This window comes from Elephas maximus, chromosome 2 (assembly GCF_024166365.1).
Source record: "Elephas maximus indicus isolate mEleMax1 chromosome 2, mEleMax1 primary haplotype, whole genome shotgun sequence".
NCBI lineage: Eukaryota > Metazoa > Chordata > Mammalia > Proboscidea > Elephantidae > Elephas > Elephas maximus.
The window spans coordinates 55,513,838-55,937,123 of NC_064820.1; the positions used below are offsets into that span (position 1 = coordinate 55,513,838).

At 38.8% G+C, this 423,286-nt stretch overlaps 2 protein-coding genes and 1 long non-coding RNA gene across 4 annotated transcripts; 2 read left to right on the forward strand and 1 right to left on the reverse strand.

Moving 5' to 3' along the window:
* Positions 1 to 30,955: 30,955 nt before the first annotated feature.
* On the reverse strand, positions 30,956 to 180,561 carry LOC126064496 (uncharacterized). 2 transcript variants are annotated; one of them, XR_007514556.1, is made up of 8 exons: positions 156,410 to 156,459; positions 154,076 to 154,165; positions 129,180 to 129,261; positions 106,896 to 106,965; positions 90,366 to 90,425; positions 76,514 to 76,702; positions 43,340 to 43,500; positions 38,667 to 39,037 (listed from the first exon to the last, which is right to left on the reverse strand). It is a non-coding gene; the product is annotated as an uncharacterized LOC126064496 (long non-coding RNA). The 2 variants fall into 2 exon arrangements; XR_007514555.1 differs by lacking the exons at positions 38,667 to 39,037; positions 43,340 to 43,500; positions 154,076 to 154,165; positions 156,410 to 156,459 and adding exons at positions 30,956 to 32,245; positions 180,483 to 180,561.
* ITGA1 (integrin subunit alpha 1) lies at positions 164,293 to 393,450 on the forward strand. The gene is made up of 29 exons (XM_049863571.1): positions 164,293 to 164,898; positions 244,299 to 244,419; positions 269,752 to 269,864; positions 272,396 to 272,484; positions 272,600 to 272,711; positions 273,411 to 273,538; positions 289,580 to 289,728; positions 293,357 to 293,507; positions 300,064 to 300,229; positions 305,145 to 305,218; positions 306,117 to 306,261; positions 314,147 to 314,289; positions 322,309 to 322,452; positions 323,805 to 324,062; positions 326,773 to 326,903; positions 342,344 to 342,510; positions 344,257 to 344,393; positions 346,844 to 346,954; positions 357,381 to 357,590; positions 359,707 to 359,787; positions 364,982 to 365,058; positions 372,431 to 372,520; positions 373,519 to 373,621; positions 376,546 to 376,659; positions 379,149 to 379,253; positions 379,411 to 379,515; positions 380,431 to 380,523; positions 383,903 to 384,019; positions 389,577 to 393,450. The coding sequence occupies exons 1-29, from the start codon at positions 164,838 to 164,840 to the stop codon at positions 389,619 to 389,621; spliced, it is 3,540 nt and encodes a 1,179-aa protein (XP_049719528.1). The 5' UTR covers positions 164,293 to 164,837; the 3' UTR covers positions 389,622 to 393,450.
* On the forward strand, positions 179,480 to 186,004 carry PELO (pelota mRNA surveillance and ribosome rescue factor). The gene is made up of 2 exons (XM_049863574.1): positions 179,480 to 181,736; positions 182,073 to 186,004. The coding sequence occupies exons 1-2, from the start codon at positions 181,011 to 181,013 to the stop codon at positions 182,502 to 182,504; spliced, it is 1,158 nt and encodes a 385-aa protein (XP_049719531.1). The 5' UTR covers positions 179,480 to 181,010; the 3' UTR covers positions 182,505 to 186,004.
* Positions 393,451 to 423,286: the final 29,836 nt, after the last annotated feature.

Sequence of the window (423,286 nt, forward strand, 5' to 3'; positions counted from 1 at the left end):
TAATTTTATTCAAGTCTCCTTAATTCTTCTTTTCTTCTCTCCATGATAACAATAGATAATTATCCAATTTTTCTTCATAATGGGTTAAACCAAAAAAAAACCAAGCCCAGTTCCGTCGATTCTGACTCATAGCAACCCTCCAGGACAGAGTAGAGCTGCCCCATAGAGTTTCCAAGGAGCGCCCGGCATATTCCAACTGCAGACCCTTTGGTTAGCAGCCGTAGCACTTAACCACTACACCACCAGGGTTTCCCATAATGGGTTAAGATGTGCTAAAAGCTTAAGGATAGATTAAGATATGTGTATTTTAACTATACCCTCTTATAATCTTAACTCGATAAAGTGACTCAAATGGAAATAATTTATTTTATTCTAAAATTATCATCCCATTATACTCTGGATTACCTAAAGATGGGATTTATGGCACCAAGGCTGATCAACGGAGCCAATAATGAAACATAGAAGGAGTCTTCTATACTGCCTTTTGTCAGTTTACTATAAACTTCCTCATGGATGAAAGTGTGGAAGAAGGGGTTTATCCAGGATCTGCTCCTAGACCTGCCTGAGACAGACTATAAAGTTAAGGGACTAAAGTGGTCATGTTTCTAAAATTATTACCATATGAGTGTTTTTCAAGTGAATTTAGGAACATATATTGGGAAGAGGGGTTAAAAAAAAGTGTATAACTTTATTTCTTTATAAAAATGTGCCCTTAGAAACAATTGTAGTTCTGATGTTCATTTTTAGGTGTTATTCCTTCACCTTGATGGATGTCAAAAGGCTCCTTCTCAGGGAAGTTGCAATTGCTTCAGAACTTAAGCATACATTGTGATTATATACTACAGGGTCGGCAGCTAAGGCGCTGAATGGCTATTTCTAACACTATGGGAAATACCACTCTTCCGTTGTGCCAAGAATTCAAGTGCTTGTGTTCTGCTGAAATTATTATTTGACCTTTGGAATGGGCTGAGGTGTGAGTTTTTCTTTTGTTTAAGTACTGATTATTAAAAGACTACATCAATGATAATTTTGAATACCTTAAGAAGCCCGTTTCCATCTCAACTGTTTGATCTTATATAGTTATAAGTTAATACTCTATTTAGAAAGGCCTTAGCAACTAATGTCTGTGGCATTCATAGACATGATGCATCACACAGGAGAGTTTTAGCTTTGTAAAAGCAAGACTAATAATGACAGATGGTGAACCAGAATATCACTTAAGTGATAATAAGACACTGAGTGAAATTAAGTGAGGCAGGGGGAAAAAATAAAAAATGAGCAAAAAAACTCCTGGGACCTATTCTGAAGTAAACAATCACCAAATAAATTAAAATTATTTCCTTAATGCTAAAAAAAAAAAAAAGATATCAGACCTGAGGGAAATACAGGCCATCTGAGATGACTTCTTCTGCTTTTTTCTCTTGAATGAGTATTTACCTTTGTCAAAAAATTTGAAAACAATAAAAATAAAAACCAATCCAGCTGCCGTCCAGTCAATTGCGACTCATACCGGCCCTATAGAACAGAGTAGAACTGCCTCCCATAGATAGGGTTTCCAAGGAGAAGCTGGTGGATTCCGACTCCTAACCTTTCAGTTAGCAGCCTTAATGCTTAACCGCTGTACCACCAGGTCTCCAGAAGGACCTCTGCCTCCCATCCGGGGAATCAAACCCAGGTCTCCCACGTGACAGGTGGGAATACTCACCACTATACTAACCACAGCTTGCAAATCAGTTTCTTTTTATGTTTTCTTTCTTTATACCTGTGGACTAGGAATAAAAGAAAGTGGCTCTCTTTTCCTACAAGAAAATCATCAATTATTTCTTGCATTGGCAAGTAGCCCAGTGGCTATTTTTAAGAATATTTTGGACGATTTTCTTTTGTAAAAGATTTGAGAATTTATATAAAAATCTATACAAACAATTTCAGAAGGCAAGCAAATATTTAACTAGTTCCCTGGCACAGGGTCGGGGAGTAGTCTGTGCAATCTGATTAATAGGGGACTAGACACACCTCCTGGCATTTATTAATTTTCTGGCTCAAAACCCCAAAGGAACTCACAATTTAGCTTTCTACAAAAAGACTTTCAATAATCAAGTATCTCTAATATTAGTGACATTAAGTTTTATATGTAAATGTTTGGGCAAAATTATAATTGAAACCGGAGAGTGGAACTTTCAACAGTGCGATGAAATCTCAGGAGGGAGGAGAGTTACTGATAAGAAAAAGGTTGGGGGCAGGAGAGGAAGTTGAACAGATTTATTGTATCAGTTACCTCTCAAGATATCAATACCTTTTATAAAAGTTTGGAAATACACATTAATGTGCAACCCCCCCCCACACTCACATTTTTGCTATTAATTCAACAGACATTTCCTGATCACTAAGTCCATACTGCATTGGGCAAATCTGCTGCAAAAGCCCTCTTTAAAGTATTAAAAAAGAAAAGATGTCACCTTGAGAACTAAGGTACACATACTGTGATATTTTCAATCGTCTCATATGCATGTGAAAGCTGAACAATGAATAAGGAAGAGTGAAGAAGAATTGATGCCTTTGAATTATGGTGTCAACAAAGAATATTGAATGTACCATGGACTACCAGAAGAACGAACAAGTCTGTCTTGGAAAAAGTGTAGCCAGAGTGCTCCTAGGAAGTGAGAATTGCGAGACTTTATCTTACATACTTTTGGAGATACACATGTTATCAGGAGCGACCAGTCCCTAGAGAAGAACTTCATGCTTGGTAAAGTAGACAGGGTCAGCAAAATAGAGGAAGACCCTCAACAAAATGGATTGACACATTGACTGCAACAATGAGCTTAAACATAGCAATGATTGTGAGAATGGAGCAGACTGGGCAGTGTTTCGTTATGGTGCAGTTAGGGTTGCTAAAATGGTACCTGTCATGGATTGAATTGTGTCTTCCAAAAATATATGTATCAATTTGGCTAGGCCATGATTCCTACTATTGTGTGATTGTCCACCATTTTGTCATCTGATGTGATTTTCCTATGTGTTATAAATCCTATCCTATTTCCTATGTGTTGACAAGATGGGATTAGTGGCAATTATGTTAATGATGCAGGACTCAATCTATAAGATTAGATTGTGTCTTGAGCCAACCTCTTTTGAGATATAAAAGAGAGAAGCGAGCAGAGAGGACCTCATACAACCAAGAAACAAGAGCTAGGAGAATAGCATGTCCTTTGGATCTGGGGTCCCTGCTCTGAGAAGCTCCCAGTCCAGGAAGAGATTGATGACAAGGAGCTTCCTCCAGAACCAACAGAGATAGAAAGCCTTGCCCTGGAGCTGATGCCCTAAATTTGGACTTCTAGCCTACTAGGTTGTGAAAGAGTAAATTTCTTTTCATTAAAGCCATTCACTAGTGGCATTTCTGTTATAGCAGCACTAGATAGCTAAAACAGCACCTAACAACAACATATCTATTGGACAACTTCAACCTCTAGTTATAGACTCATATTAGAATTCAGCTTTAGGCACAATACTCACTAAGGCACAGAAACAGGTTACTCTTTCCCAGTCTCAGGAACTAGGATTAATGTTAAAGTTTTATCACAGTCAGAAATCAACCAACTTAGATGTATACATTAGACAAATCAATGAATGAATCCAAATAATTTTTTCTTTACGATTTTCTTAGACCTGCAATAGCATCGGAACTTGGTGTTCCTTCGTTGGGTATAGATAGGTAGGTACATCCAAGTATGTATTTCTTGAGGAAACTAGCAATAACATACTTTTGCTAGATCAATACCACTTGTTGAATATTTGTAAAAAAAAGCTTCAGTACTGCCATATAATACTTTCTAGACAGACAGGCCTTAGAAAAACTTCAAGTCTCTGTGTCCATAAGCTTACTAGTTTCAAATAAATTATTTAATTTCCATATATTAAGATAACAGAGAAACTAAAGTCTGGAAGGGACAGTCTCAGTGGAACCATACATAAAATTTGGGTATTAATGGCAAAGATCAGAGTTTACATAAATCCCAAATAATAATTCCAGTTTGTGCTCATTATGGAAACCCTGCATTTTTCTCACACCTCTGTACTTCCAGTTGTCTTTAAGACTGAACATGGAAAAGTTCAAATACCAGAGGCATGACTCTTTTCATGTTATTTATGGCCTGACCAGGGCAGGAAGTATCGGAAACCTCATGAGGATTCCCTTTCTTGTGTTATTTTCAGCTCTCTGTTTCATGTTTCTGGAGGTCTGAATAGTTTAGAGGGCTTTCTTTTGAAAGTCAAGTCCTAAGGGTCCTCACAGTTGTATTTTCTAAACCATGTAAGAAGCTAAGAGAAATACATCCCAGAAAGCAAACTAAGATTTCCTGATCTGGAAACTAGATTCAGGAAAAAGCTAGACATTCCCACAGATTTAAAAGATCTAATCTAAGCCTTACTCAAAACAATCACATGACTCTTATATCTACGAATAAGTCTAAGGACTCAAATTGGATCCAGAGCACACAACTATCTAGCTAACCATGGGTTTCTTTAATCTATCAAAAATGTCATGTCGTAAAATTTCCAGTGAAAGGAGTCTATGGAACAGCAGAACCAGGCTTCACCCTCAGGATTCATAAAGGCACAGCAATAACTCAGGAAAAGGGGAATAAGGCATAGTAATTCCAACTAGGACCACTGCTAGTGTGCATCTCCCCCTCTGGAGGGGCAAAATAGAGAAGTCACATCCATCTGGAAAGACACACTGGAAAAAGAATGCCTTTCCACTGAGCAAAGCAGTCACTTCCAGGGAGTGTTATATGAGAGGGGAAGCGGAGACTGTGGAATTCTGCCCCCAACCTGTCCCTCTGAAAAGATCTTTGTGTCTAACTGTCCAATCATACTGCAGGCCCTGCTTTCTCTCCACAGCCCTGGCTATGGTTACTAGCTCACATGCCCAAAGCCTAAGGCAAGTAAGTAGGTGCTAGATTTAAGTACTTCTCTCCTTTTAAGTCTTCCACTTTATGTTCATGAGATTCTTCATGGAAGTTGCAGTTGAGTCTACTTCAACTCATAACAACCCTAAAGGACAGGGTAGAACTGTCCCACAGGCCTTCCGAGGCTGCAATCTTTACAGAAACAGACCGCCAAGTCTTTCTCCTGTGGAGCAGCTGGTGGATTCAAACACTGATCTTTCAGTTAGCAGCTTAGCACTTAACCACTACACCACTGGAAGGTAACCCATTGGGAAAAAAATTGTTGTTGAGTTGATTCCTACCCGTAGTGACCCTATAAGACAGGGTAGAACTGCCCCATAGAGTTTCCAAGGAGCAGCTTGTGGATTCCAACTGCTGGCCTTTTGGTTAGCAGCCAAACACTTAACCACTGTGCCACCAGGGCTCCAGAAGGTAGGTAACTCTAAATGTGTTTTCTGTTGGTAGAATCTGTGTTCTTTATTCTTACGTGGAAGGAAGTAATAGAAAGGAGAAGAGAGGAGGGAAGTAATAGAAAAATAGAATAGCACTTGTTAATACAGGATTAGTTGAGACTACATGGATTTTGTGGACCAAATACCAATTTTTCAGATATATTGAATTTCATGAACTATTTACAAGGCCGACAAATATTCACAAAGAAACATCATTCACAAAATGGCCCGGTGTTTCTCAAAAATATAAGCTTTTCAAAAAAATGGAGACAAATATTTTTGTCATATACATTATTGATGACATAATCACACTGAATTATATAAAGAATTTTGTATAGCCCAGTAAGAGTTATTATGCTCTTTGTTCTGTTCTGTGTTTTCACACAGGTTGGCAACTGTTGGCTATTGCAAGTTGAAAGACATGTAAACAATCATGTCAAATCTCTCAACAAGTCGACAGACAAAATGGTATATTAGGTTAGTATAAACCTTATTTTGTAACCAGAATGCAAGTGGAGAAGATTTAAAGCAACTCCTGCAAATGCAAAACTCAGTTTGCCTGCAGGTTGGAATTGTTCTAGAACTGCCATTCATGTCTGAGAAGAAATTCTATCTACACGCTTGGGCTACTATGTGCAAGTTTGGTTTCAAGTGTATTTCCTTCCCTTGCGTAGTGTTTTCTAATTTACTTAACTTGAAAAATAATGCTACAGAAAAACATGAAAACAAATATTCTAGTATGTTCCATCTTTTATAACAATTAGCATAAGAGAGAATAAACTTGTATTCTAGACCAAGTGTTGTCAAACTACAGCCTGTAGGCCAAATTCAACTCATTGCTCATTTGAAAAACAGATATATCCATCATTTACATATCCTCTATATATGCTTTCTTACTACAACAGCAGAGTTGAGTAGTTGCAACAGAGATTATATGGACCAGACAAAAATATTTACCACATGGTGCGTTAGAGGGAAAAAAAAGGTGGCTGACCCCTGTTCTAGACATGTTTTACCATTTCTTATCTCTGTGATTTGAGTTACCTAATCTCCTGATTGGGTTACTATGAGTGGGAATCTACTTGACAGCAATGGCTTTGGTGTTTTTTGTTTTTTGTTTTTTTTTTTATTAATTTGTCTAGAGAAATTAAAGTTACTGACTTTATCCAACTTTTGTGAGGATCAAATGCAATCAGGCCTATGAAGCACTTACCCCAGGACTGGATACACAGTTAACTAGTATGACAAAGAATTAATTTTCATCCTTTTTTAGCATGAGCTCCAATATAGAAGCTTTTAGAAATCTTTTGCACATAACTGCTAGCAATTAAAATGAAGAGGTAGAGAAACGTTTTTAAAAGTCTTTGATTTGGAGGCAGGGCCAAGATGGCGGAATAGCCAGATGCTTCCTGCGATCCCTCTTACAACAAACGCCTGAAAAAACAAGTGAAATGATTACATTTATGACAACCTAGGAGCCCTGAACATCAAAGGCAAAGTTAGAAAACAGACTGAGTGGTAGGGAGAGAGAGAGATAGCTCAGGAGCAGAGAAGAGTTGCCGGACCTCAACCTCCAAGTTCCCTCAGGCGCCATTCCCAGGAATGGCTGCGGAGGGCTAGTAGTAGTGTTTGGCCACAGTTTCCACAGAAAGAAGCAGCCAGGCACACAGCCTACTCACACCCCCCAAAACAGAGAAGAACGGCGCTCTCGGCAAAAGCTAAGTACTTGCGTATATTTTACTGTGCACCCCCCACCCACCCACCCACAAGCTGGCTTCAGTGGCTATTGATTTCGTGGGCTGGAGATAGGGCCTGTTGAGTGCCGGGAGCCATTCTTCTGGCTTTGGAGAAGGAATAAATTCACAAATGGGGAAAAGATAATTTGCCAGCTCCACTAACCAGGGGAGATCCAGACAGAAGCAGCTCCTGTCCAGGCATAAACGGTCCGTGGACTTTGAATATATTTCCCCCCGCATGGACCTGTGTGGGGCTATTTTGGGAGAATAGGATCTTGTTGGCAGACTACAACTGTTTCAGCTGTGTGGTGGAGAGCTGGGTGTTTGATGTTTGACACTGCTTTACCTATTAAACAGGGTCCTCATCTATCCACATCAGGGACCTAAGGACTAGTGGCTCCACTCAGGTCACCCAGACACCTGCAGCAGGGGTCCAAGGATAATTGGTACCTCCCAGTCCTTAAAACAAAAAGCACTGGGGGCCTATGGTCCATCTGCAGAACCCACCCACCTATATGCTTTAGGGAACAGGGACATACTTTCCTAAGAGGTACTTTGGGGACGATTCTCAGCCCCCTGCCTTGTTCAGAGTGTGAGCCCCTGCTGCAACTAGATACTGGTATCTATACCAATCACCCTTGCCCTCTAAGACTGTAGGACAGAGCCTGTACCACACGCTTGATGACCAGCTACTTGGAAACCTGAGCTGCATCCATAAAAGAAAAGTGAATGCACTCCAAGGCTGATATACCTGATAACAACTCTCGCAATCTGGTGACAGGACATCAGAGCTTCAAAGGTGAAAAATAATCAAGCTAGCTCACTCAAGCAACCCATCTGGGTGTATCAAAACAAAACAAAGCAATAGGCTAGGAAACAGTAAGCAAACATAAAATAAACTAATATAATAACTTATAGATGGCTCCGAGACAACAGTCAATACCAAATCACATAAAGAAACAAACCATGATCGCTTCAAAAACTCTTAAAGAATCAAGGTATTGTCTAGATGAAAGCGCCTTCCTGGAATTACTGAATGCAGAATACAAAAGATTAATATATAGAACCCTTCAAGACATCAGGAAGGAAGTTAGGCAATGTGTAGAACAAGCCAAGGAACACAAGATAAAGCAGTTGAAGAAATTAAAAAGATTATTCAAGAACATAATGAAAAATTTAATAAGCTGCAAAAATCCATACAGAGACAGCAATCAGAAATTCAGAAGATTAACAATAAAATTACAGAATTAGACAACTCAATAGTGTCAGAGGAGCAGAATTGAGCAAGTGGAAGGCGGAATAGGTGACCATGAAGATAAAGCACTTGGCACCAATATATTTGAAGAAAAATCAGATAAAATAATTTTAAAAAATGAAGAAAACTTAAGAATCATGCGGGATTCTATCAAGAGAAATAACGTACAAGTGATTGCAGTACCAGAACAGGGAGGGATAACAGAAAATACAGAGAGAATTGTTGAAGATTTGTTGGCAGAAAACTTCCTTGATATCAAGAAAGATGAGGAAATATCTATTCAAGATGCTCATCGAACTCCAGATTAGGTAGATTTTAAAAGTAAATCACCAAGACGTATTATAATCAAACTTGCCAAAACCAACGATAGAGAATTTTAAGAGCAGCTAGAGATAAACAAAGTCATCTACAAAGGAGAGCCAATAAGAATAAGCTCGGACTATCCAAAAGAAACTATTCAGGCAAGAAGGCAATTCATGACTTATATAAAGCATTGACGGAAAAAAAATTACGAGCCAAGAATCATATATCCAGCAAAACTGTCTCTCAAAAATGAAGGTGAAATTAGGACATTTCCAGATAAACAGAAGTTTAGGGAATTCGTAAAAACCAAACCAAAACTACAAGAAATACTAAAGGGAGTTCTTTGGTTAGAAAATCAAAAATAACAGGTATCAACCCATGACTATAACACTGGACAGACCAATCAGATGTCAACCCAGACAAGGAAATCACAAAAATAAGTCAAGATAAAATAATGTTCAAAACAGGGAAACAGTGGTATTATTCTGTAAAAGAAGACACATTAAAACAATAAAGAGGGACTAAGAAATGTAATCATAGATCTTACATATGGAGAGGAAGATGAGGCAATACAAAGAAATAAAAGTTAGGTTTAAACTTAGAAAAATAGGGGTAAGTATTAAGGTAACCACAAAGTAGACTAACTATCCTACACATCAATATCCAATACAAGAAAAAAAAGACTCAGCAGAAACAAAGTCAACTGCAATGAATAAGAGGAAAAGACGATATAAAAAGATAAACTACTCAGCACAAAAAATTAAATGGGAAAAAGAAACTGTCAACAACACACAAAAAAAGACATCAAAATGATAGCACTAAATTCATACCTATCCATAACTACGCTGAATCTAAATGGACTAAATGCACCAATAAAGAGACAGAGAGTGGCAGAATGGATAGAAAAATATGATCCGCTATATGCTGCCTACAAGAGACACACCTTAGACTTAGAGACAGAAATAAACTTAAATTCAAAGGATGGAAAAAAATACATCAAGCAAACAACAATCAAAAAAGAGCATGAGTGGCAATATTAATTTCTGACAAAATAAACTTTAAAGTTAAATCTACCACAAAGGATAATGAAGGATATTATTTAATGATTAAAAGACAATATACCAGGAGGATATAACCATATTACATATTTATGCACCCAATGGCAGGGCTGCAAGATACATAAAATAAACTCTATCAGCATCAAAAAATGAGACAGACAGCTCTCGATTATAGTAGACTTCAACACGCCACACTCAGTGAAGGATAGGACATCCAGAAAGAAGCTCAATAAAGACATGGAAGATCTAAATGCCACAATCAACCAACTTGACACACAGACATATACAGAACACTCCACCGAAAAGCAGCCAAGTATATTTTCTTTTCTAGTGCACATGGAACATTCTCTAGAGTAGACCACATACTAAGTCATAAAGCAAGCCTTAGCAGAATCCAAAACACTGAAATATTACAAAGCATCTTCTCTGACCATAAGGCCATAAAAGTAGAAATCAATAACAGAAAAAGCAGAGGAAAGAAATCAAACACTTAGAAACTGAAAAATACTTTGCTCAAAGAAGACTGGGTTATAGAAGACGTTAAGGATGCAATAAAGAAATTCATAGAATCCAATAAGAATGAAAACACTTCCTATCAGAACCTTTGGGATACAGTGAAAGCAGCACTCAGAGGTCAATTTATATCAATAACTGCACACATACAAAAAGAAGAAAGAGCCAAAATCAAAGAATTATCCCTACATCCTGAACAAATAGAAAGGGAGTAACAAAAGAAACCCTCAGGCACCAGAAGAAAGCAAATAATAAAAATTAGAGCAAAATTAAATGAAATAGAAAACAGAAAAACAATTGAAAGAATTAACAAGAACAAAAGCTGGTTCTTTGAAAAAATTAACAAAATTTGATAAACCATTGGCCAACCTGACAAAAGAAAAACAGGAGAGGAAGCAAATAACCCAAATAAGAAATGAGATGAGTGATATTACAACAGACCCAACTGAAATTAAAAGAATCATATTGGATTACTATGAAAATTTGTACTCTAAGAAATTTGAAAACCTAGAAGAAATGGATAAATTCCTAGAAATACACCACCTACCTAAACTAACACAACCAGAGACAGAACAACTAAATAGACCCGTAACAAAAGAAAAGATAGAAAAGGTAATCAAAAAACTTCCAACAACAACAACAAAAAAAGCCCTGGCCCTGAGGGCTTCACTGCAGAGTTCTACCAAATTTTCAAAGAATTAACACCACTACTACTAAAGTATTTCAGAGCATAGTAAAGGATGGAATACTTCCTGACTTATTCTATGAAGTCATCATATCCCTGATACTAAAACCAGCTAAAGACACCACCAAAAAAGAAAATTACAGACCTATATCCCTTATGAACACAGATGCAAAAATCCTCAACAAAATTCTAGCCAATAGAATTCAATAACGTATCAAAAAAATAATTCACCATGACCAGATGGGATTCATACCAAGTATGCAGGGATGGTTCAACATTAGAAAAACAATTAATGTAATCCGTCATATAAATGAAACAAAAGACTAGAATTAAATGATTTTATCAGTTGATGCAAAAAAAGGCATTTGACAAAGTGCTACACCTGTTCATGATAAAAACTCTGAGCAAAATAGGAATAGAAGGAAAATTCCTTAACATAATAAAGGGCATTTACACAAAGCCAATAGCCAACATCATCCTAAATGGAGAGAGTCTGAAAGCATTCCTCCTGAGATCAGGAAACAGGTAAGGATGCCCTTTATCACCACTCTTATTCAACATTGTGCTGGAGGTCCTAGCCAGAGCAATTAGGCTTGATAAAAAAATAAAGGGCATCCAGATTGGCAAGGAAGAAGTAAAAGTATCTCTATTTGCAGATGACATGATCTTATACACAGAAAACCCTAAGGAATCCTCCAGAAAACTACTGATACTAACAGAAGAGTTAGGCAGAGTATAAGGATAAAAGATAAACATACAAAAATCAGTTGGATTCCTCAACACCAACAAAAAGAACATTGAAGAGGAAACCACCAAATCAATGCCATTTACAGTAGCCCCAAGAAGATTAAATACTTAGGAATAAATCTCACCAGAGATCTAAAAGACCTATACAAAGAAAGCTACAAGCCAGTACCGCAAGAAACCAAAAGTGACCTTCCTAAGTGGAAAAACATGCCTTGCTCGTGGATAGGAAGATTTAACATTGTAAAAATGTCTATTCTACCAAAAGCAATCTATAGATACAATGCAATTTCGATCCAAATTCCAACGACATTCTTTGATGATATGGAGAAACAAATCACCAACTTCATACGGAAGGGAAAGAGGCCCTGGATAAGTAAAGCATTACTGAAAAAGAACAAAGTGGGAGGCCTCACTCTACCTGATTTTAGAACCTATTATGCCATCACAGTAGTCAAAACAACCTGGTACTTGTATAACAACAGATACATAGGCCAATGGAACAGAATTGAGAATCCAGACATAAATCCATCCACATACGAGCAACTGGTATTTGACAAAGGCCCCAAAACAGTTAAATGGGGAAAAGACAGTCTCTTTAACAAATGGTGCTGGCATAAGTGGATATTCATCTGTAAAAAAATGAAACAAGACCCGTACCTCACACCATGCACAAAAACGAGTTCAAAATGGATCAAAGACCTAAATATAAAATCTAAAACGATAAAGATCATGGAAGAAAATATAGGAACAACATTAGGAGCCCTCATACATGAAATAAACAGTATACAAAACATTACCAACAATGCAGAAGAAAAACTAGATAACTGGGAGCTCCTAAAAATCAAACACCTATGCTCATCCAAAGACTTCACCAAAAGAGTAAAAAGATTACTTACAGACTAGGAGAAAGTTTTTAGCTATGACATTTCCGATCAGCATCTGATCTCTAAAGTCTACATGATACTGGAACAACTCAACTACAAAAAGACAAACAACCCAATTAAAAAATGGGTAAAGGATATAAACAGACACTCCACTAAAGAAGACATTCAGGTAGCTAACAGATACATGAGGAAATGCTCACTATCATTAGCCATTAGAGAAATGCAAATCAAAACTACAATGAGATTCCATCTCATTCCAGCAAGGCTGGCATTAATCCAAACAACACAAAATAACAAATGTTGGAGAGGATGTAGAGAGTCTGGAACACTTATACACTGCTAGTGGGAATGTAAAATGGTACAACCACTTTGGAAATCAGTTTGGCACTTCCTTAAAAAGCTAGAAATAGAACTACCATAAGATCCAGCAATCCCACTCCTTGGAATATATCCTAGAGAAATAAGAGCCTTTATACAAACAGATATATGCACACTCATGTTCATTGCAGCACAGTTTACAATAGCAAAAAGGTGGAAGCAACCAATGTGTCCATCAATGGATGAATGGATAAATTATAGTACACTCACACAACGGAATTCTATGCATCAATAAAGAACAATGATGAAATCATGAATCATAGAGGAAGCTGGAAGGCACTATGCTGAGTGAAATTAGTTGCTAAAAGACAAATGTTGTATAAGACCACTATTATAAGAACTTCAAAAATAGTTTAAACAGAGAAGAAAATATTCTTTGATGGTTTCGAGAGAGGGGAGGGAGGGAGGGAGAGGGTTTTTCACTAATTAAATAGTAGATAAGAACTATTTTAGGTGAAGGGAAAGACAACACACAATACAGGTGAGGTCAGCACAACTGGACTAAATCAAAAGCAAAGACGTTTCCTGAATAAATAGAACGCCTCGAAGGCCAGCATAGCTGAGCCAGGGGTTTGGGGACCATGGTTTCAGGGGACATCTAAGTCAATTGGCATAATAAAATCTATTAAGAAATCATTCTGCATCCACTTTGGAGAGTGGTGTCTGGCACTAGCAAGCAGCCATCTAAGATGGATCAATTGGTCTCAACCCACGTGGAGCAAAGGAGAATGAAGAACACAAAGACACAAGGTAATTATGAGCCCAAGAGACAGAAAGGGCCACATAAACCAGAGACTACATCAGCCTGAGACCAGAACTAGCTGGTGCCCAGCTACAACCAATGACTGCCCTGACAGGGAACACAACAGAGAACCCCTGAGGGAGCAGGAGAGCAGTGGGATGCAGACCCCAAATTCTCATAAAAAGACCAGACTGAATGGTCTGACTGAGACTAGAAGGACCCCGGTGGTCATGGTCCCCAGACCTTCTTTTAGCCCAAGACAGGAACCACTCCCAAAGACAACTCTCTAGACAGGGATCGGACTGGACAATGGGATAGAAAATGATACTGGTGAAGAATGAGCTTCTTGGATCAAGTAGACACATGAGACTATGTTTGCATCTCCCGTCCAGGGGGGAGATGAGAGGGTAGAGGGGGTTAGAAGCTGGCCCAATGGACATGAAAAGAGAGAGTGGAGGGAAGGAGTATGCTGCCTCATTAGGGGGAGAGCTATTAGGAGTATATAGCAGGGTGTATACAAATTTTTGTATGAGAACGTAACTTGATTTGTAAACTTTCACTTAAAGCACAATAAAAATTAAAAATAAAAATATCTTTGGTGTGTTCAGTTAGAAGGGAAAAGGCAAGACAGAGGGGACATGTGGGAACAGAGGCATGTGTGTAGCTGGATTGCTGTGTTCTTTGCTCTCCCTGAGTCTCCAGACTCATTCTTGTGAATTTTTCTTGTGACAAGGCTATCCTGAACATCACAGTAATGCCCCAAACCTACCCCAAAAGGTCTTTGTGAAGCTTTTATGCTACAGGATATGTGTTAATTCCTGATGCTACTCTAAAGTAGTTGAGACTAGACATACATGAGAAGTGGAAAAGGAGAATGCTTCAACTTACATGACTGTAAATGTATCATTTTCAATTCTTCTTTTACCTTCTATCTTCCCACCACCATCCTTTCATGCACAGCCCAGAGATGGCTTAGCTACACAGAACCAGGAGACGTGAGAAGGAGTTACACACTGGCTTAAGAAAAACATCTACTATATCAGGACCCCTTTTATAATGTAGGGAGAAAAAAATTATACAAATAAACATTTTTATTATTTATATTTGAACATGACATTTCATTGTACATGGCATGTTATATGGTGACTCAATGACTGGTTATGGAATATCATTTCTGCCCATATAGTTTTAGAAATTTTCCAGGATTACGTTTTAGGGCATTTCACTGAAAAAAGTACAGCACTGGAAATACGGATTTAAAGTTGAAAATTCAGATTTGTGATAATCAGCCTATGAGTGGTAGTTGAAGACATGAGATTAGAAGCCAGAAAAGTTATTTTGAGGTATAATAAAATAGGATCATCAACTGTGAGGAGCATCAACAGTAAAGAACAGGAGAGAAAAGAAATGTCCCAAGGGAGATGAACTGATAAGAGGGGAAGAAGAAATATCAGAGGATTGTTATAGCATAGGATCTCGAGTTTAAAAGACATTATAATGTTAACCATTTAGAAGGGACTTCATTACCCTTATGATTTAATTTTATGCCCCAGATGTCATCCAAAACACCCAACAGAATTTCTTCTAGAACTTTCCTGATGTCCTAGAGCCTCAGCTTAAATATTGCTTGACACTCACAGAGAACTACTGGTTGATAATATTTATTTTTAGGACATTCTTCCTTAAATAGAATCATGACAGCCCTCTGGCTATACAAAGACATTACTCATGTCTTGCTGAATCTACCCTTTTCAGGGCTAGATATCAATCCTTTCTTCATATGGCATGGCTTTCATACCCTTTACTCTTGTAGACTGAGGTTTTCAAATTTAACAAATGAAAATATAAGATTTCCAGTTAAATTTGGATTTTAGTTAAGCAGCAAATAAATTTTTAGGATAAGTATGCCCCATGCAATATACATACACATATTTATACAAAAATATTCATTGCTTAGCTGAAATTCTAATTTCACTGGGAGTTCTGTACTTTATCTGGCAACCTTACTTACAGATAGATGCCCACACCTTGAATACTTGTTAGTACATTAATGAAGCTCTAATTATGTGGCTTCCAGAAAGAACACTGTATTTTAGGTATATATTATAATGAGTGAAATGAATCTCACCCTTGGACCAGACACAATTTATCTAACTATGCAGTCTGAGAGCATATTAGTTTTTTGTTTTTTTCATCTGAATAGCAATCCTGCTTCATTCAACTCCTCAGTCAATTATATTTCCTCCTTCACAGACACTGCTATTGCCCAGACTTCCACATCCTGTCATTGTACAGCAGGTTTTTTTTTTATTAAGTTTTATTGAGGTTCAAGTGAACGTTTACAAATCAAGTCAGACTGTCACATATAAGTTTATATACACCTGACTCCGTACTCCCACTTGCTCTCCCCCTAATGAGTCAGCCCTTCCAGTCTCTCCTTTCATGACAATTATGCTAGCTTCCAACTCTCTCTATTCTCCCATCCCCCCTCCAGATAGGAGATGCCAACACAGTCTCAAGTGTCCACCTGATATAATTAGATCACTCTTCATCAGTATCTCTCTCCTACCCACTGTCCAGTCCCTTTCATGTCTGATGAGTTGTCTTCGGGAATGGTTCCTGTCCTAGGCCAACAGAAGGTTTGGGGACCATGACTGCCGGGATTCCTCTAGTCTCAGTCAGACCACTAAGTATGGTCTTTTTATGAGAATTTGGGGTTTGCATCCCACTGATTGCCTGCTCCCTCAGGGGTTCTCTGTTGTGCTTCCTGTGAGGGCAGTCATCGATTGTGGCCGGCACCAACTAGTTCTTCTGGTCTCAGGATGATGTAGGTCTCTGGTTCATGTGGCCCTTTCTGTCTCTTGGGCTCTTAGTTATCGTGTGACCTTGGTGTTCTTCATTCTCCTTTGCTCCAGGTGGGTTGAGACCAATTGATGCATCTTAGATGGCCGCTTGTTAGCATTTAAGACCCCAGATGCCACATTTCAAAGTGGGATGCAGATTGTTTTCATAATAGAATTATTTTGCCAATTGACTCAGAAGTTCCCTTAAACCATGGTCCCCAAACCTCCGCCCTTGCTCCGCTGACTTTTGAAGCATTCATTTTATCCTGGAAACTTCTTTGCTTTTGGTCCAGTCCAGTTGAGCCGACCTTCCATGTATTGAGTATTGTCCTTTCCTTCACCTAAAGCAGTTCTTATCTATTAATTAATCAGTAAAAAACCCTTTCCCACCCTCCCTCCCTCCCCGCTTCATAACCACAAAAGTATGTGTTCTTCTCAGTTTATACTATTTCTCAAAATCTTATAATAGTGGTCTTATACAATATTTGTCCTTTTGCCTCTGACTAATTTCGCTCAGCATAATGCCTTCCAGGTTCCTCCATGTTATGAAATGTTTCACAGATTCGTCACTGTTCTTTATCGATGCGTAGTATTCCATTGTGTGAATATACCACAATTTATTTAACCATTCATCCATTGACGGACACCTTGGTTGCTTCCAGCTTTTTGCTATTGTAAACAGAGCTGCAATAAACATGGGTGTGCATATATCTGTTCGTGTGAAGGCTCTTGTTTCTCTAGGGTATATTCCGAGGAGTGGGATTTCTGGGTTGTATGGTAGTTCTATTTCTAACTGTTTAAGATAACGCCAGATAGATTTCCAAAGTGGTTGTACCATTTTACATTCCCACCAGCAGTGTATAAGAGTTCCAATCTCTCCGCAGCCTCTCCAACATTTATTATTTTGTGTTTTTTGGATTAATGCCAACCTTGTTGGAGTGAGATGGAATCTCATTGTAGTTTTAATTTGCATTTCTCTAATGGCTAATGATCGAGAGCATTTTTTCATGTATCTGTTAGCTGCCTGAATATCTTCTTTAGTGAAGTGTGTGTTCATATCCTTTGCCCACTTCTTGATTGGGTTGTTTGTCTTTTTGTGGTTGAGTTTTGACAGAATCATATAGATTTTAGAGATCAGGCGCTGGTCGGAGATGTCATAGCTGAAAATTCTTTCCCAGTCTGTAGGTGGTCTTTTTACTCTTTTGGTGAAGTCTTTAGATGAGCATAGGTGTTTGATTTTTAGGAGCTCCCAGTTATCTGGTTTTTCTTCATCATTTTTGGTAATGTTTTGTATTCTGTTTATGCCTTGTATTAGGGCTCCTAAGGTTGTCCCTATTTTTTCTTCCATGATCTTTATCGTTTTAGTCTTTATGTTTAGGTCTTTGATCCACTTGGAGTTAGTTTTTGTGCATGGTGTGAGGTATGGGTCCTGTTTCATTCTTTTGCAAATGGATATCCAGTTATGCCAGCACCATTTGTTAAAAAGACTATCTTTTCCCCAATTAACTGACACTGGGCCTTTGTCAAATATCAGCTGCTCATATGTGGATGGATTCATATCTGGGTTCTCAATTCCGTTCCACTGGTCTACGTACGCGCCCGTTGTACCAGTACCAGGCTGTTTTGACTACTGTGGCTGTATACTAGGTTCTGAAATCAGGTAGAGTGAGGCCTCCCACTTTCTTCTTCTTTTTCAGTAATGCTTTGCTTATCCGAGGCTTCTTTTCCTTCCATATGAAGTTGGTGATTTGTTTCTCTATCACCGTAAAAAATGACATTGGAATTTGGATCGGAAGTGCATTGTATGTATAGACGGCTTTTGGTAGAATAGACATTTTTACTATGTTAAGTCTTCCTATCCATGAGCAAGGTATGTTTTTCCACTTAAGTATGTCCTTTTTAATTTCTTGTAGTAGAGATTTTTTTCAGTCCATTATGTCTGCCTAAGCCAACCCAAGCCAGTTTCCTTCCAGTCAACTCCAACTCATGGTGACCCCATGTATATCAGAGTAGAACTGTGCTCCGTAAGGTTTTCAGTGGCTGATTTTTTTCAGAAGTAGATCACCAGGCCTTTCTCCTGAGGTGTCTCTGGGTAGATTTGAACCCCCAGCCCTTTGGTTAGCAGTGAGCATTAACAGTTTGTACCACACCAGGGACTCTTATCTGCTTAGTGCCCAAGCCCATTGCTGTTGAGTCAATGCTGACTCATAGCAAACCTACAGAACAGAGTAGAACTGCCCCATAGGGTTTCCAAGGAATGGCTAGTAGATTCAAACTGCTGACCTTTTGGTTAGCAGCTGAGCTCTTAACCACTGTGCCCCCAGGGCTCCATCTGCTTAAATAAGCCCTTTTAAACCACCTACTCTTTCTTTGTCGAATGTGTTTGCAAAAATGTTGGGCAGACCGAGCTGAATTCTGAGACTTGTGGCTCTTCACAACTTCTTCTAGATAGGCATTATCAGTCCATTAATCACTATTTTTTTGAAGGGGAATGACTAACTCATTATGAATTCCGTTAACAGTACTACCAAGCAGTTCATTTATTTCCATCTTGTGCATAAGGATAGCATGATATGTTTTTAAAATTCTTTATCCAAATCAAGAGATATAATGGCAGTGCCATCCCCTTACTTGCCAATCAGGGTACCCGTTCAAGTGAAGAAAGTGAAGCTCACTTACCATGATCCAGTTTCTGCTGAAACTATAGGGATTATAACAATTAGCATTTTAGTTTCAGGATGTCTAGAATTTTGCTTAGACTATCTTTTTGTTCTCTAACTTCCAGCAGTGTCTGTTTTCCCAGTGGCAGATTATCTGCTGGCAACTCAGCACCGTTTCCTCCCTTCTGTGTTCTCAACTGAATCAGAGGCTTGGAAACCTGGGAACTATATTTCCCAGAATCCCCGCTAGCAGTTTCCAGTTAAGACTTCCGTAGGGCACTCACGTAAGATTTTAAAGCAAAGAAAAAGGAAGCAGAAGCCATAGTATTGGTCCTCTGGAGGCTGGAATAGAAGTCCAGGCAGGCTCTTGGGCTTTGACAGGTCTGAGATTACAATGGCTTCTACTTATTTTTCTGCAAATCACCCTCCTTTGGTGCTGGAGACTGCGGTCACTGTTATCAGCTACTTCCAGAAATTTCTTCAATTACCTGACTACCTGCAAGCAGCAAACCTGAGCTCTAGGGACAGTCTCTCTTCCTGCCCTTCCAAGGGTTTTAAAAGAACCTAATTCCTGAGCCCTGGTGGCACAGTGGTTAAGTGCTCAGCTGCTAATGGAAAGGTCAGTGGTTCGAACCCACTAGCCAGTCCTTGGGAGATAGATGTGGCAGTCTGTATAGCCTTGGAAACCCTATGGGGCAATTTTACTCTGTCCTACAGAATTGTTATGAGTCAGGATTGACTTGACGGTAATGGGTTTGATTTGGTTAATTCGTGTCTCAGATAATTAATGCCTGAAATACAGGTGTGGCTTCTGTTTTCCTGAGTGATTAATTTCTCATTTAAAATAGCAGGGGAGCCAGTATAACCACCCTATAGGACAGAGTAGAACTGCTCCATAGGTTTCTAAGAAGTGGCTGGTGGATTTGAACCGCTGACCTTTTGGTTAGCCGCTATAGCACACCGTAGCTCTTAACCACTGTGCCACCAGTATAGCAGATGACTAACAGCAGGGGCTTCATTCTCTTTTTGAAAACTTTCCATCTGAAATTTTATTTAGCAGTGAAAAAAATAAAATTATTTTTGTCTAATGTATTCCTACCCTAATCCTAAAGGTTAAACTACGTCATACATGGAAAAGGCCTTTGGGACTAGTCCACAGTAAGTGAGAATAGTCCAGGGGATAGTGAGTGACTATTTATACGACAAGGGAAGAAAATGCCACAGGCTAATTTTATTAGCAGTAATGCTAATGCTAAGATATTCCATCTTTCAAAGGCAAAAGGAAATATGACATTTTTTAAAAAGTCAGTTTTTCCCAAAACATGGACATCTTTTACGTAGATAAAAGTGAATTAACTGCCAGAGTCTACTTAAAATGTCAAATACACCCAGAGAGCCTTGGTGGGGTATTTCAGTGTTACCTCTATGTAAGTTAACATTCTTCTTTGCAGAGTGCCAGACTTAACTCTTCATATGGTGCTTGGAAAAAACAAAATTATGGAAAATTTCAGAGGAATCAGGGTAGGTAAAATGACAATTCACTACTCTTTAATTTTACTTTCCATTCTCATATTCCCATTTTAAAAAGCAAAACATGAGCGAGACCTTGTGGGGCTTCTCCCCCAGCATTGAGCAGTTTTTACACATTAAGGAAAACAGCAAAATATGGCAGCAAATGGCTTACCAAAAGAGCTGACCAAAGCCAGTTATTTAAAAAGCTCACAGTACATTTTGTGGTTTGTGCTTGCAGGTGTTAATTTCCCCCTATGCATCATTTTCTCCTAGTCTTCTTGCATATTCTGTAAAGGAAGTGTTTTTTCTAAGGTAAAAATAAATACTAATAATCAAAAACATAGGAGTAAAGTTTATTTCTTGCTGCGTGTACTTGATTATTTTTATTCCAACCCCAAATTAAATCAAAGAAGAACTCCTAGCATAGTAGATTTCCTTGCTTATTTTGAAATAAAAGTTGTAATTTTTGTATCTTACACTTGCTTGGGCTAAAAGGCTTATTTTTTGTTTGTTTCTGTCTTTTGCAGGTGTCAATTACTATGTCCTATAACAACCATACAGAAAAATCACATTTATTCAACTTGTAACATAAGTTCATTGCATATCTACCAGATGCAAGTCATAATTATGGGTGCTAAACTGGGTACAAATGTGAATAAACCATAATTCCTGCCCTCTAAGGAGCTCAGACATTGATAATCTAGGCAATAGATCTTACTGTTAAATGGTTTCAATGCCTTTTTTTCAACAGCTCAAGGGTAAAAATATACCCATGGGTCAGAAATTAATTTTCTGGCCTAAGGTCACATATATGTAAAGAAAGAGAACAAATAAGCATAGGACTCTTCAATGTTTTAGGGGTTTCCCACAAAACCCACATTGCCCGACCCGCCAGCAAAAATGACTAAAAAAGGTAGTTAGCAACCCACTAGACATCCTGTCAGATCTTTCTTGCTGGTAAACTTCACAACAAACTTCACCTGGATATGAACTATTTGTTCAGGAGATCTCTGGGTTCCAGGGAGACACCCGTTGATTGCCCTGAAATGCTGGCTTCCTCCAGCTACACTAGCCAGAAGCAGATCACCTGCCCTTCCCACAGGTGATTCACCTGGATGATGGGAGCAAAGAGCCTCGGCCTTGTGGACCAATGAATAAAGCCAGGACTGGGCGTTGTGCTTTGCATTTTTATTTTCAAAATTCTACTTAATCCATTACTTTTGGGCCCACTTAAATCAGGTACTGTGGGCTAAAGTAGCAACTAGCACTGCTCTTAAAGCTTTCTCCAAGACACCTCAAGCATTTTCACGTAGATCTGGTAAAAAATTCAAACTCATCCCATCAGAGGGGGTACCTCCACCTCTCAAATATCACCTTTTCAACGTGATTCCTCTGGGACCCCTATTTAAAACCGCTCCCCCAGAATTCCCTAACCCCTTCTTTGCTATATCTTATTTTACTTAATAGTATTTATTACTTTCTAACTTACTGTAAAATGTACTTTTTTGTTTATTAACTGTATCCTCCCAGTAAAATGTAAGCAGGCCATGGATTTCTGGTTCTGTTTTGTTCATTGTTATATCCCCAGGTCTCTATCCTGTAATAGTGCTCAATAAATATTTGTTCAATGGATCTTATAAAGAATCTTATACAGAAAACTCATTATGGTCATATCCCACATGGTCCATGAACCTGAGCTACAGTAAATAACTCTGCTGGCCTCTTTCATGAATAAATACATTTGAGGCAGTGGTGTAGTATAATTGTTAACTGTCTAGCCTATGAACTCAGGCTGTTCAGTTCCAATTCCAGCTCCACTACTTACTCGCTCGTTACCTTCAGCATGCTCCTTACCCTGTCTAAGCCTGTTTTCTCATCTGTGAAATGAGGACGAGGATGTTATTAGTGTCTCTTTTATAGTGTTCATCACATGGATGATGGCATCACTCACATTTCTGTTTAAGGCAGTCTCAGCATCTGTCCAGGCTATATTTATGATACTTCCTTTAGTTTTGTAGGCCAAGCATTTTACTAAGTGAAATACCAATCAACACAGTGAGTGACAGTCTCCTATTTCTCACCTTTCCCTTAACTGTCAGACTGATACCTGGAATCTGAAACTAGTGACCAGGCAGGAAGCCTCCTTTCTGGTGTTCTGGGAATTCCAGTATACCCTCTTCCTTTCCAGCTTCAGAAAACACCATACTGTATCCCTAAATAACCACCACTCCCAACTTCCCCCAAACAATCTAGTCCCTGGGTGGTGAAAATGGTTCACACTAACGCTCTTGACTGCTAACCAAAAGGTTGGCAATTCAACTCCACCCAAAGGCACCTCAGAAGAAAGCTTGTCAATCTGCTTCTGAAAAATCAGTCATTGAAAACCCTATGGAGCACAGTTCAACTCTGACACACAAATGGGGTCTGTATGAGTTGGAAATGACTTGACAGCAACTGGTTTGTTTGTTTTTAATGGAATATCAGAGACCAAAGAAATTTCACTTTGATTCCATCTCAGCCTCTCTCGCACCAACCACTGCTTTACTCACTCCCACTTCCAAGTCGAATCACCTTCCACAGTCTCTTTGATAACTTGGTCATACAGCCTCTCATTCATCTCTTGCAGTTGTCCCACCCTCCTTACAAAGGAGCCCTTCTCATATATGCACAGAATAGATTGTTAGAAAGCCCTTCCTCACATTGAGCTCTATCAGTTACTGGCTTAGTTCTGACCTCCAGAGTTACCCAGAGTAAGTTGGCTCCCCATTCTGGGTCATGCTCATGGGATATTTGTAAACAACTTTAAATTTCTCTTCAGATGAAACATCCCTGTTCCCTGTGACTATTTCTTATTTGGCAGAGTTTCCAGACCCTTCTTCATCCTTCCCACCTCCTCTAAATTTTTTTCCGTTCTACAGTGCCCTTTTGACATTATGATCCCAGGACACGATCCATAACTCTAACATGGCATTACCTCTACCATGCCCTGCAATTTGACCATCTAGGATTTGAAATTTCAACTTCTTAAAGGCCATGTGAGTTTATACAGGCATTTTTAACAACTAAGTCATACTGTTAGCTTCCAGCAAGCTTGCTGTCACCTAAAATCCTGGAGTCTGTTTTACATGAGCTGCTGTCCAGTCAGGTTTTCTAGCTTCTTGGTAAACTTGGGTCGATGCTGTTTTCTTAAGATGGTCTGGGGATGTACTGGAATCACATATGATTTGCTTGGGGCAGGCTGTCCGCTATGCTTTAGTTACAAGGTTGTTGCATAAGAAGCTAGCCCAGGGGCTTGGTAGCAGGAGCCTGAGATCCATCTGAAAAACCTAGAAGGGAAGATCTGAATTGGTACAAATAACTTATTAGTTTTTCACGATTATAAGGTAGTTTGGGGAATTCCATCTTATAGAAATATAAAGTTCAGAGTTTGTTCTCTCCATGGACTCATGCTTGAGTTCATGAATGTGCTTTGGGAAATCTATGACCCTCCTGAAAGGCATGCCAAATTTAGTGTAAATATGCATTCGTGAATTTTTCTGGGGAAGATATCTATAGCTCTCATCAGACTCGTCACGGGGCACATGACTACAAGACACATGAAGAACCACCGTCAACCCCCTCATTTCATAAAGGACTTATTTGAGGACTGGAGATATTAAGAATAAATTACCCAAGGTCACATACCTAATAGATAATACAGTCTGAACAATAATCCAGGTCCTCTAAATCCCAGTGCAAGTTCATTAGACTGTCATGTGTAATTGCAGGGAAGCATTACCAAATAAAACAGAAATACAGCAAAAAAAAAAAAAAAAAAACCAAACCCACTGCCATCGAGCCGATTCTGACTCACAGCGACCCTACAGAACAGAGTAGAACTCCCCCTTAGAGTTTCCAAGAAGGACCTGGTGGATTCGAACTGCTGACCTCTTGGTTAGCAGCCATAGCACTTAACCACTATGCCACCAGGGTTTCCACAGAAATACATGTCATATATATTTACGTATATATGTAGATGATTATGTATGTATATACATATCTTCATATAGGTATACGTACATATCTTACACTTACATTGATCTATTTTGGATTAGAATATTCAAATCGCTATTGAAAAGTGTCATCAACTGACCACAGACATAACTAAAAATATGGCAAGTGTTACAGTGTAGGAAATAACGTCTTCTCATACATATTACGTAATAGACTTCTTTGGGCTTTGCAAATGATGGCTTGACTATTGTAAACTTCAAAATAAAATATGTACTTCAAAAGTTCAAAGGAATTCATACCAAAAAATTATGTAAAAATAATCAGTTTTGTTTTATTTGTGTATACGGCACGCAGCGCTGCAATCTATGAGAATACCTGCTACATTGTTCTAAGTAAAGGGTAGACACTTGTCTATTGGAAAGCTGTGATGATAACGCTGTAGTGTTTGTAATTTACTAATTTAACAAGAACTAAAAAAAAAAATTTTTTTTTTTTTTAGTTGACTGGATGGCAAGGGGTTTGGTTTCTTTGATTCAACAAGAGTGTCAAATTTTGTTTCTTAGCTTTAGGCCCATGCTGGTTTGAGTTTTTAGATCTATATTAGGTTCCATTGTAAGCCTCGTGTTTTTCTTAGCTATTTTGAAAAGTATAAATACCAGGGCAAGTACTTAATGACAACTTAAGGCATTTTGGACTTCAAAATACTAAATTGCATTATCAACTAAGGAAAAAAGAGTCCAGAAATGAGTCATAGAAACATATAATCTTTTATTTGAAAGGGGCCCATTAGATGTTTGACTGTGGCCTTTTGTTTCATAAACGAGGGAAATGAGGAAATAATGTGACCCAATTTATCAAGGTTACACTGAAAGTTAACATCAATGATGAGGCAATAAACTAACTTTCAGTTCAAAACTATAATCATTTCAACAATGGTAATCCTACAGTCTTTATTTAAATATATACCTAAAGGGATAAAAGTAATAATGTCATTGACCCTCATCTTATTTTAGTATTTTATTTTTATAGTGAGATCTGAAATTATCTGACTTCTCAAAATGGACTTCATTTTCAAAGGAATATGTATCACAAATAGAAATTTTTCTCAGTCCTCTCAATATTGACCTGTACTCTGTTCAAAGTTTCTGAAATGTAAATAACCCCAGAATCACAGATTATCAGCAATGGAAGGAATGGTAGAGATTGATTATCCAAACCAATGGCTTCACTTTTACGGATGAGGCAACTGAAAAGTCAGTTATATTAATTGCTCTAAATCAGAGTAGGAGTGGTCCTGCTCACTTATTATTACTCCCAGCAATTCATCTGGAGAGCTGCCACCGGGTCATTTCACATGCCTTGTTCCAAGAGACTAGCAAGCAAGGGAAGAAGTCACCATTGTAGCAGCAGGGTAATTGGCAATAGAGGAGGTAGGGCTGCTGTTACACAGTGGTTGCAGGAAATAAATGTGTCTATCACCCAACTGATCCACCACATTTTAGTATCCCTTTGCACAATTTTGGTAATAAATGAACGATGGCCTGAAAAGAGCACAGTGGCCTGGGATTTAGACCTCTCAGGGATAAGGGTCTGGGTCATCCCACCAAAGAGATACACCAGCAGAGATACAAGTCAAGAATGAGAGGAACCTAGAAAGATTAGTAAAGGAAGGAAAAAATGAGCACTAGTTGTGGCTTTCAGATCAGCTGCAATGGTGGAGACACTAAACAGAATCCTGAAAGAAGGGATCCCAGAATTCATGTGAACCAGGTGCATCTAAGCAGTTCCAGGGAGTGAACTGTGATGAACAGAACAGATTCTTCTTCAAAACTAAAGCACTTATTTCCCCAATTTCTGGGAGTTTAGTAACTAACAGCTTGTAACTGAGTTCCTCTCTAGAGACTGCTCTTGACTGAAGAGACTCACCATACTCACTCTGATTCCCTCTTCTCAAGGGTAGCACATGTTTAGCAATTAGTTGATTTAAGGGTAAGAAGACTTCATCCACTCTTATCCAGTTCAGAAATACACTGGAGGATCATTTCAGCTCCAGAGGTCTCCATGGAATTGGCTGAGGCATTTTTTGAGACCTCATTGCAGCCCAACATCTCCCTCCACCCTGCTCCACTTCCTTTACTTACATAGGTACTGCTTCTGAGTACACTCTCCAATTAACTTCCTTTCTAGGGAAACAGACTTTCAACAGTCACTGTGCAGTTAATATTAGAAAAATACTACACACAGATCTCCCAGTGCTCAGGAGTCAATACATGGTCCTTTTGATTTTATGATTTCTGTCAACTGAATCTGAAACCTGGAATGCTGTGATCATGCATACAGCAAAAGAAACCTCAGAGTGGTATTTTATCACAGGTCTCAGTAACCTAAATACCAGATAGTTTGTATTCAATTCACCGCTGACCACTCCGGATGCAAGAGAAAACTGCAGTGGAAGATACTGTGTGTCAGGGATGAGAGTGCTATTGGGAGAGAAGCAGTGAGGACTACAACATCTGAATGGGGCAAATGACTCTAAACTAAAAACGAACAAGCAAACAAAACAAATCATTGCCGTCGAGTCATTTACAACTCATAGCAACCCTATAGGACAGGGAAGAACTGCTCCATAGGGCTTCCAAGGCTTGAAATCTTCACAGAAGCAGATTACCACATTTTTCTCCAACCAAGTGGCTGGTGGGTTCAAACCACCAACATTCCAGTTAGCAACTGAGCACTTTAACCACTGTGCCATCAGGGCTCCTCCAAATTACTTGGACCAGACTTAAACAGTCCCCTTTTGAATGATGGAAATTTTATTGACGTCACCAAAGTTAAAAAAGATACTTTTGAATAAATTTATCTAAAAACCTTTAAGTGCTTAATTTCCCAATGAATGTATTTTTTTTTTTCCTATTTTCAATTAAACACACCCATATAAAATGTACTGAGCATATTTTGGTATTGTTTTTACTTTTTCTGGCCAATAAAATGTGTCTTAATGTAACACAGGAATCGAGATGTCTGAGATGTTAGAGGTTCATCTTTTTTAAGCACTTCCTGTCATAAAGTTCCTCTAGCTAATAGTTTGAATCATGCTACATTTGATGCTCAGTTGAGCAAGGTCCTTCAGAAGTTTTGGAATTAATGCGGTAACCACTTCAAATAACTGGTTGACCTTGTTTTAATGAGGTGTAAGCACAAAGTGAGATCTTTTTCATGAAGAGTGATAACTTAAAACCCCCTGGGTTGTCAAGAGCAACTCTCCACTTCTCCACCCAACATTTTCTGCACTCAATGACCAGGTCCTGGTCTTACCGGCCAATCATTAACTATTTTGAGAACTTATTTGGAAATGATCAATGTTTATTCTTCTCCAAAATTTTTTTCTTACAAACAGATTCACTAAGAATAAACAGAGGAACTGGTGAAATCATAGGATGAATGTAACAAAAATTTGAGCTATGAATCCTTTTTCACTTAAGATGGAAAAGTAAAAAACAGAACTGAAATACTTGCTCCTTCATTCACAGAACAAGTCGTGGTTCTGAAGATCTCAGACGCAATAGCTCATTGATGGAGACAAGATGCAGCTGACTGAAAGGATAAACCATTTCAATCCCCTATACAAGATCAGTCCCTATGAACTATTTTTTCTTGTTTTTCTCCTACGTGGGGAAGTCTCTTTCTTGCTCATAATAAATTGAGCAGCTAAACTAGGGGGAAAAGAGTATGGTAATATTCAGGAGTGAGAGGAAAAGGTGTAGAATGTGAATGAAGTCCATGTTACAGTATAAATATGCAACCTGAAATACTTTTAAATTTTAATGTAAGTGAAAGTAGCTCATCACTGATCTTCATAATATGAATGAATGCATGAATAGGAATAATATTTAAAAAATAAGTAGAAACATTTTAAACTGAGTGCTCCTTCAGGATGGAGTGTGAGCAAATATCTGTCTTATACGTTTGTGTTGGGGTGGGGGGCTGGTTTATCAGAGGGAAATGGAAAAGAGGACCTGAAAGAAAAAGCAACAGAGCCATTTGAAGAATGCTTGACTGAGGAAACAGGAAGGAGAGATATAGAGGTAATCTGGAATGAAGGGCCTGGAATACAAGAGTTAGGGAACTTGTTAGAATAAAGGCCAGTACCCTAGAGTCAGATCACAAGCACCCCAGCAAGCTGGAAAAAGGGTGGGCCTGAGCTCATAGAAGTATAAAAACCAGTTGTTGAAGAGCCAACTCTGACTCTTGGCAACTCCATTGTGTCAGCCTAAAACTATGCTCCATAAGATTTTCAATGGCTGATTTTTGGAAGTAGATCACTAGGCACCTCTGGGTAGATTTGAATCTCCAACCTTTCAGTTAGCAGCTGAGCACATGAACCATTTGTACCACCCAGAGCTCCCATAGAAGTATAACCCTTCCAAAACAAAATCCATGGGGTCTAGGCCCAGAGATGTGTTGTCTTTAGGCAAGCATTGACAAAATGGTAATTCCAATCACTATTTGCATGTCTCAAAACATTTAAAGGGCCCTAGGGAGCTCTGGTTGTACAGAGGTTAAAGCACTCTGCTGCATGCCAAAATGTCGGCAGTTCTAAACCACCACATGCTCCACTGTAGAAAGATGTGGCAGTCTGCTTTCACAAAGATTACAGGCTTGAAAACCCTATAGACAGTTCTACTTTGTCCTATAGGGTCACTATAAGTCAAGATCAACTCGACGGCAATGGGTTTGGTTTGGGGTTTGGTTTTAATACATAGTTCACAGTTCACAAAAGTTCTGATTAAATGTCTGGTCTTCACCTTTCCCTAGTCCACAGTAACTCTGACCTGCTTCACATTCTTCCATCCCAGATGAATTCAATGTCTATCTTGCCAACTGAATACCTCCCACCTCTGAACAGTACCTTCCACTATGAAATACTTCTCCAACTTGCTTAACATTATGGCTTATTTTTCCTAAGAGAATCCACGTGCTTTTATTTTGGGCTGTCTCTCCTCAAGGCCACGTGTGTGTGGAAGGGAGAGATGTTGTGACTGTACTTATCAATAATGATTTTGTCTCCTCATACACTGCATGTCCAGGGTGATACTTGGAGCTGTAAGAAGAAAAAATCTTATTCCATTAGAAAGGCCTTATCAATCAGGGCTCAGGGAGAGAATTAAGCCTGAATGCCCTAAGGCCTGTGTTGTATGCAATGATTTAACTTATCTCCTGTGCATCCTTGGAAACTCTATGGGGCAGTTCTACTGTGTCCTATAGGGTCGCTATGAGTTGGAATCGACTCAAGTTGGAATCTACTTGACAGCACTGGGTTTGGTTTTGTTTTGTTTTTTTTTTTTCCTGTGCATCTGGAACTGCATCAACATTGCACCACCCTTATAAGAACTTAGAAAATGGTTCTTCAAATCATTTTCTGTACAGTTTAATTCTCCTATGGAACCAATTGAAAAAGACTGCTTTATAGAGCACATTAAGGTTAAATATAATAGCTACTCTGCAAGGTACATATCAACAGGAGTTACAAGTATCAAGTTTCTCACAGTCCTGAGGGCCTGGCACAGTGCATAGCATTCAATAAATATTGGTTGAACTGAAGAATGAATGACTCAGTATTGGTAATTCCATCCAGAAAAACCTAACTCCTAAAATGCAAGGTTCCAAAGCAAACCAGCAAACTAACAGCAGAGAGCACCTGAATAGAATTCATTTACACTTTAACCTGTGCCTAGAAATTTATTAGTGTGATGCCTTCCTTGTATTAACCCATGGCTACATTGTACTCCCACTACCTGTCTGTCAGTTTACCATACGGTGGTGGATTGTGTATTGCTGTGATGCTGGAAACTATGCCTCTGGCATTTCAAATACTAGCAGAGTTACCCATGGTGGACAGGTTTCATTGGAGCTTCCAGATTAGGACAGACTAGAAAGAAAGACCTGGAAATGTATTTTTTGAAAATTAGTCAATAAAAGCCTTATGGATTACAACAGAATATTGTCTGATACAGTGCTGAAGATAAGCCCTTCAGGTTGTGTTAGGATTGAACTGTGCCCTCCAAAAATATGTGTTATAAATCCTAACCCCCATATTTGTGGATATAATCCCATTTGGGAATAGGGTTTTCTTTGTTATATCATGAGGTCATATTAGTTTAGAGTGTGTCTTAAGCCAATCACCTTTGAGATATAAAAAATAAAACAAGCATATTAAGCACAGAAGCAAGGGAGCAAGGATAGGGGAATATAGATGCCAAGCCACACAAAGGTTGCCAAGGAGGCGAGGAACAGAAGCTGAAAAGAGACAAGGGCTTTCTCCCAGAGCCAACAGACAGAGAAAGCCTTCTGCTAGAGCAGACACCCTGAATTTGGACTCCTAGCCTTCTAAACAGGAAGAAAATAAATTTCTGTTTATTAAAGCCATCCACTAGTGGTATTTCTGTTATAGCAGTACTAGATAACTAACATAGGTTGAAAGGCGCTACACAATAGTTGAAACGAAGGACTCAAACGCATCAATGATAATGAAGATGGCGCAGGATTGGGCAACTGTTATACATAAAGTTGCCATAAGTTGGAGGTGACTTGTCTGCAACGAACAACAGCAACATGGTACTCCACTGGTCCTTTTCTCTGAAGAAGGATTTAGTTGTGCACCTGGGCAGGCTGTATGAACTGGAACACAGTGCACAAAGTCAGAGAAGGAGCACTTTACAGAAAATAGAGCAAGAGAAAAACCCAAACCCAAGGGCCTGAATTTAATAGACACATATCCTATTTTTACCCTGGAAACCCACACTGAGGGGTAAGGGATGAACAAGGTCAGTACTTTATGACATTTCTAAACCAGTCAGTGCTTGCTGTTTAACCTCAGCATCAACAGCTTCCAATGAAACTTCCTGTTGCTTCATTTATCAGACGCAGCCTGATGAAAGCAGGTTGGGGAGTCATGGCGGGCCATGTCCTGTTTCTCTTCTCTGGTAAATGGGGATCCATCTTCATACAGGATGTAAAAACCAAAAACCAAACCAAACCCACTGCCATTGAGTCAATTCCCACTCATAGCGACCATACAGGATATAGTGGTATGTAAAACAAACTAGCAAGAAACTGTCAAGGAGTTGCTGCAATCTTTTGACCCTCTGCAGTTTGCAAAGTTCTCTCATTGTAATTAGGAGTCAAGGCCGTGAATATTCCTCCCTTTTCCTCTACTCCTCTCTCCCTATCAGTGAATTTACTCTTCATCCTTCCGTATGGATCAAGAATAAATTCCACCTGGATTATTGATCAGATTCAACAACATCAGTAATTACAGAAATAGAATGTTAAATGAAAGGAAAGGTTATAAACAATGGGATCCTGGAAGGCAGCCAATCTCTCAACCTTGAATCAATGTCTTCCACAGCATAATTGTAAGAGCTGGACACAGGTGGAGGACAAAAGGCCCAAGCTGCCCAGCAGGGTCCCAAAGCAGCTGCTATCCTGTAAGTTCAAGTAGGGCGATGTGCTCAGACTTTCCGGAAAGTCCCACTTCTCTATGGAAAAAAAATACACACACATATTATTCTTTTTTAAAGAAGACTACAGCTTAACAAATGAGCTCCAGCTGTTTAAAACTAGGCTGCTAAAATGAATTCCATACAAGAATATTCTTTGGGACTACAGCATTTTCATTAAATTAGGACCTAGATGACTCATTCACTTAAAGTATTGGCCTCTGCAAATCGAACCCTGAGATGGTTAAATACTGTTGATGGGCATGTTAGTTGTAATAATGCTGTCTCCATTACTTAAAATCACAACTTCACTTAGTTTTAAAGTTGTATGTTTTTAAAAACAGAATGTTTGAATCACTACCCAAAAGACACTGACCACACTAAAACTATGTGACTCATGGGAATGCTACTGAGTGGAAGGTGAAAGAATTCCACACTGGGATGCAGGAAACCTGGGTGTTGATCCCTATTTTACCGTTTACTGGTCACGTGAACTTGAACAATTCTTCACCTGAGTTGCTCAGCTATAATATACAGATGACGTGTATGGAACATCATGGTGCATTGAGGTTCATTCTAGCTCTCAAATTGATGATTCCATGGCTTTTCAGGTATGGATTGTATTTTTAATATATATTATAAATTCAAACATAAGTATATATAATTTGTCTCCTTAAATTGGTAGGATTTTCCCCCAGACTGTGTCTTATACTTCTCCCTAGGCTCTCTTTATTTCCCTTAATGTAATAAAGCTACAAGATTTTTTCTGGTTGCTCTTTCCCTGGTCTTAGTATCTGAACTTATGGTGACAGTGTTCTCGCCTAATGATCAAATACATCACTCTTAACCAGTTGCCATCAAATCAGTTCCAACCCATGGCAACCTCATGTGTGTCAGAGTAGACCTATGCTCTGTAGGTTTCTCAATGGCTGATTTTCCAAAAGTTGATTACCAGCCCTTTCTTACAAGGCACCTCTGGGTAGATACCAACCTTTTGGTTAGCAGCCTAGTGTGTTAATTGATCCATCCAGGGAATTCCCAACAATCCTAAGTTGCTTCATTCTTTGACATATAAGTGCAGATTATTATGATAATTCAGATTAGTTCAGAGGACAGTTCAAACATATTGCTGAGTATTTTTGATAAGTTTTAATATTTGTCATATATTACACAAAATGATGCAAATAATTATAGTTAGATACTCAGTACATAAAACCTCAATAAATGTCTACAATGCACACAGCTCACCTGAGCAGAGTGACTAAAAGATTTTTTCTTTAAAAAAATTTCCATGTCTCAGGATATGGGGCCTTACAACGTAAAGGCCCAGAATGACTCTGGAATTACAAGGGAATCCCTGTGGTTCATTTTGTCTCTATGAATCCTTAAAAAGCCCTCTGTCATCTAAGATCATATTTCTGAAACTGAGAAAGACATATGGATACATGGCAGCAAGAAAAGGATTGGCCCAAGTCATACAGTAAACCCTGTACGTCTTCCAAGGGCATCAGTCTTACCTGATGGTACATAACATAAAGATTAAAATAAAAGTTTATATGAGTCTCTAAAATAAAACAAGATATATGGAAGAGTTCTAAAATTTCCTGTAGGTGGCTTGGAAATATGCTCCTAAATCCAACCTCCCTACAGATTGGAAATTATCCATTTTTTCTCCTCTGACATTTTGAGATACTTTATGGGGAAAAATTGAGGTGAATAGGTGTGAGGACATCTGAAAGTGTCTCTTCTTTGAAATGTGAAAGGACCTAAATAATAGAAAATATACATGTTTATTTTGCCCATCTGTTTTAGTGGCCAAAGGTAAAGAAAGTGAAGATTTTTGCCAACTTTGCAGTCTGAAATTGATCAAACATGCAATCAAGATGCATTGGTCATTACTGGTGATTGAAACATGAAAGGTGGATCAGTAGTTGGAAAATATGGTCTTGGTGATATAAATGATGCCAGAGATCACATGATAGCATTTTGCAAGACTGATGACTTATTCATTGAAAATACTTTTAAAAAAAAAAAACATATACAGTGACTGTACATATGCACCTCGACAGATAGAATACCCAGGAATCAAATGAAATACATCTGTGAGAAGAGACGATGGAGAAGCTCAATATCATCAGTCAGAACAAGGTCAGGGGTGACTGCATAACAAACCACCAATTGCTCATATGCAATTTCAAGTTGAAGCTGGAGAAAATTAGAGCAAGTCCGCAAGAGCCAAAGTACAACCTTGAGGATAACTCACCTGAATTTAGAGATCATCTCAAGAATAGAGGACCCATTGAACGCTAATGACCAAAGACCAGATGAGTTGTGGAATGACATCACACATGTAGATAGCAAGGGGTCATTAAAAAGACAGGAAAGAAAGAAAAGATCAAAGTGGATGTCAGAAAAGATGCTAAAATTTGTTCTTGAACATAGAGCAAAAGAAAGAAACGATGAAGTAAAAGAACTGAATGGAAGATTTAAAAGGTGGCTCAAGATGACGAAGTAAAGTATTATAATGAAATGTGCAAAGACCTGGGATTAGAAAACCAAAAGGGAAGAACATGCTCGGCATTTCTCAAGCTGAAAGAACTGAAGAAAAAATTCAACCATCAGTTGCAATAATGAAGGACTGTACGGAAAAAATATTAAACGATGCAGGAAGCATCAAAAGAAGATGGAAGGAATACAGAGTCACTGTACCAAAAAGAATCGGTCGACATTCAACCACTTAGGAGGGGGCATATGATCAGGAACCGATGGTAATGAAGGAAGAAGTCCAAGCTACACTGAAGGCGTTGATGAAAGACAAGGCTCCAGAAATTGACAGAATACCAATTGAGATGTTTCAATAAATGAACGCAGCGCTGGGGGTGCTCACTTGTCTATGTCAAAAAATTTAGAGTTTAGCTACCTGGCCAACCGACTGGAAGAAATCCATATTTATGCCCATTCCAGAGAAAGGTAATCAACAGAAAGTGGAAATTATCAAACAATATCATTAATATCACACGAGTAATTTTACACACAAGTAAAATTTTGTTGAAGATCGTTCAAAAGTAGTTGCAGCAGTACATCGAAAGGGAACTGCCAGGAATTCAAGCTGGATTCAGAAAAGGACGTGGAACAACAAAGGATATTATTGCTGATGTCAGATAGATCCAGGATGAAAGCAGAGAATATCAGAAAGATGTTTACTTGTGTTTTATTGACTAAGCAAAGGCATTCAACCACGTGGACCATAACAAATTATGGATAACATTTCAAAGGATGAGAATCCCAGAACACTTAATTGTGCTCATGTGGAACCTGTACATAGACTCAGAGGTAGTTGTTTGAACAGAATAAGGGGACACTGGTGTGGTTTAAAGTCAGGTTGTATCCTTTCACCATACTTATTCAATCTGTATGCTGAGCAAATAATCTGAGAAGCTGGAGTCTGTGAAGAAGAACTTGGCATCAGGATTGGAGGAAGAATCAGTAACAACTTGCAATATGCAGATGACACAACCTTGCTTGCTGAAAGTGAAGAGGGCTTGAAACACTTAACTGATAATGATCAAAGACTACAGCCTTCAGTAAGGATTGCACCTCAACATAAAGAAAACAAAAATCCTCACAACTGGACCAATAAGCAAAGTGATGATAAACAAGGACAAGATTAAAGTTGTCAAGGATTTCATTTTACTTGGATCCCCAATCAACGCCCGTGGAAGCAGCAGTCAAGAAACCAAAGGACACATTACATTGAGTAAATCTACTGCAAAAGGCCTCTTCCAAGTGCTAAAAAGCAAAGACGTTACTTTAAGGACTAAGGTGCACCTGATGACCCAAGCCATGGTATTATCAATCACCTCACATGCATGTGAAAGCTGGACAATGAATAAGGAAGATTGAAGAATTGATGCCTTTGAATTATGGTGATGCAAAGAATATTGAATATACCCTGGGCTGCCAGGAGGAAGAACAAATGTTTCTTGGAAGAAGTGCAGACAGAATGCTCCTTAGAAGCAAAGACTTCGCCTCACATACTTTGGTCATGTATGTTGTCAGGAGAGAACAGTCCCTGGAGAAGGTCATCATGCTTGGTGTCTTAGTTATCTAGTGCTGCTATAACAGAAATACCACAAGTGGTTGGCTTTAACAAAGGAAATTTATTTTCTCACAGTCTAGGAGGCTAGAAGTCCCAACTCAAGGTGCCGGCTTCAGGGACAGCCTTTCTCCCTCTATCGGCTCTGGAGGAAGGTCTTCCTCAATCAATCTTCCCCTGGTCTAGGAGTTTCTTATTATAGCTACCCTGGGTGGGAAAGACCCAATCCCCTCCTGGTTCTACATTCTTGGTGCTAGGAAGTCCCCCTATATTGGATGCAGGCCACACTCTCAAAGAAACTCCCTTTCAACTGACTGGCTACTCACAGCAGATTCCATCATGGAGGTGACCACATGACGTCAAACCTCATCATGGAGGTGATCGCATCATCATACAACTGCCAAACTACCTCATAACTGCCAAACCACTGAGAATCATGACTCAGTCAAGTTGACACACAACCTTAATGATTGCACTTGGTAGACAGTCAGTGAAAAAGAGGAAGAATGTCATGGAGCTGAATTGACACAGTGGCTGCCACAATAGGCTCAAACATAGCAATGACTGTACGAATGGCGTAGGACCAGGCAGTGTTTCATTCTGTTGTACATAGGGTGGCTATGAGCCGGAACCTAAAAACGCACCTAACAACAACAATAACAACACATTTGTCAGTTTGTCATACTGTGGTGGCTTGTGTGTTCCTGTGATGCTGAAAGCTATTCCTCTAAAATTCCAAATACCAGCAAGGCCACCCATGATAGATAGCTTTCAGTGAAGCTTCCAGGCTAACACAGACTAGAAAGAAAGGCCTGGTGACCTACTTCCCAAATTAGCAAGTGAAAAACTTATGGATTACAGCAGAACATTGTCCAACTGGTTTGTTTTGAATATGTCACCAGTAGAGATCAATCGCTTGGAGAAGGCATCCTGTTTGGTGAAGCAGAGGGCCAACAAGGGTGTGGGAGACCCTCAGTGAGATGGATTGGCACAATAGACCCAATGGTGGACTCAAACATGCTGGCAATCATGAGGATGATGCAGGACTGAACGTTTTGTTCTGTTGTACGTAAGGTCACCATAGATAGCTTTCATTATGAGTTTGTGTCTGAGTATATTCAGCAGTTCAAATCCACCAGGCACTCCTCGGAAACTCTATGGGGCAGTTCTACTCTGTCCTATAGGGTCGCTATGAGTCGGAATCGACTCGACAGCACTGAGTTTGGTTTAGTTTATATATTTTGAAGTCCTTGGAGGACTGTCTGCCATCTACTATTGTGCTGCCTTGTGCTGTTTCTCACCCTTTGATATCTTCCTCACAGGAACATCTCAGGGTCTTATAAAGGTACCCTGATCCTGACATGAGGTTACATGTTTCTTATCGAGTATTTTTCTTATCTTTGCCAAGTCAATCAACATTATTTTGTGTAAAATGCTACCCAAGTTTTGTCCTGCATTATCAACAAAAGACAATATTTATAAAATGTATGATTCACTTCAGATAATTTGTGAAACTGAAACAGGCAAGGATTTTAAAACTTTCTAGTTGTAACAATAAGAAATCTCTTGTTCACACACACACACTTCTACACAGAAAGTAATTCTTAAAACAAACAAACAAAATGATCCTGAGGTAGGGAAATAGTTTCTGCAGGCAGTGGAGTAAGAAATAAATATTACCAGGAACTGGCCACTGCTGTTACTGCCTTCCTTCTGCCATACAATAGGTTTCTCTTAAAAAAAAAATTTTTGTCACAGAACGCCAGAGAAAGCCTGGTTTCCCTTTCACTTGTTTCTGCTCTGCAACAGTAAAGCTGGGGTCACAGATTTCACGTGGCCTCTTCCTTATTTTGGAAAACAACCCTGGCACATTAGGTGTGGAGAGAAGAGAGGAGACCAGAGAAGAGAGCCAGTCTCACTGTGAGTCAGGAACTGAAGAAGAGGCTGTGGGAAAGTGAGCTAGCCTCCAGGGCCTTCCTATCTGACCACTGTGCCAAGCCACTCCTTTATCCCCCAGGAAAGAGGGGGTGGAGGAAGCCCTGTTACCACCGGAGAAGATCAATCAGGAACTCTTTGGGCAGGGACAGCCACATACCCCAGCCTGCCAAAGACACAGGATAGATTTCAAAGGGACAGATATGGCAAGTCACCAATGAATCAGTCCACATGTATTTTTTACAGTGAAAACAGCTTTTTTTGTTTGTTTTGTTTTTAAATTCCTGCATGTTCATTATAAAAAAATCCAGACAACACAAAAAAACAGAAGAAGCAAATATGAAAAGACTATCTGAAATAGGTGTATGATTTTTTTGAGAACCTATTGTGTGCCTAAACCCAAACCAAACCAAACCCATTGCCCTCCAGTCAATTCCGACTCATAGCAATCCTATAGGACAGGGTAGAACTGCCCCATAGAATTTCCAAAGAGCACCTGGTGGATTCAAACTGCAGGACTTTTGGTTAGCAGCTGTGGCACTTTACCACTAAGCCACCAAGGTTTCCATTATGTGCCTAGCATTGTGTAAAACACTGGTAGTAGTAACAAAGATTCATAAGATGTTTTCCAGGAGCTTACCATCCCCATAGAATTCTGACCTTTGAAGTAGTTCCAAACAGGATGATAAAGGCGATCGATAGACTTAAATACTTAAAGCCTCAGGGTGCCCACAGGAATCAAAAGGGAGCTGGCTGAATGCCAATGGAGGGAGGGCACTCCAGCAACTTCTTTTACTCTTCTGGAGAAAGACAGAGACTTACTGAAGACCAGGCTAGGGAGGGAGGGCACCTCAGACCTACCACCATCTACTTCTCTTATTTTTTCATGGCATTGAAGAAACACTGAAAAAGTACTGACTCTAAGCCCAATGACCTGAGTTCCAATAATGGCTTTGTCACTAGTAGCAGTGTGTCTTTAGACAAATCTCTTCAATTTCCTTAGCCTGATTATTTGAAACATACATAATAATCTCTACCTCACAGGACTGTTGTAATATATACAGGAATTAACTCATATAACTCTCCTAACAGCTCTATTCTTATCCCTGCTCTATAGATAAGGAAACTGAGTCATAGAGAATCTGTGTGACTCGCCCAAAGTTATGCATAGTTTGTGGTAGAGCAAGGGTATAAACTCAGGTAACCAACCACTAGAAGAAATTCTCTTAAAACTGCTATACTACCACTGCCTCTTGTGTCTCCCCTAAAATTAGTAAGAGCCCAATATCTGCTATTTGAATCATAGCCTAGTCAAAGGCAGAGGAGGGGGTTTTTAAAGTGTGGAGATATGATACCAAAGAGCAGGCCTTCTAGATTCTTAAAATGAACTGAGTAATAATAATAAACTTGCTTATCAGGTGAAAGACGTTACAGTACCATAATTTTTCACAAATAACCACATAAATAACGCGCCCACACATATAACACACAGCATGCTTAAGAAAATAACATAGGAGGGTGTTGTGCACTGTTGGCAAAAAACATATAACACATGTGTTATTCTGTAAAAATACAATAATGTGTGTGTAAATACCCTCATTTAATTCTCATGATATCCTGTAAGTTATTATTATCATCATTCTACAGATGTGGCAACAGGGGCTCAGAGAGGGTAATCAACTTTCAAAAGTCACAAAGCTAACGCGTTGTAATGCTGAAATTAGGACTGGATTCAGTCTGAACAAATCCTCAACTCTTGGCATGAATTTAAGCCTCATGGTATTCAGATACTATGAAAAGGAAAATAAATACAGAAATGGAATGAAAAATCACAGATCATATCCCCTACTGTGTACAGTAGTGACTCAGCACCAGGACATCTGGGTTCTGACCCTAAGTCGTCCACGAATGAGCTACATACGTGGTGTGGAACAGATCACTCAGTGCTTTGGTTTCCTTATCGATCAAATGAGCAAGGTGTAATGGGTTACTAGTCCTTAATCTTTTGGTGATTTTAAACCACTCTCATGAATTCAGTGAGCTTGGCCTCCAGAAAAACACACACGTGGACATAAGACATAAAACTCTGCATTTAATTCAGTAATGCCCTCATTAAATAGAAAAAAAAAAAGTTGCTTTTGAGTAGACTCTGACTCATAGCAACTGCATGTGTTGCAGAGTAGAACTGCGTTCCATAGAGTTTCCATAATTGTCACCTTTCAGAATCAGATTCCCAGTCCTTTCTTCCAAGGCACCTCTGGGTGTGTCTGAACTACCAGCATTTTGGTTAGTAACCAAGCACTTAACTGGTGGTGCTAAGAAGGGACTCCTAGTGACATGATATTATATATTTATTGTCAGGGTTTAGGGAGCCTGGTGGTGCAGTAGCTAAGTGCTCTGCTGCTAACCAAAAGGTCAGCAATTCGAACCCACCAGCCACAGGAGGAAGATGTAGCAGTCTGCTTCCTTAAAGATTACAGTCTTGGAAACCCTATGGGGCAGTCCTACTCTGTCGTATAGGGTTGCTATGAATTGGAATCAGCTTGATGGCAACGGGCTTGGTTTTCTGTTTGGTCAGGCTTTACCACTGAAATGGAACATACCTGAGGACTAAGGACTTTGTCATTTTCATGCCTATATCCACAGTTACTAAACCAGTACTGGGCACATCTTAGGCGCTCAAAAACCAATTGAATGAATAAATAGCTTAGAGTTCTAGTTCTCCTTGAAGCCAACCCGCGTCAACCTCAGGTTAAGATCCTCTGGATTATTTCTAAGGTCCTTTTTGGTTCTGAAAAATCTAAGGTTGAACAGAATAAAATCACCAATGCTCCATTGTTCTTGACCAATAAAAATGAAAATTTCATGTGCTTTAACCTAATATGTTAATTTCCAGCTTTACCAACCTCCCTAACGGTGAGTGTGCACACGTGCCCTTTCATACATGGTGCTAATCTTTTGGTATCAATCCCGCTTATCTGTGACAGCTGTAACTTACCTTGCATCCACCACATGATGAAACCCAGGCAAGCAGATAAATGTGCACTATTTCCTGCTGCTTGTAAACTGCCCGTGAATGCAAACAGACCCCACTTCTGTTTAAGGTATAATTGAGCTGTAGTTTCTCCTTAAGTTAAAGGGTTTGAAATTTATCAGAATTTATATAATTTCAAACGCTTCTTTAGTGAGGTAGCGACTGAGCAGGTTAAGACTGCATTTAATATTTGAGTAAATCAGAGTTCTGAAATAATTGTTAGAACGAGAAAACAGTGTGCTCAACCTGAAGCAGCGCTTTTTTAAACTGCGTGCCAATATAAACTTTGGGTTGGTTAAAATCTAGAGTCATTCCATTGTGTGCTTCTGTATCTGATCATAAAACATTGTATTCAGCGTTCCAGGTATCCTGTGACAGACATCCAGTGTCCACTATTCAAGTATACGCAATCTGAATTTTTAAAAGCCTCTGGAAAGGTTTACTGTAGAAGATGCCTGGTTTTTAAAATAAAAAAATAATAATTGCTGAAACAAATAGAATACACTTTTATGGGTTCATTTGATAGATTAATTATTGTGGCAATATTCCTGAAATATGCTAAGAAATATGCCACTTACTTAGTGAAGTCTTAGTAATATGGTTCCATTATTTACTCATGGCAATGGGAATTTATTTGGATTTGTGAGAAAAAAATTCACAATATATGAAAGTTCTGTTGTATGCTAAGACTACTCCTGCCCCTTCTTAACCAGAAAGATTTAACGAGTGGTATTTCAATGAGCCTTCCACCAGCCTCTGGCTAAGCTGCCTTTTTTCTTCTCTAACAGAATTTTCCATGAAGGTGAGTTGAGGTCAGGTCAATTTAGAATCCAGATTAAAGCAATAAACCCAAGGAGCTTCGTGCAGAAAGGATGAAAGCTGGGTAAGAGTAAGAGAAGTCCAGCCCATAGCAATGCCTGCCAAATGCAAGGAGAACAGAAATAATGTGGTGTGGCTATTGTAACAGCTAGCATGCATTCCCCTAATCCATCCCAACTGCCTGTTGTATTCATTAGGAAGTCCAAAGCAAGGAAAAAAGAAGTTTTGTTTTGTTTTGTTTTGCTTTACTGGGTACATTTTTTAAATATTTGGCTTGCCCATTGCTAGTTGGAGGTGTCCAAAAAATGGTAGGATTAGATGAAAGAATTAAATACCTGAATCCTAAATCAACTGGAATTCCTGATTGGGGTATGTTGTAGGGGAAAAAACATCATGAAGTTTAGTAAAGCAAAAACAAAGTTTTATTCGGCATATATTCAAAAAGGCAAAAGTGGGAAGCGGACAAGCACACTGCCACAGCCATGTCTGCCCGAGTCCAGAGAACATTACAGAGTAAGCAAGAATGGGAAAATGGACAAGCACGCTGCCACACCACGTCTGCCCGAGTCCAAGGAACATTACAGAATAAGCAAGAAAGGGAAATGGACAAGCACGCTGCCACAGCCATGTCTGCCAGACTCTGAGGAAGGTTACAGAGTCATCAGTATATACTAACATTAAAAAATACAAATGGGCAAAACCATTGAAAGCTTCGCCTTTTCACGGATTGGCTAGAAACTATCATCCTACATTTTGAATTGTCTTTCTTAACAATCCCTGGTACAGGTTTCAGTAATGACAGTCAGAAGGGTTTTCATTGGTCCGACAGATTTTCCATTCACTAAATGCTAATTGAAAAAGATAAGAGTAGAAAGTCTTTTGTGTTCTGGCTTGTGTGAAATGTTCCCTAAAAAGATATTTTCCAAGATTATCCTATCTATTATTATTGTCTTTACACCTCATAGCCCAGTTGGCGCGTCCTTGTGAGTCCTTGTGGGCCCAGCCTCATCTGGGTCACATTCTCTACGCGAAAGGGCAGGGAATAATGATTCTAATATTATTTTCTAAATCAGGTGTGTACGAGGAGGGGAGAGGGTACTAAAACAAAGGAAACAAACATTTTAGGCAAGAAATTAAAAATTAAATATATTTATTCTTCAGTTGAACTAGTAAATAGTGAAGCATAAAAAGTACGGAATAAAAGGGAAAAGGAAAAACAAAGAGATTGGATTATCTAACCTAGACTTACCAAATTTTGTTATTCACAGATGCTCTCCTACATTTCAGTCATGGGGAAGTAAGCCTGAATCTATTTTCTAGGAAATGAATCTTATTGGCATACCACATAATTCTTCAAGGTAGCTTTTTCCAAAACCAATATCATCACCATGAGATTTAAGGATCCATGTTCTGGGAATTGGCAGAAAAAAAAAAAAAAATTAGATGTACTTGTAAACTATACTTGTCAGAACAATAGTAGGCAGAAATTTGAAACTATTGGTTACAATGAAGTTTGAGAATTGTTCATTTTAATTCTTGGTTCTATATTTACCCCCTCTTTGTCACCAATAAGTTCCCTGTATCCAATAAAGGTAAATGCAAGTATTAGGTACAGAATGTAATCATACATTTTCCCAAGGAAATGCCTTTCCTAGCAGTGAGTAGAGTTAAGGTTGTGAAATTATTAACTACTTTTATGGGGTACGTGTTACCAAAGGTTTTGAAAACTAGTGGCCCTGAATTCCCTTGTAACCTCTACTCCTGCTTCTCTCTGATCTGCTTAAGTCATTCAAAATACTGAGGAAATACAATAAAACTCATCATTTTCTTTTTGAGCAAATCAGCATTAAAATTCATGAAAAAATAAAGGAGGAAGAGGAGGAATAAAAAGCTAGGAGGTGGGAGATATTTTGTTCCTCCCTAGAGAGAGAGCCGCAGAATGATGAGTTTCCTCTCTCGCCAGTTCATCATATAGGAGAAAGGAGAGAAAGTGTGTGAGATGCAACAACAGTCAGATCCCAGCTGGCACAGCGATGTCCCTCTTCATTACCTTATCTCCCAATATGAAAGGAAGCAGAAACAAAGCCCAGGGCTCCTTCCTAACCAGCAGCCAGAAAACCAGCTGTAAAGGAGGAAAAACACAACTACCCTGGAGGAAGATAGAAAAAGATAACCCACTGAGATAGGAAGGTTACTGATCAGTGCACCTACTCAGAGTTTACATTAAAAAATAATAATGTCTCAAAAGTACAAAATTAAGTAAGGAGGAAATAGCTTCTTAGGAATTCTGATTCCCATGCTCTAACACCAGGGACTCTATTTCATTATGCTGAGAGCAAGGCTTGTCGTTGGGTCTGCTGTGAGTTAGTTCAGACTCATAAGGACCCCATGTGGCAGAGCAGAACTGCCCCAAAGGGTTTTCTTTGCTGCAGTCCTTATGGAAGCAGGTCATCAGGCTTTTCTCCTGTGGAGCAGCTGGGAGGGTTCAAACCACCAACCCCACCGAGCACTTAACCTTTTTCTCCAGTAGGGCTCTTTGAGAATGAGGCTTAGGGATCCACATTTTTAACTAGCACCTTGGGTGATTCCAGGGGCATTGGTAGTTAAGTGGTAGAATTTTCACCTTCATGTGAGAGAACTGGTTCAGTTCCCGGCCAAGGCACTTCATACACAGGTACTATCCACCTGTCAGTAGAGGCTCGCATGTTGCTATGATGCAAAACAGGTTTTAGTCAAGCTTCCAAATTAAGGACTAGGAAGAAAGGCCTGTCCATCTACTTCTGAAAATCAGCCAATAAAAAACCCTATAAATCACAGAAGTCTGATTTGTAAAAGATCATAGATGTGGCACAGCTTTTCATTCTGTTGTGCACAGGGCTGCCATAAATCAAAGACCAGTTCCATGGCCACTAACAATAGAGTGATTCAGGACAGGTGGTCCTTGAGTCTTACATTAAGAAACACCGCGTTAGAAGTTGCTATTATAATCCCTCTGTTTATACGCAGCCCTGTGTTAGGTGTCTTGGTGAACATGAGGCATCTTGTTCTGTTCCCTCAAGAAAAGGGGACAGCAACTCTTCAGACAGGGATTGGACTGGACTACGGGATAGAAAATGATACTGGTGAGGAGTGAGCTTCTTGGATCAAGTAGACACATGAGACTATGTGGGCAGCTCCTGTCTTGAAGTGACATGAGAGGGCAGGGGGGTCAGAAGCTGGCTGAATGGACATGAAAATAGAGAGTGGAGAGAAGGTGTGCCATCTCATTAGGGGGAGAGCAACTAGGAGGACATAGCAGGGTATATATAAATTTTTGTATGAGAGACTGACTTGATTTGTAAACTTCTACTTAAAGCAGAATAAAAATTAAAAAGAAAAAAAAGAGGCGGGGAGGAGAGCACACAAGTCGAGTTGTACCCACATTTGGATAAAGGAAAAAATTCAAGGTGTTTTCCAGCAACCTGTACAACTACTGGCCTTCTTCTTGCTAAACCCAGATCTTTTGTTAAATTCACCAGATGACAGCCTCCCTAGGTCCAAAGAAATACTGTGCTTTGGAAGCCAATTTCAAAATGTTTCTTAGAATTCTATGAAAACTGCTTACCCAAGTACATATTTAAGTACATGTTTTTAGAAAGGGAAGTATATGCTATTTGTCCAAGTTACCAAATGTATTTAAAACATTTGTTCACTTGATTGAAGTAGAATATTTTTAAAAATAGGATTTTAAAATGTTATCACAAAAAAAAAAGATGGCAAACTAAAAATTCACACAGTCTTGTATCTGTTTCAGATATAAGACGCAAACTATTAAGTTCTTGGCTGCTAACCGAAAAGTTGGCCATTAGAATGCACACAAAGGCCCGGTGATCTGTTTCTGAAAGGTCATAGTCATGAAAACCCTGTGGAGCACAGTTCTAATCTGCAACACATGGGGTCACCATGAATCGGAATCAATTTGATAGCAACTGGTTTTACATCTGTTTCACTTTTACTCATTTTTGGTAACACTTACATTTTAAATCTTCTTACTGCCCTATGCTCTCAGGCTTGAGATCCCTCTGAAGCACAAAGGACTGTTCATACGCATTTGTATTTGTGAGAACCTCAGTGCATTATTGATTGCAGACCGAACCCCAAGATAGTAGTCTTGCTTTACTGATAAAAACAGCTTGTAATAGAGAGTCCCTTTTCAATCGAGTCCCAAAATTTACTTTACTTCCTCCAAAAGTTAAGGGATATAGTTGTTGTTGGATGCCATCGAGTCAGTTCCAAATCACAGTGACTCTATGACAACAGAAGAAACACTGCCCAGTCCTATGCCATCCTCACAATCTTTTTCATGCTTGAGTCCATTGTTGCAGCCACTGTGTCAGTCAATCTTGTTGCGGGTCTTCCTCTTTTTTGCTACCCTCTACTTTATCAAGCATGATGTCCTTCTCCAGAGACTGGTCCCTCCTGATAATATGTCCAAAGTACATGAGACAAAATCTGGCCATCATTGCTTCTAAGGAACATTTTGGCTGTGCTTCTTCCAGGACAGATTTGTTTGTTCTTTTGGCAGTCCATGGTATATTCAATATTCTTCACAAATACTATAATTCGAAGGCATCAATTCTGATCCTGTCTTCCTTATTCATTGCCCAGCTTTCACATGCACATGAGGCGACTGAAAACATCATGGCTTGGGTGAGGTGAACCTTAGTTCTTAATAACATCTTTGCTTTTCAACACTTTAAAGAGGTCCTTTGCAACAGATTTGCCCAACACAATCTGTCATTTGATTTCTTAACTGCTGCTTCCATGGGTGTTGATTGTGGATACAAGTAAAATGAAATCCTTGACAACTTCAACCTTTTCTCCTTTTATCATGATGTTGCTACTGGTCCAGTTGTGAGGATTTTTGTTTTCTTTATGTTGAGGTGAAATCCACACTGAAGGCTGTGGTCTTCGATCTTCATCAGTAAGTGCTTCAAGTCTTCACTTTCAGCAAGCAAGGTTGTGTCATCTGCATATCACAGGTTGTTAATGGGTCTTCCTCCAATCCTGATGGCTGCTCTTTTTCATATAGTCCAGCTTCTCAGATTATTTGCTCAGCATACAGATTAAATAAATATGGTGAAAATATACAAACCTGACACACACTTTTCCTGACTTTAAACCATGTAGTATCCCCTTGTTCTGTGAGAATGACTGCCTCTTGTCCTATGTACAGGTTCCTCAAGAGCACAATTAAATGTTCTGGAATTCCATTCTTCGCAATGTTATTCATAATTTGCTATGATCCACACAGTCGAATGCCTTTCCAGAGTCAAGAAAACACGGGTAAATATCTGGTATTCTCTGCTTTCAGCCAAGATCCATCTGACATCAGTAATGACGGATATTATTTTGCCTCAGATTCATCTATTTTGTTAGGAATAAAAAGTGACTTTAATTTCATTCTTTTGTACTTTTTTTCAGTTGTGGAATCCTACATTTCTCATTTTAGCACTCCATGTTTCATTGATTACTCAACGACAGATATTTTTCTAAAATATATAAAGTGTTGCTAGACAAATAACGTTTTCTTTGTTTAGTGTTTTAATTGCCATGATGATCTACCCAAGCATTTTAGTCCTAGTTTAATATAAGATGTGTTAACACAATTTATGTTGTCAAAGCCATGAACCACACTGTCATGGACTGAATTATGTTCCCCCCAAAAATGTGTGTATTAACTTGATTAGGCCACAATTTCCAGTATTCTGTGGTTATCCTCCATTTTGTGATTGTAGTTTTATGTTAAAGGGGATTAGAGTAGAATTGTAACACCCTTACCAGGTCACCTCCCTGATTCAATATCAAGAGAGTTTCCAATATAAAGGGAGTTTCCCTGGAGTGTGGCCAAGAGATAAAAGGAAAGGGAAGTGGTGAGAGTTGGGGACCTCATACCACCAAGAAAGCAGCACCAGGAGCAGAGAGCGTCCTTTGGACCTGGGGTCCCTGAGCCTGAGAAGCTCCTCGACCAGGAAAGATTGAGGACAAGGAATCTTCTTCCAGAACCGACAGAGAGAGAAAGCCATCCCCTGGAGCTGACGCCCTGAATGTGGACTTGTAGCCTACTAGACTGTGAGAGAATAAATTTCTCCTTGTTAAAGCCATCCACTTGTGGTTTTTCTGTTATAGCAGCACTAGATGACTAAGACACACACTAATCATTTTTGGGGAAGTCTGAAGTTTATATTTATATAATTCTTTATGCTACTTAAAGTTACTCTTCTCATTCTGATTTCCAAGTCATAATAACTTCAGCAACTGTTTGACTTAGATATTCTGAGTAGTCCTAATATTAAATATTTTTCTCCTATTATCATATTCTATATCATAGTGCAGTATGATTAATTACTTTTGTGTGTGGTCTTTCTAACCACAGTCTTGTAACTCCCAGCCAAGTGATTGTGTGATAGAGTAATTGTGGCCTACCGAGGGGATTGGTCAGTTTTGCCTTAAAAGAGAGCCAATTCCAGAGCAGAGATGATGATCTTACCACCACCAAGGAAGACCAGCCAGGAGCAGAGAGTGTATACTTTGGACCCAAGGTCCCTATGCTGAGAAGCTCCTAGAAGCAGGAGACTGAGACAGAGAGCAAGCTGTAACCCTGAAGATGGTGAGAAGTAGTGGTAGGAGAGAACCAGAAGCAGCAGGCAGTACAGTGGGCTTCCTGTCCCATGGAGAGATAAAGTTGAGCACCTTTGGGCAGAGCCCCAGGGCCTGTGGGCAAGGCTAGGAAGAGGCTGTCCTGATGAAAGAACTGTATCCTTGAGTGTTCATGAGCCTGAATTGTAGCTGTTACTTCCCTAATAAACCCCATAATCATGAGTATTGTCTGTGAGTTCTGTGTGACCATTGCCATGAATTATTGAACCCAGCAGAAAAGTCGAGAGTGCTGTGGGAGGGACAGTTGGTGTCAGAATAGGTAAAAATGGCAAAGGGAGGAGGCATATCTGACCTCTGCCTCATAAGAATTAGCCTTGGGCTGCTAGTCTTGGTTCTCCTTTCCCCTTGTAGGTTTGGAGGAGGTCAGACACCACCCCCAAGCTGTTTTTTACACATAGTGTCAAGCCATTCATGACAAATTTGTCTTTGGAAAATGTAATTACAAAATCAATATATGCCTGAAAAGTGACTGACTTTCATTTGAGCATCTTGGGATGGGGGAGGAAAGTCCTTTTGCCCCCACCTACTTCTGCTCTTGGGATATGTCAGAATGGTGACTCCTAGAGAATGGCATTGATCTTAACCCTCAAGACCTTGGGATGCTCTTATTCTGTAAGTTGCATCATCTGTTTCCTGCTTCAGCATGAAAAGAGGAGATTTCCTGCTGAGTAAGTACACTTAGTTTCAAGGCTCTCTTATCTCTTGAGCATCTGTCTGCTGCTGCTCTCCTAGTAATTGTTGTAGCTGTAATCTGATCTTGGCCTCTTGATTACATCTATCCTCTGGTTTCTCTTACTCAAATACAATCAATCATCAGTTTCATCATACTGAAAAACGACAGATTTCCTGTCCAGTTGACCAGTGCCTTTTCATCACCACTACCCTGGCTCTGCTGGTTCAAACGTTTAGTCTTAAATACCTATTGAATCCTTACCTGTGACTCATCCTAACCCTCACCACCTGCTTTCTGCTTTCAAATTCTCCTCCATACTAGCTTCCATCCATAGAGTTTCTTATATCCTCCCTTCCCAGCTCTACCACGTCCATTCCCTTCCTTATAGTTCCTATAGTAGACTTTATTTTCCTTATCTCTGCCACTTTCCCAATATTTTCCTTATGGATTTCTGACAATTTAAGCTACTAATGACAAGGCCAGAGTGACATCAAGAAATGAGTCTTCTAGGAGAAGTATATGTAGAACTAGGAGCTTGTTGACATTGAACTTTGAGAAAAATTGGAGTTTAGCTTGAAAAAATGGATGCTTCCCTGAATGAATTTAAGTTCTGCTCATATACAAGCCATTTTAATGATTTTGATTAATTCTCTAGGAAAAAAAGAAAAAGGAACCCTGGTGGTGCAGTGGTTAAACACTCGGCTTCTAACAGGTAAGTCAGTTTTTGGAACTCATCAGCTGCTCCATGGAAGAAAGATGTGGCAGTCTGTTTCCATAAAGATTTATAGCCTTGGAAACCCTATGAGGCAGTTCGACTCTGTCCTACGGGGTCACTCTAAGTTGGAATCGACTTGATGGTGATGGGTTTTTCAGTAAAAAATATCAAGCTAGTAAGAAGACAGTAAAGTTGGTTATTTAGCTGGCTTGAATTTTTTTTAAAAAACCAATTTTATACAGAGACTTTGATCAGAAGAGTCAACCCTCTTTGTACATATGGCCTAACCTCAAAGAAATATATGTATCATAACCCAGAGTCTGATATGAGGATGTTTTTTAAACTATTAAATGTTAGACAAAATTATTCACCGGCAGTATAATTACTTTCCAGATTTTCTAATTATAAATACATTCCTATGTCCACATACTGTTTATTTTATTACATCTTAACTCCCTAACAATCTCTAGCCCTCCCTGTTGTTCACGCCAAAAACACTAATGCCAATTCCCATTACTTCACATACCACCATGGTTTTCCACTAGCTGTCTGCCAAAACATAAACTGACTGTCGAAATGAAGATGCCATTTCCAATGAGACAAACCACTTATAACAATGAGGAACCAAATTGCACTCAGAATAAATAAAGAAAATCATTCACCTTGGTTTACTGTATTCAACTGTCTGCTGGGTACACTGGTTTAATTTGAAATATATGTTTTTGAACTAGGGCTTTCTCTTGAGGCTATAAATATAATTTAAAGAGTTATTAATATATATAGGTGGTAACTGAAGTCAAAGGAGCTCTGGTGATGCAGCAGTTAAGTTCTCAGCTGCTTATCGAAAGGTCGGCAGTTTGAAACTATCAGGTACGCCTTGGGAGGAAGATGTGGCGTCTGCGTCTGTAAAGATTTTCAGCCTTGGAAACCTGATGAGGCGGTTCCACTCTGTCTTCAAATCAACCTGATGGCAACAGATTTATTTATTTATTTTTGCGTATGATTGAAGTCATGGGGTTGGATATTTCCAAAAGATACTAGGTAGCATGAAAAGAAAAAATAATACTGGGTTTATAGAACATAAATTTGGAACAGGCAGGGCCTCTTGTAGCCCACGTAAAATCACATCACTTTCTCTGAGTGTTATCTTCTAATTAGGGCCAACTCTTCAAATCAAAGTGTCTGCCTCTAACACACACACACACAGAGCAACCACTTGAAATTGTTATACACATAAAAAATATGGCTAATTTATACAAGACTCTTGAGAGAAGAGGCAAAGCCAAGCCATCATAAATGTGGAAACAGTTAAATGCAAGCATTTATTAAAATCCTGTTGTGATTTTGACTGAAATTTCAGGATAGCATTTGAACCAAAACCAAATCAAAGCTGTTACCATTGAGTGGATTCTGACTCATAGCAACCCTATAGGACTGAGTAGAATTGCCCCATAGGATTTCCAAGGAGTGGCAGGTGGATTCGAAGTGCCGACCTTTTGGTTAGCAGCTGAGCTCTTAACCACTGCACCTTCAGGCTCCAAAAAAATAAATATTCTTTAATTTTATGGATTTTTTTCATATGCTCTGTGTATACCAAACACACACACAAGCACACATATGTACACATGAATATATAACTACATTGCTACTGCATGTAGGCGTTTAATGGCCTTACCAAAAAAAAACCAAACAAACCCACTGCCATCACATCAATTCCAAGCCTTAGTAAAATTGTAACATGGTTAAGATGTGTCCTTGGCACTTCAGAAATATGAAGCTGAAAGTACTTGGAGATTAGTTCGCTAAAACATTAATTTTACTGATAAAGAAACTAAGAATCAAAATAATATCTCAATTCTCACATGGACCATTATTTCCTCCATCCCTGTGTATTTCCTTGTTGATGCCAGGAAAGCAGCTGTCATTTAGGATTTCCCCCAGAGTGAAGACCACATCTGCATGTGATTTGCATATTTTCTTCTAGCCTGGAGGGTTGGTTAATTCTAAAGTTCAGCCTTGGTTTTCATAATGGCAAGATGCCAAATATTTATATTTTCCTAACCAGTTTAACAGCATCTGCCATTTATTGAGTATTAAATGTGCCAGACTTTGTGCTAGGCACTTGATTCTTGACATCTCATTTCATCCCTACAATAATCTTGCACTGGAGAACAGGATTTAAGGATAATGAGCCTGCGAAAGCAGACAGTATGCCCAAGAGAACATACTTAGAAGGTGATAGAATCAAGATTTCCTGTCTTTTCTATGTTTCTTCCATCATTGGATTCGATTAGCAGGGTTTAGGAATAAAACAGGGAAGACAAAGGGTCAAAGACTAGTCAAAAGTCATCTACATGCTGTGTTAGAAGGAAATACTATATGAGCCAACTTGGCACCACAGCATGGCTGGTTCTCACTAATAGCAGAATAAAAGGCAATGCTGTTCCAGCACTAATCAATACATGCTTGATGGGAACGAGGGAAGGGACACTCCAACAAAGACTCCTTTGATTTCACCACAAGGCTCGGTCTTACTAGAGCAGATTTCAGTGGCCTCCATCAACTTGATGGGTGGAACAAAACATTCTACCTTAAAGTTCTGATGATCCTGAAAAAAAAAATAGATATCAATTTGGGATATTGTCTGACTGAAATTACATGTCTTGAGTTTTAAGCCTAGTCCAGCATGACTTTTTATAACAAATTCTCAAACCTATAATTAGAGAAAGTTATCCCCAAGTCATTGGGAACAACTGGGGAGAGAAAAAAAAAAAAAATTTTTTTTTTTTTTTTTTGAGCTTGAGCTTGAGAAACTTTTTGGACATACCCTGGCTTCCAAGAGCCTTAAGAAATTAATTCCACCTTAATACATACCAGGTGTCAACTTTACACAGAATCTGGAAAGTAATGAAGACTGGGTGGGATCAGATCCAGAGTTATTTTGGTTTTGGTAGGAAGCAGGAATTTCAGTTTGCCAATATTCAAAATACACCCTGGAATATGACCAAGGACACAGGATGATGTTTGCCCCTCAGCCTTCCTACTGAAGTTCTAGAATTCAAATCGCTGTGAGAATGTCATGTCAACTGACATGCTAGATTCTGCCATTCCCTGGTTTAAAATCCTCTAATATTCATGGCTCTTAGAATAAAATCTAGACCCTTCAATGTGGATTTTATGGCTCACCTTTGTTGTCTCCTCTTGTTTTAGACACTCTAATCATTCTACTCTCCAATCATAATCAATTTCTTTCCTCTCCAAACTCTGTTTCTTCTCTAAGCCTTGGCTCATGATGTTTCTTCTTCCTGGAACATTTCCTGCTGCAGTACTCTCCTTCTCCCCCCATACCCTCCCCATCACCTCCCCGCGTTTCTGACTGGCTAAGTTCCACTTATCCTTCAGTTGTCGCTTAGACGTCACTTCTTCCAGAAGGCTTTCCCTGACTTTCCAAGTCTTGATTAAGTGCTTCCTCACAGAGCTCCCACCTCCCTCTGTACTTTTCCTAGTGTGTCATAAATGCTTGTTATAGGGTATCTTTTGCCATCTAAATTGTAAGTTCTATGACAGCAAAAAAAAAAAAAAAGTACCAATTAGCAAATATATATTGTCACCTCTGTGCTAGGCATTTGGGATAGTGTGGTAAACTAGACATAAAAGATCCTATGTCTACCTTACCCACTGTTGCATCCTAACATGAAGCACAGGCTTGTCCTGTCAGATAAGGTGTATTTATGATAGAAACCATTCATAGGTCTATCATGGATCTTTTTATCCCCTCCACATACTGAGATAAGCAATTTCTCAGATGATGGATTCCAGCTGTCCCTGAAGGGGAAGTCAGAGTGGCCAAAGGACAACCATTAGAGACTGCTTCCTGCCTGGGCTAGATTAGACAGTGCCAGTGGTGGAATACCTTAGTGGACCTTTGGCATACTATGTGCCAAGCTCCATGCCAAAAACAAGAATGACATTGTCCCTGTACTCCTGAAGCCAGCATGTCTCAAAATACTCTGAGCACAAGCCCTGGTAGCCTCTATGGTACTTCTTTTTCTGTTAATAATAACATTTTTGTTAGCACTAACTCATCATAAGATTACTTTTCTAAATGATAACTATTTACTTAACACAACACTTAGTATGTGATAGAGATGCTAAGCAATCAGTGAGATTAGAAATGAAGCAGTCTGGGAATATCAATTGTAGGAGGCTGCCGTTTCTACCCGATAAACCAAAATTTTGCTGAGTTATTTCCAATTTAGACTCTCTGGTCTTATGGCATTTGAACTAAAGCAGGCATTATATTTAATTATTCAAATATATTGATATTTAAATTCAAGTCATCAGTGAGAAAGAAGTATCACGGTTAATCCCTCATCAGATTAATCCCTTGGCAAATTAATCCCTCAGCACTCTGGACTTTGGAAGCCCCTTCTCTCCATGGTATAATTTGTGCTGCTTTATTAATTCAGAAAATATTTCATTTGTCATGGGTGAACTGAGGTAGAGGAAGTTACTGCCATCTGTAATTGCCTCTCTAACTTTCTGTTACAAGTGCAACCCATACATGTAAGAATCTTCATCCTTTGAGTACATTATATCATTTTACATCTTTTTCTCAATTTAAGGGCGCCTGGGAAAGTGGAAGAGGTTGGAAGAGTGGAGGAGACAGACAGCCAGAAAGAAGGTGAAGAAAGAAAATAATAGGATACTATATTCAGTGATAAGCCTACCTCATTTGGGGGTGGGATGGGAGAGAAGTTCTTGAGTCCACAAGACAGAGATCTATAATTTCTTAAGAGGGGAGTTTTAGACTTCTGACTGTGCCTATTTGCCTCCTTTTCACTCCTCAAAAATTCGTTGCTGTGGAGTCAACTCCAACTCATGGTAAACGACCCCATGTGTGTCAGAGTCGGCCTGTGTTCCGTGGTCTAGATTCTGACTAAGCAGAGCAGAGGAAGTGACAAACTAAATGTCTACAGGCGAGAAGCAAGAAAAAAAAAGCGAGCCGGTTCACCCCACAGAACCCTCGTGGGGCTCAGGGCCCTGGTGAGTGAGGCACCAGGTTAAAAACAGGAAGAGTCTTCAAAGTCTGCCCACTGAACTGGGGGAGGTCTTTCAAAGAGGTATTTATTAACTACAGAAAAAGAAAAAACTTGCCTGAGAAAGGAACAGCAATGAATATTATTTATGAAATCATAGCACTGTTAACATGTCTGTTTATTTGGCCAAAACTTGAGGTAGAACTATATTGGGAGGCTGCAGAGAAGGAAAACTGAGGAGTGGCTATGGAGGGGGTCCAGGGGAGAGGGAAATTCTCAAGTATTACAGCAGGAAGTCAATAAATCATACCTAAAATTGATATGTCAAGAAATATCAGTTAAGAATATCATTTCTAAATATAAAGGAAATAACAGGAAAACAAACCAAAAATGTTTAAGTGGTTAAAGAGGCTGACTCTGGGGCATGGGACTGGCACACGGGTTGAGCAGGGCAGAAGGGGTTGCAGTTTCTCAACAAGAAACTTTTAGCTCAAAAAAAAAAAAAGAAACTTTTAGCTCTATCTGATTTCTTAAGAGGCCTTGGTGGTGCAATGGTTAAGAGCTCTGCTGCTAACCAAAATGTCGGCGGTTCAAATCCACCAGCTGCTCCTTAGAAACCATATGGTGCAGTGCTACTCTGTCCTACAGGGTGGCTATGAGTCGGAATCGACTCAAAGGCAATGGGTTTTGATTTTGATTGCTTAAAGTGTGAATGTTTAATACTTAGATTTAAAAACTTAATTGAAAAAGAGAAGAGGCTTTGGGTTGCTGGGATATTAGCTTGAAAGAAATCCTAATTCCACATATTTTAGTCATAGGCTTTGTCTACACAGGATGCCAGGATTTCCTTGGTATTATTAAAAAAAAAAAAAAAAACCCACTGCCATCGCGTCGATTCCGACTCATAGTGACCCTATTGGACAGAGTAGAACTGCACCATATGGTTTCCAAGGAGTACCTGGGGTATTCGAACTGCAGAACTTTTGGTGAGCAGCTGTAGCTCTTAACCACTATGCCACCAGGGTTTCCTTGATATATATAGAAGATACACAATCATGTCTGGATTGATGTATCATCACTAAAGCAACCATTACAGCAGAAGGAAGAACACACAGAAATTCAGGCCAGAAAAGACTATACTTTGACTCTTGCGTATCTTAATGCAATGCAAGACGGTTCATTACAAGGAATGTTCCTATCTTGCTCACTGCTGTATGTCCAGTGCCTAGCACAGTGTCTGGTTAAAATGGGTGCATTAGAAGTATTTGTTGAAGAAAATGTACACAAATTACATAAATATTAGTTGATATGCTACTGCTAAATTAATTGGTGGGAAAGAAGGGAGGAAGGAAGTTCTCAGGAAGACTCAACTTGCAAAAGACCAAATGTAACTGGTAGTCTTGCCAGAATTTCTCCCTTGTAAGGAATCAAAACCAGGGTGAAGTCAGTGTCAAACAATTAATAAAGGGAAATGAGAATAAAATAAGTATAATACAGTATGTCTGTGAATTTAATTTGCTTATTAAGCAAATTAAATTTTGTGTATGGAGGGCGTGGAACTTGTGAATGGAAAGGACAATTCCATATCCCATATATGTTATTCTGGTTGATATTTTAAAATTACAGAAAAAAGTAAAGCTTTTATCACACTAATTATACAATGGTTAAGAAAATGTGTAAAAGGCCATGTCGTATATGATAAAGCCAATCAAGTTCAGAACACAATTTTAAAAGAGGAATATTCTTCCATCTAAAGAGGAACATACACTAACCAGACAATAGATAAGTGGTAACTTTAGTGAAGGATAAGACAGTACACAATACAGGGAAGTCAGTGCAACTTGACCAAGGCAAAGTCATAGAAGCTTCATAGACACATCCAGACTCCCTGAGGGACTAACTTACTGGGCTGAAGGCTAGGGACCATGGTCTTGGGGGACATCTAGCTCGGTTGACATAACATAGAATGTTCTACATCCTACTTTGGTGAGTAGTGTCTGAGGTCTTAAAAGCTTGTGACAGGCTGTCTAAGATATTCCACTGGTCCCACCCTGTCTGGAGCAAGGGAGAATGAAGGAAACCAAAGACATAAGGGAAATATTGGTCCAAAGGACTAATGGACCACAACTACCACAGCCTCCACTAGACTGTGTGTGGTGCCTGGCTACCACCATTGACTGCTGTGACAGAGATCACAATAAAGGGTCCCGGGCAGAGCTGGAGAAAAATATAGAACAAATTCAAATTCACAAAAAAAGACCAGACTTACTGGACTGACAGAGACTGGAGAAACTCCAAAAGTATGGCCCCCAGACACCCTTTTAACTCAGTACGGAAGTCACTCCTGAGCTTTACTCCTCAGCCAGAGATTAGACAGACCCATAAAACAAATAGTAATACACGTAGCTCAACCATATATAGGAAACTAAATGGGCACTCCCCAGCCCAGGGGCAAGGATAAGATGGCAGGAGGGGATAGAACAGCTGAACAAATGGAAATGGGGAACCATTCTTCTCACGGTTGAGAAGGGGAGAGTGTTGACACGTCACAGGGGTGGCAACCAGTGGCACAAAACAATATGTGTATTCATGTTTAATGAGAAACTAATTCACTCTGTAAACCTTCATCTAAAGCACAATTTTAAAAAAAGGAAAAAAATTCTAAGTGAAAAAAAAATAAATAGGGATATAATTTTTTCAGAATGACAGTTTCCTCTAGTCTAGGTTTTCTAGAACAATAATCCTCCTTCTTTCTTACTAGTACTTTGGTTTTATGACTTCAGGAAATTTCATTAAAACCTAAGCCAAATTTATCTCAGAAATAGGCATACTATACAGCAGGGTGGATGCTTGGATAAATGAATGTGTCTGATTCTGATTTCTAGTCTGGGGCCATTCTCAAAAGTGGGATGAATTCTTGGGAGCTAAAACTAGTGGATCAATACTCTCTTATCTGGACGATGCACTAAAACCTAGGAAAATGTGAAATTTTGAATAAAGTGAAATAGGAAAAGAAAAGGATCCAATAATAGAGAATCTAACTGTAGATCCAAATGAAAGGAGCTCCAAAACCAGAATTTGCTGTCAAGTGTATGCTGACTCAGAGTGACCCTACTGGATAGGGTAGAACTGCCCACAGGGTTTCCAAGGAGCAGCTGGTAGATTCGAACTGCCGACCTTTTGGTTAGCAGCCGATCTCTTAACCACTACACCATCAGGGCTCCAACTAAAGGAGAAGGTGTACAAATAATACACTGAGTCAAAATTAAAAAGCTAAAGCACTGAAGAGCTACAGATAGGAGGACAGAAAACAACAGACTGAACAGGCGAGTGGTAGAGCCTATGGGGAAATACTTAACCAGTTTACCAGCTGCCATCGAGTCAACTCTGACTCCTGGCAACCCCACGTGCGTAAGTGTGGAACTGTGCTCTACAGGGTTTTCAATGGCTGATTTTTCAGAATTAGATCACCAGGGCTTTCTTTTGAAGTGCTTTTGGATGAACTCAATTTCCAAACTTTTGGTTAACAACTGAGTGCGTTAACCGTTTGCACCACACAGAGAAATACTTTAGAGTCAAGCTTTTACCTGATATCTTTCGTGTACTCTTTGTGGATGGACAAGTCCAAGGCCAAGGGACATAAAAATATTTTTTCTATCCAACCATGAGATTTATGATTTTCACATCAATATGATACTTGAAGAACTTAATATAAACATACATCTGAAGTTAATTTTACCTCGAGTGATGTCTTAAGCTGGGTTCTCTAGCGAAGTAAAACCAGTGAAGTTCATATTGTTGTCGTTGTTAGGTGCCATCAAGTCAGTTCTGACTCATAGCAACTCAATGTACAACAGAGCAAAACACTGCCCAGTCCTGTGCCATCCACTCGATCATTTTTATATCTGAGCCCATTGTTGCAGCCACTCTATCAATCCACCTCACTGAGGGTCCTCCTCTTTTTCGCTGACCCTCTGCTTTACAAAGCATGATGTCCTTCTCTGGGGACTGGTCCCTGCTGATAACATGTCCAAAGTACATGAGACGAAGTCTTGCCATCCTGGCCTCCAAGGAGCACTCTGGCTGTATTTCTTCCAAGACTGACTTGTTTGTTCTTCTGGAAGTCCCTAGTTGTAATGGATTGAATTGTGTCCCCCTAAAATATGTGTCAACTTGGTAAGGCTATGATTCCCAGTATTGTGTGGTTGTCCTCTATTTTGTGATTGTAATTTTATGTTAAAGAGGATTAGGGTGGGATTGTAACACACTCAACCAGGTCACATCCCTGGGGTGTGGCCTGCAGCCTGGACCACATTTTATCTCTCAAGAGATAAAAATGAAAGGGAAGCGAGCAGAGAGGGGGTACCTCATACCACCAAGAAAGTAGTGCTAAAAGCAGAGCACATCCTTTGGACCCAGGTCTCTGCACAGAGAAGCTCCTAGTCCGGGGGAAGATTGATGAAAAGACCGACAGAGAGAGAATGCCTTCCCCTGGAGCTGATGCCCTGAAACTTGGGCTTTTAACCTACTTTACTGTGAGGAAATAAAATTTTCTTTGTTAAAGCCCTCCCCTGGTGGTAGTCCTGTTATACCAGCACTAGATGACTAAGACACTAGACTATTCAATATTCTTCACCAACACCATAATTCAAAGGCATCAATTCTTTGGTCTTCCTGAAGTGTGTGTATCTATATATAGAGAGAGAGCGCCCTGGTGGTGCAGTGGTTAAGAGCTATGGCTGCCAACCAAGAGGTAGGCAGTTCTAATCCACAATGGAAAACCTATAGGGAAATTCTACTGTGTCCTATAGGGTTGCTATGAGTCAGAACTGACTATGGCAATGGGTTTTTGGTATATGTGTATGTACATGTATATATATACATATATACACACACATATATACATATATATACACATACATACATACATACATACATATATATATATATATATATATATATATATATAGAAACCCTGGTGGTGTAGTGGTTAAGTGCTACAGCTGTTAACCAAAGGGTCTACAGTTCAAAACCACCAGGTGCTCCTTGAAAACCCTATGGGGCAGTTCTACTCTGTCCTATAGGGTTGCTATGAGTCAGAATCAACTTGACGGCATTGGGTTCGGTTTTTTTGGTATATATATATATATATATATATATATATATATATATATACACACCACGAAGAGAGAGAGAGAAAGGGGAGAGAGAAAAAGAGAGGTTTATCTTTCAGGTCAGGCAACAGGTCGCTGGCTCACAGGCTGTGGAGGCCAATGAAAAACAAGATAAGCAGGTAAGATGGCAAGCCTCTGCCCCATAGGCTGCAGAGGCTTATGAATTCCAAGACTGGCAGGTAAACTGCTAGTTCAAGTCCCATGAACCAGAGGCCAAATGATGATGAGCCAAATGCAGAATCCAGAGGAAAAGACTTGCTAGAATAATCATTTGTATACCCGAAGCAGGCCACGTACCCGAGGAAACTCCCTTTCAACTGATTGGCTGCTCATAGCAGATCTCATCATGGAGTTGATTACATCATTATGTAACTACCAAATTACGTCATTACGTAATTGCCAAACTACATCATAACTGCCAAACCACTGAGAATCATGGCTCAGCCAAGTTGACACACTACCTTAACCATCACAGTCCGCCCTTGTCAGTTTGGCATCTGTACATCTCTTTAAACCATACATGTGGTTATTAACTGACACTTCAAGCACCATTGGATCAGCTGGGTCATATGGACCAAGTGGCAGAGCAGTTTTCATGGCAGCCTGAACCTGTTGTAGAGCTTTCTCTTGTTTTGGGCCCCACTCAAAATTAGCAGCTTTTCAAGTCACTTGATAAATAGGCCAGTTAAAAAAAAATAGGCCAGAGTAGCACACCCAAATGAGGGATATGCTGCCTGAAAAATCCAAGGAGACCCACAAGATCCTCCCCTTTTTAGTTGTAGGTAGGCCAGATGCAATAATTTATCCTTCACTTCAGAAGGAATAACTCAACATGCCCCATACGATTACTAATAGAAATTTCACTGAGGTGGAAGGCACCTGAATTTTTCTCAGGTTAATTTCCCATTTTTTTAGCACATAAATGTCTTACCAATAAGTCTGGAATCATTGATACCTCTTCCTTACTAGGTCCAATCAGCATAATGTCATCAATGTAATGGACCAGTATGACATATCTTGGAAGAGAAAGGCGACCAAGCTCCCTACTGACTAAATTATGACATAGGGCTGCAGAGTTGGTACACTGCTAAGGTAGGACAGTGAAGGTGTATTGCTGGCCTTGCTAGCTGAAGGCAAACTGTTTCTGGTGGTCCTTTGAAACAGGTATGGAGAAAAAGGCAATGAAACCACATCTGAAATAGCAGCTTCAATTGGAATCACTATCTCATTGTTTTCAATAATCCACTGTCATTCTCCAACATCCATCTGTTTTTGGCACAGGACAAACAGGCAAATTGAACAGAAATGTGGTGGGAATCACCATCCCAGCATCCTCCAGTTCCTTAAGGATGGCAATAATCTCTGCAATCCCTCCAGAAATGTACTATTGCTTTTGGTTTACTATTTTTCTAGGTAGGGGCAGTTGCAACGGCTTCCACATAGTCTTTCCTACTATAATAGCCCTTACATCACATGTCAGGGATCCAGTGTGGGGGTTCTGCCAGTTGCTGAGTATGTCTATTGCAATAATGCATTCTAGACTAACGAAATCACCACACGATGGATTCAGGGACCCATCTAACCCACTGTGAGATGAATGTGAACTAAGGCTCCATTAACAACCTGACCTCTACATGCCGCCCTGTCCCCCCACCCCAGTGATGTTTTGGGTCTCCTGGAATTAGGATCATTTCAGAGCCAGTGCCCAGTAATCCCCTCAAAGTCTGAGCATTTCCTTTTCTTTATTGAACAGTGGCTGTCCTAAGTCCACAGACTCCTTTGGAGAAGGCCAGAAGAAAGATTAACAGTATAAAATGTTGGAACTGCAGTGGGGTCCTTCCTAAAGGGGACTCAGCTTCCCCGTCTTTCAAGTGGTTGTGGGTCTATAAGCTGGCTCAGGTCTGGGAATTGATTGAAGGGACTTTACTTTCTCTTCTGGTGATTCAAGTTAGACTGCTATTCACTTGACCTAGAATTTTTCCACTTCTACAGATCAACTAAATATTTAGTAGATTTCCCATCTGTTTCACTTCTATGGACACAATGACTAAGTAGCCAATGCCATAAGTCCATACGAGGCAAACTATTTTGATTACTGCTTTGATTTCACTGTCCATCATGGTAACCACACCCACTTTGTCTTTTTCAATTGAGTGCCACCACTTGGCCCCTACTATAATGGGATCTAATCAGCTCCACTGCAGTTAAACCAAAAACCAAACCTGTTGCCTTCAAGTCAATTCTGACTCACAGCAACCCTATAGGACAGAGTAGAACTGCCCCTTAGGGTTTCCAAAGAGTGCCTAGTGGACTCAAAGGGCAGTTCCCACTGTCAAATCTGACTTATATAAAATAGAAATCACAGCAGTTTTTAAATTAGTTTAAAATAAATTTGTTCCTCACTATTGTGGTAAAATGTGTGTCCTCTGGGCATTCCATGACTGGGTCTGTGGGTCTAACCTGATAAATGCACTCTACCAGGCCAATTTTCCTAAGCCCTTTGATACCTTCTTCTATGGTATACTAAGACAGGTCTGATATTTCAACTTGATTTAGTGTAGACCACTGCATAACCCATGCTTCACCAAACCAACCAAATAAACTATTAGATCCTTTCCTAATCTCTCGAGTTGAAACACTGAATGAAGAATCTGTGCTTAGTGGGCCCATGTCAATAAATTCAAATTGATCCAACTTTATGTCTCTTGCACCATTATCTCACACCCTTAATAGCCATTCCCACACATATTCCCCAGATTCCTGTTTGTACATATTAGAAAATTAAACAGTTCTTTTGTAGTGTAGCATGCCTCCTCCTGGGTCATACTTTCTACTTCACCTTATGGGGCTTACTGAGACTTAAGTCTAGCTATAGGTCTAGAAGCAAAAATGGGTGGTGGGGATGTGTTCTGAGAACATTTAGCAATGTCTTATAAGGCATTTGCCTCAGGCAATGACCCAGGCAATGACTCAGACAAAGGCTCTTCAGACACAACTGGGTTAATCTCATCAGATGGGGTGGAGGGATTAATGGGTTTATTGGGGATGGTGGCTTAACAAAGATGGAATAATCTCTATAGAAGGGAGTGAGAGGGCTGGTACTGTTGGCAGGAGTGTTTCAATGGAATCAAGGGGCTCAATGTCCCAGCTTCCTGATTATCTGCCCATATGTCCCCATCCCAAGTTTCAGGATCCCTTTTCTTCCCAATCAGTGACCTCACTTTAACTTCAGACACCATTCAAGGCTGGGAATTCAATTGGTGTTGTAATTTAGCCACTCTTATGATAAGATTCTGGTTTTGGTTTTTGGCAATATCGATTCTGTTACTACAAGAAATAAGGCTTTCTTTCAGTGTACCAGTGGCAAGTTTGAGGTTGTTTATGCGACACTTGAGCTGTGACTCTGAAGCCCTGAGCTCATCTCTTTCTTTCACCATTTTGTCTAGTGAACGTAGGACCAATCGACCAGCTTCCTTATACTTCTCATTCTGACAAAATTATAGAAAAATATCAAAACATGCAATCACTCAGTATTGCCTTTCAGCAATACTTGACCTATTGGTGGTGATATTTTGCATATTTCTATTGCCACCTCATGCCATGGATTATCAGTGTCCCCTTTACCACTGGAAGCAGAGTCATCAATATCTTTAAGGCTAACCAAACTTGACAACCAATTTAGAAAACTCATCCTTACAATTTCGTTTCTCTAGAACCATGAACCACTCTCTGTATCAAATGTCTAAGACTGGGTTCTCTAGAGAAGCAAAATCAGTGAAGTGCATACATATGTGTGTGTATATACACACATACAGAGAGGGAGAGAGAGATATTTAGCTTAAGGAAATAGCTCACACATTTATAAAGGCTGGTGAGTCCCAAGTCCATGGGTCAGGTATCAGGCTAGATGCTTCTCCAGCTGCAGAGGCTGACAAACTGAAGATCAGCAGGTCAGGCAGTAGGCTGCTGGCTCACAGGCTGTGGAGGGTAATGAATCCCAAGCCTGGAAGTTAAGATAGCAGGCAGCTGGCTCATAGGTTGTAGAGGCTGATGAATCCTGAGATCAGCAGGTAAGCTGCTAGCTCAAGCCCTAAATACCAGAAGTCAGATGATGATGAGCCAGATGCAGGATATGAGTAAGAGCCTTGCTGGAATAACCATTTATATACTGGAGGCTGGCCGCACACCTAAGAAAACTCATTTTTAACTGAATGGCTGCTCATAACAGGTTTCATCATGGAGTTGATTACATTATTACATAACTGCCAAATTACATCATTATATAACTGCCAAACTACATCATAACTCCCAGACCACTGAGAATCATGGCCCAGCCAAGCTGACACACAACCTTAACCAACACAAGTGATAAAAACAATTAAGGAGGAATCACAATTTGCATGTTCTTTATCCCACAAAACCCGCTATTCCTCCAAGTAACCAGAAGTGCTAGAGGTCAGAAAGCTAGAGCTAGAGGATTCATGACCCTTGTCATCAGCATCTCTCAAATTGCACCATACTCTAAACTACATGTAATGGTGAACTCACATGAATGCCAGATTATTACAGATTTATGATAAAAAAAAATTTTTTTTATCAACTGTTAATGAGACAGGACTCAATCTACAATATTAGATTGTATTTAATGAGTCAATCTTTTGAGATATAAAAGAGAAGAGTGAGCAGAGAGGCAGGGGCACGTCATGCCACAAAGAATGAAGAACCAGGAGGAGACCGTATTCTTTGAAACCAGGGTCCCTGCACTGAGAAGTTCCTAGACCAAGGGGAGACTGATGATAAGGAGCTTCCCCCAGAGCTGGCAGAGAGAGAGAAAGCCTTCCCCTGTAGCTGGCACCCTGAAATCAGACTTCTAGCCTTCTAGACTGTGAGAGGATAAATTTCTCTTTGTTAAAGCTATCCACCTGTGATATTTCTGTTACAGCAGTACTAGACAACTAAGATAGAATTTGTTACCAGATAAGTGGGATGCTGCTCTAACAAAAACTTAAAATGTAAAAGCAGCTTTGAAACTGCGAATGGGTAGAATCTGGAAGAGTTTTACAATTGCCTTGAAAAGACTATTGTTGGAATTATGGACATCAAAGACAATTTCGGTAGGGACCCAGAAGGAAATAAGGAGAGCTGTTACACTGGAGATGATACAAAGGACCAGAAGCAGCAGCAGATAAATGCAGCAACATAACCAGGAGACCAGCGTGAGACAGCACTGGAGTTGACCCATGGAGTGAGAGCTGAGTGCCTTTGCACAGGAGGCTTCCTGGAGGAGTACAGTGCCTCCAGGCACTTACTGGTGGAGCTAAAGGGCTTTGGAACACTTACTCCAGCAGGATAGATGCAGATGGTAAGGCCCAAGGTGCCAAGAGGCCAAAGAACCAGGAAGCAGAAGCTGAAGAGACAAGGAACACAGGAAGTAGAGCTGCCTCAGTCTCAAATGGTAGGGCCACAGCCTCCTAGGTTTTAAAGAGTCAGATATTGGTTCTGGAGGGTGGGGCTGCCTTTCAAGAGTAACAGCAGAATGGGGCCAGATCTGTTGCCCAAAGCTGAAGGGGCAGGGCTCCCATGCCCAAGAGGCAGAAGAACAGGGTCTGCTGGAGCTGAGGGTCTGGAGTTCCTACTCATATGGCCTAGGAGAACGGGGCAGCCCAAATGCAAGGGAGCAGAGTCACTGTTCCAGTGGACCTGGAAGGCAGAGCTGAAGCCTAGGGCCAAAGGGCCTCCATCTAGAATTCAGAGAGTGTGGCCGACACCCAGAGTCTAGAGTGCAGGCCATTGCCTAATGGTCTCAGAGAACAGAGGATTATTTTCAAGGCTTGAGAGCTAATGTAATGCGTTCTGCTGACTTGCTTGGTGCCTGTTACACCTCCTCTCTCTCTAATTTCTCTCATTTGTAATGGAAATACCTACCATGTGCCTGTCTATCATTGTAGTACTTTGGAAGCAAATACCTTGTATTCTAGATTTCATGGATGAAGAGGAATTTTTGGAATTTGGACTTGGAGTTAAATTAAGACTTTAGCTATGATATGACGGGGTATGTTTTACATGTGGCAAAAATATGAATTTTGGGAGGCCAAAGGGTAGAATATTATGGACTGAATCATGTCCTCCAAAAATATGTGTCAATTTGGCTAGGCCATGATTCCCAGTATTGTGGGACTGCCCACCATTTTGTTATCTGATGTGATTTTTCTATGTGTTGTAAATCCTATCTCTATGATGTTAATGAGGCGGGATTAAAGGCAGTTATGTTACAGAAACAGGACTCAATATGCAGGATTAGATTGCATCTTGAGTCAATCTCTTTTGAGATATAAAAGAGAGAAGTGAGCAGAGAGACAGGGAGGCCTCATGCTACAAAGAATAAACAGGAGCGCATCCTTTGGACCCAGAGGAAGATCGATGACAAGGACCTTCCCCGAGAGCTGGTAGAGAGAGGAAGCGTTCCCTTTGAGCTGGCACCCTGAATCCGGACTTCTAGCTTCCTAGACTGAGAGAGAACAAATTTCTCTTTGTTAAAGCCGTCTGCTTGTGGTACTTTTGTTATAGCAGCACTAGATAATTAAGACAATGATGCATATATTAAAAGTTATATCCAAATGAGTGTTGCACTTCAAAGCCAGTCCCTGAATCCAAGAAGCTATTTTATTTCACAATAGTTCAAAATAGTTATAGAGCTCCTACTTTGGAATTTGTATCAGAATCACTGCTCCAAGGGTGAAACTTATTCTGAAAAGTATTGAGGTATGCCAGAAATACCACATTATTTTCTTTGATTTTAGTTAAATCTAACTATGAATTTTTGTTTTTGTTTTTGTTTTTTTTTTAACTATGAATACCTACCTTCATGGACTGGTGTGAAAGTCAATGTTAATTATTTTTGAAAATTTCTTCTCTTACCATTCCCTACCACCCACCACAATCATATGTAGGACTCAGTAATTCTACATACAGCAAACATCTGTGGGCTTTCTCAGGTCTTTGGAACACACTAGCAACTGCAAAAGGAGCCCTGGTGGCATAACAGTGAAGTGCTTGGATGCTAACTAAAGGATTGGGAGTTCGAACCCACTAGCCCCACTGTGTGAGAAAGATCTGGTGGTCTGCTCCCATAAAGATTACAGTCTATAAAACCCTATGGGGAGGCAGAGCCAAGAGGGCAGAATAGACAGACTCTTCCGGCAAGCCCTCTTTACAACAAAGACCCCAAAAAACAAGTGAAATGAGTATATTTGTGACAACTGGGAGCCCTGAGCTTCAAAGGCAAGCTTAGAAAACGAACTGAGGGGCAGGGGGAGGAAGAGACTGTTCAGGAGCAGAGAGGACTTACCGGTCCTGAATAATGGTGAGCCCTCAGGCACCATTTCTGGAGTGGTGGTGGTGGGCTGGTACTAGCATTTGACTGGAGTTTCCTCAGAGAGAAACAGCCAGCCACACAGCCCACCCACACCTCCAGAACCAGAGAAGAACGGCACTTTCAGCAAAAGCTAAGTATTTGTATAAATTTTACCGCACCCCCGCCGCCCCCAAGCCGGTTTCAGTGGCTAATTCCCTGGGCCTGAGATAGGCACTGTTAAGCACCTAGAGTCATCCTTCTGGCCTTAGGAAAGGAAAAAAATTGCAATTGGGGGAAAAGATAATTTTCCAGCTCCACTAACCAGGGGAGCTAAGGACAGAAGCAGCTCTTGTCCAGGCATAAACAGTCCATGGACTTTGAGTGACTTTCCCTACTGCATGGACATGGGTGGGCCTATTTCAGGAGAATAGGCCCTTATTGGCAGACTACAACTGTTTCAGCTGTGTGGTAGAAATGTGGGTGTTTGATGTTTGACATTGCTTTGCTTATTAAACAAGGTCCTCTCCAACCCACATCAGGGACCTAAGGACTGGTAGCTCCACTCAGGTCACTCAGCCGCTTGTGACAGGGGACCAAATATAACTGGTACCTCCCAATCCTTACAACCAGAAACATTGGATGCCCAAGGTACTTCTGTAGAACCCACCCACCTGCACACTCTAGGGAACAGGGACTTGGTTTCCTCAGAGACGCTCAGAGGTCAGTCCTCAGACCCCTGCCTTGTTCAGAGCATGATCACCTGCTGCAATTAGATACCAGTATATACGCCAATCACCCCTGCCCCTCTAAGACTGTCGGGCAGAACCTGTACCACACACTTAATGATCAGCTACCTGGAAACCTGAGCTGAATTCATTCAAGAAAACTGAATGGACTCCTAGACTGATATACCTGATAACAGCTCTAGCCATCTGGGGACAGGGCGTAAGGGCTCCAAAAGTGAAAATAATCAAGCTAGCTTGCTCAAGCAACCCATAGGTGTATACCAAAACAAAACAATCTAAGAAGCTACGACACAGTAAGCAAGCATAAAATAATACAATACCTTATAGATGGCTCAGGAGACAACAGTCAATATCAAATCACATAAGGAAACAGACAATGAGCACCTCAACAAGCTCTCAAAACAAACAATCCAGGGATCTTCTAGATGAAAGTGCATTCCTGGAATTACCAGATGCAGAATACAAAAGTTTAAGACATTCAGGAAGGAAATGAGACAATATGCAGAACAAGCCAAGGAACACACAAAGTAATTGAAGAAATTAAAAAGACTACTAAGGAACATAATGAAAAGTTTAATAAGCTGGAAAAATCCACAGACAGACAGCAATCAGAAATTCAGAAGATTAACAATAAAATTACAAAAGTAGACAACTCAAAAGAAAGTCAGAGGAGCAGAACTGAGCAAGTAGAAGCCAGAATTTCTGAACTTGAAGATATATCACTTGGCAATAATATATTTGAAGAAAAATCAGATAAAGAATTCAAAAAAATGAAGAAACCTTAAGAATCATGTGGGACTCTATCAAGACAAATAACCTACGAGTGATTATAGTACCAGAACAGGTAGCGATAACAGAAAATACAGAGAGAATTGTTGAAGATTTGTTGGCAGAAACCTTCCCTGATATCGAGAAAGATGAGAAGATTATCTACCCAAGGTGCTCATCGAACCCCACACAAGATAGATCTTAAAAGAAATCACCAAGATATATTATAATCAAACTTGCCAAAACCAAAGATAAAGAGAGAATTATAAGAGCAGCCAGGGATAAACGAAAAGTCACCTACAAAAAAGTCACCAATAAGAATAAACTCGGACTACTCCGGCAGAAAAAAAAAAAAAAAACTCGGCAGAAACCATGCAGACAAGAAGGCAATGGAATGACGAATTTAAAAAGCTGAAGGAAAAAACTGCCTGCCAAGAATCATATAACCAGCAAAACTGTCTCTTGAATATGAAGATGAAATTAAGACATTTCCAGATAAACATACTTTAGGGAGTTTGTAGAAGCCTAACCAAAACTACAAGAAATATTAAAGGGAGTTCTTTGGTTAGAAAATCAATAATATCGGGTATCAACCCAAGACTAGAACACTGGGCAGAGCAACCAGAAGTCAACCCAGACAGGGAAATCCAAAAAAACAAAGCAAGATTATTTAAAAAAAAAAAAAAGCTCGAAACAAGGTAACAGCAATGTTATTATATAACACAACATTAAATTAATAAAAACGGACTAAGAAATGTAATCATACACCTTCCATACGGAGAGGAAGATAAGGCAATACAAAGAAATAAAAGTTAGGTTTAAATTTAGAAAATATAGGGGTAAATAAAAAGGTAGCCACAAAGGAGACAAACTATCCTACTCAACAAAATAAAATACAAGAAAAAAATAGAGACTCGGCAGAAACAAAATCAACAACAAATATAAGGAAAGGACAATATATATAATCTACTCAGTACATAAAATGAAGTGGGAAGAAGAAACTGTCAACAACACACTAAAAAGACATCAAGATGATAGCACCAAATTCATACCTATCCATAATTACCCTGAATGTAAATGGACAAAATGCACCAATAAAGAGACAGAGAGTGGCAGAATGCATTAAAAAACAAGATCCATCTACAAGCTGCCTACAAGAGACACACCTTAGACTTAGAGACACAAACAAACTAAAACTGAAAGGATGGGGAAAAAATATCAAGCAAACAACAATCAAAACAGAGCAGGCGTGGCAATATTAATTTCGGACAAAATAGACCTTAAAGTTAAATCCATCATAAAGGATAAGGAAGGACACTACATAATGAATAAAGGGACAATACACCAAGAAGATATGACCAAATTAAATGCTTATGCACCCAATGACAGGGCTGCAAGGTACAGAAAAAATACTCTGCCAGCACTGAAAAGTGAGATAGACAGCTCCACAGTAATACTAGGAGACTTCAACACACCACTTTCAGTGAAGGAGAGGACATCCAGAAAGCTCAATAAAGACATGGAAGGTCTAAATGGCACAATCAGCCAACTTCACCTGGTAGACATATACAGAACACTCCACCCAACGGTAACCAAGGATACTTTCTTTTCTGGTGCACATGGAACATTCTCTAGAATAGACCACATATTAGGTCATAAAGCAAGCTTAGCAGAATCCAAAACACTGAAATATTACAAAGCATCTTCTCTGACCATAAGGCCATAAAAGTGGAAATCAATAAAAGGAAAGGCAGGGAAAAGCAATCAAACATTTGGAAATTGAACAATAACCTGCTCAAAAAAGACTAGATTATAGAAGACATTAAGGGTGGAATAAAGACATTCATAGAATCCAACGAGAATGAAAACACTTCCTATCAGAACATTTGGGACACAGCAAAAGCGGTGCTCAGAGGCCAATTTATATCAATAAATGCACACATCCAAAAAGAAGAAAGGGCCAAAATCAAAGAATGATCCCTACAACTCGAACAAACACAAAGAAAACAAAAAAAGAAATTCTCAGGCACCAGAAGAAAACAAATAATAAAAATTAGAGCTGAACTAAATGAAATAGAAAACAGAAAAACAATTCAAAGAATTAACAAGACCAAAAGCTGGTTTTTTGAAAAAATCAACAAAATTGATAAACCACTGGCCAAACTGACAAAAGAAAAACAGGAGAGGAAACAATTAAACGAAATAAGAAATGAGATGGGCGATATTACAACAGGCCCAACTGAAATTAAAGGAATCGTATCAGATTACTCTGAAAAATTGTACTCTAACAAATTTGAAAACCTAGAAGAAATGGATGAATTCCTAAAAACACACAACCCACCTAAACTAAAACAAACAGAGGCACAAGAACTAAATAGACCCATAACAAAAGAAAAGATTGAAAAGGTAATCAAAAAACTCCCAACAAAAAAAAGCCCTGGTCTGGATGGCTTCACTAAAGAGTTCTACCAAACTTTCAGAGAAGAGTTAACACCACTACTACTAAAGGTATTTCACAGCACAGAAAAAGACGGAATATGCCCAAACTCATTCTATGAAGCCACCATGTCCCTGATAGCAAAACCAGGTAAAGACACCACAAAAAAAGAAAATTACAGACCTATATGCCTCATTAACACAGATGCAAAAATCTCAACAAAATTCTAGCCAATAGAATTCAACAACATATCAAAACAATAATTCACCATGACCAAGTGGGATTCATACCAGGTATGCAGGGATGGTTCAACATTAGAAAAACAATTAATGTAATCCACCACATAAATAAAACAAAAGAGAAGAACCACATGATTTTATCAATTGATGCAGAAAAGGCATCTGACAAAGTTCAACACTCATTCATGATAAAAACTCTCAGAAAAATAGGAATAGAAGGAAAATTCCTCAACATAATAAAGGGCATTTATACAAAGCCAACAGCCAACATCACCCTAAATGGAGAGAGCCTGAAAGCATTCCCCTTGAAATCGGGAACCAGACAAGGATGCCCTTTATCACTGCTCTTATTCAACATTGTGTTGGAGGTCCTAGCCAGAGCAATTAGGCTAGATAAAGAAATAACAGGCATCCAGATTGGCAAGGAAGAAGTAAAAGTATGTCTATTTGCAGATGACATGATCTTACACACAGAAAACCCTAAGGAATCCTCAAGAAAACTACTGAACCTGATAGAAGAGCTCAGCAGAGTATCAGGATACAAGATAAACATACAAAAATCAGTTGGATTCCTCTATACCAACAAAAAGAACACCAAAGAAGAAATCACCAAATCAATGCCATTTGCAATAGCCCCCATGAAGATTAAATACTCAGGAATAAATCTTACCAGAGATGTATAAAGACTTATACAAAGAAAACTACAGTACACTTCTGCAAGAAACCAAAAGAGACTTACATAAGTGGAAAAACATACCTTGCTCACGAATAGGAAGACTTAATATTATAAAAAATGTCTATTCTACCAAAAGGGATCTATACATTTAATGCAATTCTGATCCCAATCCCAATGGCATTCTTTAATGAGATGGAGAAACAAATCACCAACGTTATATGGAAGGGAAAGAGGCCCCGGATAAATAAGGCATTACTGAGAAAGAAGAACAAAGTGGGAGGCCTTACTTTACCTCATTTTAGAACCTATTATACTGCCATAGTAGTCAAAACAGCCTGGTGCTGGTACAATAACAGACACATAGACCAATGGAACAGAATTGAGAATCCTGACATAAATCCATCCACATATGAGCAGTTGGTATTTGACAAAGGCCCCAAAACAGTTAAATGGGGGAAAAGTCAGTCTTTTTAACAAATGGTGCTGGCATAACCAGATATCCATCTGCAAAAAAAAAGAAACAAGACCCATACCTCACTCCATGCAGAAAAACGAGCTCAAAATGGATCAAAGACCTAAATATAAAATCTAAAACGATAAAGATCATGGAAGGAAAAATAGGGACAAGGTTAGGAGCCCTAATACATGGCATAAACAGTATACAAAACATTATTAAGAATACAGAAAAAAAATCAGATAACCGGAAACTCCTAAAAATCAAACACTATGTTCTTCCAAAGACTTCACCGAAAGAGTAAAAAGACTACCGACAGGCTGGGAAAAAGTTTTCAGCTATGACATTTCCAATCAGCACATGATCTCTAAAATCTACATGATACTGCAAAAACTCAACTACAAAAAGGCAAATAACCCAATTAAAAATGGGCAAAAGATATGAATAGACACTTCACTAAAGAAGGCATTCAGGTAGCTAACAGATACATGAGGAAATGTTCATGATCATTAGCCATTAGAGAAATGCAGATCAAAACTACAATGAGATTTCATCTCACTCCAACAAGGCAGGCATTAATCCAAAAAACACAAAATAATAAATGTTCGACAGGCTGTGGAGAGATTGGAACACTTATACACTGCTGGTGGGAATGTAAAATGGTACAACCGCTTTGGAAATCGATTTGGCACTTCCTTCAAAAGCTAGAAATAGAACTACCATAAGATCCAGCAATCCCACTCCTCGGGATATACCCTAGAGAAATAAGTCTTTACATGAACAGATATATGCACACCCATGTTTATTGCAGCACTGTTTACAATAGCAAAAAGATGGAAGCAACCAAAGTGCCCATCAATGGATGAATGGATAAACAAATTATGGTATATTCACACAATGGAATACCACACATCGATACAGGACAGTGAGGAATCTGTGAAAGATTTCAGAACATGGAGGAACCTGGAAGGCATTATGCTGAATGAAATGAGTCAGTTGCAAAAGGACAAATATTGTATAAGACCACTATTATAAGAACTTGAGAAATAGTTTAAACTGGGAAGAAAACATTCTTTTGTAGTTATCAGAGGGGGAAAGGAGGAAGGATGAGAGAGCGATATTGACTAATTAGATAGTAGATAAGAACTACTTTAGGTAAAGGGAAAGACAGCACATAATACAGGGGAGGTCAGCACAATTGGACTAAACCAAAAGGAAAGAAGCTTCCTGAATAAACTGAATACTTCGAAGGCCAGCATAGCAGGGGCAGAGGCTTGGGGACCACGGTTTCAGGGGACATCTAAGTCAATTGGCATAATAAAATCTATTAAGAAAACATTCTGCATCCCACTTTGAAGAGTGGCATCTGGGGTCTTAAACGCTAGCAAGCAGCCATCTAAGATGCATCAATTGGTCTCAACCCACCTGGATCAAAGAATGAAGAACACCAAGGATACAAGGTAATTACAAGTCCACGAAACAGAAAGGGCCACATAAACCAGAGACTACATCATTCTGAGACCAGAAGAACTAGATGGTGCCTGGCTACAACTGATAACTGCTGTGGTAGAGAACTCAAAAGAGAACCCCCGAGGGAGTAGGAAAGCAGTGGGATGCAGACCCAAATTTCTCATAAAAAGACCAGACTTAATGGTCTGACTGAGACCAGAAGGACCCAGGTGGTCACAACCCCCAGGCCTTCTGTTAGCCCAGGACAGGAACCATTCCCGAAGCCAACTCTTCAGGCCTGGATTGGACTGGACAATGGGTTGGTGAGGGATGCTGGCGAGGAGGGAGCTTCTCGGATCAGGTGGACACTTGAAACTATGTTGGCATCTCCTGCCTGGAGGGGAGATGAGAGGGTAGAGGGGGTTAGAAGCTGGCGAAATGGACACGAAAAGAGAGAGTGGAGGGAGAGAGCGAGCTGTCTCATTAGGGGGAGAGTAATTGGGAGTATTTTTTTTTAGCAAAGTGTATATAAGTTTTTGTGTGAGGGACTGACTTGAATTGTAATCTTTCACTTAAATCACCTTAAAAATTATATATAAAAAAAAAGTACATAGAATTATAAAGCCCAAGAACTTGGTGTCATGGATTGAATTGTGTCCCCCGAAAATATGTGTCAACTTGGTTATGCCATGACTCCCAGCATTGTGTGGTTGTCTTCCATTTTGTGATTTTCCTATGTGTTATTGAACATAATCTCTGCCTGTGGTTGAAGAGGATTAGGGTGTGATGTAACACCCTTGCTCAGATCACATCCCTGATCCAATGTAAAGTGAGTTTCCCTGAGGTGTGGCCTGCACCACCTTTTCTCTAACAGGAGATAAAAGGAAAGGAAAGGAAGCAGAGAGTTGGGGACCTCGTACCACCAAGAAAGCAGAACCAGGAGCAGAGCGTATCCTTTGGACCTGGGATTCCTGCCCAGACAAGCTCCTAGTCCAGGGGAAAACTGATGAGAAGGACCTTCCTCCAGAGTCGACACAGAGAGAAAGTCTTTCCCTGGGATAACACCCTGAATTTGGACTTCAGCCTAGTAGACTATGAGAAAATAAAATTCTCTTTCTTAAAGCCAAAAAAACCCTATGGGGCAGTTCTAGTCTGTCACATGGAGTTGCTAAAAATTGAAAATCAGTTCAACAACACCTAACAATAATAACTGCAAATACTGCCTTTTTCCAAACCCTCATGGTCTCTGAATATCCATCATCTTTGTGATTTCATTAGGCAAGGAATCTTGACCAAGGTTGGGAGCATCAATTCTCAGTGCCCAGTCTTCATATGCTCACTGTGAAGCTACCCTCCTTCTGCTGCCTGTGAGAGCTTGGCCAACTCTCTGGATCACTTTTGAGGAATGGGACATGGATACCAACTCCCAAAAATCCTAAACATCTTCATCCACTCACCAGTCTGGAGTTACATCCTACTTCAAATCCTTCTAGTTCTTCCTCTTGCCTGCCTATCTCCAACACTTCTTAACATCATAAAATAGTTCAGGCTTTCAAACCTACCAAAGCTAGAGAGTTTCTTTACAAGAAACCCTGTTTGATGAGACAACAAGAAGCTTCCCTAAGACAAAGAACACAAAGAGCCTTGCTGCGCTCTACAAAGTAGAAGGGAAACAAAAACCCTAGAACTAAGCACAAATTAATATCTCGATAAATTTTCACCACATTAATTTCCAACTGGAAAGTAAATCTTTACATTGTAGCTACAATTTATTTCTTTTTATAAAATTATAAAAACCTTCAAAAGATACCACCACAAGAACATTCCTAGAACTCTGCCGGGGTTCCTGGATGCAATTGTGAAACAAGAGGTTTAATAAATTACTTAAACAATAGCAATGTCATCATTGAAATTACTTCTCTAAAGTGATTTTGTAAAAAAAATTGTTGTCGGATAAAGAAAATTGTTTATGAGCACTTGATGTTGCCTTAATTACTTACTCATGAACTGCTTAAGTCCCTTTGTTCACAAGTAGGATTTCTTTTTCTCTCTCTTAGTTTTCTCACGGAATTTCATTTTCCTTTTACCACTTCACTGTACAGCCCCTCAAGGCCTGCTTTTCTTCCATCACTACCTCCAGACCCAGGACTGGTTACAACAGCATTTTCCATGACAAGCAGCACCAGGTTCTGAAGTTGGCCACATGGACGGTTGTAAAGAGAAATTAGAGAAAGAGAAAGCTTTGTCAATATGCTGGATTTGAACTGCTGACCTTTTAATTAGCAGTCATAGCTCTTAACCACTACACTACCAAGGTTTCCAGCAATATGCTACCCACTGCTTTTCATTAACCTCCTACCTACCCCACCCACCACCACCACCACCACAGCCCTACCCTAGTCTCTGGCTCTCACCACTTCTGGGTCACTAAAAAAAAGTTGGAATAGGACCAATCTGATCATTTTACCGGTGAGAGCCTCTTTGCCAAACCCTAAAAGGTGTCTAATTATAGAAAAGGGGTGAATAAGCAGGGAGACAAAAAGTGAGTAGAAGGAAATAGTGGAAAATGACTGATTTTCATTTATCCCCAGACACCACCCATCCCTTTACCGCGCTTCCGTGTCAGCACCTCACTCACACCTGATGGCCTTCTAGATATCATCACCCTCTACCCCCTAATTCCAAGTATTGCTACGTACAGATCCTGGGACCTGATGATGGGAGCCGTGAACCAGCAGCTTATAGCTGTTCAGATTTTAGCCCCCAAAGGGAAGTGTTTGTAAAGTTAAGTACATGGGTACCTGTACACACTATTGAGTAGGAATTAGTCAGGGACAATCTCTGATCTTATTTTCAGGGACAAGTTAAAGGAGATGTGTTCCTGGAATCCTATATTGATTCTTAATTTAGGCTCTGAAATCTATTTAGTACTTTATTTCACAGGCTTGTGGGTTCAGCAGTTTCAGGGGCTAAACTGAGAAACTAGCTTTCATAGATCATTTTGTTTCCGAGAGAAAAAGCATTCTGAAGTTCAAACAACTAAATTACAAACTTTTGAGAGACAATTTTACGGTTGGGGACTATTAATAGAAGTTTATGTACTCCTTCTGTCTTATCTTACCAAGCCTGGAGCATAGTGCACAAATAGAGAATTTAAGGGGGGGAGGGGAAACTTTCTTAATCTGATTGCCTATGGCTTTGAGAAGTGGTGCCTTAGGAGCTTGGAACCTTTAATTTTTTCAGTAAAGTAGAAAACAAGATAATTAGCTGAAAGAGAGAGTGGGAGAGAAGGAGTGTGGAAAAAATGCAAAATAGTTTCTAGAAGAATTGAAGACAGAACAGACAAGGGAAATACAGTACTGCTGGAAGCAGCATTAAGAGTCACTTGAAGTCTGTGGTTATGAATTTAAAGTGAAGCCAATCAATGTGGTTGTGTGTTTACTGCAGCCATTCAGCTACATGGGTAGAGGCACTGTGTAGGCAGTGGTTTGTTCAAGTCAGTACAGCTAAACAAGAAATAGGCAAAGGAGCTGAGGGTTTATGCAAGGAAGGGGTTTTAATGACTAACCATGGAATTTACTGTGGGTTAGAAGGAGAAAGGGGGTAAGGGGTGAAGGGCAGTGAGAAGCAATAGGATTGATTAATGTATCAGAAGTTCTGTGGGACTGAAGACTGCTAGGGTTGAGGAACTAGAAGGAGAGAGCTAGAAAGATAGGAGGTGGTAATCAGAGAAAGATGGAATGACATTGTGCTTATGGAGCATTGGAAGAAATTGGCAATGACAAGGCCTAAGATATAAGGTAGAGAAAAGTAAGTTGGAGAAAAAGATCATTGAGTTAGAGGGTTCAAGAAATTGAGAAACTGGAGGTGGAGCCAAGATGGCAGAATATACAGACGCTTCTGGCAAGCCCCCTTTACAACAAAGACACGATAAAAGAAGTGAAATGAGTATATTTATGACAAGCCAAAAAAAAACCCTGAATATCAAAGGCAAACTTGGAAAATGAACTGAGGTGAAGGGGGAAAAAGAGACAGCTCAGAAGCAGAGAGGTGTTACCGGACCTGAATTGCGAGGAGCCCTCAGGCACCATTCCCAGGGTCAGCTGTGCCAGGCTGGTACTAGCATTTGGTCACAGTTTCCTCAGGGAGAAACAGCCAGCCACACAGCCTCCTCACACCCCCAGAACCAGAGAAGAAATGAGCTCTCGGCAAAAGCTAAGTACTTGCATATATTTTACTGTGCTCACCCAAGCCAGCTTCAATGGTTGACTCCCTGGGCCTGAGATAGGCCCTGTTGTGCACCTGAAGCCATTCTCAGGGCCTTGGAAAGGAATAAACTTGCAATTTGGGGAAAAGATAATTTGCCAGCTCCACTAAACAGGGGAGTTCAGGACAGAAGCGACTCCTCTCCAGGCATAAATGGTCCATGGACTTTAAGTACCTTTCCCCTCTGCATGGACCAGTGTGGGACTATTTCAGGAGAATAGGCCCTTGTTGGCAGACTACAACCATTTCAGTAGTGCGGCAGGGAGGTGGGTGTTTGATGTTCGGCATTGCTTTGCCTATTAAACAGGGTCCTCACCTATCCACGTCAGGGGCCTAAGGACTGGTAGTTCCACTCAGGTCACCCAGCCACCCACGACAGGGGTCCAAGGATAACTGGTACCTCCCAATCCTTACAACCAAAAACACTGGGTGTCCATGGTCTGTCTGCAGAACCCACCCACCTGTACGCTGTAGGGAACAGGGAAATGCTTTCCTCAGAAACATGTGAGGGACAATTCTTAGCCCACTGACTTGTTCAGAGTGTGACCCCCTGCTGCAATCAGATACCGGTACCTACACCAAACACCCCTGCCCCTCTAAGACTGTAAGACAGAGCCTGTACCACACACTTTATGACCAACTACCTGGACACCTGAGCTGAATTCATAAAAGAAAAGTGAATGGACTCCTAGACTGATATACCTGATAACAGCTCTACCCATCTGGGGACAGGACATCAGAGATCCAAAGGTGAAAATAATCAAGCTAGTTCACTCACTCAAGCAACCCATTTGGGCATATCAAAGCAAAACAAACCAAGAAGCTATGACACGGTAAGCAAACATAAAATAAACTAATACCCAGTAACATAGATGGCTTAGAAACAACAGTAAATATCAAGTCACATAAAGAAACAGACCATGATTGCCTCAACAAGCTCTCAAAACAAAGAATCCAGGGTTCTTCTAGATGAAAGTGCCTTCCTGGAATTATCAGAGGCAGAATACAAAAGATTAATACACAGAACCCTTCAAGACACCAGGAAGGAAATGAGACAATATGCAGAACAAGCCAAGGAACACACAGATAAAGTAATTGAAGAAATTAAAAAGACTACTAAGGAACATAAAGAAAAGTTTAATAAGCTGGAAAAATCCACAGACAGACAGCAATCAGAAATTCAGAAGATTAACAATAAAATTACAAAAGTAGACAACTCAAAAGAAAGTCAGAGGAGCAGAACTAAGCAAGTAGAAGCCAGAATTTCTGAACTTGAAGATAAATCACTTGGCTCTAATACATCTGAAGAAAAATCAGATAAAAGAATTTAAAAAAATGAAGAAACCTTAAGAATCATGTGGGACTCTATCAAGAGAAATAACCTACGAGTGATTGGAGAGCCAGAACAGTGAGGGATGGCAGAAAATACAGAGAGAATTGCTGAAGAATTGTTGTCAGAAAAATTCCCTGATATCGTGAAAGATGAGAAGGTATCTATCCAAGATGCTCATCGAACTCCACATAAGGTAGATCTTAAAAGAAAGTCACCAAGACATATTATAATCACACTTGCCAAAACCAAAGATAAAGAGAGAATTATAAGAGCAGTGAGGGATAAACGAGAAGTCACCTACAAAAGAGAGCCGATAAGAATAAACTCTGACTACTCAGCAGAAACCATGCAGGCAAGGAGGCAATAGGATGACTTACACAAAAAATTGAAGGAAAAAAATTGCCTGCCAAGAATCATATATCCAGCAAAACTGTATCTCAAATATGAAGGTGAAATTAGGATATTTCCAGATAAGGAAAAGTTTAGGGAATTCACAAACACCAAACCAAAACTACAAGAAATACTAAAAGGAGTTCTTTGGTTAGAAAATCAATAATCTGAGGTATTGACCCAAGACTAGAACACTGGGCAGAGCAACCAGAAGTCAACCCAGACAGGGAAATCCAAAAAAATAAATCAAGATAAAGAAAAAAAAAAAAAAAAAAAGCTCACAACAGGGTAACAGCAATGTTATTACGTAAAAGAAGACAACATTAAAACAATAAAGAGGGACTAAGAAACGTAGTCAAAGATCTTCCATATGGACAGGAAGATAAGGCAATACAAAGAAATAAAATTTAGGTTTAAATTTAGAAAAATAGGGGTAAATAAAAAGGTAGCCACAGAGGAGACAAACTATCCTACTCAACAAAATAAAATACAAGAAAAAACAGACACTCGGCAGAAACAAAATCAACAACAAATATAAGGAAAGGACAATATATATAATCTACTCAGTACATAAAATGAAGTGGGAAGAAGAAACTGTCAACAACACACTAAAAAGACATCAAGATGATAGCACCAAATTCATACCTATCCATAATTACCCTGAATGTAAATGGACAAAATGCACCAATAAAGAGACAGAGAGTGGCAGAATGCATTAAAAAACAAGATCCATCTACAAGCTGCCTACAAGAGACACACCTTAGACTTAGAGACACAAACAAACTAAAACTGAAAGGATGGGGAAAAAATATCAAGCAAACAACAATCAAAACAGAGCAGGCGTGGCAATATTAATTTCGGACAAAATAGACCTTAAAGTTAAATCCATCATAAAGGATAAGGAAGGACACTACATAATGAATAAAGGGACAATACACCAAGAAGATATGACCAAATTAAATGCTTATGCACCCAATGACAGGGCTGCAAGGTACAGAAAAAATACTCTGCCAGCACTGAAAAGTGAGATAGACAGCTCCACAGTAATACTAGGAGACTTCAACACACCACTTTCAGTGAAGGAGAGGACATCCAGAAAGCTCAATAAAGACATGGAAGGTCTAAATGGCACAATCAGCCAACTTCACCTGGTAGACATATACAGAACACTCCACCCAACGGTAACCAAGGATACTTTCTTTTCTGGTGCACATGGAACATTCTCTAGAATAGACCACATATTAGGTCATAAAGCAAGCTTAGCAGAATCCAAAACACTGAAATATTACAAAGCATCTTCTCTGACCATAAGGCCATAAAAGTGGAAATCAATAAAAGGAAAGGCAGGGAAAAGCAATCAAACATTTGGAAATTGAACAATAACCTGCTCAAAAAAGACTAGATTATAGAAGACATTAAGGGTGGAATAAAGACATTCATAGAATCCAACGAGAATGAAAACACTTCCTATCAGAACATTTGGGACACAGCAAAAGCGGTGCTCAGAGGCCAATTTATATCAATAAATGCACACATCCAAAAAGAAGAAAGGGCCAAAATCAAAGAATGATCCCTACAACTCGAACAAACACAAAGAAAACAAAAAAAGAAATTCTCAGGCACCAGAAGAAAACAAATAATAAAAATTAGAGCTGAACTAAATGAAATAGAAAACAGAAAAACAATTCAAAGAATTAACAAGACCAAAAGCTGGTTTTTTGAAAAAATCAACAAAATTGATAAACCACTGGCCAAACTGACAAAAGAAAAACAGGAGAGGAAGCAATTAAATGAAATAAGAAATGAGATGGGCGATATTACAACAGGCCCAACTGAAATTAAAGGAATCGTATCAGATTACTCTGAAAAATTGTACTCTAACAAATTTGAAAACCTAGAAGAAATGGATGAATTCCTAAAAACACACAACCCACCTAAACTAAAACAAACAGAGATACAAGAACTAAGTAGACCCATAACAAAAGAAAAGATTGAAAAGGTAATCAAAAAACTCCCAACAAAAAAAAGCCCTGGTCTGGATGGCTTCACTAAAGAGTTCTACCAAACTTTCAGAGAAGAGTTAACACCACTACTACTAAAGGTATTTCACAGCACAGAAAAAGACGGAATATGCCCAAACTCATTCTATGAAGCCACCATATCCCTGATACCAAAACCAGGTAAAGACACCACAAAGAAAGAAAATTATAGACCTATATCCCTCATGAACACAGATGCAGAAACCCTCAACAAAATTCTAGCCAATAGAATTCAACAACATATCAAAACAATAATTCACCATGACCAAGGGGGATTCATACCAGGTATGCAGGGATGGTTCAACATTAGAAAAACAATTAATGTAATCAAGAACATAAATATCGCTATGAGTCGGAATCGACTCGACGGCAGTGGATTTGGTTTTGGTTATCACATAAATAAAACAAAAAGCAAGAATCACCTGATTTATCAATTGATGCAGAAAAGGCAATTGACAGTTTAACACCCATTCATGATAAAAACTCTCAGCAAAATAGGAATAGAAGGAAAATTCCTCAACATAATAAAGGGCATTTATACAAAGACAATATCCAACATCATCCTAAATGGAGAGAGCCTGAAAGCATTCCCCTTGAGACCGGGAACCAGACAAGGATGCCCTTTATCACTGCTCTTATTCAGCATTGTGTTGGAGGTCCTAGCCAGAGCAATTAGGCTAGATAAAGAAATAACAGGCAACCAGATTGGCAAGGAAGAAGTAAAAGTATCTCTATTTGCAGAAGACAAGATCTTATACATAGAAAACCCTAAGAAATCCTCAAGAAAACTACTGAAACTAATAGAAGAGTTCAGCAGAGTATCGGGATACAATATAAACATTCAAAAATCAGTTGGATTCCTCTACACCAACAAAAAGAACATTGAAGCGGAAATCACCAAATCAATGCCATTTACAGTCACCACAAAGAAGATAAAACACTTAGGAATAAATCTTACCAGAGATGTAAAATACTTATACAAAGAAAACTACAAAACACTTCTGCAAGAAACCAAAAGAGACCTACATAAGTGGAAAAACATACCTTGCTCATGGATAGGAAGACTTAACATTATAAAAATGTCTATTCTACAAAAAGCCATCTACAGATTTAATGCAATTCTGATCCAAATCCCAATGACATTTTTTAATGAGGTAGAGAAACAAATTACCAACTTCACATGGAACGGAAAGAGGCCCCAGATAAGTAAAGCATTACTTAAAAAGAAGAACAAAGTGGGAGGCCTTACTCTATCTGATTTTAGAACCTATTATACTGCCACAGTAGTCAAAACGGGCTGGTACTGTACAACAACAGATACATAGACCAATGGAACAGAACTGAGAATCCAGACATAAATCCATCCACATACGAGCAGTTTACATTTGACAAAGGCCCCAAAACAGTTAAATGGGGGAAAAGACAGTCCTTTTAACAAATGGTGCTGGCATAGCTGGCTATCCATCTGCAAAAAAATGAAACAATACCCATACGTCACTCCATGCACAAAAATGAGCTCAAAATGGATCAAAGACCTAAATATAAAATCTAAAACAATAAAGATCATGGAAGAAAAAATAGGGACAATGTTAGTAGCCCTAATACACGGCATAAACAGTAAAGAAAATGATAACTGGGAGCTCCTAAAAATCAAACACTTATACTCATCCAAAGACTTCAACAAAAGAGTAAAAAGATTACCTACAGACTGGGAAAAAGGTTTTAGCTATGACATTTCCAACCAGTGCCTGATCTCTAAAATCTACATAATACTGCAAAAACTCAACTACAAAAAGACAAAAATCCAATTAAAAAATGGGCAAAAGATATGAACAGACACTTCACTAAAGAAGACATTCACGTAGCTAACAGACATGTGAGGAAATGCTCACAATCATTAACCATTAGAGAAATGCAGAACAAAACTACAATGAGATTTCATTTCACTCCAACAAGGCAGGCATTAATCCAAAAAACACAAAATAATAAACATTGGAGAGGATGTGGAGAGATTGGAACACTTACACACTGCTGGTGGGAATGTAGAATGATACAACCACTTTGGAAATCAATTTGGCTCTTCCTTAAAAAGCTAGAAATATCACTAATTAGAAAGTAGATAAGAACTACTTTAGGTGAAGGGAAAGACAGCACACAATACAGGGGAGGTCAGCACAATTGGACTTAACCAAAAGCAAAGAACTTTCCTGAATAAACTGAATGCTTCGAAGGCCAGTGTAGCAGGGGCAGGAGTTTGGGGACCATGGTTTCAGGGGACATCTAAGTCAATTGGCATAATAAAATCTATTAAGAAAACATTCTGCATCCCACTTTGAAGAGTGGCATCTGGGGTCTTAAATGCTAGCAAGCGGCCGTCTAAGATGCATCAATTTGTCTCAACCCACCTGGATCAAAAGAGAATGAAGAACACCAAGTACAGAAGGCGATTACAAGCCCAAGAGACAGAAAGGGCCACATGAACCAGAGACTACATCAGCCTGAGTCCAGAAGAGCTAGATGGTGCCTGGCTACAATCGATGACTGCCCTGACAGGGTACACAACAGAGAACCCCTGACGGAGCAGGAAAGCAGTGGGATGCAGACCCCAAATTCTCCTAAAAAGATCAGACTTAATGGTCTGACTGAGACTAGAAGGACCTCTGTGGCCATAGCCCCCAGACCTTCTGTTGGCCCAGGACATGAACCATTCCTAAAGCCAACTCTTCAGACAGGGATTGGACTGGACAGTGGGTTGGAGAGGGATGTTGGTGAGGAGTGAGCTTCTTGGATCAGGTGGACACTTGAGACTATGTTGGCATCTCCTGCCTGGAGGGGAGATGAGAGCGTAGAGGTGGTTAGAAGCTGGAGAAATGGAGGTGAAACGAGAGAGTGGAGGGAGGGAGCAGACTGTCTCATTAGGGGGAGAGCAATTGGGAGTATGTAGCGAGATATATATAAGTTTTTGTGTGAGAGACTGGCTTGATTTGCAAACTTTCACTTAAAGCACAATAAAAATTAAAAAAAAAAAAAGAAATTGAGAAACTGGAGTATTGGAAGAATCACCTGCAGATGTTTTGAATGTGCCCAAAATTAATGCAGGAGTAGTGTTGAAGAGAGTGACAGTGAGCCACGAGCTTTGAAAAATGAAGGGGCACATCTCTAGGCCATTAGGTGACAGCAACAATTAAGGGAATGAGTGGCATAGACTTAGGATATGAGATTCAAAGCTGGGAATTAACTGTTATTACCTGTTTTGGCTTAAATCCATTGATCGTACTTCCCTAGGACCTTGTCTGTTTCTTTAAATGCATTCATTTTTCAAAATGGAACTAATACTATGTAAATGACAATGCGTCTGAATTTTGTGAGTGTAATTTAAAAAGTCTTGTCTCTTTTGTAGAGATCCACCCATATTCAATATTTTAATTAAATAAACACCCTTAGCATGAAGTCCAATTAACATGAAAAGGGAACCATAACCAGTTGAAGACTTATATCCTATATCCGAAAAAGAAAATTTTTTAATGTGTACAAGTGTAGTCAAAGAAACTATTACCATTAACAATGATTACAGATATCACAAGGCTCACAAAGTAAATAAAAAGATAAAAACAACTAAAAATTTACTTTGGTTGTATAGAACTAAACAAAATGGCAGTTGCCTTCGTGATGTATCTATTTACTACGGGGCATAATTATATATTTAAATAAATAAGACATGTTTGTTGTTTAGTTTTTTTTTTTTAACTGAGCCATAAAATACATAATAACAAGCTCAATATAAAATGTGAGACTGATTACACAATAAACACATGACAACCAGTCTCCTTACTTTAGAGTTATACCTCTTTTGCTTACATACACTTAAATAATTTACAATCGTAGACTATTAGAACCTAAAGATGGGTAATAGAGTGGCAGAGTAACTAAGGAGAACATATGGATTGGAGGAAAGGGTATGACAATTCTAGGTAGAAAGTGTATGCCTCATTCTGATCACAGTATCTCTTTCTTAACGGTGATCTTAGACTTTCTTTTCACCTATTAAAAAAGATGCTTGAAAGAGGTAAATTCTAATGTCTCTTTGAATAGTCTAAGTTTCAAGTTCATCTGCCTCACTTTACAGAGAGGAACACAGAAGTTGAGTGAGCTTAAGAAACATATTTAAAAGTCACAGCTCACTTGTGCTGCTGCACCATGGTTATTTGCCTAAAGTTTAAAAATAAAATAGAAGTAATATTATTTACAGAACTTTCATAAGAATGACTGAAAAAAAAAAGTATACTGGAAGGGAAGCATTCCACATTCCAGGAATAGGAAGAAAAAGGGGAAATTACTCTTATTAAGCACATATTATGTATAGGGAATCCAGGCACTGTATGTATCACCAAGGGATGTCCTTAAATATGAAAAAGGGGTGTGCTTTTCAGATTCCTTGGGCTACAGAATATCCCTTTCCCTTCATCCAATGGTTTAGGTAACCCATTAAGCTGGTTTTCTTTGAGCTGATTCTAACTCATAGAGATCCTACATATGCTTTAGGTTATTGTTGGGAGGTGCCGTCCAGTCGATTTGGACTCATAGACACTCTATGTACAACAGAACAAAACACTGCTCAGTCCTGTGCCACCCTCACAATCATTGTTATGCTTGAGTCCATTGTTGCAGTCACTGTACCAATTCATCTACTTGAGGGTCTTACTCTTTTTTGCTAACCTTCTACTTTACCAAGCATGATGTACCTCTCCAGGGATTGATCCCTCCTGATAACGTGTCCAAAGTATGTGAGATATAGTCTCAACACCCTCGTTTCTAAGGAGCATTCTGGTTGTACTTCTAAGACAGATTTGTTCATTCTTTTGGCAGTCCATGGTATATTCAATATTCTTCCCAATGCCACAATTTAAAAGTGTCAGTTCTTCTTCAGTCTTCCTTATTCACATACATAGGAGGTGACTGAAATACCATGGCTTGCATCAGGTGTACCTTAATCCTCAAGGTGACATCTTTGGTTTTTAACACTTTAAAGAGGTCTTTTGCAGCAGATTTGCCCAATGCAGTGCGTCTTTTGATATCTTGACTGCTGCTTCCATGAGCATTGATTGCGGATCCAAGTAAAATGAAATCCTTGACAACTTCAATCTTTTCTCCATTTATCATGATGTTGCTTATTGGTCCATTTGTGAGGATTTTTGATTTTCTTATAAGGTGTAACCCATACTGAAGATTGTGGTCTTTGATCTTCACCAGTAAGTGTTTCAAGCCCTGTTCATTTCCAGCAAGCAAGGAAGTGTCATCTGCATAATGCAAGTTGTTAATGAGTCTTCCTCCAATCCTGATGCCCTGTTCTTCTTCATATAGTCCAGCTTCTTGGATTATTTGCTCAGCATACAGATTGAATAGGTATAGTGAAAGGATACAGCCCTTACACACACCTTTCCTGAATTTAAGCCACGCAGTATCCTTTTGTTCTGTTTGAACGACTGCCTCTTTATCTATGTACAGTTCCTCATGAGCACAATTAAGTGTTCTGGAATTCCCATTCTTCACAATGTTATCTATAATTTGTTATGATCCACACTGCCGAAAGCCTTTGTGGAGTCAATAAAACACAGGTAAACATCCTTCTGGTATTCTCTGCTTTTAGCCAGGATCCATCTAACATCAGCAATGATATCCCTTGTTCCATGTCCTCTTCTGAATCCAACTTGAACTTCTGGCAGTTCCCTGTCGATATACTGCTACAGCCACTTTTGAATGATCTTCAGCAAAATTTTACATGGATGTGTTATCAATGATATTGTTCTATACTTTCCACATTCGGTTGAATCTCCTTTCTTGGGAATAGGCATGAATATGCAACTCTTTCAGTTGGTTGGCCAGGTCGTTGTCTTCCAAATTTCTTGGCATAGACAAATGAGTACTTCCAGCAATGCATCTGTTGAAACATTTCAATTGGTATTCTGTCAATTCCTGGAGAATTGTTTTTGCCAATGCCTTCAGTGTAGCTTGGACTTCTTCCTTCAGTACCATCGGTTCCTGATTTTATGCTGTCTCCTGAAATGGCTGAACGTTGACCAACCCGTTTTGGTACATTGGCTGTGCATATTCCTTGAATCTTCTTTTGATGCTTTCTGTGTCGTTTAATATTTTCTCCATAGAATCCTCAACATTGCAACTCAGAGCTTGAATTTCTTCTTCAGTTCTTTCAGCCTGAGAAATGCCAAGCTTGTTCTTCCCTTTTGGTTTTCCATCTCCAGATCTTTGCACATGTTATTATAATACTTTACTTTGTTTTCTCTAGCCACCCTTTGAAATCTTCTGTTCATCTTTTACTGCATCATTTCTTCCTTTTGCTTTAGCTACTAAACATTCCAAAGCAAATTTCAGAGTCTCTTCTGACATCCGTTTTGGTCTTTTCTTTCTTTCCTGTCTTTTTAATGATTTCTTGTTTTCTTCATGTATGATATCCTTGATACCATTCCATAACTTCTCTGGTCTTCAGTGATTAGTGTTAAAAGTGTCATATCTCTTCTTCAGAAAGTCTCTAAATTTAGGTGGGATATACTCAAGATCATACTTTGGCTCTTGTTGACTTGTTCTAATTTTCTTCAGTTTCAACTTGAACTTGCATATGAGTGATGATGGTCTGTTCCACAGTCAGCCCCTGGACTTGTTCTGATCAATGATATTGAGCTTTTCCATTGTTTCTTTCCACAAATGTAGTTGATTTGATTCCTGTGTATTCCATCTGGAGAGGTCCACGTGTATAGTCACCGTTTATGTCAGTGAAAAAAGGTATTTGTATGAAGAAGTCGTTGGTCTTGAAAAATTCAATCATGTGATCTCTGGCATCGTTTCTATCACCAAGGCCATATTTTCCCATTACTGATCCTTCTTCTTTGGTTTTCTACTCTTGCATTCCAAACACTAGTAATTATCAATGCATCCTGATTGCATGTTCAAGCAATACTTCCTACAATCCAGGTTCCAATTATTAATGGATGTTTGCAGCTGTTTATTACCATTTTGAGTCATTCCACATCAGGAAATGAAGGTCCTGAAAGCTTGACTCCATTCACATCATTAAGATCAACTCTACTTTGAGTAGGCAGCTCTTTCCCAGTTGTCTTTTGAATGCCTTCCAACCTGAGGTGCTTATCTCTTGGCACTGTATCAGACAATGTCCTGCTGCTATTCTCAAGGCTTTCACTGGCTAATTCTTTTCTGAAGTAGACTGCCGGATCCTTCTTCCTAGCCTGTCTTAGTATGGAAGCTCAGCTGAAACCTGTCCTCCACAGGTGACCCTGCTGGTATTTGAATACCAATGGCATAGCTTTCAGCATCACAGCAACAGGCAAGCCCACACAATACAATGAACTCTCAAATGTGTGGGGATGTGGAATGACACTCTTGTCCTTAATGCCTTAATGCCAGACGCCTGCAGTGCTGGAGTCAACCGGATCCCCAAAGACCACTATATATGCTATATGACAGAAGCAGTATGAATTCCTCGTGGATGGAGACCAAACCATGTAAAAGTGACAGCAGCCAGACCAAAAAGAAAACAATCTGAGAAAAATCCCCACAACCCTCCATTTTCACTGATCCAAAAACCAAACCCAGTGCCATCGAGTCGATTCCGGCTCAGCGACCCTGTAGGACAGAGTAAAATTGCCCCACAGAGTTTCCAAGGAGCGCCTGGCAGATTCGAACTGCCGACCCTTTGTTTAGCAGCTGTAGCACTTAACCACTATGCCACCAGGGTTTCCTTTTCACTGATAGGTTCCTCAAACTCCTCAAGAAAGCAAACCCTGCTCTTACCTTGCTGCTTTTGTTGCCAAGCAATGGTGAACCCGAATTTCTTTTTGAGTTACAAGTCATCTGAAAGAAGAGAGGAAAAAGTGCAGAATTATGAGCAGGAATTAAAAAAATAGTAATGGACAAATTTGAATATTTATGAGCAACTTTTTTCAACTGGAAGTGATTGAAAAAGATCACCCAACAAGAGCATGTGTGTGTGTGTATGACTGTGTGTGTGTCTGCATCTGTGTGTGTATACATATATATGAAGGATCCCTGGTGGTGCAAAGGCTAAGCACTCAGCTGCTAACCAAAAGGTCACTAGTTCAAACACACCAATTTCTCCACAGGAGGAAGACCTGGTGAACTTCTCCCACAAAGATTACAGCCTAGGAAACCCTATGAGGCAGTTCTACTCTGTCCCATAGGGTCACTATGAGTTGGAATTGACAGCACACAACAACATACAGAGAGAGGCGGGGGGTATCGGTGGTTCAGTGGCAGAATTCTCACCTTCCGTGCAAGAGACACAAGTTCAACTCCTGGCCAATGCACCTCATGAGCAGCCAGTTTGAATGTTGCCATGATGCTTAAGGGGCTTCACTGAAGCTCCTAGACTAAGAAAGTCTAAGGAGAAAGGCCTGGAAATCTACTTCCAAAAATCAGCTAGTGAAAATCCTGTGGATCACAATGGTCTGATATGTAACCCATCATAGGAATGGTTCAGGATCAGACACTGCTTCATTCCATTATACACAGGGTTGCCATAAGCAGGCAGAACTCACAGCAGCTAACAATAATATATACATAACCAGCCTTGGATTTGTACATATCTATGCATATCTGGTGTGTGCCTGTCCAACAATTTTCATTACATTGTATATGGTCCTCACAAATTCCTATTTTGCAGATAGAGGAATGAAGAGATTTAAAAAAACCTTCCTAGTATGTGTCAGAGCCATGATTCAGACCAAGTATGCCTAACACAAGAATCTTTTGACCATTCTAAGGTGCTTCTTTGGGAGTTTATTTGGATCATACACCATCCAAAAAAAAAAAAAAATACGAGGAATAATAATGATCAAAAGATCTCTCGGCCATCTCTAGTCTTGCAGAGCACTCTCAGGATGTTCTGAGACAAGAACATTGTGCCAGGTCGTGTAAATGTGGACCGTGCATTCTGTTAGCTTGCATGTGGCTTATACATGTCCCAGCTCTGAATTGTACAGTTAGTGAAGGGGGCTGTCTGCAAAAGGCTCAAGAGATGATCACTACAAAGCCAGCATGAGTTAAAATCCAAAGTACGTTTTCTACTTTTGATCTAATTAGAGAAAAGGAAGAGAGTGTAGTGGGAGTGTATGAAAATAATATTGGTTTTATATGGACTATACCTAATTTTTTTTTATGCCTAATATACTCAATTTCATGCAAAGAGAGGAACTAATATTTAGAGTTCATTCTCTGATTGTTTTTATGTGTCACAATATTTTAAAATATATAGCATCAGAAAATTATAAAAGACTTATTTAACAATGCTTTATCATTCTCTTGTTTATCATGTGTTTAATATGGTTGTTTGGCTATTTTTACTCTCCTTGTTACAATCTTTCTTCCATGAAGTCGATGTTCACCACTTTCCATTTTCTGAAAGACACTAGTGTAGTTTGTGCTATGACCTTTGAAATAATCCATATTTAAACTAGTGAATGCTGTTTCCTCATTTTCCAACCTCAAAGCTAACAAGTGACTGCTAGAATAGTCTGTGATTTATAAGAAAGAATGCTAAAATCTTATAATTATTAGAGAATGGCACTGTTTTCTGCAGAACAACTAGACACTGAACTTCTTGTTTGAGAGAAAGTAATAGGAATTAAAAAAAAATTATTCTTCTATAAATTTCTCTGTAATCCACGTCTAAGTTATGCTTTGACTCAATCAGAAAATATTTAATTATTTATCATACTTAATAAATGCCTACTATGTGTGAGATAAGGAGCCCTGGTGGTACAATTGTTAAAGCGCTTGGCTGCTAACAAAAAAGGTTGGTTGTTCAAACCTTCCAGCTGCTCTGTTGGAGAAAGATGTAGCAGTCTGCTTCTGTAAAGATTTACAGCCTTGGACACCCCATGGGGCAGTTCTACTCTGTCCTGTAGGGTCACTATGAGTCAGAATCAGCTCAATGGCAATGGGTTCAGTTTGGTGTATGTTAGATATTCTGCTCATGATATTCAGAAATGAATAAGGATCTCACAGCCTAGTAGTAGAGATAGACATATCAACAAATAAATTGAAATTCATTTTGATAATTTTAACAACAGAACCATGCCCACAGCACTTAGATAGAACAGAGATGGGAATATTTTATTCTGTAGGGTCACTGTGAGTCAGAATCAACTCTACAGCAATGGGTTTAAGAAGGGATATCAAGGAAATCTGCTTCATAAGGTCAAGTTCCTTAACCATAGACTTTTATAACACCAAGACCCTTTCTTTGATAGCATTTGTCTCAGGTACAACTTTGCATTTATGCAATGATCACTTGTAATGCCTGTCTCCCCTATTAATATGTAAGCTCCATTTGTGGAAAAAAAATCATGTTTGTTCTTGCCTACTACTAAATTCTCAAAACAAAGCATAATATGCACAAAAGTCTCTCGAATTATAACTCTTGAAGACTATTTAGTGTTGAATATAGCTACGAAATGTATTCCTAGAGGAAGTCATTAATATAACTGAACTTGCATTTTGGAAGAAGATTAGGAGTTTTCAAGGTGAATAAGGCAAAAAGAGGAACACATCGCAAGTAAAGGGTACAGTGAAGAGATGGAAAAGGTATGCATACTTGGTGCTGGAGCATACAATCTGAGATGGGGCTTGGAGGAGGGCAGAATAGAGGGAAAAAGGAGAAGCAGAACATGAAAGATGTCATGCTAAGCAAGTTCAGTTTTGTCTCATAAGTATATGATGAGTAACCACTGAAGTATTTTAAGCAAGTGGGAAACATAACTAGATTTTCCTTTAAAATTTAGAAAGACCACTTTTTTACAGTGCTGTGCTCATTAGGGTTTTTAGGTTCCAAGAAACAGAAACTCACTAAGGTTACATAAGTAAGAGAGATTTATTATAATTATTGCACATTTAAGTTAGAAAGAAGGTAATATCAACAATCAAATGGTTAATATGGAGACAAATTGGTATCTTCAGTGGCCTTGGCAAGAGGAGTTTCATTTGGTGTGATAGATGCAAACACCTGACTATAAGAAATAGAGGCGTTAATTGGTGGGAAAGAAATGGAGGCAGTGAATATGAACTACTTTTTCAAGATGGTTGAAAATAGTAGGAGGCTTCCAGGCCAACATGATGCTGAGAATTTATGTTTCAAAAAGCTTTCCTTCCAAACCAACCAAAAAACCAAATCCAGTGCCATTGAGTTGATTCCAAGTGATAGCGACCCTATAGGACAGGGTAGAACTGCCCCATAGAGTTTCCAAGGAGCGCCTGGTGGATTTGAACTGCTGACCCTTGGTTAGGAGCCATAGCACTTAACCACTACACCACCAGGGTTTCCAACTTTCCTTCCAACACATAGCAATTAAGGATAAAATCCTAAAACAACAACAACAACAAAACATCTTGTCTCAATTTAAGATTTGTGTAGATGAGAAACAGAAGAGAAAAAAAGAGCGGTGACTGGAAACTGGAGTCATAGATTTTGGGTTTTGTAACTATGGCAAAGGATTCAGGAGTGGTGAGACAAAGGTGACTAAAAGCCCTTTCACAATGGGGGAGGGCTCGAATTTTACTTATCGCTCAGAGCCATGGATTTAGTGAGTGTTCCCCACTTACAAAAATAGATAGCAGGAAAATAAAATCTATTGACTTGCTGACTGGAGCTAAGAGTACATAGAAATTGTAGGCCCAGATGCTTTAAATGCTTGCAAGTGGCCATCCAAGACATAACAATTGGTCCCTATTCACCTGGAGCAACAGGGGAAGAAGGAGAGTCAGGAATGGGAGGAAATGGGATGTGTGGCTAACTGCCTCCATGAGCAACTGTCTCCTTTGCCATGAAACCAGAAGAATTATATGGTATCCAACTACCATTTTGATCAAAGATTCTATAGAAGAATCCTGACCATAAGTGGGAAAATGCAGGAAAAAAATTTCAAATTCTCATGGAATCCAGACTTTCTGAGCCATAGAGGCTGGATGAACCCCTGAAATTATTGCTCTGAGATAATCTTTAAACCTTAAACCAAAAATAGCCTCTGAAGTCTTCTTAAAACCAAATAATTGTTTAGCTTAATTAGTAAAGAATGTCTGCCTTGAGCATTGTGCTCTTTTAATATCTATACAGGATCAAATGGACAACAGCAACTTGAAAGATCAGATAGGAAACTTAGGGGGACAGTGAGTTTATGTTAATGTGGGAGGAACAACTAGGAAAAGGAGGTGAGAATGATTGCCCAACTCAAAGAATGTAATCAATATCATTGAATTGTACATGTAGAAACTGTTTTTGAATTTGTGTATGTTCTGCTGTGTATATTCTCAACAATAATTAAAGAAAAAAAAAAAAGAAAATTGTGTGCCCAGGGAGGAAATGGAAAAAAATGCAGTTTCATTTTCAAAAGCTGCGTCAAGCTGTCTTCTGGCTTGTCATATTCACAAACACTCCACGAGGGCAAGTAACTTCAAACTATGGTTATAAAATCTTGCTCTATATTAGAGACCCATAGTGTGTAGAAGTAACTAATAAAACTCCATGATGAGGACAGAAGGAAGGATAAACAGTGGGGGTGGAGCTGCATGTGTGCATGTGAGGTCTATGTGTGTGTGTTTGTGTGTGTACGTGAAAGAGAAACCATCCTATTCAAAATAAGCCAGCACGTAAAAATTCCAAAACATATGAAGAAAATATAATGCTTAAAGGCAAAATCAGCAATTAGCTAATGGAGCTTCTCCATATATATTTTATAGGAGAGTCTGACAAAGTTTTTTAAACAATGGTTGAGGATGTCAAAGAGATAATTTAAGGCATAATTTCCGTTTAAATAGAATGGAAAAACTGTGGGTCAAAAATAACACAAACATATCAAAATTACTGCAGTGCAATGAATTACTTAATATGGGCCTTCTAATCATGGTCTTTGTGACTCACACGAATGAGTGGACTATGCAAATAAGGTATATGGAACCTGTGATGGTTGGGATTACGTGTCAACTTGGCTAGGCCATGATTCCCAGTATTGTGTGGTTGTCCTCCATTTTAAATATTGTGGATCCTGACCTCTACATATTAATGAGGCAGGTTTGGTGTAAAGTGTGTCTTGGGTCACAGCCTTTCAGGAGGCCATGACTCAAGCCCCACCCTTACTATAGTCACACCCTTCCCTTGGGTATGGCCTGCATCTAAGATATATGTGTGTGTCCTGGCGAGGCTCACTCTCCCTGTCTGCATCTGGATTCTGCATCCAGTTCATTATCGACTGACCACCCCAAAGGTCTGCTGTCTGACCTGTTGATTCTGGGATTCACTGGCCTCCATAGCCCCTTTGGCCAGCAGCCTATCATAAGATCTGATTCACCCACTCCTGCAGCCTTGTGAGCCAGCAGCCTGTTTGAACTGCTAGTTTAGGTTCTTCAGCTCCTGCAGCTACATGAGTAGGGAGAAGCCTATGTCTGACCCACAGATTTGGGACTTGCCAGCCTCCACAACTGTGTGAGCCATTCCTTTTATATGGTTCCCGAGTTCTGCAAGATATTGCAGAAAATTAGGCAACCCAAAGGTGAGAGGGAGAGTGCTGAGGGGAGAGGGAGTAGTTGATGTTAGAGATGATGGAGTGGTAAAGCAGCTTGGAAAAGTTGGACATTTGGGACATCTTTAACCTCAGCTTCATAGGACCAGCTTTGTGCTATTCTTTATTCATTTAATCATATACATGCATATATATATATATATATATATATATTTGCCCATTAGAAATTTTGCAAATGAAAAATACAGTGTATTTTAAAATGCAATATATGGACTAATTTCTGGACAGAACAAAGCCCAAGAATGAATTAATGAGCTGAAACACAGAACTGAAGAATTCTAGCATGAAGAAACAAAGATAAATTGGAAAATGTAGCTAAAAGGCTAGGCTGAGAGGATTTATAGGATTTATTGAAAAAGAAAATAAAAGAGAACAGAGATGCAGTATTTGAAGAACTAATTACTGAAAAGTTTCAGAATTGAAGAAGAACAAAGTTCTCAGTTTTAAGGACCAAGGGGATTGAATAAAAATAAATATACATTTGGAGAATACATTATAATACTCAAAAGAAAGAGATAATCTTAAAAGCTAGCACAGGAAAAAGAGTGATTACCAACAGGTAATGACAATAAAGCTAACAGTAGATAAACATAGTATTATTAATAAAAGTCACCATAGATTATTAATAGAGGTCAGAAGAAATTAAATACAAACTGAAAGTAAGAAAAAGAAAATATGTACCAACCTACAATTTTATACCCAGCTGTTGTGGATTGAATTGTGTCTTCCAAAAAGATATGTTGAAATTCTAACCTCCAGTACCTGTGAACATGTCCTTTTTGGAAACAGGGTCTTTGAAGATATAAATCAGTTAACACAGGGTTATACTGGAGTAGGGTGGGTGCCAATCCAATATGAATGGTGTCCTATAAAAGAGATGAGACACAGACTCATAGGAAGAAGAATGCCATGTGAGGACTGAGGCAGAGATTGGAGTTATGCTGCAGCTGCAAGCCAAAGAATGCCTATGCCTAGGGCTAGCATAAGCTGGGAGAGATGAAAAAGACTCTTCTAGAAATTTCAGAGCATGGCTCTGCCAAGACTCTGAATTCAGGCTTACAGCCTCAGGAAATATGAGATAATACATTTCTCATATTTTAAGCCACCCAGTTTATGGTGTTTTGTTACAACAGCCCTAGAAAACTAATACACCTTCCTAACAGTCAATCAAGGCTGAGAGAAAAATAAAGACATTTTCACACATATAAAGTCTACCACACACACGCACACATACACGTTCATACACTCACACAATCCACTTGCGTGTAGTCACACTTATATATATGTATATATACTCACACATACTCACAACTTATATTCATACACACACACACAGTTCTTAGTCAAGACACATTTTAGCTAGAAGACAAGTGATCCTAGTAGAAAGGCAAGAAATGGGTAAAACTGATAAAATATGCTAGCAAAGTTAATTAGCTATTAACTATAAAATAGTTTTTAAATTTAAAAAAAAGAGTAAAACTAAAATTCTTAACAACAATAATGAGGTAGCAGGTTTGGAAGGATATTCAGTGGGTAGTTAAAGCTTAGCAAATCTCTTATCATTGTTAAGAAAGAATGGACTTACTGCATAACGATAAGCTTTTTAGATAATTTTATATTTAAATATATATACTCAAATTGTAAGTATGATTACCAAAACATATATTGAAAGAGAGATTCAGTCATGAGACAGAGGAGATTTAGCTGAAACGGCCCACTATCACTGATCAGCAAAGTTTCCTGAAATGGATATGAGGTTTTTCAAGAATAAGGCAGTGGGTGGTTGGATATTCCTTAGCAAAGAACTGGCCTACCCAGACAGGATGATAATTAAATGTTTTGTCAGAAGACACCAGTTTCAAAAGAGTGAATTTTTGTCTTCACCAGTGAAGCTAGCCCCAGAATCTGGGGCTGAATTTCTGTGAGTGACACTGTGCTCTTTGCAATGGCTACTGCAATAGGTTCTGGACTGTCATCTTTCTTAGAGTTTCTTCAGGAAAAAGGAACTCTGCCAGCTCAAGCACAGGACCCTCAGGAGTTTCAAATTTCACAGCTCCCTGAAATGAGTTTTTGTGTCTGAAAATTTTGGTTTTCATCCAAAGTGACTGTCAAGGCACAGGTCAGCCCTTGAAACACTATGTCAGGACTGGAACAGTATCTGTCACCTCACTGAGGCAGAACTATTATTCTCCTGTGTCATGGATTGAATTGTGTCCCCCAAAAATATGTGTTGTCAATTTGGCTACGCCATGATTCCCAGAATTGTGTGATTGCCCACCATTTCGTCATCTGATGTGATTTTCCTAGGTGTTGTAAATCCTATCTCTATAATGTTGATGAGATGGGATTAGCAGCAGTTATGTTAAAGAGGCAGGACTCAGTCTACAAGATTGGATTGTGTCTTGAGCCAATCTCTTTTTAGATATAAATGAGAGGAGCAAGCAGCAAGACATGGAGACCTCATACCACCAAGAAAGAAGCACCAGGAATACAGCGAGTCCTTTGGACCTGGGGTCCCTGCTCCTCTACGAGGGGAAGGTTGATGACAAGGACCTTCCTCCAGAGCAGACGGAGAGAGAAAGCCTTTCCCTGGAGCTGGCACCCTGAATTTTCACTTCTATCCTCCTAGACTGTGAGAGAATAAATTTCTCGTTGTTAAAGCCATCCACTTGCAGTATTTCTGTTATAGCTGCACTAGATAACTAAAAAAACTAAGACACTTGGAAATCCATTTTCTCAACAGAAAAGAGGTGAGCCAAAATGGGACTTTCTACGGTATCCCCCCAACCCCCAGAATCTCACAGAAACTGACCCTCAGTTGGAGTCTAGCCTCAGTGATTCCAAGGCAACATTCTGTCCCTGCCTATACTGTGGTAAAGGGTCATGTAGAATGCTATCTACGGGAGAAAAGCCCAAGAAGGCTGTTGCCAAGGCTCAGGACACTCTACCCTGATGGCACTCATGGCCCAGGCACTAGATCTCGGTCACTAGAAAGGAACTTAGAACACTTGAATGAAAGCATTCTATAACATGGGGCTCTCTGAGGCACAGGGCCCCTGCTTGCCTGTGTCTAAAGACAGTACTGTGCAATGAGGACAATGCTATGAAAATAATATTTAGAAATGAAGTTGGTCCAAGATCATAATTCTGGTTGGGCTGAATGCCCCCAGGGTTCAGGTCGCAGATTGTCAAGGGCAAAAGTAGACCTTTTGCTCCTTGAGTCCCAGAAGATATAAGATAATACACAAAAGTTGAGAGTTACAAAAAATGAAAGGACATTTCTCTACTAACCAAACTCATTGTTCTTACTTTGCATTATCACAGGATGTTGATTATTTCACTATTCATGTCCAAGTCTTTACTGGATCAAAAATAATTATTACAACGTCAATAGCTGCTATTTACTTATTTTTTCTTTCAAGAAATTTACAGGAAGATTTCATTAAGTAAGAAGGTTTGACAAGGCGATATATTTTTGAGAAGCTGTAGCACGCTACAAATGGTGACATAAGGTCAAATGCCAATGGTTTTACCCTTAAATGAACTGTAATAACATCCTTAAAATGCACTCTCTAGAATTTGAGGTTATTATGAAATGGAGTTTGTAATTAAGAAACTGAAACAGTGTGCTGGACTAGAACTGAAATTGCAAAACATCAACTTACTATTTTTAAGTAATGATAAATGCGAAGAAGAAAATGGAAGAGAACAAACATTTCTTGAGAGCTTACTATAGATTGGACAGTGTGTTAGAAAGCTTTAGCATTTAAGTTAGAATGCAGAGTGGCACAATGGAAAATGTTCATTAAAAATGTCTTGAAGGCACAACAGCAAAAGTCCCCAATGAATAGATTTATCACAAGGGTGTGGGGATAAAGAACAACAAATACTCTAAACAGCCTAATGGCCACACATACTGGTGTTCGGTAATATCATTCAGAATACAGCTACAATGCATAATTAGGATTTGGGAATGACAAAAAGTTCACCAGCTACCCTGTTATCTTTTCCATTTTAGCAGCCAGTACCATTTGCTCCCCCGTTATGATGACACACATATGTCTTGTCTCTATTTCTGCATCTCCTTTTCTATAACATTTTCTGTAGGTCTTAAATTCCGTTCTGGGGAAAAATAGGGAGCAGTGTAACATAAAGAGAGCTGGCCTTGAAATGAGAAAATTCTGGGCTCTGATTCTTCTTCTAGGTAGTAAAAAAAAATTGAGCTTCACTTTACTCAACTATATATGGGGATAGTAATAGCTTCTGGGTCAAGTAGAACTCACTTTTTAAAAGTACTTTCATAGTATTTAGTATAAGGTAAGTTCCCAATGTATAACCCAACCCAATGTATTGTTAGCACTTAATTTTTTTTGTAGTAAATATATATGTAACAAAACATTTGCCACTTCAACATTCTTTACAAGTTTAACTCAGTGACATTAATTTTGTTTATATTGCTGTTCAACCATCACTATTAACCATTTCCAAATTTTTCCATCATGCTTAACAGAAGCTCAGTGTAGTGTCCCCTAAGCAATGAGTCTCCCTTTTCCCCTCCCTTTCATCCCTAGTTACTTTGGTCTCTATACACTGGCCTATTCTAGATATTTCATATAAGTGGATCAGATACTTGTACACCAATGTTTATTGCAGCACTCTATTCACAGTAGCCAAAAGGTAGAAACAGCCTAAATGTCCATCAAGAGATGATTGGTTACACAAAATGTTGTATATACATACAATGAAATATTAAAAACCAATTCTGTTGTCAACAATTCGATTATGACTCATATCAAACCTACAGGAGAAAGTAGAGCTGTCCCATAGGGTTTCCAAAACTATAAACTTTATAGACACAGAATGCCACATCTTTCTCCCAAGAAGTGGTTGATGGGTTCAAATCGCCAACCTTTTGGTTAGCAGTCGAGCACTTAACCACTGTGCTGCCAAGACTCCCCAATGAAATATTGCTCAGTCTTAAAGAGATATGAAGTCTTGACACATGATACAACATGGGTAAACCATGAAAACATTATGCTGAGTTAAATAAGTCAGTCACAAATGGACAAATATAGTAACACTTATTTTTTATTACTATATTTTAGATCTGGTGTTGTTATTGTTGTTGTTAGGTGCCATTGAGTCAGTTTCGACTCATAGCGACCCCATACACAGCAGAAAGAAACAGTGCCTGGTCCTGCACTATCCTCACAATTGTAGCTATGCTTGAGCCTATTATTGCAGCCACTGTATCAATCCATCTCTTTGAGAGTCTTCCTCTTTTTCACTGACCCACTACCTTACCGAGCGTTAGGTCCTTCTCCAGAGACTGATTCCTCCTGATAACTTGTCCAAAGTATGTGAGACATAGTCTCACTGTCTTTGCTTCTAAGGAGCATTCTGGTTGTACTTCTTCCAAGACAGATTTGTTTGTTCTTTTGGCAGTCCATGGTATATACAATATTCTTTGCCAACACCACAATGCAAAGGCGTCAGTTCTACTTTGGTCTTCCTTATTCATGGTCCAGTTTTTGCATGCATATGAGGTGATTGAAAACACCATGGCTCGAGTCAGGCTTATCTTAGTCCTCAAAGTGACATCTTTGCTTCCAACACTTTAAAGAGGTCTTTTGCAGCAGATTTGCCCAAAGAAACGCATCTTTTGATATCTTGACTGCTGCTTCCATGCATGTTGACTGTGGATCCAAGCAAAATGAAACCCTTGACAACTTTTATCTTTTCTGCATTTATCATGATGGTGCTTATTGCTCCAATTGTAAGGATTTTTGTTTTATGTTAAGGTGTAATCCATACTGAAGGCTGTGGTCTTTTTGCTCTTCATCAATAAGTGCTTCAAGTTCTCTTCACCTTCAGCAAGCAAGATTATGTCACCTACATAAGGCAGGTTGTTCTGAGTCTTCCTCCAATCCTGATGCCCTATTCTTCTTCATATAGTCAAGCTTCTCAGATTATTTGCTCAGCATACAGATTGAATAAGTGTGGTGAAAGGATACAACCTTGACGCACACCTTTCCTCACTTTAAACCATGCAGTATCCTCTCGTTCTGTTTGAATGACTGCCTCTTGATCCATGTACAGATTCCTCGTGGGCACAATTAAGTGTTCTGGAATTCCCATTCTCTGCAACATTATGCATAATTTTTTACGATACATATAGTCGAATGTCTCTGCATAGTCAATAAAACACAGGTAAACATCTTTCTGGTATTCTCTGCTTTCAGCTAGAATCCATCTAACATCAGCAATGATATTCCTGGTTCCACATTGGCTCTGGTATTCTTGGTCAAAAGCTATTTAGTAAAAAGGTTGAGTGCTACACACTTGAAGATTTCAGAAATTATTGCTAACTTTTAGGCTAACATCGGCTGATTAATGGTGAGCATAGTAGTAGGGTCATAGAATTTCTATGCTAGCAATGACTATCTAGCTGAGCTACTTAACAAACTCCAAGAGTTCCAAAGTTCTGGAAGATTTCAGCCTTGGTACTCTAAAGTCTATCAGCACTAGTGTATAGATTTACCAGATCAGTGCAATGTCCCCAAAAGAATCATTTGGTGGCAGGTTTGACCACTTCAACTATGCCTTTTTAAAGATTCTCAACGGTGTGCATGGTCCAGAGTTTGTGATTTACATAAGCATAATAATGCATAATTAAATGTTTTTACTTACAATCATCCAACACTATCCTTTCTCTTTGAAAGAATTCAACAGTGAATGTACTAAGCCCCAAGAATGAGAGAAGGTCTATGGTCAACTTTGACACCCGCTCAAACTGACAATTCTGAACTTTGAAGGCAATCTAAACAATTTGACTTTTGTGCTCATTTACCCACTACCATAGTAACTTTTTATTTTGGATGGGAAAACTAATATTAACCTTCATTTGAAAATCCCCAAAGATTTTTCAGACTGCAGTCTTCTCAAAACTAGGACTGGAAGAACAAGCATAAGTAAACTAAAACATGTGGGATTCTTTACCTTTAAAATGTACATTATTTTATTTTTAAGTTCAAACAAAGGCCATTCGAGAAATTCTGAGTTGTACCAAGCCAAAAACATACATACCTTATGGGATTGTGGTAAGAGGTTCTTGATTTCCTGTGTGCACAAATGCACACAATACTGTGATTAAGTTGTACTGTGTAACTTAGAGCCTTTAAGAGACCTATTAAGGAACTATGGTAATCCAGAAGCATTTGGAGATAGGGTCTGGTTCTTAGTATAAGAAATCCCCAAATATATCCAAGTAAGATAGGAAGGACAACATACCTGGGATAAAAAATGGGTCATCTGAATGGTACGTTGCTGTGGTTTTGTTGTTGTGGTTGAGTGATGTAGAGTCGATTTAAATTCATAGCGGCTCCATGTGACAGAATAGAACTGCCCCCATAGGATTTTCTAGGCTGTAATCTTCATGGGAGCAGATTGTCAGATCTTTCTCCTGTGTAGCAGCTGGGTTGGTTCGAACTGCTAATCTTTAGGCTAGCAGCCAAGCGCTTAACTGATATGCCACCAGAACTCTTTCTGAATGGTATAAAACCCATTGTCATCTAGTCAAGTTCAACTCATAGTGACCCTCTAGAACAGAGGAGAATTGCCCCATATGGTTTCTAAGGCTGTAAATATTTATGGAAGCAGACTGTCACATTTTTTCTCCCACAGAATGGCTGGTGTATTCGAACCTCTGACCTTCGAGTTAGCAGCTGAGCACTTAAACTGCCGTGTCACCAGGGCTCCTTCTGAATGGTATAGTGAGCCCCTAATTCTCACCTTCTCTTTTCTATAATCAGTAGTAAGATAAGAGACATTCTCCAATAGAACTTTCAACAATTATGGAAATGTTTCTCATTTTAGCTTCCAATACAATAGCTACTAGCCACATGTGGCTACTGAAAAATTGAGTTAGGGCTGGTGTGAATGAGGCTCTGAATTTTTTATTTTAATTAACTTTAGTTTGTATTTATATAGGCTCATATGTCTAGTGATTTTCCATTGGACAGTAGTGCTCTAGAGAATAGGAATATAATACTACTTGAATAAATATCTATACCAAATCACCTATTGCCTTTGAGTTGACTCTGACTCATAGCGACCTTATGGAACAGAGTAGAACTGCCCCAGGGAGTTTTCAAAGAGTAACTGGTAGATTCGAACTACCAATATTTTGGTTAGCAACCATAGCTCTTAACCACTGTGCCACCACTGACAGTCAACATTTGTAAAGCAAATTTACCTGCTTAATTCTTACACAGTCAATTCCCACTCTCATCCATGCCCTGGGTATTGGTAGACTTAATCTTGATAAGATCTCATCATTGAGGCCCAGGAAAATAGAGCATACCAGTTGGTGAAAGTACTAGTGGATGAGCTAAGTGGGTCAGATGGAAAATAACATGACAAGGCAGCACAAGCAGAGAGAATTTCATGGCATATATGAAGACACTTGGCTCATAAGAGGTAATGGTACCTTTTCAAGAAAAACCAGTTTTAGGTTTCCTCATGTGAGTGCCAGTTCTGGCTCTAACGATCTTCTTGTCCTCTAAAAAGGAGGTAAGAATATGGGCAATAGACAATAAACTCCAAGATTTTAACAAGCCCTCAGGATTGGGATAGAAACATTTGCAAGTCAGGATGTGCTTGACTTTGGTGACCCTGAAGTCATATTTGACTTCTCTCTTTATCTCACACCCATATCTGATTTCTTCAGCAAATGATATTGACTCTATCTTTAAAACATATCCAGAAGCTAACCACTTCTTATCACCTCCACCACTATCACCTTGATCTGAGCCACTATCGCTTCACACCTGGATTATTGCAGTAGCCTTACCACTCTGGTCTTGTTATAGTCTATTCTCAAAAGAACATACAGAATGATCTTCTTTAGGAAAAAAAATTCAGATCATGACATTCCTCTGCTCAAAATCATCCACTGGCTTCCATTTCTAAGTAAAAGCCAAATTCTTTAAATAACCTAGAAGACCTTACATAATCTGACCTCATCTTCTACCACTCTCTGTCTGCTCTAACCACACTGGTCTCTTGAACTCCTCTGTAGGGATGCTCCTCCTCTAGGTTCTTCTACTATAACTCTCCTTCACCATATCAACATAGGCCTTCTTCCCATCTTTGATCAAAAGTCATGTTCTCAGTTAAACCTTTTCTGATTATCACATCTTAAATTTACTACCCATATCTCCCCAAACTCATCTTTTCCTCTATTTCTGATTTCTTTTTTTTCCATAAAACTTATCACAATTGAATATACATTTTTCATATCTTGTTTATTTCCTACTTCTCTTCATTAAAACATAAGCTTTATAAAGATAAGAATTTTCTTCTGTTTTGTTCACTGCTCTATCTCTAGTACATAGAGAACTTCTTAATAGGATGTAGCCACTAAAACAAATTGATGAAATAAAAAATAAGAATACCCGGATGAGTATTTGATTGAAGTCTGATAAACCTCTAAAAGCTTATTATTGGGACAAAGTCTGTAAACATTTAAAAAATATATCACTTCTCAAATGTCTATTTTTTCTATTACAATCAACCAAAAGTGGCCCATAGTTCTATTTATTTTTAAAGAGAATTTCTCTCCAACTAAAAGTAATGGATCTTGCTTGGCAACACTTGAAAAATGTAGACTCATGGAATGTTATCGCTGGAAGAGACCTCAGGGAACACCCAATCCAGTGGTCCTCAAAAGACATTCCCACAATAGCTAGAACAAAGTTCCCCACCATAAAAATGAATAATGCAATATTTTTCCAATTTGCAGGAAACAATAGAAAAATGTTTCTCGATTAAAAATATTCTCCTATAAATTTGAGATATTGGTACTGTGATCACTTATCAATTAACAAGGGTGGTGCAGTGGTAAAGAGCTCAGCTGCTAACCAGAAAGTCAGCAGTTCGAATCCACCAACTGCTCCTTGGAAATCCTATGGGACAGTTCTACTCTGGCCTATAAGGTCACTATGAGCCAGAATTGACTCAGTGGCAATGCATTTGTTTTTGTTTTTTTGTGGAATAGACATCAAAATCAATAAACCAAAATCAATAAATCAAAGTAAGCTGATGAAAATAGAAACACTCAGAAATGTTTACTTGCTATATGCAAATGGTGGGAATGGTAATTTTTTTTTTTTTTTTTACTATATCTAATGATATTTTTACTAGCATAATTTTTCTTAGTTTGTCTAATGAAGATCATGTTTACATTGCACTAAAAAGCCATGGTATCAAGAAAACAGAATTATAACTGCAAGTTATAACACTAAACAAGTTAGAGAACTTCTGATCTTATCTATACCCTGAATTCCACAGATGCAGAAATTTATACCCCAAGAGAAGTGACTCACCCAAAATCACATCGTCACAGAAAAGGATAACTTGACAGGCCTTTCTGCATACACTTTCTTTTTTACTGCAAGTCTCAATGACTCAATCTACTTTTTTTTTTTTTTAAGTTATCAACATTTACTTTATTGCTTGGAGTATATCTGCTCAAAAAATCATTTTTAGGAATAGAGTAGAGTTTCCCTAGCACCCAAATTATTTTCCATCCTACGAACAAGTCCATTTTTCTAATCACTGTGTAAGTAACTGTCTTAGGCTAGGTTCTCTAGAGAAGCAAAACCAGTGAAGCACACACACACACACACACACACACACACAGAGAGAGATTTATATCAAGGAAATGACTCACATGATTGTAAAGGCTGGAAAGTCCCAAGTCCATGGGTCAAACAGGAGGCTCCTCCTGATTCATGCAGGGGCTGGCAAATACAAAATCGGTAGGTCAGAAGCAGACCTCTGGCTCACAAACTGTGGAGGCTGACGAATCCTAAAATCAACAGATAAACTGCTAGCTCAAGTCCCAGACACTAGAGGCCAGATGAACAGGAACCAGTTGCAGGATCCAGAGTGAGCCATATCCCATGAGTTTTGCCAAAATGTCCACCTATATTGGATGCAGTCCACTCCCCCAAGGAAACTCCCTTTCAGCTGGCTGGCTGCTCATAACAGGTCTCATCATGAAGTGGTTACATCATTACATAACTGCCAAACTACATCATGACTGTCAAACCCCTGAGAACCATGGCCCAGCCAAGTTGACTCACAACCTTAACCATCACAGTCCACCCCTTGTCAACCTGGCATCTCCCTAAACCATACTCAATCTTTAAATAAAAACAATTATAAAGTCATACTTGTGCCTAACATGATACAACTAACATGTACAACCAAAAATGCACTAGCCCTATTTACATCTTATATTTTATAAGTGAAGAAAGCAAAAATATTAGATGCACACATACAAGGAAGAAATGCTCATAAGAATTACAGTTCTAATTTCTACAACTGGTGATATGTTCATAAAAAACCAAAACCAAAAAATAGCTGGCATTTAAAACTATTTTCTTCCAACACCATCCTGTATTCCCTTTACACTCAGCAAGCACCTCAGCTGGTCATGGTTCTTTGCCTGGTCAGGTGACCCAACTTCATTTCTGAAGGGTCTGGGCCATTAGTGGTCAGAATTGGGTTGCTGTAAATTTCCACTGACATTAATCACAGGACATGGTAGTGCTAAAAGATGTCCTAAGGGATCTCCCATATTCTAGACCTGCTCTTGTTTCCCACCATTATGTAATATCAATTCGATATCCTCTTGGTAATCAGGATCAATCACAGAAGTCAATACAGTAACTCCCTTCTTTACCTGTTGATTCAGAAGCATAAAGAGCCCAGAGTGGCCAGGTGGCATTCTTAAATTCCAGTTCAATGGAATCAGTGTTATGTCTCCCAGTGGAAGCATTCCTCTCTTTGGAGCTAAGACCTCTAGACCCACAAAGCATAGGGTCATGGGAACAGGAAGCAAAAATTTTGTGTGTGGGCCACTACAGCTAATAGTGAGAGATGCCAATTCCATTTCCACCCCTTTTTTCCTAGATCCATGACTCTTGTCTACAGGACAAACAGCATCACATATTGGATGCTGGTTTAGAACACATACAGCCTCCTGGAGAAAACTGCCCGAACCCTGCAAGGTATTGCCACCTAGCTGGCACTATAATTGTCTTTAGAAGGCCATTCTATTGTTTGATCAAACCAGCTGCTTCAGTATGATGGGGAACATGGTTAGACCAGTGAATTCCATGACCATGGCCCCATTGCCACACTTCATTTGCTGTGAAGTGAGTCCCTTGATCCAAGATGACACTGTATGGTATACCATGATGGTGGACAAGGCATTCTGTAAGTCCATGGATGGTAGTTCTGGCAGAAGCATTGCATGCAGGGCAGGCAAATCCATATCCAGATTAAGTGTCTAGTTCAGTAAGAAGAAAATACTGCTCTTTCTGTGACAGAAGTGGTCCAGTGTAATCAACCTGCCACTAAGTTACTGGCTGATCACCAGGAGGAATAGTGCCACACTGGGGACTCAGTGTTGGTCTCTGCTGCTGGCATATTGGGCACTCAGCTATGTAGCCAAGTCAGCCTTAGTGAATGGAAGTCCATATTGCTGAGCCCATACATAACCTCCATCCCAGCACCATGGCCATTTTGTTCATGAGCCCATTGGGTAATGGCAGGAGTGACTGGGGAAAAGGATGACTGATTTTCCATAGATCACATTGTCCTATCCACTTGATTGTTAAAATCATCCTCTGCTGAGGTCACCCTTTAGTGAGTATTCACATGAGACACAAATATCATCACTTTTTTGGCCCATTCAGAGAGGTCTATCCACATATCTTTTCCCCATACCTCCTTGTCATCAATTTTCTAATCATGTTCCTTCCAAGTTCTTGACCATCCAGTCCAACCATTGGCCACAGCCCATAAATCAGTATACAGTGGTACATCTGGCCATTTCTCCTTCCAAGAAAAGTGAATGACCAGGTGCACTGCTCGAAGTTCTGCCACTTGAGAGGATTTTTCTGCATCACTGTCTTTCGCTGAGGTTCCAGGAAAGGGCTGTAGTGGTGCTGTTGTCCACTTTCAAGTGATTCCTCATATGCATATTGCACAAAACCATCTGTAAATCAGGCATAGGCTTTCCCTTCATCAGTCAATTGATCCTAAAGAACTCCTCATGAGGCCATAGGTGCAGATTGAGAGAGGACAGATAATGTGACAGGAGTAGAGACCATGGGCATCTGAGCCACATCTGCATGCAACATACTTATCCCTTTAGGTCCTACTTGGGCCCAATGTCATTTATCTCACTTCCATTTAATTATGGAGTACTGATTTGATTGTCCAACTTTATGATTCTGTGAGGTCATACAACATGCAGTTCTTGATGGCCAGCTCAGGCCACATGGTAACTTGGTGTCCCATGGTTAAGCATTCAGTCTCTACTAAGGCCCAGTAACAAGCCAAAAGCTGTTTCTCAAAGGCAGGATGGCAGGGATTTGCTCCAAAATCTTAATGGTCTATGCTGTGATTTACCAAAAGAGGCTAGCCAAAGGCTCCAAACAACATCTCTATTTGTCACTGACACTTCAAGCACCATTGGATCAGCTGGATCATATTATGGTCCAACTGGCGAAGCAGCTTGCACAGGAGCCTGAACCTGTTGCAGAGCCTTCTCTTGGTCCGTGCCCCACTCAAAACTAGCAGCTTTTCAAGTCACTTGATAAATAGGCCAGAGTAGCACACCCAAATGCAGGAAATATTGCCTCTAAAACCCAAAGTGGCCCACCAGGAGTTGTGCCTCCTTTTTTATTTTAGGAGGGGCCAGGTGCAATATAACTTATCCTTCACTTTATAAGGAATATCTCAACATGCCCCACACCCCTGAACCCCTACAAATTTCACTCAGGTGGAAGACACCTGAATTTTTGTTGGATTAAATTCCTACCTTTAGCATGCAAATGTTTTACCAATAAGTCTAGAGCCATTGACACTTCTTCCTTAATACATCCAATCAGCATAATGTCATCAATGTAATGGACCAGCGTGAAGTCTTGTGAAACGAAAGGTGATCAAGGTCCCTGCAGACTAAATTATGACATAGGGCTGGAGAACCAATGCACCTCTGAGGTAGGACAGTGAAGGTGTCTTGCTGGCCTTGCTAGCTAAAGGCAAACTGCTTCATGATCCTTCAAAACAGGTACAGAGGAAAAGGAATTATCCGGGTCATTAGCTGCGTACCAGGTCCCATATTAATCTGCTGAAGCAATGAAACCATATCTGGAACAGCTGCAATTGCAGTCACTGCCTCATTCAGTTTTCAATGATCCACTGTCATTCTCTAAGATCCATCTGTTTTTTGCACAGTCCAAAGGGGATTTAAATGGGGATGTGGTAGAAAACACCACCCCTTCATCTTTCAAGTTCTTGATGGTGGCACTAATCTCTGCAATCTCTCCAGGAATGTGATATTGCTTTTGGTTTACTATTTTCCTAGGTAGAAGCAGTTCTAATGGCTTCTACTTGGCTTTTCCTACCATAGTAGACCTTACTCCACTTGTCATGTATGTGCTGTGGGGGTTCTGCCAGTTGCTGAGTATGTCCATTCCAATTATGCCTTCTGGAACTGGGTAAATCACTACAGGATGAGTTCAGGGACCCACTGGACCCACTGTGAGCTGAACCTGAGCTAGGAGCCCATTAACCTGACTTCCATATGTCCCTACTCTGCTACTCTGACTAATGGGCCACAGTGACATTATGGGTCTCTTGGAATTAGTGTCATTTCAGAGTCAATATCCAATAATCCAGTCAAAGCATGATTATTTCCTTTTCCTCAATGAAAGCTCATATAAGGCCACAGATTCTTTTGGAGAAGACTTGGAGAAAGATTAAGAATGTAATTTTTTGGCAGTGTAATGGGGTCCTTCCTCAAGGGGACCTGGGAACCGCATCATTCAAGGGGTTGTGGATCTCTAAACTGTAAACTGGCTCAAGTTTGGAATTTGATTGAGGGGTCATGACTCTATTCTGGTGATTCAAGTTAGACTGCCATTCACTTGACCTACAATTCTTCTGCTTGTACACATCAAGTAAATATTTAGTAGATTTCCCATTTATTTCATTCCTTTGAATACCATCACTAAAAGGCCAACATCATAAGTCCATACAAGTCAGACTATTTTGATTACTGCTTTGACTTCACTGTCCATTATGGTAATCACACCCACCTTGTCTTTGTCAGTGGAGTGCCACCACCTGGCCCCTACCACCATGGGGTCCAACCAGCCCCATTGTATTTAGATATCTTAATTCAGTTAGAGTAGCTCCCACTGTCAAACTGACTTACATAAAATAGCAATCACAGCAGTCTTCAAGGATGCTGGGGCTCCCTTCACAAATTTGGTCCTCACTGTTTTGGTAACAGATGTGTTCTCTGGGCACTCCATGTGTGTGTCTGTGGGTCTAACATGATAAATCCACTCTTAACCTGTCCGTTTCCCTAACTCTTTGGATTCCTTCCTCTACAATATAGCAAGGCAAGCCTGGCACTTCAAATTGATTTAGTGTGGGCCACCACATAATCCATGCTTCAGCAAAGCAACCAAACAATTAGATCATTTCCTAACCTCTTGAGCTGAAACACTGAATGAAGGATCTGTGCTTAGTGGGCCCGTATCAATAAACTCAGACCGATCCAACTTTATGTTTTTTGCACCATTATTCCACACCCTTAATAGCCATTCCCACATATATTCCCCAGGTTTCTGTTTGTACATATTAAAAAATTCAAGTAGTTCTTTTGAAGTATAGTGTACCTCCTCCTGGGTCATACTTTGTACTTCTCATTTTGGGGCTCACTGAGACTTAAGTCTAGTTATAGGTCTAGAAGCAAAAATGGGTGGTGAGCAAAAAGAAAAAAAAGACCAGACTTACTGGTCTGACAGAGACTGGAGAAACCCTGAGAATATGCTTCCCGAACACCCTTTTAGCTCAGTACTGAAGTTACTCCTAAAGTTCACCCATCAGCCAAAGATTGGACAAGCCCATAAAACAAACAATAATACATGCAGCTCAACCATGTATATGATACTAAATGGGCACACCAGCCCAGGGGCAAAGACAAGAAGGCAGGAGAGGACAGGAAAGCTGGACGAATGGGAATGGGGACCCCAAGGTCAAGAACGGGAGAATGTTGACACGTCACGGGGTTTGCAACCAATGTCACGAAACAATACATGTATTAATTGTTTAATGAGAAACAAATTTGCTCTGTAAACTTTCATCTAAAGCAAAAGAAAAAAAAAAGATGGTGAGGATGAGTTATGAGAACTTTCAGAATCCTCTTGTAAGGCATTTGCCTCAGGTGATACTCCAGGCAATGACTCAGACAAAGGCTTTTCAGGCACAGCTGGATTAATTTTATCAGATGAGGTGGGGGGGCTAATGGTTTTCTTGGGTTTTAATGGCTTAACAGATAAAGATGGAGTAACCTCTACAGATGGGAGTCAGGGGGCTGGTTCTGTTGGCAGCTGTGATTCAATGGAATTTAGGGACACAGTGTCCCCAGCTTCCTGATTATCTGCCCATATATCCCCATCCCAAGTTTCAGGATTCCATTTCTTCCCAGTCAATGTTCTCACTTTAACTTCAGACACTTTGATGTTGGGAATGCAATTGGCATTGTAATTCAATCTCTCTTATGATAAGACTCTGGATTTGTTTTTTTGGCAATATCAGTTCTTACCACAAGAAATAAGGTTTTTTTTTCAGGACACGAGTGGCAACTTTGAGGTTGTTTATGCCACACCTGAGCTGTGACTCTGAAGCTCTGAGCTCATCTCTTTCTTTCACCAGTTTGTCTAGCAAAAGTAGGACCAGCCAACCAGTTTCCTTACACTTCTCATTCAGACAAAATTGTAGAAAGTCATCAAACATGCACTCACCCAGAGCCTGGCCTCTCACCAATAACTAATCTATTTATGGTGGGCCCTAGTTAGTGAATACTCTTCTCCCTCCCTCCCCACCCTCGTAACCATCAAAGAATGTTTTCTTCTGTGTTTAAACCTTTTCTTGAGTTCTTATAATAGTGTTCTTATACACTGTTTGTCCTTTTGTGACTGATTAATTTCACTCAGCACAATGCCTTCCAGATTCATCCATATTATGAAATGTTTCATGGATTCATCATTGTTCTTTATCGTTGTGTATTGTTTCATTGTGTAAATATACCATAATTTGTCTATCCATTCATTCATTGATGGGCACCTTAGTTGTTTCCATCTTTTCACTATTGTAAACAGTGCTGCAGTGAACATGCATGTGCATATATCTGTTCATGTGAAGGCTCTTATTTCTCTAGGATATATTCCAAGGAGTGGGATTACTGGATCATATGGTAGTTCTATTTCTAGCTTTTTAAGGAAGCACCAAATTGATTTCCAAAGTGGTTGTACCATTTTACATTCCCACTAGCAGTGTATAAGTGTTCCAGTCTCTCTACAACCTCTCCGACATTTATTATTTTGTGTTTTTTAGATTAATGCTAGCCTTATTGGGGTGAGACGGTATTTCATTGTAGTTTTGATTTGCATTTCTCTAATGGCTAATGATTGTGAGCAATCCCTCATATATCTGTTAGCTGCCTGAATGTCTCTTTGGTGAAGTGCCTGTTCATATCCTTTGCCCATTTTTTCATTGGGTTATTTGTCTTTTTGTTGTTGAGGTTTTGCAGTATCTTGTAGATTTTAGAGATTAGGTGCTGATTGGATTTGTCATAGCCAAAAATTTTTTCCCAGTCTGTAAGTTGTCTTTTTACTCTTTTGGTGAAGTCTTTTGATGAGCATAAGTGTTTGATTTTTAGGAGCTCCCAGTTATCTAGTTTGTCTTCTGGTGTTTGTGCTTTGTTAGTAATGTTTTATACACCGTTTATGCCATGTATTAAGGCTCTTTGCATTGTCCCTATATTTTTTTCCATGATCTTTATCATTTTAGATTTTATATTTAGGTCTTTGATCCATTTTGAGTTAGTTTTTGTGCATGGTATGAGGTATGGGTCTTGTTTCATTTTTTTGCAGAAAGATATCCAATTATGCCTGCACCATTTGTCAAAGAGACTGTCATTTTCCCATTTAATGGGCTTTGGGAGAAAGTGAAATTTCCACTTCATCATGATCACAGACTAGTGACCCATAGACTGTTTGCAGTACCCAAATAGGTTTTTCTAGTCCATTGTAGAATTTGGGGAGAGGAAAAAATATTTTTTTTTTAATAACTTTTATTAAGCTTCAAGTGAATGTTTACAAATCCAATCAGTCTGTCACATATAAGTTTACATACATCTCACTCCCTACTCCCACTTGCTCTCCCCCTCTTGAGTCAGCCCTTTCAGTCTCTCCTTTCTTGACAATTTTGCCGGCTTCCCTCTCTCTCTATCCTCCCATCCCCCCTCCAGACAAGAGTTGCCAACACAATCTCAAGTGTCCACCTGATATAATTAGCTCACTCTTCATCAGCGTCTCTCTCCCACCCACTGACTAGTCTCTTTCATGTCTGATGAGTTGTCTTCGGGGATGGTTCCTGTCCTGTGCCAACAGAAGGTCTGGGGAGCATGCCCACCGGGATTCCTCTAGTCTCAGTCAGACCATTAAGTTTGGTCTTTTTATGAGAATTTGGGGTCTGTATCCCACTGATCTCCTGCTCCCTCAGGGGTCCTCTGCTGTGCTCCCTGTCAGGGCAGTCATCGATTGTGGCCGGGCACCAACTAGTTCTTCTGGTCTCAGGATGATGTAGGTCTCTGGTTCATGTGGCCCTTTCTGTCTCTTGGGCTCTTAGTTGTCGTGTGGCCTTGGTGTTCTTCATTTTCCTTTGCTCCAGGTGGGTTGAGACCAATTGATGCATCTTAGATGGCCGCTTGTTAGCATTTAAGACCCCAGACGCCACATTTCAAAGTGGGATGCAGAGTGTTTTCATAATAGAATTATTTTGCCAATTGACTTAGAAGTCCCCGCAAACCATGTTCCCCAGACCCCCGCCCTTGCTCCGCTGACCTTTGAAGCATTCATTTTATCCCGGAAACTTCTTTGCTTTTGGTCCAGTCCAATTGAGCTGACCTTCCATGTATTGAGTGTTGTCTTTCCCTTCACCTAAAGCAGTTCTTATCTACTGATTAATCAATAAAAAACCCTCTAAGGAGAGGAAAAAATATTTTAAAAAATCGCACAAAATTTAGAACATTTCCAAACAAATTTCTAACTTCTTTTAAACAATTAAAAGATTTGCAACACTAAACCCACATTCTTGAATGGAAACAATGATTTGGATCTATGTAGTAACTACTCCCTTTATACAAGGCCTAGACTTTCCTGTTCATCCCAGTTCTCTCTTCCCTTTCCACCAATAAATTTCAGTTTCCGTTTAATATCTCAGTTGACCTGTATTTTTATTATGTTGTTGTTGCTGTTAGGTGACATCGGGTTGGTTCTAACTCATAATGACCCTGTGTAACACCAGAATGAAATGCTGCCTGGTCCTGGGCCATCCTCACAATCATTAGTATATTTGAGTCTATTGTTGCAGCCACCGTGCCAGTTCATTCCATTGAGGGTCTTCCTCTTTTTCACTGATCCTTTACTTTACCAAGCATGATGTCTGTCTTAGTTATATAGTGTTGTTGTAACAGAAATAGCACAAGTGGGTGGCTTTAACAAACAGAAATTTATTTTCTCACAGTTTTGGAGAGCAGAAGTCTAAATTCAGGGTGCAGGCTCCAGGGGAAAGTTCTCTCTCTCCATCAGCTCTGGAGGAAGGCCCTGATCTCTTTGAGCTTCTGTTCCTGGGTGAACTTCATGTGTCTTGGCATCTCACTTTCCCATCTCTACTTCTTTCATGCTTGCTTAAAATCTTTTATATTTCAAGAGAGATTGACTCAAGGCACATATTACACGAATCTTGTCTCGTTAACATAGAAAAGAAAACCCATTCCCAAACGGGATTATGACCACAGGTATAGAGTTTGGTCTTTACCACGAATATTTTGGGGGGATACACTTCAATCTATAACACTTCACCCTTTGGCCCCCCAAAATTAATGTCCTTACTACATGCAAAATATATTCACCCCATCACATCATCCCAAAAGTCTTAAATCAACTTCAAATCCAAAATCTCATCTTCTGAATAATCTAAATTAAATATGGGGTGAGACTTTAGGAATATTTCATCCTGGGGCAAAATTCTTCTTCATCTCTGAACCTATGAAATCTAAAATATGAGTCATCTGTATCCAAAGTGCAAAGGTAGAACCAGCACAAGGTAGACATTTCCATTACAAATGGGAGAAATTGGGGGGAAAGAAGGGATAACAGGCACCAAGCATGTCCAACTTCCAACAGACCAAATTACATCAGCTCTCAAGACTTGTAAGTAATCCTTTCTTCACTGAAACCATCTTGGCAATAGCCCTGTCCTCCAGATTCTGGGTATTGGCCATACCCTCTAGATTCTGGATAGAGGCCTCTCAGTCCTGGACTTCATTTCTGCTTCCCATGCCCACTGGGATGGCAACTCTGCTCCCTCAACTTTGGACAGGCCCATTCTCCCAGTCCATCTGAGTGGTGACCCCAACTCCTCAGCCTGGCAGACCCTGTTATTCTGCACCTTGAGGATGGAAGCCCCACCCCATCAGCTTTGGGCACCAGACCTATTCCCATGGCACACCTTACCAGCAACTCTACCCTCAGGAACCAAGTTGGCAAAGATCCAACACTTTGAACCCTAGGAGTCTGTGGCTCCACCCTTTGAGATCCAGGAGACTGAAGCCCCACCTGGAGTGTAAGAAGAACATAGCATCAGGATTGAAAGAAGACTAATTAAAATTAACAACCTGCGATATGCAGATGACACAACCTGCTTGCTGAAAGCAAAGAAGACTTGAAGCACTTACTGATGAAGATCAAAGATTTCAGTATGGATTACACCTCAATTTAAAGAAAACAAAAACCTCACAAATAAGCAACATCACAATAAAAAAAGAAAATACTGACGTTATCAAGGATTTCATTTTACTTGGATCCACAATCAACGCCCATGGAAGCAGCAGTCAAGAAATCAAACAATGTATTGCGTTGAGCAAATCTGCTGCAAAAGACTTCTTCGCAGTGTTAAAATACCAAGCCATGGTATTTTCAATTGACTCATATGCAAGTGAGAGCTGGACAATAACTAAGGAAGACTGAAGAAGAACTGATGCTTTTGAATTATGCGGTTGGTAAAGAATGTTTCATTTCTGTTCATCGAATCCTTCAATATTGCAACTCAAGGCTTGAATTTCTTCAATTCTTTCAGCTTGAGAAATGACAAGCAAGTTCTTTCCTGTTGGTTTTCTAACTCCAGGTCTTTGCACATTTCATTATAATACTTTGCTTTGTCTTCTAGAGCCACCCTTTGAAATCTTCTCTTCAGTTCTTTTACTCCATCATTTCTTACATTTGCTTTAACTACTCTATGTTCAAGAGAAAATTTCAGAGTCTCTTCTAACATCCACAGGTTTTTTTCTTTCCTGTCTTTTTAATGACCTCTTGCTTTCTTCATGTATGATGTCCTTGATATTATCCCACAACTCACCTGGTCTTTGTTCATTAGTGTTCAATGCATCAAATCTATTCTTAAAATAGTTTCTAAATTCAGGTAGGATGTTGTCAAGTTTGTACTTTGGCTCTCATGGACTTTTTTAATTTTCTTCAGCTTCAACTTGAACTTTCATATGAGCAATTGATGGTCTGTTCTGCAGTCAGACTGTGGCCTTGTTCTGGCTGATGATATTGAGGTTGTCCATCATCTCTTTCCACAGATGTAGTCGATTTGATTACTGTGTATTGCATTGGCAAGGTACCCATGGATAGCCCTTGTTCATATGTTTGAAAAAATGTATTTCCCATGAATAATTTGCTGGTCTTGCAAAATTCTATCATGCAATCCTTCTTATTTCTATAGTCATGGCCATATTTTCCAACTACTGATCCTTCTTCTTTGTTTCCAGCTTTCCATTCTAATCACCAGTAATTATCAATGCATCTTGATTGCATGTTTGATCAATTTCAGACTGTAGAATTTGATAAAAATCTTCAATTTCTTCACCTTTGGCATTAGTTTTTGACAGTTAAATTTGAATAACATGTTAACTGGTCTTTCTTGTAGGCATATGGATATTTTCCTGTCACTAACCATGTTGTGATGCAGAATAGATCTTGAAGTGTTCTTTTTGATGATGCATGTGACTCCTTTCCTCTTCAATTTGCTATTCCCATCAGAGTAGACTATATGATCGTCTGATTCAAAATAGCCAACACCAGTCCATTTCAGCTCACTGATGCCTAGGATATTGATCTTTATGTGTTCCATTTCCTTTTGATGACATCCAATTTTTCCAGATTCACACTTCATACATTCCATGTGGAAAGTCTGGTGGCATAGTGGTTAAGTGCTGTGGCTGCTAACCAAAAGGTCGGCAGTTTGAATTTCCAGGCACTCCTTGGAAACTCTGTGGGGCAGTTCTACTCTGTCCTATAGGGTTGCTATGAGTTGGAATTGACTCGATGGCAGTGGGTGGTGGTGGATAGTCCATATTCCAATTATTAATGGATGTTCATAGCTGCTTCTTCTCACTTCGAGTCATGCCATATCACCAAACAAAGGTCCCAAAATCTTTATTTCATCCAGGTCATTAAGGTTGACTCTACTTTCAGGAGGCAGCTCTTCCCCTGTCATATTTTGAGAGCCTTCCAACCTGACAGGCTCATCCTTCAGCACTATATCGGACAATGTTCTGCTGCTATCCATAAAATTTTCACTGACCAATCTTTTTTGGAAGTAGGACACCAGGTCCTTTTTCTTAGTCTATCTTAGTCTGAAAGTTCCACTGAAACTTGTCTACAATGGGTGACACTGCTAGTATTTTAAATACTGGTGGCATATCTTCCAAAATTGCAATAACATGCAAGCTATCACAGTATGACAAATGACAGATAAATGGTGGCATTTTTATTATAGTATGTAACTATTTCTCTGTCCCCATGTGTCTTAGCTATCTAGTGTTGTCATAACAGAAATACCACAAAAGGATGGTTTTAACAAACAGAAATTTATTCTCCACAGTCTAGGAGGCTAGAAGTCAAAATTCAGGACACCAGTTCCTGGAGAATGGTTGGCTCTTAGGGAAGATTTTTGTTCTCAATCTCAAATGAGATTTACTCAAAGTACAACCTAATCCTGTAGACTCAGTTCTGCCTCACTAACATAACTGCTTCTAATACTCCCTCATTAACATCATAGAGGTTAGGATTTACAAAATATCTCATCACAAATTGGAGGACAACAATGCAATACCGGGAATTATAGCCTAGCCAGGCTGACACACATTTTGGGAGGACAAAATTCAATCCATAGTACCACGTCACCATCAAAATTGGGGAAAATAAGCTGAGATTGTAAAAAATTTCAAGAAAATAATTATCAGGATCACATTTACTTTGTGAAAATGAAGGCTATTCCTACATGTTTTAGTATAAGTACAAAGTGTATCTGTATGAAACCAATTTAAGATGAATTACTTTTGTATTCCAGTCTCTGTCCTTATTTGTGGAAATCCTGGTGGCGTAGAGGTTAAGAGCTATGGCTGCTAACCAAAAAGTCAGCAGTTTGGATCTTAGAGGCAGAGCCAAGATGGCAGAATAGACAGATGCTTACAAAGAGACCTCTTTACAACAAAGACCTGAAAAAACAAGTGAAATGAGTATATTTATGACAGGCTGGGAACCCTGAGCTTCAAAGGCAAGCTTAGAAATCGAACTGAGGGGCAGGGGGAGGAAGTGACCGTTCAGAAGTAAAGAGGAATTACCAGACCTGAATCACAGGGAGGCCTCAAGCACCATTCCCGGACCAGCAGCAGCGGCGGCAGGCTGGTACTAGCATTTGGCCACAGTTTCCTCAGGAAGAAGCAGCCACCCACACAGCCTACTCACACCTCCAGAACCTGAGAAGAACAGCACTCTCGGCAAAAGCTAAGTACCTGCGTATATTTTACCGTGCCCACCCCCAAAACGGCTTCAGCGGCTGATTTCCCTGGGCCTGAGATAGGCACTGTTGAGCACCTAGAGCCATCCTTCCAGCCCTGGGGAAGGAAAAAATTTGCAATTGGGGGAAAAGATAATTTGCTAGCTCACTAACCAGGGGAGCTCAGGACAGAAGTGGCTTCTGTCCAGGCATAAACCATCCATGGACTTTGAGAACCTTTCCCTTCTGCATAGACCTGTGTGGGCCTATTTTGGGAGAATAGGATCTTGTTGGCAGACTCCAACCATTTCTGCTGTACAGTGGAGAGGTGGGTATTTAATGTTTGACATTGCTTTGCCTATTAAATAAGGTCCTCACCTACCCACATCGGGGAGGTAAGGACTGGAAGCTCCACTCAGGTCACCCAGCCACCTGCAATAGGGGTCCGAAGATAACTGGTACCTCCCAGTCCTTACAACCAAAAACTTTATCTCTGCAGAATCCACCCACCTGCATGCTCTAGGTAACAGGGACTCAGTTTCCTCAGAGACACTAGGGGGTCAGTTCTCAGCCCCCTGCCTTGTTCAGAGTGTGACCCCCTGCTGCAGTCAGATACCGGTATATACACCAATCATTCCTGCCTCTCTAAGGCTGTAGGACAGAGCCTGTACCACATACTTGATGATCAGCTACCTGGAAACCTGAGCTGAATTCATACAAGAAAACTGATGGACTCCTAGACTGATATACCTGAAAACACCTCTAGCCATCTGGGGACAGGACATCAGAGCTCCAAAGGTGAAAATAACCAAGCTAGCTCCTTCAAGCAACCCATCTGGGTATATCAAAACAAAACAAAGCAAGAAGCTAGGACACAGTAAGCAAGCAAAAACTAATACAATAACTTATAGATGGCTCGGAGACAACAGTGAATATCAAGTCACATAAGGAAACAGACCATGATCACCACAACAAGCTCTCAAAACAAAGAATCCAGGGACCTTCTAGATGAAAGTGCATCCCTGGAATTATCAGATGCAGAATACAAAGGTTTAATATACAGAACCCTTCAAGACATCAGGAAGGAAATGAGGCAATACACTGAACAAGCCAAGGAACACACAGATAAAGCAACTGAAGAAATTAGAAAGATTATTCAGGAGCATAATGAAAAGTTTAATAAGCTGGAAAAATCTATAGACAGATAAAGTAATCAGAAATTCAGAAGATTAAAAATAAAATTGCAGAATTAGACAACTCAACAGAAAGCCAGAGGAGCAGAACTGAGCAAGTAGAAGCCAGAATTTCTGAACTTGAAGATAAATCACTTGAAGATAAATATTTTTGAAGAAAAATGTGATAAAAGAATTTTTTTTAATGAAGAAATCTTAAGAACCATGTGGGACTCTATCAAGAGAAATAATCTACGAGTTATGGGAGTACCAGAACAGCGAGGGAAAACAGAAAATACAGAGAGAATGGTTGAAGATTTGCTGGCAGAAAACTTCCCTGATATCGTGAAAGATGGGAAGATATCTATCCAAGATACTCATCGAACTCCACATAAGGTAGATCTTAAAAGAAAGTCACCAAGACATATTATAATCAAATTTGCCAAAACCAAAGGTGAACAGAGAATTACAAGAGCAGTGAGGGATAAACGAAAAGCCACCTACAAAGGAGAGATAATAAGAATAAGCTCAGACTGCTCGGCTGAAACCATGAAGGCAAGAAGGCAATGGGATGACATATTTAAAAAATTGAAGGAAAAATCTGCCTGCCAAGAATCACATATCCAGCAAAACTGTCTCTTAAATATGAAGGTGAAATTAGGACATTTCCAGATAAGCACAAGTTTAGGGAATTCATAAAAAAAAAAAAAAAACTACAAGAAATACTAAAGGGAGTACTTTGGTTAGAAAATCAATAATATCAGGTACCAACCCAAGACTAGAACACTGGGCAAAGCAAACAGAAGTCAACCCAGACAGGGATATCCAAAAAAACAAAGCAAGATTATTAAAAAAAAAAGGTCAAAACAGGGTAACAGCAATGTTATATAAAAGAGGGCAACATTAAAATAATAAAGAGGGAGTAAGAAATGTAGTCATAGACCTTCCATAAAGAAGATACGGCGATACAAAGAAATAAAAGTTGGTTTTAAATTTAGAAAAATAGGGGTAAATAATAAGGTAACCACAAAGAAGACAAACTACCCTACACATGAAAATAAAACACAAGAAAAAAATAGAGACTCAGCAGAAACAAAATCAACAACAACAAATAGGAGAAAAGGACAATATATAAAGACAATCTACTCAGCAAATAAAATTAAGTGGGAAAAAGAAACTGTCAACAACACAGAAAAAAAAGACATCAAAATGACAGTACTAAATTCATACCTATCCATAATTACCCTGAATGTAAATGGACTAAATGCACCAATAAAGAGACAGATAGTGGCAGAATGGATTAAAAAACAAGGTCCGTCTATATGCTGCCTACAAGAGACACACCTTAGACTTAGAGACACAAACAAACTAAAACTAAAAAGGGTGGAAAAAAATATATCAAGCAAGAAACAATCAAAAAGGAGCAGGAGTGGCAATATTAATTTCTGACAAAATAGACTTTAAAGTTAAATCCATCAGAAAGGATAAGGAAGGACACTATTAATGATTAAAGAGACAATATATCAAGAAAATATAACCATATTAAATATTTATGCACCCAATGACAGGGCAGCAAAATACATAAAACAAACTCCGTCAGCACTAAAAAGTGAGATAGACAGTTCCACAATAACAATAGGATACTTCAACACACCAATTTTGGTGAAGGACAGGACATCCAGAAAGAAGCTCAATCAAGACACGGAAGACCTAAATGCCACAATCAACCAACTTGACCTCATAGATATATATACAGAACACTCCACCCAACAGCAAGAGCATACTTTCTTTTCTAGTGCACATGGAACATTCTCTAGAATGGACCACATATTAGGGCATAAAGCAAGCTTTAGCAGAATCCAAAACATTAAAAAATTACAAAGCATCTTCTCTGACCATAAGGCCATAAAAGTGGAAATCAATAACAGAAACAGCAGGGAAAAAAAATCAAACACTTGGAATCTGAACAACACCCTGCTCAAAAAAAAAACTGGATTATAGAAGACATTAAGGATGGAATACAGACATTCATAGAATCCAATAAGAATGAAAACACTTCCTATCAGAACCTTTGGGGCACAGCAAAATTGGTGCTCAGAGGCCAATTTATATCAATAAATGCACACATCCAAAAAGAAGAAAGGGCCAAAAGCAAAGAATTATCCCTACAACTTGAACAAATAGAAAGAGAGCAACAAAAGAAACCCACAGGCACCAGAAGAAAACAAATAATAAAAATTACAGCTGAACTAAATGAAATAGAAAACAGAAAAACAATTGAAAGAATTAAAAAGACCAAAATCCAGTTCTTTGAAAAAATCAACAAAATTGATAAACCACTGGCCAAATTGACAAAAGAAAAACAGGAGAGGAAGCAAATAACCCAAACAAGAAATGAGATAGGCGATATTACAACAGGGCCATCTGAAATTAAAAGAATCATATTAGATTACTATGAAAAATTGTACTCTGACAAATTTGAAAACCTAGAAGAAATGGATGGATTCCTAGAAACACACTACCTACCTAAACTAAAACAAACAGAAATACAAGAACTAAATAGACCCATAACTAAAGAAGAGATTGAAAAGGTAATCAAAAGCCCCCAACAAAACAAAGCCCTGGTCCTGACAGCTTCACAGCAGAGTTCTACCAAACTTTCAGAGAAGAGTTAACACCACTACTAGTAAAAGTATTTCAGAGCATAGAAAAGGAGGGAATACTACCAAACACATTCTATGAAGCCACCATACCCCTGATACCGAAACCAGGTAAAGACACCACAAGAAAAGAAAATTATAGACCTATATCCCTCATGAACATAGATGCAAAAATCCTCAACAAAATTCTAGCCAATAGAATTCAATAACATATCAAAAAAATAATTCACCATGGCCATGTAGGATTCATACCAGGTATGCAGGGATAGTTCAACATTAGAAAAACAATTAATGTAATCCACCACATGAATAAAACAAAAGACAAGAATCATATGATTTTTATCAATTGATGCAGAAAAGGCATTTGACAAAGTGCAACACTCATTCATGATAAAAACTCTCAGCAAAATAGGAATAGAAGGAAAATTCCTCAACATAATAAAGGGCATTTATACAAAGCCAACAGCCAACATCGCCCTAAATGGAGAGAGCCTGAAAGCATTCCCCTTGAAATCGGGAACCAGACAAGGATGCCCTTTATCACCGTTCTTTTTCAACACTGTGTTGGAGATCCTAGCCAGAGAAATTAGGCAAGATAAAGAAATAAAGGGCATCCAGATTGGCAAGGAAGAATTAAAAGTATCTCCATTTGCAGTTGACATGATCTTATACATAGAAAACCCTAAGGAATCCTCAAGAAAACTACTGAAACTAATAGAAGAGTTCAGCAGAGTATCAGGGTACAAGACAAACATACAAAAATCAGTTGGATTCCTCAACACCAACAAAAAGAACATCGAAGAGGAAATCACCAAATCAATCCCATTTTCAGTAGTCCCCAAAAAGATAAACTACTAAGGAATAAATGTTACCAGGGATGTAAAAGTCTTATACAAAGAAAAAAGTACACTTCTGCGAGAAACCAAAAAAGACTACATAAGTGGAAAAACATACCTTGCTCATGGATAGGAAGACTTAACATTATAAAAATGTCTATTCTATCAAAAGCTATCCATACATTTAATGCAATTCTGATCCAAATCCCAACGGCATCCTTTAATGAGATGGAGAAACAAATCACCAACTTCATACAGAAGGGAAAGAGGCCCCAGATAAATAAGGCATTATTGAAAAAGAAGAACAAAGTGGGAGGCCTTACTTTACCTGATTTTAGAACCTATTATACAGCCACAGTTGTCAAAACAGCCTGGTACCGGTACAAGAACAGATACATAGACCAATGGAACAGAATTGAGAATCCAGACATAAATCCATCCACATATGAGCAGTTGATATTTAATAAGGCCCCAAAACAGTTAAATGGGGAAAAGACAGTCTTTTTAACAAATGGTGCTGGCATAGCTGGATATCCATCTGCAAAAAAAAATGAAACAAGACCCATACCTCACTCCATGCACAAAAACGAGCTCAAAATGGATCAAAGACCTAAAAATAAAATCTAAAAGGATAAAGATCATGGAAGAAAAAATAGGGACAATGTCAGGAGCCCTAACACATGGCATAAACAGTATACAAAACATTATAAAGAATGCAGAAGAAAAACTAGATAACTGGGAGCTCCTAAAAATCAAACACCTATGCTCATCCAAAGACTTCACCAAAAAAGTAAGATGACTACCTACAGACTGGGAAAAAGTTTTTAGCTATGACGTTTCCAATCAGCATCTGATCTCTAAAATCTACATGGTACTGCAAAAACTCAACTATAAAAAGACAAACAACCCTATTAAAAAATGGGCAAAAGATATGAATAGACACTTCACTAAAGAAGACATTCAGGTAGCTAACAGACACATGAGGAAATGTTCACGATCATTAGCCATTAGAGAAATGCAGATCAAAACTACAATGAGATTTCACCTCACTCCAACAAGGTGGGCATTAATCCAAAAAGCACAAAATAATAAATGTTGGAGAGGCTGTGGAGAAAATGGAACACTTATACACTGCTGGTGGGAGTGTGAAATGGTACAACCACTTTGGAAATCTATCTGGTGTTTTCTTAAAAAGTTAGAAATAGAACTACCATAGGATCCCGCAATCCTACTCCTCAGAATATATCCTGGAGAAATAAGAGCCTTTACATGAACAGATATATGCATACCCATGCTTATTGAAGCACTGTTTACAGTAGCAAAAAGTTGGAAGCAACCAAGGTGCCCATCAACAGATGAATGGATAAATAAATTATGGTATATTCACACAATGGAATACTACTCTTTGATAAAGAACAGTGAGGAATCTGTGAAACATTTCGTAACATGGAGGAATCTGGAAGGCATTTCGCTGAGTGAAATTAGTCAGTTGCAAAAGGACAAATATCGTATAAGACCACTATTATAAGAACTTGAGAAATAGCTTAAACTGAGAAGAAAATATTCTTTTGTGGTTATGGGGGCGGGGAGTGGGAGAGGCGTATTCACTAATTAGATAGTAGATAAGAACTACTTCAGGTGAAGGGAAAGACAACACACAGTACAGGGAGGTCAGCACAATTGGACTAAACGAAAAGCAAAGAAGTTTCCTGAATAAACTGAATGCTATGAAGGCCAGTGTAGCAGGGACAGGGGTTTGGGGACCATGTTTTCAGGGGACACTAAGTCAATTGGCATAATAAAATCTATAAGAAAACATTCTGCATCCCACTTTGAAGAGTGGCATCTGGGGTTTTAAATGCTAGCAAGTGGCCATCTAAGATGCATCAACTGGTCTCAACCCACCTGGATCAAAGGAGAATGAAGAACACCAAGGATACAAGGTAATCACAAGTCCAAGAAACAGAAAGGGCCGCATAAACCAGAGACTACATCATTCTGAGACCAGAAGAAGTAGATGGTGCCTGGCTACACCTGATAACTGCTCTGGCAGAGAACACAAAAGAGAACCCCAGAGGGAGTAGGAGAGCAGTGGGATGCAGACCCAAATTTCTCATAAAAAGACCAGATTTAACAGTCTGACTGAGGCTAGAAGGACCCAGGTGGTCATGGCCCCCAGACCTTCTGTTGCCCTAGGACAGGAACCATTCCCAAAGCCAACTCTTCAGACAGGTATTGGACTGGACAATGGGAAGGAGAGGGATGCTGGTGAGAAGTGAGCTTCTTGGATCAGGTGGATACTTGAGACTATGTTGGCATCCGCTGCCTGGAGGGAAGATGAGAGGGTAGAGGGGGTTAGAAGCTGGTGAAATGGACACGAAAAGAGAGAGTGGAGGGAGAGAGCGGACTGTCTCATTAGGGGGAGAGTAGCAAGGTGTATATAAGTTTTTGTGTGAGAGAATTACTTGATTTGTAAACTTTCACTTAAAAAAAAAAAGCACAATAAAAATTAAAAAAAAAAGTCGGCAGTTTGAATACACCAAGAGCTCCTTAGAAACCCTATGGGGCAATTCTACTCTGTCTTATAGTGTTGGTATGAGTTGGAATGAACTCAGCAACTATGGGTTTGGTTTTCTGGTTTGGTCCTTATTTGAGTTTGTGATTCCTGTCTTATAGCCAGGATTACTAACTTACTTCATAGGTAGTAACTGAAAACTACTGGCTTTCTGTTTGCTTTTTCTTCTGAAGAATGTTTACTACCAAGACTCTTAACCTATAATAGACATATGTGTCCTGCCTAATGTCCTTGAAACTTCCTTGGTCATCATCTGCCCACATACCCACACGTAAACACATATAAACTGCAAGCTCAAAGGAAACAGCTCTAAGTTGTTCTATGCTGAGGACATTTGACATTGCTCGGGCTTGTCTCAAGGACACTGCTATGTAGGTTAGTTAGCCTTTGAGCCATGAGGTAGCTTGGCTCTTCACTAAGGTGATCAGACTTGTTACCCTTTTGAATTTTTAGGTTTTAATATTTAAATACACATAGCCAAAACTCCAAAACAGTTCACTTAATCAGCTTAATCAACTTCTTTGGAAATTGAACTATTTTGGTATACCTTGTGATCTCAAGGTTTGTCTTCCAAGGATTTGTGTTAAAACGTAAAGTGTGTTCCATATTTCTCTTAACTTGAGAAGTTCCTCTATATTGAACCTTCATTTGTATCAACACATGTACAAATCTGGGCAATATGAGTCTACTAAACTCAGGGCCCACCACTTGCCTGTCAGTTTTTCATACTATGGTGGCTTGCGTGTTGCTGTGATGTTGGAAGCTATGTCACCTGTATTTCAAATACTAGCAGGGTCGCTCCTGGTAGACAGATTTCAGCAGGGTTTCCAGACTAAGACAGATGAGGAAGAAAGGCCTGGTGATCTAATTCTAAAAAAAAAAAAAATTGTCCAGTGAAAACCTTACGAATATCAGAGAAACACTGTCTGATATAGTGCCGGAAGATGAGCTCCTCAGGTTGGAAGGGACTCAATATATGACTGGGGAAGGGCCAAAAGAACAAACAAATCTGCCTCGGAAGAAGTACAGCCAGAATGCTCCTTAGAAGCGAGGATGGTGAGACTTTGTCTCACACGCTTTGGATGTGTTATCAGGAGGGATCAGTCCTTGGAGGGGGACATCATACTTGGTGAAGCAGAGGGTCGGCAAAAAAAGAGGAAGACTCTCAACAAGATGGATTGACATAGTGGCTGCAACAATGGACTCAAACATAGCAATGATTGTGAGGATGGTGCAGGACTGGGCAGTGTTTCATTCTGCTGTACATATAGGGTCGCTGTGAGTCAGAACCAACTGGACGGCACCTAACAACAACAACAATCTCAGGGCAGATCAGAAAATGGAAATGAATGCTCATTTACTCAACCCAAAGGACAATTTTAATCCGAATACTTCGCTTCCTTGAAGGAAGCAGATCTGTCCTTGTCAATTTGGTTTGTTTTGTAGTTTTAAATTAGCCTGTGGTATAATCTTCTTACATCAGTAAGTAAGCATCATATCATGATCCTGCTGGGGTCTGAGAAGTTGGTTCTTAAAGGTTCCCTTAACTTCAAAAACCCCTTGATATCAACATGTAGTTTAAAATTTTTTTCCGACATGTGTTCGCCTTCTATCCAAATGACGGCAGAAAGATGGCAAATGGTCCATACTTTGCTTAAAATTCCTGAATTAACTAGTATGATCATGAGCATGAAAAGCATTTATAATCTTAATAATTCTCTTTGTTACGTTATGAAACAAACTCAGTTTGAAAAGTTCACAGCAAAAACTTACTTAATAAAGCTGGACACTAGGCACACCAACATCCTGTTAAATTGTTAAAGCTGCTTTGGTCTTGTTCATCACAGTGCCCCACCTGAAGGAAGTAAAATCAACCTTTCAATATTCAATCAATCTTCTCAGTTTTCTTACTGACAAATATTTACTTCACTATCCTGTTCTTAAAATATTGCTAAAAATTTCAGACAGGCTGCCCTGGGAGTCAGATGGCCACAGTTGACCTGCATTAGATTATTTCTTTACAATCTGTAAATCCTCTTATTTCCCTAATCTCTTGTGGACCAGTTTCCTGAATGTTGCAGTTCTTCTTTGCCACTTCTGCGTTTAACACTACATGATGTCACCCACCTACCTCACTCAAAATAGAAGCAACATATGTAAAAGTAATGCCCCATATGCCAGTAATTTCTTTTGACTTACACAAACCAGTTCATTAAATTCTAGACTACCTAAAACAAGCAAATACTATTACAACTTTGCCCACAGTCCCTATTTGACTCATGACCAAAAGGTTTGGGATGGAAGAGAGAAGTAGGGCTTTACGGGAACATAATCCTTAAGCAAGGTCCCCTGGTTGTGCAGTGGTTAAGTGTTCAGCTGCTAACAAAAAGGTCGGGGGTTTGAACCCAGCACCCACTCCACAGGAGAAAGATGTGGCATTCTGCTTCTGTAAAGGTTGCTATGATTTGGAATCGACTCTACAGCAGTGGGTCTTTTGGGTTAACCACTAAGTAGAGTAGAGATAAAAGGACAGGGAGATAAATGATGAGAGTAAAAAATATTTATAATCTTAAAAATTTCCTTTGTCATGTTATGAAATAAACCCAGTTTAAAAAGTTTTGCTGGCAGAATCACTACTTTAACCCCAGGTCAACTGGTATGTTGCTGCATCTAATTTAGGAATCCTAATCCCTCACTTTGTATTTTCTCTGGCCCATGACATGGGCCTTATCAACGACTGGGTTATAACTTTGAAATTTATCTTCCATGTTCAATTTTTACTTAGTCTTGACTTTTTTTCTGTATCTATCTTAAATCAAAATGTTGATTGATCACTTGTGTGTTTCTTTACTATTTTCTGGTTTTTACAATTCCTTGGGTTCACTTTACTGGGTCCAGATCAAGGGGCATAGCGTAATCCATGATCATTTCTTGAGGTGTTATGGAGAAGATGATATTGGAAATGGAACTTAAAGAATGGGTAAGATTCTAATGAGCAGAGATGAGACAAAAATAAAGAGTTGGAAAAGGTGGTGTTCAGAAAACAGTATGTAGTTCAGATCAAACCCAAACACAAAATTTTCTGCTGTAACAAATGCTATTTCCCATGAAGGCTAGAGCTGTCAGAAATAATTCTTTGAAATCATGGAGGAAAATTAAATGCATGATACCTCATACCCTGGTCATTCATCTCTTCCTGTCCTTTTATCTCTGCTCTGCATATGGCTTAATTTTCCCTTAAGCCCTGCTTCTCACTTCTCTCTTCTATCCCAAACTTCTCCCCGTTTCACTTTGGGATCCCCTGTTCAAAGGTAAATAAATTGTACTATCTTTATTTTCTTCACTAAATATTTCTTGTATGTTGTCATGGGTTGAATTGTATCCCCCCAAAATATCTGTCAACTTGACGAGGTCATGATTTCCAGTATTGTATGATTGTCTACCTTTTTGTCATCTGATGTGATTTCCCTATCACTATGATGTTATTGAGATGTATTAGTGGCAGTTATATTGATGAGATCTACAAGATTAGCTAGTGTCTTAAGACGATCTTTTTTGAGACATAAAAGAGAGAAGCAAGCAGAGAGACATTGGGACCTCGTATCACCAAGAAAGCAGCACCAGGAGCAGAGCTCGTCCTTTGGACTTGGGATTCCTGCACAGAGAAGCTCCTAGACCATGGAAAGATTGATGACAAGGACTTCCTCCAGAGCTGACAGAGAAAGCCTTCCCCTGGAGCTGACACCCTGAATTTGGATAGACTGTGAGAGAATAAACTTCTGCTTGTTAAAGCCATCCACTTGCGGTATTTCTGTTACGGGAGCACTAGATAACTAAGACACATGTACTGGCTTTACCTGAAACCTGGCTATTCTTTGAGGATCCTGGAACTTTCCCTGGAAAGCCCTCAGAAGACTGATGCTTTTTCTTCTTTATCTAGTACATACTTCTCATTACCCAATGCCATTTGAACTGACTCACAGCAACCCTACAGAACAGAGCAGAACGCCCCATGGGGTTTCCAAAGAGTGGCTGGTGGATTTGAACTGCCAACCTTTTGGTTAGCAGTCAAGCTCTTAACTACTATGCCACCCCAACCTTTATTCCTTTGCTCTCTGAAACCCATTCCTTTGAGTTCACACTCCCACTCTACCATCATTGTCCCCTCCCTATCCCACTGACATCTATGCACTTCCCTGAAGTTTTCCCTCATTCACTGATAACATTGACAACTGATTCACAGTTTTGTCTCCACTCCAAGCCCCGTTAGCAATTTGGATGACTATAATGATCACATGAATGATTCACCAAACACTTTGACCCTCAGAAATTTAACTTCTACCTATCCAGTGATGCACTTCTACACTCCCCTTCTGCCATGGCAACAACCTGGACCTAAAACTGCTATGAAATATAACTACTTCATCTCAGAAACTGTAAATTCATTCATTTACTTTACCATAACCACCTATTCTTCCAGGTTCCATATTCCATTACTCTGAAAACACCTGGTCTTCTGCTTCATAAAGGCCCTTAGATTTCTATCAGTCATCCTCTGCTTTTTCTTCCTTCACTTTCCACTATAGGCCTCAAGGTTCTTTACTTCAGTTATACTTGCCAGTCTTCTCCATGGGCATGATCTATTATCCTTTTGTCATGCCTCCCTCAAAAAACCTGAATCCTAATACCAGACCAAAAAAAAAAAAGTTGCCATCGAGACAACTCTGATTCATAGCCACCCTATAGGACAGAGTAGAACTGCCCCATAGAGTTCCCAAGGGGTAGCTGGTAGGTTCAAACTATTGACCTTCTGGTTAGCAGCCAAGCTCTTTAACCACTGTGTCACCAGATGCATTACCCACCACAAATTCATCTGCTCTAACTCAAGTCATCAATGATACCTGAAAAGTCTTCCACATCTTTTTTAAGAATGAACTTGTGTCAAAAATTCATTTTACTCATCAATGAAAGAAACAGTAGGATGGAAAAGCTACTTCAAAGTGACTCAGAGTGAAGTATTTATAGTGGCTGAAAGAAAGAATGCTGGAGTATGTTTGCTAATGTATACACAAAATGGAACTGTACTATTCGGATTATACTTTTTTATGGGAAAGAAACCAGAAAACATTTACATTTCTACGGGACAAAATTTATTTGTATTGTAATCAGGCAGGAACATTTGCATTATTAATAGTTATCCTGAAGTGTTACAAAATATCCTAATAAATGGTAAATAGTAAATCAAACAGCAGTTGTTACCATTGTTGTTAGGTGCCATTGAGTCAATTCCGACTCATAGCCACCCTATGTACAAAAAATGTTCCTCTGGCTCGACCCCCTGCTGAGAATTCGCATTCTTATACATTAAAATCACCTGGGAATCTTGTTAAAATGTAGATTCAGATTAATTGTTTCTGGGGTTGGAAATGCAAATTTCAGCCCAGGGTCGAACTGGGTTGAAAAGGTTCGAAGCCCCAGCCCTGTGTCATCCTCACAGTTGTTGCTATGTTCCCGCCCATTGGTGCAGTCGCATGTCAATCCATCTCGTCGAAGGCCTTCCTCTTTTTCACTGACCCTCTACTTTACCAAAAATAATGTCCTTCTTGAGGGAATGGTCCCTCCTGATAACACGTCCAAGGTACATAAGACAAAGTTTCACCATCCTCACTTCTAAGGAACATTCTGGGTGTACTTCTTCCAAGACAGATTTGTTTGTACTTCTAGTAGCCCACAGTATATTCAGTATTCTTTGCCAGCACCATAATTCAAATTCATCAATTCTCCTTCAGTCTTCCTTATTCATTGTCCAGCTTTCACATGCTTGAGGTGATTGAAAATACCATGGCTTTGGTCAGGCATATCTTAGACCTCAAAGTGACATATTTGCTTTTTGAAAGAAGTCTTTTGCAGCAGATTTGCCCAATGCAATATTTCGTTTGATTTCTTGACTGCTGCTTCTATGTGCATTGATTTTGGATCCAAGTAAAATGAAATCCTTGAGAACGTCAATATTTTCTCTTTATCATAATGTTGCTTATTGTTCCATTTGTGAGAATTTTTGTTTTATGTTGAGGTGTAATGTATACTGAGGGCTATAGAACAGAAGTATATATCCCTAAAGAATAAGGTAATCTTTGGTCACTAAAAGGGCAGGCAGTAATCCCTTTTGTCTATTGCCAATTCATTGAAAATTTGCCCAAAGTTTCTCCCTTGTGATCATAAACAATCTCATAAAACTATTCTTGACCACAAAAAGATTGGTCTTTTTGTGTTTTGGGCCTGATTCATTTAACAGGTATAGGAAGAAGTGATAACTAACCTATATAACCTCCCTTGTTCATAGAGTGGAGTCCCTAGATGGTGCAAACAGTTAAGTACTGGGCTACTAACTCACAGGTTGGCAGTTTGAGTCTACCCAGAGAAACCCCAGAAGAAAGGCTTAGCAATCCATTTTTTAAAAAATCAGCCATTGGAAACCCTATGGAGTACAATTCTACTCTGACACACATGGGGTTGCCATGAGTCAGAGTTGACTTAATGGCAACTGGTTTGGTTTTTCGGTTTTTGGTCCATACACTGTGGAAAGGCCAGAGAATTAACTTCTGTCTGGGAGCTTTGTAAGGAATCTAGGATATATTTTCAATAACCTTTATTCCACTTATTTTTTAAATTATTATTATTCTTACTTGCTTTTGTATTCCAAGCTTAGAAAACCAAATTCAAGAACTGTACCTCTACCACGTTTTACTTGCAGTATCTACAAATGCAGGTTGACTTGTCTTTAAAAAAACAAAACCTAACCTGTTGCTGTTGAATTAATTCTGACTCATAGCAACCCTATAGGACAAGAGTGCCCTCAAGTCTTCAGGGCTCCTAAGCTGCCGGGAAGTAAACCTCTTTATCAACTGTAAGGTTGATCTTGTGAACTGTAGAACAAATATCTGACCAGTTGTCTGGTAGGGTATTTGTGGGCATTAATTCTCCATAAGAAGTACAGTCCTTATTTCTTAATGATGGGCTTGTCATGTCTGATTTAATGAAGCTATTCTCAAATATGGCACCCCAGAAAATTCAAACGAGTTGGTTGCACAATTTGTCTAATTATATTCTGGTAAAAAAGGAGAACAAGTTTTTACGATACATTCGCAAATATGAGTTTTACCATAAATATGGCAGAAAGAGACAAAGAGGAAAATGATTTATTTCTGAATTGTGAGGGTCAGTGAGAACAAGAAACCATTCAAAGAATGATTAGAGAAAGATTAGGAATCAAGAGAAAGGATGCTCGGCTTAGGTCCTACCTTCCCTTAACATTTACAAATGGGTCTCTCAGGTCCCAGATTTTAGGTCCCAGCTTAGAGGTTTCAGTTTCTGAGATGATTTCTCTGACCTTCCTAAAAATTACTCTGTGTGGTTTTATTGCTCTGTTTACCTCTGATTAGGTACATAAGTATGTTCATTAAAGCATCGTTAACAGTAACAAAAACTGGAAATGACTTTAGTGACCAACAAGAGAAACAAGAGAGGACATGGTAAATCTATGCAATAAAACGTAGTAGTAAAAAAAAGATGGTGACAATGTATATTCAATGGCATGAAAATATGTTCATAATAAAAACAGCCTTGTGTGAAATTACATAATGAAAAAACAGATTAAAAGAACATACTTCACAGAGTATTGTAAATATACACGCAATACAAACAACCACATATATATGTATCTACATATATGCATAGAAATAATTTTTAAAGGCTATATTTTTATAAATGTTAACTAGGAAGTTATCGCTTGATAGCATGACTGTATATTATTTTTATTTTTTATTAATTTTCTAATTTTTATTCTTATATTGAGCATGAATTTCTTTTGTCATAAGAGGAACAATGAAGGTTATTAAAGTAAACATACTCTGAACAAACAATTGGCCGTTTAGACAATGAAACATGACTCATTCAATAAAAGCACACAAAGATGCTTTGCTATCCTTCACTGTAGATGCATCCTAGAATTTAAAAGAAACTTTTTTTTTTTTTTCTGTTTAAGAAAATGAAACATCTTCTCCCCCTTTCTGCTGGGGAGGATGGGTTAAAGGTGACCCTCATAAAAAGACATTTAAACTGAACCCACAGGTTCTCAAAATATTAATATATTCCACCCTCCATTTCTAAAGCCCAGACATGCTTTTCCAGCTTGGACACATACCATAAGCACTATGGTGACTGGCTGGCATGATGCTGAACTCTGAGCACAAGCCAGCCTCACCTGGCTGATTTTTTTTAATAACTTCAGTTTATGTGCCACCAACTAGAAATTAGAAGACAGTTGTCTCAGATTTTCCTATTTGAGCCTTAGGCAGTCTACTGAATGACCACATTGGTTGCTGTAGATTTTTTCCTCCAATTATAAAGAGTCATCTATATACAACTCTGAGATGGCGAATGCATCCTAACAAGCCTTGACCCTCTGGGGAATCCACAGTTAGTTAGGATTATGCAAAAGAGGGAAGTCACAGTTTGAGAAAGAACTGATATTTTCTTACCAGTACAATAACATAGGAAGAAGGTCTGTCAATCTACTTCTGAAAATCAGCCAGTGAAAACCCTATGGAAATCATAACAGTCTGATCTGCAAACAATCATGGGAATGGCACAGGACCAGGCAGCATTTACTTCTGTTGTGCATGGGGTTGTCATGAGTTGGTGGCCTACTGCGAGGCAGCTACCAACAACAACAATGTGATTGTTACTCACCTATGCTTGTGGCTTAAAGAATATTTACCTCTTAGGTATACATACTTAATTTAATTTTTTAAGGTTACTTTTCTTAATAGAGAGTATAGTGCCGAATTCTGAATAAAAATGATACTACTAATTATGGATGAAAGTAAATTGAATCTCTTAGCTGTTTCCTCCTATCCTATACAAGTAGGCCATGTTATTTGTTTAAGCACTCCCTTTGCTAAGCCTTTGCATCTCCAGGCTCAGAGGATAGTGAGATGAGAAATAAAAAGTATTGCTGTTTAATTTTCTTGCTTTTACTATGCTCTCCTTCCTACCAAAAACCAAAAAACCCATTGTCGTCAAATTAATTCCGACTCATAGTGACCCTATAGGACAGGGTATAATTGTCCCCATGAGGTTTCCAAGGAGCGGCTGGCGGATTCAAACTGCCAACCTTTACGGTTAGCAGCCATAACTCTTAACCACTAAGCTGCCAGGGCTCCTCTCCTTCCTACTAAAAAAAAAAAACTAGCTGCCCCTTATTTACACCATGATTCATTCTTATTTTATATACACTTCAGATAAATTACCTTCAATGCAAATTACTGCTGGAATTATTTCCCCAATACCAATCATCATTTTTGCTCAACTACATATATTCACCAAGAGGAGAACAGATGTAATTAAACACTGTTATTAACTGATGGTCCATAAAGCAGAACTCCATTATAACAGACACTGTTGTTGTTAGTTGCAGTGGAGTTGATTCCAACTCATAACAACCCTGTGTGGACACAGTAGAACTGCTCTATAGAGTTTTCAAGGTTGTGACCTTTCAGAAGCAGATCCCCAAAATTGTCTTATAAGATGCTTCTGGGTGGGTTTGAACTGCCAAACTTTTGGCTAGCAGTGGAGTGCTTAATCATTTGCACCACCTAGGGACTCCCATAACAGAGACTAGAGTAGAAAAAGTCATGAATGACATGTAAAATCTTGGCTCCCAAACTAAAATTCAGTAAAATGGGAATACAATGTAACTAGAGTAAGCTATTGGGTCAAAACGAATCATTGTGCTCCCTCTAAATCATCAACACTATAAATAAGCTCCACTGTTAAGTGTCAAGGATTAAGTGAGGCAGGACCTTGGGTCTTGATTCTGATCATAGAAAATGATTAAATATGCACCTAAACTAATAATGTGGATTATTTAAGAACAAAGTTTTTCTTGATATGTAACATTAACTTCTATATACCTGAAAAGTTTCACAACAAAGACTTAAGTTGTTGTGTGTGTGTGTATGTTTTAATTTGACATCAATACATTCCATCTGTTACAGATCATTTGATTTCCTGTAAATGTAGCCCTATAAAAAAAAAAATAGGGTGATTCAAATAGTTAGCAGCTCATTCAGTGATCCTGTTATGTAGCGTCACACTGCATTTCAACAAAAGCCATTACATCCTGCGTGACAGGAAAATGGGTGGAGGACCTTGTATATCAAACTTCCAGAAATCCCTGTTTACAAGGCTGAGTTTTTATGTCACCGCGTGGCTGTCCAAATTTTTTCAGTAGGTCATGTCTTTTTTCTAGGAAAGTTATCTTTATAAAACACATTGATAATTCTTTCCTTTTTTATGTAACAAAACATCTGAAGCACACACACACACACACACACTAGTATGAAAGACTCCTATTATAGATTATAGATTAAAATTATAGATTAGAGATGTAAAAATGGCATGGGGGCGGTGTCTAACTTCCTCTAACTTCACAAGGGGAAAGGAGAATCAAGATCAACAGCCCAACGCTGATTCCTGTGAGGCAGAGGTCACGCATGCCTCCTTTCTCCACGATCTTTATCAATTCTGACACCAACCATACCTCCCACAGCAATCTCTACTCTGCTTGGTCTCTCCTGCCACCATTTCCCTGCCACCACTTCTCAAACAGCCTGTTTCTTCCTTGGTGGTGGCAGGATCCTCTCTCTGCTCTGGAATTGGCTTTCTTTTAAGGCAAAACTGACCAATCCCCTTAGTGGGCCACAATGGCCTTATTTGCACAGTCTCAGCCAATCACTTGGGTGGGAGTTACAAGACCATGGCTAGAAAGGCCACACCAAAGTGATCCATCACGATGCAAGAGAAAAAATGATATTAGGTGATAAATATTTGCAAAGTAGCTATATATAAGGCCTTGTATATAGTAGATACTCCCTAAGTGTTTGTTAAGCTACTAAATCGAGAAATATAGTACAAGCTTCCCACGTACTCTCTGCTATCTAAGGTCTGAAGATCTTTTGCAGATTCTTGAATAGTAAATTTCTTCAGAAGTAGCAGATCCTACTGGTAAGCAGGTTTAAAAGGTTTATTGATTTAAAATATATATATAATATTGTAGAAGAATTTTCTTTAATTCTTCTAAGTAATTTAGGGGGATGTCATAGGTTCATCATTTTTAAATTCCATTGCAAACTAAATATAAATGAAGCCCTTCCACCTTCAGCCTCTCTCAGTCACAGGAAAGCTTGCTGTGGTCTGCTCTGTGTTCTTTTGGTAGTTTAGCTCTTCATCAGCTTCACCCAAATGAATGGAAAGCACTGGTGTATATTATTTCCCTTGCCTCAGTGCTTTAACAATCAGAACAAAAGCCCCAGATTCCTATTCCTGGCTGTGAACATTTCATAATCCCTCTTATTCAGTTACTTAGAAAAAGGATTTATTGTTCTTTATCTTATGCTCTCATAGCAGGTTGTGGTTGTAGGTGGCACTAATTCCTATCGGAGTTCCTGGTTGGTGCAAACGGTTAATGTGCTCAGCTGCTAACTGAAAAGTTAGAAGTTTGAATTCACCGTGAGATGCCTCAGAAGTCCTGGTGATTTACTTCTGAAAAATCCTACAGAAGCACAGTTCTACTCTGACACACACGAGGTCACCATGAAGTGGAGTCTACGCAATGGTAGCTGGTGGTGGTGGAATCTCCATCTACTTCTTTTTCCTTGTCTGGCTAACTCACCTGACCTCTCTGTAGTATCTCTCCACCCTTAACCTATCCGCTCCACCCCAGTTCCTACCCCAGCACTTAAAGAGGGCCTCTTAGTTTGTGTTAATAAGTAAATGAACCAATGAAACCCTAAATTTAAAAAGACAAAAGAGCTTCAGTTGAGATTTTGTGATTCTTACCTATTTAAATCTTGATTGACGAGATAATTTTTGGCACACTGAGCTATTAATCACAGACTCTCATGTATTGCTCAGTTAATAGCAAAACAATCTAATGTCATTATTTCCTTTATTTGTAAGTTTCATATTTTCTTTACAAGCTTTCTCTTAGTACTTTCTTCTTCAATTTCACTATTTTATTTTGGACATGAGGAAAATAATTACAGAAGAACACACTGTAGTAATAGCAATCATAGTACTGATCATAATTTTCTCCATATTTTGCAAGTATTTCATTCTGCTAGATAGAGTCCTGTTGGATCAATAGGGTCATCGTCAGAATACAGCAATTAATTCCTATGTGTTGGTCACACTTTTCTCCTTGACCTTCCATGGAGGTGAATTTTTAACAACTCTCAAGACAAGGTAAAAATGAAATTTATTAATAATGTTTAATAATATTTACTTGTCTTCACCTTAGTCCATGTTTACATGATACCAAAGAGATACATCTATAATGACTATTCCAATGCCTTTTGGCCAGAGGGTTCCTTTCCTAAAAGGAGAGCTGGAGTTGTATACAAATGTCACACAAGAAAGCTTATTTCAAATATATTTTCCACCATATTGAGGAGCGTGTATAGTTTGTACCTTCAGTGTAATTAAGACTGAATTTTGTTGAAACTTATCTACATTTTATGGAAACAAAAAACCAAATCAAACCCACTGCCATTGAGTCGATTCCAACCCACAGCTACCCTATATGACAGAGTAGAACTGCTGCATAGGGTTTCCAAGGAGAAGCTGGTGGATTTGAACTGCAGACCTTTTCGTTAGCAGCCAAGCTCTTTAACCACTGCACCACCAGGTCTTTGCATGGAAACAAAAGTTACCCCAATATATCAGAATTTTCAATGGCTGCACTAAAACTTGTCGCCATCAATTCTGACTCATAGCAACCCTTTAGGACAGAGTAGAACCGCCAACGTTTTGGTTAGCAGCTGAGGTCTTAACCACTGTGTAACATCCTCCCAGAACCCAAGAAAATTACCTTATTTGGAATAAGGTTCTTTGCGGATGTAATCAAGAACCTTGAGATGAGATCATCCTGGATATATGATGTGTACTAAATCCAATGATTGACGTCTTTATGAGAGAAAGAAGAGGAAGATACGACACATACAGCCATGTGAGGACACAGACAGAGATAGAAGTGATGTAGGCCCAAGTCAAGGAATGCCAAGGATCGTGAGCAGCCACCAGAAGCTAAGAGAGAGGCATGGAATGGGATTCCTCCCTCAGAACCTCCAGAGAGAACCAACTCTGCTGAGAACTCGATTTTGGATTTCTGACCTCCAGAACTGTAGGAGAATATATTTTTGTTGTTTGAGCCATCCAGTTTGTGGTATTTTGTTACTGCAGCCCAGGAAACTAATACGCCATTCCTCCAAGCAGGTAAATAAAAGTTGAAGAATGGAAATAGAAGCAACTTCTTCTCCTTAGTGTAATTTTTTCTCAGTTCTTCACATCTGACTGTGTTTAAGCAATAAATGGACTCTACTTCAAATAATGTTAGATGTTTTCTCATCATTTCCACCTATTTTTCAAAGTAATTCTGATTCTCAGTTTCTTAATTTAGATTGCATTCTATGTAATCCTCTACAGTAGAGTCAAAGAGCAAACTTCCATAATCTCTCTTCCTATTCATAAATTAGCAACCTATTCATAAGGTAAAATTACTTTTAAGTTGTGTACCTACCCTGCATAGGTAGAAAACGTTCTGGTGCTTCAATCAAATGCATTATCTAAAAGACAGAATAATATGGACTGTACACACGACAGCCATCAACTTGTGACAGCATCATAAAATTAACAAAAACAATCTGAGTACATATTTAAGAAATGTGAGCATTAAAAAAAACTACTGAGTGCTTTGTTGAAACTCTTAGGTATTGCTACTGAAAATTATCATTTCAAGATTTATTTCCTAACTGAATATATTCAAAGATTTGCTTTATTTTATAAAGCCTTTGAGATAAATAAGCAGTTCTCGCATTACTAGTAAGAGTTGAAAAACACCATCACTGCTGCTATTGTCATCTCTTGAGGTTTTCAAAGGCCAGTTTTCATTCCAGAAGATTGTAACATGATGTGCACAATGAACAGGAAACAGATGTGTTCAAGAGATTTATTCTAGTGTTTTGTGTGTATTTACTACAAACAGTCAAGAATTAAAATACCAGCTTAATATAAAGCAAATTCTCTAAAAAATTCTCTTAAAAATTGTTCCCAGATTGTGGATACACAAATTAAAAAAAAAAAAAAAAAACCTTCCAGAGTTAGGTGATAGGTTTTAATTTCTACAATTCCATTTATTGTGTGGCTGTGAATTTCTCAAAATTCAAGAAAAGCAGAGATACCTGCCCATCTTTCTTGATGGGGTAATTGTGAAATTCTAATATAATAATAAATGGAACAATACTCAGTTAATTATAAAATGCCATGCAAATAATACTTATGATTTTTTCTGTAGAGTTTATAAAGTGTCAACACTACTCTTAAATTTGAAAACACAATCACAAACTCTGCAAACAATGATGAAAGATAATATAATTTGGAAGCTTATTAAGCTGTAATGTAAAGGCCATAAGGGAACAGAAAGGCAAAATATTAGGAAGAGCTGTATAATTAAATAGGTGAGCATTCTTAACCTCAGCTGCTCCTGCATAAACTTGTATCCTACTGTGACACATGGACAGACAATGTGATGGGATATGTGTGTGTGTGAGTGTGTGCGTGTAAAATATCAGGACATAACTAGACTCTAGTTTTATTTTGCCAACTTGATTTTTGACTGAAGAAACAGGCAAATCTTTTTTTTTTAAAACATTGTAAGAAAATCTTAAGATCCCCCTAGAATGCAGGATCACTTCAAGTCTATTTCATTTCATTACCTTTGAATTCCATTTAATTCTTTTAAAAATAAGGGTTGGAATAATGCTTAAAATAAGCAACTGGAGTTAATTACAGACCACTAGCAGTTGGTTTCTTGTTGGGATCTTATTTCAGGAATTTCTTCCTGTTTTCAATTTTAGAGCACCGTAACTTCATTAAGATATGATCATGGTTCAGTGACAGGGCTGAGAGCCTTCTTTGCCCCTGGTCTCAGGTTGATGTCGAGAGCTTTCCCACTGAACACGTTCTATACTTTTTTTTTCCCACACATCTACTATATCCCAGTGCCTTAAAATTCTGTGATCAACAGGTATTCTGAGTGAATTTTGTATTCTCTAACATTTTCTTCCAATCAGTAGATATTAAGGAATGAGTCCCTCAAACAAATATTAAATGAACTACTATCATTTAAACAAGCAGATGGTATTCATTTTGAAGAAGTTTAGTGGTTTGTTCATCAAATCAAACAATGAGTGACACAATGGTTAAACTCTTGGCTGCTAACTGAAAGGTCGGTGGTTCTAACCCACTAATGGTTCAGTGGAAGAAAAGACCTAACGATCTGCTCCCTTAAAGATTTCAGCCTAGGAAACCCTATGGGGCAGTTCTACTCTGTCTTATAGGACCGCTATGAGTTGGAATGGACTTGACAGCACACAACAATGATTTGCTTCTTTCCATTTGGAAAGCATTGTCAATGTAGTGCTTCATGTTGTTATCTGGAATTTTTACCTGCATCATATTGAGAACTAAAAAAGAATATTTTATTTTCCACTTGTTCTACATTGATATGCACATCAGAAAAATTGCTGTGCAGTAGTTAGACTCTAACTTAAAATCAGGTGTGTGAAATGTGTAAAATCTTTACATATTACAAAACAGCATGACTGGTAGTGACTGGGAATCACTGATTACTACCAGGATGATAACTGGTTTTACCAAAAGTTAAAACATTCTTCAGTACTACTACTATGCATATTGGCTAGGGTTCTTCATTTATTAGCAAGGCTTTTATTAGTTTTTTAATAACAGCTTTATTGAGATAACATGAAATTAACAAGGGGCTAAGTGTGCCATTCACTGGTTTTTAGTATATTCACAAAATTGTACAACCATCATCACTATTTAATTTTAAAACATTTTAATCATCCTAAGAAAAATAAATCTCTTACATGTTAGTAGTCATTCCCAATACCCCCCTTTCCCCAGCCCCTGGCAACCATGAATCTACTTTCTGTCTTTACAGATTTGCCTATTCTGGACATTTTATATAAATGGAACCATACAATATGTGGCCTTTTGTGTCTGGCTTCTTTCACTCAGCATAATGTTTTCAAGGTTCTTCCATGTTGTACTTCGTTCATTTTAATAACTGAATAATATTCCATTGTATGGATATATCACATTTTGTTTACCATTCATCTGTGGATGGACATTTGAGATTTGTTCACTTCGTTATTATTAATAATGCTGCTATAAACACCCGTGCCCAAGATTTTGTGTGGACATACATTTTCAATTTGCTTAAGTATATGGGTAAGATGGAAACCCTGCTGGTGCAGTGGTTAAGTGCCATGGGTGCTAACCAAAAGGTCGGCAGTTTGAATCCACCAGGTGCTCCTTGGAAACTCTATGGGGCAGTTGTACTCTGTTCTATAGTGTTGCTATGAATTGGAATCGACTCAATGGCAATGGGTTGGATGGCTACATGGGTAAGATTAGAATTGCTGTGTCACATGGTAACTGTAATTGCCCAATTGTTTCCAGAATTACTGCACCATTTTACAATCCTACCACTAATGTATGAGGATTCTAATTTTCCCACATTCTTGTCAATATTTGTGTCTGTCTTTTATTTTAGCCATTCTAGTGGGTGTGACCCCCACCCATCTGTCAGTTTGTCCTACTGTGGGGGCTTGTACATTGCTGTGATGCTAGAAGCTATGCCACCAGTATTCGAATACCAGCTGGGTCACCCATGGCAGACAGGTTTCAGCTGAGCTTCCAGACTAGGAAGAAAGAATTAGCCAGTGAAAACCTTATGAACAGCAGTGGAACATTGTCTGATATAGTGCCAAAAGATTAGCCCCTGAGGTTGGAAGGCACTCAAAATACAACTGGGGAAGAGCTGCCTCCTCAAGGAAGAGTCGACCTTAATGATGTAGAGGGATTCAAGCTTTTGGGACCTTTATTTCTTGATATGGCACAATTCAAAATGAGAAGAAAGTTTCAAACACCATTAACAATCGGAATGTAGAATGTACGAAGTATGAATCCAGGAAAATTGGAAATCGTCAAAAATGAAATAGAATGCATAAAGATTGATATCCTAGGCACTAGTGAGCTGAAATGGACTGGTATTGGTCATTTCGAATTGGACAATCATATGGTCTACTATGCTGGAAATGAGAACTTGAGAAATGTCATTGACAATCATATGGTCTACTATGCCGGGAATGAGAACTTGAGAAATGTCATTGACAATCATATGGCCTACAATGCTAGAAATGACAACTTGAAGAGGATTTGTGTTGCATTCATCATTAAAAAGAACATTTCAAGATCTATCCTGAAGTACAACGCTATCAGTGATAGGATAATATCCATATGCCTACAAGGAAGACCAGTTAAGACGACTATTATTCAAACTTACGCACCAAACACGAAGTCCAAAAATGAAGAAATTGAATGTTTTTACCAACTTCTGCTGTCTGAAATTGATCGAACATGCAGTAAGAATGCGGTGATAATTACCAATGATTGGAAAGCGAAAGTTGGAAACAAAGAATCTGTAGTTAGAAAATACAGCCTTGGTGATAGAAACGATGCTGGAGGTCACATGACTGAATTTTGCAAGACCAATGACTTCTTCATTGAAAATACCTTTTTTCAATAACATAAACGGTGAGTATACACATGGACTTTGCCGGATGGAATACACAGGAATCAAATCAACTACATCTCTGGAAAGAGATGATGGAAAAGTTCGATGTCAGAACAAGGCCAGTGGCCAACTGAGGATCAGGCCATCAATTACTCATAGGCAAGTTCAAGTTGAAACTGAAGAAAATGAGAGCCAAAGTACAACCTTGAGTGCATCCCCCCTGAATTTAGAGACCAAATCAAGAATAGATTTGAGGCATTGAACACTAATGACCAGAGTCCAGATGAGTTATGGAATGACATCAAGGACATCATACATGAAGAAAGCAAGAAATCATTAAAAAGACAGGAGAGAAAGATAATACCTAAGTGGATGCCAAAAGAGACTCTGACACTTGCTCTTGAATGCTGAGTAGCTAACGCAAAAGGAAAAAATGATGAAGCAAAGAGCTGGACAGAAGATTTCAAAGGGCAGCTAGAGAAGACAAAGTACTACAATAACATGTGCAAAGACCTGGCAATAGAATACCAAAAGGGAAGAACATGCTCAGCATTTCTCAAGCTGAAAGAACTGAAGAAAAAATTCAAGCCTTGAGTTGCAATACTGAAGGATTCTACGGGGAAAATATACATATATATATTTAATCTTTTTTTTTTAATTGTACTTTAGGTGAAGGTTTACAGAACAAACTAGTTTCTCATCAAACAGTACACACATTGTTCTATGACACGGGTTAACAACGCCACGACATGTCAACACTCTCCCTTCTCAACCCTGGGTTCCCTATTACCAGCTTTCCTGTTCCCTCCAGCCTTCCAGGCCCTGCCCCAGGGATGGTGCTCCCCTTTTAGTCTTGTTTTTTTCCATGGGTCTGTTCAATCTTTGGCTGAAAGATGAACCTCAGGAGTGACCTCATTACTGAGCTGAAAAGGTGTCTGAGGCCACACTCTCAGGCTTTCTCCAGTCTCTGTCAGGCCAGCAAGTCTGGCCTTTCTTTTTTAATTAGAATTTTGTTCTACATTTTTCTCCAGCTCTGTCTGGGACCATCTATTGTGATCCCTGTCAGAGTAGTCAGTGGTGGTAGCCAGGCACCATCTCATTGTAGTGGACTCAGTCTGGTGGAGTCGGGGTAGATGTGGTCTGTTGGTCCTTTGGACTAATCTCTCCCTTGTATCTTTAGTTTTCTTCATTCTTCCTTGCTCCCAAAGGGGTGAGACTAGTGGAGTATCCTAGATGGCTGCTCACAGGCTTTTAAGACCCCAGACGCTACTCACAAAAGTAGAATGTATAACATATTCTTTATGTTATGCCAATTGAGCTAGATATTCCCCAAGATCATGGTCCCTACAGCCCTCAGCCCAGCAATTCAGAGCTACCATGACCTTGCCTTGTACAGGTTGTGCTGGCTTCCTCTACGGGGAAAATATTAAACAATGCAGGAAGCATCAAAAGAAGATGGAAAGAATACAGAGAGTCACTATACCAAAAACAATTGGCTGACATTCAACCATTTCAGGAGGTAACATACGATCAGGAACCGATGGTACTCAAGGAAGAAGTCCAAGCTGCAGTGAAGGCATTGGCAAAAAACAAGGCTCCGGGAACTGACAGAGTACCAACTGAGATGTTTCAACAAACAGACGCAGCACTGGAAGTGCTCACTCATGTATGCCAAGAAATTTGGAAGACAGCTATCTGGCCAACCAACTGGAAGAGATTCGTATTTATGCCTATTCCCAAGAAAGATGATACAACCAAATGTGGAAATTATCAAACAATATCATTAATATCACAAGCAAGCTAAATTTTGCCGAAGATCATTCAAAAGTAGCTGCAGCAGTATATCCACAGGGAACTGCTAGAAATTCAAGCCAGATTTAGAAGAGGACATGCAACCGGTGATATCACTGCTGATGTCAGATGGATCCTGGCTGAAAGCAGAGAATACCAGAGAGACATTTACCTGTGTTTTATTGACTATGCTAAGGATCTTAACAAATTATAGATAATATTGTGGGGAATGCGAATCCTGGAACACTTTATTGTGCTTATGAGGAATCTGTACATGGATCAAGAGGCAGTCATCTGTGAACAGAACGAGGGGATACTGCATGGTTTAAAGTCAGGAAAGGTGTGCGTCAGGGTTGTATCCTTTCACCATACCTATTCAGTCTGTATGCTGAGCAAATAATCTGAGGAGCTGGACTGTATGAAGAAGAACAGGGCATCAGGATTGGAGGAAGACTCATTAACAACTTCCGATAAGCAGATGACACAACCTTGCTTGCTGAAAGTGAACAGGACGTGAAGCACTTACTGATGAAGATCAAACACCACAGCCTTCAGTATGGATTATACCTCAATATAAAGAAAACAAAAATCCTCACAATTGGACAAATGATCAACATCATGATAAATGGAGAAAAGATTGAAGTTGTCAAGTATGTCATTTTATTTGGATCCATAATCAACACCCATGGAAGCAGTAGACAAGAAATCAAAAGACACGTTGCATTGGGCAAATCTGCTTCAAAAGACTTCCTTAAAGTGTTAAAAAGCAAAGATGTCAACTTGAGGACTACGGTGCACCTGACCCAAGCCATGGTGTTTTCAATCGCCTCATATGCGTGTGAAAGCTGGACCATGAATAAGGAACACTGAAGAAGAATTGATGCCTTTGAATTGTGGTGCTGGTGAAGAATCTTGAATATACCATGGACTGCCAAAAGAACGAACAAATCTGTCTTGGACGAAGTGCAGCCAGAATGCTCCTTAGAAGCAAGGATGGTGAGACTATGTCTCACATACTTTGGACATGTTATCAGGAGGGATCATTGCCTGGAGAAGGGCATCATTCTTGGTAAAGTAGAGGGTCAGTGAAAAAGAAGACCCTCAACGAGATGCATTGACACAGTGGATGCAACAATGGGCTCAAGCATAGCAACAATTGTGAGGATGGCGCAGGACCAGGCAGTGTTTCATTCTGTTGTGCATAGGGTGGCTATGCGTTGGAACCGACATAACAACAACAAAAAGTGGGTATGAGATAGTATCTCATTGTGGTTTTAATTTTAATTTCCTTGATGGCTAATGATGTTGAGCATTTTTTTGTATGTTTATTAGCCATTTTCACATCTTGTTTGGAGAAATATCTATCTATATCCATTGTCCATATTTAAGTTGGGTTGTCTTTTTATTGTTCAGTTGTAGTTCTTTATATATTCTAAATACATGCCCTTGTCAAATTTATGTTTTACAAATATTTTCTACCAGCTTGTCTGTTTCATTTCCACAACAGTGTCTTTCGAAAAGCAAAAGGTTTAAGCTTAATGAAGTCAATTTGTTAACTTTTTCTATTATCCTTTGGGCTCCTTGCGTTTATTTAATAAAACTTTTTAAACCAAAGATCACTACAATTTACTATAATTTCTCCTAAGAGTCTTAAAAGTTTTAACCTTTACATTTAGGTCTATGCTCAATTGTGAGTTAATTTTTGTGTATGTTTAAGGAAGGGGTACAAGTTTTTTTTTTTTTTTTTTTTTTAATATGGATATCCAGTTGTTCCAGGACCATTTGTTGAGAAGACTATTCTTTCTCTATTTAATGGTCTTGGCACTATTGTTACAAATCAAATGATCATAAATGTAAGGGTTTATTTCTGTATTCTCATTTTCTTCCATTGATCTATATACCTATCCTATGTCACTACCACAATGTGTTGCTTATTGTAGTTGAAATTGGGAAGTGTGAGTCCTCCAGCTTTGTTCCTCTTGTCAAAATTATTTTGGCTATTTTGGGTCCCTTGCATTTCCATGGGACCATTGGTTAAGTGTTTGGCTGCTAACCAACTCTTTCAAGATAGGGTTGCTGTGAGTTGGAATTGACTTGACAGCAATGGGTTTGTTTTTTGTTTTGGTTTTTTCATTTCCATGTGAATTTTAGGATCAACTTGTTAATTTATGCTCAAAAAGGCAGCTGAGAATTTGATAGGAATTGCTTTGAATCTGTAGTTCAATATGGTTTCACCATCTTAACAATATTAAGTCTTTCGATCTATGAACATGGAATATGTTTCCATTCATTTAGATGTTCTTTAATTTCTTTCATTTATGTTTTATAGTTTTACTTCTTCCATTCCAATCTGAATCCCTTTGATTTATTTTTCTTACCTAATTGTCCTGGTTAGAACCTCCAGTACAATAGTGAATAGAAATGGCTTCAACATATCTTTTAGGGTGACACAACTCAATCCATAGCAGGCCTTCTCAGATTTTCCTGGGCATGCATACCGCCCTGCTTATGTACATGGCCTTCTAGATTCCCAAGTATATGTGAGGCCTTTTCAAAGTCCTCTATGGGTAGCTCATTTCCCAGTTTTTCTTTTTATGTTTTTTGATCAGTCCCTTGTTAGCCCCAGTTGGTATTGTTGCCTTAGGTAACTGTAATGTTTAACCATTGACACTTGTACACTGATACACAGAACTGGCCTCACAAATTCAAGCCAAATAAAGATAAATCCTAAGAATGGAAATTGTCAGGGAGCTGCCAGACAGGTCAGCGTCCCTGGGCGCAAATGGTTAAATGATCAAGTACTAGCCAAAAAGTTAGGTTGGCAGCTTAAAAACACCCAGTGACGCCTTGGAAGACAGACATGACAATGTGCTTCCAAAAGGTCACAGCCTTGAAAACCGTATGGAGCAAGTTCTACTTCACACACCTGGGGCTGCCATGAGTCAAAATCTATTCGATGGCAACTAACAACAGCCAGACAGCTCAAATAGAGATAATTCTCTGGGGATGAGGTTTTTGAGGAGCTGCAAGCCTATTCTTCCACCTCTAGTGGCTACTAGACCACTGGTTTTCACATCTATTGTAGTTGCAAGGCCATTGGTTTTCCAGGCTACCATTGAGCTCGGATGAAGGGGTGAAAAAAGGATGAATTGAAACATGGCAAAGTTTGCTGTTCTTACTAAGATTCAGCTGTTTTTCTTGATTTTTCACTTTTGCAAGCTTTTGGTTAATCACTTCCAGAGTTCTGAAAAAGTTGACTTTAACAATTTTGCCAGTGTTCTCATTGCTTTTGTGAAGAAGAAAATTTTCAGAGATCCTTACTCCACGATTCCGGAAATACTTCTCCCCTTTGTTTAGTTTTAATATTGTATAAACATGTATGCCTATTACTGAAGTCCACACAATATGAGCTTTTCATTAGGACATTTTCATGGAATAAAAATGCCATCCTTACTCATAAATGTTTGTTTGACCACAACAAAGTGGAAAATTCTAATTTACTTCCCCAAACTTCTGGTGATATAAATTACAAAACAACCTTAAAACTACTATGAAGATAATAAGAAAAATCTAAATATTGCTAATATAATTAAACTGGATTTATATATAAAGATTTTATTCTGCTTTTGGAGCTTTTAAAGCACTTTTGTTTCCAATTTTGAAAAGCACAGATAATTCTCCCTTAACTAATCAAATACAATTTGTTTTTATGATTTTATAAATTATATAAATGTTTTTTATACATTTTGTAAATGTGTCAAGGATGTTGTCACTCTGCCCCAAGTCAGATGAAGATTTCAGCTGGTTACGATCAGTACCACAGTAGCACACAATCAGTACCACACAAGAACAGGTTTAATGGGAGGGATGGGATTTAGAAAGAGGACTTTCTTTTCTACATCACCACCACCCCTCTGATCCAGGATCCACTCACAGGGTGTTTCAAGTGGCCTAGGCTGTTGAGGAGCCCTAGTTTTGAAGTGATTAAGCATCCGGCTGCTACCCAAGAAGTCAGCAGTTTGGATCTGCCAGCCACTCCTTGGAAACCCTATGGGGCAGTTCTACTCTGTCACTGTGAGTCAGAATTGACTTGACAACAATGGGTTTTTAGTAGGCTGTTCAAAGTCCATGTTAGGTTCTTAATACTTCCCTTGTTCTTTTGTGGCACATCTAGGCCTACATAAAAAAAAAATCTGAAAAGATCTTAGTATCTATAGTGTTAGGTTTGAACCTTTCAGTGCCTCCATTTCTAATATTGCTCCATAATGCTTCCATCTTCATTAACTGATCACATTTGGTTTTTCATTCTTGCTTTACCCTCACCTCTTCAGTTGCTTTTAAATTCCAGTCTCTGTCTCTCTCCTGTTGACTGCTCACACTTGTCTTTTCTGGAGAGGGATCAACTCTCTCGTAATTGTTATTCTCTATGAAAAGTTCCAGGATCTCCTGTATCAGTGCAGGATCTTAAAACCAGTCCTCACCTGACAGAGCACAGGCTTAGACAATTATGAGCTTATGGCCCCATATATCCCAGGAATCTACACTGGGTTCCAAAACCTTAAAATGGCCAATATTGGCAGTATATTTTTACTAATGTTTAAACACCTACTATATGTTGTCTAACTGGAGTATCTAAAACCTAGTCACATGATAAGTGGCTTCATTTTTATATTCTTCAAATTTTAAAAGAACCATTAAAGATTATCCATCTAAACTATTTCGGCTCTTTTGTCAGAAACACATGTCTAATTTTCTATACCTTTAATCTGGTAGTACATATAATTTTATTTACTGATAATAAATAACAATAAATTTACTTAAAGAAGGCATTGCATAAAAGTTCAGAGAGCAAAGTTTCACAGTGTGCTTTAAGGCCTTAATATATTTCATTTCCTCTACTGCAAAAACAAGATCATATCAAACCATTTCAGGATACAAATAAGAAGAAAAAACAAAAACTGGGTAAAAAACATATTTGAATACATCCCACAAAACTGTGAAAATTTTCTATACTTATAAGAAGTCCAAGTTTCTTGGAATCTTTCTAAGATCCTTTCAAACCTGGTCCTAACTTCACTTATATTTCTTAACTTTAGTACCCAGATATTAATCCATTTCGTGTTGTCTCTGCCCAGAATGCCCGTAACCCTTTTTCTTCCTGAAAGTCTAAATCCAGTGCCACCATCCCTTTCAAACCTCCTTCTACAATCTTGTCTTCTTTCTCCTATTACTTTATTTATCCTCTATACTAGGGCTCATCATATGCTATTTGAAGGATCATTCTATGCATATCTCTAGGTAGTCTGTGGGTTTTCTTGAAAACAGGGTCTAGCACTTAGTCATTTCCAAATCCCCAAGACCGAGGAGAGACTTCCTGCTTGGTAGAAGTAACACCATAAACGTTTAAGTGAATTAATTCCTTGAGGGCAGATAAAAATAATTGACTCTCATTGTCTGGGTCCTATATGCTTCCATTTTTCTTTTCTCCTCAGCAAGACCTAGATTAAAAAACAAACAAGCAACTGACACCAGAAAAAAAAAAGCAGGGGAAAACAGTAAATAAAATTTAGAAAAATTGGATTGATTAATTTTACCCTGAGTTGACTAACTTTCTTCTCTTAATATCTTGAGGGCTTAGGAGGGAAATGTAGTCTCACAAAAATAGTATTCTCTTCACACAATTTTATGACTGTTAAATTCTACTCTATAATATATACATATAATTGTTTAATTAATATCATTGTATTATTAGCCTTACTAATAAAAAATATGTACATAATCATAAAACAAGATATTTAAGTGTTATTACTTCAGAGCCAAATAATAGATTTCCTTTCCTTTGATATATTTATTTTTTTGTAAAAGACAAAGGGTATTTTCCCACGTATGTGTTTAGTGACCCAGTCCTATTAACAAATGCCAATTTTGTTGGTTTAAAATACTAATCGATCAATTATTTTTTGCACTCCTGGGATTCAAGAGTTCAACTGCCTTATTTAACATTTTAGAAACTGGCTAAAGTAAAATAAAACTAAATCAGCTTGCTCAAACATTCCCAGAATGGCCTAATCACTTAAAATATGATTAATTCACATTTTAAATCGAAAGACCCAGCAATGTAGCTAAAATGTTACTGTTCATCAGTGGTTGTTATTCTGAGTCACACAGTGCCACGAATTGAATATTCTTGCCAGGGCACCACCCTCGTGCACCCTCCCCCACTGCAGCCTTGGGGTGTCACTTGTGTTGAGGCCTGCCAATAAGTCTTCGGGAAGTTTTCTCCGGTATGAAGAACTGTATCTCACCAGGATTCTGAAGTCATTTTTTTTTTTTTCCCTAAGTGCCAGTTGCCCAAATATCTTTGGACCAGGTTTCTGGCACAGATTTTTTCAGGAAATAGGGCAGGAGGAATACCTATTTTATATTTTGAATGAAAAACCACTCACACTAGAACATTATGCAATAACAAAAAACAAACGGTTGGCTGGTGGTGAAGTTTAACCTCCACATCACTGTGACTTTATTTTGGTTATAATAGAAGCAGTCATGGGTTCTCAAGGTATAGTAGTAATAACTAATATGGTACTCTCACTAGACTGGGTAATTTAACAGGCTTAAAATGAAATATATATATATATATTAGCATTGAGGACAAACCTATTTGTTTTCTGTTCCTAGTTACAAGTGAGAGAAATGAACAGGCAGCAGCTTTGCAGTAGAAGAACAGCTATCCTACCCGCTTTTGCCTCCACAGAACATAGTCCTAGAGCCCAGTAACAACAACAACAATAAAAGAAAACAGAAAAACCCTTTGCCATTGAGTCGATCCAACTCATAGCAACCCTGTAGGACAGAGAACTGCTGCACAGAGTTTCAAAGGAGTGCATGGTGGATTTGAACAGCTGACCTTTTGGTTAGCAGCCATAGCTGTTAACCACTACGCCACCAGGCTTTTCCAATACCTAAAAAATAAAAAAGGAGCTTAAACATTATTGAACTAGATTAAGTCATCCATATGTGCTAGCCCTGTGAGTTGGCATCACTGGCTTGGAGTAGATTCCCCTGCGTTTCCTTAAATAATAAAATTTTAAAATCTGCATCACTATGAAACCTTTGTGAAAATGCAAGCAGCTGTAGACAACACCCCATCTCCACTTACCCCTAATACTTCAGCGTGGGAAAGGCGGGGAGGGTGAAAGCACACTTTGAAGCTACCAGAAAATTAATTTAAACTCTCACGTTCTAACATCTAAAAAAAAAAAAAGATTTTTTTTCAGAAAAAAAAATTTGTTTAACATGCAACAACTTTTAAATTATTTATTATTGAGTAGAATTGACCGCCCCCCCACATCAGATGGCTTTGAAAACCCACAATCTTACTACCCAGGAACCCTGGCATACACCAGAAGCAGCACTCTAGATCCTCTTCCATTCCCAATTCTTCGGTAAATTTTTCTTATTTTTTATTTTACCAAAAAAAAAAAAAGATCCCTCTTGACAGCTAGCTAATTTGAAAAGCACACTTATGTTCATATCGAAATTCATTCTGATGTCTAAATGTATACCCATTTTATATGGATCAAAAAACAATTATCAAGATAATTCCCCAGTTCAAAGTAAATATTCTTTTATTATTATTATTGTATTATTATTGAAGGTTTATAGTACAAACTAGTTTGTCATCAAACAGTTAGTACACACATTGTTGTAAGACATTGGCTAACAACCCCACGACGTGTCAACACTCTCCTTTCTCAACCCTGTGTTCCCTATTACCTCCTTTCCTCTTCCCTCCTGCCTTCCAGCTCCTGCACCAGGGGTGGTGTGCCCCTTTAGTCTTGTTTTGTTCCATGGGTCTGTTCAGTCTTTGGCTGAAGGGTGAACCTCAGGAGTGACCTCATTACTGAGCTGAAAGGGTGTCCGGGGGCCATACTCTCAGGCTTTCTCCAGTCTCTGTCAGGCCAGCAAGGCTGGTCTTTCTCAAAGTAAATATTCTAAAGGTTGGTCAATAATAGGTGATGGAGACGTTTTAGTAAAACACTGAAATTTCCCTTATGATGCTTAACACATTGTATCACTTCCCAGAGGGCCCATCCCAGCCGGGGCCTGTCCTATATTCCCAAGGTCTATCAGTCTATCTAATACCATTCCTCTCCTACTGGAAAGAATATCTAGTATCTATTGAACACTGACTGTAATCCAGACACTGTGCTAAATTCTTTGGTGGCTTGTCTCATTTAAGCCTCACAACAATCTTCAGAGAGAGGCACTATTTTCATTCTCATTTTACATTTGAGGAAACTGAGCTTAGAGAAAGCGAGTAACTTTTCCCAAACCACAGAGCTACAACATGATAGTTCTAGGTCTTGTAATCCAAACAGTTTAACTCCAGAGCCTGTAATCTTACTCAAACCAAAAATAAAAACCAAACCCTTTGCTGTTGAGTTCATTCCAACTCATAGCAACCCTATAGGACAGAGTAGAACTGCCCCATAGGGTTTCCAAGGATTGCCCGGTGGATTTGAACTGCTTGACTTTTTGATTAGCAGCTGTAGCTCTTAACTACTAGGCAACCAAGGTTTCTGTAATCTTACTCGGTATATTATATTGCCTCTAAGGAGAATACTTTGGATGCAAAGTTTCTTTTTCTTTTTTTTTTTTTTTGAGATTATTGGCCAGTAATTCCAATTACTTTTGCCTCATTTTATAAACTTTATTTTGCAAATTCCTAATAAATTTAGTTTATAACCACTTAGTGTACTCGTAAGTTTCACCCATATTTCTAAACCCTAAAAGAGATCTGTATAAAAAGGTGCACACTACAAAAGGAGTCCCTGGTGGTACAAAAGTTTGGCATACCAAGTTTACCCCTTTTAAATTTACAGGGGAAAAGCTGAGCCCTGCCAAGGTGTAGTAATTTTTTTCCAAATTTGCCAACTATTGAAATATCCAAAAAGGAATCTGAAAGAGCAAAGGGAATGTGTATAAAATTCTTCTCCCTCCAAAACTCCTTTACTACAAAAAAAAAAAAAAAATGTGCTGAGCCTTTTTTTTTTTTTGCCATTTTAATTACAGCAATCATTCCTTCTAGGTTTCTGGAACTGTCTCCTAATTTTAATATTTAAATATCATAAAAAGTTATTTTATTTTTATCAAATTAGTTTTTTCCCAAATAATCTTATTTGTTTTTAAAAGCAATTCATTAACTGGAATTTAGTATATGTAAACTAGGAAATTCTTATGATTCATGGGAATCATGAACCAACTATGGATGATAAGGTTATTAGATGATAAAACTATAAAATATTTTATAATGTACATGATATTGAAGTTGCTCTCAATTCTATATGCTTGAATATAAAATAGAATCACAATAATATATCTTTTTATATTATAGTATTCATTATTTAAAAAAAAATCTTGCTTGACATAGATTTGTGTTTAGGTTTATTGAAATTTTAGATTTATTGAACTTCAGAAAATACATACTTACTCTAAATTTAGTTCTCCAGCAAGAGCTATTTTCTCTGTCTCTACAGTTGCATTGATTTGACGTGAAAATAAATGCTGCTATAAAGATTCATAATATATGAAAATTAATTTTAACCGCAGCTCTTGTAGTAGCTATCACCTTAGTTTTTAAATCCTAGAAGAGATAAGAAAAATATTTAAATTGAAAATATTTATTACTTCAAAAAAAAGGGTAAATTCCCCAATAATTATAGCTTTGATAATATTATATCTTAACCAGATTTTATTTCATTAAGACATCATTTTATAATTTCTTTTTTCCTAATAAAATATATTGTAATATGCTAGAATGCCATATATATGTGTATACATATACACATACACATACACATACACATACACATACACATACACATACACATACACATATACATGGAAACCCTGGTGGCGTAGTGATTAAGTGCTACTGCTGCTAACCAAGAAGTCGGCAGTTTGAATCCGACAGGTGCTCCTTGGAAACTTTCTGGTGCAGTTCTACTCTGTCCTATAGGGTTGCTATGAGTCAGAATTGACTCAACGGCAATGGGTTTGGTTTGGTTTTTGGTATACATGTAGATACACATATACATGTTGTTGTTGTTGTTGTTGTTGAAGAGGACTTGAAGCACTTACTAATGAAGACCAAAGACCACAGCCTTCAGTATGGATTACACCTCAACATAAAGAAAACAAAAATCCTCACAACTAGACCTATGAGCAACATCATGATAAACAGAGAAAAGATTGAAGTTGTCAAGGATTTCATTTTACTTGGATCCACAATCAACAGCCATGGAAGCAGCAGTCAAGAAATCAAAAGACGCATTGCATTGGGCAAATCTGCTGCACAGGACCTCTTCAAAGTGTTGAAGAGCAAAGATGTCACCCTGAAAACTAAGGTGTGCCTGACCCATGCCATGGCATTTTCAATCACATCATATGCACGTGAAAGCTGGACAATGAATAAGGAAGACCAAAGATGAATTGACGCCTTTGAATTGTGGTGTTGGTGAAGAATATTGAATATACCACTGACTGCCAAAAGAACGAACAAATCTGTCTTGGAGGAAGTGCGGCCAGAATGCTCCTTAGAGGCAAGGATGGCGAGACTGCGTCTTACATACTTTGGACATGTTGTCAGGAGGGATCATTCCCTGGAGAAGGACATCATGCTTGGCAGAGTACAGGGTCAGCGGACAAGAGGAAGACCCTCAACAAGGTGGATTGACACAGTGGCTGCAACAATGAGCTCAAGCATAACAACGATTATAAGGATGATGCAGGACCAGGTAGTGTTTCGTTCTGTTGGGCTTAGGGTCGCTATGAGTTGGAACCGACTCAACGGCACCTAACAACAATGACAACATACATACACATATACATACACATACCCATATACATATATATATATTACTATAGTGACCCTATAGGATGGAGTAGAACTGCTTCATAGGGTATCCAAGGAGTGTCTGGTGGATTTGAACTGTTGACCTTTTGGTTAGCAGCTGAGCTCTCAAACACAGTGCCACCAGAGCCCTATGTTGTTGTTATTGTTAGATGTCCAGTCAGTTCTGACTCATAATGAACTTAGGTACGACAGAATGAAACGCTACCCAATCCTGCACCATTCTCACAACTGTTGCTATGCTTGAGCCCACTGTTGCAGCCACTGTGCCAATCCATGTCATTGAGGGTCTTCCTCTTTTTCATTGACCCTATACTTTTCCAAGCACGATGTCCTTCTCCAGGGACTGGTCCCTCCTGATAACATGTCCAAAGTATGTTAGATGTAGTCTCGCCATCCTTGCTTCTAAGGAGCATTCTTCCAAAACAAATTTGTTCGTTCTTCTGGCAGTCCATTTTACATTCGCCATTCTTTGCCAACACCACAATTTGAAGGCATCAATTCTTCTTTGGTCCTCATTCACTGTCCAGCTTTCCAGTGCATATGAGGCAACTGAAAACACTATGTTTTGGGTCAGGTGCACCTTAGGTACTCAAGGTGACATCTTTGCTTTTTGACACCTTAAAGAGGTCTTTTGCAGCAGATTTTCTCAATGTAATGTATCTTCTGATTTCTTGACTGCTGCTTCCGTGGGTGTTGATTGTGGACCCAAGTAAAATGAAATCCTTCACAACCTCCATCTTTTCTCTGTTTTTCATGATGTCGGTTATTGGTCCAGTTGTGAGGATTTTTGTTTTCTTTATGTTGAGGTGTAATCCATACTGAAGGCTGTGGTCTTTGATCTTCATCAGTAAGTGCTTCAAGTCCTCTTCACTTTCAGTAAGCAAGGTTGTGTCATCTGCATAACACAGGTTGTTAATGAGTCTTCCTCCAATCCTGATGCCCTGTTCTTCATTCAGTCCAGCTCCTCAGATTATTTGCTCAACATACTGATTGAATAGGTATGGTGAAAGGATACAACCATGACATTCGCCTTTCCAGACTTCAAATCATGCAGTATCCCCTTGTTCTGTTTGAACGACTGCCTCTTGATCTATGTAGTATCCTCGAGAGCACAATTAAGTGTTCTGGAATTCCCGTTCTCTGCAAAGTTATCCATAATTTGTTATGATCCACAGAGTTGAATGCCTTAGCATAGTCAAGAAAACACAGGTAAACATCCTTCTGGTATTCTCTGCTTTTAGCCAAGAGCCACCTGACATCAGTAATGAAATCTCCGGTTTCATGTCCTCTTCTAAATCTGGCTTGAATTTCTGGCTGTTCACTGTCCATATACTATTGCAGCTGCTTTTGAATGATCTTCAGCAAAATTTTGCTTGCATGTGATATTAACGATATTGTTGGATAATTTCCACATTTGGTTGGATCACCTCTCTTGAGAATAGGTGTAAATATGGATCTCCTCCTGTCAGTGTGTTTCTGCTTAAAGGCACCTTATTTAATATATACTGTTGATTTATTGGAAACCCTGGTGGCATAGTGGCTAAGTGCTATGGCTGCTAACCAAAGGGTTGGCAGTTTGAATCCACCAGGCACTCCTTGGAAACTCTATGGGACAGTTCTACTCTGTCCTACAGGGTCGCTATGAGTCAGGATCGACTCGACGGCACTGGGTTTGGTTTTTGGTTTTGGTTGATTTATTAACATTGTGCTCACAACTATTAGCACAATAACTCATGCCTGAAAGAAGCTCATTGAACACACTTATTTTCTTCATAAGACAGATCACAGCCTTTTGCATTAAGAACATTAGATAGTACTTCAGCACTATACTTGGGGACCATTTTAAACAGCAAAATCATCAACAAATAGCATAAAAATGAAAAAAAGTAGCACTAAATAGACTACGAAACAGACACACTTGTTCACAGTATGAGAACTGAAATGAAATGGCAGAGTATTATCTTGTTCGACCTCAGCTGGGAAGGTGTGCATCTAGCTACTCTAACTTTTTTCAGCTGTGCACACGTTCATGAACGACTTTGAAAATTCCTCAAGTATTGATTTTGTGATTACAAATAAATTTCAACAAGAAGGCACATTAGCAAATATGAAACCTCAAATAATGAGGATTGACTCTATACAGAGTGAGAGAGAGAGGGCACCCTGGTGGTTCAATAATTAAGCACTTGGCTGCTAACTAAAAGAAAGGTTGCTGGTTTGAACCCACCCAGCAGCTCTGCAGAGGAAAGATCTGGAGATCTGCTCCTGTAAAGATTACAGCCTAGAAAACCCTATGGGCAGTAATACTCTGCCAAATTAGGTTGGTAATGATTTGAAATCAACTTGACAGCAACTAATAACAGCCAAATATGTATGGGCAGTATTTCATTCTGTTGTACATAGGATTGCTGTGAGTTGGAACCAAGTCTATAGCACGTAATAGCAACATATATATGACCGTTCCCATTACTGTTGTGCTGATTCCGATATATATATATATATGGCAAGTAAAATTTTGCTGAAGATCATTCAAAAGCAGTTGCAGTGGTACATCGAAAGGGACCTGTCAGAAATTTAAGCTGGATTCAGAACAGGACATGGAACAAGGCATATTATTGCCATTGTCAGATGAATCTTGGCTGAAAGGAGACAAAACCCGACAGATGTTTACCTGTGTTTTATTGACTATTAAAAGGCATTTGACTGTGTAGACCATAACACATTATTGATAACATTGCAAAGAATGGGAATTCCAGGACAGTTAATTGTGCTCATGAGAAACCTGTACAAAGATCATGAGGCAGTTGTTCAAACAGAATAAGGGAATAAAGTCAGGAAACGTATGCATCAGGCTTGTATCTTTTCACCACACTTATTCAGTCTGCATGCTGAGCAAATAATCCAAGAAACTTGACTATATGAAGAAGAATGTGGTGTCAGGATTGGAAGAAAACTCATTAACAACCTGCAATATGCAGATGACACAACCTTGTTTGCTGAAAGTGAAAAGGACTTGAAGAACTTACTGATGAAGATCAAAGACCACAGCCTTCAGTATGGATTACACCTAAATATAAAGAAAACACAACTGGACTGATAAGCAACATCATGATAAACGGAGAAAAGATTGAGATTATCAGGGATTTCTTTTTACTTGGATCCACAATCAATGCCCATAGAAGCAGTAGTCAAGAAACCAAAAGACACATTGCATTGAGCAAATTTGCTGCAAAAGACTTCTTTAAAGTGTTAAAAAGCAAAGGTGTCACTCTAAGGACTAAGGTTCACCTAACCCAAGCCATGGTGTTTCAATCGCCTCATATGCTCACAAAAGCTAGACAATGAATAAGGAGGACCAAAGAAAAATCAATGCCTTTGAATTATAGTGTTAGAGAAGAATACTGAATATGCCATGGACTGCCAAAAGAATGGACATATCTGTCTTGGAAGATGTACAGCTAGAATGCTCCTTAGAAGTAAGGATGGTGAGACTTTGTCTCACATGCTTTGGTCATGTTATCAGGAGACACCAGTCCCTGGTCCCTCTGCTTGGTGAAGTAGAGGGTCAGTGAAAAAGAAGAAGACCCTCAAGAAGATTGATCAACACAATGGCTGCAACAATGGGCTCAAGCATAACAATGATCAAAAAGATGACTATTATCTGTTTTTGAAAGCTCTGAGAAATCTGAGGAAATATTTTGGGGAAATTATTTATTATAGTTTTTAAATGCCCAAGCACTAATCAATTAGACAGTATTGACTATTGTGCAAGGCCCTATGTGTCATACTGAGAGGTTAGAAGACATAAATGAGACTACAGACAGAGGGATGAGAAGTACACAGTGAAAAGGCGTTCATTGGCAAGGCTTTCTCAGGAAAGGAAATAGCAGGAGGCAGGCTAATGAAGATGGGAGAGAGATTTGAGAGCCAGACTTGGGTATTGGAGCACTGAATTTCTGCAAAGGAGCCTAAGTAATATTTAAAGGGACTGAACTGGGATCCAACAAAATACAATTTTTTCTAGAGAATTATTTCTGCAATTTTGATGTTAGAACTATGAAAGCTGGCAGTGAGATAATAGGATATTTTAATGTATTTATTATGTAATAAATCACTTCATATACATAGAAGAGGAATTATTTGCCTAATGGATCATGGTAATGAGATTTGACTGTTGTTAACCTCTCAGCTCTGCCCACTCTATAACTGACCCTCATTAAACTTCTTAGGGTGGCACAAATGGTTAAGTGCTGGACTACTAGCCAAACGGGTGGAAATTAGAACCTACTCAGAGGCACACCAGACGACAAGCCTGGTGATCTGCTTCCAAAAGGTCAGCCTTGAAAACCCTATAGAGCATAGTTCTGTGCTGCACACATGGGGTCACCGTGAGCTGGAATCACCTCAATGGCAACTAACAACTACAAACTTCTCAGCAGTGCTCATGAGTTGGGGGCCCAACTCCACAGCAGGTGACAATAACAATGGAGACTTCTTTACTGTTTTCTCCAGCTTTGAGTCTGCTGCAATCTCTATTTGTCAATCTATTCAATCACCCTTGTAGGCTTTGGACCCTCTCTCTTCCCTTTCCTTGTGTTAGCTATATGTATATCATGTTACTTGTATTACCCAGAGTATAATACAGGCACATTACTCTAGGTAATGGGTAACCCTTGCTGAAAGTGAAGAGGACTTGAAGCACTTATTAATGAAGGTCAGAGACTACAGCCTTTAGTATGGATTACATCTTAACATAAAGAAAACAAAAATTCTCACAACTGGATAAACCCAAGAAACTAAACCCATTAAGGTTGAGTCGACTCCAACTCATAGTGACCCTATAGGTCAGAGTAGAACTGCCCCACTGAGTTTCCAAGGAGAGCCTGTGGACCTTTTGGTTAGCAGCTGTAGCTCTTAACCACTACGCCACCAGGGTTTCCCGTGACTAGATAAATAAGCAAAATCTTGATGAACAGAGAAAAGGCTGAAGTTGTCAAAGATTTCATTTTACCTGGATCTGCAATCAATGCCCATGGAAGCAGCAGTCAAGAAATCAAATGACATATTGCTTTGGACAAACTTGCTGCAGAAGATCTGTTTAAAGTGTTAAAAAGCAAAGATGTCACCTTGAGGACTAAGGTGTGCCTGACCCAAGTCATGGTGTTTTAATCACCTTACATGCATGAGAAAGCTGGACAACGAATAAGCAAGACCAAGGAATCGATGCCTTCGAATTGTGGTGTTGGTGAAGAATATTGAATATACCATGGACTGCTGGAAGAATGAATAAATCTGTCTTGGAAGAAGCACAGCCAGAATGCTTCTTAGAAGCAGGGATTGTGAGATTTTGTCTCATGTATTTTGGACATGTTGTCAGGGGGCACCAGTTCCTGGAGAAGGATATCATGCTTGGTAAAGCAGAGGGTCAATGAAAAGGAAGAAGGCTCTCAGTGAGATGGCTTGACACTGTGGCTGCAACAATGGACTCAAACATTGTGAGGATGGTGCAGGGCCAGGCAGTGTTTTGTTCTCTTGCACATAGGGCTGCTATTAGTAGCAACTGACTCAAAGACACCTAACAACAAAAATGGGCCCTCCCTTGGGTGGCACTCTTGTCCTACCTAACTTTGCCCTGCCAGGTAAAGATAATCAATTAGCTACAATTGAATTGGATTGGATTTATTCCTTCCATCACCTCCCAATCCATTCATCCACTCCTCCTCTTTCTTTGAAATTCTAAAAACCACTAAGGCACAGCTGCTTTGAAAATAGCAAGTATTCAGTGAAGCTAAAATTTAAATATGGCTCTAGGCTCAGGGCAGACATGACAACTTTCCAGGCAAGGATTGCCTTGCAAACTTCTAAGCACTTTTTTTGACTCCTGTTTCCCAGGGAGGGGTACTAAGTCCTAGCATTTTTACTGCCAGTTTAACGTCTGTTTTCAGTTCCTCAGAGGAGCCTGGAGAGGATGGTTCAGTGCACTCTTAGGTATAAAAGTCTGTATGTAGGAAGAAGAAACCAATGCCCCGCGTTCATTAGTTTAAATTCCTAGTGTACGTGCATCCTAATGCATCTTAAACAAAATAGCCCACACACATTCCGTTTCTAAGGAGACTATTTTCATCTCTTCCCCTTCCTCCTACTTCCCTCTTGAATATGTCTTTCTCTCTTTTCCTTTTTTCTTCCCTGTCTTGTTTTTTTTTTTTTTTCTACCGCTTATCAAAATCTTCCCCCCAAAGTTTATCTGCAACCTCCTTTTCCACGAATCACCACCATAAAGGAAGCAAACCCATTATAAAGGAGACAAGTCCTCAGTGGCGCATACCGGGTTGGTGAAGACGCCCCCCCTAGGGGGAGACGATTGCACTGCGAAGTTGAAGGGTCTGCAGGAGAGGGGAGGATGAAACCAGATTCGCTCACTTGCCAGAGACTGTCTGACCACTTTGGTGCAAGCGGACCCCGGGAAAGCAGCTTCCCCTTAAGGGCCGAGGAGCCCCGGCACTTTGAAAGTTCCTTCCTTGCCCAGACCCAGGAGAAATAAGGGGTGTGAAGGCGGAGCCACTGGGCTGGCGACACCCTTGCCAAGGTCCAGCCCTCTCCCACCTTCCTACCACCTTAGGGAGTTGGCCCGGAGAACGGGATCACCCTCTCAATGAAAGGCAGATGTCCCTTTAAGGTTTGCTTTGCAGCCGGTGGACTTTAGCCTAAACACGGACCCGCGAAGCTGGCTTTATTTGTCCATGTCTCAGACAGAGCCTGGGAGGCTGCCAGTGGCATTTCAGAGACCGAAAGCGCGAAGGGGCGGGCGATGTGGCAATCCGTCTGGGATGTGAAAAGCGTGGAGCGGACTTAGAGGCATTCGACCAAAACACAGGAAATCACTCCTCCGCGGCTCCTGGACGCCGCGGCAGGCCGGGGCCAGGACTGAGACCCGCGGCGGCGGGCAGAGTGGCCCAGAGCGCGCGGCTCCGCGCCTCCCCCGAGCGCTGCAGTCGCTCCGGCCATGGCCCCCCAGCTCTACACCAGCCCAAGGGTCGCCGTCGCCTGCTGCTGGTTCCTCACTGGTGAGCAACCCCGCTTTTCCCTAAGCATCTCCTGCGTGCGAGGCTTGGGACTTGGAACGGGGAGGGAGGGGCATTGAGCGGTGGCCCAGAGAGGCGGAGGGAGCGCTGAGCCAGTTTCGGGCGCTCCAGGTAGCCTGGCAAGGTTAGAGTACAGAAAGGAGTTTCAGCGTTTGGGTTTTGATATGGATTAGTTCTGGTGTCTCTTCAAAAACCTCCACCCCAGTGGTAGGCGAGAGGCAGCGCTGCTAACTTGATAAGCTAGAATTGATTTTTCAAGTTAAAGTTGTTTTTACACTGAAAAAGACATTGCACTTTAGGACTTTGATGAATGACTTTTTTTTTTTTTTTTTTGAGGGGGGTGACTAGAGGGGCCTGATTTATGTGCGAAGTTCTACTCTCAGGTAGAGTAGGAGTGCTAATGTTCAACCTAAAAAGAGTGGGCATTATTGCATGTTCTTGCTGGCAGGTATTCAGGATCTTTTTCTGTTACCGAAAGGCAAAATTATTTCTTGTCCCTGAATGATGTTTTTTTTTTTTTTTTTTTATGTCAGCGCCCAGAAAGAGGAACGTTTTGAAAGTAAGAAAGGGCCAGTGAAGTACACTCTGTAAATATCACAGAGCAGACTCTTTTTTAAAAAAGCATAGTATTGTTATTTGTGTATAAGTACGTATTTTAAGAGGGAACCTTAAAAAATACAATGGAGGTGCAGAGTTACATTCAATTTTCATGAAGGTATAGTATTTTCTAAAATTTTCCAAATGATTAATTAATGGTCAGATCTTTTTTTTACCAGTTACTGATTGAGGGGAAAACGAAATGGTGAAAGGAAGAAGGCAGATGGGTGAAAGTAAACTGTTTGAAGCTTTGTGTGAAGGAAAATCACTTGGTTAACGGTTTTATTAATGAGTGGCTTTAGCATATCATAGGTATTCAGTTGTTAAGTGTTTTTACCGCTGGAATGCTTATTCGTATTAGGTAATTCAGCATTTTACCATTAAAAACAGACACAAGCCAGCCAGTTTAGTCTTGCCTTAGATGGCCAAGCATCGTTAACGTTTATGAAATCACTTAGCAGTGGATTATCACATTATTTACTCTATTTCCCGTAAAGAGAGTCAATAATGAGATACCGGCTCCTCATCCAAACATTTCCACTACCCAGGAAATGCTGAATAATCTAAACGGTGGTAACTTCGGAGCAGCATTACAGCCAGTGAGTGGTTTAGTTTATCAGCTACTGTCACTACCCTTTACACATATTTCACCTATGATTCCCTTCCAAGTCAAACTTTGGGAGATTGTTTCCATTTAGCTGCTGGTGTTGTACAAAGCCTGAATAGTTCACTAACTATTCAAGTTGTACCTTTTTCATTTTACCAAATAAGCAGTTACTAGTGCAGAAATGATCAAATAAGGTTTGCGTGTCCTCTAAAAAGGCAAGTAAAAATGAAACAGAGAAGGTTGACAAGTTACGGTTTCATATATATACAATTTTTTTTTTTAGGTTTAACTATTTTTCCATGTCTAAAACAGTCACAAGTTGTATCTTGTGGATTTTCTGCAATTGTTAGGGTAATATGCCTTGCTGAATCCAGGAAGGGACTTAAGAGAAAATAATACAGAGATAGTTCTAAATTATGTTTAGTCCTATACATGTGTGTATTTATATATATATTTTTTTATACATATATATAGGATTAAAAATTTATTGTCTCAAATGAACAGGTTCCTCATATGTGCTATATTACTGTATTTTTATGCTATTAAAGCACACGTTATATGTATTTTTGCCAACTGAGCAACCTCCCCTCGCTATTTTTATAAGCAACCTGTACATGTGTTATTTTCGAAACATATGGTAATGCCTCTTTCACAACATAATGTAAGGATCTGAAATTTGACTTCTTACTTTCTTTTGCTGCTTTCCCTATCAGTCATCATGTTCTTTCAGGTCCCTATCAAATTTGGAAACTTCTCATCAATTCATAGCTTCCACACCCTAATCTGGGGTCTCATCAGCATGCTCACCCATGCACACTACTGCAGGGCTCATCTTCTTGTTTCCATTCTGAACCTACTCTCTAATCTAGACTCCTAATATGTAATTTTCATTATACCATAGTCTTTAGTTAGAAACCTTTGGTGATTTTTTGTTGCCTTTCAGATGAAATTCGAAATTCTCAACTGACCGTTCATGGCCTGCCCTAACCTAGCAATCTCATTAGTTTCCTATCAAGGCTGTAACAAATTGCCACAGATTTACTGGTTTAAAATAACACAAATTTACTATTTTACAGCTCTGTAGGTCCGAAGTTTCAGTGGGCTAAAATCGAGGTGTCATCAGGGCTGTGTTCTGGGGCCTCTAGGGGAGAAGCCCTTCCCTTGCCTTTTTCAGCTTCTAGAGGCTGCCTGCATTCCTTAGCTCTTGGCTCCTTACTCCGCCTTCAAAACCAGCAGCACAAACATCTCTCCCCCTGCCCCCACTTCATTGTATCTTCTGTGACTCTGCCTCCTTTTATAAGGACCCTTGTGATGACATTGGGCCCATCTGGGTAATCCAGGATAATCTCCCCACATCAGGGTGCTTAATTTCATCTCATCTGCCAAATCCCTTTTGCCATTAAGGCAACATGTTCACAGGTTCCAGGGATGAGGGCATGGCCATTTTTGGAGAGCCATTGTTCTGCCTACCACAACCCCTAAACATAAACTGCCGATTCTAGTCAGTCACATTTCTTTACTTCATCTATAATTCTCATCTTGTTGTTTTATGCATCTAGAAGTGAACTCCACCCTTCCTTCCCACCACCCCCTGCCATCTAAACAAACTTTCCGGCTTTCAAAGCTACATTTATATCACAGATACAACAAACCAGCACCACCTCAATCAACTTCCCATTAGATTTAGATTCCCATTAACATTTAATAAAATGATTTGTTAAGAAAGTTGTTCTCCCTTACGTCCTAATAAAGTCTTTAATGTTATTTTATGTATGTCAGAGTCCCCGCGAAAAAACTACTGGCAGAAATAAGGGCTTTAATTGAAGTTTAACAAAGTGACTTTTTACAGAGGTGTTAAAGGAACCGACAAAAGAGGGTGGAGCACCTAGGACAAGCAACAATGGGAAGAATAAACCAAAAAAGCCAAAACCGTTGCCGTCAAGTCAATTCCGACTCATAATGACCCTACAGGACAGGGTATAACTGCCTCATAGTGTTTCTAAAGAGCGCATGGTGGATTCAAACTGCCGACCTTTTGGCTAGCAGCCGAATTCTTAACCACTACACCACTAGGGTTTCTTTGTGAAGAATAACCATTACCATTCCTAGGCCTAAGGAGGGAGCGATGTTAGCTTGACTTTGAACTGTAGCTGTGGGAGAGGGACAAAAGCTGTGGCCACAGGTAGAGGAGTGATGATATAGTCAAAACTGCAGCCCAGCATGGGAGGGCAGAGGAAATAAATACCCTCTCTTTTCCCTCAAGGAGGCCCTGCGACACAGTGGTTAAAAATTTGGCTGCTGTCTTTGTTATCCTGTGCTGCAAGTGGGCAACTTTTACAAAGAGAAATTTATTTCCTCACAGTAAAGTAGGCAACACGTCCAAGTTCAGGGCATCAGCTCCAGGGGAAGCCTTTCTCTGTGGGCTCTGGAGGAAGCTCTTTTTCATTAATCTTACCCTGGAGTAGGAGCTTCTCTGCACAGGAACCCTGGGTTCAAAGGATGTGTTCTGTTCATGGTAGTCGTTTCTTAGTGGTGTAAGGTTCCCCTGTCTCTGTGCTAGTTTTTCTCTTTTATATCCCAAAAGAAATTGGCTCAAAACCCAATCCAATCTTGTAGATAGAGTCCTGCCTCATTAACATAACTGCTGCCTATCCCCCCTTATTAACATCAGAGGCAGGATCTACAGTACATAGGAAAACCACATCAGATGACAAAATGATGGACAAGCACACAACACTGGGAATCATGGCCTAGCTGAATTAATACATGTATTTTGGGGGGACACAATTCATGACAGACAGCTGCTAACCAAAAGGTTGGCAGTTCAAATCCACCAGCCCCTCCTTGGAAACCCTATGGGGTTTCTACTCTGTCCTATAGGATTGCTATGAGTTGAAATCGTTTGGTTTGGTTTTCTCCCTCTAAGGAACCCTGGTGGAGCAGTGGGTTAAGCACTTGGCTGTTACTTGAAAGGTCGATGGTTTGAGCCCACGAACCACTCTGTGAGAGAATGATGTGGCTGTCTGCTTCTCTAAAGATTACAGCCTTGGAAACTCCACGGCAGTTCTACTGTGTCCTATAGGGTTGCTGTGAGTTGGAATCAGTTCTATGGTAATGGGTTTGATTTTGGTTCCTTTCCCTCCTTCCATCCTCTAGTATCCTGCTCAGCCCTCCAAATTGGCCATACCCATATGACAGGATTCAGCCTCCCAGGGTCAAGGGTCAAGATGGACAATAACAGAATAACTAGCGTAACTTAATGTTGAAAACAAAAACGAAAACCAAACCTGGTATCATCTAGTCGATTCTGACTGATAGCGACCCTAAGAGGACAGAGTAAAACTGTCCCATACTGTTTCCAAGGAGCTGCTGGTGGACTCAAAATTGAGAATATATTATGTGGCAGGGCCTGTGCCAAGAACTTTTCATGCATAATTTCATAGTAATTGTCAAAATAAAAACAAACCCTAAAAGTTTGGCACTGTTCTCCGTATTTTAGAGATGAAGAAACCAAAGTACTAAGAGGTTAAGTTCATTTGTCCAAAGTCATACAGCTAGAAATGAGCATAGCCTGTCCTCAATTCAAATCTCTGACCCCATATTGCATGCCTTGAAATAATATGACATAGAGCTTGCCTAAATATAAGTCCATTTCCCTCTTCCTAACCGCTCTAAATGTGAAATCTAAGCATAATTATCTAAGACTTTGATAAGGGTCTAATTAATGATGTTACCTTCATGATAGTTAGGCATACAGTCAAATTAGATGAGATCCCATCCTATATTTGTCATAACTCAAATAAAACCACTGTCTCTGGTTATTAGAGTATAAATATAGAATGACCCCTAAGTTATTTGTTTCTTCTCCCTAGAAACATTTTAGCTGGCCTAGAATCAACTTTGGTTGACGTTTTTGCACATACAAAATGTCTTACTCAAAATGAAGTCTAGTGAGATGGCTGAATATGGGAAGGAAGTCTGCTACTTACCCATAACAATGAATGACCTTCAATGGCAGACAATGTATTGGCAGAAATTACTGAAGATGGTGAAAATCTTCTATCATAGTCATTATGATCCCTCTAACCACAGCAATAATTCCTAGGACTTTTGTTTGTTTAGTAACTATGAAATATATATGTTCAACTCATTTATCTCCTTTTTCTTCCTGCTGTCATGATGCTAATCTAGCTATTTTTGACAAATGAGCCCTTGGGCCACAGCTCATCACTGTTCAGCTTCTTTCTATGAATGCTCCTCTGCCATGTTGTTTGTTTGCCAACCCCAAAAAATTCCCATTAGGACTAGAACTTGATGAATTTTAGTATGCCTCTTAAAACTGCTGAATAGGAAAATTAGTAACAGACATCTTACTTTGATTTTAAGGTTTTTCTTATCCAGAAATCCAAATTATTAACCATAAAAAGCCTCACCCAAACTGCAAAAGCCTGCCAGAAACTGCTCTATAGCAATGCAAATTTGTCTTATCCTGATAGAAGAGCAGTTGCCAAACCATTACCTCTTAATTGAAATTTTAAAGTCTCATTAGCTGCAGGTGGATGGAGGGTCAAATTATTTGCAGCCAGGTCAGAAGTAACCTGGTATCAGCTATGTCAGTTAAGGGTGGAAGGCAGGGTTCAATCATGTTAAGATTAGCCAGTGGTTATCTTCTATATTTCTCCCTCCTCTTTTCTTTACAAGCCTCAGTGCACCTAGTTTCTTCCAACCATTCACTTTTTCTGTAATCAAAATGGTCTCCCTACATGCATATAGAATAACTGCTCAGAACAAACCTTATATTCAAATTTCAGTGAGTTTTGAACATTTTTACCAAAACTTTATAGCATACAGTAGCTCACGTTGAAAATATCTTCAGAGAATTAGGGGTCAAAATGCTATTCATTACCTACACTGCTCTTCTCTTGTGTTAAAATACAAATTAGTGTGACTCAAATTTGAGTTAGGAAACAGATGAGAGATATTTTGGAATTATTGCCACAGTGTTAAACTCAGAATAGACTGCCTATTCAGAGTGGTCCGTGACTAGAGAATTGTATTCGCTCTCAAAGCAAGTACAGAAGTTTCAAGAAATGTAAATGAGCAGAATATATTCCTGTCCTCAAGATTTTTGAGCTTCTTTCACTTCCTCTATTGTGCCAGCTCCTCTTAAGTCTCCTCTGGGCCTTTGCATAAACAGCTACTTCCACTCCTATAATTCTTGAAGTCCCCACAGGAGTATAATTTCTGAGTGACCTCCTAGAGTATATGGGGTCCCTTGCCCATGAACATGCAGTCCATTAGCACGTTTCCTTCTGTAAAGTAACATAGCACATGCTATTATTTATAATTAAATATGGAATTGCTGTCTTCCCAACTTGCTGTATGCACTGTGAGGGCAGAATCTAGGTTTAAAAAAAAAAAAAAAACTAACTGCCATCAAGTTGATTCCAACTCACAGCGACCCTATAAGGCAGAGTAGAACTGCCCCATAGGGTTTCCAAGGAGCACCTGGTGGATTCAAACTGCCGACCTTTTGGTTAGCATCCCAGTGCTTAACCACTATGCCACCAGCGTTTCTGAGTCTAGGTAGCACCTCAGAATAATAACCAACAACCAACCCACTGCCACTGAGTCGATTCCACCTCATAGTTACCCTACGAGAGTAGAACCACTCCATAGGGTTTCCAACGCTGTAAATCTTTACGGAAGCAGACTACCACGTCTTTCCAACCAACTCTGTAGGACAAAGAAGAACTGCCCCATAGGGTTTCTAAGGTTGTAAATCTGTACAGAAGCAGACTGCCACATCTTTCTCCCCATGGAGCAGCTGATAGGTTCGAACCACCGACCTTTTGATTAGCAGCCAAGCGCTTTAACCACTATGCCACCGGGGCTCCCTTAGGAATAATGCTGTTGTTGTTGTTGTGTGCCCTCAAGTCGATTCTGACTCATAGCAACCCTACAGGACAGAGTAGAACTGGCCCCTAGGGTTTCCATAGGGTTTCCAAGGAGCAGCTGGTAGATTCAAACTGCCTTTTGGTTAGCAGCCTGAGTGCTTCACCACTTCACTACCAGGGCTCCATTAGGAATAATAAGCACTCAAGTTTTTTTTTTTTTTTTTTAATTGAATGAGAAATGAAGGCATAAACTACAACCTCTTATGCTTTATGAATCAGATTGCTCCCTTTAATTATATCCCTACCTGGAATACTTAAATCTAACCAAAGCCATCAAGTGGATTCCAACTCATAGCGACCCCATAGGACAGAGCAGAACTACCCCATAGGGATTCCAAGGAGCGGCTGGTGGATTCAAACTGCCAATCTTTTGGTTTGCAGTGAGCTCTTAACCACTGCACCACCAAGGCTGCTTAATTAAATCCCTACCTGGAATACTTAAATCTACCCATGTTTGTATCGGATTGAATGGAAGACACCATCAACTGAAGGATTCACTTTATTATTTTATGCACCCCTAAGAATGAAAAACACTACTGATTTTAATTGCTAGGTTCGTAGATGCATCCTAATTTTGGAGATGTCAAAATGTGAGAAAATATGCATCTGTAATTTAGAATAAAGAACACACAGTATATATAAATGGTAATTTTTTATTACAGTTCTTTGTATTTAAAAAATACATAAAAAATACATACATATCAAAATTTCAAAGAGGTTAATATGACATCCCTACTGGATACAGTAATATGAACACTGTCCCTCCCCTGGGTTCTAGTCCGGAGCTAAGTTTATCTATGATTCAGAGGGTAACTCTCCCTCTGGCCCGACAGCCTCATCAGATTCCAAATGCAGAGCTTCTTCTGAATAGTCTATCTTTAAAAAGAAACCTCAAGAGAGAGATGACCACAAAGGCATCAAAAAATGATCTAGTTTCCAAGGACCAAATCCTAACTTTATGTCAAATTGGTGATAAGCACTAGAGCTCTATATATATGAAGAGGCCTAGTTTTTATCTGGACCTCTTTTGGTGCAGTGGTTAAGGTGCTCAGCTGCTAACCAACCTTTGTTGGCAGTTTGAGTCCATCAGCTGTACCTTGGAAACCCTATGAGGGAGTTCTACTCTGTCCTATAGGGTCACCAAGAGTCAGAATCAACTAGATGGCAAATGGTAAGTACAGTAAGTAAGTATAATTAAAATACACTGGTTGGTTTAGAATTGACTTTATGTGAATGTTTGCACCCAAACAGTAGATCTGTACAAACAAGACAGAAATCTGAATTAAAAAAATCATTATTCAAATATCAAAAGTAAAGATATTTATATATATATGAATTATCGGAGATCTGCTGAAATACAAAATCTTAAGTTTTAATAGGGCCCCTAAATCACATCAGAACTTTAAATGATTAAAAGGAATAGTCTACTTATTTTATTATAGATTGCACACACTTAAACAAATTACAATGTACTTTCAAAACTATTTTATTAACTAGACTTTTTTATTGTGCTTTAGGTGAAGGTTTACATAGCAAATTAGTTTCTCATTAAATAATTAATAGACATATTGTTTTGTGACATTGGCTGCCAACCCCACAATGTGTCAACACTCTCCCCTTCTCGACCTTGGGTTCCCCATTTCCATTCATTCAGCTTTCCTATCCCCTCCTGCCTTCTTGTCCTTGCCCAAGGGCTGGTGTGCCTATTTAGTCTCATATACGTGGTTGAACTATGTGTGTTATTGCTTCATAAAAAACCAAAAAACCAAACCCAGTGCTGTCAATTCCGACTCATAGCGACCCTACAGGACAGAGTAGAACTGCCCCACAGAGTTTCCAAGAAGCGCCTGGTGGATTTGAACTGCCAACCCTTTGGTTAGCAGCCGTACCACTTAACCACTACGCCACCAGGGTTTCATGGGCCTGTCTAATCTTTCGCTGAAGGGTGAACCTCGGGAGTGACTTCAGTACTGCGTTAAAAGGGGGTCCAGGGGCCATATTGTCAGGGTTTCTTCAGTCTCTGTCAGACCAGTAAATCTGGTCTTTTTTTTTTTGAGTTTGAATTTTGTTCTACATTTTTCTCCAGCTCTGTCCAGGACCCTCTATTGTGATTCCTGTCAGAGCAGTCGGTGGTGGTAGCCAGGCACCATCTAGTTGTGCTAGACTTTGTCTGGTGGAGGCTGTGGTAGCTGTGGTCCATTAGTCCTTTGGACTAATCTTTCCCTTGTGTCTTTGGTTTTCTTCATTCTCGTTTGCTCCAGATAGGGTGGGACCAGTGTAATGTCTTAGATGGCTGCTCACAAGCTTTTAAGACCCAAGACACTATTCACAAAAGTAGGCTAAAGAACATTTTCTTTATAAACTATGTTATGCCAATTATGCTAGATGTCCCCCAAGACCATGATCCCCAGCCCTCAGCCCAGTAACTCGGTCCCTCAGGGAGTTTGGATGCATTTATGAAGCTTCTATGACTTTGCGTTGGTCAAGTTATGCTGACTTCCCCAGTATTGTGTACTGTCTTACCCTTCATCAAAATTTCCTCTTATCTTAAAGCCTAGTATTAACTAGACTTTCAGTTGGCCAAATACTAATGTATGAAAACACATGGATATTGATCAACCCTTAAAAATATTTGTGTAATGCATTTTCTTGTAATGTATCTGGCAAAATGATGCTGTACTGTATAGGGATATGTACACAGAAATATACGCACACACACACACACATACACACACACCCGTTGACAGGATTTTATTTGATGGCAGGCTTTGTATTGCTTTGTGACAACTGCAAGTATTTTTAGTCACCGGAAATTTAGATAGTAAGTTAAGTACAAAAAGTTCCTTATTTAAAAAAAATTTCCTTTTTACCCTTTGCCTGAGTTAGCTGAATATTCATCCCAGTTGTCCACTTAGCTTTGTTTATGGAGGTCACGTGGCAGTCTTTCTACAATCTGAAGCTAGTACATTCTTTCTAAATAAATGGCTGCATGTATCACCAGATATTCATGATCAGAGTTCTGGCTACTTATTCTGTAAAGATCACTGTCCGATTTATGTATAATAAAACTTTTTTTAATTTAAAACATTTAAAAACCTCTTCCTCAGTAAGATATGTTTAAAATAATCACTTTCTTACCCAAGCATGGATGTCTTAAAATTTAAAACAGATTTATAAAAACTTACCTTAAGAGTAATCTCTTTTTAAATTTTAAGTAACATTTTGAAGCAGACCACCATGATTTCCTATTTTAGGATGTGAGTGATAAACAAGTTAAAAACTGAATTAAAAGAAAATGAACTACTACTCATTCTTTCACATAACAAACATAATTATGCACAAGTGGTTGGTTCCAGGAATACAAAGGCAAATAAGAGGGGGTCTCTGCTCTTAAGAGGCTCACAATCTGGAAGAGGCAACAGACATGCAAAGAACTAATGATCAGAAGTGCTGCCAAGACATTGTAGAGGGATGAAATGATTAGATTTGTCTTATAACAAAATAGAAGATGGAAACAAGAACATTTATATAGCCCCTACTATCCTAGGGTGGCACAGTGGTTAAGAGTTTGGCTGCTAACCAAAAGGTCATGAGTTCGAATCCACCAGGCACTCCTTGGAAACCCTATGGGGCAATTCTACTCTGTCCTATAGGGTCGCTGTGAGTCAGAATCTACCCAATGGCAATGGGATTTTTTACTTAAGGGTCACTGTGCTAAGGAGCCTGGTGACACAGTGGCTAAAGTGCTAGGCTGCTAACCAAAAAGTCAGTAGTTCAAATCCACCAGCCACTCCTTGGAATGCCTATGGGGCAGTTCTACTCTGTCCTTTAGGGTCACTATGAGTCTGAATGGACTTGACAGCAAAGTTTTGTGTGTGTGTGTGTGTGTGTGTGTGTGTGTGTGTGCGCTAAGGACTGAGTCCCTGGGAGGTGCAAATGAATAATGCGCTTGGCTTCTAACCAAAATGTTGGAGGTTCAAGTCCACCCAGAGGCACCTCAGAAGAAAGGTCTGACAGTCTATTTCCAAAACAAAAAAAAAATCAGGCACTGAAAAGCTTATGGAGCACAATTCTACTCGGACACACATGGCGTTGCCATGAGTCAGAACTGACCTGACAGCAACTGGTGCTGGTGGTAAGGGCCGAGGATTCAAACAAGATTCTCATCCTTCAGGAGCCCACAATCCTGCTGCTGTCATGCAAACCATGTCTTACATATTATTACTATATGAAGGAGGAGAATTCTGATCCATTTTACCAATGAGACACATGAACTGCTTCGTATAGTAGGGCTGACTAAAGTTTTCTTGGAAAGTAGGTACTAGTATAAACACATGCACCCAACAGGTTATCCATCAGTTAACTCTCGACCGAATCAGTTACTGAATCAGCGAGCCCTTTGCCCATTGCTTTGTCAGATGCAGATTTCTGGACTGCTCCAAGCCAGGCATTCTTATACATTTATCATAGTACCTTATATTTTTATAGGACTCTACTGTTTACAAGGTATCGATCTCATTTGAATCACATAAGGCTTGTCAAATGAAAGGCAGGGCAACTAACCTTATTTGTGATTTAGAATGAAGGAGGTTAGGTTTATAGCCGTCAGGGAGTTTATGTAAAGTTGCTACAATCTAGCTAGAAAAGACCGTAACTTTGCTGGTTCTTGCTGCCCAGTCATTAAACTTGGAATCAGTCTTTTCCACTAAATAAGGCCTTTTATTGATAGGTTGTTATTAGGTGTCCTTGAGTTGATTTTTGCCTCAGTGACCCCATGTAACAGAGTAGAACTGCCCCATAGGGTTTTTATAGGCTGTGATCTTTACAGGAACAGATCACCAGGTCTTTCTCCTGCGGAGATGCTGAGTAGGTTCAAATTGCCAATGTTTCATTTAGCAGCCGAGCACTTAACTGTTGTGTCACCAGGCCTTAGAAAGAGTCAAATGCAAAAGATAATGTGCAAAAATGGTTTTTTTTTAAATTAGCATTGTTGTAATTTTTACAATTAAAACAATTTTAATTATTAAATTCAATCCCCTTAATTCTTAAGTAAAAGAAACGGAGTTTCAAAGACAGTGCGTGTTGCCAAAAGCTACAGTAAAAACAACTGAGAGGGTAAGATCTACAATCTAGGACACTTGACTTCTAGCCCAGTTCTCTTTTTGAGACACTGGAAGGGTATCAAAAACAACAAAAGAAAAATTTTGGAGATAATGACACTTTTTTTTTTTTCCATGGAGAGATTGATTTAAATACAATATTATAGGGAAAAAATAGGTGTAATTAAATTACTGATACAAAGTTTTCTATCTTCAAAGAGTCAATAAGTATAAAATAGAATTTAAAGCAACAGAGTTAAACCGTGGTCTTTTCCTTATGATTTTGCTTATTTTGATAAAGAATAAAAATATATCTTTAACCAGAGCAGTTTTTAAGTAAGAGGAATTGCTTTTTAAACTAAACGATCAAGGCAACTCCAACTAATGGCAACCCTACGTATGTCAGAGCAAAACTGTGCTCCCTGGGGTTTTCAGTGGCTGACTTTTCAGAAGGAGGTTGCCAGGCCTTTCTTCCAGTGCCCCTCTGGATGGACTCAAACCACCAACCTTGCAGTTAACTGCTGAGTATTAACAGTTTGGGCCACCGAGGGACCCCACTTTCTGAACTATCATTCTTAAATTAACTATAATCAATGACGACATCAATGCCTTAAGAAGTGTCTGTGATGACAATGTCGCTGGTGCTCTTTACATCTGATGACTTAGCTTATTATTCATATGTGTCCCTACTATGTGCAAAGGACACTGCATTGGTCACTGGGGGGATACCAGGATATATCTGTGCAGAGGTCAATAAGAAATAAAATATATGTGTTTGAATTAATACAATGCAGAGTTCCAAGTCAAAGATAACATTTAAGCTGGCCCTTAAAGACAGGTAGGATGAATGGAAGCAGGGATGAGAGGAAGTGACACTTTAGAGAGAACACGTGAGCTAAGGTAGCAAAGGAGAAAGTTCCTAGGACATCTGGGGACTAAAGGCTACTCCCATGGTAGAATACAGGGTGCCTTGAGGGGACAAGTAGAGTCCCTAGGTGGTGCACAGAGGTAACACACTTGGCTGCTAACCAAACGTTTGCAGTTTGGGTCCACTCAGAAGTGCCTCAGAAGAAAGGCCTGGCGAACTACTACTGAAAAATTAGCCACTGAAACACTATAAAGGACAGTGCTACTCTGACACACATGGGATCACCAAGAGTTGGACTCAGCTTGACAGCAGCTGGTGTTCTGAAGGGGACGAGTAGGAAACAAAGCTTGTAAGGAGGAATCATTGAAGCTTTGAATGTCAGGGAGTCTGGACTTCCATTAATAGGGAAGGGGGACCAAAAATAAAATAAAAGTATAATGATTGGTCTAGAATTACTAAGTCATAACACAAAAGCTCAGAGAGAACATCTGATCATTCAACAAGCTCAAGTAACTGGGGGAAAAAAAAGTTGTAAACCATTGTAGATGTTTCAGACCAAGGAGTATTTTTATGAAAAATTGTGTAGTATGTTCAATCGCTGATGTACATAAAAAAGAGAGCCCAGAACAGTTTACTTTATAATTAAAAAAATAAAAGGAATTAAGGGTCAGTGTTGGGTTTTCACAGGTTTTAAATGTAGAAATATATGTATATTTTTCTAAAGTAGAATATTAACACTTTTCTCAAGGATTATAATGGTGACCTAGACTGAACAGAAGGAAAACTAACTGGAAAACAATATTACAAAGATTTTAAGAGGTAAAGAAGGAGCAGAGAAGTGATCATTCCTTTTTAAATCATCTAGGTCACTTCCCAAGCTACAAGTCTTTGATTACAGTGGATAACGGCATTCATAATATAGTATTGTGGTAGTATAAAGGGGAGAGGGTATGGAGTTACAATTAAGTAGGTCTGAATTTGAGTGCAGGTTACGTGATCTTAATTTTCCTATAATTCATTCCTTCCATTTATAAATTTAGGATAACAAATATTTCCCTTTGGGTGAGGATTAGAAACAGCATAGGAAAGTAACTGGAAAGTACTCAATAAATGATAGCTCTTTAGTAAAAATCTAGTATTCATTAAGATCCTACTGTGCACCTAGAAGGAGTTCTTGGTGGTGCAAGCAGATAAGTGCTGGACTACTAACCAAAACTTTGGCAGTTAAGACCCACCCAGAGGCACCTTGGAAGAAAGGCCTGGCAATCTGCTTCTCAAAGGCCACAGCCTTGAAAACCCTATAGAGCACAGTTCTAATCTGCACACATTAACTGGACAGCAATGGATTTCTTTTATGTTGCGTTGTGTTCCTAGCACCATGATTCTGTGGTTTTAATTCTCGGCAGACTATGGGGCGGGGTGGGGGGGGTGAACTGTACTTAGAAAGGTGATCCAGGAACACCGCAACCTCTGCTCCCCAGCTCCAAAAACTTCCCCTCCTCTACACACACACATAAACACACACAGCTCCCCTGTGTATGTGTGCAGGCGCGCACGCACGCTCTCTCTTACACACACACACACACACACACACACACACACACAATTATTCTACCAGTTCAGATGCAATGTGCTTTGGAGAGGCAAGTCACATTCACATTCAAATGCGATCAGTTCCGTGCTTAGTAAAAAGCTGAGAGGGAAGAAAGGCCACAAAGGAAATAGCAGTTCTAATTTAAACTATAGCCCTGGAGGGGACCTACGTGTCCCCTGACAATCTCTGATGTAGATATTTGAGACTTGAGTTTCAATAATCAAGACTTTGATTTTTAAAATCAATTCTGTAGCTATTACACTGGGGTAGTTCACAGTTAATAGATCAGTTTCCCCCCACTTCCCACTATCCCCAGCTCATTTTAGGTTGGTCAGTAAAGCTCGGGCCCTAAGCTATTACAGGGAAGATGTTTCTCTGCCCCACCACCCTAAACCAACCCCCACCATAGACATTTCACAGGCTACTGAGCTGCGGAAAGCTGTGACTGCCAAGTTTGGATTCTGGGATTCCCAGGACATCAGGTCAAGAAACTGAGAAGTCCACCCAGGGGTAAATTCCACAGATGGTTTCTTCTCTCTCTGGGATCAGTGCTTAGACATCCGGTTTAATCAGATCGTGCACGGACACGATAACTACGCTCCGAAAACAGCCAGGTTCGTTGCCCAGGGACCTTGACCACTCGTTCTTAGAAACCGATTATGCAAATACCAGCTCCAACAGGCGTGTAGCGTCTGAGTACGAATAAGGCAGGAGAAAAACCGAGCTTAGTTTGGACCTTTGGGGTAATTCTGCACTTTTTGAGAGTTTTCACTTTTAGATACATTTTAAAATCAGATAGAGTGGCAACTGCACCCACGTGGAAAACAAACATGTTTACACTCACATTCTCCTCAGATTCTTCACAAACGAGGAAGGAAGAGGCAACGTGGAAAACGCACGTCTAGCGTTATAATAAGACTCGCCACCAAAGATTCGGTACTTTCCCTGGGGTTAACTTGCCAGGACACCTCCACGTTTACTGCGCTTGCGCACGCGCAAACTGCGGCCACGCCTCCCCGTGGGAGACGTAAAACCTGCGCCGGGAGCGGAGCGGTGGGGGGGGAGGCGGGAGGCAGGGTGCGCATGCGTTCTCGTTGCATCAGCCGCTTGGTCTGTGCCGGCGGCTGGAGCCGCGAAAGAGTCCGTGTCCCTACAGCTTCTTTCGCGTTCGATTGACGCGGCGCGCTCCGAGACTGGAAAATGAAGGGCTACTAGAGTAAGTGCTCCCCTCGGCCGCAGGAGTTGGAGTTAGAATACTTCCTTCCCGCCGGACAACTGCTCGGCGAAACCGGGCCCCGCCCCCTCCCTCCTTCCCTGCCCCTTTCCTGGTGGAGTCCCACTCTTGTTCGGGCCGTGAGCCCCTTCTAAGATCATGAAGCTCGTGAGGAAGGACATTGAGAAGGACAACGCGGGCCAGGTGACCCTGGTCCCCGAGGAGCCCGAGGACATGTGGCACACCTACAATCTAGTGCAGGTGGGCGACAGCCTGCGCGCCTCCACCATCCGAAAGGTGCAGACCGAGTCCTCCACGGGCAGCGTGGGAAGCAACCGAGTCCGCACGACCCTCACTCTCTGCGTGGAGGCCATCGACTTCGACTCTCAAGCCTGCCAGCTTCGGGTCAAAGGGACCAACATCCAAGAGAATGAGTATGTCAAGATGGGGGCTTACCACACCATTGAGCTTGAGCCCAACCGCCAGTTCACCCTAGCCAAGAAGCAGTGGGACAGTGTGGTGCTAGAGCGCATTGAGCAGGCCTGCGACCCGGCTTGGAGCGCTGATGTGGCAGCTGTGGTCATGCAGGAAGGCCTCGCCCATATCTGCTTAGTCACTCCCAGCATGACCTTAACTCGGGCCAAGGTGGAGGTGAACATCCCTAGGAAGCGGAAAGGCAACTGCTCTCAGCATGACCGGGCCTTGGAGCGGTTCTATGAACAGGTGGTCCAGGCCATCCAGCGCCACATACACTTCGATATTGTAAAGTGCATCCTGGTGGCCAGCCCAGGCTTTGTGAGGGAGCAGTTCTGCGACTACATGTTTCAGCAAGCAGTGAAGACTGACAACAAAGTGCTGCTGGAAAACCGGTCCAAATTCCTGCAGGTAAAGCAGTCTTACCTAGGGATCATTAAGAAGGGGCAGTGGGACTGGTATAAACTCCTGCTGAAGTTTTGTCAGTGGAAAAAGTAAAGGAGGAAAAGGCTTTACTTTGCTAGGGTTGCAGTTGTAAATGATTTAATGAAATGGGGTAAATAGAATACGATTTGTTTTTTTCTTAAAGAGAACTCTTAATACCAGCAAATGTATAGAGTAACTTCTACTGAAATTCTTAAACATATATAAAGTCTTATTAGTGCTTTCGGTCTTAGGTCATTGTGGCTGATGATGGATGGATGCCCTAAGAGACTTCTTGTCTAACTTTTGTAATTGTGATTCTAGGTACATGCCTCCTCTGGACACAAATACTCCCTGAAAGAGGCCCTTTGTGACCCTACTGTAGCTAGCCGCCTTTCAGACACTAAAGCTGCTGGGGAAGTAAAAGCCTTGGATGACTTCTATAAAATGTTACAGCATGAACCTGACCGAGCTTTTTATGGACTTAAGCAGGTGGAGAAGGCCAACGAGGCCATGGCAATTGACACGTTGCTCATCAGCGATGAGCTCTTCAGACACCAGGACATAGCCACACGGAGCCGGTACGTGAGGCTGGTGGACAGTGTGAAAGAAAATGCAGGCACGGTTAGGATCTTCTCCAGTCTTCATGTATCTGGGGAACAGCTCAGTCAGTTGACTGGAGTGGCTGCCATTCTCCGCTTCCCTGTCCCTGAACTCTCTGACCAAGAGGATGATTCTAGTTCTGAAGAGGATTAATGATTGGAATATGTAATTGAGACAACCTTATTGCCTCACTGCCTCACTTCTGCTATATGTTTCCTTAGCATCCTTGTGACACTTTTTGACTCATAGAGGGATCTCTGATGTATTTGATCACACTAGGTCACAAGCTTATTTTTTGGTTAGCAGGACATTTATTCAAACTAAAAAAAATAAATTGTGAAAGAAATCTCTGTGTATTACCATCATTATTAATTGGGAAAACATTGTATAGGAATGATCAGTTATTTGCAGTACTTAGAAAAGTTCTGTGTGTCCAATAATAATAATACCTATGTATTGTTTGGGAGATATCATAAAACCCCATGCTGTGTACTTTGAAATAGTTTTCCGTAGGAAAAGTTTTTACCTCATTATCCGCAGTTTACATTATGCTTAGGTTAATTCTTCATGGTGTTCTCGAACTGCATTTGATGCTTCTTCCTGCCCCTACCTCTGTGCATACTCCATTTTTTTTTTAGGATTTAAATTTATTTCTATTTTAAGCTATAGCCAAACCATTAGGAGACTTTTTTTTTTAATCTGAAGTGGTTTTACTAATTATAAGTTATTGAAAACTGAATAATTTGAGTAATTTAAAAGTACAAGCTTAAAGTATTCCTTGGAAATATACTTTAATAATGCTATTTAAAATTAATATTTGAATCAACTCACAGGTAAATATAGCTTTAATTATGTTTGGGAACCACGTTGAGATACATTAAAAATAATTAGAAATGTTGTGTGGTAGGCTGAATAATGCTCAGAGACCTAACCCAGGAGACTTTTCTTGCACACATTTAAAATGGAATTTTCCTTAAAAGACGTATTAAACCAATCATGTTAAAAGTAAACTCCTGTTTTGTTGTTAGAATTAATCATGTTTGCTTTAGAGGGCCACTTAATCAGCTATTCTTAGATCATGGACTTTTGACCTGCCAGAGATTCACAAGATAATCCAGTTGAGGTATCTTCATTTTTAAAATGAGACGTGAGGTGTGACTTGCTGGTCATGTGGCTACTTGGTGGGCAAAGCTGAAAAGAAACAAAAAAACCAAACCCGTTGCCATTGAGTTGACTCTTGACTCAAACTCTGACTCATAGCAACCCTAAAGGACAGAGTAAAACTGCCCTGTAGGGTTTTCAAGGAGCTCCTGGTGGATTTGAACTGCTGACCTTCTGGCTAGCAGCCGTACCTCTTAACTACTACACCAACAGGGTTTCCAGGGCAAAAAGTATCCCCTAATCCAGACCCCACTGAAACACTCTTTTCTGGGGGAGGGACATGGATTTGTATGTGGCATTAGCCTTCGTGCTTCCACATTCTTATTGGACTTCACCACATGCTATCTTGGGGTTAGAGAAAACGTTTTCAGAAAGTTTGAGTAGCAGCCAGCCGTTGATATGTGGCAGTTGACTTGCACTCCAGTTAAACCAAAACAAATGAAAAAACCCAAACCCATTGCTATTGGGATGATTCCAACTCAATGCTGTATGTTAAGAGTAGAACTGCTCCATAGGGTTTTCTTAGCCATACTCTTGCTGGAAAGGATTTGCCTGGCCTTTTTTCCATGGAGCTGCTGCGTGGGTTCGCAGCTGTTCTCAAACTATGTCATCCAGGTGCCCATGTACTGCAGTACTTTGCTGTAATTGGGGAATTTCTGCAAGTACCTGGGAGTTCAAATGCTCCTTTTTTTCTCGTGCATTTCTAAGAGACAAGGAGGGAGCCTGAGGAATGGAATTGCATCTTGACCTTTTACGAACACCCACTTGGCAAAATGATTAGGCAAGGTCTTATAAAGAAAGTGGTGATTCAGTTTGTAACTCTAGGATTAAAGATGACTCCTTAGAGATACTAAGTAAACTTTTGCTTCTCGTTTCGGTATCTGTTGTTTTAAATACCAATTTGGGGAATTGTTTTTAATAAGCTTTTAAACACTTTGATGATCAAATTATTTTTTATACATGTCCCCTTCAGACGGCAGCATATACTATAAACGGGACACTAGCATCCCAAGAAACATGATGGAACTTGTGTTTCCCAGTGATCAGACAGCAGTAGGTACTGTAAGTGGAACACTAGCAGCCCAAGAAACCTAAGAAGTGAAAAATTTAACTGGGCCTGCTCTGCCCTGCAGGCAAGGAAAGGTTTTAAACTAGTCTAAATCTTTATCTGTAGTTCGGAACAGACACTTCCATATTCTTTAAAATCATATATATTTTTAAAATGGAACCCTGGTGGTACAGTGGCTGAGAGCTTGGCTGCTAACCAAAATGTCAGCAGTTTGAATCCACCAGCAGCTCCTTGGAAACCGTATGGGGCAGTTCTACTCTGTCATATAGCATAGCTAGAGTCAGAATTGACTCGATAGCAATGGGCTTCCTTTTTTTTTTTTTTTTTTAGTCTAAAAATTCAGATTGTCATTTCATTATAATTCTAAGAATAACTTTATTATATCATAAAATACTTTATTATAAAAATTATGTTATTAAATAGTTTGGGAAAGCATAAAATGGAAGGAGTACCTGGTGCTGCAGATAGTTAACGTGCTCATCTGCTAACGGTAATGTTGGCTCACATCCACCCAGCAGCTCCTTGGAAGAAAGGCTGAGCAATCTACCTCTGAAAAATCAGCCATTGAAAATTCTGGAGCACAGTTCTACTTTGATACATATGGAGTCGCAATGAATGAAAATCAACTCAATGGCAATTAGAAATGGATAGAATGGAAACCTCTAAGATTCCTAAATTTAGAACTGGATTGATAATGAGTCATATTTTCAGAGGTTGGAGATTTGAGGCATCTGTAACTCTCATCAGGTCATTACTGGTTATTCCTAGCCCTATTATTCATGGTAATAGAAACCAGGAGAAATTAAACCTACAGATTAATCAATATGTTTTAGGCTATAGGTCGCCATGATTCGGAATCGACTCGAGGGCACTGGGTGGGTTGGGTTAGGCTATAAAAAAAAAAAAAAAATAGGTTCTCAAATTTAGCTGCCTGTTAACTTTACCTCAGAAGCTTTTTAAAACTCTTAGGGTCTAAACTGGATATCAGACTAAACTTTCACCCCAAGAAATGCTGCTTTTTTTTTTTTTTTTTTTTAAGCTTTCTTGGTAATTGCAGTATGCATCAAGATTAAGAACGATTGATTTCAGGCCTTGCTGTTCATAAGTGTGGTCTAGCAGCATCCCTCAAGAACTTGTTAGAAACTAGAATACGGGGTCCTACCCTAGGGCTATTGAATCAGAATCTACATTTTAACACTTTCAGATGATTACTGTGTATCATAAAATCTGATCAAGCATAGGTAATAGCTTATTTTCCCTTTGCTAGTAAATCTCTGGCTGGGATTGCCAGCCTTAAAGAAAAAACGATTTGAGTTTTAAGGTCTTTCAAGACACTTAACTGGCCAATATTGAGTTCATCTATGAAACCTTGCTAAATAAAAATCTACTCTTATGTCTGTGAAGCATTAAATTTTAAAAATCTTTAAGAATTCCTATTTTTTAAAAGTTACATTGTATGTCATTATCAAAGAATAATCCTTCCTAGATGAATAGGTGGGAATATCAAAATAGTGATAAAACCAAAAACCAGTGGCCATTGTCCATTCTAACTCATGGCAGCCCATTTGTTTCACATTAGAACTGCTCCATACAGTTTTCAATGGCTGTGATTTTTCTGAAGTAGATCTCCAGGTCTCTGGGTGGATTCAAACCACTTAGCGCCACCCAGGGATTCTTTATGGAATCTTAGTGGTGCAGTAGTTAAGAGCTCGGCTGTTAACAAAAGGTCGGCAGTTTGAATCTATCAGTTGCTCTTTGGAAACCCTACGGGGCAGTTCTATTCTGTCCTATAGGGTTACTATGAGTTGGAATCAACTTGACAGCAATGGGTTTGGTTTTTGGTATAGGGTTTCCAAGCCTATAAATCTTTACGGAAGCAGACTGCCACATCTTTCTCCTGTAGAGTGGCTGGTGGGTTCGAACCGCTGACCTTTCAGTTAACAGCTGAGCTCTTAACCACTGCACCACCAGGGCTCCTACTCTAGGTAACAATACGTAATCAAATTATATGTTGCTATCCCCCCCCCCGCCCCGCCCCATTTATGTGTTAAATACCTTGCTAATTTTATGACTGGATTGTTGATCCTGGATTTTATTTTCATTATCCCATTTTACGCAAATTGGATTTTTCTCCCCCAACATGCCACCAGAGTAGATTTGTAAAGCTAATTTTCTTTTATCTACCTATTTTCTATCACTAAGTGTAGTTTCCTTTTTTAATCCCTACAAGCAATTCTCTCAACGACGAATTGTCTTTAGCAAAAGGGACTCATAATTTCTGTAGCCCATATGTTCTGGAACTGAAATTCTCTTGGTTCCTAAAAAAAGTGTACAGATGAAACTTGATATATACGTGAATATCTCATAACAGAAGCTCTTCTGCAGGAAGGGATTATTGTGCTTTTAAATCAGTTGGTTTTTCAAGTGAATAAGACTAGCTATTTGCATACAGTAACAGGATTGTTGAATGAAATGTTGAAGGGGGCTCTTAAAGTGATTCTGAGGATTTGAGGAGGGAGGAACTCTTGCCTGAGGCCGGAGCTTAGATATGTGGTGTCTGTATTTCGATTGCACCAAATTAGGAGTATTATATTTAGTTTTATTCATTCCTTTGTTTAGTGTCTACCTTGAACCAAGCATTGGTCTGGGTTTGGGAAAGAGACACATGTAAAGAAATCAGTGCTATAGGTAACTTGTAGGAGTGTGTAAGAGGACAAAGTGTTGCCAGTGGTTACTTTATGGAGCAGAAGTCCAGTAAATTTACCTAAAATATTGAGAAGCTGTATCTGTCCCACAGAAACCCGAAAAGGTAAGTGGGAATGAAGGGGGTTGGGAGGGTATGTATTAATGATATTGGTCCTCCATGCCACAATAAGGAACTAGGTTTTGACCATAATGAGAAACCTCTGTAAAGTTTAAACAGGGAAATGCCATGATACATTCTGCATTTCACAGATAATCACTGTTTGGCAGCATCAAGGATGAATCAAGACCAGTTAGGAAAATGCATATTCACAGAATCCAAGGGAAAAATGATGGTGTCCTGGTAGCAATATTCCTTGCAATAGGAATGAAAAGAAGTCAATAGGAGGCTTTAGGAGACAGGATCAAAAAACTTGGGCAGCAGATTTAGTTCAGGATTACCAAAAGAGTAGTCTGGGATAAATCTCAGATTTTTTCTTAAATGGTGGAAGAGATGACAGCACAATTCAAAGAAACAGGAAGTATAGGAAGAGGAGCTGGTTTGGAAGGGGAGCTCATGGAACTTACATTCTAGACAGATGATAAACAAAACAACTAAGTGAAATGTTACAGAGAAAAAATAAGACAAGGAAAAGGGAAGGGAATCTTAAAAAAGTTACATATTTACAAAGGCTAGTTAGGGAAGGCCTCACTGACATGACAGTTGAGCGAAAACCTGAAGGGAGTAAGAAATCTGCTGGGAAAACATCCCAGATATTCCACAGGTACTTGAAACTCGAAGATTCAAAGTCAACACCATAATCCAAAATCATCAATTGAATAACTATGGTGAAATGATACAACCCAGACACATACCTTCCTGATTTTAAACCATGCAGCATACCCTTGTTCTGAAAACTAATGATTGAAGACCAGACGATTTGTGGAAGGACATCATACATGAAGAAAGCAAGAGGTCATTAAAAAGACAGGAAAGAAAAAATCTGAGTGGATGTCAGAAGAGACTATGAAACTTGCTTTTAAACATCGAGTAGCTAAAACAAAAGGAAAAAATGACGAAATAAAAGAGCTAAACAGAAGATTTCAAAAGGCTGCTTGAGAAGACAAAGTATTATGATCACGTGAAAGACCTGGAGATAGAAAACCAGAAGTGAAGAGCATGCTCAGCATTTCTCAAGTGGAAAGAACTGAAGGAAAAATTCAAGACTTGAGTTGCAATACTGAAGAATTTTATAGGGAAAATATTAAACGACACAGGAAGCATCAAAAGAAGATGGAAGGAATACAAAGAGCCACTATACCAAAAAGAATTGGTAGAAATTCAACCATTTCAGGAGGTAACATATTATCAGGAACCAATGGTACTGAAGGAAGAAGTCCAGGCTGCTCTGAAGGCACTGGAGAGAAACAAGGCTCCGGGAATTGATGGAATATCAATTGAGATGTTTTCAATAAATGGATGCAGCACTGGAAGTGCTCACTTGTCTATGCCAAGAAACTGGGAAGACAGTTACCTGGCCAACTGACTGGAAGATGGCCATATTTATGCCTATTCCCAAGAAAGGTGATTCAACTGAATGTGGAGATTATAGAACAATATCGTTAATATCACATGCAAGCAAAATTTTGCTGAAGATCATTCAAAAGCTGCTGCAGCAGTGCATCAACAGGGAACTTCCAGAAATTCAAGCCGGATTTAGAAGAGGACTTGGACCCAGGGATATCACTGCAGATGCCAGATGGATCCTGGCTGAAAGCAGAGAATACCAGAAAGATGTTTACCTGTGTTTCATTGACTATGCTAAGGCATTTGACTCTGTGGATCATAAGAAATTACAAATAACATTTCGGAGAATGGGAATTCCATAACACTTAATTGTGCTCATGAGTAATCTGTACATGGATCAAGAGGCAGTTGTTTGGACAGAACAAGGGGATACTGCATGGTTTAAAGCCAGGAAAGGTGTGCGTCAGGGTTGTATCCTTTCACCATACTTATTCAATCTGCATGCTGAGAAAATAATCCAAGAAGCTAGACTATATGAAGAAGAATGCCACATCAGGTTTGGAGGAAGACTCATTAACCTTCGATAAGCAGATGGCACAGCCTTGCTTGCTGAAAGTGAAGAGGACTTGAAGCACTTACTGATGAAGATCAAAGACCACAGCCGTCAGTATGGGTTAGACCTTAACATAAAAACAAAAAATCCTCACAACTGGACCAATGAGCCACATCATGATAAACAGAGAAAAGATTGAGGTTGTGAACGATTTCATTTTACTTGGATCCACAATCAACAGCCATGGAAGCAGTAGTCAGGAAATCAAAAGATACACTGCATTGGGCAAATCAGCTGCAAAAGACTTCTTTAAAGTGTTGAAAAGCAAAGATGTCACCTTGAGGACTAAAATGTGCCTGACCCAAGCCATGGTGTTTTCAATCACCTCCTATGCATTGGAAAACTGGACAGTGAATAAGAAAGATCAAAGAAGAATTGACACCTTTGAATTGCAGTGTTGGCGAAGAATATTTAATATACCACGGACTACCAAAAGAACAAACAAACCTGTCTTGGAAGTAGTACAACCAGCATGTTCCTTAGAAACAAGGATGGCGAGACTATGTGTCACATACTTTGGTCATGTTTTCAGAAGGGATTAGTCCCTGGAGAAGGACATCATGCTTGGTAAAGTAGAGGATCAGCGAAAAAGAAGAAGACCCTCAGCGAGATGGATTGGCATAGTGGCTGCAACAATGACTTCAAACATAGCAACAATTGCGAGGATGGCGCAGGACTGGGCAGTGTTTCGGTCTGTTGTGCATAGGGTTGCTGTGAGTTGGAACTGATTCGAGGGCACCTAACAACAACAACATATCCGTGTTCTGTTCGAAACACTGCCTCTTGGTCTATGTATAGGTTCCCTGTTCTGAAATTCCCGTTCTTTGAAATGTTATCCATAATTTGTTATTATCTACAGAGTGGAATGACTTTGCATAGTCAATAAAACATATAAACATCTTTCTGGTGTTCTCTGCTTTCAGCCAAGATCCATCTGACATCAGCAGTGATATCTCTCATTCCATACCCTCTTCTGAATCTGAATTGACTTTCTGGCAGTTCCCCATCGATTTACTGCTGAAACCATTCCTGAATTATCTTCAGCAAAATTTTACTTATGTGTTATATATTAATGATATTTTTTGATAGTTTTCACATTCTGTTGGATCACCTTGTTTGGCATGGTCACGAATATTGATCTCTTCCAGTTGGTTGGCCAGGTAGCTGTCTTCTAAATTTCTTGGCATGGACAGGTGAGCACCTCAAGCTCTGCATCCATTTGCTGAAACATTTCAATTGATATTCCGTCAATTCCTGGAGACTTGTTTTTTGCCAGTGCCTTTAGTCCAAAAAAAAAAAAAAATTTTTTTTTTTTTTTTTAGTCCAGCTTGGACTTCTTCCTTCAGTAACACTGGTTTTTGATCATATGCTGAAATGATTGAACACTGACCAATTCTTTTTGGTCAATAGTCTGTATATCCCTTCCATCTTCTTTTGATGTTTCCTGTGTCCTTCAATATTTTGCCCATAAAATCCTTCAATATTGCAACTTGTGGCTTGAATTTTTTCTTTCAGTTCTTTCAACTTGAAAAATGCTGAGCGTGCTCTTCCCTTTTGGTTTTCTCACTCCAGGTGTTTGCATATGTCATTATAATACTTTGTCTTCTCAAGCAGCCTTTTGAAATCTTCTGTTCAGCTCTTTTACTTCATCATTTCTTCCTTTCACTTTAGCTACTCAGCATTGAAGAACAAGTTTCAGAGTCTCTTGTGACAACCATTTTGATCTTTTCCTTCTTTCCTGTCTTTTTAATGACCTTTTGTTTTCTTCGAGCATGATATCCTTGATGTCCATCCCACAGCTTCTCTGGTGTTCAGTCATTAGTGTTCAATGCACCAAATCTATTCTTGAGATGGTCTCTATATTCTGGTGGGATATACTCAAGGTCATAGTTTGTCTCTAATTAACTTGTTCTATTTCCCTTCAGCTTCAGCGTGAACTTGCATATGAGAAACTGACGGTTTGTTTTGCATTTGACCCCTGGCCTTGTTCTGACTGATAATATCGAGCTTCTCCATTGTCTCTTTCCACAGATGCAGTCTATTTGACTCCTGTGTATTCCATTCCATGAGGCCCACCTGTATAGTCATCTTTTATGTAGTTGAAAAAAAGGTATTTGCAATGAATAAGTCATTGGTCTCGAAAAACTCTATCATTCAATATCTGGGGTTGTTTCTGTCACCAAGCCCATATTTTCCAACTACTAATCCTTCTTCTTTGTTTCTAACTTTTGCATTCCAATTACCAGAGTTCCCAAATAGGAGAAATTAAGGTGAAGAGTTGAAGAGCAACTAGAAAGAACAAACAAAAAACACTACTTAAGATAAAAATTTAAAAACTGTAAATGAAGTACTTTTCTTCAAATTGGTATCAGTCCTATGATTCAGTTTAGATGTTCTAGGAGAATTAGTTTATATATTCTAAACATACTGAGCCCTGGTGATGCAGTGGGTAAGCACTTGGCTGCTAACCAAAAGGTCAACATTTTAAACCTACCAGCTGCTCCAGGGGAGAAAGATGTGACAGTATGATTCCATAAAGGTTACAGCCTTGGAAACTCTATGGGGCAATTCCACTCTGTCCTATAGTGTCAATGACTTATACTGGGTTCTCTAGAGAAGAAAATTCAGTGAAGCATATAGAGATAAACATATATGTAGAGATTTGCCTCAAGGAAATGGCCCACACTATTTTGGAGGCTAGCAAGTCCCAAATCTGTGGGTCAGGCACCAGGCTGGAGGCTTCCCCTGACTCATGTGGTTACAGGGACTGGTGAGGCCACAATCATCAGGTCAGATGGTAGGCCGTTGGCTCACAGGGCTGCGGAATCTAGTGAATCCCAGAATCAGCAGGTCAGACAGCAGGCTTAAGTCACAAGAACTGGAAAGCAGATGATGATGAGCCAGATGCAGGATTCACAGCAATGGAGAGCCTTGCCAGAACATCCATCCATCTATCTGTCTGTCTATCTATATTGGATGCAGGCCACATTCCAAAGGAAACTCCCACTATATCAGAATAAAGGTGTGACTTGAGTAAGGGTGTAAGTTGAGTCACACCTCTTGTAATGCTGTGACTCAAGATACACTTCACACTAATTCTGCCTCATTAACATTTAGAGGTTAGGATTTACAACCTCCAAAAATGGAGAATAATAATATCACAAATGGGGGAAAATTATGTCATCACAAAATGGAAAAAAATCACAAATTTTTGGGAATTATGGCCTAGCCAAGTTGACACATGACATTAACCATCACAGCTAACACCATGTCAACTTCGCACCTGTACACAACTTCTTAAACCACATACCCTGTAAATAAAGACAATTATATAGTCATATTTGTGCCTAACATGATGCAACTAGCATGCGTACAACCAAAAATGCACTAGCCCTATTTACATCTTACATTTTGTAAATGATGGGATAAGGAAGGGAAGAAAATAAAAATGTTTGCTGTATCTATATCTATATGTCTATATCTATATATGAACAATTACAGTCATTGTTAGTTGTAACTGGTATTATTCCACCAGCCATTTAATATCTCTTTTTTTTTTTTTTTTTTACCCTCATTAAGCAAATCAGTTGGTTGTGGTTCTTTGCCTGGTGGGGTGACCCAAACCTTCATTCCTGAAGGGTCTGGGCCATTAGTAGCCATGTCAGAATTGGGTTGTTGTATTTTTGCATTGACTTTAATAACAGGAGGTGGTAGTACTAAGAGACGCTCTAAGGAGTCTCCTGTATTCCAGGCATACTCTTCTTTACCTCCATTATGTAATATCAATCCAATTTCCTCTTGGTGATCAGTATCAGTCACACCAGCCGATATGGTAATTCCCTTCTTTGCGTGTTGATCCACAGGTATGAGGAGCCCAAAGTGGTCGGGTGGCATTCTTAACCTCTAGTTCAGTGGAGTAAGTGTTGTGTCTCCAGTGTGAGCATTCTTCCCTTTGGAACTAACACCTTTAGACCTGCAGAGCATAGGGTGCAAGGAAATTTTGTGAGTGGGTCACCAAGGGTAATAGTGGTGCCACTCCCATTTCCACTCCTTGATTCCTGGACCCATGAATTATGTGTGTGGGAGAAACAGCACCATATATTGGACGCTGGTTTAGAGCATATACAGCCTTCTGGAGAACATTGCCCAACCCTGCAAATTATTACCACCTAGCTGGCACCTTAATTGTGTTTTAGAAGGCTGTTCCATCATTCGATCAACCCAGCTGCTTCAGGATGATAGGAAACATGGTAAGACCATTGAATTCCATGAGCATGGGTGCATCGATGAACTTCATTTGCTGTGAAGTGAGTCTTTTGATCCAAGGTGATGCTGTGTGGGATACCATGATGGTGGATGATGCATTCTGTGAGCACATGAATGGTAGTTTTGGAATAAGCATTGCATGCAGGGCGGGAAAATCTGTATTCAGAGTGTCTATCCCAGTAAGAACAAAATGCTTACCTTTCCACGATGGAAACAGACCAGTATAATTAACCTGCCACCAGGTTGCTGGCTCATTGACTCGAGGAATGATGCCATATCAGGGACTCAGTGTTGGTTTCTGCTGCTGGCAGATTGGGAACTCAGCAGTGGCTGTAGCCAAGTCAGCCTTGGTAAATGAAAGTCCATGTTGCTGAGCCTATGACTAACCTCTATCCCTGCTACCATGGCCACTTTGTTTATGAGTCCATTGGGCAATGACAGGAGTGGCTAGAGAAAAAGGTGACTGGTTTCCACAGAACACATCATTCTATCCACTAGGTTGTTAAAATCTTCCTCTGCTAGGGTCACCCTTTGGTGAGCATTCATATGAGACACAAATATCTTCACTTTAACCCATTCAGAGAGGTCTATCAACATACCTCTTCCCCAGACCTGCTTGTCACCAATTTTCCAATCTAGTTCCTTCCAAGTCCCCCACCATCTTGCCAAACCATTGTCCACAGCCCATGGATCAGTATACAGTCTCACACTTGGCTGTTGTGAACAACAGGAGCTCGAAGTTCTGCTCACTGGGGGGATTTTGCTTCACCACTGTCCATGGAGGTCCCAGAAAGGGGCTGCTGTGCTGCCAGTGTCTACTTCAGAGTGGTGCCTGCATATCACACAAAACCATCTATAAGCCAGGCATGAGTTTTCTCTTCCTCAGTCAACTGATTATAAAGAACTCCCCGGGAGGCCATAGATGGAGACTGTGAGAGGGAAGGTAATGTGACAGGAGTGGAAACCATGGGCATTTGGGCCACTTCCTCACGCAACTTACTTTTGCCTTCGGGTCCTGATCAAGCCCAATATCGTATATACCATTTCCATGTAATGATGGAGGGTTGCTCTTCACATCTGACTTTGTAACTCTGTGGGTTATACAACACGCAGTTCATAATAGACAGCTCAGGCTGCATGGTGGCTTGGTGGAACCATGGTTAAACATTCAGCCTCTACTAAGGCCCACTAATAAGCCAAAAGCTGTTTTTCAAAAGGAGAGTAGTTATCTACAGAAGTTATCTACAAAGCAGGGCTTTGCTCCAAAATCCTGAGTCTGCGTTGTGATTCACCAATAGAAGCCTGCCAAAGACTCCAAACAGCCACGGACACTTCAAGGACCACTCGATCCACCAGGTCATATGGCCCAAGTGGCAGAGTGGCTTGCATGGCAGCCTGAACCCGTTGCAGAGCCTTCTCTTGGTCTGTTCCCCACTCAAAACTAGCAGTTTTTCGAGTCACTTGATAAAGAGGCGGGAGTAGCACACCCAAATGAGGGATTTGTTGCCTCCAAAATCCAGAGTCGAACTAGGCAATGGACCTCCTTTTTAGTTGTAGGAGGGGCAAATGTAACAACTTAACTTTAGAAGGAATATCTAGACATGTCCTACACCACTGGATACCTAGAAATTTCACTGAGGTGGAAGGTGCCTGCATTTTTGTTGGATTAATTTCCCACCTTCTAGCACACAAATGTTTTACCAATATGTCTAGAATCATTGTTACTTCTTCCTTACTGGTTCTAATCAACATAATGTCATCAATGTAATGGACCAGTGCGATGTCTTGTGGAAGGGAAAGGCGATAAAGGTCCCTGCAGATTAAATTATGACATAGGTCTGGATTTACAACATATAAAATGGAGGATAATTATATCAGGTCATAAAATGGAGGAAAGGCACACAATACTGGGAATCATAGACTAGCCAAGTTGACACATAACATTAACTATCACAGTCAGTGTAGTCAGAATTGACTTTCCATGGCAATTCTAAACATAATCCTATAATTCTTTTTTCTGTATTCCAGGAGATTTTGCATTACAGAGGAGTGCTAGTCAAGATTTTCTAATTGCATTATGTTTACCAGTGATGAGTTGTCAACAGCTTAGAAGTTTAATGCAAAAATGTTACTAAAAATCCAAAATGATTTCTAAAGAAGTTGAGATGCAAGTTTACTATTTTTGTGTATCAGAGATACCTTATTTAGAAAAAAATCAAAAGTCAGCAATGCAGATGTTTAAGATGCTGAAAAATAAGATTTTTAATAATGGTATAAATGTCCTGTGATTTAACAAGGAGAACAATCTGAGGAGTTACTTAACATAGTTTCCAAGTAGCAGGTAAGCTTCACTTAGAAATAAAAGAGACAATTGGCCAAGTCCAGTAAGGAGGTATTTAGGTTAGAAAGAATATGTAAAAACATTGGTATAATTGTTAAATTGTTAAGTGCAGGTATAAAATCTCATTCATTGTGTTTCTTTAGCAAGAGTTCTTTTCTTTTTAGGGAGTGGTTGGTGTAGTATCACCATATGGAGTCCCACCCATATTGTAGCGTTCTTTAATACATTTCCAAGTATAATAATTTGTAAGGTAGACCATTTATTCTGTAGTATGTAATTTCTCCATTTTAAGTACATTTGGTTATGACGACACTGGGAAAGAAACTGGGTTGTTGTGTATTTGTTAATTTATATTGAAGAAAAAGAAATGTGTTTCCCCAAGGAAATCTGCCTTGTTTGTAATCCTTTAGTTTCATTCAAATTTGAGCCTGTGTGTTTTGCTTTCTACAATGAATATTTTGATTTTATAATAATTGGAATTCGTATGGGAAGGTTTTGTATTTCCAGGTTCCAGTTGCTAAGGATTCTGGTATTTATTATAAATTCTGGGGTCTTGGGTTATCAGTCTTCTTTTAAATTTCCATTCCTTCATCACTTAACATTGCCCACAATAAAATCCCACTTTTTAGAATAGTGTTTTAATGGACATGCTTGTTTTCTATAATGTTAGAGACTTAGAGGACTTAAGAGTTTATTTGCATTTGGGATATCACATTTGGTTCTAAACACCCAATACTCAAGCAGAGGCAGCACCTGCCAAGCAGCAAATACAAGAGAAAAATGACTTTGCAGCCACATTGCCTGCCTGTGCCCAGGGTTGGCACAACTGTCCCCACTCCAGGAATGACAACCTATTATAATAAAAGCAACCGTGTACTTATTAAGTGCCATGTCCTTTGACAATGCTTTTAAATGCATCATTTCATTTAATTCTTATAAGAACTCTGTGAGAAAAAGATTTTTTCATCACCACTTTCAGATAAGGAAACTGAAATTAAAAGAGGTTAAGTAATTTGTTCAAACTCCCATGCTAGTTAACATGATCAGGGGACCAATCAGACAACTCCCTAAAAAACATAAGAATGCCAGTTTCATTCCTCAGATTTCTGTTTGGAGTAGGTCATGTGTTTGCCAGTTGTTGTTATTTGCCATCCAATCAGCTCAGACTCATGGTGACCTTATGTACAACAGAACAAACATTGCCAGGTTCTGGGTATAGTTGCGGCTATTGTCTCAATCCATTTAATTGTGGATTTCCCACATTTTCATTGGCCTTCTACTTTACTAAGCCCTATAGATCACAACAGAATATGTATTGTACTTTGTTGTAGTTGTTAGGTGCTGTCGTGTCAGTTCCAATTCAGAGGGACCTATTTATGTACAGGAACCCTGGTGGCACAGTAATTAAGAGCTTGGCTGCTAACCAAAAGATTGGTAGTTCACATCCACCAGCTGCTCCTTGGAAACCCCGTGGGGCCAGTTCTGCTCTGCCCTATAGGGTCACTATGAGCTGGAATTGACTTGATGGTACTGGATTTAGTTTGGTATTTGTATCTATGTACAACAGAACACACTGCCCAGTCCTGTACCATTCTCACAATCGTTGCTATTTTGAGCCCACTTACCGTAAAAAAAAAAAAAAAAAAATTTTTTTTTTTTTTTTTTTTTAATCGTAGCCACTGTGTTAATCCATCTCCTTGAGGATCTTCCTCCTTTACACTGACCCTCTACTTTACCAAGTATGATGGCCTTCTCCAGGGACTGGTCCCTCCTGATGATATGTCCAAAGTACATGAAAGGAAGTCTCCCCATCCTCGCTTCTAAGGATCATTCTGGCTGTATTTCTCCCAAGACAGATTTTTTCATTTTTTTGGCATGCATGGTATACTCAATATTTTTTTGCCAACACTGTAATTCAAAGGCATCAATTCTTCTTTGATCTTCCTTATTCATTATGCAGCTTTTGCACGTATATGAGGTGATTAAAAATACCATGGCCCGGATCAGGTGCACCTTAGTCCTCAAGGTGACATCTTTGTTTTTTAACATTTTAAAGAGGTCTTTTGCAGCAGATTTGCCCAGTGCAATAAGTCATTTGATTTCTTGACTGCTGTTCCCATGGGCATTGATTGTGGATCCAAGTAAAATGAAATCCTTGACCACTTCAAACTTTTCTCAGTTTATTATGATGTTACTTACTGGTCCAGTTGTGAGGATTTTTGTTTTCTTTATGCTGAGGTTTAATCCATACTGAAAGCTGTGGTTTTTAGTCTTCATCAGTAAGTGCTTTCAGCAAGGAAGGTTGTGTCAGCTGTGTATCACAGGTTGTTAATGAGTTTTCCTCCAATCTTGATGTCCCATTCCTCCGTTCTTCTTCATAGAGTCCAGCTTCTTGAATTGTTTGCTCAGCTTTCAGATTGAACAAGTGTGGTGAAAGAATATAACCCTGATGCACACCCCTCTTGACTTTAAACCTCTCAGTATCCCTTTGTTCTGTTTGAACGACTGGTTCTTGATCTATGTGTACCTAGGAATTGAAAAATGTATTTGATGACAGTAAACTTTATATAATAAGCCAAAGTTTATGCAATGCTTTTGTATTTTTTTTTAAATTTACCTATCACTGTTTTTTAGACATCAATCATGAAAAATCAGAAACTCAGTCCTATGGTACTCTATCTGCAACATAGTTGAGAATTAGAGAGTATATAGAAAATGCTAGAAGTTTATGTATTGAAGAAAGACCCTCAAGCCTTTTCTCAAAGCCTATTATTATTTCACACCTAGTTTTAGCAAGCTTGCTTTATTTAAAGCCTATTATATTAATTCATGCATTATTTCAACATGTATTTAGTAAGCACCTTAAGCAGCAGGAACTATGCAACCCTTGTTTATGCAAAAATGAATCAAAAAACTTTCCCTGCCTTTATTTAGCAAATTAGATATCATAGATAGAGAAATTGCCACAAGTGGTCAAGCTGACAGGGAGGTGACAACAGTCAGAGAGGACAATTGCCAATTGAGGAGGATTCTGAAGCACTATGAGAAAGTCTGAGGCTTAGAGTATTTCATTGGCCTTTAAAGACATTATTGAATTACATTACATTAGCTGATGTTCATAGTGAGAAAAAGATTAAATTACACTCAGTGCATTTTGTTATAGAAGCCAAGGAAATGTAATGTCTGTCAAAATGGTTTTCATCCAAAATTAAAGGCAAATACATCTTTAGCTATCTATCCCCCTAAAATGACAGTTCCAGATAACCAGAGTTTACAATACCACAATAGCCACAATAAGAATACACAAATAATGGTTAAATGATGAATTCTTGTTAAGGTGGAAAAAAAAAATCCCAATGGATTCTAGTTGTAAAATTTATTCAGAGGTGGGAGGTCTTCTGAGTTCAAGCCTAAGTTCCAGAAGTTTTATGTCTGGAATTTTTCATCAACTCCTAGTGTAAACACTGACTAGAACTTTTTGTTTGACACCATCATGAATAATTGTTCTGTGGATGTAAAACATATTTTAATCTTGTGCTTTAGCGTATTTGATCCTGTGGCCATAAGTCCATAATTTACACTTCGTTCTTTCTCCCCGAATGTATTGTTGGCAATGATAGAAGTCACTTTTTTCCAATAAATTGGTCGAGGGGATGATTGAAAATGCCTTGCAGTACTTGGCTCTGAATCATTTAGAATCCTAGAAGGTTAAAACTGGAAGGAAATTATATCTTCTAACTTAAACTCACTTCATTATACAGACGTAAACTAAGAGAAGACTGGTAACTTTCTCTAAGTCATATAAACAAGTTTTTTCATAGGGCCCTCATTCCTGTTTGATACAACCCGTTCAAACTTCTTACCCCTTTTCTTATCACCAATGCATATTGGGTGTGGGTTGGGAAAGGGGAATAAGGAACAACGTGGGATTTAAAAATGCCTTGTTGTTAGTTGTCCTCCAGTAGATTTCGACTCGTGGCAGCCCCACATGTGAGAGTAGAGCTACTCCATAGGGTTTTCAAGGCTATGACCTTTTGGAAACAGATCACCAGGCTTGTCATCAATCGTGCCTCTGGGTGGGTCCAAACCTTCAAGTTTTTGGTTAGTAATCAAGTATTTAACCATTTGCACCACCCAGGACCCAAAAAATGTCTTGAACACTCCTTACTTATCCCACTATTCTTCTGCCTGGGGCAAGACAATTCCTCTCTCAGCAGCATCACAGAGACCCAAAGTCAGCTTTAAAGTCCTATAACCCATTCCCTGGGGAAGTATTTACCTTCTGCTGGAGACAAACTCAGTCTGCTTTTTTTCTTCTGAGAAACATTCCATTCTTCTGACATTTACTAAGTACCCAATATGTGCCAGGCACTCTGCTAGTCCCCAGGGGTATGAGGTGAATAGAGAAGATCACAGTCCCTGCCTTCCAGAAAAACACAGTCTAATATGGGAAGCAGATAGCAGACAAGTGATGTCAGCAATGCAATAGAGGCAGGAATAAGAAATGCGCAGGAATGTGGAGCTCAGCGGGGCACTCTTAACTTAGCCTGACTCCAGTGAGGAGGTGTCTTCAGATCATTCCAGAAGCCAGACTGATCTTCTATTACTTTCCAGAGAGATGAGGCAAAGGGAGATGAGAACATTCCTCTTTTACAGTCTCTTAACTTCACTCTGATAATATTTTTGCCTCTTGCTAGTGGTCCTTGTAATACCTAAGCTCTCCAGATAGTAAATATTTACGGTAAAGAGTTAACAAACCTGAGAAGGAGAGACATCATGGAGAAAGGAGATTACATTGTCTACTACCTTCAAAAATAAGTAAGAAAGGTATTAGTGGAATCAGAAATATGAATCAGGGACTATGATTGAAAGGACTTAGAGTCTTCCAGAACCTTTGTATTTTCCATGTTTTTATTATCTCCCGTTTCTCTCTTGTGACTAACAGTTAAACCAGAAAAGGGAGCTCATTGCTTGTTTTCAGGACAGCAAGGAGGTGGGGGAGATTGAGACATTCTGTCTCACTCCACAGCCGTTCTTAGAAAAGAGGATGTCCAGGCTAGGGTGGGTGGTGAAGGCCATCTCAGGGAAGGAGAAGCAGACAGCTATCAGGAAGAAAAAGTGATAGGGCACTAGTGTGGGCCTGGAAAAGGCCCTGTGGTTGTACAGTAGAAGGTCCCACATGGGATCTTTCTTATCTCATCGTTTCATCCTTTGTTGTCAAATTTAGGGAAAACGCTCTCAACAAATAATAACAACTTCTCTTTTGAATGGTGCATTTCTCTACAGGCCAACATGGATTGGATGTGGTGGAAGGAAAGGATGTTTTCTGCAGAAGGGAGAGAAGAACACAATATATTTTACACGAAGGAATGCACCATGGGAATCATTCTCTGACCCTTTGTGTCTCAATGGTATCCTTAGCCTGAGCTGAAAGGAAATAGAAGAACATGTGGAATGTGGGGAGATAGGAAGAACAGAGACAAAATCATCAGTCTCATTAAATGTAGTCATATATTTTTAAGAAAATGAGTCTGTAATCACTAGTTAATTCCTCAGCGTGAACCTAACTCCTTGCTTAGACCTTAATACCAATCAACAATTTGCCCTCATTGACGCTGACTCATGGCGACCCCGTGTGTGTCAGAGTAGAACTGTGCTCTATAGGGTTTTCAATGACTGATTTTTTTAAAGTAGATCACCAAGTCTTTCTTCAGAGATGCCTCAGAGTGGATTTGATCTCAGACTTTTGATTACCAGCAAATACGTTAACTGTTTGCGCCACCCAGGGTTCCTTAGAACTTAATAGCACTTAATAAGTATTCAAATGTTTATCCTGATAATCATTTTCACCATTATCACTGACTCCTGTACTTTCCATGAGTCACAGAATTGGTAAGAAATGCAGAGAAAGGCAAGGCCTTTTGTTAATGGCTTGTTTGTAGATTTAAAGCTCTTAGATCTTCATTTGATATATAGGTTCTCATATGTTCATCTGGATGAATTAGAAGCTTTATCAGGATCAAGAAAGTAAAGCAAGTAGATTTTATATTTGGAACTAGAGAAAGAATGTTGCATGCTAAAAAATTACAAAGTACTTTACATCACAGTTTTCTGAAGCTGTAAGTACTTTCAAGACCACTGCATTTGTGAATTACCAAGTACCGTATTAATCAAAAGGACCCCTGTTGGCTCAGTGGTTAAGAGCTCGGCTGCTAACCAAAAGTTTGGAAGTTTGAACACACCAGCCACTCCACAGGAGAAAAATGTGGCAGTCTGCTTCCGTAAAGATCACAACCTTGGAAACCGTATCAGTCCACATCATTATCAGGGGACATTGTGGAATGTGATAGAGCAAACATGAGAACTGATCTGTAAATCAGAAGATCAAGATATGCCCAGGCTCTGCAATTAATGCATTGTGTGACTTGAGCAAATTGTTCTGTCTCTCTGAGCCCAGGTTTCTTTGTCTATAGAATGAGGGAAGAGAGGTGGCTTTTGATTTTATAATCTCTGGCAGATCCCTGATTCTACTTCTGCAGTAGCAATAATTGCTTGTTAGTTTAAAAACTTGTCTCTTCCCAGCAAAATTAATCTTTAATGACTTTAGGTTCAAAAGGAATCTATTTTGCACCATATTCCAAAAGCTGCCAAATTTTGGGTTTGGCTGACCACTGAAGAGTGCAGCTTGCTAGAAGGAGCAAATTCCAGAGCTGAGGGTCATTTATTTGCAATGGTTTGCCAAATACTTCCATATTTTCAAAGTTGTTGGGGCCTTTAAACTTGAGCATTAGGGAGAAAACAATTGTTCAAATGGCTTTGTCAGCAGGTACACAAAAATCTTGACATTAACAAATATTTTTAATAGTTTGCCACATTTCAATGGCACGCCAGGTTGCATAGTCCTGCCACTTTCATCCTTAGTGTTTTTCTCCCCTGTCAGCTTTTGCTCGCACTCTTAAACAACAAAGCAGTGAGAAAACTTGGGTCTTTATTTTTATTGGAAGGTTCTTTGAGTTTTGCCAGTGGCTCTCAAACTGTGCTTGCACGTTAGAATCACCAACCAAAAATCAAACCCACTGCCATCAAGTTGACTCCAGCTCCAAGCAACTGTATAGGACAGAGTAGAACTGTCCCATACGGTTTCCAAGGCTATAATATTTATGGAAGCAGACTGCCACATCTTTCTCCTGCAGAACGGCTGGGGGGTTTGAACTGCCAACCTTTGGGCTTGCAGCCAAGCACTTTAACCCCTGTGCCACCAGGGCTGCTTAGAATCACTGAGAGAGCTGTTAAATCATATCGATGCCTGAGCCCTGCCCCCATAGAATTAAATCAGAATATTTGGGAAAGAAGCCCAGGCATCTGTACATTTCAAAAGCTCCCCAGATGTTTCTTTTCTGCAGCCAGATTAAACCATGGAACTTTATCACCGAGTGGGCCAGTTGGCTTTGTCCATGTTCTGGGGCCGTAATGCCAGTCAGCTGTCCGGCTAAGAAAAGAGACAGCACATAAGAAGAATGTGAACTTGTAGATAAATTGATCTTCACCATTCAAAGGGCAACTTAAAATATTTGTTAGTGGGTCATTACAAAGCCTAGAGTAGGGTGAGGGAAGCCAGATGCCTAGGATACAAAATTGAAGAAGGCAACCTGAGAGTGAGTGCCCCCTTGAATCTGTGTGGTAGTCACCTGGCTTGCCTCGTCCTGGTCCACGCCCTGGGTCATTAGCATTATCTTCATAATCAATGGCCAGTACACTGTGATTATATATATAAACAGAAAATCCTAACTATGCCCATTAAAAAAAAAGGATGATGTGAAGGATGTATTTCTTTAGCCTTAATGTCCAACTTTAATGCCTCATTGGAGGATTTATTAATAGCTTTATGTATTTTTCAATTGCCTTCATAAATTCACAATTATGGCTAATATTGATCAGTTTGCAAACATTCATTGATGCTTTTTATACACACATATGTTGCTAGATACAGTGGAGGGGGTACAAAAAAGTAGAGAATCTGGTTACCATTCTTTGAAAGATGACACAATCTTTTGGGGATGAAAGAAGTACGTAAGACAGAGCGAGACTGCAAAATCATATATTGTGCAGAGGGTAAGAGCTAAAATCGATGAGGACAGGAGGATATTACAATGGGCTGGAGCCGCCTGCAAAGATGGTATTTAGACCTGGGTCGCCTTCTGAGTGCCTTCTTTCACTCATCTGGTGTGCAGCAGTGGTAGGAACATTGTTGCTAGACTAGAAAATCTTTGGTCTACCGTGGATCATCTCTGTGACCTTGGGAAGTCACCTTACCTTTATGATTCTCAAATTTAGCTTTATGATCTTCAGTCTATAAATTTGGAAAAATGATCAAACTTTTTCCTTTGATTTTATAATCTCTTGCAGATCCCTGATTCCACTTCTGCAGTAGATGATATAAGCAAAATACTGAGAAATTAGGAGGAGCTCGATTTAACTTACCTTATTACTCCTCTCCATTGCATCTTCCTCCTCTCCATTGCATCTTCCTAGCACATGTGCTATATCAGCCCCAGATCAACCGTGGAGGTATGATGTACAAGAAGTGCCTCATGTCTCTTCCTACCATTAATCACTACTTCAGCTCTCTGAGATGGTGTCAACACCAGAAGCAGTGGATTCACTCCCTCCAGAGTTACCTTCAGCAAGAGATGGGCTACTGGATCTTTCTCAGCTTTTATAATATTTTCATTTATTTATAATCAGATGCACAGGCATGTCCCACCTCATTCCACAGGGGCTTCAAGGTGAAAAACCCACTTTTGCTGTTGGTATAAACCAATAAGGAGGAGAGCACAGAAGAGCACATTCTAGGTGTATAGTTCACAGTCACGGATACCACTGTGTGCACGCAGAGAATCCTAACCATCCATCTAGAAGGTTCTGGTTCCACGTGTAGAAACTATAGAAGCCGGTGCAGCCCCATGATGTAGAAGCTGGTTCGATATCAGCCATGACCCATCATTTAACTTCCAGTTTATTGAACTGAATGCCTTCTTACTTTCACCAGTAGGTGTTGTCTTCCCCTGCATTTAAACATTTTAACTACTCTGGTCCCAGGAGGCAGGATTCAATACTATACTCCTTTCGCAGGCCTCCTCCTCCCCTGCCCATCTTGGACATACCTTGGAATGTCACAGGCTTCCCAAATTGGGAAGGGAATGTGAATGTTGGATAGCCAGATCAAAAAACATACCCATGAACCATTTTAGAACAGTAGAGGTAAGAGATCTACCACATACTAAATTCCTTACCATAGCCCTGCAGCCAGACTGGCATTATTCAGATGCCAGTTCAGCCACTTCCTGGAAGAAGCAACAATGGTGCTGAGCCTGCCACCTAAGTCTGTCTGACTCAGCGCCATGCAGCCCTATGGAACAATTTCTAATTTACCATGAGTTTTTAGCTCTCACATTCCTTATCAGAGCAAAGACATCGATTTGTCAGGAAAACCATTGACCACATCCCTTTCATCCTTCACCTTCGCTTGGAAAAAAAATATTAACTCGTCATATAAATTCATTGAATTATTGATACCAAATACTTTTCCTTTTACCCAACTTTTTTTTTTTTACCCTGAATATTTACTTCAAATCTTGACTTCAGTTTGCTCATGGTGTCTGGGTCTCAGAGCTGCTTGCCTTGCACATCCCCTCCCAGAGCTTGGGAGGTGTAAGCCTGCTGAGAGATAGCAAAGCTCTTGATCTTGGATTGGGTGTCTGATTCAACAGCAAGAATTTAAGAAGCAGTCCTATTGGTAGCTTTAAAATAGTGGCTGACTTAAACACCCAAAGTCAGTTGATCTTTACATTTTTCAGCCTGGGAAGCTCTCAGGGAGAGCTTCCTTATCAGTCCTGAGGCATCACCAGCATGGAAATGCAAGCGCCTCAGGAATGCTTGACGCCTACACCCTCAGGTCTTCTCAGGGACACTTCAGGTCTCTTATCTCTGCTTTTACCCAGCTGACATTTGTTTCTGGAAGGAAATGGAAGCCAGGAAAAAGGAAGATGATATACCTCCCCCACCTCCCAACACACAGTTGACCTTAGCCTAAACACTGTTTTCTAATCTAGCCGTCAAACATTCAGCGTGGAAGAGGAGAAGAATCAGCTAGCACATATACTCAGATTTCCTGTTGGGCACCAGATGCTAAACACAGGGTAGGGAAGAGCAAGAGCCACTAGGACTTTTACTCTGCTAAAGTTAAATCTAAATTTGTAGGTGAGCCAAAATTAAAAATGTAAGATAGCTTAAAAAAGATAAAACATATAAAAAGTAAAATAAAGCATAGAACAAGTGTTTCCCTTCCACTCTCATAAGGTTATAACATTTAGGGGAAAAGAAAAAGAAAAAAAAAAAAACAGTAAATGGGACATAAAAACCCCAAAACCAAACCCATTGCCATAGAGCCTATTCCAATTGATAGCAAACCTATACAACAGAATAAAACTGCCCCATAGAGTTTCCAAGGGGCGCCTGGTGGATTCGAACTGCTGACCTTTTGATTAGCAGCCATGGCACTTAACCACTACACCACCAGGGTTTCTTATACAAAAAAATTATTCATTGTTTATCTGAAATTCAAATGGACCTGGCTGTCTGGCAACCGTACACTGTCACGTTTATCTCTTTAACACCGCTGGCCATGATTGGCTTGGGGAGGAGATATCTGTGCTTGTTTTGGAAGGGCATTGACGAATGTATTCCTGCCCAGAATTGATGCTGGCTCTAGTTTTACAGCTGTTATTGGAAGAATGAAAATGGTCGATCTCTTCCCCTGTGCTTACAAAACACTGATCTAAGCCTTTCAACGATAGCATTGTATGTAAATGAAAGCCTGTTTAGCAATCCAGGTGATTTTTATACCCTAAAATATTGAGGACATCACTTTTACTTCGAGGAGGTGGCTAATTGCAAGACATTTTTACAGTGGTAATTGTTGTGTTTATGATGTAATGTAATAATGTGAGTTTCTCTTACACAAACTAGTAATTATAAGTGATAATTGAAGGAAGCGTAATAAAAATGTATCAATAAACCTAATCATAAAAACTCCTTAAAGGCAGGAACAGCATATAACACGGCAACGGCATTAAGTAGTGGTTAAGTGGTAAAGCCAGAATGCTCCTTGAAACAAGGATGGCAAGACTTCGTCTCACTTACTTTGGACATGTTACCGGGAGGGACCAGTCCCTGGAGAAGGACATCACGCTTGGTAAAGTAGAGAGTGAGCAAAAAAGAAGACTATCAATGAGATGGATTGACACAGTGACTGCAACAATGGGCCCAAACGTGGCAACAATTGTGAGGATACCAAGGGACCAGGCAGTGTTTCGTTCTGTCGTACATAGGGTCGCTAGGAGGTGGAACTGACTCCACAGCACTTAACAACAACAACATGGTAAAAATTGTGGAGTTAGACCACGTGGATCCAATATCTCTAATACTATTTCAGTGAGTTACTTCTGCATCCTCATCTATAAACTAAGGTTAATAGCAGTGCCAACCTTATAGGGTTTTTTGGACATTAAGTGAGATTATTGACATTTTTGAGCCCACAGTAAATGCTCAAAACATTTTACCTGTTTTATATGCTGTAAATCTAAAATTTATCTCCTAAGAATTCAATAAATATCCATGAACACTGAGTAAGTACATTTCCAATTCTGAAAGAAAACATCTGCCAGCAGACACAGAGTAGATATATTGGCCTTTGTCAAATGAAGGTAATTTCTTTATTATAAAGATGAAAATTGGTGACATATTATAGACAGTCACTCATAGCTGGACTCTTAACTCATGAAGTTAGTGTTTATTTCTATTTATCTAAAAGAATCATTCCTGAGCTATGGCCTAATACCCCCTTCACTATCCTTAAACACACTAAACCAAAAAAAAAAAAAAAATACCCACTACTGTCAAATAGATTCTGACTCATAGAGACCCTACAGGACAGAGTAGAACTGCCCCATAGGGTTTCCAAGGAGTGCCTGGGGGTTAAGAGCTGTAGCTCTTAACCATTACGCCACCAGGGTTTCCTTAAACACACTGGGAACTTTAGTTCTGGGGGAGGTGTGTGGGAACTAGAGACTATTGAATGAACTGTTTCATGAATTAGACTAAAAGAGTATTGAGTAGGCTTACCATTAGTTGCACCTGGCCACCCCTGCTTTGCATACCAGCATCCTGGTTATCAAAGAAGAACCATGTAGCCATGTTCAGAGGAGGGAGTAAGTCTCAGAGCCCCTTGCCTTACTGGTCTTCTCCCAGAGCTTAGGAGGTGTAATACTGCTGGAAAGATAGCAAAGCTCTTTTCTAAAACACTAGATTTTTGGTGTGTTCCTTCCTTCCCAGACCTTTTCACTTTTTTTTCAGAATTTTGGGAAAAATAATAGTAGTAAAAGTCTGTATTATGACTGGATATAGGATGTGGGGGTTTTCTTTGCAATACTCTTTTTAAATAGTGTCACAGAGTAGCTGAGTTCCTTTTCCTAGACAGAATTAGCACCCTAAAAGCAAAAAAAAAAGAAGCACTTGGAGTGATAAATTTATGTGAGTTTAGAGTCAATTTAGAACGCTTTTAAACCTCACAAAACCTTAGCTTTAAAGGCTATCCACTAGAAATCATATCCGAGGAATTTTTTCCATTAGACATTTAGTCTACTTTAAGCCTAATAAGATGCTAATCTTTCCAAACTTGTTTTCCCTTATTTGGAGTTCTTTTTCTATGAAAGTAAGTCAGAGTTTAACATACCAGAATTGCTGTATGCAAGAGGTGGAGAAGAAAATGCCCTAGGCTTGGTTTCAGGAGAATTAGCTCCAAACCTAGATTCCATAATTAATTTTGTAACCTTGGGCTTCACTTAGCCATTGTGAGCCTCATCTAGAAGGTGGGAATAAAACTGCCTGGAAATGTGGGAGAGATTAAATGATGATTTTTGTTTTTACTTTTTTACTGCAGTAAAATATACATAACTTAAAATTTACTTTGTAAATAATTTTTAAGTGTACAATTCAGTGGCATTAATCATATTATTAATTAATGATATTGTGCAACCATCACTAATGATGGTTACTGATGTTGAGTAGGTTTTCATGTGTTTGATGGGCATTTGTGTATCTCTTTGAAGGAATGTCTATTGAGGTTCTTTGCCTATTTTTTGATTGGGTAGTTTATCTTTTAGTTTTTGAGATGGAGGAGTTCTTTATATATTCTAGATATCCTGGATGTTAAATCCTTATCAGATATATGATTTTTAAATACTTCCTCCCATTCTGTAGGTTGTCTTTTCACTTCCTTAATAATGTCCTTTGATGCACAAAAGGTTTTTGTTTTTTTTTTTACTTTGATGAAGAGCAGTTTATCTATTTTTCTTCTGTTGCTCAAGCTTTTGATGTTATATCTAAGAATCCATTGCCAAATACAAGGTCTACGTTTCCTTCTAAGAGTGACAGTTTTAGCTCTTCTTATATTTAGGTTGTTGATTCATTTTGAATTAATTTTTGTAGGTGGTATGAGGTACAGCTCCAACTTCATTCTACGTGTAAAAACCGAGTTGTCCCAGCATTGTTTCCTGAAAAGAAAATTATGCAATCTTTATATAAGCACTTGACACACATAAAAAAAAAAAACATAGTAGGTGCTAAATAAATGCTAAATTTGTGGCTTTAGGGGGAGGTGGTTACAAGTGTTCTTTGACCTTCTCCTTTTGTTGTTGTGATTGTTAGATGCTCTTGAATCAGTTCCCACTCCTAGCGACCCTACGTACAACGGGACAAAATGCTTCCCAGTCCAGTGCCATCCTCAAAATCGTTGTTATGCTCGAACTCATTTTTGCAGCCACTGTGTCAATTCATCTTGTTGAGGGTCTTCCTCTTTTTCACTGACTCTCTACTTTACCAAGCATATTGCCCTTTTCCAGGGATTAGTCCCTCCTGATAACATATCCTAAGTATGTGAGACAAAGTCTTGCCATCCTTGCTTGTAATGAGCATTCTGGCTGTACTTTTTCCAAGACAGATTTGTTCATTCTTCTGGTAGTCCATGGTATGTTCAATATTTTTTGCCAACACCATAACTCAAGAGCATCAATTCTTCTCAGGCCTTCCTTTTTCACTGCCCAGCTTTCACATGTATATGAGACTACTGAAAACACCATGGCTTGGGTCAGGCTCACCTTTGTCCTTAAAATGACATCTTTGTTTTTCAACACTTCAAAGAGATCTTTTGCAGCAGATTTGCCTAATGCAATACGTTTGATTCCTTGACTGCTGCTTCCGTGGGCATTGATTGTGGATCCAAGTAAAATGAAATCCTTGACAACTTCAGTCTTTTCTCCATGTATCATGATGTTGCTTATTGGTCCAGTTGTGAAGATTTTTGTTTTCTTTATGTTGAGGTGTAATCTGCACTGAAGGCTGTAGTCGTTGGTCTTCGTTGGTAAGTACTTCAAGTCCTCTTCACTTTCAGCGAGCAAAGTTGCATCATCTGCATAACACAGGTGGTTAGTCTTCCTCCAATCCTGATGCCACTTTCCTTTTAAAGGTTTTATACCCTGACTATATAGAGATTATCTTCCTTCCAGAGAAGCTAATATAACTTGAGAAGAGAGGATAGAAATCTACAGAAATATACAACGGTGATATAATGCACTGAAGAATAAAAATAATACTGAGGCAGAATAACATTTATTTCATCTGCCAGAATATTATTTAATTTTTGGCCTTTGATGTGTTGAAATGTAGGAGATTAAAACAGACTTATCAAGATCTAAAATGATTATAAATGTGTACTTTACATATGCAAAATTTCAATATACATGTTTTAAAAGATTCAGCTTCATTGTAAAGAGATTGGCAGATGTTTTTTGTAAGGATCAGAGATAGCACATACTTTAGGTCTCTGTTGGGACTATTAACCATGCCACTGCAGGACAAAAGCAAGCTGTAAAAATGGCTTGGGGTCAGTGTCTGATTCCTCTAACTCCAGGAGGGAAAGGGAGAGCCAATATCAAAAGCCCAAGGCTGATTTCTCTGAGGCAGAGGTCAGACATGCCTCCTCCCTTCGCTATCTCTACCAGTTCTGACACCAAGCGCCCCTCCCATAGCACTCTGTACTGGGTACAGTGATTCATTCAAGGACCACACAGAACTCACAGACCATACTTACAATAAGGTTTGTTATGAGCTTTATTAGGGAAGTAACTGTTACAATTCAGACTCAAGAACATTCAGGATACAGTTCTTCCATCAGGATAGCCTCTCCCCAACTGTGCTTACAGACACGCCTCTCCCTGTCCCTCAGTCTCTGCCCAGAGGCACTCAGCTTTTTCTCTCCATGAGTCGGGAAGCCCACCACACCATTTCCTGCTCCTGGGTCTCTGCTGCCAGGTCTCCCTTTCCTCGATGGTGGTGGGCTCCTCTCTGCTCTGGAAATGCTCTCTTTTAAGGCAAAACTGACCAATCCCCTTAAAAAAAAATCCTTAGTAGGCCACAATTACCCTATCACACAATCACCTGGGTGGAAGTTACAAGACCACAGCTAGAAAGGCCACACAACAAAAGTAATTAATCCACTGCAGAAGCCATAAATAAATAAACCTTGTTGCTGACGAGTCATTTTCAGACGCGTAGTGACCCTATAGAACAGAGTAGAGCTGCCCCATAGAGTTTCCAAGGAATAGATAGATGGTAGGTATGAACTCCCAACCTTTTGGTTAGCAGCCAAGCTCTTAACCACTATGCCACTAGGGCACCAAAGACAATAGTACACAAAAGGGCGAGTCTGTGTCCTCTAAAACTTTATTTACCAAAACAGGTGGAGGGCTATATTTGGTTCATATGACACAGGATGCAGTTTTCTGACGCTTGGCCTAGAACATGATGTAGAATACGCTTATGAATTAGGCATAATTAATTAAGATAGTTCATCTAAGGAAGTGAAAATGCTTGTATGCGTATAAATTCATAAATGATTAACTCAGCAATTGTTTAAAAATGACGTTAGTATATACACCTACTTCTTTAGCATCGTGGCATGCCAAGTTTTTTTAAAAAAAAAAGTTTGGTTCTCTAAGTATATTGAATGGTGGTGCCAAGTATGTAAATCACAAAGTGTAGCTGGCTTTCAACAGGACTTTTTTTTGAAGTTCTAACATAGAGTCATGCTCATTTGCACAATAGGTTCTGCTGTTTTTCTGTGGTAGACAAATTTCAGACTTTGACTCAGACCCAGTACATGAATGTCCAGGACAGGATTTCCTTCTGAAGCACAAGAATATTTTGTGAATTTCCTAGGAAGTGTATTCAAGGATGACTTACCTGACAGCATCCAAACCATTGTGTTGTAAGGAATTTCCTGCAGAGATTAAACCAGTTAGGTTTTGACCTTAGTATTTTACAATTATTTCCCATTTCACCTTTAACAATGCCTTTTTTAAAAGAATGAGTCGGAATTGACTCCAGAGCAACAGGTTTGGTTTTTAAAAGAATATCTTTATCTTTACATCATCCCTTTATCCAGGAAGACATTAAAAGTAATGAAATGCCTAGATCTTTAGAGAATGTTGAGAATTGTAGAAAGCTAACCAATCCTTTTTTTTTTTTTTTTTTTTTGTATCATAATGCAAGAAGTTAACTCATTCCTCAGTGCCAGCATCTCCATGTTGACATTAGAAGGGCATTTCCTATGACAGAATCTCTCACCATTTAGAGATTCTAATTCTCATTTTAGAAAACCCGTTTCTATTGTATTTTGAAAGTATCTGGCAATCAGGGAACTTCCAGAAATCCAAGCCAGATTCAGAAGAGGATGTGGAACGAGGGATATCATTGCTGATGGATCTTTGGCTGAAAGGAGAGAATATCAGAAAGATATTTACCTGTGTTTTGTTGACTATGCAAAGGCATTTGACTCTGTGAATCATGACAAATTATGGATAACATTTCAAAGAATGGGAATTCCAGAACACTTAATTTTGCTCATAAGGAACCTGTACATAGACCAAGAGAGAGTTGTTCAAACAGAACAAAGAGATACTGCATGGTTTAAAATCAGGAAGGATTTGTGTCAGGGTTGTATCATTTCACCATACTTATTCAATCTGTGTGCTGGGCAAATAATCTGAGAAGCTGGATTATGAGAAGAATGTGGCATCAGGATAAGAGGAAGACTCATTAAGAATCTGCAGTATGCAGATGACACAACCTTCCTTGCTGAAAGTGAAAAGGACTTGAAGTACTTACTGATGAGGAGCAAATATTACAGCCCTTACTGTGGATTACAGCTTAAAATGAAGAAAACAAAAATCCTCACAACTGGACCAATGAGCAACATCATGATAAATGGAGAAAATATTGAAGTTGTCAGGATTTCATTTAACTTGGATCCACAATCACACCCATGGAAGCAGTAGTCAAGAAATCAAATGATACATTGCATTGAACAAATCTTCTACAAAAGACCTCTTTAAAGTGTTAAAAAGCAAAGATGTCACCTTAAGGACTAAGGAGTAAGGTGCCCCTGACCCAAACTGGAAAATGAATTAGGAAGATCAAAGAAGAGTTGATGCATTTGAATTGTGGTGTTGGCATAGAATATTGGTGTAGCATATTGAATATATCATGGACTACCAGAAGAACAAACAAATATGTCTTAGAAGTAGGAGAGCCAGAATACTCCATAGACATGAGGATGGCGAAAATTCGTCTTAAGTACTTTAGATGTGTTATCAGGAGGGACCAATGCCCTTCAGCAGGACATCATCCTTGGTAAGGTAGAGGGTCAGTGAAAAAGAGGAAGACCCTCAATGAGATGGATGCACAAAGTGGCTGCAACAGTGGGCTCAAACACAGCAAAGATTGTGAGGATAGTGCAGGACTGGGCAGTGTTTCATTCTGTTGTACACAGGGTCACTATGAGTTGGAACCAACTCGATGTCACCTAACCACAACAGTAATCAGAAGCTTTATGCAACAGAATAGTAAATATATTAATCAGCATAGACACTCTTAGTTGCCTCAGAAGACAAATCCCAAAATTTCAGTGCCTTAATACCACAAGGGTTTATTTCTCCCATGTGCCTCAGGCCAGTGTGGGTTGCGTGGCACCCATTCTGTCTTGTAATGTGCCATTGGCAACACATAGCCTGTAAGATCACAGCACTTATAAATAGCAAACAGATCACCAGTGTTAGCTACCTTGACTGGAGGTGACATTATCAGTTCTGCCGTCATTCATTGACTAGAATCAGCCCACGTGGCTCCCACCTAATTATAAGGGAGGATGGGAAATGTAGAGTAGCACGTGACTATTTGGTGATATTTGGCGAGCCCCAACTGCCGTAGGAAAACATTTAAAGCACTTTCTTCATGTGCTGAGGCTGAAAATCAGGAAAGAGCTAATAAGAAATTCACAATATTATCTGTTTTTATCTAGTTGGTTTTGACAAGACCATATCTTGTTAGAATGCTTCCTACGTTCTGTTTGTTTACCCAATTTAAAGTTGTGTTGTGTTTAACTCCCTGTCTGTTAAAATTAGTGTACAGATAAGATTTTTGTCAAACAATATAATCTTTAATATCATTAAATTGATACACCAAACCAAAAACAAAAAAAAAAACTGTTGCTGTCAAGTTGACCTCAACCCATAGTGACCCTATGGGACAGAATAGAACTGCCTCATAGGGTTTCCAAGGAGTAGCTGATGGATTTGAACTGCCACCTTTTTGGTTAGCAGCCATCGCTCTTAACTACTGCTGTATGTGTGTGTGTGTGTGTGTGTGTGATATTACTTTGCATTTTTAGCCTGCCATATACATATGTATGTTTGTATACACACATGCACATACATATATATATACACATATGTTGTTGTTAGGTGCCATTGAGTCATATGTACAACAGAACAAAATACTGCCTGGTCCTGTGGCTTCCTCACAATCATTGTTATTCTTGTGCCCATTGTTGCAGCTACTGTGTTAATCCATCTTGTTGAGGGTCTTCCTCTTTTTTGCTGACCCTCTATTCTACTAAGCGTGATGTCCTTCTCTAGGGACTGGTCCCTCCTGATGATATGTCAAAAGCATGTGAGAAGTCTCACCATTCTTGCTTCTAATGAGCACTCTGTCTGTACTTCCATGACAGATTTGTTCGTTCCTCTGACAGTCCATGGTATATTCTGTATTCTCTGCCAACACCATAATTCAAAGGCATTGATTCTTCTTTGGTCTTCCCTATTCTTTGTCCAGCTTTCACATACATATGGAGCAATTTGAAAACACCATGGCTTGCATCAGGTGCACCTTAGTCCTTAAAGTGACATCTTTGCTTTTTAACACGTTAAACAGATCTTTTGGAGCAAATTTGCCCAATGCAATGCTTTGTTTGATTTCTTGACAGCTGATTCCATGGACGTTGATTGTGGATCCAAGTTAAATGAAATCCTTAATGACTTCAAACTTTTCTTCATTTATTATGATGTTGCTTATTGGTCCAGTTGTGAGGATTTTTGTTTTATGTTGAGATATAATCCATACTGAAGGCTGTGGTCTTCGATCTTCATCAGTAAATGCATCAAATCCTCTTTAATTTCAGTAAGCAAAGTTATGTCATCTGCTTATGGTTGCAGGTTGTTAATGAGACTTCCCTCAATCCTGATGCCCCATTCTTCTTTGTATAGTCCAGCTTCTTGAATTGTTTGCTCAGCATACAGATTGAATAAGCATGGTGAAAGGACACAACCCTGACACATCCCTTTCCTGGCTTTAAACTATGCCAGTATCCTCTTGTTCTGTTCAAACAACTGCCTGTTGGTCTAAGTATAGGTTCCTCATGAGCATGATTAAGCATTCTGGAATTCCCATTCTTTGTAATGTTATCTGTAATTTGTTATGATCCAATAGGTCCAATGCCTTTGTATATAGTCAATAAAATACGGGTAAACATCTTTCTGGTAGTCCCTGTTTTCAGCCAGGATCTATCTGACATCAGCAATGATACTCCTTGTTCCACATCCTCTTATGAATCTAGCTTGAATTTCTGGCAGTTTCCCTGTGGATGTACTGCTACAACTGCTTTTGAATGATGTTCAGCAAAATTTTACTTATGTGTGATATTAATGATATTGTTTAATAATTTCCAAATTCTGTTTGTCCAAGTGTGTAGTTGCTATTTATGTTGCTGAAAAAAAAAGTTATTTGCAACAAAGAAGTCATTCGTTGCAAAATTCTGTGGGTGTAAATATGGATCTCTTCCAGTTGTTTGACCAGGTAACTATCTTCCAAATTTCCTGGCATAGTCAGTGAGCACCTCCAGCACTGCATCTGTTTGTTGAAACATCTCAGTTGGTATTTGGTCAATCCCTGGAGGCTTGTTTTTCACCAATTCCTTCGGTGCAGCTTGGATATCTTCCTTTAGTATCTTCCATTGGTTTGTGATCATATGCTACCTTCTGAAATGTCTGAATGTTGACCAGTTCTTTTTAGTACAGTTACTCTGTGTATTCCTTCCATCTTCTTTTGATGTTTTCTGAGTCTTTCGATATTTGGCCCATAGAATCCTTCAAAATTGCAACTTGAGGTTTGAATTTTCTCTTCAGTTCTTCAACATGAGAAATGTTGAGCATCTTCTTCTTTTTTGACTTTCTAGCTCCAAGTCTTTGCACACTTCATTATAATGTTTTACTTTGTCTTCGGGAGCCACCCTTTGAAATCTTAGGTTCAGCTCCTTTACTTGATCATTTCTTCCATTCGCTTTAGCTGCTCTAAGAGAATGTTTCAGAATCTCTTCCAACATCCATTTTGGTCTTTTCTTTCTTTCCTGCATTTTTAATGACCTCTTGCTTTCCTCATGTATGTTGTCCTTGATGTCATCTGACAACTTATCTGGTCTTCCAGTCATTAGTGTTCAACGCCTCAAATCTGTTCTTGAGACGTTGCCTAAATTCAGGTAGGATATACACAAGGCCATACTTTGGTTCTTGTGGACTTGTTCTAATTTTCTTTAGCTTCAACTTGAACTTGCATATGAGCAATTGATGGTCTGTTCTGCAGTTGGCCCCTGGCCTTGTTCTGACTGATGATATTGAGCTTCTTCGTGGTCTCTTTCCACAGATGTAGTTGATTTGATTCCTGTGTTTTCTATACAGTGATGTCCACGTGTATGTCGCCATTTATGTTGCTAAAAAAAGTTATTTGCAACGAAGAAGTCATTGGTCTCAGAATTCTATCATGCAGTCTCCAGCATCATTTCTATCACCAAGGTCATATTTTCCAAATACTGATCCTTCATCTTTGTTTTCAACTTTTGCATTCCAGTCACCAGTAATTACCAATGTATCTTGATTGCACGTTTGATCAATTTCAGACTGCAGAAGGTGGTAAGAATCTTCAGTTTCTTCATCTTCGGACATAGTGGTTGGTGGGTAAATATGAATAATAGTCTTATAACTAGTCTTTCTTTTAGTGGTATGGATATTATCCTATCACTGACAGCGTTGTACTTCAGAATAGATCTTGAAATGGTTTTTTTGATGACAAACATGACGCCGTTCTTCTTCAATTTGTCATTCTTGGTATAGTAGACCATATGATTGTCCAATTCAAAATGGCCAATACCTGTCCATTTTCAGCTCAGTAATGACTAGGATATAGATGTTTATGCATACCTTTTTATGATTTACAGTTTTCCTAGATTCATACTTCATACATTCCACATCCAATTCACTATTAATGGATATTTGCAGCTGTTTCATCTCATTTTGAGTCTTGCTACATCAGCAAATGAAGGTCCCAAAAGCTTGACTCCATCTTCATCATTAAAGTCAACTCTACATTGAGGAGACAGCTCTTACCCAGTCATATTTTGAGTGCCTCCCAACCTGAGGGGCTTATCTTCTGGCACTATATCAGACAATGTTCTGCTGCTATCCATAATGTTTTCACTGGCAAGTTCTTTCAGAAGTGGACTGCTAGGTCCTTCTTCCTAGCCTGTGTTATAGTCAATGCAGAAAAGCAATTATGTGTTCTGACAACAATTAGCACAGCTTTACTTATTCAGTGTTATTCAATGTGTGCTCAATAAATAGGTGTTTGTTGATTAATAAAGGCAATTTTATATAAACCAGTGTATTCGGTAAAGCTTGAGAGCATTCAGTAGCACCAATATTAAAGGAGATTGCCTTTAGTTTACATTTCTAGACTGCTTTAAGGTTTCGGTTTGTGAATGTTTTTATTTATTTTCATTTATTGTGTATTAAGTGAAAGTTTACAATTCAAGTCAGTCTCTCATACAAAAACTTACACCTTGTTATGTAGTCCTAGCTGCTCTCCCCCTAATGTGACAGCACACTCCTCTTCTCCACTCTGTATTCCCTGTGTCCATTCAGCCAGCTCCTGTCCCCCTCTGCCTTCTCGTCTCGCCTCCAGACAGGAGCTGCCCACAGTCTCATGTGTCTACCTGAGCCAAGAAGCTCACTCCTCACCAGTATCATTTTCTGTCTTACAGTCCAGTCCAATCCCTGTCTGAAGAGTTGGCTTCAGGAATGTTTCCAGTCTTGGGCTAACAGAGGGCCCAGGGGCCATAATCTCTGGAGTCCCTCCAATCTCAGTCAGACTGTTAAGTCTGGTCTTTTTACTAGAATTTGACGTTCGCATCCCACAGTTCTCCTGCTCCGTCAGGGATTCTCTGTTGTGTCAGGGCAGTCATTGGTGGTAGTAGAGCACCATCTAGCTCTTCCTGTCTCAGGCTGATGGAGTCTTTGGTTTATATGGCACTTTCTGTCTCTTGGGCTCATATTTACCTTGTGTCTTTGGTGTTCTTCATTCTCCTTTGCTCCAGGTGGGTTGGGACCAATTGATGCATCTTAGATGGCTGCTTGCTAGCATTTAAGACCCCAGACGCCAGTCAACAAAGTGGGAGGCAGGATGTTTTCTTAATACATTTTGTTATGCCAATTGACCTGGATGTACCCTGAAATCATGGCCCCCAGACCCCTGTTCCTGCTACTCTGGACTTTAAAGTGTTTGGTTGTATTCAGGAAACTTCTTAGCTTTTGGTTTAGTCCAGTTGTGCTGACCTCTCCTGTATTGTGTGTTGTCTTTCCCTTCACCTAAACTATTTCTTGTTTACTATCTGATTAGTGAATACGCCCGTCCCTCCCTCCCCACCCTCGGAGCCATCAAATAATATTTTATTCTGTGTTTAAACTTTTTCTTGAGTTCTTACAATAGTGGTCTCATACAATATTTGTCCTTTTGCAACTAAGTTCACTTAACGTAATGCCTTCCAGCTTCTTCTGTGTTATGAAATGTTTCACAGATTCATCATTGTTCTTAATTGTTGTGTAGTATTGCATTATTTTAATATACCACAATTTATTTATTTAGGATTTCAGTTTGGATCAATGTTTCTTCATGTATGTCCAGTGGATTGAACTGGGAAGTCTGTGATGTATTCCAGGAACCTCCATTTGTCAAAAATAATAATAATTATTGTAATAACATTTCTAGGCATCTCTTCGTCCACTCCCATTCTAAGTTAAAATTGTCTTGTTGAAACTCATAAAAGAAAAATAGATTCTACTCTGGTGCAGGTTGCTATGAGCAAATGAGCTCATTTTTGTTGTTATTTGCCATCGAGCTGGCTCTGACTATGATGACCCCGTGTACAACAGAAAGAAGTGTTACACGTTCCTGTGCCATCTTCATGATTATTGATATGCTCGAGACCATTGTTGCAAGCACTGTGCATTTTGAGTGTCTTCCAACCTAGGGCCTCCTCTTCAAGAATATCAGACATATTTCCGTATTGAACCATAGGATTTTTATTGCCTAATTTTCAGAAGTAGATTGCGTGGCCTTTCTTCCTAGCCTATCTTAGACTGGAAGATTTGCTGAAATGTTTTTACTATGGGTGACCCTGATAGTCTTTGAAATATTGGTGGCATAACTTCCAGGATCATAGCAACATGCAAGCCACAGCAGGTACAATAAACTGACGGATGGTGAAATTACCCATACATAATTGGTAAATAGCGAAACAATGTCTCTATAACACATAAAACACTGTAACGCAACTTTGCCTAACATCTTAATGTTTATGCCACTATGTGACAGCAGCTGAAGTATGCTTACAACTGAGCATAGCAAGTGTGGACTAATACAGTATTGTACACAATGCCCATTCTCCTTATTTCTTTCTGTGGGCTTAGTTTTGCCATGTTTGATTTCTTGGAAGTGCTTATCATGTGGCTGGCCCCAAACTGAGTTAATTTTTTCCTTGTCCCTGTAAATCTGTAGCCTCAACATTTTCTTATTCCTTTTCACTGAAGTCTTACATTTAGTGTAGTGTTTATTTGTTAGTAATTTAACATGCCTTTAAAATCATGTTAGTATTTTTATTTGGATTGTTATTGATTTTATTGGTGATATGGTTAAAAATTTGTGCAGTTAGTAAGCTGCTTCAAATCTATTTTTACATAAGCTCTATTATTTTTGTGTGTTATTTTGTAGAACACGAGGTTGGTTATAGGAATAAATATATCACATTAGAACAGAAATGTCTGTGTTCTTACAATTTAAATTGCATATACTTTATGAAAGAAAAGAATGTCAGTAGCAAAATAGGCACATATGAAGTTTCCATATAGAGGCCATTTTCCGACCTTTTATCCTTTATATTTGTAGGGTGCTTTTAGAGTTCTCAAATGGTGTTCACATGCAGAATCTCATTTCAATCTCAGAACAATAACATAAGTAACATTATTAGCATTTCTACATGACAGACTTGGGAATTGAGGCTCAGAGAAGAGAAAAATTTTGCCTAAGATAGATTGGTGATAAAGTCCTGGCTATAATGACTTATTTCTACTCATATAAATGTATTTTGACCATCTATTCTATGCTAGACATCTCTTGCCTTTTCCCATGGTGGCAGGGACCTTTTTCAGCTTGGATTGGATGGGACTAGATAATCTGCTTAAATCCAGAGAGGCACCAGCATTTCTAGTTTCATAGAATAACTGGCAGCTGAGTACCTGTGCTGCATTGCACAGGGCTGTAGGAAATTTGGGTGACTCCTAACCAAGACACCACAGCCTCTTGCCTACTGGACATCTGTTGCTTGGTTCTCCTCCCTCACCAGTCCCTAGTCTAGCCTCTACCATGAATATTATCTTGCTTAGTTTAAACACAGCTGCAAGAAGGCCAGCTACCTCTAATCTCTTTGCCTTGTATGTCATCCCAGAGCTGCAGAGTGAAGATTGCTCGTAACTGGTTCACATGATTCATAGTGGGGATAGTGAATAGGGACCGCGAATAAGAGCAAGGAAACTTTTTTTATATAGGTTTTTTAAAATTGTGCTTTAAGTGAACGTTTATAATTCAAGTCAGTTTCTCATACATAAACTTATACACACATTGTTATGTGACCCCAGTTGTTCTCCCTACAATGTGACAGCACACTCCTTCTCTCCACCCTGTATTTCCCATGTCCATCCAACCAGCTCTTGTCCCCCTCTGCCTTCTTATCTGCCTCCAGACAGGAGCTACCCACATAGTCTCTTGTGTCTAAGTGAGCTAAGACACACACTCATCACCAGTATCATTTTATGTCTTACAGTCCAGTCTAATCTTTGTCTGAAGAGTTGGCTTCGAGAATGGTTTTAGTTTTGGGCTAACAGAGAGTCTGGGGACCGTGACCTCTGGGGTCCCTCCAGTCTTAGACCATTAAGTCTGGTCTTTTGGGGAAACAGTTTTATGGTCCAGCCCTGTCAGTAAACTAGCCATGAGGTCTTTGGTAAGATACTCAACTCCTGGGGCTGCAAGGTTCTCATCATTTAAGGACATGGTCTTATTAAATTAGGTGGTCTAAATAAGAACTATTTCAGTTGTAGCCTTCTGAGATTGATCAAAGGCACATTTGGGTTTGTTCAATGTGTGCTCAAAGGAGGGCTGCAAGGAGCCAGGTCCAAAGAGCTTTATGGCAAGTGGGGCCTCTTATTGGCTTTCTGACTATCCCAAGATCCTCCTGAGTATCAGACAAGCCTCTGATGTAGCAAAAGTCTGAATGACCGAAGTGACAGCACTTGAACTGTATTGGGGCATTTAAGCATTTTAAAGGATGATGATTGTCTTAGTTATCTAGTGCTGCTATAACAGAAATACCACAAGTAGATGGCTTTAACCAACAGAAGTTTATTCTCTCACAGTCTGTTGTTGTTAAGTGCCCTCAAGTCAATTCTGACTCATAGCGACCCTATAGGGTAGATTAGAGCTGCCCCATAGGTTTTCCCGGGAACAGCTGGTGGATTTGAACTGCTGACCTTTTGGTTAGCAGCCAAGCTTTTAACTACTGTGCGACCAGGGCTCCCTCTCACAGTCCAGTAGGCTAAAAGTCTGAATTCAGAGCACCAGCTCCAGAGCAAGGCTTTCTCTCTGTGTTGGCTCTAGAAGAAGATTCTTGTCGTCTTTTCCTCTGGTCTAGGAGCTTCTCAGCACTGGGACCTCGAGTCCAAAGGATGTGCACCCTTCCTGGTTGTGCATTCTTGGTGGTAAGAGGTCCCCATGTCCCTCTGATAGTTTCTCTCTTTTATATCTAAAAAGAAATTGATTTAAGACACAACCTAATCTTGTAGAGTGAGTCCTGTCTCATTAACATAATTGCCAATAATCCTGCCTTGTTAACATCATAGCAGTAGGATTTACAACACATAGGAAAATCATATCAGATGGCAAAATGGTGGACAATCACACAATACACAATACTGGCAATCATCGACTAGCCAAGTTGACACACACTTTTGGTAGGAACACAATTCAATCTACAACAATGATGTTTGAAAAAACAATTTAAAAGAAACTCATTTTAGAAAGCACAGAACTGTTTAAGATGCAAGAGCATTAAAAAATAAGATGGATACATTTGGGGTCAATTCAAATTATTTTTAATGAATAAAATATTTGAGAAGGTCAAGATTCTTAAAATTAATTTGAAAGTGTATGTGATATTCATATTGCTATCAGTGTCATTACTTGATTACAGATGTTTAAATCTCAAGTAAACATTTAAATATATGTATTTATAGTGAATCAAATTGCAGGTTACCTTATTCTGCCTTAGGAAACTGGAGGTCATCTAACTCCTGAAATCTCTTCTAGTTGTAGTTTTGGTCCCACGATTCTGCTGTATGCAGAACCCACAACCAGTTAAATGTTTATTTACTTGGTCAATGTTTAGCCTGTGGTTGGGCATTTAAATGTCCCAGTGGAGACTGAGAGGAGCACAGAGAGTGGTAAAATACAGGGAAAGGAAGAGAAATAATTGGAAACCAGGAGAAAACAAGGAGAAAGAAAGGGGAAAGAACTGAAGTATTCCTTTTACAATCCCCCCCTTTTTTTCCCCCACATAACAAAAAAATAGAATAGGCATTTTGTATATATATGTTAGCCTTACAAATGAATTAAAGATATTTTCAGTACTTTTCAAGTTATTTCACGCGTAGACAAAATACCCTGAGCGTGTTCTCTGTGCCTGAGATAGATGGTATGTCAGATGTTTGAAGAGCTATAGCTTGAAGAAAATGTACTGTACTTTGAGAGTGCTGTATTTGTTTTATATTTTCATACTTAATGGTCTGTGACCTAATTTATTTCAGCCCTCAACCATGCTTTGTTCCACAGGTTAAAAAAAAAAAAAAATAGGTAAATGCTAAAGAAAATGATTACATATTCCCTAATGAAAAGAATTAAATACGGAAAATATATCTGAATATGGATATGAACCATCTAAACTTTAATATCTTTTGTAATTTATATTTGTTTTTGTCTCTCATAAAAGATAAAATATCTGGAAAGGTTGTTCTTGTTGGGCTGATAAGTAACCAAGTAAAACATATTGTGCTCTTACTCAGTGTTAGTGGCAGGAAGCCTAGTTACATAAGCCTGCATTCGCCACTAGAGAGAAAGGTAGTTACTGAAATTGTATTTTAAGTAGAAAGAATAAGTATAGAAGTTTCTTTAAAAAGAAAACTAGTAAAGGATACACAGAACCTGTTTGTATTATTTATGACAACTGCGTGTGACTCTACAATTATCTCAAAATAAAAAGTTTAAATTTTAAAAATGCATGTTCTCGTATGAGTTGAGTAACTAATTGGGTTGCTTTTTATTTTGAAAAGAAATGGACCCAAGGGGTTTCAGGTGTGCCGGAAATATTCTTTTTCTAGGCCTGGGTGAAAGCTACGTGGCTGTATTCACTTCGGGATATATGTGCCCTTGTGTATATTTGTCAAGGTCCCTGGGTGGCACAAATGGTTTGTGCTTATGTAATACCCTAAAGGTTGGTGCTTCAAACCCACGCAATAGCCTCATGGAGGAAAGTTCTGGCAAATCTGTTTCCAGAGTGATTCCAAAAAACCAAAATCAAACCTGTTGCTGCCGAGTCAATTTTAAGTCATAGTGACCGCATGTGTTACAGAATAGAACTGATGTCCACAGGGTTTTCCTTGCTGTAACCTTTCACAGCAGATCACCAGGCCTTTCTTCTGCAAAGCCATGGGTGGATTATAACCGCCAACCTTTCAATAAGCAACTGAGTGCAAGTTATTTGTGCCACCCAGGGACCTTCCATAAAGATTACAGCCAAGCAGAAGTCCTACTGAGAAGTTCTACTTTGTAACACATGAGGTTGCCATGAGTTTGAATCATCTCCACAGTAACAGATACATTTGTCAAACGTGATGATGTATGCCCCTTTCTTGGTACGCACCATGCTTCAATTAAAAAAAAAAAAGATTTTAAGGAAAAAATGCAAAGGAATTTTATAAAAATGTGGTAATCTGAATTTCTAAGTCAACTCTTGTTTCTCTCTTGTCTTTAAATCATCGATGATACTGAGATTAAGGTATTTTGACCAATTATTATACCTAATACCCAGCACCTTTTTATTTCAGTACCACATGTGGCATATGACCAACCTCGCTGAGTCTCATTTCATGCATCAGTTAAATAAACTGCTCTGTGAAAAGCAATTTCAGTATGAGAGCACACAAATGTAGGGGTTCAGACAATGGCTTTATTCAAAAAACAAAAAGCTTAGAAGCCCACTTTTAGACCCTAGTGCTATTCGGGAATTTTTTTTTCCCCCTCCTTCTTGGACAGCACTCTCTATTAAGAAATGTATGACAAAGCTTTCAATTCACCACATTCTCAAATGACCCCCAACTGTAGAACATGTTTTCAAAGATAAATTCAGGAAGCTTTCGTATGTACAACTCCATGAAAGTTTTGCATAAGTCCTGATTATTTCACCAGGGAAGGTATCTTAAAAAATAAAATCTTTCCCTTACTTTCCTTGACAAGTGTATTTAAAAAAAAAACAAAACAGTCATTTTTCAGTTGTTTGGAATTCATCCAGAAGAAAATTATTACTTGTTGGTAAAAGGTTAGAAATTAAGGAGGACCAATTTTAAAGAAGTTTTTTTTACAAAGGTCTTTTTATACCTTTAAAGAAGTAAAAGGCCAAGTATTTTATAAAGTGTCAACATAAATTGTGCTACTGATCTTTGATCATAATATGGAATAGTACTTGCACTCAATATAGACAGGAAAAAATGCCACAGGGTTTGGCTATAAAATAACTGAAGAACAACGACATCACTCACCCTAGTAGCTATTCACTTTGACACCAGGCAAGGGTATCAGTTTGTGAAGGGCTAAGCTGGTGTCTAGTTCTTCTTTGCCCTCCGAATCAGACCAGACCGACACAAAGCTGCAATTATTCTGGGATGACATCACCACCGTTCTGCCCATTCCCTTGTATCTCAACATATTCCATTATGTTGCATAATGGAAAACTTCAACATTAAATCTGACCTAGCAACAAAAATCAGTATGAATTCTGTGTCATGTTTTCATCTTGCTTTATTTTTACCTTCTGGCAGTGCTTTTAACACAGACATAGAATTATAAAATAAGTTTCCAGCTTTAGATGAAGACTTCTCTCAGCAAGTGCTTTAAATGTTTAATCACCTGCCTAATCAACGTCGGAATCGAATCGACAGCAGTGGGTTTGGTTTTTTTTTTTTTTGCCTAATCAACTAGAAGCCGTCATACCTTTTCCATAATACATAGAGGATTGCCCAAGCTAAGTCCTAAAATATATATTCCCAACTCTATTTTAGATAGTGCAGACATTTTCAAAGATTAAAGGCGGGGGGGGGGGGCTAGGATTATTAAAAAATATTTAATTGGTGTTACAATTGCAGTAATCACTTACGGCCCTTGAAGAGATTTCTTTCCTTCCCTTCCTACCTCCCTCCCTCCCTCTCTACTTCCCTCGCTTCCTTCCTTCCAGTTTGTTGTTGTTGTTAGGTGCTGTGGAGTCGGTTCCAACTCACAGCGACCCTCTGCACAACAGAATGAAACACTGCCTGGTCCTGCGCCATCCTTACAATCATTGTTATGCTTGAGCTCATTGTTGCAGCCACTGTGTCAATCCACCTCGTTGAGGGTCTTACTCTTTTCTGCTGACCCTGTACTCTGCCAAGCATGATGTCCTTCTCCAGGGACTCACCCTGCTGACAACATGTCCAAAGTATGTAAGATGCAGTCCTGCCATCCTTGCCTCTAAGGAGCATTCTGTACTTCTTCTAAGACAGATTTGTTCGTTCTTTTGGAGGTCCATGGTATATTCAGTATTCTTTGCCAACACCGCAATTCAAAGGCGTCAACTCTTCTTCGGTCTTCCTTATTCATTGTCCAGCTTTCACATGCATGTGATGTGATTGAAAATACCATGGCTTGGGTCAGGCGCACCTTAGTCTTCAGGGTGACATCTTTGCTCTTCAACACTTTGAAGAGGTCCTTTGCAGCAGATTTGCCCAATGCAATGTGTCTTTTGATTTCTTGACTGCTGCTTCCATGGCTGTTGATTGTGGATCCAAGTAAAATGAAATCCTTGACAACTTCAATCTTTTCTCTGTTTATCATGATGTTGCTCATAGGTCCAGTTGTGAGGATTTTTGTTTTCTTTATGTTGAGGTGCAATCCCTACCGAAGGCTGTGGTCTTTGATCTTCATTAGTAAGTGCTTCAAGACCTCTTCACTTTCAGCAAGCAGTGTTGTGCCATCTGCATAACACAGGTTGTTAATGAGTCTTCCTCCAATCATATAGTCCAGCTTCTTGTATTATTTGCTCAGCATACAGATTGAATAGGTATGGTGAAAGAATACAACCCTGACGCATACCTTTCCTGACTTTAAACCAATCAGTATCCCCATGTTCTGTCCGAACAGCCATCTTATTGGTTAGTTATTTGATTATGCCTTATTGCTCACAAGTGACTACAGGATCTTTAAGGGCAGGATTGATGTTCATTTTACCTTTTAGTCCCTCATCACACTTACACATTTCCTCACACATGGTAGACTTGTATTAATCCTTGCCATGGTGGTACAATGATTAGGTGCTTAATTGCTAACCAAAAGATTGGTGGTTTGAACCACCCAGTCACTCACTGGGAGAAGGACCTGGTGACCTGCTTCCATAAAGATTATAGCTCAAAAACCCTATGGGGCAGTTCTACTCTGTAATATGGGGTCTCTATAAGCGTAAATTTACTTGATGGTGCCTAATAACACAACAACATCTTTATATGCATTTATTTATTTATATACTTATTATCTAAGCAGTCAAAATAGATTCAACAGCAATGGGTTGGTTGGTTGGTACTTGTTACTTACATACAGCCTCTTTTCTCTCTTACTCTCTTTCGTTTTAAACTTTTTACTAGATTTTTTTAGGGGAGCGGGGGAGCAAGAAGGAAACATTGAGTCAAGTCATTGCGGCCACTTGTTTTTCTTAGCTATTTGACTTCATTCTTCTTCCTCTTTCACCCAGCCACAATGGAGAGAGAAAGCTAACAAGGGAGCATTTATTGGCCTAGGTGATCTCACAGTTCCCTGCATATTTTAGGACTCTTTCCCTCCTTCATTTCGATTTCACTCTCTCATGTTGTAAACCTACTTCCTGTCAGAAAACAAGCCCATATCAGTTTCTGATCCTCCTGTTTCATGGCCTTCTCCACCAGGACAGGAGCCTACACCAAGACATCAACCAGAGATCGGAGCTGGGTACTCTGATTGATCCCCCTAGGATGAACCACCTGGGGTCAGGAGGGCAGATACTAGTGGCCCATTTTACATCTGAATCTCATTCCTGGACCAATCAACTGTGGTCAGGGTGGCAGTGTCACTTAAAAGTGACCCTGGAATAGGGCAGGTGCACAAAGAAGGTGATTGCTAGTCTCAGATGAAATGGAAGAAGCCAATCAAGTGATAGGGAGGGTGTCTCCTATAGCTTTCAAGTATGAGATTCTGTGATTTATCACTAAAGTGGTCATATAATAGGAAAAGTCATAATTAATTCTATGCAGGCTCTCCTATGCTCCAGAGTTTACTATATCAAGGTTAGTCAAATTGATTTCTCTTGAAAGAATTACAATACATAACCAAATCTTGCATCCACTCAGTTGGAACCCTATCATGTGAAGCCTGGAAAAGCTTTAAATACTGACAAATATTCTAGTTATTGAGAAGACCCTGATTATTCTAACAGAAATATCTAAGTGCTTGTTTTTTTTCTGTTGACATTTTTCAAAATAATTTAGTTTTGTCTGATAGTTTTTTTTTTTTTTTTAACTTTTTTGTTTCTCTTTGGTAACCTGTCAATAGCTTTGAAATTGGCCTGCTTTGTTTGTGCAGTATCAATAGAGGGAAAGGGCCGTGTTTGAAAAGACAGTTAAAAAAAAAAATCCTTTTACTATGATAAGCTACTATATAGAATCCTCAGGATCCTGACCGTTGCCTCGTAAAAGAGTGCGCCCAGTCTAATGCCACTTAATTATCCATACATTTTTATAAGATGCACTCATTCTAGAACTCTAGAGGTCTTAAAAAAAAAAAAAAAAAACCCTCTTCATAACATCAGGTGATGCATTATGGGCTCCATAAAGCACATGGCAATATATTTTCTGGAGAAAGGGTTCTTAGTGAACATGCATACCCCAGACATTTTACCATTCTCTTAAATTATTCTATCTGATTTTACTACCTTGCTCTGGGCTAGAGTTAAGAGTTTTCTGACAGTTTATTCAGTGTCAACTAATACTACTTTTCATGGGCCATAGTTGTAGGTATTGGTTTTTCATTTTTTATGTGATCATAAAGTTATAGTTTAGAGCAAGCTTATTTTGTTGTAAGAGTCTATTTATGAGTTATAATCTTTTCAAGTAAGTTGAAGTTGTTCAAAGAAATGTGTATCTAAACTATAATACAGCTTAAAGCTGTGATTTGGCCATTAAAAAGAGAGATGTGTGAGTGTACGGTTTAGTTGAATTGTACCATTGGAAAAAAAAAAAGAGAGAGAAACAACGTCTGCGTGAAGGCAGCATAGAATTGCAGACTTACATAACATAATAATTAGATTCAATAAGCTGTTTTTAACAATATTATTCATATTACATACTCATTTATCCAGTGAACTTTATTGAACACATTCGTACGTGCCAGCAAATATGTCAAGATTGGGTTCACTGAAACTAACAAAGCAGTGATTTAAAAAGTGACTTAAGCAATAGAGAACAATGTGGAGTAGCATGTAACATAAAAGAAGTCTGTAGGAAGTTAGTTCAGGGCTGGTGGGGCGGCTCTGTTGTCATCATAACCGCATGCTACTTCCATCTTTCTGCTCCTTCGTCCTAATCCATCACTCCCATTCTCAAATTCACCTCATGGTCCAACGTGGCTGCTGGCACTCTAGCTGTTATATAGAAATTCGTAATTGAGGGAAGGAGGAAGTTGGTGGGCAGGAGAAGGAGAAAGTAGGAGGGCAAAAAATAAAAAAAGGCAAATCCTTCAGGTGAGTCACTTCTATTTAATTGAGCTTTCTGAATGTCCACAGAACATGTCCACTTACTTTTCATTGGCTGGTATTTAGTTACAGACCTACATGTAGCTGCAAGTTGTATCCAAGCCATGTGTACTGCTGCTCTGGGTAACGTAATGATTTTGTTACTGAAGAAAAGGGAGCAATGGATATTAGGAGTCAACAAGCCAACTTTGTCATCTCTGTAAACTGTGCTAGGCATCGAGGATGAGAATATGGGTTCCTAACTGTAAGGAGTTTCCTGGCTAATAGGAGAATGTTTTTATTGTTGTTAGTTGCCATTGAGTTGAAATAGGGGAATAGAATATGTAAGCTAGTTACCTGTAATGTGAGTATAGGGTCGCTATGAGACGGCAGTGGGCTTGGCTTGGGCATGAGATAAAAATGTAGACGTTTTATCAGATCACAGAGGAAGAGTGATTATCAATGGGAGGAGTTAGGGAGGATATGATAGGTTTTGGAGGATAAGTGGGAATTCTCCAGGCAAAGAAGTAAGGGAAGGAGTTTCAGAAAGAGGGAATACTTTTAGCAGAAGTTCAGATGAGAATATAAGATGTTTCAGGAAACTGCAGGTATTAAAGGGTGACCATAACTTAACATTCTTAGCCAGAAGTATTAATGAGATTGGACAGGTGCTATGAGATCTCATTTTAATGGGCCTAAACTGTGATTTTAGGGAGTGCAACAGCATTTTTTGGGCTCTGGAGAGCCATCCGAGAATAAGATAGTATTGTAACTAGATATATGTTTTGAAAAGCACTTGTGGCAATGGGAAGAATGATGAATTCCTAGACAGCTGTGAGTGTGTGTGCCTGCGTATGGTATGTGTGTTTTAATACAAGAAACTCTCCTGAGGAAATGTGGTATTAGATTCCATGATGTAACAAGGTATGATTATTATTATTACTAGTGGTTCAGTTTTCCTAATTTCTGCCCCTTTAAAGTTTCAAATAGTAATTTAAGAGCAGCATTTTCTTTCTGCAGACAGGCCTAGTCTAAGAGAAAATGAAGAGGAGGTTGAACTATACATGTGTGGTTTGTCATTCTAAACTCACCAATCAGATAAGTGTAAAGAGGCTGAAATAGACTAGGAATGTTGCAACTAGTGAAGTTTAATCCATAGGGAAGGAAGTGTCAAGAATGGGGAGCAAACATTTTCCTGTAAAAATATAAATTTAAAGTCACACAACCACATTTGTGTCTCCGTTTGGATTCTGTTCTCCTCTTCCCCCCTTCCCCTACTCCAGAAGTAACCTCTACTCTGAATTTTAAGATCCTTGTATATGATAGGAAACCTTGGTGGTATAGTGGTTAAGTGTTACAGCTGCTCACCAACAGGTCGGCAGTTCAAGTCCACCAGGTGCTCCTTGGAAACTCTACGGGGCAGTTCTCTGTCCTATAGTGTCACTACGAGTCGGAATAAACTCAACAGCAAGTGGTTTTTTTTCCCCCCTTGGTTTTGCATACAGTAAGGATCCCTGGAAGGTTGGTGGTTTGAATCCACTCAGAGGCACCTCAAAAAAAAAAGTTCTAGCAATCTACTTTTGAAAGATCACAGCCATTGAAAACTCTATGGAACAATTCTACTCTGACACACATGGGGTCACTATGAGTCAGAGTTTACTCTAGGGCAACTGGCTTGGCTTTTTGGTTTTGTATATAACAACAAGTACTTAGTGTTGTGATTCTAAGTAGCAGAATGTATCCTTTTAAGGAAAATATTGGCTGCTAATCCCTTTTTTAATCCTTGGGGATATTGACTATAATATTTATATTTACTTCAATTTCAAGACACTAGTTACCTAATGGAAAGAATGTAAAGATGATGCTAACAGAAAGGAATAGAGTTAAGATCCAAGTATGTTACTGCTCAACTTGTGTTCTAAGTGCTAAAAGATCATCATGGTCTCAGCAACAACAATTAGAGATAAGAACACAAAGTTTAGAGCTATCTCAAAAGAGAAAAAAAAGTAACCTCTTTCCCCTAAAAAGAAAACGGGCTTTCTACTGACCCTTGCCTTCTGAGATATCTCAGCATTCCTGGCTACTGGGATGTTTGCTCATAAACAATTTCCCATGTCCTTTAAAATCCTTTCTGATTTATTTTCCAAATGTTTTCAGGTGAATAACAAATTATATTCTTTTGGCTTGCGTTATTTCCTCTCAATAAACTGGATGATTTTTAAACTGAGCAGAGGAAACAAAAAAATCTTTTGAATGAAAAGAATGCTTGGCAGTGAATGATATAATGGAAATTTGCTATAATAAGTAGCTGGGAAGGGAGAAAACTCACACAGCATCATTTTGAGTGCTAGTGAACTATGAGAGGCAGAACTGAGCCATCCAGAAAAAATAGCTTATTAAATGGTATAGGAGAATCCATATGGCATCTCTTAGTGCCTGGACTTTGAAATTGCTAGTTAAAGCTACTAGTAACTCTAGGGTGAGCGATCATTTTCCTACAAATTTTATTTTGTTTGGGGTATATTAGCAGGGTTTGCACAGTATTTCATTTTGTATGTTTCATGTAGCCCTTGTATTAATGTTAATGATGGATGACTTATGTGTTAAACCAGAAAGTATTTAGATAACCATATTCCACCAAAACAAGGAATGTTATAAGTCTGTATACTTTGCCTCCTACTTATGAGCAATATGGCAAGTAAAAATGAGAATTCAAGGCAAGCTAAATCTAATGTCTCTTCGGGGTCCATAGAAAAATAAAATGTAGTTGTCATTTTATATGCTGGCTATGTTCTTGAAACCTTGCACAAAAATTAAAACATTAAAAAAAAAAAAAAAACCAGAAAACAAAAACCTACCTGTATTCCTTTAACTGGCTGACTAAAAAAGCCAGCAGTTATTTTACAATTTAAGTAAAAAAAAAAAAATCACAATCTAATTGATTTTTTTTAATGGAATTTCACTAAGTGAGGAACACCTGCAGAATTTTATAGGCTATACCGTGGTGTAGTTTTTAAGTGCTAACCAAGAGGTCGGCAGTTCGAATCCGCCAGGCGCTCCTTGGAAACTCTGTGGGGGCAGTTCTATTCTGTCCTATAGGGTCGCTATAAGTTGGAATCAGCTTGACAGCAGTGGGTTTGGTTTTGGTTTGGATACCATATTGCAGTATGAATGGTCACATTGTTCAAAAGCTTTGAACTTTTCCTCCTCAAAATTTGAACGCTCTAAATAAAAGTCTGAGGTAATAAGTATATTTGAAAAGTTTACGGTTATTCTTTTTCATTCATTTCTATTTTGTCTTTTATTACTCTTTAGTGTGATTTCACTTATACAATTTTAGCTCCAAACTCCAAATTGTACAGTTTGTGAAAGAGAAAATGGCATTAGGATCTTCTTGTAGTATCTGGACATTAGATAATTGGATAATTTTTTTCCCCCACATATCTGAGATTTTGTTGGGTCAATCTTAGGCTCAAACTTTATTCAACTACCGTAAGCACTCTGTCCACTGATGTCTTAAAAGAAAGAACCTGGATAAAAAGTTATGCCCTTGTTAACAGATTCTTTTCAATGACTTTCGTTTACTTGTATATTGTTCCTTCTCAATGGTATTTATGAGCTAGTGACACATTGCCATTATTAAGAATGTTTTTGTTTCGATGTACCACAGGTACTTTTGAGGGTCAGGAGAGCAAAGAGGTTGTATACATGGTAAAATACATGATTTTTAATTTTTAATCTTCAATGGGGTTATTAAACATAAAAACAAAGAAAAAAGTAGGATACCTCACTGTCTCCAGTAAAGCCTGTAAATACCTCAAGTAGTAACCATGTCCTCTGTCATAACCATGTCCTCTGTTAACCCTCACAGTTGAACATATGAATGGCCTTCAGAAGCCGACACCTGAACCATCCAGGAAAATTAGCCTTTTACATAGTATAGAAAATCCATAATGGAATTTTTTTTTTAAATAATTTTTTATTGTGCTTTAAGTGAAAGTTTATAAATTAAGTCAGTCTCTCACATAATAACTTATATACACCTTGCCACGTACTCCCAGTTACTCTTCACCTAATCATACAGCCCGCTCCCTCCCTCTACTCTCTCTTTTTGTATCCATTTCACCAGCTTCTAACCACCTCTACCCTCTCGTCTCCCCTCCAGACAGGAGATACCAGCATAGTCTCAAGTGTCCACCTGATCCAAGAAGCTCACTCCTCACCAGCATCCCTTTCCAACCCATTGTCCAGTCCAATCCATGTCTGAAGAGTTAGCTTTGGGAATGGTTCCTGTTCTGGGCCAACAGAAGATCTGGGGGCCATGACCACCTGGGTCCTTCTAGTCTCAGTCAGACCATTAAGTCTGGCCTTTTTATAAGAATTTGAGGTCTGCATCCCACTGCTCTCCTGCTCCCTCGGGGGTTCTCTGTTGTGTTCCCTGTCAGGGCAGTCATCGGTTGTAGCCAGGCACCATCTAGTTCTTCTGGTCTCAGGATGATGTAGTCTCTAGTTCATGTGGCCCTTTCTGTGTCTTGGGCTCGTAATCACCTTGTGTCCTTGGTGTTCTTCATTCTCCTTTGATCCAGGTGGGTTGAGACTCATTGATGCATCTTAGATGGCCACTTGCTAGCATTTAAGACCCCAGACACCACTCTTCAAAGTGGGATGCAGAATGTTTTCTTAATAGATTTTATTATGCCAATTGACTTAGATGTCCCCTGAAACCATGGTCCCCAGACCCCTGCCCTTGCTACGCTGGCCTTTGAAGCATTCAGTTTATTCAGGAAACTTCTTTTCTTTTGGTTTAGTCCACTTGTGCTGGCCTCCCCCCGCATTGTGTGCTGTCTTTCCCTTCACCTAAAGTAGTTCTTATCTACTATCTAATTAGTGAGTACCCCCTCCCACCCTCCCTCCCTCCCCCATCTTGTAACCACAAAAGAATACTTTCTTCTCAGTTTAAACTGTTTCTCAAGTTCTTATAATAGTGGTCTTATACAATATTTGTCCTTTTGCAACTGACTAATTTCACTCAGCATAATGCCTTCCAGGTTCCTCCATGTTATGAAATGTTCAGAGATTCATCATTGTTCTTTATCGATGCATAGTATTCCATTGTGTGAATATACCATAATTTATTTATCTATTCACCCTTTAATGGGCACCTTGCATAATGGAATATTTTAATGCCTGGAATTTGAAATTGCCAGCTAATCTACAAGGTAAATTGGAAATCTATTATTTCACAATGTGTCCTACCTCTTTACTTTCCCGACCTTCAGAACTGCCCGTTATGGGTACTAACAACAACAATAAAAAAAAACCTGGGAACGTATATTTATCACTGAGAAGAAATTTTATGTAAGCTAATAAAATTCACTGAAAAGAATCCATTAACCAAGGTACAAATTTTATTCAGGTTCTTATCCACCCAAAGACTTTTTATCTCAGACTTTCTGGGTAAATCCTCGCATAGGGTGGCAACCATGTTATGTTTGCAAGTTTGATATGCCTCTCCTTATGCAGCGCTCCTTGCTGTGGAGTCACAGACATTAACGAGCTCAGCTCTCAGGACGCCAGGCAGCTGGAGAACAGAGCCCTGTGCTCATGTTGCTTGCACAAACACACGAGTTGTGCTTCCTACAGCGGGGCTCAGGGATCCCTGATGTTTGCAGCTTTTTTATCCTGTAAAACACAAAGTCAGAAGATAAGGCTGATAGGGTGGAGGGAGTTGGGTTCTGAGGCCGTTTAAGAATTTCAGAGATCAGGAGTTGGGACCATCTGAGAGAAGCTGGCAGAGCAGGCAATTATTTGTGGTAGGAGGATATGGGAAAAGTGCAGATGTCTGTAGATACTACAAAGAAAAATAAACACTGTGGAAGAACAAACTTATGTAGAGAAATTTATAAAAGGGGGATTTTTAAGGAAGGATGTTTGGGAAACACTCTATTGGAGTTTAGTATTCTGGGTAGCTTTTATGAAAGGGAATAAGTTCTTAACAACCAGAATAACCTTCATACTACAAATCTTCATTTCTCTGTTTATCCCATCCTGTGTCACTTAACAAACGTGTATTAAACACCTACTATGTGCCAAGAATTATGCCTCCTTGCTCCCTTGCTCCCTTCCCACCCGGCCACATTGCAGATATACATATATACACACACACACTTTGAAGTTCAAATACCAGTTGTAATAACTGGGGGCTCTTGGGACCTTAGGCGCTAAGTCAAAACAATTTACCCACTACATCAAGCTGAAGTTAAAAAGCAGCTTCCCAGGATGAAACTTGGAAAATGCTTGAATATGGAAGTGTTTATTTGGATTGGCTTTTCTGGACTTGGTGGTGGAGGTGGATATCTTGCTGACATATTACATCATTTCTGATGGGAAAACTTTGAATGGTGAGATTTACTGGGATAGATTTTCTTCTTACGTAACTCTATAGGTTAGTGCCAATTGTTTGAAGGGGACACTAAGTTGGATGTAAATTTTTCCAGCAAATATAGCTTTCCTGTACTTGAGATGTGTATTTGAGATTGTTATGTCATTTCTAAAAGTTTGAGTTGATTCTGCATAATTTATTTTATTCTCATTCTATGTTCATTTTCCATGTCTTTACCATTGAAGTTCTTTGGCTCCTCCTTCTCTTGCTATGTTGTAAAAATGATCACCTGAGATTTCAGATCAACTCTAGTGATGTAGTACTATAACATTTTTAGACAGAATCAGTTATACCGTAAGTCAAATTTTATCTTTTAAGGTAACCATGTATATAAAAATTGAGATCCAACTTGCTTAGCCTATTAAGAGTAATTGAACTAATTAAGATTTCAGTTCCACATCACTGTAATTTTAAAGATGTTTCGTATATATTACAAGGTGGGAAAATGGCTTCCAATTTCACCAACACTTGTCATTAAAATGTTTTTCTTCCATCTCCTTAGAGTGCCTTTAAATTGAGTATATAGTCTGAACTTGAGAAACAAAGTAAATTTGGCATTACAGAAAATGCCTCAAGTATCACATTATTAGTTATATAGTGAGGATATATTACTTTAGGAGTTTATATTCATTGGGGAAGGGAGCAATGAACATTTTTTTTTTATGCATTTGAGAAGGGAGGAATGAACTCTTTCCGACAGGAAGCTTTGGCATAAAGAGGTAAGGGCTGGCCAAGATGTGTCTCCATGGCAAGTTTGGGGAGTGTCTGGGGCTGTGTCGTCTACACGCCAGTGGTCACACTGCCTGTGGGTGCTGTCTGATTCTCAGTGGACTCAATACCACGACTCAAGTGATATGGTCTGAATATACTAGAAAGAGTATATTCAGGCTTATCCTGTCTTTGGAATAGGCTTGTAATCCTTGAAGTAGGTTAGAGGAGAGTAGATTGTCCTTAGAGGGAAAGAAGACCCCTTGCTGTTGGCTCAGATCCTGGAGGTATCTTAAATATGCATTCATATGCATAGGAGAATCCAAGAGCCACATTGCTATTGTTAAGGTTATTTTTGCAAGGACTGGTATTACCTGTACTGCTTCCCTTTGGCTAGCTTTTCAGTTTGGAAGACCTAATGCTTTTGCCTCAGGTTTTCTTTACATGTCACTGCAGCCAGGTTTAGAAACAGGAAATTTGCCATGGAAGTAAGAAAGTACACCTGCTTGCCTTGCTGACGTTACACATCTGCCTCGTTCTTTTCCAAGACACAAATAGATGGTTGTCAGCTGGGGGGGAGTTTCTCCTCTATGAGAAAATTCAACTGCCAGATGGTAAACTGATCACTGAATTCTACCCATATATAGTAAATATAACCATTATCTAAAAGGCATTTGTAAGCTCATTTTAAATATGATAAGCTGAGGCTTATAGAGGTTAAAACATTTGCCTTTATTTTTCCCAGCAAGGCTATAAACTCTGTAAGAGCAGGAGCATGATGTTTTTGTTTTTTTTTTTAATTGTGGTAAATATATCTGTAACAGAACATTTGCCGTTTCAACATTCTTCACGTGTATGATTCAGTGACATTAACTGGGTTCACCATGTTACGCAACCTTCACCAGCGCAGCATCTTTTTATGACTGTATCTCCAGGGCCCAGCGTGCATCTAACACAAATTAAGACTTGGCTAATATTTCTGGAGTAGTTGAATAAATATGAATGACTGAGGAAATCATGCAATGAAAGGACTGGGTTTGAACTATGTCTCCAAAGTCCACCATCTTTCTATACCACCAAGGAATTTGCTCTGAACGAAAAAAAAAAAAAAAAAAATTGGTAACATTAATTCACTTTAAAAAGGCAATTATTATTATTATTTACAATCTTAGTTTTGGAGCCCTGGTGGTTAAGAGCTCGGCTGCTACAAACGGTCAACAGTTTGAATCGACCAGCCACTCCCTGGAAACTCTACGTGCCAGCTATCCTCTGTCCTGTAGGGTTGCTATGAGTCAGAATTGACTTGACGGCAATGGGGATCTTAGTCCTGTGTTATTTCATTCTTTATACTAAAAATACTAAACCAATGTTAATTTCATTTCCAAATTTCCTATTACTTCTAGATTCTTTAAACTTATGTGGGAAGTTATTGAAAGAAAGGTCAGTAGGATTTTAATATGTCTCCTTTGTCACCCTTTATTTGATACCCTCTTGCCTTGGGCTTTATATTTTGTATAATATTTAGAATTTGGTGATTAAATACTCAGACCTGAATGTTACTAGATCAGAATTTTTGCCTCACTCTTCCATAGGCAGGCTTTCTTCACTAAGGAGCCAAACAATCAAACGGGCTACAATTACTCTTCTTGGAACTCAGGGGAGTGTGGAGGAGGGAGGCTTTCCTTTAGCTGGAACATCAGTGTCCACTGAAGATGCCCAGACTCTGCCCACGCCATTCAGCTTTCCTGTGTGGTTCTACCCTCAAACATTCCAAAGCCGCGAGATGATAAAGAGCTCTCCCAGACCAATTGAGGGTGTGTTGAGCTGAGTTTTTTTTTTTTTAATTACTCTCACCAGCTCAATAGCACTGTAGTCACACAAAGTCTGTATTCAACCTCAGGAAAAAAAAAAAAAAAAATCAGTGTTTAAGACCTACTTCTGCCACTAACTCAGCCTGACCTTGGACAAATCACTTAAACTCCCCGAGCTTCAGTTTCCTTATCCACAAAAAGATGGCAATGACTGCTGCTCTGTGCTGCTCACGGTGTGTTGAATAGCTCAATATAATTATGTGTAGAAAATGTTTTGGGGCAGCAAAACACTACAGGGCTATAGGTTACTGCTTTCTTTCTTTCTTCTCTTATTGTCTTATGCATCAAATTCCATCCTTCGATAAAGAAATTGCACAAGATGATCTCTTTTACGAGGGACCTTACTCTTCTGTTTTTAGACCTTAGATGTATAGTATATATAACTATATTTGAAAAGGAGCATGTCTTTTCATTTCTAGGTGAACTTATATGTTTTAGCTGAAGTCCCTTATGAAGCTTGATCTGGAGCTCTGTGTTGATGACCTTCCCCATCATTGCCCACATCCCCTGCCCCATCTCCACTGTAGAAGTCATCTCCCCAAATTTTCCCCCAGTGATTGCCTCTCAAGGATCACTTGGGCAAATAAGTGACCTCCCTTCTAAACCTATCTTCATCTCATGTTCACCTGCCATTTCCAGTTTTAGGGCTAAGATTTAAAAATAGAATTAATGTGAATGGTGGTTAATACTGGGGATTTTGGAATCTTTTGGAAACACAGACAAATGAATTGCTCTGAGATCCTCAGCTGACTTCTCCTCATCTGCAAACACTATTTAATTTTAGGTTTGTTGGCAGATTAAATGAGGTAAAGGATGTAAGGAATAACACATAGTAAGTATACAATCTGGATCAATAAGCAATATCATGATAAATGGATAAAAGATCACAGTTGTCAAGGATTTCATTTTACTTGGATCCACAATCAACACCCATGGAAGAAGCAGTCAAGAAATCAAAATACCCATTGCATTGGGCAAATCTGCTGCAAAGGACTTCTTTAAAGTGTTGAAAAGCAAAGATGTCACCTTGAAGACTAAGGTACGTCTGACCCAAGCAATGGTATTTTCAATCACATCATATGCATTCAAAAGCTGAGCAATGAATAAGGATGACTGAAGAAGAATTAACACCTCTGAATTGTTGTGTGGGCAAAGAATATTAAATATACCATGGACTGCCAAAAGAACAAACAAATCTGTCTTGGAAGAAGTGCTCCTTGGAAGCAAGGATGGCGAGACTGCATCTTACATACTTTGGACATGTTGTCAGGAGAGATCAGTCCCTGGAGAAGGACATCATGCTTGGTAAAATAGAGGGTCAGTGGAAAAGAGGAAGACCTTCAACAAGGAGGATTGATACAGTAGCTGCAACAATGGGCCCAGGCATAACAATGATTGTGAGCATGGTGCAAGACCAGGCATGTTTCGTTCCGTGGTACACAGGGTCGCTATGTATTGGAGCCGGCTTGACAGCACCTACCGACGATAAGTATACAATATAGTTGTTATTACTAAGGGGGGGAAGAAAAACCCTCTCCTTCTCTCCTTTGCTGTTGTTGTTAGTTGCTGTGTAGTTGATTCCAACTCTTAGCAACCCCATGTGTGCTGAGAAGAACTGCTCCACAGGATTTTCAAGGCTGTGACCTTTCAGAAGCAGATAACCAGACTTTACTTCCTAGGCACCTCTGGGTGGATTTGAAATACCAACCTTTTGGTTAGTTGTTCAGGGTTTAACCATGTGTGCCAATTGAAAAATAATTTCAATATGAAATTTCAAATATGGAAAAAGCATTTTTGATATTTTCCCAGTCTTACCCCTTAAGCTACTTCAGTCTGTTTGCCTTTTTTATTTTTTGTTTTGGTTGAGAATAAGTACAATTTTATTTTACTTCCGGTACGTAAAGTTTCTAGACAATTTAATATAACAAAATGAACATTGAACTAGAAGTTATGAGAAGCTGCTTGACTGTTTACACACTCCTTTAAATCAAAAGAATGAGATGTAAACTATTTTTAAATGTCATCCCGTGTGCTTCAGGCTCCTTGGTGCCTCAGAGAATATGAAAAAGGCTGATTTACAATCACTTTGGGCAAATTGCCTGTAGAATTCTAAGGACAGGAAATGAAAAAAAAAAAAAAAGTGTAACACACACCCCGGACATTCCACACAACATGTAGAATAAACAAACAAGCCCAAAAATGAAACCAAAAACTCTTGGTCCTGTGTTGAGGGGTACTACACATGGCCTTTGGGAGGACATATACTAAAAATGATGAAGTGCTGGAAAAAAAATCTTTCACAAGCGGTGAAGTAGACCCTGATTGAAGAGAAGCCCTTTCCACCTTAGTCTAAAGGAAAGCGAGTGCTTTTAATCCGAGTATACTCTTTTACCTGCACTAATATTCTGAAAAAAGAGGTACCATGTTACAGACCTGCGCTTCTCAAACCTTAGTAGGACTATGACTCCCCTGGGTAGCTTGTTGCTGTCTAGTCTCTGGGTGGCACAAACCTTTTGTGCTTGGCTGCTAACCCAAAGGTTGGCGGCTGTTTGAACCCACCTAGCGGAACCATTGAAGAAAGGGCTGGTAACCTGCTTCTGTAAATATTACAATCCGTAAAACCCTATGGAGCTCTGTTCTACTCTGCAACAAATGAGATCACCATGAGTTGGAAGTCACTCAACAACAACAGCTGTTTTTGTTTTTCCTACTTTGGGTATCTGGTGAAGCTGGAGATACTTATTCAGTAGATCTGAGTAGGGCCTGAGATTCTGCATTCATCACAAGCTCCTAGGTGATGTGAATGCTTCTGGGCCATGGGCTGAAGTTGGTTTTTCAGTCGTATTCTTCAACAAAATAATTGTTTTTCTTGTAATTATCTGTAGAACAGTTAATTTGGGGTGTGATTTTGACCCTATAAGTAATTCAGCAGTGTCTGAAGACATTTTGATTGTCATTAACACTCAGGGAGTTTCTCCTGGCATCTAATATCCATTAGATGTTTGCTAAACATCCTGAAATGCATAGGACAGCCCCTAGTAACAAAGAATTTTCTGAACCAAAATTTAATACTGGCAAGGTTAGGAAACCTGGCTATAGAAGTCCCATTTTATGCTTTTCTCATATAAAAGTCATATGTTAGAAGTGATTGAAAGAAAACTAAACCTGTAAGAAAAGGGTGTTGTTGTTGTTAGGCACCATCGAGTCGGTTCCCACTCATAGTGACCCTTTGTACAACAGAAGGAAACACTGCCTGGTCCTGCACCATCCTCACAATCGTTGCTATGCTTGAGCCCATTGTTGTAGCCACTATGTCAATCCACTGTGTCTGAAGGGTGGGAACATGTACTATTTAGTTTGGAATAGAGAGAAAGCAGTATTTAAAACTGTCTTCAAATATGTGAAGGGCTATTACACAGAAGATGGTAACCAGCTGTTCTCCATCACCCTTGCATAACAAATAGGAAATGTACATAAATGGCCCTGTGCTACCCGTCTATTCTTCTACGCCTTCCACTCCAGCCGGGCAAATCTCTATGATCTTGCAACCATATTTCTCCTGTCCTGTGTCTTATTGCTTGCAAAGACCCTCCCAAATCCTTGAGACACATTTTCTTCCCCCTGCCAAGTCACATCTCTCCCTTCTCCTTAAAATCTAACTTTAAAATTTCCATCTCCAGAATGTATTCCTTAACTAAGATGAAGTAGTTGCCAGTTCTTCTCAAGTTACAGCTGGTGTACTTCCTCCTTCAAAGTATTATGTATCATTCTACAAATAGGTTATTGCCCATCTGTGGGCAGGGAGCTGGGCTAGATTTTGACAGAGGGTAAGAAAGATGAATCAAAGCATCCCTGCCTTTCAGAATCTTTCAGTCTAGGAAAAAATCTGGCACAGATAACTAAAATGTAGGCAGTATATTATAATTATCTCCATAAGAGATTTAAAAGTAGGTGAGATTAAGGAAGAGTATAAATAGGTAGACAAGTATTTTTATTTGTTTCCTTGAAGAATAAATGTTCTCCAAGTTATGTATAATCCTGTGCATCAAATAAGCACTTAATAATGTTATTCATCGTAGGCTCGCTAGGAGTCAGAATCAACTTGACGGCAATGGGTTATGGGTTAATGTTGTTCTATATTAAAGATTATGAATTATAGCAGTCTAGATTTAGACTGCATTTATGGAAGAGCTCTACTCTGAAACACATGGGGTCGCCATTATGTTGAGCAATAGGTTTGGTTTGGTTACAGTGGGTAATGCTAACATTTTGGAATTACTAAATTCACTCAGAATCTATTTCTTTAAAATTAGGAAAGACAATTTTTCAGGATCCATGCGGTTTTATGGTGGCTTTAACAAAGGACACAGAACTCATCATCTCTGAATGTACATTATGATGCTGTGTGCTTTTCTGAAGGAGTGCTCATTGGGAAGAGTTATTAGGAGGAAATACTTTGGAACCTCACAAGCAGGCTTTAATAAACATTACCAAAGATGGAATTTGGTACCACCCATTTGAGGAGATGATTCCAGAACCCAGTTAGGAGACAGTCTTACTTATAAAGGGTTTCCATTACCTAGACTCTGAAGAAATTGAGAATTAACTCTTACTGAATATCTAGTATGTGTCAGGCATTGAATATGCCCTCGAGATACATCTTCTGATTTACTCTCAACAGCAAACTGAGCTTATCATCACCAACGACGTTGTGAGGAGGCTTTAATGTATTAGTGTAAGCTCCCACTGACCGCTTGATTCAGGCAGGGAAAGAAGCAGAGCAAATCTCAGGCTGGCATAGGAAGCCCTCTCCAGATGGAGGCAATCCACTTGCCATTTCCTTTGGAAGCAGAGAAGAAAGTATCCTCTCTCGAGGCTTTCAATGGTGATACTTGCATTCTGTGTAGTCGAAATGGGAAATGAAGCTATTTACATTTAATTAGTGGCCATGGTTTGTTGTAGGGCTAACTACTGGATAACTGTCTGCAATTGTGAGTCATATGTGAGCATGAGCCTCTGCCAACTCTTTCCCACACATTATGAAATCTTTAGTTCTGGGAATGGTACAGACACTAAATTACTATGGAATTTTGTTTGAGCATTAATACTTGTATGGCTTGAAGCCATTGTATTGATTTTTTAGTCTGTAATAAACTTAATGTCATAAGTTTTTCTTGTAGTTCTCATTCTTGGAGCATCACTGCTTTTTTGTAACAGCATCACAGTTTTCAAGGGTAACCTCTAGAACATCTTCCTTAACTCAAAACATATAGAATCTTGCTTTACTCTGTTTAACTGAACTTTTTTTTCCCTCTTAAAGCTCTTCTAGGCTTCTGCATATCATTCAATGTTGATGTGAAAAACTCAATGACTTTCAGTGGCCCAGTGGAGGACATGTTTGGATATACTGTTCAACAATATGAAAATGAAGAAGGAAAATGGTAAGTCAGTGAGTTTTGTTATTGTTGTTTAGTTGTAAGATAATGGAAAATATTATTTGGTTACAGTTTGTTTTATGAATGAGCCTTCAACAGAATAAATCACTTATGGTAGAAAAGACAGTCTTATCATTTGGTAAAAGAAATTGACCTAAAGTAAAAAAGAAATATCCCTTAGCAATATTGCTTAAAAGAAGCAAGTGATTAGTGGTTTCTGCTGAAGCCTGGACTGACCTCAAGAAAGGCCTTTATTGAAAATAGTTGTCGTTGTTGCTGTTGTTAGTGTCACCAAGCTGGTTCCAACTCATAGAGACCCTGTGTACAACAGAACAAAATGCTGCCTAGTCCTGCGCCATCCTCAGGATCATTGCTATGTTTGAGCCCATTGTTGCAGCCACTGTGTCAATACATCTCGTTAAGGGTCTTCCTCTTTTTTGCTGACCCTCTATTTTACCAAGAATGATATCCTTCTCCAGGAACTGGTCCCTCTTGATAACATGTCCTTAGTATGTGAGACAAAAATGGTCAAATAGCCAAAATAGTTATTGTTTAGTAACTATATTGCTCTGGCAGGAGTTCTCATTTTCATTTTAGACTAATTTGAATGTACTGGGCTGAAATTCAGCAGGAGGGGCTGAGGAGCAGATGAGATGCTGCCTTGAAAGGGTTAATATAGCCTTCATAATATTGGGCTAGAAACCCTGGTGGTATAGTGGCTAAGAGGTATGGCTGCTAACCAAAAGGTCAGCAGTTTGGATCCACTAGGCATTTCCTGAAAACCCTATAGGGCAGTTCTACCCTGTTGTATAGGGTTGTTATGAATCGGAGTAAACTTGACGGCAACAGGTTTATATGTTAGCTTTGAATATTGGGCTTATATTTTTGGTGCCTTACTGACCTACTGGGTTTTGTCTAAAGTTTGTAAGAACCCTTATTAGATTTACTTTATACGTTTTTAAGTGCTAATATTGGTTAAGTTTATTTTAGGGTTGATTTTAAAAGTTTATTTAACTCGTTGAGAATTACATAAAATGGGTATTAGAGTTCTTTTGCTTTATATTTAGCATGGACTTTAGTAAGTGTGATTCTTTTTTTTTTTTTTGTAATTGGAATTATAGGGGAGAAAATAGGACTTAATTGAACTTTTCTTCAGTTTTAAAACTTAAAGATGACGATTTCTCTAGTAACAACAATAATAAACAAAAAAAGAAACAAAGAGGGACTTATATCTACTTGAATAACAGTAATCTGTCACTACTATAATTATTTCACATATGAAAAAAATTATTTTTTTGAGATTCTGCTTTATCTTTAGTCTTGATTAATTCAATAATAATCCCCCAAAGACTTTCAAAAGTAAGAAATTGAATTTAACATTTTCTAAATAGAAATGTATCAGATGTAATTCAGGTGTAAAGCAGAATTTCTGGGGGTGTTTCCTCTCTCCTTACATATCTCAGCTGAGAAATCTGATAACAGTATGAATTTTAAGTTCACTATCCTTTTATCCTATTATCTCTCACTCTGTTAAGGTTAAATGGGTGGGGCTGGTCCTCTAGATACCAGTGTTATTCTTTTAGTCATTATGCCTGCAATTTAAGGAACCCTACTTCGGGACAGTAATGGTGACTGGCCCAACTGATCAGGCTTCTCATTGTGCATAAATTATAATAAACTGAAGCATAGTAGTGATATATTAACATATTTCTCAAAGGTTAAATTTCATATAAACACATGTAAAAGTGTCTGAAAGACGGGAAATCTACAGGCAAGCAAGAATAATAATGCCGTGCTGAAGGGAAGAGGCCCAAGGATAGATTGGGGGCAATTGAACTAAAAGATGAATATATTTACATGAATCATTAAGTCTTGGTGGAAGCTTGAAACTGACAAATGTGGGCAATTCCACAATTTCTGGACTGGATTATTGGGAAGTGGGTGGTCACTGACAGAGATATACATACAAGGAAGGAAAATCCATTTTATCAAGAACCTGGTAAATCTGGTTTTAGATAGCTTGCATTCAAGATGATGTCTAGGTAGTTGGAAATTTCAAACTGGAATATAGAGAAGAGGTGGAAGTTATTGTTAGGGGAAGTGCTTGGAGAACAAGGGCTGGTTTAGTGCCCAGTCTCAACCCTGTGCCCTGTCCAGCATCTGGCACTCAATGATTATTTGTTGGCTGAACAACTGAATCTAGTTTAACACTCTACTCCTATTGATGAGGAAACAGACACATAAAAATAAAGTCATCACTAGGGAGAGAGCAATTGGGAGCATGTAGCAAGCTGTATAAGAAGTAAAAGAACTGAACAGAAGATTTCAAAGGGCGTCTTGAGAAGACAAAGTAAAGTATTATGACATGTGCAAAGAGCTGGAGATGGAATACCAAAAGGGAAGAACATGCTTGGCATTTCTCAAGCTGAAAGAACTGAAGAAAAAATTCAAGCCTCGAGTTGCAATAGTGAAGGTTTCCATGGGGAAAATATTCAATGATGGAGGAAGCATCAAAAGACGATAGAAGGAATACACAGAGTCATTATACCAAAAAGAATTAGTTGATGTTCACCCATTTCAAGAGGTGGCATATGATCAGGAACTGATGGTACTGAAGGAAGAAGTCCAAGCTGCTCAGAAGGCATTGGGGAAAAACAAGGCTCCAGGAATTGATGGAATATCAATTGAGATGTTTCAACAAACAGATGCAGCACTGGAGGTGCTCACTCGTCTATGCCAAGAAATATGGAAAACAGCTTCCTGACCAACTGACTGGAAGAGATCCATATTTCTGCCTATTCCCAAGAAAGGTGATCCAACTGAATGCGGAAATTACAGAACAATATCATTAATATCATACGTAAGCAAAATTTTGCTGAAGATCATTCAAAAACGGCTGCAGCAGTATGTTGACAGGGAACTGCCACAATTTCAGGCCAGTTTCAGAAGAGGACGTGGAACTAAGGATATCATTGCTGATATCAGATGGATCATGGCTGAAAGCAGAGAATACCAGAAGGATGTTTACCTGTGTTTTATTGACTACGCAAAGACATTCGGCTGTGTGGATCATAACAAACTATGGATAACATTGTGAAGAATGGGAATTCCAGAACACTTAATTGTGCTCCTGAGGAACCTTTACATAGGTCAAGAGGCAGTTGTTCAGACAGAACAAGGGGGTACTGATTGGTTTAAAGTCAGGAGAGGTATGCGTCAGGATTGTATTCTTTCACCATACCTATTCAATCTGTATGCTGAGCAAATAGTCTGAGAAGCTGGACTATATGAAGAAGAAGGGGGCATCAGGATTGGAGGAAGACTCATTAACAACCTGCGTTATGCATATGACACAACCTTGCTTGCTGAAAGTGAAGAGGACTTGAAGCACTTACTAATGAAGATCAAAGACCACAGCCTTCAGCATGGATTGCACCTCAACATAAAGGAAACAAAAGTCCTCACAACTGGACCAACGAGCAACATCATGATAAACGGAGAAAAGACTGAAGTTGTCAAGGATTTCATTTTACTTGGATCCACAATCAACAGCCATGGAAGCAGCAGTCAAGAAATCAAAAGACTCGTTGCATTGGGTAAATCTGCTGCAAAAGACCTCTTCAAAGTGTTGAAGAGCAAAGATGTCACCCTGAAGACTAAGGTGCACCTGACGCAACCCATGGTATTTTCGATCGCATCATATGCATGTGAAAGCTGGACATGAATAAGGAAGACCAAAGAAGAATTGACACCTTTGAATTATGGTGTTTGTAAAGAATATTGAATATACCATGGACTGCTAAAAGAATGAACAAATCTGTGTTAGAAGAAACATAGCCAGAATGCTCCTTAGAGGCAAGGATGGCGACACTGCGTCTTACTACTTTGGACATGTTGTCAGGAGGAATCAGTCCCTGGAGAAGGACATCATGCTTGGCAGAGTACAGGGTCAGCGGAAGAGAGGAAGCCCCTAAACGAGGTGGATTGACACAGTGGCTGCAACAATGAGCTCAAACATAACAATGATTGTAAGGATGGCTCAGGACAGGGCAGTGTTTCGTTCTGTTGTGCTTAGGGTCGCTGTGAGTCGGAACCGACTTGACGGCACCTAACAACAACAACAGCAAGGTGTGTATAAATTTTTGTGTGAGAGACTGACTTGATTTGTAAACTCACTTAAAGCACAATAAAAATTTTAAAAAATAAATAAATAAAATAAAAATAAAGTCAAAAGTGACTCTCCTAGAGAAATACAACCACTTAGGGCCAAAACTGAAAGTAGAACTCATCCCTCTTCACTCCCAGTCTAGTCATTTTTTTCTTTATTAGAGTTATATTAAAAAAGTAAATGTTGATAATAACAATCTTTGAGATAAGTACCAAACTTTACATATTAATTCCTATGTGAGAGCTTGTGAGCCTTGGGATATATGTAGAAGTCAGACTGTCTAATTCCATTGGACACTCCACATTTAAAATGGTCTTATAGAAAGGATATTAGAAGTTAGGTGAATCAAAATGATGTGGCCAACTTAATTTAAAAATAAATGAACAACAAAAGCCTTAAATGTCCAAACCTTTAAGGCTTGCATGGTAGCAGCATATTGTGCTAAAGAGATCCAGATCCAGGCACTGGCAGTGCAAAATAAATTGCAGAAATATGTTTGGATGTTCTGTGTTTATAAAAGCAAAGGCAGACTTACACTAAGGAAAGGACTGTGGAATAATGGACATATTTTAGGGAACATGAATTTTGTTATATAAATTTCTCCAGAGGTGGGCACCTTCATAAGTCATATTTACTGTTCAAGTTTTGGAAATTAATGAACATCAGGTTTAAAAACATCATCCTGACTCATCTTCCATTTTTGCTATCTTATGCCTAAGGAAGAAACACTTGTTGACCCATTACAAGCACAGTCTGTATATTTTGAAGCATTGCTTTAATTCTTTTTGAAAGATTCAAAAGTTAACAGAAAAGGTAGCTTCATGCTTTCCTTAGTTTTAAGAAGTTCGCTGTGAACTTTATGTACTTTAGTTTATATCTTTGGCTAAGAAATCACATGTTTTCTCAGTAGCAGAACACATTATGCCTCTGATTAAGATCAGCTGTTATTAAGTATGGTTAGCATGAGCTAGAGCATCCAAGTAATTTCAGTGTGATTCAGAAGTATTCAGAAAGAGCATAACTGGTTTAATAATTTTGCTTTGAAGAGAAGAAACTTAAATGTGTTCAGCATTTCACAAGCCTTCTGGATTTAGTGGTAATCGTCAGCATGGTAAAGTCTTAATGGGAAAATTACGAGATGTTGGTTTGGAACTTTCCACTCTCTGAAGTTCCTTTGCTTCATTCCTTTCAGCGTGTGCACCTATCCTTTTATTTGCTGTTCAAGCAGCCTTTCTTGAGGGCTTCAGTACCTTCAATGGGTCTGCCTTCTCTAAGTAGACTTCCATGATGCATATACTTCCCTAGCCAATCCCAAACCCAATATGTATCAAAAAGTGTTGACCTCATGTCTTTTCCCTATAGTGATCTGCTTTATGCCAAGTAAGGATACTAGTTGGCTTATGTTATTTACAGTCTTTTATTGATGCCCTGTTTACAATGAAATGAGATCCAAACTTATTAACCCAACATCCAAGATACACTATGGTTGAGCCTTAGCCTAACCTTCCAACTGTGATGTCCACTACTTCCCTCCACAACACCTATATTCCAGCTCACAAGTTTTCCTATCTGTCTTCTATTCTTTTCCTTCTCTCTCTCTCTGGAGATCTTACTCACTCTTGCCCCCTCCTTGATGAATCTTTCCTAGATCGCTCATCACTGGAATCAGTTACAATATCAGGTACATCCCTACATCCTTAGATTGTATTTCCCTTAGAATTTATTTTTGTCTGCCATATATTTGCTCATTCTTTTACTTCAGCATTTATTGAGTGCCTGTTGTGTACCAAGCATTGATCTGGGCATCAAGGATACAACAATGAATGAAACAGACACCATCATGTATTTTGTATTGCAGTTGTTCAACAACCACAAATTCCACAAATATTCAAGCTAGTTATGTTTGGGTTTGCATTTCTTACATTTATGCAAGTTTTTTGAGTACAGATAATGTGTCTTACTCATTTTCGTACCTGACTACAGTTTTTTAAATAGTGGCTATTAAAAAATCATTTACTATTCAGTCAACTCCAGCTCATGGTGACCCCATGTGTGTCAGAATAGCACTGTGCTCCGTAGGTTTTTCAATGGCTGATTTTTTTTCAGAAGCAGATCACCAGGCCTTTCCTTCAAGACATCTCTGGGTGAACACGAACCTCCAACCTTTAGGTTAGCAACTGAGCACGCTAATCATTTGCACTACCCAGGGACCCCCCAGTGACCTATTAAAGGCTCTCAGTAAGGACGGCTTGCAATAACTTTGTGAGCCGTGGCTAGCACTAGGGAAAACAAGTTGGGGAGATGTGTTTGTGGAAGGATCTGATGAGGCCTCCCCATCACAGGCACTCAGCCTCGGGCACTGCCTGTGTATCAGAACAGCCCTGACCACTAACTGACATCATCTGAGATCCTGATAGCTTATTTGTAAAACAATAAATCGTCACGTGTTTCTGATATAACAACTGGAAAAGAAACAAGTAGTTTAGACTATCCATTTACCATATTATGAAACACACCCTGAATTTCATAATACAGTAAATCTTCTATTATTTGTTTTTTTTTTTTTTTTTTTACGACAGAGCTGAATTTTCAGTCCATGTAGCTCTTTAGGAATTTATTCTCCCTGAGAAGACATGCAGACAGAATCTATTGAATGACAGAGGAGTATTCTCTTGGGTTGGCCACCACTGTGCATGCTCGTGTGTGTTTTTCAGAAAGAGTATTTGAGCTTGAGGGAAAAAAAAGGCTTTTTAAAGGATATATCAATTTTTTTCTTAAAGATTATTATATAATGTTTACATTGTTTATAATGCTTTTTGAAATTGAGATTTTCTCTTTGCTAAACTTGTCATTTCTTTGGCTCACCTCGTTTCCACCCCTCTGCCTTACATGACCAAAAGCATTGAGCTAATGAGGCCACTGCATAAGTTTTACTCCCTAACATAACCAAACGCTTAGTCCATTTAAAAAAAACAGAAGTGGCTGCCAGGGGTGCCTGGCACCCTGAGAGTGATGTTGATTTGATTTATGTAGTAGACATCAAGAAAGAGCCAGAGAGTGTGCATGAAATAAGGTAAACATAAGAAATATAAGATACCACTGTCCAGGAAACTATTTTTTATGGGGTGGGGGGGGAGTGGGGATAAAAAATAAACAAGAAACTGAGAAGTCAAAGAACAGCTACTCTTCAAATAAACATAAATGTTTATTTATAAACACAATAATGGTGATAATGACAAGAATGACTATTATGAATAGCAAGAATTTCTCAATTTCCTAAATTTTATTATAATTGGGGCCTTTATGTGGAGAAGAGGCATTTCTCTCACTTTGATGATCTTGAACTCATCAGGTGTTTTTCTAGACATCAGTAATGAGATTTAGGACATTCTCCAGTCCTCTTAATCTTCAGACAAATCATTGCCAAATACCACGGAAACAACAAAGTCTGATGGGAATAAAATGTAGTGAGTTATGTTCGACTTGCACTAAATTTTAAGATAAAAATATCCATAGTTCATGAAGCAATGTGCCTTGCATCTGCACATTGACCTTGTGGGTTTGGGCAGATATTGTTGTTATCGTTTTCATTTTCTAGGCAGGAAACTGGGACACAGAGAATGAATTGCGAAAGGTTTTATATAGCAAGTATGTGACAGGGACTTGGAACACCAGCCCTCTGACTTCTCAGCCAGTTCTTTCCGTCTCACACCAAGGAACCTTGACCTATGGAAAATGACTTATGTATCACCCAAAAGCTTGCATGGGATTTGCTTAAGCAAACTAGCCAGCCTCTAAAATGGAAAAAAAATATTTCACAATTCTGATCTATTACCTGGTCACATGAGTTTAAAATTCCCAGGTTTGCCTTACTTAGGTTCTTAGAATATTTGACACAGATATTCATTCATTCATTCAATAAATATATATTTAACATCTATGGTGTACCTGGTACTGTTCTAGGTAGTATAGATACATGAGTGAACAAAATAGACAAACATTCCTGGCATTGTGGAGTTATAGTCTACTGGGGGGAACAGAAAATAAAAAATAAGTAATAAACAGGTAAATAATATCATATGTCAAAATATGATAAATATTGTGTCGGGGGGGGAACAGAGCAAGATAATGGGGATTGAGTATGCTGGACATCCCTGAAATTCCATAAACCCTAGACTGATACTATTCTAGGGTCTTATAATATTTATGCAGCCTGGGAAAAGTAAACCTTACTCAGGATACAAGTGGTAAGATACATGTACTTTCAAGACCTCCATGCTTGTTGCCAGAGCAAATAGTCAGCTCCTAGAAAAATTACTTTATGCCATATGTCCTCCTAATCCATTCTTTACTCTTTGTCCCAACCACCAAACTCCCTGTCTCAATCCTGGTTACTATATCACTTTCTGAAATCTCACACCTCAGTCTTCACTTAGCTCAAAATACACACTAGACCACAATTCAGGTTGTTGTATCAGGTTAGTTCCCAATTATCTCATACTCCAGGGCCTTTCAATTGCCCTAGAGATCAAATCTAAGCCCTTGACTTTCCTTCAGAATCAACTGTTTGCCAATCCCATTCTCCTTGCTCAACTGTATAGGAAAGCTTTACCCAATGTTCTAGCCACCTGGACCTCCTTACCATCTTCCATTTGTAATCCTCACTCTCTGGTTTCCATACTTTTGCCTGAATCATCCAAGATCTCCTTTCCCTCTGCCTTATAATCCACAATATCTTAGTTATTAAAATGCTGTTCAGGGCTCACTTTTCATTGATTGTTCTAGAGTTTCCCTGGTTAATGCTACATGTTTTTCAACTAGTCAGTTCTCACTTTACGCATTTATATTTGATCTATATTCAGGTGATGGAATCTTAGAATTGGAAATGGCTTTGGAGGCCTATCAATACATCCACTGTAGAAACACCTTCCAAAACATCCCTGATCAGCTATAACCTACCTTGTCTAGGCTAGGAGCTACCTGGCTAGCCTATGTATGTAAGTTTAAATGTAAGTTTAAATGTCTTGTAAGTTTAAATCTTTATCATTTTCCCATAAGTCCACTACCCTGCTCTTTATATTTCCCCATAAATCTCACTAGATGACTACAACTATTATTTTCTAGTAAGAATAAAGAAACAAGAACTTTATCCTCCTTTACTGTTTCAATTAGCTGTCACGCCAAAACTTAGTGACTTAAAGCAACAACAACTTATTATTTCTCATGATTCTGAGTACTAAATGGGTTGTTTCCCCGCTGCCTGGCTTATTCATGCATTTGTTGTTCTTGTTGTTAAGGTGCCGTCAACTTGATTTCACTCATAGTGATCTCATGTGACAGAGTAGAACTGTCTCATTGGGTTTTCTAGGCTGGAATCTTTACAGAAGCAGATCACCAGGTCTTTCTCCCTTGGAGCCACTGGGTGGGTTAGAACAGCTGACCTTTTGGTTAGCAGCTGAGAATTTAAGAGTTGCACCACCAGGGCTCCGTATTCATGTGCTTATAGTCATCTAATAGATCACCTGGGGCTGGAGGGTACAACATGGCTTCACTTACACGTCCAGCATTTCCTGCCTACTGTTAAATAAACCATTCATTCTCCATGTGGCCTTTCATCTTCCATTAGGCTAGACTAGGCTTCCTCACAGCATGGTGGTTTCAGATTTCCAAAAATATGAAATGGAATCTGCAAGGCCTTTTAATGCCTAGCCTCAAGAGTCATGGTATCATTTCTGCTTCATGCTGTTGATAATGCAAATAACAGGGCAAGCCTGGATTCAACAAAAGGAAAAATATATTCCATCTCCTGGAAAAATGACAAAGTCACATTGCAAAGGTGCATACAGACTGCAAGCAATTCTTGTGGCCACAATTGAAAACCATCTATCATACTTAAAATTTCTAAACACCTGGACATCAAGAGCCCTGAGTCAGGAAGTGGTGGCCCTTCTTCACATCTGAGACAAGCCTGTCCTGAATCCACCCCTCTCACCTGCTCTGGGACCCTACTCTTTCTACTGTTACTTCAGCCTTTCCTTTGCTACTGGTTCTTTCTTACTGTCATTTAACCATATTTAAAAAAAAAAAAATGTTTTTTAAGTTGCCTCAACAATAAATTTAAATTCTCCTCAAATCGTTAATGGTTTGCCATTGCCTTGAAAAAAGAAGCCCACTTTTATTTAACATGGTCCCATCCACCTTGGTTTTAGACAAGTTACTTGAAATGAAGTCAACTGTACACTTATGACTCCCATCTCTACCTCCCATTCTTGACTTCCTTTCCTTCTTTGGCTTCCGTGACACCTTTGTCTCCTGGTTTCCCTTTTCCCTCTCTGATCACACCTGCCTAGTTTCTCTCCTTGACTCATTAAAACCTTAAGTGCTGTTTTCCCCAAAGGTCATCCCTCAGCTCTTTTCCTACTGTGTACTCTCTCCAGACGGTAGTATTCACTTTTAGAGCCTCAACTATTGTTACATGCTCATAACATGCTCATACATGTCCACATAGTTTCTGAGAGGTTCCCCAGCAAGACTAAGCCCAGTTGCCTATAGAAGTAACCTACTTATCAATATACCCTTTATCGGCCTTTCTTCCTCCCCTCTCTTTTTTCCCATTTCCACACTGTGCCTTCTTAGGATTGTCTACCCTAAATTACCTGTATAAAAGTCCATGTCTCAAGGCCTGCTTTTATGAGAACCCAACTAAAACAGCATATATCCTAAATATTTCCAGCATTGGTTAGTCTTTCCTCTCCACATCCTTAATTCAGGTCCTCTTTTCTCGTTTGTATTACTTTATAAACTCTAACCTTGTCTCCCTATGGAAAGTTTGTTCCTCTTTAATTTATTAATGACAATAAAGGCAAATAAGCTTTATAAATTAAAGAGTTTATCATCTCACACCCCATTTAAAAACTTCAGTGGTTCCCTACTTCTCCATTCAGATAATAAATCCAAAGTCGTTAGAGTAGACTAAAGAACATTCATATCCGGACACTGTTTATCTTGCCAGCCTCAAATTTTACTCCAGCTATATTGCACTGTTTGTACTCATCAAAGGAGTGGTGTTCTTTTTTGCCGCTGGAATTTGGCTGTTGTTGCATCATCAAATTCAGATCTGTTCAGTATTCTAATAGTACATTTATTGGTTTGTTTCTCCCGCTAAATTTTAAGCAGCTTAAAAAATGTGCTTTTTCCTGATCCAAATACCAATGACATTTTTTAATGAGGTGGAGAAACAAATCACCGACTTCATACAGAAGGGAAAGAAGCCCCGGATAAGTAAAGCTTTACTGAAAAAGAAGAACAAAGTGGGAGGCCTCACAGTACCTGATTTTAGAACATATTATACTACCCCAGTAGTCAGTACAGCCTGATATTGGTACAATAGATACATAGACCAATGGAACAGAATTGAGAATCCAGACATAAATCCCTCCACATGTGACCCAGCTGATATTTGACAAAGGCCCAAAGTCTGTTAAATGGGGAAAAGACAGCATCTTTAACACGTGGTGCTGGCATAACTGGATATCCATCTGCAAAAAAATGAAACAAGACCCATACCTCACACCATGCACAAAAACTAACTCAAAATGAATCAAAAACCTAAATATAAAATCTAAAAGAATAAAGATCATGGAAGACAAAATAAGGACAATGCTAGAAGCCCTAATACTGGCATTAATAGTATATAAAACATTACTAATAATGCACAAACACTAGAAGAGAAACTAGATAACCGGCGGCTCCTGAAAACCAAACACCTATGTTCATCCAAAGACATCACCAAAAGAGTAAAAAGATTACCTACAGACTGGGAAAAAGTTTTTGGCTACAACAATTCCGATGAGCATCTGAGCTCTAAAATCTATACAATATTGCAAAAACTCAACAACAAAAAGACGAATAAAGCCAATTAAAAAAATGGGCAAAGGATATGAACAGGCAGTTTACCAAAGAATATATTCAGGTGGCTAACAGATGCATGAGGAAATGCTCATGATCATAAGCCATTAGAGAAATGCAAATCAAAACTACAATGAGATACCATCTCACCCCAGCAAGGCTGGTGTTAATCCAAAAAACACAAAATAATAAATGTTGAAGAGATTGTAGAGAGACTGGAACAGTTGTACACTGCTCGTGGGAATGTAAAATGGTCCAACCACTTTGGAAATTGATTTGGTGCTTCCTTAAAAAGCTAGAAATAGAAGTACCATACAATCCAGCAATCCCACCCCTTGGAATAAATCCTAGAGAAATAAGGGCCTTCACATGAACAGACATATGCACACCCATGTTACTGCAGCACTATTTATAATAGCAAAAAGTTGGAAGCAACCAAGGCGTCCTTCAATGGATGAATGGATAAATAAATAATGGTATTCACATAGTGGAATACTAGCCAACTATTAAGAACAACGATGAATCCGTGGAACATGTCTAACATGGAGGGATCTGAAAGGCATTATGCTGAGTGAAATTAGTCAGTTGCAAAGGGACAAATATTGTATGAGACCACTATTATAAGAACTCAATAAAAAGTTGAAACACAAAAGGAAATATCCTTTGGTGGTTATAAGAGCAGGGAGGGAGAGAGAAGGGTATGCACTAATTAGATAGTAGACAAGAACTATTTTAGGTGAAGGGAAAGACAACACACAATACAGGAGAGTTTAGCAAAACTGGACTAAACCAAAAGCTAAGAAGTTTCCTGAATACAACCAAATGCTTCAAAGGCCAGAGTAGCAGGGACGGAGATTTTGGGACCATGGTTTTAGGGGGTATCTAGGTCAATTAGCATAAGAAAACGCTGCATCCCACTTTGATGTATGGCGTCTGGGGTCTTAAATCCTAGCAAGCGGCCATCTAAGATGCTCCTTTGGAGCAAAGGAGAATGAAGAACAACAAAGGCATATGGTAAAGATGAGCCCAAGAGACAGAAAGGACTGCATAAACCAGAGACTATTATCAGCCTGAGACCAGAAGAACTAGATGGTGCCTGGCTACCACCCATGACTGCCCTGACAGGGAACACAACAGAGAATCCCTGATGAAGCAGAACAGTGGAATGCAGACCTCAAATTCTTGTAAAAGGACTTAATGGTCTGACTGATGGTCATGGTCCCTGGAACTTTATTAGCCCAAGATTGGAACCATTCCTGAAGCCAACTCTTCAGACAGGGATTGTACTGGACTATATATATATATAAGACAGAAAATGATACTGGTGAGGAGTGAGCTTCTTGGCTCAAGTAGACACATGAGACTACATGGGCAGCTCCTGACCCGGAGACGAGATGAGAAGGCAGAGGGGGACAGGAGCTGATTGAATGGAAATGGGGAATACAGGGTGGAGAGGAGTGTGCTGCCTCATTAGAGGGAGAGCAGCTAGGAGTACGTAACAAGGCGTGTATAAGTTTTTGTATAAGAGACTGACTTGATTTGTACACTTTTCACTTAAAGCACAATAAAAAAATAAAATGTGCTTTACCCATTTGTGTAACCCTAGAGCCTGGAAGTAATCCCCAGTGCGTAGAATGTTCTCAGTAAACATTAATTAATGTATCTGGCTTCAACTTAAATACTTTAACAGAAGACCCACTACTTTTCTCTAAACTTTTTTTTTTATCCTATGAAACTGATTTGACTAATCATATTACAAAACACTTTATAATTTTTGAAAAACACTAATCATAACATACTTAGTGTAATTTCTAATTCTGGTGTATTGCCTTTTAATCTATACTTTTACATAGATTTAGTTGTTTCTTCATCTGAAAAAGGGGAATAGCAATAAAAAAAAAAAAGAACTATTACTTAGATAACACATACTTTTAGCCAAATAGTGTTCTAAACATTTTATATACATAAACTCATTTAATTTTCTTGATGATCCTGTGGAGTAGGTACTCTTAATATCTTCATTTTATAGATGAGGATACTAAGATACAGAAAGGGTAACTGACTTGTTCCAAAGCATACAGCTAAGTAAATGGTAAAGCCAAGATTTGAATTCAGAGTCTGGCACCAAAGTTCACGCTCTGTTTCATCGAGAGGATTAAATGACTTAATACATGCAAAGGATAGTGTTTGACACATGGTAAGAAATAGATAAATGTTACCTACTATTACCATTGCTATTATAATGAGTATATTGAATATAAATCTATATCCTCGTTTTCACTTTACATGAGGTGATAAATCATTTTTCATTCAACCATGCAATCTTAACTCTCATTTTTTGTGACTGTACTATGTTCTGTAGAATGATCAAGAATGATCATGCTGTTGATCATATTACTTTTAATCTTTCATTATATATAACACTATGACAACTATCTCTGTGTTATGCTTTTCCCCATATTTTAGGTCATTTAAAAAAAATTTTTTTTTTATAATTTTTATTGTGCTTTAAGTGAAAGTTTACAAATCAAGTCAGTCTCTCACACAAAAACTTACATACACCTTGCTACATACACCCCATTACTCTCGCCCTAATGAGACAACCCGCTCTCTCCCTCCACTGTCTCTTTCCGTGTCCATTTCACCAGCTTCTAACCCCCTCTACCCTCTCATCTCCCCTCCAGGCAGGAGATACCAACATAGTCTCAAGTGTCCACCTGATCCAAGAAGCTCACTCCTCACCAGCATCCCTTTCCAACCCATTGTCCAGTCCAATCCATATCTGAAGAGTTGGCTTCGGGAATGGTTCCTGTCCTGGGCCAACAGAAGATCTGGTGGCCATGACCACCTGGGTCCTTCTAGTCTCAGTCAGACCATTAAGTCTGGTCTTTATATGAGAATTTGGGGTCTGCATCCCACTGTTCTCCCGCTCCCTCAGGGATTCTCTGTTGTGTTTCCTGTCAGGGCAGCCACTGGTTGTAGCCAGGCACTATCTAGTTCTTCTGGTCTCAGGATGATGTAGTCTCTGGTTCATGTGGCCCTTTCTGTGTCTTGGGCTCGTAATCACCTTGTGTCCTTGGTGTTCTTCATTCTCCTTTGATCCAGGTGGGTTGAGACCAATTGATTCATCTTAGATGGCTGCTTGCTAGCGTTTAAGACCCCAGACACCACTCTTCAAAGTGGGATGCAGAATGTTTTCTTAATAGATTATATTATCCCAGTTGACTTAGATGTTCCCTGAAAAACCATGGTCCCCAAACCCCTACCCCTGCTACAATGGCCTTCGAAGCATTCAGTTTATTCAGGAAGCTTCTTTGCTTTTGGTTTAGTCCAGTTGTGCTGACCTCCCCTGTATTGTGTATTGCCTTTGCCTTCACCTAAAGTAGTTCTTATCTACTATCTAATTAGTGAATATCCCTCTCCCACCCTCCCTCCCTCTCCCCTCTTGTAACCACAAAAGAATGTTTTCTTCTCAGTTTAAACTATTTCTCAAGTTCTTATAATAGTGGTCTTATACACTATTTGTCCTTTTGCAACTGACTAATTTCACTCAGCATAATGCCTTCCAGGTTCCTCCATGTTACGAAATGTTTCAGATTCCTCACTGTTCTTTATCGATGCATAGTATTTCATTGTGTGAATATACCATAATTTATTTATCCATTCATCCATTAATAGGCACACTTTTTGCTATTGTAAACAGTGCTGCAATAAACATGGGTGTGCATATATCTGTTTGTGTAAAGGCTCTTATTTCTCTAGGATATATTCCGAGGAGTAGGATTGCTGGATCATATGGTAGTTCTATTTTTAAGGAAGCGCCAAATCGATTTCCAAAGTGGTTGTACCATTTTACATTGCCACCAGCAGTGTATAAGTGTTCCATTCTCTCCACAGCCTCTCCAACAGTTATTATATTGTGTTTTTTGGATTAATGCCAGCCTTGTTGAAGTGAGATGAAATCTCATTGTGGTTTTGCTCTGCGTTTCTCTAATAGCTAATGATTGTGAGCATTTCCTCATGTATCTGTTAGCTACCTAAATGTCTTCTTTAGTGAAGTGTCTATTCATATCTTTTTCCCATTTTATAATTGGGTTATTTGTCTTTTGGGGTTGAGTTTTTGCAGTATCATGTAGATTTTACTGATGAGGTGCTAATCGGAAATGTCATAGCTAAAAAATTTTTCCCAGTCTGTAGGTCGTCTTTTTACTCTTTTGGCGAAGTCCTTGGATGAGTATAGGTGTTTGATTTTTAGGAGCTCCCAATTATCTAGTTTTTCTTCTGCTTTCTTTATAATGTTTTTTATACCATTTATGCCATGTATTAGGGCTCCGAACCTTGTCCCTATTTTTTCTTCCATGATCTTTATCGTTTTAGATTTTATATTTAGGTCTTCGATCCATTTTGAGCTCATTTTCGTGCATGGAGTGAGGTATGGGTCCTGTTTCTTTTTTTTGCAGTTGGATACGCAGTTATGTGAGCACCATTTGTTAAAAAGACTGTCTTCTCCCCATTTAACTGTTTTGGGGCCTTTGACAAATATCAGCTGCTCATATGTGGATGGATTTATGTCTGGATTCTCAATTCTGTTCCATTGGTCCCTGTATCTGTTGTTGTACCAGTACCAGGCTGTAATGACTACAGTGGAAGTATAATAGGTTCTAAAATCAGGTAAAGTAAGGTGTCCTACTTTGTTCTTCTTTTTCAGTAATGCCTTATTTATCCGGGGCCTCTTTCCCTTCCATATGAAGTTGGTGATTTGTTTCTCCATCTCATTAAAGAAAGTCGCTGCGATTTGGATCAGAATTGGATTAAATGTATAGATTGCTTTTGGTAGAATAGACATTTTTATAATGTTAAGTCTTCCTGTCCATGAGCAAGGTATGTTTTTCCACTTATGTAAGTTTCTTTTGGCTTCTTGCAGAAGTATACTGTAGTTTTCTTTGTATAAGTCTTTTACATCTCTGGTAAGATTTACTCCTAAGTATTTTATGTTCTTGGGGGCTACTGTAAATGGCATCGATTTGGTGATTTCCTCTTCGATGTTCTTTTTGTTGGTGTAGAGGAATCCAACTGATTTTTGTATGTTCATCATATCATATATCCCAATACTCTGCTCTTCTATTAGTTTCAGTAGTTTTCTTGAGGATTCCTTAGGGTTTTCTGTGTATAAGATCCAGTCATCTGCAAATAGAGCTACTTTTACTTCTTTTTTGCCAATATGGATACCCTTTATTTCTTTATCTAGCCTAATTGCTCTGGCTAGGACCTCCAACACAATGTTGAATAAGAGCAGTGATAAAGGGCATCCTTGTCTGGTTGCTGATCTCAGTGGGAATGCTTTCAGGCTCTCTCCATTTAGGGTGATGTTGGCTGTTGGCTTTGTATAAATGCCCTTTATTATGTTGAGGAATTTTCCTTCTATTCCTATTTTTCTGAGAGTTTTTATCATGACTGAGTGTTGAACTTTATCAAATGTCCTTTCTGCATCAATTGATGAAATCATGTGATTCTTGTCTTTTGTTTTATTTATGTGGTGGATTACATTAATGGTTTTTCTGATGTTGAACCATCCCTGCATACCTGGTATGAATCACATGTGGTCATGGTGAATTATTTTTTTGATATGCTGTTGAATTCTATTAGCTAGAATTTTGTTGAGGATTTTTGCATCCACATTCATGAGAGGTATAGGTCTGTAATTTTCTTTTCTTGTGGTGTCTTTACCTGGTTTTGGTATCAGGGATATGGTGGCTTCATAGAATGAGTTTGTTAGTATTCGATCCTTTTCTATGCTCTGAAATACCTTTAGTAGTAGTGGTGTTAACTCTTCTCTGAAAGTTTGATAGAACTCTGCAGTGAAGCCATCCGGACCAGGGCTTTTTTTTGTTGGGAGTTTTTTGATTACCTTCTCAATCTCTTCTTTTGTTATGGGTCTATTTAGTTGTTCTACCTCTGTTTGTGTTAGTTTAGGTAGGTAGTGTGTTTCTAGTAATTCATCCATTTCTTCTAGGTTTGCAAATTTGTTAGAGTACAGTTTTTTGTAATAATCTGATATGATTCTTTTAATTTCAGTTGCATCTCTTGTAATATCACCCATCTCATTTCTTATTTGGGTTATTTGCTTCCTCTCCTGTTTTTCTTTTGTCAGTTTGGCCAGTGATTTATCAATTTTTTGATTTTTTAAACAAATCAGCTTTTGGTCTTGTTAATTCTTTCAATTGTTTTTCTCTTTTCTATTTCATTTAGTTCAGCTCTAATTTTTATTATTTGTTTTCTTCTGGTGCCTGTGGGTTTCTTTTGTTGCTACCTTTCTATTTGTTCAAGTTGTGGAGATAATTCTTTGATTTTGGCCCTTTCTTCTTTTTGGATGTGTGCATTTATTGATATAAATTGTCTTCTGAGCACCACTTTTGCTGTGTCCCAAGGGTTCTGATAGGTTCTCTTTGGATTCTATGAATTTCTTTACTCCGTCCTTAATGTCTTCTATAATCCAGTCTTTTTGAGCAGGGTATTGTTCAGTTTCCAAGTATTTGGTTCTTTTCCCTGCTTTTCCTTTTATTGATTTCCACTTTTATGGCCTTATGGTCAGAGAAGATGCTTTGTAATATTTCAATATTTTGGATTCTGCTAAGGCTTGCTTTGTGACCTAATATGTGGTCTATTCTAGAGAATGTTCCGTGTGCACTAGAAAAGAAAGTATACTTGGTTGCTGTTGGGTGGAGTGTTCTGTATATGTCTATGAAGTCAGTTTGGTTTATTGTGGCATTTAGATCTTCCATGTCTTTATTGAGCTTCTTTCTTAATGTTCTGTACTTCACCAAAAGTGGTGTGTTGAAGTCTCCTACTGTTATTGTGGAGCTGTCTATCTCACTTTTCAATGCTGTTAGAGTTTGCTTTATGTATCTTGCAGCCCTGTCATTGGGTGCATTAGTATTTAATATGGTTATATCTTCTTGTTGTATTGTCCCTTTAGTCATTATATAGTGGCCTTACCCTTTATGATGGATTTAACTTTAAAGTCTATTTTGTCAGAAATTAATATTGCCACTCCTGCTCTTTTTTGATTGTTGTTTGCTTGATATATTTTTTCCCATCCTTTGAGTTCTAGTTTGTTTGTGTCTGTGAGTCTAAGGTGTGTCTCTGGTAGGCAGCATATAGACGGATCTTGTTTTTTAATCCATTCTGCCACTGTCTCTTTATCGGTGCATTTCACCCATTTACGTTTAGGGTAATTATGGATAGGTATGAATTTAGTGCTATCATTTTGATGTCTTTTTTTTGTGTGTTGACAGTTTCTTTTTCCCACTTAATTTTATGTGCTGAGTAGATTCTCTTTATATATTGTCCTTTCCTCATATTTATTGTTGTTGATTTTGTTTCAGCTGAGTCTCTATTATTTTCTCTTATTTTATTTTGATGAGTAGGATAGTTTGTCTCTTTTGTGGTCACCTTATTATTTACCCCTATTTTTCTAAATTTAAAGCTAAATTTTATTTCTTTGTATTGCCATATCTTCCTCTCCATATGGAAGGTGTATGATTACATTTCTTAGTCCCTCTTTATTATTTTAATGCTGCCTTCTTTTAGATAATAACATCGCTGATACCCTGTTTTAAGCTTTTTTTGTTTTTTTATATTCTTGCTTTGTTTTTGGGATTCCCCTCTCTGGGTTGACTTCTGGTTGCTCTGTCCAGTGTTCTAGTCTTGGCTTGATAACCTGATATTATTGATTTTCTAACCAAACAACTCCCTTTAGTGTTTCTTGTAGTTTTGGTTTGGTTTTTACAAATTCCTAAACTTGTGTTTATCTGGAAATGTCTTAATTTCACCTTCATATTTAAGAGAGTTTTGCTGGATATATGATTCTTGGCAGGCAGTTTTTTTCCTGCAATTTTTAAATATGTCATCCCATTGCCTTCTTGCCTCCATGGTTCCTGCCGAGTAGTCTGAGCTTATTCTTATTGGCTCTCCTTTGTAGGTGTCTTTTCATTTATCCCTCACTGCTTTTGTAATTCTCTCTTTATCTTTGGTTTTGGCAAGTTTGATTATAATATGTCTTGGTGACTTTTTTTTAAGATCTACCTTATTTGGAGTTCCATGAGCATCTTAGATAGATATCTTCTCATCTTTCACGATATCAGGGAAGTTTTCTGCCAACAAATCTTCAACAATTTTCTCTGTATTTTCTGGTATCCCTCCCTGTTCTGGTACTGCAATCACTCGTAGGTTATTTCTCTTGATGGAGTCCCACATGATTCTTAAGGTTTCTTCATTTTTTTTTTATTCTTTTATTTAATTTTTCTTCAAATGTATTATTGCCAAGGGATTTATCTTCGAGTTCAGAAATTCCAGCTTCTACTTGTTCAGTTCTGCTCCTCTGACTTTCTGTTGAGTTATCTAATTCTGTAATTTTATTGTTAATCTTCTGAATTTCTTTTTTTTAAACTGTCTATGGATTTTTCCAGCTTATTAAACTTTTCATTATATTCCTGAATAATCTTCCTAATTTCTTCAGTTGTTTTATCTGTGTGTTCCTTGGCTTGTTCTGAGTATAGCCTTATTTTCTTCCTGATGTCTTGAAGGGTTCTGTATATTAAACTTTTGCATTCTGGCTCTGGTAATTCCAGGAATGCACTTTCATCTAGAAGATCCCTGGATTCTTTGTTTTGAGAGTTTTTTGAGGTGGTCATGGTCTGTTTCTTTATGTGACTTGATATTGGCTGTTGTCTCCGAGCCATCTATGAATTATTGTATTAGTTTATGCTTGCTTACTGTGTCGTAACTTCTTGCTTTGTTTTGTTTTGGTATACCCCTATGGGTTGCTTGAGTGAGCTTGCTTGATTATTTTTGCCTTTGGAGCTCTTATGTCCTGTCCCCAGATGGCTAGAGTTGTTATCTGGTGTATCATTCTATGAGTCCATTAATTTTTCTGTATGAGTTCAGCTCAGGTTTCCAGGTTTCTGATCATCAAGTGTGTGGTACAGGCTCTGTCCTCTAGTTTTAGAGGGCCAGGGGTGATTGGCATATATACTGTTATCTGATTGCAGCAGAGGTCACCCTCTGAAGAAGACGGGGGCTAAGAACCAACCCCCAAGTGTCTCTGAAGAAAGTGCGTCCCCATTCCCTAGAGTGTGCAGGTGCGTGGGTTGTGCAGACGGACCATGGGCACCCAAAGTTTTTGGTTGTAAAGACTAGGAAGTACCAGTTATCTTTGGACCCCTGTCATGGGTGTCTGGGTGACCTGAGTGGAGCTACCAGTCCTTAGTCCCTGATGCGGGTAGGTGAGGACCTTGTTTAATAGGCAAAGCAATGTCAGACATCGAATACCCACCTCTCCACTGCACAGCTGAAACGGTTGGAGTCTGCCAACAAGAGTCTATTCTCCCAACATAGGCCCACATAGGTCCATGCAGAAGGGAAAGTTGCTCAGTGTCAACAGACAGTTTATGCCTGGATGGGAGCCACTTCTGTCCTGAGCCCCCCGCCCCCCCAGTTAGTGGAGCTAGCAAATTATCTTTTCCCCCAATTGCAAATTTTTTCCTCCTCCAAAGCCAGGAAGATGGCTCTAGGTGCTCAACAGTGGCTACCTCAGGCCCAGGGAATTTAGCCGCTGAAGCCAGCTTGGGGTTGGGGGGGGTGCACGGTAAAGTATATGCAAGTACTTACTTAGCTTTTGCCAAGAGCACCGTTCTTCTCTGGTTCTGGAGGTGTGAGTAGGCTGTGTGGCTGGCTGCTTCTCCCTGTGGAAACTGTGGCCAAATGCTAGTACCAGCCCACTGCCACCGCCACTCTGGGAATGGTGCCTGAGGGCTCCCCGCGATTCAGGTCCTGTAACTCCTCTCCGCTTCTGAATGGTCTCTTCCTCCCCCTGCCACTCAGTTCATTTTCTAAGCTTGCCTTTGAAGCTCAGGGCTCCCAGCTTGTCACAAATATACTTGTTTCACTTGGCTTTTTGGGTCTTTGTTGTAAAGATGGCTCGACGGAAGCATCTATTTATTCTGCTATCTTGGCTCTGCCTCTTGGGTCTTTTTGTGGGGGGGTTGTATTTTGCCTTTTTTTTTTAATAATTTTTATTGTGCTTTAAGTGAAAGTACAAATCAAGTCAGTCTCTCACACAAAAACTTATATACACCTTACTACATACTCCCACTTAACCTCCCCCTAATGAGTCAGCCCACTCCCCCCTTCCAGTCTCTCCTTTCGTGATCATTTTGCCAGTTTCTAACCACCTCTACCTTCCCATCTCCCCTCCAGACAGGAGATGCCAACATAGTCTCAAGTGTTCACCTGATGCAAGTAGCTCACTCCTTATCAGCATCTCTCTCCAACCCATTGTCCAGTCCAATCCATGTCTGATGAGTTGGCTTCAGGAATTGTTCCTGTCCTGGGCCAACAGAAGGTTTGGGGACCATGACCACTGGGATTCTTCTAGTCTTATTCAGACCATTAAGTCTGGTCTTTTTATGAGAATTTGGGGTCTGCATCCCACTGTTCTCTTGCTCCCTCAGGGGTTCTCTGTTGTGCTCCCTGTCAGGATAGTCATCGGTTATGGCCGGGCACCATCTAGTTCTTCTGGTCTCAGGATGATGTAGCCTCTAGTTCATGTGGTCCTTTCTGTCTCTTGGGCTCATAATTACCTTGTGACCTTGGTGTTCTTCATTTTCCTTTGATCCAGGTGGGTTGAGACTCATTGATGCATCTTAGATGGCCACTTGTTAGCGTTAAAGACCCCAGACACCACACTTCGAAGTGGGATGCAGAATGTTTTCTCAATAGAATTTATTTTGCCAATTGACTTCGAAATCCCCTGAAGCCATAGTCCCCAAACCCCCGCCCTTGCTCCGCTGTAGGTCCTTTTTTTTTAGAAAGAATTCCAGAAGTAAGAATTTTGTTGTTGTTGCTAGGTGCTGTTGAGTCAGTTCTGACTCGTAGTGACCCCGTGTACTACAGAACGAATCACTCCCCCATCCTTCACCATGTTCACAATCATTGTTATGCTTAAGCCCATTGTTGCAGCCACTGTACCAATCCATCTCATTGAGGATCTTGCTGTTTTTTGATGACCCTGTACTCTACTAAGCATGATGTCCTTCTCCAGGGACCGATCCCTCCTGATAACACGTCCAAAGTATATAAGATGCAGTCTCTCCATCCTTGCTTCTAGGGAGTATTCTGGTTGTACTTCTTCCAAGTCAAGAGTTATGAGTTAAGCGTATAAACATTTTTATGATTCTTTATGTATATCGTAAATTGCTTTGCAAAGGCATTATATCGTAACTAGGTTCTAGGGAGTTTGTTCAACAATCATTGTTTGCAATTGTAGAAAACTTATTTCTGTTAATATAAGCTTTGCTCAAAGGATGTAAAGAAAATAAGTTCCATCCCTTTTTAACATGATAGACTTTCACAAATATTTAAATTAAAAAAAAATAAACCCTGTCATCTGCACCTCTATACAACTTCTCAATTCTCCTTCAGACATTTCTTTTCCATGCTTAACATCCCCAGCTTTCCCTTAAACATCTCATCTGGCAAAATTACCAGGCTCTTAACCATCTAAGTCATAGTTTCCTAAATACGTTCCATTTTGCCTAGGTCCCTCTTAATTTAGAGATTCCACACATGGACTGACCAGTGCAGAGCACAGAGAGCTTATGTTTCCTTGACCTGGGTGTCTGTCTCCAGCAATGCAGCCTGAGGTCATATTAGCATTTTTGGCACTAAAATACACTGTTGGCTCATGTCTGATTGCCGTCAACTAAGTCCCATGTTCTTTTTCACATGAAATTTTATTAAGTTGGGTTTCCCACATCCTGTACTGATGTAGATAATATTATGCAGTTAAGTGAAATCATTTGCATAGTTTATTAAACTTAACTAATTTTTTAAGCTTATTGTTCCAGAATGTTGAAATATTTCTAAATTCTAGAATAGGTATATCGATTTACTTGATAAGTAACTTTATGCTTTCTGTATCTTCACTCAAATCATTAATTAAAGATGTAGATTAAGACAATCCCAAGTGCAATGTCTGTGGTACATCTTTAGAGTCCATTTTTGGTTGCTAGCAATCAGAATCTTTGAATACAGCTGTTCAGCCAGCAGTGAATCCACAGCTGTGAGTCTACCCAAGTACCTTAATACTCAACAACATTCATCCATTGCCTTCCTGAGAATATTATGGGAGGCATTGTCAAATGCTTTGTTGGAACTAAAATGAATCACATTTATATAATTTCTATTAATTATTATTACATTGATTTTATAATTTTTTATTGTCAAAAAAGGCAATAAACTATTTAACCTGGGTCTCATAACTGCCCTTATTTTCTAAGTACTTACAGACTGTGGTTGTTGTTGTTGTTCGATGCCATCAAGTCGATTTCGACTCATAGTGAGCCTGTGTACAACAGAACAAAGCCCTGCCTCATCCTGCACCATCCTCACAATCATTGCTATGTTTAAGACCATTGTTGCAGCCACTGTATCAATCCATCTCCTTAAGGGTCTTCCTCTTTTTTGCTGACCCTTGACTTTACCAAGCATGCCCTTCTCCAAGGACTAGCCTCTCCAGATAACATGCTCAAAGTATGTGAAGTCTTGCCATCCTCACTTCTAAGGAGTGTTCTGGCTGTACTTCCTCCAAGACAGATTTGTTCATTCTTCTGGCAGTCCATGGTATATTCAGTATTCTTTACCAACGCCATAATTCAAAGGCATCAATTCTTCTTCAGTCTTCCTTACTCGTTGTCCAGCTTTCGCATCCATATGAGGCAATTGAAAATGCCATGGCTTGGGTCAGGCGTACCTTAGTCCTCAAGGTGGCATCTTTGCTTACAAACTAGCACATACTAATATTAAATCATATGTTGATCAAATGTTTACATTTCTTGACTTCTTTATGAAATTATCAGTTCCTTTTGGGAAAGGTCATTTATACTTCCATGTGTGTTTTGTAAACTAACATAGCTACAGACTTAAACAATAACTAATGATTATTTTATCCCCAAATAAAAAAAAAGATATAAATTAATAAAGTAGAAATATAATGCTACGCTGAGATGTCTCTCTTATGTGTTTAATTTTTTTTTTTTAATTCAAACCACTTTGCAATATGGAGAAGGCATTCTGCAAGGTAGCTTTAAATTACTAAGAGAGGATGACTGATTATATCTGTGGGAACTACTTGGAACTGATCATAAAATAACTAAAAGTGTTTCTTACTTTTCAAAATGTTAATTGAGTTATTTAACTTCCAGGGTGCTTATTGGTTCTCCTTTAGCTGGCCAACCCAAGAACAGAACTGGAGATGTCTATAAATGTCCAGTTGGAAGAAACAAATCATCACCTTGCATAAAATTGGACCTACCAGGTATGTAAAGTCAAAAAGTACAATACAATGCTAAATCATGCCCAGTACTCTTACTGAAAAAAAAATTTTTTTTTTCAAGCAACACAGGAAAACATTACAAATAATCTTATAAACATTCTTCAGTTCTTGTAATTCACATAGCATAGAATTTGATTCCCTCTCCCCTTAATTTGCTGTAGAAATTCATTTTAGAGTGGCCACGGATGTAGTAAATCTTACTCGTTTTATAACTTTTAATTCTCTCCACTGTCCAGGATCTTTTTGTAAACCAATGGTAAGATTTCCAATAAATCTGTTCATCACATTCCTTCTACAAAATTTAAAGTAGTTAGTGTTGAGATTTAAAAGAAAATAGTACAAGAGTCATTGTAATAGGTAAATTTAATTTTGAAAAGAGAATAAAGGAACAAAATTTCTACTAAAATAGACATTGTTTTAGAAATATCTTTATAATTAGAAGATGACTAGAAATACTATTAGAACTGTCCATGAGTTAGAACCCTATCAATGCTCTGTAAAATATTAAAAACTGTGGAAATGATTCACAAGTCCACAAGTTTATTTTATATATTGTATTTTTTAGTTCTTTAAATTTTTTTGTACCTCCTATTTTTCAGCTGAGATTTCCCATTCATTTGTTCATTATGAGTATTTTTTCCTTTAAATTCATGAGCATAGTTATAGTTATAATAGCTGCCTTAATATCCTTGCCTGATAATTCTAAAATCTAGACTATCTCAGTGTTACTTTTCATTTATTACCTTTCTCTTGAGGTTGGGTTACATTTTCTATTTCTTCATATGTATAATAATTTTGGATTATATCCTGGATTATACTTTTGAATTTTAAGTATAGAGGCTTTAGATTCTTTTCTGCACCTTGGATTGTCTTAATTTTTTGTTTTAACAGGTAGTTTACTTGACTAAACTCAGTTTCCAGACTCTGGCTTTCCTGTACTGGGAAGCAGTTAAGTCTATATTCGGGTCTTTGAATTTTAGCTGGATTATTTGAATTCTTCCCTGTGTATGCACAGTTCAGGTTATCAGATATTTGGATAGAATCTATATTATGCATATGTTAGAACTCTCCTTTTGTGGCTCTTCTTTCTGTGATATCCTATCCCTCACCTCACAGCTGTTACCATTGTCCCAATCTTTGTCGCCTATCTCTTCAGGAAAGTACGACTGCAAGTTCTATTTGAGTTTCAGCCACTGAGTAGGACCTTCTCTCAGGGAAAAAAGAAAAATAAAAAAAACTATGAAAACACTAAACTTACCCAGTGGCAATCTCTTCTTCCGTGTCTAGAATGCCATCAAGTTTCTGCCTGGTTTTGGTTTCTTTCCAATGCCTTCAGGTAGTTGTTTCATATATATTTTCTTCTTCTTTTCTTTTTTCTAGTTTATAGTTGTTATTTGCAAGAGGGTTGGTCCGATAGGAACTATTTCTCTGTTACTGAAAACTAAAATAGAGTGTTAAAACTAGCTGAAGATTTTAGCCATCTCAAGAACAATTTCTGCTGTAGTTTCTAGTAGTTTCAGGGATGCTGATTCTGGGTTAGCCCTAGTATAAAAGATGCATCCAGATTATTTAAAAGTAGTCTAGATAAAAGCCCAAATCCAGGTGCTTTCAAAGAAAACCAGACTAAACTCTTGGGCAAAAATCAACATTCAGCCAGATTAGGAAGTCAAACTGACCATTCAGGGATCTCTGCTTCTATTCCTCACTATATATAGTCTTCAGGCAAGAATAATTTCTAGGCGTAAACATGAGATAAATCTTTTCTGAACCAGAGTTGTGCTACTTCCAAATATTTCAGCACTCTGGTGTACAAGGCTTGGAAGCTTTTGCTGTCCTTTTTTTTTTTTTTTTTTTTTTAATGTGAATATATGAGTAACTTCTTGCCAATTTTTGTCAGGTTGGCATTCTTCAGAGCCCAATATCTCTGTTTGACACATTTCTAGTGTCAAATGTGTTGCCTTCAGCGTGTATTTTTTATCCAAACTTCCTGGCCACCGTTCTAATCTTGCTTCTGTTTTCTTTGTAACCCTCATGATGTCCCCGTGATGTTAAAAGTAATGGTCGAAAACCTTGTGTTTGAGTTTTTCTTTCTGGTCTTTATCTTTTTTTTTTTTTTTGCCTTTTCTTGTTAGAAATCATGTTTCATCATTGGTCATCTGTAACAAAGTGTATAAGATTACATTATTGTTACAAAATTGTGAGACTAAATATTTTATTTGTTTTAATTAGCAAAAATGTGTGAAAAAGCAATCCCACATTCTCATTGCTTTGCTAGTTCTGCATTCTTTTACAGTTCAAGAAAACTATTTGAGACAGTGATCCCGACAAAGTTTCTGGGACATAAGCCAGTTTTTCAGCCTTAGTTTGTTCATTATATTCCTTAAAAATATTTAGAAGTCTTTTTGGTTGAACCAAAAGAAGAATGTGCAAAGTATGAGCAAAGCAAATAGAGCGTTTTAATAAGACACTTAATTTCTCTTTGTTTTCCGCCCTCAAATTCGTTCTATTTTTAGTTAATACATCAATTCCTAATGTCACGGAAGCAAAGGAGAACATGACCTTTGGATCAACTTTAGTCACCAACCCAAACGGAGGGTTTCTGGTAAGAAAGGGAAGAGTAATAACATTTAATGACGCTAGAAATGCTATCATTATGTCTTTGTAAGATCTGTTATATGGTTGTTAATCCTGTGTTTTTGTTTTTCATTTTTTTAAAGGCATGTGGACCCTTATATGCCTATAGATGTGGACATTTACATTACACAACTGGAATCTGTTCAGATGTCAGCCCCACATTTCAAGTCGTGAACTCCATTGCCCCTATACGAGGTACAGATTTCATGCTACATTCTTGCATGTTTGAAAAGCGGTAAGCAGTGAATGAGACATATATGTACACAGAAGCATACCAAAAAGCTTCAAGTATTTTCTCAGCTAACAGCATTTACCAACTTAGGTAAATTTTTACTTTGCCAATATATAGCCAAACCTTAGTGCTATTTGGGGAATTGATATTAGTGTGAATAGCCTTTAGAGAGTCATGTTTAACCATCATAGCTAAAGCTGTCACACTGCTTTTGTTTAGAAGGTGAGTCTCTTTGTGGAAAGTAGTCCCATCTGAAATAAGCACAGAATGAGAACTGTTATATAAAACGCATGTTGAGAACATTTCCAAAGATAACTTTTCTACAACATTAGTGAAAATTAAGTAGAGGTGGCTTTTACTTGATAATTGTTTTTGAACATAATGAATACTTCTTATCACCTTTAGTTTTTCTGAAACTGTTTATAAAAGCTGTGCCCCGAGGCACTCCTTGGAAACCCTGTGGGGCAGTTCTACTCTGTCCTATAGGGCTGCTAGGAGCCAGAATCGACTCAGCAGCAGTGGGTTGGTTTTGTTGGTTTGGTGTCCTGTTTGTATACTATCACCTCATCTTTTAAAATGAGCTTCTTTCAGCCATGAAAATGCTTCATATACCTCTAAAATGACAGAAGCCAAATTTGCAAAATTGACTCCTTTTATTGCAGAATGTAGCACTCAGCTGGACATAGTCATAGTGCTGGATGGGTCCAACAGTATTTACCCCTGGGAAAGTGTTACAGATTTTTTAAATGACCTGCTGGAAAAAATGGATATTGGCCCTAAACAGACACAGGTATGTGAATCTGCATTTGGATTCCTGTTGTTTTTAAGATAAAAATGAACAGAGTTTTAATAAAATAAAATGTTCTGAAAATAAATTAACGCTAAAATTTAGGATAAATTTTATATTTCATGTTCCTATTTCTTATTTCTGATCAAGGGGACATTACCGCAGACAGTAGTTTTCTAAAGAGAAACTTACGAAAGCTGCCATTTTAAATGTGATTGGAAAAATTCCCATAAACCTCTGTGAACTCATAACTCAGTTCTTAACTCCAAAAGAAGTATATCTGCCTTTGGTGCTATCAGATCTGGGTTTCAGAAACTTCTGGAAACTATTATGACGTTTACATTGTAACTTCTTTTCTCCTATTATATAAGTAAACTAGTAATTGACCACAAGATATTGCTTAAAGTCCGTTTTCCCCTCTTTTTAATGATTTATTTCCTTTAGTAAAAAGCAAACATTTCAAGCTTTCACTGCAGAAAATTCAATTAAAAATTTTTTTCCACGAATATCTGTTTATAACCATGCCTTCCTTATTGCCACTAAATGAAGTGAAACATTTCACGTGGCTCTTCTACTTTAAACACTGAGTTTGAACTTAATTATTAACAAATTAATTATTAAATATAAAAATAAATAAAAATAATCAGTCATTAAACCTTTATAGCCATATGGTTTAAAATATAGAAAAGACACGATAGATAACAGACAAAGAATATATCAAATTCCTTGAAGGCAGGAAATAGCACTAGAATCAGAGTCTAAGTGGTCGTTGAATGGTTTGGGGACTACAGGGAAGTGTAGGAAGCTTTAGCACCACACATGCAGTCCATGTCCCTCCCTTTCTGAGAACTCTTACTTTTGGAGAAATTTCAGAGGCGCTGCAGAAGAGATCTCATGACATCAGTGTTTACCACTCCCACATTAAAATTGGTTTGTGTGTATGTATGAATATATATATATGAGCCCTGGTGGCGTAGAAGTTAAGACCTCACTGTTAACCAAAAGGTTGGCAGTTTAAATCCATCAGCCACTGTTCAGAAACCCTATCAGGCAGTTCTACTCTGTTCTGTATGGTTGCTATGAGTCAGAACCGACTCGATGGCAACTAACAACAACAAATATATATATATATATAATTGTGTGCCATTGAGTCGATTCTGACTCATAGTCACCCTATAAGACAGAGTAGAACTTCCCCATAGAGTTTCCTAGGCTATAACCTTTATGGGAGCAAATCACCAGATCTTTCCCCTGCGAAGCCACTGGTGGGTTCAAACCACTAACTTTTGGGTTAGCAGGCAAGCATTTAACCATTGTGCCACCATAGCTCCATGTATGTATACGTGCCACTGGGTCCTGCAAATGGTTAATGTACTCAGCTGTTAACCAAAAGGTTGGAGATTTGAGTCCACCCAGAGGTGCCTCAGAAGAAAGACCTGGCAATCTACTTTTGAAAAATCAGCCACTGAAAACCCTATGGAGCACAGTTCTACTCTGACACACGTGGAGTCTCCATGAGGAGTTGATTCAGTCGCATCTGATGATATCTATTGATCTATAAATTTTCCCAAATTATGGTAGCTGAAGATTACTAGCGTAAATGGGAAATCTAACTGCAAAGTGAAATGTTGTACAGCTGTGTTCAAAGACTGAATTGGCCTCTGTAGGTTAAAAAAAAAAAAAAAATTTTTTTTTTTTTTTAAGCAAGGTCAAAAAAAAACCCAAAAACCCCTGTTGCCTTTGAGTCGCTTCCGACTCATAGTAACCCTATAGCACAGAGTAGAACTGCCCCATCGTCCTTCCAAGGAGCAGCTGGTGGATTCCAACTGCTGAAGTTTTGGTTAGCAGCTGAACAGGAGCAAGGTAAGGTTGTTTACTTCCTACCGATCAATAGGGAACTTATTGAAATTCATCTAAAATCATTAAGATAACAAAATGTAAATTCTCCTGGAAGCAAGTTTTTAATCTGAAGATGATCTTCCCTCATGAATTACTAGAGATTCCAAGAGGATATGGTATCTCTTCTTGCTAAGGGGTAGCAAGGCATCCTGCATCCCAAAGGGCATCCTAGGTGTTTGGCTTGCTGTTCTCTATGGCAAATGCTCCACAAAGACCTCCTCCCCTTTTTTCCCCTTTTGCAGACTTCTCTACCTTCCTCCTTTCCTCTCTTCCCCTTACTTTTCTCTCCTATGAAATAATATGTCGTGGGTGCATAGATCCATAAAATTAAATCTGGAAGGAACCTTAGAGTTCATTTAGCTTTAAACCTTAATTTATGGAGGGGACACAAGAGTTAAGTGATTTGTTCAAGGTCCCCTTGCTTGCTGATGGCAGGTCAGAACCCATGGCTTTCCACTTGCAGTCCAATGTTCTTTCCCCTTTGAGAGCTCTACTTTTGGAGACATTCCAGAGCTGGCCCCACTGGATGTTCTTGATTAGTAAGTCTGTAGTTATTTCCTTCTCCTCAAGGCTGTCCTCATCCTTCCTAGGTCAGCCCCTCGGCCAGAATCCCATCAGGTATCTTGGCATTCCATAGCCTGCTCTAATGTCTCTGAAGTCAAATTGTTTTATCACAGTTTTTCCCCCTCTGTATTAGTTTTCTAGTACCGCTGTAATAAAAACACCACAAGTGGCTGGCTTTAAAGAACAGAAATTTATTTTCTCATGCTTCAAGAGTCTAGAAATCCAAATTCAGGGCACTGGCTCTAGGGAAAGACACTCTGTGGGTGCTAGGAAAATATTCTTGTCTGCTGACGTTCCTCAGTTCCTTAGTGATCTTCACATGGCATCTGTCTTCTCCTGTTTGTGCTTGCTTCTGGGTCTAATCCACTCTTTTTATAATTTAGAAGTGATTAGGTTTAGGACACACCCTGCACTGAGTTGACCTTATTAACATAACAAAGAAAACCCTATCCACAGGTCTAGGGGTTAGGATTCAAACACAGATCTTGGAGGACCACCGTTATGGATTAAATTGTGCCCCCCCCCCACACAAAATGTATGGAAACTTGGGTAGGACGTGATCCCCAGCATTGTGTGGTTATCCACCATTTTGAGATCTGTTGTGATTATACTATGTGCTGTAAATCCTAACCTCTATGACGTTAATGAGGCAGGATTAGAGACAGTTATGTAAATGAGGCAGTACTCAAAATCTACAGGATTAGGTTGTATTTTGAATCAATCTCTTTTGAGATATAAAAGAGAGAATTGAATAGAGATAAGAGGGACCTCCTATCACCAAGAGTGAAGGACCATGAGGGGATTTGTGCTTTGGACCTGGGGTCCCTGTGTTGAGAAGCTCCTAGACCAAGGGGAGATTGAAGACAAGGACCTTTACCCAGAGCCGACAGAGAGAGAAAGCCTTCCCCTGGAGCTGGCACCCTGAAATCAGACTTCGAGCCTCCTAGACTGTGAAAGAATAAACTTCTCTTTGTTAAAGCCACCAACCTGTGGTATTTCTGTTACAGCAACACTAGATGACTAAGATAATCTGTAACACCCTGTTTCACCCCTTTCCCCCATGATGTGTTTTCTTCCCCTCTGTTTTGTCCATTCCACTTAATCTTCTATACAATTCTTCCTTTCCCAAGCTAATAATATTCATGAAATCTTTTTAAATTCTAATATTTTAGTCATCTGAGAATTTTATTGTACTTTTAAGTTCATGCATTTCTCTAAAGTACTTCAAATAATTAATCTATTTTGACTGATTCTTGGAAATCAGCACAGCTGTGACGTGGCTGAAGTTGCTGCACAGCTTGAGGAAGAAACTCTAGAAGGCTATCTGAGAATCATGATACCGTACTACTTCAGTGGGGCATCTGCACCAGTGGCTCAACCTTGTAAAGAAATAGATAACAACCAGGTGCTTATATGCTCAACCCATTCTGCTGCAATTTTGATGTTTTCTACTGTTAGAACTATAATTTATTTTGCATTTCTGTGAGGAAAGTGCTAAAAGAGTGCTATTCTGTCTGCCCACCAGAGAAATTCCAGCCTGCCAGGGTGGGCTTCATGGAGTTGTATGTCTTTCTTGGACAGAACAATGACTGTATTCAGAGGAATGGGGCCAGCACTCAGGGTCCAGATGCTACCAGTGAGGAGGGATGGGGGAAAGAAATGAACTTATCTTCAGTCAAGAGAGCCTGGCCACGTTTACTTAGTTCAAGAACCCCATTCCACAGAGAGGAACAGTTCTGAATGCAGCACGGTGCACAGTATCGTTTTTAGTCTGTCTCTTCTGACTTTGCCCAAGGGAACCTGCTTCCTAAAGAGAGGGGAGCTGATTTTTGTTTCTTAATTTTTATGTCACATTTTGCTTGTATCATTCATTATGGAGTTTAGCTATACTAATTTATTCATATGTATTTACTGAGTGTTTACTTAGTAAACACCTGTCACTGTGTTGGACTTGGATCACTAGTGGAGAATAAGAGACATGGGTCCTGCCCTGATGATGCGTTTGTCTAATGCAGTGGTTTTCCAGCTACAGCCCATGATTTCCTGCTTCCAAATCTCTGAAGTACTTGGAGGGTACCACAGGCTTTCAGAATCTGAATCTTCGAGGGTGAGGCTACAGAGCCTGCACTTTAAGCAAGCACCCCGCATGATTCCTAAACAGGTTAAAGTTTGAGAAGCGCTGGTCTAGTACATTATTAGGATATTGATTGTGGCATGTGTGCATTTCTGTGTATATATCTGTGTATGTATGTCTGTATATGTGTGTGTGCCTGTGTGCGTGTGCCTGTGTGTGTGTCTATATGTGTTGCATCCTCTAGATTATGGGCTCCCTGACAGTAAAAATATTTTGATGTCATCTTCTGTGTCCTCCTTTGTGACCAGCCCAGTTCTTTGCTGTGACACGATAGGATTTGAAGGAGCACTTGTTGAATAAGTGCATATACCATAATTAATGCATTTTTTGTATTCTCTGATGGGTAGACATTCAATGAGACTTATTCTATAATTGACATTTTAACATACTTAAAACCTTTTCTATTTTGGTGTAAGTTGTAGCAATGACTAGCTTCATAAGTAATTCTCTAGAAGAAAGAGATTGAGAAGGACAACTAAGCTGTTGTTTTTACTAAATTGTATTTAATATGGTTTCAAGTATAACACTTTAAACTCTTTAAAGTTTAACCTTCCTTAAGTTATTTAGAAAATAAATTCAATCATAGAAAATTAGGAAAGATATTTGCTACTCAAAGAAATGTGCACTGAGAAACACGCTAACCCTTCATGTGGTCTTACAGTAGTTCGTTCCAAAAACGTAGAGAGTTTGTTTGCTTTGACAACCATTTTTTTTTTCTAATTGGTTGCTAACATAATTTAAGTTCATTTTTTTGTTTTTGTTTTTTAAATGAAAGCAGCTAATTCTGTCCTAAAATTGGCAGGATCGTGAAACTTTCCTTCCCCCTAAGTTATCCTCTCTGTGCCTATCCCTGAAGGAGACAGATACAAAAATGAATTTTGAGAGAGACTCCTTAGAAGAAGTTGCAAAGACAGAAAGCTAAGAGCTGGATAGAGGACTCTTAGACCCCTCACCCACACCAAGAGTATAAGAGCATTAAGAGTGGAGGTGATAAGATTTGTGAAGAGGGTGTCCTTGTAGAAAGAGCCTAATGAGAAAGCCTTCAATGGAATCTCACAAAGGGCTTGATATGTGTCTAGTACAGTTGGAACACATAGTTGGGGCCAGCTGTCTAGCTGCTGAGAGGCGAGTCAAAGGAGAGGTAGCTGCCCTGCACTCCTAGAATTTGTCAGAACAGAGAATGTGTGTGTTTCTCATGGATAAGCATGGGCCACTCAAAACCGAGGGCAGCATGAGGTCCTGTTAGGTCCTGTCCACAGAGCCTCCAGGAAGTGAGCAGAAGCCTCAGTAGAGAAAAGCAGAGAGCTCTCTGATTCCTAGACAGTGCAGTAGTGGGACATTGTCACCTAGGTCAGGGATGTAGGTGAGAGGTCTAAGCGAAGGAAGATCTTTGAAGAACACATGAGAAAGTCATAAATACCTGTTAGGACCTGAAAGCAAGAATATCCATTTTAGGATAGTTCTAGTCAAGTAAAAATGTTTCTGCCCATACTTATCTTCATTACCTTTGTCCCTGGAGATATCAGAAAGTATAGTTAGCAATCTAAGGGGAGACAAGTAGAAAAATAAATAAAGAAAAAGCCAACCATGCCCCTTTTCAACAACAGGCTTCTCACCTACTATAAGCCTTTAATAAGAGGAAGGGGTTTAACTATAAATCAACTTTGATGGTTTGTTTTGTTGGTTTTGCTTTACTTTAGATTGGATCATATGAAGTTGTTGCTGTTTGATCATTTTTTAACCTACAACAATTTCATGTGGCTCAACCTAAATTAGAGAATTTAGTTTGACTATTTTTTTTTTTTTTTTAATAGGGTTGATATGAACCAGAATCAACTCAACCACAATAGGTTTGGTTTTGGGTTTAGTTATTATAAGATTTTTATTAATGGAACATTTTAAAACTAATAAATACTGGAAAAGTTGTAAGACATCCATCCTTCCCTCCATTGACAGGGTAAAAACTACACCCTAAGTAAATTTTAAAGGAATAGTGGGCCACACATACACACGAAGGTTGCATTTTGATTATACCATATGCGTTCTTGTTTGTTATATTGATTACAGTTATATACTTGGTGCTGTAGGGTCGCTATGAGTCAGAATCAACTCAACGGCACTGGGCTGGGGTACAGTAAAGATTAAATATGATGGCCTGTTCTCTGTAGGTCATAGATTTGTCATTTAGTAATTACAAGCAATGAGAGGCTGTCTCCAAAAGATAAGAAACATTCCTGGAAGTAATTACCACTTTGTAGAAAAAAAAAAAAAAAGAAGGAAAATAAAACCTTTCCATACTGACAATTTAGTACACATATTAGCAGTATGCAACACAAGTGATGAAAACATCAACTAATAGCTCCTCAAAATTTCTTCCATGGTTCTGTGTGGCCCCATTTCGACTTTTGCAAACATAGTCAAGGAATTTTTATAAACTAGTTTTTTACCCAAGGCAGAGTAAAAGCTATAAAATTGCCTTTTAAAAATCCACCTATAAAAACGAACCTGAAACACTCTGAGCTTTCCATAAAAGATATGACAGTATAAACATTATGGAGGTCTTATTGATCCTCAATACCTAAACATAACATTGCTTTTAATAATAAATGAGAATGATATAAATATGCCAAATACAAGTACATTACCCTAAATAAAACCAGTAAATTGTGAGGCGTGATATAAAAGTGAAATACACTAATGGAACAATATCTAGATTGTTCACATCAAGAGTGTACCATAACATTACACCAGCAAAACGAAAGAGAAAAATTAATTAAATTTTAGGAATATTATTTGTCTTTCTTTTACTGCACATTTTATGGCCACTTCCCTAGAAGTCTTAAACATGGGCCTGATTCATTGTTCCTGGGTCTGAAAAGAAGCCTAACTGAGCCAGGCAGCCATATCCTTGTCAATCAGGATGTAGTTTCTGGGTGTGGTGCTGTAGGGAATGAATCTTCTCTCTACTCAGCCTCCTGGTCTCCATTCTCCCCATCTCATCCATTACTCACCTGAGTTATCATACAAATTGTGGCATTTCCTTGAGTAAAAAAATTTCCTATTGTTGCCTGAAGAATAATTAAGTTCTTCAGTTTCCAGTATTTTGGACATCTTCAGAGTCAATGTCCCAACCACTTGCATCACATATCCTTAAGGTATACTAATTATCACATAGATCATTTAATGCAAGTTTTTTTTTTCTTTCTTTCTTTCTTTTTTGGTCAACAATTACTTCCAGGAATATTTCATATCTTTGAGATGGCCTTTTATTGCTTTCTATTACTAAATGACCAATCTATGACGTGCAGTGATCCTCACTGTAACTGCAGGCATTTGACAACCTGTCCTCACTGCATCTTGCTTCCCTCATGCCCACACTTTCTGCCTTTCAAGTGGTTTCTTGACATTGGCCTTCCCCACACACATTGTACTTTGCTCATATCATCTCCTCTTCCTGTAATACCCTTCTCCATCCTAGGCATTATGCGCTTGTCGAACATCTTAGACTTAGTTCAAATATTACTTTCTCTGGAATTTTCTATGATCATCCCACCCACCCTTCCCAAGAAAGCTTCCTTCTCCTCCCATGGTCTCATAAAAACCCACTGCTGTCGAGTCGATTCTGACTCATAGTGACTCTATTGTACAGAGTAGAACTGCCCTATAGAGTTTCCAAGGAGCGTCTGGCGGATTTGAACTGCAGACCTTTTAGTTAGCAGCCATAGCACTTAACCACTATGCCACCAGGGTTTCTGCATGGCCTCGTAGCATGTTACATATCCTTCACTTATTGCTCTTCTTATTTAGTAGCATTCCTCTTTGTTTCCTCTGTCTCTCTCCTGGTAGACTTTGAATTCCACAATGACAGCATCATGACGCATTCTCTTATTTATGGAATGCAGTCTGGAGTTTTATGTGTTGCCTAACACATAGGAGGCAGGTAATTATGGTTGGAAAAATAGAATTCCTGGAATTTTTCATTTTCCTTGTATTAAAAATCATTATTATGGTGACCTCTTACTCTGTTGCATGAAGTCAGATTAATCCATTTAGCTAGAAGGTATTAGCTTGTGGATGACTCCCTAGACACCCCTTGATGTCATGTTTCAGGCTCTTCTTTACAGATGTTCACTCATTGACTCACATTCATCCCAACCCTGATTTCTCCCATAACCCATATTCCTCACAAATACAGTGAATTGAATTTGATTTAACATCTCATATCCTTGCATTTTTTGAGCCTGGATCATGCAAGAGGCCAACTAAGGGTATCTTTTTTCCTAGGACTTACATCTATTGCCTGTCACCTTAGGAGGTGATAATCTACCTGTGAACCAGTCCATCATATGTACCTCTCTACAGTAACGAAGTATTAAGCTCGGCTTCAGTTAACATCCTTCAAAATGGTTTGTGCTGTTAACTTGGCTTGCAGACTTAATTACATTAGATGTATGTTTTAGGCCAGGGTTTTTGTAGCCCGCATTGATAAAAAGAAATATAAATTGGCCAGACACAAAGCCTGAGCCTTGTCGTGTTAAGCAATTGCACAGCTTACAGAAATACAGAAAACCTTATTGTTTTACCCTGTCGTCACTCCTCTAAAAAAGCCATTGATTTGATGATGTTAATTGCTGCACAAAAGCCCCAAAACTTAGCTTGCTCTGGGCATTAAAATGTAGATGCTGGTGACTTAACAATACAAAGTAATAATATAATTCTAACAAGGAAATAATTTCATTCCTTCATAACTCTTTGACTCAGTACACTTAGTAGTTATTTTAGACACAGCTCTTTCTTAAGCTTCCTTGTCATTCTCTTCTTCCTAATAGTTTATCAGGGTTGTGATGTTAAGTTTCAGTTAGAAAGGCCTCCTTTCAGTTGTTTCTAACAGTGTCACTCCTTGCATATGTTTTCCATTCACTTTTCTTCCTCTTTCTTCTCTACTCCCCGCCAACCCGAAGCCATTTGAATAATTTATTCACTGTAATTTAGCAGATATTTATGAAGTATCTGGAAACCCTGGTGGCATATTGGTTATAAGCAACGGCTGCTAACCAAAAGGTTGGCAGTTCAAATCTACCACCTGCTCCTTGGAAACACTATGGGGCAGTTCTACTCTGTCTTATGGGTTTGCTGTGAATTTTTGGGTTATGTTATAGGAGTCTGTTACTACCATCTTCATCCCCTCTTTTACCGTTCTCATAAGCTACTCCCTTTCCATTCTCCCTTAAAGGACACCCACATCTAACTCAGTTGTTTCTTTTAGTTGTGATCTTTGCATACTTGTTTCCATTCAGAAGGAAATTCTTAGAAACTACCGTCTAATCCTTCCACCTCCATTACTCCTCACCAGCTTGCTACTTTACCCTCACCCTCTGCCTTTTGTGCCGTTCCAGTACGACTGTCTACTTAAAGTCAACTGTGAGGGTTTCTGGTTGTTTTTCTTTTTCTCACTTTCTTGAATGACTTAAATTCCTTTAATTATCACCCTTAACATATTTTCTAGGCTCAAGGCCACTGTACCTTCTTCCATAACCCACTGCCTATTCTTCACCTGGATATCTCATTCACAAAGCTGGATCCTTCTTCTTTAGTCGGGCCTTTCAGTGTGAGACAATAAGTACGTTTGTGATTCTCTTTCCTCTTGCCTCCTCACAATATGCATTCATCACTTGGCTCACAATATATACATTTATACACATACATTGTACTTGTACAAGTCTGTTTTATCTGCCTTAAATTATAGGCTATGTTGGGACAGAAACTATTTCTACTGAACTGGGTCTTACCAATACTCAGCAAAGCATTGCATATGGAGGTAGTAAATTCTGTTATTTTGTAATTTTTGTTTTATAATTTGGCCATTTTCCTGTAATGAAAATTTTTAATAAATGGCACCTCTTCCTGGGGAAGACTCACAGCAGATCTTATTCTATCTGCTTCCTAAGGAAACAAGCACCCCAGTATCAACCAGGGTCTTACACTGAATATCATGTCCCTGAGACTTGAGTTTCTACTACCCGTTCTCATTTCCCACACTTCTTTGTATCTCTCTTGTCCAGCTTATCATTATTTCTCTGCTATCTCAGTTTTTCCACTTGGTTATGTGAAATGTTATAGTAATCTAGTAAGAATGCATGAGGGTCAACTGTGAGCAAAGCAAAACAGTGGTAAGGGATAAGAGAATACCAAAAGCTATGACATAGTCCATGCCCTTTACCCCTGCTTGCCCTGTTAGAACTTATACTGTAGTTGGAGAGATAAAGCATGCGCACAGAACAGTTGAGAAGAATGCAGCACTCACAGGAGCAGATAGACAAGTTTGCTTCAGAGTCCTGAGAAGGGAAAGGTCAGTATAGGCTACACTGGCTACTAGGTAGGGAAAGTTTTGCAAAGACAGTGGAACTTGAATTGAATCCTAGAGAATGGGTAGACTTTAGCTTAGTTGGAAGGAGAGGGAAGGATATTGGTAGGGGTAGAGTTCATATTGGAGAATACTGAATATGTTGAATAGAGAAGGTAGGACCAAAGTCTGATGTTTGGAGAAGAACTGGATTTTAATCTATAGGCCTAGCATTTCAAGTAGCAGCTTAAATTTTTATTTATTGTGATTAGAATAAAAATTCTCTTTCAAAGTTTATTTCAAAGTTATTCATGTTGGTAATGGACAGTTACTGGAGAAGTAGTGTGATGAAAGCAGATTTTCAAGACAGTGCTATGTATACAGAAGGAGTTGAGGAGAGTGGACCTGGAAGGAGAGAGAGCAGCAGAGAGACCAACTATTGCCATAAGGCAATGGTGTCTGGCCTGGGCTAATGTAGGCGGGCAGAAACATATTTAATAGCTGTCTTAGGTTGAGTTCCACAGAAATAAAACCTGAGAGGAGGATTAATGTGATAATAAATCACATGATTTATTAAGGGAGTACTTCCAAGAGTAAATAGTGAGGGATTCAGGAGAGCAAAGCAGAATAGCAACAGAGGACAAAGAAGGATGTAACTTCAGGCAAAGTTCCAACCTCAGCCTGATCTGGAAGGGGAGCTCTCGTAGTTGTCCCAACTTGAGTCACAGGATGGTCTTTCGGCCTTTGCATGCAGGCGTTGCTGGTGGAGCATGGAGGGGCTAAAAGGTGGAGTAAAATCCCAGGCACTTTGTTTGTTTGTTCGTTTTAACCTTTGGGACAAAGCAGCTCTAATAGCCCAAGGGCAGTCATCTGAAGAAAGTCTCAAGTGAAGTGATTAGAAGCAAAGTATACAGAATGGGTGAGAGAACAGGCAGTGTTAATTTTCTCATAAAATCTTAAAATTTGCAAAGAATGAGCTTGTAGAAGTGAGATAGATGATAACTAGAGGATGGATGCACGGACGGACGGACGGACAGACGGACGGATGGACGGATAGATGGATGGGTAAGTAGGTAGGTGGGTAGGTAGATAATAGACAGAAGGAGAGAAATGTGAGATATAAAACATTGTATCAGTGACTTACCCAAATGTTAAAACTTTTGCTATTCCTGTTGCACAGAAGATTTGTCCAGATAATCCAGTAGCTCATAGTAGGGTCTATAATATCTGTAAAAGGTGTTGTAAATGTAAAGTGTTGTACACACATATGGTACAAAGCAGCCTTATCTAGTTGGCATGACTTCCACTTCTCATGTGAATTCTTTCCCATGCATAAGTGAGATACACTCTTTTTCTTGAGGGAGCTATGACTAGAATTTGACTCAACTCAATAAATGGGAGGTAAGTGCACTCATTAGGAAAATGGGAATAGGGCTGTTGGGCAGTGCTGCGTGTAACCCCACCTGAGATTCATGGTCATAAATTTGAAGTGAGGCCAGTCTAAAAGTTATGTGATTTTTGTTTAGCAACATTCAGTATCACAGGAGCAGAGTTGGAGGTTAGCCACGTAAGTATAATGAAAGGGAAAAGGTTAAGAGAGTTAAATGTTTGTAAGTTAATGATTAAAGTGATGGACCATGGAATCTAGGCTAGGTACCAAAAAAAAAAAAAAAGATGGTAGGGTCAATGAATTAATTGGAGGTCTTGATTTGGTCAGAGAATTACTGAGTTCAGTATAATAGGTAAATGAGCCAAAGTTAATGGTCAGGGAGAAGAATGCTTGAAATTGAGACTGAGGTGCTGCAATTTTTCCAGATGACAAGGGTAAGAATAGGACCTTGAGAATGGATGGTGTAGATGAGTTAAAGATCACTGAAGTTGAGGAGGTCAAAGAAATGAGAGAAGAGTGTTCAATAGATTATCCAAGTAAATGTAAAATTTCCAAGATCTTTAGCCTCCTACCTAAGCAAACAAAAACAATGGAAACAAAACAGAACAAACTCTTTAAGATGTCCTGAATGGATAAGCAATTAACTTCCACAGCAGTATTTATTCATCTTGGCACCTAGGATTAGGCATAATGATTATCTAAGTAACAAAATCACTTCACTTTTACATACACTGAACATTTATATATACAATGTCAAATCTGCATAATTTCCCTGAATAATTATTCGGTGTCACCTTGGATCACTGATCAAAAGCTATAGGGTCATTGGGGAAATGAATTTTAAATCTATGCAGGGGTTATAAAGAGACAACTGTCCATCACATTTAATTAAAACTCAAGGAAATAGCCTGAATGGGACTGATGGAGGTACTCTCATCCATTTCATTAATTTTTTGTGTAATTAATTGATTGTATCTACCTAGTTGCCAAAGGTACTTCTGGCAATCTTTGTTCCAAACATAATACCATGTGATTTTGGGACAGATGAAGGATATTAGGTGAAAAACATATTCACAGAAGAGCAGGGTTAATGTGCACATGAATTTAGCAGCTTACATGTTCATTCGGTTTATAAAATATACATTATCTCACACTTGCATAGATACTCTAGTTCTTATTTTATACCCAACTAAAAAGCTTTAAGGAAGGATTCATAGGTTCTATTTCCTTTTTTTTTTTTTTGAACATATGATCAATTTATTTGTTTGCTTGCTTGCTTGCTTTCTCATTTATTTAAATATATCCTGTAGTGTATCCCAAGGAGCCTTGGTGGCACAATGGTTAAGCACTCGGCTGCTAACAGAAATGTTGGCAGTTCGAATCCACTAGCTTTTCCAAAGGAATAAAGACCTGGTGATCTGCTCCTGGAAAGATCACAGCCTAGGAGACCCTATGGGGGAAATTATACTCCGTCCTATAGGGTTGCTATGAGTTGGAATTGACTCAGTGGCACTCAGCAATGATAACAAATGTATCCCACTATAAAAACAAGTTGGAATTGACTCGAGGGCGATGTTTTTTTAATACAATTAGCTGATCAAGCTCATTGACTAACCATGAAATAGCAGCAGTATTTAGCAGGTGCAGCCATTAGATAATGGGAGAATTTTAGGGAGATGTCTGTCTATGGAGATTGGAGAGGGAGTAGAGTGATAGAAAAGGATGCAAGTCATGAATTAGACTTCTCCAGCCAACTATAGAGAGTGAGTTTTTAAACTCATTTTCTTCATCTGTGAAATACAATACTAATTTCTGTTGCTATAATTCAAAAGGAAGTAAAAACGCATTGTAAACTAAAAATATATAGAGAATAATATTTTTATTTAGCATTAGCAGCGTAATTAGTGGCATAATTGCACCAAGATGTTGCACGTGCTCTAGAAGGTAGCTCAGAGAAGATTGTTTCCATTGTACGGTTCTCTGGTTTGTTACTGCACATACCAGAATATGTTTTTGATTCTTAAGAAGACCTAGCTGTGGAAACGCATTTATAAATCAGACATATAATTAAGTCTAAAGATTTCTGAAAACAGTGATAAGAGCAATAGGAGAAAGAAGGAAGGTAGATACTGGCCCTTTCTAGATGCCAAAAATAAGGTTAGACTTGGAAATAGGGTTGCCTATAATCAGGAGCCAGAGCCAACTTTACCAACAGACCGGGAGACAATTGCTTACCTCGTGTATTGGAAAAAAGGCAGCCCTCTGGCAAAGGATTTCCTCTACTCAAGAAAGGAAGTGACTGGCATTCTTATAATAAAGACATTCCTTTGGGTAAAGAATTCTCCAAGTCCCTAATTTGGGGTCGGAAGGTTAAACAGAGCATTATCTTCAGTCACAAATCTTGATGCAGATTAATTTATTGGTGTGAATCAAACTTTAAAGGAGGGTGTAAAAAAGGATAAGAGAAGTGGGCAGCTCTGGAAAAGAAACAGAAGAAGGAATATGGAGCAAGGACTATCGAATCTGGAGGGCACTTTACCTTCTTTATCATTTTACTTTAGGTTGGCTCTGTAGTTTGCTGCTTGCATCATCCAATTCGTGGAAAAGAGAGAATAAAGGGAGGAAGACAGTAGGAGAAGGAAGATAGAGAGCAAGAAAAGAAGGGAGGTGGGTGGGGGAAGGGCTGATTTGAAGGAAATGAAGGTGCAGCTAAGCTAATAAAGGAAGTACATGCCCCTGCAAAATACCAAAACCAAATCTGCTGCTGTTGAGTGATTCCAACTCATGGCAACCTCATGTGTGACAGAGAAGAGCTCCCCCACAGGGTTTTCTTTGCTGTAATCTTTATGAAAACACTTCACCAGGTCTTTCTTCCTTGGAGCCACTGGGTGGGTTTGAACCGAGAACCTTCAGGTTACCAGCCAATCTCAAATCTCGTGCATACTCAGGCTCCTCTGCGAGATGCTCATCTTGCTTATTTCTCTAGCCTCATCTAATTCTACTCTGTCCTATACGGTCGCTATCAGTTGGGTTTTTTTTCATCTTATTCTACTTTCCTCATTTGCCTTGGTCCGCGCTCTCTGGCTTTCTTTCCATTCCCGGGGCGCACCTACCTCTTTTCCTTGTCAACCTCTTCCTACTCTTTGTGTGGCACACTATCCTCCCTCTCAGCCACCAGCCAGGACAGGCCTCCGTCCTCCACCCTTCAAGCAATCATCTTTGAAGTCGCAAATGAAATATTATTTCTGAGAGCCTTTTCTGAGCCTCCGTTTTAAATTAGGCCTCTAAGTTATACTTGCTAGTAACAACTTTTCTTTTACAACCCTTTTCACAGTTTGCGATTACACATTTATTTGAATAATCACGTTTAATCTCTCTTCCTCCCTCTAGCTTGGAAGCTCCATGAAGGCATTTCAGTCTAGTTCACCATCTTTTCTCAAAGCCTAGCAGTCACTGAATAAAAACTATTGAATACATAAGCCAACAATGTAAGAAGTTTAATAACAGCACTTTTGATTTTGTCCTTTGGGCTATGAACATCCACAGGATGGCAAGGATTATTGCTGTCAAAATAGAAGCATTTGTGAACTGACAGATTTTTAAACTCATCTAAAAGACTACAGTGTATTACATCTGATCTACATGTTTAAGCTGAAGAAGATTAAAACAGGGAACTTTACTAGATGGATAACTCTCAGTGGCTTGGTATTTCAGGTTGGAATTGTACAGTATGGAGAAAACGTAACCCATGAGTTCAACCTCAATAAGTATTCAACAACAGAAGAAGTACGTGTTGCAGCAAGTAAAATAGTCCAGAGAGGTGGTCGCCAAACTATGACAGCCCTTGGAATAGACACGGCAAGGTATATGGATGAAAAAATAAACCCAAGACTGCAAAAACAACTGCTCACGATCTAGCCCTTTGATGTGTTGACTGAGCGTTTACCTTCATATCTTAAAGCCATATTTTTTAAAACCAGATTCAGCTGATCAATTAATAGGAACCAGATCAGGTTTTTCTGTAATATTATCTCACTACCCTTCTTATCTTTCCCTGTTATCCCAAGGGCTTTTTTAATGGAGATTCAGTTGAAAAACTACTATAGTCTATTGCCTCATGCTCTTGAGTACTAAGAATATCAGTGAATATCTTTTTCCTTTTTTCTTTGTTTTCAGGTCCTAGGAGTCCCAGTCTAAAAAAAAAATAAATAAAAACCAGTCCACTTCTACTCAATACATATTTACATCCAGTCTGTCTAAGAAGCCAAATTAAATATTGCCTTATTTGAACTGATTTTCAATGCAAAGGTTGAAAGAAGTTGAAAGGATTTGATTATTCACAATGCTTTCTTTCTTCTTTTTTACTTTCTCTGAACTCCCCCCTATTGACATCCTCTCCTTTGTCCCTTCTACGGTTGCCTTCGTGGAAAGCACATAACCCACTCTCTGGTTGGATTGCATTTCATAAGAATCCACAGAACTGTCCTTCTCTTACCATATGGAATATTTTATTTTCTGTACTTTCTCCTGTCTTATTTTCAGCTCATCTCCTCCTGTCTTTCTCATGACCCATGGCCATCGAGTCAATTCAGACTCATAGTGACCCTATAGGACAGAGTAGAACTGCCGCATAGAGTTTCCAAGGAGTGGTTGGTGAATTCGAACTGCCGACCTCTTGGTTAGCAGCTGAGTCCTTAACCATTGCACCACCAGTGCTCTGTCTCTCTCTTTAATCACCACTGAAAGCTTTTAGGCTCTTGAATGAAAACTAAACAATACCAAAAATCACAAGAAATCTAACAAATAGTTTGACTAGTGTTAAGAATTCTTCCGTTAAGTGTTATCAATTTCTGGACTCTCATCTGTTTTTAAAGAGCCCGTTATCCATGCTCTCACTTCTCCTGCCTGCTAAGGTCAGTGTTTTAAGGGTGTTAAAATAGTTAATATGGACAGTCCGAAGACAAGGTTGGATATTCAAAATTTTAGAATTTCATGTGCAGCTGTAGACTCATAAGTGTTAGAAAAGCATGTGGTTCTAGTTATATGGGGCCCAAGAGAAAACAACCACAAACAGATGGAGTAATTTTACGTTTACCTGCCCCCTGCCCAAAGGATGACTGATTTGCACACACAACCTGCCCATGCCTAGGTGTACTGAATATGCCTCTGAAATAATTGGCTAGATGTGACTGCACATTGAAACTAAACTAAACTGTTCTTTGAAACCTCTAAGCCTGGAGGGAGCTGTGCGTTTTCCAAAGCAACCACTTAAGAATGAGCATTCATTCATCTTTGAAAACTAACTGATGAAATATTCTGGCTGCTTTTGCTCACAAATAAATACCACTCTAAATACCATGCCCTTTTATGGTTTTTGCCTATGTGTTTTGCAAAGGGTCTAGCTGTAGGACACAGAGATTATTGAGTTTTGAATATAAATAAAAAGCCCATAATGCATTAGTAAGTGTTCTTGTGCATTAGTTTTTTGTACTTAAGCATGCTTTTAATTGCTTCAGTATTCCTTTCAAGTAGGGCCAGATGCAAACAGTATATATATATATATATTTTTTGGGGGGGGAATCATTTACCTCCATTTCCACTGTATCCCAATTCATAAAACTTTTTTGTGTCTATTTTTCCTAATTTTCTTTCCTTTCAATAGGCTTAAGTGTTTAATCATAAGGCCTGAATTCTCCATGTTCCAAGAAGAGGGATCTTACTGGAAAATCTCAATTTTAAAAACCCTGCAGGGAGGTCAATGCTTAGTTCTAAGAAAGGACATTGGATGGTAGTGTTTTGGGGACAAGGGCAGCTTCCTGAGGAACATATGTGAAACACAAAGGGTGCTCTACAGAGTTCAGCCAATGGCTGCTCTTTCATTATATGAAGCTAGCCCTGGTTTTAGCTATCAGATTTTCTACAAGAAAGGACTTTTATAATCATCTCTTTCTGCTGATGTTCCTTTGGTCATGGCCTTGATCTTCAAGGGAAAGAGATGATGATCCTCTAAAGAATTAGAACTGCAAATAGGATTGATCTCATATGACACCCATTTCCATCATTTGAAAGACTAGCCTTTAACAGAAAATCTATTTGTGTGGTGTAGAGGCAGAGAAACACAGTCCCCCCCATGATCTTTTTTTTTTTTGAAAACTTAAGAAAAATAGAAAAGTATGAAGAAGAGTTAACAAAATCCTGGGTACCCACCACACAGAATGGACAATTGTTAACATCTTGTCCGATTTGCTCGAAGTCATTTTAAAAGAAAAATAATCACAGGCGAAATGCCCTTTGTCCATCAGAATCACCAGAATCCTTTCCCACTGCTCACAAGATGTTACGCATTTACTGTGTATCTGCTGCGTAACTAAGGCTCACTGTGAGAGCTGTTTGGAAGGGTAGTTTAAGAGAAATGTTTCTTTGGCATATCCCAAACTGCAGTTCTTTGTCCTCGTGACCAAAGTAAAATATTTAAAGAAATCACTTAATACAATGATTAAAATTACTTCACTTTATAACAAAATCTCAAAATTTTATATGAAAGCTTTCATTATTTCAGTCCTAAGTAAGGTGTACTCTTCTTGTCCAAAATTTTTAAGAAAGAAAGTGCGTTGAGGTTGAGTAAAAGGAAATAACAGAGGAGAGAAAGCATGAATGCACATACAGAACACATAAAACAAATTTTAAAATGTCCATTTCCTCTTTTCTCCATTTCTTTCAGTACATTCTTGTTGAATTAAATTAAAATTCCTTTCTTTGCAGTTAGATTATACCATTTTTCCCTTCTGCCCATGCCCTGCCCACAAAAGTCTGCATCCTAAAACCTAATTCAAACCAAATCTTTCATAGCTACCCCAACCCATCCTTGACCCCGATAACTCTGCTGACTGCCAGGTCGCTGACTCAAACCATTGCTATCTGTGGCCTTTTATTTCTATGTCTGATTATTTTTCCCATACCCCAAACACTCACAACCACACAAATAGCCTGTCCTCTCTCATTTCCTTTCATCAGCTCAAAGGATTTCCAAGGCCTTCTACAAATGTCAGCGTAGGTATGGAAGGATGTGAGGACTAAAGCCAAAGCTTCTGCCAAAAGCAGAAGAAAAGAGGCCTGTCAAGCAAGAAAAGGAGTGTTTATAGAGAAAGGAGTGACTGGGAGAGTATTTACGGAACTAATGTTCTCTAAATCTGGTGTGTGCACCAGTCACACCCTTCCTTTGAAATGTCCAAAAAATAAAATACTTCTGCCTTTTGTATAAGGAATACATGGCGGTTAGCAGAGTGGTGACCTCTCCATCATCTGGAATAAATCTACAACTATTGCAAATAATGATCATCGTGCTTTCCAGCTTGAACAATGGGCGTCGATGTTGATCTTGGAGGGAAAGCACTGGGCTACCTAGAGTTGTGTGTTTCGGTTTTGTTTATTGCCTTGCCTAATCTTGGGGCGGTGTTTTATTTGCCTTTCTTCTATCTGTGATTATTCCAGGAAAGAGGCTTTCACTGAAGCCCGGGGTGCACGAAGGGGGGTTAAAAAAGTCATGGTTATTGTGACTGATGGAGAGTCCCATGACAACCACCAACTGAATAAGGTCATCCAAGACTGTGAAGATGAAAATATTCAGCGGTTTTCCATAGCTGTAAGTAAATTGCTAGTGGTGGTTTGCAAACTCAAGAGCGAGGAGAATAGCTGTATACATATCGTGGTAATTTTATGAGATTACACAAACAAGGTTGTAAAGGAGAAACTTCTCCATTTGCAGGTAAGCTTTGGGAGCACTGGATTGGGGGAGAAAGGATGAAAGGAAAGAGGAAAGAAAGGGAGGGCCTGAGTGAGGAAGGGAGGAAAGAAGGAGCAAAGAAAAGAACGAATGAACAAAGTAAGGAACGAAGGAAGGAGACTGAAAGACATATTAGGTAATAAATACATTGCCTGTTAATAGTACTTAATCCTGAAATTTGGGAGGGTGGACAATCAGGACATGAATTTTATAATAATCTGTTAGAAGTCAGCAACGATATCGCTACGCCCAAGTTTTTAAGGTGTAAGAAAGAAGCAAAGGGTCACTTAGCCATTTGTCTACCCTGTGCATGTCTCTGCAGTAAGGAGTCCTGGTGGTACAGTGGTTAAGCACTCAACTGCTAACATAAGAGTTGGTGGTTTGAACCCAGCAGCCACATCGCGGGAGAAAGGTGTGGCAGTCTGCTTCCGTGAAGATTACATACAGCCTTGGAAACCCTATGGGGCAGTTCTGCTCTGTCCCATAGTGTCGCTATGAGTCAGAATGCACTTGATGGCAATGGGTTGGTTTTTTGGTTTTTATGTACATACCACTTCATGGTATTACCAGTGAAGTGAGGAGGAATCAGGAGATAATTATCATTACTCATGCACTTTGTCCAGAGCCATTTCCTCTATACGTCACATCCCAAACTGTGCAATCAAAGCCATGAGACCAGAGCTGTAAAATATGTTTACCTATGATTGCATTTAACCTGGATAAGAGGGGAGAAACTGGAATAAGAACACAATAAATTTTCTTCTGATTCCTGCTCTTGATAATGTAAAACTATCTCATATGAAGTACTTTGTGCCCTTTGTGAGAAAACCTGTATAAATACAAAGCAATCCATTATTAATAACATTTATATTCCAATATTCAAAAAAACAGAGATCATCTATGAGTTGGAATTGACTGAATGGTAACGGGCTTGGTTTTTTGTTTTTTTTTTTTGGTATCTGAATATTTAAGAGATCTTACTAGTGACTTTAAAAAAAAATCAACTACTAATAGCAATGACTCAATTTTCATGTTGTCATCCCATGGAGGGAGCATTCAGAAAAAGAGGCACAAAATTCTACTATTCAAACATAAAATAAGGAAACTGAGGCACAGCGAGGCCACATGGGCTACAGCCATGTGGCCTCGCTGTGCCTCAGTTTCCTCTTTTTTAAATGGAGAAAATAAAAGCTTTTCTCCTCTCTCTGAGGTGCCAGAAGGAACAAAGAAAGGTATGCAGAACAAAGATATAAAAAACATTATGTCACAGAGTGTTAGCTGTAATTAAAATTATTTTTTTATGTTTGAATAGTAGAATTCCATACATGTCAGCTGCTATCCTGGGGTGCTCTTTTCTGGGTCCTATTTTCTCTGTTTTGTTGCCACAGCTCTACTCTTGTTGGTGCTGCAGGGCTGTCCTCACCTGTTTCCACTCATTTCTGCAGGCTCCAAAGAGTACCACGATCCTCCCCATCTCACCTATCTTTGTTTCAGAGCAGAGAGACACCAGCACCAAGACACTAAGCACTTATCATTATGTGTAAGAGTTTCAAAGCACGATGGACTCAAGGACACTTTCTAGAAGTGAGAAGGATTAGGATGGGGTAAGGGGGTGGAGGACACTATGTTTTTGAGCCAGAAAGACTTCTATTCAAATTCTGCCTGTTCCATGTACTGACTTTGTGACAATGGAAAGTCATTTAATCCTCCAAGCTTTGGTACCTTCATCTATAAAATACCATAGGGTAGCGTTATTTCTCAATCTCTTTCTCTCTCTGATGAAGAATCAATGAGATAATGAAAACACCTAGGACAGTGGCAGGCTTCACACTCAATAAATATTATTTTTCTTCAAGGATCCTTAATTCAAGGAGTTTGTGATCATGAAATAATAAAATCGAAGTGTTTTAGAGATACAATGGACATTAGAGACAAATTGTTTTGTCCTTTTGCTCAGAAACTTTCAGAGATCCCCTTCTTAGTCTATAAAGTCTAATCTCTTTCTGAACCCAAACTGAATCCAACCCTCCTTTCTAACTCTTTCACTATTGATTCCACAGTATGTACCTTCAGCCTGGGGTGAGGGACTCTTCTCTGTCTTCCTAAATTGATTTTTTTAAATGAGTGAGGGAACAAAAAATCAGAATTCCAAGATAACAGCCTCAAATCTTTCAACAAAATCTCTTTTGTTTACAGTAAGTAATAATCAGATATTACCCACAATGGTTTCTCAGCATTCAATCAGGGATATTTCCTTTTTTCCTTTCAAAAGTATGAAAGTGAAAACAGTGAAAGACACTTTACCCCATCATAGGAGGGGAAGAAAATGAGAGATTCATCCATGATTAAGTCCTGAAACACCACTGACTCACTGCATCCCAGCGGTAAGGTGATTGGACTCCTAATTTTCTAACCAAGATGACTTGGTTATAACAGTGATGACTTCTGACTGCAATATTTTCTTTTTCATTTGGGGTGCAAGATGTAAAGAAATTTTAAACCATTATCTCCTTCCTCTTGTTAGTTCTATAAATTATCTTTTGCCAACTATTTTCCAATATAAACAAACAAAAAAAACCAAACCCAGTGCCGTCGAGTCGATTCCAACTCATAGCGACCCTATAGGACAGAATAGAACTGCCCCATAGAGCTTCCAAGGAGCACCTGGTGGATTTGAACTGCTGACTCTTCAGTTAGCAGCTGCAGCACTTAACCACTATGCCACCAGGGTTTCATTTTCCAGTATATGCATTGTATTATTTCTCCTGTTAATACAATATGACTGTTTTGACCTCTCCGATGTTGAGAGTAATACACTATAGACCAGCCATCACTCAGAGATACTCTCCAGATGGCAGCGACAAAATTCAAGTCTATAGCTAGTCTCTTTTGTATGGAAAGCCATGCATGCCCAGTTTGTCCCAGACAACTGGATATCAGTTGCTCTATGATTTGTTTCATTCCCCACCAGAGGTGTAGTCTGGCATCCTAGGTACCATAGATGCAGATTACGAACCATTTTAGTCATTGTTGAAATTAACAGGATTAGGAAAACCTCATTGGAAAGAAGGTATCTACTAAAAAAAAAAAAAAAAGTGGCTTCTAATTTTGAATGAATTTTGTGTTTTACATTATATTTGACCACATATTCAGTATTTACTGCCCTTCCATCATTGTCTGTCTTTGTTGGGTCCCTAGTTGATTATTCATACCTTGCCTCCCAAAAAGAAGTCTTATTATTGCATTAATCTTCATAGAGATCATCAAGTCATGAATTTCTTTCCTGGTTTTAACAGTAACATGTTATCAAATTCCTCTTTGAAGTGGCATAAATAAAAATGTATGGAGAAATTTCACTTAGGAACAATTATTGGTTGTTTTTCCCAATTCACATTTCTTTTCCCTAATGAACCATATATTTTTTATTTTGTGACAACTATTTTTTTTTTTTTTTAGGAAATAAGGTAGTCATTTTATATAGCTTCCTTTCTTCTTTAACAAGAAAGGTTGGTTTTAGACATTCATGCTGGACATGATCAAATATCCAACAGTCCCATGATTGCCTGGACTGTTCCTTCTACTCCGTCATTTTTACCCATCATTTGATCCTGAACATCATGGAGATGTCTTGTTGGGGAGTAGATATAGCACCCAAGAGTAACTATTGACATATGAGCACCCTGTGAAAGACCGCAAACATTTCCATGTTAAATTTCAGATTTAGTGAGGGCCTTGATCTGGCTTTGAGGTCTCCATGGTCCCTCTGTTTCCATCACTTGTGGGTATCAGACATAGTTAGCAGGGGATGTTGTACATTCAGATTCTAATCTTAGGTTATAAATGCTGAGTCTAATCTTCCATGATAATGGCAGTGAAGTGTGTCACCTACACCACTCAAATGAAAGAAAATCCGAGGAGTTAGAAAGTATCTTAAAATTTCATTTATTTACACACGAAAGGCATGGCCCTACACGTAAATGAATTGTAGACTTTACATTGACACATTTGTCTCAACGGGCCTTCAATTCTGAATATCTGTTGCAGGTAAATATTAACAAAATACTGAATGTCTAGGCTTGACATATTTGTATTGAGTGAGACAGGAGCAATTTATAAGTCCAATTGTATATCTCTTCTCATTCCTAGAAAACAATGTTTTTACAAGCTACCAAATCCTTGGATGAAGGATCAAAATACATTTCTATTTTCATTTTCATTCTATGATAGAACATAGTTCAAAACTACACAGATCACAGTAACTCATAGAATTTATGTACAGCCAGAGGCACCTCCGATGAATGGCCTGGTGATCTACTTCCGAAAAAGCACAGCCATTGAAAACCCAATAGGGTGCAGTTCTACTTTGAAACACATGGGGTCACCATGAGTCAAAACTGACTCAACAGCAACTGGTTGCCTATAGCTATATAAACCAAAACCAAAGCAAACCCACTGCCATCGAGGCGATTCCGACTCATAGCATCCCTACAGGACAGAGTGGAACTACCCCGTAGAGTTTCCAAGGAGTGCCTGGTGGATTCGAACCGCCGACTTTTTGGTTAGCAGCCATAGCACTTAACCACTATGCCACCAGGGTTTCCTTTATAGCTATATAGGTGGCACAAATGGTTTCTGCTTGCCTGCTAACGTAAAAGTTGGCAATTCGAATCCACCCAGTGCTACCACAGAAGAAAAGGCCTGGTAATGTGCTTCCATAAAAATTACAGCCCAAGAAAAACTTATGAAGGAAGCAGTTCTACTTTGTAACATGTGGGGTTACCATGAGTCACAAGCAACTCGATGGCACCTAATAATAACTCCCATTTTTTTTTACTTGCACATTTTATTTTTCATATCTAAATATGTCACCTGGGCATTTTTCCTGTTGAACTTTATCCATTTGTCTCTGTCCTGTTACACATCCCACTGAATGTCTGAGAATATTCACATCATAACTAAAAATCACACATGGTCCAAAGTCTTGACAATGTTTTCTTACGTGGATTTTCAACTGTATCAATTTATATATGAAATGGTAGTTACTGTTTCAACCTGATAGTGAATTAAAAAAAAAAAAAAAGTAGAATAAGTTAAGATAAACAATGCGAACCCAAAGGCTTCACTTGGATGCAGAACTGGTGGTAAACTAAAAGAAATTCATATATATCGAAGCTGCTGACAAAAAAGGAGCCCGACAGTGTGCTTAGAGAAGAACCCCACGTGGAGAGTGAAGGGTTGAGGGAGCCCCTGGTGCTTGGAATCTCGCCCTCCTGCTTTTTTCGTGTTTACTGTGGACACGTACATTCCAGATGTGGTGAGATATCCCAGTGTAAGAAGAGCATCTTAATTGTTTTAAAATATGACAGAATATTTGTTAAATGTAATAAGAGCAAGTGGCCCTTGGGTTTCCCCTCCCTCTCTGCACAATCCCCCCTATCTTTTTCATTGATTCTCTTCCCCCTGTCACTTAGCTAAAATGGGGAAACTGATGGTGGCCTCTGTTCAAATGTAAACAGTATCTGATATTTGGCATTTGCTTTTCAGCAAAGTAGTCGGGAGTTGAATTTTGTGTTCCCCATATAGACCTTACTACCGAAAGTCTAGACATCCTACTAGAGAGTAAATTCAGAAATCAAAAAGCTTCCCAAATAGCATGACCTTAGAGACAGCTGTACATGCCCTGTGCATCTTGGTTGTGATGTTAGCTGTGTGATTACATAAGCTTGTCCACATTCATGAAACTGCATTTAAAAAGGATAAATTTTGCTGTATATAAATGGTAGCTTACAAACTTTACATAAAAAAAAAAAAATAAGAAGTGTTTGAGAAGCCTGCTCAGGTATCTAAATAATTACAGATAGTTCCTACCTTTCTTTTCTATAAAAATAGAATGTTCCTGTCTTTAGCATTTGTTTTCAAACGGGAATGTCTCCATTGTTTACTTTCTGTATAACTGATTAGTTACTACTTAGTCCAATATCTGCTTTAAAAATGTAGGATTTGGACTGTCCATTGGTAAGGTTTTCTGGAAAACTGCCCATTAAAGATTAAGTAGCTCAATTTCTAACTGCTCCTACTAACAAATGGTGATGTCACTGGCTGAGATGTCAGAGACATTCAGAAGCTACGATATTACTTTTGAACTGTCAGATTTTATAGACACAGCTATCAATAAACTGCAGTGCAGGAATGCAAGAAAAGAAATTTTTGCATGCAAACAAAATTGCCCTTTTTTATTTTCCTACACCAATTGCAGTGTTTATGCAACAGTTAATAGTAGGGAATCTATGTATTCTCAAAGCTGCTCTTCCAAGGTTGTGGGAGTACATAAAAACTGCATTATGCCATTGACTGAGATCCTTATTTAACATCTAGAATTTACAATATATCCTCGCCATTTATTGCTGTGTCTTAGATTCTTGGCAGCTATAACCGAGGAAATTTAAGCACTGAGAAATTTGTGGAGGAAATACGATCAATTGCAAGTGAGCCCACTGAAAAGCATTTCTTCAACGTGTCTGATGAACTGGCTCTGGTCACTATTGTTGAAGCTCTGGGAGAAAGAATATTTGCCCTGGAAGGTATGATTGTTTCTCTTAATCCTGTGTGTTCTCTCTACAATTCAATGCTATGGGCTTTCGGTATTTATTCCGATCACAATTGCTAATGTGTTTTTACCCTGAGCCACAGACAGCATGGAAGAATGGCCTTTTATATAAATCTGTCATTGAGATGGCTATTTCACATAGCACAGTGCTTGCCGGAAGACTGTAAGGGCGCGGCAGTGCAGATGTTCAAGCTGACAATGGTCAATGTAGACATCCAAGAACAAAAATGTTCCCTCATGTTTTATTCCTTTTCTGTGACCCAGGTTTAGAAACTGAAGACACTAGCTATAGGGCTCAAGTTTTGTTTGTTTCTTTCTTGGCTTGTATGAGAGTATACAGCCAAAATGCTCCTTAGAAGCAGGAATGGGGAGACTTGGTCTCATGGACTTTGGACATGTTATCAGGAGGGACCAGTCCTTGGAGAAGGACATCATACTTGGTAAAGTAGAGGGTCTGTGAGAAATAGGAAGACCTTCAACAGAATGAATTGGCACCGTAGCTGCAACGAAGGATTCAAACATAACGACGATTGTGAGGATGGTGCAGGACTAGGCAGTGTTGTGTTCTGTTGTACGTAGGGTCACTGTGAGTTGGAGCTGACTCAACGGCATCTAACAACAACAACGAGAGCATACTTATGAAATAACTTCTTAGTCCATTTATTTTCTCTATATTTTGCTCCTTACCAACTTTAAAGGTCTTCTGGAACTCTGCCTCAAGTCCTATGGCAGGGAAGTATAAGTTCACTATATTTTTCAAAATCATGTTACTACTTTGTAGATTTTTTTCTTTGAGTTTTCAATGGCAACTGGCTATTCAGGATAATGAGACATGGTTTCTTTCCCTTCCTTTTCCTTAGGTAGGAATGTCAAGTAAAAAATGACTTTGGAACTAGACCTTTCCTGACAAAAACACTTTGGAACAGTTATGCCAGGCAAGCTGTCAAAGCCTCTTCACAGTTTTCGATATCTGGACTCTCACAGAACATGCCCCTTTTCTCGTCCTCTAAGGAGAAACAACCAGAGAGATCTCCTACGCTTGTGCTCCTTCTGAATCCAATTCAGTCTTTGTCCTTGTGTGACCCTGCTAAAGAACTGTGGTTTTTGCATCTTAGAAATAGAAATTTAAAAAGCCCCTTCACAGTCTCTCTGATCTGACCTAATAATAGGAAACAGAGAGACAAAGCTGAAGAAAAAAAAATTGGTCATTTTGATTCATTTGCCAGGGAAATACAGAAAAGTGCCTAATAGATACAGAATATTAAAATGTATAGCAAAGTATAGACATGAAAGAAAATAATTTATAATAATGGCTTTCAAACTTACTTGAAGTGACCCACAATAATAAAGACATTTTGTTTTGTGACCCAGTGCACACACACATATATAACCTAAACCCAATGCCTTCGAGTCAATTTGGATTTATAGCAACCCTATAGGACAGGGTAGAACTGCCCCATAGAGTTTCCAAGGAGCGCCTGGTGGATTTGAACTGCCAACCTCTTGGTTAGCAGCCGTAGCACTTAACCACTACACCACCCGGGTTTCCACACACATATATAGATGTCTAAAAATAAAATAAAAGTTTTATAAAATAACCTTATTATAGGCAATGAAGCTCCTTGAGTGGCACAAACAGTTTGCACAAGACTACTAACCTAGAGGTTAGCAGTTCTAACCTACCCAGGGGCACTGTGGAAGAAAGGCCTGGCAGTTTTTCTTAAGATTACAGCCAAGAAAAACCTATGGAGCAGTTCTAGTCTGTAACACTTAGATCTCCACGAATTGGAATAACTTGACAACAGCAGGTTTGGTTTTTGGTTGGTATGTGCAATGCACTCTGATAGTTTCTCATCTCTTCCATTCCACTTTATCCTTTCAATTAAAAAGTGCTGTTCCTGACTCTCCCTGTTGATTTCATGGCCCTGGCTCCTTTTCCCTCTGCCTTTAGAAAGAGAACACTTCAATTGTTTATCAGTGTGAAGTTGCAGCTGCTTCTGGCCTGTCCTATGATCTGTGTACAAGTTACTTTTAAATGGCTTTCCTCTCTCAATAGCAATCCCGGTGTTGTTTACCAGATAATGAACCTGCTGTCTTTAAGGAAAATACCTAAGGTCTTCCAAAACATGATGCACTTTAATTTTTAATAATACCAGCCAAAATATGATAGAAATAATCTTTAAAGTTCATTCAAAAGAAAATACTTACTCACATTGGATATTTATACACAGTACAGTCTCAGTTCTAAATCTTGAGTAGGTGAGTAAATATACCCCAAGACTGGAAGAAGTGAAGCCCACATCAGCTGTTGAGGGAGAGAGTATCAGTGTGTCTTAAATAACATTTTTACATTGTTTCGAGCCTAACAGTGCCATACTTTAAAGATTACACAATGAAGTGTCCGGACACTCCAAGAAGTTTCTACATTTAAAAAAAAAAAAAAAATTTTTTTTCTTTCCAGGAATTCCATTGTAGAAAAATGCCTCCCATGTGTTTGTTGCTACACTTTCAGGGTTAACCAAGGAAAATGGATTGATTAGATTATTTCTGATTTTTTTTTTTTTCTAATCAGTCAGAAAAGGCTTCATTTCCTTATTACTTGAGAAATCTCTATTTCCTATTAGTGTGTTTCTTTAGATGGTAAAAACCAGTTTCCCTGGAGTCGGTTCTGACTCACGGAGACCGCGTATGTGTCAGGGTAGAGCTGTGCTCCACAGGATTTTCAATGGCTGATTTTTGGAAGTAGATCATCAGGTCTTTCTTCTGAGGCTCCTCTGGGTGGACACAAATGGCCAATCTTTCATTTAGCAGCTGAGAAGCCAAGATTAAGGCCGAGAAAACCTGCGGAGCTCAGGTCTACTCTGAAACACGTGGGTCTCCATGAGTCAGAACCAACTAGATGCAGTGAGTTTGTTTTTGCTAACCCTGCTTACCAAGGACAGAAACCCTGGTGGCATAGCGGTCAAGAGCTACTCCTGCTAACCAAAAGGTTGGCAGTTTGAATGCACCAGGTGCTCCTTGGAAACTCTATTGGGCAGTTCTACTCTGTCCTATAGGGTCACTATGAGTCAGAATCAACTAGACAGCAAATTTTTTTTTTTTTTTTTTTTTTTGTCTACCAAGGACAGTACCATCTAGTGAGATAAATATGCCAGTAACTTACCTAATAAAATCAGAAAATAGTCTAATGTCTCCCTTGCCCACCAAGCATTGGGAATAATGCTGAAATTCCTAACCAGACACTGCATAGTGGTGAGGGCCTTTGTCTCAACAGCAACAAACAGTCCAGGGAGGAGCTGATGGCAAGAAGCTTAGGGACATACAGTAGGGTATTGCCATGATGCTGACTCAGCAGGCAAAATATCAGAATATCACATGGGTTCCTCCTCTCTGCCCTCAGCTGAAGGGAGAACAGCAGCGAGGGGATGAGCCAGAAACACATAGCTCCCTACCTAAGTAGAGGAGGTGGTTTTAAGGTGCATTCTTACTACTGACCTTGCAAAGATAAATGAGAAAGCACCTTAAAGCACTGTGGACTTATAAATGTTTAAAGTGCATCTTGGTCATTTAAGTTAAAGGGAAATTTATATCAGTGATTAAAATGATATATTTGAATTCTTGATTCAATTGTCCCATTTAATCCAGTTCTATAAGAAGGCAATTACTGATATATTTGTCAACAAATTTATGCTAGTAAATAACCAGTAAATAGTCTAATTTCACACACACACACACACACACACACAAAAAGTTGCCCTTGAGTTGATTCTGACTCATGGCAACCCTATGTGTTACAGAGTAGAACTGAGCTCCACAGGGTTTTCTTAGCTGTAATATTTATGGAAGCAGGTCACCAGGCCTTTCATCTGCAGCATCTCAGGCAGGGTTCAGATTGCCGACTTTTTGATTAGTAACCTAATGCAAACCATTTTTGCCACCCAGGAACCTAACAAACTATAATTTCACAAATTTAATTATTCCCATGCCTCAATGAAAAGGCAGACTGCCTTTCTTAAAATTATGAACTATTTTTAACCTATCTGCAAGGCCAAATAAATCAGTAATATCCAAAAAAAAATTTTTTTTTTTATCCAACTGGAATCAAATCATCATTCCTTCAATCCCCTGATGAGTTTGTGGCTTTGGATTCGTGAATATTTTGAAAATAATTTCAGAGTAGCAGACTTCCGCAGATTGCTTCGGATTATCTCTACATTTCAGTAAAGAGTTTTAAAGTGAGTGCAAAAATATTTTTTCAAAAAAATATGTGATTAAATGATATGTGCCCTAGACCTCGGTCAAAAAATCCTCTCTGGTCTGTGAGTAATACCCATCTCCAGCAATTAGAGCACATACAACCTCAGTCTTTAAACCCTTTATCAGACAGTGGAATTCCAAGAGAATCCCAGGCCTGAAATATGGGTGGGGTTGGGGGAGGCAAGAGACCTCTTGTAATTTGTGGATGAAATTTTTTCAGCCTTCTATCAGGTAAGTTTAGCCTAAGGTCTCAGCAGGGTTCCCAGAGTGTGTGGATGAGACAGAGGTTTCCTGTTACATTTCAACTGTAACCACATGGATCCAAAGCACCGTAGGATCAACAAGCATGCAATAATGTAAGAAGAACACGAATGGAGATTTCTCAACTCCTCCAGCAGGCTCAGGGAAGACAGAGTACAGGAGAAGGTGGATGCACAAGCCCTTCCACTAACATTCTCTACTTCTACCCAGCCCTCCATAGGGATTTTGGATTGAGAAATGTGGGCCCTAAAGATGTTAGAAGATCTGATGGATAAAGACTGCATACTATACCAAGTCTCTGTCTGCTGGAAGTCAGCAGTGTGCTAGAAGGCGTTGCATGTTGCTTATGTGATTATCTTCCTATTTTATAGCTACAGCTGATCAGTCAGCAGCTTCCTTCGAAATGGAAATGTCTCAGACTGGCTTCAGTGCTCATTATTCACAGGTACGTTGACCACTCAGTAGAAAATGAAATGACGTTTGGCTAGATTTTCTCCTCCCAAACTAACAACCAGGGGTCAGTATTACAACTTGCAGTTCGTGACTTGAGCAGCTATTCAGCCTATGATGATGTTTCCTGGTCCAAATACTGAAGGAAAATGGCATTTCAGAATCTTCCTGTAAGGAAAATACTTTATCTCACACAACTTACTCATTGTACTAATAATTATGAACTAGGCAGTTTGAGTGCCATACATCTGGCTGAAGGAAATGTTTAATTTAAAATATTTGCTAAATATGTGAAATTTATCATTTTCTTAGTGACAAAGTATTCTAGGATCATGCTAAAATCCGTGTCTGGATAGATAGAAGCCAGGATTCTTGGTATCCAGAATAAAGCTGAAAGGCAAGATTAGAAAATTTATCATTTGCAGTTGATGGGGCAGTTTGGTGGCACAAATGGTTAATTGTTGTACTACTAGCCAAAAAGTTGGCCGTTTGAACCCACTCAGAGGTGCCTGGTGATCTGCTTCTGAGAGGTGACAGCCTATGGAGTAGCTCTACTCTGGACACATGGGGTTGCCATGAGTTGGAATTGACTGCATGGCAACTAACAACAAAAAGAAGCAGTGGTTGATGGAAGAAAAGGCATCAGGGTCCCCGCAAAGAAATACTGACATTTCATTGTTTAATTGTACTAGTTGATGTATAACCTAGAGCATTTCTCCTTTGTAAAAAGAAGGTGAAAGTAAAGGAATCTAGCCCATAGGCTTATTGTGAGGATTGTATGAGAGAATACATAGAAAGCACTTTGAACAGCACTAATACATAGTTAATGACATAAAAGTGTTTGCTCTTACTATTTTTGTTAAATATGAGTGTTTTCTCTATTTGAATATAAGGATTGGGTTATGCTTGGAGCAGTAGGAGCCTATGATTGGAATGGGACTGTCGTCATGCAGAAGGCTGATCAAATCATCGTCCCCCCAAATACAACCTTTAATGTCGAGTCTACCAAAAAGAAAGAACCTCTTGCATCTTACTTAGGTAAGGCGTGGATGTGATTGATAGAAGTTTGCTGTGAGTTTCCTTTTGTTGTTGCTATTGTAATCTTCAGCATTACTTGCTTTATCTATACAGCTTTACGACCATGTGGAAGGATACTGATAAAGGTAACTTCTGAGAGCTGGGTATTTGACAGGACCCATGGAAGTTTCCAGGCCTCTGAGCAGCCTTAGTTGGTCAAGACTACAGAACATGGAGATCATTCTTTCTCAGAGGAACTATTTAGAGCAGGAAATGATTTCAGCTGCTATGTGTACTTTCTGAGCTCTCCCCATGTCTCACATTCCCTTTGATTTTATTAAAAGCATTACATCAGGTAGACAGGAAAAAGGAAGCTTCACTCTGCCTATATCCTAAAGACCAGGCACCTAATTTCTCTTAAAAATCAATTATCTACATGGTTTGTTTCTCTGAGTCCTAATTTTAGAAAAGAAGTGTTTAAGTTGTTTTTGTCATACGGCTTCAGATTTAATAGCTCTGTTCACAATCAGACAAATACTGAACTTAAACCCAGTGATATAGCATCATCTTGTTTTCTAAGGACTTGCTTGGCAGGAAGAGTCTGTACCAGGCTGGGAGCTGCCTAAGGAATGTCTGGGGCTCTCCCTCATCACGAGAACAAAATCTCAGTAAACAGTTAAGGTGGGGATGGGGGGAGCTTAAGATAAAAAAGACCCTCAGGTCTTTTCCCAACTTTTCATTCACTCAGCAAATATTTTGGGGGTTCCCCCTTCCCCCAGGCATTGTTCTTGGTGCCACAAATGCAGTGTAGTATAGTGCAGTATAGACAAATGCTCTGGCTGTGTGGTGTTCACATTTTAGCACTCCAACATTCCTCTCTCAGATCTTTCCATCCTGGAGGCAAGTCTTTTTATCCCTCTATCCCAGATTCTTTCTGTTTGAGAGGAAGGTGGCAAGATTCTATCTTGTGAAGAAGAGCAAGATCTTTACTGCTACCTCATTATATCTCCTGTCTCCATATATCTCCTGATGCAGGGGCTCATATTAAAGCTGTAGAGGCTACAAGACAAGATAAAAGCCCTAAGAGTTTTAGATGACTAAAAATATAATGCCAACCAGTAGATATAATGTGATTATTAAAATTCCTTAAGACACAGCTGATAGACACATGAGGAAATGCTCACAATCATTAGCCATTGTTGTTGTTGTTAAGTGCCATCAAGTCAGTTCCAACTCATAGTGGGCCTATAGGACAGAATAGAACTACCCTGTAGGGTTTCTATGGGGAAGCTGGTAGATTTGAACTGGGGACCTTCCAGTTAACAGCTGAGCTCTTAACCACTGTGCCACAAGGGCTCCCAATGCAAATCAAAACTACAATAAGATACCATCTCACCCTGACATTACCGGCACTAATCAAAAAATAGAAAATAACAAATGTTGGAGAGGTTGTGGAGAGATTGGAACTCTTGTGGTGGGATCAGAAAATGGTACAACCACAATGGAAAACGATATGGTGCCTCCTTAAAAAGTTGGAAATAAAAATACCATATCAATCCCATTCCTATGAATATATCCTAGAGAAATAAGAGCCATCACATGAACAGACATATGCACACTCATGTTCATTGCAGCATTATTCACAATAGCAAAAAGATGTAAACAGCCTAAGTGCCCATCGTAAGATGAATGGATAAACAAATTGTGGTAAATACACAGTATGGAATACTACAAAACGATAAAGAACGATGATGAATCCGCAAAACAGCTCACAACATGGATGAATCTGGAGGGCATTATGCTGAGTGACATAAGTCAATCACAAAAGGACAAATATTCTAGAGACCATTATTATAAAAACTCAAAAAAAAAAAAAACACTGCCATAAAAACTCAAGAAAAGGTTTATATACAGAAAAAAAAAAATCTTGGATGGTTACAAAGGAGGGGAAGGGTGGGGAGTAGAAATCACTAACTATATAGTAGACAAGTGTTAACTTCGGTGCAGGGAAAAACAACACATAATATAGGGGAAGTCAGCACAGCTTGATCAAGGCAAAGTCATAGAAGCTTCCTAAACACATCCAAATACCTTGAGGGACCAAGTTACTGGGGCTGAAAGCTGGGGACCATGGTCTCAGAGAACGTCTAGGTTGATTGACATAACATAGTTCATAAAGATAATGTTCTAAATCCTACTTTGGTGAATAGTGTCAGGGGTCTTAAAAGCTTGCGAGCAGCCATTCAAGGTACGTCTACTGGTCCCATCTCGTCCAGAGCAAAAGAGACTGAAGAAAAACAAGACACAAGGAAAATGTTAGTCCAAAGGACTAATAGACTACGTGAACCACGGTCTTTACCAGCCTAAGCCCAGAAGAACTAGGTTGTGCCTAGCTACCACCAACAACCACTCTGACAGGGATCAGAGTAGAGGATCCAGGACAGAGCAAAAGAAAATTGTAGAACAAAATTCAAATTCACAAAAAAAGACCAGACTTACTAGTTTGACAGAGACTGGAAGAATCCCCAAGACTGTGGCCCCCAGATACCCTGCTAACTCAGAACTGAAATTACTCTCAAAGCCCACGTTTAAGATTAGACAGGCCTATAAAACAAACAATAACACACATGAGGAATGTGCTTGTTAGTTCAATCAAATATACCAATCCAAATGGGCAACACCTGCCCAAAAGCAAAGTTGAGATGGCAGGAAGGGACAGGAAAACTGGACAAATCGACACAGGGAACCTGTAGCGTAAAGGGAAAAGGGGAGAGTGCTGACATATTGCAGGGATTATAACCAGTGTCCCAAAACAATTTGTGTATAAATGACTGAATGAGAAACTAATTTACTCTGTAAACTTTCACCTAAAGCAGAGTAAAATTAAAAACAAAACAAAATTCCTTAAGACACATTGAACTGCATTACTGAAAGTTTAGTCTCTTTCCCACAAAAGCCCTGCTATATTCTGCCCTGTACAGACAATAGCGAGAGTATTCCATTGTTAGAAACATCACACATTACAAAAAGAAAAGGACAAACTAGGTTTTCCCAGTAAAAAGTCAAGTAGAGAATATAGATCTGGAGGCAATTTCCTGCTACACACCCCTCCTTCCCAAAACTTTAAGAAACTGAAGGTTCAAAACAAAATAGCATTTCATGTCTTCTAAATATTTGGAGGACTGTGATGGTGATGTAAAATAAAAGGATTGAGCTTAAAACTCATACAGTTTTAGCATGAAAAGAGATCTGAGAGAGCGTATAGCCAGACATCTAATTTTCCAAATTAAGAAACTGAGCAATAGAACAGTTATATCACAGCTAGCGAGGGCAGGTCTGAAACTTCAATCTTGGCCTCTTCATTTTTATTCCAGTCTTCACTTTACCATACCAAAATTGCTGATTCAGCATCGATTGAGCAAACACCTTGCAAATACTGAGTGCCTGCAAGGTGCCAAACATGGAATTATAAATTGAAGTTAAGATATATAAGGCATATCAAACTCTGCATTGATGGAATTTACTTTTTTTGAATAAGAGACAGATAATTCTATCAGCGATCACTATCCCCACCCACCACCCATTGCTGTCAAGGTGATTCTGACTCATAGCGAACCTATAGGATGGAGTAGAACTGCTCCTCAGAGTTTCCAGGGAGCTCTCGGTGGATTCAAACTTCAGACCTTTTTGTTAGCAGCCATGTACTACTCTTAACCACTATACCACCGGGGTTTCCAAGCAATCACTATAAAGATATAGAATACCTAAAAAGAGGATACCAAACCCTTTGCCGTCAAGTCGATTCCAACCCATAGCGACCCTACGGGACAGAGTGGAACTGCTCCACAGGATTTCCAAGTAGTGGCAGATGGATTTGAACTTCCAGCCTTTTGGTTAGCAGCTGTATCACTTAACCACTGCACCAGCAGGGCTCCAAAAAGAGGATAGGAGGTTGGATCAGACAGCTTCTAAAAGTTATGTGAGGGTTCTTTAAGTGAGATACCTTTAAAACCAGAAGCAGTTTAACCTGAGGCTTCTTCCTATCCCTGGTAGAAGGATGATAGAATATTTACCCACACAGACTGATGGTGGCATACAAATTGGTAGAACTCTTTCTTTAGGACTCTTTAGGAACTTCATTTGACGATTTGTGTGTGGAACCGTGAAAGGTTCATATTACATTAACTTAGACATTCTGCTTATAAGGGTCTAACCTAAGAAAAAATTCAAATATTTAAGAATGCCAAGTGAGGAAAAACATCTATTGTATTATTATTCCTGATAGTGGGGGAAATGGCATGATCCTAAATGTCCAACAATATGGGGATAGTTAAGTAAATGGTAAATCTACTTGATGTAACGTTATAAAAACCATAAAGCTACCGATCCTATGATCCTAAAGACAAAGTTCTTATGGCTCTGAGATGGCTCTGAGGCCACAGAGACGTGAATTTGTTTTCTGACTCTGACCTCCAGCTAGTCTAATTTTTTCCTGTTCAGAGCCTCAATTTACTTAGTGGAAATAATAACATTATTGTGGGGTAAAGAATTATTTTACATGAAGATTTGGTCTTTGTCCTTGGTTCCCAGAGGTTAACCACTAAAACACTGGAATTTCCCCAGTGACTGAAGTATCTTTGATGAGGGCTCCAGACTATACCTGAAAAAAAACATACCTGAAGGTTCATGCTAATGAGTTGCCTCTTGGGTGGGAGGCTGGCCAGGCTAGAAAAACTACCTCATAATATCAGCTGACCTCTAGGCAGTGGGGCATGATTCAATCAATCATCTGTACATACTGAGACCCCAATATGGGCTCTGAACATGGAATGTATCTGGTTGATGAAAGAAATCCATCCACATAGGAGGGTAGCATGTCCTTTTATGGGAGAAGGAAGCTCTGTGTTGGGAACCCTTCCTGACCTTGTCCTATACGTTACCTCGTTTGTATATTTGCTGTTATAATAAAACTATAATTGTAAGTATAGTGCTTTTCTGAGTTCTGTGAGTCATTCTAGCAAGTTACTGAATCCAAGGGAGTAATGGGAGCCAGCAGATCAGAAGTGAGGCATCCCCTGAGTTCACTGTTGGCATCCTGAACGGGTAAAGGGTACCCCTGAATTTTTCTTTTCTTTTTTTTTTTTCGGTAGCCAGCAGATAAGAAGTGAGGGAGACCCTGGGGGCCCCAAGCTTATAGCTAGCATCCCGAGGGGTAGTGGGAAGCCCTTGAATTTGTAACCAGCAGGTCAGAAGTGAGAGTGTTGTAGGGAAATGAAAAATACTTTATGGGTTTTGTTGTTGTTGTTTGTTTTTTTTCCCAAATGATCGCTTCAAATCTGACCTGAAGCTCTGCTGCAAAATGGTTCCTTGTGGAGTTTACAAATTAAGAAGAGATTGAATGTGTTAGCCCAAAATCTGTGTAGATGGCTAGTTAAGACTATGAACAATCTTATGGAAGAAGTGGAGGTAGATGCTACATAAAAAAAAAACAAACAAAAAACTCAGTACTAATCAAAAATGAGCAGAAAGAAGTTGGAGCTGAAGCTGGTGAACCACTCTCAGCATACACCTATCCTTCTAGAACTCAACAAACTGCCTTACGACGATATGCACTAGGCAGCGGTTTTGAGGGTGAGAATACAGTCTAGGTTCTATTCTCTGCCTCCCCTACCCCCAATTTGTTGATTTCTTCAAAAGAAAAGTTGTGAGGCAAAGGCATAAAAACGGGACAGATCATACCTCTGCTTCCCATTACCTCAGCAGATCCTAGTCCATTTTCCAAGACGTGAATTACATAGCTGACATTGATTCTTTCTCTGTAAACCCGTGCATATGGCTATCAGTTGTGACATCTCTTCAGTTCTGTGCTGTCCTTATCCAGGGAACAATATTAAGCTTACATATTTATAATTGTTTTTCTTTTCATTAAAATTGGACTTCACTGGTCCCACTATTTCTCTTCCTCTCTGTTGTGCTCAGACACCGGAGCCCTTGTAAGTGACTACCCTGATGGTAGTTACTGTTTATGTGATTACTTCAGCTAATATTTACAGTTCTCTAGTGCATACTGTCGATACTAAATTATCTACATAAGCACACAACTCCAAGCCTCAAACATAATTTTCAACTTATTTTTAAAGGGTTTTTATCAATTTCCAGTCAAAGCTCTGAAAATTACCAAAAATAAAATAAACTTGTACTAACACTCTCATCCCACTCTCTTTTCATATTTCTTAGTAGAGCAGCGTGAAATAGAAATATAGCTTTTGGTTTTCACATTCTTCCTTTCCATTTTATTTATATATAAACAAGACCCTAAAGTTTTTGTTTTTTAAGCAAGATTGTGGTTAGTAATAATAAAAACATAATGCATTACATGTTTGAAAAAACAATTTTATATTTTATGATGTATAATAATAAAAAAATCTTGATGAAAGAAAGATGAGGAAATAAAAATGTGAGAAAAATATCCACAAAGGAAAATACGCCTGAGGAATTGTGTTCCCCTAGCACTTGGAAAAGTAAACGTATTTTAGCACAGAAAAATCTCTGGTCATTTTTTAAATTCTTAGAAGTGTGACTGCTACCTTAGGCTAAAATCAGTATAACATTTTTCTTAATAGTAAGTGCTGTTCTGTGACATTTTTAAAAATAGCCTGCTTTCTGTTTAGACAAGTCTGATTATTAGAACAGCTCTTCCTTCTGTTGAGCTGACACCTGCGTGTGGTAATTTTTATCCATTGGTTGGTTTTTTGTTCTCTAGAGGAGACAAACACAAAGAATAAATCTAATTCTTCACTCAGAGAATAATAAAAATATGCCTTAAAGATGCAATTTAAAATTTTATGAAAGGCCAGTTAAAAAGAGAAGTGATCAGATACACGAAAACATGTTCTAGCTCACTATTAATCAAACGAACAACTTAAAATCACAGTGGGGTACTATTATTAGACTATAACACCTATTAAAATGTCCACAAATTTAAATAACATTAAAAACACGGAGTGTTTGGGAAAGTTTCATGAAACTAGTACTCTCTTATATGGCTGTTCATAGAATAAATTGGTATAAATATTCTGGAAGCAACTTGCCAGACACTATAAGAACCATTAAAAATTTGATCCAGTAGTTTATTCCTTGAACTTCACCTGCAAAAAGCCCAAAGAAGGAAAAAATTAAATGTTTAAAGATGTCATTACAGGCTTAAATATATTACCAAAAACTTTAAAACCACCTAAATGCATCCATTAGGAAATGGTCAGGTAGAATAAAAATAATGCCTAGTGCCTCAATTCAGAGAAATAATCTTCAGCCATTAAAATTTTTTTTTCATTAAAATTAAAAAGTCTAGGTAGTAACCCAGAAAAGTCTTTCATTTGCATGATTGTAACTATGTAAAGCCTAATGGCTAAGAGCTACAGCTGCTAACCAAAAGGTCAGCAGTTCAAATCTACCAGGTGCTCCTTGGAAACGGTATGGGACAGTCCTATAGGTTGCTATGAGTCGGAATCAACTTGATGGCAACGGTTTGCTTTTTTGGTTTGTAGTGAAGACACACACATCTGAAATGAATTATAACTGATATGTTACAAAGTGGTAAATTGGGATTATAAGAGGTTTTGTGTGTGTGTGTGTTTCAGTCATCATTGTTATAAAATTGTGCCTTTAAACAATGAAAAACTGAGGTTGGAAGGAATATACATTTTCAGTTCAAAACAGTTATGTTCAAAGCACACTAATAACTTCTACCAAAACAAATTCTAACGTACATTTAAAAGACAAATCCTTTATTTAAAAAAAAAGCCTATATAAAAAGAATTCTTGCAATCATTTAAAACTAATCTTAATTTATTATGTACAGAATTTGTGGGATTGAATAGCATATCTGGAATCTCTCTTTTGTTAGGTTACACAGTAAACTCTGCTACTGTTTCTGGAGATGTCCTCTATATTGCTGGACAACCGAGGTACAATCACACAGGCCAGGTCATTGTCTACAGGATGGAAAATAGGGATATCCAGATTCTCCAGACACTCCATGGAGAACAGGTAAGATTAAAAATTATTATTTTACAGTAATTCATTCATATATTTAACACCTACTGTGAGTAGGACCCTGTGTTGGGCTCCCTAGAGGGATATAAAGGGTCATCTTTGGGCTCAGAACATTCTAGTTGGATGGGGATAGAGGTAAGATGTTTATATAATAGATATAGATACAGATGTAAAAATAAGTATAAGAAAGGAGATCTAAGATATTTAATAGTTGTTATTAGGTACCATCGAGTCAGTTCCAACTCATAGTGACCCTATATACAACAGAAGGAAACACTACCCACTCCTGTACCATCCTCACTATCCTTGCTATGTTTGAGCCCATTGTTATATCCCTCTCATGGCAGCTGTCTTCCAAATTTCTTGGCATAGACAACTGAGCACTTCCAGCATTGTAGCCGTTTGTTAAAATATCTCAATTGGTATTCCATCAGTTCCTGAAGCCTTGTTTTTTTTTTGCCAATTCCTTCAGTGCAGCTTGGCCTTCTTCCTTCAGTACCGTTGGTCCCCTTGATCTTATGCTACCCCCTGAAATGGCTGAATGTCAGCCAGTTCTTTTTGGTACAGTGACTTTGTGTATTCCTTCCATCTTCTTCTTTTGATGCTTTCTGTGTTGTTCAATATTTTGCCCGTAGAATCCTTCAGTATCGCAACTCAAGGCTTGAACTTTTTCTTCAGTTCTTTCAGCTTGAGAAATGCTGAGCATGTTCTTTCCTTTTGGCTTTCTAACTCCAGCTGTTTGCACACCTTATTCTAAGACTTTACTTTGTCTTCTTGAGCCGCCCTTTAAAATCTTCTGTCCGGCTCTTTTACTTCATCATTCTTCCTTTTGCCTTAACTACTCTATGTTCAAGAGCAAGTTTCAGAGTCTCTTTTGATGTCCGTTTTGGTCTTTCCTTTCTTTCCTGCTTTTTAATAACCTTTTGCTTTCTTCATATCTGATGCCCTTTGTATCATCCCACAACTCGTCTGTTCTTCAGTCATTAGTGTTCAATGCATCAAATCTATTCTTGAGATGGTCTCAGAATTCATGTGGAATATAGTCAAGGTTGTACCTTGGCTCTTGTGGACTTGTTTTAATTTTCTTCAGCTTCAGCTTGAACTTGCATATGAACAATTGATGGTCTGGTTCAAAGTTGGCCGTTGGCCCCGGCCTTGTTCTGACTGATGATATTGAGCTTCTCCAACTATTTCCACAGTTGTAGTCTATTTGATTCCTGTGTATTCCATCTGGCGAGGCCCACGTGTATAGTCGCTGTTCATGTTGTTGAAAAAAAGTATTTCTGATGAATAAGTTGTTGGCCTTTCAAAATTCTAACATGTGATCTCCATCATTGGTTCCATCACAAGGCCATACTTCCCAACTACCAATTCTTTGTTTCCAATTTTCTCGTTTCAATCACTAGTAATTCTCGATTCATCTTGATTGCATGTTTGATCAATTTCAGACTGCAGAGACTGGTAAAATCTTCAGTTTCTTCATCTTCAGCCTTAGTGGTTGGTGCATAAATTTGAATAATAGTCATATTAACTGGTCTTCCTTGTAGGTATATGGATATTATTCTATCACTGACAGCATTGCATTTCAGGATAGATCTTGAAATGTTCTTTCTGACAGTGAATGAAATGTCGTTCCTCTTCAATCTGTCATTCCTGGCTTAGTAGACTATCTGATTGTCTGATTCAAAATGGCCAATACCAATACCAGGCCAATACCATTTCAGCTCATTACTGCCTTTGATGTCATCTGCAGGTGTTGCATTTCATTTGGAAAACTTCCACTTTTCCTTGATTCATGCTTCATACTTTCCACATTCTGATTATTAATGAATGTTCACAGCTATTTCCTCTCATTTTGAGTTGTCACATCAACAAAGGAAAGTCCTAAAAGCTTGATTCCATCCACATCATTAAAGTCAACTCTACTCTGAGGCAGCAGCTCTTCCCCAGCCGTATTTTGAGTGCTTTCCAACCTGAAGGGCTCATCTTCCAGCACTATATCGGGCAATATTTCAGCTGCTATCCATAAGGTTTTTCTGGACAATTTTTTCAGAAGTGGATTGCCATGGCTTTCTTCCCAGTTTGTCTTAGTCTGGAAACTCCACTGAAACCTGTCCACCATGGGCGACTCTGCTGGTATTTGAAATACCAGTGATATAGCTTCTACATCACAGCAGTATGCAACCCACCACAGTACAATAGATTTGACAGGCAATTGCTAGTCTAAAATATGAAGAACCATGAAAGTGCCAGTGGCACAGAGAGTTAATTCAGGAGATGGAAAGATTGTTTTAAGGTAGCACTGGTGCAGTAAGTCTCAATTGGAGATAAAATTTGTACTCTGTCTAAAAGGAAAGATAGACTGTAGATTGGTAGAAACAGTGGTGATGGAAAAGATAAAGATAATGTAGAGCATGATTGAGTGAGGTCTTGAATGGCAAATTAAAGAATTTGGATGTTTCCTGGAGGTAATGGAAAATTGTTTGTAACAGTTAAAATTGGAAAATTCTCATTTGGTAATATTGAATATTAAGAGTTTAGGAAGCTATATATGCAATGTGCAATCATGTTGTTGTTGTTGTTAGGTGCCGTCGATTTGGCTCTGACTCATAGCGACCCTATGCACAACAGAACGAAACACTGCCCCATCCTGAGCCATCCTTACAATCGTTGTTACGCTTGAGCTCATTGCTGCAGCCACTGTGTCAATCCACCTCGTTGAGGGTCTTTCTCTTTTCCGCTGACCCTATTCTCTGCCAAGCATGATGTCCTTCTCCAGGGACTGATCCCTCCTGACAACATGTCCGAAGTACGTAAGACACAGTGTCTCCATACTTGCCTCTAAGGAGCATTCTGGCTGTACTTCTTCTAACACAGATTTGTTCATTCTTTTGGCAGTCCATGGTATATTCAATATTCTTTGCCAACACCACCATTCAAAGGCATCAATTCTTGTTCGGTCTTCCTTATTCATTGTCCAGCTTTCACATGCATATGATACAATTGAAAATACCGTGGCTTGGGCCAGGCGCACCTTAGTCTTCAGGATGACATCTTTGCCCTTCAACACTTTAAAGAGGTCCTTTGCAGCAGATTTACCCAATGCAATGAATCTTTTGATTCCTTTACTGTTGCTTCCATGGCTGTTGATTGTGAATCCAAGTAAAATGAAGTCCTTGACAACTTCAATCTTTCTCCATTTATCATGATGTTGCTCATTGGTCCATTTGTGAGGATTTTTGTTTTCTTTATGTTGAGGTGCAATCTATACTGAAGGCTATGGTCTTTGATCTTCATTAGTAAGTGCTTCAAGTCCTCTTCACTTTTAGCAAGCAAGGTTGTGTCATCTGTGAAACACAGGTTGTTAATCAGTCTTCCTCCAATCCTCATACCCCGTTCTTCTTCATATAGTCCAGCTTCTCGTATTATTTGCTCAGCATACAGATTGAATAGGTATGGTGAAAGAATACAACCCTGACGCACACCTTTCCTGACTTTAAACCAATCAGTATCCCCTTGTTCTGTCCGAATAACCACCTCTTGATCTCTGTAAAGGCTCCTCATGAGCACAATTAAGTGTTCTGGAATTCCCATTCTTTGCAATGTTATCCATAGTTTGTTATGATCCACACAGTCGAATGCCTTTGCTTAGTCAATAAAACACAGGTAAACATCCTTCTGGTATTCTCTGCTTTCAGCTAGGATCCATCTGACATCAGCAATGATATCCCTGGTTCCACGTCCTCTTCTGAAACTGGCCTGAATTTCTGGCAGTTCCCTGTCAATATACTGCTGCAGCCGTTTTTGAATGATCTTCAGCAGAATTTTGCTTGCCTGTGATATTAATGATATTGTTCTATAATTTCCACATTCAATTGGATCACCTTTCTTGGGAATAGGCATAAATATGGATTTCTTCCAGTCAGTTGGCCAGGGAGCTGTCTTCCATATTTCTTGGCAAAATGAATGAGCACCTCCAGCGCTGCATCTGTTTGTTGAAACATCTCAATTGATATTCCATCAATTCCTGGAGCCTTGTTTTTCGCCAGTGCCTTCAGAGCAGCTTAGACTTCTTCCTTCAATACCATCAGTTCCTGATGATATGCCACCTCTTGAAATGGTTGAACATCAACTATTTCTTTTTGGTATAATGACTCCGTATATTCCTTCCATCTTCTTTTGATGCTTCCTGCATCGTTTAATATTTTCCCCACAGAATCCTTCATTATTGCAACTTGAGGCTTGAATTTTTTCTTAGGTTCTTTCAGTTCGAGAAACACCGAGCGTGTTCTTCCCTTTTGGTTTTCCATCTCCAGTTCTTTGCACATGTCATTATAATACTTTACTTTGTCTTCTCAAGACGTTCTTTGAAATCTCCTGTTCAGTTCTTTTACTTCATCAGTTCTTCCTTTTGCTTTAGCTGCTCAACGTTCGAGAGAAAGTTTTAGAGTCTCCTCTGACATCCATCTTGGTCTTTTCTTTCTTTCCTGTCTTTTCAATGACCTCTCGCTTTCTTCATGGATGATATCCTTGATGTCATTCCACAACTCGTCTGATCTTTGGTCACCAGTGTTCAATGCATCAAATCTTTTCTTCAGGTGATCTCTAAATTCAGGTGGGATGTACTCAAGGTCATATTTTGCCTCGCATGGACTTGCCCTGCTTTTCTTCAGTTTCAGCCTGAACTTGCATATGAGCAACTGATGGTCTGTTCCACAGTTGGCTCCTGGCCTTGTTCTGACTGATGATATTGAGCTTTTCCATCGTCTCCTTCCACAGATGTAGTCAATTTGATTTCTTTGTGTTCCATCTGGCGAGGTCCATGTGTATAGTTGCCGTTTTTGTTGGTGAAAGAAGGTATTTGCAATGAAGAAGTCTTTGGTCTTGCAAAATTCTATCATTCTATCTCCGGCATTGTTTCTATCACCAAGGCCATATTTTCCAACTACTGATCCTTCTTTGTTTCCAACTTTCGCGTTCCAATCGCCAGTAATTATCAATGCATCTTGATTGCATGTTCGATCAATTTCAGACTGTAGCAGCTGACAAAAATCTTCTGTTTCTTCATCTTTGGCCCTAGTGATTGGTGCGTAAATTTGAATAATAGTCGTATTAACTGGTCTTCCTTGTAGGCGTATGGATATTATCCTATCACTGACAGCATCGTAGTTCAGGACACATCTTGACATGTTCTTTTTGACAATGAATGCAACACCATTCCTCTTCAAGTTGTCATTCCCAGCATAGTAGACTACAGGATATTCTGATTCAAAATGGCCAATACCAGTCCATTTCAGCTCACTAATGCCTAGGATATCAATGTTCATGTGTTCCATTTCACTTTTGACGATTTCCAATTTTCCTAGATTCATACTTCGTACATTCCAGGTTCCAATTATTAATGGATGTTTCCAGCTGTTTCTTCTCATTTTGAGTTTTGCCACATTAGTGAATGAATATCCCGAAAGCCTTACTCCATCCACATCATTAAGGTCGACTCTACTTTGAGGAAGTAGCTCTTCCCCAGTCATCGTTCGAGTGCCTTCCAACCTGGGGCACTCATCTTCCAGCACTATATCAGACAATGTTCTGCTGCTATTCATAAGGTTTTCACTGGCTAATGCTTTTCAGAAGTAGACTGCCAGGTCCTTCTTCCTAGTCTGTCTTAGTCTGGAAGCTCAGCGGAAACCTGTCCTTCATGGGTAACCCTGCTGGTATCTGAATACCAGACATAGCTTCCAGCATCACAGCAACACGCAAGCCCCCACAGTATGACAAACTGACAGACATGCGGGGGATGTGCCATCATAGGTATGCTGTCATAAGCTTTCTTGCTAGTCTGTCATAGTCTATGAAACCTGCTCCACATCATAGCAACAGACAAGCTCCAACTGACAAGTGGTGACTGCACATAAGGTGCATTGGTAGGAACTCAAACCTGGGTATCCTGCACAGTATACAGGTATATAATCTGAAAGAAATATATACACAGGCCTATTAAACTAAAAGAAATATACACACTATGTTAATTTTGGTCTTTATTGAATTTTGATATTCTGAGTCTTTATCTCTTTTATCATACTACTCTGGATTTTCTAAGCATTCTATGATGAGAATTTATCAACTTTATTCTGCAGTGCTCACCAGGGTTTTTTTCTCGGGCTTCACTAAATAATATTCCAACTCACTGGACTACCATAGGTCTCATTTTTGCTCCCTCTTCCCCACCCTCACCTCCTGACTACTCAGAAGGACAGGGCAGCATCAGACACTCCTGAGAGATCTTACAGCTCAACACAGAAGTACAGCCCAGGTGTAGGGAGAGAAGGAAAGGAGACTCGCATTAGGCAGGTGAGGAGCTGCTCTGGATTTAAAGCCCCGTGCCCCACAGGAGACAGTATCCTTTAGAGCATTATCGTGGACACAGCTTCTAGGGTCCCTGCAAAGGGCGTGCCAGTTATAAAAGTCACTGCACTCTAAGAAGCCCAAAACATGGCATCACCATCAGGTATTTATAGTTCCACACAGCCTAAATGCAATGTACTAATCAGAGATTATTTTTACCACAATGATGCTTAGCAATACAGTTGAAATCCCATCCTCACCTGATTTCCACGGAACAGAGCTAGAGTAAACCAAAGGTCAAATTCTCATATAGGTGAAAGGGTTTTATTAGCTCCTTGCCCACATTTATAATTAGAAAATGTATCAACAATAAAAGCAAACTATTGTAGCTCCAGGATGTTGTGAACCCTAATGTAAACTATGGACTTTAGTTAATAATAATATATCAATATGAGTTTATTAGCTGTAACAAATGTACCGCAAGGTGTTAAAAATAGGAGACACAGAGTGCAGTGGGAAGGGGGTATATGAAAACGCTATACTTTTGTGTAATTTTTCTGTAAACCTAAAACTCCTCTAAAAAATAAAATCTATTTTTTAAAAAGTCAACATCTAGCAGTTGGTTAGAAATGTAGAACTGGTGCTTTCAGAAAGAAGATAGAATGAAATTTGCAATTTCAGAGAGTTGAACTGTTTGGGAAATTGGTCATCCGGGATAAGAGAATGGAAAGAAAACCGTAGGTCTGAGCCTTAGGAAGGGCCAACAGTTGGGAAATGGGAGGAGGAAAAGGGGCCAGCACCCCAGTAAAAAACCCAGTGCCTTCGAATCGATTCCGACTCATAGCGACCCTATAGGATGGAACATGGAGAAAAAGTGTAATTCCATCATATAGGGGTAGAATTAGGAGAGCAGAAATAGAATCATGGAAGCACAGGCAGGAAGTTTCAATAAGAAAATTAACAAGAGTGTCAAATATCAAAAACAGGTCAATTATTCGAAAAGTTATTGCATTTAGATAATGAAATATAAGTTCCCTGCATTTCCCTAAAACATATCCCTGGGTTTAAAAGACAAAACCTATAGCTACAAGGGGATCACCTCCCCCCCACAGACACACATACTTTCTCCGCTATTCTTCATATTTTTTCCGTCTCCCATAGCTGCTGGGACAGGACATAGGCACCTTGTTGAGTAGACAATCTTCTAAGGCTATAAGGTAAAAAATGCCACCTATATCCCGGGACAATTCAGCTCCTGATGCTATATTTATTTCACATTTTCATATGACTGTATTTAAACATACATGAAGTCATTCCAGAATTCCTTCTATTGTTTACCTCATTTTATTTCCTTAAAAAAAAAAATCACTACAGTATCATTGATATTTTATGTTAGTGGGAAAGAAGGCGAGGTTAGGGTGAAATTGAAAGAGAAGCGTTTCTCTTAAGCTACAGAAGGTCTAACAGCAGTTCATCCTCAAGGAGAGAACTAATATTGGTTAGCCTCCTGCAAGAGTCAATAGAGAACTCTCAGGGAGCATCATTTTCCATATTTTCTTTACCAAGTGAACCTCGAATACTCTTCTAGGTGGGCGTATATAAGAGAAATACAGATTTTAGCTTCCTGGAGAATTTGTGATGTTCAGCAGCTGTTTTGTTTTCTCCTAGATCGGTTCTTACTTTGGCAGTGTTTTAACAACCATTGACATTGATAAAGATTCAAATACTGATATTCTCCTGGTTGGGGCTCCCACGTACATGGGAACGGAGAAGGAAGAACAAGGAAAAGTGTACGTGTACGCCCTGAATCAGGTAACGGGAACTGTGAGTTTGGTAGAAATCTAGGAGAATCTCTTCCCTTTTTCCTTCAGTTTCAAATAACATATTTCTGATTTTTCTACTCACTTTAGAAAAATGAACAAAGAAGTTTCTACGGCTTATCTATGCCATCAGCCCCCAGTTTTGAAATGAACATTTAGAATTCTAATAAAGTAGTTTAAGCTCTTAGATTATTTGCTTTGGAAATGTGAACTTTTTTTTTTTTTTTCGAAGCAGAGTAATATTGGATAAAAGCAGCTAAACATAACTGTCACTAAATTGCTCAATAAACTCACAGGGCAAGGCTTCATGATCTCTGGCCTGGAGGTGGGTGACATGAGCAGTTAAAGCTAGGAGAGGCAGGCTGTGCAGAAGTGAGTTTTAAGGCAATGACACCGGTAACTTTCAGAGAACCGCTATGGTCTTTGGAATATTCTCTGGGCAGAGGTGAGATTTTGTTTTCCACTCTTGACTTTTGACTTTATTTGTTAGGTGAAGTATTTCTTGATTTCTCCATCAGAAGAGTGTTTTTCTGTGTGTGGTCAGTATTTGTCTATTTAGGTTTTTAAAATTCTTAGCATCTCTCTCATATTACTTTATATCACAAATTATCTTTGTCCTATTATATTTTGATTTCCTCCTGTCAACTTTTTTTTTTTTGTCCTGTGCTGTTTTTCTTTTTTTTCTGTGAAAATATGTTCTTGTCCACCTTTTACTAGTACTTTATCTCCTTTACCACCCCACCCGCGACAGCTTTGGAAAAAGTTTTTTTTGAACAGAATACATTTCTCTTTGTTCTATAGAAAAAACAAACCCGTTGCCATTGACTTGATTGCGACTCATAGTGACCCTATAGGACAAAGTAGAAGTGCCCCGTGGAGTTTCCAAGGAGTACCTGGTGGATTTGAACTGCCGACCTTTTTGGTTATCAGTTGTAGCTCTTAACCACTATGCTACCAGGGTTTCCATTGTTATCTATAGTAGGGACTTTTCAAAGAAGCACAGTACTGGGTGAAGAAAAGATGGTGGCATGAGTTGAGGGCTTAAAAATTCAGTTTTTTGGCTTTACCGAGATGTTGTGAGTTATATACCTAGTCAACTGCATTAAATAGAGAATCCATTAAAATCCTTAGTAAAATCTTCTTTCCCTCACTGCTATTCTCTATTCTTTGAAACTCCTAACTTCTGTCTCAGAGAGGCATTTTTTTTAAAAGGAATTTTGCAACTTTTGCCATTGACGTACCAAATGTATTTTAATAGTGCTGATTTAGTATGTACTTAAAAAAATTCTGCTCTGCTGTAGTAATGATGGAAATCCATAAGTATCATGTTTATCTTTCTTACAGACAAGGTTTGAATATCAAATGAGCCTGGAACCCATTAAACAGACTTGCTGTTCGTCTCTGAAGCACGATTCATGCACAAAGGAAAACAGAAACGAGCCATGCGGGGCTCGTTTTGGAACAGCAATTGCGGCTGTAAAAGATCTCAATCTTGATGGATTTAATGACATCGTGATAGGAGCTCCACTAGAAGATGATCATGCGGGTGCTGTGTACATTTATCATGGAAGTGGCAAGACGATAAAGGAAGAGTATACACAAGTAAGAAGTTAAGCCTAAGATTCTTGTCCTTAAATGATAAAGGAGTTCAGTGTCAAACATCACCTGCCTTGCTTCATCTGTTAGCTAATTTCTTTCTTCTGACTCTTAATTGGGAAACCGGATGTAATATTCTTCTAAGTTTTCTCTATACTTTGTATTTTATCCTTTTATATAATTCCTTTTCTGTTGCTATTTGCCATGTCCCCATGATTTGGCCTCTTGAAAGGATTAAAACTAAAATTTTAACAATATCACTTAACTTCTGCAGTGTGCCTGATCCTAAACAGCAGATACCAGTTTCTGACTCGCAGAACAATAATTATATGATTTAGACAATAAAGGAGGTGAGATTATTGGTTTTAGATTCACTGTTCATGTTATTATAATAAAATTGTATTATATATATTTATATAAATGTTCTAGTGTAAATTTATATTTATATTAAATTTATATCTAAATATGACTATATTTATGTACACTCACCCTCACTTATCAACATGGTTAGGTTCCAAAGACCAAGCAAGTTTTTATGCAAAAATTGGAGTTATGTGAAAATGGAGGATGACCACATCAGATCACAAAATGATGTAATATACATCATTACATAACTGCCAAATTACATCATTATATCATTATGTAACTGCCAAACCACTGAGAATCACGGCCCAGCCAAATTGACACATAACTGTAACCGTCACAGCCAGTGTTATTCTCGCCTCACACCTTGGCATTCATTACTGCTGGGCTTATATCATTAATGCACAAAACAGCCAGATAGGAGATTTTTTATTATTGTCATAAATGCAAAATTTTAGATAACATGATAGTCGATAAGTGGAGAGTAGGTGTATAAAGTAGCAACTAAACTGGTATGCTTTTATCAAATAAATTTAGATTTCTGAAGGTTTATAATTTTCTCACAAATATTCCTCTTGGAAAAAAATTGAATAATTAAATTTAACCTGCAGGAGATTTCTGTTGTTGTTTTAAATTTATGGTCAATTAAAAGCACTAATCCATAAAGGTAATTTTTTCTACATACAAAAGAAAAAATATCAAATGTATAGAAGTATTTAAGGACCATAAAAATAGAGGAGTTTAAAGGATTCCTTCTAATTTAATTGCCTGTTTTTGTGAAACCATAATTGTTTAGGCATTGAAAAACTACTTATAACAGAAAATAGAATTCACTATTCTCCAGCTTATATAATATCAAAAGAAATCAGAACATGAATTATTTCTTTTTACATTTGACTATTCTCTTTGGTTCTGTAGTTAGCAGAGTTCTCAAAACCTACTTATGTATTGAGAAGTTGTGCTTAATTTTTCATGAAGTCGTAATGACATTTGTAGTGAAATAACAAAGGATTTAGTTCAGTAACACTTCTATTCATTTAATAAATGATTTTTTTTCTATTAAAATCCTCACAGTATTATTTACTCAACTAAGAAGAGGCAATATTAACCATCAGGGCATGATGGAATCAGGAAAGGCAGAATAGGGTTTCTTTCTTGTGTTCTACCACTTGATTGCTTCACTATTAATCCCACAAATTAAATAATGCAGCATTTGAAGTAGCAAAGGGAGGGTTATTTTACTCATTAATGCATGGAATAGATTGCCGTAAGCAATTTATTTGTAAAATGATGGTAAATTAAGATACAACTTTAAACAAAAAAGGTATATTTGAGCTGGGTTTGTTCATCAGCAAAATACTTTCCCAATGATTGGTGAAGATGTACTCACTTGTTTCCATGGTTACGAGAAGTGCTGCTTGTGAAAGAGTTGGTTGATCCAGAATCAAACTAAATCAGCTCCTCCAGAGCCAATAAGGCAAGTATCTCCTGATTTGTTTGCTGCAAATAAGGAAATACGTCCCAATGAGCCAAAAAAAAAAAACTAGACATGAAAAATGTTTGCCTTATTTAGTTTCTCATTTTATGATATTAAATGGAAAATAAGAGAATGAGAAAACCCCAAGTATGGGGAGAGTCTATAAGTCCTCTTTCCTGCCCATTGGGTTCTGTTACCTGCTTAAACCAAAGCCCAGTCAGGAAGTAAATGTATCAAACACATCATGTATGGTAACAGGCACTGATCAGTATCCAAGAACTCCATGTTCGTTTGTGCTTTCCCAACATGGTGGTTACGTGTAAGTGGAATTAAATCTATTGTGCCCTTGACTTTCAAGACAAATTTGGATAGAACAATAAAGAATATGGACTATTGGAAAATGTATTTGATGGAATGTGTTATTTATACCCCATCCCAAAGGTCAATAAACCCCAAATTGACCACCCGGGACAATCTCCTACTCCCCCAGTTGCTTGTATAGGTTTTCAAGGTTTCCAGTACTTTTAAATATCTTTGTGTAATGGGGCTGAACAGGATCTAGAAAGCAGAGTCAGTTACTCAAGTTTTCCTGGAGGATTAGACAATATAAACAATTATATAATTGTTTTTTTTTACCCACTTCTCTTGGGTGTCAGCAACTCTGAAAAGATTTTGTCTGTCCTGTAAAAAGAACAACATCCTTTGGGAACATTTGAGTGTTTCCTCTCGTCTGCACGTGAGAGGCCTCTTGGGCAGTTTTCCAAAAGGTCTTTAGTTTTAGTTTTTGTTAACCAATTCAAGTTTCCAGACATACTTAAAACTGTTTTGAACAGATGCTTCCCGCATAAATAATGGTCTCTGTTGTGATTTTCACAGCGTATTCCATCAGGTGGAGATGGTAAGACACTGAAATTTTTTGGCCAATCTGTCCATGGAGAAATGGATTTAAATGGTGACGGTCTGACTGATGTGACTATCGGAGGCCTTGGTGGTGCTGCCCTCTTCTGGTATGTATTTTAGTAACATCCAATTAATTTGATAATCTTTCACACAGTTCCAGATCTTGGGTGGGATCTGAGCTTATGTCATCACACCAAATATCTATTTCCTTTTGTGCTCCTTTATGCAGATACAAGTTATTCAGTTGAATAAGCCAAAATAATCAACAGATTAGAAGAATAAAGAAACCTATTTTGTGCTGACACTAAGGAGAAGGATGTCTAATAGAGGATATAGCAATGCAAGAAATTGCTCCTAACTTTTTTTTTTTTTTAAGTTACTTACAACCTTTCATGACAATTTGTTGTTGTTGTTAGGTGCCATCAAGTCGGCTCTGATTCATAGCGACCCTATGCACAACAGAATGAAACACTGCCCGGTCCTGCGCCATCCTTACAATCGTTGTTATACTTGAGCTCATTGTTGCAGCCACTGAGTCAATCCACCTCGTTGAGGGTCTTCCTCTTTTCCACTGACACTGTACTCTGCCAAGCATGATGTCCTTCTCCAGGGACTGAACCCTCCTGACAACATGTCCAAAGTATGTAAGATGCAGTCTCGCCATCCTTGCCTCTAAGGAGCATTCTGGTTGCACTTCCTCCAAGACAGATTTGTTCGTTTTTTTTTTTTTTTTAAATAATTTTTATTGTGCTTTAAATGAAAGTTTACAAATCAAGTCAGTCTGTCACATATAAACTTATACACACCTTACTAAAAAAAACCCAGTGCCGTACATACTCCCATTTACTCTCCCCCTAATAAGTCAGTACGCTCCCTCCTTCCAGTCTCTCCTTTCGTGACCATTTTGCCAGTTTCTAACCCTCTCTACCCTCCCATCTCCCCTCCAGACAGGAGGTGCAAACACAGTCTCAAGTGTCCACCTGATACAAGTAGCTCACTCTTCATCAGTATCTCTCTCCAACCCATTGTCCAGTCCCTTTCATGTTTGATGAGTTGTCTTCGGGAATGGTTCCTGTCCTGGGCCAACAGAAGGTTTGGGGACCATGACCACCAGGATTCTTCTAGTCTCAGTCAGACCATTAAGTCTGGTCTTTTTATGAGAATTTGGGGTCTGCATCCCACTGTTCTCCTGCTTCCTCAGGGGTTCTCTGTTGTGCTGCCTGTCAGGACAGTCATCGGTTGTGGCCGGGCACCATCTAGTTCTTCTGGTCTCAGGATGATGTAAGTCTCTGGTTCATGTGGCCCTTTCTGTCTCTTGGGCTCATAGTTATCGTGTGACCTTGGTGTTCTTCATTCTCCTTTGATCCAGGTGGGTTGAGACCAATTGATGCATTTTAGATGGCCGCTTGTTAGCATTTAAGACCCCAGACGCCACACTTCAAAGTGGGATGCAGAATGTTTTCTTAATAGAATTTATTTTGCCAATTGACTTCGAAGTCCCCTTAAGCCATAGTCCCCAAACCCCCGCCCTTGCTCCGCTGACCCTTGAAGCATTCAGTTTATCCCGGAAACTTCTTTGCTTTGGGTCCAGTCCAGTTGAGCTGACTTTCCCCGTATTGAGTATTGTCCTTCCCTTCACCTAAAGTAGTTATTATCTACTATCTAATCAGTAAATAACCCTCACCCACCCTCCATCCCTCCCCCCTCTTGTAACCACAAAAGAATGTGTTCTTCTCAGTTTATACTGCTTCTCAAGATCTTATAATAGTGGTCTTATACAATACTTGTCCTTTTGCATCTGACTAATTTCACTCACCATAATGCCTTCCAGGTTCTTCCATGTTATGAAATGTTTCACAGATTCATCACTGTTCTTTATCAATGCGTAGTATTCCATTGTGTGAATATACCATAATTTATTTAACCATTCATCCATTGATGGACACCTTGGTTGCTTCCAGCTTTTTGCTGTTGTAAACAGTGCTGCAGTAAACATGGGTGTGCATATATCTGTTCGTGTAAAGGCTCTTATTTCTCTAGAGTATATTCCGAGGAGTGGGATTTCTGGGTTGTATGGTAGTTCTATTTCTAACTTTTTAAGAAAACACCAGATAGATTTCCAAAGTGGTTGTACCATTTTACATTCCCACCAGCAGTGTATGAGTTCCAATCTCTCCGCAGCCTCTCCAACATTTATCATTTTGTGTTTTTTGGATTAATGCCAGCCTTGTTGGAGTGAGATGGAATCTCATCGTAGTTTTAATTTGCATTTCTCTAATGGCTAATGATCGAGAGCATTTTCTCATGTATCTGTCAGCTGCCTGAATATCTTCATTAGTGAAGTGCGTGTTCATATCCTTTGCCCTATTTTTGATTGGGTTGTTTGTCTTTTTGTGGTTGAGTTTTGACAGAATCATATAGATTTTAGAGATCAGGCGCTAGTCAGAGATGTCATAGCTGAAAATTTTTTCCTAATCTGTAGGTGGTCTTTTTACTCTTTTGGTGAAGTCCTTAGATGAGCATAGGTATTTGATTTTTAGGAGCTCCCAGTTATCTGGTTTCTCTTTGTCATTTTTAGTAATATTTTGTATTCTGTTTATGCCTTGTATTAGGGCTCCTAACGTTCTCCCTGTTTTTTCTTCCATGATCTTTATCGTTTTAGTCTTTATGTTTAAGTCTTTGATCCACTTGGAGTTACTTTTTGTGCATGGTGTGAGGTATGGGTCCTGTTTCATTTTTTTGCAAATGGATATCCAGTTATGCCAGCACATTTGTTAAAAAGACTATCTTTTCCCCAATTAACTGACACTGGGCCTTTGTCAAATATCAACTGCTCGTACATGGATGCATTTATGTCTGGATTCTCAATTCTGTTCCATTGGTCTATGTGCCTGTTGTTGTACCAGTTCCAGGCTGTTTTGACTACTGTGGCTGTATAATATGTTCTAAAATCAGGTAGAGTGAGGCCTCCCACGTTCTTCTTCTTTTTCAGTAATGCTTTACTTATCCGGGGCTTCTTTCCCTTCCATGTGAAGTTGGTGATTTGTTTCTCCATCACATTAAAAAATGTCATTGGAATTTGGATCGGAAGTGCTTTGTAGGTATAGATGGCTTTTGGTAGAATAGACATTTTTACTATGTTAAGTCTTCCTATCCATGAGCAAGGTATGTTTTTCCACTTATGTAGGTCCCTTTTAGTTTCTTGCACAAGTACTTTGTAGTTTTCTTTGTATAGGTCTTTTACATCTTCAGTAAGATTTATTCCTAAGTATTTTATCTTCTTGGGGGCTACTGTGAATGGTATTGATTTGGTTATTTCCTCTTCGATGTTCTTTTCGTTGATGTAGAGGAATCCAAGTGATTTTTGTATGTTTATCTTGTAACCTGAGACTCTGCCAAACTGTTCCAGTAGTTTCAGTAGTTTTCTGGAGGATTCCTTAAGGTTTTCTGTGTATAAGATCATGTCATCTGCAAATAGAAATAATTTTACTTCTTCCTTGCCAATCTGGATACCCTTTATTTCTTTATCTAGCCTAATTGCTCTGGCTAGGACATCTAACACAATGTTTAATAAGAGTGGTGATAAAGGGCATCCTTGTCTGGTTCCCGTTCTCAAGGGAAATGCTTTCAGGCTCTCTCCATTTAGAGTGATGTTGGCTGTTGGCTTTGTATAGATGCCCTTTATTATGTTGAGGAATTTTCCTTCAATTCCTATTTTGCTGAGAGCTTTTATCATAAATGGGTGTTGGACTTTGTCAAATGCCTTTCTGCATCAATTGATAAGATCATGTGTTTTTTGTCTTTTGTTTTATTCATGTGGTGGATTACGTTGATTATTTTTCTAATATTGAACCATCCCTGCATACCTGGTATGAATCACATGTGGTCATGGTGAATTATTTTTTTGATATGCTGTTGTATTCTATTGGGTAGAATTTTGTTGAGGTTTTTGCATCCACATTCATGAGAGATATAGGTCTGTAATTTTCTTTTCTTGTGGTGCCTTTACCTGGTTTTGGTATCAGGGATATGGTGGCTTCATAGAATGAGTTAGGTAGTATTCCGTCATTTTCTATGCTTTGAAATACCTTTAGTAGTAGTGGTGTTAACTCTTCTCTGAAAGTTTGGCAGAACTCTGCAGTAAAGCCGTCTGGGCCACGGCCTCTTTTTGTTGGGAGTTTTTTGATTACCTTTTCAATCTTTTTTTTTTTGCTATGGGTCTATTTAGTTGTTCTGATTGTGTTAGTTTAGGTAGGTAGTGTTTTTCTAGGAATTCATCCATTTCTTCTAGGTTTGCAAATTTGTTAAAGTATAATTTTTTGTAATAATCTGATATGATTCTTTTAATTTCAGTTGGGTCTGTTGTGATGTGGCCCATCTCGTTTCTTATTCGGGTTATTTGTTTCCTTTCCTGTATTTCTTTAGTCAGCCTGGCCAGTGGTTTATCAGTTTTGTTAATTTTTCGAAGAACCAGCTTTTGGTTCTGTTAATTCTTTCAGTTGTTTTTTTGTTCTCTAATTCATTTAGTTCAGCTCTAATTTTTATAATTTGTTTTCTTCTGGTGCCTGATGGATTCTTTTGTAGCTCCCTTTCTATTTGTTCAAGTCGTAGGGACAGTTCTCTGATTTTGGCTCTTTCTTCTTCATGTATGTGCGCATTTATCGATATAAATTGACCTCTGAGCACTGCTTTTGCTGTGTCCCAGAGGTTTGAGAGGAAGTGTTTTCATTCTTGTTGCATTCTATGAATTTCTTTATTCCCTCCTTAATGTCTTCTATAACTCAGTCTTTTTTGAGCGGGGTATTGTTCAGTTTCCAAGTATTTGATTTCTTTTCCCTGATTTTTCTGTTATTGATTTCCACTTTTATGGCCTTGTGGTCTGAGAAGATGCTTTGTAATATTTCGATGTTTTGGATTCTGCAAAGGTTTGTTTTATGACCTAATATGTGGTCTATTCTAGAGAATGTTCCATGTGCACTAGAAAAAAAGGTATACTTTGCAGCTGTTGGGTGGAGTGTTCTGTATAAGTCTATGAGGTCAAGTTGGTTGATTGTAGCAATTAGGTCTTCTGTGTCTTTATTGAGCTTCTTACTGGAAGTCCTATCCTTCTCCGAAAGTGGTGTGTTGAATTCTTCTACTATAATTGTGGAGGTGTCTATCTCACTTTTCAGTTCTGTTAAAATTTGATTTATGTACCTTGCAGCCCTGTCATTGGGTGCATAAATATTTAATATGGTTGTAGTTTCCTGGTCAATTGTCCCTTTAATCATTATGTAGTGTCCTTCTTTATCCTTTGTGGTGGATTTAACTTTAAAGTCTATTTTATCAGAAATTAATATTGCTACTCCTCTTCTTTTTTGCTTGTTGTTTGCTTGATATATTTTTTTCCATCCTTTGAGTTTTAGTTTTAGTTTGTGTCTGTAAGTCTAAGGTGTGTCTCTTGTAGGCAGCATATAGACGGATCATGTTTCTTTATCCAGTCTGAGACTCTCTGTCTCTTTATTGGTGCATTTAGTCCATTTACATTCAGCGTAATTATAGACAACTATGTGTTTAGTCTGTCATTTTGATGCCTTTTTGTGTGTGTTGTTGACAATTTCATTTTTCCACTTACTTTTTTGTGCTGAGACTTTCTTTGTAAATTGTGTGTTCCTCATTTTCATAGTAGTTGAATTTATGTTTGCTGAGTCATTATGTTTTTCTTGGTTTTTATTTTGAGTTACGGAATTGTTAGACCTCTTTGTGGTTACCTTAATATTTACCCCTATTTTTCTAAGTAAAAACCTAGCTCGTATCATCCTATATCGCCTTGTTTTCATCTCCATATGGCAGTTCTATGCCTCCTGTATTTAGTCCCTCTTTTTGATTATTGTGATCTTTTACATAATGACTTCAATGATTCCCTGTTTTGAGCATTTTTTTTTTTAATTAATCTTAATTTATTTTTGTGATTTCCCTATTTGAGTTGATATCAGGATGTTCTGTTCTGTGACCTTGTGTTGTGTTGGTATCTGTTATTATTGATTTTCTGACCAATTTCCTTTAGTATTTCTTGTAGCTTTGGTTTGGTTTTTGCAAATTCTCTAAGCTTGTGTTTATCTGTAAATGTTTTAATTTCACCTTCATATTTGAGAGAGAGTTTTGCTGGATATATAAACCTTGGCTGGCAGTTTTTCTCCTTCAGTGCTCTATATATGTCATCCCATTGCCTTCTTGACTGCCTGGTTTCTGCTGAGTAGTCTGAACTTATTCTTATTGAGTCCCCTTTGTAGGAGACCTTTCTTTTATCCCTGGCTGCTTTTAAAATTTTCTCTTTATCTTTGGTTTTGGCAAGTTTGATGATAATATGTCTTGGTGATTTTCTTTTTGGATCAGTCTTATATGGGGTTCGTTGAGCATCTTGGATAGATATCCTTTCGTCTTTCATGATGTCAGGGAAGTTTTCTGCCAAAAGATCTTCAACTATTCTCTCTGTATTTTCTATTATCCCTCCCTGTTCTGGAACTCCAATCACACTCAAGTTGTTATTCTTGTTAGCGTCCCACATGATTCTTAGGGTTTCTTCATTTTTTTTAATTCTTTTATCTCATTTTTCTTCAACTATATTGGTGTCAATTGCCTTATCCTCCAGCTCCCCCACTCTGCATTCCAATTGCTCGATTCTGCTCCTCTGACTTCCTATTGAGTTGTCTAATTCTGTAATTTTACTGTTAATCTTTTGGATTTCTGAATGCTGTCTCTCTGTGGATTCTTGCAGCTTATTAATTTTCCCACTATGTTCTTGAATAATCTTTTTGAGTTCTTCAACTGCTTTATCAGTGTGTTCCTTGGCTTTTTCTGTAGTTCATCTTATTTCATTTCTGAGGTCATCCCTGATGTCTTGAAGCATTCTGTAAATTAGTTTTTTATATTCTGCATCTGGCAGTTCCAGGACTGTATCTTCATGTGGGAAAGATTTTGATTCTTTAAGTTGAGGAGTTGTGGAAGCAATCATGGTCTACTTCTTTATGTGGTTTGATATCGACTGCTGTCTCCGAGCCATCTATGAGATATTATAATGATTTGTCTTATTTTATATTTGCTCACTGAGTCTTATCTTGTTTTGTTTTCTTTCAATATACGTGGATGGGCTACTAGATTGTGCTGTCTTGATTGTTGTAGCCTTTGAATCACTTATGTCCTATTACCAGCTGGTTTGGGCTGTTACCAGATATATAAGCCTAAGAGTCCATTCACTATTCTTGAGTAGAATCTGATTTTGGGTCACCAACTGTGTGGTCCCTATTAACTTAGAGGAGTAATGGTGATAGTTGTGTGCACCAGATTCTAGTAGCAGCAGGGGGTCACACTCCAGGGGGGCAGGATGCTGACAGGCTTCCCCCAAGTGCCAGTAAGGTAGGTGTGTCTCTATTCCTAAAGCACTTTGGTGGATGGGCTTTGTGGCTGTACCTTAGGCACCCAATGCATGTACCTCTACAGATTGGCAGGTGTCACTATCCTCAGACTCCCTTGACAGGAGGCTAGGTGGTTTGGGTCGTGCTTCAGCCCTCAGTTCCCCGTTATGGGTCAGTGATGGCTCTGTTTAATAGGTAGAAATATCAGACCTGGAAAACTTGTCTTTCCAGTAATCCGCTAAAACAATTACAGTCAGATCACTATCAGAATTGCCTTTGCATTATAACAGCCACCTTGTTCCCTGTAGGGATGAATGCCCGAGACTGTGGATCTCATATGCTTGGCTGGAGCTGGTTCTGTATTTTTATTCCAATTTCAGGAAGTCAGGGAAGGATTTTTGGTCCCTGGGTTTTTTGTAGCTGCTTCTCTCAGGCCAGGAGAATGGGTTAGGAAAAGACAAAAAAAAAAAAACGCAGAGCACTTTACTCCCTGGCCCAGAAAATTCCAATGTTAATGAAGCCACCTGGGAAGGGAAGGGAGGGATCAGATAGATAGGCGAGAGTAGCACCCAGGAATATAGATAAAGTTACTTACCTTGCTTGGTGATGACTGTTTTATCTGAGATTCCTGAGGGGTGTGTAGTCTGTGTGCGCTGGCTGGGTCAAGATTGCCCCCGAGGGTCAGGCTCGCATCCTGTGCTTGTGCTGTCTCAGAAGCTGTGGTCAGCTCCTCCCCTCCCAGTCCAAAGCCCAGTGCCAAGGTTTCCTGGCTGGGACGCCGCACTCCAGGCTCCAAAACCAGTTGCTGCCTCCTGGTGACTTCTGTTAGCTGCGTTACTGCGCTGCCTGCATGCACTGGCTGGGCTTCCCCCGAGGTCACTTCAGGGGGCTAGGGCTGCGTCCCATGTTTGCACTGTCTCAGGAAGCCGTGCTCAGCTCCGCTGCACCCAGTCCAAAGCCCGGCGCCAAGGTTTTCTGACTGGGACACTGGCTCCAGGCTCCGAAAACGGTCGCTGTGTCCCCGTGGTTGCTCGTTCTCTCTTTAGCCACGTCAGTGTGCACCCTGCTTGCAGTGGCTGAGTTTCTATGGAGGTTACCCCAGGGAGCTAGGGGTTAGGGCTGTGTCCCGTGCCTGCCTCGCCTCAGCAAGCCGCAATCAGCCCCACCACTCGGCACCAGGGAACCGCGAGGGCTCAAGGCTGTGGTGCCAGACACCAGCTCCAGAGGCAGTTGCTGCTTCAGGACGCAGCTTTTCGCTCTCTTGTCACTCAGGTCAACTCTTTAGGTCTGTGTTTGATGGTCAGGGTTCGTAGATTGTCATGTATGTGATCAATTCACTTGTTTTTCCGAGTCTTTGTTGCAAGAGGGATCCGAGGGAGCTTCTACCTAGTCAGCCATCTTGGCCCCACCCTGTTCGTTCTTTTGGCAGTCCATGGTATATTACAATATTCTTCGCCAACACCACAATTCAAAGGCGTCAACTCTTCTTCAGTCTTCCTTATTCATTGTTTGAAAAACCCATGGCTTGGGTCAGGTGCACCTTAGTCTTCAGGGCGACATCTTTGCTCTTCAACACTTTGAAGAGATTCTTTGCAGCAGATTTACCCAATGCAATGCGTCTTTTGATTTCTTGACTGCTGCTTCCATGGCTGTTGATTGTGGATCCAAGTAAAATGAAATCCTTGACAACTTCAGTCTTTTCTCCGTTTATCATGATGTTGCTCATTGGTCCAGTTGTGAAGATTTTTGTTTTCTTTACGTTAAGGTGCAATCCATACTGAAGGCTGTGGTCTTTGATCTTCATTAGTAAGTGCTTCAAGTCCTCTTCACTTTCAGCAAGCAAGGTTGTGTCATCTGCATAACACAGGTTGTTAATGAGTCTTCCTGCAATCCTGATGCCCTGTTCTTCTTCATATAGTCCAGCTTTTTTCTGACAATTTACTCTTCATTTATTTAACCTAATAGAATTAGACAAAAAATTAGACAATTGTCCAACATTGTCTGAATATATTCATATTGTTGGTCAAGCATAGAGCCATCTTCAGTAACATCCTGGCTCAACCTTTAAAATACTTACACACCAGAATTTTCTCAACTTTTTCAGTTAATGGTAAAATCTTAGTTAATGGTCAGATACAAAAATTAATATCCCCTACGTTTAACAGTTAAAAAAGACAATTTCAAAAAATGGTTCTATTTGAAAAAAATTGACCAAAAAAAAAACCTCAGGAATAACTTTAAATGTGTATGACCATTCTGAAGAAAGTTACAAACTTCATTATGAAATATAAAGAAAAGATTTAACAAATAAAGCGAATACATGGCATATGTCTTGATGGAAAGTCTACATTTTGATTCTTCTGACTTAATACATTTGTTTAATGTAAATCAGATGGAAGCAAACCTCAATGGCTGTTATCCAAAAAATTTTACCTAGAATAGTTAAGACAATTTTGAAAGAAAGAGATGACAGGAAGGTGAAGACAGATGACATTGTCATAATTCAAGATAATGCTCAAGAAATAATGTTCAAATAAAGAATATAACATTTGGTGTGCATGATAACATTATGTTAAAGTTTTAAAAATAAAACTCTTCAGTCGAGGGAAAAGAAAACTAAAAGGCAACATCTGGGGAAAGGACAATGCTAGACAGAGTTTGAGGAGAGCCCACCCTAAACCAAGTTTAAAACCTGAAGTTACCAGTGTCAGGAATAAAGGGTAATTTAGTTTTTGTTTTAATTGTTAATTCTGAATTAATTTATTATTCTGACTTTAACTCACAAATAGATATCGTATCCATCCTCTTATATGTTTTAAGGGCAATTTATTTTCTTTAGTTTTCTTCAAGGGCTTCTTCTAAAACCAAACCCAAACCCACTGCCATGGAGTCAATACCAACTCCTAGTGACCCTATAAGACAGAGGAGAACTACTCATAGGGTTTCCGAGGCTGTAAATCTTTACAAAAGCAAATGACATGTCTTTTGCCCAAGAAGTAGCTGGTGGGTTTGAACTGCCAACCTTTCAGTTAGCAGCCCACTGCTTTAACCACTGATCAACAAGGGCTCCTTGTAAGGGCTTCTTACAACATTCTTTCCAGCCCCCAAACCAAATCTTTATAATTTATAATTTATGGGCCAAAATGGCAGTGTTAGGTGCCTGTCACTACCCAGGCTTCATGACAGCAAAATGGCCCAAAGGAGGATGCTGGGATGTGCAGACCAAGATTTGCAGTGCTGGAACAAAAATTGGGAGGGATACAGTTGCCAGGTATGTCTGACCTAAGCCATGATGCTTTCAATCACCTCATATGCATGTGAAAGCTGGACAAAGAATAAGGAAGACCAAAGAAGAACTGACACCTTTGAATTATGATGTTGGTGAAGAATACTGACTATACCATGGATGAGCAAATCTGTCTTGGAAGAAGTACAGCCAGAATGCTCCTTAGAAGCAAGGATGACGAAACTTCATCTCACGTACTTTGGACATGTTATCAGGAGGAATCAGTCCCTGGAGAAGGACATCATGCTTGGTAAAGTAGAGGGTCAGTGAAAAAGAAGAAGACCCTCAATGGATTGATGCAGTGGCTGCGACAATGGGCTCAAGCATTACAATGATTGTGAGAATGGTGCAGGACCAGGCAGTGTTTCATTATGTTGTACATAGGGTCACTATGAGTTGGAACTGACTCGATGACACCTGACAACAACAACAACAGATGTCAGTGATAAGCAGAGGCCACCTAGCAGGCAAGTACATCCCAAGAGCTGATAGCAAGAGCCCCATCATGTGGATTGGACTGAGCCACAGTCCCTATAAAGAACTGGTTGATGCAGAAACAGAGTATGTGTGTGTGTGGTGGGGGGTGGGGTCATGGTCAAGGCAGCCTCAAGTATGGGGAAACCTTAGTACTAAGCAAGAGACAAGACATGCTCATTCATTGTTGATGAAAGAATAAACTGCTTAGAAGGGTGTCTTAGGCTGGGTTCTCTAGAAGAGCAAAATCAGTGAAGTGCGTATATCACTTTTAAAACCTGTTGGACATATGGTATCCCACCCACTCTTTATGCCTCTGGAGTTCTTTGGAAAGGAGTTGGCCAGATTTTATTCCTTTAGCTTCAAGGTGGGAGCCTTTTGAAATGTGTGAAATCCAAGAACCCAGAATTGGAACCTCATTTTGGTGTAGATTGAGCATTCTTAAGTGATGCCCCCCAAATGTGTGAATCTTCTAAATTTTTGACAGGTTTGCCTTTTTTTCTGTTAGATAAGCCTTCTCACTAAGTTTCCCATTTGCTATGTTCTCATGAGAATGTACTTATCCTGAGAATAAGCCGTTGCCAGTCTTCATTCAGTCATAGTGGTCATTTTCTCCCTGAAGCCATTCATTGTTTCCAGGTGTTACTGGCTCCCTGCTTTTCTGGCTTTTGAACAGTAAATAATGCTTTTGAAATAAGAAATAATGCATTGCAGTGGTACTTTTAAAGAGACTGGGACTTCTATAAGCTATTCTTACCCTACATTCAGTCTTAGAGCCCAGTCATTGCTTCCCTGCATAGCAGGTGGAATGTACCACTGTGAGCAGTTCTGCAGTATTACAGGGCAGCTGTTTCTGCTTCTTACCTGCTAGTACTGCTGTTGTTATAATGAAGAATACATAGTAGTGGTGATTTTCCTGAGATCCAAATTCCTTTAGTCTTATTTATTTGACCTGTCAATTACTGCTTTTGCAATAAGGAAGAATGCAGTGTACCATGTTTTGAAAAGTTTCATGAAAAATAATAAAAAGGCTAAGAAGGAGACTAGAATTAAATGTATGTGCAGTCATTGCCAGGTGCTTTCATGTTTTACCTCATGTTTTGTGAATTTTCAAGAAATAAAAATTAAAAAATAAGTAATTTTGTCATTGACTCTTATTGGTAGAATTTACTACTTCCAGCGTCTGCTGGGACATATGGGATCCCAGATAAAAGGCATCAAAATCCATAACTAATAACAAAAACTCTGAACTGATCCTTTAATCAGCATGCCTTCATTACTGAAAACATGTAGTATCAACAAAATATTCAAAGGAGAAAATAATTAGGTCTTAAAAGGGATATATAAATATATATATAAAGAGATTTATCTCAAGGAAATGGCTCACAAAGTTGTGGAGGCTGGCAAGTCCCAAATCTGTGGGTCAGGTGTCAGGCTGGAAGCTTCTGCAGACTCACATGGTTGCAGGGGCTGATAAACCCAAAATTGGCAAGTCAGATGGTAGGCTGTAGCCTCACAGGGTTGCTGAAGCTGGCAAATCACTAAATCTGCAGGTCAGATGACAGGCTGCTGACTCACGTCCCAAGAACTGGAGGTCAGAGAATGACAAGTCAGATGCAGGATTAAGAAAGGGCACACTTTGCCAGAACATCCATATATATTGGATGCAGGCCACACCCCTAAGGAAACTCCCCTTTGAACTGATTGGCTGCTCATATCAGATCACAAAATGGAGGATGATTACATAATATCTGCCAAAACACTGAGAATCATGGCCTAGCCAAGTTGATACATAACATTGCAAAGGGATTGGTGAATAAGTGGTAAAATGTCTTAAAGTGTTCACACTTTGGACAAGAAATATATCTTCTCATTTTTTTGAAAGATATAACCCAGAAATATAGTAAAAAATCTTTAGAGTCTTCACAGCACATCAAATTATAATCAATTGCTTTAAAAAAGGAAATAAGCTAAACATCCAATCATAGAGGACTGAGTAAATAGATTATGCTACATGTATCCTTGAACAGTTGCCACCATTAAAAGAAAGCTCTCAGAAAAATATGACTAGTAAAAGACTGTTCATTATAAGTTTAAAAAGTATGTATGCATAGATATGTTTAAGCGCCTATATGTGTATGTATACATATATGGGTGTGCCTGATTCTAAGGCAGTGGCTTCAGGCTCCATGTACTCTCCCTGCCTGTGAATATACACAGCAAAATATACACCAATTCAAGTTTCTACATGTACAATTTAGTGACATTAATTACATTCCTTGAGTTGTGCAACCCTTCTCACCCTCCTTTTCTGAGTTGTTCCTCCCTCATTAACACAAATTCAGTGCCTCCTGAGGTTCCTATCTAATCTTTCGAGTTGCTGCTGTCAATTTGATCCCCTATAGATAATTCTTAAAAGAGCATAATGCTCAAGGTAGACCTTTTTCTTTTTTTTTTTAACTAGTTAAGATAAGCTATTGTTCAGTTTTAAGATTACTTCAGGGGATACTTTTGGTTTAAAGTTTAAAGATTATCTCAGGGCAATAATTTCAGGAGTTCATCCACCCTCCATCGCTCCAGAAAATCTGGAATTTAGTTTATAAGTGTTATGGATTGAAACGTGTCCCCCATAATTTGAGAATCGGTTGTCTTTGCTATATTAATGAGACAGGATTAGTGTAGGGTATATCTTGAGTCAATCTTTTTTGGGATATAAAAGAGATTAAACAAGTGAGAGTAAGCACACATGGGGAAAGAGAGATGCCAAGTCACATGAAAATCACTCAGGAACAGATGTTTGAAGAGACAAGGACCTTCCTCCAGAGTACACAGAGAGAGAGAGCCTTCCCCTAGAGCCAGAGGCCTAAATTTGGACTTCCAGCCTCCCAAACTGTGAGAAAATGATTTTCTGTTTGTTAAAGCTACCCAGTTGTGGTATTTCTGTTACAGCAGCACTAGATAACTAAGACAATGAAAATTTTTAATTCTGTTCTACATTTTCCTCCTTTTGATCAAGATTCTTCTATGGAATCTTTGATCAAAATGTTCTGTAATGGTAGCCGGCACCAGCCAGTTCTTCTGGTCCCATGACAAAGGAGGCAGTTGTTCATGGAGGCAATTAGCCACACATTTCATATCCTCCTCCTATTCCTGGCTCTCCTTCCTCTGTTGCACCAGGTGAATAAAAAAAGAGACCAATTATTGTGCCTTGGATGGCTGCTTGCAAGCTTTTAAGACCCCAGGCACTACGCAGTGAACTAGGAGGTAGAACAGAAGCACTAAAGTCATTATCAGGTCAACTTACTGGGATGTCCCATGAAACCAGGACCCTAAACCTCCACACCAAGAAATTAAATCCCATGAGGTGTTTGGTTGTACATACGCAGCCTCAGCAGCTACTCTTTTTTTTTTTTCTTTTTTGTCATAAATATGTCTATCACACAACTTTTGCCAATTCAACTTTTTACAGGTGTACAACTTATTGACAGCAATTACAATAATTGGCTGTGCAACCCTACCCTTAATCAGTGCAATTTTAACTGTCATTTTTAAACATGCAAAAGCTTAATCAGAGACTTAAGTATGTACAAGAAAAAGATACTGTTACTAAAACTCCCCTATAAAGAGCCTGTTTGGGTCAAAAGGCAGAAACCAAGTAAAGGTGTCCTTCAATTATGATCACCTGATTCTGAGGCAGGCTCCACATACTCTCCCTGCCTAAGATCTCACTCTGCTATCCTTTTGGGTAAGTGGAAATCTCTGGTTTTTGGAATTAGAATGGCTGAATTTAAATCTCAGTTTTGCTCTCTTAACAGCTTTTGCCCTTGGATAAAATAGTAACCTCTCAGCATCAGTTACCTCACGTGTAAAACAGAGGTAGTATTTATTACTAGAGTTAACTTAAGATTTAAATGAAATAATATGTTTGCCTAGCACAATGGCATAAATGTTATTTTGCTTTTCCTTCCCAGAAACATAAGCAGTGTTGAACCTACAAGAAAAGCCAAGTATTACAGTCCAGAAAGAGCAAGCAGGGGTTCATAAATCTTGCAGGGTCTTCTGCACCCTTTTCCAGACTAAAAACAACCTCAGAGATCCTTCAAATATGGCTTTGGTTCTGAGGTTGCACCTACCTGGGCATTAGGTTCCATCTTTTTTCTATCATGGGGAAAAGAAGGTGTTTAATCTACGACCTGGAAGCCCAAGATGGTTCCAAGACAACCTGGATGTCTTCAGAACATCAGATGCAATCTCTTCTTTATCAAAAAGTTACCAAAGAATGTAGTCCTGAGAACCCATACTATACACAAAGAGGACTCCCCCTGGATGCATCCCAAATTGTTGACATTCACTTAATGTAAAAATGTGAGTAATCATATTTATGTGTTTGTAGGTCCCGAGATGTGGCTGTAGTTAAAGTAACCATGAATTTTGAACCCAACAAAGTGAATATTGAAAATAAAAACTGCCATGTGGAAGGAAAGGAAACAGTGTGCATAAATGCTACAGTGTGTTTTGATGTGAAGCTAAAGTCCAAAGAAGATGTGATGTATGAAGCTGGTAAGTGTAATACATATGGAAAGTACTTTTGGGTGAGAAATAAATAAAAAAAATTTATATGGAAAGTACTTTTGGGTGAGAGAACAATATATTTGTTCCGCCATGATGAAATCAGTGGGTTATTTTAACTCCTTCTGCCACAGTGACCCACACATCATACTTGCCCCTGTGAACTTGTTAAGCCTCGGAAAATATTCTGCTGCACAAGGAATAGGTCATGCAACCCAATAAATTCTGGAGCAGAAACAAAATGTTTTTATGCCATGGACTCAACACTCCATAGTTCCCTCAGGCTTCCGCATTTACTACAAACAATCAGGTGCTGAAAAAAAACAATAAGATACCAATTTGGAAGTACAGTTTGGAAATTGGGCTCCAAAAGATCCCCGCTTTCCTTCCCGTGGGTTTTCACCAAGCACCCTATTTCCCTTCTCCTGCCCCCTCCCGGGGCAGACTGGTATTGCACAGGGTTTGGATACTTCGCCCGCCCCCACGTCCTGATTCTCATTGCTCCATTCCGGAGGTAACCCTGATTTTTCAGAGTCAGACATGTTCCATGTGTGCTCTCAGAGATGTCACATCAGCCTGTGTGCCCTCCCTTCTCTCTACATGCTACACTTTCTGCAGTAGTTTTTTAATGATGTTGGAATCAAAGCTTTGAAAGCAACGGCTGCAGAAGAGACCAATCATGAATATAATGAAAAAGATCATTATCCCTTAAAATCTGTTTTTCTTAGTGTGCTCTATGTGTGTATTCACATATATGTATACATATATGTATATACAAACCACACACTCTTCATATTAGAATATATATGAGGTCCAACCCAAACCAAACCCAATAGCCGATTCCGACTAATAGCGACCCTATAGGACAGGGTAGAACCACCCCACAGAGTTTCCAAGGAGCGCCTGGTGGATTCGAACTGCCGACCCTTTGGTTAATAGGATATAAATTAATAATTTAGGTCTTCATATTTCATAATTCATTATTGCATAATCTTAATTTTTATATAGTAATTGAGTGTTAAAATAATGAAGATTATATTCTTCATAGAAAGTATAAGGTTTAATTCGTTTTCCTTATTGTGGTATGCTTTGGTGTAGTGGTTAAGTGCTACGGCTGCTAACCAAGAGGTCGGCAGTTCGAATCCTCCAGGTACTCCTTGGAAACTCTATGGGGAAGTTCTACTCTGTCCTATAGGGTCACTATGAGTCAGAATCGACTCTACGGCAGTGGGTTTGGTTTTTGGTTTTTTTGTGTCATTAAACTTAATAGTGCTTTGAACGTATTCTAAAATGATGTATTCTTACGAAATAGGTTAAAATGTCATTAATGTATGTTTTTCTCTCTATTAAAATATAATTGAAATTCCAAGCAGAGCTTCAATATTTTTAAATTTAAAAAAAAAAGTGAAATTCAGTAAAAACTCTATGATCTGAATTTGCCACGATCAGGAAATAACGTGATGTGTGTGTGTGTGTGTGTGTGTGTGCGTGTGTAGATATATAAAATAAGTATAAGTAAACATTAAAACCCTATTCAACTCAGAAAGCAATTCTGTAGAGTTCCTCACGGTAATCATAATACCTGTGAATATCACTGTACTACCATAGCATAGCATAGATATGCTAAATAACAAAACTTTTTTGTTGATCTATTCCTGGTTAGGTTTTTGTACAATGTAAATTTAATTATTTGCAAATAAATATTTCTGTCTATTATATATTTTTTTATGTTTATAGATTTGCAGTACCGTGTCACACTAGATTCACTAAGACAGATATCACGAAGTTTTTTCTCTGGAACTCAAGAAAGAAAGATTCAAAGAAACATCACAGTTCGAGGCTCAGAATGCACTAAGCACTTCTTCTACATGTTGGCAAGTAAATCATATATTATAGCTGCCTTATTCCAAATCAATAATAAAGCATAGCTGTCTTATTTCAAGTCAATCAAATTCTTACTGCCTTATTCCAAAGTGTACACCATAGAGTAAACCAAGGCTTTGAACTAATTTGAACCAGTTCAGTTATGGCACACAAAGTGAAACCTGAACAGACCCAAAGTTTTACAATTTGAGTAATCTGGAATGATAACCTGAATGGAAAAATTATGGGTCAAATCTCAGGAACTGGAGACTCAGAAGGAGCATAGTGAGCCCTTTCAGGAGCCTGATAAATGAGATTGGATTATTGGCAAGATTGTAGAGAGCAACACACATTCAAAGTGATGTGGTCAGCCCCTGTCTTTGAGCAGGGCACCGCTGTTTCCGACTCTGCTCAAAATCCAAAGGGTGTGAGATTTGGTTGCTATGCAACACAAACACTGCCCTTGTTTTCTAAGAGGGAGATTAGGTTTCTAGCAGGGCTTCAACCCATAATTCTTCCTGTTCCAGTTATCATTACAGTTCACCCAAATTTTAAAAATTCAGTCTGTTCTGGTTTTGCCTCCTCAGCCATGACTGAATTGGAAAGAACCAGTTCAAAGCCCTGAAGTAAACTTTGTCAGTTCACTTATATCAGAAAATCACAGATCTGATTTTCTCATATCCAAATATGTTTCATAAAACTATCTTTAGCTTTCCCTGTTGTGTTTCAGATATCCATATGCTGTGGATTAGTAAAAGGCGTAGTGTACTTGTTGATAGTAGGCCTAGATTCATTGATTTATTCTTCCAATTTGAAAACATCATTTAACTTTTGTGGGCCTCATCTGTGAAATGTGGATGATAAATATTTAATTGACCTAAAGGCAGACTATTAGATTGTATGTTTTCTGGGGTCTTTTCTTGTCCCCCGAATCTTGTTGTTTGACTTTATATGGAAACAAACAAACAAACAAAATCTGGTGTTTTCTATCATCTGTAGGCTTTGTGCTACTTCAGTTTCTTTCAATTTTAGTGGATGGGTGAGCCTTGGAAAGCAAATTATTAATTGCTAGAGGTGAATGGTAAATGAGTTTGAACTATTCTGAATGTGTTATGTTGGGATACTTTGTATATGGAGAGGGTCCCGATTAAGGGCAAGGGTTTCTTCCATCATATTGTAATGATTTTCTTAAACTGTACTCAGTGCTAGTTTAAAAAAAAAAAAAAATCAGGATGGAGGAATGAGGTAACAATGGTCTAGTAACTGTGACTGAGACTTAGACATAAACATGATCTTGAGTTTTAAAGGAAACAGGCTGGTTTTCCCATTTCTGATTTATTTCTATACTCCAGATATATTCATATTCTATATTTTGAAAATTGTAGTAAAGAGCAGGAAAGTGGTAGAAAATGTGCATTCCTGTGCATCATATTTATTCTCCCAAAGTAATGTTTATGTCAACATTCCCCATGATATATATCAAAATAATTTATTCTGTCAAACCAGTGATTATCTATGATCTGAAAAAATAACACCAGAATTGTACCTCCTATTCTGTTAATAAGAACTGAACATTTAGGATTTAGAACTTAGAGAAGAGTTGAAAGGACATGAAACCAGATAAAACTCACTGCCGTTTAAAATTGTCCCTCCCCCAACAGGATCTAAGCTATGTCTAGATACAAATGCTAAATGAAATGAATTCATTTTAAAACTTTCAAAGTTATTTTGGTTTATAATGACTACTTTTAGCATTTTTTCTGGAGTCAGCCAGGCTCAGGTCCATATCCTAGCTTTCCCATATTCTGACTGACTCAGAGGCTTAGTTTTTCATCTGCAAAATAAGAACCATAATAGTTATTCACCTTGGAGGATTGTTGAAATAATTAGCAATAATATGTATAAAGCTCATAATACTGGGCACTCAATAAATGATGACTGTTATTGATGATCTTAATATTAATCATATTCACATAATCTATGTATCATTTCACATTATAAAACTCTTACAATTCTAGCTATATATTAAATTAATGAAATGGAAATCAATTTAAAGAAAGCTTGCCACTCTGGAGTTGGGAGACTTTTCAAAAGTATCATAGTGATTTTTAACTTCAGGCCTCAAGAGAAATGATACTGTTACGCAAGTAGCTCAGAGTGGTATAATCAGATATGGCAAGGTGTGATATAACCCATCACTCCAGTAGGCCCCTCTGAGGAGCTGTAGGTGAGTCAACTGGTCATAATCTGAAGCCTCTGCATGTCAGCTGTTTCCTTCATCAAAGCAAAATAACAGCCCCTCTCCAGTGAGGCAAAAGCCTGATGGGGTCATATGTCAGCTTAGATACATAGGAATGTTCCAGTAAGCCTGACCCACAGGGGCAAAAGAAGGAGGCCATAACAAGGTCAGAACATGCAATAAATATAATACCAATGATATATTTTGTGTTTCAATCTCTAGGACAAGCATGACTTTCGAGACTCTGTGAGGATAACTTTAGATTTTAATCTTACTGATCCAGAAAATGGACCTGTTCTTGATGATTCTGTACCAAACTCAGTACATGAATATGTAAGTCATATTTGTTAAAAAAGTTTGGAATACCTGTTTGTGAATGTATTAGGAAAAAACCTGAAACACACACACCTCCAAACCAACTATATTTAAAATAAACAACAACAAAAGAATTAGACTCTTTTCCACTTTTCTCAATCCTTCCAACCTGCTGTTGTTGAAATGTAAGGGAATTAATAAATGATGTCTATTTTTACCTTGCCCAAATTCAGGACGAGTGGAAAGAAAGACATAAAAGTCAAACAGTCGGAAATTAAAATCCCATCCTTAATTACTAACAAAGATGGGGTTGCAAGGCATGGTTTGGGTATGTGGCAATACCAAGTGTCCTCAGAGTAAACCACAGAATTAAGCCAAAGATAACCAACTAGGTCACCAGCAATGCTGATCAATCTCAGGCCTTCTTCATGGAGGCTCACCTTGTAAAACTTGCAGAATGAAGAACAGAGCAGAATGTATGCTTCCTGTGGGCACACTGCCACCCAAAGAGCAGAAGAGATACGAAGGGTCTGAACTGTGCTTGCCCAGTTCTTGCTTCCAGATTTACAGAGTCCACTACCCCATCACTGAGAAAGAGTGAATGAGGGTAGAAAAGGGGTGCAGGTCGCAAGTGTGGCACCAACGAAGGAAACATTAGGGATGAAAAATTAGTTCCCCATGTACCTATTCTCTGATTTCCTTTCCTGCCTTCCTTCCAAAAATATTTATTGAATGTCTTATGCACCCCAAGCATTGGTGCTTACAATCAAGCCTGGAATGTTATTGTTGTTAGCTGCCGTCTAGTCCACTTGACTTATGGTAACCTTATGTATAAGAGAAGGGAATGTTGCCTGGTCTTGCATCATACCCACAAGTTCATCCTTGTGCTTATTACATCAGTCCATCTCGCCGAGGGTCTTCCTTGCCCTAGTTGGCCCTCTACTTCACAAAACATGGTGTCCTTCTCTAATGATTGATCCCCTGATGACATGCCCAAAACAAATGAGTCAGGCATTGTTCTCTAGCCTGTCAGTTTGTCATACTGTGGTGGCTTATCTATTGCCATGATGCTGGAACTATGCTACCCATATTTCAAATACCAGCAGAGTCAGCCATGGTGCGCAGGTGTCAGTGGAGCTTCCAGACTAAGACATACTAGGAAGAAAGCCTGGTGATCTGATGCTAAAAATTAGCCAATGAAAATCTTCTGGAAAACTTAGCCTGGAAAACAGGTATTAAGTATTGATGATTAGAGTAGATGCTATGGAGAATTTCAGAGCTCTATGGAACCTCTCAGAATTGACTCAGTGGCAATAGGTTTTGGTTTGGTATGGAGCTTCTCTGCTGCAGAAGACCCTTTGAAAGTGTTAAAAAGCAAAGATGTGGCTGACCCAAGATGGTGGAATAGACAGATGCTTCCATTGAGCCCTCTTTACAACAAAGACCTGAAAAAAACACTGAAAGGAGTATGTTTGTGACAAGCTGGGAGCCCTGAGCATCAAAGGCAAGCTTAGACAACAAACTGAGGGGCAGGGGGAAGGAAGAGACTGTTCAGAAGCGGAGAGGAGTTACTGGACCTGAATCACGGGGAACCTCAGGCATCATTCCTGGAGTGGTGGCGGTGGTGGCGGCAGTGGGCTGGTACTAGCATTTGGCTACAGTTTCCTCAGGGAGAAGCAGCCAGCCACACAGCCCACTCACACCTCCAGAACCTGAGGAGAAGGGCACTCTCGGCAAAAGCTAAGTACTTGCGTATATTTTACCACGTGCCCCCCACCCCTAACCAGCTTCAGCGGCTGAATCCCTGGGCCTGAGAGAGACGCTGGTGAGCACCTAGAGCCGTCCTCCCAGCCTTGGGGAAGGAAAAAATTTGCAAATGGGGGGAAAAGATAATTTGCTAGCACCATTAGTCGGGGGAGCTCAGGACAGAAGCGGCTCCTGTCCAGGTATAAACCGTCTGTGAACCTTGAGCACCTTTCCCTTCTGCATGGACCTGTGCGGGCCTATTTCGGGAGAATAGGCCCTTGTTGGCAAACTCCAACCATTTCAGCTGTGCGGTGGAGAGGTGGGTGTTTGACATTTCACATTGCTTTGCCTATTAAACAAGGTCCTCACCTACCCACATCAGGGACCTAAGGACTGGTAGCTCCACTCAGGTCACCCAGCCACCCGCGACAGGGGTCCAAAGATAACTGGTACCTCCCAGTCCTTACAACCAAAAACGTTGGGTGCCCACGGTCCCTCTGCAGAACCCACTCACTAGCATGCTCTAGGGAACAGAGACACGTTTTCCTCAGAGGCACTTGGGGGTCGGTTCTCAGCCCCCTGCCTTGTTCAGAGCGTGAGCCACTGCTGCAATCAGATACCGGTGTATATGCCAATCACCCCTGCCCCTGTAAGACTGTAGGACACAGCCTGTACCACACACTTGATATCAGCTACCTGGAAACCTGAGCTGAATTCATACAAGAAAACTGAATGGACTCCTAGACTGATATACCTGATAACAGCTCTAGCCAGCTGGGAACAGGACGCCAGAGCTCCAAAGGGGGAAATAATCAAGCTAGTTCACTCAACCAACTCATAGGGGTATACCAAAACAAAACAAAGCAAGCAGCTACGACACAGTAAGCAAGCATAAACTAATACGATAACTTATAGATGGCTCGGAGACAACAGTCAATATCAAGTCACATAAAGAAACAGACCATGATCACCTCAACAGGCTCTAAAAACAAAGAATCCAGGGATCTTTTAGATGAAAGTGCATTCCTAGAATTTCCAGTGGCAGAATACAAAAGTTTAATATACAGAACCCTTCAAGACATCAGGAAGCAAATGAGGCAATACGCAGAACAAGCCAAGGAACACACAGAAAAGCAACTGAAGAAATTAGAAAGATTATTCAGGAACATAATGAAAAGCTTAATAATCTAGAAAAATCCATGGACAGACAGGAATCAGAAATTCAGAAGATTGACAATAAAATTACAGAATTAGATAACTCAGTAGAAAGTCAGAGGAGCAGAATTGAGCAAGTAGAAGCTAGAAGTTCTGAACTTGAAGATAAATCACTTGGCACCAATATATTTGAAGAAAAATCAGATAAAAGAATTTTAAAAAATGAAGAAACCTTAAGAATCATGTGGGACTCTATCAAGAGAAATAACCTATGAGTGATTGGAGTACCAGAACAGGGAGGGATACCAGAAAATACAGAGAAAATTGTTGAAGATTTGTTGGCAGAAAACTTCCCTGATATTGTGACAGATGAGAAGATACCTATCCAAGATGCTCATCGAACTCCAAATAAGGTAGATCTTAAAGTCACCAAGACATATTATAATCAAGCTTGCCAAAACCAAAGATAATAAGACAATTATAAGAGCAGTGAGGGAAAAAAGAAAAGTCACCTAAAAAGGAGAGCCAATAAGAATAAGCTCGGACTACTTGGCAGAAACAATACAGGCAAGAAGGCAATGGGATGACATATTTAAAAAATTGCCTGCCAAAAATCATATAGTCATCAAAACTGTCTCTTAAATATGAAGGTGAAATTAAGACATTTCCAGATAAACACAAGTTGAGGGAATTCATAAAAACCAAACCAAAACTACAAGAAGTACTAAAGGGAGTTCTTTGGTTAGAAAATCAATAATATCAGGTATCAACCCAAGAGTAGAACACCGGGCAGAGCAACCAGAAGCCAACCCAGACAGGGAAATCCAAAAAAACAAAGCAAGATTAAAAAAAAAAAAAGGCCCAACAAGGGTAACAGCGATGTTATTATATAAAAGAAGACAACATTAAAATAATAAAGAGGGACTAAGAAATGTAATCATACACCTTCCATGTGGAGAGGAAGATATGGTGATACAAAGAAATAAAAGTTAGTTTTAAATTTAGAAAAATAGGGGTAAATAATAAGGTAACCACAAAGGAGACAAACTATCCTACTCATCAAAATAAAATACAAGGGAAAAATACAGACTCACTAGAAACAAAATCAACAACAACAAATATGAGCAAAGAGTAATATATAAAGAAAATCCACTCAGCACATAAAATCAAGTGGGAAAAAGAAATTGTCAACAACACACAAAAAAAGACATCAAAATGATAGCACTAAATTCATACCTAGCCATAATTTCCCTGAATGTAAATGGACTAAATGCACCAATAAAGAGACAGAGAGTGGCAGAATGTACTAAAAAACAAATCAATCTATATGCTGCCTACAAGAGACACACCTTAGACTTAGAAACACAAACAAACTAAAACTCAAAGGATGGGAAAAAATATATCAAGCAAACAACAATCAAAAAAGAGCAGGAGTGGCAATATTAATTTCTGACAAAATAGACTTTAAAGTTAAATCCATCAGGAAGGACACTATATAATGATTAAAGGTACAATACACCAAGAAGATATAACCATATTAAATGTTTATGCACCCAATGATGGGGCTGCAAGATACACAAAACAAACTCTATCAGCATTGAAAAGTGAGATAGACAGCTCCACAATAATAGTAGGAGACTTTAACACACCACTTTTGGTGAAGGACAGGACATCCAGAAAGAAGCTCAATAAAGACGCAGAAGATCTAAATGCCACAATCAACCAGCTTGACCTCATAGACATATACAGAACACTCCACCCAACAGCAACCAACTATACTTTCTTTTCTAGTGCACATGGAACATTCTCTAGAATGGACCACATATTAGGTCATAAAGCAAGCCTTAGCAGAATCCAAAACACTGAAATATTACAAAGCACCTTCTGTTACCATAAGGCCATAAAAGTGTAAATCAATAATAGGAAAAGCAGGGAAAAGAAATCAAACACTTGGAAACTGAACAATACTGCTCAAAAAAGACTGGATTATAGAAGACATTAAGGATGGAATAAAGAAATTCAGAGAATCCAATGAGAATGAAAATACTTCCTATCAGAACCTTTGGGACACAGCAAAAGCACTGCTCAGAGGCCAATTTATATCAATAAATGCACACATCCAAAATGAAGAAAGGGCCAAAATCAAAGAATTATCCCTACAACTTGAACAAATACAAAGAGAGCAACAAAAGAAACCCACAGGCACCAGAAGACAACAAATAATAAAAACTGGACCTGAACTAAATGAAATAGAAAACAGAAAAACAATTGAAAGAATTAACAAACCAAAATTTTTTTTTTTTAAAAAATCAACAAAATTGATAAACCACTGGCCAAACTCACAAAAGAAAAACAGGAGAAGAAGCAAATAACCCAGGTAAGAAATGAGATCGGCGATATTACAGCAGACCCAACTAAAATTAAAAGAATCATACCAGATTACTATGAAAAACTATACTCAAACAAATTTGAAAACCTAGCAGAAATGGATGAATTCCTAGAAACACGCTACCTACCTAAACTAACACAAACAGAGGTAGAACAACTAAATAGACCCATAACAAGAGATTGAAAAGGTAATCAAAAAACTCCCAACAAAAAAAAAGCCCTGGTCCAGACGGCTTCACTGCAGCGTTCTACCAAACTTTCAGAGAAGAGTTAACACCACTACTACTAAAGGTATTTCAGAGCATTGAAAAGGACAGAATACTACCAAACTCATTCTATGAAGCCACCATATCCCTGATACCAAAACCAGGTAAAGACACCACAAAAAAAGAAAATGATAGACCTATATCCCTCATGAATGTAAATGCAAGCATCCTCAACAAAATTCTAGCCAATAGAATTCAACAACATATCAAAAAAATAATTCACCATGACCAAGTGGGATTCATACCAGGTATGCAGGGATGGTTCAACATTAGAAAAACAATTCAGGTAATCCACCACATAAATAAAACATAAGACAAGAATCACCTGATTTTATCAATTGATGCAGAAAGGCATTTGACAAAGTTCAACACTCATCCCTGATAAAAACTTGCAGCAAAATAGGAATAGAAGGAAAATTTCCCAGCATAATAAAGGGCATCTATACAAAGCCAACAGCCAACATCACCCTAAACGGCGAGAGCCTGAAAACATTCCCATTGAGATAGGGAACCAGACAAGGATGCCCTTTATCACCACTCTTGTTCAACATTGTGCTGGAAGTCCTAGCCAGAGCAATTAGGCTAGATAAAAAAATAAAGGGCATCCAGATTGGCAAGGAAGAAGTAAAAGTATCTCTATTTCCAGGTGACACGATCTTATACACAGAAAACCCTAAGGAATCCTCCAGAAAACTACTGAAACTAATAGAAGAGTTCAGCAGAGGATCAGGATACAAGATAAACATACAAAAATCAGTTGGATTCCTTTACACCAACAAAAAGAACATCGAAGAGGAAATCACCAAATCAATGCCATTTACAGTAGCCCCCAAGAAGATAAAATACTTAGAAATAAATCTTACCAGAGATGTAAAAGACTTATACAAAGAAAATTATAGTACACTTCTGCAAGAAACCAAAAGAGACTTACATAAGTGGAGGAACATACCTTGCTCGTGGATAGAAAGACTTAATATTATAAAAATGTCTATTCTACCAAAAGTGATCTATACATTTAGTGCAATTCCGATCCAAATCCCAAGGACATTCTTTAAGGAGATGGAGAAACATATCACCAATTTCGTATGGAAGGGGAAGAGGCCCCAGATAAATAAGGCACTACTGAAAAAGAAGAACAAAGTGGGAGGCCTTACTTTCCTGATTTTAGAACCTATTATACTGCCACAGTAGTCAAAACAGCCTGGTACTGGTACAACAACAGATACAGGGACCAGTGGAACAGAATTGAGAGTCCAGACATAAATCCATCCACATATGAGCAGTTGATATTTGACAAAGGCCCCAAAACAGTTAAGTGGGGAAAAAACAGTCTTTTTAACAAACGGTGCTCACATAACTGCGTATCCAACTGCAAAAAAAAGAAACAGGACCCATACCTCACTCCATGCACAAAAACGAGCTCAAAATGGATCAAAGACCTAAATATAAAATCTAAAACGATAAAGATCATGAAAGAAAAAATAGGGACGTTAGGAACCCTAATACATGGCATAAACAGTATACAAAACATTATAAAGAATGTAGAAGAAAAACTAGATAACTGGGAGCTCCTAAAAATCAAACACCTATTCTCATCCAAAGACTTCACCAAAAGAGTAAAAAGACTACCTACAGACTGGGAAAAAGTTTTTAGCTATGACATTTCTGATGAGCACCTGATCTCTAAAATGTACATGATACTGCAAAAACTCAACTGCAAAAAGAGAAATAACCCAATTAAAAAATGGGCAAAATATATGAATAGACACTTCTCTAAAGAAGACATTCAGGTAGCTAACAGATATATGAGGAAATGTTCACGATCATTAGCCATTAGAGAAATGCAGATCAAAACTACAATGAGATTTCATCTCACTCCGACAAGGCTGTCATTAATCCAAAAACACAAAATAACAAATGTTGGAGAGGCTGTGGAGAGATTGGAACACTTATACACTGCTGGTGGAAATGTAAAATGGTACAACCACTTTGGAAATCGATTTGGCGCTTCCTTAAAAAGCTAGAAATAGAACTACCATACGATCCAGCAATCCCACTCCTCGGAATATATCCTAGAGAAATAAGAGCCTTTACACGAACAGATATATGCACACCCACGTTTATTGCAGCACTGTTTACAATAGCAAAAAGATGGAAGCAACCAAGGTGCCCATCAATGGATGAACAGATAAATAAATTATGGCATATTCACACAATGGAACACTACGCATCGATAAAGAACAGTGAGGAATCTGTGAAACATTTCATAACATGGAGGAACGTGGAAGGCATTATGCTGAGTGAAATTAGTCAATTGCAAAAGGACAAATATTGTATAAGACCACTATTATAAGAACTTGAGAAATAGTTTAAACTGAGAAGAAAACATTCTTTTGTGGTTATAAGATGGGGGAGGGAGGGGGGTGGGAGAGGCATTCACTAATTAGATAGTAGATAAGAACTACTTTAGGTGAAGGGAAAGAGCACACAATACAGGAGAGGTCAGCACAACTGAACTAAACCAAAAGCAAAGAAGTTTCCTGAATAAACTGAATGCTTCAAAGGCCAGCATTGCAGGGGCAGGGGTCTGGGGACCATGGTTTCAGGGGACATCTAAGTCAATTGGCATAATAAAATCTATTAAGAAAACATTCTGCATCCCACTTTGAAGAGTGGTGTCTGGGGTCTTAAACACTAGCAAGCAGCCATCTAAGATGCACCAATGAGTCTCAACCCACCTGGATCAAAGGAGAATGAAGGACACCAAGGACACAAAGTGATTACGAGCCCAAGAGACAGAAAGGGCCACATGAACCAGAGACTACATCATCCTGAGACCAGAAGAACTAGATGGTGCCCAGATACAACCAATGACTGCCCTGACAGGGAACACAACAGAGAACCCCTGAGGGGGCAGGAGAGCAGTGGGATGCAGACCCCAAATTCTCATAAGACCAGACTTAATGGTCTGACTGAGACTAGAAGGACCCCGGTGGTCATGGCCCCCAGACCTTCTGTTGGCCCAGGACAGGAACCACGCCCGAAGCCAACCCTTCAGACATGGATTGGACTGGACAATGGTTTGGAGAGGGATGCTGGTGAGGAGTGAGCTTCTTGAATCAGGTGGACACTTGAGACTATGTTGGCATCTCCTGCCTGGAGGGGAGATGAGAGGGTGGGGGGGGTTAGAAGCTGGTGAAATGGACACGAAAAGAGAGAGTGGAGGGAGAGAGCGGGCTGTGTCATTAGGGGGAGAGTAATCGGGAGTGTGTGGCAAGGTGTATATGGGTTTTTGTGTGAGAGACTGACGATTTGTAAACTTTCATTTAAAGCACAATAAAAATTATTTAAAAAAAAAAAAGCAAAGATGTCATTTTGAGGATTAAGGTGCATCTGACTCAAGCCATGGTATTTTCAATCACCTCGTATGCATGTGAATAAGGAAGACTGAAGAAGAACTGATGCCTTTGAATTATGGTGTTGGCAAAGAATATTGAATATACCATGAACTGCCAGACAAATGAACAACTTTGTCTTGGAAGACATACAGCCAGAATGCTCCTTAGAAGCAAGGATGGTGAGATTTTTGTCTCATGTACTTTGGATATTTTATCAGGAGAAACCAGTCCCTGGAAAAGGACATCATGCTTGGTAGAGGGTTTTCAAAAAAGAGGAAGACCCTCAATGAGACTGACTGACACAGTGGCTTTAACAATGGGCTCAAGCATAGCAATGATTGCAAGTTTGGTGCAGAGCCAAGCAATGTTTCATTCCATTGTGCATGGGATCACTGAGTCAGAACCAACTCATTAGCACCTAACAACAACAATGGAGCTTCTACCTAGACTAGGAAGTCAAGAAGTGATCTCCTGGGGTAATGACATTTCATTTGAAAGTTGGATGATAGGATGATTTTTCCATCGTATTTAGAGGAGTTGGGGCAGCAGTGTTCCAGGCAGAAGAATGGTATGTGTGAAGGTCCTGAGGCATAAAAGAAACTAAACTCACCAGTATGGCTACAGCTAAAGACAAGGCGGGAAGGTGATGTGAGATGAGGCCAAGGCACAGGCAGAGGCCAGGTCATTTGGGAGTTTGCTTTTATCCTTTACAGATTTTAAACTTTTTAAAGAATAGTAGAATACTATTAAAGGTTTTAATTGATTCAGTAATAGGACTGGATCTGTGTTTTTTTAAAGGATTTCTTCAGCTACAATGTGGACAATGATTGGAGGGAAACAAGATTAGATACAGGAGACTAGAGAGGAGGATGTCCCTTTAGTTCTGGGAGGAAATGAGGATGCCTGGACCAGAGAGGTGGCAGTGGAAATGGAGAGGAATGAAAGGATTTGAGAGATATTTAGAAGAGGATTAGAGTGGACAGTTCTTGGTGATGGGTTGGAAATGGGAGACAGGTATAATGAAAAAGACAAGTCGAGGACAAGAACAGCTTGACCATTCTCTGCCCCTTTTAACCGATCTCCATTACATTCGTAGCTATCGGATTGTGATCATTTTTAATAGAAAAGCACATAATTGGAGTTAAGTGTTAAAGTGTTATCTGACTTACTTAAAGATTAGAGCACTTGATTTGATTTTTGGAAGTTATTCTACATTGGCAAATTAAGGCCAATAGAAAAAAGTCTATGAAAACAGTGCAATCTTTAAGGGTCTAGAAGAATGTATATCCAAAAGTAAAAGTTTGTTTTTCTCCACTATAAATTACAGAAGCCAGTATAAAACTCCTTAGAATTTCTGCAGTGAAATCTATTCTCTTTATAAGTTGCTTAGTTTATTTTGGCAATGTGTAATTTCTGTTATACAGATTCATAGGTAATTTTTCAATACTGCTTAACTGAATTTTGAAAAATAATTTTCTGTGACCATTTCAGATTCCCTTTGCCAAAGATTGTGGAAACAAGGAAAAATGTATCTCAGACCTTGGCCTAGATGTATCCACTATAGAAAAGGGCCTGTTGATCGTCAAGTCCCACAATGATAAGTTCAACGTTAGCCTAACAGTGAAAAATAAAAAGGACAGTGCGTATAACACCAGAACAATCACGAACTATTCTCCAAACCTAATTTTTTCAGGAATTGAGGTAAACTTTTAGTTGTTCAGTTATTTACTCTTCTAACAATCAGTTTTGAAGCTACTTTTCATACTGCCAACTAAATGTTTCCATTATATTGACTTTAGAAGAATAGAAAGTATTTTGTACAAAACTAATACTTACTAAAGGAAACCCTGGTGGCAGAGTGGCTAAGTGCCATGGCTGCTAACCAAAAGGTCAGCATTTCAAATCCACCATGTGCTTCTTGGAAACCCTATGGGGCAGTTCTACTCTGTCCCGTAGGGTTGCTATGAGTTAGAATCAACTCGACGGCAAAGGGTTTGGTTTGGGTTTTTTGTAATGGTGAAAGTACCCAACTTTCCTCTAAGCTTTCATCTTGCATTTTTTTCCTTTGGAGATTTATGTCTCTTGGACTCAATATGAGAAAGAATTGGTGATGTTTCAAAACTGTATATTTCACAGAGTTCGTAAACAGCTGAAACTGAAACTTGAGTCAAGGAAAAAAATAAACCTAACAATCAAAGCCCTAACAGTTTAACAGAGGTGTAGAGAGTAACACAACTGTTGAACGAAATTTACACAGAGAAAAATCAAAATACCATTTCCTCCTTTCTATGCAAAATATATTGGCAAAATGTCTTAAATAACTGTGTCTTATTCATAAAAGAAGCTTTTTGTCATTTTGGCAATAGAGTATATTTTTTATAAAATGCTAAGTCCAGGCACAATTAGCATTTCCAAATTTAAACTTTGCTTTTATTCTAATATCTGAATGAAACATCTTGAGGTAAAATTCCAAATACACTTATATGGATTGATTATACACAGGATTCATATTAAGAGTCAATACAATTATTATATGTAATATTAAAAATCTATTGTCCAGTTACTGTAAATTCAGAGTTTTCACTAATATTTCTCTCCATTTGTTAGAGTATTGTTAAGGGACATAATGACTGGTTTGAAAAAATGTTATATATTACTGCCACATATTTTTATTCGATCAAGAATATTGTAAATGCAAATGTACAAAGTAATATTTGGAAAATATTGCCATCAAATTTTTCTCTGGAAAGGGAAGTTATTAAAAATCATTGCCTGCATTCCCCTTGCGCTGACTTAATGGCCTTGGCAGGGGCAGAGCCATAACATCGACAGTGTGTCTTCTCTACTTTAATTAATAATAACAATGTACCAATAATAATGATAACTAGCCTTTCTTGAGTTGTATTATATGCCGGGCAGTAGTCAAAGGTCTCCATTTATTTAATTCTCATTAATCCTTTTGTAAGTAGGTATTACTGTATTGCAGACATTCTAAAATAAGCCTTTTTTCACATCTCTGTAATTGCATTTTACATTTGGGGGTATTACTTTTTTTTTTCTTTCTTTTAGTACATAAAATAATGTGTTTCACATTCAATGGGATCTTAAGTTTGATAAAATAGGGTAGAACTAACCCCACTTGACAGAAAATCAGGACCAGAGAGGTGAGGAATCTTGGCAAGAAAGAAGTTAAATGTGGTGGAGTCAGGATTTAACTCCTGGTGGTTCCAGTTCAAGGAGTCCTGGTGGCACAGTAGTTAAGTGCTTGGCTGCTAACTGTAAAGTTGGTGGTTGGAGAAAGATGTGGCAATCTGCTTCCATAAAGATTATAGCCTTGGAAACCCTATGGGACAGTTCTACTCTGTCCTCTAGGTTCACTATGAGTCGAAATTGACTGGAAGGCAATAGGATGGGGGAGAGGGTGGGTCCAGCTCAGAGCCCATGCTCTTACCCATTAGACTAAACTCCTCTAATGACTGACAGTCATTGTGGGCTTCCCATGTGTCATCCAGTATATGTGGATTCTTCCCTCCAGCCACCACAATTTCCTTGTAAAGTAAGTACTTCTGTTGTACAAGGAAGGATTTAGGCAGGATAGTATGATGTGCTTTGCCCTTCAGTCATCCTTAACCTAACTGATGTATTAGGGTTTCCATGGGCCTTGGGACATGTGATCCCAGGATACTGTGACTCTCCCAACTAAATTAAGTAACTAATTTTGGCAAGGCACTGAGGCACAGCTAGGAAAATTCTAGAAAACTAAAGTCAAATAGGCAGCCTGCTTGTTTGCTCTAATTCTTTCTACTTTTCTTTCTAGGCTATTCAAAAAGACAGTTGTGAATCCAATCATAATATCACATGTAAAGTTGGATATCCTTTCCTGAGAAGAGGAGAAGAGGTGAGCAGATTATATATACTAAATGCATATGGAAATGTGGATACAAAAAGTAATATTCTCAAAGGCAAATATTTAAATTTTCCTAATATTTTTTAATAGTAGTTTAGGGTGATATAGATGAAGAAGGTTAAGTTCAAAATTCTGACAGCTTGGAGTCAAAGCCAGTTGTTTCATAAGTCAAACTCAAATGCCAAGGACAAAATAAAAATTTATACTGGGTAATTTATCTAATAAAATGGAGCTGTGAAATTCTGATCATGGAGAATCTTCTATGTAGTAGGCTTTTCTAAACTGTAAGAAAAAGAAATACTGTTTTTAATGGGTTGGGTTAGAAGATCTTTCTTTTTTCCTTTTTTAACAGCTTTATTGAGATAAAATTTACATACCATACAATTCACCCATTTAAAGTTTACAAATCAGTGGTTTTTAGTATAGTCATAGAATTAAATAACTATCCTCACAATACATTTTAGAATATTTTTATTACCCCAGAAAGAAATCCTGTGTTATTACCAGTCACTTCCTTTTTTTCCACACTGTGCCTCCTCCCCCTACTGTCATAGGCAGCCACTAATCTACTTTCTGTCTCTATGGATTTGCCAGTTCTGGACATCTCACACAAATGCAATAATACAATATGTGGATTTTTGTCACTGGTTTCTAGCACTTAGCACAATGTTTTCAAGAGTTATGTCTGTTGAAGCATATAGAAGAAGTCCTTCATTCCTTTTTATTGCTGAATAACATTCCATTGTAGGGCCATGTCACATTTTATTTGTTGCCCATTCATCAGTTGATGGACATTTGGATTGTTTTTACTTTTGGATACTATGAATAATACTGCTGTGAATATTCATGTACAAGTTTTAGTGTGAAAATAGATTTTCAATTGTCTTGTATAAAACTCTAGGAGTGGAATGGCTGGGTCATGTGTCGCTTAATGTGTTGGGAAACTGCCAAACTATTTTTCCTTTTATATATATGTATGAGGGTTCCAATTTCTTCAATTGTTGTCTGTCTTTTTTACTATAGGCGTTCTATCAGGTGTGAAGTATCTCATCATCTTTCTCATTTGTGTATTCCAAATAACTGGTGATGTTGAACACCTTTTCATGTGCTTAGTGGTCATGTGTATTCTTTGGAGAAAGGTCCACTCAGAAACTTTGCCCATTTTTTAATTGAGCTATCTGTTTTATTATTGAGTTGTAAGAGTTCTTTATATATTCTGTGGTCTAGTCATTATCAGATACATGTTTTGCAACTATTTTCTACCATCCTGTGGATTGTCATCACTTTCTTGATGGTGTCTTTTGAAGCACAACAGGTTCTTTTTGTTATGATGTCCAATTTATCTATTTTTTCTTCTGTCACTTATGCTATTGATGTATCTAAGAAGGCTTTGCCAAACCCAAGGTCATAAAGATTTACTCCTGTGTTTTCTTCTAAGAGTTTTATGGCTTCAGCTCTTAATTTTAGGTCTATAATTCATTTTGGTGTACTTTTTGCTTATGCTCTAAGAAAAAAAAACAACTATATTCTTTGCATGTGAATATTCACTTGTCCCAGTACCATTTTTTGAAAAGACTAATCCTGGCACATTATCAAAAATCAGTTGATTGTAAATACCAGAAAAACCTCACCCATTGCCATTGAGTCGAGGCTGACTCATAGCGACCCTATAGGACAGAATAGAACTGCCCCAAAGAGTTTCCGAGGAGCACCTGGTGGATTCAAACTGCCGACCTTTTGGTTAGCAGCTGTAGCAGTTCACCACTACACCACCAGGGTTTCCTGATTGTAAATAAAAAAAAAAACAGTGCTGTCAAGTCGGAGGGTTTATTTCTGGACTCTCAGTTCTATTCCTTTGACGTGCTTATCAAGTTTTATGCCAGTCCCATACTGTCTTGATTATTGTAGCTTCGGTAATTGCTTGGAAGGGTGAGTCCTCTAACTTTGTTCTTTTTCAAAATTGTTTTGGCTATTTTGGATCCCTTGCATTGCCATGTGAATTTTAGGATCAGTTATCCATTTCTACAAAAAAGCCAAGTGAGATTTTTGATAGAGGTTGCAAGGAATCTGTAGACCAATTTCAACCGTATTGCCACCTTAATGATATTAAGTCTTCTGATCTATGAATATGATGTCTTCCTGTGGGATGTCTTTCCATTTACTTAGGTCTTTTTTAGTTACTTTCATAAATGGTTTGTAGTTTTCAGGGTACAAGTTTTGCATTTCTTTTTATTGCTAGTATTGCAATAAAAAAATTTTGAAAATGAATTTAAGAAAATAATTCCATTTACAATAGCATCAAAAAGATTAAAGAACTTAAGAATAAATTTTAAAAAAGGAGTGCAAAACATATACCCTGAAAACTACAAACCATTTATGAAAGTAATTAAAAATAAATTTTTATTGCTAGTGTATATTGGGAGCTCCGGTTGTGCAGTGTTTAAGAGCTCAGGCTGCTAACCAAAAGGTCAGCAGTTCAAATCCAACACCTGCTCCTTGGAAACCCTATGGGACAGTATTACCCTGTCCTGTAGGCTCACTATGAGCTGGAATTCACTTGATGGCATCTAACAACAATAACAACAGTATGTATTGGTCTTGTAATCTTCAACTTTGCTGAAGTTATTTATTAGCACTACTTTTTTTTTTTTCTAGTTCATTCCTTAAGATGTATACAACAGCCTATCATTTGCAGATAGAGGCATCTTTTCCTATCTGTATCCTTTTTATTTCTGATTCTTGCTTAATTGCCCTGGATAGAACTTCAGTACAATGTTGACTAGCAGTGAGGAGAGCCCTTTCATCTCTTTTTAAAGATAACATTTGTTTCCGTGAAGAGCAGAGAGTAATTATCTCACTCAGTGACAACAACATATTTGCATGCATTTTCATTGATGGTTGCTTTTCAGTGTGAATATTTGCATCTCTATTTACTATTGAGCTGAAGGAAATATTTAATTAATCAAAACGATTACGGTAAGAAGATAGTTTACTTATTGACTTAGACTTACCAAAACACAGTTCCACATATTTATTTCAACGTTATTACATTAAAATATTATATAAGGCTTCAGAACAGATCCCTGACATCTTTACCACACATCTTAAATAGACAATCACCTGATAAACAGTGGTTTGGATGGTCTGGGAATGGTGGATTCATATATCTATAGTGAAATATTTCAGCTCTTCTTTTAGCAAGCGAGAACTTGAAAAGGACTTTCTCCTTATAGCACTTGACATGGTTACTAGTGATCCAGGAAGCTAACCACAGATCACAGCCATTCCCATTAAACTCACTAAGTCTCTCCTATGTCCATTTTGCTTTTTGAAAATAACTAGAGGTACCAGTTTACTTTCGGCACCTCACCTTATTGTTTAATTTCTTGACTATCTCAAATTCCTATGGAATTGTATTTCTTCCCTGTCGTTGTTGTTAGGTGCTGTTGAGTTGGTTCTGACTCACAGCAACCCTATGAACAACAGAACAAAATGCTGCTTGGTCCTGTACCATCCTCGCTGTCGTTACTATGTTTGAGCCCATTTCTTTCCTACACATCTATAAAACGCACTCTCACATTTGCAAAAGTACACCCATTATTCCCTATTTTTTTTTATATACATGGAAATAAGGATTCTCAACTCATGTCTGCACCTTCCTTTGACCACTTTAATTCACCATGGAATTTTCTCCATTTCTTTAAGAGCATTGACATACCTAGAGTTATATTTGAATCATGAAAAACATTAATTGTAATCTTAATAGTTTGATAACTATTTCTTCCTTTCTTCACCAAATCCCTGCTGCTTACGGTAAAAGCTTAAACCAAAGTGTCTCTTACATCATCACAATGTAAATGGGAAAGAAGCCCTGGTGACACAGTGGTTTAAGTGCTCAGCTACTAACCAGAAGGTCGGTGGTTTGAACCCACCAGCCTGCTCAGTGGAAGAAAGATGTGGCAGTCTGCTTCTGTAAAGATTTACAGCTTTGGAAACCCTAGGGAGTGGTTCTACTCTGTCCTTTAGGGTCTTAGGGTCACTACAAGTTGAAATCGACTAGACGGCAATTGGTTTTGGTATAGAAATGGAAAGATAGTTTGCAAGTAATACCAACATGGGCTTTACACTTTGGTTTCAAGATCTAAATTTGCGGTTTAAATCTTCAGGGTCAGGGCCATATGCAATAGGCAGCTTCATCAGCCCCACTTCTCTGCTAGTGTCTACCCCTAGGTGTAAAGTCTTATCAGAAATGCAAAGACTTATATGCCCAAGCCAGTCAGGGAGCATACGAAAGGCAGGAGGTGGAAAAGGAGCTCTCTGAGAGAATTGGGCAATTTCAACCTTTTCTATTGTAGTTCAGACCCATGTGGTAAAGCTACTATTGGAATTGTGGTTATATTTCAAAGCAAGAAGAAAACTGGAAAGACTGCAGATTCTTACAAGAATTCTTTGGGGGTTTAAAGTTTATTTTTTTGTTTTTCTTATGAAACTCAAAATATATGTGAGAGAAGAAAATACTTGCAGTTTCCAAATTAAAGAGACTTTAATCATGACTAATTCCTGGGTGGCACAAATGGTTAAACTCTCTACTACTAGCCAAAAGGTTGGCAGTTGGAACCTAAGCAGGGGCACCTAGGAAGACAGGCCTGGCAACCTGCTTCTGAAAGGTCATAGCCTTGAAAATCCTATGGAGCAGTTCTACTCTGCACACATGGGGTCTCAGTGAGTTGGAATTGACTTGATGGCAACCAACAAAAACAATGATTCATAATTACAACGGTAACATTATGATACAGTAACATCAATATATCACAATATTTGTATATTGATTCTAATTATGGTAATTTCATAAGATAAATAAGATAAACAGGGTGTGCCTTCATGGTAATAGTTTATGATTAGTATAAATAATTCTTTTTAATTTTTAGATAAAGTGTTTAAATTCAATATTAATAGGTAATATCAATATTAATATGCTTATTGCGTATTTACATTTCAAAAGTACATGTATCTTTTTTGTTATGTCTGTTTTCAGATGTGATGAGGTTTTATTTTGTAAGATAATAATTCTTAAACAGCTTTACATTCTGAGTTTAAGTAATATTGCTTATATAAATTAAATATTTTAATCAAAGTCAATGTTTTCTTTTTCACGTTACTAAAGATTTGTATTTTTATTTCAAAGGTGACTTTCAAAATAGTATTTCAGTTTAACGCATCTTATCTCATGGAAAATGTCATCATTCATTTAACTGCAACAAGGTTGGTTTATGTGTGCACATGAATGTATTTGTGTGTGTGTGTATATATATAAATATATAATTCCTTTCATTAGAATATTTTGCTTATAGACTCACTGGTAGCTTCCTACAGATTGTATGGGATCAGTAGAAATGGAAGGCAATGAACCACTTTGCTTCACAAAAACATCCCTATCAGTAATTAGCAAAATAAAGAAAATTTTAGTTAATAGAATAATATACCTAAATAGATTAAATTATTGGTTCCATGAGCTATAGAATATAGTATAATCACATATCACTTATTTTCTGCCAAATTGCATTTAAATTCATTTAAAATGTCACAGGCCCTGCTAATTAAAAGCTTATACTGGCTGCCCATAAGGTCAACTGAATCATTAAAAAAAAAAAAAAATTTTTTTTTTTAGATGGATTTAAAGTTTAATGATGATCTTTTGTAGTTTAATAAATTGTATTCAAATCAGTCAAATCTTCTGATCAGGATTAAATCAGGAAAATGCTAATAAGGAAATTGAAATAGTGACTTAACCTGCCTCTAAGAGTATTTATCCACTGGACCATAGGCTCTTTGAAATCAAGCTCTTTATTTTGTTCTTTATTCCCCAGCAACTGGCATGGTCCCTGACAAATAATAAGCACTAAATAAATATAGAGTGAATGAATAAATGGACAAATGAATGAATGGGGGGATGAATTCTGTATGCTCAATTCAATTCAATTAAACTCAACAAATACTTATTTGACCTCAACTATGGACAAGGTATTGGATTAATCACTGTAGAGAATATAAAGATTAATATGGTAATGAGCTACCTCATATTGTGAATGTTATAGTAGGTTGTTGAGACTAGTATAAATTATTGTAATACAGGATAAAAAAAAAGGATAGAATAAGGAAAACCTGTTAGAGGAATATAAACTGTGTCAGAGATACTTAATGAAAGGTGAATTTATATCTGCTTGGCAGTGAGAATTTAAGAAAGCTTAATTTTTTTATCAAGATTAAAATTGGGAAGGACTTTTAAGGATGGGTATCATTTCAAAAACAGGGAGGTTGGTGGGTAGGACTAGATGGAGCATTTCAGGCAAAATATATAGCGTGAGCAGAAACACAAAGGTAGAACAATAGAGGATCTATTTGGAGAATATTGAGTAATCCATGGTAGTGAAATATAGAGGATACATAAAGGAGTAGTGGGAGGGAAAGGGGGATAATGCATCCTACAGTGTTATGAGGGGATAATGAATGTCAGAATGAAGCATTTTTGTCTGAATTGAGCAGGCCAGAGGAGCCAGAAAAGTTTTTGAGGGAAGATGTCATATGTACAAAGCTACTTCTTAGGAAAATTAATTTGGCTGCAGTGAGGAATGAGTGGTAAAGAAGGGAGCCATTCATATGAAGAACACAGTCATGCAAATACTTATAGCCCAAGGCAGGATGCTGCTTTCCCTGTCTTATTGCTGATGTTGCCCACTTTATATGCTTGGGAATAAGCAGAACCATCAAAGGTCCTCATTGCCCAGTCTGTGAATCACTATGCTAAGATTTGGTCACTTGGTGGAGGGCAAGGGGTCATAATAATAATGACATCAAAAAAGCGTATTGGGCATTTTCTATGTCTCAGGCACAGTTTTAAGCACTTTATACTTATTACACATTTAATGATCGATTATTAATCATTTAATCATAAAATCCTCATTTTATAAATGAGGAAACTAAGGGACAGAGAAATTAAATAACTTGCCCAAAGAGTGTCAGTACCCAAGAATAATCCACTTATCTGGCCCCAGAGCCAGTGTTTGTAATCATTATGACACTCGTACGTATCTGTGTGTGTGTGTGTGTGTGTATGTTTTACTAAGGGGAGTGTGAGATATGTATATATGCATACATGTGTATAAAAAAAAAAGAAAAAAAAATTTTTTTTTATATACCCATATGTATATGTAGACATAGTAAATAATTGAAATGATTACTAAAATCAGGGAAATAAATAAGTGCTTAGCAAATAATATCAACATCAAGTATTCAGTATTGAAAGAATATTGAATGAGAAGATAGAAGATTTTAAATTTACTCTCACCTCTGTGACCCCTGCCTGGTCTCTCTTACAAGATCCTCATTTGTAACAAACAAATAAATAAGAATCACCTGAGGAAGACCCAAGATGGCAGCTTAGACAAACCATGTCGTCCTCCTACAGCAAAAGCCTGAGAAACCAAGTGAAGCAGATACAGATGACAATCCTGGAACCCTGAGCATCAAAAGGAAGGATGAAGAACTAAATCAAACACCGAATGGAAGGGGAAACTGAATGAAAGCAGTGAATGAGGAGAGTTATGGATTGGAGGTTCCCTGGCAGCCAGCCTGGCTTATTATGGCTGTCTTGAGATAAAGCAAGCAACAACCCTGGGTGAAGAGCATGGGAAGGCAACTTCATGGAATCCCCAGTAGGAGACAGAGAAACTGTGTAAACAAACCCGGAGTGAAGCAAGATGAGCAGAATATGAGCTGGACTTAAGAAGGGAAAGTACAGGAAGGCAGGCAAGAGCTCCGGGGATCCTGGCTACCACAGAGCAGGGATGGAGACAGGAACCAGAGATAGGATCACACAACACTGGCAGTCCCTGACCATTAGGGTGGGTGGTGCACAAGGAGTAGTAGATCTGTAGAGTGTCAGCAGGAAGTCCCACATCTGACCAGACTCTAGGCAGACCACCCCTCCTTGCATTTGGTTGGGGCCAGGTCGCAATTGCTGGCTACAGCTGACAGGGAGTACACCAGCACTCACACCTGGTGACCAGAGTAGTACACTCCCCCTTCCCCTTGCCTTCCTGATGACTAGCAGCATGAGCACCCCCAGCACCCTGCCTGCCCAAGGATCACAGGATGAGCCCCTCCCTCCCCCCTACCCAGCCCCAACCTGCCTGCAAATGAAGAGGAGTCTCCACCCCTCATGCCACCCCCCCCACCTCCCCATCCACAAAGCAAGCAGCAGTCTGTGCTCCTGTACCACTGGCCCTACCTGTCACCCCCTCACCCACCATCTCACCTACCTGGCAAGTGGCAGCACAGGACAGACAACTGAAAGTGGTGTGCATCCACCCTGCCCTTCACCCTCCCAGCCACCCCACCCACCCAGCAAGAGGGAGCATACACTCCTGTGCCACTAGACAGATGACTGACAGAGGCACATGCCCACTCTGCCAACCACCTGTTGACACCACACCTGTCCAGTGATAGGTGGCAAGTACTCAATATTTAGGACCAGTGATCAGTGAAGCATGCCTGTCTTGCCCTCTCTGATATAACAAAACAAAACAAAAACCAGGGCAAAACAAACATACAATCAATCAATAAATATATAAATAAATAAAATAATGCCTCAGCAGACAATAACAATCATATGAAGAAACAAGATAAGCTGGTTCTAAAAAGTGAGCAAAATAAAAGGAAAGAAAACATTCCTGAGGAAGATATGACAATAGACCTACCAGAGAAGGAATTCAAAAGATTTATACTTAGGATCCTCAAAGAGATTAAGGAAAACACAGACATACACACACACACACACACACACACACCCCCTAGAAGTCTGGAAAACAATACAAGAACAAAATGACATACTCAATAGACAATTACAAGCCATCCAAAAACAACAACTAGAAATTCAGAAGATTAACAATAAATAGATAATACTATGGAAGGACACAGAAGCAGAATTGAATACAATGGAAGAAAGAATCAGCAAAATAGAGGACAAATCTCTTGACACTAATCTGAGGAAGAATTGGAAAAAAGAATGAAGAAATCTTAAGAGTTATGTGGGACACTATCAAGAGGAATAATTTGAATATGATAGAAATTCCAGAAGAGAAGGAGAAAAAAAAAAGTACAGAGAGAATTTTTGAACATACACTTCCAGAAAACTCCCCAAATATTGTGAAAAATGAGAAGGTATCCATCCAAGAAGCCCAACAAACCCCTATACAGGACTGATCCCAAAAGAAATTAATCAAGACATATCATATCATAGTCAAACTTTTCAAAACCGAAGACAAAGAATTCTGAAAGCAGCTCATGAAAAATGAAATATAATTTACAAAGAGGCACCGATAAGACTAAGCACTGATTTCTCATCACAAACCATGCAGGCAAGAAGGCAATGGGATGACATATATAAAATCCTGAAAGAAAAGAATTGCCAACCAAAAATCATATATCCTGCAAAATTGTCCTTCAAAAATGATGGCAAAAGTTAAGATAGTCCCAGATAAACAGACATTTAAAAAATTTGTAAAACCCAGACCAGCCTTACAAGAAGTATTAAAGGGAGTCCTTTAGATAGAGAACCAGTGACATCAAACAGTAACCTGAGATAAAGGCACATGACTGCATCACGCAAATACCAACTCAGACTAAGACTTCACAAGAGTAAAACAAAGCTACAAAACTGACTATGAGGAACCAGAGATGTTAAGCTGTAAATGACAACAACTTCAAAACAAAAAGGGAGAAAAAAAAAGTGTAGCTATAGAACTTTCATACGGAGAGGAAGTCAAGGTGATTTCAAGATATAACAGGCTGTTTTAAATTTAAAATGATAAAGGTAAACTTCAGAGTAACCACAAAGAAAATTAATAAATCTACTCACCAAAATAAAAAAGAAGAAAATCAAAAAGAAACACAAAAACAACAACAATAAACAATAAGAAAAGAAAATCCATATACAAAAAAGAACTCAGCCCAGAAAATTAAGAGGAACAAAGAAACCGTTAACATCACACACAAAAAAAAGTATAACAAAATGACAGCAATAAATTCATACTTATTGTTAATCACACTGAATGTAAATGAATTAAATACGTCAGCCAAGAGACAGAGAGTGGCAGAATGGATTAAAAAAACATGATCCTTCAATATGTTGTCTATAAGAGACACACCATAGACATAAATAAGTTAAAAATCAAGGGATGGAAAAAATATATCAAACAAACAGTAACCAAAAGAAGGCAGAAATAGCAATAATACTTTTGGATAAAATAGACTTTAAGTTAAAATCCATTATAAGGGACAAAAAGGGCATTATATAATGATTAAAGGGTCAAGTCTGAGAACCCAGAAGTAAATCCATCCATCATTTACTTTGTTGAAGTAAATAATCTTCAACAAAGTGTCGAAGTCTATTCAAAAAGAAAGAGACAGTATCTCTAAGAAATGGTGTTGCCAAAACTGGATATCCATTTGCACAGAATCGAAACAGGATCTATACGTCACTTCATACACAAAAACTAACTCAAAATGGATCAAAGATCTAAATATTAAAGTTAAAACTCTAAAGTTCTTGGAAGATAACAGTGAGAAAGCTAGGGGTCCTAATTTTTGGCATAAATACACTACCAAACACAAATAAACAAATTGTGGTACATACATACAGTAGAATATTATGCACCAATAAAGACCAAAGATAAGTCCACAAAACATAACATGGAGAAAACTGGAGGACATTATGTTGAGTGAAATAAGTCAAACACGAAAGGACAAATATTCCTTGATAGCACTTTTATAAAAAGTCAAGAATAGGCATACACACAGAAAGCAACACCCTTTAATGGTTACCAGGGATGGGAGAGGAAAGGAGTGGGAATCACCTACTAGGTAGACGTGTTAATTCTGGTGATGGGAAAGGCAATACACAATATGTGAGAAATCAGCTCAACTTGATCAAGGTGAATGAAGACACTGAGAGGTACGCAAGAATAAAGATCAACTATGGTAAATATATAACATACAACTTTGCAACAACAGTAATAACAAACAAAAATATGTGAGTGGGTAGATATGTACGCTATACAGGTATGGAAGGCGTATGGGAGTACGTGTGTGCTTGTTGTTGTTAGGTGCCATCGAGTTGGTTCCGACTCATAGCAACCCTATGTATAACAGAACAAAAGACTGGCTGGTCCAATGCCATCTTCACAATCATTGCTATGCTTGAGCCTATCATTGCAGTCACCATGTCAATCCACCACTTTGAGGGTCTTTCTCTCTTTCGCTGACCCTCTACCAAGCATGCACATACATGTATATTTGTGGGCATATGTGTATACATGTTTGAATGTTCTGCATGTATGTTTATATATACAATATAGCACATGGGGGCACAGTTAGGGATACTTCCTAGTCATATCCGAACACCTTGTGGGATTGATTTACAGGGTTTGAAGGCTCAGGACCATAGTCTCATAGGACAACGAGGTCAATTGGCATCACTTAGTTCATACAAATAACGTTCTACATCTTAGTTTGGTGAGTAGCATCTGAGGTCTTAAAAGCTTGCGAGCAGCCATCCAAGATACAACTATTCGTCTCTTTCCGTCCGGAGCAAAAGAGAGTGAAGGAAACCAAAGACTCAAGAAGAAATTAATCCACAGGATTAATGCAAACTACAACCTCTTCTAGCCTGAGACCAGAAGAATTAGATGGTACCTGGCTACCACCACCTACCATTCTGATCAGAGACACAATAGAAGGTCCTCGTTAGAATGGGACAAAGATGTAGAACAAAGCTCGAAGCCATAAAAAGACCAGACTTGACTGATAGAGACTAGAGGAACCCCCCAAGACTATGCCCTAAGATACCCTTTTAACATGGAACTGAAGCCACTCCCAGAGGTCAGCTTTCAGCCAAATAATACATTGACCTATAAAGTAAACAATAACACCTGTGAGGAATGTGCTCCTTTAGGTAATCAACTATAGGAGACCAAAGGTCAACATTTACCCAAAAGCAAATATGAGAAGGCAAGGTGTGGCAGGAAAACTGAATGGATGGAAATGAGCAGGTGGGGTGGAAATGGTGAGAGTGCTGACACTTTGTGGGGCCGTAACCATTGCCATGGGATTGTTGAATGGGAATCCAATTTGCTGTGTAAACTTTCACCTAAAACACAATATAATATATATATTTTTTAAATATCACCTGGGGGTGATTTATGTTAAAAACACAAATTCCTGGGACCTGACTCAAACCTACTAAGTCCACACTTCTGTGAGAGAGGTTCAACAATCTGTGTATTTTAACAATTGTCCCAGAGATTCTTACCATTATTTTCACAGAAGTTTGAAAAACATTGGACTAAGTCAGTGTTATTATCAGCTCTTGTGCCACTTTGCAGTCACTTTGGGAACTTTTAACAAGACCCACCTCTACCCTACCCCATTCCTACCACTATGATTGAAAAATCAGGAATTCTACTCTTTTGTGCTTTTATTTAGTTGCATCGATAGGCTTCTTGTTCCAATGCTTAGAAATGTCTCCGGAGAGTCAATAGTTTGATGATTTGTCGTGAATGTGTTTGTTATTTTCTAGTGACAGTGAAGAACCTCCTGAAGCCCTTTCTGACAATGAGGTAAACATTTCTATCCCTGTGAAATATGAAGTTGGACTACAGTTTTACAGGTAAGAGGAAAGAGCACTTTGACCTTGATGACTTGCTGCTAACTCAGTGGTTCTTGAAGTTTGGTCCCTGGTCAATAGCATTGGCAGGAGCTGGGAACTTGTTAGAGATACAAATTCTCAGGCCTTACCCCAGACCTTCTGAATCAGAAACTCTGGGAGTGGGGCTCAGCAATCTGTGTTAAAGAGCTCCTGCTGGGGATTCTCACGCACCCTAAAGTGTGAGAGCTAGCTCACAAAATAACCTAGAATGTGAGGGGCTAGTTACACTTTACTCCTGGCAAGGCATAAAAATGAGAGGATTATAGGATAGACACATAGATTTTGCTTGTATTTCTTGGTTTTACTTTCCATTGGCTGTTTTCTATTTTACTGTCTGCACTTCTGTTGGATCCTTGATTTTTCCCCAAAATTTTCCGTTCACTTAAAATCAAATTTTGGCAAAAAATTTCAAAATTTTTTTGTTTATCTTCTCTTGGCTGAAGCGTGGCCTAAGAATATGTTTGTATTATATTTCATTCTACCAATTTCATCCAAACAACGTGGAGAAGATTGAATTTTTAAGTTTAGCAGTAAATATAAAACTTTAAGTTGTGAAGAGATACTTTTTTAAAAAATCTATTTAAAATTTGGCACTACTAAAAATACCAAGTTTTTGCATGATTATTCACTCACCGTAAATAATATGAGTGAATTCATGGAAACGTTTCACTTTTCACTTGGTAACAATAACGGTTTTGTTTTTTTTTAATGCACATATTTTAATACTTAGGACCAAAGAAGCATCAGCAATTGTTAAACTAAACTATATAACCCTTCTCTCCCTCCTCAAAGATTTCATTTTAGGTCTTAAGGGTAGATGCATTAACTCTTGATCTGAAACTTCCGTAAGTAATTTTTGTGGGATTACAAGCTATGAAGAAAGCAAAAGCAAATGAAGTCAAATAAAAGTTAAGCTTTGGTGTATTTTATTTTTCTTCTTTCAATTAATTCTTTCTAAGCTCTGCAAGTGAATACCATATTTCAATTGCGGCCAATGAAACGGTCCCTGAAAGTATTAATTCTACTGAGGACATTGGAAATGAGATTAACATCTTCTACTTGGTAAGGAATTGTCTCTAACTTAATATCATAAAGGAATTATTTGTATATTTATAAATTAGATAAAAGTATTAACAGACACATAGAAACATGTTTTGACATCTGATCTCTGTTTTTCAAAACATTTTCTTTATAATTTCACTATTCTAAAATAATTTTATTTAAATTATTGATAATTATACTTTGAAGCCATTTAAAGACCTCATAGACACAATTAATTAAATTGACTTCATAAGCAAATGAACTATGATCAAATAGTAACTATCCATAAAATACCTATAAACCACCATTCCTATGTCAGTTTGTCGTACTGTGGTTGCTTGCATGTTGCTGTATTGCTGGAAGCTATGTATTTCAAATACTAGCAAGGTCACTTATGGTGGACAGGTTTCAGCTGAGCTTCCAGACTAAGACAAACTAGGAAGAAGGATCTGGCAATCTACTTCTAAGAAACTGAATGGTGAAAACCTTCTGAATAGCATCAGAACACTGCCTGATACAGTGCCGGGAAATGAGCCACTCAGGTTGAAAGGCCCTCAAAATATGACTGGGGAAGAGCTGCCAACTCAATGTAGAATTGATCTTGATGATGTGGATGCAGTCGAGCTTTCAGGACCTTCATTTACTAATGAGGCAGGACTCAAAATGAAAACTAACAGCTGCAACCATCCATTCGTAATCAGAACGTGGAATATATGAAGTATGAATCTAGAAAAATTGGAAGTCATCAAAAATGAAATGGAATGCATAAAGATTGATATCCTAGACATTGTTGTTGTTGTTAGGTGCAGCCCTGTTGGTTCCAACTCATAATGACCCTACGCACAACAGAATGAAACACTGCCGGGTCCTGCGCCATTCTCACAGTCGTTGTTACGTGTGAGCTCATTGTTGGAGCCACTGAATCAGTACATCTCCTTGAGGGTCTTCCTCTCTTTTGCTGACCCTCTGCTTTACCAGCCTGATGTCCTCCAGGGACTAGTCCCTCCTGATAACATGTCCGAAGTATGGGAAATGAAGTCTCGCCATCCTTGCCTCTATGGAGCATTCTGTCTGTACTTCTTCCAAGACAGATTTATTTGTTCTTTTCGTAGTCCATGGCATATTCACTGTTCTTCGCCAACACCATAACTCAAAGGCATCAATCCTTCTTTGGTCTTCCTTATTCATTGTCCAGCTTTCCCATATGTCTGATGCAATTGAAAACAATATAGCTTGAGTCAGGCACACCTTAGTCCTTAAAGTGACATCTTTGCTTTTTAACATTTCAGAGAGGCCTTTTGTAGCAGATTTGCCCAATGCAATATGTCATTTGATTTCTTGGCCGCTGCTTCCATGGGAGTTGATTGTGAATCCAAATAAAATAAAATCCTTGACAACTTCAGTCTTTTCTCAGTTTATCATGATGTCACTTATTGGTCCAGTTGTGAGGATTTTTGTTTTCTTTGCTGAGGTGTAATCCATACTGAAGGCTGTGGTCTTTTATCTTCATCAGTAAGTGCTTCAAGTCATCTTCACTTTAAGCAAGCAAGGTTGTGTCATCTGCATAACACAGGTTGTTAATGAGTCTTTCTCCAATCCTGATGCCCTATTTTTCATATAGTCCAGCTTCTCAGATTATTTGCACAGCATGTGGATTGAATAAGTATGGTGAAAGGATACAATCTTGATGCACACCTTTCCTGGCTTTAAACCACATAGTATCTCCTTGTTCTGTTCAAACAACTGCCTCTTGATCTATGTACAGGCTCTTCATGAACACAATTAAGTGTCCTGGAATTCCCATCCTTCACAATGTTATCCATAATTTGTTATAATCAACACAGTCGAATGCCTTTGCATAGTCAATGAAACACAGGTAAACATCTTTCTGGTATTCTCTGCTTTTATCCGGGATCTATCTGATGGGTTCCAATTGCCAACCTTTGGTTAGCAGCTGTGGGGCTAACTACTGTGCCACCAGGGCTCCTAAGGGCATACATACTAAGGGAAAAAAATATTCAATTCTGATTTCCCCTACTCCCAGTCCTATTTTGGGAGTAGGGGATAAGGGAACAATATGATCACTAACCACTAAATAGTCAGGGTTTTTTTTTTTTTTGCTGATTTAATTATGCCAATTCTCTACACCAAAAAACCCCAAACCCATTGCTGTGGAGTCAATTCCAACTCATAGTGGCCCTACAGGACAAAGTAGAACTTCCCTAGAGGGTTTCCAAGGCTGTAATCTTTACAGAAGTAGACTGCTACACCTTTCTCCTTAGGAGCTGCTGGTGGGTTTGAACTGCCGACTTTTCATTTAGCAGCTGAGTGCTTAACCACTGCATCACCAGTGCTCCTTCCAATTCTCTATACCCACCCCAAACCAAACCCACAGTCACATTGAGTTATTTCCGACCCGTAAAGACCTCATAGGGTTTTCAAGACCATAAATCTTTAAGGATGCAGGCTGTCGCATCTTTTTCCTGTGGAGCTGCTGGTGGTTTTGAACCACTGACCTTTTGGTTAGCAGTTGAAATCTTTAACTACTGCACCACCAGGGCTCTTTATTGTCTATACAGCACTATAAATTGTCTACATTCATTATGGGATTCAAAATATTACACAGCGTAAAACCAAAAGTCCGTTGCTGTCGAGTAGATTTGAACTCATAGTGACCATATAGGACAGAGTAGAACTTCCCTATAGGGTTTCCAAGACTGCACTCTTTAAGGAAGCTGACTGCCACATTTTTCTCTTGTGGAGCAACTGGTGGGTTTGAACCACTGACCTTTCAGTCAGCAACTGAGTACTTAACCACTGTACATCAGGGCTCCTATTACACATCTCAATTCTTCAATTAAGAAACAAAGTCCTACATAAAACCAAAAGGATGTTATTGAAAGAGAGAGAATGGATTACATTTTTTTTTTTCTTTTTTCCTGCAGATTAGAAAAAGTGGACATTTCCCAATGCCAGAACTTAAGTTGTCAATTTCATTCCCCAATTTGACATCAGATGGTTACCCTGTGCTGTACCCAACTGGATGGTCATCTTCTGATGTAAGTTATCTGTGCCTTAAAATTATGGCATGAGAGTTGTCTTTTTTCACCTTGCCTTTAAAGCTTAGTCCTTCTTGTTCCCCACTCCATTTGAGATAAAGAGTTTTACCAAAGTTAGAGAGGCATTAGAAAATAAAAATCATGCTAATAATTTCCACTGGTTATTTAGTAGGTTTTAGACTCTTGACTGTTGACATATGACTGAAATATTTGTAACAACTTTCATTTGTTTAGCACGTCCAAACAACTCTGAAGAGGCTTCTTAATTGATCCTAAGCACAAAAAAAAAAAAAAGCACAAAGATGTGCATAAAATAGTTGCTAACTGGAAGACCAGTACCTGTTTTACAGCCACAAAGATGAAGACATTTTCGTACAGATAAATGGGTATAGAGAGGCATAGTATATATTCCCCTTACTCATTGTGTTTTGAAACGTTTAGGTATTTGAGACAACCTCAGAGAAAGATTTTAAACCATTTTAATTATATGTACAAGTTATACAAGTTGGAGTGATAATCATGAAGTAGTGAAAATGCATTTTCTTTAGTGTTTTAATATTAGAGACAATATATTTTCTCGTTCGTTTTAGTAAAGCTGTGATTAACCTTTAGTCCCTGGAAAATGGTGCAGGCTCTGCTTGAAATATACCTGAGCAGCCTGTTCCACTCTTAAAGATAACAAACACCCTAATACCTTACAACACGTTTTCCCCCCATTCAAAATAGGTGATTGACAGCTTGACATGACTAACGCCATAACGATGTTCTAAGTAATCTCTAAACATTTTTTTCACCAGCTGCACCGGTCTCTTCCAAAGGGGTGTGGAGCTATCTCAGCTCCTGTGGCCTTGGTCTCTTTTCTTCTTTCTTTGTTCTCTTGAGAAATGGCCTTCAGCCTGCAAACCGACAGGAAGGTTTTCTTTCTTGCTCCCTATCTCAGCCACAGTGGACTTGGCAAAACAGCTCCACTAGCCGAGAGATTCTTATGTGAGTTTTTCAGCCTGTTACAAGTATACTGATTAGAGTCCGTTTGCCTGACATGTTTATCTTTAGTTTAATAAAGAGTTTTTGTAGTTGTTTTGTGATGTGTGGACTATGTGCTCAAAACATTAGGTAACCCTGATCTTCCCCATATAAAACCCTCCCATCAGCCCTTTAGGGTACACAGAATTTGGGAGGAATTTAACCCCTTCTGTCTCTTGAATACCAGTATTCAATAAAGCCTTCTTACTGCTTACCTCCTCTTGTCTCAATATTGGCTTTCCGGCAGGTGGCTCAAACCCGCAATTTGCGGTAACAATCATATTAAAGCCCTTATATATATATATCAACTGAAGAGATCTGTTAGTGCATCCACCTGTACACAAACATTGCTTACAGAATCCCCGTCTTTTTTTTTTTTTTTAATCTACTTATTTCACCAGAACTTGTTCATAGCTCCTAAATAGTCTTCTTCAGTCTATACCCAGAAGTTCATGAGAATGGTATTTTGTCTTTAAAAATAATAATAATAAAACCATTGCCGTCAAGTCGATTCTGACTCATTGCAACTCTATAGGACAGAGTAGAACTGCCCCATAGGGTTTCTAAGGTAGTGCCTGGTGGATTCAAAGCGCCAGCCTTTTGGTTAGCAGCCATAGCCCTTAACCACTACGCCACCACTGTTTTGTCTTTTGATACTCGCTTAATTCCGTGATCGTCCTGTTCCAACCATCTCCCCTACTAGAAAAAAACCCGTTAATATAACCCCAGAAAGGGTGACCTTTTATGTAGGCCTGAGGTCTCAGCATGGCCAATGACCTCCCCCATGAAAAATAAGAGGTACAATATTGTTCGCTCACCCCAAACAATAGCAATATCCCACCTCCTTTTACCTGTAGCCCTGAATGAGTCTGTATGGTAGTTAATCTTTGTTGTTTAGTGCCTGAAACATTAAAAAGCACAGTAAGTATTGAATTAATGCATGAATGATTTCATCATTTAATGATCTGTCTTCTTTTCATGGATTTTTTTTAACAAATGTTATTCTCAAAAATCAAGAAATAGCAACAGTGGTAGTTGGCTTATAATCATATAAATATTTTCTGCACCAGCCTAAAGGCAATAAAAAGATGCACCTCTTAGAATTTCTCTCTAATCCAAAAAAGTAGGTTTGTGAAAATCTAGAGAGAAAAAAAAAATCGTACTTTTCATACTACTTATGAACCTTTGTTCTTATTACCTTTAATCAAAGATGTAGATAATCCTAGGAGAAGCAAAAACTGCATTAGATTAAGCCTGGAGAAACAATCCAAGGACCAGCTATCCTATAAACACAGCATTTTAACATCCACTAGTGCCTGAGAGCCTCCTCCATACTTCACACCCAAGATAAATATTTAATATGTGGCGATAGCTGTCATTCACAGATTTTTCACACTGTTGCACCAAGACATTTTCCCTTCTGACATCTGGCCTTACCTGATCAAAGAAATATTTTCATTTCTTAGAATGCAAACTGCAGACCCAATAGCCTTCAGGATCCTCTTGGAATCAATTCTGGGAAGAAAACGATTATATTCAAATCTGAAGATCTCAAACGAGGCACAATTCTGGTAAATTCAGATATATAAGATAATGCTAATTTTATCTCAAGTTTTCCATGCAAATGAAGTCAATATAGACCTAGAAGTAATTATCTTAAATATTCTAATATAATTTTTTTTATCAAATGGCAAGAATACTAATATGTACCTCTGGGCGTTTAAACAGGACTGTAGTACATGTAAATTTGCTGCCATCACATGTAATCTGATGCCTTCTGATGTGAGCCAAGTGAATGTTTCACTTACCTTATGGAAACCAACTTTTATAAAAGTAAGTGACTGCATTGTTCTATGCAAATATTCAATCAAATAAAGAAACATTTCTTTCCCACTTAGTATGTGCAAAGCAGAGTGCTGCTATAGAAGGAACACAAGACAGAAGTGCAGGATAACGGGGTTCCAGCCCCAGCTCTGTTTCACCAGCTATGTGAGCCACGTTTCTTCTGATCTGTTAGTGGCTAAGTTATCTCCAGGGTCCCCTTACAGTGATAAAGAAACACTTCCAAACTGGTGGTATCAAATGACCCCATTAACAAAGGATAGAAAAAAAAAAATAGATAGAGCTCACATATTTTATGGATTCAGAGGGTTATAATAGACTTTTATTCCATAGAAATATGTTTTGGAGGATATGTTTTAACCCTTGGATAAAACCAAATCTGTCTGACAATAAACTCTTTTAAAACTTAGCCCATTGTATTTTGTATTATTTGTTTCTCTCTTTGGGAAGTATTTAGTTGATCATATGACATTTCCATTTTTAGGCTTGATCATATTAAATTGCTACTTTGTAAGTCAAGAATTGTTGAGTATTAATAATTTCATTAGTCATGAATAAGCACCGACTAAATCCCATTACCAGAGTGTAGCTACCAAAGGAGGTAGGCATAAGGTGTTTGTTTGTTTGTTTCTGTGTTTCCCCAAGGGTAAATATGAGTAGAAATTATTCAGAATTTTTTTTTTCCATTCTGTAACAAGAATCTAAGTGAGGATTTGGGGCCAAGGAGGAAGGGTGGGTACACATTCATCATTTGATGCCATCAGTTTTGTTTGTAAAGTTAACAAAACCAGTATTTTTAATCTCTCAGGAAAATTCTAGCTTTAAAAATGCAACAGTTCGAACATGACAAGCTCTCATTGTGATTAGCACAATATTAAAAAAACAAAAATCCTGTTTGCTTTTCAGGCACATTTTTCCAGCTTAAATCTTACTGTACGGGCGGAACTTCAGAGTGAAAATACATCCTTGGTTTTAAATAGTGGCAATAAAAAACGAGAGGTAAGTGTAACGCTAAGTTTTGAAAACATACATTTCACTCTGAGTTTTGTGACATAATGTTTTATAATTGCTAATAGATCCTAAACCAGTAACTAGAACTACTCTCAATAAGTGACAGACATTTTTTGCTTCAAATTATCCTTCATTAGCTTGAAGGGGGATTTCCGTGTAGTTCTTCCTTGTAAGAAACCATGATATTTACAATTAACATGCCATGTTTGACTCTATCCCTTCTATCTATCACAGCAAATTGATGTTTTTACTTTCACCTTGATAACAAATGATGCAATTGTAATTTTCCTCCTTAAAAACTGACATTATGCAGTACAGCTGATATCTGAGAGCAGTCTTGAAAACAGTTTTCTTTACAGGAAGTGCTTTTATACTATTCAGGAATAATACATATACATTTTTAACAGTGCTCTGCATTTAGCCATTAGGAAATTTGAAACAAAAATGAAGTGCTATTTCCTAATATATATTTAGGCTTGAGTCCTTGGTAAAAATACAGTGGTGTGAGCTTTTTACTCTTGTCCTTTTATAAAATATGACCAAAGCATCTGTTGTGACCTAGGTACTTCAGAATTATTCCCCCCTTACTGTGGGATATTTTAAATATTCCATGAGGATAATCAGCACTGAACGAGTCATGAAGTTCTATTTGGAAGCACCCTAACATTTGATGTTCTTTTAAAATTGCTTATTTCAAATTATTACAATGCCAATGGCCTCTGATAAATATACACTGTTAAAGAAAAAGCAAAAATGATGTATATAGTGTTTACTTCTTTTATAAAGAGCACTTAGCCTGAAAAATGCGAAGTTGTTCCCCACAAGAAAAGCTAAAATTTCACTAGTTCCTAAAAATTAAGAGTATGCATTATATTGGAAAGAGTAGATTTAATTTTTAAATGTATTGGGTTAAAAATTTAAAATTAGCTTTATTTCCCCTAAATGTTATCTAAAAATTCCCCTTTGGAGATACCTGTTCTATATTTCATCCTAAAAGAAAAGCATACCTAAACTGATAAAATTACTCAAAGTGATCATTTTGTAATTGTGTGGTCTTGGATCACTGATTCCATCTAGACTCCAGTTTCTGTATCTGAAAGTTCAGGAAATTGTTTTAGATGTTGTTATGAATTGAATTATGTGCCCACAAAATATGTGTTACAAATCCTAACCTCTGTGCCCGTGGTTTAATCCCATTTGGAAATGGGTTGTTTTTGTTATGTTAATGAGGCACGGTTAGGGTAGGTGTATCTTGAGTCAATCTCTTTTGAAATATAAAAGAGATTAAACAAGCAAGCAGAAGAGAGATGGGAGAGAGGGATGCCAGGCCACATGAAGATCACCCAGGAGCAGGAGGTCAAAGAGACAAGGATCTTCCTCCAGAGCAAGCAGAGAAAGAAAGCGTTTCCCTAGAGCTGGAACCTTGAGTTAGGACTTTTAGCCTCCTAAACTGTGACCAAATAAGTTCCTGTTTGTTAAAGCCATCCACTTGTGGTATTTCTGTCATAGCAGCACTAGATAATGAAGACAAATGTGTTTAAAATCTGTCTTCAAAGGGCCCCATTCTGTATATAACTATACCGAAGCCATCAAACAATAGGTTCTTGTCAAGCAGACTAGCAAATTGAAGTCAGCCAGACACAGGGTTGGAAGAACAGAAAGGTTTATTCACAGTTTGCAAACTGCGAGACAGGCAGGGTCTCATGACCTAAGACTGCCAGCTCCCTGAACCCACGGCAGATTTGCTCCTTTTATAGGAAGTGACGTACGTATGCATGAACAGCGAGGGGAGGATATTCAGTCTTGTGATGAGTGCGCAGTCCACATAATTTTAGTGAAAGGGTTTTTGCACATGGCTCTAAAAATACTGGGCACAGCCCTGAAAAAATGGCGGCAGCTCACTACTGCCACCCCAGGAAGGTCGTATAGCAGGTAGATTCAGAGTCAGTGCACCTGCGCCTTGGCCTCCTGCCTGGAAAAGACGAGAAACCTGGGGATTCTAACAATCATGGTGAAGTGCTGTAAAAATTGTAACAAAAATGTAGTAAGAGTAGACTTTTCTGAAAAACAACTATTATGGAATGGTTAATAACCCTTATAGCCCTTTCATGACTGTTTGCTTCAATACTGCTACCATTGCTGTATTCCTCATACATGAGCAGTGACCTAAAAAGCAACACCTGTCAGAGTAAAACTGTGCTCCACAGGGTTTTCAGTGGCTGATATTTCAGAAGTAGATTGCCAAGCTTTTCTTCCAAAGCTCCTCTGGGTGAGCTCAAACCTCCAACCTTTTGTTCAGCAGCCAAGTGCTTTACCCATTTGAGGAGTTTGGATTGGAATCCACTGTATGCAAATATCTTCCCTGTTAGTTTCATTTTCTACCCCTAATCTTCCCTCTAGGGTAGAAAACTGAGATGTCCCCTGTTACATGCAAATACAGAATCTTGAGCCATTATTAGTCATTGATATCTCCCCTGGGTTAGTTTTGTCAGGAACCTAAAGGATAGGACACAGAGCTGTCAAGTTTTTTTGAGGTTTGGGTGCCACGATAAGAGTCCCTAAGTAGCTGAAGTGCTAAAAACTGCCCACTTCACAATTTTACTTCCATTGATAGCTGACTTAGAGATGCTGACTAAAAGTCAATTAAAACAGACGATGTGGTATAGTAAAAAGCACATTAACCCCTTGCCGTTGAGTCGATTCCAACTCATAGAGACCCTGTAGGACAGAGTCGAACTGCCCCATAGAGTTTCCAAGGATAGCTGGTGGATTCGAACTGTCAACCTTTTGTTTAGCAGAGTTCTTAATCACTGCACCACCAGGGCTCCAAAAAGCACATTAGGGGTGAATGTATATGCAAAAATCATTTATCTGTACACTTGAGATTTGTGTATTTTACTATGTGAAAATTATATCTCAATTTAAAAATGTAAAAAATAAAGAACATTAGGATTAGAATAATGAGATCCACTCAGGTTTTTATGTCAATACGACCTGTGACCTTCCAACCCTAAACTTACACTATTTGTATAATGCACTAAATTGTATTAATAACACCTTTAAACCGCATGATACTTTTGGTTCACCCCTACCCTTGAACATTCTGATTCATTGGCGTTTTACTCTTTATGTATAAATTTCTGAAGGATAAGATGATAAATATCTCTCATTAATAATAAGTTTGACATGGTCAGAGATTTAGAATAGTCGGAGAGCATTTCGAAATGTGAACTCAATGTTTTCTCTGTATGTAGTAATGAGATAAAGTGTGCTGCTTGATAGAAAATTGTAACCTACTAGAACTCAGTGTTCCAGGAGTGCTATTAGGTGTTTGTTAACGTTCCTAATCTTGTTTAATAATTTCCAGCTTGCTATTCAAGTATCCAAAGATGGGCTACCAGGCAGAGTGCCATTGTGGGTTATCCTGTTGAGTGCTTTTGCGGGCTTACTGCTGTTAATGCTGCTCATATTAGCCCTGTGGAAGGTAAGCACCGTGGTTACTTTGACTTTCTGTTTTGATCATCAACAGCAAATTGACAAATTATGATGTATCCATACTGGGGAATACAGTATTATACTGCTATACTGCCAGGAAAAAAAAATTGAAATGATAGCCAGGATACAGAGGAAAAAAAAAAAAAAGCATATTTCAAACGTTATAAACAACTTGTTTTCATTTTTGTAAAAGAAAAAAAAGACAATGTACACATTTTGGACTGCACGTATCCCAAAATCATGGAGAATCTTTCTAAAGGTTGGGATTATAGAGGACTCTCATATGTCTGTAACACCTGAAATTTTAATATAATTATGTTTTTCTTTTATAAGCAGAGAAGAATTAAAAACATATTTTGCAGAAAAAGAAAAGAATGGATTCCAATGTCAAATTAAGGGAATATAGGCAGTTGGTTCATGGTTAAAATAAAAACTTTTCCCTAATCACATATCTCTGTGTATCTTAAAAATCAAATGCTTTCTCTGTGTACAAACTTGCCACCTTTAATGCAGTAGTTGTGTCCCTTGACTGGTAATGGAGGGGGGGGTTATTAATTAGCTGATATAAAGTAGAATTTACAATTTCAAAAAGTCCTATATCAAATCCATTTGTCAAATTGAGTAACCATCTATTTTCTCTCAGGTCAATCTGGGTTTTTACATAGATACTTTGCTTAGACTGAGGTATGCAAGAGTTTTCAAGCCCTTAGCTGAATCATTTTTAATGTCAGCAGAACTGAAATCATAGCTTTTAGGATAAATTTAATTGGGAATAAAATCCTATTAAAATATTGAATTTAATGCTTTTCCAATTAAACATCAAGGCGGCATTTATTTTAGAATAGTATCACCCTACATTTTGCCCATTATTTTGTTAAACAATTAAACTATGTTAAAAATGCAAATTGTGACTATGTATTCATTTTTCTAATACCTGAGCAACAGAATTGTCTTTTAATCAAATAGTTTAAATAGTAAATTTCTTCCTGCTGAATTATCTACTGTTCCTATTCTTTCTAACTTTTCTATAATAATCAACTTTTTGCTTTTGGGGAAGATGAGCAAACCTATGTTAAAGGTCAGTAGCATTTAGTTCAGTAAATAGAATCCATAGCTTTTCTCCAATGAAGTCTTCAAGACAGGATTCTTCACCACATCAAACATCCAGGATTCTCCTAGTTTACAAGATAACCAGCATCCTCTCTGTAATACCTGACTTTGCCACACTGTGGTACCCAAGGCCTGGTTTTGTTGTTGTCAAGATTGTGCTTCAAATATAGAATGTGGCTTCTCTGTTTACTACCCAGGGGTGAATTATCCAATAAACAAGGTAAGCATGGGCTTGCTTGTGATTGCTTACTAATCTATAGTGAACAAGTTCATTTTTTTTTTTTTTTTTTTTACCACGTCAAAGATTCTGCTTCTAGCTATGGCTGGCTTGTCTCTCTCCAAACCCCACAGCATCTTCCTACAGATTCAAAGCCTCTTTCCAAATTTATAATCCCTGACAGGGGTGGATGACTCAGTAAGGAAGGTAAGCACAGGTTTACTAGTGCTTACTTACTAATCTATAGTGAGCAGTTTCACATGAGTTTCACTTTGATGTGGCGTGGTGAAACTGTTCACCACAGATTAGTAAGCACAATTAAGCCTATGCTTGCCCTGCTTATTTGGATAATCCACCTCTGAGAGAGAATGTGGAAACCCTGGTGGGATAGTGGTTAAGTGCTAACCAAAAGGTTGGCAGCTCAAATCTACCAGGTACTCCTTGGAAACTCTATAGGATAGTTCTTCTCCATTCTACAGGGTCACTATGAGTCAGAATCAACTCGACGGCAATGGGGTTGGAAAGAGAGTGTTACTGCTTATTGCTTTCAGTATGATCTTTTTTCCTAGCACTAAACCTACCCCTACGGCTTTAGTACACCCCTGACAAGAGAAGAGGAGAAAGCAGAGCTGCTATTTGGATAGTTCTGCCTGGCCTCATACCTCTGTTTAAAACAAGCAAATGCAACATTTCATTCACTTTTTTTTTTTTTCCAGTCACTAAGCTGAAAAGCATAAATGTAAAAATAAACACATCCTTCCATCCAGTAAATGTATTGGTAGATTCTTATGGATTCTTAGATCTTATTTTTTCAGCCCAAAGCAAGGTCATTTAACAAACTTTTGGACTGTCCTGACCAGTAGGTATAGTTCAGCTACTTCTGTGGGAGGTATAGCAATCAGGATTCAGATTCCAAGGCAGAAGGAAGGGAGCTAACACACTGAGTGCTTACTATATATGGGAACCATTTTAAGCATTTCCACATACTGTCTCATTTAATACTCACAGCAACCTTATGAGGCAGACACTATCATAAACCTCATTTTGTAAATGAGGAGCCTGAGGCACAGGAAAGTTGAGTGTTTCCCAGGCCTTATGCTCAGTAAGGTTCAGAGCAAGGATCTGAACTGGGGTCATTTTACTCCAGCTTCCACACTATTAACCCCTCACCGTAAATTCTCTTTTGCTTTCATTCACTCAGATATCCTTACAACAGCCTTTTCAACGAGGTCTTTTTAACTACATTTTACACTTGAGGACATAGGAGCAAGGAGAGATTAAGTAACTCTTCCATAATTACCAGCTTTTAAATGGTTGGATGCAAGCAATGTTCACCCCATTTCCAGTATATCCGGCTGCTGCAGGCTATGCAACCAGGCTCTTTACCCTAGAGCTACAGGAATTAGGTTTTGCTCAAGAGGGTCACGAGCTCTCTGAAATGTACAAAAACATTTGATTTCCTGACGAGTATCCCTAGTTGAATTCAGACTTTCAGCAGGCTCATTGCACTGAAAAGGTGACCCCCTCTCCCACTTGGAAGCTGTGTTGGTGCCTCCCTGAAACCTGCATTCAATCTGCAGTAGGTTCATGAGAGCTTCGCTTATCCTCGGACATTTTCATATACTAACTAGGTCTGGAGCAGATACCTGAGACTATCCCTTCCTCCTTCTTTTTCCAAATCCCACAGCCCTGAAGTTCGTTTGAATTTCCTAGTCTAAGACTCCATTCAGGGAGAGGCCAAAGATGCCCCCCGGAACAGTGATTCAGTTTTAAAAAGCACAGCCTTTCTATCTTTATCTCCATATGATCAAAAAAAAAAAAAAAAACACTGAACCTATTGCCGTCCAGTCAGTTCTGATTCATAGCGACCCCGCAGGACAGAGTAGAACTACCTGATAGAGTTTTCAAGGCTATAAATCTATATAGAAACAGACTGCCATGTCTGTCTCCCACAGACTGCTACATCTTTCTCCCCACGGAGTGCCTGTTGGACTCGAACTGCCTACCTTTTGGTTAGCAGCTGAGAGCTTAACCTTAGTGCCACCAGGGCTCCTCTTCTTAGGACACATGGCAGAAATGAAAGCTTGAGAAAATCTTAGTAGCTGAGGAATAAATATACTTAATGATTGAGAGGAGAAACTCTGTAGGGAACACAGGTGTAAATAGGTTGAGAAACATGTCCTGAAACATGGTACCACTAGTGGCTTATTGCCATGTTGAAGGAGAAGCCCAGTCTGCCAATGTAACCGATAGCGGAGAATTCAGCTCTAGCCACATAGGAACCCTGAGAATGCAGAAAGTTCCTCTCTCATAGCTTGATCTGATACTGATGCCTTAAGTTCTACCATTGATGTTTTATTTATTAATCTTAAAGCTTTGTTCCTCATCAAATGTACTGTATTTTTACAAGAAATAACACGCGCCTTCTGCATTTGTTTGCCCTCCTCCCTCGAGGTAATTTCAGAAGGGTGCTATGCTAATTTCTTATAGCAACATGTGAAAGAGAATTGGTGCTTGTGAGGGTGCTTCGTGCGTGCACCTTCGTTTTTTCAGTCTTTTAATCATTAGTATGAATTCATTCATTCACCATTTGTGTAATATATGTTCATTAAACAGCTACCTTGTGCCAGGAACTTTAATAGGGTTTTGGACTAGGGGAGCATAAAAAGGATCATTTAGCCAATAAGAAAAACGCTGCAAAGAAAGTCTGAGGACCAAAACCAAGCTTATCTTTTTTCAGATTCTTCCTAGGAAGAAAAAAAAAAAGACTTAATTCGAAGCTGTAAACTATATGCTTCTAATATCCACTCTAATCCCCCAACTTCCCTTAAGATCACAATATTAATAGAGTTGGTTGGGTGGAAGAAATTAGGTAATAGAAATTAAGTTTTAAAATAGAACATTTAATATGTGAAGGCAAAGGAAGGTTGAAAAGAAGCAAATAGATTTTAGAGAGGACGGATAGACGATCAAGAGCTGGGTGGGGCAGGAAAGAAAAACGTCATGTAATTCACCACCTGGTTTTGTGAAAGCCGCGGCTGATTTATTTTAGACTCAGGACATGCAGGCACAAGTTAAAGAGGCCTAAAGGTTTGTGAATCCGGGACTTTTACAGTTGGCTCAAAGAAAAAGGCCTGAGACATGTAGGCAAACTGACATTCTGGGGAAGACAAGTTTATTATGTTTTTCATGTTCATTTGTCCTGTTCTCACTGGGAAGGTCACCACGCTTTTTCCTCACCCACCACCAACTAGATCTGACCTGGGGGGGTCAACATTGTCTAACCTAAAGATGCATACTTTTCACCCTTTATACCTTCTAAGTCCTCAGTTGTTCAATAATTATTATTTAAAAAAATTTAATTCCCTTACATAATTTACCATAATTTCATGATTAACATGATATGAAAGCACCATACTTTGAAAGGAATGAATCATTGCCTTTGCTTGATTATAATGCAGTCTCAACTTGGAAAAAAAATGTACAGATAAAAAAGCCACTTCTGTTTTAGTTTTTTTTTTAATTAGTTTTTCTTTAAGATAAACGTTGTAGATTAAATAATCGAAAAGGTCTATTCTGGCCCCAATGCTTTTATTGTTGTTGTTGTTATTCTATATTGAATGAAATAAATAAATACATTTTGTAATGTCAAAAGTCACAAAGCATAATAAATTATGACTCTCATTCACTGCTATGTGCAATTTCTCATATATTCAGTGACTTCATCTTCATATCCAAATGCTACAGGGTGTTTACAAGAGGTTCTTTATGTAAAGTCTATGTAGGCAGATGTTCTGAGGCATTTAATATTGATGCCGACCACTCAGAAATCTCCCCATCACCTGTGTCAGATTTCCCATCAGCTCTAATTCCTTCAATTTATGACCATCAATTATTTGATGGAAGTTTCTCTGCCACATCCCTGGGGTGGGGAGGGGAAGGAATAATTAAGTCAAAGTAGAGTCAATGCCAGCTAAATGCAGGATATATGTCTCCAAAGATATATTTAAATTATTTAAATACGTGACAAAAAAGTTAAAAATAAAATAATTTGTGTTGTTAAATGTCATTTTCTTGACATTCAATATTACCTAATAGGTCAATAAAAAATACCCAGAATTGCAAAAATACTACTGAATTAAATTTTATTCAAGATGATTTGTATTTATTACCAAAATTCAAATAATTAATTCTGTTATGCTTTGTATTTTCTCAACAGATCGGATTCTTCAAGAGACCACTAAAAAAGAAAATGGAGAAATGAAATATTTTACAAGAGAAAAGAATAACAAGTTTTCAATGATCTATGCTCAGGTTTGCCTCAAATATGTGACAAGAAAAATGTAACTAAAGACATGGTCACATTGTGTAATCCATCAGGGATTAATCACTTGGAGAATAACATATTGGGTGTGATCCAAAAATAATAACATAAAGATATATTTTATAAAATGATGAAAGGTATTTTAAATAATTACTCATTTTTGAGTATTTCAGCAAAATTACAGTGTTTTAAGAGGAAGACTAACCTGTATAAATATGTTTATATGTCAAATAACCATTCAAAGTGTTTAAGGAATGCATCAAAAGATTTTTGTGATCATTGAAACATCTATTTTCAAAACAATATAAACAACTTTCTGCCGCGATTCCTGTTGAATATTCATATTTAACATGACAGCATTGGTAAATACCAAGAAAAAAACTACTTGAAAAAGATCACTTCCTCCAACTCAAATGATAAAAATTTCCTGTGATAAAATCAATATACAATATAGACTAAAAATAGAATTAAATCACAGAGAATACCTTCAGCATCTTTGTGTTGGGTTCCGTACTTAGAAATCTTTTTCCAAGGTATTTGGAAAATGATACAATTGAGCTGAAATTCTATCTAAGATAGAAAATCAAGATAGAATCATTGTTTAAAAAACAAGTGCACTGAATGGATTAATTTAAGCTTTTACAGAACACACTTAATTTTGATACTGAGCTCTAAAACTCAAAATTATACTCAAAAAAACACTTAAAGCAATTTTTATTTTATTTGTGTGGCATAACAGTCATTTGTCATGAAAAGTCACATTGCATGAAGGGTATGCTAAAAGGGTTTCTGAATGGAACATGGCTGCATAGATGGAGGCCACTGAGACTCTAAAATCATTTTTGCTGAGCAGCTTTTGAATATTAGGGTTCCCAGGATGTAACCCAAAGGAGTTTCCTCAACTCCTTAGAACATGGCTCATTTGGATCTCCAAGCTATAAGAATATGTTTATTTTTAATTGTTTAAAAGATATTTTCCAAACATACTTCTTGTTTTTATAAAAAGGCAGTGTTCCATTTCAGTATTGCATTTTACTAGGAAGTCATTGTTTCTGAGTGTAGAATATCAATATGTAAATAGAACCCCTGAAGCATGGGCTTCTTTGTTCTTGAAGTCGTCATTATAGTGCATCTGACTCTACTGTAGCACAAGCTCCTAGGTTGCTCAATTTCTTAGGAAAACAACAATGAATGAATGTATAATAGCTGTATGTGTGAACTACTGCTGTCAAGTTTGCTGATACTTCTGCAGCAACTCCACCTCTCCACCCGATTTATGGTCACAAGGCCAGAACCTGCAATTATCCAGAAAATCATGGACTCTGCTTTTCACAAAAAGCAGCTAATCAAGGCAGAAAATAAATGTCGTGGATTGAATTTTTAGGAATTAGTTTCCAAGGAATTATCTGAGAACTCAGAGTCAGCCTACCTCATGGCTTCCATATCTGTATCTAAGCTCCTGATGGTCAAAGGGATGCCTCTGGGGGAGGCCAAGGTCACCTGTAGTTAGAAGAAAGGTTAAATGTTTCTGGAGACTCGATGCCCTCCTGCTGGCCTGTTGTTGTTCAGAAATGTCCACTTGTGGAATTTCCTTCAATCCAGCTAGCTCCAAATTCAGAAATTATTCTTTCCATCTGTTCTTTCTTTGCCGAACAAAACTCAGGGTCCCTCCCAATAAGGGTCACCATGTTGTACAACTCCAGTGCACAGCCTGCTCAGCAGCCCCGCTCCATTCTCAGCATTCTTAGAAGGATATCTAAGAGATAAAATGAAATTCCCACTGGGCATCTATGACTGATAGACAAAGCATTCACTGACCAGGAGTGTATACATTTAAGTGAAATATATTGTTAATCCAAAGGGGAAAATAGAAACAAAGGAATTTCAAACTTTTAAGGAAAGAGAGAAGGAGTTGTTTGGTTGGGACAGTTACTTAGAAGCCTGGCACAATTTTTAATATCCATCTTCCCTAATTATTAAACAGAATATTTAATGAACTAGAGATCCTATTTCCCTAAGAATTTGCTGAGATTTATGCATACATGTGTGGGTGTGAGTGTCTGTATGTGCATACACACACAAACTGAATACAAAATAACACCAAACTCCAGAGTTTCCAAGAAAATAAACACACAAAACTGCATCAGCAGGAAAAGTTTGATTCTTCCACTTTGCGTATAGTTTTCATTCTCATTAATTTTTAGCTTACAGCTCTGCAACTATCTAAAAAATGTAAATTCAGACACTTGGATTAAAAAATAAGTCAACAGATATTCCAAATTAGCTTTGCACAAACGTGCTGAAATGCATTCAGTGATTAAGAAATACACTAAATGCTATCATTGTGTTTTCAAATATTTAATGGGCAGTACAAAAAAAAAAATTTTTTTTTTTTTTTTATTTAAGACTGTATATGTACTTATTGACTAAGTTGCCTAAGAACTTTGGTTCTTTTCTTTTTTTTTTTTTTAACTTTGCAATTCTTTAAAAATGATTTTTGCTTCAATTCTAAATGAACTATGTATGCAGTCCCTTAAATGACCAAACCTGCTATGGTGTATTGGTAAATTGCTAATCAACCATCTCTCCAGGAAGAAAAAAACCCTGATTTGTATTATTTCCAATTTCAGTGGTTCTGAACAGTCTCACCACGACCAGTTTCACTCTATCAGTGTGACTCTAACTAGTTCACAAAATTCCTGAAAATTTATCAGTTAGCTCTCATGAACCAGGATGAGCTGGCTTCAGCACACCACTGAGCTAGATACAGATTAGATAGATAAATGTAGATATGGATGTAGATTAGCATATGTGTACATATATATGCACATCTATACATGGAATATACATACGCATGATATAATCAGATGATGCCGAAAATGCTGATTATATCAAATCTAGTAGATATAATGCCACATAGTTTCTCATTCTTCAGTTTCGATTTCTAAAATTATAACCTTCCTTTAATATGAATAAAACGTTATGAACTGGCAGAAGAAGGAAGTAATTGAAAGCAAAAAAAATATAAAAGGTGATAAGGTAAAAAAGCAGATCTATACAGACTCAAAGGAGCTGTTTTACTTTCTCAGGGAGTCTAGAGCCCTGTGAGCAACATTCAGAAAGATCCAATCTGAACTTCAACTTCAGTGACCCAGTTTGTTAAACCATTTCCTTCTGAGCACCAGAATCATTGGGAACTTAATTTCTGAATATTTTTGATGTCATTGAAAGTATGCTTGAAAAGAGGCTTGTAGGAAGAAATACTTTTATAAAATTTGATGCTTAACACAATAATTTCATCTGTGTATCTGTATATGTTTTTTTATCTACAGCCCTGGTAGCGCAATAGTTAAGCCCTCAGCTGCTAACTGAAAGATGGGCAGTTCGAACCTACCCAGCAGCTTAGCAGTAGAAAGACCTGGCAATCTGCTAAAAGATTGTTGTTGTTAGGTGCCGTCGAGTTGATTCCAACTCATAGCAACCTTATGTACAACAGGACAAAACACTCAGCCCGGTCCTGTGCCATGCCCGCAAACGTTGTTATGCTTGAGCCCATTGTTGCAGCCACTGTGTCAATCCATCTCATTGAGGGTCTTCCTTTTTTTCGTTGACCCTGTAGTTAACCAAGCATCATGTCCTTCTCCAGGGACTGATCGCTCCTGACACCATATCCAAAGTATGTGAAACGTAAAATAGCCATCCTTGCTTCTAAGGAGCATTCTGGTTGTACTTCTTCTAAGACAGATTTGTTCATTCTTTTGGCAGTCCATGGTGCTAAAAGATTACAGCCTAGAAAACCCTATGGGACAGCTCTTCTTTGTCACGTGGGGTCACTATGAGTCAAAATCAACTTGATGTTACCTAACAACGACATCTATCCGTCTGTCTATACACCCATATACATATAAAGAGACAGGGAGAGATACATATGTAAAATCCTCTTTTCCCTTTGTAAAATAAGGTCTAGGCTCAGTTGGGAAACAGAAATATTTGTACCAAAAGAAAATGTGGCTGCATTGTAATGGACATTGTAAGCTGGGGTTGTGGTGGATGATGACCCTGCCCTCGATGATTCCCTCCTGGCATCTCTGGATGCCCACAGCATGCACTGTGTGGGATGGCTGTCCTACTGGGTTCCATGCGGTATGTTTTCATACAGGGCATGTAAGTGTCTTTGTTGAACACATTGTTAACTGCTCCAGCTGAATTGACTGTCTGTCTTGCTTTGCATAACATTGAGCAAACCAGGGAAGACCTGGGCCCAGAGCATGATTCCTGTGCCAGATAGTCAGATTATTCTTCAAATAAAGAGGCTTCTGGAAAACCAATTTGTAAAGATAGTATTCTATGCATCTCCTTTTATTTTCAAATCTTCTCAACCCTCTCCCCAAGGGAGACTTTGGAGAAGACTATTAGAAAAAAAAATTTGCTCGTGAAACATGTGCTTTGTTTGCTGTCAATACCAGCTTCAGTGAATTGCTCATTTATGCAAGGGTTCAGTCCTTGGTTCTCCAGTGGCACACTAAAGGATTGAGATGGTATAATGTTGCAGGAGCAAGGTGCAGTGTACTTCAGACAAGGAACATCTTTGAGAGATTTACGTACTATTATGGACCACTATCATGAGTCGGGAGCCCTGATGGTGCAGTGGTTAAGGGCTCAGCTGCTAACCAAAAGGTCAGCAGTTCAAATCCACCAGACCTTCCTTGGAAGCCCTATGGGGAAGTTCTGCTCTGTCCTATAGGGTCGCTTTGAGTCAGAATTGATTTGACAGCAACGGGTTTGGCTTTTTGATTTGTTTCTTTAATTATGAGTCAGAATTGACTCCTCACAACTAACCATGACAACAACATGGAGCATTATCGGCAACTGTGCCAAGGGGAAGCTGGCAAGAGTTAGCCCTTTCTTGAGTTTCCATCAGCACTCTACTATTCCCATACCCACCTAGGACAATGATAAATTTAAAATACAAAAGAAGGGCTTTAAAACCCTCAAACTGTTGCTTTTTTTTAAAACGAAGATATACAATCTACATGTAAACAGCAGAATATTTAATGCAAACACATCTTCAAGGTGAGTCCATAAGGACCCCCTTACAATCACATCGCTGTCTCCATACCCTTTGACACAAAAATTCTGAAGCCACCGCTGGAGGTGAACTCTGTTAACTCTGCAAGGAAAGGAAACCCAAAGTACATTAAACCAGTTGCCTTCAACAAGTCGATTCGATTCATGGCTACCCGGTGTGTGTCAGAGTAGAGCTACGCTCCATAGGGCTTTCAATAGATCTTTTTTTTTTTCTGGAAGTAGATCGCCAGACCTTTCTTCCAAGGAGACCCTGTTTGGACTCAAACATCCAACCTTTCAGTTAGCAGCTGAAGAATAACTGTTAGCACCATCTAGGGACTCCCGAAGCACATTACAGAGGGCCAAATGCTGCAGGGTCCCAAATGGAAGCCCTGTTGTGCTGCACTGTTAGATAGAAAAATTATTAGGTAGAATAAATAGAGTTAAAATTTAACATTTTAATCTGATGAACAAATCAGAATCTTTGATCATCATATTAAAATTTAACGTCAAATTTACAAATTCATAGTCACAGCTTTTAACGATCAGCCTTGAGGACACATGCCGGACTGTGTGTAGGTTCTCAAGTTCTGTTGACCCCTACAACTGTACCCAAGAGATCCAGTTCGTAACTGATGGGAACAGATCCACCTGCCAGGATAAAGGCCCAAGCTGAATCTCTGAATCCTATACTGTTCTTGTGTCCCAGGATCAACCCACCACACCAGACACACATGAGCGCTTCTTGTTGAAATTCTACCATATCAAAAAATGTGCAAGGGTGAATATCACTTCTAATGTTGGACTCTTTGCTTTTACATCAACTTTTTTTTTTTTTTATTAAATACATCAAAACCTTCTCCAATAGCTAATGAGTTCAAAACTTCACACAAAACTTCCTTGCATTCTTCTCCTACCACACAGGCTGGAGAATTTCCTTGCCATGAGGACTGGGCAGCAGGAGCCAGAGGAGGTTCACAGGGTCTCTCTGCCTTCTGCCTTCCAGTTGGTTTCTCCTCTTCTCACCTGCATGGCGGGGATCTTTTGTTTTGAGTTGGGGCTTCCTCAGCAAGACCATTTTATGCCTTGTGCCCTGTGCAAAGCCTTGGCTGATGGTATGTAATCCTTGTTGGTGAGCTGAAACTCTGAAATCCTTGAGTTATCTGACACGTCATGGAAATCATAGCAATAAACCAGAGACCAGCTCCCTTTTTTTTTTTACTTTTTAAGATTATGTTTAATTTTACCATCTTTCAAGCCATATTATTACAAAAAAAAACTAAGTCTAGAAATTTTGAGCTCTTCTGCAGCGATCTGAGACTCAATGTTTAATATTTTATTGTAGTTTCATCTCTGTATATATACTGAGGACCAAATTAGAAAAAGAAATCATCCAAAGAACACAACATGAAAGTCAGCTATCCTCTTAAACAATCTTTTGTTGGTGCTACCTGACTCTGCCACCACCCTGTTTTTGAAGAGGTAGAAAGAGATTGGATGGGAAAGACTGAATGAACATAATTGTTCCTCTTCTCCGCGGAGTAGCCAAGCACACAGAACTTAGTCATGGTTTTCGAGGTGACTGTGGCATCATAAGGCCAATACCAGGTGACAATCTTCCTGTTTTGTCCCCGTGGCATCTTGTCCCTTGAGAGATAAGAAAAAAAAAAAAAAGGAGGAGAATGATGAAGCTATTTTTCTTTATATACATGTATCCTCACTTCTCAAATACACTATAAGCTCATACCACATCCGCAATACTAGTATATATACTTTGTACAGGTAAATTGTGATTGAATAAGAGCCAAATGTATATTTTTACCTATCTTGACAAGGCTAATTTCCCAGACTTTGACAGTTTGGGCTCAGGCAGAAACAATCACTTGAAGCAGCAACAGCTCAGACCTTCTTCTGACTTAGAACCATTTCAAAGATCACCCAGGAGATCCCAGTGTTTAATGTTTTATTTCAGAGATGCCTCTCTCCTTCCTCAGGACGCAGCAGCAGCTCAAAGTTCCCTATTAGGAAACATTAGCCTGTTAAGAGATTGCTACACTGTGTATTACTACTGTGAGGTTGTAAAATTGTGAATGGATGGTATAAAGAATTGTATCCATTTTATCAAAAAGAAAAATATTGTAAATATTAACTACTGCCCTGAAACGACATCTACTGTGCTCACTTTTCTGTATGGTTTAACATAAAGTATATTGTATAGCTTTTTTTTTACTTATCTCCAAAAAACCTCATTAAAATGAATAACACAGGGATATGTGCATTTCTGTGAGACTTTTATCGGATAAGCTCATTAGAAGAAAACATTTGGATTACATTCAAGGACAAAGAAGCATGGCTTTTGTTGGCTGTAGTAATTTGTTAGGTGACTAGTTCAAAACTCTTTTTCAAAGAAGAAAAGTATCAGGTAAGAGACGTTTAAGCTGATATAATTAGAAATAGCTGAGAGTGTAAAAGAGTGTTTCAAATGTCTTACGTATGGACATATCCTGTATACTGATCAGAGGTCAAAGGTTTTGTATTTTGTTATAATTTTATCTTATCCTGTGCATCAGCTGTGTATTTTACGTCAAAATAAATGACCATCCTGTTTTATGTGTTAAATAAAAAATATTTCTTTCAAAGAAGAATGTGACTGCTGTGATTTTAAGCACATGAACTTTTACTCAAAATTTGTGACCTCTTCCAAAGCTCCAACTTTTTTTTCTTTAGCTTTTTAGCAGATTTTTATTTCAGTGCTTTAAAAGGAAAAAACAAAAAGCAAATTAAGTCTGTCTGTGGTGTTTCCTGTGGAAGATATAGCAACATGATTAATCTTCTGCAAAGTTGAGACAAAACCACAGAATCCATATTACTACATACCTTCTGCTAATGAGATGTTTTAATAATAAATTACCTGCTGTTTAATAATTGATTGGACCACATAGTGGGAGACCAAAAAAAAAAAAGGTAAAAAAGTTATTATTCTCTTTATTCAAGCCATAGTTTGAAGAAAGAAAATTATTTAATATCATAAGGGCCAAAAGAAAATACAGGAATAATCTTTATAATAATAATAATACATTCTCATTTTGTAAAGAAATTTTTATCTTCAAACATCAAACTTCAAATTGTGGGGGTGGGGGGAGCTATGCTGTGGGGGTGAGGTGAACAATGCTCTAAGGTGAGTGAAGGAGACAACTGAGGTATGGAGAGGTTGTTTGTAAAGTTCCATACCTAGTTTGTGACAGACCATGTCCCTGATGTCCTGTCCTCTCTCTCTCGCTGTGGGATTAAGTAGTTCTCCACCTTCCACTCCCCCATGCCCCAGGACAAGAATACAAGGGAGGTGCTAATAATCTGGACATATTCACGGGAAAATAAATGGCACATTTGGATTTATTATTTGTTAGTCAAGAACAGGGGCACAACACTTGCTTCCCTTATCCTTTGTGACATCTTAGTTTTCCCTGATTATAAAATTAATATGAGAATCATAAGCAGAAGTGAGGAAAACTTCACCAAACAGATGTTACCTTTAATTAAGAAGACTAGAGGTTATTTCTATTTTCTTCTTTATTATATATATATTTTTTAAATAAGTATCAATTTTTAAATCAGGAAAAAAATTTCATTTGGGGGAAAAGAGGGAATAGATGCATATGGTAGAAAATTTGAAAAAACCCAAAAGTAATTGAAAAACATTCATAACACCAGTGTTAGAAATCACCAATATTAAATTGGGGTGTATATTTTTCTGGCCTTTTTTTCTAGGCATACATGTTTATTTTTTTATATATATATTTCTATTTTGATATTCTTGAAATCACAGAGGATATGGTTTGATACTCTGTACTTTTTAAAAATGTTACATTGTTTTTCTTAATATTTCTTTAGTATCACAAGGGCAATATTTTCCTTCAGATATTTTCCCTCACTCTGGAGTAAGGGAAACAATAGTTGAAAATTTCAATACTCACACTCAGTAATTGATAGAATTAGATAGAAAGTAAATAAGGATATAGAAGAAAGAATAATATTATCAACCAACTGACAACTTACCCTAGCTGACATTATAACCCACTGCTGTGGAGTCAATTCTGACTCATAGTGACCCTATAGGACAGAGTAGAACTGCCTCATAGAGTTTCCAAGACTGTAATCTTTATGGAAGCGAACTGCCACATCTTTCTCCTGTACAGCAGCTGGTGGGTTTGACCTGCCTACCTTTCAGTGGGCAGCCCAATACTTTAACCACTGCACCACCAGGGCTCCTCTGACATATGTAGAACACTTCATTGAGAACTGCAAAATACACATTCTTTTTTAGCACACACTGAATATTCTCCATGGACTATAGATCATATGCTAGGAAACAAAACAAGTTTGGATAAATTTAAAAAGATTTAAATCATTCAAAATTTGTTCTCTGACAACAACAGAATTGAATTAGAAATCAGCCACAGAAATGTGTCTGGGAAATCCCCAAATATTTAGACTTTTAAAATCTACTTCACCTAACAACAATAAGGAGAGAAGGACTCAGGTAGGTGAGAGGTAGTAAAAAAGTTGTAAGTCAATGGGTTGGACGTATTGTGGGATTGAAGGGTTGGTGAAGTCTGGATACTACAGGAAGTAAGTTGCCTGTTTAATGTTTTTACTTATGGTTAAAATGATAAATGAACACAAAATAGACCATTTGTTCAGAAAGTTCAATTATTGGATTTCTGTGATTCCCCAAATCCTGAAGTCTTCCAGTCTTCCTGAGGTGTACAATTTTAGACTTTGGAAGAGTCCAATCCATGAGGAGACAGAGACCCCTGGAATTCCTCTCAGCAGATAAAAATCCTAGATTTATGCTTTGGTTGACTACAAATTTGACATCCTTAAAATTTTCAAGAACACATTGACACCTGAAATGAAATGTATGGGTAGATTAAGAAGTATTTGTAGAGTCACCCCACCATGAGACTTAAGTCTCAAACTGCTGTGTAGGGTCCCTGACCTGCATAGGTTCCAGTTAGAATGATCCAATCCCTAGCCCAATGGCAGGAATAATAGGACAAGCACCATTTTATGTGGGTGCCCAGGCTGCCAGTCACTTCACAGATGTATGCAGTTGGTCATGTGCTAGGACTCTAGTTAGTGCTTGAATAGCAAGGATAGGCTTGAATTAATAAAAGCAGCAACAAGTAACTGCAGGTTTGGTTTTTATCTTCCTCTTGTCTCAGCTAAGAACTATTCTTTGTTTGTGAAGCATCTTTCAACCAAAGATGTGTGGCACGATTTCATTTCGATTTCACAACCTCAAATGGCATTCCAAAGACAACAATGGAAGTGCCTTAACCTGGCAAATGAAGAACAGTGCCCACAATTGGCCACCAGACTGTAATTAGTGTAGCTGGAAGTTAGCCATGCAAGGAGCTCTAACTGTCCTTGACAAAATGCCCAGGGGTCTTTAGTTTCTCATACTATCTCTCTTTCTTCCTTCCTTTACTCTTAGATTTTTCTACTCAGTTCGCACTCAAGAGCTATCTGTTATTCCTTTTCAGACACTTTTCAGACCCTTCCTTCATTCCTGACCATTCCGCATACTTCATCATTAAAAGGCAGTTAATTCTGCAAAGACTCTAATTAGTGTATTGTTTGACTGCAGATTAGTTTTCCACCTTCTAAGATGAAGCACTAAATGACTGGTGTAAAGAAAGTAGCCTTGTGTTGCCAGCATCTGCTCAGATTTTTTCAAAAGTTTACGTTTACAATTGTCTGCTAAAGTTGTCTTTAAGGAGAATATATCCCTGTTTGTACATATGTCTGAGTCTAAACATGAGTGAATACCTGAATGAAGAGTACATGTTTAAATGCACAGCCATTTGTATTCTGCAAAAGTGTTATGATTGGGACATAGGAAGTGACAGTGTGACCCAGGCTATTGCTTGCGCACTTCCAATCATAAGGCCCTCCCTACTCCAGCTGCAGCCCCTGCTCTGCTTCTCAGAAACTCTAATCATTTTAAAATAGATCTTTATATTTCAAATTTTAATATCAGCTCTGCATCAACAAAAATATCTGTGCATATATCTAAGTCTCCTTTAACCTATTTGTTATCTCTTAGGGTAATGTGTTCCAAAGCTTACCACCTGTCGTAGGCTGGGTTTTCTAGAAAAGCAAAACGAGTAAAGCGTATAAATATATAGAGAGAGAGATTTATATCAAGGAAATGGCTTACACAGTTGTAGAAGCTGGAACGTCCCAAGTCCATGGGTCAGGCTGGAGGCTTCTCCCGATTCATGTAGCCACGGGGGCTGGCGAACCTAAGATCGGTACATCACAGAGCAGGGCCCTTGATCACAGGCTGTGAAGACCCAAGAATGTCAAGATCGGCAGGCAAAACTGAAGGAAAGCTGATAGCTCAAGGCCCAAGAACGAGTGGTCAGACAAACAAGAACCAGGTGCAGGGTCCAGAGCAAGCAAAAAGCCCACAAGCCTTGCCAGAAAGTCCACTTATATTGGATGCAAGCCACACACCAAGAAAACTCTCCTTCAACTGGTTGGCTACTCACAGCAAATCCCATTATGAAGGTGATCACACTACACTGAATCTCATCATAGAGATGATCACATCATTATATGATTGCCGAACTACATCATAACCACTAAACCACTGAGAATTGCGGCCCAGGCAAGTTGACACACACCCTTAACAATCACACTACCTGTTATGCAAAATAATATTACATTTCATTTCTCCGTCTCTGTATTATTTTAATATCTATAATTGCCTCTCCGGTTAATGTCTCTTAATGTGTTTACCCTCTACCAACTCTTAGCACTCCCAGCCCAGTGTTTTCACTAACCAAAAAATAAGGATGTCCAGGTAGTAAAATTCTAACAATGTTGGGGTCGTTATTATATGATAAACCTACTGTAAAAATCAAGACACCTAATGAACAGTGCAAACATATAAAATATATCAAGTATGATACATTTTGCATCTAATTATCTTTTCTGACAGTGACAATACAAGTGGGTTTCTTTATAGAATTGTGAGTTTATAAAATGAAAGAAATGCATTTACGAAGAATATATTAGCTCATGTACTGTGCTGTCATTGGCCAAAAAATTAGTTTCTTATTTAAGTTCTGAGATTATGCTTATGGAGAAAAAGCTTTAAGTCAACACCATCTCTACATTAGTGGGCTTTCTTAAATCTTTTACAAAGATAAAAATGGTAGAGAAAATGTTTTTAAATAATATTTAGAGGATGGGCTGTTCATACTCTTTATTGTGCTTTAAGTGAAAGTTAACAGTTCAAGTTAGTTTATCATATAAAAATTTATACACACATTGTTATGTGACACTAGTTGTTCTCTCTATAAAGTGACAGCACACTCCTGCATTCCACCCTGTATTTCCTGTGTCCATTCAACCAACTCCTGTCCTTTCTGCCTTCTCATTTCACCTCCTGACAGGAGCTGCCCATTTAGTCTTATGTATCTACCTGAGCTAAGCACAGTCTTCACAAGTTTCATTTAATAATGTCTTATAGTCCAGTCTAATCTTTGTCTGAAGAGTTGGCATCTGGAATGGTTTTGGTTTTAGGCTAACAGAGATTCCAGGGGCCATGTCTTCTGGGGTTCTTCCAGGCTCACTCACACCAGTAATTCTGGTCTTTTTACTAGAATTTGAGTCCTGCATCCCACTTTTCTCCTGCTTTGTCAGGGACTCTCTGTTGTGTTCTCTCTCAGGATGGTCATTGGTGGTAGCCGGGGACCTCTAGTTCTTCTGGTCTCAGGCTGATCAAGTCTCTGGTTTATTGGTCCTTTCTGTCTCTTTGGCTCATATTTTCCTTGTGTCTTTGTTGTTCTTCATTATTCTTTGCTCCAGGTCAATTTGGAACAAATTGATGTATCTTGGGGCAAATTGATGCATCTTAGATGGCCACTCCCTAGCTGTTCAGACCCCAGACACCACTCACCAAAGTGAAATGCAGAACATATTCTTAATGAACTTTGTTATGCCAGTTGACTTAGATGTCCCCTGAAACCATGGTCCCCAGACTCCTGCCCCTGCTACTCTGTACCTTGAAGTATTTGGTTGTATTCAGGAAACTTCTTAGCTTTTGGTTTAATCCAGTTGTGCTGACTTCCCCTGTATTGTGTTATGCTTTCCTTCACCTAAAATAATTCTTTTCTACTATCTAGTTGATGAATACCCCTATCCCACCCTCCCTCCCCACCCTTGTAAACATCAAAGAATGTTTTCTTCTGTGTTTAAATCTTTTCTTGAATTCTTATAATGGTGGTCTCATACAATATTTGCCCTTTCGTGACTGGCTAATTTCACTCAACATAATGCCTTCCAGATTCATCCATGTTATATTTCATGGATTCATCATTGTTCTTTATGGTTGCATAGTATCCATTGTTCCACTGCTATTCATAAAGTTTTCACTGGCTAATGCTTTTCAGATGTAGACTGCCAGGTCCTTCTTCCTAGTCTGTCTTAGTCTGGATGCTCAGCTGAAACCTGTTCTCCGTGGGTGACCCTGCTGGTATCTGAATACCGGTGGCATAGCTTCCAGCATCACAGCAACACACAAGACCCCACAGTACCACAAACTGACAGACACGTGGGGGAAGAATGCAGAGAATGGGAATTCCAGAACATTTAATTGTGCTCATGAGGAACCTTTATGTAGATCAAGAGGCAGTTGTTCAGACAGAACAAGGGGATACTGATTGGCTTAAAGTCAGGAAAGGTGTGCGTCAGGGTTGCATTCTTTCACCATACCTGTTCAATCTGTATGCTGAGCAAATAATATGAGAATCTGGACTATATGAACAAGAACGGGGCATCAGGATTGGCGGAAGACTCATTAACAACCTGCATTATGCAGATGACACAACCTTGCTTGCTGAAAGTGAAGAGGACTTGAAACACTTACTAATGAAGATCAAAGACCACAGCCTTCAGTATGGATTGCACCTCAATATAAAGAAAACAAAAATCCTCAGAAATGGACCAATGAGCAACGTCATGATAAATGGAGAAAAGATTGAAGTTGTCGGGATTTCATTTTACTTGGATCCACAATCAACAGCCATGGAAGCAGCAGTCAAGAAATCAAAAGACGCATTGCATTGGGTAAATCTGCTGCAAAGGACCTCTCTAAAGTGTTGAAGAGCAAAGATGTCACCCTGAAGACTAAGGTGCACCAGACCCAAGCCATGGTATTTTCAGTCGCATCATATGCATGTGAAAGCTGGACAATGAATAAGGAAGACCGAAGAAGAATTTACGCCTTTGAATTGTGGTATTGGCAAAGAATATCGAATATACCATGGACTGCCAAAAGAGCGAACAAATCTGTCTTAAACAAGTACAGCCAGAACGCTCCTTAGAGGTAAGGATGGCGAGACTGCGTCTTACATGCTTTGGACATGTTGTTAGGAGGGATCAGTCCCTGGAGAAGGACATCATGCTTGGCAGAGTACAGGGTCAGTGGAAAAGAGGAGGACTCTCAACGGGGTGGACTGACACAGTGGCTGCAACAACAAGCTTAAGCATAAAAATCATTGTGAGGATGGCTCAGGACCAGGCAGCGTTTCGTTCTGTTGTGCATAGGGTTGCTATGAGTCGGAAATGACGGCACCCAACAACAACAACAGTATTCCATCGTGTGAATATATGCTAATTTATTCATCCATTCATCCATTGATGGGCACCTAGGTTATTTCCATGATTTTGCTATTTTGATCAGTACTGCAATGAATGTGGGTGTGCATATACCGATTCCTGTGAGGACTTTTATTTCTCTAGGATATATTCCAAGGAGTAGAATTGCTGGATCGTATGGTAGTTTGACTCGACAGCACCTAACAACAACAACAACATGGTAGTTCTGTTTCTAGCTTTTTAAGGAAGCACCAAATCGATTTCCAAAGTGGTTGTACCATTTTACATTCCAGTCATCAGTGTATAACTTATTCCAGTCTCTCCACAACCTCTTAAGATTTATTATTTTGTGTTTTTTGGGTTAATGCCAGCCTTGTTGGGATGAGATAGTATCTCATTGTAGTTTCGATTTGCATTTCTCTTTTTTTTTGGTTTTTTTAATGGCTAATGATTGTGAGCATTTCCTCATGTATCTGTTAGCTGCCTGAATGCCTCCTTTGGTGAAGTAACTGTTCATATCTTTTGCCCATTTTTTAATTGGGTTATTTGTCCTTTTGTTGTTGATGTCTTGCAGTATCTTGTAGATTTTAGAGATTAGATGCTGATCAGATTTGTCATAGCCAAAAATTCTTTCCCAGTCTGTAGGTTATCTTCTTACTCTTTTGGTGAAGTCTTTGGATGAGCATAAGTGTTTGATTTTTAGGAACTCCCAGCTATCTAGATTCTCTTCTGGTGTTTATGCATTGTTGTAATGTTTTGTATTCTGTTTATGCCATGTATTAGGGCTCCTAGCATTGTACTTTTTTCCTTCCATGATCTTTATCTTTTTAGATTTTATATTTAGGTCTTTGATCCATCTTGAGTTAGTTGTGCATGGTGTGAGGTACGGGTCTTGTTTCATTTTTTTTGCAGATGGATATATAGTTATGCCAGCACCAAGAGACTATCTTTTCCCCAATTAATGGACTTTGGGTCTTTGTTAAATATCAGCTGCTCATAGGTGGATGAATTTACATCTGGATTCTCAATTCTGTTCCACTGGTCTCTGTATTTGTTGTTGTACCAGTACCAGGCTAATTTGACTACTGTGACAGTGTAATAGGTTCTAAAATCAGATAGTGTGAGGCTTCCCACTTCATTTTCCTTTTTCAGTAATCCTTTACTTATCCAGGGCCTCTTCCCTTTCCATATGAAGTTGATGATTTGTTTCTACATATCATTAAAAAAAATGCCATTAGAATTTGGATCAGGATTGCATTGTATCTGTAGATCGCTTTGGGTAGAATAGACATTTTTACAATGTTGAGTCTTCCTGTCCATGAGCAAGGTTTGTTTTTCTGCTTACCTAGGTCTCTTTTGATTTGTTGCAGTAGTGTCTTGTAGTTTTCTTTGTATACAACTTTTATGTTTCTAGTTAGATTTATTCCTAAATATTTTATCTTCTTGGGGACTCTTGCAAATGGTATTGATTTGGCGATTTCCTCTTTGAAGTTCTCTTTTTTGGTGTAGAGGAATCCAACTGATTTTTGTGTGTTCATCTTGTATCCTGATATTTTGCTCAAATCTTCTATTAGTTCCAGTAGTTTTCTTGTGGAGTCTTTCAGGTTTTCTCTGTATAAGATCATAAAAAAAAGATCATATCATCTGCAAATAGAGATACTTTTACTTCTTCCTTACCAATTTGGATACCCTTTATTTCTTTTTCTAGTCTAATTGCTCTGGCTAGGACCTCCAGCACAATGTTGAATAAGAGTGGCGATAAAGGGCATATTTGTCTGGTTCCCATTCTCAAGGGGAATGCTTTCAGACTCTATTCATTTAGGTTGATGTTGGCTGTTGGCTTTGTATAAATGCCCTTTATTATGTTGAGGAATTTCTTTTCTATTCCTATTTTGTTGAGAGTGTTTATCATGAATGGGTGTTGGACTTTGTCAAATGCCTTCTCTGCATCAGTTGATAAGATCATATGGTTCTTGTCTTTTATTTATGTGATGGATTACATTGATCCTTTTTCTAATGTTAAACCATTCCTGCATACCTGGTATGAATCCTACTTGTCATGGTGAATTATTTTTTTGATATATTGTTGAATTCTATTGGCTAGAATTTTACTGAGAATTTTTGCAACTATGTTCATGAGGGATATTGGTCTGCAATTTTATTTTTTTCTGGTGTTTTTATCTGGTTTTGGTATCAGGGTTATGAGTTTGGGAGTATTCCATCCTTTTCTATGCTCTGAAATACCTTTAGTAGTACTGGTGTTAATTCTTCTCTGAAAGTTTGGTGCAATTCTCCAGTGAAGCCAACAGGACCAGGGCATTTTTTTGTAGGAAGTTTTTTCATTAAATTGTCAATCTCTTCTTTTGTTATAGGTTTATTTAGTTGTTCTACCTCTGTGTTAGTTTAGGTAGGTAGTATGTTTTGAGAAATTTGTCAGTTTCTCTAGGCTCTCAAATTTGTTAAAGTACAATTTTTTGTAGTATTCTGTTATGATTCTTTTAATTTCAGTTGGGTCTGTTATGATATTGCCTATCTCATTTTTTATCTGGGTTATTTGCTTCCTCTCTTGTTTTTCTTTTGTCATTTTGGCCAGTGGTTTACTGACTTTGTTGATCTTTTCAAAGAACCAGCTTTTGGTGGTATTAACTCTTTCAGTTGTTTTTCTATTCACTATTTAATTCTGCTCTAATTTTTACTATTTGCTTTCTTCTGGTGCCCGAGGGCTTCTTTTGCTGTTTTCTTTCCATTTGTTTGAGTTGTAGAGTTAATGCTTTGATTTTGGGTGTGCACCTTTATTGCTATAAATTGACCTCTGAGCACTGCTTTTGCTGTGTCCCAAAGGTTCTGGTAGGATGTGTTTTCATTCTCATTTTATCCTGTGAATTTCTTTAATCTATACTTAATTTCTTCTATAACCCAAAAGTTTTTGAGCAAGGTGCTGTTCAGTTTCCATGTGTTCAATTTTTTTCCTTGCTTTTCCTATTATTGATTTCTACTTTTATGGCTTTGTGGTCAGAAAAGATATTTTGTAATATTTGGATGCTTTGGATTCTGTTAAGCTTTGCTTTATGACCTGATATGTGGTCTATTCTGGAGAATTTTCTGTGTGCATTGGAAAAGAAAGTATACTTGGCTGCTATTGGGTGGAGTGTTCTGTATATGTCCATGAGGTCAAGTTAGTTGATTGTGGAATTTAGATCTTCCATGTCTTTACTGAGCTTCTTTCTGTATGTTCTAGCCTTCACTGAAAGTGGTGTGTTGAAGTCTCGTACTGTTATCAGGGAGCTGTCTATATCTCTTTTCAATGCTTTTAGAGTTCGTTTTATGTAGTTTGGAGCCCTGTCCTTCAGCATGTAAACATTTACTCTGGTTATGTCCTCCTGGTGTATTGACCCTTTAATCATTATATAGTGCCCTTCTTTATTCTTTGTGGTGGATTTAACTTTAAAGTCTATTTTGTCAGAAATTAATATTGCTACTCCTGTTCTTTTTTTAATTGTTGTTTGCTTGATATATTTTTTTCCATCCCTTGGGTTTTAGTTTGTTTGTGTCTTTAAGTCTAATGTGTTTCTCTTATAGGCAGCATGTAGACGGATTGTGTTTTTTAATCCATTCTACCACTCTCTGTCTCTTTATTGGTGCAGTTAGTCCATTTATATTCAAAGTAATTATTAATAGGTATGAGTCTGGTGCTGTCTTTCTGAAATCTTTTTCTGTGTGTTGTTGACTTCTTTGTTCCCCTTAATTTTCTGTGCTGAGTTGTTTTCCTTTATATATTTTCTTTTCCTTTTTGTTGATTTTGTATTTGCTGAGTCCTTATGTTTTTCTTTTTTTTTATTTTGATGTGTAGGATTGTTAGTTTCCTTTGTAGTTACCTTAATATTTATCCCTATTTTTCTAAGTTTAAACCAATCTTTTATTTCTTTACATCACCTTGACTTCCTTTCCATATGAAAGATCTATGACTACATTTTTTAGTCCCTACTTTTTCTTTCAATGTTATCTTTTACATAATGATACCTCTGTTTTCCTATTTTCAGAATTTTAGTTTTGATTTATTTTTGTGACTTCCCTATCTGGGTTGATATCTGGTTGCCATGTCCTATGTTCTAATCATGGGTTGTTAACTGATGTTATTGATTTTTCTAACTGGAGAACTCCCTTTAGTATTTCTTGCAATTTTGGTTTGGTTTTTTGCAAACTCCTTAAACTTCTGTTTATCTGGAAATGCCCTAATTTGCCATCATATTTGAGAGACTGTTTTGCTGGGTATATAATTCTTGGTTGGCAATTTTTTTTCCTTCAAGGCTTTATATATGTCATCCCATTGCCTTCTTGCCTGCATGGCTTCTGCTGAGTAGTCTGAGCTTAGTCTTATTGACTCTCCTTTGTAGATGACTTTTCATTTATCCTTAGCCTTTCTTAAAATTCTCTCTTTACCTTTGGTTTTGGTAAGTTCGGTTATATATGTTTTGGCAACTTTCTATTGGGATCTACCTTGTGTGGGGTTTGATGAGCATCTTGGACAGATATCTTATCATCTTTCACAATAACGGGGAAGTTTTCTGCCAACAAATCTTTTTATCAAAGGAAGATTCTTATCTGACAATTCTTCGGAAAATGTTCTCTGCAAAGCTGTAAGTTAAATATGCAGTTTCTTGAGATTTGGTCTCTGTTTCTCAAGGAAATCCTACTGCCTGGCACATTATGATTTCTCCCTTCTCTGAATTCCTACATTAATCATGGTGTACCTCAGTCCTTAAGGCATTAAATGTCAGCTAAAGTTCATACGTCTGCATTTACCCATGAAATGCAGGCCCAACTCAAGGTAAAACTGAGATCGCATTAACAGTTATAGATATCTCTGGATGTATTCACACCTTTCATTCTGTGACCTTCAGTCTACCTTCTCCTGACCCTTAAAAATAACCCCCTGTCCAGTGGCATCACTACAGTTGATGTCACCCAATGCAGTAACTCATGGTGTCACCCCCAATGCTAATTACCACAACATTGCAGCTAAAACACCAGAAAATTTGACAAAAGCAGCAACTATAAAAACAACTGCAACAATGAAAATAGCGGTGAGTGTTTGTAGCACATGCAGATGAAACTAAGCGAAGGGTAATAACGACAGCTCTGACCAGGGCACAATAGAAGGTTCAAAAAGTAAATTAGCATAGAGTTTTAGCCTTGTAGATATATTAATGCATGTAAGCTGGACTTACCAATAAAATATTTTTGTTGTTATAACTAACTACAGGGATATTTTTACTAAAAATAATTAATTTCTGCAGAAACACTGCACAAAAATTTTACAGTCATTTTGGTGTCACCTGCTCTGACAGTGTCACCAGGTGCAGTCCACACCTCCTGCACTCCCCTAGTGATGCCACTTCCCCCATCAGTTCTTTCTCCAAATCTCCAAAGGGCTGTCTTTAGCTCATGAACACAAAACCAAAAAAAAAAAAACCTATTGCTGTCCAGTCGAATTCAATTCATAGAGAGTCCTATAAGACAGAGTACAATTGCTCCACAGGGTTTTCAAGGCTGTAAATCTTTACGGAAAGTGTGCCACATCTTTTTTTCTCGGAGCGGCTGGTGGGTTTGAACTGACAACCTTTTAATTTGCAGCTGATTGCTTAACCACTGCATCAGTAGAGCTCGTTTCTTTTGAACACTGCTTCTTGGTTATTAAGTAGTGCCTTCGCTTGTCTTCCTCTAGCTTTTGCTCTACTCTCTTCTGCTGCTGCATTCTCAATACCAAGATGCTGTGCTGTCTTCTCTTTTGAAAAGCGAGTGAGAATACTTCCTTCTGCCTCTATATTACCCTCAATTACTCTGGTGCTCTTGCTCCTGAAACAATCTTTCTGCTTTAGTCCACCTACAGGAGAAAAGCCAGACATTGTTCTGCACTCAAAATAGTCCCTCCTTTCAGATGCTGCAACATTGCCTTACTTATCAACTTCTTTAAGGTGAGCTTATTCATGAGGCTTCTTGATCCTTAATACAAGTTCATTCCCAGTGCATTCTCCCCCTAGTCCTCCAGATCTGCACAGGCAAAGTTCAAGCAAGGACCTTACTGCATTAGTATGTCTTATTCCACAGTTGACTGCAAGCTTCCTGAGAGCAGGAGGCATTGCACATCTTCTTTACCCTCACTCTCTGCTTTCTGTGTAGTAGTTGGCCACAACAGGTACTCAATAAACATGTCCTGGATTAATGTAGTCCAGTACATTTGCTATATTCTGAGTCATGGAGACCTCAGGTGTGTCAGAGTAGATCTGTGCTCCACTGGGTTTTCAAGGGCTGATTTTTCAGAAGCAGATCACCATGCCTTTTTTCCATGGCATCTCTGGGTAGACTCAAGCCTCAAACCTTTCCATTAACAGCTGAAATCATTAACGGTTTGCACCACCCAGGCACACTGGATTAAATGTAACAGGCCCCATTTAGCCTGAGGAGAGGGCCATTGCTCACCACACAGAATTGAGAAATTAACTGAAAGCAAAAATGAGAGTAGACATCAAATTTTCCCAGCAAATGTTGATTCATTTGTATTTGATGTCAGGTAGACATTCTTGGATTGATAGAAATAATAGAGGAAGAGGGAGCTGCTCAGACAGCCTAGGGGCAAATTAGCTCTCCAGTGAGCATTTGCTTTATGTTTAAGTATTTTTTCCACTGTTTATAAAAGGAAACATCCGTTCTCTTTAATCAGTTTCTAGTCAAGGCAGCCAAATGTGCTTAGATAGATTGAAAATGCCTTTTAAATAATGATTAAATATGAAGAATTGGGCTCTTTCCTTTCCTTTCCTAGACACTGTGGCATGAATATTGGCATTTTGTTTCCTTAAATTGCATCCTAAGGTCCACTTTCATCAGGGCTCCTTCCCCAGCTGGCATTGTGGTAGCCCAAACTTCACTCTACTTATCTCCCTTTCTATAGACTTATGTTTTCTTTTTAATTTGGATTTTTTTTTTTTAATTTTAAGTCATAATTATTAAGGTATAATTTACATACAATAAAGTTTAGCCCCTTTAAGTCAAAATTCTATGGATTTTGAAAACTGTATACAGTCATGTAACCATCACCTCAACCAAGATATAAAATATTTCTATCACTCCTAAAATTTTAGTCAATTTCCTCCCTTCCTCCCCAGCCTCTACAACTGATCTGTCTCGTAATGTTCATATTAATAGATTCATACGGTGTGTGGCTGTTTGTGTTTGCCTTTTTTCTTTAGCATAATGCATTTGAGGTTCATCCACATCATTGCGTATATCCATTGCTCATTCTTTTTTATTTCTATGCAGTATTTTATTTGGAAACCCTGGTGGCGCAGCAGTTAAGAGCTATGGCTGCTAACCAAAACATCAGCAGTTTGATTTCACTAGCGCTCCTTGGAAACCATACAGGGCAGTTCTACCCTGCCCTATAGGGTCTCTGTGAGTTGAAACTGGCTCAATGACGATGGTTTTTTTGTTTGTTTGTTTAAGTATTTCATCGTATGGCTGTATTGTCGTGGTTGTATTTATTGGTTTGTTTTTCTTGTTTTTTCTACTTGTACATATGTGTGTATAGGAAGGGTCATGTTTACATGATAGTTGGATTTATTTTTTTTAATTTGTCTGTCCGACAAGGTCACCGTGAGTTGGAATCAACTAGACAGCAGCAAGTTTGATTCCAGTCTCTTCTATCAGACGATATGGTTTTTGAGAAAGAATCACATGTAGTATTGAACATACATGGTTGTGGTGTGTTAGTTGCTGCCCAGTCAGCTCCAACTTATAACAACTTTATGTATAACATCATCTTCATGATCACTGGTATGTCTGAGTCCATTATTTCAACTGTTGTATCAATCCATCTCATTGAGGTTTTCCCTCATTTTCACTGACCTTCTATTTTACCAGCTATGATGATCTTTTCTAGCAATTGGTCTTTCCTGATGACATGTCCAAAGTAAGTGAGCCGAAGTCCCTCCATCCTTGCTTCTAAGGAGCATTATGGTTGTATTTCTTCTAAGACTGATTTGTTTGTTATATAAGTGCTTTGTATTGTCCAGACTGAACTGTACTCAGATTCTATATGCTGCATAAACAATCTACTGCATTTATGTGATTCCTTTCCCTGTGAACTAATTTTAAAGAGTATTATCAGAGATTTTGTATCTCAAAGTATAATTTTTCTTCATAATACAGTGGAATGAGAATGGATTTTGGAGTCAGGGAGACTTGGGTCTGCAACCCAGCTCTTCCATTTACTAGCGGCATATTCTTGGGCATGTTGTTTGACCTTGAAACAATGAGCTTCCTTACTCATACAATGGAGATCATAATACTTAGCTAATAAAATTGTGATGAGGAGCCAAAATAAGATAAATTTAAAATAATAACACATGTGGCATTCTTGTCACATGGTAAAAACCAAAACCCCTCGCTGTCGAGTTGATTCTGACTCATAGTCACCCTATAGGACAGAGCAGAACTGCCCTATAGAGTTTCCAAGGAGCACCTAGTAGACTCGAACTGCCGACCTTTTGGTTAGCAGCCACAGCACTTAACCACTATGCCACCAGGGTTTCCTGTCACATGGTAGGTAGTCAAATATGAATTCTTTCACTGGCCCCTTTTCAGCTCTCTAACCCGAATAGTCTCTTTGGTGTATATAGACTTTTTTTTTTCTTCTGTAAAATTAAGGCAACAAGAAAGTTGTTTTTTCCTTTAGATTTCAAATAATTTATTTAAATGATTTTAAGTGGTTTATTGTAATTCACACTGTAATTGTGATAGGCAAATATGAATAGTGGGATATTTTAGTAAAAAATAAGCACTTTTGTCACTGTTTTGGTTAATACATCTGTAATTCAACCATGTAGAAATGCCAATAATTGCTTTTTGTTTTGGTTTAAATTAAACTATATGTGGCCGTATATAAAGTGGCCCAGGGAACTGGTTGATGTAATCTTTTATGGTTGGTACTGATGAATTTCACCTGTCTTGGCCTCCATCCACTTGTTCATCTCTTTAGCCTACAACCCAAAGATAACAAATACAGGAAGTTCTGTGTATTTTTTGCTGAAAATATTGAAAGCCAATAATATACCAAGCAGATCAATGTGCATAGCCCTTGAATCCTCAACCTGAGGTATGCAGTGGTTTACACTGTACTATCAGAATAAGATTTCTCTGACTCAAACCCTCCTTAGAGATATGTGGGAACCCGAGGCCTATATCTTTCCTTCTGATCTTCTGGAGGTTATTAGCATGTCTATCTCACATATATAAATGAGCTGAAGTAAGTCCACTTGGCATTCTTTTCCTTTGCTTTTCTTGCTGTCATTGTGGTCTCATATTTCAACCCAGGTTGGGTTGAAATGCCAAGTCATTGTCACTTTCTTCTGCTGTTGGTATTGATCATGTGAATGTGCTTGGTGACTTCTAACTTATAGTCAATCTCTCTTCTGGTTCATGATCCACTAATGTGTCTACTGAAATAAGGAAAATATCCACCATCCCATTTGTGTTACCGCTCAGCCAAAATATTACAATATCTTTTACACTATCACTGAGTGATACTGTCATTTTATTTTGTGATTTTCTTTTATTCTGACTCTTTTCTCCTGGGATTAAGAGTTGACACCTTGCTTTACTTGAAATAATTTTGCTCCTGAAAATCCTTTGTTATTGGATCAATACTTCACAACTTCACTATCCCTTTTTGGATAGTTCTTTCTTACCATGTGTCACTGCTCGAAAAGCCTTATGGATCTCTTAGGTTAGACCTTTAGATGTGATGGGCTCTGTCTGGATCCTCAAGTTAGCTTGCCTCCTATGAGTCCCTACTCCTTGCCCTCTAACCCCACACACCAATACACACGCACACACAAACACACACATTCCTACCCAATTATACATGTGTACACTTTTAAAATCATACTATTACATAAAGCTCTTTCAAAATGTAATTACATGACTTCAAGACTTACCAAATTGCTACTGTATGTAAATTATATCTCAATATCCCATCCACTGCCGTTGAGTCAATTCCGACTCCTAGCAACCCTAGAGGACAGAGTAGAACTGCCCCATAGTTTCCAAGAAGCACCTGGCAGATTCGAACTGCCAACCTCTTGGTTACCGGCCATAGCGTTTAACCACTATGGCACCAGGGTTTCCTATATCTCAATATAGCTGTTAAAAATAGAATCACTCTTAGAATTTTATATTTAAAGAGTATATCAATATGCAGGAGAGGTTTGTGCTAGGGCTGGAGCCGAGATTTAGTCATTTATGTCATGTGGAATTCGGCAGTTGGGGAAGAGAGAAGGTGGAGAAGGGAAAAGAGCAGAAGCCAAACTTCAAGAAAAAGATGGTGGAAAAATTAAAACATGAAGAGTCAGACTCAGAAATAGAGCCCAGACTTCAGAGGAAATGGTGTTTCTGGGTATAATGCAGCAAATCTTGTTTGAACACTTTGTGACTCAGCTACTCTGGAAGCATGTATGTACCCTAAGGGCTAGCGAGTGGCCACAGGTAAATCTCACTGGACTCTATAATACCTTATGGCATAAGTAAGCCTTCTGTGGAATCTCTTTAACAGAAGATCATTCAAGGCAGCAAGCCTCCTCATTAAATGCAGACTCTCAAGCCTACCTGGCACCATGCAGTCTGAAGTCATCACAAGTTGTAGTAATGGACAGGGATTTATACCTCTTCAGAGGTGGAAGAGAACATGCACCTCAAGTAGCAGAGGTGAAAAACAGCCAGGACTACTCTTGGAGTACATGTGTGTAAATCACAACCCAGAAGCTCAATAAATATCTCCAGGGTTGAGGACCCTACATATTCAAGTGGAAACAGTGAGATGAGGCCATTTGTGTGAAGAGAACCTCACTGGCACTCAGAGGCTGGCAAAGCTGTCAAGCTTCAGTTTACAAGTATGTGAAAGGCATTACCTCATGTATGTGACGTAGGCTGCAAACGAGAAGAAAATGAACTGTATTACCATAGCATAAACCTGTTGCTGTCGAGTCGATTCCGACTCATAGCTACCCTATAGGACAGAGTAGAAATGCCCTATCATATGAAAATTTATGATTTATAGAACTTTAAAATTGATGTTCTTGTTAGATACCATTGAGTTGGCTCTGACTCATAGTGACCCCATGTTCAACAGAGCAAAACATTGCTCAGTGCTGTACCATACTCACCATCATTGTTATGTTTGAGTTCATTATTGCAGCCGCTGTGTATTTTCAGTTCCTTCCAACTTTTGGGGATCTTCCAGCACTATCTTGGACAATATTCTGTTGTAATCCATAGAGTTTTCATTGACTAATTTTTGGAAGACAGATTTGTCTTGGAGGAGGTGCAGCCAGAATGTTCGTTAGAAGCAAAGATGGTGAGACTTAGTCTCACAAACTTTGGACATGTTATTAGAGGGGACTAGTCCCTGGAGAAGGACATCATGATTGGTAAAGTAGAGGGTCAGCGAAAAAAGAAAGACCCTCAATGAGATGGATTGACACAGGGGCTGCAAGAATGGGCTCAAACATAGCGACAATTATGAGGATGGCTTCATTCTGTTGTACATAGGGTTGCTATGAGCTGGAACTGACTTGACAGCACCTAACAACAATTTTGGTTAACAACAATTTTTGGAAGTAGATACTCAGGCTTTTCTTCCTAGTCTGTCTTAGTCTGAAATGTCCACTGAAACCTGTCCACCATGGGTAGACCTGCTGGTATTTGAATTACCAGTGGCATAGCTTTCAGCATCATAGCAACATGGAAACCATCACATTACTGTGAACTGACAGATGTTAATCCATTACCATCAAGTCAAAACTGACTCATAGTGACCCTATAGGACAGAGGCAAACGGCCCCACAGGGTTTCCAAGGCCGCAGATCTTTATGGATGCAGACTGCCACATCTTCCTCCCTTGGAGCAGCTGGTGGGTTCAAACCACTAACTGCAGACCTTTCAGTTAACAGCCGAGCACTTATTCACTCCATACCAGGGCTACCTTGACAGACGTTAAAAAAAAAACGTTAGTTCCCCCCAAATTTAAGCCTTAAAACATCTCCATTTATCTACAGATCTGGACGTTTTTTGATGGTACAAGCCTCCTTCCATACTTTTATAAAGGTTTACAATGAGCCTAAAAAAAATTCCTAAATGTTCGTTCATTCCACTGAATGACATAAATCAACAAGTTGTTTTTAGTTGGAAACAATTTCTACTCATTGCAATCCCATGTGTGTTATGGTAGAACTGTGCTGCACAGAGTTTTCAAGGCCGTGAAACAAATCACCAGACTTGTCTTCTGAAGTGCCTTTCAGTGGGTTTGAACCACGAATCTTTCAGCTAGTAGTCAAGTGCTTAATAATTTGCGCCACCAAAGTAAACTTCCATATTCTCTGATCATATGGCACACATGATTTCAGCTATAGCAAGACTCTAAAGACAATTTCACCATGGTGTTTAGCCCATTGCTTTGCACCTGGTAGTTGCCAAATAAATATGTGCTAGGTGATCAATTAAATAAATTACAAAAGTGAAGTTATTGGAAGAATCTCAATTTAATTGAAGTGAAGGAATGTATTCAAATTTTGAGAATGTATGGGAAAGAGAGATAAAATGTTTAGAAGAGAATTCGGCAAAAAATGCACAGACTAATATTATAAGAACAATTTGTGAGCCAGGAATAGTAGCTGTTGCTTCTATCATATAGCATAATAGGGGATGTAGAGTTGAAAGATTCGGTTGGGATTAAGGTTGAGATTCCTGGCAAAACTAATGTTCAAAATCTTCTGAGACTCTTCTATCTTCACTAATTTCAGTCTTTTGATGTGTAAACAAAGCTTACTAGGCCTGCCAGTCAAACAAATGCTAATGGTAAAATTGGCTCTGTTTGACTTTTTGTTGGTAAACATTAGAAATGTGTTTCCATCTAAAGGGACAGGCTCCCATCTAAATGGTACAATCAAAATTACTTCAGATAAAAAAAGGAGTGTCACCCATGAGATGCACTAAAAGTTAAATGGCAAATACCTGAGAAAGGAGGAGTCCTGGATGAAAGAATAAACAAATGTTCCCAAAAGAATAAAAAATGGTGCATTCTTGGCAGAGTAGTTAAAGAAAAAATATCATTTTGAGTGGTCTTATGAGTGTGTCAAACTGAAGAAGACCCTTTATTGAGTTAAAATTAGGTCTTATAGAATCAAGGCTGGAGTCAGGCAATGGAAAAATAGACACTAGCAAGTTGAAGTTATAGGGCAATGGAAATGATGAGTAATTAAACATATGTCAGATTACAGAGAGGAGAATGGAGCAGGCGCACACAGGGAGGCAGAGCCAAGAAATCATGCAATACCTAAAAGTGGCACAGAGTGAACAGTCTTCTAGTCCCCACGTCCAGGTCCATAAGAACAGGCTGTAATTCATGTATTTGAGTTCCTTGAAATATCCTATTATCCTTTCAATTAACTCACCTTTGAATTAGGCTACTTTAAATGAAGTTGATTATTTTTTATTTTCCCTTGCAAATAACTTATCTCTATCTGGACACCCCCCACACGTCTGTCAGTTTGTCGTACTGTGGTGGCTTGTATGTTGCTGTGATGCTGGAAGCTATGCTCTGGTATTTCAAATACCAGCAGGGTCACCCATGGTGGACAGGTTTCAGCTAAGCTTCCACACTAAGATAGACTAAGAAGAAGGGCCTGTAGGTCTATTACAAAAAAATTACCCAGTAAAAACCTTATGAATAGCAGTGGAACATCACCTGATATAGTGCCAGAAGATGAGCCCCTCAGGTTGGAAAGCACTCAAAATACGACCGGAGAAGAGCTGCCTCCTCAAAGTAGAGTCGACCTTGACGACATGGATGGAGTCAAGCTTTCAGTACCTTCATTTGTTGATGTGGCACAACTCAAAATGAGAAAAACACCTGCAAACATCCATTAATAACAGGGACGTGGAATGTACAAAGTATGAACCCAGGAAAATTGGAAGTCATCAAAAATGAAATGGAATGCATAAACATTGGTATCCTAGACATTAATCAGCTGAAATGGACTGGTATTGGCCATTCTGGATCAGACAATCATATGGTCTACTATGACAGAAATGACAAATTGCAGAGGAATGGCATCACATTTATCATCAAAAAGAACATTTCAAGATCTATCCTGAAGTAGAACACTACCAGTGATAGGATAATATCCATATGTCTACAAGACCAGTAAATACAAATATTATTCGAATTTACCCACCAAGCACTAAGGCCAAAGACAAAGAAATTGAAGATTTTTACCAATTTCTACAGTCTGAAATTGATCAAACATGCAATCAAGATGCATTGATAATTACTAGAGAATGGAATGAGAAAGTTGGAAACAAAGAAGAATGGACAGTAGCGGGAAAATATGGTCTTGGTGATAGAAATGATGTGGAGATCACATGATAGAATTTTGCAAGACCAACAACTTCTTCATTGCAAATACCTTTTTCACCAACATAAATTGTTGACTATATAGGTGGACCTCACCAGATGGAAAATACAGGAATCAAAATGACTACCTCTGTGGAAAGATGACAGAAAAGCTCAATATCATCAGTAAGAACAAGGCCAGGGGCCGACTATGGAATAGATCATCAATGGCTCATACAAGTTCAAGTTGAAGCTGAAGAAAATTAGAATAAGTCCACAAGAGCCAAAATATGATCTTGAGTATATCCCCCCTGAATTTAGAGACCATTGCAAGAATAAACTTGAGGCATTGAACACTAATGACTGAAGACCAGATGAGTTGTAGAATGACATCAAGGACATTATACATGAAGAAAGCAAGAGGTCATTAAAGACAGGAAAGAAAGAAGACTAAAACTGATGTCAGAGGAGGCTCTGAAACTTGCTCTTGAATATAGAGTAGCTAAAGCAAAAGGAAGAAATTTTGAAGAGACAAAGTAGAGTATTATAACGAAATGTGAAAAGAACTGGAGTTAAAAAACCAAAAAGGAAGAACACACTTGGCATTTCTCAAGCTGAAAGAACTAAACAAAAAAGTCAAGCCTCAAGCTGCAACATTGAAGGATTCTATGGCGAAAATATTAAACAATGAAGAAAGCATCAAAAGAATTTGGAAGGAACATACAGAGCCACTGTACCAAAAAGAATTGGTCGACATTCAACCCTTTCCGGAGGTAGCATTTCATCAAGAACAGATGGTACTGAAGGAAGAAGGCCAAGCTGTACTGTAGACACTGGTGAGAAACAAGGCTCCAGGAATTGATAGAATACCAACTGAGATGTTTTAACAAATAGATGCAGTGCTGGAAGTGCTCACCTCTCTCTGCCAAGAAATTTGGAAGACAACTGCCTGGCCGACTGGCTGGAAGAGATTCATATTTGTGCCTATTCCAAAAAAAGTGATCCAACAGAATATGGAAATTATCAAACAATATCACTATTATCACACACAAGTAAAATTTTGCCTAAGATCATTCAAAAGTTGTTGCAGAGGTACCCATGGACAGAGAACTGCCAGAAACTCAAGCCAGATTCAGAAGAGAACGTGGAACGAGGGATATCATTACTAATGTCAGATGTATCTTGGCTGAAAGCAGAGAATACCAGAAAGATGTTTACCATTCAGCTGTGTGAATCATACCAAATTACGGATGTTGTTGTTGTTGTTGTTAGGTGCTGTCAAGTTGGTTCGGACTCACAGGGACCCTAGGTACAACAGAACGAAAACACTGCCCAGTCCTGTGCCATCTTCACAATTGTTGCTATGCTTGAGCCCATTGCTGCAGCCACTGTGTCAATCCATCTCATTAAGGGGCTTCCTCTTTTTCACTGGCCCTCTAATTTACCAAGCATGATGTGTTTCTCCATGGATTGATCCCTCCTGATAAAAGGATCATGTACAACACTGGGAAAAATAGGAATTCCAGAACACTTAATTGTGCCCATAAGGAAACTGTACATGGACAAAGAGGCAGTCGTTCAGACAGAAAAAGGGGATACTGTGTAGTCAGGAAAGGTGTTCATCAGGGTTGTATCTTTTCACCATACACATTCAACCTGTTTGCTGAGCAAATGATCCAAGAAGCTGGACTGTATGAAGAAGGACAGGCATCAGAACTGGAGGAAGACTCGTTTAACAACCTGTGTTATACAGATGACACAACCTTACTTGTTGAAAGTGAAGAGGACTTGAAGCACTTACTAATGAAGATCAAAGACCACAGGCTTCAGTATGGATTACACCTCAACATAAAGAAACAAAAATCCTCACAACTGCACCAATAAGCAACATCATGATAAATGGAGAAAATATCGAAGTTGTCAAGGATTTCATTTTACTTGGATCCACAATCAATACCCATGGAAGCAGCAGTCAAGAAGTCAAATGATGTGTTGCATTAGGCAAATCTGCTGCAAAAGACCTCTTTAAAGTGTTGAAAAGCAAAGATGTCAATCTGAGGACAAAGGTGCACCTGCCCCAAGCCAAAGTATTTTCAATAGCCTCATATACATGCAAGACTGGACAATGAATAACGCAGCTGGATGAAGAATTGATGCCTTTGAATTGTGGTATTGGCAAAGAATACTGAATATATCATGAACTGCCAGAAGAAAGAACAAATCTCTCTTAGAAGAAGTATAGCTGGAATATTCCTTAGAAGCAAAGATGGTGAGAATTTGTCTCACTTACCTTGGACGTGTTATCAGGAGGTACCAGTCCCTGGAGAAGGACATTATGCTAGGTAAAGTAGAGGGTCAGCAAAAAAGAGGGAGACCCTCAATGAGATGGATTGACACAGTGGCTTCAACAATGAGCTCAAGTATAACAACGATTGTGAGGATGGTGCAGGACCTGACAGTATTTCATTCTGTTGTACATAGGGCCACAAAGAGTTAGAGCCTACTCAACGGCACCTGACAACAATAACAGCAACATCTGGTACATCTAGATTTTCCAGAGAGAGCAAAGAAGATAGTCACATAGCTGACTTGGTTCATCATATGACACATTTCTTTAAATAAATAAAAAAAAAAATCTGTAGTACATATGAATGATATTTCCCTTTCATTGAGCTTTTCTATGTTTTAAGAGATAAACTTCTTTTCTCTTGGCAAATGTGCTTACTAATTAGTGAAACCTCTAATTAGTGGAGCATCTACTTTGTGTCGCACCCTGCTTTAGGTATTGTGAGTAAAACAAGTTAATGAGACATGTTCACTGTCATTAAGGATATTCTATAAGAGAAACATATATACCTTAAAGGTACACTAGTACAGGGAATATTAAAAAAATAAACCCACTCTAATTAGTTTTAGAGAAAACTAGAAACTATTAGGAGGATACAGGGGAATTTCGTGGAACTAAATGTAGAAAGGGCAGCCAGGTCTCACAAGTGACTGGAAACAAAAAATAGAAAGAATTGAAGAACTAAAGCTATCCCAATCATCCTCTCTCTTTTTCCCTCTCTTTCCACCAACATTTCTTTGATCTCTCATCTCCCTTTTCTATGAATAGCTGTAGATTGACTTTTTTTTATGCTCATGGGAGAAAATGGTTGCCTCAGTCAATATGAATTCCTAGTCTGTGTCACCAACAAAGACTCTGGAATCTCTATACCTTGAATACAAATTCCTAGGAAAGAAAATTGGTTGGTCCAGCTTGAGTCAGGTGTCTAACCATGCTACTAGGAGGCAAGATTACTTGACTCAAAGATGTCTAGAGAGAAATCATGGCAGACTCTGAAAAAGACCCACGGGCAGAGCAGGCAGATTGCTTTGCATGTTTGCCACATACACGAAAACAAATAAGGGACAGTCAACCCTGGTAGTGCTAGGATAGTTTGAATAAAATGCCGCAGGTGTGTTGATGAGAAAAAAAAAACCAGCTCCATATAGGGAGCTAGGAATATAGAATTATTTTATATTTGTGTATTTTTTTTTTTGTATTTTTCTTTCTCACTTGGAAGTGTCACTTTTATTTTTGTACATCAAGCAATTCAGCCAGTGCCTGGAGACCTGTAGGTCAATCAAGCACAATGGGCTCTGAGCCTCCCTCTGACTTGTCACGGACTCATGGGGTAACATTTCAATTTTTCCAGGACTTACATAGAATTTTACATTCACTGCCCTTTTTAGGCCTAGAGAAAAGAATATGGACACTTTAGGAAATTCTGTTCAATTTGGTAACTATTTGGCGCTTATTATTTGCCAGGCATAGAACTACTGTGATATAAATATTAAAAAGACACAGATAGGATTTAAGGGGTCTGGCATTTAAGCGGAAAGGTAAAGGATGCACATATAATTAAACTCAAGTCACACCGTAATACACACAACAAGAATATTATTTAAAAAATTAGGAAGTCAGGAAAGAGGAATAATTGGTTATGAATGAGGGGGGCAGGAAAGGCTGGGCAGATGATGTAAGTTTGACTAGAGTCTTCAAGTGGAATTTTAAGAAATGGAAAAATGGGGGAAAGCAATTCTAGCCAGAAAAAAATAGCTAGGGCACGAACGAGGAAGAATGAGAGAGGTACATCAGTGAATAGGTGAGTTTAGCATAAACATAGTGTCTTAGGCTGGGTTCTCTAAAGAAACAAAAGCAGTGAAGTATATATAGAGAGAGAGAGAAAGAGAGCGCTTTTCCACTGTCTCTTGTCGACTACAGATATAGTTGATTTGATTCCTGTGCATTCCATCTGGCAAGGTCCACATATATAAAAAAAAAAAAGTCACCATTTATGTTGGGGAAAAAAGGTATTTGCAATGAAGTCGTTGGTCTCGCACAGTTCTATCATGCAATCTCTGGCATCCTTTCTATCAC

Bases quoted from the DNA above. Each gene is read 5' to 3' on its own strand.
- ITGA1 (XM_049863571.1), top strand. From the start codon at position 164,838: ATGGCCCCCCAGCTCTACACCAGCCCAAGGGTCGCCGTCGCCTGCTGC. The intron at 269,865-272,395 runs GTATGTAAAGTC...TTCTATTTTTAG, and splicing joins CATAAAATTGGACCTACCAG to TTAATACATCAATTCCTAAT. The intron at 384,020-389,576 runs GTAAGCACCGTG...TTTTCTCAACAG, and splicing joins TCATATTAGCCCTGTGGAAG to ATCGGATTCTTCAAGAGACC.
- PELO (XM_049863574.1), top strand. From the start codon at position 181,011: ATGAAGCTCGTGAGGAAGGACATTGAGAAGGACAACGCGGGCCAGGTG. The intron at 181,737-182,072 runs GTAAAGCAGTCT...TTGTGATTCTAG, and splicing joins ACCGGTCCAAATTCCTGCAG to GTACATGCCTCCTCTGGACA.